At 40.2% G+C, this 435,489-nt stretch overlaps 1 protein-coding gene and 1 long non-coding RNA gene across 2 annotated transcripts; one reads left to right on the top strand and one right to left on the bottom strand.

Annotated features, from left to right (window-relative positions):
* The first annotated feature begins 57,300 nt into the window (after nucleotides 1-57,300).
* On the top strand, nucleotides 57,301-367,081 carry LOC125962886 (uncharacterized). The gene is made up of 3 exons (XR_007474707.1): nucleotides 57,301-57,358; nucleotides 74,785-74,873; nucleotides 366,651-367,081. It is a non-coding gene; the product is annotated as an uncharacterized LOC125962886 (long non-coding RNA).
* On the bottom strand, nucleotides 265,497-265,916 carry LOC101274423 (cytochrome b-c1 complex subunit 7-like). The gene has a single exon (XM_033427966.2). It carries the CDS (start codon nucleotides 265,805-265,807, stop codon nucleotides 265,568-265,570), a length of 240 nt encoding a protein of 79 aa, XP_033283857.2. The 5' UTR covers nucleotides 265,808-265,916; the 3' UTR covers nucleotides 265,497-265,567.
* Nucleotides 367,082-435,489: the final 68,408 nt, after the last annotated feature.

Below are 435,489 nucleotides of genomic sequence, written 5' to 3' on the forward strand. Positions count from 1 at the left end.
TTTAAGAACAGCTTAGTATAAGTATGATGGCATAATTTGTCAAATTTATTACTTGAATTTTCAGCCAGCATTTCTATCCAAGAGACAGAGAACTGCAGCGGGATGCTTGTAGATTCTGATGCTGAGGATTTAATGATTTGAGGCCTAGGGAATCTTATATTTTCCAGCAGGCTTAGATTTTTAATGCAAGGGCTCAGGTGTCCTGAGTAAACACCACCACAGCTCCACTTCTGAAACCCCAATAGCAGAATAATAATCCAGGAAAAGCTGTGTTCCACATTCTGATGACTAAAGGGAAACCTGATTTTGTAGTCATTTAATTTCAGCTGTTTACTCTCCATGGTGAATAATAAATGCAGGCATGAACTGTAAAGAGATATTTTCTTTTCCAGGAGATGGAACTGCCTAGAAAACTCTGGAATTAAAAAAAAAGAAAAACAAAAACCTGAAAATAAATCTTGTAAGAGCTGATAACTAACGCTTGAGATTTTTATCTGCTCTAAGTGATGAGAGCTGCCAAAGAGTGTATTAAGAGAAGCACCCCAGTTTGTCTCTGAATAGATAGACAGGGTTTTATAAGTCAGTATTAGATATGAAGAGCTCCCCACAGACTTAGTACATCCTGTCAAGCTCTCTTGTTTTACTGTGTTTGTAAATCATAGATGGTGTTTGAAATATAAAGTAACGGTGGGCTCTGATGTGTGGTAAAGGGTTGCCATTAGTGTCAATTTTTTCTTCTTTACACCTTTTCCTAGAGCTCCCATGAAGAAAATACTAGTGGGTAAAGGGAGCACATGCTGAGAAATGGAAAATAGATCGATCTGAGAGGTGCAAGGAACATTTACTTTTTTGGAAGGGGTTTCCATTTAGAACCTGAGTCACAGTTTTTTCAATATCCCTAAGGTTGGTCTATCAGTTAATGTACAGCCAGAAGAGAGAAATAACAAACAAGTTATTTGAACTCTCAGTGGAAGAGTTTGTGAAATTCCGAATTTCCACAAAAGATTACCTAATATTTTCTCAACGTCTCCACGGTACCTCAGACCAGACTGTCATCATAATCTTATGAGGAAACTAAAGTTATGTATTTTAGCAGTTTCCATGATTCAGACACAAACGTAGTGAGGTTTGTTTGAAAAAATTATGCTTAAATCTGAAAAATTACATTGTGGAAGAAAATCCTAACTGTAAAGGAAAATGTTCAAGCTAAACTGTTAGGTGAGCAAAGCAAGTTATCAAACAGTATGCACAGAGTATTTTCAGTTTTAGTGATGGCAGAATAGCTTGGATCGGACGAACCCTCCTACATATATAAATTGTAAACGTTTGACAAAATATTAACAAAATAACTATTTGAAGGCAACAGAAAGTGACAAAAAGGCTGCAGGAATTGGAATTGACTCGTGAAACAAGGGAACTGCACTGGGTAAGATCCAAGTTTATATAGCTTTTTCTCTAAAGGCATTCTCCAGTCTATGCTAAAACACAAACAGAAAGCTGACATCACACTGGCTAGAGATGTCAGAAGACCAAATTAGGAGATGCAAGACTGGCTGGAATTTGAGTGGTAAAACTCTAGGAAGGAGGGAGTCACAGAGGTGGCCGCATGCATCTCATATATGCATATATGCATACAAATGTGTGTACAATCTCCTCTGACATCCTAGGCTGATCCCTGAATCAGGAGGGAGCACCCAAGCATACTAGTGAAAGGCAACAGCTGGAAAGCTGAAAACTGTGGGCAGAGATTTAAGCTCCTGCTCACACAACAAGGGAGACAAGTACTTTGGATTTTCCACTGCAACTTCAGAAAGGCTATGCCCAGGGTGTGAAAACTTTGTAACAGGACTAAGAAATTAACCCTAAGACTAAGGACAAATCAAAACAGATGCACTCTGATAAAGGTGTAAAACCAAGCCTCCAGAAGTTCACGGTTATCAGCCACTAATTTAACTGCCTGCTAAGACAAAACTCAACACAATTTCATAGGGGATAACAGAGTCTAGATTCTCTAAAACATGTCATCTACAATGTCCAATATATAATAAAAATTACAAGATATGCAAAAAAGCAGAAACATGTGACCTAGGGTCAGAAAAAAAGCAGTGAATAGAAACAGATGAAAATTCGCACACAGGAACTTTGAAGGAGTTATTATAATCACATCCAAGAACTTCAATAAAAAATTATTATAATGAGTATGCAGCTGCGAAACTAAAGCCGAGAAATAAAACCTAAAAAAGAACCAAATGAAATTCTAAAACTGTAAAATACAATAATAGAAATGAAAAATTCACTGATGGGCTCAACAGCAGCTTGGAATTGGCAAAAGCAAGGATAAATGTATTTTAAAGAGAGATCAATAGAAATTATCCAAATTGAAGAATAAGGTGAAAAGAAGATTGAAAAAAATTGAGCGGCCTTCAGTGACAGGTGGGACTATATCAAATGGTCTTACATATGTGTAATTGGTATATGAGAAGGCCTGGAGAGAAAGGAGCAGAAAAAAATGTCTGAAGAAATAATGGCTGAAAATTTCCCAGTGGTGAAAACCATCACTTTATAGGTCTAAGAGGCTCAGTGGACATTAAGTAGGAAAACTACAAAGAAAACTACACCTAGGCACATAGGCACATTATAGTCCAACTGCTGAGAACCAAAGGTAAAGAGAAAAATCTTAAAAGCAGCTTGGGGGAGGGAGATACATCAGAAAACAATGGTATGAGTTATGTCTCACTTCTCATCAGATATAATAGCTACCCAGAGACCATGGAATGACATTTTATTTTATTTTTGGCCGCACCCGTGTGCTATACACCGTGTGGCATGTGGGATGCGGGATCGTAGTTCCCCAACCAGGGATTGAACCCGTGTCCCTGGCATTGGGAGTACAGAGTCTTAACCACTGGACCGCCAGGGAAGTCCCTGGAATGACGTTTTATTTATTTATTTAAATTTACTTATTTATTTTGGCTGTGCCGGGTCTTACTTGTGGCATGCGGACTTCTTAGTTGTGGCATGTGGACTCTTAGCTGCAGCATGCAGGCTTCTTAGTTGCGGCATGCATGTGAGATCTAGTTTCCTGACCAGTTATTGAACCCTGCCCCCCTGCATTGGGAGCATGGAGTCTTACCCACTGAACCACCAGGGAAGTCCTTGGAATGTCATTTTAAAAGAGCCTAAAGAAAAAAAAAAATTCAACCAGAATTCTATATTTGGTAAAAAATAAATAAAATAAAAACCCAACACAAATCTATATCCGGAGAAAGTGTTTTTTAAAAATGAAAGGAAAAAATTAAAAATGTTTTTTGACAAGAACAAAAACTGAAGGCATCTGTTCCAAGCAGAACTGAACTGCAGGAAATGAAAAAGGAATTTCTTTAGGCTGAAGGAAAATCGCATCAAATGGTATCTCAAATACAAAAGAAGAAATAAAGAGCACTGGAAATGATCAATATTTGCATAAATGTAAAAGGCTCTTTCTTTTTGTTTTTAATTTTAATTTCTTTAAAATACAACTGACTCTTTAAAGCAAAAGTGATACTTTACTTTGGCATTAATAATATATATAAGTGTAATATAAATAGCAACAATAACAAGGGAGGGGTTAATAGAATTCGAGTGTTACAAGGTTCTTACATTTTATGTGTAGTGGTGTACTGCTAAATCTACATAGTTTCTGATAAGTTCAGGATGCATATCATAACGTTTAGAATAACTACTAAAAATAATACAGAGAGTTATAGACAAAAAGTCAATAAAGGAATTAAAATGGAATAATAAAACAATATTTGACTAACAGACATCAAGAAAGAAACAGAGGAACAACAAAAATTGCACAAATAAATAGTATTCTAAATTGCACAAATAAAATAGTATTCTAAAATTCTAAAATAAATTAGAAGAATAAACAAATGGACGATAACCAAGAAAATAATAAAAAAGAAAAGGTTGTTCTATCTGATATAAAAATGATCAATAAAACTGTAGTGATGAGACAGGGTGATGCTGTTGTAGAAAAAGACAGATCATTGGAAATAGGCCCATGAATATAGGGGAATTTGGTATTTAAGAAAGATGGTATTTCAACTTGGTGGTCATGGTGGGGGAACCTATAGCTAACATACTCACTGGTGAAAGAGCAAACGCTTCCCCCAAAGATTGGAAAGAAGGCAAGTATACCTGCTCTCACAACTTCTATTCAACATTGTATTTTATTTTAAATTTATTTTACTAAAGTATAATTGATTTACAATGTTGTGTTAATTTCTGCTGTACAACAGTGACTCAGTTATACATATAAATACATTCTTTTTCATAGTCTTTTCCATTATGGTTTATGTAGTTCCCTGTGCTATACAGTAGGTCCTTTTTTTTCTCCACTCTCTATATAATAGTTTGCACCTAACACGGTACTGTTTTTATTTGCAGATGACATGATCATGCCACGGTAATTCACTGAAGGAAAGGATAATCTTTTCAACAAATATTCCTGGAACAACCGGATATCCATATGGAAAAAGACTAACCTCAGCCCCAAATTGATCCACAGACTCCACACCATTCCAATCAGAATGCCAACAGGCTATTGGGTACAAATAGGTAAGTTCATTCTAAAATTGACATGTGAGTGCAACAGACCTAGAATTATCAAAACCATCTTGAAAAGGAAGAACAAAACTGGAGGACTTTACCTTACTTGAAAACTTGTGTTACGATTCAGATTCCACGAGGAAACGGTTCTGAGACTGTGACATTTGCATGCAGAAGCTTTATGGGAGAGAGCTGGAAGGAACAATACCTGTAAGAAGTGAAGGAAGTATGATTAAGCAGAGGGAAAAATTGAAGAGCTGCAACAGTTGCCTCAGTCGACCTCTCAAGGAACCTTGCAATCAAGGTAGCCCTTTAGAACTACCCTGCCATGAGGTAAGGGAGGCCTGGCTTTTATAACTTTTTTTTTTTTTTTTTTTCCGGTATGCGGGCCTCTCAGTGTTGTGGCCTCTCCTGTTGCGGAGCACAGGCTCCGGACGCGCAGGCTCAGCGGCCATGGCTCACGGGCCCAGCCACTCCGCGGCATGTGGGATCTTCCCGGACTGGGGCACGAACCCGTGTCCCCTGCATCGGCAGGCGGACTCTCAACCGCTGTGCCACCAGGGAAGCCCAGGCCTGGCTTTTATACCCTGAATCTGACCACTCATTGGCTGCTGGCTTCTCTCAGGGAGGGACTATAACCTTGGGTGAGTCAACACTCTTCAGCTGAGGGCTATCAACCACTAGCACTTCCAGCAGTTGGGGAAATGAGTGCTTCTGTCCTTAATGGGGATCTGGCTGGTGCTTCAGAGCATCCATCCTTTGTGCCAGACCACACCATCCTTTGTGCCACTGGGATGTCCTTGCATCTTTTTATATATATATATATATAATTTTTTTAAATTTATCTATTTCTGGCTGCATTGGGCTCATTGCCGCGAGTAGGGGCTACTCTTCGTTGCGGTGCTCGGGCTTGTCATTGTGGTGGCTTCTCTTGTTGCGGACCATGGGCTCTAGGTGCATAGGCTTCAGTAGTTGCAGCAAATGGGCTCGGTAGTTGTGGCTCGTGGGCTCTAGAGCGCAGGCTCAGTAGCTGTGGCACACGGGCTTAGATGACCCGTGGCATGTGGGATCTTCCCAGACCAGGGCTCAACCCCTGTCCCCTGCTTTGGCAGGCGGATTCTTAACCACTGCACCACCAGGGAAGTCCCGGATGTCCTTGAATCTTATAATAAGTTCTGGGAACGGCTTCTTTCCAAGTCTGGTTGGTCTCTTTTCCTGCAAAATCCTTAATGAGGAAAGTTAGTGAGTACTATAGCTTTCATCTCTGCAGCGGGTTTGAGGCCACAACTGATACTTGTCTGTTCTCTCCTCTACCACTGAGTCTACATTCTACTTACCCTTGGCTATCAATATGAGAGAGAGTAAACAAAATGGGGGTATAGCCACACAGTGGAATACCACTATATTGATACGGTGGAAAATGGCTAAGCAATTAAAGAAGTGAGTGAACTGCTTATATATGCAACAACATGAAAGAATCTCAAGAACATTTTGTTGCGTGATTCCATTTTATGCAGTTTACAGGCAAAACTGATCTACAGGGACAGAAATCAGATCGATGTTTGCCTATGGAGGGTGGGATTGACCAGAAGGAGCCACCAGGGACCTTTTTGGGGGAAATGGAAATATTCTACTACTTGCTTCTGGTGGAAGTTACATGGGAGTATACATTCATCATCCAATTGTACATAAGACATAAGCCAAAGTGTGAACCATATTGGAATTGAGTGATTTTCTTATTTGCTATAACTGTGTCTTCCAACTTTTCCCCAGTGAACACATATTCCTTGAGTAACTAGAATGGATTTTTAAGAAATAAAGTGTTTTATTGTTTAAGCTCATGAGCTATTTTTCTAATTTGGCCATTTGCAAATTTAGGTCTACACAAGGTCACATTTTCCCTGGATGTACTTAATGCTATACCATTTGTGTTAGCCTATTGCTTACAGAAGACTTCAAATTTCCAATGAATCACAGATTTTGTAAGGCTGGAAAGTAACTTGAAAAATCATTTGGTTCAGAAGATTAATGTCCATAGCACTCAGGCGAGGTGGTTATTTATTTTCTTCTGGTATATCTCGAGGTATAGAGAGCCCGCCACTTCCTTTAGCCAGCCTCTTCCAATACTTTATCATCCTGGTGGATGATTGCTTAGAAGATCCTGCTAAGGCAGGTAAATGCCAGATACAATACTGTTATATTGAGGACAAAGTGAGGCTACTGACTTCTAGAATGTTCTTACACCTACCTGATCTTATTGCTCCACCATTTGATATTTCTATAGTTTGATTTTTAAATTATTCATGATCAAATTCAAGTGCTGTTTGTTTTATTATTTAAAGTGCTGTTTGTTTTATTATTTATTATTTAAGAAATTTTAAGCACGGAAGCACCTCAGCTCCATAATAATGCTTTGCCTTTGGTTCAGAATAAAGGCATGCTACTCATCCATGCGTTCTATCTAGTAGACTGTCATTTACATATTAAGAGAAGAAAAACCTTGTCAAGAAACTTGTATAAATTATCTCAAATTCGTATGAGGGATCAGGAGGTGTTCTTTCATTTCTTAATCCCTTTCTTCTCTCCTAATCTATTCTCTAAGCCTACCATGCTCTAGCATCTGAGAGGTCTAGCATCTGAAAGGAAATGTGGAGGCGTTCATGAGTGCTAACTGGGATTCAGAAGTGTTTATTATGTCAGATCAGAAGAGAATGAAAATATATGTTGGAATCCTTCAATGTGGACACTATAGGACCAAATAATTTATCTTCCAAACGAGGACACTTTTTTTTTTTTTTTGCGGTATGCGGGCCTCTCACTGTTGCGACCTCTCCCGTTGCGGAGCACAGGCTCCGGACGCGCAGGCTCAGCGGCCATGGCTCACGGGCCCAGCCGCTCCGCGGCATGTGGGATCTTCCCGGACCGGGGCACGAACCCGTGTCCCCTGCATCGGCAGGCGGACTCTCAACCACTGCGCCACCAGGGAAGCCCAAACGAGGACACTTTTGAGAAGGAAAAGGGTACTATTCTTAATTCAGCTAGCACAACAGCCTTAAACGGGACTACGCCAGGCAGTCTAGGCTGGAACAAGTTCATCTAAGCTGCTTTTAGCCAACCAACGAGTGAGGGCTGCAGTTGCATGCGCGTTTGTGTACCGGAGCGACGGAACAGTGTCTAAAGAGAGGAAGATTCCAGTTAAGGCAGGTTTTGCCTTTGTGAGTTCAGGTAGAGGAGAAAAGTAGTCTATGTTTCTGTTGAAGTCCACAGCTGTCATGAATATTGTTACAAATACAGATTTCATGACATTTTTGTGGTTCATGATGCTCCGAATACTCATGGGGATGTGATTTGGTAGAAAGCTCTTTTATTTTGGGGGTGGTCTGTCTTCTTCTTACTGATTTTTCTGTATACAATCATGTGGCTGTTTGAGAGACCATCTGTTTGCCTATTCATGAGAAAACTTCCCTTTGATTCAGTTTGTGGCCTGCTCAGCGCTTCCCCGCATTACTGCTTTGCTTTACACTAATCAAAATTGATAGCTATTGACCGACTCTGACACCATTCTGATATTGTGAGTATTCTTGCTTACAAACTGCTCCTTGGTTATGCCCATAATTGGTAGAATCGTTTTTAGATTTAATTGGGTGTTCTTGACTTACTTTTAAGTAGTTTCTTGTGTGTAAAACAGCTCCTAAATATAGCCTGATGAGAATACCATTCATCAATTTAAAAGTGTAGTCCCGTTCCTGAGTCTGCACTTAGAAGGAAGAAGTTTGTTAAGGAAAAATGTGTAGACTCTAAAGTGGACTCTCAATATTCAGTCATATTTGGGAACAAATAAGGGCAATGCAAGGATGATGCCTTTCACTTAATTCAATCACTTGTTACTTTGATTCTATTTAATTTGATCAAAACCCCATGAAACCAAACCATTTGTAATAAGGGCAACAGAACTCCTCCTCTTTTATTTTGATAGATATTAATTACTGCAGGCAGGAACTCCGGGGTAATTCAATTACTGGCTATAATAATGTCATTTAATTAATAATGCATGCCTCATATGTGAGTGAGAGAGGAGTGAGAAGGCTTTGGAGTATGATTACAACAACAAAAAATGTAATTCAGATACAGGCGATTCAATTTCTAAGAATTCTGCTAAGGATAAAGGCCTGCTGTAGCCTACAGGAATGGAAATGATGGAGCATTCCAGTTGCTTGGTGAATAAACTATTCCTTAGTGAAGCAAGGTAGGAGGCATTTGGGGACAATTATTATTATTATTTTTTGCAGTACGCGGGCCTCTCACTGTTGCGACCTCTCCCGTTGCGGAGCACAGGCTCCGGACGCGCAGGCTCAGCGGCCATGGCTCACGGGCCCAGCCGCTCCGCAGCATGTGGGATCTTCCCGGACCGGGGCACGAACCCGCATCCCCTGCATCGGCAGGCGGACTCTCAACCACTGCGCCACCAGGGAAGCCCTGGGGACAATTATTAATAGTGAGGTTCCCAACCATTAAACATAGAGATTGTAGTAATAATAATAATAGTAATAATGATAGCAAACTCATACAGGGCCAATTATAATCTAGCAATTTTCTAATTTATAGATATTCACTCCTTTAATCTTTATAACATCCTTTTCCACCTTGCTATTATGGACAGGTGACGTCTTAGCTTGGATTCCCTTAGAAGACTCTTGAGACAAGAATTCAAATGCAAGTAGTTTATCTGCAGGGTGAAGGAAGCTCTAGTAAAGGGTGGGGAAGTGAGCAGAAGTGAATGGAGAGGCAGGCGGTGAAGGATTAACAAGTTACGTACCATGAATGGGAACTGATGAGATTCTGGCAGCCAGTATAAAACCATATCTCATATATGTATATGTATAGCTGATTCACTTTGTTATGAAGCAGAAACTAACACACCATTGTGAAGCATTTATACCCCAATAAAGATGTTAAAAAAAACAGCCAACATATCTCACAGTTACCTCAGCTCAGGAGCAAGGGAACTGGGGTATTTTTACTTACCAACTCCCACCAGTCATTTGTTGAGAGCTGCTCCCAGGAGGCATTAATTCCCGGGCACTTCTGCCCGTGGGTGGTCAAAGCAACTACAGTGCCACAGAGAGCCTTTTGGGAAAGGAGATACAGGAGATGATGTAAGAAGTTGGGTTACAGGCATTGAAGTGGTAAGGGCTAGAGGCCCTAATAGCATTTACTACAGTCCTTCATAATGCATAAAGTTAAAAAAGTAGTATAGAAAACAGTATGTATAGAATGACTTCATTTTTGCAAGCCCACTCCACATACGTAGGCACACACACTTACAAATACATAGGACCGACCACTGGGTTGCTGTGGTTCTCTTCCCTCCAACCCTTGCACTTGAGCTCTGGATCCCATCCTCTTATACCTTGTTGAACACTTCTTCACTCCTTCAATCATCTGTCTGCTTCCCCTCCTCCTGCCCTACTTCTCTCTCACATGCAATAGTAACCTTCTTGTTCTATTGCAATATTCTCACCTGATACACATAGACTGTACTAGCTCTCATCTTTTTCCTTGAGGGAGATGTTTGTCCTGACCAGAGATCAAAAACACATCATGAAGCCTCTACTTCAACAGTTAAACTAAGATATGCCTATTTTTTTTTTAATTTATTTTTATTTATTTATTTATTTTTTTGTATTTATTCTGTTTGGAGTTCACTGAGCTTCTTGAATCTGTGGGTTGGTATCTTTCACTGGTTTCATCAATATTGGAAAAATTCTCAGCTGTTATTGCTTTGCTTAGAACATTGGTTGTGTTCCATTCTCTTTATCTCTTTTCTTTCTAGGAGTCCAATTACACATGTATTAGGCCTATTCTCCATGTCCCACACAGCTATTATGCTCTTTTCTATTTTTTTATATTCTGTGCATCAATTTGTATATATCTACTCATCTGTCACCCTCTGTTCAATTGTATCTAACCTAATGTTAAAGCCATCTATTGAATCTTCATCTTTTCCATACTATTTTAAGATTTTAATTAATCTTAACTATTTTAAGATTTTAATATCATGAATCACCCACCATTCCGTTTAAATTACTTATTTTATTTCTCTTGGATTTTGGTCAATTGCTCCTGATTTTTACTTTTAGCATGGCCTGTAATTTTTTAGTGGATACTGGATATTGTGGGCAATAAAGAGTAGAGGCTCTGAATGATGTTCTCCCCTTCCAGAGAGGGTTCACTTTTCTGCTGGCAGGCAGATAACATGCCAGTGGCTTACTCTGGTCTTATCAAGTCTCAGTTTTTAGGTTTTGTGAGGGATGGTCTATTTCAGTTTTCCCCTTAATCCTAGAGCATACTTCCACGTGCTAGCTCGTGACCTAGGAGTGTTTACCAGGCCTAGGGTATTTATCAAGGCCCCTCTACCTTGGCAGAGTTGCAGCCACTACTTCTGTCTTCCTAGTACCGTGTGACTGCTGCCACCTCTGCCTGGTTCGTTAACCTGTCAGTTGCTGTTTTCTGATGGGTTTCCTAGAGTCTCATCCCGTGCACAGACAGCTAAGGAGACAGCCAATCACTTGAGAGGAAATTTGGTGCAGAGTTTGGGGCTCAAAGTCTGTCTGAAACTTCCTCTCAAGTTCCAGCCACTTTGGCAGCTCCAAACTGTGATCTCCATCTCCTCAGCTCAGTAACACAGCTTCTGTCCACTTGGGCCGTGAGTGTGAAGTGCTGTCAGGGCAAAGCTGGGGTGAATGCAGAGCTTGCTTCCTGGGCTCCTCTTTTCTCAAGGCTTCTAGTCCCGCTTGGCTTAGACGCCCTGCAGTGCGTTCCAATGGTTGTTTTCTATACCTTGTTCACCATTTATAATTATTTTCAGCATGAGAATTAGTCTGATATTAACTGGTCATCTTTTGGGTGACCTTGAAATGTCACCTCTGCAGAGAGGTTTTCTCAGCTACCATCCCCAAAGTGTTCTCTTTCTTTATCTCTTCTTTGTTTGCTTTTTAGTTTTTATGGTAATATGTACTTTATTTATTTGTGCCTGTTACCCCCCTGAATGAATGTGCTGGAAGAATTCTATTCATGGACCTCCTACTCATGAGCTATGTCTTCAGTTAATTGGTCGTAAAGGAAGGTAACGGAGTGCAACAAGTTGCCAAGAAAGGGAAGGGCAGCAAAGAAGCTCCCTACTTGGCCAGAAGTGAGGTTGGTGGGAGGAGTTGCTAGAACTTCCAGAGAGAGGGCTATAAGATGCTGGTATGGGTGCCCAGGGGCTGACACATCAGATCCTGATATGGTTTCCTAATGTGAATATGCATCTCATCTCTACTCCTCCCAGGGACATGGAGGTAGACACCATTATCCCCAGTGCCCAAGGTGTGCACACACACAGAGACTGGATTTGAATCTAACGCCGATCTACCTGACTCCAGAGCCAATGCTCTTTTGCTCATATCTTCAGATCACACACTTTGGTGTGTACACATTTCTGAGTCTCTAGGCTAAGCTGAGCTCAGACATCTGCTTTTGGTAATTCGGATATTGGTTGTCCAGCGGTTATCACTTTGGGAATCTTCTCTTATGATACTGAATTAAATTTGAGGTTCAAAGACTTCCTTAATAGCCTTTGATTCAAGTAGACCATTATCATTAAGTGCAAAAAAGCAAGGGACATTCCAGTATACAATATGGACATAAAAAGAGAAGGAAAAAATGGATTCACATTTGCCTGGGTGTGCAGAGAAAACCTTTGGATGATATGCAAGAAACTAATAACATGGGAGAGGAAATGGGTGGGTAGGGACATGGTGAGTGGAGACATTTGCTGTATGCCCTTTTACAACTTTGAACTTAGTACCCTGAAAGTTGAGTATGTACTCAAAAAACTAAATTAAAAATATCTATGTAATACCTATGCAGATGTAAATAATTAACAAACATTTTTTCTTGGACTACCTGTCTACTGTACCCCTTATAGCCCTTCTGTTTCAGGATGCTACTGCCAAGAAGCCAGATTTGGGGCATACCATATGAACATTCTGGATGAATTTTCCATACAAATACATGGAAATTAGTTGGAATTATAATAACATTTTAATATTATATTTAGCTACCTAATGGATTAAACAGGGTTTTCAATTGTCTTGACCTTGTATCATACAGTTTGCACGGGATTACATGTTTCAAGTTTCCTAAAATATAGACTTATCAAATGAACATAACAGAACTTTTGTAAGTTGTCATGATTTAGATAAAATATACCTATGCTCACTTTTAAAAAAAGTTTTTTTCACCGTTTTCACCTTCTTATGGGTACAGCTGCTAACTTTTCTTGTTGAAAAGGGAAAAACTGTGCTTTCATTTTAAAAGAGAAAAATTACTTTCTGGATGATGACAGGAGTGAAGAGCATTGAGACATAATTCTCTAATTCAAGTAGACTCTTGGAAATCAAAGAAATTCTTGATGATCCAATTGCCTACTTAAAAGAGAGGATTTCTTTCTCTTCTGTTCTCTCTAGGATAACTGGTATTATTCATCTGAATAAAATGTGGTTTTTAATTAAGAGAAAGAAAGAGTACACTCTGCCTTTATACTTAGTGTATTTTTTTCTCCAGTGGAATTTCTTTCACTTACTCCATTAGAGCAAAATAAATGATTCTGCTTCTTGGCGTCACATATGGTCATGTCTAAGTGAGTCTGTATGTTTATCTTAAGAATATTTTGGCTTAAAGGCAGCAAATAAAATCTTCAGCTTCTTTAAATCCTAAGGAGCACCATCTGACTGCCTGAATAACACTGAAAACAGTGTACTGATGACTGGGCAATTCTGTCTGAGGAGCCTTGCTAATTGAAGATGTGTCACATTACTCCCTTAATTTAAGTATTCTGCTCTGCGAATGATGATTGCTCTTTTTACATTTGTGCTTTTCTTTCCAAGCAAATCATCATTGATTGCTCTGCTCCACACCAAGGAAGATACATGGACTGCTTCATGGGATGAAGAGACCAGTCCTCAAAAACGGCAGTCCTCAAAAATGATATTATTATCTAAAAGCAGTAAAAGGAAGGTTTGTCTTAACTCATGTTCCCCAGAAGCAGACCCTGACACAAGAATTTGAGAGCGAGTGATTTCTTAAGGAAGTGCTCCCAGGAGGTGGGAAGGGAGGATGCAGGACAAGGAAGTCCCAGCTTCAGCCTGATCCCTGGGAGCTCTGGAGGACGGAGGAAGCCTTGGAACCTGTCGTGCCAAACAACATCTGCATCTCGGGGTGGGAGCTGGTGGCTGTCATCACCGCCCAGGACAGGGAAGGAGGGGGGTGGGGGAGGAAGGGCACCCCTGCATCCGCCACGATCCGGGTGCTGTGTGTGTCCTGTGTGGAGCCTTTTATCCCTTGGGGGCATTGCCCAGCCACTGTGGATGTGGTGGTGGTCCCCTGGAAGGGGAGATGGACTGACTTTCTGGCTCCTGGTCCAGCCTGTCCCATTGGCCCGGTGGCGGGCTCAAGGGGGAACGTGGCAGCCAAGGGGTGGTGCACACACGTATGTGACCACACCAAGTTACAAGGCCAGGGTCCCCGTCATCTGAGAGGGTCTGCACTCACAACACGAGTACCCCATGGATACTGGAGGAATGCTTGGGGGAGCCCAGCATGGGACAGCAAATACCACCACCACAGGTTGAGAGCGAAATGGTGAAGGAAGGAAAACTTTTTATATGTTAATGGCTTTAAGAGCACTTTTTTTTTTTTTCCATATTTTCCTTTTGCACCGAGTTCTGCAAATTAGCTAGCCAGTCAGGGTCAAGGTAAGATAATTTTTAACAGGGAGGTTACCGTAGCAGGTCAGAAGAGGTAGAAACTTTTTAATGCTCCCATCAGGAAAAGTGATCATTATAATACAATTCAAAATGAATTACCATTTTTTGAGCCCTTCTATGCCATTCATTGTACAAATTGCCTTATTTATCTCTTTCAAGCGTAACAAAGACCCTGCAAGCCATAGATGACAAAAACCACTCTCAGAAAGGTGTGTTATTTGCCCCAATTCACAAACCTAGAAAGTGGAGACTCAAACCAGGCTCTGACTGCAGAACTGTTAACTTGTAAGCCAGCTCTCTCCAATAGAAATGCCATGTGAGGCACCTCTGTAATGTTAGATATTCTAGTAGTCACATTAAAAAATAAAGATAAACGGGTGAAATTAATTTTAATAATCTATTTTAACCCAATATATTCAAGATATTATCATTTCCAAATGTAATCAATATAAAATTATCAGTGAGAACACTTATATTCTGTTTTTCATCCAAAATCCTCAAAATGTGCTTTTACACTCAAAGCACATCTCAATTTGGAGGCTGGAGTTTTATCTGACATCCTTAGTTTGCATTTGGTTTTCATAAAAATAACAGTTGAAGAAGTGGATTCACATAGCCCAGATGTTCCAAGCATACTTAAACATTTTCCAGTAACTGAATCGAGCATTTATTTTTATATTTAAATTTCAATTAATTAAAGTGATAGACAATAAAAAATTCAGTTCCTCCAGTGCTTGAGGCATATTTCAAGTGCTCAGCAAGCCAAATGCACCACCGGACTGGACAGCACAGCTCGACGCTGTTCGTCTTGAGACAGACTGCCAGGAGTCAAGGGACGGGAAAAGAGGCAAGAGGAAGGGGATACAGACAGAAGAGGCGGCACCGCATCTCAGGTGCCAAAGCTTGTTACAGTCCCTTCCTTCCAAGAAACATTTATTGAGTGCCAACTATGTGTTAGGTGCTATTCTAAGTATCGGAGATACAGGACCTGTCTTTGCCCTCGTTTTCATGTTTCTGCCAGATGTGGCCAGGGCCTGGGTAGATTGTAAACATGTGGATTAAATTCCTGTGACTGCCGTAACAAAATACCACAAACTTGGTGGCTTAAAATGACATAAATCAATCTCTCACAGTTCTGGAGGCTAAAAGTCCTCAATCAATGTGTCGGCAGCGCCATGCTCCCTCAGGAAGGCTCTACGGAGGAATCCTTCCTTGGCTCTTCCTAGCGTTTTAGCGTCAGGCATTCCTTGGCTTTCGGCAGTATAACTCCAATCTCTGCCTCTGTCTTCACATGGCTGTGTTCTCTCTCTGTGTTTTTGTCTATGTCCAAAGGTCCCTCTTCTTATAAGGGCACCAGTCATATTGGATTAAGGGCCTACTGTACTCCAGTACCATCCACAGGTATCTGAGGTTAAGACTTCAATGTTTCTGGGACTACCCTGATGGCACAGTGGTTAAGAATCCGCCTGCCAATGCAGGGGACATGGGTTTGATCCCTGGTCCGGGAAGATCCCACATGCCACGGAGCAACTAAGCCCGTGCGCCACAACTGCTGAGCCCGCACGTCACAACTACTAAAGCCCGCGCACGCTACAGCCCACACGCCGCAACTACTGAGCCCATATGCCACAACTACTGAGCCCGCGTGCTGCAATTACTGAAGCCCGCATGCCTAGAGCCCTTGCTCCACAACAAGAGAAGCCACCACAATGTGAAGCCCGCGCACCACAACAAAGAGCAGCCCCCACTCGCCACAACTAGAGAAAGCCCGCACGCAGCAATGAAGACCCGACACAGACAAAAAAAAAAAAAAAAAACTTCATTGTTTCTTTCAAGGGGACACAATTCAACCCATAACAACATGGAAACCTGTTAAAAAAAAGTTCAATATTTTCAAAAAGTGCTTCAGTGAAGATAAAGCAAGACAACGGGATGAAGATGGGTATGACAAGCAATCCAACAGAAAAATAGGCAGAAGACTTAAATAGACATTTCTCCAAAGAAGACATAGAGATGGCCAACAGGCACATGAAAAGATGCTCGACATCACTAATTATTAGAAAAATGCAAATCAAAACTACAATGAGGTATCACCTCACACCGGTCAGAATGGGCATCATAAAAAAATCTACAAACAATAAATGATGGAGAGGGTGTGGAGAAAAGGGAACCCTCCTGCGCTGTTGGTGGGAATGTAAACTGGTGCAGCCACTATAGAGAACAGTATGGAGTTTCTTCAAAAAACTAAAAATAGAGCTACCATATGACCCGGCAATCCCACTCCTGGGCATATACCCTGAGAAAACCATAATTCAAAAACATACTTGCACCCCAATGTTCATAGCAGCACTATTTACAATAGCCAAGATATGGAAACAACCTAAATGTCTATCGACAGATGAATGGATAAAGATGATGGTGTGTGTGTGTGTGTGTGTGTGTGTGTGTGTGTGTGTATATATATATACATATACACACACACACACACACACACACAATGGAATATTACTCAGCCATAAAAAAGAATGAAATAATGCCATTTGCAGCAACATGGGTGGACCTAGAGATTATCATACTAAGTGAAGTAAGTCAGATAGAGAGAGACAAATACCATATGATATCACTTATATGTGGAATCTAAAATATGACACAAATTAACTTATCTATGAAACAGAAATAGACCCACAGACATAGAGAACAGATTTGTACTTACCAAGGGGGAGGTGGGTGGGGGAGGGATGGACTGGGAGTTTGATGTTAGTAGATGCAAATTATTAGATAGTGAATGGATAAACAACAAGGTCCTACTGTACAGCACGGGGAACTGTATTCAATATCCTGTTATAAACCATAATAGAAAAGAATTTGAAAAAGAATGTGTATATGTGTATAACTGAATCACTTTGCTGTACAGCAGAAACTAACACAACACTGTAAATCAACTATACTTCAATAGAAGAAATATAAAAAATAAAAAAAGATGGGTATGAAGTGGGCTGGAGCTAAATCTCATAGGAGGAGGCATAAGCTGAAGGAATAAAGGAGAGACACATAGACTCTGTCAGCCAGCCGGGCCAGATGTGCCCAAGGACTGACCACAGTTTCACTTCCTCCTCTCTGACCTTCCTAGTCTGCATGGGGATTCCAGCCAGTGGCCCAGGGAGTTGAAAGCTCTAAGCAGTTAGGCGCTTCCTGTGGTCTCTGAGCATCTGTCACTCTTATTCTGTTGCTCCTCGTTGAAACTTGTGAATTAAGACTCACTATGAACAAGGATGAACTTGTCAGGCAACATTTTATCCCCACTACATGCACCATAACCCAAGAACAACTTTGATGGTACCCCCAAGATCCTGGCCCCAAACCCAGTCCTATGGGCATAGATCTGGATTGTTGCCGAGTGTTGTAAATGCCCATATGCCATCATGGTGTCACCACTCAGGCATCTTCCCTTCCTTTGCTTTGACTTGAGCTTGCTTTTATTCACATCTATGGATGTACACTCTTGTTCAAGTCCCCACTGGACCAAGTCTGGAACCATAAGAGACGTCATTGGAAAGGAAAGGGGCCATAATATTAGGCTCTGAACATTACTCTTGAATCAACTGTGTTGTGAATCTGCAGTTAAAACCATTCTCCACAGCAACACAGGCGCAGATAATTGAAAAAATTAGAATAAAAACAAAGAACTCACTCTTCCGAACACAAAACCGAATTTGAAAACCCAATCAACCAACCAACCAAATAAACAAAATGCAAAATCCAGCGATAATCTTATCTGCTATCCTCCTTATTTCTAAAGTTAGAGCCCTAATTTTCACCATAAACAAACATCAATTCCAGGTGGACTAAGAAACAGGAAAAGTAAAACCTTCCTAGAAAAAACAGGGAATGACTTGACATCCAACTCCAACGTGTCTGTGTGTGTATGTGTGTGTGTGTGGTTCCCACATTACCAAGCAATTCTTGGACACCAGCTGGGTGTCCTACAATTCAACTCAACTCTGACACTGTCTACCCAGAGACAGCATCAGATCTCACAAATTAAGGCTCATTCCCACAGAGACTGTCCCCTCACTCCCTTCTCAGACACTGGTCCCAAGTCCAGGTTGTCACCTAGGCTTCTGATCTACTGTCCACAGATCAGAGTTTCCAGTGTCCCCCTCCTTGGATTCCATTAATTTACTAGAGCAGCTCCAAGAACTCAGAGAAACATTTCACTTATTAGGTCACTGGTTGATTACAAAAGGTTATAACACGAGAACAGCCAGATGGAAGAGATGCGGAGGGCAAGGTATGGAGAAAGGGGGTGGAGCTTCCATGCTCTCTCTGAGCGCCCCACCCTCCCAGCACCTCCACGTGTTCACCAACCCAGAAACTCTGAACTCTGTCCTTCTGGGTTTTTATGGAGGCTCTGTTACCTAGACATGAATGATTAAATCATGGGCTATTGGTGATTGAACTCAATCCCCACCCCCTCTTCCATCCCTGGAGGTCATGGGGTGAGCTTCAAAGTTCTAACCCTCTAGTCACATGGTTGTTTCTCCTGGCAACCAGCCCCCATCCTTACGTGTAAGACAAAAGCCACCTTCCTAACATAACAATTTGTGTTTCCCTGATGACTAAATGATGTTGAGCATCTTTTCAGGTGCTTATTGGCTGCTTGTATATCTTCTTTGGAGAAACATCTGTTTAAGACCTTTGCCCTCTTTTCAGTTAGTTTGTTTGTCTTTTTGTTGTTGAGTTGTAAGAGTTCTTTATATATTCTGGATATATGTTTACCTGTGAAAACAAAGAGTGTCACTCATCCTTTGAGGACTCAACTCAGATCCTCCAAAAAGCCTAATGCCCCCAGCTAGAATTGTATTTCTCCACAATAAGGGAACATGCAACAAGGACTGTATGTGGTCCACGAAACCTAAAATATTTACTATTTAGCCCTTTAGAGAAAATGTTTGCTGACACCTGGACTATAAACTCCTTGAGGGCAAGGATGGTTCTTGACAGAGTCTTAAACATGCCCAGTGATGGCCCTTGGTCACAAAAACAATCTGGTGTTTTGCATTTCGTACAAAGTAAAGTAGTACATTTTGGAAAAAAAATATTTGCAAAGTGATTATGACTAAAAGAATTCTGAACTCCACATTTATTTCTTTGGAAACTTTACCTATATGGAATACCTCATTTTCTGGTAAAGAAGAATAAATGAAGTGTTCCTATCATTTTGCTCACCAAAGGTTGTGGCTGAGCTTGTAGAAAATGATTTGAATAACAATTTACATGCTTCAAACTCAGAAGTCGGAGACAGAATGTAAGCCCAGAACATTGTTATCATCCGCTTGGTTTGCTGTTCTCATTCGCTGCTGTGGAAACACAAGATTATTGGTACAAAGTGTCACTCAATTTACGGCTCAGGAACTGAACCTCTTTGACTAGAGCCAGCAATTACCTCGTGGATGGCAAAGGCCTGTAAATGTCTCGGCTCTTACCTGAAGAGGTTTCAGACTGACAGAAGCAATGCATTTAAAAATAATGCATCTATTTTAGACAGCCTGAAACTTGGACGTTTCCACAGTGCTATTTTCACCTTCGACTAGGCTTCTCTTATACATCAGAAATAGCACAACAAAAGAGGCAACTTGCCCTTTTCTCAGTTTTTATACCTTGATTTTTTTTCCTAGTCCTAGCTTGAACATGTCTCAGACCTTGATAATCAGATTGAATTTCATTGCTGATTGCAGACTAGTGGAGGGAAATTAAAAGTTGTGACTGCATTACCCTCTGGTCTTCTGTGTGAATGGCTGAGGTCTGGATTTGATTCTAATTAAAAGCAGATAGGAATTACTGGGGTGGAAGTAAAAGAGAAATAGGAGTCTGTCTTGACAATCAGTAAGGCGATCGTCTACAGGAGAAGCAGATGTTCCACGGCACAATCAGCAAACTTCTCCTCTAAAGGGCCAGAGAGTGAATATTTTCAGCTTTGCAGCCCATGCAGTCTCTGTTGCTACTACTCAACTCTGCCGTTGCATAGACAACAAGAGAAAGAACTATCAGGGCTGTGTTCTTAAAACTTTATGTCCACAAAGAGGCTGTGGGCTAGACTTGGCCTGCGGGTGGTAGTGTGCCCATCCACGTCTACACAACCCAGCTGAGCTTTAGCTACTGTGTTTCTTCCCCCTGCTGACACGTGGAGGATCTCTGCGTTTACAACCCACCCAAGGAACATGACCAGGGAAGGAAGAGAGAGATACTGTTTACACAGAGCACACTTTCTGTTACGATTCTGCTAATGCATTTGGTTGGGGAAAAGGCTAAGTCATGGCTAATATGGGATTGATGATCCATGGAGTTCTAGCCACATTTTGGTAGCAGATTTAACCAGAAGGATCAAGAATTGACTGAGGTTATCTACAGGCTTAAAGGAAATGGGGAGACAATTTGTCCCAAGACAGTGCGTGTCTGCACTCTTACTCTCAGATAATTTTTTTTTTTTTGGTTCTCATCTGGATCTTTTCAAAACTTGATGTTAAGTATCTGTGCGTGGTTTCTGCTGATATTATTCAGTCATATGCTGGGTTTTTCTTTCCTAACATAAAAACTCCCAAGATGCCCTTTAATTTCTTCTGAGAAGTAAGAACTTAGAGTGGTATTTTATCATACATTTTAATACTAACAGATGTTCAAATATCTGCTAAAATCATAATAGTGTTGAGCTAGTGTAAGAAAGGACAGACAGATAAAGGGGATGGCTTAGCAATGCCCCCCACCCCGTACTTACCCTTATACAATACATCCCATTTTACCCTTGTTTAGACCCCAGTATTTACATAAGAGAAAAGAATATTCACAAATCAGTGACAGAGGGGTGGGTTATGTAATAAATGGTAGGAGAAAAGTCAAAATCAGAAAAAAACAATTTGGAAAGAAAACAGTTTGGGACCTCACTTCACACCATACACTAAATGAATATCAATGATATGAAGAGTTATGAATATGATATGAAGGTATGATGAGACATGAAAGTATAATAAAATTCAGTTTTCAAATGATCTCTACGTAGGAAATGACTTTGTTGCATAAAAGCAAAGGAAGAAACCAAAGTGGATAAACTAATAGATTTATAAATCTATATCAGTCTATAATCTATATATCTATGTTCAATCTACAATCAATCTATGAAATGTAAAATCATCTCTACGACTGAAAACATCAAAATCAAAAGTGCAACAAATTAGGAAAATATTTGCCAAGAATAAGAAGAGTTAATATGCTCGGTACATAAAGAACTCCTATGACTTTAACAAACGACCTCAACATAAACAAAGAGTATTTCAGTAACAAATGAGATAAGGGCACACAACAGATATGTCACAAATGAGGAAACGCACATGGTCAGTGAATATGAAAAACTGTCAAGCCTCACTAGTGATCATAGAAATGCATCGTAAAACATGAAACTAATTTTTATTCATCAAATTGTCAGAAGTTAAAAAATGATAATAGTCAAAACTAGCCTGGTTACGGAGAGACAGACACTTGTGGACCCTGCTGTTGAGCACTGTACTTCTTTTCTATGGAACAACTTAGCAATATGTTTCTAGAACCTGATATTCATATTCCCTAGCTTAGTTGTTCAGATCTAGGAATTTATTAGGAATCTATCCAAAGGAATTGATCAGAAGTTCAGACAAAGATTTATTTCTCCAAATACCTAATACAGTATTTTTTTTAATTGGGGGAAAAATCATGGGTGGGCATACTGTGGCCTGTGGGCCAAATATGGCCTACCACCTGTTTTTGTGCAGTCTGTGAGCTAAGAATATTTTTTTTGACATTTTATTTTTTAAGCTTATTTTTCTATTGACGTATAGTTGATTAACAATGTTGTGTTAGTTTCCGGTGCACAGCAAAGTGATTCAGTTATACATATATATATATTCTTTTTCATATTCTTTTCCATTATGGTTTATTACAGGATACTGAATATATCTCCCTGTGCTATACAGTAGGACCTTGTGGTCTATCTATTTTATATATAGTAGTTTGTATTTGCTAATCCCAAACTCCCAATTCATCCCTTCCCCACCCCCTTCCCCTTGGCAACCACAAATCTTTGACATTTTTAAATGGTTGAAAAAAATTCGAAAGAAGAATAATACTTCATGACAAGTGAAAATTATGTGAAAGTTTTGTTGGAACACAACCCGCTTGTTTGTTTATGAGGTGTCTATGGTTGCTTTCATGCTTTAGCAGCAGACTTGAGTCATTGGATAGATACCATAAGGCCTGCAAAGCCTCAAATATTTTCTATCTGGTTCTTTTTGGAATTTTTTTTTTGTCAATTGCTGGTATAACAAATAATGGAACGCTCATATGATGTAATGTTTGTCGCCATTAGAACGATATTTGCTGGACGTAACTAGAGATTATCGTACTAAGTGAAGTAAGTCAGACAGAGAAAGACAAGTACCATACGATATCACTTATATGTGGAATCTAAAATATGGCACAAATGAACCTATCTACGAAAAAGAAACAGACTCACAGACATAGAGAACTGACTTGTAGTTACCAAGGGGGGTGGGGGTGGGGGAGGGATGTTAGTAGATGCAAACTATTAGATAGAGAATGGATAAACAACAAGGTCCTACTGTAGAGCACAGGGAACTGTATTCAATATCCTGTCATAAACCATAATGGAAAAGAATATGAAAAAGAATGTGTATATATGTATAACTGAATCACTTTGCTGTACAGCAGAAATGAACACATTGTAAATCAACTATACTTCAATAAAAAAATGAAGAAAACCTAAAATATTTGCAATTAACTTTTAGTAACATGAGAAAATACTCATAACGTCTTGTTAAGTGAAAAAAATCTGGAACCAAGCTATTTATACCAGAGTTTCCCAAGGAGTATTTGCTGGGCTAATAATAAAATTCATACATTGAGAAATCCGAGTTTAAAAAGTTACGCAGGACTCCTCATGGCTTTTTCTACACTACTTTGCAGAGTGAATCTCTTAGAGGGAGGATGTGGTCTGCTGTGTTCCCCAATTTTTTGTTCATGGAACCCAATGTTCCATGGGACATAATCTTGGAAATGCTGGTTTATATACGATGGCTTCCATTATTCTAAAATATAGCTTATGTTCTCATGCACACACAAGAGAGTGGCAAAAATGAGGCAAAACGGTGACCATGTTGACTTAGTGATAGGATTATAGATAGTTTTTTTTGGGGGGGGTTGTAGTTTTATATGTATTTTCTAGGATAAGCATGAATTAATCTCGCAATCAGAAAAAGAAAGTTAATATGAAAAGAATATGGAGTGATGCCTGCTCAAGGAAGAAGATTCTGGAATGAAAGTAGAACCTCTAAGTTAGAAATATGTAGACTACTGTGTACTTGTGGCAAAATTTCAAGTTATTCTCATTCATCCAGTCTTTTTTCCCCCCTGCCCCCTTTTCTTTCTTTCTATCTATATGTATGTATATATTTAGGTATATGTAACTTAAAATGACTGCCTAGGGAACTTAGGACAGGTTTCCCACATTTTAATATAGAAGCTAATCTTGTTATTTTGCTTTTCAGTAAGAAAGAATCATCATTTCCTCTCAGTCAAACTGGACCAGTTTCAGGCTTCCCTGGTGGCGCAGTGGTTGAGGGTCCGCCTGCCGATGCAGGGGACGTGGGTTCGTGCCCCGGTCCGGGAAGATCCCACATGCTGCGGAGCGGCTGGGCCCGTGAGCCATGGCCGCTGAGCCTGCGCGTCCGGAGCCTGTGCTCCGCAACGGGAGAGGCCACAACAGTGAGAGGCCCGCATACCGCAAAAAACAAACAAAAAAAAACAACTGGACCAGTTTCACTTTTTATATAAACTTCTTATTTGGGAAAAAATTTAGATTTACAGAAAAGTTGCAAAGCTACCACGGAGAGTTCCTGCACAACTTCCACCCAGCTTCCCCTAATGTTAACATCTTACGTCACTGTGGGACTTTTGTCAAAACTGAGAAATTAAGAGTGGCATGTTACTATTAGCTAAACTCTAGAGCTTTTATGGGTTTCCACCAGTTTTCCTACTGCTCTCCCTTTTCTGTTCCAGGATCCAATCCAAGAAACCACATTGCATTTAATCAACTGGTTTCTTTGGATTCAGTGGAAACTTTTTAAGTATGAGCTCCATTTCAATTGTGTGATTTATTAAGCACTAAATATAGGTGAAGTATTTGGCTGTCCTTATTAAATTCCTGGAAGTGAATGGGAAGTATCCAGGAGAGCCCCTGCTTGTGTTACCAGACTCTCCATGGCCTCTGCTCTGGATAAAGGAGTTTCAAATTTGCAAAGCATTTTTTTTTTTTTTTTTGCGGTACGCGGGCCTCTCACTGTCGTGGCCTCTCCCGTTGCGGAGCACAGTCTCCGGACGCGCAGGCTCAGCGGCCATGGCTCACGGGCCCAGCCGCTCCGCGGCACGTGGGATCTTCCCGGACCGGGGCACGAACCCGCGTCCCCTGCATACGCAGGCGGACTCTCAACCACTGCGCCACCAGGGAAGCCCTATTATTTATTTATTTATTTTTTTTACAGATATCTCAATCTATCATCCCAAACACCCCATGAAGGAGGCCAGGCAAATGGAATTTCGTGTTTTCCCATTTCACTGATTAAAAAATTGAAACCTAGAGACAGTAAAACCCGTGCGGTCACACAGGGTCTTGTGCTTAGAAGGGCCTTACGTTTGGTTTCACGCTCTGTTGCAACTTCTTTGAAATTCTCAGCTTTTGAACCAGGGGACCTGCATTTTCCCTTTGCGCTGGGCCCTGCAAGCGATGAAGGTGGTGCAGCTGGGAGAGCTTGCCCTGCTCACACGAGGGCACGTGAATCGGTGCCACTGAGTGGATTTTAGTGCTTTTTCTGACGTGGAGTTTACTCTTCCTCCTTTTACGCGACATTTCCGTCAAATCTGGGACTTATGACTTGAATCCAACATCGTGGTCTGTTCCCTTAATTTCCCCAAACTTTACTTTTCGGGTTCTGTATCAATGCCTCAGCCTTTTTGCATGTCACGTTTGCCTCGACGACTTTGATTTCTGTTTTAAAAACAAATCAATCAGAAAACTTGCTTACCTCTGGGTTAGACAAACTACACTGCTAATTTATGTTCATAATAATTTCCTGGCCGTGGCTACTGTCTCAGCAGCTACGCACATCACTTTTATTAAACAGGTTTAAAATAAAATAAAAACGGCTCTATTTTGTTTCCAAGTTTGGTTAATTAGCTCATGCTGTTGTCAGGGCTGAACTGTGAATTGTAACTCCTTTCCTGAAGGGGAGATGGTAATTTTTCTGCAGACCTGGAAACATTTGCTGAGCAGTGTGATTTTAAAATCAGGGAGCACTGCTTGGCGGCCAAAGAGTCAAAGTAATGCTCAGAGGCTTGGATGGCTGATCCACATTATATGTTAGCCTAGAAAGCACTTGATAAAATTGTTCCGTGGTTTTTGGGAGAGACGAGGGCTTCACCAAGTAAGGACTTCACCCTGGGCTTTGTATTGCTGACAGAAATAGTGGTTTTGTCTGGGAGCAAAGGTCTGGATTGATCTATTCTGCTTTAATTTCAGTCAACAGAAGTCTGGTTATATGGGCTCTGGTTGTCCAATAGAGTTGTATCACAGTCATGCTTGCATTTAGTTTATAGAATCAACCACAAGAATGTAGGAGAGAGGGAGAGAAAGGAAAAAGAGACTTTGGGGGATGTTAAGATAGGGTGAATGTATTTTCCATGTGGGAAGGATGTGAATTTTGGGGAGCCACAGGGTGGACTCTTATGGTTGAATTGTGTCCCTCCTAAAGATATGTTGAAGTCCCAACCTCTAGAATCTGTGAATGTGACCTTGTTTGGAAATAGGGTCTTTGCAGGTGGAATCAAGTTAAGATGAGGTCATAGAGGATTAGAGTGTGCCTTAATCCAATGACTGGTGTCCTTATAAGAAGAGGGAAGTTTGGACACAGACACAGGGAAGAGAGCCATGTGATGTGAAGATGGAGACGGAGACTGGAGTGATGTGTCTACAAGCCAAGGATTGCTGGCAACCATCAGAAGCTAGAAGAGGCAAAGAGGATCCTCCCCTACAGCGCTCAGAGCGAGTGTGGCCCTGCTGACACCTTGATGTCAAATTTCTCGCCTCCAGAACTGTGAGTGAATACATTTCTGTAGTTTTAAGCCACCCAGTTTGTGGTACTTTGTTATGGCAGTCCTAGGAAACTAATATATATTGTAAACGAGGGGAAAAAAGACAAAATTAAAGGAAAAATATCTTTACCTATCCTGTTAAGTATGAATGTAAAAGACAGTGCATCTTAAATAAGGTCTGTCTTTTTCCATCTGATTATGTTTATTGTATTCAATAGAAAATCTGGAAAATAAAAGGAAGTAGAATCCTTTTACACACATGTAAAAAGTACTATGATCCCTCTACACATATTAGTATATATGTAATTCCCACCTATTCTGTCTCTCACATTATCTCCCAAAATAACGTCAAACTAAATATGCAGTTTTGAAAGGTTTCTATTGAACTTAATATGTTAGCATGAGCATTTGAAATGTCATGAAATGTTCTTAGAAATATATTTTATATAGACTGAATAAGATTCTTTTGTATAGATGTATCAGATTCCTCTATATGGATGTACTTACTATAGCTTATTTAACATAAAATATGTTTAATATAAAAATGTTAAAAAACATTTATATGTTTTTAGACATTTAGGTTAAATTTCTTTAGTGTGTGTTTTTTTTTAATCAAGTTTTGATCAGGTTGCTGATTTTTCTCCCTATGGTAGATTTGAAAAGTGGCTTTATATTAGAAACACACACACACACACACACACACACACACACACACACACACACCCTTAATAGCTTCAAAAACCAACAGAGAGGACTTCCCTGGTGGTGCAGTGGTTAAGAATCCACCAGCCAATGCAGGGGACATGGGTTCAAGCCCTGGTCTAGGAAGATTCCATATGCTGCAGAGCAACTAAGCCTGTGTGCCACAACTACTGAGCCTGTGCTCTAGAGCCCGCGAGCCACAACACTGAGCCCACATGCCACAACTACTGAAGCCCATGTGCCTAGAGCCCGTGCTCCACAACAAGAGAAGCCACTGCAATGAGAAACCCGCACACCACAACGAAGAGTAGCCCCCGCTCACCACAACTAGAGAAAGCCCATGCGCAGCAACAAAGACCCAATGCAGCCAAACGTAAATTGGAACAAAACAAAACAAAAACAAAAAAAACAAAAAAAAAACCAACAGAGAAGAGACTTTTTCAAGAGGTGATATGAACATTTGCCATAGTCAGTTTAGGGCTTGTTAGCAAGATTCCAGGGGCCTCTGGGAAATGTCCCCATTCTGGTAGCACAGAACTCTGCCTAGGACAATACTCAGACTCGGCTGATCTGGCAGTCTGGAGACATTAGGTCCAATGCATGGGGTCTGTGTTAATGCCTGGGCATTTTGTACTATTCCTCACCCAGTAATCAAACTATACATTATACAACTCCGAGATGGAAGAGGTGCTCCCTGGCACATAACTGGCCTGGTCCACCTGCTGACCTGTTCCTCACTATGCATATAGGAACAAATATGTAGGAACAGGGCACAAGACAGGTATAAGCATCAGTTTCTAACTTGAAATGGATAACAAATTGCATTTACAATATTACTTCGAGCTATACAATACCTACGACTATTTCAGTAAGGATAAGGAACTTAACTTTTTTTTTTTGGCTGTGCCATGTGGCTTGCGGGATCTTAGTTCCCCCACCAGGGGTCAAACCCAGGCCCTCAGCAGTGAAAGCACAGAGCCCTAACCATTGGACCGCCGGGGAATTCCTGGAACTTAATATTTTATTGAAGGACATGGCACAACACCCGAATAAATGGAGAACCATGCCATGTAAATACTTCTGGGAGGACTTAGAGTTACACAAATGTCATTATTTCCCAAACATTTACGTAAACGCAAAACAGTTCCTATCAGAATCCAAAAGAAAGACATTTCTAATTCCAATTAGAACAAGTATTTTAAAAACTTAGGTGGAAGAAGAACTGAGTGAGATTTGCTAACAGAATTTATGTTTCAGAAGATGAATAATCAGGGGGAGGGATCTTGTGTTACCATATAAAGCTTATAATAAATCTATAGTAATCAAAACAGGATGTCAGTGGCATGAGAAATAGTAACCAGAACAATGGAACATAGTAAAGACTCTCAACACATATGCAAGAATATAGGAGAAATTAATACTGGAAAAGCTGGCATTACAATTCAGTAGAAAAAAGATTATTAACTGTTGACATTATTTTGCTATCCATTTGGAAGTAAACTATTATAAACTCTGACCTTAAACCACTTGTAAAATTATATGCCAAGTAGGTTAATAAATCCCAATGTAAAATGAAATCTTTCTGAGTATTAGAAGAAAATTTAGGAAAATATTTCTACAACCTTGTGGGTGAGCAGAGATCAGGAATTAAGACAGGAATCTTAGAGGCAATCAAGAAAATGGTCAAAAGTCATACACATTTAAAAATATTTCTGGGGCTTCCCTGGTGGCGCAGTGGTTGGGAGTCCGCCTGCTGATGCAGGGGACACGGGTTCATGCCCCGGTCTGGGAGGATCCCACATGCCGCGGAGCGGCTGGGCCCGTGAGCCGTGGCCGCTGAGCCTGTGTGTCCGGAGCCTGTGCTCCACAACGGGAGAGGCCACAACAGTGAGAGGCCCGTGTACCGCAAAAAAAAAAAAAAAAAAAAAAAAAAAAAAAAAAATATATATATATATATACATATATATATTTCTGAATAAAGAAAATGCATACCAAAAAACCAAAAGACAAGAATTAGATTGAGTCAAATATGCACAGTATATATGACAGGCAAAAACTCAATATCTGCAGTTTTCAAAGAACTCCCAGAAATTGATTGTGAAAACAACACACTAGAAAAGAATGTTCATACTTATAGAAACTAAAATGCAAATGATTAAGAAACTAATGATATTCCTGTCTTATCCCTAGGTTCTTCATGACTTTTTTTTTTCTTAGATTCCACATATATGTGTTAGTATACGGTATTTGTTTTTCTCTTTCTGACTTACTTCACTCTGTATGACAGACTGTAGGTCCATCCACGTCACTACAAATAACTCAATTTCGTTTCTTTTTATGGCTGAGTAATATTCCACACAGACCTACTAGAGAATGGACTTGAGGATACGGGGAGGGGGAAGGGTAAGCTGGGACAAAGTGTGAGTGGCATGGACATATATACACTACCAAATGTAAAATAGATAGCTAGTGGGAAGTAGCCGCATAGCACAGGGAGATCAGCTAGGTGGTTTGTGACCGCCTGGAGGGGTGGGATAGGGAGGGTGGGAGGTAGGAGACGCAAGAGGGAAGAGATATGGGAACATATGTATATGTATAACTGATTCACTTTGCTATAAAGCAGAAACTAACACACCATTGTAAAGCAATTATACTCCAATACGGATGTTAAAAAAAAAGAAATTAACGATAGGAGGCTTAACCTTGTTAGTGTTCAAGGGAATGCAGAGTTGTAGTACAATTTTTCCCTTGTCCAGTTGCGAACAATGAAAGGTTGGTAACATTCAGTACTGGTGACATTCTGGGAAAACACATTTGAGCACTGCTTTGGGAAGGTGAATGTAGAACCTTTATGGAAAGCTATCTTTTACTATTTGTAGAAATGAAAACATGGATATGTCTTTAGCCCAGCAACTCCAGCTATGGGAATCTATCCTACAGGATTAAACACACCATGACATAAGGTAGAGCTATAGGAATATGCAGGCAACTTTTTCTTGTAGTGGTGCAACTGGAAACAACTTGATGTTATTCACTAGAAAAATGGCTGAATTAATCATGCAAATCCTTACCATGAATGAGCACTAGAAAAATGGATTACAGCTATATATATTGACTTAGAGACATGCAGAGATATGTTACTAAGGAAGGGGGGAAAACAATCTTCAAGGTAAAATATAGAGTATGATGTAAGTTTCGTAGAAAAAAATAGACCCTCTGGCTCACACGCATGTGTTTGCTTACCAACATAGAGATGTAGCAAGACATGCCCTGAATTATTATTACTGGCTATCTTGGGGGTTTGACTGGATTGGGGGATAGATAATGTATGTAAAGGATTTAGCACTATATCTAATATTAGAGTCAACATTTTAAATGAATGAAATATCATTATTGTGCTTCAATTCCAAATTTACAAATGCTTATTTATTATAAAACAATGTAAAATAGAAATATCATTTTTAAAAAATATATTTATTTACTTATTTATTTTTGGCTGCATTGGGGTCTTCATTGCTGCACACGGGCTTTCTCTAGTTGTAGCAGCTGGGGGCTACTCTTTGTTTTGGTGTGCGGGCTTCTCATTGCAGTGGCTTCTCTTGTTGTGGAGCATGGGCTCTAGGCGTGTGGGCTTCAGTAGTTGTGGAATGTGGGCTCAGTAATTGTGGCTTGCGGGCTCTAAAGCACAGGTTCAGTAGTGGTGATGCACGGGCTTAGTTACTCTGCAGCATGTGGGATCTTCCTGGACCAGGGCTCGAACCCGTGTTCCCTGCATTGGCAGGCGGATTCTTAACCACTGCGCCACCAAGGAAGCCCAGAATTATCATTATTTAAAAAAGAAAAAAATTGATTATGTCAATTCCTAAATGTCTCCCTGTGTCATTGTGTATATCTGCCTACCTATCTATCTATCTATATCTTATTTATTGGCATCATAGATACATATAATTTAGAATCTTGCTTTAGTCACTTAACTGTACATTTCCCATGGTATTTTGTGATTTTCAGTAATATACATATACTTTTAGTATTTAGCTTCTTTTAGCCTGATTTATAGCTTTTATTTATTTAGTTTTAAATTAATTAATTAATTATTTAAAATTGAAGTATTGTTGGTTTACAATGTTGTGTTAGTTTCGGGTGTACAGCAAAGTGATTCAGTTATACATTCAGATATCCATTCTTGTTTAGATTCTTTTCCCTTTTAGGTTATAGCATTATTTTTTAATGGCATTTAATTTAAGTATCATGATTTTCTTAACTATTCCCCTAATGGTAGGTGTATGTTATTTTCAGTTTTCTGCTATCTTGGTTATCGCTGCATGAACACCTATATGCTTATTATTTTTATTCTGTTGATTAATTTCAAAAAACATGCTGTCTAATATGTGATTTCTATGTAAACTGTATAGGTATATTTGTTGATTCTGTTCCACACTGTCTTAGCTATGACATTTTACATCAGATATTTGAATTGAGATTCACTGTAATCCTTTTCTGTCTGTGGGCAAATCTTCCGGAGGCAGATCGGAAAATAATTTGCAAAGTGCTGCGTTTCCCTGCATTTTACTGCTATCCTATCATAAAGGCACACAATACCACTTGTTCGTTACAACTAGAAATTTTAAATCCGTATACCAAAATGCCTATAAGAGCTGAAATGATCTTTTAAGAAGAATTTGACAGCATTATTGAAAATAATAGCAGTAATTTGCATTTATCTGATACTCTTACTCCACTGGATGACTCCCCTTTCTTTTTTAGTATAATGGATCGATGCATAATTTTTTATGCTGCTTCGCTGCCATCTCTGTACACATCATTTAAGGAACGGTTTTCACTTGCCTGAGTTACAACAGCCTATTAGTGGAAATCTGAGTGAAGAACTACGGCTTCTGTCTCCCTCGTCATTGACATTTCCATGAATCACGTTTTCCATGTTTCTGATGTATCCCTTCACAGAAGGTTCTCTTTGGTATTTAGGGGAGATTCACAAACACAGTAGGCTTTGAGACACCCACTGCTCCCGCTACCTCTCTTCTCTATTGACATCTGTGGGAATGAGGATTGACGCATCTTACTCTGCTCTTTTTGTCTCTTATAAATGACCCAACTGTACCCATAAGTCATGGATGTGCATTGCTTGACTGTTTTCTACTACCTTTGGGGTTTATTAACAACCTTGCCCTTGTTCTTCTCCATCTCAAGATAAAATTCCTACCACGGATATCTAATAATACTACAGATATTTTTATCTCCTCTTTATAAGCAATCTCTGCCAGCCCCGACAAGATACTTTGTATCCTTAAGCTTCCTTGGTCATCATTTAGAAGCTCTAACTGATCACTTTCACATCCGTTTTAAACTCATGTAACAGATGGTACCAGTTGAACTCAACAGAAGTACAGAAGAAACAGAATGCAAACGACTTGCACAGTTAGAAGCTATTTCACTGATGTTCTGCACACTCGGATGGTACAGATTGCTTCCTAAGTGTTACACCTTAAATTGAAATGCTCTAAGATATTTACTATTTCACTTTCTGCCAATTTCTTTTTCTGCACAAAAAGTAAGGTTTCGTTATTTAAGCGTTATCCTCTGCCCTCCTGCCCGTCACCTACCAACCTCACTAGTAATTGGCAATGGGATTGGTATTACGTTAAGCAGGTTAAACAGATGTAGCTCCTGCCTCTATGACTTATGTTCTAAAAACAGCATTTCACAGGGCTACCACAGTTGAAGGAACATAAAAACACGTGGAACGGGCTTCCCTGGTGGCGCAGTGGTTGGGAGTCCGCCTGCCGCTGCAGGGGACACGGGTTCGTGCCCCGGTCCGGGGGGATCCCATATGCCGCGGAGCGGCTGGGCCAGTGAGCCATGGCCGCTGAGCCTGCGCGTCCGGAGCCTGTGCTCCGCCACGGGAGAGGCCACAACAGTGAGAGGCCCGCGTACCGCAAAACAAACAAACAAACAAACAAACAAAAACAAAAACAAAACACGTGGAACAATGTCATAAAAAAATGTTACACCAGCTGTTCCTCCTACCCCCGTTTTCTTTTGTGTGCGTGTGAAGTATAATTACATAGAGTAAAATGCTCTGGTCTTTAGTGTACAATTTGATGAGTTTTGACAGTATGTACGCTCATGTAACCAACACCTCAATCAAGATACAGAATTTAGAAATGTCCCTTGTACACCTTCCCTGTTAATTCTCTTTTCCTCCAGGGAAATGGTATTCTGACTTCTATCGCTATAGATTAGTTTTGCCTGTTCTGGAACTTCATATACATGGAATCAAAGGGTATATACTCTTGGTGTCTGGTTTTTTTCACCCAATCTAGTGATTTCGAGATTCATCTATGTTGCTGCATGCATGAGTAGTTAATTTTTCTTTAATGCTGAGTTGTATTTCATAGTATTGCTATACCACAATTTGGTTTTCATTCTCCTACTGATGGGCACCTGGTGTGTTTGTAGTTTTGGGTTATTATGAATAAAGCTGCGATGAATATTCTTGATAGGGTGTTTCTGAGGACATATGTTTTTCTTTCCCTTTGTACAGTCCCTGGGAATGGAACTGCTGGATCATGAGGTAGTTTTATGTTTAACTTTATTAAGAAATTGCAATATGGACATACCACTTTACATTCCTGCCAGCAATGTATGAATTTCCTTTGCTCTGAATCCTTGCCAACATTTGTTTAGTATTGCTGGGTTTTAATTTTTAAATTAAAATTTTATATTTAAAGTTAAAAGTTTAGCCATTCTAGTGAATACGTAGTGGTATCTCATTGTGGTTTTCATTTGCATTTATGTGGTGACTAACAGTGCGAAGCATCTTTTCATGCTTTCGTTGGCCACTAGTATGTCTACTGTTTTGACATATCTGTTCAAATCTATTGTCCATTGTTAATTCAATCGCTTGTCTTTTTTGTAATGGATTTGTAGAAGTTCTTTACACATTCTGGACACAAGTTGGATATATATATTTAATATATATTAAATAATATTAATTAAATATATATTTAATTTTTCTTGTCTGTGGCTTGAATTTTTATTTGCTTAATGGTCGCTTTTGATAAGTAAAAGTTTTAAATTTGTATGAAGTCCCATTTATCAATTTTTTTCTTTTAAGGGTGAAGACTTTTGGATGCTAATAAATCTTGGCCTAATTTTTTTTTCTAGTAGCTTTATCATTAAGCTTTTTTATTCAGGTCTGCAATCTCTCTTGAGAAAAGTTTGTGTATGGTGTGAGGTTTGGGTCAAAGTTCACCCCCCCTTTTTTTTTAAGATTTTTTTTGATGTGGGCCATTTTTTTTTAAAGTCTTTATTGAACTTATTACAATATTGCTTCTGTTTTATGTTTTTGGTTTTTTGGCCACAAGGCATGTGGGATCTTAGCTCACCAACCAGGGATCAAACCGGCGCCCCCTGCATTGGAAGGCGAAGTCTAAACCAGTGGACCACCAGGCAAGTCCCAAAGTTCATCCTTTTTTATGTGGATAGTCACTTGTTCCAGTGTCATCTGTTGAAAATATTTTCCTTCCCCACTTGACTGTTGTGGAATCTTTGTCAAAAATCATTTGGCCATAGGTGTGTGGGTCTGTATTGTTTCTATGGTGTTTTGCTGATATAGTTGGGGATCATATGCCAATACCACACTGTATTGATCGCTATAACTTTATAGTAAGTCTTGAAGGCAGGACTGCAAATCCTCTAGTTTTGTTTTTCTTCTTCTTCAGGAATTTTAGTCCCTTGTATTTCTATACGAAGTTTAGAATTAGCTTTCAATTTCTACAAAAAATTAGCTGGGCTTTTTTCCCCGTTTTCATATTAACCTTGATAATTAACCTAATACTTCATTCCATTACACCATGAAATTTTCATTATGTTCAATAAAGGCTCGGTTTCTGAAAAATACTTTAGAAACTAAAGTCTTATTCTATGAGCATGTCTCTCAAACACAAATTATGGCTGAAAACTCAAGTTTTGCCTTTACATCTAGTACAAGAATTCAGGCTGACTTCAAAGGCAGATGTGGGCTGATTGCTGTCATTTGAACATTAAGAAATGCCAACCCAGAGGAAGCCAGACATGCTTATCAACACATTGTGAGTTAAACACTGTCACTCCGGGGAATCGCTTGGAGGCCAAAGTGATTATAAAAAAAACAAAGTAAGAGACATATCTGAAAGTAAAAGACAGTTTCTGATTTAAAGAGGACACTCTGATGATCCACAAATGTGGCATATTAAAACTTTAGGTTATTATTTAAATGAACACACAACAGTAAAAAAAAAAATTTCCAGACTTTGCAGACCCTTAATAATATGTCAACGGGGGTCCTAAGATGCCACTTGGAGAGCCTCAGGCACAATGTTTTTCACCATTTAGTTTTCTGCTTGGTACCTAATAGGCATGTATCAGTTAATACTGCTAGAGTTTGAATATAGGTGTTTTCTTCATCATGTTTTGAATGACTGCCTATGCACAGTAATAGGGGGGTGTTACAGAATATTCAGGAAGACACACTGGTGATTGAATAATCTGCGTCCAATAAAACACAAAGGGAATAATTTTTTAGGACAATGGCTTCATTTATTCATTTCCTCAGGTACCTACTATATATTAGGAACTGTGGTAGGTGTTGGATACAGAACAATGAACGTAACAGGATTTCTCTTTCATGAAGCTTGCAGTGTATCTGGGAGTGTATAATAGTCAGGTAAATAAACATAAAAACACAGCTCTGACTTGTGAAAGATGCAATGAAGCAAATGATCGGAATGCAGTGACAGAGTCCATCATTAGACTGACGTGTTAGGGAAGGCCTCTGGGAGTGGAGAATATTCTACCCAGTGTAGAGTCGGATTTTGTTAAATTAAAGGAAGTTCTCAGAGGACCTTGAAGTAAGAGATTGATCACGCCAAGTGGGGTTAAGGTGGGACGCTCTGGGGGAGCTAATTTCCAAGATAGAACTTTGAGTAGTAGAGGTGGTTTTGTGGAAGATGGTGGGAGGGAAGGGAGAGGTGTGTAGATCAATCAGGTTAGGAAAATGTAGCTAAAAGGCAGGGAGAGACGAGGAGCATGTAAGTTTTAGGGAACAGGCAGAAGATGCCGATAGCTGACAAGGTCAAGGTTTATGACAAAGTTATTAGCTCGTGCTTGGCACCTCAGAGTCATTTAAATGGATGGGAACATTTCCAAACCAATGAAAAAGTGTAGTGATAGATCCTCTTATTTGTTCTTAGTCTCACCTTCCTGAAAGTTTCATTGTTACCAATGCTTTAAAAAAGTCCACTCAAGTTCCACTCTAATACATTGCTGCTATGTGTTCAGAGGGGTCCATTTATAGATGAGATGTTCTTTTACAAGATCATTTTCAATGTCAGTACAGGAATAAATTCCTTTGGGCAGAGACCAAGGTGTGTCCTATGGGATGCCCACTTCTTCTGAATATGTTATAGTGGTGGTCACATTTTCAAGAGAAAAAATTATTTTCCAGGCTATTTTCAGTTGCAGTTACTATTTTGTGGGCCATATGTTTCATCTGTGAAAATGAGAATAATCACACATAGCAATTAAAATATTGTGACCTCCTGAAAATAGCACCTCAAGTATTTATAATCTTTCTCAAACCATAACCATCATTCATTATTAATTCAGCCATGAAACTAAAATGTAATTGAAATAGTGAAATAGCCCATGGGTCTTGTAAAATTGGTTTTATAAGCTGATTTTCTTAGGGACAAATATAATGACCCTATAAACTCAATGTGTAGGGTTTTCTGGAGGTGCATATATCACTTGCATCAGTTTATCTTCTAGGTTCTTCCACAGATGATCTCTTCAGCTGCTACTGAATAATGAGAGTATCTCCCAGGAGTACAGGTTTTCATTCACGAGTATTTTGCTCCCTCCATGGGTCTGGTGCATTTTCCTTTCAGATGCAGTTAATATTCTTACAAACTGTAACTCTGTGCTGTGGAATATGAATTGCTAATATTTTTAAATGCACTCAGGATGATCTAAAAGGTAGGAATACGAATCTGAATAGTTAATAAATCACAGCACAGATGAAGTTCTTTAGCAATGAAGAACCCCAATGTGGAGAGATCAAATGTCAACAAGATATTCAGTGGACTTGGAGCTTTCCAGAGTGTCATAAAACTTTCTGATACCAGGCATGCCCAAAGCCAAAGCTAGCATGCCTTAGATAATGCACTGGTGCTGTTGGGTAGGCATGTCGGCTGAATAAGACTCCTTGGTTCCTTTACAGACTACAAGTTTGCTTCAGGCAAACTTTGCAAAGCCATGTCTTCAACCCAATTACTCTTACTTGAAAAGGAGACAAGTATCATCACTAATTATTAGAGAAATGCAAATCAAAACTACAGTGAGGTATCACCTCATACTGGCCAGAATGGCCATCATCAAAACGTCTACAAATAATAAATGCTTGGGGAGGGTGTGGAGAAAAGGGAACCCTCCTACACTGTTGGTGGGAATGTAAATTGGTGCAGCCACTATGGAGAACAGTATGGACGTTCCTTAAAAAACTAAAAATAGAGTTATCATATGATCCAGCAATCCCACTCCTGGGCATATATCCAGACAAAACTTTAATTCAGAAAGATACAGGCACCCTTATGTTCATAGCAGCACTATTTACAATAGCCAAGACATGGAAACAACCAAAATGTCCATCAACAGATGAATGGATAAAGAAGATGTGGTATGTATATGCAATGGAATACCACTCAGCCATAAAAAAGAATGAAATAATGCCATTTGAAGCAACATGGATGGACCTAGAGATGATCATACTAAGTGAAGTCAGTCAGACAGAGAAAGACAAATACCATATGATATCCCTTATATGTGGAATCTAAAATACGACACAAATGAACTTATCTACAAAACAGAAACAGACTCACAGACATAGAGAACAGACTTGTGGTTGCCAAGGGGAGAGGGGTGGAGTGGGAGTTTGGGGTTAGCAGATGCCAGCTATTATACAGAGGATGGATAAACAACAAGATCCTACTGTATAGCACAGGGAACTTTATTCAATATCCTGTGATAAACCATAATGGAAGAGAATATGAAAAAGTACGCATATATGTATAACGGAATCACTTTGCTGTACAGCAGAAATTAACACAACACTGTAAATCAACTATGCTTCCATAAATTTAAAAAAAAGGAGACAAGGCAGAAAATAATAACGTGACCTTAAAATTGCATGTGGTTTCAATGACTGTCTAAAAAGCTACCTGTAGTAGCTCTTATTTTTTCAAAATTTTATAATTGTCACATCCAGTTCCTTGCCCATCTGAGTGAAGTGTTAGAATCTATTTTTCCAAAAGTAGAGGGCGTTGAGAATGCAGGCAGTGTATCCCATACCTTGGCTAATTTACTGTAAAAATCTTTCAACGGAGTCATGATAGAGCCTGTGGTTTTCTTGCTGACCCTGAAATGTGGGTTCGAACAGAACCATTATCATCAGATGATTTCTTATCCTTAAAAAGTTGACTGTTCCAAAGACCTCTGGGTGACCATATCGTTTATCACTTATTCTAAGATGAAGTGAAGATACTTGATAAATCGCTCAGCCTGGCTTCAGAGAACTTGGATGCACTCTGCTTTTCAGGTGGAAAAACAGTTTCCTCGACATAACTGCCTGGCTTTCTTGACCTCGTTGCCTAACCTGTTTTTAGATTTTTGTTCTCCCAGTTTTTGATCCACCCATTTTAGGGTTTCAAAATGTAGAACGAGCTCTTATGGCCCACTTACTGTTCATGAACCACTAGCTAAAAATGCGAATGTCAGTCTTCTCTTTTTTAAAATGTACGTTTTGAAGCTATGGGTACCTTGGTGTAATTGAACCATAGGGGGCATGAAAGAATTAGGCAGCAGTGAGTCTTCCTGCTGTGTGTTTTGGCCAAGGCAGCCTTTTCTTGATAAAAGAAAGATTTTTTTAGTCAAGCCTCTGCAAGATGATGTCATCTGTAGTGGAATGGAGGAGACATTGATGGGGTAAAATACTTTTCAATAATGTCATAGATTCTTCCAGACAATACAAAGTCTAGAAAGTTTTCCTTTTCTCAGCGAGAGCCGTGAACAGCACTAACTCCAATCCGAATAGCAGAGAGCAGAAGGAATACACAAGTCTTTTGAGTCAGGGGCAAGGGAGAGATGGTTCCATCTACCCTTTATGGATTACCCCAAATTTGCCCTGGAAGAACAGCTGCATGGCTGAGGAATTTTAAGCTACAGTGTGAAGGGACCTTGACCTGAAAACGCCCAGGAGAGCAGAGTGTGGGTGTCACCCCTCTACTTCTTAGAATGTAGGAATATATATATTTTTGCCTGTTTAATATATAGTTAGGGAAGCACATGATCCACCTGGGGCTGATCCCATCCTGTGAGTTCAGATGTGGTCACTCGTGGCCCAGGTCTGGCCCATGAGCGCCTGTGCAGGAGTGTGGGCGATCACTCAACAAAGAAGTTTGCTTCTCAACTGGTCTGGTTAAAGTGGTGGCAGGAAGGTCTGAAGCTGCCAGTGGCCACCTTTGCCACCATGTCAGGAAAGCCCACTTACAGGAAAGCAGAGCCTGCTGGTGATGACTTTCCGATATTCAGGCACCTGGATGAAGCAGCATAGCCCACACAGACCTCTAGTATGACTGGGAAGCATGGAGGAGAGAAAAAGGGAAAAAGAAAAAGGGAAAGAGAAGGAAGGGGTAGAAGAACTCTTGCTATGCGCTGTGCGACCTAGGATGAGTTTCTCTGGGGAATAATAATACCCACCTCTCAGGGCTGTGATGAGGGTTAGAGCAAATGTGTAAGTCGCTAAGGAGGAACCTGTCCACCTACTGGCCGCCTGAAGGGCTAGAGGGATCTAAGTTATTTCAGGCTTAAAGTCAGCCTCTGAAACACCCCATTCTGCAAAATTTGATTTTCCTCTTCTGTAAGATGAGAGGAGTTCACACTTGACCATCTCTAAGGTGCTGTCCAGTTCTGGTCTTCGCAAGGAGCTTCTTCCCGTGGCAAAAAGTCCAGGGTACGCACGAATAATGCAGGTGCAATGACCGCAAATGCCCGCCAGAGGTCAACGTAGGCTACGGTTGACTCCTCACTTCATCAGTCTTAGGGATGCAGGCAGGTACCACGGGAGACAGTGGAACACCCCACACAGCCAACACTCCACACCCCGGGGCAGGTCATGTGCTACACCTTCACTTTCCTTGTAATGTGGCGCCGACACGGCCTTTTCCTTCCTTGCTTCCGAGTCATCCAGCATGTACCATATATATTTGTGCATGATAAACTCCTCCTTCCAAGTATAGTTCAGGTAGGCACTGTCTGTCTCTGAAGAAAAGCATTGTGCTTAACTATTGAAACTAAAAATCTTGTGCCTCTGATGAAAAGGTGAGTTTGAACACAAGAATTAAAGCAGGAGTTTGGCCCGGTTCTCTTTCCTTCTCTGTCCTGGTATGTGCTGCCTGTCATCTCAAAGCCATTACTGCCAAGAAGATGCCCTGCCTTGTTCAGAGACTGTTCTGGAAGCACCAGTAGTCCCCCTTGTCATTTCACGGACCACGTGAGTTCCAGCCTTAGGCGCAAGGGTCTGGGGAAGGTGGTGAGCATGTGAGTCGGAGTATGTGCACATCTGTGCTGCCCCTCTCCCCACTGAGTATCAGTTCTATTCTATTTTTCAGAGAGGTTTATTTTATTTTGTGGGTCTGACTGTAATGCTCACTAAATCACCACGTCCACTCCTACGTTTCCCACAGTCCCTTGAAGCTAGGTTTGGAAGTGTGATTATTTCTGGCTAAGGAACTCTGACTGGAAGTGACACGTGTCACTCCTGGCTAAAGCAATTGAGAGTCTGTGTGTCATCTCCATCTCTCTCTTCGCCTGCTACTGTGACCTGTAGCCACGTGTTCCAGCTGGCAGAGTCACAGAATGGAGGACAATGGACTGAATATGATTAAGAAATAAACCTTTATTCATGAAGTCACTGAGATTCCAGTTTTTTATTTTTGTTCTTGTTACTGCAGCATAGCCTATCTTATCCTGACTAACACAGTGGGAATGTGAACACATACAGGAGAAAGTGATGGGCTTTATTCAGAAGCTAACTATAGTCCTTGACATTTTAATTCTTATTAATTTTTGTTATTGACAAATTTGCAACCATTGGTGAAAGGAACATTCCTGTAAGGTGAGCACTAGGTCAGGGAAAGTGCCAATGTGTGGAAAGCATATTTCTGGGTTCTAGTAGAGCCTGGAAATTATCATACAGACATTTGAATACACCCAGATAAGATACATTTGAATAACACATGCAGATGAATACTGAACCAATGGTCCTATGGAAAAATACCCATGAAGTTTCATAAAAGACCTAGCTCCTAGGTGAAAGAAGTCCGACCACTCTTAAAATCAGTGGAGGTACCATGATGTGTTGCCATGCTCTTGAGAGCAAGGTTTCAGTGTTTTGTCAAAAACACAGAGATTCCTCTTCTCTCCACCCAGGCCAAAATGGCATGTTATCCTAATTTTACCAAGATGAAAAGAACTTCAAACAATTTTTTTCCCAAGAAGATTTATTTCTGATGTCTTTTGATTCCAAGTTCTAAACCAAAAGAAAGGAATTTCTAGTTTGATGGTTATGACCCTAATGGAATTCTTTTTCCCCCAGAAAGAGACTGATAAGGAAATATTTAATAGAAAATTCTTCACTTATTATAAAATTTCTGGTGCATATCGTTAAAGCTCACTGGTGATTAAATATTTTTACGGTTAATCACATGTAAGAGAATTTACTTTCTGCACAATACAGCTTGATTCAGCTTTATTTACTGACAGATTTAGTTTTAACTTCCTTTCTCCTATTTTTATTCCCCCCATTTTATTAAGTCAGATGCTAGAATGTTCTTCAGCAGCCCACGCCTTCTCACAGGACCTCAGGCTTGTCTTTCTGCCTTAGGGTTCAGTTTGAAAGTGAGTTATCTCCTCAAGGTCTCTCCTTCCCTCCAATAGGTAGGAGATTCGTGAAGGATCTACAGCTGCTATCATGTCAAGCTATTAAAGATGTCCTTAGAATCCAGACATTCAGCTCCAGGCTTCCCAAGTGACAATCCTTAGTAAGCTGAGAGGGGTGCAGTTCTCCTGAGTCCCCTGGAGACCTTCCCTTCAGGTGTCATAGATGTACTCTCTCTGCCTTGGGGAACCCACAGGCACTGTTCCTAGATGGTAGCTCTGTCCCACGCATTATGTAGTGTGGAACAACTATAAGAGTCTATCCTCTTGTTTGCTTAAATTTTAATACTTTAACTTAGGATCTTATGATTAACTACTAAAAAATGTAAAATACCAGTGAAAAGATATTAAACTTTTATAAGACATATTTCATTTTAACTTATGTGGGCTCACGGTACCCTGGACTTGACCTAGATTAGTGGATTACGATGAGCTGCGGGGAACAAATGAAGGGGTGCAACTATTATCTCTGTGTTCACAATAGGCTTGCCACTGTCCTGAAATTTTCCAGGAGCTTCCCTCTATCTTTTGAGGTGATACTGTCATATCATATCTTTTTGCTTCAGGGTACTAGGGAGGGTTTACAAGGCCCCACAAACCTTAACATGCCAGGGATGTAGTGCATGGTCTGACCTAGGCTGCATTAGTTATCTGTTGCTGTGTAACAAACTACCCTGAAATTCAGCAGCTTCAAACAGCAAACATGTTATCTCACATAGTTTGTGAAGGTTAGGAATCCAGTTGTGACTCAGCTGGGTGGATCTGGCTTAGTGTCTCTCACGAGACTGCAGTTGAGCTGTTGGCCAGGGCTGCATTCATCTCAAGGTTTGACTGGGGTCATAGAACCTGCTTCTGTGCTTATGTGTACGGTTGTTGCCAGGCCTCAATTCCTTACTGACTGTTGGGCACTTGTGCCTCTCCAGGGCTGCTCAAAACATAGCAGCTTGCTTTCCTGAGTGAGTGATCCGAGAGAGAGGAGAGCAAGAAAGTGCCCAAGAGAGAAGCCACAGTCTTTTCTAATCTAATCTTGAAAATGTCCTACCTTCGCTTCTGCTATTGGTCACACAGAGAAACCCTGGTATAAGGTGGGATATGAATACACAAGAGCGTGAATAGCAAGAAGCAGGGATCACTGGGGCCCTCCTGGAGCTGGTTACCACACAGACTCTTTCTTCTTTGGCCAACTCTCCTTTCCAGGGCTCCAGAACCTCTGATCCTTTGGTTCCTCCAACGTACTATGCTCACCCTAGCCACAGTGCCTTTGTACATGCGATGTTCCACTCCTGTATCACCTAGTTAATTGCTGGTCACCCTCCCCTCAACCATCCACTTCCTAGAGAAGAGTTCTCTGCTCTTAACATTGTTGTAATTTTACATTGAGTGTTTAATTAATTAATATCTCTCCCCACCCTCCGGACGATAAGCTCCAAGTTTGTGTTCATTCTTAGTCACAAATGTATCCTTGGCTCAGTGGCTGATGCAAAGTAGATGTGTTGAATGGATAAATTAATAAGTAAAGAAGATCAAGGTCAGTATATGGAAAAAATATGTGAGAGGACGTCCAGGTACGTAAGGATAATAGATGTGTGAACTGGAATTATGTGAGGTGAAGAATTAGGCATTTCTCCTTCCTCCAATCTTCTCGATTCCTCTCCTTTTATCTATACGCTCCCTTTCTGCCTTTTCTTCTTTCCCCTCTTCTCTTCTTCTTTGTCTCACTCTTTTGCTTGTCTTTACCACTTTACCCTGACTCTGTCATCATCTCAGTGATAGTAAATGTTTTATAACACAGTCCTGGGCAGAGAACAGGAAGTTGAGGGAAAACTTTTCCAGACCAGGAAACATGCTGCTAGCTAGCTGCACAAGTGGGTATTAGGGGCAGAGTGTCTTGGTATGTTCATTCAATCATATATTCATTTAACCAACTTTAAGAAAAAGATTTTCCCTAAGAATGGGCTGGGTGTTGGCGATATAAGGACGTAAGGAGACGGGGTTCCTGATATTAAGGAGATCACTGTCTAGTACCTTGGTACTCAAAGTGTGTCCAGTAATGGCAGCGGCCACATCACGTGGGAGTCTGTCAGGAATGTAAAATCTTGGGCTGCACCTAGATGTACTAATTCAGGATTTTCATGTCAACCAGACGCCCAGGTTGTCTGTATGTCCATTAAAATTTAAGAAAGCACAGACAAGTAAAAAAGTCGAGGACAACAGGTAAAGTTCAGAGTGGACGTAAACACAGATCCAGTGTGCTGTGGGATCTGGCTCTCGGCTGCTGATGGCAGGCAGGAGATGGCAAGTGAACGGGAATGTGAAAAGGGAAGGGTTCCCCAGGGTGTAGCGTGCAGAAGAAGCAGAATATATGAGGACTTGCTGGTGCTCAGAGGCAGGGCCCGTTCAATTAAATGCAAGTCATTCAGCTAAGTGATTCAGTAGCTGTACATGTGAAACGAACACAACATTGTAAATCAACTATACTCCAATATAAAATAAAAATTAAATTAAAAAATGCAAGTTATTCAACCTGGATAGAACTAGAGTTCGAAGCAAGAAGTGACAAGAGATAAGGTTCAACACGTGGATGGAATCAGATCATGAAGGGTTAACTGTGCCCTCCTAACAAGGATTGGCACTCTTTTTTAAGGCACTGGAGGTTCATTGATTATTCAAGTTTGTGCTGGTGGGAAGTCATTCTGAGAGGAACAGGAACAGAGCAAATCATACAATAATAACAATATTTATTGAGCACGTATTATATGCTAGGTGCTATAATGAGTACTTAAGATGTCTTATTCCACTTAACCCTCCCAACCAGCCTGTGAGGAAGGCACTACAACTTCTAGGAGGACAGGGGATGGTGTTGCTGTCCCCTTTGCACATGAGTCGGGATGTAGGGAGAAGGTTCCCTTGGCGATGCTACAGAAAGGGCCAGAATACAGTTGCTTTGGATTTGGACCTCCAGTGTGCACTTTACGCTGTCTTGGGGGTGGCAGATTCTGGAGAAGTGGGGGAATGAGAGCCAACACTTCCCCCTGTTCGTCTTGGTTTACTGCTTTCTGTTAAAATTCTATTTTGTCTGAAGAACAATCACTTCTGCCTCCTGATGTGGGTTATGCGTCATCAGCCAGCTTAACACACAGACGCCAGGCAACTGCAGGTGCTCTGTGGGTTACCTTTAAAGTGAATTCCCTGAATAAACAGTTCAGTCAAAAAACACCAGGTGCCCAACCTCACAACCCGTCAAGTCAAACCTGACTTCTGCATCCTGCGGAGAACCATTTTTGCCGGGGTTGGCAGTAGCCAGAATTGGGACACAGGGCACATTTGTCTGCGGACTCCCCTCTGCCTCCCATTTTTGGAAGAGTGTCAGACTGAGTTGGATTTCTCTTCCTCATCAAAACACACCTGGCTTGTGTCCATTTCCACAGGATCCTATCCATCCCCAAGAAAATGTGTCATGTTGTATCAATGAACTAGATGTTAATCCTTTCTAATGAGTTAGCCCATCAATAAAATCGTCTCTCCCAGATAACAGATGCCTTGTATGTAGAGTGATGCTGATGTAGAGCATGGAAAACAAGAGTGGAGAAGGTTCTCTGCTTTGGGATGCCTTCTCTCCCTTTTTCATGACCCCCTGTTACATCAATGAAGATAGAGAAGGAAAGAGAAAAATCTCTCTTTGCCTAACTGGTCTCAGTTGTTCCTTCTCTTGGTTTTGCTGTTTCTCTGGCTAATACTAACTGACTTTCTAAGTTGTCTGTGCGACACGCAGTCCTATGGTTGGGCTCTGTCCATGGTGCGCCGATGTTTTCTTTGAAGGATGCTGTAGAGGGCTACTTCATGGCATATGTCCCTGATTTGGCAATCTGAACTCAGCACATTCTCTTCTGTCGTCCCTTCAGCTACTGCTGTGGGTGGTGCACTCCACGGCAGCATGGTGCTGGCTCTCTTCTCACAGAAGGTAGCACTCTTGGGTTGAGTGCCAGTAAAATCGCTCATGGTCACTTGACCACCAAAATGAAGGGCATGCAGGAGGCTCACCAGCCCCTCTTCTCCTGCTGCCTGGGATCTTCTGGCTACTGTCCTCTCCCTTGCTCAGGGAACCCAGAGGCAGAGAAGCACATCTTGTGCCTGAGTAGATGTCCAAGCAGTGTCCAGACGGCAGTCTCTTCTTGCGTTCTCCTTGCAGGCACATGCAATAAGTGGTCCTCTTGGTGCCTGCCCTTCATTTGGATTTGGAATTGGTGAGGATGCTCATGGAGGAGGTGAGAAAAAAGCTACTGTGCTCCCCTGACTCACTGACTCTCCTGCCCCCAATCTTCTAACATTGGCTGGGAAAGCGGGTCAAGTTTGTGGGGAGAGGGTGGCCACTGAGGTTCAGCTCCCTCCTAGGAAGGCCTGTGTGGAGGCATCTGCTCCCAAGTATTTATGATTCTCTTTAAAATAGGGGGCCCTCAATGTTCATTGCAGCACTATTTACAATAGCCAAGACATGGAAGCAACCAAAATGTCCAACAGCAGAGGAGTGGATAAAGAAGATGTGGTATTGGGTTGGCGAAAAAGTTCATTTGGGTTTTTCCATAACTGCTTATGGAAACACCTGAACGAACTTGTTGGCCATCCCATACATATATACAATGGAATACTACTCAGCCATAAAAAAGAATGAAATAACGCTATTTGCAGCAACATGGATGGACCTGGAGATGAACACACTCAGTGAAATAAGGCAGAGAAAGATAAATATCATATGGTATCACTTATATGTGGAATCTAATATAAAAATGATATAAATGAACTTATTTACAAAATAGGAATGGACTCAGTTTTCGAAAACAAACTTATGGTGACCAAAGGGGAAACTGGGGGCGGGAGGGGATAAATTAGGAACTTGGGATTAACATACACAGACTACTAGATATAAAATAACCAACAAGGACCTACTGTATAGCACAGGGAACTCTACTCAATATTCCATAATAAACTATATGGAAAAGAGAATGAATATATGTACATGTATAACTGAATCACTGTACTGTACACCTGAAACTAACATAACACTGTAAATCAACTCTACTCCAATAAGATAAATTAAAAAAAAGAGTTTCAGTTTTGTAAGATGAAAAAAAAACAACAATGTGGGGCTCTTAGCATTTTAGCTCTAGTGCTAATTCCTGGCCACAGGAAAACACTTACTCAAGTCCCAATTATATAAGCATCACACAATAGCCAAAAATAATAAAATAAATCATGAGTGGTTTGAGTAAAAATTTGGAAAGTTCTATATGTCAAAACCGACTTTAACAATGACAAACTGGAAAAATATTTGTAATGTGTATGCGAGACAAAGATTGTGATTCTTAGTGTCTAAAGGCTGTTGCAAACCAGTTAAAAGAAAGAGGAGCCTCCCATTAGAAAAATATGACAAAGGACACTAACAGGCAAGTAATATAAAAGGGTTATAATGTAAAATTGAAAAATTACTTCAACCTTACCTGTCACTGAAGAGATAAAAAATGCAATAACGTCGAAATGCATTTTTGTCCAACAAACAACGATGATTAAAACAAAATAGCACATAGTATGGCCAAAGGTTAAGAAACAGATATTTTTGTACACTGCCAATAGATGTATAAATTGATACAACCCCTTTAGAAAATATTTTGGCAATAAATATCAAAACCTTTTAAAAAATTCATCCTTTTAGAGCCTATGGTTCTACTTTTAACATAAAAGAGGAGGCAAATGAATTTGAATCTGTATGAAGAAATGGCTACAAGTATGCTCACTGTAGTACTTCTTTTGTGAAAACTTGGAAACCAATAAAATATCCGACAAAATGGGGTTGATTAAATAACTGATGAAATACTGTGCAACTATTAAACATAACATTGTATGAAAATACTTAACAGCAGGCAAAAGTGTTCAAAAGGTGGTTTAAGAAGAGTATTAGGACATGATTTCATGCTGCAAGAAAACTTTAAATATTTGTACAAATTGAAAAAAGAAAGTTGCTTCAAAATGTTAACTGAAGTACTGAGGGGCGGGGAGTGAAGGGAGAGAGAAGGAGGGTGATAATTCTTCTTTATTTTCTATAATTTCTACAGTGTATATGTATTCCATTCGTGTCAAGAAAATAAACAGTGAGAATCACAGAAATAGGGCAAAGGAATTCAAGGTGGAAAAATGATATGCAAGTAAGGATAAATTTCATACAGTAAACATATATCCCAACATCCAGCACACTTAAAGAGATGGGCCTTGCATTTAAGAAGTACTATTCTCTCAAGAGAATGAGAAGATGAGCCACAGACTGGGAGGCAATATTTGCAAAAGACACATCTGACAAAGGACTGTTGTCCAAAATATACAAAACAACTCTTATAACTCCACAATAAGAAATCAAAGAACCCAATTAAAAATTGGGTAAAAGACCTAAACAGAAACCTCACCAAAGAAGGTATACAGGTAGCAAGTAAGCATATGAAAAGATGCTCAACATCATATATCATTAGGGAAATGCAAATTAAAACAAGAGTGAGATATCACTACACACTATTAGAAAGGTCAAAATCCAAAACACTGACAACACCAAATGCTGGTGTGGAGCAACAGAAGCTCTCATTCACTGCTGGTGAAAAGAGATGGTACAGCCACTTTAGAAGACAGTTTGAGGGTATTTTACAAAACTAAATATACTCTCAACATATGATCCAGGAATCACGCTCGTTGGTATTTACCCAAATGAACTGAAAACTTATGTCCACACAAAACCCCACACATGAACCTTTATAGCAGTTTTATTCACGATTGCCAAAACTTGGAAGCAACCAAGATGCCCTTCAGTAAGAGAATGGATAAATAAACTGTGGTACATCCAGACAATGGAATATTATTCAGGGCTAAAAAGAAATGGCAGAAACTCAAATGCATATTGCTAAGAGAGAGAAGCCAATCTGAAAAAGTTATATGCCATTATGACTACAACCATACGACACGCTGGAAAAGGCAAAACTATAGGGACAATAAAAAAAATCGGTGGAGGGGCTTCCCTGGTGGCGCAGTGGTTGAGAGTCCGCCTGCCGGTGCAGGGGACACGGGTTCGTGCCCCGGTCCGGGAAGATCCCACATGCCGCGGAGCGGCTGGGCCCGTGAGCCATGGCCGCTGAGCCTGCGCGTCCGGAGCCTGTGCTCCGCAACGGGAGAGGCCACAGCAGTGAGAGGCCCGCGTACCGCAAAAAAACCCAAAAAACAAAAACCAAAAAACAAAATCGGTGGTTGCCAGGGGTTAGGAGGGAGGGAGGGATGTACAGACAGAGCACAGAGGATTTTTAGGGCAGTGAAATTATTCTATATGATACTATACTGGTAGATACATGTCATTATACGTTTGCCCAAACCCACAGAATGTACAACACCAAGAGTGAACCCTAATGTAACTATGGAGTCTGAGTGACTATAATGTGTCAATGTAGGTTCATCCATTGTAACAAATGTACCACTCTGGTGGGAGACGTTAATAATGAGGGGCTGGGGCTATATGGGAAATTACTATGTTTTCTGCTCACTTTTTCTGTGAACCCAAAACTACTTTAAAAAATAAATTCGAGAGAGAGACAGAGAGGGAGAGCTGGGTCCCATATTCCAACTTGAGCCAAACTAAAGATCCTTCATAGTTTAGAAGGAGCATATGTAATAGACTCTGCCCCTGGGTCTTGAAAGAATCTTCTGCGCTGGCTTGTCCTAAAGAGAACAATGTGCTATGTGCTAAAACAAGGCACCGCCCCCTCCAAATGCCAAGGAAGTAATTTGAGCCACTTTTGATCAACTCCCTTATATTGCCTGATGGTCTACTGCTCAGGGCAGTAAATGAGACTAGGAAGAGCCGAACTAACATAAAGAACACACATCTCCGATGAGTTGGTTTCTACAAGGATAACATCTAAGGTATGTGCAATTGAATTGAGTAGACAGTAGCGTGTGCTGACAATGATATATAAATACTATTTCTTAATTTTGAGCTTTTGCTAAGGGAGTGGTTCTCCTTTCTGGCAAGTAGTCAGCAGGCTGGGATTCCATGCTATCAACACAGTTGAATCCAGAAACTGAACTCAGCAGAGACAGGGATAAGGTCGACTCTTGTGGAACTTGAATATTTACCTGAAAAGAAATCCATTCGGATCCTACATGTTGGTAGGCAGACCCAACCAGGATCACCCATGGGCCAGGCAAGGCTGTCCTAGAAAGTACTTCTGGGTTGGCTTCCAACACATGGTTGGTCTGGGAGGACTTGGAATGTTTTATCTTTTCTCAAAAAGTCCAACTTTTCTTCTTTCCTTACTCTGCTCACCTACTCAGCCTCATCACCCCTTCCTTTCCTTTTTCTCTCTATCCCCTTTTCTTTTTAAATTTTTTACTGAATTATAGTTGATTTACAATGTTGTGATAGCTTAGGAGTAAACTGATTCAGTTATATATATATATATATATATATTATTCAGTTATATACACATATATATTCTTTTCTAGATTCTTTTTCCTTATACGTTATTACAAGATATTGAGTAGAGTCCCCTGTGCTATACAGTAGGGCCTTGTTGGTATCTATTTTATATACAGTAATGTGTATATTTTGATCCCAATTGTGGGGAGAGGTATAAATTACGAGGTTGGGATTCACATATACACACTACTATATATAAAATAGATAACCAACCAGGACTTACTGTATAACAAAGGGAACTATACTCAATATCTTATAATAACATATAAGGGAAAAGAATCTGAAAAAGAACAGATATAGATATATGTATGTATAACTGAATCACTGTGCTGTAAACCTGTAACTAACATAATATTGTAAATCAACTGTACTTCAATAAAAAAAGAAACAAACAAAAATCCCAAACTCCTAATTTATCCCTCCCCCAACCCCCCACTAACCCCTTTGGAAACCATAAGTTTGTTGTCTATGTCTGTGAGTTTATTTCTGTTCTGTAAATAAGTTCATTTTATCATTTTTTTAGATTCCACATATAAGTGATATCATATATTTGTCTTTCTCTGTCTGACTTACTTCACTTAGTATGATCATCTCTAGGTCCATCCAACTCTTCCCCCTTCTTGTCTGCCCTTCTCTCCTCTTTTCTTTCATCTCCCACAGCCTTGAAGCTCGCTCTCCCAGTCGGCATGTGGGACTCTGCCTTCTCATGCAGAGGGAGATTTTAATTACGTAGGGAGACAAAAGCATATAGAGTAAAGATTAACTGCCTGGGCAGTGCAGATTAAGAAAGAAACAGGGAAATTAATTATGAAGGTGAGACTGTTTTCTTTCATTTCATTTTGACAGCCTGATAAGGGCTCACTAGGAATAGACCAGCATGTGATACGACACAAAACCTCTGCTTTTTTTTTTCTTCCTGGGCAATGATTTTTGAGTTTCTCTGTTCCTTTTCTTTTGCAGCTTTATCCTGAGTGAGCTTGTAGGACGGGGCCAGGACTTTAAATATTCTTGAGGTTGCCTGATGTGTTTCTTCTGGCACTTTCCATGGTCCAGCCGCACTCACACTGCAAGGAGCTTTTCCATGACTCCACAGCTGGAAACACCCTTGAAGGAAGCAGTTCCACGTTCTGTCCTCATTAATTGCCACTAATTGAGCTACACCCTGAGGAGACCAAAACCTTTCTAAGTATCCTTTAGAATTCTACAAGCATAAAAGAAGTACATGAAATGCTTTTTTTAAAATGTGTTACACAGTTCAGAAGGTGGTAAAATAAAAGGATAGTAATACCATGTTATGATTCTTAGTTGGTTATTATGTGTTGGTATTTATAAATGAAAACAGGCAATAGTGCATATTTAATTGCTTCAAAAAGATCAAGTGTGTCTGTGTTTGAACAACAGATATTTAGAGCCAAGGTTATAGATACCAAACCATAAGCATGAATTTTCCCTCCTGTATGTGAGCTGATAAAGAACTCTCTGGAACTATTTTGTCTTTCACAGTAGAGCTCTGGCTGCCTCTGTTCAGCCTGAGGAGAAGTATATTTAAGAAGAAGGTAAATACAAATAAGGAACCAGAGGACCAATTCTTTTGTGAGCAGAGTTATCTAGTTCATCAGTGGGCTTTTAGGTGTTTTTTCTGATCATCCTGACAGGAATATATCATAAATAAAAATTGAGGAGGAATTTGAAAAGAAAAAAGGAAAAGACAAGAGGTGGTTTACTCTATGTGAGGAGAACTGTTTGTGACTAGTGAATATTCTCATGCTATCTAAAACCAGAAGCCAACTCATTCTTGTTTATAACAGCTTTATTGAGGTTTAATTGACATACCACAATACTTACCCATCTTCAGTGTACAGTTCAATGCTTTTTAATAAATGTATAGAGTTGAGTAACCATCACCACAATCTAGTTTCAGAACATTTCCATCATCAGCAAACTACAACCTGAGTTTGTAAATAAAGTTTTATTGGAACATAGCTATGCCCACTCATTCATGTATTGTTAGGGCCTCTACAATGAAGCAGGGTTCAGTAGGTGCAATAGAAACCTCATGGTCCACAAAGCCTAAAATATTTACCAGCTTGGCCTCTTACAGAAAAATTTCATGTTTAAAGGGAAACATGAAAAATGAAAACCTTGAAAATCGCCCAATGTGACGAAACGTGTGTTACTTAGATAAAACCTGTTTTATTTTTAGACAACAATTCCGAGAATCACCAGACTCATGTTCACATAATACACCTCTCTTAGCCTCAGTTTTCTTCATCTGTAAAAGGGGAATAGTTACCACCTCATAGGGCTATTATAAACATGAAGTTGGGATGGTGCACGTAAAACACATTTAGCATAGAGCAAGGGTACATGAAAAGTATTCAGTAAATTACTCTCTGCACCCCCTAGATGTCAGTGTTCATTTTGTTGCTTAGTCAGAGAAGGAAGTTAAATCACTTTGTAAACTTGACTCTCAAAGGAAAGTGTGGCGATTTCAGGGAAAGATGCAATCTTCTGAACTGCTCTGGGAAAGTAGCATAATCTTTTCCTCATGCCTTCGTTGAGGAGGGCAGGGTGAGGGGAAGTTGCAGTGTGTGTCTAGATAATCCTCACCACTCCACGTTCAAGACCGGGGTCATGGGGCTTCCCTGGTGGCACAGTGGTTAAGATTCTGCCTGCCAATGCAGGGAACATGGGTTTGATCCCTGGTCCGGAAAGATCCCACATGCCGCGGAGCAACAAAGCCTGTGCGCCACAACTACTGAGCATGTGCTCTAGAGCCCACGAGCCACAGCTACTGAGCCTGTGTGCCACAAATACTGAAGCCCGTGTGCCTAGAGCCCGAGCTCCGCAACAAGAGAAGCCACCACAATGAGAAGCCCGTGCCCCACAACAAAGGGTAGCCCCCACTTGCCACAACTAGAGAAAGCCCATGCGCAGCAACGAAGACCCAATGGAGCCAAAAATAAAATGAATAAATTGAAAAAAAAATGTAAAAAAAAAAGACCGTGGTCACTCTTCTCCCCCAGCATGGAAGCCCCACACATGCGCCCGGTGGAGTTGGCCGGGTGTCTCGTTATTCAGGGATCAGTTTCCGTAGAACAACCTTGCGGTTTGTGATCAAACGGTCAGACAAAATCACAAGAGAGATTAGATATCATCTGGCTGAGCTTTAAATTTCTGCAAGAGTCAGGGGGGCTTGGGAGATAAGAATTACATGAAAAGAATAAGGTTTAAAGGTTTTTCTAGAAATCAAAAGAAGCCTGGAGTAGCAATTCTCATATCAGACAAAATAGACTTTAAAATAAAGACTATTACAAGAGACAAAGAAGGACACTACAAAATGCTTAAGGGATCAATCCAAGAAGAAGATGTAACAACTGTAAATATTGATGCACCAGACATAGGAGCACCTCAGTACACAAGGCAAATGCTAACAGCCATAAAAGGGGAAATCGACAGGAACACAATCACAGTAGGGGACTTTAACACCCCACTTTCACCAATGGACAGATCATCCAAAATGAAAATAAATAAGGAAACACAAGCTTTAAATGATACATTAAACAAGATGGATTTAATTGATATTTAAGGACATTCCATCCAAAAACAACAGAATTACACATTCTTCTCATGGAACATTCTCCAGGATAGATCATACCTTGGGTCACAAATCAAGCCTTGGTAAACTTAAGAAAACTGAAGTCGTATCAAGTATCTTTTCTGACCACAACACTATGAGAGTAGATATCAATTACAGGAAAAAAAACTGTAAAAAATACAAACACATGGAGGCTAAACAATATGCTACTAAATAACCAAAATATCACTGAAGAAATCAAAGAGGAAATCAAAAAATACCTGGAAACAAATGAAAATGAAAACACGATGGTCCAAAACCTATGGCATGCAGCAAAAGCAGTTCTAAGAGGGAATTTTATAGCAATACAATCCTACCTCAAAACAAGAAACATCTCAAATAAACAACCTAACCTTACACTAAAGCAATTAGAGGAAGAAGAACAAAAAACACCCAAAGGTAGCAGAAGGAAAGAAACCATAAAGATCAGATCAGAAATAAATGAAAAAGCAATGAAGGAAACAATGGCAAAGATCAATAAAACTAAAAGCTGGTGCTTTGAGAAGATAAACAGAATTGATAAACCAATAGCCAGACTCATAAAGAAAAGAAGGGAGAAGACTCAAATCAACAGAATGAGAAATGAAAAAGGAGAAGTAAGAACTGACACTGCAGAAATACAAATCATCATGAGAGATTACTACAAGAAATTATGTATGGCAATAAATTGGACAACCTGGAAGAAATGGATAAACGCTCAGAAAAGCACAACCTTCCGAGAATGAACCAGGAAGAAACAGAAAATATTAACAGACCAATCACAAGCACTGAAATTGAAACTGTGATTAAAAATCTTCCAGCAAACAAAAGCCCAGGACCAGATGGTTTCACAGGCGACTTCTATCAAACATTTAGAGAAGAGCTAACACCTATCCTTCTCAAACTCTTCCAAAATACAGCAGAGGAAGGAACACTCCTAAACTCATTCTACAAGGCCACCATCACCCTGATACCAAAACCAGACAGAGATGTCACAAAGAAAGAAAACTACAGGCCAATATCACTTATGAACATAGATGTAACAATCCTCTACAAAATACTAGCAAACAGGATCCAGCAGCACATTAAAAGGATCACACACCATGATCAAGTGGGGTTTATCTAAGGAATGCAAGGATTCTTCAATATACGCAAATCAATCAATGTGCTCCACCATATAAACAAACTGAAGGATAAAAAGCACATGATCATCTCAATAGAGGCAGAGAAAGCTTCCTACAAAATTCAAGGCCATTTATGATAAAAACTCTCCAGAAAGTAGGCATAGAGGGAACCTACCTCAACATAATAAAGGCCATATATGACAAACCCACAGCCAACATTGTTCTCATTGGTGAAAAACTGAAACCATTTCCGCTAAGCTCAGGAACAAGACAAGGTTGCCTACTCTCACCACTATAATTCAACATAGTTTTGGAAGTTTTAGCCACAGCAATCAGAGGCGAAAGAGAAATAAAAGGAATCCAAACCAGAAAAGAAGAAGCAAAACTGTCACTGTTTGCAGATGACATGATACTACACATAGAGAATCCTAAAGATGCTACCAGAAAACTACTAGAGCTAATCAATGAACTTGGTAGAGTAGCAGTGTATAAAATTAATGCAATGAAATCTCTTGCATTCCTATACGCTAATGATGAAACATCTGAAAGAGAAATTAAGAAAACACTCCCATTTACCATTGCAAGAAAAAGAATAAAATACCTAGGAATAAACCTACCTAAGGAGGCAAAAGACCTGTATGCAGAAAACTATAAGACACGGATGAAAGAAATTAAAGATGATACAAACAGATGGAGAGATATACCATGTTCTTGGATTGGAAGAATCAACATTGTGAAAATGACTCTACTCCCCAAAGCAATCTACAGATTCAATGCAATCCCTATCAACCTACCACTGGCATTTTTCACCGAACCAGAACAAAAAATTTCATAATTTGTATGGAAACACAAAAGACCCCAAATAGCCAAAGTAATCTTGAGAAAGAAAAACAGAGTGGGAGGAATCAGGCTCCTGGACTTCAGACTATACTACAAAGCTACAGTAATCAAGACAGTATGGTACTGGTACAAAAACAGAAATATAGATCAATGGAACAGGAAAGAAAGCCCAGAGGTAAACCCAGTCACATATGGTCACCTTATTTTTGATAAAGGAGGCAAGAATATACAATGGAGAAAAGAAAGCCTCTTCAGTAAGTGGTATTGGGAAAACTGGACAGCTACATGTAAAACAATGGCATTAGAACACTCCCTAACACCATACACAAAATAAACTCAAAATAGATTAAAGACCTAAATGTAAGGGCAGACACTATAAAACCCTTAGAGGAAACATAGGAAGAACATTTTTTGACATAAATCACAGCAAGAGCCTTTCTGACCCACCTCCTAGAGAAATGGAAATAAAAACAAAAATAAAGAAATGGGACCTAAAGACACTTAAAATCTTTTGCACAGCAAAGGAAACCATAAACAAGACAAAAAGACAACCCTCAGAATGGGAGAAAATATTTGCAAACGAAGCAACTGACAAAGGATTAATCTCCAAAATTTACAAGCAGCTCATGCAGCTCAATATCAAAAAAACAAACAACCCAATCCAAAAATGGGCAGAAGACCTAAAAAGACATTTCTCCAAAGATATACAGATTGCCAACAAACACATGAAAGGATGCTCAACATCACTAATCATTAGAGAAATGCAAATCACAACTACAGTGAGGTATCACCTCACACTGGTCAGAATGGCCATCATCGAAAAATCTACAAACAGTAAATGCTGTAGAGGGTGTGTAGAAAAGGGAACCTTCTTGCACTGTTGGTGGGAATGTAAATTGATACAGCCACTATGGAGAACAGTATGGAGGTTCCTTAAAAAACTAAAAATAGAACTACCATATAACCCAGCAATCCCACTACTGGGCATATACCCTGAAGAAACCATAATTCAAAAGGAGTCATGTATCACAATGTTCATTGCAGCACTATTTAAAATAGCCAGGACATGAAAGCAACCTAAATGTCCATCGACAGGTGAATGGATAAAGAAGATGTGGCACATATATACAATGGAATATTACTCAGCCATAAAAAGAAACAAAATTGAGTTATTTGTAGTAAGGTGGATGGACCTAGAGTCTGTCATACAGAGTGACGTAAGTGAGAAAGAGAAAAACAAATATCGTATGCTAACATATATATATGGAATCTACAAAAACAAAAAAAAAGGTTCTGAAGAACCTAGGGGCAGGACAGGAATAAAGACACAGACGTAGAGAATGGACTTGAGGACAGGGGGAGGGGGAAGGGTAGGCTGAGATGAAGTGAGAGAGTGCCATTGACATATATACAGTACCAAATGTAAAACAGATAGCTAGTGGGAAGCAACTGCATCACACAGGGAGGTCAGCTTGGTGCTTTGTGACTACCTAGAGGGGTGGGATAGGGAGGGTGGGAGGGAGACGCAAGAGGGAGGGGATATGGTGATATATGTATACATATAGCTGATTCACTTTGTTATACAGCAGCAACTGAATCAATAATGTAAAGTAATTATACTCAAATAAAGATGTTTAAAAAATAAAGGTTTTTCTAGTTAGAGGGAAAATGCATGAATACATCTCTGTAAAAGACATGTACACAATCTGACGAGCTGAAGAAATGCAAAATTAAATCAAGTGACGTAATTGTCTTGGTGGGGGTGACAGAGTATAATCTACCTTGAAAATATGACCACATAAAGGATGCTATGCCCCACCCCATTTGCAAGTTTTGAAGTTGCTGTTACAAAGAATAAGTAGGAAAAGGAGGGAACACTCCCAAAGTCATTCTAAGCCACCATCACCCGATACCAAAACCAGACAAAGACACTACGAAAAAAAGAAAATTACACGCCAATTTATTTGACGAATATAGATACAAAAATCCTCAACAAAAAATGAGCAAACCAAATCCAACAACACATTAAAAAAAGAACATACACCACAATCAGGTTGGATTCATCCCAGGGTCACAAGGATGGTTCAACATACGCAAATCAATCAATGTGATATACCACATCAACAAAAGAAAAGACAAAAATCACATAATCATCTCAATAGATGCAAAAAAAAAAGCATATGATAAAATTCAACATCCATTCATGATAAAAAAAACTCTTAACAAAGTGGGAATAGAGGGAACATATCTCAACATAATGAAAGCTATTTATGACAAACCCACAGCCAACATAATACTCAATGGTGAAAAGCTGAAAATCTTCCTGTTACATTCTGGAACAAGACAAGGATGCCTACTCTCACTGCTTCTATTCAACATAGTATTGGAAATCCTAGCCACAGCAATCAGAATAGGAAAGGAAATAAAAGGTATCCAAATTGGAAGGGAAGAGGTAAAATTGTCATTATATGCAGATGACATGATACTCCATATAGAAAACCTTAAAGATTCCACACAAAAACTATTAGAATTGAAAAATGAATTCAGCAAGGTAGGAGGATACAAGATTAATATACAGAAATCTGTTGCATTTCTTTACACTAACAATGAAATATCAGAAAGAGAAGTGAAAAAATAATCCCTTCTTAAAACACCTAGGAATAGGGACTTCCCTGGTGGTCCAGTGGCTAAGACTGTGCTCCTAATGCAGGGGGCTCCGGTTCGATCTCTGGTCAGGGAACTAGATACTACATGCTGCAGCTAAGAGTTCACGTTCTGCAACTAAATATCCTACTTGCCACAACTAAAGATCCTGCATGCTGCAATGAAGATCCCACACGCAGCAACGAAGACCATGCATGCTGCAACTAAGACAAATGAAGATTTCGCATGCCACAACTAAGACCCAGCACAGCCAAATAAATAAATAAATATTTTTTTAAAAAGCCTAGGAATAAACATAACCAAGGAGGTGAGAGACACACACTGAGAACTATAAAACACAGATAAAGGAAATTGAAGATGATTCAAAGAAATGTTAAGATATCCCATGCTCTTGAATTGGAAAAATTAATATTGTTAAAATGGCTATACCACCCAAAGCAATCTACTGACAATGCAATCCCTCTCAAATTACCCATATAATATTTACAGAACTAAAACAAATAATCCTAAAATTTATATGGAACTACAAAAGACCCAGAATTGCCAAAGTAATCCTGAGGAAAAAGAACAAAGCTGGAGGACTAACCCTCCCAGATTTCAGATAATACTACAAAGCTACAGTAATCAAAACAGTATGGTATTTGCACAAAAACAGATGTATGTATCAGTAGGATAGAATAGAGAGCCCAGAAATAAACTCACAATTAATTTTCAACACAGGAGGCAAAAATATACAATGGAGATAAGAGAGTCTCTTCACCAAGTGGTGTAGGGAAAGCTAGACAGCTGCATGTAAATCAATGAAGTTAGAACACACCCTCACACCATACACAAAAATAAACTCAAAATGGCTTAAAGACGTAAATATAAGACATGATACCATAAAACTCCTAGAATAGAATATAGGCAAAACATTCTCTGACATAAATTGCAGCAATGTTTTCTTAGGTCAGTCTCCCAAGGCAAAAGAAAAAAAAGCAAAAGTAAACAAATGGGACCTAATAAAACTTATAAGCTTTTGCACAGCAAAGGAAACCACAAGCAAAACGAAAAGACAACCTCTGGACTGGGAGAAGGTATTTGCAAATGATGTGAATGACAAGGAATCAATCTCCAATATGTACAAAGAGCTCATACAACTCAATATCAAAAAAACAAAGAATCCAATAAGAAAATGGGCATAAGACCTAAATAGACATTTCTCCAAAGAAGACATACAGGTGGCCAACAGGCACATGGAAAGATGCTCAACGTCACTAATTATTAGAGAAATGCAAATCAAAACTACAACAAGGTATCACCTCACACCAGTCAGAATGGCCATCATCAAAACGTCTACAAATAATCAATGCTGGAGAGGATGTGGACAAAAGGGAACCCTCCTACACTGTTGGTTGGAATATAAATTGGTGCAGCCACTATGGAGAACAGTATGGAGGTTCCTTAAAAAACTAAAATAGAGTTACCATATGATCCAGCAATACCACTCCTGGGCATATATCCAGAAAAGACAAGAACTCTAATTCGAAAAGATACATGCATCCCAATGTTCACTGCAGCACTATTTACAATAGCCAAGACATAGAAGCAACCCGAGTGTCCATCAACAGACGAACGAATAAAGATGGTGTGGTATGTATACACAATGGAATATTACTCAGCCGTAAAAAAGAATGAAGTAATGTCATTTGCGGCAACATGGGTGGACTGAGAGATGATCATACTAAGTGAAGTAGGTCAGAAAAAGACAAATATAATATGATATCACTTATATGTGGAATCTAAAACAAGTCATACAAATGAACCTATTTACAAAACAGAAACAGACTCACAGACATAGAAAACAATCTTATGATTACCAAAAGGGAAGGGAGGGGGGAGGGATAAGTTAGGAGCTTGGGATTAACAGATACACACTACTATATATAGAACAGATGAACAACAAGGACCTACTGTATAGCACAGCGAGCTATATTCAATATCTTGTAATAACCTATAATGGAAAAGAATCTGAAAAAGAATATATATATTCTGAATCACTCTGCTGTACACCTAAAACAAACACAACATTGTAAATCAACTATACGTCAATTTAAAGAAAGAATAAATAGGACCTGGTCAATTCAATTGGTGTCGTGGTCAAACATTCAGTCATGTCCTGGCCAATCCCCAAATGCTATGGGGTGACATAAACTTTTTTAGTGGATTAGCAGTCTTTAACTCCAGAAAAATTTAGAATTAAGGATAGAAGTGTTTCAGATAATCAGAGCAGTAGTATTACTTTATTTTTGTTTTAAAGCACTGATACATACTTAGAATCTTAAGTATTTGTAAAGTTTAAAAGAATTTAACCTTTTTAGAGTGTTGGGTCAGCCCTTTCATTTTAAACTATGTAACTGAGTAATTAATTTAGATTTGTGCTGTTAAGTTAAAATTTTACTAAAGTTATAATCTAAATTAGAATATTTAAAGTACTTAAGTATTATCTCATTTATGTTTAATTTATTAGATTTATAAACATAACTTAAGAACGCTAAAGTTTTATTATTATTATTATTTTTTTTTGCGGTACGCGGGCCTCTCACTCTTGTGGCCTCTCCCGTTGCGGAGCACAGGCTCCGGAAACGCAGGCTCAGCGGCCATGGCTCAAGGGCCTAGTCGCTCTGCGGCATGTGAGATCTTCCTGGACCGGGGCACGAACCTGTGTCCCCTGCATCGGCAGGCGGACTCTCAACCACTGCGCCACCAGGGAAACCCTAAAGTTTTTAATTGTTATGATCCAGCAATTCTACTCCTGGGTACATATCCAGAAAAAATGAAAAATCTAATTTGAAAAGATACATGCACCCCCATGTACATATTAGCACTATTTACAATAGCCAAGATATGGAGGCAGCCCAAGTGCCCATCAATAGATGAATGGGTAAAGAAGATGTATCATATATATATATATATATATATATATATATATATAAAATGAAGTATTAGTCATAAAAAAGAATGAAATTTTGTCATTTGCAGCAACGTGGATGGACCTAGAGAATATTATGCTTAGTGAAATAAGTCAAATATAAATACTGTATGATATAACTTAAATGTCGAATCTAAAAAATAAAACCAATGTATAAAGCAAAACAGAAAGAGACTCACAGATACAGAAAATAAACTAGTGGTTACCAGCGGGGAGAGGGAAGCAGGGGAGGAGTAAGATAGGGCCATGGGATTAAGAGATACAAACTAACATGTATTCAACAAATAAGCTACAAGGATATATTGTACAGCACAGGGAAATATAGCTATTGTTTTATAATAACTTTTAATGGAGTATAACCTGTAAAAATATTGAATCACTATGCTGTATACCTGAAACTAATATAATATTATAAATCAACTATACTTCAGTAAAAAAAGAAAACTTGAAGGTTTCGTTTGTGAAGTCAGATAATTGTAGTTTTTTTAAAAAAACCTGAATATGTTAAATTTGTAAATTTAGTTAAAAATGCTTAAAGGCACTTAGTTTGAAATGGGCCCAACATTGCTCAAGGGCCTTTTAAAGGTTATTCCTAAATTTTGCTACACTTATACATAGAACAACATTTTAAGATTTAAAAACTTAAGGAATTAGATTTTTGAATTTGTAACTTTAATAAATTGAATGTTGATTTTTAAAACACATGCACTAAACCTCAGAAAACTCTTCTATGTACAAAAAACACTCTTAAGGATGGATACACACACACATGCACACACACACACATAATGTCCACAGAAATTGGTGACTGGATGAAAGTACAGAGCATTGCTGACATAGAGGGATTTTTCTGTGCTGTGCGGGTATGGAGGTGGGGAGAAGGTCCTCCCAGCGCCCCCAGCCCTGAAAAAATTAAAGATGTCCGCACATTCTTTGAAACTCCTTTCAGGAGGTGGGGTTTGTATCTCTTCCCTTGAATCTGGGCGGCTCTGCAACTGTTTGACCAACATTCATCACGGATGAATATGCTGCCAGTCAAGCCCTACCAATGCCACACTTGGGTACACGTCCCAGAGAAACTCCCTAATGTGAGTACAGGGAGCTGTGCTCAAGGATGCTTGTACTTACAGAAGCAACCGACACTGCTATCCACAGAAGAATGGATACATAATTTGTGATATACTCACGCATCCGACTGCTCTACATAGTGAAAAATGAATAAACTAGAGTTGCGTATATCAACACACACACACCTCATAGACATAAAACTAAGGCAAAATAGCAGAATGCAGAACGGTTTCTCAAACTTTTCATTATCACTTCCCCCGTGAGCCTTTTCAGACATTTATTCCTAATTCCCTCTCATGAAACTGTAATACCTCAGATATACTGTTTATCTGTTTATGTCCTGTATGTACATCTGTGCTTTATACATCAGAAGAGCAAGACTTTTCTGCCCCTCTGAGAACCGGGTGAGGACACATGATGTAGAGGAAGGCATGAAGTATGATATTATTTATGTAGCATTTAAAAGCATGCAAGCAATAATGATTTGCTTACGGATACATACACACGTGGTAAAGACATAAAGGAAAGTTGGGGAATCGTAAATACCAATTTCGGGAGAATGGTAACTTTGTGTGGGGAGGGGAGGGAGGAAAATGAAATTGGAGGAGGCTGCACAGGGGGCTTCAGGTGTGTAGATGGATACATGGTATTACTGATGTTGCAGGTGGAGACTCCGGGGGTGGACCTGCAACCCCTATACTTCGTACATATTGATTTTAACCAGTTTTCCTCTACCTGAAAATTATTCCAGAGCTTACATTAAAAAATTCTTCAGATTATCATACTAAGTGAAGTAAGTCAGAAAGACAAAGACAAATATATCATATGATATCACTTATATGTGGAATCTAAAATATGACACAAATGCATATATCTATGAAACAGAAACAGACTCACGGACACAGAGAACAGACTTGTGGTTGCCACGGGCGAGAGGGAATAGGGAGAGGGAAGGATTGGGAGGCTGGGGTTAGCAGATGCAAACTATTATCTATAGAATGGATAAACAACAAGGTTCTACTGTACAGCACAGGGAACTATATTCAGGATCTTGTAGTAACCTATAATGGAAAAGAATCTGAAAAAAAAAATATAACTGAATCACTTTGCTGTACACCTGAAAGTAACACAACACTGTCAATCAACTATACTTCAATAAAATATATTAAAAAAACCTCTCTTCAAAGAAAATAAGTTTAGTGGATTGTACTCACCACATAATGCAACAAATACAATCAACAGTCACTAGCATGTTTTAAAAATTTGACTGGATATAGCATAATATTAAGTAACATGAAGTTGTGTGTCACAAGGGGAAACTCCCCTTCCCCCCACCCCTCCAAACCAGAAGATGTGTGTGAATTGTTGCAATCACTGATATGTTTGGGGAGGGGCAGGAATCAGTTGACACGTATCATCTTAATAGAAATTTGTAGAGGATAGCAATTTACATCATAATAAAGCAAATCCCATAGGTTTGGAGCATGGAACACATGCCATAGAGCTTGTAATTTCTTTTTTTTTCTTTTTTTTTTTTTTGCGGTACGCAGGCCTCTCGCTATTGTGGCCTCTCCCGTTGCGGAGCGCAGGCTCCGGACGCGCAGGCTCAGCGGCCATGGCTCACGGGCCCAGCCGCTCCACGGATCTTCCCGGACCGGGGCACGAACTCGTGTCCCCTGCATCGGCAGGTGGACTCTCAACCACTGCGCCACCAGGGAAGCCCCGCTTGTAATTTCTTAATTAGGCTCATGAAGTAGCTTTCATGAAATATGTATTTGTATGTTTCCTTTTTCCCCTTTATCATGAGACTGAAAATACATAAGCAACATTATCCTCGAAGTGAACAAAGTTCAGTATTTTTGCATGTAGCTATGGTTTAAATGAACTCATTTGAAATACGCTGGCTGCCTCTGTGACTGCCATGGCTTGACCTGTCTTCATCCCATAATTATACATGTACAACTTCTTCTGAAGGTGAGCTCCGGGAAATTCATAAAAATCCAAAAATTTTAGCTCACTCTGTTACATTAGGTATTTTAAGCTTCAGGCTCACTAAAATATTTTCCACATATATATTCATACTTACACATCTTTCTGTTTATATAATATGAACAGAAATTTATGAACACCCATTTCTGCAGCACTGTCTTCATAATAAGACCCAGCAGGTACAGTATTGGTTCGTGCACATTGACTATATCAGATTTTACAGATTTTATTCTATTGTGCAGAAAAGAAATGCATCACAACACAGCAATGGAATTTCTTTCATAAGTGATGCAGTACTTTAATATGGAACCACATAAGAGGCTCCCTTTCCCAAGCTACCACTGAATGAATGGCTATAGCAATTCTTATGAAAGAGATTAAGTTTGACTACATGTAGCTATCGTAACTTATTTCCAGATGAGGCTTTAGGGATAGCTCCTATAATCATACAAAGAATAAGATAGGGAGCTAGTAGTAGTTTTATTTTTGTGGCTGCGCTGTGCATCATATGGGATCTAGTTCCCCAACCAGGGATTGAATCCGTGCCCCCTGCATTGGGAGTGCAGAGTCTTAGCCACTGGACCACCAGGGAAGTCCCAGGTAAATAGTATTTTCATCTCTATTTTAAGTTGTGAAACTGAGGGTTGGAGTTGCTAAATCATTAGTCCAACGTTATCCAGTTAATAAATGACAGAGTCAGGATGTGAACCCATCTTCATGTACCCCCAAAGTCACTAATCTGGGTATTTTTTACTGTGTCACACTTTAGCCCTCTCACAAGCCTTTACAACTGTTGGTTGGGCCTATAATTTAATATTAATTGTGATTTATCCTAAATCAAATGATACAATTTGGTATATGATATAGGCATGCTAGCTGGCTCTGAGAGTTTTCCTCAGGCATCTGTTTTGGATGTGTATGTACAAATATAATGTTCTCCATTGCTTTAAAAAAATATCCTCTTGTATTATTTCCTCTCTCTCCCCTGAAACATCTTTGCTCCTCTGACACTTAATTCACAACTTTATACTTATCTAGGCATTAAAAATCTGCCCATATTTACTAGAAAGCTGACAAATATCCCTGTGGATGAAGGTGGTGTACATCACTTCTACCCACAATCCACAGATCAGAACTAAGGTATCTGGCCATACCTGGCTGCAAGGGAAGCTGGGAAATGTAGTCTAACTGCATGCCCAAGAAGAAGAGATGGGTTTCGTGAATACCTCAACAATCTCTGCCACAACAAATATGAACAGAAAGCTAGCATATTCAAACACTATTGATACTATGTATAAAACAGATAACTAATGAGAACCTATTGTATAGCACAGGGAACTCTACTCAGTGCTCTGTGCTGACCTAAATGGGAAGGAAATCCAAAAAAGAGGGGATATATGTATACGTATAGCTGATTCACTTTGCTGTACAGTAGAAAATAACACAACATTGTAAAGCAACTATACTCCAAAAAAACCCCACAAACTCTCTGCTATCATATAGTCACACACATACACACAAAACAAAGCTAGCATCTTCATAGAGGGCTCAGTTTATGCCCCCGAGGGAGAGCAAGGAATCAGGACTACACGCCAGGGGCCAGGAGAACCATAATACTGCAGGTCAGCCTCAAGTGGGGCATGGCCTAAAGTAGGGAACACTAAACCCTTGATACATACAGACTGTTATTGCCTGGTGTTAATCCAGCAGCCTTCTGGGAAGAGATGGCAAAAGAGGGGCTCCTAAACAACCTAAATGTCCACCAGACGAATGGATAAAGACGATGTGGTACATATACAATGGAATATTACTCAGCCATGAAAAAGAACGAAATAATGCCATTTGCAGCAACATGGATGCAACTAGAGATTATCATACTAAGTGAAGTAAGTCAGAAAGAGAAAGACAAATACCATATGATATCACTTGTATGTGGAATCTAAAATATGGCACAAATAAACCTACCTACAAAACAGAAACAGACTCACAGACATAGAGAACAGACTTGTGGTTGCCAAGGGTGTGTGTGTGTGTGTGTGTGTGTGTGTGTGTGTGTGTGTGTGTGTGTGTGTGTGTGTGTGTGTGGGAGGGATGGATTGGGAGTTTGGGACTAGCAGATACAAACTATTACATACAGAATGGATAGACAACCAGGTCCTACTATATAGCATAGGGAACTATATTCAATATCCTGAGGTAAACCATAATGGAAAAGAATATGAAAAAGAATATATATATCTGAATCACTTTGCTGTACAGCAGAAATTAACACAACATTGTAAATCAACTATACTTCAAGAAAAAAACGAGGGGCTCCTAGAGTATGAGATGGTGAACAGATGAATTGCTCTGAAGTCTCGGGGAATGCTGTATAGTTTTTTGAGACCTTATACAAGACTCGGCTACATTTTCTTACGAGCACCATCTCGCTATGTATTGTTCACAGGTTACATAATAATGTTAGGCATCAGACATGTAATATATTGTAACCACTGAAGGGATGATAGCCTGGAGACTCACACATTCAGTTCCCCACAAGGTCCAGAGACTAAGCACAGCAGATGGTCCCAAGCTCTACCATACTTGTTAAGGACGGTGAGGCAGGAGCTAAAAGCTCCGATTTCTGGTGACTCTGCTGAGCCACCATACCAGGCCCGGAGTGCTCAACTCACATTAAGTTTAGGTGACTGTAGTGTTCAAGGTAGGTTAATTGCTATAAAAACACCCCCCCAATTTTAGGGGCTTAACAAAATAAAAGTTCATTTTCATTCATGCAAATGAAAACATCCATCTTAGATGTTTGGGTTGAATGACTTTCCTGGAAGATCCTCTCAAAGTGGCAACCAGAGATCTGGTCTTCCATCTTTCGACTCCCCTATCCTCGATCTCTTAGAGTCCAGTCCGTTCAGATGGAGAGTGGAGGACCACCTGTGGGAGGGTTTCATCACCCCTGCAAGTGGCACGCACTGCCTTAGCTCATAGGTCACTGGTGAACCTCAGTCACACGGCTATGCCGACTATAATGAGGTCTGGGAAGTGTAGTTTAACTGTGTGTCCAGGAGGAAAAGAAATATGGTTTGGAGAACAACCAGCTAGTTTCTACCATGGTCAAAGAGAAATGGTCTTCTAATTTGTTTAAGTGACTGTTATTTCTAGCCTCTGTTCCAAATTGTAGTTACGTCAACTTCAGTATGAAACAGATATGCTTAACGTACCAGTACAGTAAAATATCCAAGAAATATACAAACAAGAATAAATTATATAAATAAAGAGAAATTATCTATATAAAATTCAGGAGGAGCTTCAAGATGGCGGAGGAGTAAGACACGGAGATCACATTCCTCTCCACAAACACATCAGAAATACATCTACATGAGGAACAATTCCTACAGAACACCTACTAAACGCGGGCAGACCACCTCAGACCGCCCAAAAGGCAAGAAAGTCCCCACGTACCTGGCTAGGGCAAAAGAAAAAAGAAAAAACTGAGACAAAAGAACAGGGACGGGACCTGCACCAGTGGGAGGGAGCCGTGAAGGAGGAAAGCTTTCCGCACACTAGGAAGCCCCTTCGCGGGCGGAGACTGCGGGTGGCGGAGGGGGAAGCTTCGGAGCCGTGGAGGACGGCGCAGCAACAGGGGTGCGGAGGGCAAAGCGGGGAGATTCCCGCACAGAGGGTCGGCGCCGACCGGTACTCACCAGACCGAGAGGCTTGTCTGCTCACCCGCCGGGGCGGGGCAGGCGGGGCTGGGAGCTGAGGCTCGGGCTTCGGTAGGACCGCAGGGAAAGGACTGAGGTTGGCGGCGTGAACACAGCCTGAAGGGGGCTAGTGCGCCACGGCTAGCCGGGAGGGAATCCGGTGAAAAGTCTGGGCCTGCCGAAGAGGCAAGAGACTTTTTCTTCCCTCTTTGTTTCCTGGTGCCTGAGGAGGGGGATTAAGAGTGCTGCTTAAAGGAGCTCCAGAGACGGGCGCGAGCCGCGGCTATCAGCGTGGACCCCAAGCCAGGCATGAGACGCTAAGGCCGCTGCTGCCGCCACCAACCTCCTTTCCCAGGAGCCCGTGCAGCCCGCCACTGCCAGGGTCCCGTTATCCAGGGACAACTTACCCGGGAGAACACATGGCGGCCTCAGGCTGGTGCAACGTCATGCCGGCCTCTGCTGCGCAGGCTTGCCCGCATCCGTGCCCCTCCCTCCCCCCCGGCCTGAGTGAGCCAGAGGCCCCTTTAACCCCGTCCTGTCTGAGCGAAAAACAGACGCCCTCCAGCGACCTACACGCAGAGGCGGGGCCAAATCCAAAGCTGAGCCCCGAGAGCTGTGCAAACAAAGAAGAGAAAGGGAAATCTCTCCCAGCAGCCTCAGAAGCAGCGGATTAAAGCTCCACAATCAACTTGATGTACCTGCATCTGTGGAATAACTGAACAGACAACGAATCATCCCTAATTGATGAGGTGGACTTCGGGAGCAACGATATATATATATTTTTCACTGTTTCTCTTTTTGTGAGTGTGTATGTGTATACTTCTGTGTGTGATTTTGTCTGTATAGCTTTGCTTTCACCATTTGTCCTAGGGTTCTGTCTGTCCATTTTTTTTATTACTTTTTAAAAATTTTTTCTTAATAATTATTTTTTAATAACATTTTAAATTTTACTTTATTTTATTTTATCTTCTTCTTTCTTTCTTACTATTTTTTCTCCCTCTTATTCTGAGCCGTGTGGATGACAGGCTCTTGGTGCTCCAGCCAGGCATCAGGGCTGTGACTCTGAGGTGGGAGAGCCAACTTCAGGACACTGGAGCACAAGAGACCTCCCAGCTCCACGTCATATCAAACAGCGAATATCTCCCAGTGATCTCCATCTCGATGCCAAGACCCAACTCCACTCAACGACCAGCAAGCTCCAGTGCTGGATACCCCATGCCAAACAACTAGCAAGACAGGAACACAACCCCACCCATTAGCAGAGAGGCTGCCAAAAATCATAATAAGGCCACAGACACCCCAAAACACACCACCAGATGCGGAGCTGCCCACCAGAAAGACAAGATCCAGCCTCATCCAGCAGAACACAGGCACTAGTCCCCTCCACCAGGAAGCCTGCACAACCCACTGAACCAACCTTACTCACTAGGGACAGACACCAAAAACAACAGGAACTACAAACCTGCAGCCTGCGAAAAGGAGACCCTAAACACAGTAAGTTAAGCAAAATGAGAAGACAGAGAAACACAAAACAGATGAAGGAGCAAAGCAAAAACCCACCAGACCTAAAATATGAAGAGGAAACAGGCAGTCTACCAGAAAAAGAATTCAGAATAATGATAGTAAAGATGATCCAAAATCTTGGAAACAGAATTGAGAAAATACAAGAAACGTTTAACAAGGACCTGGAAGAACTAAAGAGCAAACAAACAGTGATGAACAACACAATAAATGAAATTAAAAATTCTCTAGAAGGGATCAATAGCAGAATAACTGAGGCAGAATAATAGATAAGTGACCTGGAAGATAAAATAGTGGAAATAACTACTGCAGAGCAGAATAAAGAAAAAAGAATGAAAAGAATTGAGGACAGTCTCAGAGACCTCTGGGACAACATTAAACGCACCAACATTCAAATTACAGGGGTCCCAGAAGAAGAAGAGGAAAAGAAAGGGACTGAGAAAATATTTGAAGAGATTATAGTTGAAAACTTCCTAACATGGGAAAGGAAATAGTTAATCAAGTCCAGGAAGTGCAGGGAGTCCCTAAAAGGATAAAGCCAAGGAGAAAAACACCAAGACATATATTAATCAAACTATCAAAAATTAAACACACACAAAAAAATGAAAAGCAGCAAGGGAAAAATAAGACACAAGGGAATCCCCATAAGGTTAACAGCTGAACTTTCAGCAGAAACTCTGCAAGCCAGAAGGGAGTGGCAGGACATATTTAAAGTGATGAAGGAGAAAAACCTACAACAAAGATTACTCTACCCAGCAAGGATCTCATTCAGATTTGATGGAGGAATTAAAAGCTTTACAGACAAACAAAAGCTAAGAGAATTCAGCACCACCAAACCAGCTTTACAACAAATGCTGAAGGAATTTCTCTAGGCAGGAAACACAAGAGAAGGAAAAGACTGACAATAACAAATGCAAAACAATTAAGAAAATGGTAACAGGAACATACATATCAATAATTACCTTAAATGTAAATGGATTAAATGCTGCAACCAAAAGACATAGATTGCCTGAATGGATACAAAAACAACAGCCATATATATATATATATATATATATATATATATATATATATATATATATATATATATATATGCTGTCTACAAGAGACCCACTTAAGACCTAGGGACACATACAGACTGAAAGTGAGGGGATGGAAAAAGATATTCCATGCAAATGGAAATCGATAGAAAGCTGGAGTAGCAATTCTCATATCAGACAAAATAGACTTTAAAACAAAGACTATTACAAGAGCCAAAGAAGGACACTACATAATTATCAAGGGATCAATCCAAGAAAAAGATATAACAACTGTAAATATTTATGCACCCAACATAGGAGCACCTCAATATATACGGCAAATACTAACAGCCATAAAAGGGGAAATTGACAGTAACACAATCACAGCATGGGACTTTAACACCCCACTTTCACAAATGGACAGATCATCCAAAATGAAAATAAATAAGGATACACGAGCTTTAAATGATACATTAAACAAGATGGACTTAATTGATATTTATAGGACATTCCATCCAAAAACAACAGAAAACACATTCTTCTCAAGTGCTCATTGAACATTCTCCAGGAGAGATCATATCTTGGGTCACAAATCAAGCCTTGGTAAATTTAAGAAAACTGAAATCGTATCAAGTATCTTTTCCGACCAGAAGGCCATGAGACTAGATATCAATTACAGGAAAAAATCTGTAAAAAATACAAACACGTGAAGGCTAAACAACACACTACTTAATAACAAAAAGATCACTGAAGAAATCAAAGAGGAAATCAGAAAATACCTAGAAACAAATGACAATGAAAACACGACGTCCCAAAACCTATCGGATGCAGCAAAAGCAGTTCTAAGAGGGAAGTTGATAGCAATACAATCCTACCTTAAGAAACAAGAAACATCTCAAAAAAACAACCTAACCTTACACCTAAAGCAATTAGAGAAAGAAGAACAAAAAAACTCCAAAGTTAGCAGAAGGAAAGAAATCATAAAGATCAGATCAGAAATAAATGAAAAAGAAATGAAGGAAACGAAAGCAAAGATCAATAAAAATAAAAGCTGGTTCTTTGAGAAGATAAACAAAATTGATAAACCATTAGCCAGACTCATCAAGAAAAAAAGGGAGAAGACTCAAATCAATAGAATTAGAAATGAAAAAGGAGAAGTAAGAACTGACACTGCAGAAATACAAAGGATCATGAGAGATTACTACAAGCAACTCTATGACAATAAAATGGACAACCTGGAAGAAATGGACAAATTCTGAGAAACGCACAACCTTCTGAGACTGAACCAGGAAGAAATAGAAAATATGAACAGACCAATCACAAGCACTGAAATTGAAACTGTGATTAAAAATCTTCCAACAAACAAAAGCTCAGGACCAGATGGTTTCATAGGCGAATTCTATCAAACATTTAGAGCAGAGCTAACACCTATCCTTCTCAAACTCTTCCAAAATATAGCAGAGGGAGGAACACTCCCAAACTCATTCTACGAGGCCACCATCACTCTGATACCAAAACCAGACAAAGATGTCACAGAGAAAGAAAACTATAGGCCTATATCACTGAGGAACATAGATGCAAAAATCCTCAACAAAATACTAGCAAACAAATCCAACAGCACATTAAAAGGCTCATACACCATGATCAAGTGGGGTTTATCCCAGGACTGCAAGGACTCTTCAGTATACGCAAATCAATCAATGTGGTACACCATATTAACAAATTGAAGGAGAAAAACCATATGATCATCTCAATAGATGCAGAGGAAGCTTCTGACAAAATTCAACGCCTATTTATGATAAAAACCCTCCAGAAAGTAGGCATAGAGGGAACTTTCCTCAACATAATAAAGGCCATATATGACAAACCCACAGCCAACATCGTCCTCAATGGTGAAAAACTGAAACCATTTCCACTAAGATCAGGAACAAGACAAGGATGTCCACTCTCACCACCATTATTCAACATAGTTTTGGAAGTTTTAGCCACAGCAATCAGAGAAGAAAAAGAAATAAAACGAATTCAAATCAGAAAGAAGAAGTAAAGCTGTCACTGTTTGCAGATGACATGATACTATACATAGAGAATCGTAAAGATGCTACCAGAAAACTACTAGAGCTAATCAATGAATTTGGTAAAGTAGCAGGGTACAAAATTAATGCACAGAAATCTCTTGCATTCCTATACAATAATGATGAAAAGTCCGAAAGAGAAATTAATGTAACACTCCCTTTTACTACTGCAACAAAAGGAATAAAATACCTAGGAATAAACCTACCTATGGAGACAAAAGACCTGTATGCAGAAAAGTATAAGACACTGATGAAAGAAATTAAAGATGATGCAAACAGATGGAAAGATATACCATGTTTCTGGATTGGAAGAATCAACACTGTGAAAATGGCTATACTACCCAAAATAATCTACAGATTCAATGCAATCTCTATCAAATAACCAATGGCATTTTTCACAGACCTAGAACAAAAAATTTCACAATCTGTATGGAAACACAAAAGACCCCGAATAGCCAAAGCAATCTTAGGAAAGATAAACGGAGCTGGAAGAACCAGGCTCCCTGACTTCAGACTATACTACAAAGCTACAGTGATCAAGACAGTATGGTACTGGTACAGAAAAAGAAATATAGATAAATGGAACAGGATAGAAAGCCCAGGGATAAACCCATGCACATATGGTCACCTTATCTTTGATAAAGGAGGCAAGAATATACAGTGGAGAAAAGACAGCCTCTTCAATAAATGGTGCTGGGAAAAAACTGGACAGCTACATGTAAAAGAATGAAATTAGAACACTCCTTAACACCATACACAGAAATAAACTCCAAATAGATTAAAGCGCTAAATGTAAGGCCAGACACTATAAAACTCTTAGAGGAAAACATAGGCAGAACACTCTATGACATAAGTCACAGCAAGATCCTTTTTGACCCACCTCCTAGAGAAATGGAAAACAACCCAAAAATAAACAAATGGGACCTAGTGAAACTTAAAAGCTTTTACACAGCAAAGGAAATCATAAACAAGACAAAAAGACAACCCTCAGAATGGGAGAGAATGTTTGCAAATGAAGCAAGTGACAAAGGATTAATCCCCAGAATATACAGGTAGCTCACGCAGCTCAATATCAAAAAAACAAACAAGCGAATCCAAAAATGGGCAGAAGACCTAAATAGACATTTCTCCAAAGAAGATACACAGAGTGTCAACAAACACATGAAAGGATGCTCAACATCACTAATCATTAGAGAAATGCAAATCAAAACTACAATGAGGTATCACCTCACACCGGTCAGAATGGCCATCATCAAAAAATCTACAAACAATAAATATGGAGAAAAGGGAACGCTCTTGCACTGTTGGTGGGAATGTAAATTGATACAGCCACTATGGAGAACAGCATGGAGGTTCCTTAAAAAACTAAAAATAGAACTGCCATACAACCCAGCAATCCCACTACTGGGCATATACCCTGAGAAAACCATAATTCAAAAAAGTCATGTACCACAATGTTCATTGCAGCCCTATTTACAATAGGCAGGACACGAAAGCAACCTAAGTGTCCATCGACAGATGAATGGATAAAGAAGATGTGGCACATATACAGAATGGAATATTACTCAGCCATAAAAATAAACGAAATTGAGCTACTTGTAGTGAGGTGGATGGACCTAGAGTCTGTCATACAGAGTGAAGTAAGTCAGAAAGAGAAAAACAAATACCGTATGCTAAACAAATACCGTATGCTAACACATATATATGGAATCTTAAAAAAAAAAAAAAGGCTCTGACGAACCTAGGGGCAGGACAGGAATAAAGACGCAGACTTAGAGAATGGACTTGAGGACGTGGGGACGGAGAAGGGTAAGCTGGGACGAAGTGAGAGAGTAGCACTGACATATATACACTACGAAATGTAAAACAGATGGCTAGTGGGAAGCAGCTGCATCGCACAGGGAGATCAGCTCGGTGACTTGTGACTACCTAGAGGGGTGGGATAGGGAGGGTGGGAGGGAGACACAAGAGGGAGGGGATACCGTGATATATGTATACGTATAGCTGATTCACTTTGTTATACAGCAGCAATTAACACAACAATGTAAAAAATTATACTCCAATAAAGATGTTAAAAAAATATTTCCTCCAAAAAATAAGAAAGTTGTATACAAATTTTTGACTGTATGGGGCGGGCATGTGTGTGTCAGTGCCCCTCACCCCCCATGCAGTCAAAATTGTTCAATGTTCTACTGAATATATTTACATACATAGGTCTGTAAATGGAAAGACAATAGTCCAAGAAGACACATATCAAATTTTTAAATGTGGTTACTTTTAGGAAGGGTAGTGGTTTGACATGTGACTTTAATTTTTTAATCGACATGCTTCTATACTGTTTGATTTGGTTTTTACAAAAGGAATATATTTTTATCTATAATAAATAAATTTGAAATAAAAATAGCTTATATACAGTGTAGTTACTTCTTTTAAATAAACTATGTAATTCTGAACTCCAAAACTCACGAAGTTTAAGAACCTTAGAGAGTTCATGGATAGCTCAGAAAATGCCTAGATTGTAGGAAAGTAAGAATGGCAGTGAAATTGAGAGACTCAGAGAAGATAAAGGGAAATAAGAAAATGGACATTAGGTAAATGAAAGTTCCTTTATATCTAGTGAAGACAATCAAAGGGAAAAGTGGTTTAAAGTGCAAGATTAAGGATTTCAGTTAGACATAAATCTTTTTCATGGTCCTGCCTGTTAAAAATTGTACTGGTTTATAATGGGAGGATGTGGAATCTCATTTCCCAAGAGCTGGTGTGAGGAAAGAAGGGCTTTTATTGTTATATTTCGCACGTTGGATAGAATTTCATCACTTTTGACTCTTGTGGGCATGGTTATTCCATGTAAAATATACTTAAAGGCTGTTTGCGTTTCCTATTTATCTTGTAGTTTTTGTCTTTGCTTACATCATTACTGGAGAGCTAGATGGCGTATGTTTAGAAGAGTAAGAGAGGACAGGTTGGCTGATGGTTGTACCCAGGTGGATATATGGGGCTCAGGCAGCACAAAGCTGTCATCTCATTAAGCAGGGTTAAGATACGGATTTTCACCATTGATTACACCTTGTTCTGCATTCTTTTATGTTCACATTTTTTTTTTTTGCTGCTCAACTTCTTTTCAGCTTTCTTAGGAGAAATATTTTCTTATTAAGGATGGTATGAATAAATGTTTAATCATCATCCCCTTATTATACTGTACATAATGCTGGTATAGTACTTTCTCTTGATGAATGTGTTGAATTTACTTGTAAATTAAGGGTATTCGTATTACAGATGGGTGTGTCATGAAAGAAATAAGATCTATGCTTAATACCAGAAAGTCGTACAGGATATACACGGTGAACTTTTTCTTTAACACGTTTTCAATTTCTAGATTTAGTGTTCACAGTTTTACAGCATGGCAGGGCAAACACAGAAGAGAACAAATGAGCAAACTGGTATTAACGCATTTGAGGGCTCTTGCTCCACCTTTTTTCTTCTTTAAACATCTTGAGATACCCTCCCCCACCATATGGAGGTAGAGGGCGGGGAGAGGAATCAAACTGAGGGATAAGATGGCAACAGGAATTTCAGCTTCCTTAATAACACCCCAGTTCATGTCAGGAAACCTTCTGTTTTGATACAATTTAAGAGAAAAGTTTGGAATTCAATAATTTTCATTTTATAGGCTCTCCATTTTCATTTTTACCTCTGATCTGCTTCAGCAGTATACTCCTCTCACAATTTATTGTCTTTTAAGGCCATGAATTCAGAGGGCTGACAGTAAATGTGGACAAGCTCTAATATGCCTTGTGCCAACTATAATTTAGCTGGTCCTTTGAGAGCTCGAGTTTTTTATTAACATAAATATTCTTCTGCTTCCAGGCGTCTCCTCACTGACAACATCCAATTTTGAATCCCGACATCTTCATTTCAAAAGCCTGAAGATGGAACTGCAAAGGTCAGGTTTCATTGTAATTGTAGGCTGTGGTGAAAGAGAGACCACATTCCTTAGGACTGAGCTGCCGCCAACCACTTGCTTTGGCAAGCAAAGGTCTTGGGCAAAATGTCACCGTGCAATTCAGGTGAATGATTGCACCTGGCACTTGGATCATCAGGAAATATTTGGTCATTTTTCACAGTGTCTGACTTTGTCACACACAAGGAGAGAAAGATTTTAAAGAGAACTCTGATTTAGCATACATGAACATCGCATAATTCCTCCTTCTAGAATGTCCTTTTCTCCTTCTTTATATAACAGATGGCTCCCAACCTTCAGATCTTATCTCAGGCAACATGACTTGATGTAGCTGACCTCTTAGTACCTTGTATTTACCTGCAACACAGGGATAATGACGGCTTCTACCTCCAAGAGTCATTGGGAAGATTAAATGAGTTAGTGCACAGCACATACTTAAAAGGGTGCCTGGCATGAAGTAAACTGTAAACCACGGTTAGCTATTATTATGACCTTTAACACAGTAACAGCTAAGGCTGTCTGAGCAAAGGTACTTGACGCGTTTCACTTGCATTTCCTTGTTTCATCCTCGTGGTAGCCCTATGAGGTTGGCACCACTGTCATTTGTATTCTACAGGGGAGGAAACTGAAGTTAGAATGGTATCTTGTTCAAGGTCACACAGCAAGTCAGTGATGCACCCAGAATTTGCATCCAAGCACTGAGACTCCAGAGCACATGCTCATGAGCAAAGCCATGGGGACAAAGCTATGTAGCACACGCTGTCACTCTCCTGCCCATAACCCATCACTCTTACTACGTCAGGGCACACCGGCCCAGCACCTGCATTTTGCTGCATTTCTCTGTGGCCTCCGAATCCTACTTCATCACTCATGTGGAAGACCAAAGACGTCAGGGAATCAACCTCCCAGGAGCAGCCCTCAACTAAGGATTGCTGTGGGTTCCTGGATAAATACCTTAGCTCCCTCGTCCCTGGGTGGGATAACTCTGACAAAAGTTCTACTCTGGCTCCTGGGTTTAGGTGCCAACTAGGCAGCTGGCTCTGCACCCTTTATTATCTGCCTTCTACTCCCTGACTCACTTCTTCACTCTCCTATTGTTTCCTCTACCTCCCAAATAACTTCCACTCGAATCTTGTCTCAGAGTATGATTCTTGGGGAAACCAAAGATGGTCTCTTTTGATGCTACGAGTCCACGATTCTAAAGATGCTGGAGGTGGAGAACAGCAAGGGAATGAAACATTTGGGACTGGATGTATCTTTGTTGACGGGGGGAGCTGCCCTGTGTATTGCAGAAAGTTGAGCAGTATCACTATAGCCTCTCTACCCAACAGAAGCCAGTAGCAACCCCTCCATCACCAGTTATGACAACGCCAAATGTCTCCAGATATTGCAAAATGTCCCCTTGGAGGGTAGGGCAAAGTCACTCCCAGCTGAGAAACACTGAGTTAGAGAGATGAGACTGTTCTTTTCTGTTTGATTGACATAGTGACTTGGCAGGTATTAATTCATTCAAGAGGAGTATAATGATATTAACATTATCAAATGCCCATGTGCGAGGTATTCTACCTGCTGCTCTACGTACTGTCTCATTTGGTCCTCACAGCATTTTATTACCTCCATATCACACATAAGGAAAACGAGGCTCATGGAGAGTTAGTGATTTTCCCAGTGTCATAAAACAAGTAAAAGATGGACCCAGGGTTCACATCCAGGCCTGTCAGGCTGCAAGTTTGTGCCCTGTTCAACTAGGATTCATTTATTTATTCATTAATGCATCAACGTATGCAGTATTTATTGAGCGTCTGCTGGGTGTCAGGGACAGGGCATTAATGGTGACTGCTACAACCCTAAAGCTTAGCTTGGTGCCCGACACAAAGTTGTGGTTCAAGATCCCTTAGGGAGATCAGCTCAGTGCTTTGTGACCACCTAGAGGGGTGGGATAGGGAGGGTGGGAGGGAGACGCAAGAGGGAGGGCATATGGGTATATATATATATACGTATAGCTGATTTACTTTGTTATATAGCAGAAACTAACACACCATTGTAAAGCAATTATACTCCAATAAACATGTTAAAAAAATAAATGGAAAAAAAGATCCCTTACACCAAACTAAACAAAATCAAACTACACGAGGTTTTGGGGGTTAATCTGAAAAACTAATTACTTTCCTGGACACCATTTGTTAGTGAATATGTTCTAAATTTCAAAGACCTTACAAATAAACTCTTGGAACACAACCTATCCAAAATCTGGAAACTACCTGTACATATTCTGGGAAACTCCTTTTTTCCCCTGATCCCTTGGATTTGCAAAAGAAAGCCTTCACTCTGTAAACAGTACACGGTTACGATTTCAGTGGTTGTAATGATTTTTACGGGGACTCAGGGGAACATGAGCTCTGATGTTTTCAGAACGCCGTATCCTCTCTGTTTGACTTAGATAATTAGCAAGAGGACTGTAGCTGCTTATCAGATCATAGCTTCACTTATGTTTCTCTTGACTAGAAATGAGAAAGTAGTTTCCAAGGTAACAGGAGACTGAGCTGTTTTGCCCTCCAGTGTAGCAGGAGTTTAAAATGGGATTCTACCTCTCTTAGTTTTTGCTAAGGTCTCAAAGGCTGTTAATAAAAAGTAAAAAGGGTTAAGTATTCTCACATTCCAATGTTCCAACATGAGGTATGTGATGAACACATACAGAATTTTGGAATCTTAGCTCAACATCAAGTATATAAGAAGACTGATGCTTGAGAGGTCAGGGAAGAGAGAGAGAGAGGGAGGCAGGGAGGGAGAAGGGAGGGGGGAGGGGGAGAGGGAGAGAGAGGGGTGGGGGAGAGGTCCTTTGGATTCTGTAGCTGTGTGACATTGCCTCTTTCTTCATCCCATGGTGGAGGTGAAGGTGGATGCTTCACCCTCACCTCAAGTCACTGAGGGGGACTTCATGGGCACCTCTTAAAGAGAGCTTGTTCCATGTGTCCTCTGAATTCAGTGAGCATGCAGAGACTGGTACAAGATTCATGATGAAAGAAGGAATATAGTCAAGGGAATGACTGAAAGTAGCCAGTATTAGTTTCTTAGGGTTGCTGTAACAAAGTAGCACAAACTGTGTGGCTTAAAACACTAGAAATCTATTCTTTCACAGTTATGGAGTCTAAAAGTCAGAAATCAAGATGTTAGCGGTGTCATACTGCATCTGAAGATTTAGGGAATATTCCTTCTTTGCTTCTTCCAGCTTTTGGTGGTCCCAGGAATTTTTTGGCTTGTGGCATCTTATCTCCAATCTCTGCCTCTGTCTTTTCCTTGCATGTCTCTGTCTTCACGTTGTCTTATACAGACACCAAACACATTGGATTAAGGGCCCATCTATTCCAGTATGACCTCATCTTAACTAATGACATCTTTAATCACCCTATTGCCAAATAAGGTCACATTCTGAGGTATTGGGGGTTAAGTTAGGACTTCAACTTTGTTTTTTGAAGACACAACTTAACCCATAACGTGGCTCATGGAAGCAAAGGGACAGGGATGCATTTAAACAAATTGTATTTCCACCAAAAGGGAACAAATTAAATGAGTGTTTCCTGGGGAGCAGATCTTGACCAGCCTGGAATGTTTTAAAAAGAACTCTGTTCAAATGTGGACTTTTGGAGCACAAGGGTTGAGAATCAACACTGTAAGCCGTCAGTCAGAAGGCATGCATTGTCCACGGCAAGGGAAAAGCAACGTAGATTCCCAGTGGGGAATTTCCAAGGATTCCCTGAAAACATCTCATGAAAGAAAAAGTTCTTTCCTGTCTCTTAACCCCTCTTCCTCCCTGCTCTCCCTGCTCCATCTCCAATCCTAGGATGATCAAAATCCACAATTAATGAGATGAGTAGGGAACTGACAGAGAAAATAGAGAAGCCAACCACACTTCTGTATGCCACCGTAGGCAGCCATGTTGAGAGGGGGAGCAATAATGAAATGCTCTGGATTACGGGGGTGCAAAGAAACAGGTGCTTGATTCATATTGAGAAGATTAAAGACAGGTGGCTTGAGATGCCCATAAGGAAAGGTGGGGAGCTATGCCATCCATGGGAGCAGAATGCAATACCACCATATGGCATGATGGTGAGAATGCCTGGCATTGCCAGGATCCACATGGAGAACAGGACAGTCATTTCCTCTAAGGAATGACCAACAGGGCAGCTTCCCAGTGTTAAGGGTTTCCAGCAGTAAGAGGCTATTAAAGAGGAGCTGGGGTGACAGGAGTGAAGGGAGGCTTCCCAAGAGGTCAGTTGGAGAGGACACAATCAGCCTCAGGGAAGTAGAGGACCAGAACTCCCTGGCGCGGGGGCAGATATTCACTTTGGACTCCACGGGAATGGTTGCTCCTGGAGTTTCGCCTACTAAGCCTAGAGCTTTTCAATGCCTGGTGGTGACAGTATGGGTTAAGTCAGACCTTTCTTGACCCTCATCTCTACCTATACTTCTCCAGGGAATTCCCTGGTTGTCCAGTGGTTAGGACTCCACGCTTCCACTGCAGGGGGCATGGGTTCCATCCCTGGTTGGGGAACTAAGATCCTGTGTGCTGCTGGGCATGGCCAAAAAATGAAAAATAAAACAAAAATATCTACCTATACTGCTCCAAACCTGGAGGATCCAGAAGGAAGCCTGGAGCTGAACTGGCAAAGAGGAAGTGGGAAAGTCAAGAGGGGCCAACCAGCTCAGCTCCTTCCCCAGAGGCAGGCTGGGAGCTGAGGGAGAGGAAAGCTATAAATGAAGTTAGGCGTTTTGCTTATTAAGCTAGATTGGACATATTAATTATTGAACTCATACTGTTTGGGGAACTAAACTTGCCAGAGGATTGTTTTTTAAACCTAAGAATGATAAGGAAAATCCGTGGGTACTGTTCTAGATTTCACTCAAGGAGCTGGAAAGAACTGTCCCGAGAATGGATAGTCACAGTGTTGAGTGGGAAGGGGGGAAGAAAACTTTTCTGTTTTACTACTCAGCATCCTAATTGTTTGATATAAAGATTACTCCAGTTTACCAATTCAAGTCAAGTGTGCTTTACCTTCTGCCTGAGCTGGTGGAAATAGCTGGGTAGAGAGAACTGAACTCATTGTGGAGAATGATTATTTTTGTCCTCAGAATCGTCCTGCTTCTTCAACTTGTCTTTGAATTAAGAGTTTGGGCCATGGATGACGGGAATAGACTAGTGGTTCTCACAGTCTAGTCCCCTACCAAGAGCAGACGCATGATCTATAAACTTGTTAGAAGTACAGAATCTCAGGCTCCACCCCAGGCATACTTAATCCATCTGGGGGTATGGCCCTGCAACCTGTGGTTTTTCAAACTTGCAAATGTTTGAGAACCACTCCACATTGATTGTGTGCTGGAATCACCTGGGGGATATTTTCAACAGTACATTTGCCCAGGTTGAGCACCACAAACAAAGCTGTATCTTAAGTATACTTTCTCAAAATGGAATGAGTATACAGATTCTCTGGGAGCCTTGTTAAAATGCAGAGCATATCTTGGTAGTTCTTTCTTTTTAAGCTAAACTTTATTATTATTTTTGGCCACGCGGCATGTGGGATCTTAGATCTTAGTTCCCCAACCAGGGATCGAACCCATGCCCCCTGCGTTGGAAGCGTGGAGTCTGAACCACTGGACCGCCAGGAAAGTCCCTATCTTGGTAGTTCTTAGGTGAGGACCAAGCATCTACATTTCCTTTTTTTCCTCCAGCTTTACAGAGATATTACTAAATATAACATATGTAAGTTTAAGGTGTACAATGTGATGATTTGATACATGTATGTATTGTGAATATATGTATTTAACTAATACATATATAGATAACTAACGACAAGGTTAGTTAAAACTTTTATCCCCTACCATAATTACCTTTTCTGTCTGTGGTGATAACATTTAACATTTACTCTCTTAATTTTCAAGTATATAATACATTACAGTCAATTATAGTCACCATACTGTATATTAGATCCCCAGATATATTAGATCCTCATCTTACAGTTGAAAGTTTGTGCTCTTTGATCGACATCTCCCCCTTCCCGCCATGCACCAGCCCCTGGTAACTACCATTCTACTCTGTTTCTATAATTCAGCTTTTTTTAGTTTCCACATATAAGTGAGAACATACATTATTGGTCTTTCTCTGCTTGACTTATTTCACTCAGCATAATGACCTGAAGGTCCATCCATGAGGCTGCAAAAAGCAGGGTTTCCTTCTTGTTTTACGGATAAATAATATTCCATTGTGTATATATATTTCTTTTTTCATTATTAAAGACCTGATTTATTATAATGGAATCAACAGAGAAACTTCATTATCTCTGTGACATACATTTTTTTCATTCTTTAAGGGAAGTAATTTCATTTTAACAACAGTTTAAGTGTACCAGCCTTTCAGAAGTAGCAACCTCCCCTTACGTCCACGCCATTTTGTCTTTTCATTCAAAGGTTTTGGAAAAGTAATAGGGAAGAAATGGTAATAAGGAGAAATTAATCCCATTAGCTTCTGTGGCGCTTCTTTTTCTACGGCAGTTTGGCTAGGTTGCAGCACCCAGTGATTTAATCAAGTGCCAATCTAGGTGCTGCTGTGAAGGTTTTGTTTTGTTTTGTTTTTTAAAAAGCCTTATTTTTTTAAAAAAATAGGTTTTTTCTATTTTTTTTTATACAGCAGATTCTTACTAGCCATCAATTTTATACACATCAGTGTATACATGTCAATCCCAATCGCCCAATTCAGCACACCACCACGCTCACCCCCCTGCGGCTTTCCCCCCTTGGTGTCCATACGTTTGTTCTCTACATCTGTGTCTCAATTTCTGCCCTGCAAACCGGTTCATCTGTACCATTTTTCTAGGTTCCACATATATGCGTTAATATACGATATTTGTTTTTCTCTTTCTGACTTACTTCACTCTGTATGACAGTCTCTAGATCCATCCACGTCTCAACAAATGACCCAATTTCGTTCCTTTTTATGGCTGAGTAATATTCCATTGTATATATGTACCATATCTTCTTTATCCATTTGTCTGTCGATGGGCATTTAGCTTGCTTCCATGACCTGGCTGTTGTAAATGGTGCTGCAATAAACATTGGGGTGCATGTGTCTTTTTGAATTGTGGTTTTCTCTGGGTATATGCCAGGCAGTGGGATTGCTGGATCATATGGTAATTCTATTTCTAGTCTTTTAAGGAACCTCCATACTGTTCTCCATAGTGGCTGTAACAGTTTACATTCCCATCAGCAGTGCAAGAGGGTTCCCTTTTCTCCACACCCTCTCCAGCATCTGTTGTTTGTAGATTTTCTGATGAAGCCCATTCTAACTGGTGTGAGGTGATACCTCATTGTAGTTTTGATTTGCATTTCTCTAATGATTAGTGATGTTGAGCAGCTTTTCATGTGCTTCTTGGCCATCTGTATGTCTCCTTTGGAGAAATGTCTATTTAGGTCTTATGCCCATTTTTGGATTGGGTTGTTTGTTCTTTTAATATTGAGCTGCATGAGCTGTTTATATATTTTGGATATTAATCCTTTGTCCGTTGATTCGTTTGCAAATATTTTCTCCCATTCTGAGGGTTGTCTTTTCATCTTGTTTACAGTTTCCTTTGCTGTGCAAAAGCTTTGAAGTTTCATTAGGTCCCATTTGTTTATTTTTGTTTTTATTTCCATTACTCTAGGAGGTGGATCATAAAAGATCTTGCTGTGATTTATGTCAAAGAGTGTTCTTCCTATGTTTGCCTCTAAGAGTTTTATAGTGTCTGGTCTTACATTTAGGTCTCGAATCCATTTTGAGTTTATTTTTGTGTATGGTGTTAGGGAGTGTTCTAATTTCATACTTTTACATGTAGCTGTCCAGTTTTCCCAGCACCACTTTTTGAAGAGACTGTCTTTTCTCCATGTATATCCTTGCCTCCTTTGTCATAGATTAGGTGACCATAAGTGAGTGGGTTTACCTCTGGGCTTTCTATCTTGTTCCATTGATCTATGTTTCTGTTTTTGTACCAGTACCATATTGTCTTGATTACTGTAGCTTTGTAGTATAGTCTGAAGTCAGGGAGTCTGATTCCTCCAGCTCCGTTTTTCTTTCTCAAGTTTGCTTTGGCTATTTGGGGTCTTTTGTGTCTCCATACAAATTTTAAGATTTTTTTGTTCTAGTTCCATAAAAAATGTCATTGGTAATTTGATAGGGATTGCATTGAATCTGTAGATTGCTTTGGGTAGTAGAGTCATTTTCACAATATTGATTCTTCCAATCCAAGAACATGGTGTATCTCTCCATCTGTTGGTTATCATCTTTAATTTCTTTCATCAGTGTCTTATAGTTTTCTGCATACAGGTCTTTTGTCTCCCTCAGTAGGTTTATTCTTAGGTATTTTATTCTTTTTGTTGCAATGGTAAATGGGAGTTTTCCCTTAATTTCTCTTTCAGATTTTTCATCCTTAGTGTATAGGAATGCAAGAGATTTCTGTGCATTAATTTTGTATCCTGCAACTTTACCAAATTCATTGATTAGCTCTAGTAGTTTTCTGGTGGCATCTTTAGGATTCTCTATGTATAGTATCATGTCATCTGCAAACAGTGACAGTTTTACTTTTTCTTTTCCAATTTGTATTCCTTTTATTTCTTTTTCTTCTCTGATTGCCGTGGCTAGGACTTCCAAAACTATGTTGAATAATAGCGGTGAGAGTGGACATCCTTGTCTTGTTCCTGATCTTAGAGGAAATGCTTTCAGTTGTTCACATTTTAATATAATAACTAGAATTATGACTGGTTACATTATACTAGGACATATTAATATTTTAGGACTTTCATATAATTTCTAGAACATTTTTTTCCTGGTTGTAAAACCATTTTATTTTATTTTTTTATTTTTTATTTTTATTTTTTAAAACATTTTTATTGGAGTATAATTGCTTTACAATGTTGTGTCAGTTTCTGCTTTATAACAATATTTTCTTTATCCATTCATCCACTGATGGAAACTTAGGTTGTTTCCATGTTTTGGCTATTGTAAAATAATGCTACAATGAACATGGGGGTGCAGATATCCCTCTGAGACTGTGATCTCATTTCCTTTGGATATATACCCAGAGGTGAGATTGCAGGATCATATGGTAGCTGTATTTTTAAAAATTTGAGGAGGGCTTCCCTGGTGGCGCAGTGGTTGAGAGTCCGCCTGCCAATGCAGGGGACACAGGTTCGTGCCCCAGTCTGGGAAGATCCCACATGCCGCGGAGCGGCTGGGCCCGTAAGCCATGGCTGCTGAGCCCGTGCATCCGGAGCCTGTGCTCCGCAACGGGAGAGGCCACAACAGTGAGAGGCCCATGTACGGCCAAAAAAAAAAAATTTTGAGGAACCCCCATACTGTTTTCCATCCAACAGAGCACAAGTGTTCCCTTTTCTCCACGGCCTCACATACACTTGTTGTCTTTTGTCTTTTTGATAATAGCCATTCTAACAGGTGTGAAGTTTGCTCATTGTAGTTTTGACTTGCATTTCCCTTACGATTAGTGATGCTGAGCATTTTTCAGGTACCCATTGGCCGTTTGTTATCTTCTTTAGAAAATTGTCTATTCAAGTCCTCTATTTTCTAGGATGATTTGATTTTTGCTATTGAGTTGTATGGGTTCCTCACATATTTTGGATATTAACTCCTTAACAGATAGATGGTTTACAAATATTTTCTCCCATTCCATAGGTTGCCTTTTCATTTTGCTGATTGTTTCTTTTGCTTTGTGGAAGCTTTTTAGTTTGATATAGTCTCATTTGTTTATTTTAGCTTTTGTTGCCTGTGCTTCTGGTGTCATATCCAAAAAATCATTACCAAGACCAATGTCAAGGAGCTTCTTCCCTATATTTTCTTCTAGGGGTTTTAAGGTTTCAGTTCTTATGTTTAAGTCTTTTATCTATTTCAAGTTAGTATTTTGAGTGGTGTAAGACAGGGATCCAATATCATTCTTTTGCATGTGAATATCCAATTTTCCCAACATCATTTATTGAAGAGACTATACTTTCCCCCACTGTGTATTCTTGGCTTCCTTGGCAAATATTAGTCTACCATATATGCGTAGGTTTATTTCTGGGTTGTTGATTCTGTTCCATTGGTCTGTGTGCCTGTTTTTATGCCAATAACATAATGTTTTGATTACTATAGCTTTGTAATAACGTTTCAAATCAGGGAGTGTGATGCCTCCAGCTTTGTTCTTTTCTCAGGATTGCTTTGGCTATTCAGGGTCTTCTGTGATTCCATACAAATTTTAGGATTGTTTTTCCTATTTTTTGTGAAAAGTGCCATTGGAGTTTTGATAGGGATTGCACTGAATTTATACATGGCTTTGGGTAGTGTGGACACTTTAATAATATTGATTCTTCTGATCCATGAACACGGGATATCTTTCCATTTATTTGCGTCTTCTTCAATTTCTTTCATCAATGTCTTATAATTTTCAGTACAGAGATCTTTTCCCTCTTTGGTTAACTTTATTCCTAAGTATTTTATTCTTTTTAATGCGATTATACATGGAATTGTTTTCATTATTTCTTTTTCAGATAGTTTGTTGTTAGTGTATAGATACATAACTGATTTCTGTATGTTGATTTTGTATCTTGTGACTTTACTGAATTTGTTTATTAGTTTTAACAGCTTTTTGGTGGAATCTTTATATATATTGTGTATATACATATGATTATATCATCTGCAGAGACAATCTTACTTCTTCCTTTCTGATTTGGAAACTTTTTGTTTCTTTGTCTTGCCTAGTTGCTCTGGCTAGGACTTCAGCACTGTGTTGAACAGGAATGGTGAGAGTGGGCACACATGTTTTGTTCCTGATCTTAGTAGGAAAGCTTTCAACCTTTCCCCATTGAATATGATGTTAGCTGTGGGTTTGTCATATATGGCCTTTATTACATTGAGGTACATTCCTTCTATACCCAATTTGCTGTGAGTTTTTACCATGAAAGTATGTTGAATTTTGTCAAGTATCTACATTCCTTTTTTTCCTGGCTTTATTGAAATATAATTGACATGTAACATTCATAAGTTTAAGATGTAGAAGTAGTGATTTTATATTTGTATATATTGCAAAATGGTTAGCACAATGAAGTTAGTTAACACATCTATCTATCACATCTATCACCCCATAGTTACAATTTTTTGTGCGTGTGTGGTGAAAACTTTAAAAATCTACTGTCAGCAACTTTCAACTATACAATACGGTTTTATTAACTATAGTCACCATGCTTACTTATTACAGAACTTATTCATCTTATAACTGGAAGTTTGTACCCTTTGACCACCTTACCTTCACCCATTACCCCTACCCCCTACCTCCCACCCCTGGCAACCACTAATCTGTTCTCTGTTTCTGAGTTTGGGTTTTTTTTTAGATTCCACATATAAATGAGATCACAGAGTATTTGTCTTTCTCTGTCGGACTTATTTCACTTAGCATAATGCCCTTCAAGTCCATCCATGTTGTCACAAACGGCATCTACATTCCTAGCAAGCTCCTAGGTGAGGTCCACGCTACTGGCATGGGGACCACACTTAAAGTCCTAAGACTTTGAGCTATTGCTAAATATTGTGTGTGTGTACATTTTTTAGAGAGGAGAGGATTCATAGTTCCCATCAGTCTCAAGCAGTCTTTGACTTGAAAACCATCAAGAACCACTGCCTGAAATGAAATTAATGTATAATCAGCTGAGTTAAGAAGTTTTTATAAAGGAAGGGATAAATCAGGAGTTTGTGATTAACATATACACAGTACTATATATAAAACAGATAAAAAACCAGGACCTACTATATAGCACAGGGGACTTTATTTGATATCTTGTAATAACCTATAATGGAAAAGAATCTGAACAAGAATATATATATATATATATATATATATATATATATACACACACACACACACACGTGTATATACACACACACACACATATATAGAACTGAATCACTTGAAACTAACAGACCATTGTAAATCAACTAGATTTCAATAAAAAAATAAATCTTTATGAGACTTAAAAGTACGAATTTGGAAAGAGGCTGATAGAGATACCTATGATGGGGGCTCATGGGAGTGTTTTATTTGTGAGAAGGAATAAGGCTGTACTTTTCAATAATCGCTTTCTCTTGAGGGTGGGGAGTGGGCGGGGAGAGGTTTTCTTTACTTCCACGGCCCATATGAAGCTCAGTGCCTCAGCGTTGCTACTTGGTCCCTCTGGGATTTTCTGGATTTTCTGCTGCTTCCCCACCACTTTCCAGGGAGCAATATAAGGAGATGGAAAATGAAACAAAAGACAAAACATTTTGGGACAGGGACTTCCCTGGTGGCTCAGTGGTTAAGAATCTGCCTGCCAACGCAGACGTCACGGGTTCGATCCCTGGTCCAAGAAGATCCCACATGCCACGGAGCAAATAAGCCTGTGCACCACAACTACTGAGCCTGTGCTCTAGAGCCTGCAAGCCACAACTACTGAGCCAGCATGCCACAACTGCTGAAGCCCGCGTGCCTAGAGCCCGTGCTCTGCAACAAGAGAAGCCACTGCAATGAGAAGCCCACGCACCGCAAGGAAGAGTAGCCCTCGCTCGCCGCAATTAGAGAAAGCCCACGCACAGCAACGAAGACCCAACACAGCCAAAAATAAATAAATAAAATAAATAAATTTATTTAAAAAAAGCCTTTTGGGACATAATGTAATCACTGGAAGTTGCTTTAAAATGCAGACTCCCAGGCCTCAGTCTAGATCCCCTGGATCAGCCATAGAGGTGAGGTGAGCCCAGGAACCTGCATATTTAAAAACATCTCAAATGATTCCAATGTGGTCCTCCCCAGCCACGCTGTGAGAAACTTTGATCTATTATTTTCCGAGCATTATGCTGGCTTGAAGAAAACAAATTAAATCTCTAGGTGCATCACAAATCTGATTTCTCGGCTACCCATGGTTATGAAAGCCAGGCATCTCTATTTTCTTATTACGCTTCCAGCTAGGGTCATTTCCTCTTAAGATTCCAGCTCCCTTGTGCCCTCAGGTGAAGTCAGAGCATTTCTCCTTACTTGCCTTCCTAATTGCTGGGAAGAGCTCCTGTGCCAGGTTTTGCAGCCTCTTCACCGTACCCTGGAGGGGAGCCATCCCAGTGGTGGGCCTAGTACTTTGCTCTTTGCAACATGCTTTGTAGAGCCAGTTAAGTTTATAAAATGCTTCGTGAGCTAGTTGGACTCGAGGCATTGCATAAACAGATTATGCAAACATAATGGCATCCACACTGCAGGCAGGTGGTGAGAAATTTCCTCTCCTCCCCTCCTACCTGCCCCAGCCCTGGGAAGAATTTGAGTGCAGAATTTCTCTGCTGGGAAGCCTTTGCAGAGAGAAAGGCTGAGATGTTAAAAGAGTAAAGTTGATAACACAAGCTGGTAACACCTGCAGGCTGGAGGGAGCGTCATGGGATGATATAGATTGGGATATTTGATGTTATGCTTTGAGAAGAAAAAATCTATTAACTGAGGGTATAATAATATTGCCATTTACCAAACATCCACTGTAGGTCAGGTACTGAACTAGGTGTCTGCTTATATACCTTATTTCATTCTTAGTACAATGCTGTGAGGAAAGGCATTTATGCCAATATCAGAAAAAGGGAAACTGAGGCTCAGGGAAATGTGGTGAATTTGGTCCCTATCATACAATTACCAAGTAGAAAATCTAGGATTCAAAACCATGTTTCTGGGCTTCCCTGGTGGCGCAGTGGTTGAGAGTCCGCCTGCTGATGCAGGGGACACGGGTTCGTGCCCCGGTCCGGGAGGATTCCACATGCCGCGGAGCGGCTGGGCCCATGAGCCATGGCCGCTGGGCCTGTGCGTCCGGAGCCTGTGCTCTGCAACGGGAGAGGCCACAACAGTGAGAGGCCCGCATACCACAAAACAAACAAACAAAAAAAACCATGTTTCTTAAGCACAACCATCTTCTTGCCACTGTACAGCTCTGCATCCATTAATATCTGGGAGCTTATTAGGAAGAAAAAGGAGAGAGAACGAGAGAGATGTAAGATAGATACTGTCACCAACACAAATCCCTTTCTGGCTTATCTTTATGCCAAGTTTTGGGATATTCTTGCTATTACACAGACACTACTTCTTTTATGTTATGCTTGGAAAATGTTTCCATTTCTGCTGAAGCAAAAATATAATTTTGAAAACAAGTAGATGGTGATGATATTTTGAAAATAAGAACTCAATGTATTTTTTATTTCCTTTTAGGTGTTGCTCCCTTTCCAATATCTTGTGAATCATAAGGTTTAGGACCAGGAAAAGAATGGGAGAAATCAAAGATCATACACAAGGAAGGAGGAAATGGGGAAGAGATGCTTCTATTCCACAGGGACAGGAAGTTCTTTTGGTTCTGGGAGAAAGACCCAAGGAAAGAGAAAGCGGTTGAAGAGATCAGACATCAGTGTCCTTACTTCTTCCCACGCTGATGGCTGAATCTCAAGAGGTGAAGATGCATTAGGAAAAAAATTCCACATAGTTTGATGGACGATGCCAAAAAGAGTGGGGCTCAGGTCCTACCTCCTACTTAGGACTCTGGGGAGGAAGCTCACCAGGCACCCCTACAGGCACACAATACCCGTAGAATGTTCCAGAAGATAATCCAGGTTTAACTGAGTTCATCTTTTTGAAATCTGCCATAGAGTTCTGACCTAATCACTTTAGACAGCTTTTAATTTAGTTTTGTTAGTATGAAGAGTTCTCTTCACCAGCTGTATTTGGAAACACATACTTTTTTTTTTTAATCTTTTTGCTCTAGTAGTGTAACACAGTTAAGTCAAATTTCATGAAAGGCCAGAAAACTCTGACATCTGCTATGGATGTTGAAACTTGTGATTCCTTATATGCCAAGGGGGAGAATTGGCTTCTCACTCCCTGCTCCCATTCCTGACAATACAGCATGGATATGAGCCATGCCATTAACACTTCGTGTTCACAGTCATGACACACAAATATACGGAAGACAGAGGTGGCAGTACCGCCCGTGGATGAAGGGCTTTTTTCTTTGCATTCATCTCATGCAGGTGGGTTTACCTTACTTTAAGAAAATGGTATAGAATATTGCAATTGTTGGATATATTGGAAATAGACAATGACTCAAGAATGTCTGAAGCTGCCTGATTTTAATGATTGGTGGTTCCCTGATGTCATAACTATGTCTTGGCTATCAGCTTCAGATGCTTGGCGAATTGCTTGCAAGAATGGCTCAATTTGTTCATGGCTTCCAGTATCCACGTCCTTTAGCAGTTCCCTCCCACATTGACTCTGGGCTTTGCCTTGTGACTTGCTTTGGCCAATGGGACAATAGCATATACGACATGAGCAGAAACTTGAAAAGTGCTTGTGCATTGGGGCTTGTCCTTTTGGTGCCCCTGAAATCTTGCCATCAAGCCCAGGCTAGCCTATTGGAGGATTAGACACCATGTGGCGGAGAACAGGCCGTCAGCCAGGCAGCTGATTACAGCTACATGTGCGAGTCCCAACCAAGGTCAACCAGGGTAGCTCAAACCAGCAGAACCAGCCATTTTAGCCCAATCTAAACTGATGACCTACAGAAGCATGAGCTCAATAAATAGTTGTGCCTTTAAACCACTATGTGTTTGGATGGTTTGTTTTGCAACCAAATCAATATGGATATCAAGAACGCGATTTAGTCAGTCTTCTCAGAATTAGTTGGTTTGGGCGGGATGACCTCATGAAGGACAGATGAATAAAACAATGCAAATTTATTAACATGCTAATAAGAAAGACTGATAGGTAGACAAGATGATTATCGGTATATTTTGTCCATCAGGAGAATTTTCATGGGAATCCAAATTATACTCAAAAGGCAACCTTGATAGCAAAAAAATCAGCCTGAGGGAGGCAAGTGCTTGATCTCAAAGCTAGCTTGCTGCATCCACGTCCACTCTCATGGTATAGTAGATTTACAAAGGGGGGAGGGGGAGGGGGAGGGGGAGGGGAGGGGAGGGGGGAGGGGAGGGGGAGGGGGAGGGGGAGGGGGAGGGGGAGGGGAGGGGGAGGGGAGGGGGAGGGGGGAGGGGGAGGGGGAGGGGAGGGGAGGGGGAGGGGGAGGGGAGGGGGAGGGGAGGGGGGAGGGGGAGGGGGGGAGGGGGAGGGGAGGGGAGGGGGAGGGGGAGGGGAGGGGGAGGGGAGGGGGAGGGGGAGGGGAGGGGGAGGGGGAGGGGAGGGGGAGGGGAGGGGGAGGGGAGGGGAGGGGGAGGGGAGGGGGAGGGGGAGGGGGAGGGGGAGGGGAGGGGGAGGAAGGGAGAGGCAGGCTTCAGCTACCTGTACAGATTCTTCCATTTTGGTCTCCCCTTCCCTAGAATCCATAAGAACCACATCAAATATTCCTCTCTGAAGTCACGCCCAGGTTACTTTGCTTACATTTGGAAATTATTACATCTTACAAATCAGCTTTTGTTATAGGTTGTATCTAAGGCATTTTATGTTTGAGTTTTAAAATCATATGTATTTTAGTGTTATGTGAGGAATGGGTTGAGTTGAGATGGATGGTGGATGGACACCAGTCAACAGGCTACTGCAGTGGTACAGGCAAGGGAAATGATGATTAAGCTGTTGGCTATGCAGAGGGAGATAAGTAGATGGAATCCTTAGAGAGATTGCAGGTTGGGCAGTCAGGACTGGATGAAGGTGGGGGAAAGGGAGGAATCGAGGATGATGCCTGGGTTTAGGATGGAGCAGTTTGGTGGTGCTATTTGCTGTATGAACTAAGTATCTTTATCTTTGTTTTGTATTGTTGTGTTTTGTTCTATGGAAAAAAGAACAGGGGCTCAGAGGTGTTATTTAATTAGGATGACTTGGGCACAAGTTCTGGTACCATTAAGCCCTTAGTAAATGTCACATTTTATTTTCACTGCCTAGTCACACAGCTAGTCTGACTCCAAAGTCTATACTCAAGCCAGCGCTTCTCAAACTCTAATGGGCTTACAAATCACCTGGATATCTTGTTAAAAAGCAGATTCTGATTCAGCACATCTAAAGTGGGGCTTTATTTTTGTTTTTGTTTTTTTTTTTGGGGTACGCGGGCCTCTCCCCGTTGTGGCCTCTCCCGTTGTGGAACACAGGCTCCGGACGCGCAGGCTCAGCGGCCATGGCTCACGGGCCCAGCCGCTCCGCCGCATGTGGGATCCTCCCGGACTGGGGCACGAACCCGTGCCCCCTGCATCGGCAGGCAGACCCTCAACCTAAAGTGGGGCTTTAGATTCTTTATTTCTCACAAGGTTCCAGCTGATGGCAATACTGCTGGTCCACAAACTGTGCTTTGAGCAACAGGGAACTAGAACACGTACATGATCGTGGGACCGTCATAACACTTTAATAACAGTAATGATGTCACTTTGGCAGCAGTAACAGCTGAACGGTATGCCTCATACTTATAGTGTGCCCGTATAGTATGACCAGTAGCTATCTGCGTTTGTCTTTGGGGCTTCCATTCTAAACTGGTAACGGAAGCAGTTGGGGTGGTTCTTGGAATGGAAGAGGTAGGGTATGAAGCACTGACATGGTAAGAGACTAGGGTACCCCAAACAAGTACTGAGTAATTTGTTTTAATTTTGCATATCCAGAGTCAGGCCTTTTCACCTTTTTGGTGAAATTCAAATACTCAGACAAGAATGAACCTTCACCAGAACTAAAAGAATACTATAGGGAAGGGGGAAAGCATTGTTAAATAGGTATGATTGATAGCCTGAGAAATTAGATTGGGTTTTTATGCCCCATCAATCCTCCTCAGATACCCAAACATTACTATATTAATGGAAAATAAAAAACTAAAGTTGTCCGTGTTCTCCCTTAACCTAGCTCAGTTACAGCTCAGCTGTAAAGACGTATTTACCTCCCAGTACCCTGTTGCCAAGCTCTTTGTGATCCTCACAAGTATGGCTGAATTTGATGGAGAGAACAGAAGCATGGAAGGCTAGAGTTTCACTATTTCTTCAGAAATAAAAGAAATAAAGCCACCTTGTGCAGCCTTCAAAAAAAAAACGAAAAAAATAATGAACCTTCATCTTCTAAGAAGAAACAGAGTAGTTCTCTGTGGAGCAGGGGCTACCAGAACCTTTCTGGGCATTCCAACAGAGACCTGGGGCAGCCTTGCATAGAATGCCCTTGAAATGTAAGTGACGGAACCACATTTGACATCCTTTAACACACAAAGACTCACCCCTCTTTAAGAAGCTATGTCCAGTAGTTGACAGAACATAAAGAGCTAAAGAAGCTATCGCAGGCTGTCAGAAAATACTCAACTACGTTAGTACAGGATCAGTTCACTTGCTCAACAATTTAACCCAGGATGCCGCTGACAGATTTCTTAAGCAGCTCCGTCAGACTGCATGCAAACTGACAGCATTTTTAAGAACTAAGCCCACATTTTTGTCAAAGAAAAACACTTTAAGCTGATTTCTCTGGGGGGGCGCCAAGGTGTAAAATAGCTTTCATGGGCTGTCAGAGGAATCATAGTGAGTTAGCATCAGAAGTGATTTTGATCACCAAACTTTAGGGTTGGAAAAAACGTAGAATCCATAGAAGTCGCAGAATCTCAGAGCTGGTAGGAACTAAGCATGACCTCTCAGGATGCAATTGAGAAATACGAGGCTCAGAGAGGTGAAATGACTTGCAGTAGTAAGTCATACAACCGGTGACTGACCATCCTTAATAGAGCTTCTTGTCACTACTGATGGCGCAAAATACTCATACTGTTAAACTCTAAGAATTACAATTTTTCAGGGCCCCCATTTCCATGGAGAGACTTATTAAAGCACTTTGGGGTACAGGGAAAAAATGGGATCCCCACGTCCAGATGGAAGGCTTTGACTGTCTTCTGTCCTTGATAAATATCAATACAACAAGATTTAGAAGTATTCCATGTTTCCCAAATAGGAGCCTCTTGACATTATCTCCTCCTTCACAGGAGAATTTAAAGCAGACGAAGAAATTTCTTTTTTCTTCTGGAGGTTAACGTGAACTCAAAGACGCTCACGGGAAAGAAGGGAAGATGGTCCTCGCTTGATAAGGGCTCCTACCTGAGTGTTCTTTAGGGATGACAAAGGTGCGTTCCACATGTTAATTATAGCAAACTTTATTTAGTTTCTCTGCCTTTGATTTTCTCTGCTTTCAGTTCTGTTTTTTTCCTCCCTAAATTCTGTAATAAAATTTCTATAGAAAAATACTGAGTCCTCTTTTACAGCAGCTAAGGGAAGTAGGATACCAGTTCATACTTAGGCTACAACAGCCAGGAACCTTACTTGCAGGATTAAGGTGCAGTACCCAGCATGGCACCCAAGGCCATTAATGATCAGGGTCCCGCTCCGCTGACACCCACCTACTGTTTAGCCAGGGGGAACCCTATTTCTTTTCAAAATGCATCTTCCTTTTCCATAACTCTGTGTCTTTACACCTGCTCTTCCATCTGCCTGGAATATCCACGCCCCCCTCCCTTCTACCATGTGAGCATTTTCTCATCCAATTAGACCAGGTCAGTGGTCTCCTCATCTGTGAAGTCCTCTGCAGGGTCTCTGGTCAGAAGCAGTAGCTCTGTCTTCGTGCTATTTGTAGCACTCTGCTCTTAACCACAGTATCTTCTAATTACTCATTCACATGTGTGTCTCTCACAGGGACAGGCAAGCCTGGGTTGCTTATTTGAGTGACCTGGTGAGCTCCAGAAAAACTATCAATACCACGTCCTGGCCTCACCCCTAGAAATTCTGATTCAAAAGGTCTAGGGTGGGGCACTGGTATTTATGCTGAAACTCCCGCAGGTGACTCACATGTGCAGCCAGTGTTGAGAAAATACTGTGATGAGAAGGTGGGCTCTTTGCAGAGACCATGCTTATTTGTCTTTTTCATGATCCTTCCTAAGCGCCCAGCACAGTGCCTGGTGTGACTTGTGTAAACCTAGAAAGAGAAGCCAGTCCAAGTAGGCTCCTCTCAATATATGATGGCTGACTTTGTTGAATGATCTACGTCCTCAAAAGGGATTTAAATCCAGTGGGGGAAGACAAGTACACAAGCATCAAAAAGAGGAAAATGTGACCAACTTTCACGTTTTCAATGGATCTGACTGATGTCCAAATATACTGTTTTAGAAACAAACCTACAAAATAGTCACAGATGTAGAAAACAAACTTATGGTTACCAGGGGGTAAGGGGGGGAGGGATAAATTGGGAGATTGGGATTGACGTATACACAGTGCTATATATAAAATAGATAACTAACAAGGACCTACTGTACAGCACAGGGAACTCTACTCAGTACTCTGTAATGGCCTACATGGGAAAAGAATCTAAAAAGAGAGTGGATATATGTATATGTATAACTGAATCATTTTGCTGTACACCTGAAACTAACACAACACTGTAAATCAACTCTACTCCAATAAAAATTTTTTTAAAAAACCTACAAGGAAGCTGCCTAGAGAATCATTTGTTAACTATGAAGGAGCGAAGAAGTGGGAGGAGGTGGGCTCGAGGTTTGTTAAGTTGGGGGTGGCGTCCTGATAGGGCTTTAGCAGGGCTGTGCAGAGCAGCGTGAACGAATGCCAGAGCCGCGCTGACTGGGTCCAACTCCCAGCCCTGTCACTTACAAGTTCTGTGATCTTGTTCAAAGTACTTCACCTGTCTGCTCTCATTTTTCCCATCTGCAAAATGGGATGCTGATGTTATTATTGGTATCCGGCTTCCTAGGATTATCATGATGAGTCGATAAGTTAATATACGTGGGGCACCTAAAACAATGGTGCATAGTTACCTCCCCGTGAACATCAGCCCTTTTACCGTTATGATGATGATGGTGACTATGATTATTATTATTCCTAGGGGAGGTGCAGGCTTTGCTGGAGCAGGGAGCTGATAGAGTGAAGCCAATCACCTAGCATAGAAGTAGATAAATGCACTCTTCTTCTTGTCCTCTGTTCTCTGTTTGTCCAGTACCTTTGATCTAATGTGCCAGAGGAAGCTGCTGCCTTTTATCTTTAAAGTTTAAATGAAAAAGTGTTCGGGAGATGACTTGGGGCACCTTGTCCATTCAACTAGAGAATGACCAATGATGGCACTCAGCTTTTCCAGAAAAGCCTCAAGTGCATCGTTTAAGCACAATTGGCTTGGGGCCTTTGGCCCAAAATATCCTCGCTTCCCTCCAGTCCTGCTGGGGGCAATCTCAGGTTATATATATTTATATATATTTTTTTTCTATCAATTGTTTTTCTTAGGCAACGCTGAGAACATATCACATATTTCTGTTAAAGTCATTTCCTTCAGAAATGATACTGATTCACAGAAAGTATATTTTATGACACCTTTCTTAGACTTCTTATGTGACCCTCAAGGAGAATTAACCCTTTGGCCACCACCTGTTCTACCTAATGGACAGTACAGCCATCACCTACGTGTCAGACAGAAATTATGATCCCTCTGAGTTCCATCTCAACTTAAAAACCAAATTTCCAATGGACGTGCCTGATTGAATTCATTAGGAACGCAAAATTATTTTATACATTTGATATTTTGGACTAGGTGTACCTCCGAACGTGACTGTATTCGGAGATAGGGCTTTTCAAGAGGTGATTCAGTTAAAATGAGGCCGTGAGAGTGGGTCCTGATCCAATCTGACTGGTGTCCTTAAAAGAGGAAGAGATGAGGACACACAGAGAGACACATCAGGGATGCACACCCTCAGAGGGACAACAGTGTGAAGAGGCAGCAAGAGGTCGGCCACCTGTAGGCCAAGGAGAGAGGCCTCAGAAGAAACCAACCCTGACAGCACCTTGACCTGGGATTTCCAGCCTCCAGAACTATGAGAAGATAAATGTCTGTGGTTTAAGCCACTGAGTCTGTGGAATTTTGTTATGACAGCGCTAGTGAACTAGTACACGTCCCTTCTCCCATTTCTGATCCCAAGGTCTGGTCTGTTCTTCCTCTTTCTGGATGGGTGTGGCTGGCGATGGCATAATGGCTCCGGGCGGCCCCGCCTCAGGTGTGCAAAAGGTCATATTCAGAGCAATCTTAGCCTCCTACAGGGACTGAGCTCTCAGGTAATGGCGCCCTCTCTTCTAACGCTGCCCTATTGCCCTGTCCCCCAGAGCAGAGCAGGGTCTTTGCCATGACTATTCAATCAGAATTGAGAGCTTATTTCTTACTGGTTCACTTCCTGTAAAATCCACTTGAGAGACCTAGGACTGTAATCACTGGGGCTTAACTGCTTTATCTTGCTTAAGACGACACATGTTAGCAATGCTGGAAAATAAATCATTTTTGTGGTCCCATTATGCTGCCGAATATGACATAATCTCAAATTAATTTATTCAAAAGAGTACATTCCCAACCCAAGTACATTCAGCATGTTTGAAGTTGTCCTGTATCCAATGTGAGATCATCAAAGCATCCATTAGGACTTTCCCACAATTCCTAAAGCTAAATAAGCAACATATTCTTGAGAAAAGTCCTCATATATTAGCTGACGCTTGTTTTCCTTTCTTAAATGTCCACGGAGAAATAATTTAGAATAATAATGATTATAATAACATTTAGAATGATAGATAACAATTATTGAACATTTCCATGTGTGAAGCAATGTGCTATGCACTTAACCTTGTATTACCTCGTTCATTAATTTTTAATTTTAGGAATTAGTTGCTATTAATATCTCCATTTTTCAGATGAGAAAATGGAAAGAAATACAGAGAGGTTACCAAAACTGTCTTACTATAGAACTTTATGGAATAAAAGACCAAACTTAAATAGCATTTTATCTCTTGTCCATGTCACCACCAGTTTTGAATATGTTTTACTTTTAATAACAAAAAATGCTTTTAAAAATCTGTACACATCTGGGGAACAGTGTGATGCAATGAGGGGAAAAAACACAGTCTTTGGAATCAGACAAGGTTGGCTTAAAATATTAGCTCTGCTCTTGACTAACTCAATGACCTTGGAAAAATTCCTGAACTTAGCCAAGCATCAGTGGATTCAACTATAGATGGGGTTCATATTACACCTCTCACAGTATGCAAGTCTTTGTGTGGACATATATATTCACTTCTCTTGGGTAGATACTTAGGAGTGAAATTGCTGGGGCGTATGCTAAATTTATTTATTTACTTTTAAAAATTTATTTATTTATTTAATTTATTTGGCTGCGTTGGGTCTTTGTTGCTGCGCGCGGGCTTTCTCTAGTTGCAGCGAGCGGGGGCTACTCTTCATTGTGGTGTGCAGGCTTCTCACTGTGGTGGTTTCTCTTGTTGCGGAGCACGGGCTCTAGGCGTGCGGGCTCAGTAGTTGTGGCACGTGGGCTCAGTAGTTGTGGCACACGGACTTAGTTGTTCCACAGCATGTGGGATCATCCCATACCAGGGCTCGAACCTGTGTCCCCTGCATTGGCAGGCAGATTCTTAGCCACTGTGCCACCAGGGAAGTCCAGTATGGTAAAGTTATGCTTAACCATTTAAGAGACTACAAAACTGTTTTCCAAAATGGCAGTATTATTTTATATTCCTATCAGCAACGTATGAGAGTTCCTGTTTCTTCACACTTGTTATTGTCTGTTGTATTGATTAGAGCCATTCTAGCCATTGTAGAAGGTGTGAAATGGTATCTCATTTTGGTTTGAACTTGCACTTCCCTAGTGACTAATAATGTGGCGCATTTTTCATGTGTTTAGTAACCGTTTGTATATCTTCTTTGACAAAATGTCTATTCAAATCTTTTGGCCGTGTTTTAATTGGGTTGTTTATTTCATTCTTTAGTTGTAAGAGTTCTTTGTAGATTCTGGATAAGAGTCTGTTGGAATTCTTTTACACTGATTCTGAATTTTCCAATATCAAGTGTACCACACTATACAGGATACCTAATAAATATTTGACAAGAATGATTCTGATGATGCTATGCAACTCACTTTAGTTCAACAGATTTTCACTGAGTAATGACTATGTGCTAAGCATACACTGGGCGTTGGAGATTCTGTAGAGAACATGACAGACAAAATCTCTGCTTGCAGAGAAGTGAGGAGTTATCATTAATGGTCAAACGGCTATGGGATGGAAAAGGCTGGAATTCGGGCCAGGCAGTCTCCTTTGAGGCTTGGGTTCTCAGACTCTCTATACAGCCCAGGCACAAGTATAGTCGAATGTACTTGAACTTCTGTTCAAGAATCTGATTCCCTGGCCATCATTAAAAAGTCTACAAATAATAATACACTGTTGGTGGGAATGTAAGTTGGTGCAGCCACTATGGAGAACAGTATGGACTAGTATGGACTTTCCTTAAAAAACTAAAAATAGAATTACCATAGGATCCAGCAATCCCACTCCCGGGCATATATCTGGACAAAACTATAATTTGAAAAGACACATGCACCCCAATGTTCATAGAAGCACTATTTACCATAGCCAAGATATGGAAACAACCTAAATGTCCACAGACAGAGGAATGGATACAGGAGATGTGGTATATATACATAATGGAATACTACTCAGCCATAAAAAAGAATGAAATAATGCCATTTCCAGCAACATGGATAGACCTAGAGATTATCATACTAAGTGAAGTAAGTCAGAAAGAGAAAGATAAATACCATATGATATTACTTACATGTGGAATCTAAAATACGACACAAATGAACTTTTATGAAACAGAAACAGACTCACAGACATAGAGAACAGACTTGTGGTTGCCAAAGGGGAGGGGGGAATGGGAGAGGGAAGGACTGGGAGTTTGGGGTCAGCAGGTGCAAACTAGTGTATATTGAACGGATAAACAACAAGGTCCTCCTGTATAGCACAGGGAACTATAATCAATACCCTGTGATAAACCATAATGGAAAAGAACATATATATGTATAACTGAATCACTTTTCTGTATGGCAGAAATTAACACAATATTGTAAATCAACTATACTTTAATAAAATTAAAAAAAAATCTGATTCCCAGTGTGACTCAGATCTTTTGGATCACCATCTGGTACCATGGAAATCCCAAATTCCAGGAGTCATCTATATTTAAAAGTGAAAACTGGCATGGATTAAAGCTTTATTTATTTGGGTTAATCCTATAGATAGATTATTCCCATACATGCCATGTGTATGTAACCCTGTATTTTTCTCTAAAGGCTTAACCTCCACCAGAAACTTACTAGCTGGGTCATAGTTCAGCTCTCTCTTTCTCTGACACAACACTCTTCTCTTTTTCCATACTGTTGGCCTAAGAAACCCCCATTCAGAAGTTCTGGGGACCAATCTCACCAGATTTATAGGTAGGGAACTTTGTTCCATATCTTTAGAAATCAGACTACTGAAAGATCAACAGAGTCAGCTCTTTGCGTGGATGTCAAGACAGTTTTCTCTCGAGATGGCAGGGGTCGGTAAACCTCTGATCACATTGTCTCCCCAGCTCACCCTTCTATTAGTAGCGGCCTCAGCAGCCATCTCTGGTGACGGTGGTTTCCTGCATCTCCGTTCACAGTAGCTTCCCGGAACAGAGGTGTTCCTGGTGGGGCAGCTTTCCCTCTGGCAGCTCCAAACTGCTTCTCTTGGCTGCTCTCTGGAATTCTACCCTACAGGATCATTTCTGGCAACTCTAAGTATCTCCACGGAAAGTTCTCTGTTGAGCCTTCTGCTTTTTCAAAATGTGCTTTACAGAGAGCTGTTTTTTTAGGATGAGAGCTGGCTGTCACATCCCAGGTGACCACAATCGGAGCTGCTCCCTCTGGCTATGCTGTGACCTTTCTGCTTTTTTCCTGCTCAAGGCCTCCTGGGACGGTATAGACAGGCGGGGAGGCCGTATCTTCATGGAGTTGAGAGCACAGAATTTGGTAGCAGGCAGACCTGGCACATTATAAGAACTCAGTAAGTACTAGCTGCTGTGATATTATTCGATGCTGAATAAATATTGCTTGAATAACTACACTATGGAAGGGACTTGCAAACAGCACTGCATTCTTCACACTGGTTTCAAGGACATCCGATGAAATTGGTAAAAGAAACAACAGCTTGTTCTTTCCAGAACACTGCCATGCCTTTACTCACACGTCTTGCTCCCTCCTCCACTGGGGGAACCGTGCAGCTTGCAGAGCTAGCTCAAATGTCGTATCATGTGGGACGCAGGCCCACAGCTTTCCCCCACGTGTATACATCCCATATTGCTCCTCCAATATTGCATTATATCAATTGCTTGCCTGTCTTCTTTGCCAGACTTAGAATGCTGGAGAGACAGGATTTGACCTTATTTATCTAAATATTTCACTTCAACATGTAGTCAGTCTAGAAAGTTACCTATGAGATATTTTACTCTTTGTGGGGGGGGTATTATGCTTTCAAAATCCTGTATTTTACATTTCTGGCACATCTCAGTTTGAATTAGCCACATCTCAAGTACTTAATCGCTACATATAGCTAACAGACACTGGATTTGGCCAGCACAGGTGTAAATGCTCCATCTCCTATATTCTCGTAGTACTTTATGCATATCTCAATTATAGAACTCAACACAGACTATGTATATTATCAACTATCTGCTCATGTGTCTGTTTCCTATGAACATGTCTAGGGTGAGGATTTTGTCTTATTTATCTTTGCATCCCCATTCCCTGATGTACGGCTTACATCATATATTATTTCTCAATAAATAATTATCCAGCGGAATATGAGAGCTAGCATTTATTAAGCAATTACTAGGTACCCGGGACTTTATACTGGATATTTCATTTAATCACTACAAAACCTTGAATGGTCCTTAGTCATCCCCAGTTTGCAGATAATACAATGGAGACTCAGAGAGTTTAAGTAACTTCCTGGAAGTTAGAAGGTTACAAGTAGCAGAGCTGGGATTGAACCCTTCTGGCTCTAAAATTGGAACATGACTCTCATCAACGCATGTGGGTTCTATCCCAGCTTCATTCTAACTGGATGACCTTCGGCATGACATTGAGCCCCTTGAGCCTTGGGATCCTATTTGTAAAATGAAGGAACCGCAATAACTAATGTCTAGGGTCTCTTAGTTTAGGATGCTTCCATTACAACTTTTTACATATAATTGAGTTAATTTTTCTTACCATCTAAGTTGTTTTCCAGAGAATAAAATATCTCCTAAATTAGGTAGACTTATGTCACTTGGTTACTTCCAACGAGTGATTATATATTCACCTGATATTACTGTAAGAAATGTGAACAAAAATTAAATTTATAAGTGGAATTATTTTTCTTTTCTATCCTGCACGAGAAAGTAAAGGTTGTTTTATTGGCATTCTTTACTTGATGCTAATTCTTTAACATTGGTTTCCCCATTTAATTTAAATTGGAAGAACTTTAATGAACTCTGTGAGGCTACGCCTAAGTTTAACAAGGAAAGCATTCATTTTCCCCTGAATATTCTCTCCCTAAGTCTCACAATATTCCCTTTACTATTTAACACTTATCAAGAAGGCTCAGGGGCAATAAAAAAGGCCTTTACACGGAAATAAAATCAAGTGGCAATGTCTTCCATATTAACTTCCTCATTGGACTAGGACATCTCAAAGGCCCTTCTGGCTTTAACTTCACATGACTTTTTCCTACAAATTGTGTAATAATGGCTTTACATACTCAAGGCTTTCTGAAAGTGGAACTCATGGGCAATTAATGATGAATGTAATTGCACTCTATATTTCTCGAGCAGAGGTGGGCAAACTTAGCCTGGGGACAAAATCCAACCTGCTGCTGGTGCTTGTAAATAAAACTTTATTGGCACACAGATATGCCCAGTTGTTTATGTATCGTCTATGGCTATTTTCAGGCTACATATGGCTGGTAAAGTTGAAAATATTTATTATCTGGTCCTTTACAGAAAAAATTTGTTGACCTGTGTTTAGAGCACATTGCTTTGGTCTGCTAAGTATCTGTGGGAACAGCCTCCATCATGAGGTACATCAAGATTCTGAAGTGACCTATTTCTTGGAAGGAGTTCACAAAAAACCCAGCTGGAATCCGTGTCTGGGAGAAGTTTGAGAAGAAGAAATAGCAAGTCATCTCTAGATTTACTTTGCTGGATGATAGCTACCTCAAGCTAGTTGAGATGCAGGTGGGGAAAACTGTGCTACAGTTGTTAGGAGGCGTTCAATTCTAGAACTTTCTACGTCTCATTTCTGTGGCATTACTAGGTAAGGGAAATAATTTTTGTCTGCCTCTTTACCTTTAATTATAATACGTGACCGACGATAGTACAAAGCTCCGGCGCTGTACAAATCTTAAATGAATTAATACACATAAAGGGCTTAGAACAGAGCCTGGCACTCAAAGGACATTAGCCATTATTAGGTAGCTATTTCAAAGGAAGCAAAGCATACCGGGAAAAAAACTTCTCCCTGAAGTTACTCTAGATTTCAATTTAGAAGATGAACTAAAGCAGTCTCCATCAAGACTACATTTATTTTCTTTGTCATGTAGAATCCTGTGGTGACATCACACAAGAAAAAGAATTTATATGAGAGAAAGTTAATTATATTTGGCAGGGACTCTATTTGCTTATTATTCAAACATCTTCTCATGATGCTCTAGCTGCCACAGCCAGAGGGAAGTAATGCAGAAATCAAAGCAAATCAGCAAATTTGAACGTTATTTTCTGAACACGATATATTACGGAGCATATGTTGTTTGACAGATACAAAGTTTTGGGGACTCCAGGAGAGGCATCCATCATCCTGTAGAACAAAATGAAACTATAAAATGGGGGAAAACATTGCTATTTACTCTACGTGTCACCAGGGCTAGCTATCGCTTTGGCTTGAAGGAAAAAGCAGCTGCTCTTAGTGTCCGTGTCCCCTCAGCACTGATGTATGCTCAAGACAGCTTGACTTTCAACGGCCAGCACCTGTGATCTTTCAAGGATCTCTCTGGCCACCGAATCCCTTCTGTCTACCCACATGCAGTAGTCCAGGCACGCCAGAGAATTAACATCCTCTGAGTGCAGCCCTCAAACAATATCTAATGGGAATTGGTGGATAGATACCCCAGCTCTCTCGCCCTTCGGATGTGAGACTTCTGAGGTGTGTGTTTTATACTGGCGCCCAGAGCTCCGCAGTGGGATCAAGCTCCAGTTTTCCAAAGTAGTAACTTGCTTCACCATAATCCCTTTCTTGGCTTTCTCCCCTGTCCCATCTCACTTCCCTCTCCCCTTCAAATGTTCCCTGAAACTACCTCCCAAATATACTTCTTGTATTTGAGGCCTTATTTCAGACTTGGCTTCTGGAGAAACTGATGTGAAACAGGTGAGAGGCTGTTGTACACTTTTTAACTGCATCTCATTGCTGTATTTCCCTTTATTATTCACAGGAGAACTCATAAGCACATAACTGAATTGGTTAACTATATAATGACCAGCCATTTTTTTTTACTATAAAAACAATTGATTTCCATACAAAAATCAATTGAATCCATTCTCAGACACAAGTGTGAAGGGTACAGTATGATGGATATAAAGTTTAGGTTCACTTAGAAAAAGACTTTAAAAGATCTTAAACCTTTTCCTAAGCTCAGAAAGCGAATCACAGAGCTGCTGAGGTGTGCATAGGAATATATTTGCTCCAGTATCCAAACCTATTTACTTCTATAAAATTTATCCAAACTTTCTATGTTGGCTATTATCAGCTTGTTTTCATTTTGGAGACAAAACAAAAACAACTACGTATGTAGAGCTGTAGAAAGGATATTGAACAGGGATTCTTAATTCTCAGTCTGTTGATAGCAATGGTTCACAGCTGGGCTTCAGGGAATCAGTGAAATCTCTGGAATTGCCTGTAAAATGTGACCATGCACATTTTTTTCTGAAGGAAGTTTCCTGAGCTTGCGTTGGATTCTCAAAGGTGTCTATGACGCAAAATACACTGTGGAACGCAACCACATTAAAGATACCAGAATTGATTTGCAAGGGCCTTTATATGCATCCTCTGGGAAATCTTTGGCAATATAAAAACATAAAAATTAAAGACTGGTTCTGATCATGGCAGAATTATGGCTACTAGACTTATCTTCCTATCATAAACGACTATCAGACTGGACAAAATACATGAAGCAACTGGTTTAAAGCAGTAGACAAAGCAGGATTTTGATCTTTGAGGGAAGGAGATACATGAAGTAAGCTTCATGTTTGGTCTGCTTTTTGCTTGAGTAAACTTTCCAAACTACAGCGGGGAAGTAACCCAAACAGAGAATAGCAGTCTTGTTGAGCTCAGGAAACAGAGATCATATATCCAAATTGCTAAATTGGCTGGAATTTACTGGATAGAGGGACCTGAGCAGAAAAGGAGTTTCAGAAATCTGTATAGGTGACCCCTTTGGTCAAATACAAACTGCACAGCATAGGGCAAGACTACGAGATCTAGCAGAGAACAGCTGCTGGGAATGCGGCAGATGACAGAGACATAGGAGAAAACAACAGAAGAATGTCTTTGTGATGATGGAGTAGACAAAGTTTTCTCAGACAGGACACAGAAAACACTAACCATAAAAGAAAAAAATTGATAAACTGAACTTCATCAAAGTTAAAAACTTCTGCTTTCTCAAAGACAATATTTAGAAAATGAACAGACAAGCTACAGATGGGGAAAATCTACTTAGCAAACACATACCAGAAAGAAAGCTAACAACCAAGATCTAGAATGAGCTCTCACAACTCAAAAATAAACAAACAAACAATGAAAGAAAATGAATAAAAATAAAAACAATTCAAAAAAGAAGCTATAAAATTGGCCGATATGCACACGAGAACTTGATCAACGCCTTTCGTCATGAGGAAAATACAAAATACATCCACGTTAAGATTCTAGTACACGCTCATGAACATTTGAAGAGGGTGCCGAGCAACCTGAACTTGCACAGGGTTTTAGTGGGAAAGTAAAATAATATGACGACTTTACAAGACTGTTTCGCAGTTTCTTATGAAGTGAAACGTACACCTACCCTATGAGCCAGCGATCCCACTCCTAGGTATCTATTCAAAAGGCATGAAAACGTGTTCACAGAATGACTTGTTCAAGAATGTTCATAGCAGCTCTATTCATTATAGCCTTAAACTGGAAACAACCAAATGCTCATCAACAAGAGAAGGGATAAAACAAACTGTCTTGTATTTGTACAGTAGACTACTAATCAGGCATAAAGAGGAACGGATCCCTTACACACACAACATGGATGAATATCCAAAGTTTCATGTTGTGTTACAGAGCCAGATGCAAAAGAAAACATATTGTATCGTTCCATTCATATCATGAAGTTCCAGAATTGGCCTAAATAATCTATGACAGTATCACTTACAACACAGGTTGCTTCTGGGGGCCTGTGCTGACTGACTGCGGGGGCACAGGGGAATATTCTGGGGTCATGCTAATGTTCTATATCGTGATAGGTATTGGGGTTGCACAGCTGTATCCATTTATCACAACTCATCGAACCATAGTCCTCAAACTTATTTCACCATATGTAAGTTATACCTCAATTGAAAATTAAGAAGAAAAAATTAAAGCTAAGCACATTTCTAGTTTCATTGCATACTTCCCCTGCAGATAATTTTTTTTTCTGTAACAAAGGAATTGAACAGGTAACACCTTGTCTCTGCTTTGTGCAGTTCAGGGCGCTAAGTGTAGGTAGACTCTGAAGATGATGAGACACAGTTTTTGTCCTCAAGTTACTTATATGCTTGCAACCTGGGAAGGGGAGAGTTGAGCAGAGATGATGGAAGAAAAAGAAAAATAATGCAGCAATATTTCCCTGACAGCTGTGAGCCTAGGCTCCACTACAGCCAGAACTCTGTTTGACTGTAGAGAGTATTAATTAGGTTTAGCTTTTCACCAGCTTAGCACTGAAAGGGCCATACTGATTAACGGGACTAATTAGGCCAGCCCCAAGGGCAATATCTGCATGTAACTATAATAGGATTATTCTTCATGCCTCTCTAGCATGTCACCTTATATTACTATTGTGAAATGTTTGGGGCATTTAACCTAATTACTTGTCTAGACTTGTCTTCAAGATAGACAGGCTTTCCAGATTTTGTTATTCTTATCAAAAGCAGAAAAATCAGATTCAGTCCAGGTAGAGGCAAATGCGAAAGGGAAAAAAAATTCCTGTAATCTGTCTGAAAAGAACCCAGGGAACGTGTCATATGTGCCAATGTTAGAAATCCAAAGCCTGTCAGGAGTGTTCACAAAGTAATGCCTTTCAATTCCCACTATTCTGGAACCTTCCACCATTGTTCTCAAAATTTCTAGTAAACAAAGTCCCTAAATTTCTGTGATGCAAATGGTTTATAACAAGCTTTTAGATCCCATAAACAAACGTCATCAAAGTTCCATGTAGAATAACTTACACATCCTACCCTGAGGTTTCAATTGCTTTACTACCCAGAAGTTGAGAAAGACTTTCTGTTGGTCGTGGACCCCCAGAGTGATGCAGATGTAAGTACAGGGGTGAGTGGAGACAGGTGAGAAGAAATGCAATGAAAATATGACAATATTGATAGTAATATGAGTATAAACATTCCTTTTAAAATCTTTTTATTGCAAAATGAAATACATATACAGAAAACCACAAAAAACAAATATGCATGTCAGCGCATTATTATAAGGTAAACATGATTCTAACTACTAACCAGATCAAGAAATAGACCTTTGCCAGTCACCCTCTGAAATTCCCCCTCAAAATTCTCTTGCCCCTCAAAAGTAACCACCATCTTTACTTTTTATAATAATCCTTCTTTGTATATATATGTGGTTTTATTACCCAGTTGGGTGTATCTAGAAACTATAGCTTAGTCTTGCCTATTAAAAAATTGATAGGTAAAGTTTCAGGATACAAGATTAATATATAGAAATCTGTTGCTTTGCTATATGCTAATAATGAACTATCAGAAAGTAAGAAAACAGTCCTGTTTAAAATTGCATCAAAAAGAATAAAACAGCTAGGAATAAACTTCACCAAGGTGGTGAAAGACCTATACTCTGAAAACTATAAAACACTGATGAAGGAAATTGAAGATTATACAAAGAAATGGAAGGATTCCTTGTGTTCATGGATTGGAAGAATTAATATTGTTAAAATGTCCATATCACCCAAAGCAGTCTACAGATTTAATGCACTCCCTATCAAAATACCCATAACACTTTTCACCAAACTAGAACAAATAATCCTAAAACTTGTAGGGAACAACAAAAGACCCTGAATAGCCAAAGCAAACCTGAGAAAAAAGAACAAAGCTGGAGGTATCACACTCACTGGTCTCAGAGTACACTATAAAGCTACAGTCATCAAAACAGTATGACACTGGCATAAAAACAGACATATAGATCAATGAAAGAGAACAGAGAGTCCAGAAATAAACCCACGCACTTATGGACAATTAATCTATGACAAAGGAGGCAAGAATAAACAATGGAGAAAAGAGAGTCTCTTCCATAAGCAGTGTTGAGAAAACTGGACAACTACAGTAAGTCCCCTACATACGAACCTTCAAGTTGCAAACTTTCAAAGATGTGACCATGCGTTCACATGTCCAATCAGGTAAGTTAGTTCACGTGTCTGGCATACATTGCCACGTGTGTGCATCCTCTACAAGTGGTTGTACTTTTGTGTACTTTACTGTACTGTATAGAGTACAGTAGTACAGTATCTTTATTTCAAGCCTAGGATGTCTGGAAGCAAGCGTAAAAGCAGTGGTGATGTAGCTGGTACTGCTAAGAAGTGCCATGCACCAAGAAAGGACGAAGAGAGACAAGAGGAAGAAGAAGTAACTGAAGAACCAAAGAGATTCACGATGCAGGAAATGGCAGGGGGATTTTCTTTATTTGAGGAGGCACTGTTAGTTTTTGAGGCACAGGATCCAAACACAGAACTGTACATGAAGGTTGCAGCAGCCATTCAGAATGCAATCCAGTGCTATCGTGTCATCTATGACATGGAGCTACTACCCAGACATCACTGGATTGTTTTTTCAAGAGGGTAGATAGAATTGAATCCAGCAAGGAGCCAGAACCTGTGCCATAAACGTCAGGCATGAGTGAAATCGCAGCTTGCCCTCCATCTCTTATTGCTGATGATCCTTCAGCTCTAACATCTCCCACCTCCTCTCCCTCCTCCAGTCAGTAATTCTCCTTGCCTGTTCACTTGATGCCAGCCCCTGGATGCCAGCTGTTGTACCATACTACTGTACTTTTCAAGGTACTGTACTGTAAGAGTAAACATGTTTTCTTTATTTTTTTGTGTCTGTTTCTTATGTATTATTTGTGTGAAAAATATTATAAACCTATTACAGCACAGTCCTATTTAGCCGATTGTGTTAGCTGGGCACCGAGGCTAACTTTGTTGGAATTACAAACAAATTGGACTTACGAACAAATTGGACTTACGAAGGCACTCTTGGAATGGAACTCGTTTGTAGGTAGCGGACTTACTGTACACGTAAAAGAATGAAATTAGTACATTTTCTCACACCACATACAAATATAAACTCAACATGGATTAAAGATATAAATGTAAGACCAGAAACCATAAACTCCTAGAAGAGAACATAGGCAGAACACTCTTTGACATAAATCATAGCAATAATTTTTGGATCCGTCTCCTAAGGCAAAGGAAACAAAACCAAAAATAAATAGGACCTAATTAAACTTAAAAGCTTTTGTACAGCAAAACTGAACTACTGACAAAACAAAAACACAACTTACTGAGTGGGAGAAAATATTTGCCAATGATATGACTGATAAGGCGTTAATACCCAAAATATATAAACAACTCAGACAACTCAAAATCAAAAAAACAAACAACCGGATTAAAAAATGGGCAAAAGGGACTTCCCTGGTGGCACAGTGGTTAAGAATCCACCTGCTAATGCAGGGGACACAGGTTTGATCCCTGGTCTGGGAAGATCCCACATGCCATGGAGCAACTAAGCCCATGCACCACAACTACTGAGCCTGCGCTCTAGAGCCCATGAGCCACAACTACTGAAGCCCGCACACCTAGAGCCAGCGCTCCGCAACAAGAGAAGCCACTGCATTGAGAAGCCCATGCACCACAACAAAGAGTAGCCCCTGCTCGTCTCAACTAGAGAAAGCCCGCGCACAGCAGCAAAGACCCAATGCAGCCAAAAATAAATAAATACATTTATTTTTAAAAATGGGCAAAAGAACTGTATAGATATTTTCCCAAAGACATACAGATGGCCAACCGGCATACGAAAAGATGCTCAACGTTGCTAATCATCATGGAAATGCAAATCAAACCCACAATGAGATATCACCTTGCACCTGTCAGAATGGCTATCATCAAAAAGTCTACAAATAACAAATGTTGGCAAGGATGTGGAGAAAAGGGAACCCTAGTACACTGTTGGTGGGAATGTAAATTGGTTCAGTCACTATGGAAAACAGTACGGAGGTTCCGCTAAAAACTAAAAATAGAATTACCATATGATCCAGCAGTTCCACTCCTGGGTATATATATCCAAAGAAAACAAAAGCACTAATTTGAAAAGATACATACACCCCAATATTCACAGCAGTATTATTTACAGTAGCTAAGATATGGAAGCAACCTAAATGTACATCAACAGAAGATATAGTATATATTGAAACATAAAATGGAACATTAGCCAAAAAAGGAATGAAATTTTGCTATTTGCAACAACATGGATGGACGTGGAGGGTATTACGCTTAGTGAAATAAGGCAGACAGAGAAAGACAAATACTGTATGTTATCATTTATATGTAGAATCTAAAAAATAAAATGAATGAATATAACGAAAGAGAAACATACTCATATATATGGAGATCAAACTAGTGGTTACCAGTAGAGAGAGGGAAGAGGGGAGGGGCAAGATAGGGATAGGGTACAAACCTCTACGTGTAAAATAAATAAGCTAAAAGAATATATTGTACAGCACAGGGAATATAGCCAATATTTTAAAATAACTAAATGGAGTATAATCTATAAAAATATTGAATTATTGTACATTGTACACCTGAAACTAATATTGTAAATCAACTATACTTCAATAAAAAATTAAATATAATATGTTTTTAAGGTCTCTTATTTTACAGGTCCCCCCTCAATCCCTTTCTTCTTTTCCTATAATTTACCTCTTTTGACATATAGAATTTCACACATTCTGGGTTTTGCTGATGACATATTTGTGGCATGGGTCAATATGTTTTCCATCCATTATATTTCCTACAAACTGGCATATGGATCCAGAAGTTTGATCAGATTCAGGTTGAGTCCTTTGACAAAGGCAAAGAGGATGGTGTGGTCTTTCTTCAGGAGACACATGGCTTTTTTCTGTGTTTTCATGATATTAACAGCTACTGTTTCCCGATGGTTAGATCCGTTAATTTCAGTGAGGTTGCAAAAAGGTGCTATTCTAATTTGTTATCTATTTTTCATTTATTAATCTGAATACTTTTAGGAAGAGATAATTACCATCGACTCTTCGGTTACATAGTGGTAAAGTTCACATAGGAAAGGTAGGATAAATGCTTTATTCTTTTGTGCTTTACAAATGCAATTTCAAGGCAATGAATTGGCTATCAACCCCATTATGCAAAGGTGACAGATTACTTTAAAAATACTATATGGTCATGGGTTTAAAGATATTTGATGGGTTTCAGTTAGTTGCAATTATCATTCTTTTGAAACTCAAATTGTCCCATTTTTGGCTGTAGGAGCTTCCTCAAGTTAGCCCCTAAGTTCTTTTGCCTTGGCCCTTACAGTTTTTGATAGCTGTCTCAGTATCTGGTTTAATAAAATATTCCCAAATCATCCTGTACATTTCCACTCTCAGACCTGGAATCATCCAGGTCTCCAGACAGCCCTGGTTTCTTTTATTGGGAAATATTTTAGGACCACAATTGGGTGCCATTGCATTGGGTTGGTAATTGTTTCTAAGCTTCTTCAGTGGACAGAGCTAGGAAGTACATGCATTTATGCAAGTTTTTTTTTAAAAAGAGAAAAATATTTCATCAAGTCCTACTGATATTTTCATTTCAAATGCAGGAATACATTCTTTTTTTTTGCTTAATCTATCTTGTGTTATATCTTGTCTCCTTTCTTCTACACAGAGAATCTTGGTTCTCAAGGACACAAGAAATTATAGAATAGAACGTCCCATAACTGTTTATTTTCTTTACCCCAGATTTCTTACACAAAAGTCTCAAAATAACAATACTAATACTCGACCACCAAAATAATTGCTAAAAACAGTCTAACAGTCTTTGCCTATGTTTTCCCCTTTACTCTCCATCCCAATTTTGAATAGTTGAACTATTTGAGCATACAGATGTTACACACAATACTCTCTCCCTTCTAATACTCATTCAGTCTTCACTGTACAATTGACTATACACAAAGGCACACCAGCAGTCCTTATGTCGGTATCCTTCTAGTTATTTTGATTATCTGAAGTTTATTGTTTAGTAGATTTCTCAGGCAGGCTCACAGGGACAATATTCCTTGTTCTTGCCCTTTATAATGGAAAGTCAATTTTGCTGGATATAAAATCCATGCTTCACATCTTTCCTTGAGAATCTTAAATATGTCACTCTCTTTTCTTTTGGCTTAAAGCATTGATGTTGAATATATGATAATAAGCTAATTTTTCATTATAATTCACAGGCTTTTTTTTGCTTACATGACCAAAGGATTAAATAATTTGTTTAAAGCCTAGTAATGTTATTAAAATGTGTTGGTCATTCTGGGTCAAGTATTCTCAGATAAGGGGTGTGCTTTTTCAGCATGTAGTTTCAAAACTTAAAAAAATATCATTGTAGGGGCTTCCCTGGTGGCGCAGTGGTTGAGAGTCCGCCTGCCGATGCAGGGGATGCGGGTTCATGCCCCGGTCCAGGAAGATCCCACATGCCGTGGAGCGGCTGGGCCCGTGAGCCATGGCCGCTGAGCCTGCGCGTCCGGAGCCTGTGCTCCGCAACGGGAGAGGCCACAACAGTGAGAGGACCGCATACCACACACACACACACACAAAATCATTGTAGCAAAGTTTTCTTAAATAATAGTTTGTAGTATTTATTCTGTTTTTGTTTAGTTTTTTTCTTCAGGAATTTCCACTATCCATGTTAAATTTTCTTTCTTCAATATCTGACACTTTCTCTCAAATCCTTTTTATCTCTTTATTCATTTTTGTAAAAAAATTTTCTTCCTATTCACCTTCTGTTTCAACTTAAGGTATTTCATCTTGCATGTATTCATCTTGTTTTCCTTCTGATTCAGCCTTTATATTTGAAATAAAGTTCTCTTTTATTTAAAATTATTCATTTAATTGTAACATTAGTACTGTGTTTTTCTAATTCTGTTCTTTTCATGTGTTTTATCTTTTCTCCTAAAGCCCTTTATGTCATTTTGAATTAGAAAGTTTTGACCTGTTCTGTGGGTGTATCTTTCTGGCATGATTACATTTTCTATAGGCATATTATTCTGTAGGCTCCTTATTTTTTCATTTTTGTCATGGCATTTCTTTACTTTTTATGGCATTTGGCTTGGATAATTTTTGGTTGCTTATCTTTATATGAAATTAATTGTCTTGAATTTTTTAGGAGAAGGTGGGGTTCAGTATAGCTTTCCTAGCTTCACAGAGCTCCCTTGTGTACTGATTCCACATAGTGTTCAAGAACACGGTAGTTTGTTTTTTGCAATTTCTTGGTTCTATTCTTCTCCCTCCTTTTATCTGGACCCTGTGTTACCTGAATCTCTGTGGCCCCCATCCTGCTCAATGTTGATTTCATTCCTAGCAGTTTTTCTAAATTGTGGGACCTTGTCCTGGAAAAGAGCTCTGGTACGTCAAATTTGAGATTCCATACGGTCTTAGCTGCTCTAGCCTTTTTTGTGTTATTACCAGTAGTTCCTGTCCTCATTTCCTTTTGGGCAACCCCCTGAAGTTTCAGCTGATGTTCTCAACTCCACCTGTCCTGATTTCAGGGGAACACCTTGGCTACTCTGACATTCTTTAGTCCTTCAGACACCAATCCTTCTTCCTACGTTCTCCCATAAGCTGATATCATGCAGACCTCAGAGTTATCAGTGATTTTTCCACACTCACTTGTATTTTTGGTTTCCTGGGGATACCTTATCAGTTAGTTGGTTTGAAAATATTGTCTATGAGTTTAAAATTTTTTTCTAATTATTCTGTCATTTTTATGTGAGAATTTGAAAATATTCAGAAGAGATGTCATTGCCATGATTGCATCTCCCAGCTTTTTCGATTCTTTTAAACATTAACTTCTAAAACTTTTCTCTTGAAGAGTAAAAATGTTTTATATCTTTTGAAAATACTACCAGCAAACATTTTTTTCTGGTGCCTGATAATAAGGCAATTTTACTCTTAGAGCAATATTTATGTCTAGAGTTGATTATACAGTTGAATTTCTGTCACGTTCAACCCACCACATGTGGAAAAGTACAAGCTATATAAGAGGGACTTATGTGACGGCAGATACCAATTACAGATCCACTGGGTCTATAATTTAACAGTAAGACCTAAGTGATGCCTTCAAGTGGAGTCTTTAGGGGTTAAGCTCAGTCTGTAAATGGTTGTGAGGGACTTGGGGGGCACGTAGCTTAAGAGGGTACTCTCTTACTGTGAATGTTCGAGTATTACGAGCATTCTCACTAAAATTGATTCCATCTACAAAATTTGGATGAAAATTTACTGAGGTGTTTCAACATTTTTTTTTGGCATTCAGCAGATTGGCTCTCAGGGTTATAAAGGTTGTCTCTTAGGCAAATTCTCTCTTTCGGTAGAAATCGCACTGAATATACAGAAAAAGTGCCTCCTCAGACTCACCTCGGGTGCTGTGAAGTTTGCTACTCTCTTTTAGCCCCTGGGTCTTTGTGATTACAGTAATTATTGTATTCATCTCTGCAGCTTTTAAAATTTAAATGAGATGATTTTATTCATTTATTGCAGAAAATATGCAGGGAGGTATTAAGACGTAACTCATTTCCCTTTTATTTCTTGTTTATTCTGAAGGTATGTTAAAAGGGCCTTAGTTGCTTAAAGATTGCCAAGTGGCTGTGCAAATTTACAAAATCCCACGCAGGGTGATTTTTTTTAAGACATGAAAATCTGAACATGCAGATGTTCAGACTTTGTTTTTGCATTCACAATTCCTATCAGAAGACAAGATTAAAAACCTGACTGTGACTTTAGGGAAGTCATATGATATCTTTAGGCTCATTTTTCTTTGTCAATTGATAAGATAGGTTTAGATATTTTTAAAGTTCCCTCTCTTCCACTTGTAATTACCAATGATCTTCTTAAAATCTATTAAAGAGGGGCTTCCCTGGTGGCGACGTGGTTGGGAGTCTGCCTGCCGATGCAGAGGACATGGGTTCGTGCCCCGGTCCGGGAGGATCCCGCGTGCCGCGGAGCGGCTGGGCCCGTGGGCCATGGCCGCTGGGCCTGCATGTCCGGAGCCTGTGCTCCGCGTCGGGAGAGGCCACAGCGGTGAGAAGCCCGTGTACCGCAAAAAAAAAAAAAAAATCTATTAAAGAGAAACAATCATAATGTCATTGAATTTCACATTAAGGCTTTAGCCCAGATGCCATTTTGTAGTATTCAACAAATGTCCAAGCTTTGGGATATAAATAGAGTGGGTAGTTGTAGAGAAATCCATTCTGGTTTAAGATATCTGAACTAAGAAATTTAGTCCTACTCATGCTTTCCTTCGAGGATCTTTTAAAAGCTTGTACTCATCTTTCATCTCCTCAAATTTCTTCATGGTGTTCCTTGTTAAACATAACAATTTTGACAAAGTCAAATTAATCAAATTCGTGTTGTAATTCGTGCTGTCATTTTAAGAAGCTCTTCCCCTTACTTACGTCATCTAGATATATCATCAAGATATGCTCTTACATTATCTTCTATTATCTGATAATTTTAATTTTTCACACTTAATTTCATTAAGCTCGAGCTCCCATTTGTATATGATGCATAGTAGAAATACAGCATTATATTTCTGTATACAATGAGCCAATTTTTCCTGAAGCTGTAGAAAGAGTAGTCTTTCTTTCCTTTATTCATTTGTGTTACACTTTCAGATATTAAGGTTTCATACATTTGTGGGTCTATCTGCTTGTTTGTTTGTTTTTGCCAATGTCTTACTGTATTTATTACTATGGGATTTACGGATACCTTAAATCTTAGCTAGACTAAGTCCTCCTCTTTCTCTTCTTTTTCAAAGTTGAATAGCTATTTGTGCACTTCTATTCTTCCACATAAATTTCAAAATAATTTTATCAAGTTCCTAAAAAAATTTCAGCTGTAATTTAGATAGAAATTACGTTGAGTGCTCCCCTGGTGGCGCAGTGGTTAAGAATCTGCCTGCCAATGCAGGAGACACGGGTTCGAGCCCTGGTCCGGGAAGATCCCACATGCCGCGGAGCAACAAAGTCCATGCGCCACAACTATTGAGCCTGTGCTCTGGAGCACGCGAGCCACAGCTACAGAGCCCACGTGCCACAACTACTGAAGCCTGCGTTCCCTAGAGCCCGTGCTCCGCAACAAGAGCAGCCACAGCAATGACAAGCCTGTGCACCACAACAAAGAGTAGCCCCCGCTCACCGCAACTAGAGAAAGCCCGCATGCAGCAACAGAGACCCAACACAGCCAAAAATAAATAAATTAATAAAAAGGAAAAAAGAAATTACGTTGAGTTTATAGATTTATTTGGGAAGAACTGACTTCTTCACAATATTAAGTTGACCCAGCCGAGAACGTGAAATATATCTCTACAAATTCAGCTCTTTCACATCATGTAATATGGTTCAATAATTTCTCCACTGAGGTTTTGTGTATTCATTTTTACATTTTACTACCATTATGAATGACATATTATTTTTTATAATATCCTCTAGTTACTTCTGTTACAGGAAAATATTACTGATTTTTCTAAGTTAATCTTTAATTAGTGGTCTTGCTGAGACCTCACTGTCCCCCCAGCTTTATTCAGGTGTGACTGACAAAAATTATATATATTTAAGGTGTACAATGTGGTATCTTGATATAAGTATACCTTGTGAAATGATTACCACAGTCAAGTTAATTTTCATATCCATCACCTCACAGTTACTTTTTTCCCCTAGTGAGAACACTTAAAATCTACTCTCTTTGCAAATTTCAAGTATAGATTATTACTAACTATAGCCACCATCCTGTACATTAGATCTCTAGAACTTATTCATCTTATAAATGAAAGTTTATACCCTTTGGTATATATAATGGAATTACATTTCTTTATTCATTCATCTGCTGACAGACACTTAGGTTGTCTCCATAACTTGGCTATTGTGAATAATGCTGCAATGAACACGGGAGTGCAGATATCTCTTTGAGATACTGATTTAATTTTCTTTAGGTATATACACCCAGAAGTGAGATTGTTGGATCATATGGTAGTGCTGTTTTTAATTTTTTGAGGAATCTCCACACTGTTTTCCATAGTGGCTGCACCAGTCTACATTCCCACCAATAGTGAACAAGCGTTCTCTTTTCTCCACGTCCTCGCCAACACTTGTTATTTCTTGTCTCTTTGATAATAGCCATTTAAACAGGTGTGAGGTGATATCTCTTTGTGGTTTTGATTTGCATTTCAATGATGATTCGTTCTGTTGAGCATCTCTTCATATATCTGGTGGCCATTTGTATGTCTTCTTTGGAGATATTTCCCTGAGCTTCTAAGTTCAGGAGGGTTGATTTAATTCTGGTTTACCTTTACTCATAGAGTGTAGCCCTTTGCTGTCACAACGGCAAAATCTGTAGTATTCATCAGAATCTTCCCTTTTTGGCAGGCCTCGAACTCCAATTTTTGACTAATATCTGCTCAGTTTCACAACTTTTCAGCCACTACCTTTTGAATTTTAACACTGGCCCAAGTAGAAATAAAACCCAAATGCCAAGCTCATTTCTCATGAGTTTTTCTTCTCTCTTCATCCTTAGACTTGTCATTCTTCACTTCATTTGTAGCTCTCCAGCGATTTGAAGAAGACATTTAAATATTTGTCTAGTATGCCAGGTGTCCTCAGTGGGAGGGTAGGCCCAAAACAACCTAGTCTATTACTTCTAGAAACAGAACTTGACAAACCACTTTTGATGAACTCCACCAGGCAATGCCTCTTGCTGAGAATTCAATAGTAATCTCTTAGAAAGCAGCAGCCCAAGAACGAGGCAATCTCCTCCAGCCCTGGGGGTTTGTAGATCATGGTTATGGAGGAGTGACTGTTAAGGATAGCAGAGTCACCTGCACCTGCTTTATTTAAATATTTTAAAATTTGAAATAATTTCAGATTTACGGAAAAGCTGCAAAGATAGCACAAAGAGTTCCCATATATCCTTAATCCAGCTTCCCCGAATGTTATCATCTAACATAACCATGGGACATTTGTCAAATCTAAGAAATTAACATTGGTTCAATGTATGAACTACAGACTTTATTTCACCAGTTTATCCACTAATGTCATTTTTTCCTGTTCTACTATCCAATCCAGGATGCCACATTGTCACACCCTCTGATCTGAGAGAGTTTCTCAGACTTTCATTGTTTTTCATGATGGATGGTTTCGAAGAATATTGGTCATATATTTAGTAGAATGTCCCTCAAGTTTGTGTGCATCTGATGTTTTCTCAAAATTAGGATGAGGTTATGGGTTTGGGGGAAAAATATCTCAGAGATAAATTTTTATTCTCACTCTGTCATATCAGGGATATATCATATAACTGTGACTTATTACTGATAATATCTACCTTGATCACTTGGTTAAGTATCTGTCTGCCAGGGCTCTCCACTGTAGAGTTTCTGTTTTTCTCTTTCCAACCTACATCTGTTTTCATTAGCTGTTAACCACAGAAGTACTTCTTTGCTCTCTGGTGTCACCCTCACAGATCCCAGGCAGCTTGGATTTCTCTAGTGGTAGGATGAGCAATGATAGCCTCAAGGTACTGGGAAGAAATAAAAAACAACAGGAGGACTTGAAAGTTGTCCTTCAATCTACCATCCATTGGTCCATTGCTGCAGCTGCTGCCTTCCACTCCAGGAAGCTGCCTTCTCATTACTTCACTCATTTACGACAGACTTGCCCTCATCCCATCAGCGCATCTTAAGGTTTTATAATTTTACTTCTTCAGTTCATGGTTTTCTCTTACTTTTGTTGGAGGTGGTTTGTCAACTTGTCAGAAACCAGAAGCCACCCTTAGGTAATTTTCACCCAATAGAATTCTATAGTATTGATGACACAATTTTACAACCAAAGAAACTAAGGCTAAGTGAGGTTAAGGAAACTGCTCAGTGTCACAGAGCTACTTATTGCAGAGTTCGAGTTCACACCCAAAGCCCTGGATTCTTTTTTTTTTTTTAAATAAATGTATTTATTTTATTTATTTTTATTTTTTTGGCTGCATTGGGTCTTCATTGCTGCACAAGGGCTTTCTCTAGTTGTGGCGAGTGGGGCCTACTCTTTGTTGCGGTACTTGGGCTTCTCGTTGCGGTGGCTTCTCTTGTTGCAGAGCACGGGCTCTAGGCACGTGGGCTTCAGTAGTTGTGGCACATGGGCTCAGTAGTTGTGGCTCACGGGCTCTAGAGCACAGGCTCAGTAGTTGTGGTGCACGGGCTTAGCTGCTCTGGAGCATGTGGGGTCTTCCCGGCCCAGGGCTCGAACCCGTGTCCCCTGCATTGGCAGGCGGATTCTTAACCACTGCACCACCATGGAAGCCCAAAGCCCTGTATTCTAACCCTCATGATGTAGTACCTGTCGGACACCAACTTGAGCAGCACATACTCAAAACTGTGCCCTCTCCTTTCATACAGAACCATTGTCCTTCTGTGAAACTTGAGTACTTGAGTTAGCAGCTTTGTTTCCTTGGGATGAGTTACTTTCTAAGAGACATTATCTTCTTATGTGAGGAGCCACGGTAAGTCAACCTACAGCCCTCCAGACACCTGCAGCCTTATCTGAATCTCCTGGATATTTATGGTGGGGGATCTTGAACCAGAACCCCTGAGACACTTGTTTAAATGGCTGCTTCATCTCTGCTGCTCTGAATGTCTCTCTTGAGCAGTGTGCCAAGGTCCTCTTCAGACAAGTAGTTCTCTAGCAGTAGTTCGAGATAGTCCAAGATGAAATTCATCTTGCAAATATTTTTTGAATGCCTATTGAGTGGTGAAGAGCTGTGTTAGGTGCTGGCTGAGGAGGAGTGTAATTTGGGGAGAAAGAAATATGCTCAAGACATAACTCCCAACTTCGTGGAGTTTAAACTAATTGGCATTATAGTGAAAAAGTATGTATTTCTACCTCCATCTCAGTATTTCTCTATCTACACACACACACACACACACACACACACACGACTGGTTGCAAGGTTTTTCCGTTACCTAAGAGGTCAGAGAATTATTTTCTGCACCTGGATAAAAGAAAAAGTGACCAACAAATGTAATTCTGTGGCCAAACTACACGCCTTTTCAGCCTTAGAGAGGTTTTCTGGATTAGGAAGCTACTGAGTTTTGTTTTTTAAAAAACGTATTTTTTCTACTTGTAAACTTGGTGGCAGATCTTGTTTCACTTTCATTACTGCTTTCATAACAATTTCCTCTTAGAAACATGTTTAATTTTTCCCGTCCCATATGTCAGCTCTCTGCAAAAGCATCTTGTTGACTCATTCTGATATTATATGGAAGGGAAACCTGGCGACTTCTTCTAGGTCTCCAGAGCATAACTGAGAGAAAATTCCTCCGAAAGTTGTCCATAAGAGAACATAAATTTTGCTAAAAAAAGTTGCGGGGGGGGCGGGAGCGTAAAAGAACACGTATATCTTTTTACTTGTCATTACAGTGGGTCTTCCAGATGCATGCATTTTAATTTAGATTTTTTTTTTTTTAACCACCTACTCAAAAATAGATATTTTCTTCCTTAGCTAGGAAGAATCGATGCTAGGGGCAATTTAGAAATAGACTGTGGCTTTTGTGACATTTACTGTCAATTTTTGGCCATAATGACTATTCCACTGTACAAGATTCTAACAAAGGATGAAACGCTGCTAGAGAAATGTTTTCTCCTCCCTTTATATATTCTTACTAATTAATTTGAGCTCTGTTCCACAAATATGTTGCTATTTTTAATAGGAGTTCAGGGACTTCCCTGGGGGCAGAGTGGTTAAGAATCCGCCTGCCAATGCAGGGGACACGGGTTTGAGCCCTGGCCCAGGAAGATTCCACATGCCGCGGAGCAACTAAGCCCATGTGCCACAACTACTGAGCCCATGCACCACAACTACTGAAGTCCACCTGCCCAGAGCCCATGCTCTGCAACAAAGAGAAGCCACCGCAATGAGAAGCCCATGCAATGCAATGAAGAGTAGCCCCCGCTCGCTGCAACTAGAGAAAGCCCACTGGCAGCAGCGAAGACCCAGCACAGCCAAAAAAAATAATAATAATAATTAATTTAAAAAATTGGAGTTCATAATCTCATGGTTTGAGAAGTCCTTGAATTCTGGGTGAACTGAAGCTCTATTTAAAAAAAATTATCGAGATAACATTAACTTATAACATTATATAAGTTTCATGTATACAACATTATATTTCTACTTCTGTACACCCTACAGTGTGCTCACCACCAAAAACTTTAGTTTCCACCCATCACCATACAGTTGATTCCCTTTACCCATTTCACGCCTCCCCCTTCCTCTCTGGTAACCACTACCCTGTTCTCTGTATCTATTTACATGTTTGTTTTTGCTTGGTTTGGTTTCTTCATTGATTTTGTTCTTGACATATTTCACTTAGCACAATACCCTCAAGGTCCATCCATGTTGTTGCAAATAGCAAGATTTCATTCTTTTTCATGGCTGAGTAGTATTCCATTGCGTATATACCATAATGAAGCTCTATTTTAAAAGTTTCTTTGTTTTTCATCCCAATAAATTGGTGGGTTTCAAGATGTGTTATGTGGTGCTTCCTGAGTAATTTCCAAATATTCATGTTATAAAAAACTACTTCTTAGGTTAATTAGGGATTTCTCTAGAGGTAGTTAGAAAGCAGATCAGTGGCCATGGAAAGTGGTTGTTGAATGGTGACAGAATGCTGGTACTAGAATGGTGCCAGAATTTATGTACGGGTAGGTATGTATGTATGTACATGTATAACATATATATTATATGTGTGTGTGTGTATATATATATATATATATATATATATATATAAAATTTAGTATCAAAAATTAGGAAATTCAAATAATTGAACTTAAAAAATACGTTCACAGGGGCTTCCCTGGTGGCGCAGTGGTTGAGAGTCCGCCTGCCAATGCAGGGGACACGGGTTCGTGGCCCGGTCTGGGAAGATCCCACCTGCCGTGGAGCGGCTGGGCCCGTGAGCCATGGCCGCTGAGCCTGTGCGTCTGGAGCCTGTGCTCCGCAACGGGAGAGGCCACAGCAGTGAGAGGCCCGCATACCGCAGAAACAAAAAAACAAAAAAACGTTCACCCTACTTTTATGTCAAACTACCCATAAAAGTAAAATACTAAGATCAGATATTATGTGGTAACTTATGTGCTGGAGTCAGAAAGGTGTCATTCAACCTCTGAGATCTACATTAACTATGTATTCTGGTAATTGAGGTAAGCTTTAATGTTAGTTTTATTTTAATGTAACTGAAGACAAATCACTGTTTCAAGTTATGGGAGAATTTCAGATTATGTGTATAAACCTAATGGAATGACCATTTTCTGAGGTCACCCAGATCAATCCAACAACCTGTCAATTGAATGCAAGTTACACTGAGGTATCCATTCTTTATATGGTTTGATTTCCTTGTTTGTATATATCATCAGTATGCAAAACAGAGATAGTGAGGCAAAGTGAAAAGTGCACCAGATTAAGTCAGAGAACTTTATTCTTTTTTTAAAATTTAATTAATTAATTAATTTATTGTTTTTGGCTGTGTTGGGTCTTAGTTGCAGCGTGTGGGCTTCTCTCTAGTTGTCGTGTGTAGGTTTTCTCTCTCCAGTTGTGGCGCGTGGGCTCCAGAGTATGTGGGCTCTGTAGCTTGCAGCACGTGGGTTCTCTAGTTGAGGTGCACGGGCTCAGTAGTTGCGGCACACGGGCTTAGTTGCCCCGCGTCATGTGGGATCTTAGTTCCCCAACCAGGGATTGAACCTGCGTCCCCTGCATTGGAAGGTGGATTCTTTACCACTGGACCCCCAGGGAAGTCCCCAGAGACCTTGATTCTAATTCTGAATCTGCCACCAACATTAATAATTAAATATATACACGTGTATCTTTTTACTATTATTAAAGCCCTTCTACACACATTGTATCATTTGCTACCAACACCTAGGGAAGCAGGTTTCTTATTATCACATCTTTCTTTTTTTAAAACATTTTGGCCGGGCTTCCCTGGTGGCGCAGTGGTTGAGAGTCCGCCTGCCGATGCAGGGGACACGGGTTCGTGCCCCGGTCCAGGAGGATCCCACATGCCGCAGAGCGGCTGGGCCCGTGAGCCATGGCCGCTGAGCATGCGCGTCCGGAGCCTGTGCTCCGCAACGGGAGAGGCCACAACAGTGAGAGGCCCACGTACCACAAAAACAAAAACACACATTTTGGCTATTTGGTAATATCACATTATATAATATACATAGAATGGAAGTTTGTACTCTTTGGCCAATATCTCCTCATTTTCCCCACTGCTCTAGCCCTGATAACCAACAATCTATTCTCTGTTTCTATAATTTTGACTTTTTTAGATTCCATATATTTGTGGAAGAACTTCCAGTTATAAGATGAATAAGTTAAGGGGATCTAACGTACAGCACGGTGACTATAGTTATCAGTACTGTATTATATACTTGAAAGTTACTAAGAGTAGATCTTAAATGTTCTCACCATAAAAAGTGGTAAGTATTGAGGATGGAGACGTTAACTAACCTTATTGTAATCATTTTGCAATGTATACGTGTACTGAACCATCATGTTGTATGCCTTAAACTTACATATGTTATATGTCAACTATATCTTAATAAAGCTGGTAAAAAGGAAATAAAACTTTGCATCCCTGCCTTATTCCTAACCCACTGAGCACTCAGAGCAGGTAGCATTAGGTAGTCTAACTGCTGCACGAGCTTCAGTTCTAAGCTTGTGAATTGTTTCTGCTGTGAAGGGCTTTTTAGTATCCCATGTGCTATGTTAGGGGCTATATAAATGCAAATTTCATTTCATTTAGAAACGAAACGAACCACAGTAAATGGACACGTGTACAAGCCTGGAATTAAAAGGAGCGCCAAAGCAATACTCCATACCCAAATGCATCTTTCTGGAAGCCTTAGCCGTTCAAAGAAACATGAGAGTTTGGATGGGAACAGAAACAGGATGAATTCTCGGTTCCACTTCAATGCTTTATCACTCAGCAGCTATAAGGCTGAACTCACAGTGTGGGTCTTCTCTGGTGATTTTTGATTCTGCATGACCACGGGGCTCAAATGAGCTTCTTTTTGACCGAATTCTAATAACTAATTCTAATAATGAGAGACAAGTTGCCGCACCATCGTTGGAGAGAGCCTTGCTATTGCTAGTAGACAATGAACAACTTAGGAGCAATATTTTCTAGATAGAAGAAAGAGAGAGATCAAGCAAATTGTGTGCCTGTGGTGTCACAGGGCACATGTACAAATGTTATATCTTTCTTCTCTGTAGCAGAAATTCCTAATTGGCATAGCAGAAAAATCTTGTTACCTTATGAAAAATAATAACTGCGAGTTGGTTTTGTTTAACAAACATATCTCAGTGTCCTAAATGTTGGAGTACACAAAAGAAATAGGAAGTTCTGGCAGGATAGCTGACAAGACTACCCTCCAACTAAAAATTCAGAAATGAGGACTACATTAAAATGAAAAAAACAATTAAGTACTCAGTTGAGTTCAAAAGGAAAAACAAGAATAATCTTCAGTTGCTAAAAACAAAGAAGGAATGTAAATTCATAGTGGAATTTTATCAGTGGAAGATCAGAGGGGTTTGAGGGAAATGGATCAGATATAGGCCCTAGTGGGATAGCATAAGAGGTGAATTAAAGATGGCCACAAATTCTTTGCCACCTTTTCTATCAAGAAAAAATTCCATTTGTACCTAGGCTGGCCTATTAATTGCTTTGACCAATAAAATGAGACAGAAACAATGCTGTGTAATATTCAAGGTCATGACTGAAGAAATCTACAGCTTCAAGCTTCTCCTCTTGGAATTCAGGTGCTTTGCTGTGTGAAGCTCAAGCAAGCCTCACTGAGTGGTCATATGGAGGAATACCAACGTATCCTATCCAAAAGCCCCAACCGAGCCCCCAGCCACCAGCTAGCAACAACTTGCAAGTCATATGAGCGACGCAACTTGAATGTTTCATCTCCAGGAAACCCTCCAGATGACTGGAGCTCAGCTGATAACCTCATGGAGTAGAAAAATTGCCCAGCTGAGCTCAACCTATAGACTCATGAGAGATAATACTTGGTTGTTTTGTTTTAAGCCACTAAGTTTCAGAGTAATTTGTTACACAGCAGCAGATAACCAAAGCAGGGCCTGAGATTTTAATGCCCACATAATAACAGAATATATAATCTTAGGCCCACACAATGCAGAGGGGAGATGCTGGAACTAATACCTCTACATAAGTCCTGGGCATGGAAGTGTAGTCCCTTCGTAAAGGAGGAGCTAGAAACACTCTGCCCATTGTTCCAGATATGCACAAGGAAGCTTGCTTTCCTTGCCTTTATTAGGGGGCAAGATGAAAAAACATTCTTGCATGAAACTGAAGCCTCAGGCCAACATTATACCTGGGTGTGGAGTCTAACTTTACACTACTCACTCAGTGCAGGATTTCTCCAAGCTGTGAAATTAACATAAAAATTGATCAAGAATTGATGAAACTCCTTGAGTGATTTAATAGAAACAATTTAAAATTGTTCTGTTGTAACACTTCCACAATTTAATGTGGCTGTGATACTTATCAGAGTGGGGGAAATCCTGAAGATGATCTCACAGTAAAAATTCGCAAACCACATGAAGAAATGACTCACTCTGAGGAAGAGTCAAAGGACACAAAGCACAGAAGAATTCACAACCACAGAACTTGAGATAAAGAATCCAGCTGAAGAGCCTATTTTTAAAAAGTGTATTTAAAAATAATTTAGAGGGAAAAGGAGGAATAAAAACTAAACTCAAAAGAATAAACAAGATTTAAAAAAAAAGCTCATGCCCTTGAACAAGAATGCAGGTGGGATAGGGAGGATGGGGGGGAGACGCAAGAGAGAGGTGATATGGGGACATATGTATACGTACAGCTGATTCACTTTGTTATAAAGCAGAAACTAACACACCATTGTAAAGCAATTATACTCCAATAAAGATGTTAAAAAAAACCACAATGGAATGTTAAGAAATAAGAAGTACTATTGTTGAATTAAAGAAAACCATTGAAAGTTTTAAATAGCAGATTTGGCCCAGATGAAGAAGAAATTAGTGAACTGGAAGGCAGATTAGAAAAAAATAGCACTAAATATAGAGTGACAAGGAGTTCAAAAACTTGAAAAGATTAAGGCACATGAATGATAACAGGAAAAATTCCAACATATATCTTAATAGAGTTCCAGAAAGAAAGGCGAGAGGTAATGGTAGAGGAGAAATAATTGAAGGGATAATATATTAAGTATCTTACTAAGGGTCTGCTAATCACATTTACATTTATTATCTCATTAATTATCAACCTAGAGGGGTGAGATTAACTGTTATCCTCATTTTCAGTTTAGAAAAATGAGACTTTGAAAAGCTATATGACCCAGCACTATCTTTCTCTTCCTTTCCCAGTAGTGTTTGTGCAAGCCCTTGTCCGCCCATGCTTGGTTCTACCCACTTCTCCATCCCACTGACACTGCTCTTTAGCCAAGGTCACCAATGACTTCTCTGTGGTCAAATCTAGTGGGCTGTAGTTTGCCAACTTCTGTTCTGTATTAATGATATATCAGGCCCTCAACCTTGCTCACTGCCACAACTGATGCTATTTAATATAGAAATGAAGGATCTGAGTGGAAAAAACTTGTTGAGGGGGGGGGCACATGAGCATCATTAATGAACACTGTACTTCCTTTTTGTAAAAGCCCCTGTCTTTTTAAAAAAAATTTATTTTTATTTATTTATTTTTGGCTGCATTGGGTCTTTGTTGCACGTGGGCTTTCTCTAGTTGCGACAAGCGGGGCCTACACTTTGTTGCGGTGCACAGGCTTCTCATTGCGGTAGCTTCTCTTGTTGCAGAGCACGGGTTCTAGGCGCACAGGCTTCAACAGTTGTGGCACATGGGCTCAGTAGCTGTGGCTCGCGGGCTCTAGAGCACAGGCTCAGTAGTTGTGGCACACGGGCTTAGTTGCTCCACAGCATGTGGGATCTTCCTGAACCAGGGTTCGAACATGTGTCCCCTGCATTGGCAGGTGGATTCTTAACCACTGCGCCACCAGGGAAGTCCCGCCCCTCTCTTCTTAATGCCAACTATTCTGCTTATGGGTAGGTGAACAAATTCTTGATTTACCTCCTTTCCAGAGTAATAAAGGTTTTTTGTTTTTTGTTTTTCTTTTTTTGCAGTATGCAGGCCTCTCACTGTTGTGGCCTCTCCCGTTGCGGAGCACAGGCTCCGGACGTGCAGGCTCAGCGGCCATGGCTCACGGGCCCAGCCGCTCCGCGGCATGTGGGATCTTCCCGGACCGGGGCACGAACCCGTGTCCCCTGCATCGGCAGGCGGACTCTCAACCACTGCGCCACCAGGGAAGCCCCAGAGTAATAAAGGTTTTAAGCCAGCCTGCTTAAATCAAGATTTTATATTTTAAGGAAAGTGACATTTCCCATATATGATTAGAAACATGACATTATAAATGTAACTAGCATTTAGGCTATAAGGAATATCTTACTTCTGCATCATTTTGAATTTATCAAAACTGTCAGTGAAAACTCTAGTAAGGAGTAAGCAAAAGAAGTGGTGGATTGGATCCAAATTTCTTTCTTTCCATTTTACAAGATAAGGACGAAAGTGTGAGAAAGTGAGTCTCAGGGAATAACTGAAGCATAAAGATGACAACTTTCCAACCCTCAAAAGAAATAGGCTTATCCTTGGCAACTGACCTCAGCCCTCACAGTAGAACTCTCGAGAGAACTGAGGTCTGCTAAAAAGTTATTACATTGTGTAATAACCAAAAGCCTAAAAGCAGAGCTCGAGTTTCTCTCGTACTGGACAGAACAACGGGTGGTTTGAAGATGACGTAGGGAAGGCCAATCCCCTCCCACTTCCACAGCAACCCCACCACACCTCTGTCCCCAGCCTACGGATGGTAGTGACTGAGGCTTAAATAGCTACATCCTCTATTTCTCACTGATCTTACCCATCTTACCATTACTCCTGATAAAGTAAGTTCTGTGATCCTTACTCCAAAACAGGAAGGGCCCTGTATGATCTTCATTCTGAGAACTGCCTACGCAGCTGATTTTCTCTCTTCTCTTCCTTTCCCTCAACGTCCTTTATTCCGATGACTTCAACTACCCTCCCCTTCTCAGATTTCCTGTACTCAACTATAGCTTTGGCTTTTCCCACATGGAAATTCACTCTCTAGTTACTTGACTGTTTTCTAGTTCCATTTTCTATTTTGGTTTCGATATTTTCCAAAGATCTTTCTTCATTGACTAATTCAAGCCCTAACTTTGGAAAGAGTGACAAAGCTAAAGTTTTTGTTTAAAAACATGTTTTAATAGTAAGTCGGCTTTTGGAACTCAGACCACTTGTTACAGGGCAATAATACTGTAATTGATGGTTATGTGTCAAACCAGACACATAAGTCCTTAAACCCATACTGTGTATAGAATATGGCATAATTCTAGCACCTGGCAAGTGTGTGGAACAGGAGGAAAGTGGAAGAGCAAGAGCTTCTGTTTCCTGACCTGCTGGACTCTTCTGCTCTTCTAAGTTCTCTTTATTTTGTGGAGTAACAAGAGCTAGACTTTTCCTGTTTCCCAGAGTGCTCTCATTCAGAATTCTTTCCTTCCCCTTTTTTTCACGCTAATCAAAACATTCACGTTCTCAACGTATTGAATCTTAACTAAGCTTTAGGGGATGGAGGCAGAGGGAGTAAATTAGTTTATATGGAGACTCTAATATGTTTGGAGAACTTTAATGAACATTTTCTCATGAATCCTCACAACCACTCTATAAGAATGGCATTTTTTGAACCCAGTTTACAGATGGGGAGACCAAGATTCAGAGAAGTGAACTCACTTGCTTTATTAGTTATGTATTGCTGTGTAATAAAGAGTTTACCCAATATTTAGTGACTTCATACACAATTATTATCTCAGTTCAGTTCCTATGAATCAGGAATCTGGGTGAAGCTTAACTGGGGCCACTACTTCTGGGTTTCTCACAGGCTGCAATTAAGGCATTGGCTGGGCTGTAATCATCCTAAGACTCAGCTAGGGAAGGATTTGTGTAGATGTTCACAGGATTCACTTCCTCATGGGTTATTGGATTGAGGGCCTCAGTTCCTGGCTGTTGGGAGAAGCTGCCCTCAATTCCTTGACACATGGGCCTCTCCAATGCGGCAGCTTGCTTACACACATGCAAGCTGAGAGAATCAAATAGCAAGAGAGAAGCCACAATCTCTTATTACCTGATCATGTAAGTGTCACCCCATCAAGTTTTTTACATCCAACTTGTTAGCAGCAAGTCACTATGTTCACCCCACACTCAAGAGGAGGGAATTACACAAGCGTGTGAATACCAGCAAAGGGGATCATTGGGGCCATCTTAGAGTCTGCCTGCCATATTTGCACAAGACCCTACAGCTGGTAAGAAGCCAATGAGATTAGTCTCTAACCCTGTGGTCCTTTCACTCAACCAGGTGGTAATCTGGTTGAGTTAGCTCACTGATGAAGAATAACAAATATCTTGCAGCTTTTCTAGATGTCCCTCTCAATGGGTTATAAGATTTGACAGTAAGAATGGGACCAGGTTTTCGAGAACTCTGACGTCTGAACTATGGAGTCCGGGGTAGAAGGTGCAGGTGGTGGAGGAAAAGGTGGAGTTATGTGTAGCATATGCAGAGTGGAGAGGGACAGGGAAGTCAATCAAGCATTACTGCAGAAAATGTCTAAGACTTGTAGCACACTTTAGAATCTAGTAACTTACTTTAACGTGCTACTGCAATTGCTCATCACATAGAAAATGACTAATTGCATAAGGTTATTAACCAGGTAACTGAAAGCACAGCAAGAGTACTCTAGGGTATTATGGGGGTAGCAACTGCAGGAAGCAATAGGGTAATGTGAAGATGCCTGTTTTATTTATTTATTCGTTTATTTATTTAATGAAAAAAATCTGTTGTATTTCTTTTTTTTACACATATATACATTGTTTTTTAATATTCTTTTCCATTATGGTTTATCACAGGATATTGAATATAGTTCCCTGTGCTCTACAGTAGGACCTTGTTTATCCATTCTAAATGTAATAGTTTGCCTCTACCAACCCCAAACTCCCAGTCCATCCCTCTCCCTCTCCCACTCCCCCTTGGCAACCATAAATCTGTTCTCTATGTCTATGAGTCTGTTTCTGTTTTGTAGATAGGTTTATTTGTGCCATATTTTAGATTCCAAATACAAGTGATATCATATGGTATTTGTCTTTCTCTTTCTGACTTACTTCACTTAGTACGATAATCGCTAGTTGCATCCATGTTGCTGCAAATGGCATTATTTCGTTCTCTTTTATGGCTGAGTAGTATTCCATTGTATATATGTACCACATCTTCTCTATCCATTCAAGATGTGTGTTTTAAAGATGAGGAAACTGAGAGCCAGAGAGCTTTCCCAAGAACTTATATAATTTAATGACAGAGCTGGTAAAAAGTGTGTTCTGATACGATGAATGAAGTACTTTGCCCTAAATGTAAATAAGTAAATAATTAAGTGTAAGCAAGCTTCTCTCCTTGCAACTATGAGCAGAGGAAGTAAGTTTGGCTAAATAAAGAGATTAGCAGCAGGGAAGCTGGATGCCTGACTACCAAGGGTATGGATCCCGTTGCTGCTGAAAGACTTCCATTAATCCAGAGATGCCCGTGGCCACTGTTAAACTGATAAGGATCTGAGCAAGATGCCGGGGCCCTGGCCCATCTGACTGTTACTATACAGGTTCAGAGCCACAGCAACTCCTCCCTGTATCCCTCTTTGGTATCCACATGGGCTTCTGTGGTCCATTCACAGCCTTGATGGTTAGTGCCCCATCTGCATGCGTTTAGCTCCATCCCTTTCCAAGGTAGGGTGACTGTGAGGTGAAGCTGAGATTTGAACCCAGGTCTCATGATTCCAAACGGTTTGCTCTTTCTTCTACACTAAACACTTGATCAAACATTGGGCAAAGGTCGATGTGCAATGACCTGAATATGGACTTCAGAAGAGGAGGCTCATAGGCTAGAAGCAATGGGCCAGGATAAGCAAGAGAGGAAAGTGCCTGGAGTGTAAAAATAATACCTATGAACCTGTGTTGAGTGTTTTTTGTATTCCGGGCATCCTGCTAAGCACTTTATGTGCATTTTCTCATTCATTTCTTTCAACAACCTTGTAGGGCACATTCTGTTATTAATATTGCTATTTTGCGGATGAGATATCTGAGACTCAGAGAGATTAAAAAGTCTTGCTTAAGGTCCAGAGCTGGTAAGTAACTGAGCTGGGATTCCAATCTGGTGACCTTTGCCTTCACTAATCCATAGGCTACTTTTGATCCTGACTTACCTCTAGAGTCTCCTCTTCCACCAGAACCTGACCCATGGAAAGCACCTGGGAAACCAGCCCACCTACCTTCCTGCTGGGGCTCTGCTTTGAGTTCATTTTAAAGGCTAATGAAATGTCAACCATAACATCATATCAGTGTCCAATTGGAATTTGTACTTCAGACAAGAAAATGTGGAGCTAAAAATCTTCGCCTTTACAGGTTGTATACCTGGGGAATGTTGGGGAGCGTAATTTCCAAAGGAAGAGCTTTTAGCTAAAAGATTTACTAAGCTGGATCTTTCACAGTCCAATGGAAACTTTATCTGTTGCTTGGCAACTGGCTTTTGAGATGGTGCAACTTGATCCAACTGATGGGGAAAAAAAAAAAAAAAAGCCAAAGCGACTTGTTTATCACATAAACTCATTCTTCTCTAACAGCTGAATCCAGATTCTGGATCATCTGTCCTCCAGTGACTTCTGTATCTTTCTTCCAAAATTACTAGTACCCTAGGTTATATCTATACCTGTGGTTTGTAGCAAAATGGGAGCGTAATATCTGGGATGTTCTTTTTGCAAATAAATGTTGTGAGCTTTATCAAAGCCCTGGGTAAGTGTGGTGTCTCCTCAGCGAATATAAAGCTTATATCATCTACCCTGAGAAATACAGGAAGTTCACAGATGATGCGGGGGGGGAGCACTGGGATTCTTAGTGACCTTTAATCTATGTCCACTTTGAAGCAGACATAGTTTCAGTTGGTTTTTCTAGGAGCTACTACATTTGAAAACAGTAAGGACCAAACTTCTCTTCACCCCTCACCATGTACCTGTCATACACGCCCTTTGAATATACTTAGGGGAAGTCCAGGTATTCCACCAAGCCTGGGCAACATGCAAAGGTTTTATTTACAGAGAGCTCCAGTGGTAGTAGATCTGAGGTATGCCAAGTCAGGTATGAGGGTCATACCCTTCTAAGATTATCTGTGGCTTTCACATCCTCTCTTACCCAAGATTTAAGAGCTCCTAAGCGGTGGAGCGAAGATTTGAACCTGGGCTCATGAACTCAGGGTCAAAATGTATCCACTTTACAATGACATAACCTCCTCTTCCTCAACTGTCAAGGATACTACTGTCATTATTTATTTAGGCTTAAAACAACAGAAATTTATTTCTTCACAGTTCTAGAGTCTAGAAGCCTGACTCAAGATACCAGCAGGGCCATCCTTCCTCTGAAAACTGTAGGGAACAATTCTTTGCCTCTTCCCAGTTTCTGATGGTTTGCCTACCATTTAAGGACATTACTGTCATTCTGAAGAAGAGTTTTATACCCTGGGATCACCTCTGCTGTCATGTGGGACATCATGGTAAGAAAAAAACCAAACAAGTGCTGGCTCTATACAATGGTCCAAATAGGGTTGCTATGAAGCTCATACTTAGACTCAATCTATTAAGGCAGTTGGTGGCATGACACCAACCTTCAGCTTTAGAGCTAAAGAAAAAGGAACAACCAGTGACCACTTATATTCACCATCATTACAGTGCTGTGTGTACATTCACTACCATGAGTATATGTTTGTGTAACTGTGAAATTAACAAACACAATTATGATTTTTTATGATGAACCACAAACATCATCCTAATTATGGAATGAAATCTTTGCATCAGTTTTTTGGTGAGGGGTCATCTTATCAAACAAGGAATATATACAATGTGTTAGATGGGCTTGAAGTTGGTTAATTCATGCATTTCAATGGTCTCATACAAAAAATTCAAAATGATACATGCATGTGGCTGATTACTGCAGTATTATTTTAAAAGCAAAAGGCTAAAAACAACCCAAATGCCCATCAATAGAAGACCAGTTGAATACACAAGGGTAAGTCCACACAATGGAACACTATGCAGCTGTGATAAGGAATGAGGACACACTCTATATACTGAATAGAATAATCTCCAGGTTAAATTGTTAAACAAAAAAGAGCAAGGTACAGAAGAGGATGATACGATCCTAACTTTTATGTAATAAAGGTGGGGATATGAATATGTATATCCACATTTACTTACATTTTAAAAAGAAAAATAAACTAAATTTTGAAAATAGTTACCAACAGGGGGAGGGAGGAAACAGGATGGAGAAGAGAGAAGTAAAGGAAGAATTCTGTGAATGTACATTGTTATTCAGTTTGTTTTTGAACCATGTAATGTTTCCCATAATTACAAAACAAAATTAAGAAAAAATAAATTAATTGAAAAGAAATGGAAACAAATAAACCTACTTATATATCAAGATGATGTCATTAGGAGGCCTGCAAGATGGTGGAGGAGTAACACGTGGAGATCATCTTCCTCCCCACAGATACATCAGAAATACACCTACATGTGGAACAACTCCTACAGAACACCTACTGAACGCTGGCAGAAGACCTCAGACCTCCCAAAAGGCAAGAAACTCCCCACGTACCTGGGGAGGGCAAAAGAAAAAAGAAAAAACAGAGACAAAGCAATAGGGATGGGACCTGCACCTCTAAGAGGGAGCTGTGAAGGAGGAAAGGTTTCCACATACTAGGAGCCCCTTCGTGGGTGGAGACTGCAGGTAGCGGAGGGGGAAGCTTCGGAGCTGCGGAGGAGAGCGCAGCAACAGGGGTGCGGAGGAGAAAGTGGAGAGATTCCCGCACAGAGGATCGGTGCCGACCGGCACTCACCAGCCCGAGAGGCTTGCCTGCTCACCCACGGGGGTGGGTGGGTTCTGGGAGCAGAGGCTCAGGCTTCGGTCGCAGCGCAGGGAGAGGACTGGGGTTGACGGCGTGAACACAGCCTGCAGGGGGTTAGTGCACCACAGCTAGCCGGGAGGGAGTCCGGGAAAAAGTCTGGACCTGCCTAAGAGGCAAGAGATTTTTTCTTCCCTCTTTGCTTCCTGGTGTGCGAGGAGAGGGGATTAAGAGCACCGCCTAAATGAACTCCAGAGACGGGTGCGAGCCGCGCCTATCAGCGCGGACACCAGAGACAGGCATGAGACGCTAAGGCTGCTACTGCAGCCACCAAGAAGCCTGTGTGCGAGCACAGGTCACTATCCACACCTCCCCTCCCGGGAGCCTGTGCAGCCCGCCACTGCCTGGGTCCCATGAACCAGGGACAACTTCCCCCGGAGAACGCAGGGCGCGCCTCAGGCTGGTGCAACGTCTTGCTGGCCTCTACCGCCCCAGGCTCGCCCGGCATTCCGTACTCCTCCCTCCCCTGGCCTGAGTTAGCCAGAGCCCCCGAAGCAGCTGCTCCTTTAACCCCATCCTGTCTGGGTGGGGAACAGACGCCAGAGGGTGACGTACATGCAGAGGTGGGGCCAAAACCAAAGCAGAACCCCGGGAGCTGTGCGAACAAAGAAGAGAAAGGGAAATCTCTCCCAGCAGCCTCAGGAGCAGCGGAATAAATCTTCACAATCAACCTGATGTATCCTGCATCTCTGGAATACCTGAATAGACAATGAATCATCCCAAAATTGAGGCGGTGCACTTTGGGAGCAACTGTAGACTTGGGGGTTGCTTTCTGCATCTAATTTGTTTCTGTTTTATGTTTATCTAAGTTTAGTATTTAGAGTTTATTATCATTGGTAGATTTGCTTATTGATTTGGTTGCTCTCTTCCTTTTTTAAAATGTATATATATATATATATTTCCTTTTTCTCTTTTTGTGAGCATGTATGCGTATGCTTCTTTGTATGAGTTTGTCTGTATAGCTTTGCATTTACCATTTGTCCTAGGGTTTTGTCTGTCCACTTCTTTTTTTTTTAGTATAGTTTTTAGCACTTGTTATAATTGGTGGATTTGTTTTTTGGTTTGGTTGCTCTCTTCTTTCTTTTTTTTAAAATTACCTTTAAATTTATTTTTAATAATTTTTTTACTTTAATAACTTTATTTTATTTTATTTTCTTCTTTCGTTCTTTCTTTTTCTCTCCCTTTTCTTCTGAGCCGTGTGGCTGGCAGGGTCTTGGTGCACCAGCCAGGTGTCAGGCCTGTGCCTCTGAGGTGGGAGAGCTGAGTTCAGGACATTGGTCCACCAGAGACCTCCCAGCTCCACATAATATCAAATGGCAAAAGCTCTCACAGAGACCTCCATCTCAACGCTAAGACCCAGCTCCACTCAATGACCAGAAAGCTACAGTGCTGGACACTCTATGCCAAACAACTACCAGGACAGGAACAAAACTCCAGTAGCAGAGAGGTTGCCTAAAACCATAGTAAGGTCCCAGGCACCCGAAAACACACCACCGGATGCAGTCCTGCCCATCAGAAAGACAACATCCAGCCTCACCCCTCAGAACACAGGCACCAGTGCCCTCCACCAGGAAGCCTACACAACCCACTGGACCAACCTTAGGCACCGGGGGCAGACACCAAAAACAACGGGAACTATGAACCTGCAGCCAGTGAAAAGGAGACCCCAAACACAGTAAGTTAAGCAAAATGAGAAGACAGAGAAACACACAGCAGATGAGGAGCAAGGTAAAAACCCACAAGACCAAACAAGTGAAGAGGTAATAGGCAGTCTACCTGAAAAAGACATCAGAGTAATGATAGTAAAGATGATCCAAAATCTTGGAAATAGAATGGAGGAAATACAAGAAACGTTTAACAAGGACCTAGAAGAACTAAAGAGCAAACAAACAATGATGAACAACACAATAAATGAAAATAAAAATTCCCTAGAAGGAATCAAGAGCAGAATAACTGAGGTAGAAGAACGGATAAGTGACCTGGAAGATAAAATAGTGGAAATAACTACTGCAGAGCAGAATAAAGAAAAAAGAATGAAAAGAACTGAGGACAGTCTCAGAGACCTCTGGGACAACATTAAATGCACCAACATTCACATTGTAGGGGTCCCAGAAGAAAAAGAGAAAAAGAAAGGGAATGAGAAAATATTTGAAGAGATTATAGTTAAAAACTTCCCTAATATGGGAAAGGAAATAGTCAATCAAGTCCAGGAAGTGCAGAGAATCCCATAACGGATAAATCCAAGGAGAAAAACACCAAGACACATATTAATCAAACTATCAAAAATTAAATACAAAGAAAACATATTAAAAGCAGCAAGGGAAAAGCAACAAATAACATACAAGGGAATCCCCATAAGGTTAACAGCTGATCTTTCAGCAGAAATTCTGCAAGCCAGAAGGGAGTGGCAGGACATATTTAAAGTGATGAAGGAGAAAAACCTACAACCAAGATTACTCTACCCAGCAAGGATCTCATTCAGATTTGACGGAGAAATTAAAAGGTTTACAGACAAGCAAAAGCTAAGAGAATTCAGCACCACCAAACCAGCTTTACAACAAATGCTAAAGGAACTTCTCTAGGCAGGAAACACAAGAGAAGGAAAAGACCTACAATAACAAACCCAAAACAATTAAGAGATGGTAATAGGAACATACATATCGATAATTACCTTAAATGTAAATGGATTAAATGCTCCAACCAAAAGACATAGATTGGCTGAATGGATACAAAAACAAGACCCATATATATGCTGTCTACAAGAGACCCACTTAAGACCTAGGGACACATACAGACTGAAAGTGAGGGGATGGAAAAAGATATTCCATGCAAATGGAAACCAAAAGAAAGCTGGAGTAGCAATTCTCATACCAGACAAAATAGACTTTAAAATAAAGACTATAAAAGAGTCAAAGAAGGACACTACATAATGATCAAGGTATCAATCCAAGAAGAAGATACAACAACTGTAAATATTAATGCACCCAACATAGGAGCACCTCAATACATAAGGCAAAGACTAACAGCCATAAAAGGGGAAATTGACAGGAACACAATCATAGTAGGGGATTTTGACACCCCACTTTCACAAATGGACAGATCATCCAAAATGAAAATAAATAAGGAAACACAAGCTTTAAATGATACAGTAAACAAGATGGACATAATTGATATTTATAGGACATTCCATCCAAAAACAACAGAATACACTTTCTTCTCAAGTGCTCATGGAACATTCTCCAGGAGAGATCATATCTTGGGTCACAAATCAAACCTTGGTAAATTTAAGAAAACTGAAGTCACATCAAGTATCTTTTCCGACCACAACGCTATGAGACTAGATATCGATTACAGGAAAAAATGTGTAAAAAATACAAACACATGGAGGCTAAACAGCACACTACTAAATAACAAAGAGATCACTGAAGAAATCAAACAGGAAATCAAAAAATACCTAGAAACAAATGACAATGAAGACACGACGACCCAAAACCTACGGGATGCAGCAAAAGCAGTTCTAAGAGGGAAGTTTATAGCAATACAATCCTACCTTAAGAAACAAGAAACATCTCAAATAAACAACCTAATCTTACACCTAAAGCAATTAGAGAAAGAAGAACAAGAAAACCCCCAAAGTTAGCAGAAGGAAAGAAATCATAAAGATCAGATCGAAATAAATGAAAAAGAAATGAAGGAAATGATAGCAAAGATCAATAAAACTAAAAGCTGGTTCTTTGAGAAGATAAACAAAATTGATAAACCATTAGCCAGACTCATCAAGAAAAAAAGAGAAGACTCAAATGAATAGAATTAGAAATGAAAAAGGAGAAGTAACAACTGACACTGCAGAAATACAAAGGATCATGAGAGATTACTACAAGCAACTATATGCCAATAAAATGGACAACCTGGAAGAAGTGAACAAATTCTGAGAAATGCACAACCTTCCGAGACTGAACCAGGAAGAAATAGAAAATATGAACAGACCAATCACAAGCACTGAAATTGAAACTGTGATTAAAAATCTTCCAACAAACAAAAGCCCAGGACCAGATGGCTTCATAGGTGAATTCTATCAAACATTTAGAGAAGAGCTAACACCTATCCTTCTCAAACTCTTCCAAAATATAGCAGAGGGAGGAACACTCCCAAACTGATTCTACGAGGCCACCATCACTCTGATACCAAAACCAGACAAAGATGTCACAGAGAAAGAAAACTACAGGCCAATATCACTGATGAACATAGATGCAAAAACCCTCAACAAAATACTGGGTGCTTTGTGAACGCCTGGGGGGTGTGATAGGGAGGGTGGGTGGGGGGAGACGCAACAGGGAAGAGATATGGGAACATATGTATATGTATAACTGATTCACTTTGTTATAAAGCAGAAACTAACACACCATTGTAAAGCAATTATACTCCAATAACGATGTTAAAAGAAACAAAAGTGAGTTATTTGTAGTGAGGTGGATGGACCTAGAGTCTGTCATACAGAGTGAAGTAAGTCAGAAAGAGATAAACAAATACTGTATGCTAACACATATATATGGAATCTAAAAAAAAATGATGTCATTATCATATAGAAAAAAGAATAACCTCACATGACATTAAAACACAGTGAACTGACTGTATGTCTCAAGTGGGATATCTTCTGAGGACAGAAAGAACCACAAAGAAATCTTAACTGTATTAGTGACCTTATTGTAAATAGTAACATTAATATTGATGTTTAGTAATTAGTATAGGTATATTTTTGATGAAGCAAATTAGTAATTAATAATAAATTAAAGTGATTAATACTTAATAATACTTAATAAGTAATTACTAATAAGTAATTATGTAATTATGTTACTGTCATTAGAAATCAAGATTTTCAGTGTTTGTGAGGATGTGGAGAAAAGGGAACTATTATTTATACTAATTTACCTTCCCACCAGTATACTGCTGGTGGGAAGGTAAATTTGTATAACCATTATGGAAAACAGTATGGAGGTTCCTCTGCTCATTGAAAAAGTCATGAATTAATGACAATCCAGTAGCAATAAACCCCCTTAAAGCCCCATCTATGTTGTAAAAATACAGTTCCTTGATGAAAAGAACCAAGGTTCCTTGGAGAAATGACAGATTCTGTGTCTAGAGCAAGCCTTGGGAAAGATGAACTTGAAACTGTACCAGAAGGCAGAGGATGCTATAGAAGATTAGGTTGACTGTGTCAAAAGGATAATGAGAGCCAAAAAATGACTGTCTTTTTTTTGTGGGTTGCACATTTTGCTGAAAATTGATACATGTCAGAGTCAAGCTTTTATTTGACTTTCCTGTATGAACTGTATAAGGGTGAATAATAGTTCATGAAGGAAGGAAAAAAAAAGAAAAAAAATAGTTCATGAAGGGAACATAGAACAGTTCTAGATAATAAATACAGAACAAAATTAGAAAATCATTATTTTGGCAACCATTAAAGAAATAATGAATGTAGCCAACGACCATCAATAAATACCAAACCACTGGGGGAAAAGTTGATAATTCATAATGGATCGATTAGACTTATAGCCCAAGAACCCAATGATTATTCTCACAACAATCAGACATTGGTTCCTTATCACTAGATACAAGAGGATGATCACAGCACTACCTTTGAACGATTCTCACTGAAAATAATTGAACCTGAAACGAATTGAGCCCAATATCTGTCTACTGGGGAAGAGAGGAATAAGTTAAATGATACCATGAGAAAGTAATCGTCAAAATCCAAAACATACTGTATTCTTCAAGACAAATAACCAAGTTTATCCAACAAATTCGTATCATGAGAACTAAAAAATAAAGGAGAAAGCTCAGTAATAGAATTAATAGAAACCTAAGAGCCATAATCAAATGTAATGAGAGAACCTTGTGAATCCTGATTCAAACAAATTAACTCAAAAATGTTGTTTTGAGACAAATGGAGAAATGTGTATATAGACTAATTGTGAGATATTAAGGAATTGTTAATTTTGTTAGGTGCGTTAATGGCATGGTTGTTAGGTTACAAATAATGCCCTTATCAGATAGAGACCAAACTGAAGTATTTACAGTGAAATGACATGATGTCTATAATTTGGTTTAAGATGCTCCAACAAAAAGAAAAAAAGGGACTTCCCTGGTGGTGCAGTGGTTAAGACTCCGCGCTTCCATTGCAGGGGGTGTGGGTACAGATCCCTAGTCGGGGAACTAAGATCCCACATGCCACGTGGCGAAAAAAAAAGTGTGTGTGTGTGTCTGAAACAAAGATAGCAAAATATTGATTCTTTGTTGAATGGGAGTGATGATCATATGAGAGTTTATTTTATATAAATATATTTTTCTTTTTGTGGATGCTTGAAGGTTTCCAATATCAAAAGTTTAAAAACCTTGCCCCAAACTCAATTATTTTGCATCAGTTTTCCAATGATGTAAACACTTTCTATATTGGCAAAGGCACTGCGATTTCATAATGACATAAAGTTCATGTTTACATTTACGTCTAATACAAAGAAAGCATATTTGGTGCTTCAACTACTTTGAAGTTGTCATGGCTTTATTTACTGTGCTAAAAATCCTAGGCTGATTTTTCCTTTATTTTTCAACAGAAAAAGGCTGTATTGACAGCTTTTGATTTTATTTTCCTCAAATAGAAGATAAGAAGCAAGATAAACGGGGACCTGCTTTAATGTTCGACAACTCTTGACCTTCTATTTCAGTAAGGGAAACCTGGTTTGCTTGTCAGTTCAATGTTTTATTAAAGGTCAGGTTGCAGTTTGTAATAAATAAATCCTAGAAAAGTGTGGGTAACAGGACTTGCATTTGAGGGCAAATCTAGCTTTAAAAATAATTATCAGACAAAGCAAAATATTTCTTTGGTGTTGGCATTACTCCATTATTTATGTATTTTGCTTTTAAGTAAACATCTGGCTTTATTTTTATTTATCCTATTTACTGTATTTCCTTATTCATCTAACCTTCTCCATCTTTTCCTCCTTACACCACTTTTTCTTTTTTTAAATTAATTTATTTTGGGCTGCATTGGGTCTTTGTTGCTGCGCGTGGGCTTTCTCTAGCTGTGGCGAGCGGGGGCTACTCTTCGTTGTGGCGCGCGGGCTCCTCCTTGCGGTGGCTTCTCTTGTTGCAGAGCACGGGCTCTAGGCGCGCGGGCTTCAGTAGTTGTGGCACGTGGGCTTCAGTAGTTGTGGCTTGAGGGCTCTAGAGCGCAGGCTCAGTAGTTGTGGCGCACGGGCTTAGCTGCTCCGCGGCATGTGGGATCTTCCTGGACCAGGGCTCGAACCCATGTCCCCTGCACTGGCAGGTGGATTCTTAACCACTGTGCCACCAGGGAAGCCCCATTACACCACCTTTTCTTGATTAACTCTTCACTCATACCTTAAGGCTCAGTTGTAATGTTAGTTCTTCTATGACTTCCCTGATTAATAACAATGATGCTGTTCACTTAGCGCTCACTTATACGGCCATGTGTGTTACAATGGCTTTACACATAAAAACTCATCCAGTCCCACTTAACCTTATGAGATTGGTGCTATTTTGTACCTTCTTGCAAGCTGAGGCCCAGAGAACTTGTCACTGGCCCAAATGACGAGACGTAGAAGACATAAAGTCAGGTGATACTGAGGGATGTCCAGTAGGGTGACCAATATCCCAGTCTGCCTGGGACTGAGGACTTCTTAGGAAGCTGAACACTTAGTTCTAAAACTGGGAAGTCTTGGCCAAACAAGGCTAGCTGGTCCCCTACAGGAGATGCTTCCCCGCAGTGAAGCCAACAGATTTGTCTCCACCATAGGGTGTTTCTCTCCGCCTGGCACTGGAGGAAGGGAGAAGAATTAAAGTCAGAGGTCAGCTTTTGCTGGGTTGGTAGCAAATCGGGCGAGTATTAACTTGTGGTGCTTGCTTTATACGCTAGAAATGTGTTTGACAAATGGTGAGTCAACTGTAGGCTTGTAGGTTAAATCTTATTTTAAACGTAGCCAGGTCTTTTTTTTTTTTAAAAAGAGAAGGCTCTGATGTGAACCCCCACTTACATAAATGTCAAGTTCACCACAAGTATCCTATATATTTTTAAAAATTAATTAATTAATTTTTGGCTGCGTTGGGTCTTTGTTGCTGCATGCAGGCTTTCTCTAGTTGCGGCGAGAGGGGGCTACTCTTCGTTGCGGCGCGCGGGCTTCTCATTGCGGTGTCTTCTCTTGTCGTGGAGCACGGGCTCTAGGCGCGTGGGCTTCAGTAGTTGTGGCACACGGGCTCAGCAGTTGTGGTGCACAGGCTTAGTTGCTCCAGGGCATGTGGGATCTTCCCGGACCAGGGCTCAAACCCTTGTACCCTGCATTGGCAGGTGGATTCTTAACCACTGTGCCACCTCGGAAGTCCAGTATCCTATATTGACCTACCTACATTTCCCTCTCTTATGAAAAGCCATCAACAGCATAGAGAGTTAGGTGTGTAGAAGGGAAAGAATTACTAAATTCAGTGTGAAATGAACTCATCCTTGCCTACACGTGATGATGGTCATTCATGAACAAAACACTGTCATCAACTTCCTTAGTCATGAGCCTTCCTCCAAAAGGTATCTTCTAGCTCATGAGAACAGGCTATTTTATTTTGCATTCTATATTGTTAAAACAATTCTACAACCTATTTCAAAATTTAATTATATGATAATTCAGTTTTTCATTAGACCTCACAATATGGTCCAATTACTCATGGCCAAGGATCTACCCCTTTATTTATTAAAACCAATTTACAAGTGTAATTAAACCATAGGAAAAATTGTGTATCTGATATCATTTAACATCCCCTTCTGAAAGGATGCCATTAATCGCCCATATCCTTTTATCTGTCTGAGTTCTATTTATTACAGGAATGTCCTCAAGGTGAACCATGGGGACTGCTTTCCTGAAACATTAGAAGGCTTTAAAATCTTCCGTGGTCAATATGTTATAAACTGTTTTATGGTTTGGCCATTTAGGATGACACATGTCAGCTCCTTGACCCCAGAAGATAGCTTGAGTATCAAAATGAGCGTCCAGATAGTTTATTCAATTGAATCAGCCTTTGAGGTGTTGTTTTTGAGAATGGAGTCAACTTCATGAACGACAGTTGTTATAAAGATGGAGGTGGAATTTGTCTATCCTACATATGCACGAGTCTGCCCTCTGGCCAGAAGGCAGAATGTCATCCTTGGGTTTGCTGACATTTGTAATTCAGCCTACAGAATGTTAAACTTATTATAAATTTTATTATGTTATTTATAAAATACTCTCAACTTACAAAATATGGACAAGCCAAAGAAAGAAAATTTTAAATCAGCCATTATCTCATCCTCTTGTTGACATTTTATTAGTAATCATTCCTGTTTTTTCTCCTTGAAGAGAGACAAATTTATGTTTACTAAAAATAAGATATACTTCAATAAATCATTCAGAAATTAAGAATAAATAAAACAGGATCCAAACTAATATAGTACATAACTTGCTTCAAAAATGTTTATATAGTGAGAACTTCTTCCCATGCTTTTAAATATTTAAACTATAGTGCTATATTTAATGACTGTATATAATTTTTATATGGATATGACAATGTATATAATCCGATTCACTATTTTTGAAAATTAGGCTTCCCCCTCTTTCTTTAAGCACAGCTAGATGAACTTTTTGTAGCCAAATATTTGCACATATCCATAACTATTTCATTGGACAAATTTCTTAGAAGTGGAATTCCTGGATTGAAAGGCATATTAGATACTTTTTCAACCCCCAAATCTGTCCATTTGACCTAATTTTGTTTCCAAGTAGTCTAAAAATTTCTGAACATTAGGTATCTTTGTTTTTTAAAAAAAGATCCCCTCTACATATCACTCAACTTCAACTCACGCCAAGAAATTCTATTGTTGGCTTAGTGAGGCTGCAATAGGGGTGACTTAAATTTTCATTGCTCCTAGATTTCTCAGTCGTTTTATTTTACATACATGTCTTATAGATAGCGTGACCATGTATCCTGGTTTGGCTTGAACAGCCACAGTTTATGCATAGTGTTCCAGTACAATTATACATAGCACTCCATTTCATTCTCAAAATTATCCCAATTTAGATGGTCATGATGTGAATGTTAGAGAAATGCATTTGGAGCTTGAGAAATGAGCATGAAAAGTACTTAGCACTTACTAGGGGAAAGATGAATAAGGAGCAATGAAATCATCATCATCCACCCAAGACATCACTTGAAAAGTCTAGTTTCCAAAGGAAAATCAAGAAATGCTTGAAGTGGGTGAACCACAACATTGGGGGTTACACCGTTGGTACTAGAAGCTGGATTTGTCAAAGGGTTGAGAATTCTTTGACTTGGAGGGTACCTTGGGTCCCTGATTGATGGAAATTCATAGGATGTCCCTAGATTAGGGGTATAATTGTTGGTAGTGAAGTCATGGCTTACCAAGAAGGGTAGTCCTAAAGAAACTGAGTTCCTCCAGCAGGGGGAGCTAGCTTGAGAGATCTGAAACAGAGGGAGGGGGTTCTGGGTTCTACTGCCTACTTGCAGATTTTCCTTAAGTCAATACTGTTATTTATTTAATGTACACCAGCATTACTTCCTGAAGAAAATACTCTACTCTTCTTTTGAATTTCCAAGGATATAATCCTGGGCACATAGTAACTGCTCATTAAATGCCATGTATTATGAATAAAGGAGATGATTACTGTAACAGAATGCATAAGTCATGAAATGTGGCATCCAAATTTTTAATTAACTTCAGGCTTCTTCTCAATAACTTGTTTTTCAAAGCAAATTATTTACTGCATCTATATTTGTTTTTTCTTCTACAGAACGTTTTGAGCAGAGCTTGAAGGAATGCATTGCTGAAGCCCTGGAATTTCTAGGGAAGTCTAATTATTCCCACAGTGCTTTGCATTTACAATATATCTCTTTTATTTGAAGGAGTATGCTTTGATGAAAAAGCACGTGGCAAGCAGAATTCTCCATCTTTTCTAAATAGATATGGTAGGTAATTCAGCACTGAAATCTCTCTAGTTAACCACTCAACCACTTACCATTAATTTGTCACATTTCACAAGCAGAGATTTGATATTTTCGTAGATGCAATTCTTTTTGTTTAATTGAAGTACAGTTGATTTACAATGTTGTGTTAGTTTCAGGTGTGTAGCAAAGTGATTCATATATATATATTTTTTTTTCTAGATTCTTTTCCATTATAGGTTGTTACAAGATATTGAATATAGTTCCATGTACTATACAGTAGGTCCTTGTTGGTTATCTGTTTTATATATAGTAGTGTGTATCTGTTAATCCCAAACTCCTAATTTATTCCTACTCCCCTCTTTCCCCTTTAGTAACCATAAGTTCATTTTCTATGTCTGTGACTCTGTTCTGTTTTGTAAGTAAGTTCATTTGTATCATTTTTTTAGATTCCATATATAACTGATGCCATTTGATATTTGTCTTTCTCTGTCTGGCTTACTTCACTTAGTATGATAGTCTCTGAATCCACCCATGTTGCTTCAAATGGCATTATTTCATTCTTTTTTATGGCTAAGTAGTATTCCATTTTACACCCCCCCCCCCCACATTGTCGCCTTTATCCATTCATCTGTCAATGGACACTTAGGTTGCTTCGTAGATGCCATTCTTATTCTGTCTATGACCAAGTGATGAGGTTGAACAATGATCAACCTAGCCACTTTGGTTATCATGACATTTAAATCATGTTTGTAGTACAACCCAATTGGTTGTAGAGCCACTAGTTAAAAATGGATGAAGAAGGGACTTCCCTGGTGGCACAGTGTTTAAGAATCCTCCTGCCAATGCAGGGAACACAGGTTCGAGCCCTGGTCTGGGAAGATCCCACATGCCACAGAGCAACTAAGCCCGTGCACCACAACTACCGAGGCTGCGCTCTAGAGCCTCTGAGCCACAACTACTGAGCCCGCATGCCACAACTACTGAAGCCCGTGAGCCTAGAGCCCGTGCTCCGCAACAGGAGAAGCCACCACAATGAGAAGCCCGCACACCACAACAAAGAGTAACCCCCGCTCGCCACCACTAGAGAAAGTCTGCGCACAGCAATGAAGACCCAACACAGCCAAAAAAAAATAAATTTTTAAAAAATGGATGAAGAAAATCACTTTGAAAAGTCTGTACTCTAAAGTTTGCAGTTTTGAATTACACTTCTTCATGCCTTGCCTTTTTTGAAACTATAAAGATTATATTTCCCTTTTTTAATCTGAACATTTTAGTCTAGAATAAAATATAGTGGGTAATCAAGATTTCAAGAAAAACTTGCTGGGCAAAAATCTCACCCTTCTTTAAATGAGCAAATATCTGTCGTTTGTATCTGCAGAGACTGTAAGTCTATCCTTACACAACTGAGCTGGCATTCCAATGATGTCCCCTGGACCTCATCTTTAATTAGCTGTAACCCTAAGTTTGGATGATTTATTCAAAACATTAAGCCTTAGAAAAATATAGGCAGTATTCCTAGTATCAAATGTTTTAACAACAGATTGTAACTATTTCATGGAATGTTTCATAGCTATCAAATGTAAATGCACACGAAACAACTTTATTCTTTTCTCCAGTTGCTCAGTGGACTAAGTTTTCCTCTGAAATGAAATCTCAGAGCAGGTCCCATAATTTTTCCAGTCACTCTCATGTAATGAAAGCCCTCCAGCCATAAGAATAGTCTTATTTTAGTAATTGATATTTCCTTCCCAAACTTTTTCTCTGGCCTAGTTCAGATCTAAAAGCTTGGGGAGGGGTTGGACTAGGCTGGAACGGGTAGAGATATGGTTCGGGAGGATTCTTTCTTGATTATGCGCATCTCTTCCTCCCTGCTCCGTTGGCTGGCCTTAGTTCTGGAACCCTCCAGCATAAAGAATAGAACTAGGGGACAGGAAGAGTCCCAAATGACTGGTACTGTTGTGATCTCCTGTTTCTACACACCGGGTTTGGCAAGCGATTAAAGCTGACTTTTGGTGCACTTCAGAGTTTTTCAGAGACTTCCCATGGGAACGTCTGATACTGTGGAGTGTAGGACCTCCTCTGGCTGGCTGCTTAGGAACAGTCTCCCCAAATTCTTCATCCAAAAACACATTTCCAACCTCTTTCTTTTCAGATCACTTTGGTTCATATCAAGAAGACTTCTTAGGCAATTTTCCTTTTAAAATGAAACCAATCTATTTCCCACTTTCAGAGCCTACATCTTGCCCAAAGGATGGAGAAAACGCCTTTGTCCTACAGTGGCTGCAGGTGCATAGCTCTCAACACTGTCCTCTACTCTGATGCTTCCATCAGCTTCTCCTTGTTGTGAGTCAAGTATCAGTCAGACCCTATTCCACTGTGTCCTTGATTGTCAAATGATACAGCTCTGGGGTCACCATTTACATAGATTGTAGAGTGAATACTGACCCCTGCAGTTATGCAATACATATCAAGTCTTCTGAGTAGTCCTCTTAAAGTCTGCCTCACTATGCTTGAGGCGAACTGGGAAACATCCTTCTCCTTGCCCCCAGTGTGTGAGAGGTGAGGAAAAACACCACAGGACTCCAACAATACTCTCCAAATATAATTTCCCTCTAGCTTCATTAATTCCAAACCTTTTACATCATCTGGATATGCCGAAATGCCCTCACCCCCCAGCCTGGAGTTTCCTTTTTGCACTTTTAGTAAGGGAGTGGAATAAACAAATTGTGGTAGAGTCATGTAACAGAGAAGAACAAACCTGACTCCATATTGGACCTATTCCTTTAGCTCTCACCTTTGTGCTCTGTTGCTGGTGCTTAGTTATGCTGGCCCTGAACCTTTGTAAAAGAATGTTGCCTATAGCCTGAAATATACATAATAGCCCTTTCTCAATTCTCTGTTTTCCAGGCTTGCCCTTTAAAGGTATAACACTTTTCCATTCATGTAGAGATAAAAAGTTGCAGAACAGAGAATAACAATCATCTTGTTGGAAGTTTACAGGGACATTGTGAACAGACCTATGCGGATAGCTGTAAGAACAAAGGATTCTGGGGACATCCCTGGTGGTCCAGTGGTTAAGACTCCACGCTCCCAAAGCAGGGGGCCCGGGTTGCATCCCTGGTCAGGGAACTAGATCCCACATGCATGCCACAACTAAGAGCCTGCATGCCGCAACTAAAAATCCCGCACACCGCAACGGAGATCCAGCACGACGCAATGAAGATCCTGCACACCTCAACTAAGACCTGGCGCAGTCAAATAAATAAAAAAATGAATAAATAAGTAAGTAAGTAAATAAATAAATATTAAAAAGAAAAAAAAGAACAAAGGATTCTGTCACCAAGAAGTTTGTAACAACCAGCCACACTGCCTCCCCTTTTAGTATAAAATAAGGCTGAATTCTAACTCAGGTAAGATGGTTCCTTGGGGCACTAATCCACCACCTTCTCGGTCTGCTAGCTTTCCAAATAAAGTCACTGTTCCTTGCCTCAACATCTCGGCTCTTAATTTATTAGCCTGTTGTGTGGCGAGCAGGACGAGCTTGAACTCGGTAACAGTCATACAATGGGCTACTTTTCACCAATGAAACAAAATAAAACAATACAAAAAAACCCCAGCAAAACCCTGTACAACTGATACACACACAAACATGGATGAATCTTAAAAGCATTATCTTGAGTAACAGAAGCCAGGCAAAAAGTTTAAGAATGATATTAAACCATTTATATGAAGTTCTAAGTCAGACAAAATTAAGCTTCTGTGATAGAAATCAGAACAGTGGTTATCTCTGGTTGGGACAGAGGATTAAATGGGATGGGCATCACTGTGATGGGAATGTCTCAATTTGATACATTTATCAAAACATATCCAATTTGGTATGTGCTTACATTGTATGTAAATTATACCTCAGTAAATAATTTAAAAGAACTTAGATTTTACGGGAGACTTTGCAGAATATTGGCACAAGGAACATTGAAGCCAATTACATAAAAGACACCCTAAATTCTCCTTCACTCTCAAAAAATTACCTTGTGAATTTGGCTCACCATTTCAGCACATCAAGATGGTTTAGAAATTGTGTTCTCTCCTTGCTGTTTGTTTTCTGCTAACATTATTACTTGGTCTTCTCTGTCTTCATCCATATCATCAACATAAATGCTAAGACTCTGCCCCCTCAACTCCTTTCAGGTTGAGATCAGTTTGTTCTATCAAATGCCTGCAGTTGTGCTCCTTAATAAGCTAGGCCCCTATCTAAGCCTATTAGCCCATAATGAATATGCCTTAAGCCATCTACATGAATGTCACGAAACACTTTGTCAAATACATGGTTGACTTCAAGATACACTATATTTCCGTGATTCCTCAGACTTACCAAATTATCAACATTTTCAAGATGTATTTTCTTTATTAAACTAAAATATGTGAAATTGAGCCAACATCTTTTTCAGAACCCTTTTTGATATTTTCAGTGTCACGAATTCCATTTATGCTCCGTATCTTTTTCATCATATTTTATTTTTCTGCTTACAAGTATATAGTATAGAGGACACCTGAAAGGCTGTAGCCTCCTGCCCTTTATAGATGATATTAGATAAAACGGAAAATGCCTCAAAGCTTCCAGCAATATGGCAGTCTGAGCTGATAAGGAAAAGCAAATAGGCACAGATGCTGGACAAAATGTAACAGTCTTTTTCTACACAGCTGAACTTGAAAGAAAATAAAGAAAATCCCTTGATACTAGAAATGAAAAGGAAACTGAACACCAGAGCACTAGGCAGAAGCTGATGCAATGGAGGGTCACAGGAGTATCAGGTCCAGAGGTCTAAAGATTTTGTTTGGATGCCCACGCAGGGACAGAAGATGCATGCTTGAGCCCGCACATTTAAGGAAGCTAGAATGGAGGCCCATAAACAAAGCTACAGAGCCCCCAAAAGCTGTCTGAATAATGCAAAGTGCATAACTCTTTCTTCCCTTGAGGAAGATACAAATAATATTGCTCTCCGTCCGGGGATGTTGTAAAAATAAAAGAGCTGCCTACAAGAATCAAAACGTCAGGACTTCCCTCGTGGCACAGTGATTAAGAATCTGCCTGCCAATGCAGGGGACATGGGTTTGAGCCCTGGTCCAGGAAGATCCCACATGCTACAGAGCAACTAAGCCAGTGCATCACAACTACTGAGCCTGTGCTCTAGAGCCTGCAAGCCACAGCTACTGAAGCCCACATACCTAGAGCCCGTGCTCTGCAACAAGAGAAGTTACCGCAATGAGAAGCCTGTGCACCGCAACAAAGAGTAGCCCCCGCTCGCTGCATCTAGAGAAAGCCCGTGTGCAGCAACGAAGACCCAATGCAGCCAAAAATAAATAAATTAATTAATTTTTTTAAAAAAAGAATAAAAACACCATGAAGATACTACCCAAAGCCATCTATGGAATCAGTGTAATCTCTATAAAAATCCCAATGGCATTTTTCACAGAAATAGAAAAAACAAACCTTAAATGTATATGGGACCACAAAAGACCCCAAACAGCCAAAGCAATTCTGAGAAAGGGCAACAAAGTTGGAGGTATCGTACTTCCTGAGTTCAAACTTTTATTATAAAGCTATAGTAATCAAAACAGTATGGTACTGGCATAAAAAGTGACACATAGGCCAATGGAACAGAATTGAGAGCCCAGAGATAAACCCAAGCACATACAGTTAACTAATATCTGAAAAGGAAGCCAAGAATACACAATGGGGAAAGGAGAAGTCTCTCCAATAAATAGTGTTGGGAAAACTGTATATTCACATGAAAAAGAATGAAATTAGACCCCTATCTTAAACCACTCACAAAAATGAACTTGAAATGGATTAAAGACTTAAACATAAGATTGATACCATAAAACTCCTAGAAGACAACATAGGGAAAAAGCTCCTTGACATTGGTCGTGGCAATGATTTATTTGGATATGACATCAAAAGTACAAGCAAAAAGTAAACAAGTGGGACTGCATCAAACTAAAAAGCTTTGGCACAGCAGAAGAAACAATCAACAAAATGAAAAGGCAATCTACAGAAAGGGAGAGAATATTTGCAAACCATTTATTGGATAAAGCGTTAATATCCAAAACATACAAAGAACTCATACAATTCTATAACAAAAAAACCAAGCAATCTGATTTTAAAATGTGCAGAGGAACTGAATTCTGTTATTTTTCCAAAGAAGACATCCAACTGGCCAACAGGTACATGAAAAGATGCACAACATGACTAATCATCAGGGAAATGCAAAATCAAAATGCAAAATAAGATACCACCTCACACCTGTTAGAATAACTACGATCAAAAAGAGATAACAAGTGTTGACAAGGATATGGAGAAAAGGGAACTCTTGTATACTGCTGGTGGGAATGCAAATTGGTTCGACCACTATGGAAACCAGTAAGGAGTTTCCTCAAAAAATGAAAACTAGAACTACCATATGATCCAGCAATTACACTTCTGAGTATTTATCCAAATGAAATGAAAACAGTATCTTGAAGAGATTTCTATGCTGCCAGGTTCACTGCAGCATTATTCACAAAACCCAAGATATGTAAACAAAGTGTGTGTCAACAGATGAATGTATAAAGAAGATGTGGTGTATATATACAATGGAATATTATTCAGCTGTGAGAAAGAAGGAAACCCTGCCATTTGTAACAATATGGATGGACCTTGAGTGCATTATGCTAAGTGAGCTAAGTCAGACAGAAAAAGACAAATGCTGTAATGATATCACGTATATGTGGAATCTAAAAATCCCAAACTCATAAATACAGAGAGGAGAATTTACCAGGGGCTGGGGTTGCGGGAATTGGGGAGATGTTGTTTAAGGGCACCAACTTGCAACTAGTAGATAAATAAGTCCTGGAAATCTAATGCACAGCACAGTGATTATAGACAATATGTATTATAAACTTCAAAGTTGCTAGGAAACTAGATCTTAATTTTTCCCACCACAAATAAATGATAATTACGTGATGTGATAGACCTCAGTCTCAGCTAATGCTATGGTGGTAATTGATAAATGCATCAAATTAACCTGTTGTACACCTTAAATTTACACAATGCTATATGTCAATTACATCTCAATAAAAAATGAAGAATGGGTTCTGACTGATATTACCTGCATGATCCAGAAACCCCAGGATGAGAAGTTAAAATAAAAAATTTTAATGAGATGAATAAAAACCACCAAGTTCCAGTGGGGGGAAAGTCTGTTCCAAAATCCACAGCATTATAGGACTCCTCTCTAACTCCTTGGCCTCCCCAAAATGATCAACTCGCAATAAAAACTACACAAAATCATGGTTCTCTCAAAATGGTGATCTTGCTAATGGGAAAACGCTTCTGCTACAAAACGGCCAGAAATGCTGGAAAAAACACAAGAAATTTTAAGTGTGTAGTGCACACACACACACACACACACACACACATGCACGTGAGGGAATTCTGCAGAGGGAAAACATAAAGAGGTGGCTATAAAAAAAAACAGAAATTATGATCCGAAGTTACCACTTCTCTAGCATGAATGGAATAGAGATCACCAGTCTTAGTATCATCAAGGATTGAGTTTTAATGTACAGAAACAGGTAATGAACCTTTGGTTCTAAATGAGGAGGAAATTTGGAAACACGTCTTCTGAATAAATCTAAGAATTTCAACAGTTATATCCTTCATTTACTGGATTGTCTGTTGGCATGAATTACCTTTCTAAATTTCCTATGCTCTGTCCAATTTCGCAGTAGCTAGATGCCTAAGAACAACATTCCTGAGAATCCCCTGTAAAGAGTATTTTGGCTTAGATTTGGCCCGTGATACAGAATTAGGAAAGAGTTGAGGATGGAAGAGAAGCTGAAGTCATCGTTCTTCCCCTGGTGGTCATGCACAGATATGTGAGCTGCAGATGTGAAATTTTGCAGTGGCTTCTTTGTGTAATACTATGAACCACCTCCCAGGTTGTGCAGAAACTGTGAGTCTCTGAGGTGTCTTTTGAACTGATTGAACTGGATGGTTGTACTAACTTCCTACTCCCCTGAAACCTAGTGGTGAAACGGAGCTATAATAGCCTTCCCTGAACTTAATACTTCAAAAAAACCTCTGATGGTTTATATTAGCACTTATTTATATTATTCCTGGCAAGAAATACCTAGACTGAATCCTTAATGACAGTTAAAGGGTGGATAAGAAAAGATATCTTTCAAATGGAACAGGCAGACATCAAAGAAAGCTTGTCTGTCTTGGTGTAGGCTCTGCATGGGGAAAAGTCTCCCATAAAAATGTGTCATAAGGGACCTGCTCCTCAAGTGAATGGTCCAGGAACCACAAAGTCAAATAATTAACATAAAAAAGATCACAAAGAAGTGAAACTGTTAGTGTACCTGGAAGAAGCATATGGAAATCCTCTCTGAATGGATGTACCCTCAGTCCTGGTCGTATATTTTCACACCTACAATTTCACTGAACTTGAGCTCACAACCCCAAATGAGGAAACTCACAAGATAACAATCTTATCATAAGTGAGAACCACACTTCACTTATAAGGTGTAATCACGGCAGGATTATACTCCCAAGAACTTTAGGTAATAGAACCATTTGATTAAGATGATAAAATAAGTATGTCTGAAATAATTAAAGGTATAAAGAAGGAAATAAAAGACAATGAAAAAATAATAGGCAGATTTGAAATATAACCAAATGGACTTCTGAAAGGAACAAAATAGCCAAAAAAATAAAAAAACACAACTGCTAATTTTAATGCAGATTAGAAGTGCTGAACAGATAGCCAGTGAAACAGAAAAGAGCTCCAGAATGAAATAGAGAATTAAAGATATAGAAACAGGAAGAGAATTAAGTGACATGGAGGATAGAATGAGAAGAACCAACAAACATCTAATTGGAGTTCTCAAAGGAAGAAATGTGAGAGTCAATTCTTTGGGCAATAGTAGCTGAGATTATTCCATAACTGATTAAGGAATTAATCCTAAGATTTCAGAAGCACAAGTATCCCAGGGAGAATAAATAAAACTAAAAGTACACCTAGACCTATCATTGTGAAATCCCAGGACATGAAAGACAATGAGATAATTTCAGAAGCAGCCAACAAGAAAAGATAGGTCTTATGCTTTAGAAGGTATATGATTTGATCTCAGACAAGTCACTTAAACTTTATCCACAGCTGATACCATAATTTGAGATGTTATGTTTTTACTCACTTTGTTTTATCATCCTTTTATCAATAGTATTTTTGAAGACTCGCTGTAAAGTCACTATTGGTGGACTGCCCATACCCCTTGGCTCTCACCATTCCCATGGAGTCAAAAGTTTCCAACTGCAAGTCTATATGATCCTTTTCCTGAGGACCATCTCTGTCAACCAGGAGAGCAGGCAGGAGCTCTGGGGAATTGATGCAGCTCTCAACCAATGGCACGGGAAATACCCCGGCTTCCTCACCCCTCTCCCCTCATTTTGGATAAGTCTGATACAAGTAAACTGTCTCGCAGAGTACCCCAGGGGGACTGAGCTTCAGTATCCCACAGTGGTTAACTTGCTCTATAATGTACCCTTACCTGGCTTCCTTCTTCATTCCTGTAATTCCCCAGTGGTGCTTCGTGGGATGATGTCTCACATAAATGATGTGCGTTCACATCCTTGTGTCAAGGTCTGCTTCGAGGGAACCAACTTAAGACAGACATAAAAAAAATATGATTTTGGTCCCACAATTTTAAATGAAAACACTATTTTGGGAGGGGGAATATTGTTCTCCATTTTCAGACCTCTGAACTCTGAATTACCAAGTGGGGTTTGGCCATGTCCGTGTGACACATCCATGAGGCAAGCAGAACATAGTTCATTTGGCCTCTTCTTAGCTGTTTCTCATCAAATCCTGAGTGAGGAACCTCTGACTCCACCCTATGAAAGTCATACTTTTATCTTTTTAAAAACCTTTTTATTTTAAAATAATTAAAGACTTCCAGGAAGTTGAAAGGTAGTACGGAGAAGTGCTGTTTACCCTTCAGCCTCTTATGATGGTAATGCCTTACATAACTTATAGTATATTATCAAAACCAGGAGATTGATATTGGTACAACCTATAGACATTATTCCCATTTTACCAGTTTTTGCATGCACTCATTTGCATGTACATGTGTGTATGTGCATGTATAGTTCTATGCAACTTTATCACATGTATAGATTCATGTAACCACCATCTCAATCAGGATACAGAACTGTTCCATCATCACAAAGGAGCTTCCTTGTGCTACTCCTTTAGAGACATCCCACCTCGACTCCCAGCCTCACCCCTGGCAACCACTCATCTACTTTCCGTCTATTATTCTTTCATGTATAACCTTCAGACTTCTGTAAGGAGAAAAGTTTTAATCTCTTACGGAGACAAAGCAGATTAACAGGCAGTTTTGCAATGTCAATGGGATTTTCAGGCTTGATTGTAAATAAATTCACTGACACTTTTGATACAGTGAAGCCTTTGTAAGACTGTCCTTTATATGGGTACAAACAACCTACTTCAAGGGAAATAAATCTTCATTTCAAAACTGGGCTTTAAATATTTATGAAACTGGTATGTCCTGCTTTACTGGGTTGGGATACAAAACAAGGGTATTTCTCATGACTTTTTCATTTGTACTGACTCCTTGCCCTGATACCCCTGTTTGCAAGAAATGTCTTTCTTCCATCCATATAGTCCACTTTCATGATAATTCTAAGAACTTTAGTGCTGGCTGTTTGGTCCAAGAGCCTCAGTTCTGACTACTATTACCTTCAGCAAAGAGCCATGGAAATGCTTTGTTATTGTTGTTGCTTTGGCCCAAGAGTCCCAGGCTTTTCCATTGCTGTCTTTGTCTCATGGTGTTACTGGTAAGGCAGGGGTTTTCATGTGTTTAGCTCACACAAGCTAGAACAGTGCCTGACCCATATATGAAATATTTGTGAATTGAATTAATAAGGGTTTCAGACAGAGGGAACAGCAAGTGCAAAGGCCCTGAGCCAGAAAGATCAGTGTGGCTGGAAAGGAGTGAATGAAGAGAGAGTCAAAGGAGATGACTTTGGAGTGGCATGAAGGGAGTCAACTTTTGCATTTTGGCTTGTATTCTATTTGTAAGGAGAACCCACTGGAAAGTGTTGAGCAGTAGAGTGATATAAGATTTTCATTTTATCTACCCAGTTGCCAGAGGATGCAACGGGATGACCTGGCATGGGAGAGGTGGATGGGAAGCTATGACTTGAAGGGATCACCAGATCTCTGGGATCAGCGCTGCCATACAAGACTCTTCATGGTGTACGCATCTCAATCTAACTCCACCTTCCCTGGGACCAGTGGAATTAGAGGGTAACCAAGTCATGAGAAGCTCAGGATGAGGAGTGAGGCTGGGATGTGTAGGTGACACCCAGCATTGAATGCAGTTAAAGGACATGACAATGCAGGAGCAGGGAGTGCCAGAGAAAAATGCATTGTCAGATGATCAGTTGCAATGACAGCTAAAGTAATTGATTGCCCTGGAAAACCGATCAATCAGTGGCACTGTGTTAGCATGGTCTTCCTCATTAAAGAATCAACTAGATTCACATGATGTCTGAGTTTGGTCTTGCCCTGATCTTCTTAGAAAAGAAAGATGTGGGCTCATTGTTCAAAACTAATATATTTCAGGAAAAAGTATAATCTTAAAAAGTTTCCTTGTTATAAAATAATACATAAAAGTTTTATTTCACAAATGATAAATATGCATCTATAAAGCAGCTCTGCTGTGAAACAGAAAAATTGTTCAAAATATGATTAAAAAATATAGTTTTAAAAAGTGTTGGATTTTCACTATTTTCCAGATAATTATATCTATCTCTCTGTTAGTATTTTTTTTTTTTTTTTTTTTTTGCGGTACGTGGGCCTCTCACTGTTGCGGCCTCTCCCGTTGCGGAGCACAGGCTCTGGATGCTCAGGCCCAGCGGCCATGGCTCACGGGCCCAGCTGCTCCGCGGCACGTGGGATCTTCCCGGACCGGGGCACGAACCCGCGTCCCCTGCATCGGCAGGTGGACTCTCAACCACTGCGCCACCAGGGAAGCCCTCTCTGTTAGTATTTTATTTTTGCTTTTTCCCTCCAAATTCAGGATTTGCCTAGGCAAATTCTATCATTTTTGAATTCATGGATGTGTAGGAAATGCTGCATTTATAAATGGGGAAAACCTCACAGGAAGCCACAAAATTGTGATGACCGTTTAGCAGAAAGCATGATCACTTTAACAAAAGCGGCCAAATAAACAAAGATGATTCAGCTCTATTATTCTCATTTACCTTACATTTTCTTCAGCTTTGAGAGGCTCAAGTAATAACCATCCTGTTCACAGTAGAATTAAAATCAATTCTACTTGACTAACATTTATTGTATCTCTGTACCTTACAAGACAGCTTCAATTTAGTAATGTGCAAGTATGAAGTGGTGCGAGTTGGCTTATAGAACCTACCTTTGGCTCACTAGCAGGGAGGGCTATGAGCTGGGGGTGGGAGATGAGTAGGCTGCAGAAATGGCTCTATTTCTTCTTCATTCCCTGAATGAAGGCCCTTGGCCATACCACTCTCTAGTGCCTCCTACTTTGACTCTGGCCCAGGCTAATACAGAATGAGTTGGAAGTGCCAATATGCTCGTTCTGAGCCTAGAGGGGCCCTTCGGGGGCCTTGAGTGTTTCTGCTTTCCCTCTGACATCTCCACAACATCGTGGCCTATGCCAGGTGGGATAATGGCCACCCAAAGATGTTGACACCCTAGAAAACTCTAATTTGAAAAGATACATGAACCCCAATGTTCATTACAGCACTGTTTACAATAGGCAAGGCACGGAAGCAACCTAAATGTCCATCGACAGATGAATGGATAAAGAAGATGTGGTACGTATATACAATGGAATGTTACTCAGCCATAAAAAAGAATGAAATAAAGCCATTTACAGCAACATGGATGGACCCAGAGATTATCATACTAAGTGAAGTAAGCCAGACAGAGAAAGACAAATACCATATGATATTGCTTATATGTGGAATCTAAAAAAAGACACAAATGAACAGAACAGAAATAGTGTCACAGATGTAGAAAACAAACTTATGGTTACCAGGGGGGAAAGGAGAGGGGAGGGATAAATTGGGAGATTGGGGTTGACATATACACACTACTATATATAAGACAGATAATAAACAAGGACCTACTGTATAGCACAGGGAACTCTACTCAATACTCTGTAATGACCTATATGGGAAAAGAAACGAAAAAAGAGCGGATATACGTATATGTATAACTGATTCACTTTGCTGTACAGCAGAAACTAACACAACACTGTAAATCAACTCTACTCCAATTAAAAAAAAAAAAAAAAAAACCAAAGATGTCGACACCCTAATCCCCAGAACCTGTGAATGTTACCTTCGAAGGCAAAGGAGACTTTGCAGATACAATCATGTTAAGGATCTTGAGATGGGGAGGTTATTCTGGATTATCTGGGTGGGCCCCATTTAATCGTGTGAGTCCTTAAAAGTGGAGAACCTTTCCTAGCCAGTCAGTGGGAGATATGACTGTGGGAGAACGGTCAGAGAGATGCTGGTTTTGAAGACGGAGGAAGGGGCTCATGAACTAAGAAATACAGCTGACCTCTAGAATCTAGAAAAGACAAGGAAATGGATTCTCTCCTAGAACCTCCAGAAAGGAACGCAGCCCTGTTAACACCTTGATTTTAGCCCAGGGAGACCCGTGTCAAGACTTACAATCTTCAGAACTATAAGATAATACATCTGCAGTGTTTAAGCCCGTAAGCTAGTGATAATTTATGACAGCAGTAATGGGAAATTATGCATGGCCATAGATAACTGACACAAGAGAAAAAAGTTAACAGATTTTCTGTCTCTTCTGGTTTAAATAATCTCTTTTATATGATTCAGTCTGTGTTACAGAATATGCAGTCAATTCGAATTTCACCTCCCCTTTAAGGCTGCTTTCCTGTCCACCCTTTTCCCCCAGTTGTGGTTGGATGCGGAAGCTTGTGGCCCTTCTAGTGTTGGGAGCGCGCGGTGTGGGCCCCGGGCTGTTTCCTTTGTAGGGCTGGTCTGGTTTCTGGATGGGCGTTACTGTGTCCTCTGGGGTGTGCTTGCTATGGTCCTGGAACTGGCTGCCTTTGGCATGCATGGCTCAAGTCCATGGCTTGTACATCTTGTGGTCTATCTTCTCTTTACAGTCAACCATCTCTCCTTGCTTCCTGGGTCCCACCTTGATTCTCTCTGGCTTTGTGCACCCTTCAAGGTTTGACTCACTCTTCTGTTCATCCACTCCAAGTGGCCTTCCCCATGTTGCTCAGACACGGGGCTACTCTCCCCTCCACAGAGACCCTTCATGTAAAGTTTCCCAGGAGGTTCTCAAGCTTCACTTTGGTCCTTCCCTGGAGGCTGTGGAAACTTTCAGGTCCATTCCACGTAAGGAAAGTTGGGGGATATACAAGGGTATCACTCTCCAGAATGTTCTTCCTCCCTACATGCCTGTCATCTCAGGAGATCCCAATTAGGAACAGCCCCCCACTCCCTCAAACCACTCAGCTTTCAACTTCTCTCTCAGACCATGTAACAGATGTCTCCTCTCCAGGATTCAACCCACAGCAAGGAAGCCAAGGCACATCTTCTCACGCCTTCCTTCCTCTTCTCCTTTTTCTTCCCTATTTCCCCCCAGGGCAGAAGGAGAGGACTCATTCTTTCTCTCTGAGATGGATTCCCAATGCATTCCAGCCTCCTCCTAAATAAGGTAGTATTTTTCTTGCCCTAATCACTGGGTTTATAATGGCAAATGGGATGCAGGGAGAAAAACAATGTTGCTAATGATGTAAGTTCAAAAAATATGCTTCCTCTTACATGCCTGTTACATGCCAGGCACTAAGCTAGGTACTATGATGTGAAGTATAGCATCATTCACAAAGATATCTCGGTTTAGAGAAGAATGTGAAGTGTGAGTGTGTGTGTGTGTGTGTGTGTGTGTGTGTGTGTGTGTGTGTGTGTACACGTGTGTATATCTGCATGTGGCCGTGAAAGAAAATATGGACAGAATTTTGTCTAGTGTAACAAAAAATTATTTACACAATATTTCTGGGCAGATTAAAGAATAGAGGAGAGATTTTTTTTAGAATGGCATATAAAACTGGGTGATGAATCACTTAAATTTGCAAAAAAAATTGTTCTACCGATAGAGAACTGTGGTCAAGATTCTGAGCTTGTTGTTGTTTAATTGAAGTATAGTTGATTTACAATGTTGTGTTAGTTTCAGGTGTACAGCAAAGTGATTCACTTATGCATACATACATACCTATTTTTTTCAGATTCTTTTCCCATATAGGTTACTACAAAATATTGAGTGCAGTTCCCTGTGCTATACAGTAGGCCCTTGTTGGTTATCTATTTTACATATAGTACTATCTGTTAATCCCAAACTCCTAATTTAAGACTGAGCTTTTATAGCAATACGTTTGGTTTTGAAGCAAGGACAAATAATTTGTACAAATGTTGGGAATGATATGAATGGAAGAGATTCTTTGCTAAGTTGTGATTCTTTTAAAAATAGTCCTTTCTGCATCCAATAACATCAGATTTAGGTCTTGAATTTGATGTGCTGATTCATAACTTCAGATTTGGTAAAAATGGAGAGTAACTATTTTGACTTGTTGGACAAACTCCCAAGTCAGATTCTCAGCTTCATCTTAGTATTTGTTTTTTTTAAATTATCCATGAAAAATCTGATGTGGAAGACAGGACAATAAAAGCCCACAATGAGTATAATCAACATGGCACATGTAAGAGTACTTTGCAAATGGTATCGTGCTATCCTAGGTTGGGCTCTCTAGAAAAGACCCTGAGGCAAGGATTCCTGTACTCATGATATGTTAAGGAAATGCTCCTAGGGGAGACTGGTAAGGGAGCTGGAGAAGCAGGGCAGGGAAGAGAGAATGCCATGAAAGCTTCCAGTCTTGGGCATTTCCCTGAAAGTTAGCTTCAGTCTGATCCTGCAGGGGAGATCTAAGGTGTTAAGTTATGCTCAAGATTTTGCCTCAACTTGGAGGAAAGGAGCTAGGCTTTCATAATCTGGCACCTACCAGTCATTGGTTCAGGGCTGCCAAGAAAATGGAGCATGTGGGGAACATCAACCCCAGACACTCCTGGGTCTCCACCATGCAGAAGGCAGCTCCAGTTACTTGTGGGGCTTCCTCCAAAGAGATCTGCAGGTACGGGTATTATAAACAAAGGTCGGTTGTCAGTTGCTACATTTGCAAATATTTTCTCCCATTCTGAGGGTTGTCTTTTCATCTTGTTTATGGTTTTCTTTGCTGTGCAAAAGCTTTTAAGTTTCATTAGGTCCCATTTGTTTATTTTTGTTTTTATTTCCATTTCTCTAGGAGGTGGGTCAAAAAGGATCTTGCTGTGATTTATGTCATAGGGTGTTCTATGTTTTCCTCTAAGAGTTTGATAGTGTCTGGCCTTACATTTAGGTCTTTCATCCATGTTGAGTTTATTTTTATGTATGGTGGTAGGCAGTGTTCTAATTTCATACTTTTACATGTAGCTGTCCAGTTTTCCCAGCACCACTTATTGAAGAGTCTGTCTTTTCTCCACTGTATATTCTTGCCTCCTTTATCAAAGATAAGGTGAACATATGTGCGAAGGTTTATCTCTGGGCTTTCTATCCTGTTCCATTGATCTATATTTCTGTTTTTGTGCCAGTACCATACTGTCTTGATTACTGTAGCTTTGTAGTATAGTCTGAAGTCAGGGAGCCTGATTCCTCCAGCTCCATTTTTCGTTCTCAAGATTGCTTTGGCTATTCGGGGTCTTTTGTGTTTCCATACAAATTGCGAAATTTTTTGTTCTAGTTCTGTGAAATATGCCAGTGGTAGTTTGATAGGGATTGCATTGAATCTGTAGATTGCTTTGGGTAGTAGAGTCATTTTCACAATGTTGATTCTTCCAATCCAAGAACATGGTATATCTCTCCATCTATTTGTATCATCTTTAATTTCCTTCATCACTGTCTTATAATTTTCTGCATACAGGTCTTTTGTCTTCTTAGGTAGGTTTATTCCTAGAGCAGCTCATGCAGCTCAATAACAAAAAAACAAAGAACCCAATCCAAAAATGGGCAGAAGACCTAAATAGACATTTCTCCAAAGAAGATATACAGATTGCCAACAAACACATGAAAGAATGCTCAACATCATTAATCATTAGAGAAATGCAAATCAAAACTACAATGAGATATCATCTCACACCGGTCAGAATGCCCATCATCAAAAAATCTAGAAACAATAAATGCTGGAGAGGGTGTGGAGAAAAGGGAACCCTCTTGCACTGTTGATGGGAATGTGAATTGGTACAGCCACTATGGAGAACAGTATGGAGTTTCCTTAAAAGACTAAAACTAGAACTACCATACGACCCAGCAATCCCACTACTGGGCATATACCCTGAGAAGACCATAATTCAAAAAGAGTCAGGTACCAAAATGTTCATTGCACCTCTATTTACAATAGCCAGGGCATGGAAGCAACCTGTGTCCATCATCGGATGAATGGATAAAGAAGATGTGGCACATATATACAGTGGAATATTACTCAGCCATAAAAAGAAACGAAATTGAGTTATTTGTAGTGAGGTGGATGAACCTAGAGTCTGTCATACAGAGTGAAGTAAGTCAGAAAGAGAAAAACAAATACCATATGCTAACACATATATATGGAATGTAAGGGGAAAAAAAAGGTCATGTAGAACCTAGGGGTAAGACGGGAATGGAGACACAGACCTACTAGAGAATGGACTTGACGATATGGGGAGGGGAAGGGTAAGCTGTGACAAATGTGAGAGTGGCATGGACATATATACACTACCAAACGTAAAATAGATAGCTAGTGGGAAGCAGCCGTATAGCACAGGGAGATCAGTTCGGTGGTTTGTGACCACCTAGAGCGGTGGGATAGGGAGGGTGGGAGGGAGGGAGACCCAAGAGGGAAGAGATATGGGAACATATGTATATGTATAACTGATTCACTTTGTTATAAAGCAGAAACTAACACCCCATTGTAAAGCAATTATACTCCAATAAAGATGTTAAAAAAAAAAAAAGAAACAAAGGTCCGCAGAAACCAGAGTGGGCATGCACTGAAATGGCACAAGGGATCAGAGGGGATCTAAGTGGGGCACTGAGAGTGTTCACGACCAGGGTCACCTTAGCTAATGTCAGGTCTTATGATGAGGAAAGACTAAACTTCCCCAACATATTCTTACTGCTCTCCGAGGATTCTGGGAGAATCATTAACCTCAGTCCAGAACAGCGGATATACAATTGTGATGCTGCTTAAACCCCAAGTTATTCTCCCATCTCTTTCCATTCCAAGAGAAGAGACTAGCTATGTTCAGAGCTAAGCCGTCATTATCAAGTTGAAATACTTTTCAGTGCAGGAATATTAGTTTCCTAAAGACGGCACCATCTGTCATGAGAGAAGACCAAGGACATCCCTTTCACTGACCTTCCAATTGCAGGGTGCTCCCAGTTTAGGCTCCTTTGCCTGGTTTCTGAGGCCCTCTGTTCCCTCTCTCCACTTTCCAGCCTTCATACTCCCCTCTTGCCAGGTCGATTTTCAACTGTCGACATCTCAGATCAACTGTAACATGCTCATATCTGCTTTGCCCCTTTATCCTGGCAGTTTCCACTGCCTGGATTCCCCCTTCCTTCCCTTTCACCTGTGCAAACTCCATTCACTGTCCAAATCCCAGCCTGAGTCATTCTTCCCTCATCATTCTTAGACAACTCCAGGCCTCAGCACTATCACCCATTATCTGAACTTTTACGAGTAAGTTGTCACTAGAGCATTTTACACACCTCTGTATTGGGCTTTGTCTGTGCACTGTAGTGCTATGGTTTGGTCTAATCCAGTTGTTATCAGCCCTGATTGCCTTTTAGAATTACTGGAAAGGTTTTTTTTGTGTGTGTGTGTGTGTTTTTTTTTTTTTTTTTACAGAATACTGATGTCTGGATTCCACCAAACCCAATTATACCAGAATCTCTGAAAGTGGAGCCCTGCATACCATTTTGTAAGAACCCTGAGTGATTCTACTGGACAGCTGGAGTTGAGAATTCGCTTTGAGAGACAACTGAATACAATCACGTTATAAGTAGTCACCTCTAGAAAACAGGTTCATACATTGTGACAATGGGAAATATCCAACACTGGAAAGAGCCATTTTACGACCATCCTACAAAAGCTCTGCATCATCGTTAGTTAAACAAAACAACAGAAAATAAGGAGGGAACAACCCATCTATCTCCATAACTTCAGATCCTTGTGTTTGGCCTTTTAAGTCTCATTTTTGCTAACAATAGCTCGCAGTGGCACTACAGATATGACTGCCATCGTGTTCCCTAGAAGAAACCTCTTAAGGAATTTCAAGCAGAAAGAAATTTAATACGAGGAATTAGTTGCTTAGAGAACTACTGGAGGGGTTAAAGGGATGAAAATCAGGAGGCCCTCTTTATGCTGACTTCAAGGTTCTATGCCACCGTGACTGCAATGCACAGATCAGGAAACTACTACAGTGACCATGAAATTCAGCTAACATCATACCTGCTGAGCCATATTTTTATGCCCAAACTACACAGAAAAGAATGGCTTCTATCTCCCTCCTGCTTTCCATAGGTCCTATGAGTATACCTAGTTGGCAGAATCTGTATCACACCTGGAATACGAGTGTTGAGGGAGTTTGGTACATGTAGTTTTCTGGACTTCCAGCCTTTCAGATACTGTAGGTGGTTACAGATGCCGAAGGCCAAAAGACACTATCTTGAATACATTCCTGAGGCAGCCCATGGGTCAACAACTATAGAGCTGCTGGTGAAAAATAACAATGTTTCATATCCATGGTGTTGCCCTGTGTCTGGGTTAAAAAGATGAAAACGTCCCAGATCTCGAGAGAGTAAGTTCCTTTAGAGGAGTTCTTACATCTTAGGCTCCGGCTGTGGCCCATAGCTCCTTGGAGGATTTGTCTTGTTACGTCAATCGCTCTTGAAGCCTTTCTTAAATTAGGTAGACTCGTGCCTAACTGTGCATGCTTGGGCTCAAGGCTTAATCTCCCTGAATAAGTAAAACTAATGCATGAAGAATTGGCATCCCTGATGGCAGCAGTTAAGTGCTGCTTTTCCAGAAACAACTCAAAGTTTAAGATAAGTTTTAAACATGGAAATGGTTCGGTATGAGGAGCTTTGAAAGTTTTCCCTTTGTAGTACACATGGAACACTCAGTTAAATGTTTTTGTTTTTTATTGTTTAGGCAGAAACAGTGGAATAAAATGAGAGTTTGAAATGTCGGTGCTAATATATAATACTAGACACCGAGAAGTTAAGGTTGGTCCTTATCTGCTTGTCAAACATTCATTTCTGTTCAAGCTGGGATTTACACATCAGTGGGAATCTTCTAATTAAGGGAGCTGTAACATTTTGGGCAAATTAATAACTTCTGCGAGACTTAACCTCTTCAAGTGTAAAATAGGAAGCACACACATTTGTTAGGATTAAATGAAGGAAAGGCCTCTCAAATGTCTTCACTAATGCTCCCCTAATGGCAGAAAGAGTGCAAGGGTACCCATGGAAAATTCAAAGCTTCTTTGAAGCCTTTTGTTTTAGCATACAATGTAAAGTGAATTCTACTTACGAATCCATATTATATTCATTAATATCTTAGATATTTTTCATCAGGTACGATTGACATTTTAGGAGGATGTACCTGTTTTATCCTATGGTTTCCAGTAGATTCTAGCATGCTCTCTTGAGAACCAAGGTTAAAATTGGAAGTGTTTCGCCTGTAGAAAGCCCCTAATTACTCTTAGTTGAATTCTGAAGACGTCTTTAGGTCGAGCGAATTGTTTTCTTCCAGTTTTGTAAGTGTACAGCATAATGATTTGACTTACATGCATCACGAAATGATTACCACAATACATTTCGTGAACGTCCATCATCTCGTATAGATACGAAATAAAACAAATCAAAAAATATTCTTTTCCCTGCAATGAGAACTCTTTGGATTTACTGTCTTAACTTTTATATATAACTTGCAGCGGTGTCAATTATATTAATTATGTTGTACATTACATCCCCGGCTCTTATTTATCAGATGTAGAGAATTTAGAATAAAAACACAGAGAAGAGTACGTAGCAATTTCTAAATTTTGAGGGTTACTGTTTTTTGTCTTGCTTTTACAACTTTGCCCAAGCCTGCCTTTTCCGCCAATCCAGTTACAGATACTGAAAAATTTTACCCAGCGAGGTCTTCTCTGTCCAGCCACTTAATTAATGCAGACCAAGACTGCTTGCATGCCTTTATATTATGAGCCCTATACTCACTAACTGATGGTGTCTATTTCTAAGCTCAAAAGTCTCACATATGTAGAGTAGAGCCCAAGTGCCACGAAGGTATGCAAACTACTCTCTCCATTACACTGCCAAGCAACAGCAGGACTGAGCTCGCTCTATGTTCCCTGAACGCATTCTAGGTCCTTCACTGTGGCAGGAGAACTTTCCCGATCAACGTACTATTCTACTGGGGTGCATCATGGGGGCACAAAAAAAACAAATTTAGTTTAGCATGCAAACATGCTGCTTCTGTTTTGCTCTCCCTATGCTAACTAGCCAGATATAGGGGGTCTGTATGTTCGTCAGTCTTGGATAAACCTACTCAGAACTCCTTAGTCTTCGCCTACTGGGCTTCCACATGTTTATGGCTTGGCTCGTAAGGTTCACCAGACCTGCAAAAGTTCATGCTTCCTTTGTACTTGGGAAAAATCCTGCTCTTCATCTAGGACCAAATTCAGATGGCAAGTGTCTAAGTCCTCCTCTCCTAGAGGCCCACTGCTTCGTCTACCACCCCCTTTCCCTTTCCTTCCGACCAAGGTGTTCAAAGATCTGTTACACGTGTCTATTTTAGTATTTATCACATCATATTGGTGGTTGTTACATGTCATCTGTCGCCCATGCTGGCCTGTGGAGACTTTAGGAGGGAGGGAGCCTTGTCTTAGCTATTATGGCATTCCCAGCGCCTGCAAACTGTGGGTGACCAAATGTTGATTGAAGGACAGAATGAACATATGAACGAACGAATGAACAGCAGCCTAGATCATAAACAAAAGCACCATCCAAAGGGTTGAAACGCATCAGTACCACCGAAGGTGATTTCCTTCCTTGTGACATATTTGTGAAAACAATATGAAGAATGGAGACATGTTTTTACATGAAGGTAATTCATTTGCAAATGAAACCTATAGAAGGCATTGCCTTAATACCTTCAATCTGCCTGACTAGGAGAGTTATTTCTCAACAAAACACACTGCAAAGATGACCACACTCCCCACCCCCCACTCCTCTTCGGTTGTAAATTGCGGAGAAAATAGAATCAGCATATCTGAAATTCACTATCGTACAGTTTGAGTTTGTGAACTGGTATCGTATCTATGATGTTACCAAATTATTTTGAAGTTCGTGGATTAATTAATGGTTAACAATTACATGAGAATGATGCACAAGCCACTTTTTCCAATATTCAATTTCATAGTTAATAACTATTTCACAGATTATTTATATGAGTAAAAGACAGTCTTATGGAACCTCCTTTCTCAAGAAAATGTCAAACACTTCCATTTTTAATTTAGCACTGAGACTGCGGTTTCTTTGTCATAGTAATTATGGGCTTTCCTGCCAGGGCCCCATTTTTGCTTCTACTTTACAACAGGATCATGGTTGAATAGCTTTAATCAGGCAGCAATTAGTCCCAAATCTGTAACTCATTTAAGTCTGGGTTTCTGGTGGTTGTGCCTTCTTCCTTCAAACTGGGAGGGAAATGTTAGGAAAGTTTTGAGCAAATGATCTCAATCCCTGATGAGTAGTTAGAAGAGAGATATTTCTGTAACCTGCCCAATAAACCGGTTATCATATTAAACTCATTTTTTAGCAGCTTATATTCACTTAAGCCTTGCTGCAGATGGTGGCTGTCAAAATGTCTCTTATAATCCGCATCAGTAAACTCCTCCTGGGCCTTTAAAATTCGTTGCAAATCACATGTTGCCTATAATCATAATAAGATTGGAAATGTTATTAATAACCTGCTCAGGATTCTGCTACACCAGTTTCTGTAAAACTACATGGATCAACAGGACCAACTTCTCAAAGGCTGGTAAATGTAGCTATATCTAGATATTGTTAAAATTAAATATAAAACGGAGACAGGACGTGAGAATTCCCCGAGCAGACAAAACCATTTAAGCCACGTAAGCGAAACTAAATCTAGCTTATTTCATGAACATAAGTGAAGCTTCATTTAGGTTATTCCTTGTAAACGCCTCTGGCAATCATAAAGGAAACTTAAGCCACCTTTCTAAAAATGGTATGAGATAATCACTTTTAACCAATCCCCTGCCACCTGGAAACCCTTACTGTAATAACCAATCATCATAAAGGTTAAATAACTTGCTCATTTTCACTTTGTAAGACATCCTGTAACTTCATGACCCTTAGTTTCATATCAGTTTGTACTGTTGGAGGCTCCCGGTTTGCGAACTGTTCTTATACGCACAATAAACTCTTACTAAATACTACTTATTGATTTGGTGGTTTTAATTTAGCCATTTCTGGAGTTTTCACAATATAAAAATTGATTCGACCATTTTCACGGAGTTGACTAATCATCTCTGAAATATATAGACCCGCCCAACAATTTGTTTCGTCAAGCACATAAACTGTTCATATTGTTGATAACATATTCCACAAAATAATCATTTGGATCACACCACATTCCATGAACTAGGTGTCTCAGTTGTTGAATTAATCAGGTCTCTTTTGACTGCAAATGACAGAAGCTCTATGTGAACCAGTTTAGGAAGAGGAAACAGGAAGGGTACTGGGCATCTTAGTAACTGAACTTCAGAGGTATATTGAACAGTCCCGGGGCAATTGGGACCAGTGACTCACCTGAATGCTGTCTTAGTTTCCGCTTTTCGTGTTCTTTGGAGAAACCAGGAAGGGAGTGTGAGAAGTAGGACGGGAAAGGGGAAGAAGCCAAACAAGTACGCTATTCCAAGCCAAGTCCCAGCTTCAGCCTGATCCTGCAGGGGAGCTCCAAAGCATAAACTGTAACTCAGAGTTCGCGCCAACTGGTGGCAAGGGAGCTTGGTCTTCATACGACTGCACCAGGCAGCTACGGATTAAGCTCCCAACCCCACCTTGGGGGAAATGTAAACCCAGGCACTTCTGGCTTCATATGTCAGGGCACAGCAGCTCCATTAGCCAAAAAGATGGCGTCGTAAAAGAGTCACAGGTGTGGACCATTAAATGCCAAGGCACAGAGATGCTCCGGTAATCCAAAAGCTGTTGGCCTAATAGCTTCACAGATGTAGGCTATTAGAAGCAAATGCACACAAGCTGGGCAAGAGGTGCACAGAAATGGTTAAAGGAGGTCTCAGAGGGATACGGGTGGGACGCTGACAAAGTCCACTACAAACGCTATTAAAATTATTTTTCATCTTTTATCTCTGCCCGTTGGCTTTGTTTGTTTCCTCCATGAGTCAGGAAAAAAGGCTACTAATTGCTCTTAAGTATCATATTCTGTAGTTTTCACTACCTGACTGGGAGCTTTGTACTCAGTGCCAACTAGAAAAGGCAAGAGGAAGAGCTTGCATTGTCCTGGTTTGGGTCCAGTGGCCGCTTTCGTACCATTCAACTCTAGCTTTGGGAACAGGGTGATATAAAAACATGGTGGCCCTGCAAGAGCTACATTTGAAGGAAAGGACGAAGCAGTTTCCAAGAGAAGAAGGGCTGTGATGTTACTGGATGAAAGTAAATATGCTGGGAAGACAAAAGAGCATTTGGTTAGAGGATGGAGTTGTCATGGCCAGAGGTATGTATTCACTGCCTGAATGACTGATCAGTACTCTACGTAGACATCCTACTTCAGATTACATTCTTGCTATGGCTGGGGGCTGCAGGGGCCAGTTTCTGGCCACAAAAATAAAAATGAAAGAAGAGACTGTAGATTGTTTTGGAAAAAAAATTCTCAAAAGGACACCCTATTGGAATAGATATCAACATGAATTCATAGTAATACAGAGTAGCTATTACATGAACATGAATTCAATGTTCATTCATTTCTTCTATTGGATTCTTATGCATGGACTTCCCTGTTAAATACAAAAGGGATTTCAAATGTAGGAAATATGGCTGGAGGGGAAGTGGACCATTTAGACCGTCTAAATTTATCTCTTAGCCTGAGTTTTCTTTCTGTGGCTACAGATGCCTAATATCTGTCTAATCCAAGGAGAGCCCCACTACTGGAATCTCGGAGGTGAGATACCTACTTTTACTTCTCCAGTTTTAAGAGATTCCATCTTTGCTCATTTAACGTCCCTTTCAACCTATATCCCCACTTCTGTTTATCAAGCATTTTTAGTGCAATGTGCTCTGATATTAGTCCCGCCTTGCATGAATATTTCAGTGTGCTTAGGGACAGCGCTGTTATCAAGCACCAGCAGCTGCTGTTTATTGGTGATAAATGAGTTTTGTTCTGTCCAGAGCAATTTTCCTGGTTTTTACTCTATTATCTAGGTAGAGATGAAGGATATAATACATCCTTAAAGCGGTATTCACAGTTACCCAGTTAATGAGGCACTGAGGAGAGGGGGCTGTGGAGAGAGACACATACACACAGAGGGAGAGGGAGAGAGAGGGAGAAAGTGGGGTGGCAGTGGGGAGACAGAGAAAGAGAGAGACAGAGACAAACAGGGACAGAGAGACAGAGTTGGAGAAAGAGGAAAGAGGCAGGGGGAGGGGAGGGGAAGGGGGAGAGAGAGAGAGAGACAGAGAGAGAGAGAGAGAGAGAGACAGAGAGACAGAGAGATGCAGAGATGGGGAGAGAGCACAAACCAGAAAATACTGTGTTTGAAAAGACTGTTGATCCTCCATGGTGCATCTATCTCCAGGGTTTTGCTGTAATATAATTTGTAAGGAAATCTTATCTGACTGGGAAAGGTGGTGAATCATTGGTATTTATGATGAACAAGTTTCCAGGATTGTATCTCACAGTAGGATGGGTGCTTCTGCAGAGGCTTAGTTCAATGAGTAATTCATGCCTTGATGTTGCCAGAGGCATCGCTGTGTTTATGTCTGTCAAACAGGGAATGAAGTGCAAAGAGTTCATCAGCCTGGGCATTCAGATATACTGCATGCAGGGCAGAGGAGCTTCACCTGTTGAAGGAATAAGTTTAGGGAAGATGGAGTAGTTTGAAAGTTGGCTGCTAGGAGGTGCTCCAGGACCTTGGGGCTCATTTAAGGTGCAGCACTAATTCTGATCGATTCCACAAACATTTCTTGAGCACATGCCATATGCCAGACCCCATGCTACATGCTAGGGATTCCAAGGTAAGTCAGAGTTCCCGCTCTCAGCAAGGTACATAGATTATTTCAAGTCATTGTGGTGGAACTGAACTCATGACACTATAGAAATACAAAAGAGAGTTGTCTCATGTCTGCTGGGTGGTGAGCGTGGGCCAGGACAATCTGTAGTTCAAAATATAGCAAAGATGGGGAGGTTGACTGGTCAGGATGGGCTACATGGAGACCACAAATCCAAGATCTGAGTTCCCTGGCCTGAAGGATAGATCCTGCATGGTTATCCTAAGTTGTTATCCTTAATGCTGGTCAAGGTGATGTTTGTCCTTAGTGGTTATCATTAGTGCTGGTTCATAATGGTTGTCCTAATGCTGGTTAAAATAATGCTTATTCTGAATACACTGGTCAATAGTAGTTACCCTTAACGCTGGTCAATGTAATGCTTATCTTTATGCTATCCTCAATGCTGGTCAAAACTGGTTATCCTTGGGCTTCCCTGGTGGCACAGTGGTTAGGAATCCTCCTGCCAGTGCAGGGGACACGGGTTCGAGCCCTGGTCCAGGAAGATCCCACATGCCGCGGAGCAGCTAAGCCCATGTGCCACAACTACTGAGCCTGTGCTCTAGAGCCCGCGAGCCACAACTACTGAGCCCATGTGCCACAACTACTGAAGCCCGTGTGCCTAGACCCCGTGCTCCACAACAAGAGAAGCCACCGCAATGAGAAGCCCGCGCACCGCAACGAAGAGTAGCACCCGCTCGCCGCAACTAGAGAAAGCCTGCGCGCAGCAACGAAGACCCAACGCAGCCAAAAATAAATAAGTTTATAAAAAAATGGTTATCTTTAGTGGTGGTGAACAATGGTTGTCATTCATGCTGGTTAACAATGGTTAATGCCTATCCCTAACGATTATATTTAAAGCTGGTCAACAACTATTTCTCGTTTCCTCTACTTTCTGGTCACGTGATAGGTATGTACTTCCTGGCCCCCTTATGGGTGGGTGGTTTCTTGTGACTAGTTCTGGCCAAGGCATTGTGACTAGAACTGATATGTGTCACTTTCAGACCAGAGGAGAAGTTAACCCCTGGAGTGATAGCCTCCAGGGCTCTTTTCCTCTGGGAACTATTACTGATCACTAATCAGTAACGTGTGAGGTGGCAATTGCTCCATTAGCATGACCATGATGAGCATAGCAACACTGCAGCCCTGCAATACACATGTAACATATGTAAGGAGAAATAAACACGGTTAATTTTAAGCCACTGAAATTTGAGTGTTCTTTGTTCCTGCAGCAGAACATAACCTATCTTGACTGATCGGGGGACAATGGCTCTCAGACCCAGTTGCATACCAGATTCATCGAGAGAGCTTTCAAAACATGGGAATATCCATGCAGTGAAAACTTCAACTCAGTTGGAATAGAATCCATAGGTCTGAGTCCTGAATGTCATTATTTTTAAAATGAAGTTTTAAAGAGAGTTTTTAAAAAACTCCAATAATAAGTGACTAGAATGTAAACTTCACAAGGGCAAGGACATTGTCTTGGTCACTGCTCTATACCCAGTGCTTGGGACAGTATCTGGCACATAGTAGACACTAAATAATGAATGAATACATAAATAAATACAATCATACCTAGTTTATCTGATTTTTCTACACCAGGGTCTGCATCCCGCCCCCTAAGCTCTCTGCTCAAACCAAACCCATTACCTGGGGTTCTCTTCTAAAAGGATGCTTTGCCTTGGTTGCTTTGCCTACCTTCTAGCACCTGGATTTCTGCATATATGTCATCCCACCACTGTTCTGAGCCTATGTTTGCTACAAGTCCTGGGACATTGATAATTAAGGTGTACAGATGTCTCCACAAAGGCCACGGACCAACACTTTATTCCCATTACCTGTGTCTTTCCTGCTTCTGGCTTCTTCCCCTTCCCATAGACTCAGGTTGTGCGTGGTCCTCTGAGTGTGGGCGCTTGCATGATTATATTCTTGTCTTTAATAATCATTATTGTTATAACACTTTATATTTCTTTAGTAATGAATCACTTTTACGTAGTTCTTTACATTCCTTTTAAAGTATTCATAAAACTGTTTTCCTACTATATAAATGTGCTTTATAAATGGAAGATTCACAATAGACTTGAAGTTCCTTTGCCACTGAATTTCAGAATCATGGCCTTGGCATCTGTAAGGGAGTCATAGTGAAACTTGTTGATACTGGGAGCCACATTTTCAAAATGCTCTCCTTTAACCCATTTATACCTTTCCTATCATCTTATTCATCTTGACTGCTATTGCATTTCTGATCATAGATGTGAAAAAGAAAAATAACACATAACAAGCAAACCTCTCCCCGGCCTTTCCAATTCATAGTGAACTTTGAATTCTTTGAGCTTCTAAAGAAACTTCTGTGGCCTGAACTAATCATCTTGGCACTTGGATTGTGTTTGATTTTGTGTCTGGCTCTGTGGATATTATGTTCATTGAAAAGTTCAGAGTTTCCCTAGTAGTTATTGTATATCTTCCATAGCACTTAGCAGTAGAGTTGATATTCAATATAGTTACTTAGTAAATACTTGAACGAGTATATTTATTCAAATATTATAGTAAATATATGATATTTGACAGATTGAATGAATAAATTATATATATATATGCATATATATATGCCTTTATTACATTCATCAATTGGAAATTTATGGTTTATAACAAGACCATAATTACAGTGAAATGATATTAAATCTTGAAGCTCATGTTAGAGTATTTACTCACTCATAAAAATTGAGTTTCCAAATTCATACATCCATCATATTCTGTAGCATCTCACCACAACTACCGGTTATGAATTTTAAGCAATGCTCTAAGCAAGACTAATGCCTGAAGTGTCAAACATAATCAAAATTGCCTAGCTGCGCAACCCTGCTAAACACTTACAGGAAAAAGCTGCAGGTGCAGTTCCATTAGAGAATGGTTAGTGTTAATGAATTTTCCACTGGAAATATAAATGCATAAATCTGGCCCCCAGCCAATCATTTCTTTCATTCCAGTAAGAAATATTGTGCTTTAAACAAAGTGAGGGAACCTGTATAAGATCATTGGTATTAAGATCTTTCTTAAAACCTTATTTTTAGCCATTTAATATAGCAGATGGATTAATACATTTTAATATTATTTTTGTGAATAAAGTTTCAACCTCTTGAGAGAAAACATAGCAGACTTCTTGTAATCAAGAATAAAATGGTTTTGGTCACCTAGAACAATGCTTTGAATAAGGGTTATGTTCATTAACTCTTTGTTGATTTCATCATTAAATTGAATTAAATAATTGAATACAGTTAAATGTGCATGAAACATTGATTTCACACTGTCTAGTATAAAATAGAGTCTCGTTAAATCAGGGTTTTTTTTCCTTGTATCATGGACATCTTTAGCAGCCTGGTGAAATCCATGTCCCCCTTCTCAGAATCAATGTTTTTAAATGCCTAAAATAAAATGCATAGAATTTGGTGGTATCATAGTCAAGGATGCCTTGAATTTTGTGCAGGGATCACCTAGTCCATGGACTCCAGGTTATGAATCCCTGCAGTGGAGGCGTGAAAGTCCATGGACGCCAGGTTATGAATCCCTGCAATGGAGGCATGAAAGTCTAATGTATAAATCATAATGGATAAATAACTGTTGCCACCATGTACACAAATTCCGTGGAAAATTCCATGTAATTTACTTGTGAGAAAAATCTTAGAGTGGAATCTGCTTTTCCAAAAGTGTCAACAATATTTTAAGTAACTTTATCTTACGAAATATATGTGTTTTGACAAAAGTAAATAAGAGTATGGCTAATGAATAAATGATTTGCATAGATTTTTATGGGAAAAGGAAAAGTCACCATAGATATTCCTCTTTGACACATTCAGCCTATGTGTCACATACAAAATAAACAGAAAACATAAAGATGAACTTATAACTACTGATCCATAATTGCTACTTTATTTTTTATTGTATTGGGTTTCTATATGTCTATGTGTTTGAAAAGATTCCCTGGTAACTCAATGGATACAGGTATATTGTGACCCAAACTAAAAACTGATAATAACCAGTTACAATTCATGATTACTAGCTTCAGTTAGCCATTATTTATAGTAATCATCTGTTAACAGTATAGGGCATGATATACATATAGTTATATGTGGGTGTACACACACACACAGGTGCACACAGACTGGAAGCAACATTGCAGGATGGAATGGAGTTGGGTTTGAAATCAGATGGATATGGCTTTGAATCTTGTCTCTTCCACTTAGTACTTCTGTGACCTTAGGGGCCTCCTTTTCTCCCTTCTTTCCTCTTTTGTTTCATTCAGAAATATTCATGCTATGTTTGGCTTGGTATACTGTGAATAAACAAACTGATGTGAAACATCTCTCTCTAAGCTTCAGTTTCTTCATATTTAAAATTAAAATTCATCTTATCTACTTTATAAAATTGAGATGAATATAATGAGATACTAAATGAGGAACATTTTATGGAATTCCTGACACATAACAGGCACTGTCTAGTTTCATCACATACCTAACAGTTCCTATGAGTGCTTGGGGCTCAACAAGGAAAACCTTTGTGGAAAGAGAGTCATTAGCTCAACATCACTAATTATTAGAGAAATGCCAATCAAAACTACAATAAGGTATCACCTCACACTGGTCAGAATGGCCATCATCAAAAAGTCTACAAATAATAAATGCTGGAGAGGGTGTGGAGAAAAGGGAACCCTTCTACACTGTTGGTGGGAATGTAAATTGGTGCAGCCACTATGGAGAACAGTGTGGAGGTTCCTTAAGAAAACTAAGAATAGAGCTACCATATGATCAGCAATCCCATTCCTGGGCATATATCTGGAGAAAACCATAATTTGAAAAAAACCCATGCACCCTAATGTTCATTGTAGCACTATTTACAATAGCCAAGGCATGGAAGCAACCTAAGTGTCCACTGACAGAAGAATGGATAAAGAAGATGTGGTATATATATATATAATGGAATACTACTCAGCCACAAAAAAGAATGAAATAATGCCATTTGCAGCAACATGGATGGACCTAGAGATTATCATACTAAGTGAAGTAAGTTAGACAGAGACAGATGAATATCATATGATATCACTTATATGTAGAATCTAAAAAAATGGTACAAATGAACTTATTTACAAAATGGAAACAGATCCACAGACATAGAAAACAAACTTATGGTTACCAAAGAGGAAAGGTTGGGGGGAGGGATAAATTAGGAATTTGAGATTAACATATACACACTACTATATATAAAATAGATAACCAACAAGGACCTACTGTATAGCACAGGAAACTATACTCAATATTTTGTAATAACTTATATGGGAAAAGAATCTGAAAAAGAATTGATATAATATATATAAATGTATATATATTATGTTTATATAAACTGAATCACTTTGCTGTACACCTGTAGCTAATATAACATTTTAAATAAACTATACTTCAATAAAAAAAGAAACAGAGTCATTAAAAGGAAATTGGGGGGAGGGGGAATTTGAGGAAGGTAGTCAAAAGGTACAAACTTCCAGTTATAAGATAAATAAGTACTAGGGATGTAGTATACAACCTGATGACTGTAGCTAACACTGCTGTATGTTATATATGCAAGAGAGTAAATCCTAAGAGTTCTCATCACCAAGAGAACATCTTTTTTCTTTCTTCTTTTATTCATTCTTTTCTTTTTATTATACCTATATGAGAAAATGGATGTTAGCTGAACCTACTGTGGTAATCATTTCACAATGTATGTAAATCAAACCATCATGCTGTATGCCTTAAACTTATACAGTGATGCATGTCAATTATTTCTCAGTAAAACTGGAAAAGATTAAACATAATCATGTATTTAAAAGAAAAAAGGGAATTTGGATCCAGTATGAAATGGCTTTCCCATAAGATTTTGGTGTCTTTTGATTGCATTGACCTAGCAAAAGACCTCAAGGCCTACTCACCCTATCCAATACCTGCATCTTTACTACAGCTGGTAAAGCTCACTCGAACTAAAAAGATGTGACTAACACTGATTTAAAATAATGAAGGCTAACACAAATAATACATATAAGAAATATAAGTCTAGACCAGTGGTTTCCCACCTTAAGCATGGAACACCTGGAGGACCACACCTTGCTGGGCCACATCCCCAGAGTTTCAGATGTGTGTCTGAGAATTTGTATTTCTAACAAGTTCTAAGTGGTTCTAATCTACTTTTCCCCAATTTGAGGTCTAGACTTTGTCACACTACAAATAGTAGTGTGACAGAAGATCCACTGGAGTTCAGAGAATATTGCTATTTGCCGATGGACCAGAGAACATCACTTGAGAGCTCCCATTTTAAAAGGAATGGAGAAGAAAGACAGGAAGCAAGTATGGTAGACAGAATAATGGCCCCCAAAGACATCCATGTCCTAATCTCTAGAACCTATAAAGATGTTACATTACAGGGCAAAAGGGACTTTGCAGGTGTGATTAAGTACCTTGAGATGGGGAGATTATCATGAATTATCTGGGTGAGCCCAATGTAATCATAAGGGTTCTTTTAAGGGAAAGAGGGAGACAGAAAAGTCAGAGATAGGGAAGGAGATGTGACAACAGAAGCAGAGAAGGAGAAAGAGATATGACAATGGAAGGAGAGGCTGGAGTGACGTGAGGAAGGGGCCACGGTCCAAGGAATACAAGTAACCTCCAGACACTGGAAAAAGCAAGGAAAACAGAGTTTTCCCTAGAGACTCCGGAAGAAATGCAGTTCTGCTGACACCTCTTTTTTAGCCAAACGGGCCCACTGAAGATTTCTGATCCCCAGGGCTGTGAGCTAATACATTTGTGTTGTTTTAAGCCAGTAACTTTGTGGTCATTTGTTACAGCATCAATAGAAAACAAATACAGCAAGTCACAGACAACCTAGCTCTTGGCTCAATTTACCCAAGCAAGAGATTATTATCAATGCTTCAGAATGCAATTATTTATTGTTTCCTTTAAGGATGTTGATAAATAGTTTAAAAATGAAGTTTCTAAGCTATTCAATGGGTCTGTAGATATGGTATCAGCCACCGGTCTATTCAGAAATCCCCCTCAATATCTCCTCATCAGCTTTACTCCAATCCACTTCCTCACCAAGTCAGCTGACCCTAGATTGTCGATTCAAGCGTAGCGGTATGAGTCTCAGTGTAAAATCAAGTCTGGTCTGATTCACTAACAGGAGCTTCACGTGTGTTAATATTAGTACTCCCACATCCTTAAGATAAATAAAACTCAAATGGATTGTGTAGTCAGTCAAAGGAATTGCATACACTGTTCTTGGTTAAGTTTACAGTGACTTCTCTACCCATTCTCAATTCTCGAACATAGATTGCACAGATTCTTGTGAAAACTAAGGAAAAACAAATATATATGTATATATATAATTATAAAATATATACTAAAATATATAATTCTTAAAGAATATCTCTCTGATCATCATTTGGTCCATTATAATGTATATGGACACCTGGATCAATGAAATGCATGTTTTCATAATTTTTGTACGGTACCCTCATCCTTCATATTTTCAAACATCGGTAGGTGTTCTCTTCTTTTACAAAATGCAAAACCTTACAATTCACATTTATAAAACAGATGAACTGGGACATTAGCTCAATACAAAGGCACATGAACCCCTAATATTTTGACTGTTTTGAAATAATTATATACAATTAATGTTACACTATTTTTCTCAAGAAAAAGCTGTTATTGACCCAATGGTAATTTTTACAGTTCATGGTATCCTAGATGAACAGAAATACAGGAGTATTGTTATTATTATTTTTTTGCTTGAAAAAATTTATAATGAATTTCAAATATGCATTTAGAATTTCCCATGACCACTTAGAATAAAACTAAGCTAACAAAATGTATATGTGGATTTTTAATATTCGCAGTGAAGATACACTTTACAAACATTTGAAAGCTTTCCTGCATCCTAGAAGAGCTGAAGGTGGACTGAGGGCCTTTACTTCAGGGGTTATTGCTGATATAGAATGACAAATGTGTCTTCAGTCAAGAGCAGAGATTGGAATCTAAATGAATTCCTTATGGAGACAAGATTTTTCTTTAGGGAGTGGGAATGCTGCTTGTAAAGCAGGAGACAAAATATATAAGATTTTTAATTTACTGTATATTGACTCTGTAGGTTTCTCTCTGTCAGGATACATAAAAACAAATGACCTCATTAATTTTTACAAGCCTGTAATCTTCAAGTGGTATACAGCCACATCAACAGTGGAGAATACATTATAATTATCCAAATTCTTCAGACTAAACTTTGGTAAGAATAAAGAGCATGGTTGATTGCTTTCAATATTGAGATACTGAGGACATGACTTTGGTTGGGCTCTAGCTTTTAACGGACATAGTGTGGTATAATGTTTTCTACCTCTCATTTGACACCAGCGGCCATTTTGTTTTTCCTAAGAATTAGGATAAATCAATGTCACGTTCATTTTATCATTACTTGTTCAAGTGTGGGTGATAGTCTATGCAGATTGATTCGATATTCTCCACTTTGAGTCTCTTTCTAATGCAGCATAGAGAAGAGTTCTCATTTGGTCTTATACGGAAGAGAAAAAGAGAAAATTCACTAAAATTAATAGGCAAGTTGGTGATATCCTTTAGAGATGACATTGATTTCACCATTACTCTAATTCGCCACTTATTCCTACTGGCAAAGTAATTTAGGCCAATAAATAATTTACATTAAATGAATGTTTGTTGACAAAATGAGTACCATAAAAACATATTTGATGGAATTGTTCCTCATTGGAGATTTACCCATGCACACAGTTCATTGTGGGTATATAGTTGGCCTGAGGGGCTCATGAAGGCAAGACTGTATATGTGAATTTGGACTTTGAAAAATTCTATTTTGCTTCCCATATTTTCCTTTGAATGACTTTAGAATAATCTTCTCCTATCACATGAATGACACTTTCAAGACGTTTCATTCCTTGCCCTTCTGTGTTGATGTGCATGCCTCCTTTCATGAGACCTATATTTTCCATCTACTTCCCAATTTTCTGTTTTTATTGGTAAACCTATTACAGATCCATTCTGACACAAAGATCTTTTCACTTACCACTGTAATATCAGCATCGACACCTAACACTTAATGTCCCATGGTTGTCAGATTTTTTTGAGACCCCTAATTAACTAGATGCATGCATCATTGATGTTTACATGCAACAGATGGAGAAGTAGATAAATTTAGCTTCTGTTGGGCATGTATGAGTAATATACTGGAAAAAATGTGTAGAAAAAATGACTTGAATTTTCCTATATTTTGAGAGTTTTTAAAACTCAGCTTTGGGGAATGATATCTTTTTATAATATTGAAGTCCCTTGAAGGTAGAGGTCTGGCATATGTTTGCCTTGGTGAAGAACTGGCATGAACAAAGGCAAGTTCGTGGGTTTGAATTCGGGAGCAGGACCCTTGGCTAATCATGGACTCTTAGGGAATAGGCAAGTAGCGGATCCTAAAGGACAGAAACTATTGATTATTTGTTGTAGTCAGAGTAAGTGTTAGGTTCTCAAGGAATGATTGCTGGTAGATAAACGATTGAGCAAGTGAATGAACGAATGACTGCTAAGGATAATTAGCAAGGGCTACTAAAGTCACGGTTTGCCTACAAAATCCTTTCATATGCATTTTACTTGAACTTTGTGACAAATCCATGTGGTGGACATTATTGTCTCCATTTAATAGCTAAGAAAGCCAGAGTTCAGAAATGTACAGGGGCTCGTCCAAAGTTCTTAGCTGGTAAATGGTGAAGGCAGAATTGAATCAGAAGTTCTGGCTCCTAATTCTCTACTCCCATGGTTATACCCTGTCATGTCCTATTATCTGTGTTCAGTCTGAATTTGGGTGTCTAGGAGGATAATGGAAGGATTCCTGGTGTGATATTTGTGGGGCTGCAAGTTTCCTTAAAGGCCCAGCCTAGGTCTCCCTTTATTTATGGCTTATGAGAGAGGAGGCCCAATGATGCCTGACACTGGGGAAATATACCTGACCCCACTGAAGGCAGTAGCTTCCAGCATAGAAACCAGAAGCCATTTATCTATCTATCTATCAACCTATCTATCTAACTATTGAGGTATGATAGACATATAAAATTGGAAGATATGTAAAGTGTACAATGTGACGATTTGACAAACGTATACATTGTGAAAGGATTCTCCCCAGCAACCCCAGGCAGGTAGAGCCATATCTCTGGAAAACAAAAAATGATTTCGACCATCTTCCCAGCTGAACTGTAAACACCAAGAGGGCAAGGCCCACACCGGCCTCTTCTACAAGCTTTTCCCCAGTTCTTGGCACAATTTCTGAAGCATAGTAGTTCCTCACTAAACACACTTTCCCCTCACACTTTCAGACTTTAAATTGCTCCTGAAAACCTGACTGCAAAGTGAGAAGATTTTAAATGATAAAATATTTCCATTAATATTAATGGAAAAGATGCTGCTGCATTCCATTCCAACCTGAGACCCCTAATTAACTTTTTACAGGTAGAAAATACCTCAACTGAACGATGAAAGTAAGCTCTTATAAGTACTGTAATAAACGACAACGTGAAAGTAAATGAATATTGTTTGACATGAAATATAATAAAAGCTTATTGACAAAGGCAGAAGAGATTTCTTGAGAATGGGTGGAGGTGGCAATGAAGGAGTATTAAGGAGTCATTCTTTATAAGGAGTCATTCTTTATAAGGTGCATTTGTCTTTCTGCCCAGTTTTATCCACTAATTTTTCAGTCTTTTGGGAGATTATGGTTATTTTGCACTCAAACTTGTCTTAAAAATATTAGAGCACAGAAAACCCCTTACAGGTCAAAATAAAGGCTGATGAATGAGAGGACTCTGAAACATGTGAAGATACCTTATGCACCCATCAGCTTGAAGATCTAAAAACAATTTCTGTTACTGGATATATGAACCCAAAGGAAAGCATTTGGGTTCATGACAATAAGTCTCACAATTCGAACATGTTCCATACGATTTTCTCTGACTAGGAAACTACCGTTTCGAGTAAATTGAGGAATGCATCTTTTTCCGAAATGGTAATGCAGATACATTATTTCTTTAGTGTATTTACTTAGTGCTTTTTCAGGTGAAAACCCAAAGAGAATCATCTCAAAAGTGGAATAACTTTCTAAGAACTCGTAGGAAGCCAACTATTAACTGACAGTCACTACGTGAAGTAAATCTGTATGTGATGATTGATTAAATCCTGACTCAGCAAACTAGAAGCTCTAAATTGCCTTGGATTCTGTTGATGAACATGCATGACTCTGTCAAAACCTTACTAACTTTGCTTTTGTTGGAACAAAGCCCAAAAACAGTTGATCTGCTGCTTGAAAAGGGAAACGAGGGCACGGTAGGGAGAAGGGTTGGCTCCAAAGACCCTCACAGCCTGGTCTTTCCCCCCTCAGGTCCCATCTGTTCTACCCAGATGCCTTTCTCCTTACTTCCTTGCACCCCTGTGATTCATCACATTTTTTGTTTTGAAAGTCTCAAAAACAGTTCAAGGAGGCAATTTGAATTTCCGACCTTGGTTTAGAGATATTTAAAAAAAAAAATCTTTCTAATGTTGGTAAAAAATGCACTCTCTTCAGTTAGAACTTAAAGGTAGATAGATATTCTTGTAGGACTTTTAGTCCACCTCTATTTTTACTTTACATAATAATTACTAGTTTGAGTATCTTTTTTTCCCAGAATAAATGCAACTCCTTGTCAGAGAGACTTGATTCTTTTTCACTGCATTATCTCCTATGCTTCACATATACAAGGCACGCTTTTGAAAATAGGAATGCAATAGATGTCCCATGGAGAGCCTGAAAGAAAGATTATTTTAAAGATTTTCCATATATTCACACATAAAGTCATGCACTTATATGCATGTTGAGCTCCCAAAGAAGACTCCAAGGAGGTGGCCGGTATCCTAGATTATCTGGTTGAAGTACATGCTAAAATTGATGTTACATTTCCAGTTTTAATCACAGCCCATTGTCTAAGTATCATGACTCTAAGATACATTCCATAGCTGTGGTTATCTATATTCTAGCTAATGCAATGATCTTTCAATCTCTGCATTCATTTCTGTTTATATGTACTTTGAAACTCTCCCTGGCGCCTCATGTAGATATAGTTGTTTTTAGGACCCCTTACCTCTGCTTTGGGTGGTTACAGCTCATCTCGGGATCCTGGCACATTTGTCATCTGGAATTATTCTTTAACACAGCATGCAATAAATTGACCTTTAGCTTTCAATTTTTTGTGGCATTGAAATTGACTCAGTCATATCACTTGCTTCCGCTTTTACCCACTTATTTAGTTTCTATCCTGTAGTACGGAACTAGACATTCTATGTAGTAACATAAAAAAATTTTAGGAATCTGAAATTAGCAATATGCTACCTTCAAGGTATGCATTCTTAAATGTTAATTGAATGCTCTGAAGTTGTAGGACACATTCAACGTTCATGTTTGTCTTGTTTTTGATAAGAAAAAGTTATTTTTGTTACACAAATGGTAATGGATTACGTGAGCAAACAAAGGAGAATCTGAATTTATAACAACAGTCTTTGAGAAATAGAAAGATATGCTGATATCTAAATAAAAACTAAACATCCTTTGGTATTTGGGAAGGAAGGTAGAATTCCAGAGATTGTTTTCCTCATCAAATGAGAGCTAATAAGAACTGATGACTGAAACAGGTGGTAGAATTAACTAGGCCAACCATCCAATCATACAAGCTGACACAAACCACGAATGTATTTTTCAGGCTGAAAACATGGGCTCTGAAACCCATCAAAGTACATTTTACAGGTGGTTTGACAAAATGTCATCATGTAGGATGCAAATCATTTTCTGCACCCTTTCAATACATATTTGGTTTTAGTTTTTGGTTTCTGAAATAAAAATTCCATCTTAGAGGTTTCTTTTAACTCATAACTCTAATAACAAGAGGTATCAAAATAAATCTATCTGGGAATTCCCTGGCGGTCCAGTGGTTAAGACTTGGCGCTTTCACTGCCGTGGACCCGGCTTTGATCCCTGGTCGGGGAAGGGTATTCACGTACTCTTTTTTTTTTTCTTTAAATCTTTTTTTAAAAAATTAATTAATTTATTTTTGGCTGCGTTGGGTCTTTGTTGCTGTACGTGGGCTTTCCCTAGTTGTGGCCAGCAGGGGCTACTCTTTGTTGCGGTACGTGGGCTTCCCATTGCGGTGGCTTCTCTTGTTGCAGAGCGTGGGCTCTAGGCGCGTGGGCTTCAGTAGTTGTGGCACGCGGGCTCAGTAGCTGTGGCTCATGGGCTCTAGAGTGCAGGCTCAGCAGCTGTGGCTCACAGGCCTATTTGCTCCGTGGCATGTGGGATCTTCCCAGACCAGGACTTGAACCTGTGTCCCCTGCATTGGCAGGCAGATCCTTAACCACTGCGCCACCAGGGAAGCCTCAATATACTCGTACACAGGAACTCAAGAGACATTTAGTGACTTGTTCAAGATTGGTTGTTCTTTCAGCAGGAATGGAACTTGGACTCCAATCTAGTGCCTGAACCCATGATATTTTGCTTTGCCATGACGTTACAGATGTCTAACAGCACTGGTGAACCGATAGATGTTTAACAACTGGGTCTCCAATGGAAAATGAAAAAGCTCTGATTTGTAAATTCTCCCATGATGGCCTATTTCAAGCTACCAATATGATATCATCGTACACAGAATTGGGAAGTGATGTGCAGTAGTACACCGTTATATGATATTTCCAGCCTACAGATATAATAACCACAAAAAACTTCAAGCACGTAAGTAATAATAAAACAATTAAGAAGTGATGAGTTTGAGTAGTATCAGCTTTTGATAATTTATTTCATTGTAAGTTTGTATAATTTAATTCTTAATAATAGCTATATTTAACCACTGGCTTGCGAAACTTCTGAATATCTAACAACTGGCTCTCATGAGCCAGTACACGCTGGCCCCAGCACTTTATTGCCTGACATTTGCATAAAGACTAGGGATAATGAATACCGGCATTTTAGACATTTCATGTTAAATCTACACCTTACTCACCATTTGGTACTTCTTACCTATTTCTGTGTCTGCAATAGGAATACTTAGATGACAAAAAAAAAAAAAAAGGAGAATGTGAGCTGCTTTTTGCAAGTCTGTGAAGGGGAAAATTTGGGAAACTGAGCCAGGCTTTGAAGCCAGGTCTGGAGAGAGGAACTAGGTAAGAACTGGGAGTTACCCCAAAATTAGGAAGGAGGTTTAGAGATTGAAGCAACAAGCGAGAAAGCCTTGTTCTCCTGGACAGAGTCCCAGAATAATTTTTCTCATTGCCGATCACCAATGTGTTTTTCCTAGACACCTCACAGATATATATGCCATTTTAATTTTAGTGCTGTAAATTGCTTCAAGCCTATTAAAACTTCACTTCCTCTTTTCCCACATCCCTAGATGACTCAGAATTTTTAATTTCCATGATGTAAGATCATTTGAGCTTCATTTCTGGATCACACCCAACTCTTCTCTCTAGCATACAACTTTTTCCTGATACAAGTTCTGAATCCTCAACCGCCTGTGAGAGCATCTCTACGAGGATGGCCCTAAACCCCAATTTGGTCACAACAGCCTCATCATACTCTCCCCAAAGAAGCTGAACTTGTCCGACTCTCTGGCTTCTGTGAGTGCCCCACTGTTCACCTACTCGTCCAGGCTTGAAACTTCTGAGTCATAGTTGACTTTTTGCCTTCACCTCATTGGCTAAGTCTAGTCAATTCTACCATTGAAAGGCCTTCCTAATATGCCTCACCCTTTCTAACGAACTTTTCCTTTTTTTCTTTCATTTAGAATTTTTTCCCCAGATTTATCTTGATATCATTGACATGTAACATTGTGTTAGTTTAAGGTGTACAGTGTGTTGACTTGATACACTCATGTATTGCAAAATGACGACCACCATAGCATGAGCTAACACCTCCATCGCATCACATAATTTGTTTAGCAGTGAGAACATTTAAGAGCTACTCTCTTGGCACTTTTCAAGTACATAAACCTCTCTACCCAAAACGTTATTCCCTTTCTCATGCAACACCTGTTCCCCTAAAGACTGAGGGCTATCAGAGAAAAGGCAGCGTTGGAACTGCGCACAAGCCCCTGTGTCCCTGTTCTTTGAAGTAAAAGCCTTTTGCTTTAGTCTCCCAGGCCTCCCTGAGTCTCAAAAGACTGTCTCAAGAGCTAATGATTGAGAAATGTGAAGATGCAGAAACAAAGAATAGCTGTTGGGTGGGGAAACTGGTAACAATTTAGACTATAAACCAGCTCCTCCGCAGAATCACTGAGCTCCCGGTTCCCTGAAAGATACAGCTAAAGGCCTGACACACACGTCTAAGCTGTTTTTACAGGAAGCAGACCCGCACCAGATGAAAACTGCTGACTGCAAGCACGTACACCCTGGACTGGTTGAAACCAGGAGACCGGTGATGCTCAAAACTTCACTTTGATGCCAGCCAGAGCATGAGAACTGAGCACAAGCTGATCACACGCCCTACAGTCTCCTCCATCGCACTGCCTTGAAAACCTTTATCTCCTAACTGGCAACTTGGAGACAGTCTGAGGACTTTAGTCCACCAGCTTCCCAGGTGGCTGGCCTCCTGAATAAAGCAACTTTTCCTTTTTCACCAACACTTGTCTCTCGAGTATTGACCTTTTGAGCAGCGAGTAGCCAAACTTGGGCTCGGCACTGGCATCCTCTTGTTACGGTTCTACTCTCCGTTTCTATGAGTTCGGCTTTTTTAGATTCCACAGGTGTCATATCATACGGTATTTGTCTTTCTCTGTGTGACTTATGTCACTTAGCAGAATGCCCTCTTTCTATACAACTGCCGCCCACTAACTCTACTAACAAGGCTCATGGGTCTTATAATTGGACACTGCAATTTCCCCTCTGGACTCTTTGCTTCTCATTCCTCCAATCTCCTCATTTTGTCAACTTTACCTTCCTCAAGTGTCTACCTAAAATCTGTCAGTGCCTCCTGAATCTAGCCCAGATGTCTTCTCCTGGATTCACAGTCTTACATTCCAACTCTTTGTCCCATGACTCCAATCTCTACCCTACACTAGTTAAGGTCATTGTTTCCTGAGTATGCTTGTCCCCTTCCCAACTCCCAGCTTTAACCCATTCTAGTATTTTTGCCTAGAATTAATCTTTTCACCAATTACATCACTTTTTTCCTGACCTCAGCTTTCCATCTGGATCCCATCCTTCCCCTCGGACCTCAGTGGAATCATCTGTCCTTCTTTTACGCCACCCAGCACCTTCTACCTTTTATAAGTCATCTGGGTAATGGTTTTACCCTCCCTATTAGAAAAGAAAGACCATGCCTTACATTTTTTTCCTGCATTTTTGCAGGGCTCAGACTAGAGATATATGCTGACTTACTGACATGGGCAGCCAGACGCATTTTAGAGTTTCCTCCAGACTAACTTTGTTAGGGCTGTGAGAGAAAAAGAATGCTGTGGAATGTCAATTGCCACAGTGGGAAAATCAATAAGAACAATAATGTAACAATATTAAGAGTTATAATTCCTAAGTGTCTTATCTGTTGTCAGCCAGTTGCTAGATGATTCTCTCTCTCTCTCTCTCTCTCTCTCCAGATCCTTACTACTCAGCAAGGGATGCATTACACATGAGGAAAGTGCACCTCAAAGAAGCTAAGTAACCTTTGCTAGAAGTTTAACTCAGGACTCCCTTTAACTGAGGCTCATATATTTCTAGTATCTATTGGGAAGGAGGACAATACCAGCACAGAAATGGCTGAGAATGGGAGGATGAGCCCACCACTCTCTCTGTGCCCCTGCCAATCCTCTGTCAATTTTTTTCTGCACAAACGTTGAAAATTTGCCTAAATTTTGCACCCACAAATCACCTGATTTTGAGAAGGGTATACTCTTGACCTCTTCCTGCGCTAGGCCTAAAACTCGTTGGGTGAGCCTCAGGTTGACCCTTTCAGCTTGACTCCTTTCACGGCCTCTTTCATATATACACGATACTGGCATCACCTCAGAGCAACTTCATTATACTCAGAAATGTGACAAAAGATTAATTTTAAAGGCCAAGAGATATGTAAATATCAAGTATAATAAAATCAAGTCAACCCACATGTGAAAAATTCTACTGAAGTGAAAAACATGGATAAGTATCTATAAATAAAATTCCAAAGTGTGATACCACAGGGACCACTGGATAACCAGCTCCTGGGCTAGAAGAGGGAGTTGGGGCTCAAATGACAGCACCTCCCAATGTTGGTTACTGAGCAGCATAATTGAACTTGTACTCAAGGGGTTCTGAGATCATGTAAACTTCAAGAGCTCTAAATTTTCCATTTCTTTTTATATCTTTTACTTCATAAACAGTATGATATAGAAGAAAGGGAGCTTGGGATAAGGCAGGATTTGATTCCTGGCTCTACCCCTTGCTAGCTGGGTGTTCTGGGGCAAGTCACCTAGCCTTTCTGAACCTGAATTTCTTCGTGAATAAAATGAAGTTAACACTACCTACCTGAAAGCACTGTTGCCAAAATAATGGCATACAGAACCATTGTCTATGGATATAGAACTCAGGGGCTTAAAAAAACAATCACTACTGTTATTCACAAGTCTAAGGTTGAGTGGCTCTTTTGATCTGTACCAGGCTGGGTTGTTGTTGGCTGGGCTCACTCATGCATCTGCCATCAGATGGCAGCTTAGCTGGGCCAGGCCGGTCTAGCATGGCTTCACTCACATATCTGGCCACCTGTTGGTTGGTGTGAGAGAGTTGACCTGGCCACATGCTTCTCGTCACTCAGCATGCTAGTTTGAACTTGTCTACATGGAGGCTGAGGAGGATTCCTAGAGAGCTAGCGAGAGCAGGTCACGATGCTAGCCCAGATGCAAAGGTGGGGAAAGACTCCACCTCTCGATGGGAGGAGCTGCAAAGTCACATCATAAAGAGGTATGGATATAGGAAGGGGAAGAAATTGTGGCCATTTTTGCAATCTATCACATGACCACTTTGAAAAAGTGTCAGCATTTTCTAAAATTAAGTACATGCATTCCTTTTGATCCAGTAATAGCATTCCTAGATATATACCTAAAAGACACATTCATATGAGCGCAACATAGATACACTGGAATGTTCATAGCAGCACCATTCCCAATAGCCCCAAACTGCAAACTACCCAAATACCCATTAGCTTGCCTATTTAGAATAGATAAATACATCGTGGTATTTCCACATCATGGAACACTATGTGCAATGAAAATGAGCAAACTACAACTACATGCAATAATATGGATGGATATTACAAGGATCATGCTGAAAGAAAAAAAGGCCAGACAGAGAGAAGTACATATTTTCTGGTTCCATTCACATAAACTTCAAAAACCAGGCAAAGTCGATCTATTCTGTTAGAAATCAAGGTAGTGGTTACCTTCGGAATAAGGGATTGGAAATGTGCACAGGGCAGAGGGGGGACCTCAAGGGCGCTGGTCATGTTCTGTTTCTTGATCCGGATGCCTATTAAACAGGTGTGTTCAGTCTGTGAAAATTCACTGAGCTGTACTCTCGTGAGCTAAGCACTGTTTTGTATGCATATTTTACATCAATTAAAACGTTTATAAAAGATAGCATATTTGAAAGTACCTATTCGCAGCAGGCTCTCAAATATTTATCTTTCCCCTTCACATTCCCCCAAGGGACTATGTATGAGGTAACAATTTCCATTGTTATCTATTTAGCATGAAACAATCAATCATTTATGTGAATGTAAACAGGACACCCAAAGATAATTAAAACAACGGGCACACTTAAATCTTGTGTTTTTCAAGTAACTATCCTGCCTGAGATATGATATTGGCATTCAAAGGGCTGAATCCAGTTTAATGACTGGACAGAATGTCTCAGCTGTCTTCAATCTTTTTTTTTTCCACCTGTAAGATCAGCGAGCGAACTCAAGGTTATACCCAATTTTCAGGTCAATGCCTTATGTCCATTCCTATTTTCCCTACTCAAAAAAACCATAATGGAATGTAAGAAATCAAGCATAACTTTATTGCAGAGATAACTGTTCATTCTCTCTAATTTATAGCAGAGGGGAAAATCATTCCAGGCTCTGGAGATACAATGGTGATCTAGACAGATGATATCCCTATTCTAAAGGAACTTGCTGTCATTCACAGTGATAAAATACTTGCAAAATATCAACAGTTAATCAGGATAACCAGCGTATTCTGGCAGTAAACTAACAGCTGCTAGACCAGAGCATGGCAATAACACAGAGTGTAATCTAGATAGGGCTGGGTTTTGCTGTGGCAAAAATTATCCCCCAAATTCAGAGGCATGAAAACAGCGAAGATTTGTTTCTTTCTTTCGCTGCATGTTTTTCAAGAATTGACTGGGAATTTTGCTCCACTTTACCCGCAACCTGGGACCAATGTCAATCTGGAACACTGTATATCATCATGGCATAGGGATAGAAAAGATGACAAAATTTAAAGCTCCCACCTGAAAGTGACACATGTCATGGTGGTGCATATTTTGCTGGCCAAAGCTTGTCATGTGGCCACACCTAGCTTCAGGTGGGTAGTGAAGTTCAAAACCATCATGTAGAAGAAGAGAGAGCCAGACCACTGGGGAACAACCTTAATGACTACCATATATTGTCAACATGCAGGTCTTAAAATAGCTTCCTTTCATTCTTGGTCACAGAATATACCTTGATCCCTACCCTTTCTACCCAAAATATACCTTGATAATCACAAGAAGGAATGACTGAGAATGTGAATGTGAATTAGCATAAAGCTATCCTGGTATTATTCAGAAGATGTCAGAGCTGGAAGAGACCTTCTATAGCATTTAGTTCAAACCTTTTATATTAAAGTTAGAGGAATATGGAACTCAGAGGTGACCTGCTTCAAGTCAAAGAGATTTTTGAAGTAAAACCAGAACTTGAACCATGTTTAATGCTTTTAATTCAAAGTGTCAACTTTGTATGTAAAGGAGACGAACTACATATTGCAATAGTATCTGAAGCATTTATAATTTTGGCTGAATTATATTCAGTCTTTTTTCATTCAATAAATATTTATTCAGCACTTATAGGCAATGAATTATTGATAGATACTGTAGTAACTAAAAGATGAAATAGCCACAGAATCTACGCTTAAAGAGTCAGAGTCTGGTAGAATCAACCAAATAATGGGATAAGTATATTAATACAAAGGAAGTAGCAAAGGTCATTTTTGGCCTCTACAAGATTAACTGTTAATGATAGCTGGTCAATAATTGATATGTAACAAACAGTCAACTGATCTTTGATGAGGGAGCCAAGAGCACACAATAAAAAACCCACATCCTCTTCAACAAATGGTGCGGGAAAACTGGATATCCACGTGCAAAAGAATGAAATTGGACCTTTATCTTACACTACACACCAGAACCAACTCAAAATAGATTAAAGACTTAAACATAAGACCTGAAAGGTAAAAGTCCTAGAAGAAAATGTAGGGAAAAAGCTTCATGACATTGGTCTTGGAAATGATTTCATGGATATGACACCAAGAGCATAGGCAACAAAAATGAAAACAAACAAGTAGGACTACATCAAACTAAAAAACTTCTGCACAGCAAAGGAAATAATCAACAGAGTGAAAAGGCAACCTACAAAAAAAAGAAAGGCAACCTACAAAAAAACAAAAGGCAACCTACAAAAAAAAGGCAACCTACAAAAAAAAAAGGCAACCTACAGAATGGGAGAAAATATTTATTTGCAAATCATATATTTGATAAGGGTTTAATCCTCAAAATATTAGGAATTCCTATAACTCAATAGTAAAACAAACAAACAAAAAACAGCAACAACAGAAAACGTACCGACTCAATTAAAAAATGAGCTAAGGAACTGAATAGACATTTCTCCAAAGAAGACACAAAAATGGCCAATACGTATATTAAAAAAAATGCTCAACTTCACTGATCATCAGGAAAATGCAAATCAAAACCACAATGAGATATCAACTCACACCTGTTAAAATGGTTATTAGCACAGAAACAAAACATAACATACTATGTAGAGTGAGTTTGACAGTTTTCTCTTCTTATTGGTATCTGAAAAAAATATATATATATATATAAATGTTTGGAAAATTTTTCTGGGCCAGTCTGTTGACCAGAAATCAGTCACTTTCCATATGTAATTGCAAGAGCACCTGGGTAACAGAGTTAGGTGTGTGCCCAGTAAGAAAAGAAGAACACAGATACTGATTAGCATTATTAGTCTGTTACAGTAATTTATAGCATTTTAGAAAATTTCCATTGCACCTACATTTTTATATTTATCGGCAGAAATTTATTCATTGAATTCTTTATGATTTTTATAAATCTCCATTATCTTTGGTTTGTGTGGTTATAATAGTGTTTATTGGCATATCCTCTCTTTATCCATATATCTGTCTTGCTAGAGGCTTGTTTATTATTAATTTCTTTCAGAAAGCAAGGTTTTTGTTTTGTTGACTCTATTGTTTATTTTCTATTTTCTGAATTCCTTTGCTATCTTTGTTGTGTTTTTCCTTTTATTTTCTTGAATTTACTCTGTTGTTTATTTTCTTGAGCTCTTCTGTTGATGTGGAATCCTCGATGTTTCAAAAAGTTCTCTTTTCTTTCATAAACCCTGCCACACTCTTTCCCCCATTTGTACCACCAGTGGTACTAAAGACAGCTCCCAACCTGTTGTAACAGGGATTTTTCCCCGCCTAACTAACACAAGGCAAATATACTAGGGGGTAATCTGTGGTAGCAATAATAGTGATACCGAGCAGGACCCTGTGGGGCTTCCAGGCACAAAAGCCCTTCCATGTCCCCCATTTCTTGATTACAGGCAATAGGCTTCATTCAGCCTCCCTGACCTTCCCCCAGCTCCTAAGGGCAGGTTCAAACAGATGCTAATTAGGGAAGGGAGGGGATGCGGAGACAAAGGAGAAGCAGTCAAAAGAAACAACAGTGCCGCCTTGGGGCAGCGTCCTGGTTCCCCTCAAGGGACACACATAACAATATCTTTGAGCTGTTCAGCAGATACTGAAACCTCCGCCAGGTGGGAGAAGTTAACTGCATGCTGCCCACAAGCAGGTAGACCCCAGACCAGCTGGAACCAGAAGGTTGATGATCCTGACGCCCACTTACCTCCCCACCAGTCAATCAGAAGAACGTCCACGAGCTGATCACGCCCTCTGTGAACCATTACTATCAAACTCCTCACTACCCCCTCCAGGTGGGGACACACAGTTTTGAAGGCATTATCCCGCCGTGGCCCCCTTTGCCTGGCAAAGCAATAAAGCTATTCTTTTCTACTTCACCTAAAACTGTCTCTGAGACTGAATTCAGTGTCGGGGTACAGAGGCCGGATTCGGCTTCAACATCACATGGCAATTTTGAGACACAAAGGCACTGATGTAAAACTTAGCCTCCCAAATAACTGTTAGCAGGGAAACATTCTTCATGGATTGGGGCTTGTGGATTTTTCTTTGGGTGAGAGAGATGAATGCAGGAAAATGGGTGGAGTCAGTAAAAGTCATTAGGAAAGTAATTTCCAGCGATCCTGTAACATTTAGAGTTCATTCCTTCAAGAGCAGCATCGCCTCAGTGCATCTTTACACGCTGCTCATTCAGGCAGATCGCCCTTTTGAAAGGCAGCGGAATTTGCCCTTCTTAACACAACCCTCAGCAGCTGGGGAAGTGGAGCTTATGCCGAGGGCTCGCTGGAAGGTGTACGTGCAACCCAGTGGCAGGAATGCCGCTTGCAGGAAGGAGGACAGGAAGGCCAAGACCACAGCCAGTTAAAAATGCCACCTCATTAGTAGCAATTAGCACTCAGTCATGCCTGGGAGACTGTCCCCCCAAAGCAGGTCAAATCAATTACTGCCTGCCTCGTAGACAAAGGTGGAGACCACTGCAGATCGCTATGGCTAGTTCTGAGCTTTTGTGTCTGAGACCAGGAGCAGATTTGATGACACTTTATAACCTTCTCCCCAGAGGAGGGCTTCCCTCTTTTCTTCTGCTCTATGTGCACAAAGAAATATAGCTGCTGTCAAAAAAGGCCCGTGAGTGTCTTCGAGGTTTTGGTTGCCGGAGAACTGGGGCCAACTTCCAGGATGCTGGAAACCTTGTGACTTTGTGAATGGATGCAGGGACCTGGAAGGGTTTGCTCACAGTGAGAGAGATGGAAAGGGAAGGAAATTCACACGTGATGTGGGTGCTAATTCCCTCCCTGACATAGATATAAACTAGCTCGAAAGAAAATCAAAGAATTGATCGCGTCCCTCCTAATGGCTAAGCAGGGCTTTTGTCTTTTTAGGAGGTGATGGAGAAGGGTCAGCCAAGGTGCTTTATGAGCTTCTGGGAAAAAGAAATGTAAGTGCTGGCCAGGGCGCTGCTGTGGACTCTTATCAGCTGCTGAATGTGCCCACAGGCAGTCTGCATCTTCTTGCACTGCTGGAGCCCAGACAACAGCAAAGCACACTCCTTGGGAAAAGGCAGAGATCTCTGCTTTTTATGTAACATTTCGTGTCAAGAGCACTGCCCTAATCAATGTTCTGAGAAAACTCCCTGGGCCCGTCCCCAAAGTGCCCCTCGGAGGCATCATCAGCTGGAGTCGGGGTGGGGGTGGGGCTGCAGTGGGGGCAGGGTGGGTAAACTCAAGGGCAGGGCCACCCCGAGGTATGGCTGGGGTTCTGGATCTGCGTCCTCAGTCTCATCACGTCAAGCCTCCTCCAAAAAATATCCTATCTCCCAAAAAAACCAGTGTTGTTGCTATGCTCACTGAGTTTTCTGACAAGTCCCGTCTTCTGGGCTACATTGCTGTCCCCAAATCTCTTCAATACTGGAATTCATTGGCAAAAAGCTTGGAGTGGCATTTCTCAACATATCTGAGACTACCTACAGGACAATCACTGAGGTTGCTTGTTAAAATGCAGAAGGCTGGGTTCCTCCAATTCCTACCGAATCGGAGGGTGAGGTATTCACATAATTCTAACATCCACCAGAGTCTGAGAAGTGCGTGTTTGATTTCCTAGTGGCTTGAAGTTTCATTTATGGTTAGTGATACTGGGGCTAAGAGAGTTGATATGTGCTATGTGTGACCCCTTCATTCATGGTTTTTCAAATCCTTACTATCAAACAGGAAACTTTTCCCAAAGAACCTTTTCTTTCTTTGGCCAGGGTACCCAGGATGTTTGCCGGCCTAGGTCAGGGCCTGGGGCAGCCAAGAGACCGGAGGAGCTCTTAAGGCTCTAATCACCATAAGTCATGGCGATTTCCATGGGAAGAACAGAAATTGAGACGGGCAAGGCATGGAGTAATGGGCTAAAAGCTGTGGTTAGGAATCCAATCAGTTAAGTCAAGATACCAACATCCGGAATGCACCGAGATGAAAATGACCGTGAGCTTTTCAGCAACGCTCCCTAAATGCAGACTTCACAACACGGACATCAGTGACATCTGCACAGGGCCCTGTGTTTGCGTCCTCCACTGTCCTGGCAACACCCTCGACAGTGTCAATACCGTCCTCGATACCTGCTTATCCATGCAGGCTTTCATCCACTCACCCATCAGGTATTCCGATGATCCCGCTGTGCTCCAGACACAGAGCTTCGAGCAGAGGACTCAAAGATGAAGGCTTCCTGCACCGGAAGTACACTGGAAGAGAACAGACAGGTGTATGAGGAACCAAGGAAATGTGCAAGCTGCTCTTTCCAGCACCTTCGCCTTCCTTCTGTCACAGCCATTCCCGAGTGTTTTCCCAATGTGAATCTCACCATCAGTCGGAGCAGCCCACAGGCATGACCTTGAATCCACACCTTACCTCTTTAGACCCTGAGATCCTTATCAACCATCACCGGTTCCCCCAGCCTCACGCTGGCATTTGTTCTCTTCCCTTTCTTTATTCTCCATGACAGGTTTGGACCTTGTTTGTCCTTTTACCCATTTTCACTCCAGGTGCACCCTTTCACCACTTCCTACGTGATCTTTAGAATTTTTTTTTTTGCGGTACGCGGGCCTCTCATGAATAATGTCAGGTGATGATAGAATGCTTTGAAGAAAACTAAAGCAGAGAAATAGGGTAGAGAGGGACTTGGATAAGATTTTAGATGGAACGAGGGGTCAAGAAAGACCTCTTTAAAGTTGTGACATTTGAGCTAAGGCTTGAATAAAGTGGAGAAGTGAGATCTTTGAGCATTTATAGGAGGAATTCAGGTAGAGGGAAAAGCAAGTGTGTGGCAGTTTTAAAATATGTCCACCAATTCTTTCATATCCTCTCCTCAAGAGATGCAACCCACTTCCCATTCCCATGAGTAGGAGCTGACCTAGTGACTTATTTCTTACAAAGAGTATATGGCAGAAGTTACGGTGTGTGCTTTCTGACACTAGGTCTTAAATGGCACTGCAGCTTCCTCCTTGACTTTTTACTTGGATCACTTGCTCTGGAGAAAGCTGACTGCCATGTTGTAAGGACACTCAAGCAGCCCAGTGGTAACTCCACTTGGTTGGCACAGTCTCTCCTGTTGAGCCTACTTCAGCTGTGAAATGAAATCACCCCAAATCCAAAGTCCTTTAAAAGCTAAGGAGATAAATCTGTGTGGTGTTGGCAGAATCTGAATTGAAGGGTAAGCAAATAGCGGCAAGGGATTATAAATCCCTGCTTGCTTCAACTATAAACCAATCTGTCCACAGTGAGAAAGCATTTAATAAAGGGTTTCACTGTACTGGAGGAAATGGAAAATTATGCTCCATGAGTCCATAGTCTGCCAGCAGCAGCCTGGAATCAGCAGCATGGGTGCCTTTTAATGGTTTTAAAAAAAATCAATAACTTTAGTCTTTTTAATTAAATTGCTATAAGTGGGAAGAACACTTTATTTCAGCTTCTATTCCTTCATAAAATAGTCTCCATAAAGAACTAGAGTAATCAGGTTTGGATTCTTCCCAGCCAACATACATATATATTTTTCATTGTGTTAGTGGGTTGAATTCTGTGTTTTTGGTGGCCTAGAAATAAAAATGAGAATGGGGAAAATAATAACAAAATGAAAGTCTACCTAGACAGCATCTGTGACCTCGTAAATCCCAACTTGGGTGTTAAGGAAAGGATGAAAAAAAAAATCAAGATTTCAAATAGCAGACACAGCACATCCTGTTCCTATTCTAAGCAAGAGCCGGCAAGAATTGGCCAATCTCCAAACTTGGGAAGGCACCTAGAGATTTTTAATATACTGGTGAGAGGAGTGGGCGTTTTCAGGAATAAAATGCTAGCACAGTGCTTCTAAAAATATCCTTAATGCGATGGAAGTCATCTTTTCAGTTACACTATTTTAATTAGATCCTCTCCTCTGTTTGTATTTGTTCTGCTTTCTTTGTATTTCTTTCATCCTCCTGCTGTCCTGGGGGCTCTTCCCCGTTAACATAGGCGGTGATGCTCAGTGGTACTGACAGGTTGCCAGGTCCATGCTGCTTCTCTCCCCTGGAGCCCAGCTTACACCAGCCTCCCTGCTCTGATTCATGATCTAGAAAATTCCTTCTGCTCAGGTAGGACAGAATTTACCCCGCACAGATGCTGGTCACAGCTTAAAGACCCCTGCATTTCCTATTCCCCGTAAATCACTTTCTAAAGCGACAGACCTGAAGGTAAAGTAATATAAAACCTTCAAACTTAAAAAAAGAAACAGAAAAAACCCCTTCTTTACCTTACACAAGAGCAAGGTCAATGTCAAAGTCCCTCGCCATGCTACGAGGTGAGGAAAGAGCATACATGGGGGGGAGGCATCCCTTTCTTTGATTGCTATGCAAAGTGATGGGACTCTGTGACTTGGGTGAGAAACCCAGGAAGCTAACACAGGTTCAACAAGCTCGGTAAGCAACTTTAGACACATACTAGCAGCTTTATATAAAAATCAAAGAGTTGCGTAGATGAGCTGAGGAACATAGATGGAATAGCTATCTCGCTCTATATAAAGCAGCAGCAACATCAACCAGAAATAGCACATAGGACATGGCAGCTAACCCTTGCCACTACCTCAGCTCTGTTCATTCCACAAGAGGTGCTTCATCTCACAAAAGGTGGTGCCAATTCTCTCGTTTTATTTTTACTATTTAAGGGCCAGTCTTGTCAGCCTAAAAGCCCCTCAGTAGGCTCACAGGAAAAGCACTGAGAAGAACCTGATCACAAAATGAGTTCTAGAAAGAATACACACAGAAAGGAAGACTCTAGCTTGGAAAAGAGCAAGCTTACACAGGAGGGCTGATTTTCCTCACTCCACAAGTAGCAGAAGAAAGCTGTCTGAATGGTAGTGAAGGATTGGTTCGTGCCACGGAGACCTCCTCTGAGTGTATCTACACTTGGCAGGTGGGGGAGGGCCCTTTTCGCCAGCAGAGCTCACTTCTCAGCCAATGGTCAGAAGCAGCCTTTCCTGGCTGACATTTCCCTCTGTCCTCAACCTCCTGCAGCCTCCATAGTTTTGCCATATTGGGGTTGAGTTGGGATCAGTCTCCTGCTTTGGTATATCCTTTGAAAGCATCATTATTTATAACATTGGAGAGGAGTTATTTTTTTGTGATGAGATTTGGATTTTCTTTACTGGCATTTCTCTGTCGGTCTTTCCTAGAAAGAGAGAGGTCATGCACCCCTTACTTGGCGACTCCCCCAGACAGAGTGATCTGCACGAGGAGTCACAATCATTACCTAGTTGCCCTTGAAGTTTGTCGGAATCTGGATTAGACAGACTTGTAAAGGAGCGACACTGCAATCCCTCTGACTGAAATTTCGGCCAATATTGGCAACTATCAATTACCATTGACCTAGTGGAAAGGAAGGGGCTGACCTTCCCAAAGCACAGGTTCCCGGGAGGGAATCCAGTTGCTATGGAAGCTTTCTTTTCAGGAACAAGATTTTCATTTAGGGACAAGATCATACTTGCAAAAGCCAGAGGAAGAAGGAAATAGGAAAAGTATTGGCCTTTCCAAGAAATCGTACATGATAAAATTCAGAACATGCCATCTGACACAAATCTATTTTAGATACCTTCTGTGATTCTGTGGTAGGTAACTGGCTCTGTAGTCAACCTTGCCATGGCTAAAACGCATGCGCTGCTCCCCTCCCTCCATACCTCCATCAAACCCCATCAGACACACACTTCTTAGGTTAGGTTAGGGTGACCTACTTCTCCTAGTCTGCCTGGGACTTTCCTGCCATTAGCACGGAACGTCTCACATCCCAGGAAGCCCTTCAGTCCTGGGCAAACTGGGATGGTTTGTCCCCCTACTTGGTTGTACAATAGAGTCATCTGGGGAGCTGTGAAAATTCATGCCACACTCCAGACCGACTCCATCAGAAACTCTGGGGGTGGGACCCAGGTGACGCCAATGTACAGACAAGGGTGAGGACCGGATGCTGAGAACTCATGGGCTAACTTTTTTTGTGCTGAAGCCAGAGCCTCCAAAGGTCAAACAACACAGATACAATTATCTTTCCTATCCTATTCGTGATAAATGGTGCCTGCATTTTAACTAGGTTAAATTTATCAGGAGCATTTCCTTAGTCCCCAAGATTGAAGACCATTTTGTATGACAAAGCCGTCCCTTGAAGAAACATTGATTGTACAAATGGGGAGCACTCCAAGAGCTAGCAATATTTGTACAGAACTTTGGAACGTCACCCTCCCTTCCCAGTCTTGTTTTCTTTCAGCTCGCTGAGATAAGAGACTCGTTGGGAGCTTCTCATTTCAAGTAGTGGCCACCATTCATGGGGATCTCAGCAGCCTGCTGCCTTTCACTGTCTGTGGGATTATCACTAGTGAAGAATGTCACTCGCCCTAGTTGGGTTACTTCATTTTTTTAAGAGGTTGTTCACCTATACTTATTCTGAAAAATCTCCAAAAGAAGATAATAGTATAATTTCCCTTAATAGCAAGGAGGAGGACAGGTTCTCAACAACTCTACACCCCTTTCCTTTCCTGGCTTTTTTTTTTTTTAGTTATCTATTTAAAATATAGCAGTGTGTGCATGTCAATCCCAAACTCCCAGTTTATCCCTCCTCCCCCCAACTTTCCCCTTGGTAACCATAAGTTTGTTCTCATTTCGTTCATTTCTCATTTCTCTCAAGTCTGTGAGTCTGCTTCTGTTTTGTAAATAAGTTCATTTGTATCATTATTTTTAGATTCTGCATATAAGCAATATCATATGATTTTTGTCTTCCTCTAACTTACTTCACTTAGTATGATCATCTGCAGGTCCATCCATGTTGCTGCAAATGGCATTATTTCATTCTTTTTAATGGCTGAGTAATATCCCATTGTATATATGTACCGCATCTTCTTTATCCATTCCTCTGTCAGTGGACATTTAGGTTGCTTCCATGTCTTGGTTATTGTAAACAGCACTGCAATGAACACTGGGGTGCATGTATCCTTTCAAACCATGTTTTTCTCTGGATATATGCCCAGGAGTGGGATTGCTAGATCATATGGTAGCTCTATTTTTAGTTTTTTAAGGAACCTCCATACTGTTCTCCAATAGCGGCTCTTAGCAATTTACATTCTCACCAACGGTACGTAGGAGGGTTCCCTTTTCTGCACACCCTTACCAGCATTTATTGTTTGTAGACTTTTTGATGATGGCCATTCTGGTTGGCGTGAGATGCTACCTCACTGTAGTTTTGATTTGCATTTCTCTAATAATTAGTGATGTTGAGCAGCTTTTCATGTGCCTGTTGGCCATGTGTATGTCTTCTTTGGAGAAACGTCTATTTAGGTCTTCTGCCCATGTTTTGATTGGGTTGTTCATTTTTTTGATGTTGAGCTGCATGAGCTGTCTGTACATTTTAGAGATTAATCCCTTGCCAGTCATATCATTTGCAAATATTTTCTCCCATTCTGTGGGCTGTGATCAGATAAATCTTTTAGGAATAAAGTTAATCTGAAAAACTCATTCATCATGAAGGTCTAAGATTCTTGTGGATTGAGGTCCCAAGGCCATTTGCCTGTAGAGGGTAATGCTTTCCATTCATTTATACATCAAACGGTTGAGTCTGTTTATTCCAGGCACTGTGACATTGACTGTGAATACACTGGTGAACAAGGAATTGCATTGTCCCTGATTTCATGGAAGTGACGTTCTGATGGACCTCTTATTACCACAAGAGGATTGAATTATCCATCTCAGAATTTCAGGCGTTTATAGAGAAATTTTTGAGTAATCTTGGATTTCCTTATATCATTGCATATAGGATACCAAATACTCTGCTGACAGTATGGTTGGCCCTATAACTCTCTTTAACACAATCTAAGTGATATTTATATAAATACATCTGTATATATACACACACATAATTGTGTTTGCATATTATTTAATTTGTAGGTTAAATAAATAAACTGAAAGTTTATTACAATCCAAGTCCTACTTGAACAGACACAGTGAAATGACTTTTTTTAAAAAAATTATTTATTTATTTTTGGCTGTGTTGGGTCTTCGTTGCTGCACGCGGGCTTTCTCTAGTTGCAGCGAGTGGGGGCTACTCTTCGTTGCGGTGTGCAGGCTTCTCATTGCGGTGGCTTCTCTTGTCATGGAGCATGGGCTCTAGGCACGTGGGCTCAGTAGTTGTGGCTCACGGGCTCTAGAGTGCCGGCTCAGTAGTTGTGGCGCACAGGCTTAGTTGCTCTGCGGCATGTGGGATCTTCCCGGACCAGGGCTCAAACCCTTGTCCTCTGCATTGGCAGGCGGATTCTTAACTACTGCGTCACCAGGGAAGCCCTGAGATGACTTTTAAGACAAAGAACATCTTATTTTAGAAAATGATTACCAATACCTTCACCTCTCATTCTCTTGTTTTTCTATCACTCTGGTGTTTACTTGAGACTGTAGAAAAAAGAATCATAGAGGCCCCTGTCTATATGTATTTTCACAAGAGCCTTAAGGCATGAACCTCTGGCAATCAGCACACTACAGGCAGTAGGACTCAAGAGATGGTTGATAAGCTCTTGAAGAAAACAAATCTTAGCGAGTTACAGAAGGGAAAAAATGAAAGACAACAAATGGGGCCTCCGTTTCTTTCTTTTAGCACATATACCTTTATGCTTAATATAATCAGGAATTAGGTAGGAATATGAGAGTTACAAAGATGAATAACCTTCTTGCCTATTCTTCATGTTTTATATGGCCCAGTCTTTTATCTAATAATTACCAGATCTATTTTGGTGATGGTGACTTGAAGGCAGTTCCCGATATATAGGATGCACACAATAGCAGGTGACAACGACTCAAACACTCTTTTCTAAGGTAAACAAATGCACTGGTGCCTGAGACAGCTTTATGGTTCCCTCTGGATAGTGGTGATCAATGAAACCGTAATTACTAATTAGTGCTCTGTGCAAGGCCCTGGCCAAGTGTATTTTAAGAGATGGATGAATAATACTCCTTGCAATTTCTAAAAGATCCTACGAATTCAGCTGGAGACAAATGGATAGTAGAAGGGACAGGCCTGACACCAAGCACAGTCAGGGAAGTTTGAATGACATAGAGAAATTATACACGGGATCTTAGAAGCTGAGTAGGCGATTGACAGGTGCAGAGGGGCTGGCAGCGTATTCAAATTTGAGCACATGGTTGCCAAGGAAAGCTTGAGAACCAGAGTTTCCCCTGGGCCCTGTGACTGACACCCTAATGACTGGTACATGCCACTGTAGTGACGGACACCGACTCCTCCTGTCAGGGGTCAGCACACTTCTGTAAAACACCAGAGAGTCGATATTTCTGGCTTTGTGAGTCATCTAGTCCCAGATGCAACTACTCAGTTTTACTATTTTAGTGAAAGCAGCCATAGATAGTAGTAAACAAATGGGCTTGGCTGTCTTCCAATAAAACTTTATTTACAAAAAAAAGTGGGGCTTCCCTGGTGGCGCAGTGGTTGAGAGTCCACCTGCCGATGCAGGGGACACGGGTTCGTGCCCCGGTCTGGGAAGATCCCACATGCCGCAGAGTGGCTGGGCCCGTGAGCCATGGCCGCTGAGCCTGCGCGTCCAGAGCCTGTGCTCCGCGACGGGAGAGGCCACAACAGTGAGAGGCCCGCGTACCGCAAAAAAAAAAAAAAAAAAGTGGCAAGCCAGATTTGGCCTGTGGACTGTCATTTGCTGACCCTTTATTCTACAAATCCAGTGTTTAATTGTCCCCTTTTTTTCTTTGTAGTCAATGGTAGTAAAGTAGCCATTTTCAAAAAGAAAACTGAGAAATGAAAATAAACTAGTCAATATGAATCAGCTTAAAAGATGAATGTTCGAGAACAAATCATGGACCAAACAGAAGCCACAGATGTGCTTGTCTCTAGTTCACTTGTCCCTTTCTTGGCTCTGACGCCATCTTAACAAAGTCCTGTATTCAGCTTATTTACAAAGATGAAATGACCTATTACATTTTGGGTACCGTGAATGGATAGAAGTTATCTGATTTACCCATGTTCTGTCTGACCCTTATCTTTTAGGGATGACTGGGCTGGGGTGGGATGTCCCCTAGAGTCATCAGATTGCATCTTTGCAGCATATACTATTGTAAACATGCAGTGAATTCTTATTCATTAATTCCCAACAAGAGTAAAAGGCATTTCCTCAGAAGTCACGATCCACATTACGCACAGGGACAAAGCCCATTCTTTTATGTAGTGCATAAATAAGACATCATTAATGAATATGTAGGTAGATTATATTAGAGAGAGCATAATATCTTCAAATTTAGCATTCCATTTCCCACACAACAGTTTGAATCCATCAATCTTTATAGAATACAGGGTACAATGATAATTTATGATTACTACGGTAGGCAATAGCTCTCTCACACACAGGAGATAGAAACCACACCGGTAATATTAACGGAGAGAATTTAATATAAATAATATTCTCAGGCATTGGAAAACTTAAAAGGCAAAAAGGAAACATATCATGGAGGTAGCAACTGTAGGAAGTATTATTACCTCTACGGCTTGGAGGAGGAGAAGAAGGAGAAGAAAGAGAAGAGGTTGGCTTTATTAAAACTTAGAAGCTTGAAGGAGGGGCCCACAGAAGTGGGACTCGGGTCTCTGGGGAGATGGCAACGCTTGGCTGGCGTTGGTGTCTTTTGAGCTTGGAGCAGGGGCACATGAGGCTGGGACCTAGAATTCTAAGAAAAGGACTCTGCCTGTGAGTGATAATATCTCCAGGGCTACACTGTGAGGCTAGTTCTGAGAGTGTCAGCAAAATTTCAAAGTGGAATCAACCTTTACTACTGGAATGAACTGCCAAGGCTAGGGTAAAGCAGCATTGCTAGGATGACGCTGACAGAAATAAAAGCAAACAGGAAGGAGCAAATCCCTTCTTCCTCCTCCAGGATTGAAATGTTCCTCTAGTGCCCCCTATCGGCAGAGCCTAATGCAGAGCCGCTGGCGAACTGAAATGTAGTTCGCAGAATGCCAGCTCCAGCATCACAGTGGTGGGCTTCAAGCTGAGAGTCAAGGGCTTAACGGTGCCCCCTTTAAGAGTGTGCTTCTGAGAAGTTGCATGTCAATACAATTTTATTAAGTGGAATAAATTTTTTTCACCAACTGTCAGAATAATTTCAACAGCTGCTTTTTCTACATATATTCCTGAAAAAATGCTGCAAACAATGGACTGCTGCACATTTTGAGTTTCCCACGTCTCTCCTTTCTTCAGATCAGGGGTTGCCAAACTTTTTCTGTAAAGAGCCAAACAGTAAATATTTTCAGCTCTGTGGGCCACAGGGTCCCTGTCACACTACTCAACTATACAGTTGCTGCAGCTCACAACTCTGCCTTTGTGGTGTGAAACAAGAAGTAGACAATATATACAGAAATGGCTGTGTTCCAATAAAACTTTATTAACAAAAACAAATGGCTGGTAGGAATTAGCCCACTCTTGCTTTAGTGCAGTGATTCTCAACCCCAGATGCACATTTAGGTTAATCCTGGAAAGCTTTCAAAATACTGATGCCCAGTTGCAACTTCCAGAGCTTGTTATTCAGTTGGTTTGAAATGGGGCCTGGGCATTAGCATGTCTTAAAGGCTCCTTAAGTGATTTGAATGTGCAACCAGAGTTGAGAACTATATACTGCTTTAGACTCTGGGTAATCCTTTAATCAAGTGATCAATCGCCAATAACTCTTTTTTTTTTAACATCTTTACTGGAGTATAATCGCTTTACAATGGTGTGTTAGTTTCTGCTTTATAACACAGTGAATCAGCTATACATATACATATATCCCCACTACCACAATCTATTCTCAACACAGAAGCTAGATTCATCTTGTTAAAATGTAAGTCAAGTCAAAAAATAGAATTATCATATGACCCAGCAATCCCACTACTGGGCATATACCCAGAGAAAACTATAAAGACACATGCACCACAATGTTCACTGCAGCACTGTTTACGATAGCCAGGTCATGGAAGCAACCTAAATGCCCATTGACAGATGAATGGATAAAGAAGATGTGGTACATATATACAAGGGAATATTACTCAGCCATAAAAAGGAACGAAATTGGGTCATTTGTAGAGACATGGATGGATCTAGAGACTGTCATACAGAGTGAAGTAAGTCAGAAAGAGAAAAACGAATATCGTATATTAATGCATATATGTGGAGTCTAGAAAAATAGTACAGATAAACTGGTTTGCAAGGCAGAAATAGAGACACACATGTAGAGAACAAATATATGGACACCAAAGGGGGAAAGCAGGGGTGGGGGGGTGATGGTGGTGGGATGAATTGGGAGGCTGGGATTGACATATATATATACTAATATGTATAAAATAGATAACTAATAAGAATCTGCTGTATAAAAAAATTTTTTTAAATGTAAGTTAAGTCATATCACTTCCCTGTTAAAATCCTTCCACTGGCTTCCTATCATACTCATAATAAAACCAAAGTCCTTATAATGGCATACAAAGCCGTACAGGATTGAACTTTCACTGTCTCTCTAACATTCTCTCCTACAGCTCTCCCCCTGGTTTCAAGTCCAGCCAGATTGGCCTCCTTCCTATTCCTTGAACAAACCAGGCATCCTTCCAACTCAAGGCCTTGAGAGTGAAGCCTTGCTGTTAGCTTTGCCTGGAACATTCTTTTCCCCCAGATATCCACATGCTTTCTCCTTCATCTCCACCAGGAGTTTGTTGAAATGTTACTTTTACAGTGAAATCTTTCCTGATCAACCTATTTAAAAATGTACCCTCAACCCAGCCCTCCCTATCTTCCTTACATTCTTTAAATTTCTCCATATCACTATTCACCATCTGACACATTTATACTTACTTGTTTTCCATCTCTCTTCCGCTAAAATATAAATTCTATGATTATTAAGATTTTTGTCCAATTTATTCACTATTTTATCACCAGCACTTAGAACAGTACATAGCACAAATGGAGTGATAAATAAATAATTATCAAACAAATGGATGAGTGAAGGAAGGAAGAAATGAAGGAATGGATTTCCCTCTAGGATTTAAGTGGTACTAGCCTTAAACTATTTCAGACAGATGCTTAAAATATTATCTCAGGGTGGCCACTCATTCAGTGGATTCCGACTAAATTATGTTACTGACTTACAGGATATAGGTTGATGTTTAACAGCCTTCATTGTGTGAGAATTATTTCTACCTGACCTGCTGAAGTTAAAGATATTTCTATTCCTTAATCAGTGAAGATGGATAAACTGATTATAATACTTCATATGACTGTATTAGCCAGGGTTTAGTCAGAAAAATAGAAACCACAGTAAGTACTTCAGCTGAAGAAATTTAATACAGGGTGATGGTCACACAGTCATTGGAGGTTAGAAAGATCGAAAAGGGAACACTGAGGTAATCTAGTGATTATAACTGCAGGAAGGAGTTGCTACTCCTGGGGTTGTGGGAATAACATAAAGAGGCAGAGATTATCAGAATTAAGAAGCTTGGAAAATATCATATGACCCAGTAACCCCACTTTTAGGTATATACTCAAGAGAATGGAAACACAGGTCTACATAAAACCTGTACATAAATGTTCGTGGTAGAAGTATTCATAATAGCTGAAAAAGTAGAAACAACCCAAATGTCCATCAGCTGATAAATGGCTAAACAAAATGTGGTATATCCATACAATGGAATACTATTCAGCCATTAGGAATGAAGTACATACTACAACATGAATAAACTTTAAAAAAGTTAAGTGAAAAAAGCCAGTCACAAAAGGCCATAAGCTATATGATTTCATTTATAGGAAAGGTCCAAAATAGGCAAATCTATAGAAATAATAGGTAGATTAATGGTGGCTTAGGGCTGGAGGAGGGGTGGCAAGTGACTACTAATGGGTACTGGGTTTCTTTGGGGGATGGTGAAAATGTTCTAAAATTAGATTGTTTTGATGGTTGCACAACTCCATGAACACACTAAAAATCACTGAACTGCACACTTTAAATGGGTGAATGTAATGGTATGTGAGTTATATCTCAATAAATCTGTTTAAAAAAAGAAGCTTGGAAGAGAGGCTCTGTGGATCTAGGGCTCAGACCACTGATGAGGTGCCCAATCTGACTGCTTCTGCTACCTCTGAGGTAATATGATAAAGCTGGTTTGGGGATGGAAGAAAAAAGTTGGAAGCTGGAACCAACTGCACTGCTGGGGTAAAGGTTTATTGCAGTTGCACAGTAACAGCAAGGAGAAAGGTGTTCTCTTTCTCTCCCCCAGCCTTTTAATCTCTGTCTGGCTCCCCCTACCATCTGAACTTCACGGGAAGCCAGTTGGCAAAGGAGAAATGTAGTTTGCTGAGCTCTAGTCCCAAAGCAGAGTCTATTAGAAGGGCGGATTTGAGTTATCATTGGCCTAATAACTGACAGAATCCAGACCTGTGGTACATCAGGATCCATGCACACTCTTTTCAATTTCATGCAACCAAATGAACAAATTTATTATTCTACCTAACAAGATACAACTATCTTTTGCCTAAACAAAGATAGTCTCCTCTTCTCTTCAGAAAAGGGGAAAGACAAAGCCCCAACGATCATGGCAGTCATCTCTGGTTAGCAGTCACTATTTCTCTTTCCAGAGAATTTTAACACTCCTTGAGTTTAGTCACAATCACACTTGAATATTCTGTAAGTGAAAGGCTAAATTATGACAAAATTTGCAATTTCTTAGTCAAAATTACTTCAAAGTAAAAAAAAAAAAAGGACTAAAATTTGAAGTTAACTACCACCAACAATACATACATAAAGTGAAAAGGGAAAAGGAAAAGAGAGATAAAAAGGAATTAGTATTATATATACACACATACACATGTATACACAGTTACGGAGGCAAGGAAGAAAATGTAACTGAAGGCTTCATTTCTGTAACTGAAGACCTATAACTGTTCACAATGCCATCACTGATGTTTATAACCTCTTTCTGCCAGTACCATTCCATATTCCTTTTTCCCTGAGTAAGCCAGTTGCTATTCTTTTACCTTGTTGGGTGGTTCTGCCTGCTTTTTTTGGGGGGGGGGGCAAGGGGCAGAGTACTGTTACCATTAACTTACTCTTGGACATAGAAAGCACCAGAAGGATTCCCAGATAGTCCCTTGGATTCCAGATGTAATCTACTCTGACCCCATGGAGTAGCAGCAGATCAATCTCCCCTTAAATCCGGATCATTCATCTCAACCAGGACAGATCTTTACCTTTCTTTGCCTTTGGATTCAGGGTCATCAGGAGTCCAAAATGGTGGTGCCAGTCTCAACTTCCAATTCAGTGAAATCATGGTTGTGTCTCCTGCTTGGAATTAAGTCCTCCGAACCAGCAGAACCCAAGTAATGGGTTTAAAATCAGATATTCTGTGAGTAGGATATTGGGTGTAATGGTGAGAGGAGCTACTCCCATTTCCATCCCTTGATTCCTGGGCCCATGATTTCTGCCTGTGGGAGTTAGACATGGATGCTGGTTGCCGAGTCAAAGCACATTCTACCTCCTGTGAGATAGTTCCCAATCTTTTCTGCATCTCCCAACTGGTCACAACTAAACCTTTAGTTGGGTTTTCCTTCCTTCTATTAGACCATCTGCTTCTGGGTGATGGGGTATGTGGTTAGATCAGTAAATTCCATGGCCATGCACTCACTACCACACTTTTTCTTCTGTCAACTGAGCTTCTGGTCAGAAAGCAATGATTTTGTGGGACATCACGATGGTGAATAAAGCATTTTGTGTGTGCACAGATGGTGGTGTGGGCAGAAGTATTATCGGCAGGGAAGGCAAATCAAGATCCAGAAAACATGTCTGCTCAAGTGAAGAGAGAACACTACTCCGTGGGTGACAGAAGGGATCCAGGGTAAGTAACCTGCCACCAGGTGGCTGTCTGGTCCCCTGGAAGACTGTTGCCATATCTGAGACCTAGTGTGGGCTTCTGCTGTCAGTCGTTTAGGCCGCTCAGCAGTGGCCGTGGCTGGATCAGCTGGGTCAGGAACAGCTAGCTTATAGGAAGAAGGCACTCCCTCTCCCCTCCTCCTGCCTGTCAACCTTCCTCTAGCGTCCCCTATTGGCAAACCCAAATAGGAAGCTAATTGGTAAAGGAGAAATGTAGTTTAACTGAGTCCCTGCCATAGCCTCATGAAGTGGAATAGAGGCTGGTAGATTTTATGGTGAGATACAGTAGCTTAATCACCAGTTGTACTTGGTAAATGTAACTCTCCCCTTCCTGGGCAGAAGGAACTGTGTGACGAGGCTGAGCCTTCTCTATTTGAACTGAGAATCATGAAGGTGTAATAGAATGACCATGGGCTTTGTTGTCAGAGCTCCATCCCAACAGAGAACACTTATGTGGGCAGTTGGGCAAATCACCTGATTCCTATGAGTGTACGTTTTCCCATCCATGAATGGGGAATAAAAACTATCTCAGAGAACTGTTGTGAAACTTACATGAGGTGATATCTGTCAAAGCAGTTACTGCTCAAAAAATATTGTTTCCTATCCTCCCAATACTTCCAGTTTGAATCTATGATCACTTATCTCGAGTATGGGATTACTCATTACCTTTTAGCAGTTGTTTTCAACAGACTGATTTCTGCCCCAAGATTCACTTGGAAATGTCTAGAGACATTTTTGGTTGTCACAGCTGGGGTGGAGGTGCTAATGGCATCGAGTGGGTAAAGGCCAGGGATGCTGCTAACATCCTACAGTATACAGCCTCCCACGGCACCCAAAATATCAGGCACCACAGACCAATAACGCTGAGGTTGAGAAACCCTGCCCTATGATTACGTTTGCAAAAGCCACTCTCTCAGGTGGGAAGGAAGTAACTGCAAAAGTGGTTGAACTGAGTTCACTGACTCCCTGCCACACTGCCTTGATTTAGCTCCAAACCTCGCTCCCAAATGGGTTCATAATGGTGCTTTCAGATCATAGTGCAATGGAATAGCACCAGAGCACTTACAGAAGATAACCAGCTGCCATCCTGGCCAGAGACCAGCCATCTTCCTTTCTAAATTTATAGCAGTCTAACATTTTGCCTCACAGAGCAGGGGATGAGCCAGCCACATATTCCCTTCCCCAGGTTAAATGACAGTGACATCTAGGACAGCTTCAGTGGCAATGAGAAGAGCTAAAATTTATGGAGTGTTCCCTGTGCACCAGGCACTCTGCTCAGCACCTTCCATGCATTATCTCATTTTGCTTTTCTTCAGGGTTCCACTTTTTGTTTATTCTTTTCCATTCAGATCGAAGTGTTAACCCTTTAAATGGTACTGCAGGGACATTCACAGGGTACAGGCAGTGCCATGCAGGTATTATGCTTTGCATGGTCTCCTTCCCTGGAAAACAAATTATCTAAAGAGAGAAATAAATCACTGACTTTCAGACAATTAGTTTGATGTAAGTATTGTCTACATATGACTGACTGAAAAACAACAGCTCACGGTTTTCAATTTAGGAAATTATTTTGCACTTGTCTTTTGGCTTCTATATTATAATAACCAAAAAGAAAATCCGATCGCAAATCTTGGTGAGGAAAGATCAGAGGCGCTACGATGTTGTGCAAGATGGAATTTTCTATATATTTTGATCACTAAATATTTGACTTGGTTAATCAATAACTGAAAACTGTATCTCAAAATGTGACTCCACACACTTCTACCTTGAGGAGAAGAAAACTGAGAATCAAACTCTAGAAGGGCAGCAACTCACACCTACATGGGCTTCTTTTACTGTTAATGGTTTCCCATATTGAAGAAATGCTTATCCTGTGCTGGGAAAGCCCTGGCTTTGGAGGCAGACGAATCTTTTACGACTTTGAGTGAGCTACATATTTTTAAAGAGACTCAATAAAATGGGGATAATGAGACTTACTTTACAGAATCTTTATGAGGACTACAGAAAGAATGAAGGCAGTGTGCCTAGTATATAGTTGATGCCCTATAAACAGTATTTCCACTCTCCTGCAGCATTAAAATAGCATTTCCAAGAGATCAAGGTCAACAGCACAAGTAATGAGACACATCAACATCATGAGCCCCTTGATATGTCCCACTCTTGTCAAACATGCGAAACTTCAATCCCATTGTTAGAAACGTCAGACAAACCCCAAATGAGAAACCTTCTACAAAATAGCCAATCAGTACTTTTAAAAAGTTTCAACGTCATGAAAGACAGGGAAAAACTAAAGAACTATTACAGACTGGAGGAGACCAAAGAGAAATTAGAACTACATACAAAGTGGAATCTTGGATAAATCCTGGAATAGAAAAAGTACCTTAGGGGAAAAACTGGTAAAACTTGAATACGTTCTGCAGTTTAGTTAATAATAGTCTAATATCAATTTCCTGGTCTTGATCATTGTGCTATGGTAAGATGCAAACAATAGGAACATCGGAGAGGGATATAAGGAGATTCTACTTTTTTTGAAACTTTTTTTTTTGCGGTACGCGGGCCTCTCACTGTTGTGGCCTCTCCCGCTGCGGAGCACAGGCTCCGGACGTCCAGGCTCAGCGGCCGTGGCTCACGGGCCCAGCCGCTCCGCGGCATGTGGGATCTTCCCGGACTGGGGCACGAACCTGTGTCCCCTGCATCGGCAGGCGGACTCTCAACCACTGCACCACCAGGGAAGCCCTTGAAACTTTTTTATGCAAGCCTAAAATTAGTTTACAGTAAAAAAAAAAAGGCAGATTCAATAACTTGTAGGAGCTAAGTAAATACAGCTATGACTTGTGTTCAGTGTATTACATTAATTCTCCCAAATAGGGAAGCTTCCCAAAAGAAATATTTTTCTTTTCTGGGGACTAAATACACTCTCTCTTTCACTCACATAAACACATATACAAACACACATACATCTTCAGGACAATCTAGAAATATATAGCAAATGTTTTCAAATATGCATACATTTTTTATATGACTATATTTTTTTATAAACTAATTCACCAATATAAGCTATTAACATTATCTACATCACTTTAGACTTTTTCTATAAGAAGGTATGCATGAAAAATACTATGAAATAAAATATGTTAAAGAAATATCAGGTGATATAAAGTTGTATAAATGAAAATGATATCACTCCCCACTGTCCCACTCACAAGTCCTCTTCCCCAGTGTCCAGTGGCAACCACTGAGAATTTCTGAATTTGGTTTTTCAAGTGATTATCATTAATTTGACACTATACCTACACCTAAATTGATCAACTGTGCTCATATCTTATTGACTCCTCATCATGAAATATAAGAAATTTGGTATCATTATTTTATATCCTGTACTCCTCTTCATTACATAATTTTTAATAATTATATTTTTAGTTCTAGGGGTTTTTTGGTGGTTGTTTACCTGAACTTTCTTAAATCTATGTTTCTTGACTTAACAAATTTAGGCAGTATTTACTGACTCCTGGTCTGAAACAGGGAAATTAGCACGTCTACCTTTCTTTCCACCTCTTCTGCTTCCCATTCTTGTTTCTGTTATATTACTATTTTTATATGGTCAAAGTTGAAGACAATGCATTCTGTTCTGTAACTCTAACTCATCATGCATTCCTTTGTCAATAGGCAGATTCTAAACACAGAAAACCCCAATACCTCCTTTGCAATTTATCATTATATAAATATTATAACACTATAGTAGAACAATTAGAGACAGATGTAAGAAAATAAATTCTTGTGCTATTAATTCTTTTTCTTCAAAATAATATTCTAAGCATTGTTCTAATAGAATCTGTTGATCAGGAAAAAAAATCCCAAAGAAATGAAATTTTCTACAGTTCTTCAGTGTCATATTGCCACTGATTCTTATGTCATACCGATTTCTAGCCTCCTTGTTCTTATTCTGGAACGTATCTTTGAGTAATTTATTTTATGAGGAAATTTAGGATTATTTTTGCAGGCCTGAAAATGCCCTGATGTATAATTTTTTTTTAATACAACAGGTTCTTATTTTATACATATTAATGTACCCATGTCAATCCCAATCTCCCAATTTATCCACCCCCACCCCCGCCGGCCACTTTCCCCCCTTGGTGTCCATACGTTTGTTCTCTACATCTGTGTCTCAATTTGTGCCCTGCAAACTGGTTCATCTGTACTATTTTTCTAGGTTCCACATATATGCGTTAATACACGATATTTGTTTTTCTCTTTCTGACTTACGTCACTCTGTATGACAGTCTCTAGGTCCATCCATCTCACTACAAATAACTCAATTTCGTTTCTTTTTATGGCTGAGTAATATTCCACTGTATATATGTGCCACATCTTCTTTATCCATTCGTCTATCGATGGACACTTAGGTTGCTTCTGTGACCTGGCTATTGTAAATAGTGCTGCAACGAACATCAGGGTGCATGTATTTTTGGAATTATTCTATCCTCTGGGTATATGCCCAGTAGTGGGATTGCTGGGTCATATGGTAATTCTATTTTTAGTTGTTTAAGGAACCTCCATACTGTTCTCCATAGTGGCTGTATCAATTTACATTCCCACCAACAGTGCAGGAGGGTTCCCTTTTCTCCACACCCTCTCCAGCATTTGTTGTTTGTAGATTTTCTGATGATGGCCATTCTAACTGGTGTGAGGTGATACCTCATTGTAGTTTTGATTTGCATTTCTCTTATAATTAGTGATGTTGAGCAGCTTTTCATGTCCTTCTTGGACATCTGTATGTCTTCTTTGGAGAAATGTCTATTTATGTCTTCTGCCCATCTGCTGAATGGGTTGTTTGTTTTTTTAATATTGAGCTGCATGAGCTGTTTATATATTTTGTTTATATCCTTTGTCCGTTGATTCCTTTGCAAATATTTTCTCCCATTCTGAGGGTTGTCTTTTTGTCTTGTTTATAGTTGCCTTTGCTGTGCAAAAGCTTTTAAGTTTCATTAGGTCCCATTTGTTTATTTTTTGTTTTTATTTCCATTTCTGTAGGAGGTGGGTCAAAAAAAATCTTGCTGTGATTTATGTCAAACAATGTTCTTCCTATGTTTTCCTCTAAGCGTTTTATAGTGTCTGGTCTTACATTTAGGCATTTAATCCATTTTGAACTTATTTTTTCTATGGTGTTAGGGAGTGTTCTAATTTCATTCTTTTACATGTAGCTGTCCAGTTTTCCAAGCACCACTTATTGAAGAGACTGTCTTTTCTCCATTGTATATCTTTGCCTCCTATGTCATAGATTAGTTGATCATAGGTGCGTGGGTTTATCTCTGGGTTTTCTACCCTGTTCCATTGATCTATATTTCTGTTTTTGTGCCAGTACCATATTGTCTTGACTACTGTAGTTTTGTAGTATAGTCTGAAGTCAGGGAGTCTGATTCCTCCCGCTACTTTTTTTTCCCCTCAAGATTGCTTTGGCTATTCGGGGTCTTTTGTGTCTCCATACAAAATTTATGATTTTTTGTTCTACTTCTCTAAAAAAATGCCATTGGTAATTTGATAGGGACTGCATTGAATCTGTAGATTTCTTTGGGTAGTATAGTCATTTCACAATACTTGGATTCTTCCAATCCAAGAACATGGTACATCTCTCCATCTGTTTGTATCATCTTTAATTTCTTTCATCAGTGTCTTATAGTTTTCTGCATACAGGTCTTTTGTCTCCCTTGGTAGGTTTATTCCTAGGTATTTTATTCTTTTTGTTGCAGTGGTAAATGGGAATGTTTCCTTAATTTCTCTTTCAGATTTTTCATCATTAGTGTATAGGAATGCAAGAGATTTTTGTGCATTAATTTTGTATCCTGCAACTTTACCAAGTTCATTGATGACTTCTAGTAGTTTTCTGGGGGCATCTTTAGGATTATCTATGTATCGTATCATGTCATCTGCAAACAGTGACAGTTTTACTTCTTTTCCAGTCTGTATTCCTTTTATTTCTTTTTCTTCTCTGATTGCCATGGCTAGGACTTCCAAAACTATGTTGAATAATAGTGGCGAGAGTGGACTTCCTTGTCTTGTGCCTGATCTTAGAGGAAATGCTTCTAGTTTTTCACCATTGAGAATAACATCTGCTGTGGGTTTGTCATATATGGCCTTTATTATGTTGAGGTAAGTTCCCTCTATGCCCCCTTTCTGGAGAGTTTTTATCATAAATGGGTGTTGAATTTTGTCAAAAGCTTTTTCTGCATCTATTAAGATGATCATATGGTTTTTCTTCTTCAATTTGTTAATATGGTATATCACACTGATTCATTTGCATATATTGAAGAATCCTTGCATCCCTGGGATAAATCCCACTAGATCATGGTGTGTGGTCCTTTTAATGTGCTGTTGGATTCTGTTTGCTAGTATTTTGTTGAGGATTTTTGCATCTATATTCATCAGTGATATTGGTCTGTAATTTTCTTTTTTTGTAGTATCTTTGTCTGGTTTTGGTATCAGGGTGATGGTGGCCTCACAGAATGAGTTTGGGAGTGTTCCTTCCTCTGCAGTTTTCTGGAAGAGTTTGAGAAGGATGGGTGTTAGCTTTTCTCTAAATGTTTGAGAGAATTCACCTGTGAAGCCATCTGGTCCTGGACTTTGGTTTGTTGGAAGATTTTAAATCATAGTTTCAATTTCATTACTTCTGATGGGTTTGTTCATATTTTCTATTTCTTCTTGGTTCAGTCTTGGAAGGCTATACCTTTCTAAGAATTTGTCCCTTTCTTCCAGGTTGTCCATTTTATTGGCATAGAGTTGCTTGTAGTAGTCTCTCATGATCCTTTGTATTTCTGCGGTGTCTGTTGTAACTTCTCCTTTTTCATTTCTAATTTTATTGATTTGAGTCCTCTCCCTCTTCTTCTTGATGAGTCTGGCTAAAGGTTTATCAATTTTGTTTATCTTCTCAAAGAACCAGCTTTTAGTTTTATTGATCTTTGCTACTGTTTTCTTTGTTTCTATTTTATTTATTTCTGCTCTGAGCTTTAAGATTTCTTTCCTTCTACTAACATTGGGTTTTGTTTGTTCTTCTTTCTATAGTTCCTTTAGGTGTAAGGTTAGATTGTTCATTTGAGATTGTTCTTGTTTCTTGAGGTAGGATTGTATTGCTATAAACTTACCTCTTAGGGACTTCTCTGGTGGTGCAGTGGTTAAGAATCTGCCTGCCAATGAAGGGGACATGGGTTCAATCCCTGGTCCGGGAAGATCCCACATGCCATGGAGAAACTAAGCCCATGTGCCACCGCTACTGAGCCTGCGCTCTAGAGCCTACGAGCCACAACTACTGAGCCTGCACGCCACAACCACTGAAGCCCGTGCACCTACAGCCCATGCTCTGCAACAAAAGCCACCGCAATGAGACGCCCACGTACCGCAACGAAGAGTAGCCCATGCTTGCTGCAACTAGAGAAGGCTCGTGCACAGCAATGAAGACCCAATGCAGCCAAGAATGAATGAATAAATAAATTTATTTATTTATTAAAAAAATTCCCTCTTAGAACTGCTTTTGCTGCTTTCCATAGGTTTTGGATCATCGTGTTTTTGTTGTAATTTGTCTCTATGTATCTTTTGATTTCCTCTTTGATTTCTTCAGTGATCTCTTGGTTATTTAGCAACGTACGGTTTAGCCTCCATGTGTTTGTGCTTTTTACAATTTTTTCCCTGTAATTGATTTCTAATCTCATAGCGTTGTGGTCAGAGAAGATGCTTGATATGATTTCAATTTTCTTAAATTTCCTGAGGTTTGATTTGTAACCCAAGATGTGATCTATCCTGGAGAATGTTCCATGTGCACTTGACAAGAAAGTGTAATCTGCTGTTTTTGGATGTAATGTCCTATAAATATCAATTAAATATATCTGGTCTATTGTGTCATTTAAAGCTTGTGTTTCCTCATTAATTTTCTGTCTAGATGATCTGCCCATTGGTGTAAGTGAGGTGTTAAAGTCCCCCACTATTACTGTGTTACTGTCGATTTCCTCTTTTATAGCTGTTAGCATTTGCCTTATGTATTGATGTGCTCCTATGCTGGGTGCGTATATATTTATAATTGTTATATCTTCTTCTTGGATTGATCCCTTGATCATTATATAGTCTTGTAACCTTCTTTATTTTAAAGTCTATTTTATCTGATATGAGTATTGCTACTCCAGCTTTCTTTTGATTTCTATTTGCATGGAATATCTTTTTCCATCCCCTCACTTTCAGTCTGTATGTGTCCCTACGTCTGAAGTGGGTCTCTTGTAGACAGCATATATATGGGTCTTGTTTTTGTATCCATTCAGTGAGCCTGTGTCTTTTGGTTGGAGCATTTAATCCATTCATGTTTAAGGTAATTATCGAGATGTATGTTCCTATTCCCATTTTCTTAATTGTTTTGTGTTTGTTTTTGTAGGTCCTTTTCTTCTCTTGTGTTTCCCACTTAGAGAAGTTCCTTTAGCATTTGTTGTAGAGCTGGTTTGGTGGTGCTGAATTCTCTTAGCTTTTGCTTATCTGTAAAGCTTTTGATTTCTCCTTTGAATCTGAATGAGATCCTTGGCATGTAGAGTATCTTGGCTGTAGGTTTTTCACTTTCATCACTTTAAATAAATCATGCCACTTCCTTCTGGCTTGTAGAGTTTCTGCTGAGAAATCAGCTGTTAACCTTATGGGAGTTCCCTTGTATATTATTTGTCATTTTTCCCTTGTTGCTTTTAATAATTTTTCTTTGTCTTTAATTTTTGTCAATTTGATTACTATGTGTCTCAGTGTGTTTCTCCTTGGGTTTATCCTGACTGGGACTCTCTGTGCTTCCTGGACTTGGATGGCTATTTCCTTTCCCATGTTAGAGAAGTTTTTGACTATAATCTCTTCAAATATTTTCTCGGGTCCTTTCTCTCTCTCTTCTCCTTCTGGGACCCCTATATAATGTGAATGTTGGTGCATTTGATGTTGTCCCTGTAATGTGAATGTTGGTGCATTTAATGTTGTCCTAAGAGGTCTCTTAGGCTGTCTTCAGTTCCTTTCATCCTTTATTCTTTATTCTGTTCTGCAGCACTGAATTCCACCATACTGTTCCAGGTCATTCTTCTGCCTCAATTATTCTGCTATTGATTCCTTCTACTGTATTTTTCATTTCAGTTATTGTATTGTTCATCTCTCTTTGTGTGTTCTTTAATTCTTCTTGGTATTTGTTCTTTAATTCTTTTAGGTCTTTGTTAAACATTTTTTGCCATCTTCTCGATCTTTGACTCCATTCTTTTTCCGAGGTCCTAGATCATCTTCACTATCATTATTCTGAATTCTTTTTCTGGAAGGTTGCCTATCTCCACTTCATTTAGTTGTTTTTCTGGGGTTTTATCTTGTTCCTTCATCTGGTACATAGCCCTCTGCCTTTTCATCTTGTCTGTCTTTCTGTGAATGTGGTTGCTGTTCCACAGGCTTCAGGATTGTAGGTCTTCTTGCTTCTGCTGTCTGCCTTCTGGTGGATGAGGCTTGTGCAAGTTTCCTGATGGGAGGGACTCAGTGGTGGGTAGAGTTGGCTGTTGCTCTGGTGGGCAGAGCTCAGTAAAACTTTAATCCGCTTGACTGTTGATGGGTGGGGCTGGGTTCCCTCCCTGTTAGTTGTTTGGCCTGAGGAGACCCAACACTGGAGCCTACCTGGCTCTTTGGTGGGGCTAATGGTGGACTCTGGGAGGGCTCACGCCAAGGAGTACTTCCCAGAACTTCTGCTGCCAGTGTCCTTGTCCTCACGGTGAGACACAGCCACCCGCCACCTCTGTGGGAGACCCTCCAACACTAGCAGGTAGGTCTGGTTCAGTCTCCTATGGGGTCACTGCTCATTCCCCCTGGGTCCTGATGCGTACACTACGTTGTGTGTGCCCTCCAAAAGTGGAGTCTCTGTTTCCCCCAGTCCTGTCGAAATCCCGCTAGCCTTCAAAGTCTGATTCTCTGGGAATTCCCCCTCCCATTTTCAGACCCCCCAGGCTGGGAAGCCTGACGTGTGGCTCAGAACCTTCACTCCAGTGGGTGGACTTCTGTGGTATAATTGTTCTCCAGTTTGTGAGTCACCCACTCAGCAGTTATGGGATTTGACTTTATTGTGATTGTGCCCCTCCTACAGTCTCATTGTGGCTTCTCCTTTGTCTTTGGATGTGGAGTATCTTTTTTGGTGAGTTCCAGTGTCTTCCTGTCGATGACTGTTCAGCATTTAGCTGTGATTTCAGTGCTCTCGCAAGCGGGAGTGAGCGCACATCTTTCTACTCTGCCATCTTGAACCAATCTCTGTGCATACATTTTGACTCTGCTATTCCACATCTAGAAATTTCTCCCAAGGAAATCACGGTACTCTTTTATAATAGGTGCTCAATAAATATTAGTTAAATAATTGAATGAGTTGATGTGCATAAATAAAGGTGTATTTCACAGGATCATTTATTATAATAGAAAGAAGAAACAGCCTCAATTTATGTCAAGAAAGAATTCATTAAATAATGGTAGGTTCCATACAATGGAATAGCTTTTAAGTGTTAAAAATGTTGGTGTAGAGATTTATTGACATGGAAAGATGCTCAGAATATATTGTTAATTGGAAAAAATTCAGGTTACAAAATAATCTCATTTTTGTTAAGAAATATATACTTTAAATATACAAAAGGATATACATCCAAATGTTTTCAGCGACTGTCTCTGGAAGATGGAATTTTGCATATGTAGCCATGTTAAGATTGAAGTTTCAGGCCAGACAAGAAATGACAATAGAGATGAAAGTCCAAAAATGACTCAGCCAAATCATCATAAGTGATTTTAAAGGAACTGAGTCCAAGATTTTGTTCCAGGACTCCTGGACCCCTCAACCATATCGAGGCTATAAAAAGGCATCAGAGAGAGGACTTTGTAAAGGAGATCGTTGAAGCAATTTCTCTTCAACAAGAGGACTGCTGCAGAGCTGCAGGTTCTTGCTCTCTTTAGAGGTGTGGTGGGAAGGGGCTACATTCTAGTCCCATCCTTGTTTGGGGGCCAGGAAGTAAAGCACTGATAGAGGTTGAGATGTGCCTCCTGCTGTTGGGAGATACGGGGACTGGTGTCTGACTGTTGCCTGAGAAAGACTGAGGTCACACTCCTGCCCAAGAAATGAAAAAGAGGGTTCAGGAAGATCTGAGAAACTACTTTGTTCCCAGAGCCAAGAGAAGCTCTCTGTATTTGGATGGCCTGAATTTCCAGTTTGGGGCTGTATGACATACAAGTTGGAGTGTTTCTTGTGGGTGGGGGGAGGTGGTCGGTGGCAGTGGGGAGAGGTTGGGGGAAGGAGAAGAGAGAAAGAGAAATATTGGGAGAGCGTGTACCAGGAAATGCCCAATGTCTAAGGGAGACATAAGATGTATGTTCTAGTCAAGGGAAGTCAGTACAGAGTAGATCAACTGGGAAACAATGAAGGGGACCTTACATGTCTCAGGAGGAAGCTTTGAACATCTTTGAAGCTCACCAAGCATAATGACAGCTTAAGGCATTATAAGACCAAATATAAGCATTCTTCCCCTCTCCTCTTCTCTCTCCTCACATCCATGTAGTTCTAAAGGAGTCATAGGTTTGAGTATAGCCCATGGTATTCTAATATGCATTTGTCTAAAGAGCAACGATAGGCCAAAGCTCTACCATGTGAACCAGCAATCCTACTCCTGGGCATATATCCGGAGAAAACCATAATTCAAAAAGACACATGCACTCTAATGTTCATAGCAGCACTATTCACAACAGCCAGGTCATGGAAGCAACCTAAATGTCCATTGACAGATGAGTGGATCAAGAAGATGTGGTATACATACACAATGGAATACTACACAGCCATAAAAACGAATGAAATAATGCTGTTTGCAGCAACATGGATGGACCTAGAGATGATCATACTAAGTGAAGTAAGACAGACAAAGACAAATGTCATATGATATAAATTATATGTGGAATCTAATAAAAAAAAAGATACAAATGAACTTATTTACAAAACAGGAATAGGTTCACAGATCTCGAAATCAAACTTATGGTTACCAAAGGGGAAAGGTGGGAGACAGTGACAAATTAGGAGCTTGGGATTAACATACACACACTACTATATATAAAATAGATAACTAATAAGGACCTACTGTATAGCACAGGGAACTCTACTCAATATTCTGTAATAACCTATATAGGAAAAAGAATCTGAACAAGAATGAATATATGTATATGTATAACTGATTTGCTTTGCTGCACACCTGAAACTAACACAACACTGTAAATCAACTATACTCCAATAAAAGTTAAAACAAAAAAAGAGAAAATCAGAAGAATTTCTCAAAGGATCAAATCAGAATGGAGGTCCCAGTCAGAAGCTTGGGTGTTCAAGTGTGGGTCCTTTTCTTGTCAATGACCTCAGGTTACATTAGTACTAAGGACTGTATGAAAAAGGATGAACCCTTCAGGTAAGAACGGGCAGAGCATCCATCAGAGCGCAGTGGAGGTTCCATAGGAATGGATGACATATACTGACATGGAGGCAAAAAGCCATTTGTATTTCATGAGAATAGAGTAAATGAGGATTAATTACAAAGGATGTTCGTATGCTCTTGGAGAGATCTAGGAAGACAATGTACAAATAATTCAAATATAGCAATTTGTTTTTCACTAATACTGTGCTCACTGGAGAAGATAAAAGCATTGGAATTTAATTGCTAAAGAGATGACATGTTTATTTTGGGCAATGTGGCAATTCTTTTTTGGGGCTACCCTTGTTTGTCTTCTCTCCTAATTCCCTTTCGGCTCCTTCCACTACATTTATTATTATTATTATTTTTTTTTTGCGGTACGCGGGCCTCTCACTGTTGTGGCCTCTCCTGTTGCGGAGCACAGGCTCCAGACGCGCAGGCTCAGTGGCCATGGCTCACGGGCCCAGCCGCTCCGTGGCACGTGGGATCTTCCCAGACGGGGGCACGAACCCGTGTCCCCTGCATCGGCAGGCGGACTCTCAACCACTGCGCCACCAGGGAAGCCCCTCCACTACATTTTGACTATGTTTTCGTGATGATTATGCTCTAATTAGCTTGACATTCCTTCAACAGCTGTACTAATTTCCATCCATAAAACTCACTCCCACTGCTATTCAAAGCAGAGAATACCCATGACTGTGGGAGAGAACCAATCCCTCCTGGGAAGATTCAGTATGTTCCTTCTAGATCATGGGCTAACTTATTTGAACTGGTCTTTTATCTTTGTTGAGGAAGAAAATGACAAATATATTACTTTTGAGGGGAGGTAGGCATGCTCTTGCTTTAAACACTGGGAAATGCAATTCTACTCACTTCTTTCAATATAAAGATGTAAAATCCTTGTACTAATTTTCCTTCCCACATCCGGTTCAAGCACCGGAAGAGCACAGTCAGAAAGCAAGATGCTCCACTCAACTGACTCCTGGATTAATGGTCGCTACCTTCCTCCTATGGAAAGTAGCAACTGATGTCCACTGCCCACTGAATGCTTGTGCCTTGTAAGCTGGTCTCAATCACACACACACACACACACACACACACACACACACACACACACACACACACACAGCTGTTCCCACCGTTAGGGTCTGTGCTTATCAAGTGTTCACTGCATTTGCTTCTATGCCAGTTTATGCCACTCTTCTTTGTCACAGCAATTACTCAATTTAATAAGGAAGAAAATTGCTGTTCTAAGAAATTGAGTTGGGTGCTGTGGAAAAACGCTTGTAAAGGCAAGTTTCTGAAACATTGCTGTCAAAAAGTGTTAGGGGCATAACCAGAAAAGCTTAGGGAGGTTTGTAAAAATTAGAAGCATTCTGCACCTTAAATGAATTTCAAGCAACTTTAAATTCTCATTGTACTTGAGACTACAGTGAACTAGGAACTTTAGTCAAAGTACTAAGGAAGGCCATCTGAAGTCTCATTGGCAGACTTCTGCTAAAATAAAAAGTCATGGCCTTATGCTGAAAGAATTGGTTAGTGCATACATATTGATGTGTTGTTATTCAAAGCAGTTTATTAAAAAAGAATTATTCTTTTTATGATTCCTTACTTTAACTTTTTGTTAACTTTTTCAAGTTAACAACCAACTTCCAGTCCTGAATGAACTGAAGAGGAGAAATTCTACCCTAAGACCTGGAGCAGGGGGTGGCAATCCACAGCCCTTGGGTCAAATCCAGCCTACCCCTGTTTTCAGATGGCCCAGGAGCTAAGAATAACTTTACATTACTAAATGGTTGAAAAATATTAAAAGAATAATATTTTGAGATAAGTGAAAATGATATAAAATTCAAATTTCTGTGTTTATTTATAAAGTCTTAATGGAACGTGACCATGCCCGTTCTTTTAAGTATCATCTGGGGTTGCTTTCAAGCTACTCTGGCACAACTGAGTAGTTGCAACAGAGATGGTATAGCCCGCAAAGCCAAAAATATTTACTGTGTGGTGCTTTACAAAAAGTTTGCTGACCTCTGCGCTAGAGCATCACTGAGAACTTTCTTACCTGCCATCTCTTTTCCTGTGGTTTGGTAGGAGGCATTTAAGGCTACCTTCACCTGTCAAGGCCGTCTGGATTGATGTCACCTTTCTGTGGGCTCGGATTCACACTAGGACAAACTGCTCTTCTTGGCAGTCAGACATTTTTCTGTCACAACTGAGTGAAGAGAATCAAGAGTGACCTTTTAATGCACATTATTTACTTATTTAAGCCCAGGCAACTCTGAGTTCATCCTTTGCCTTCTGCATCCTTGGGGGCAGGTTGTCTGAAAGAACAAAGCAATTCTTTTGCTTTGTTTCTATTCTGAAGGAATGATGTAGGTGAATGACCTGGAGAAAATTGATTTTTTTTTTCTGCCTGTGCATCTTGGTTTGATTTTCCTTTAGGAGTTGACAGATAATCCTCCTTTCAGATCTAGTGGAAAATACTGGTATTCAGAGTTAGAAATTGGATAGCCAAATCTATGATTTAGGAAGGGAGAGAAAAGAAAAACCACATTCATCTGTCTCTTTTTTGGCAGGAAGCAATCAGAGACAAAAGAGAAGATAGGGAGAATCTAGAATTGCATGCTTTTTTATTGAGACAAAGCAATACCTTATTGAATATTAAAAAGTGTTCAGGGGGACTTCACTGTTCCGGTGGATGAGGACGACGATATTGTAGGATAATCAGCTTCTGGGGTAACAAGGTGTTAACTGAGAGCTTTGACTGGGGAACCGAGGTACAACATGTAGCTGTCTTAGACGGCATTCTTTAGAAATAGAGCCCGAGACAGGGATTTCTGTGTAAGTGATTAGAGGAAAAGTCTGTAAAGGAGTGGAGAAAGCTGGCCAGGGAAGGAGAGATGAAGCAAGGATGTGGTTTCTGGTGAAGTGTAGCCTTGGCTCGAAACTTTGGGGATAGCACCGGAGTCTGCCTCACCCTGAGGCAAGGAAGCAGGGCTTTGGTACCCTCACATCACACAGACCTTTGTCGCCTTGGGTGAGGGAGTGAAATTCCCAGGCACTTCTAGCCAGGCCACCCCTACTGCCAAGGGCAATCCTCCAGGGTGAATAAGGTGGCAGGGGAGTGGGCAGTCGCCTTCACAGCAGCTGGTCAAGGGACCCGTGGGACCAATACCTTTGGCTACGGGATTAGATTCCAAATCAGGTTGCCAGACTGACCATCACCCAGAATTTGCAAAGGGTAAACTAGTCTTAAAATTCGCAGCCTCATCAAGGGGATGAGTGCCTTGGGGCAAATCTTTGCCTGCAGGAGAGAGCCAGCGAGTGGTATTTTTCTATTTTGCTGTGCAACACACCAGACCCAGGGGAGGGGAACAAGAACCTTCAAATGAAGATTGAAGGGTTCATTATCATATGGGACTGAACACATGCTGACTGGATGTACAGTTCACATGTACATGTACAGAACACATGCGTTCTGAGATGTACAGTTGTACAGTTGCCACAGACTCTTTTGAATTACCTAAGTATAATTAGAGAAGTATTTAATCCCGGTTTTAATCCCGGGACAGGGGAAGAACTAGCCCCAGCTGGGGGAATTGAAAGAGGACATTGGGAAACAAGAATGTGCTTGCTGGGTGACAGCATCTCACTAGCCTTGCTGAACAGTGTATCACTCTGTGCAGAAGGCATTCAAATTACCTATTTAAAATTTGTGGCCCGTTTCTAGAATTGATCAGAACTGTTGAATCCACGGAGAATAATTTTTCATGTTTATATTCTAAAGTTTGTGTCCTAGAGTCCTCCTTGGATTTTAAAGCATCAGAGTTGGGAAGACTTATGTAGAGAGAGGCAGAAGCAGGAACGCAGAGACCTGTCTGGGTTGCTGACAGTTTTCCAGTTCCCAAGTTTGATCTTCTGTGGGCTCCAAGGGATACACTAGCATCCTTCTAATGAACGTTTGTTTAGTTGGCTTGAATGGACTTGTGTGTCTTACAACCGAAGTCTTTTAACTAAGACTCCTTCCGTGGAGGGTCTTAGAACCAGTGATCTAGTTCCTTGCGGGACGGATGAAGGAAGTGAGAAAAACGAAGAGTTTAAGGATTTAGCTTGAAGCTTTGTTTTCAGGGCAATCATACTATTTTTACTTAGTTTATCTTTACCTGTGATGGTTTTGGGGATGGGTGCTTAATGGAAATTACAGAGGTCCTCAGAGCATCTCAAGCCAAACTCGGGAGGTTGCCATTGTAAGACAGTATCATTTCCCTCCTTTTCAGAGATGAGGAAAGAGAGACTGAGAGGTCCACGTAAATTGCCAAAGATCGCACGGTGGCCAAGTGGCAAAGCCTGGGACCCTAGCCTGCAGGCCTCCAGTGGCCTTGCTCCTTCAATCCTTCTCAGCCTGGTGGAAAAGACCCAGCTTTGGGGAGAAGTCCCCTTGAATGTGTCTGCTGGATGCATCATGGAACGAAGCTTTTGTTTGAAAAGATCTGAAAATCTTTGGAGGGAGGTTATTTGTTTCCATTCACATAACGCAATTGGCCTGTTGAAAGTGAGATGAGAATAAAATGTTTTTCTCTGCTCGGTCTCTCCATTTTTAAAAGCACACGGAGAACCAAGTGTACCAATGCTGACACTAATGTGCGTGGGAACACTCACCAGAAATGAAAACACTCATCTATCTCTGTCTAGTTATTACTTTGGTTCCTTCCTTCCCTCTGAGGGTAAATTGCTAAGAATGTGAGACTATGTCCTGACTGAAGGTTTATCATTTCGCTTAATTAGATAACATTCTCCGAGGCACTGGTGTTGTCATCATTCCCTCCCTTATGGCCATTAGTTCAAATCCTTACATTTACTTCTAGAACCTGGTAGGTTTTCCTCCCTCTTACTGATGCTGCCAGCATGGTAGATATTTCTTGCTCTTTGATTTTCACTGTATTGGAACAGATTTTCATTAAACTTTATAGCGATTACTTTACCACATCACAGGACTCATCTTTTCTCTCTAGATGGCAAGATTCTCATGTTCAGCAATATTCTCTGGAACAGATTTTGATCATGTAATTTAAAAATTCTATAAAATGAAGAGGGAGGAAAATATTATAAAGTTTTTTTTTTAAACTAAGCAGCTGGTTTCATTATCAATTTCCCCCCTTGAGTGTATATTGATGTACATAGTAAGCTTTTGCATTTAGGAAAATAATTGTTTTACGTACAACGTTCATCAGAAAAACAAAGGATAATAATATCACTATCATAGGCATATCCATCTGTAAGTCCGGGAGGAGGGTAGAGGCTCCTAATTTACCCCGTAGAGATATTTTTTCCACTTGAGATAAATTCCTTGGGACAAATTCAAAACCAAATCTTGGGCAATGAAATTTCTTCTGTTAGGTTCCTTATGAAACAGCAAAGTTATCTTTTCAAGGTAGAAAGTACAAAAATAATACCCAATGATAGTAGTAAATATTTGTGGCTGACCCAGTGCCAAGTGTTTTATAGGCACTTTTTATTGATATTTTTTAAGCCACTTAATTGAGGTATGATTGACATGTCGAAAGCTGTACACTTTTAACGTATACAACTTGCTGAGTTTGGGGATAAGAATACATTTAGAAAACCATCATCATCATCAAGGCCATAAACATATTCATCACCTTCCAAAGTTTCCTCCCACTCTATTATTATTATTATTATTACTATTTCAACAAGCACTATTCTATTTAATAGTCTACTTAATCTTTATAAAAATCCCTATGAGCTAGGTATTATTATTACTCTCTCCATTTTAGAGTTAAAGCAACTGAAGCTTGCAGACTGCCCAAAGTTCCACGCCTTTTATTAGGCAGATTTGGGATTTAAACCTTCACCTATTCGAGTTTAGATATTAATTTCTTTCTTATGCTACTTCTCATCACAGAATAAGAGAGGGGATTCTAGGGAGTCAGTTAAACTTGAGATCAGAAACCTTCACAGTCAGACCTTGTTTTATTGTGCTTTACCTTTATTGCTCTTTGCAGATACTGTGTTTTGCACAGATTGAAGGTCTGTGGTAGCCCTGCGTTGAGCAAGTCTGTCAGGGCCATCTTCCCAACAGCATTTGCTCACTTCGTGTCTCTGTGTCAAAATTTTTCATTATTATATTTGAGAAGCTGATCTGTGATCAGTGATCTTTGATGTTACTACTGTAATTGTTTTAGGGCTCCATGAGCCACGCCTACATAGATGGTGAACTTGATAAATGTGCATGTTCTGACTGCTCCACTGACAGGCTGTTCCCCGTCTCTCTCCCTCTCCTCAGGCCTCCCTGTTTCCTGAGACACAACTATACTGAAATTAGGCCAATTAGTAACCCTACAGTGGCCTCTAAGCATTCAAGCGGAAGGAAGAGTCACATGTCTCTCACTGTAAGTCAAAAACTAGAAATGATTAAGCTTAGTGAGGAAGGCATGTCGAAAGCCAAGATAGGCCCAAAGCTAGGCCTCCTGCACCAAGGAGTTGGCCAAGCTGTGAGCGCAAGGGAAAAGTTCTTGAAGGGAATTGAAAATGCAGTGAACACACAAATGATAAGAAAGCAAAACAGCCTTATTGCTGATATGGGGGAAGTTTTAGCGGCCTGGATAGAAGATCAAACCAGCTGCAACATTCCCGTAAGAGCCTAATCCAGGCAAAGCCCTGATTCTATTCAATGTTAATGAAGGCTGAGAGAGGTGAGGAAGCTGCAGAAGAAAAGTCTGAAGCCAGCAGAGGCTGGTTCATGAGGTTTGCGGAAAGAAGCCGTCTCCATAACATCAAAAGTGCCGGGTGACGCAGCAAGTGCTGATGGAGAAGCTGCAGCAAGTTACCCAGAGGATCTAGCTGAGATAATTCATGATGGTAGCTACACTAAACAACAGATTTTCAATGTAGATGAAACAGCCTTCTATTGGGAGAAGATACCCCCGAGGACTTCCATAGCTAGAGAGGAGAAGTCAGTGCCTGGCTTCAAAGCTTCAAAGCACAGGCTTACTCTCTTGTTAGGGGCTAATGCAGCTGGTGACTAAAAGTTGAAGCCAGTGCTCGTTTACCATTGTGAAAATCCCAGGGCCCTTAGGAATTATGCTAAATCTACTCTACGTGTGCTCTATAAATGGAACAATAAAGCCTGGCTGACAGCACATCTGTTTACAACATGGTTCACTGGATATTTTAAGCCCATTGTTGAGACCTACTGCTCAGAAAAAGATTCCTTTCAAAGTATTACTGCTCACTGAAAATGCACCTGGTCACCCAAGAGCTCTGAAGGAGATGGCAATGAGACTAATGTTGTTTTTATGTCTGCTAACACAACATCCATTCTGCAACCCAGGGATCAAGGATAAAACATTAACGGATGATGAGTTGCTTCTTATCGATGAGCCAAAAAAGTGGTTTCTTGAGATGGAATCTACTCCTGGTGAAGATGGTTAAAATGACAACAAGGGATTGGAATATGACATAAACTTAGTTGATAAAGCAGCAGCAGGGTTTGAGAGGATTGACTCCAATTCTGAAAGAAGTTCTACTGTGGGCAAAATGCTATCAAACAGCATTGCATGTTACATACAGAGAAATCATTCATGAAAGGGAGTCAGTCGATGAAGCAAACGTCACTTTTGTCTAATTTTAAGTAATTGCCACACCCACCCAGCCTTCAGCCACCACCCTGGTCAGTCAGCAGCCATCGACGTCAAGGCAAGAGCCTCCACTAACAGAAAGGTTCCAATTCGCTGAAGGCTCAGATGACGGTTAGCATTTTTTAGCAATAAAGTGTTTTTTAATTAAGGTATGTATATTTTTTAAAAAATAAATTTATTTATTTATTTTTGGCTGCATTGGGTCTTCGTTGCTGCGTGCGGGCTTCCTCTAGTTGCGGCGAGCGGGGGCTACTCTTCATTGCGATGTGCGGGCCTCTCATTGCGGTGGCTTCTCTGGTTGAGGAGCACAGCCTCTAGGCACGCGGGCTTCAGTAGTTGTGGCACGTGGGCTTCAGTAGTTGTGGCTCACGGGCTCTAGAGTGCAGGGTCAGTAGTTGTGGCGCACAGGCTTAGTTGTTCGGTGGTGTGTGGGATCTTCCCAGACCAGGGCTCGAATCCGTGTCCCCTGCATTGGCAGGCGGATTCTTAACCGCTGCTCTACCAGGGAAGCCCCCTAACAGAGAATTAAATGTCTATATTTGACTCAAATGTCGAAGCCGCCTTTCTCTTCCCGACTTTTATTAGAATGTTCTGGAATTTTTTTTCTGAAGCCAGCAAGAGGCATATATGCTATGTCTTCCAAGTGAATCTGAACCTTTTGGATCACTGCTGGGGGTGCAGGAGGGTGTGAAAATCATGGGTTCCGTTCTGAGGATGCAGCAATCAAAAGAGTTTAGCCTTGTTTGTGGCTCTAAGCATACCTGAATGTTCCCATCTCTACATGCTTGTGAGGACAAATGTGGTTTTATGAATACTGACTGCAAATACGGACTTATTAATATTAATACTGATTCCCCTTGGCTCCCAGTTTCCATCTGCTTATACGGAAATATCAGTGCCTTGCAAATTTCCCCTCCCCGGGCATTTTGGGGGTCCTCAGGGCTGCCTTGCAGGTGTCTGTTTATCAGACTCACTCCCGGCTTGCTGTGGCTGCCAGCCAAGTGGGGTCTCTGAATGTGCAGGTCCTAAATCTCCTAGGAGGGCTGTGCAGTGGTGTCATTACCCCAGCTATAGCTGCCTCTGCCGCCTCAGTGTGGCTGAGCCAGAGATTTGCTGCCTCTGTGGAGCTTTCCACGACCCTGCTGGCCCTGACAGCCCTGCAGAGGTACGTCACTTCTGCTGCTGCTTCCAAAACCTCATTCTTGTGGCCCACTTAATATCAGCATCCATACAGCCCCCTTCAAGGTGAAAGGAAGACTCTGTTCCACAGCAAGGCTGCTTGGGAACTAAAGTGCCACGAGGCTGAAGGAACCAGCAGTTTCCACTCCCACTCATGGCTCTTCTGCCTTGCTGGGTTCATCATACCACAGGGGGGTTAAGTTCACAGAAAAGCTAAAACTACTATCTCCTCCCACCCTCAGGCCACGTTCCTGAGTCTGGCTGGTTATTCTGGAGATCATCTCCCCCATCATAAATTCATGCCCAGGGCACCGGGCAGCCCTCCCTGAAATCCAGCCTTCTTTGGGGCCTTACCAGCGTGTAGAACTTGTTTATACATATCTGAACTTAAGTTGTGGTCAGGGTTAAATATGCCTCACCCCCACTTCCCAGTCCCCAAGTAAATATGTAGATATAAACAAATAAATGTGTGTGTGTGCATGCCTGTGCACGTGTGTGTATCTGATGTATCAAACTTTGAAATCTGGCCCAGCCAGGGACCCCTGTTACAGAAAATCAAAAGACTTTTCTGTTAATGGAAGGCTTGATTATGGTCTACTATGAAGAGAATTAGATATGAGAGAAAACTATATATTATGAGAAAATATATATTTTACATTAGTCTTTTATTTTGAGAAAAATTATATGGCTAATAATGGCTTTTATGATGATTTTAATAAATGCACCACAAATATTTTTTCAATGAATGAATAAAAATTAAAATATACCTTATTCAATACAGCATTTTTCATCCATTCAGAAGCATCTATTAAAATCATCATTGAAAAAACATTCGTTGTGCATCTATTATCTACCAGGCATTGGGGATATTGTGGAGATATGAGAGGTCCCTACCCTGATGGATCTCATATTCTATTGGCGGAGTAATAAACAAGTAAAGAAATACATATATAACTTTCGAGTTGTGACAATTTTCATAAAGCAAATTAAAGCAGACCAAGGGGGTACAGAGTGACAGCTAGGGAATGCTACTGTAGAGAGACAGGATGGAGACAGAAGGCCTCGCTAAGGATGTAACTTTGGAGGGAAGACTTGAAGGAAGCAAGAGAATGAGGCTTGCGCCAGTCTTGGAGGAGACAGGCAGAAGGAAAGCACGTGCAAAGGCCCTGTGGGTAGGTGAGGACAGAGGATGGATGGAGCTTCTAGGCTAGCATGGATGGGCATTCCTTTAGGTCAACTTTCAACCTGAATCATACTCTCCTCCCTCCTTCCCTTTCAGAAAGTTTAAGCATGCTGCCTGAAACAAGTCCATTAAACACCACCACCCCCAATAACAACAAAAATCACCATTTATGAAGATCTACCACATTCCAGAGATTTTTACATAAGCCACTGACAATATTTAAAATAAACCTGGGAGGTAGGCATCGTAATCCTCATTTTACATTCATCACGTGACCTGCCCATGACCACATAGTTGGTAAGTGACTGAACTCAAATCTACTGAGCTCCAGAGCCCAGTCTATTGCCATCATTTACAAAGTTTGCAGTCCTCTCCAACTTCAGCCTCTTTCTTCATATTAACTATCCTGTACTAGGTGGGTTCTGAGGCTCAAATGAAGACCCATTGGGCAGGAAGAAGGAGAATACGAAAGGAAGGTGGCTGTGCAGGAAGCTGAGTAGGTCCCAGGTGATTATACTGCTTCCATCGACTTTTGGAGGCCTCCACTGAGACCCTGAGAGCGACCCCACAGTGGGAAGCCTTGCAGGAAGAAGTCGGGGGAGCTCGTCTGCCTCACTGGCCTGTGGGTGTCCAGGAGTTTAGGGCCTGGAGACTGGGCATCCCATGGCCTGTGAAGAGAATTTCCCTGGAGAGGGCAAGTTATGAGAGAGGAGGGCCTGTCCACTTATAGATCCTACAGGTCTTCAGCCTGTACAGATCAGGCTCACCATGTCATTTGTTCTGTCCCCCCGCTCTGAGTGTCTATGGTGGTCAGTAGCTGAGAGCTTTCCATCTCCTGTGGGGAGTCCACTAGGACCGGTGAACTCCGTGTCCTGAGCTTGGGCCAGAAGCTCTTCTCTGCAGGCCACACCAAGCACCCTAGACCAGCTGGAGGAGGGGTCTTTTTCTTCTCGATTCTCTGCAGTGAGATTTGACGGTTGTGCAGGTCAGGACCCCTCAGGGATTGTGGTTGGGTGGAACCCAGGATTCTCTCTTGTAAATCCAGCTTAGACAGGTAGTGGGCATTCTCTCTAGTACCTTCTTGAGGACAGGAATCTGTTTTATGTTTCTGAAATCCCAACCATGCTCTTGGAGTCTCTCAAGTCCTCTGCCTCCAAATGGGAATCCTAATTAGTTAAGTACTCGTTATTCAAAGAATGTAATTGTTCACAAACCCAATCGTTTATTCATGACTCCTTGTGTTCTTTTGCCCTTTGGGCCATCCCATTCAATTATCTAATACACAGAATGTAATTGAACAGTTCTCAGCATCTGCAGCGGCCTGTTCACTACTATTTGAAACAAAATCACACACTTGTAAAGATGAGTACAAGGATAGAGTAACTGCTATGAAGAACTACCCTCAAATTTTATGAGAGTAACATAGCAAAAGCGAAGGTCTCACTTACATAAGAGGGTACCATATGTATTCTCACTCTTATGACTCTCCTGGGATCCTCCTTTCAAATTGCTGGCTCAGGAACCCAGGTTCCTGCCATGTTGTGGCTCCATCTTCCTCTAAGTCCTTGGAGTTCTCTCTGTTCAATCATCTAGTGGAGAAAGAAAAGGAAAGGCCACATATGTGAGGACTGTGGAGGGTCATGAAGGGGGCTTATATCCCTCTGTCTCATATTCTTTTGGTTCAGACTCAATGATTTGGCTGCATCATAGGCTGGAAAATGCAGCTTAGCTGGCTACCCTAGAGGAAAAAGAAGTGATTTGGTGAACAGTTGGTTAGCCACTGTAAATTCATGGTCACTAAAATCAACTGGGATGCTGCCTGCCCAGCATCCTCTGTTGCCCTAATCAGCTCTTTCTCTTCTATCAGTTATTTCAAATCTTAGTGTTTCCCAAATTTTGGACTCTACCATAATTCCCATTATTCTTTTTTTCAAAATAAGATATTTCCGGGCTTCCTGGTGGCGCAGTGGTTGAGAGTCCGCCTGCCGATGCAGGGGACGCTGGTTTGTGCCCCGGTCCGGGAAGATCCCACATGCCGCGGAGCAGCTGGGCCCATGAGCCATGGCCTCTGAGCCTGCACGTCCGGAGCCTGTGCTCCACAACGGGAGAGGCCACAACAGTGAGAGGCCCGCATAACGCAAAAATAAAATAAAATAAAATAAAATAAAATAAAATAATTTCCGACATATGCAAAAGTATAAAGAATGAAGCTCACCTGTATATCCACCACCCACTCAGGAAATAAAATATTGCAAAGACAGTTGAAGCTTTCTGTATATGTATCCCTGATTCTTTCTTAGCAGGTGATGCTGGCTCTTATTTAACAAAGAAAATAAAAGCCCACCATATTGTAACTCCCTCAATGTTCTGCCATCAATAATACAAACATCCTTGCTTCCATCACCATTTCCTCCTGTTTTCGGTGGCTCCAGGAGAACAGTATCTCCCCTCTCCTTAGCGCACCCCTTCCACTTGCTCTTTTCTCTCTTCCTCATTATCAGAGAACTCATTCTTTTCTTATCCTCAATCTCTATGTATTCGGTCTCTTCCTTGTCATCAACACTGAATTATCTTCAAGTCTCTTCCAACTTACTTACAAATACCAAAGCCAACCATCACGGCTCTACGTAACTTCTTGCCCATCTCCAGGCTCACTCTGCTCTTCATGAAAATTCTCTGTGAAATGTCTGTCCACGCATACTTTAATCCACTGTAATATGGACTCATCCCAGTGCTCCAAGGAACCAATTCTATCCTAGGCCTTTATGACCACTGACTCAAGCCAGCAGATATTTCTCAGTCCTTATCATCTTTGACCTCTTAGCACATTTCACTCCATGGATCTCCCTCTCCTTCCTGAAATAGTCTTTTTCCATGGCTTCCCTGGAACTATGTTCCACTTTTTCTCCTATCACTGTCTAGATCTTAGTACATTTATCCTCTACATTCCCTTAAATGTTGGTATTTGTTTTTTTTTGTAACTACGAAAAGTTTATTGGTGCGTACCTTTCCATACTTTTTCCTGTGTACATATTTTTAATTTTTAAAAACAAAACTGGGATAATATTCTACATATTATTTTGGTTAAACAGATGATAGTTATCCATACAGTGGAATATCGCAGCCATCTTTGTACATCATTAAATATTCTTCAACATTATTTTTAATGGCAGCATAGTATTCCATTTTAATGATAACCATCAAAATGATATTTCTTAAATGTTTTTTCCTAGATCATTTTCCCTTCTCCCTTTATACATTTTTCTTAAGTGATCTCACCTACTTCTTTGGATTCTCCCCTTTTTCTTCCATATGTCATTTTCTTCTGAATTCTTGTCAGCCCCAAGCCCAAATCTCTCCCACCAAAACCAAACAAAAAATGAACAACATCATCAACAACAAAAATCTGTCTTTCAACCTTTGCTATGCCATCCACCTACTGTGCTACTCCTTCTTAGCCAAAATTCCTGATAATTACCTACAAATGTTCCTCCACTTCCTCACCACCCACTTTCTCTTCAGCCCATTCTAACATACTGGCTTCCACTCTCATCACTCCACCATGATGATTCTTGAGAAGGTCATTGGTAACCTTCACATTGCTAAACCCAGTGGGTATTTTTATCCATCTTTCCCCTGACCTCTTAGTAGCCTAACGCCTGTGGAGTGAGTGCTTGTTAAAATAGCCTTAGATTCTCTGACATCACACTTTCCTTCCCCTTTTCTGACTACTCCCTCTATGCCACTCTGCGGGCTCATCTCAAAATATCTATCTTTCAAATATTGAGCTTTTCAAGGTTTGATCCTAAGAACCCTTTTTTTTTAAATTCTCAAAGTCTCCCTGCCCTTGACTTCAGTTACTATTTAAATCCTGATGATCCACAAGTTTATTAAATGTCTGATCAGATCTCCCTTCTGAACTCCAAACCTGTATATCCAATTTTCCCCTCAGCTTTGCCACTTGGATATTTTAAAGGCTTCTCCAATTCAATATTTCCCAAACTGATATCTTGCATTTTCTCTCTACATTTAGATCTCGTTCCCCAGTGTTTTCTGTTTCGATGAATGACACCATCATCCATTCAGATACACAAACCAACAGCCCCCGCCCCAAATTATACTTAATAATTTCTCCTCCCTCTCCCTCTAATTCTTCTTGTTATCTTGTCACTTTTGCCTCTTAAATATCTTGCAAATTTGTCAATTTCTTTCCATATCTACCAACACTCCTCTCTACATATCTTGTACCAATTTCCCTTCCCCTCCCACCCCCCCAAGATCCTGCCATACTGACTTTAGAGGCCTTTAAACTAGGTTCACTGCTCCTGTCCTGTTTTGTGGAACATTCTCTTTTTCTACTCCATGTTTCCCTATGACCTTGGAAACCCCTCTCATAATTCTGATCCCAGCTTAACCACTTTTTTTCCTCAGGGGATTGTTCCTCGATTCCTCAGACTGGATCAAGTTTCTTTGGTATATATTCATGGTTTACTGTACATTTCTTTCAGTACCTAAAACAGTATATTTATATTTGTGTGATTATCTGATCAATGTTGAACCTTCTCCACTAGCTTATATAGCCTAGTCTGGATTGCTAACCTCCCTACTCCTGGCACAGAGCTCAGGACATGACACATAACAGGTGCTCAGTAAATGTTTAAGTGGTTTCAAGTACCAACTGTAGGCTGACAACTGCTAAACTATCTCCAACCCAAGTTGCTCTTCTGAGCTTCAGATCTATATAACCCACTGTTTGCTGGGCATCTCTGATTGGGTATCTCACTGGCATCTCAATCTTAACAAATCCCAAACTATGTTTCTTATCTCCTCCACTCCCATCCAAACCTCAATCTCTCCCTGAGTTTCTGTCTTACAGAATGATTCCCCGCAACCTTTTATTTGCCCAAATTAGATACCAGGCATCAGCTTTGAAGTTTCTCTCTCCTTCATCTCTCACGTCTGATAAAGCACTAAGTCCTACTAATTCTACCCCTCAATTATGTTTCCAATCTGTCTGTTTCTACTCTACCTCATGGTCCCTATTCCAGTTCAGATTATGATCATCTCTAGCCTAGATCACTACAAATGGTGATCCCTTTACTGGCCTCCCTCCCCCTAGCTTTGTGTTCCTTGTAGTCATTAACCTTTACAAGCAGTAATATGTCAAAACTGAAATGCTGGTCATACATATTCTTCAACCCCCTAGAGAGTTTCCCATCACTTAACTCTGAAGGATCCAGTTCTTGCTTGCCTCTCCATCATCATCTTTTATCCTTTTCCCTCCATACTCCTTTCTCTATCCATCCTAGATTACTTCTAGTTTATTGAATGGGCCCTGCTCTCTTATACCTTCAGATTTTCTGCATTAGTAAGTTACTGTTGCATAACAAACCATTCCAAAACTTAGCGTCTTATAACAACAATCATTTATTATTTCCCATGGACCTATGGGTTAGCTGGGTAATTCTTCTGTTTGGGCCCGATTCATCTGATCTCCAGTGGACTAGCTCATTTGTCTTTACTCATTTAGCAGGCCAGGTGGGGGCTGGCTGGTCTGGAATGATCTGGCTCCCCTCCACATAGTTCCCCACCTCCAATAGGCAAGCCCTGGTTTATTCTCACGGTGGTGGCAGAGTTTAAAAGAAAGAAAAAAAGAGAGAGAGAGCAGAAACATGCAAGGCTTCCTGATGCCTAGGCATGAAGCTGACATAATATGATTTCTGTTGCGTTCTATTAGTCAAAGCAAGTCACAAGGTCATCCCAGAATCAACGGGTTGGAAATAGACTCCACCACTGGATGGTAGGAGCTACAAATCCACATTGCAAAAACATGGGTACATAAATGGGTGGAGAATCTGGGCCATTTTTGCAATCAGTCTACCACATCGACTTTATTTTCCTTTTGCAGAGAATACCTTTACCCCAGCCCTTCTCTTTAATAACTCATAATTCTCTCTGGTCTCAATTCAGGTGTCACTTCTGGGAAGCTTTCCTAGATTCCTCTAGATGTCTTTCCTCTGGACCTCACCATTACAGCACGTATATTAAACATCTGACTACTTATCTAACCCTCCATAAGTCTTTGAGGACAGTGTCTTATTTGGTCACTTCCTAGTACAATGCCTGGCAACAACAGCAGGGACTGTGATAGGTAAATTTAAATTTAAAATGTGCAATAAAAATCAATCAAGCTAGGTCTCAATAAGCAAATTTAAATGTAAAATGCACAATAAAATCCATCAATATCAGCATGTGCGTCCCCTGCCACTCAAATCTCTGATTATGGATAAAACAGCATCAAGTATTTTCCCCAACTCACCTTTACCCCTTTATTTTCCTTTCTTTTTTCTTCCTCAGTAGAAGCAAAAGAGCAGGATTTGAACTTTACTGTGTGATGCTACTCATGCAGGGTAGTCACAAACACAAGAATAATGGGCATCAATCTACCTTGTTTTCTTAGTGGGGCAGGAGTATTCATTTCAAGCCCCTTTTTTTACTGCACTGTTCTCATCGCCCATCTGATAAGAAGTAATGCACTGTTTTATCTATAAATTACTTTTTCTCAGGCTCAGTAATTTTCATCACTAGTCTCATGTCTTCTGCGAATCCTTGACGTCTCACAACAGAGCTAAATCTGGTATTCATGGTGCAATCTCTAGAGCAGTGAGGCACAAGATGACTCCAACTTCCTTCAGTTGGCTGGCTTCTTTTTGCCATCTTATCACATTAATTTCCAAGTTGTTACTGACTTTTCTTAATCGCCTCTCTCTCTGTAATTACCTTCCTCTTGCTGTAGCTGCTTCTTCAACCACCCACCTCACCTCACCCCATGCACAGATTTCATGTGCTGCTGTATCTTCCTCTTAGGACATGGGAGTTGACAATTTTCTAGTCACTTTCCCGTCCACCTATTTTCTTTTGCTTTCCCATCCACAAATTTTTTTCTCTCGCAAGTTATTATTATTTTAAGTATCTGATCCAACCGGAAATGCTAATCCCCCATCCCTATATAATTCATTTTAATAGCAAGTTGCGATGAAATGGGAAGTTATCGCTCTTATATCTTTAAGCCCATCAAGGCTTATACTGTCCACTCCTCACATGGATACACTCCCATGGTTCCCATCATTGCCACTGCAGCCCATCTTCTTGCCCCTTCACCAACTGCCCCTGAGGTCAACTACCATTTATCACAAAAGAGAGGATAAGCAATAAGAACAACCCATGCAAAAAGTATTTCTCAGAAACTCCCCACAATGACCATTAGAGTTAGTCAACTAGGACTCTGATTCAGCAAGATAACCCTTAGATTCTCAAAGTAACGGGATGAATGCTAAGTGAGCCACTATTCCCAGCCAGTAGAAGGTTCAGTATTCATAAATAATGCCGAAGTAGCCCAATTTACCTCTTAGACAAAGTTACTGGGTAGTCTTCAGTAAAATACTTGGCAAAGTTTCCTGGGTAGTCTTGAGAACCATGAGGGAGAATATAGATAGGATGATTCTATGGTTGCATAATTATGTGGATGGCTAATTATTCCTACACATAGAAAGTTGATCAGTGGGGTTGGAAATGTTTTTTTTTTAAATAAAGGGCCAGGTAGTAATTATTTTAGGCTTTGTAGGCTGAACTACTCAAGTCTACTATGGTAGCCCAAGAGCAGCCCTAGGCAATACATAAAAGAAAGAGCATGGTTGTTTTCCAATAAAACATAATTTACAAAACAAGCACGGGCTGAATTTGGTCTATGGGCATAATTTGTTGACCCGTGTCTTAGGGTCTAAGCTACCAGGGGACATGACTATCTCTTGCAAGTTTTAGTGACCCATACAGCATAGAATTCAAAACCTTCAATCTGCAACTGGACTGTCGTCTTTAATTACTGGACCTCACAGCACTGTATTAGTGTTCACACTTGCTGATGCACACATGTTCACACACAGATGCTCAGTCACCATAGAGTGGTTTTCTTTTATTCAGGTTAGTATCATATATCCTTCGAGAGAAAAGAAACATTGAGCCCTTTTTTAACAGAAATCAGTGCAGATTAAGAATTCATCTACACATAGACGAGCTCATAAAAAAACGTAAGACAACATTAGCAGTTAATTAGAAATTAATGCTAAATGAAGTTCTTAGATTAAAGCAACTACATCACACTTGAATTGTTAATATGGCAATTAGCTTAGTCACCTACAAAGTACTTGTTAATAAATACTTCATAAAGACTTCTGTTAAATGAGAGTACAGCAGGTTTAGAAAATGTACGTTTATATGGTCTTTAAAAATGTACTCAATATGCTTGCTTTTTAAAAAGTCTAGTCATGGTAACTTCTTGAAAGAATTCATGCCACAGCTAAATGTGAAATATATTTTTCCTTTCTGAAACTAAAGCCAATACTTTACAGTAGTGGTTCTCAAAGTATGGTCTGCAGACCAGCAGCGTCAGCATCGCCAGGGAACTTGTTAGAGATGTCAACTCTTGGGCTTCACCCAAGACTTACTGAATCACACACTGTGAGGTGGAGCCCAGAAATCTGTGCTTTAACAAGCCTTTCCAATGATTCTGATACAGTTCAAGCTTGAGAACTACTGCCTCACAACCCTGAGGATTAACTGCAAGTAAGGTTCAGCTGCGCGTGTCCTAGACTGTGTGCATGGGGCAGTGGGTCCTACTATGTCAGGTTCTACTATGTCACTGTGTTGGAATCACCCGGGGTACGTCATAAATACTGATGCCTGTGTCCTATGCAGAGATTACGTTTAATTGGTCTGATGTATGGCCTGGGCTTTGAAATGTTAAAAAACTTCCCAGATGATTCTAACCTGCAGACGTGTTTAGTAAACATTGGAGTAGAAATCATACTCCAACCCAAACATGGCAGAAAAAGCTATTTTTGATGGTATGGAGGATGGCTGTCTGCTTCTTAGTTCCCTCCCAGGTTAGATTTAGCTGTGTTTTTGTTGAAAGATGCTTTATTTTCTGTATTTGTCTTTGGGAAAATCCTAGGTTCTTAATAGCATCAGCTTAGACAGGCTCTTTGTGAGGCTGTAAAGAGTGGTATATAATTGTATGGTTACACACCTGTACTCTTGTTTTGCATACATTAAAATATAGTTTCTTTTATCCTTAAAACATCTACACACACACACAGACACACACAGACACACACACGCTTATCTGTTATGCTGTAAGTCCATAGTGGCATGTACACCATGCCTTTTTGTTAATCTGACATATAGGAGACAACGCATATTGTTTCCAGATTACCAGCCATTTACTAGACAAGCAAAAACGAAACAAATGAATCCAGCAGTCAACTCAAGAAGCAAATAAGAAGAAATATAAACGAAAGGAAAGCAGAAGAAATTCACTCACAAATATAGATAAATGAAAATGCAGAAAAAAAATTGCCATGTTTTCCTTAAAAATGAGAAAAAATAGATGAACCACTAACTGGTCTAATTAAGAAAAAAAGATGAAACTCAGCAAACAAAATTAGGAATACAATAGGAGCATCATATATACAGAGGAACAGAAAAGAATTATACAAATATTCTACATACTTCTATGCTAATAATTTTTAAAATTTGGATAAAAAGGAAAAATTTCTAGGACTACACAGTTGTAAAAAGATGATGCAGAAAGAAGGAAAATGTTTAAATAGCTCAGTAACTATAGGAGACAGTGAAAAAAAAAGTTTTCACAGGTACATTTTTTCAAATCTTAAGTTTCAAATATTCCTAAACCATTGAGACAGTTCCAGGGAATAGTGAAAAAAAGGAACATTTCATCTTTTTACAAAGCCAGAAGCTACAGTGATGCTGACAAGCACACCTGACATTCAAAAAGATTTTCACAGGCTGGAGAGAGCAAAGGAGCAGGGGAGGGAGAGAGAGAAACTGGGGATTTCGCAAGGACTTCACAAAATGGATCTAAGGAAAACTAAATGTTATTCGCCCAAGTGGGAGGCCAGGAAAAGGCCTTGAGCCTCTGGAGCTCCCATTGTTGAGGGATGAATGGCCTGGGGGATCAAAGTATTTCCTTGATTCTAAATCTCCATTGACTGTAAAACCATCAATTTAATTATAGATACTTTAGGGATAAAACAAACTACATTGAATGAACCCCAAATTAGAAAACATGCATTCATATACTAATATACCACCGTCTCAATATCACCAGATTGCGTCTAAGCCTTCTTCACACTGCAGAGTCTAAAACTTCCTGGGACTCATTTTCAGCGGCTGCAGTGGTGAACAGCACACAGTGATGGGCTGATTTCAACATCTGAGCTGCTGGACTTGACCTCCCCACCAGCTTTAGGATGACAGTAAGTGTGGAGAACTATCTAAGAATACCAAGGCTGTGCCTGCATTTCTTATTTGGTTAAACTCTCGCTTCTGATTCTTTCGTTTAATCAAATCCCGTATTCGCTGGAAGAGATTCAGCTTCCGTTGAAAGTGAGCCAGAAGCTTTAGACTAATAGCTCTTTGGTGCCTGGGTAATAGTCCCTTCTCACATGTGTAGGAGCCACACCAACCGCTCTTGGCTTTCAGAATCCTACGGTCTCTGCTGAGATTTTTTATTTCTACTGCCTTTGTTGTCCTGGTATTTTCACAAGAAATCTATTTGCACAGTAATGTCTCTTTCCAATGCAGCATGAGTGGAATATTTTTAAAAGTCATTTTAAAAGACAATTAAAGTAACTACTGCCCAAATCTTTGTTTGTAATACCATTCTCCAATAAAAGGAACTAGGGCTCTTTGGACAAATAGTTGATTCTAGGGCTGGGGCAGGAAATACACAAGTCTGGAGCATCTGGTAGAGGTAGAAATAAAGGAAATGCTTAAAAAAACCCCACAATGATGGGAGTATGTCGAGGGATGCAAGAGTCAACTGAAGGAACTCCCAATGGACGAAGCTGGAATAATTTGAGCAACAAAATAAAGCAGTATAGGATTATTATCCAAAGTATAGAATAAATATCCATGAGTCCATATGGATATAAACAAATGGTTGGATGACTAAGTAACTGACTGAGTAACTAACTAGAGGAAAAGCAGCAAATCCCCCCAGGCATAAGAATTTCAAATAATTTATGTAGATACTCTGCCCTCAAGGAGGTGGAACATTATTCCCCACTTCTTAAGTTTGGGCTACACAAAGTGACTTCCTTTGTAATCTAATCATGAGACAAACATCAGACGAATTTCACTAGAGAGAAATTTTACAAAACAGTTGACCAGTCCTCAAAACTGTCAAGATCATCAAAAACAAGGAAATTCTGAGAAACTGTCATAGCCAAGAAGAGCCTAAGAAGATACCACAAATAAATGTAATGTGGTATCCTGGATGGGATTCTGGAAAAGAAAAAGGACATTGGGAAAAACTAGGGAAATGTGATATGGACTTCAGTTAGTAATAATGTATCACTATTGTTTCATTAGTTGTGACAAATGTACCATACCAATTAGAGAAACTAATAATAGGGGAAAGTGGTTATGGGGTATGTGGGACTTTATTATATTCCAACTTTTCTGTAAGTATAAAACTATTCTAAAATAAAAAGTTTATTTAAAAAAACAAGGATGTAAATATAAATTAAAATTCAACTATGTGTACCACGTTCAAAGCAAATATCTCAATGGTGGTGGCAATCAGATGAATGGATTCCTTTAATACATGGCTAAATTCAAACATTCAGGCTAACAACGCAGATTTTCTTTCTCCTCTGACATCATGTTTTAGAATGCATACTGATTTCACAAATATTAAAATCTAACAAAAGATCACTAAGTGTTAAGGATAATTAATTTTAGCATTTATTAAGTGCTAACGGAAGAATATTTATTTTTGTGCTGTGAGCTCCTAAAGAGTACGACTGGGTTCCATTCATCTCTGTCTGCACCCGACAACACGGGTGGCTCAACTGTATTTGAAGTACGTGACGCTGAATGCATAATGGCATAAATTTACTGAATGATTAATAAGGGTGCCCGGCTCTGCCCGTAACAGGGAAGAGCTAAATCGGACTCCATGTTCGATCTGCTTCGTTGACTTTAACCTTTGCTTTTCGTTGCTTTTGTTATCATAATCATACGTAATGGCCTGCCTCAGGGAACCCTGCCCCTCTGCCTGAATGTTAAACTAAAGTGCCTTTGTTCAGCTCCCAGGGAGACAGTCTGACCCCTCCCACCTGTGGGTGGCTGCAAGAAGGAAGAAAGTAACACATCCCCTCCCCGAGGCTGGCCATTCCAGGGGATATTTGCAAAACTTACGGCCTTTTAACTTTACGTCCTCATCTCCTCCCGCTCTGTGTGCTATAAAAGAAACTGGCATCCAGACCCCGATAAGATGGTTTTTCGGAGACTCTAGTCTTGACATCTTCTCGGTCTGCCGGCTTTCCCGATAAAGTCGTCTTCCTTGCATCAACACCTCGTCTCCGATATATTGGCCTGTTAGTGGCGAGCAGAGCGAGCTTGGACTCGGTAACATGCCCACCAGGGCGGTTACAGAAATGGAGAAGTGAAACCGAGCAGGACCTTGCGGGGCTCCTGGGCACAAAAGCCTTTCTGTGTCCCTCATGGTTTTTTTTTCGCCGTGCAGCTTGCGGTAGTTCCCCCACCAGGGACTGAACCTGATGCCGAAAGCTCAGCCTCTCTGTGCACCGGTGCCGAATCGAATCTCGAAGTCAGTTTTGGGTGAAGTAGTAAAGGACCGCTTTATTGCTTTGCCAGGTACAGTGGGACACCGCAGGCTCCTGCCTCGAAAAACTGAGTCCCAACTCAGGGACGTTTGGTGAAGAGTTTTATAGCAACGATTCAAGGGCGGGGCTGCTGACAAGATTAGGGTCTCAGGTGGTGGGTCTCCTAAGCTTGATGAGCTTCTCGGGCCCCTTTACTCTCGCCTCAGGTGTTTTCCTGGCTGCTCATCCCTTGATTAGCAACTGTTCACATCTGCCCTTTGGAACTCAGGGAAGGTCACGGAGGCTGGAGTCTTGCCTACAAGAAACACGGGACAAAAAGGGACTCTGTGCCCAGGAGCCCCACAGGACCGCACTCGGTTTCAAACTCTTACCCTCAGCAGTCAAAGTCTGGAGTCTTAACCACTGGACCACCAGGGAATTCCCCCGCCCCCAGTTTCTTGATTACAGGCAATAGGCTTCATTCAGGCCCCCTGACCTTCCCAGAGTTCCAACAGGTCGGTGCTAATTAGGGAAGGGAGGGGATGCGGAGACAAGGGAGGAACAGTCAACAGAAACAACAGTGCTGCCTTGGGGCAGGGTCCTGGTTCCCCTCAAGGGACACACATAACAATATCTTTGAGCTGTTCAGCAGATCCTGAAACCCCCGCCAGGTGGGAGAAGTTAACTGCATGCTGCCCACAAGCACGTAGACCCCAGACCAGCTGGAACCAGAAGGTTGATGATGCTGACGCCCACTTACCTCCCCACCAGCCAATCAGAAGAACGTCCACGAGCTGATCACACCCTCTTTGAACCATTACTATCAAACTTCTGACTACCCCCTCCAGGTGGGGACACACAGTTTTGAGGGCACGGGACCGCTGTGGCCCCCTTTGCCTGGCAAAGCAATAAAGCTATTCTTTTCTACTTCACCCAAAACTCTGTCTCCGGGAATTAATTGCATGTCGGGGGTACAGAGGTCTGATATCGCTTCAGAAGGAGTAATAAAAGGAACACAAGCAAACTCATACACATACAGCAGCAGAAATTCTGCTTTGACACTATTTTCTTAGGGTCCTTTGTTTACGTAAGTGGTTTTGGTCTAATTTTACAGGTGTGCTCTTTCAGATGTCAAATTGATTTTCTTATGATTGTTCTTTTGAGTTATTTTTTTATGCTCAGCAAAATGGTAATTTAGAACTTTCACCAAAAGCATTTGTAAGATATATTTAAATAAAACAAATATGGGAAAAACAACAACAAAAACCGCAGAAGCTTCCAATTTTCTTGAGGACATCTGAAGCACTGTCCCCCAGTATCTGCCAGGCATGCTGGAGGGACTGTGGCTTCTGGGGATGATGATTCTAAATGAGATGAGTCAAAGAAGAGTTTAAAGTTTTGTGGCAAACTGAGTGTTGTTAAATTGTCAAAGAAGACTTTAATCTTTATTTGCAGATCTTCTCCTTCAGTGACCCCATTCCCACAAACCCACCTTCATTCTCCCAGTGAACCCTTTCAGAAGCCCATGGTCCATCTGGATCCTTCCTTCTCCACATTTCAACAGCAAATTAATCACAGTATCTTGTACCTTCTAAGCACAAAGCTTCTCTTGAATTTGCCCGCTTCTAAAGGCGGTTACTCCTTTTGTCTGAGTGATCACTGTTCACTAACGGATTGCTTTTCTTTGATTCTTGTCCTTTCTGATCCACTGCCACACAGGAGCCAAAGGGATTGTTAGCAAATGCAAATTGTACGATGTCATTCTGAATGACTTCCTGTTGTTCTTGGCAGAAAGCTTAAAACCTTTCCGCAGCCTCTCCCTCCTCTGCAGTGAACCTCACAGGGCAGGGCCCGGACCCCTCCCTTCAGGATCCAGGCATTCATCTCCCACTTGATGATGCAGGGCTCACAGCTGTCTCTCCCTGGGAATCACGCTCAGTTGGGATTATCATCCAATGACTGGTCAATGGTGGGATGTACAAAGGTCTGTCCCCCTTGCCTCAGTGTGGGACAACCCTGAAGGGCGATCCCAGCTCCCCTTGTTATCTGCCGAGTCCTCTTCTGCAAAAATGTTGAAGTCCAAATTCTCCCTCTGCTCAATCCTGCTTCTCCCGACCTCCTTTAGAGGCTGTTCCCATGAACCCAGTTTAAGACACCATCAACTCTCTTGCCTCACCCCTCCCTCTCTGCATGCAATGCATCCTCTGCTCCATCTCTGTGGCGACCTGGATTCCAGTCCTGCGTCTGCACCAGCTGATGGAGCCGAGGCTCATCATTTGACATTTACTCTTCTGTAACAGAAGGCATTTTAGATGAGAGAGTCTTAAACTTTCACATACCTACGAATCACACCGGTCTTGCTGAAATGCACGTGTGGATTTTCTGAGATCCTGCATTTCTAATAGCAGCTCCAAGGTGATACTGATGCTCCTGGCCTATACACCACACTCTAGGATTAAGAGTCGAGAAATTCTCTTAGATTTGTTGTAGCTGTACTAGTTTGACAGGTAGCAGCACAGAATTCTGGATCAAAAATTCTGCAGTAACAGAGAATTGGTTTCAAACCCCGGCTCTGCCCCCTCCCAGCTATGTGGCCTTGACCCGGGTATTCAGTCCAAGCCTCAGTTGCCTCATTCACAAAATGGGAGGACATGGTGCCGACTCCTGCGTACCGGTGGAGACTGAATGATATAATACAGGCAGAACACTTGGCACAGTGCCTGGCACATGGCCCTCAAAAATCATCAGCTTCGGGCTTTCCTGGTGGCACAGTGGTTGAGAGTCCGCCTGCCGATGCAGGGGACACCGGTTCGTGCCCCGGTCCGGGAAGATCCCACATGCCGCGGAGCGGCTGGGCCCGTGAGCCATGGCCGCTGAGCCTGCGCGTCCGGAACCTGTGCTCCGCAATGGGAGAGGCCACAACAGTGAGAGGCCCGCGTACCGCAAAAAAAAACAACAACAACAAAAAAATCATCAGCTTCATACTGTAACCACACATCAGCATCCCAGTCCAGAACGTGCAGACGGCTATCATGGCTCAGTCCCTTGAGCCGCAGCCAGACATTCAGATGGGCACTGCTGGTAGCACCATCTCTGAACTCGAAGTGGTACAGAGCTGCAGAGACGAATCCAGAACAAAACTGACTGTTTGGGTGCAGAGAGGTGAAGAGGGGCTCTATCCAACAGAAGAGCAAAAGCTAGGAAGGGAGATAGCACTGCTTTCTGGCATTTTCCATGTCATGTCACAAGTAAAGAAAGGCACATAAGTCTTAGCTCCTGGTCGTTCTGTGTTCTGTGGGTCAGATGACCTAGGAAGTGGGGAATGGACTCCTCGCAGAAGCAGAAGAGAACCCATCATATAAAATAGATAATCAACGAGGACCTACTGTATAGCACAGGGAACTCTACTCAATATTCTGTAATAACCTATATGGGAAAAGAATCTGAAAAAAATAGATATATACGTATGTATAACTGAATCACTTTGCTGTACACCTGAAACTAACACAACATTGTTAATCAACTATACTCTAATATAAAAAAATTAAATAAAAAAAAAGAAGTGAACTCATCACGTTATTCGTCTTTTCTGCCCTTTGTGCTTTGTAGCCCCTCCCGGAATATACCTTTAAGACTCATGCTGGATTTAATCCTAGCAATTGTATGTATGATCAAAAAACCAATAGCCCCCAGACACAGCATTAAACAGGACTCCGTGGCCTTAACATCTTTTCTTTGATTCAGAGCAAAGGAGCTCTATCAACAGGAAGCACCGTTGTTTTCTCTCAGTAGGGATGGCTGAGAGCAGCAGCTGTTGTATGAGCCAGCATACGGACAAAGGGACAAAGGGACACACCCTGGAGCTGTGTGAGACAGACAGGCAAACAGCGAATGTCTTTCATTCCATTTCAGCCAAGATCAAGTGCAGATGGGCTGGAGAGGCAAGGCCACACTCAAGGCAGCAAAGTTGGGGGTTGGGGGGTGGCATTCGGGGACGGGGTGGGTAGGAAGCTGCCTAGCAAAACTGCTATGCCTCTGAGTCCTTGGTAGTCCCTAACCTGAGCAAACACACTGTCAGAGGAAGGGCAAAGGTAAGGCAGGCCTGAGTGAAATAATTCTGTTTTTAACTGGTGAAAGGAGATTGACATAGAGGAGGGCACATTTTGCAAAAGACCTACAACACCTCTGGAAACACAAAGAAAGGGGAAAAGGGAACATGAAATTTACCTGAGCCGGTTATAACAGTCCTGCTTGCTTTTTAACAAGTTCAGTTGCTGCTAATGTTTCAGTCATCTACTAAGAGCAATGTGTTCACTGTTCTAAATGAATGAAATTTTCCTATACTCACAACTCATTCATTCATTCATTCAACTTCACTTCTAGCTTCCTCTACTGTTACATGTGGCCAAAGGATGGGGTCCTCACCGATGGAACACAAGCGGAAGGGATACACTCCAAGCCTGGCCCATACAACCTTCTCTCCCACAGTCCTTACTCTCTTCTCCATTTGACTGCAGAACAGAGAAGATCTGAAGAATCTTCTGGAAGACTGAGCCACAAGACAGGAGACTGTGTCATTAACTGATTGAATGGAGTAGAGTTCAAATGCTCAACTGACTCCACGGCCCCATTATATGCGTGAGAAATAGACATTTATTGTGCTAAGCCGTTTCAATTTTAGTGCTGTATGCTGGGTAAGACCACTAAATCGAATGGCTTATTTGGGAAATTCTGTTTTCATATGGTTGGAATGTTAGACGGCAGGTGAGACTTGAGAGGCAGCAGACAACTGAGGGGCAGGGGTGGGCAAACTATGGCTTGTGGGTCAGTTCTGACCTGCTACTTGTTTTTGTATAACCTGTGAACTCATAATGGTTTTTGTATTTTTAAATGGTTGGAAAAAGTGAAAAGAATAAGAATATTTTGTAACATGAAAATGATATGAAATTCAAATTTCAGTGTCAATAACTTAAGTTTCATTGGAATACATCCAGCTTATTCATTTATATATCGTCTACGGCTGCTTTGGCACTACGATGGCAAATGGCAGAGGATGAATAGTTGTGACAGAGACCATATGGCCCACAAAACCTAAAATATTCACTATCTGCGTTTTTACAGAAAAAGTTTGCCAACCTCTGCTTTAGAGTCTGGACTCGATCATGTGTGATAGACCACATTATTGTTCCCATTCTTCACTTCTCCTTGAATCCATACTCTTGTCACATGACTTTGAATTTCACACCACTGGGTGGAGTATGTTTTTCTGCTTCAATGATGCTGGGCTTGGGCCATGTGACTTGCTTCAGTCTATGGAACATGAGCGATAGTGCACTTGTTCCAAACCTTGGCAATAATAGAAATTACATGTTTTTGCTTTTCCTTCTTGTATTTCTGTCATTGTCACTAGAAGGACACATCCCTCATAGCATAAGAATAAAAGGAATGTGGAGCAGAGCCACTGGAACTGAACTTCAGACACAGAATCTGAACCAGAGCCATTCCAGCCAATTCTCAGACCTATCAGAGGGTGAACAAATGTTTATTGTTGTATGCCAGTGAGCTCTGGAACTGTTTGTTAAGCGGTAGAAGCCGATTGATATATCATGTAGCTGCTGAGGAGAGAAAACGCTAGGCCCAAGCCAAGGCACACCTCCTCATAACCAAACGTTAAAGAACATTAGCAAGTTAAGGCTGCTGAGACCTGATGCTAAAGGCATTTTATTAGTCATATGGAAGCCCGGTTCGAAAGCACAAGCACAGTGAATTCAGGCAGAAAACATTTGACTCTTTCTCCTTTTCCTGAGATCTGAATAAGGCCTCTGACATTCCTTCCCTAAAGTTAAGTGGTCCTATATTTGCACAGAAATTGTCTTTTTCTTCCTTTTACTGCAACTAATATTTGTTTTGGTGTACCACTGCTACGTCTTCAATGGCTCTCGAATAGGGATATGTCCCTTCCCACAGTCTGACCTGTCATAGTTTTGGAGCTTGAGAATCTCTAATTCATCTATCCCAGGAAATTCTCAAATATGAATCATTCTCTGAACTAAGAAAGGAGATGAGGTAAAACACTAAAAGTGTCCCTTCCGGGTTTCTTGGCTAATAATCTATGTGGGTTGTCTTGGTGACTGGAGAAGAGATGGAGAACAGAGCAGAGACTAGAGAAGATATTGTCATACTGGGACCCATAAAACCTTTGTGAACATCTGCTTCTCGGAAATTAACTCAGGAAATGGCATCATTCACTGACTTGGTTTTCTGGGTATCATAAGGTTAATGAAGTCCCCTCAAGATTCTATAAACTGGGATTATTTCTTTTTTCCTCTTATCCCAGAGTCCTAGGGGTCATGGCTAGGAGAAGAAGCATCCTGGGCATGGTAATATTAAAATTTTAAATTTGATATGTGCTTATTTATTTGTTATATCAAAATTTCCCACTTCTTTTCAGTTGCCACCTGCCCTCTCACACCAAAATTAAGCAAATAAGACAGGCAGACACATAAAAGCACAATCATACTCAAAATAACTAAATCAGAATCTCTGGGGGATGACACACAGGCATCAGTATCTTTTGAAACTCCTGCGTGATTCCAGTGTGCAGATCAGTTTGAGAACCAGTGTTCTGAGCCTGTTCTTGGTAAAGCAGCATTCTCCTCATCATAAGGGCACAAAGAGACTATCACGCCATTGTAAGAGCTGGGGACATTTAGTCCAGATCAAGACATGTATCAGCTAAGACATTTTCAGTTTCAAAGTAACAGAAATCCTGATTCACACCAATTCACATAAGGCCATCTGCAGTGTCACACACATGGAAAGTTCAATGGCATGGCAGGATTCTTTCTGTCTCTCCATGCTGCCACCCATGGTGTCATCGCTGTCTACGAGAGCATTCCAGAAGCATCTGGGGCTATACGCTTTCCTTTCAGGTTCAGTCCTAGAGAGAAAGCTTTCTTTCCTTCAACGACTGGACAGTGTCCTGCCTTTGCTTTGATTGGATCAACTTAGGTGTGTGCCACCCTCATCCACATAGTAACCAATCACTAGCTGTCTTAGCTCAGGCTGCTATAACAAAATACTACAGACTGGGTGGCTTCAGCAACAGAGATTTATCTCTCACAGTTCTGGAGGCTGGGAAGCCCAAGATCAAGGTGCCAACAGGTTCAGTGTTTGGTGAGAGTCCATTTCCTGGGTTGCAGATGGCTGCCTTCTCGCTGTGTGCTCACAGGGCCTTTCTCTGGTGTATGCATGTGGAGACAGAGGGCTCTTATACCTCCTCCTCTACTTATAAGGCCACCTCATGATGGCATGAGGGCATCACCCTCATGACCTCCTATAAACCTAATTACCTCCCAAAGGCCCACCTCCAAATACCATCACACTGGGGGTCAGGACTTCAATATATGAATTTGGGGGGCACACAAACATTCTGATCATAACACTAGCTAACTGGCCAGGAAGGTCTTTACAGATTGGCTTAGAGCTAGGTTACAACTCATCCCTGAACCAATCACTGGGACGAATGTTTGGTTTAGGCCAATTAGGCCTCACCATTAGAGCCGGCACAGAGAATAATTCCATTCAGAAATCCCAGCTGCTCCATAGTAGGATACGACTGGGTCCTGTTAAGAAGGGAAAAGTATGGAATAGCTGCTGGTTAGGCAAAAAGCAAATATCCACTGAAGAGTAGAGACAAAGCAGAAGATGCTTGAGGTGCTTCACTGGTTCCCCTTTGGCAGCAGAATAGCACTGGATTTCTCCTGAGAAGAGGAGGCCCTTCCACACATTCTTTTCCAAGTTGTGAGCCATGCTGACAGATGATAAGCATCACCAAAGTCTGATCATTCCTGATGTTTTGGATTTCTTCTGTCTTCTTAGCCATTCTAGGAAGAGGGGAGCAACATAGCTATTTGCCACCCAGGCAGCCAGAATGTACCAAGGAGTCAGGAACTCCTCATTCATGGGCCCAAGAGAGCTGACGGCTTCCTTATGATAAAAGCAATGGTGATTCTCTACCCCACTGGGAAGATGTCAAGCCACCCTCTGAATATCCTCAGCGATCCCTCAGCCTCCGTAGAAGAGGGCAGCTACTCTCCTTGTTTGATTCGAGTAGCCCTCTGAAGAGTAGGAAATTGAAAACCACTAGAGATTAGCCTTTTGGGTGAGGTAGTTCCCCAGTCAAGATGGAAACGCTCTTTGGATTTATCAAGTAAGTCATTAACTTCTATAAACCTTTTAGTGTGGATCATAGAAAATCAATCTTATGTCTTCTAAGAGAGTTAAAGAAGAGCAGGACTAGTGGACAAGTTCTCAACTTGACCTGCACATAGGAATGTCCAGGAGATTAATTAAATCAGAAACTCTGAGGGTGAGACTCTGGTATCAATCTTTTCAAGCTTTAACGGAGATTCCACTGTACAGGTTAGATGGAGACCTGGTCTTGGTGAGGGCTTTTGGGACGCCTTGGATGGATGAAGCACCTGGAAGGCTTTGGAAGCTGGACAGTAAAGTAGGTGGGGTGGGATTGGGATAGAACCACAAGGAAAGACAGTGGTGGAAAAGGAGTTTGGGTACCAGAAACGATCTGTACCAAAAGAATACATATCTCTATCTTCACACTCCAGCCTTGGTGTATTCATAGTCTGTTTCTGATGAAATGATGTGTCGAATTCCCTGGTATGCTCTTCTCAAACTTTAATGTTCTAACATCCCTGGGGACATGTAAAAATTCAGATTCTGATTCGGTAGGTCAAGAATCAGTCCTGAGATTTCTGCATTTCTAATGATCGCTGAGGTGCCGTTGCTGCGGTTTTGCAGATGAAATTTGAGTAGCAGTTATGCATATTACAGTATGTATGTATACATACAGTATGTATACATACAGCAGTATGTATATTACAGGAGGGAACCATTTTGCCTGCTTTAGGGTACCAGCGCTCTTTCCCCCTATAAACTTATAAATCAAAAAAGATATTGAAATTTGACACATTTCCTGCTTATTAAAGATTAAACATGACCAGATAACACATCTCCCTTGTAGGGGAGGAAAAAATTCTTTCCTCTACCTCTCTTAGGTTCTCAGCTACGTCTCCATAACAAAATAAAGATTAAACAAGAGACAAGCATACACATTTATTTAATGTATTTTTTACATGACTTGGGAACCTTAAAAAAGGAAATGAAGACCTGAAGAAACAGTTACACTTGAATGTTTCTATATTAGGCTTGGTGATGAGTGGAAAGTCATGGAAAAATATGACAGGACAAAACGGTATGAGCTAAGGGTAGTCAACTCTGGGAAACTTAGCAAGGCCTGTTGCTTCAGATTCCTCTCGGTGTCCCTCCATCTGTGGACATCAGGATGCTCCTTTCCTCCAAGTATCGGGAGGGTACTTCTCACAAGAAGATCTTATGATCTGTTTCACGGGAAAGTCAGAGAGTCCTTCCAGCACCTGCCATTTCTCCAATTCCTTCAGTTTAAAATATTCCGTATGTTAAGGTGCCATATTTTGAGGTAGTGTGTCCTGAACCCCATTACTTCTTGTCCCACTGTCTGGCCAGACATGTCCACCTACAATAAAATCTCAGGGTTCCATTTGCACCATCTAAGCCATGCTTCACTGTTCACCTGGCTTTTCTGATTTAATCCTGTGGCGTTCCTGAGGGTTCATATGTACTGAGACTGAAGCTCTGAAGTTGACAAAGAATAGCCAGGGACACAATAAAAGAAAGAAACGCTTTCAGAAGGCTGTCCCATGTCCCCTTGGAACCAGTGATGCATGCAACAAAAAGAAATGGGGTGTGGGTGGGATAGATTGAAGTCAAGGACCTTAAAGGCTCCAATGAAAGGAAAATACATGGTAGACAGTTGAATTACTCAAAAAGCTAACAGCAGGATTTCTCATTTGCCTAGCAAAATGGACATTCTGAATTAAACATTAACATCAAATTGAGCCAGTGCTGGTGATGTAATGCTCAAATAAATGAGTTTTACAAAAATCATATTCTTTAGAATGCCAGCTTCCTACCGCAATAGGCATTTTAGTCCAACTTGTCCTCTCTCTGGATCAAAAGGAACATTCAAATTTTTAAGGTAATGCAACAGAAGCTTCAGATTTCTCCAAGGGCCATTTATAACAATAAGCATAGGCTAGCAATGCCTTCTTATCCAGGAGACCATAATCTGAATTTGAATTGAAATTCAATAAAGTAGCATTTGGAATGCAAACAGTAACGTAATTAAGGTAACAAAAAAGGATGTAAAAGTATATGATTCTCTGAATGCATCCTAAAATCTCTTTGGTTTGAAGAGCCCCTCTAGCTGGAGCCTGTGCAGAATAAGTTGTGCTAATACAGAAGCAAAAAAGCAACAAGATTTTTAAAAAAATTTTCAGTTCTTTAATGTTCTTTCAAATTAGCATGCTGATAATGCAGAAATCTTTGCAATGAAATGGAAGGATAAAAGCAGTGCACGCATACTTATTCCAGAGAAACTTCTCCGGGATGAATTAGCTCTCTTAGTCAATAAGCATGGATTGTGACGACACCATAAGATAGTTAGCTGTGGGGTAGCTGATAACGGAATTTGGCCTTGCGATCTTTAAACGCATAAAGAAGAGGCGGTGTATTGTATTACTGCTCACAGCTATTCATTCTCTTGCCTCCTTCTCAGAGGACCTTTCTGCCCCACTGATTCTAGACTTGGCTACATAACTTATGTTTGGCCAATGAAATAGGAGGTCATGTGATATAGATCAAGTTCAAACAAAAGCTTTGAGTATGGCTGTGTGGTCTGGCTTAGCCTTTTGCACATCCTCTTGGCCAGAAATGGGCAGACCGCCTCAAGAGCTCCTTGAGCCTGCACGTTAGAATGAGGAAGACAAGGGAAGCAAAGCAGAGCCAATCAGAGCTGAGCAAAGCCACAGTCCATGCAACTGACCCACAGCTAAGGTGTCACTGCCGACACGCTACGTGTGTGAGAAATAAATGTTTATGACTGTAAGCCATTAAGTTCTGGGGGACTGTTTGTCACTGCAAGCAAAAATGACTAATACAGAAACTGGTATACAGAAATGACAAGCTGCCACAGCATTCTCTCCCTCCCGTCTCTCTGTCTCTCTCTGTCTCTGTCTCTCTCCCCCTCTCTTTTTGTCTCTCTCTCTACACACACCACACACACACACATACATGCATATGTATGGGAGTGCAGGTATGGTGTGTATGTGTGTCTGTGTGTTTTAATTTTCTTGGTTTTACTGCTTTGTTCACACGCAATTTTAAACTATGTTTTCTTGTTATCTTTGTTTCAAAGAAATAAACATTTAGGAGGAGAATACTGGTTAAGGTCATGGGTCTGCAACGATCGTGCCTATGCTTGAAAACTGGCTTTAGAAAATAGGGATAATAACAGTTTTGACATCAAAGGATTTTTGTGCACACAAAACAAGCTTAGTCACTGAAGTCCTTACAAGAATTCCTGGCTCTGAGAGGCACTCAACACTGGAGACCTATTCATATATTATGTTTGTACATACTACATAACATTGTGATAAAAACAACATAAGTTGAAACTGGAAGTCTGTAAGAAGAGTTTTCCTTTTTATAAAGGTTGGACACCTCTCCAGCTAAAAAATGAAACTCTTCAATTTGTCCTCCAGCAGCTGACTGAATATAGCTTGTGGGCGATGGTGATTTTAGGGACTGAAGGATGACAGGCAGTGCTACAGAGAGTGTTAGAATAGTTCATGTGTGGATGTGGATGTGTGTGTGTGTGTGTGTGTGCGTGTGCGTGTAAGAGAGATCATTTTATTTTATTTTGTAAAAAAAGTTTCTATTGAAATAGAGTGGATTTATAATGCTGTGTTAGTTTCAGACGTACAGCAAAGTGATTCAGTTATACATACAAAATATAAATACATGTATTTTTTCTACATTCTCTTCCATTATGGGTTATTACAAGATATTGAGTATAGTTCTCTGTGTTATACAGTAGGTCCTTGTTGATTATGTATTTTATATGTACTAGGGTGTATCTGTTAATCCTAAATTCCTAATTTATCCCTCTCCCCCTTCCCCTTTGGTAACCATAAGTTTGTTTTCTATGTCCGTGAGTCTATTTCTGCTTTGTAAATAAGTTCACTTGAATCATTTTTTTTTTAGATTCCACATATAAGCGATATCATATGATACTTGTCTTTCTCTGTCTGACTTACTATGATAATCTCTAGGTCCATCCATGTTGCTGCAAATGGCATTATTTCATTCTTTTTACGGCTGAGTAATATTGCGTTGTATATATGTACCACATCTTTTTTATCCATTCATCTATCGATGGACACTTAGGTTGCTTCCATGTCTTGCCTATTATAAATAGTGCTGCTACGAACATAGGAGTGCGTATATCTTTTCAAATTATGGTTTTCTCTGGATATATGCCCAGGAGTGGGATTGCTGGGTCACATGGTCATTTTAGATTTATCTTCATTCCATAAAAAGAGCAGGTGTACACACTATTAAAAAGGACTGGTGGGGGCTTCCGTGGTGGTGCAGTGGTTGAGAGTCCGCCTGCCGATGCAGGGGACACGGGTTCGTGCCCCGGTCCGGGAAGATCCCACATGCTGCGGAGCGGCTGGGCCCGTGAGCCATGGCCGCTGAGCCTGCGCGTCCAGAGCCTGTGCTCCGCAACGGGAGAGGCCACAACAGTGAGAGGCCCGCGTACAGCAAAAAAAAAAAAAAAAAAAAGTACTGGTGGAGGAATAGGAAATAGCAGGGGACGGCCTGCTTTGGTCAAAGACCAAGAGTATCTGCCTCTGTCTTCTCCCTCCTTCCCCATTTTCCTCTCCCACTCTCAGGGACTCCTCATAAGAAGTTTGCTTTTCAGGCAATTTTTCAAATCAGTGTTCATACTTACAGATTTTACCCAAGATTCTCCCTTTGGACTCACACAGAGATGGATAAAAATGCCAATCCAGCCTTTTACACACTTTCTTTAAACCCTCTGTACATTTGTAATAAGAGATTCTTGGGTGGAGAAATATATTCTCCTAATTTTGAAAGTTCTGGAGTCAGAGAATGGGCAGCCTTTCCTTAGGTTTTTTTGTTTCCATCAGGACGTAGTCGCTCTTGAAGTTACTCAGAGAAAGAATGTCAGGAGAAACATTACTGAGGAAAATTATCCTGTCTAGTGTCCCTGGAAAGTATTTACTGAGAGGAGCTTCTTAAATAGAAAAATCTGATGGCCTAACTCATGTGTGGAGCTAGTTAGCAGAGCACAAGTGATGTAGGAGCACGATGTATGAAAGTGACAGGGGTGATAACTGCAGGTCAAATGCCATGCGAAGACAGCATGAAGACATTATGAGAGGGGCAGGGTAGGATGAACGCCTGGAAAAATCATTTAACTGTGCCCTGGAGAATCATGCAAACTGTTGACATGGATGCAACTTCCAGGATATGGGCTAAAGTTTCAACACACTGTTACTTACAAGTGCAAAGAAAATATAGCTTTATTTTTCTCTTATTAATATTTGTTTAAAAGTATTTACGCATATGTCATATACATGTCACATATATATAATTTTACATAGATGCATGAAGGTGAATATGTACATGCTCTTTGGAGACCAGGGGTCAGCACACTTTTTCTATAGAGGGCCAGAGACTAAATGTTTCCAGCTTATGGATCCCGTGGTCTCTGTTGCAACTACTTAACTGTGCCCTTGTAGGCGAGAGCAGCCACAGACAATACATAAATGAATGAGCAGGGCTGTGTTTCAATAAAACTTTATTTACAAAAACAGATGGTGGACTGGATTTGCCCTGCAGGTGGTAGTTTGTCAACCCCATTTTAGATCTTTTTTTCCTTTTCTTTCACTGTTTACCTCTCTCTCTCTTCCCCACACACATGCCAATTACCTCGAATTTCACCCTGTACATACAACCCATGTGAATTAGCATGCATGTCCTTCCATATTTTCCTTCATAAAATAGCTTTATATTTTCTTCCTATAACTCATTAGGTCCTTGATCCACAGGGAAGTAGGGAGATTAAAAACTTAAGTTGTAAATTAATGATTTCTTTATTAATTAGGGTAAAAAAATCCTAGCTGCTGTAACAAACTCCCTAATCTTAGCAGCCTAACCCAACAAAATGTTTAGTTCTCGTTCATACAAAGTACAGTCAGTTGTGTATGACTAGCGGGCACCCTTCCATGGGGGGATCTCAGAGATCCAGTTTCTCTCCATCTTGTGGCTTTGTTATCCCTCATGTCCTAAAGGTCCTAAACTCTGCTGGATCTTCTGCACATCACTGATAGAAGAGATAATGCAGAGGATCACACAGGAGATTTTTAGGGGCAGGGCTTGGAAACAGAATGCAGCTCTGTCCACATTCAATTGGTCGGAACTTAATCATGTGGCTCCTTGTGACTGCAAGGGATTCTGGGAAATATAATCACGCTGTGTGCCCAGAGACACATCCCCCAGCCCTTAATATACATAGTTTGGCAGACTTCTTTCCCTTCTAGTTTGAGAAATAATTTGAGTGCTGGAACTCACTCTTTGAGTGCTGACATGTAACTCCTTCATGTCTTACTCATTCTTAGACTCAGTTCAAATGTCATCTCCTCTCTGTACCCTCCCAACATACCCTATGCAGAATTGATAGTGTCATTAATTCCTTGTAGTATTAATAGTTTCTTCATTTTTAGTCCTAAAGATCTTTATATATGTCCCTTTATTTTTGACCTGGTCACAATATTTTCATCATTTGGTTCAACTTGTAAGTTCAGATCCATGCTATCCTTGAGGTCAAGGTTAGTGATTTTGTTAAAATAATTTTGTTGGCCCTAGTCCTAACATACTGCCTCATACAAAGCTTGGACTTTGGAGCCAACTCTTCTGGTTGAACTTCTGACTGTCCTTATGAAAGTTGCTTACATTCTTTGTTCCTTAGTTTCCTAAACTATAAAATGGAGATAATAAAAATAGTACCTACCTCATAGAGTTGTAAGGATCAAATCAGATGATATTTATAAAGTTCTTAGGCATGGAGTATAGTAAGCACTATATAAGTGCTTAATAAAAATAAATACTTGCGCTGGACAGGGTGTGGAGAAAAGGGAACCCTCCTACACTGTTGGTGGGAATGTAATTGGTGCAGCCACTGTGGAAAAGAGGATGGAGCTTCCTCAAAAAACTAAAAATACAGTTGCCATACGATCCAGCAATACCACTCCTGGGCATATATCCAGACAAAACTATAATTCAAAAAGATACATGCACCCCTATGTTCACAGCATTACTATTCACAATAGCCAAGACATGGAAACAACCTAAATGTCCATCAACAAATGAATGGATAAAGAAGATGTGGTACATATATACAATGGAATACTACTCAGCCACAAAAAGAATAAAATAATGCCATTTGCCACAACATGGATGGACCTGGAGATTATCACACTAAGTCAAGTCAGACATAGAAAGACAAATATCATATGATGATGTTGCTTACGTGCGTAATTTAAAACATGATACAAATGAACTTATCTATGAAACAGAAACAGACTCACAGACACAGAGAAAAGACTTGTGGTTGCCAATGGGCAGGGAGGGTGGGGGAGGGACAGGTTGGGAGTTGGGGGTTAGCAGATGCAAACTAGTATATAGAGAATGGATAAACAATGAGTTCCTACTGTAGAGCACAGGGAACTATATTCAATATATTCAATACCATGTGATAAACCATAATGGAAAAGAATATGAAAAAGAATGTATGTAAATGTATAACTGAATCACTTTGCTGTAAAGCAGTTATTAACACAACATTGTAAATCAACTATACTTCAATAAAATAAGTTAACAATACATAAATAAATATTTGTAATAAATGTATTCTACCTGGTCAGCTGAAGCCAATCAGGATTCTTCCCTTTCTAGTAGTAATCATGTCATGATGTGGATCTGACCTCGAGAGAAGGCTTTCCCATCTGCATTGCCCCAAATTATGGTCACTGCTGAATTGTTTCCTGAAGATCTAGGGCTACATATGGTGCCATATATGCCACCATATCCTTGTGAAGCTTTTCTAAAAGGCAAATAGCATGTGAATTAAATGTCCTCTTGGCTCTAATAAGAACAAATACGTACAGTAAAAACTAGTCCTGCATAGATAAGCTGATATGGTCATACTGGTTGGCATAAGAACTAGTTCAGATGTTTAGATGTATAAGAGTGAGTAAAATTTGCTGTGTGTGTGGAAGATAAGTTGTAAGTGTGTGCCCATTGAGGACATGTGACTGGCTGGTCAGATAGTATAAACACTAACGCAAAGGCCAAGGCAAGAGGAGGACTTGCTAGCAGGATAGTGCCAGCAGGAAGGCAGAACAAACAGCTCAGAAACAAAACAGTAGGAATTCCCTGGTGATGCAGTGGTTAAGAATCCGCCTGCCGATACGGGGGACACGGGTTCGATCCCTGGTCTGGGAAGATCCCACATGCCACGGAGCAACTAAGCCCTTGTGCCACAACTGCTGAGCCTGCGCTCTAGAGCCCGTGAGACACAACTACTGAAGCTCGCATGCCTAGAGCCCGTGCTCCACAACAAGAGAAGCCACCGCAATGAGATGCTCGCGCGCCACAACGAAGAGTAGCCCCCGCTCGCCACCGCAACTAGAGAAAGCCCGCATGCAGCAACAGAGACCCAACGCAGCCAGAAAACCGAAAAAACCAAAACAACAGTGCCTGGCATAAAAATGGGACTCGCTAATGCAAGACCTCTTTCCTACATTACTTCATTACCTACCTCCTCCAACTAAACCCCTCACCCCTAGTCAATTGAACGTGGCCTGCCCTTGGGTTTACTCTCAACAACCAGATAACTCATGGTCATATGACTTCAACTGCAGGCGTATTTATCCCCCATTACACTGAGATGTCAGGTTTATGTGGTGAGTTTGACATAAGCTCACCCCAACACCAGAATTCATGTTACTCTTCTAGAAATCTTTCATTAAGATGTAATAGATGACCAATATTCTGATTTACTTACAAAAACATGAACTGCAGCCTTACTTACAGCTGCAGAACAAAGGAAACACTTTAACAATGGAGAAAGGGTTAACTAAGTTATGAAGCATGCATATTCTGGGACATTATGCAGCCATTTACATTCCTGTATTTAAAGTCCATAAAGACAAAGAAATATATGATTACAATATACATTAGGTTTTTCTTTTTTTTAATAATTATAGTAGAGATTTATTTAAATTAATACATTTACAGCCCAGATAGTTCTACATTGTACATTTTAGGTTTAACCAGCTTCATAAAAATACTTTAGGATAGCCGTATCCAGATTTAGACTACATGATTATTTCTTTGCCCATTCTTCTCTCTCTTTTCTTTCCTGAATAACCTCTTTCAGATGTGGTTCAAGGTAGAATTTATCCTCCTCATATTTTGTCCACTGCTCTTTAGGCAAGATCTGCTGCCTCATGGTCAGGTCCAGTGCTCTCTTAATGCGAAACACCCTGTCATCATAAAGGTTCTCAGGAAGCCTTCTTATGGCTTCTTTTACATCGTCATTCTCACATATTGTATCATCTCGCATTAAGCCCAGTTTATCGAACCCGGCAGCACTGTAATACCATTTTCGAATACCCTCCAGCCACTTGCTTGACGCTGCAACGGCAGGCCTACTCACCGTTTTAACCTGAGACAGAAGCGTTGCCTGCTGGGTAAGTCTTATACATTAGGTTTTGTTATAAGATTACAGAATGACTTGCACAACATAATTCTGATTTTATTAAAACTTATATATATATATGCACTGACACAAAGGTGAAAACTAAAAGGAAAAGTATCAAAAAATTAATATTAACCATATCCAGCTATTGGATTTACGGGTCACTTGCATTATATTCTTATTTTTTTTATGGATTCCAGATGCTCTTTCCTAAGCAATATTGCCTTTATAAGCAGAACAAATACACTGTAATTAAAACAATTTTAATTTTTATTGACAATTCATGTGAGAAACTGTTAGGTTAGCAAGTAGTGCTTTGGGACAACATTTCACAGGGAGAGTTCCAGGGTACAGGTGCAAAAGCTGCAGAGCTGATCAGATCTACAGCAGCCATGGCCAACCCACAGCTAATGACTTGTGAGCAAGAAAAAAAGTTTATTCCTATAAATTACTGTAAATGAGGGTTGTTTGTTATTGCAAGAAAGCTAAGTCAGAAGATAATGTTTGAAAGTTTCATGACCCTGTTAGTTGTTCTCTTTACTATGAATCTTCTCCTAATAAAATTCATATAAGGCTAGATTGGAACACTTTGGGGTTTGTTTTCCTTTCTAATTTTTCACATGAGTAAGCTGAGGCTCACGCATGTAAAATAACTACCCTAAAGGCACAGTGATTTAATTACAAAACCACGATTGGAGTTTTCTTTGTCTAGAGTCTCTTCACTATCTTTCTAGTGGATGGGGCAACTGAGAGATTATTGGGGAGATCTTGTATGCTGGTGCCCCAAGTACCATCCACCTAGGTCCAGTTTGTTTTTTTTTTTTTAACCATAGTGTTACTGAACAGTTCAATTTCTGTCCTCTCTGTTGTAGATTACAGACCTGGAATCAGAAGCATGTAATAAAAGCTGGGCAGAATCTATATATGAAAAAATTTAGGAACTTATTAGAAGTCACTAAAGGACACCAAATAATTGTTCATGGTTAGAAAATCAAAACAATGTAGATATACCACTTCTCTTCAGAGTGGTGTATAGAATCAATGGAAGTTCAATGAAAATCACAAAAGATTCTAATTCAAAAATTTATACGGAAGAGAAAGGAGTCTCTTTCTCCTTTCTGTATGTACATTCATGAAGAAAAATAGGGTGAGCTTATTTACTATGGGAGATATTACTATATAATAAAGTGAAAGGGTATGGTAATTAGGACAGGGAAGAATTCATACAGGGATAGAAAAAAATAGACCAATGATACAGGAGTGCCCAGAAACAGATACAAGGAGAGCATTTCAGATCAGTGGAGAATGGATGGGCTTCTCAATAAACAGTGGTCTGACTAATTAATTAATTAATCTATAAAGAAAAAAAAAGGATCCTAATTACAGATCATCCACACAATTAGTTCCAGGTAGTTTAAAAACTTAAGTGAGGAAAGCAAAACTTTAAAATTTCTAGAAGAAAAATAGGAGACTATCTTTATGAGCTTTGGGTGGAAAGGAGTTTTATAAACTACATATAAAAGTATAAGCTATTAATGAAACATGATAAATGTGATAACATTAAAAAAATAAAGAACTTTTGGGCTTTCCTGGTGGCGCAGTGGATACGAATCCACCTGCCAATGCAGGGGACATGGGTTCGAGCCCTGGTCCAGGAAGATCCCACATGCCGCGGAGCAACTAAGCCCGTGTGCCACAACTACTGAGCCTGCGCTCTAGAGCCCGTGACTCACAACTACTGAGCACGCGTGCCACAACTACTGAAGCCCACGTGTCTAGAGCCCGTGCTCCACAACAAGAGAACCCACTGCAATGAGAAGCCCACACACCACAACAAAGAGCAGCCCCCACTCGCCGCAACTAGAGAAAGCCCACGTGCAGCGACGAAGACCCAACGCAGCCAAAAAATAAATAAATAAAATAATAAATAAATTTATTTAAAAAATTAAGAGCTTTTGGTGATCAAAATATGCTATAAAGAAATTGAAAATATAAGCCACAAACTAGGAGGAAATATTTGCAACTTACATCATCAACAAAGAATTATTCTCCAAAATACATTAAGAAATTATAAAAATTCATTTAAAGATCCATATAAAGATATAAAAATCTGTATAAGTCCATATAAAGGTAAGCAAACTAAGGAAAAATGATCAAAGGACATTTACAGAAAGAGGAAACCTCAATGACCAATAAACTTAGAAAAACATGCTTGATCTCATTACACGTTGGGGAAGTTTGAAGGAAAACTAGAATGAGATGTCTTTGCAGTCCACCAGTGCTATGGACTGAACTGTGTCTCCCCCAGAATGTATATGTTGATGTCACCCAATGTGACTGTATTTGGAGTAAGGAATTAATTAAGATTAAATGACATCATTAGGGTGAGACCCTAATCCCATAGGATTAGTGTCCTTATAAGAAAAGACACAGAGAGAGCTCTCTCTCTCTCCCCTCCATCCCTCTCTGCCAAGTGAGGACAGAGTGAGAAGATGGCCATCTGCAGTCCAGGAAGAGAGCCGTCATTAGAACCCAACTATGCTGGTAACCTGACCTTGGACTTTCAGGCTCTAGAATTGTGAGAAAATAAGTTTTTGTTGCTTAAACCACCCAGGCTATGGTATTTTGTTATGGCAGCCCAAGCTTACTAAGACAATCAGATAGGCAAAACATTTTAAAGCCCGACAATACCAAGTGGTATGCATATGAGTGAGGGGAAATCTTATAGATTCCTAGTGGAATTATAAATAAGTACTTTGAAAAAATTCGGCACTATTCATTAATTTTTAAAATAGTGTAACCTCCAACCCAGATATTTTACTTCCTGCTATTACCCTAGAGAATCTCTTCTATGTGCACATAGGAAACATAAACAAAAATGTTTTTAGCCACATTTTTATAACAGAAAAAAGCACAAACAAAACAAAAACCAAGAACAGCAACAATACTAAAAGTAATATAAATGCCTGTTTTAGGAGAAAGGTTAAGAACATTCTGGAATAATAATAAAATGGAACACTCCACAGTAGAGAAAATTAACAACCTAGTACTAAATTCATCAACATGGGTTAACCACAGAAACATAACACTGAATAAAAAAGCAAATGGTAGAGGAATACCATTTATAAGAATTTTAGAAAACAGTTTAAACTCTTTGCATTTTAAGAATGCATGTGTATGTCCACATGTGCCACAGAAATCTTAAAGAGAATCAGTATAAAAATACAAATGCTAAATGTGGATAATCACTACCCTGGAGGAATAAGAGAGGAGTCAAGAAAGGACAAACGGAGGGCTTCAAATTTTGGATATGTTACATTTCTTAGCTGGTGATTGGTACACGGGAGCTTATTTTATTAATATTTTATAGGATACACATACTCATTTGTATTCACCAGATATTTTAGAATAAATGACAAAATTAAAGTTATTGAGAAGTGTATTCTGGAAATTAATGTGATTTTCTTAATTAATGGGTACATATCCTTAAGTTCTAGATCGTACTGGAGAAATATAACTAAAGAAACAAGGTACATGACTCATGACAGAATTTAAATCTGACTAATTGGAACTAATTGCTGAGAGACACACTGTGATTTGCTCAATTTTATCATTAAGTTCAGGGAACGAGAAACCACCATGAAAAATCAGTGAAACAGCATCTCAAAATGTACCTTGCCTGATTATGCAATGATTATGTTTAGCTTCAATTAATTATGACAATTAAGTAGTTCTTACTCTAGTGGTAGCATTAACTCATTACATTAATTTGTTAGCAGAAGAATTAGCTTGTGACCTGAAAGGGGAATGGCTTTTTCTGATACATTGGCATTTGAAAAAATGATTAATATGCCTCTTTTGAAGGGACATATATGTAGACTCTTTCTGTGAAACATTTTTTATTAAGTGAGTCTTACTTTCATATCAGCTAATATTACACACTATTAAGTATTATATAATATAAAATATATTAACCCTGGAGGGAAAAAAGTAATGATGAATTCTGTTTCAGAATTCTATACTGAACACATAGCCTCCCCCTCCTTAATAAAATCTTTAGAAATGATAGCAAAGATATGATAAATTAATGACTGCATCATCAATTACAAAAACAAAAAGAAGAACGTTGGCAAACCAGAAACTCTGAGAAAGTTCTGAAAGGTAGAAAACCAAGAGAACTGTACTGAAAAAGGAGATAGCAGACCCAAATGCTTGGAAGTGAGGTCCACATCAAAAGGAGAGAACAACACTAAGAACTCTTCCCTCCTGGGTGTCCATGATCCCAGGAGCAGAAAGGGGCTGGCTCCTGCATGTTTGTTAGTGTAGGGCAGCAGCAAGAGTAGTCAGGGATATTCCTGCATGAACTGAGACATACACTAGCAAAGCGGAATGCCTGTCAGTCTCTTGTGGGATCTTGAATCAAAGAATAAAGTCATATCCCTGAGAGGGACAGGGAAACCAATCATAGAGGATAAGCTGCTGAGGTTCAGTGCCTGGCAGTTCAGCTGTCCATCCACTAGTCTTACTTCAAATGCATTGAAAATAGAAATCACTGTAGCATCTCTGGTCTATCCAGAGATTTTGATTACAAAGTTGAGTATACAAGCCCAAATTTCTACACGTTTAACGAAAGCCAATTATGAAGGGGAGACAAGAGACCCAGCAAACGAAAGAATTTCCAACTAAGGAAACAGGATAAGAGGAGCAAATGGGACAGGGTTTTAAAATAAGTTTAATTTGTATCCTTAGAGAGTAAAAGGGATTTGTACCTATGAAGAGAAACAAGTGTTGTCAATTATAGTCTTAGATATTAAAAATAATAATTAGAAAATAAAAAGCTCAACAGGGTAACTGCATAGCAGATTCATAAATTCCAATATCCTTAAATATTTCTGGAAAGAGAAAATAGAGATAATGGAAGTACAACTCAATATGTCAGGATTTCTCAATGGTAAATAAAGAATAGTCAATAGAAAGAATAAAGACTGACCCAACCACTTGCTGAGCAAAATAAATTGAACAATACTCGGTGCCACACACAGGCACAGACACAGAAACACATACACACACGCTGGTTTGGCTTCACTGTGCGTGGGGCACACGAACTTGGGTTCAACAACAGAAGGAGACAGTGGGGTTCAAGAAGCAACGCTGGGGTTTCCCTGGTGGCGCAGTGGTTGGGAATCCGCCTGCCAATGCAGGGGACACGGGTTCGAGACCTCGTCCGGGAAGATTCCACATGCCGTGGAGCAACTAAGCCCGTGCACCACAACTACTGAGCCTGCACTCTAGAGCCCACGAGCCACAACTACTGAGCCCGTGTGCCACAACTACTGAAGCCCACGTGCCTAGAGGCCGTGCTCCGCAACAAGAGAAGCCACCGCAGTGAGAAGTCCGCGCACCGCAACGAAGAGTAGCCCCCGCTCGCCGCAACTACAGAAAGCCTGCGCGCAGCAATGAAGACCCAACGCAGCCAAAAACAATAAATAAATAAAATAAAGTAAATAAATTTATTTAAAAAAATAAGCAACACTAAGCAGAGAAATTAGTAAGACTTCTTGTTAAATCAAAATTAGCACTAATTATACATTTTAAAAACATGTCCCATAATACATCTCCACATCAAGGGGATGACAGAGATAGAAGGTAAATCCAAGCATGCTAATTATTTTGCTTTATTTGGAGAAGGATCTTATACTGATTTACTTTAGTTTGGAGGAGGGCAAACCATCAAAGAGCCAGAAGGAAAAAAAAGAGCAGCAAAAAGTAGCTACAGTGCAAAAACAAGAGATGCCTATAGTACATAATAGACTAAATATATGAGTATTAAAAATAAATGAGTGGGAGGACTTCCGGGAAGATGGCGGAAGAGTAAGACGCGGAGATCACGTTCCTCCCCACAGATACACCAGAAATACATCTACGCGTGGAACAACTCCTACAGAGCATCTACTGAACGCTGGCAGAAGACCTCAGACCTCCCAAAAGGCAAGAAACCCCCCACGTACCTGGGTAGGGCAAAAGAAAAAACTAAACAGAGACAAAAGGACAGGGACGGGTCCTGCACCAGCGGGAGAGAGCTGTGAAGGAGGAAAAGTGTCCACACACTAGGAAGCCCCTTCGCGGGTGGAGACTTCGGGAGGCGGAGTGGGGGAGCTTGGGAGCCGCGGAGGAGAGCACAGCAACAGGGGTGCGGAGGGCAAAGCGGACAGATTCCAGCGCAGAGGATCGGGCCGACCGGAACTCGCCAGCCGAGAGGCTTGTCTGCTCGCCCGCTGGGGCGGGCGGGACTGGGAGCTGAGGCTCCGGCTTTTGTCGGAGCGCCGGGAGAGGACTGAGGTTGGCGGCGTGAACACAGCCTGCAGGGCGTTAGTGCACCGCGGCTGGCCGGGAGAGAGTCCGGGGAGGGGTCTGGACCTGCCGAAGAGGCAAGAGACTTTTACGTCCCTCTTTGTTTCCTGGTGCACGAGGAGAGGGGATTAAGAACGCTGCTTGAGAGAGCTCCAGGGACGGGCGCGAGCCGCGGCTAAGAGCGCGGAGCCCAGAGACGGACATGGGACACATGGGACGCTAAGGCCGCTGCTGCCGCCGCCAGGAGGCCTGTGTGCGAACACAGGTCACTAGCCACACGCCCTTCCGGGGAGCCTGTGCAGCCCGCCACTGCCAGGGTCCCGGGATCCAGGGACAACTCCCCCGGGAGAACGCACAGGCGCGCCTCAGGCTGCAACGTCTCGCCGGCCTCTGCCGCCGCAGGCTCGCCCCACACTCCGTGCCCCTCCCTACCCCCGGGCCTGAGTGAGCCAGAGCCTCCGAATCAGCGGCTCCTTTAACCCCGTCCTGTCTGAGCAAAGAACAGACGCCCTCCGGCGACCTACACGCACAGGCGGGGCTAAATCCAAAGCTGAGCCCCTGGGAACTGTGAGAACAAAGAAGAGAAAGGGAAATCTCTCCCAGCAGCCTCAGAAGCAGCGGATTAAAGCTCCACAATCAACTTGATATACCCTGCATCTGTGGAATACCTGAATAGACAACTAATCATCCCAAATTAAGGAGCCCTGTGGATGAAAGGCTCTTGGTGCTGCAGCCAGGAGTCAGTGCTGTGCCTCTGAGGTGGGAGAGCCAACTTCAGGACACTGGTCCACAAGAGGCCTCCCAGCTGCACATAATATCAAACAGCAAAAATCTCCGAGAGATCTCCATCTCAACGCCAGCACCCAGCTTCACTCAACGACCAGCAAGCTACAGTGCTGGACATCCTATGCCAAACAACTAGCAAGACAGGAACACAACCCCACCCATTAGCAGAGAGGCGGCCCAAAATCATAATAAGTCTACAGACACCCCAAAACACACCACCAGACGTGGACCTGCCCACCAGAAAGACAAGATCTAGCCTCATCCACCAGAACACAGGCACTAGTCCCCTCCACCAGGAAGCCTACACAACCCACTGAACCAACCTTAGCCACTGGGGACAGACACAAAAAACAACAGGAACTACGAACCTTCAGCCTGCAAAAAAGGAGACCCCAAACACAGTAAGATAAGCAAAATGAAAAGACAGAAAATCACACCGCAGATGAAGGAGCAAGATAAAAACCCATCAGACCTAACAAATGAAGAGGAAATAGGCAGTCTACCTGAAAAAGAATTCAGAATAATGATAGTAAGGTTGATCCGAAATCTTGGAGATAGAATGGACAATAGAATGGACAAAATGCAAGAATCAGTTAACAAGGACCTAGAAGAACTAAAGATGAAACAAGCAACGATGAACAACACAATAAATGAAATTAAAAGTACTCTAGATGGGATCAATAGCAGAATAACTGAGGCAGAAGAACGGATAAGTGACCTGGAAGATAAAATAGTGGAAATAACTACTGCAGAGCAGAATAAAGAAAAAAGAATGAAAAGAACTGAGGACAGTCTCAGAGACCTCTGGGACAACATTAAACGTACCAACATTCGAATTATAGGGGTTCCAGAAGAAGAAGAGAAAAAGAAAGGGACTGAGAAAATATTTGAAGAGATTATAGTTGAAAACTTCCCTAATATGGGAAAGGAAATAGTTAATCAAGTCCAGGAAGCACAGAGAGTCCCATACAGGATAAATCCAAGGAGAAATACGCCAAGACACATATTAATCAAACTGTCAAAAATTAAATACAAAGAAAACATATTAAAAGCAGCAAGGGAAAAACAACAAATAACACACAAAGGAATCCCCATAAGGTTAACAGCTGATCTTTCAGCAGAAACTCTGCAAGCCAGAAGGGAGTGGCAGGACATATTGAAAGTGTTGAAGGAGAAAAACCTGCAACCAAGATTACTCTACCCAGCAAGGATCTCATTCAGATTTGATGGAGAAATTAAAACCTTTACAGACAAGCAAAAGCTGAGAGAGTTCAGCACCACCAAACCAGCTCTACAACAACTGCTAAAGGAACTTCTCTAGGCAAGAAACACAAAAGAAGGACAAGACCTACAATAACAAACCCAAAACAATTAAGAAAATGGGAATGGGAACACACATATCGATAATTACCTTAAATGTAAATGGACTAAATGCTCCCACCAAAAGACACAGATTGGCTGAATGGATACAAAAACAAGACCCATATATTTGCTGTCTACAAGAGACCCACTTCAGACCTAGAGACACATACAGACTGAAAGTAAGGGGATGGAAAAAGGTATTTCATGCAAATGGAAACCAAAAGAAAGCTGGAGGAGCAATTCTCCTATCAGACAAAATAGACTTTAAAACAAAGACTATTAGAAGAGACAAAGAAGGACACTACATAAGGATCAAGGGATCGATCCAAGAGGAAGATATAACAATTGTAAATATTTATGCACCCAACATAGGTGCACCTCAATACATAAGGCAAATACTGACAACCATAAAAGGGGAAATCGACAGTAACACATTCATAGTAGGGGACTTTAACACCCCACTTTCACCAATGGACAGATCATCCAAAATGAAAATAAATAAGGAAACACAAGCTTTAAATGATACATTAAATGAGATGGAGTTAATTGATATTTATAGGACATTCCATCCAAAAACAACAGAATACACATTTTTCTCAAGTGCTCATGGAACATTCTCCAGGATAGATCATATCTTGGGTCACAAATCAAGCCTTGGTAAATTTAAGAAAATTGAAATTGTATCAAGTATCTTTTCCGACCACAACGCTATGAGACTCGATATCAATCACAGGAGAAGATCTGTAAAAAATACAAACACATGGAGGCTAAACAATACACTACTTAATAACGAAGTGATCACTGAAGAAATCAAAGGGGAAATCAAAAAATATCTAGAAACAAATGACAATGGAGACACGATGACTCAAAATCTATGGGATGCAGCAAAAGCAGTTCTAAGAGGGAAGTTTATAGCAATACAATCTTACCTTAAGAAACAGGAAACATCTCGAATAAACAACCTAACCTTGCACCTAAAGCAATTAGAGAAAGAAGAACAAAAAAACCCCAAAGTTAGCAGGAGGAAAGAAATCATAAAAATCAGATCAGAAATAAATGAAAAAGAAATGAAGGAAACGATAGCAAAGATCAATAAAACTAAAAGCTGGTTCTTTGAAAGGATAAACAAAATTGATAAACCATTAGCCAGACTCATCAAGAAAAAAAGGGAGAAGACTCAAATCAATAGAATTGGAAATGAAAAAGGAGAAGTAACAACTGACACTGCAGAAATAGAAAAGATCATGAGAGATTACTACAAGCAACTCTATGCCAATAAAATGGATAACCTGGAAGAAATGGACAAATTCTTAGAAAGGCACAACCTGCCAAGACTGAATCAGGAAGAAATAGAAAATATGAACAGACCAATCACAAGCACTGAAATTGAAACTGTGATTAAAAATCTTCCAACAAACAAAAGCCCAGGACCAGATGGCTTCACAGGCGAATTCTATCAAACATTTAGAGAAGAGCTATCACCTATCCTTCTCAGACTCTTCCAAAATATAGCAGAGGGAGGAACACTCCCCAACTCATTCTACGAGGCCACCATCACCCTGATACCAAAACCAGACAAGGATGTCACAAAGAAAGAAAACTACAGGCCAATATCACTGATGAACATAGATGCAAAGATCCTCAACAAAATACTAGCAAACAGAATCCAACAGCACATTAAACGGATCATACACCATGATCAAGTGGGGTTTATTCCAGGAATGCAAGGATTCTTCAATATACGCAAATCAATCAACGTGATACACCATATTAACAAATTGAAGGAGAAAAACCATATGATCATCTCAATAGATGCAGAGAAAGCTTTTGACAAAATTCAACACCCATTTATGATAAAAACCCTGCAGAAAGTAGGCATAGAGGGAACTTTCCTCAACATAATAAAGGCCATATATGACAAACCCACAGCCAACATCGTCCTCAATGGTGAAAAACTGAAAGCATTTCCACTAAGATCAGGAACAAGACAAGGTTGCCCACTCTCACCACTCTTATTCAACATAGTTTTGGAAGTTTTAGCCACAGCAATCAGAGAAGAAAAGGAAATAAAAGGAATCCAAATCGGAAAAGAAGAAGTAAAGCTGTCACTGTTTGCAGATGACATGATACTATACATACAGAATCCTAAAGATGCTACCAGAAAACTACTAGAGCTAATCAATGAATTTGGTAAAGTAGCAGGATACAAAATTAATGCACAGAAATCTCTGGCATTCCTATACACTAAGGATGAAAAATCTGAAAGTGAAATCAAGAAAACACTCCCATTTACCATTGCAACAAAAAGAATAAAATACCTAGGAATAAACCTACCTAAGGAGACAAAAGACCTGTATGCAGAAAATTATAAGACACTGATGAAAGAAATTAAAAATGATACAAATAGATGGAGAGATATACCATGTTCTTGGATTGGAAGAATCAACATTGTGAAAATGACTCTACTACCCAAAGCAATCTACAGATTCAATGCAATCCCTATGAAACTACCACTGGCATTTTTCACAGAACTAGAACAAAAAATCTCACAATTTGTATGGAAACACAAAAGACCCCGAATAGCCAAAGCAATCTTGCGAACGAAAAATGGAGCTGGAGGAATCAGGCTTCCTGACTTCAGACTATACTACAAAGCTACAGTAATCAAGACAGTATGGTACTGGGACAAAAACAGAAATATAGATCAATGGAACAGGATAGAAAGCCCAGAGATAAACCCACGCACATATGGTCACCTTATCTTTGACAAAGGAGGCAGAAATGTACAGTGGAGAAAGGACAGCCTATTCAATAAGTGGTGCTGGGAAAACTGGACAGCTACATGTAAAAGTATGAGATTAGATCACTCCCTAACACCATACACAAAAATAAGCTCAAAATGGATTAAAGACCTAAATGTAAGGCCAGAAACTATCCAACTCTTAGAGGAAAACATAGGCAGAACACTCTTATGACATAAATCACAGCAAGATCCTTTTTGACCCACCTCCTAGAGAAATGGAAATTAAAAACAAAAGTAAACAAATGGGACCTAATGAAACTTAAAAGCTTTTGCGCAGCAAAGGAAACCATAAAGAAGACCAAAAGACAACCCTCAGAATGGGAGAAAATATTTGCAAATGAAGCAACTGACAAAGGATTAATCTCCAAAATTTATAAGCAGCTCATGCAGCTTAATAACAAAAGAACAAACAACCCAATCCAAAAATGGGCAGAAGACCTAAATAGACATTTCTCCAAAGAAGATATACAGAGTGCCAACAAACACATGAAAGAATGCTCAACATCACTAATCATTAGAGAAATGCAAATCAAAACTACAATGAGATATCATCTCACACCAGTCAGAATGGCCATCATCAAAAAATCTAGAAACAATAAATGCTGGAGAGGGTGTGGAGAAAAGGGAACCCTCTTACACTGTTGGTGGGAATGTAAATTGATACAGCCACTGTGGAGAACAGTATGGAGGTTCCTTAAAAAGCTACAAATAGAACTACCATATGACCCAGCAATCCCACTACTGGGCATATACCCTGAGAAAACCATAATTCAAAAAGAGTCATGTACCAAAATGTTCATTGCAGCTCTATTTACAATAGCCCAGAGATGGAAACAACCTAAGTGTCCATCATTGGATGAATGGATAAAGAAGATGTGGCACATATATACAATGGAATATTACTCAGCCATAAAAAGAGACGAAATTGAGCTATTTGTAATGAGGTGGATAGACCTAGAGTCTGTCATACAGAGTGAAGTAAGTCAGAAAGAGAGAGACAAATACCGTATGCTAACACATATATATGGAATTTAAGAAAAAAAAATGTCATGAAAAACCTAGGGGTGAAACAGGAATAAAGACACAGACTTACTAGAGAATGGACTTGAGGCCATGGGGAGGGGGAAGGGTAAACGGTGACAAAGCGATAAAGAGGCATGGACATGTATACACTACCAAACGTAAGGTAGACAGCTAGTGGGAAGCAGCCGCATAGCACAGGGAGATCAGCTCGGTGCTTTGTGACCGCCTGGAGGGGTGGGATAGGGAGGGTGGGAGGGAGGGTGACGCAAGCAGGAAGAGATATGGGAACATATGTATATATATAACTGATTCATTTTGTTGTGAAGCTGAAACTAACATACCATTGTAAAGCAATTATGCTCCAATAAAGATGTTTAAAAAAAAAATAAAATAAAATAAATGAGTGTATAAACTACAACCCAGATAAATAAACACATGAATAAAATATATCAGGCAAAATGTCACAAAATGGACGGATTCAAAAAAAAAAAACAGAGAAGAGTTCTGTTCAGGCAATGGCCGAGTCACTTGTATCCAACTATCAATCCCACAGATAACAATTAAAAACTGGCAATGCAATTTTAAGATAAACTATTTTAAAAGTGTGGTGAATGAATAAAGCTGGAAGAAATAAGACAGAAGTTGACCCTTGAAAGAAAACTGCACTGGGTTAAATTTACATTTATAGGACTTTCTGCCTGAGGGCACTCCAGCCAGCCCAGCAAGGGGCTGCTAAAACTCCAGCAGAAAGCCACAGTCTTAACTGCTTGACGAATTCAAAGATAGATAGAGTTCTGAACTACTAGAGCAGTGGGAAAGTAAGTAGGCTTATCCTAAAGGAGGGAGCCATAGAAGGGGAGACTGGAAATCTGATATTAACTCCACCCAAATACTGTGCAAGTAGGATTCCAAGAGTCCTAGGGAAAGCCAAGATCTGCAAAGCTAAAAGAACTGAGTGGGTTCAGCTGCCACCTACTGCCAAAAAGAGTTTTGAATTTGAATCCAGCCGAACTGTTAAAGCAAGTTCCTGTGCCCGACACACAGTCAGGCCAAACACACGGAAACGTCCGAGTTTGGAGCAGAGAAAGGCCATGCAAGGAGAGGGGTGGCTCATGCCCTAAAAAGCCCTGAGCTCCCCGACGGCTTTCGGCAAAGCACTTTTAAAAGCCAGGTTGGTCTGTGTCTTTATTTCTGTCCTGCCCCTAGGTTCATCAGAACCAATTTTTTTTTTTTAGATTTCATATATATGTGTAAGCATACGGTATTTGTTCTTCTCTTTCTGACTTACTTCACTCTGTATGACAGTCTCTAGGTCCATCCACCTCACTACAAATAACTCATTTTTTTTCTTTTTATGGCTGAGTAATATTCTATTGTATATATGTGCCACATCTTCTTTATCCATTCATCTGTCGATGGACACTTAGGTTGCTTCCATGTCCTGGCTATTGTATATAGTGCTGCAACGAACATTGTGGTACATGACTCTTTTTGAATTATGGTTTTCTCAGGGTATATGCCCACTAGTGGGATCGCTGGGTCATATGGTAGTTTTATTTTTAGTTTTTTAAGGAACCTCCATACTCTTCTCCATAGAGGCAGGACAGGAATAAAGACACAGACGTAGAGAATGGACTTGAGGACATGGAGAGGGGGAAGGGTAAGCTGGGATGAAGTGAGAGAGTGGCATTGACATATATACACCACCAAATATAAAATAGCTAGTGGGAAGCAGCCGCATAGCACAGGGAGATCAGCTCTGTGACCACCTAGGTGGGTGGGACAGGGAGGGTGGGAGGGAGATGCAAGAGGGAGGGGATATGGGGATATAAGTATATGTATAGCTGATTCACTTTGTTATACAGCAGAAACTAACACAACAATGTAAAGCAATTATACTCCAATAAAGATGTTAAAAAAACATGAATCTCAAACCAGCAAAATAATATGTAGTGGGTCAACTTGATCTCTGACATCAAAATAAACCTTGCATGGACCCCATAGTAAAAAAAAAAAAGCCAGGTTGGTGAGGGTGGTATCTCAGGGTCTGTGATCAGCTTGTGCACAATTCTCTGATTGGCTGATGGTGCAGTAGCAGGGCGGTGTCATAGGGGTTCACATTATCAGTCCTTAGGCTCCAGGAGGCCTGGGGATATGTGCTCATGGTCATCAAGTAGTTAACGTCTTCCATTTGTTGGAGAGGGGGGATTTTTACATCTGCAAAACAACTCAGGAAATGTGCATCAAATACTATTATCTAGGTACCTCAGAGAAGAGCTAAAGCAGAGGATATGGGGGAAGGCCTGTCCCAGGAAGGCCCCCATGGGGTCTTGCTCGGTTACAAAATTAATTGCCTACTAGAATAAAAATCATCCCTTTTCAATGGAAGATGATGTAATCTAAAATCTCTACAATATTTTTTTCTAAATTTGGTGACATATTTAAACTCATGTATGTAAGAAGCTCAGTGAACCCTACACAGGATAAATACAAAGAAAACCATACGTAGGCACATCAGCGTCAAACTGCTGAAAAGCAAAGATAAAAAGAAAATCTTGAAGGCAGCCAAAGAGAAATAGTACATTGAACACATTGCAATGATTCAATTAATGACTCATCTTATATCAGAAACAGTGGAGGCTAGAAGACATAGAATGGAAATCTCTAAAGCCATAAAAGAAAAAAGTAAATCAATGCAGAATTCTATTCAAACATCCACTAAAAAGAAGGCTATTTTCCCTCCTTCCTTCCTTCCTGCCTTCCTTCCTTAATAATTCAGTCCAAAAGCCATGCAAGGTAATTACCAGCAAGGGTGGTTGCTGGGACCCTGTAGGGGTGAGAAGGACAATGATACGGAGGAGGAGTGGTAGCTCAGACTGCCCATGTCAGACCCCAAGTAAGTTAAGAAAGGTGTCTGGATGGGAGTAGAGGTTTTGATGGGAAGACTGGTTACATACTAGAAAATTGATCATATAAGCAAATATACTGAAGATAATTGTAGTCAGGTTTCTCATTGCTGGATAAAAGAGGTATTAATATATAGGGAGAAATTTAGAATATACTTTATTGTATTATGTTGGAATCGGAGGTATCAGTGTGAATTCAAAACTCTATATAATCAGTAGAAATAAGCATGTATAGTATCTAGATCTTGGGTTTTGAACACTATTTTCCAGTAAGTGAACCAGAACTCCTTAGAGAAAAGGCCAATTCAAGGTCAGGACAGGGAAATACAAGATTAGCTTGAAATACCTCACTCACCAGAAAGTAACAACTACTCAAAACAATTTACCAGATATTCCAAAAGGATACAGGTAGCTGTTTGAGGAGGCTCATATTAGTAAAATCTAGAGCAATTTGAGCATGAAAATAAAGAGATTGATGGATAACTTAATAAACTAAGAGTCTATGAGTCTATACTAATGAAAAAAAGCAGATAAATAAATTAATGATGGGGAAGAAACCCTTCCTTACAGAAAAACGCCAACCAATAAATAGAGAATGATGGAATTAGAAAACCACCAATGGATGCTTAAACTAATGGGTAAACATCCGATGAGGAAGAGTATTGAACCCATATTTACTCATTGATTATAATGGGGAGAAGCATAACTGCACAGTGGTGAGCCTGGAAAACTCCACCTTAATCAAGTGATCAAAGTTAACACTACCTATACTGGGGCAAACCAACCTCACGTGGATTCTGATATCATACACTGAGAAGGACACGATATCACTTCTGTGGTGTTCCTGCCAATAACGAATAATCTGGAATTTAGTCATGAGGAAACATGGTGAGGAGCATCCTCCATGATTGTTGGCCTGTCTCTTCAACAATGTCAAGATTAAAAAGAGCAAAGAGGCTCGGGGATATACAGATCTGGAAGGAGTCGCTTTCACTCTTTTTAACAATGACAAAAGGATGGGAAAACTGCAAATTCATGAGTTTCATGAGCCATAGGGAAGCTGTTTCATAACAACGTTGACCCAATATCCATGAGAAGCAAACCCTGATTTATCTGGGGTAGACCCAACTGCACATAAGTAAGAAGAATGCAACCAGGGTAGTTTGCAGATTTGCAGAGGGTGAGACTGAACCCTCTTCAAAGTTTTTCTCTACACTCACCACCAGGTACGTACAAAACAGATTAAAGAAAGTATTAAGAAAATGTCCTTGGGACTTTCCTGGTGGTGCAGTGGTTGGGAATCCGCCTGCCAGTGCAGGGGACACGGGTTCGATCCCTGGTCTGGGAAGATCCCACATGCCGTGGAGCAACTAAGCCCATGCGCCACAACTACTGAGCCTGCACCTTACAGCCTGTGAGCCACAACTACTGAGCCCGTGTGCCACAACTACTGAAGCCCACACGCCTAGAGCCCGTGCTCCACAACAAGAGAAGCCACCGCAGTGAGAAGCCCGCGCACCACAGCGAAGAGTAGCCCCAGCTCACCCCAACTAGAGAAAGCCCGCGCACAGCAACGAAGACCCAACACAGCCAAAAATAAATTTAAAAATAAATAAATTTATTTAAAAAAAAAAAGGAAATGTCCTGTGTGGAGTAGATGACGTGATAGAACCACCAAAGCTGGGGGGCCACAGACCCTTCTCCTCTGTCTTCTCTACAGAATGAAATCCTGTCATAAAAGTTATAGAACTGCCATAAATGTCCAGTTAGTTTTTTTAAAGTGAAATTTGTATTGAAATATAATGTTATCTTTATCCATTCACTTGTTGATGGACATTTTTGGTTGCTTCCATGTCTTGGCTATTGTAAATAGCGCTGCAATGAACATTGGGGTGCATGTATCTTTTCCAATTATAGTTTTCTCTGGATATATGCCCAGGGGTGGGATTGCAGGATCATATGGTAACTCTATTTTTAGTTTTTGAAGGAATGGGTAAAGAAGATGTGGTACATATATACAATGGAATATTACCCAGCCATAAAAGAGAATGAAATAATGCCATTTGCACCAACTTGGATGGCCCTAGAGATTATCATACTAAGTGAAGTAAGCCAGACAAAGACATATATCATATGATATTGCTCATATGTGGAATCTAGGGAAAAAAAGATACAAATGAATTTATCTATAAAACAGAAATAGACCCACAGACATAGAAAACAAACTTATGTTTACCGAAGGGGAAAGGGAGGGGAGGGATAAATGAGGAGGTTAGGATTAACATGCACACACACTATATATAAAATAGATGACCGACAAGGACCTACACAGGGAACTATACTCAATATTTTGTAATAACCTATAAGGGAAAAGAATCTGAAAAAGAATATGTGTATATATATATATATATGTATATATATATGTATATATATATATATAGCTGAATCACTGTGCTGTGCACCTGAAACTAACATGATGTTGTAGACCAACTATATTTCAATTAAAAAAAATATGTCATACAGAAAAGTACATGAATAAGAGTACAACTTAATGCATTTTAACAAGACAAAAGCACCCGTGTAACCAGCAACCATATAAAAAACCCCACAAAAACAGAACATTGTTAACCCCCCCCGAATCCTGCACCCCCATGCATTGTCCCAGTCACTTCTCCCCCAAATACAACAACTATCCTGACTTCCAGCACCATATATACGTTCTGCTCAATTCTGACCTTTAAATAAATGGAATTATGTAGTTTGGATGTACAGTTAGTTTTAACATGCCAAGAAAATAAAGAGAATAGACCATAAAATAAGCTTCAAATGCCAAATCCTTATTAACAATGTCTCTTGGATGGGGTAGTATTAGACAATCAGCCGAAGACGACCAGTGATTATCAGAAAAGTGGGTCATATCTGTGTTGACAGCTCTGTTTTCAATCTTAATGACTTAAGTTTATAGCTAGAATCCTCATTAGAAAGTATACACCCATTAAAAAGTAACTTGAAAAGCTTGGAAAAGTTATGATATGCATTGCTAATGTTTAGCTGTCATAAATGTCGAAGGGGAAGCTGGGGACTTACTGAAAAGGCACAAAAAAGAAGGTGGTAAGCGCAAAATTCCAGCACAAGAATGCCCAAACCTCTCAGGTTGGGAAGAGTGGTCCTTTAGAGCAGCGTTTTCTCAGCCTATGAAGTTTTCCATTTGTTTTATCGGTGGTAGTTACCAGGATTGTTTAGGAGTATGATAGAGCTGCACTTTCCTGCCTCCTTGAAGCAGCCATGTAACTTGTTTCAGCCAACAAAGTGACAGCAGAAGTAACCTGTGTCATTTCCAGTTGTCAGCCTTAAAAGCCTGTGATTGGCCACAGTCCTGTCCCTCTGCTGTAGTGATTACAAAGCAAGTGCTGAGTGAACACCACGAGCAGAAACCCTATACGTGAAAATAATTTTTATGTTCATGAAGCCACTGAGAGTTTGGGGCTGTTCGTTACTGCAGCATATCAATACTGATAGAGTATTGGTTTCCCTCTCTTTCTTGAAATGATTGAAAGATGAAATCATTATATGAATACTTTTCCTTTGAAAGAGAAGTATTTGAGATTATCTTGAGTTCACAGTGATATTTGCATATGATATCTGTCTGTATGACAAGTAGTGGAAATCAGATGAGCACACTCAATAGTGACTCCAACCATCACTTATGTACAAAGCTCCCAAGGAGCTTATCAGTATCATAAAGTTTCAAAGCGTTTCCATTCTGAGTCAAATATTATTTAATTTAATTTAATGTAATAATGAACTGATGGGTAAGGCAGGACTTATAAAGCACACTGATGTTGAAACACTGGTTAGTGAAGAGCATAGAAAGGATAACAGTTCTGTGGGTGAGCCTACAGATGACCTCCATCAGAGCCATGAGCTGCATCCATTTGGTCCAAATTCTCAATTCGCACATGAAGATTACTCTAGGACTCCCAAAGACAGTGTGAAAGGTTAAGTGGTGAAAATTACATAACTGTCACTTTTCATTCATTGAAAATGAAGACCCTCCACACCTGCCAGGTATTGTTTGCACACTTACAATTGCAAAGAGCAGTGGCTACCTCTACTTGATGTCACTTAGCAACAAACCTCCAAATTATACAAATAAGCCAAGTGGGTGTTTAAATAAAAAATGCAAGAATTCTAAATATCATGCCACCCAAATGATTCTTACCAATTTTAAATACTACAACACATTGTTCGACATTAATCCATGGCTTGTCTATTCAATTGCCAAATTAAATATTTATATAAATTTTGAATTTAATTTAATAAATTATACATTTTTGTTTAAAAACTTATTTAAAATAAATCAAATGCTTGTATCACCCTAAATGGGAAAAAGTAAAATTTGTCTTTATGAATTATGATTATTACTAGACTTCAATTAAACTTTCTATTAAATTATTTAACAGTATAATGATCTTAAGTAAAGTATATGTGCACATTTTTCCTTAAAACTATTTACCTCTTACCAAGAAAAGAGCCTAAGTGATCTTTAAAATGTCCAAAGGACGTTTACAGGATTATTATATATTTTTATGAAAGAGGACTACAAGTCAAGTAAGGTTTATAAACAGTATTTTAAAAAAGCATTATTATAGTTATGAATATATTTCTAGAGTTGAAAATTCTATTAAATCAATGGTTATATCATATCAATCCTTACTAACAATTACAGAGCCATTTGTTGGTAAACAAATCACTTTTACATACTTTCCCATTTTATTCCTCTCTACGATTATCCACTTTTTATTCAATAGATAAGAGGGTTAAAGAGTTAAAGAGACTTGCTTAAAGTTTACACTCTATTTAGTGGGTGATCCAGGAGGAATCTTCTATAAACTACTCACTTCTGCTATACCAGGATCAGGAGCCAGTATACTTTCAAATATTAACCAGGATGTAAACTGTGTCAGAAAAATTAAAGAAGCCAAACATGTTTGGTCTGAAGAGAATAGAAGGGAAAAAAAGACTAAAGACTGCAGGATGTAGGATGATTACTATATTATCGTCTAGTATTTTAAGGGGTGAATGAAGATTCTTTTTATAAATCCTTTTCTTCCACAGAGGAAAAGAATCATAACTTCCATTTATTGGACATCTTATATATGCCAGGAGCCACAAATACATTAACTCATTTCTATTTTACAGTAGTTCTCAAATTGGGGTTTATCATCTCTGTTTTTGTTTGTTTGTTTGTTTGGCCACACCATGTGGCTTGTGGGATCTTAGTTCCCCGACCAGGGATTGAACCCCAGGGCCTCAGCTGTGAAAGTGCCGAGTCCTAACCACCAGACCGCCAGGGAACTCCCATCATCTCTGTTTTAAAGATAGAGAAACTATGATTTGGAGAGAGAGAGAGAGAGAGAGAGAGAGAGAGAGAGAGAGAGAGCCAGTAAATGCAGGAGCCAGGATGCAAAATTGTTCCGTATATCTCAACCAAAGCCCAACACTTAGCCACTATGATCTACCGGGGGCATGAAAATAAGTTAAATTGCAACAAGACACAGAAGATTAAGGGTCCTGTTGCTGCTGCTGTTCTTGTTTTGTTTTCTTTGTTTTTAAATTTCTGAGCTTCCAGAAGAAACTCTCTGGTTTGGGTGTGCTCAGACTAGAGGCAGGCTTGGAATTTTTTTTTTTAACTTTGAGTATAGTTGATTTATAATGTGTTAATTTCAGGTGTACAGCAAAGTGAATCAGCTATACATATATATATATATATATATCCATTCATTTTTTAATAATTTTTAATTTTTAATTTATTATTTTTTTTGCGGTACACGGGCCTCTCACTGCTGTGGCCTCTCCCGCCGCGGAGCACAGGCTCTGGACGCACAGGCTCCGCGGCCATGGCTCATGGGCCCAGCCGCTCCGCGGCACGTGGGATCCTCCTGGACCGGGGCATGAACCCGTGTCCCCTGCATCGGCAGGCGGACTCCCAACCACTGCACCACCAGGGAAGCCCTCCACTCTTTTTTAGATTTTTTTCCCATTATAGGCCATTACAGAGTATTGAGTAGAGTTCCCTGTGCTATACAGTAGGTCCTTATTAGTTATCTATTTTACATATAGCACTGTGTATATGTCAGTCCCAATCTTCCAATTTATCCCCCCACCTCGTTTATGTGGGAAGACTCAACCATGTCATGGAACACTTTGAGACCACGTGCCTCAGTACTTTGCATTTCACCTGTCTCTGGAGACCCAGTTTCCTCTAGCCTGAGCTTGGTCTTCCCTTTACTGAGCTGACACCACACTGGGAAAGGAACCTTCCTGAGAATGCACGGCTTGCATTTCAGACAGCAGCATCATTTTGAAGCCAAAACATGGGGAACATTTTTTTTCTCTGCTTCGGGGATTAAAAATGTTATCACTCACTCAATCAATCACCTAACAATGTAAATGTGCACACTGATAAAATTTCCCAGCCCTCAAAAGACCCCCATATGCATTAGTACTCAGCTGTATATTTTCCACACATATATCGTACATTTTTACTTTATCATTATGAATATATGTTCAAACTCACCATACAACATTCCCTAGTCTGCAAATGCTATAATCATGGTTCCCTAAAACAGTAGTTCCTAAACAATTTGAAGTTGCAAAGTATTAACACAGTTTGATTTGGTGACACCATTCTTCTCACCTGAAAATGCCCTATGATTTTATATATTAAAGCTAACATTAGTTTGTAGATTCCTTGTTTCTCCTCAAGATAACTGGAGGCACCTTGTGGTACTATAAAGCCAGGGTGCTAAGCACAGTAGAAGCTGCAAAAATTAAATTCTAGGAAGCACTCAGTTAACTCTAGGAGTTGAACCTCAGGTTTGTTTTGCCTCCTGGAGGTGGTGGTGGGATGGGCAGTAAGAAACTCTCCCCAGGGGAGGCCCTTCTGATGGAGAGAACTAGAAATCTAAAAGTCCAGAGCAAAACAAAGTTGAAAGCAGTGAACGGGACCAGGTATCACAGACAAGAATATGGGTGAGGGAGAGAGTAGCTCAGAATAATTTACGAAATGGTTTGCCTGCCATTGTGGCTGGCCTTGATTAAGCCCAGCACTTCATATGGCATTTCTTATTTCTGGGGTATCTTAATTCCATGTGGCCCCTGACACATAAATTGTAAGTCAGTGATGGTCTGTAGTGAGCTTGAACCATCTTTGGTACCAGAAAGTGCTGCCCCTGACCATGGTTCCATAAATAAAGCAGACTGATGAGAATAGATTTCAAAAAATAGAAAGGAAGAGACTGATGAGCGGGGAGTGGGAGAGAACTGAGGTAGTGTACTAGGTGATGAAGTGGGGGAGAGCTGGCAAAGGAGAGGAGACCAAAGGTAAGACAACAAAGGGGACGGTTGACATGGAAACAGAGTCTGGACCTTGAAGGATACCTACATGTTGGCTTCTCCTCTGGTCCCTCCTCAGAACAATGTCCTGATACACAAGGGGGTATTCTTTGGAGAAAGGTGAGGAGGGCGTATGGAAGAGGCTGCTGAGATAGACATCTATTGGAAGGTGAAATAATACAAAGTCTTAACAAGTCTTCCTCCTGAGATCTTAGAGCTGATCCTGTCAGTGGATAGAATCTCTGCCATTCTCTGGCTATGCTCTTTGGGAATATCACTTACTCTCTTTAAGCCTTAGTTTCTATAACTGTAAAATTTGAAGACAATGATACTTGCTTGATCTATTTCATGGATACTCAAGTAATAACATATAGCAATGCACGTGGCTAATTGTCAAGTTCTAGAAAATGAGTAATTAGTTAACTATTGTAGGATGTTCCTTGGGGGCATGAGTGAGATGCTCCCCAAGAAGTTGGAAAGAATGTGTCTCAATGAGCATTAATCTAGTAACACACACACACACACACACACACACACACACACACACGCAATCACACACACATACAGTCACACACAGAGAATGTCCAGGGGTAAAGCTAGGGGTAAACTTGCATCTGAAATGTCAGATAGCAGAGTTTGACACAACTTCAGTCACAGTGACTTGAGCATACATGGAGGCTGAGTGGGAAAGTGAGCGCCATTTAAGTAGCAGAAATCCAATTCATTGTAATTTAACCTGTTTGGAGAAAGGCTATGAACATATGATTGTCAGGTTTGATCATAGTGCTTCTCAAACATTTTTAAATCACCAATATTTTTTAAATGAAATAGAACAAAATAGAAAATATCTGAGGTATCATGTGTTGCAAGGGTGAGAATTGTTCAGTGAAAGTTTTCTTTCAGTTGGGGTACATGTGTGTGTCCTCAGGTGTGTGCTTCTGCCCCTGGACTCCAGCCCTTTTCTCTCTGTTTTGGCATAACCTGTCATGGATCATAAAGTTTACGCTCCTTCTTCTGATCCCCTGCTCACCTGAAAAATTTCTGCCAATCATTGGTATTTGCATGAAGCTTCCCTATGAGGAGAGAATGCTCTGATCTGCCAGGTCAGCCTTCCAGTGGTACTTGGCTTTATGTGTCAGTTTCAATAAACATGGAATGATGTGAGTCTTCCCATAGGATGGATCTACTTTCAGTGTGGGGAATAAAAATCAAATTTCTAAGCCTGGACTGGGGTGAGTTCGTCAGCTTAAATGACACTGTGGGAAACCTTTTAGTGACAAGCAACTTTCTCTGGTGACCTCTGACCTCGACCAGCTCCTAGGGTAACCAGCTGTCCCTGAAATGCCTGGGATTATGAGGGGTTTCTGGGACATAGGATACTCGGTACTAAAACGGAATCACTGCCAGGCAAATCAAAATGAGTTGATCACCCTACCAGCACCTTTTTGTTTGAACTGCAGCAGACATTCTGGCACAGTTGTCATGAAGAGGTAGTGATGTGAGGGGCAGGAGGAAAAAGAAGACACTGCCTACAGATGGGGACACAGGAACACACAGGGGATCCAGCAGCTGCCTGAAGGCAGCTGGTCTCTTCTGGAGCTGATCTCCAGAAGGCAAAGGGGCAACCTTCCGTGGCTTACAGACCCCTGGCAAGATCACCTGAATGAGGGAAAACCCCTCCAGGTCCTTTCACAGCTCCCCCTTCTCATTCTCCCTACTATTCTGAAGCCTCTAACCACATGTCTCCCCAGGCACTGGTGCAAATAATTGGTAAGGGCAACTAACATACTGAGGCCGAAGCAAGCCTGGATGAAGTGAAGATAAATTTCCCAAGTCAACTTCACTTGCAAATTGCCCTCTTAGCAGTCCCGAACGTCAGACCCACCCCAAAGCCTATTTCTGTAGCTAGTTACTCACATCTGGTCTCATATTTTCATTGCACAACCCCCCCCCCTTTTTTTTTTATTCTGGAGCCATTTCACCATCCTTTTACTCAGAATCTGCAACCCTGTAGAGCGTAATTCACGAATTGAGGCCACTTTTGAGATATCGCATCTTAGCCCTGGAGTGGGCACTCTACTAAGAGTCATACTATCCACGCTGTAGACCTCACTCTAATTTGCTTTTTTTTTGAAGGGGTGGTGGTGGTATGCAAACAGGATGTTTATTGGTCCTAAGAAGGCAAGTCAGAGAAAAGTATCCTTTCATGAAAGGTTTGTACAGCTTTCCTTTCAAGTCCAGAAGTTGGAGCAACAATTGTGTTGGCAGATATTGATTTCATAGTTGTGGTTTTCTTAAAATTAATTCATTTTTGGCTGCATTGGGTCTTCGTTGCTGCATGCGGGCTTTCTATAGTTGCAGTGAGCAGGGGCTACTCTGTTGCGGTGCGCAGGCTTCTCATTGCAGTGGCTTCTCTTGTTGCGGAGCACGGGCTCTAGGCGCATGGGCTTCAGTAGTTGTGGCTCATGGGCTCAGTAGTTGTGGCTCACAGGCTCTAGAGCACAGCTCACTTCTTGTGGTGCATGGGCTTGGTTGCTCCACGACACGTGGGATCTTCCCGGACGAGGGCTCAAACCCGTGTCATCTGCGCAGCCAAGGAAGTCCCTGTATTTCTTTTTTATTGAGATATAATTCATGTACAATAAATGCCCAGATACTAAGTACACAGTTTGATAAGATTGACAACCTATACAACCGTGCAACCATCACCTAATCAAGATTAAGGAAACATTTTCATGAATGGTTATAAATGTAACAACTAGTGTTGTTCTGAACTGTGCTTTCTTAAATTAAATTTTTAATTTTGGAAGTAATTGCATAGCTCTGTGTTAAGAAATAACACAGAGAAATCTCATATGTGCTTTATATAGCGTTTACCCAGTTTCTACCACGAGTAACATCTCATAAAACTAACTGCACAATATTACAAGGATATTGACAATAATGATGCAGTCAAGATACAGAACATTTCCATCACTGCAAGGATTTCCCCATGACCTTTTATAGCAGCACATACTTACTGCCCTCATCTCCTGGCAACCACTAATCTCTTCTCCATCTCTATTATTCTGTCATTTGAAGAAAGTCCCATAAGTGAAATCATAAAGTATGTAACCTTTGGGGATTGACTTCTTTCACTCAGTATAATTCCAAGGAGGTCCATCTACCTTGTTGCAGGTATCAGTAGTTCCTTCCTTTCTATTGCTCAGTGGCTTTCCATCTAACCAGCTTTTTTTTTTTTTAACATCTTTATTGGAGTATAATTGCTTTACAATGGTGTGTTAGTTTCTGGTTTATAACAAAGTAAATCAGCTACACATATACATATATCCCCATATCTCCTCCCTCTTGCGTCTCCCTCCCACCTTCCCTATCTCACTCCTCTAGGTGGTCACAAAGCACCGAGCTGATCTCCCTGTGCTATGTGGCTGCTTCCCACTAGCAGTCTATTTTACATTTGGTAGTGTATATATGTCCACGCCACTCTCTCACTTCGTCCCAGCTTAAATTTCCCATTGCCCATGTCCTCAAGTTCATTCTCTACGTCTGTGTCTTTACTCCTGTCCTGCCCCTAGGTTCTTCAGAACCATTTTTTTTCTTTTTTAGATTCCATATATATGTCTTAGTATATGGTGTTTTTTTTTTCTCTTTCTGACTTACTTCACTCTGTATGACAGACTCTAGGTCCATCCATCTCACTACAAATAACTCAATTTCGCTTCTTTTAATAGCTGAGTAATACTCCATTGTATATATGTGCCACATCTTCTTTATCCATTCATCTGTCGATGGACACTTAGGTTGCTTCCAGATCCTGGCTATTGCAAATAGAGCTGCAGTGAACATTGTGGTACAGGACTCTTTTTGAATTATGGTATTCTCAGGGTATATGCCCAGCAGTGGGATTGCTGGGTCGTATGGTAGTTCTATTTTTAGCTTTCTAAGGAAACTCCATACTGTTCTCCATAGTGGCTGTATCAGTTTACATTCCCACCAACAGTGCAAGAGGGTTCCCTTTACTCCACACCCTCTCCAGCATTTACTGTTTCTAGATTTTTTGATGATGGCCATTCTGACGGGTGTGAGGGAGGTGATACCTCATTGTAGTTTTGATTTGCATTTCTCTAATGATTAGTGATGTTGAGCATCCTTTCATGTGTTTGTTGGCAATCTGTATATCTTCTTTGGAGAAATGTCTATTTAGGTCTTCTGCCCATTTTTGAATTGGATTGTTTTTTTGATATTGAGCTGCATGAGCTGCTTATAGATTTAGGAGATTAATCCTTTGTCAGTTGCTTCATTTGCAAATATTTTCTCCCATTCTGAGGGTTACCTTTTCGTATTGTTACGGGTTCCTTTGCTGTGCAAAAGCTTTTAAGTTTCATTAGGTCCCATTTGTTTATTTTTCTTGTTATTTCCATTTCTCTGGGAGGTGGGTCAAAAAGGATCTTGCTGTAATTTATGTCATAGAGTGTTCTGCCTATGTTTTCCTCTAAGAGTTTCATAGCGTCTGGCCTTACATTTAGGTCTTTAATCCATTTTGAGTTTATTTTTGTGTATGGTGTTAGGGAGTGTTCTAATTTCATTCTTTTACATGTAGCTGTCCAGTTTTCCCAGCACCACTTATTGAAGAGGCTGTCTTTTCTCCATTGTATATTCTTGCCTCCTTTATCAAAAATAACGTGACCATAGGTGCGTGGGTGCATTTCTGGGCTTTCTATCCTGTTCCATTGATCTATATTTCTGTTTTTGTGCCCGTACCATACTGTCTTGATTACTGTAGCTTTGTAGTATAGTCTGAAGTCAGGGAGCCTGATCCTCCAGCTCCGTTTTTCGTTCTCAAGATTGCTTCGGCTATTCGGGGACTTTTGTGTTTCCATACAAATTGTGATATTTTTTGTTCTAGTTCTGTGAAAAATGCCATTTGTAGGTTGATAGAGATAGCATTGAATCTGTAGATTGCTTTTGGGTAGTATAGTATAATGTTGATTCTTCCAATCGAAGAACGTGGTATATCTGTCCATCTGTTTGTATCATCTTTAATTTCTTTCCTCAGTGTCTTATAGTTTTCTGCATACAGGTCTTTTGTCTCTTTAGGTAGGCTTATTCCTAGGTATTTTATTCTTTTTGTTGCAATGGGAAATGGGAGTGTTTCCTTAATTTCTCTTTCAGATTTTCCATCAACAGTGTATAGGTATGCAAGAGATTTCGTTGCATTAATTTTGTATCCTGCTACTTTACCCAATTCATTGATTAGCTCTAGTAGTTTTCTGGTAGCATCTTTAGGATTCTCTATGAATAGTAACATGTTATCTACAAACAGTGACAGCTTTACTTCTTCTTTTCTGATTTGGATTTCTTTTCCTTCTCTGATTGCTGTGGCTAAAACTTCCAAAACTATGTTGAATAATAGCGGTGAGAGTGGACAACCTTGTCTTGTTCCTGATCTTAGAGGAAATGGCTTCAGTTTTTCACCACTGAGAATGATGTTGGCTGTGGGTTTGTCATATATGGTCTTTATTATGTTGAGGTAATTTCCCTCTATTCCTACTTTCTGAAACGTTTTTATCATAAATGGGTGTTGAATTTTGTTGAAACCTTTTTCTGCATCTATGAGTTGATCGTATTGTTTTTATCCTTCAGTTTGTTCATATGGTTTATCACATTGATTGACTTATGTATGTTAAAGAATTCTTGCAGTCCTGGGATAAACCCCACTTGATCATGGTGTATGATCCTTTTAATGTGCTGCTGGATTCTGTTTGTTAGGATATTGTTGAGGATTTTTGCATCTATGTTCATCACTGATATTGGCCTGTAGTTTTCTTTCTCTGTGACATCTTTGTCTGGTTTTGGTATCAGGGCGATGGTGGCCTCGTAGAATGAGTTTGGGAGTGTTCCTCCCTCTGCTATATTTTGGAAGAGTTTGAGAAGGATAGGAGTTAGCTCTTCTCTAAATGTTTGATAGAATTTGCCTGTGAAGCCATCTGGTCCTGGGCTTTTGTTTCTTGGAAGATTTTAAATCAGAGTTTCAATTTCAGTGGTGTGTTCATATTTTCTATTTCTTCCTGGTTCAGTCTTGGAAGGTTGTGCTTTTCTAAGCGCTTGTCCATTTCTTCCAGGTTGTCCATTTTATTGGCATATAGTTGCTTGTAGTAATCTCTCATGATCCTTTGTATTTCTGCAGTGTCAGTTGTTACTTCTGCTTTTTCATTTCCAATTCTATTGATTTGAGTCTTCTCCCTTTTTTTCTTGATGAGTGTGGTTAATGGTTTATCAATTTTGTTTATCTTCTCAAAGAACCAGCTTTTTGTTTTATTGATCTTTGTTATTGTTTCCTTCATTGCTTTTTCATTTATTTCTCATCTGATCTTTATGATTTCTTTCCTTCTGCTAACTTTGGGAGGTTTTTGTTCTTCTTTCTCTAATTGCTTTAGGTGTAAGGTTAGGTTGTTTATTTGAGGTGTTTCTTGATTCTTGAGGTAGGATTGTATTGCTATAAACTTCCCTCTTAGAACTGCTTTTGCTGCATCCCATAGGTTTTGGGTCATCATGTTTTCATTGTCATTGGTTTCTGGGTATTTTTTTATTTCTTCAGTGATCTTTTGGTTATTTAGTAGTGCATTGTTTAGCCTCCATGTGTTTGTATTTTTTATGGATTTTTTTCCCTGTAATTGATATCTAGTCTCATAGCATTGTGGTTGGAAAAGATACTTGATATGACTTCAGTTTTCTTAAATTTACCGAGGTTTGATTTGTGACCCAAGATATGATCTCTCATGCAGAATGTTCCATGAGCACTTGAGAAGAAAGTTTATTCTGTTGTTTTTGGATGGAATCTCCCATAAATATCAATTAAGTCCATCTTGTTTAATGTATCATTTAGAGCTTGTGTTTCCTTATTTATTTTCATTTTGGATGATGTGTCCATTGGTGAAAGTGGGGTGTTAAAGTCCCCTACTATGATTGTGTTACTGTCAATTTCCCCTTTTATGGCTGTTAGCATTTGCCTTGTGTATTGAGGTGCTCCTATGTTGGGTGCATAAATATCTAAAATTCTTGTATCTTCTTGGATTGATCCCTTGATCATTATGTGGTGTCCTTCTTTGTCTCTTCTAATAGTCTTTATTTTAAAGTCGATTTTGTCTGTTATGAGAATTGCTACTCCAGCTTTCTTTTGATTTCCATTTGCATGGAATATCTTTTTCCATCCACTCACTTTCAGTCTGTATGTGTCCCTAGGTCTGAAGTGAGTCTTGTGTAGACAGCAGATATACGGGTCTTGGTTTTGTATCCATTCAGCCAGTCTATGTCTTTTGGTTGGAGCATTTAATCCATTTACATTTAAAGTAATTATCGATATGTATGTTCCTATTACCATTTTCTTAATTGTTTTGGGTGTGTTATTGTAAGTCTTTTCCTTCTCTTGTGTTTCCTGCCTAGATAAGTGCCTTTAGCATTTGTTGTAAAGCTGGTTTGGTGGTGCTGAATCCTCTTAGCTTTTGCTTTTCTGCAAATGTTTTAATTTCTCCGTTGAATCTGAATGAGATCCTTGCTGGGTAGAGTAATCTTGGTTGTAGGTTTTTCCCTTTCATCACTTTAAACATGTCCTGCCACTCCCTTCTGGTTTGCAGAGTTTCTGCTGAAAGATCAGCTCTTAACCTTATGGGGATTCCCTTGTATGTTATTTGTTGTTTTTCCCTTGCTGCTTTTAATATTTTTTCTTTGTATTTAATTTTTGATATTTTGACTAATATGTGCCTTGGCATGTTTCTCCTTGGATTTATCCTGTATGGGACTCTCTCTGCTTCCTGGACTTGATTGACTACTTCCTTTCCCATATTAGGGAAGTTTTCAACTATAAGCTCTTTAAATATTTTCTCAGTCCCTTTCTTTTTCTCTTCTTCTTCTGGGACCCCTATAATTCGAATGTTGGTGCGTCTAATGTTGTCCCAGAGGTCTCTGAGACTGTCCTCAATTCTTTTCATTCTTTTTTCTTTATTCTGCTCTGTGGTAGTTATTTCCACTATTTTATCTTCCAGGTAACTTACCCGTTCTTCTGCCTCAGTTATTCTGCTATTGATTCCTTCTAGAGAATTTTCAATTTCATTCATTGTGTTGTTCATCATTGTTTGTTTGCTCTTTAGCTCTTCTAGGTCCTTGTTAAACATTTCTTGTATTTTCTCCATTCTATTTCCAAGATTTTGGATCATCTTTACTCTCATTATTCTGAATTCTTTTTCACGTAGACTGCCTATTTTCTCTTGATTTGTTTGGTCTGGCTGGTTTTTACCTTTCTCCTTCATCTGCTGTGTGTTTCTCTGTCTTTTCATTTTGCTTAACTTACTGTGTTTCGGCTCTCCTTTTTGCAGGCTGCAGGTTCATAGTTCCTCTTGTTTTTGGTGTCTGCCCCCAGTGGCTAAGGTTGGTTCAGTGGGTTGTGTAGGTTTCCTGGTGGAGGGGACTAGTGCCTGTGTTCTGGTGGATGAGGCTGGATCTTGTCTTTCTAGTGGGCAGGACTGCATCCGGTGGTGTGTTTTGGGGTGCCTGTGACCTTATTATGATTTTTGGCAGCCTCTCTGCTAATGGGTGGGGTTGTGTTCCTGCCTTGCCAGTTGTTTGGCATGGGGTGTCCAGCAGTGTAGCTTGCTGGTCCTTGAGTGGAGCTGGGTCTTCGCGTTGAGATGGAGATCTCTGGGAGAGCTTTCGCCATTTGATATTACATGGAGCTGGGAGGTCTCTGGTGGACCAATGTCCTGAACTTGGCTCTCCCACCTCAGAGGCTCAGGCCTGACACCCGGCTGGAGCACCAAGACCCTGTCAGCCACGCAGCTGCTCGGGGGAGCCCCGTGCGCTGGCCACTGCCCTCTCCGCCTCCCTGTTATTCTTTTAAATATATCTTCATTGGAGTATAATTGCTTCACAATACTGTGTTAGTTTCTGTTGTACAACAAAGTGAATCAGCCATATGCATACATATATCCCCATATCTCTTCCCTCTTGGGCCTCCCTCCCACCCTCCCTATCCCACGTCTCTAGGTCATCGCAAAGCACTGAGCTGATCTCCCTGTGCTATGCTGCTGCTTCCCACAAGCTATCTATTTTACATTCAGTAGTGTATATATGTCGATGCTACTCTCACTTCACCCCAGCTTTCATATCTTAGACAAGTCATTCTGTTTCTCTTGGCTTTACTTTCTCATCTGTAAAATGAGGGAGTTGGACTGGAGGACACTAAGCATTCTTTTTCAACTGTGAAATTTTTATTTTATGGGTTCTCATCTCCTCTTAGATATCCTTTCATGACTATACAACACAACTCAGTCTCTTCTTTCACCCCATCTGCTTCCAGGCTAAAGGCATGAATAGGCAGCCCTGTAGCAGAGGGGAACAGGCAGGAAGCAGGAGTTTGGCTAGCCTCAGCAGTGATCTGAGCGTCTGATTATGTTTTCTCGTGGATTTAATATCTAATGAATGACTTTGGGGCCTATCCATGAGTTTGATCACGACACCCTTTCCTTTCTCCCTTAGTATCAAAATTCACTTCATCGCCTGAACATGTTATTTGACTTTTGGCCTAGACTGAAAATCTGGTGGGCCAAGTACAAGGTGGAGGTCAGAGCAAAACGAAACCCTCGAAACAATCTAAATTGTTAACATTTTTGACAATTGCCAGAAGCCATCAAAATAAAAGTCTACAGCTTTGCAAGTCATGTTCCAGTTTAGCAGTTATTCATTCTGTATGGGGTTCTGGCTGGTGCTGGAGTGGAGGCGTGGGGAGAGAAATCTAACCCCTAATAAACTGCCATGAATAATGGAGATCCATATTTACATTTGAGAAGAAGTGAAGCAGCACTAGGTTGACAATAACGATCCTTCCATCATCTCTACTGGAAAACTGGGGGTCCTTCTTACTGTGCCTCCCTAGCACTTAAATATTCAGGGCAAGGTAACTGCATAGTACTTCCTGGATCCTGTGTCTATGTGTTCAGCCCATATACAACTCTGAGACTAGAACCTGCATCTCAACTTGTTCAGCTGATCATCAGAACTGGGTTGATCCTTCTGTATCGTTAGTTATCTGTCCTTTCATTCAGCTTCTCAATTAGAGACCCTTTTTTCCCCCAGTCGCCTAAAACGCCGCAAGTCATTTATTTTTCTTGTGACAATTTCCCCAGTTTTCAGATGAAAATATCTCAGAGAAGTGATTCCTGACTCTGGTTCTGCAACTCCCCAGGACGTCTCCAATTATCTCAAGAGGTGTCACAACATTCTCCCAAAACAAAATTCTAATTAATTTATTAATGGAAAAAAAGAATTCTGGAGACAGTATGGGGGTACATAGGACTCTAAGTTGTCACAAAATCTAGCAATGGCAGAGCATTCTGTTCCAGAAGGTCAGGAGTTGCTGCGAATGACGGTCTAACCTCTAAAGCCCCATGCGGAAGCCCCGTCAACTTGCTGTTTGCAGCGAACATGTGCCCTCTAAGGATGACTGGCAGCTATATGAGGAGAAAACTGCAAGTGATAGTGAAGGAGCCCAGACAATTTGAGATGTGAACTGAATTACCTAATTAGGCATGATTTTGCTTTTAAAATCCAGGCAGTGCTGTATTTTCAAGTGAGGTGGGCATCATTTGGAATTATCCATAGAAACAATGTTATAAATAACTATTGGTTTCTTGGGAGATGAAGGAGCCCCAGAAGCTGAACTAATGGTATTAGTGTGAATTCTGGAAAGCTGGGTAGGGCAGGAGTCCATGGCATGCAGAGGGGATGTGCAAGACAGGGATTAAATTGGTTTTTTTCTTTCAGAGCAGTATTTAAAAAGGTTGAAGTTTTTCTTGGATGCTCGCCTATCTTTACTTTCTTGCCTTTGTTCTAGTGAAACTTTCCGCCCATCCTCAGTAGTCTATTCAAGACTGTCATACCTTGTCCCCAAATGCTCGTGTTCCACCAATTTGATAATATAAAAGAAAAAACAAAACTTTCCTCAGGATATCCTTGTCATCTTGCAAGTCTTTAAGATGGCACATAATTTTATAGTTACTGTTGCTCACATTTTCAACTCTTTTCTCACCATTTCCACTTGATTATCTAACTGACACCTCACACTCTACACGTACGTGACTGGACTCCTGATCTCTTCCCTAATACCTTCTCCTACCACATCTCAGATAATAGTAACTTAATGGTTCCAGTGTTTCGGGCCAACCATCTTGGTGTTATTGGTGATTCTTCTTTCTCTCACACCTCACGTCCGATCCTTCAACAAATATAACCACTTTGACCTATGCACTGCTACTCTGGTAGAACCATTCGCCTCTCCTATCAGATTCTTGTCATTGCTTGCAGTAGTCTAACTTACCTCCCTTCTTCCTACCCTTGCCTCTGTATGGTCATTTCCCAGCAGAACTGCCACAGCGATCCTGCAAGATGTAAGCAAGTTCACATCACTGCACTGCTGAAAATTCTCCAAGGTTTTGCCATCTCACGTGAGTACCAATGGAAGTCTTTCCAATACCTTAGAGACCCCAGGATCTCCTGTCTTGTTCCCTCTGTCTGGAAATGTCTTCCCTCAGTATTCATCAGGCTTGCTCTCTACCAACTCCGAGTCTCATCTTGGTGTAGTCTTCGTCTTAACAAGTCTATTCTAAAGAGCACATCTTACTCCCCATCACACTCACTCACTCGTTATCTCCTTTCACTGTCTTGCTTGGCTCCATGGGACTTAGCCCCTCTAACAAACATTCTTCCATCAAGTAGGAAGAAGCAAACTTCCCCTTGAATGAATCTACAGGAATTTTTATTTGATTAATACTCTAATATTTCAGACTGGGGAAGTATCATTTTTTAAGAAAATCCTTGTTATTACAAGTAAATTTCTTACTGGCAAAATTTCCAGTATACACAGCTGAAGTGAAACATTTAGGCAGCTTTGGAGGGCAAGGAGATTTACATGAGGACGTGGTGTGTGTGACTGCAGGGGTTGGGTGACTGATGGGAAGGGACGTCGTAGGGGCACAAGAGCCTATGAGTCTCTTCCTAACCAGGTCTCCTAAACTCCCCTACCTAATTTTTATTCTCCTAAGTCTGAATCTGGAGAAAAGGTACCATTTCTTCCCCAGTGGCTTTCTTTCCGTGGCAACTGGTAATCTAGTGGTTTTGCGTAGGGTCACCTGTACACAGGGAATGGAGGATGTTGTCTGTTGGCTAATTACTTGTAAATCAGGTATTCCTTGTACTTTCTGAGTTGATGTATCTGAATGGCTTAAAACTATACCTGGCATGTAGAAAGTTCTATATGTGATGGTTATTATACAACTGTATAAAATAATATAATAAATTATTATTGTTGTTAATATTTTTAGTGACTATTCAAGCAAAGGAGGATTAAATCTACAGATTAGATATATAATATATGTGTAATTTATAAATACACATACATGTATATATATATATACACACACACACATATTTTTCCTTGCTGCATATTTACAGGAAGGTTTTCCAACATCTATCATCCCCATCTCCATTCAAGAAACTATGAAAATAACATAATCTAAAATGGAATGTCAGGGCTCCACCCTGGACCCTGTAATAATATTATTTAATGCCCTTATGAAATCCCTATTGACAGACATGAAACCATGAGACACTGTTTCATCCCTTCATTAATAAATGTTGCAATTACATTCTAAAAATACAGTCATGTTTACCAATTAATTTTAGTGGACCAGGTCACAGGTAAGCATTCGCTATGCAATATGCTGCTGATTAAAACCAGAACATTAGTCACATATGGTGAAGTAAATCATCCTGTAGGTTACTTATGGGGAAGAGCATATTTTAACTCTTAATTTGTTAAATTTGACATCAATCATTTTTAGAAGTTTGCTTCCCATGACTTAACTTGTACAGTCTGAAGCCATAATGAGCACAAATTTACTGACAATGTATTTGGTCGCAAATATTCTCTACTCAGGATCTCTCCCATTTTTCAAGCTCATTTTCAAGCTTGTTTTATTCTGTATAAGGAACACTAGAGTGGGCTAGTCACAGTTTTGCTTCTAAGTGGCTATGTGCCTTTGGAAAAACACCTGTTCTTTCTGCATCAGTTGCCTCAGTTGTGTAGCTGGACAACTACAGTGATTCTCCCATTTCCTCCATCCTAGTTGTGTCCTTCATTATTACATTCCTCACAGACACACCCAAACCCTCTCTCTCTCTCTCTCTCTCTCTCTCTCTCACTCTCTCTCTCTCTTTCTCTGTCTGTCTCTCTCTCTCTCTCACACACACACACAATTTTTTAAAACTTGTTTATATTTTAGATTTACATAAGAGTTGTAAGCTAGTACAGAGGGTTCCTGTATACCCTTCACCCAGCTTCCCCTAATGTTAACATCTTACACAACCATGGTGCACTTCTAAAAAGGAAGAAATGCTTGTCTCATTTGAAATCACTTTGGCTTCTTCCACCTCCAAAATTTTACTCCTCTCGTGTCTCCTTCGTGGAATACCTCTCCACTATGTTAAGGCATCCATCTTTATACAGGAACTCATCACAGACCACTGCAAACCTTGGACCTGCTTCTTCCATTGCAACCTCCCAGACTCCAACATCATGTGGCAGCTCATATATATATTTGACACTATTTATTGTTATGCCTCATTTTTCTTATGACATTGGAAGCTCCCAGCAAGAAAGAACTACATCTTGGCTCCCAGAATGACTGAATGGAAACAGAGCCTTCCCATGTGTTCCCCATCTTCCCTTGCCCCTGTTGACCATCTTGGACTATTATGTAAACAAATAAACTGTTTAAACCTCTGAGATTTTCGTTTATTAGAGTATTTAACACGAAATGAAGTATCGTGGAATAAATTAGGTAGAAGAATTACTGTGAAAAAGTACATTATTAGTTCTTCCCAAAAGAACACCTCAACAGACTGTTAAGTTGATGGTAAATCAATAAATAATTATTTCAGATGTTTACTCACTATCAGAAGGACATGTCACATGAATTGTTTTCTGAAGGATGGTTGGTGTGTATCAATGTTTTTCACTTGAGAAGTGAAAAACAGGAGGAATCTATGGCTTTGTTGGAGATCAAAACTATATGAGCTACACTGAGGCTGTGCCTGGGCATCAACCTTGTTACGCTTATGCTGAAGCTAGCTTTCTGCTATTACTACACCCTCAATCTTAAGAGCACTTTTGTAGCCTCTTTGCCATTTGATTCCCATAATCCTGGGAGGTTGACAGGATGAGAAGTGTTAATCCCACTTTTCAGATGAATAAACCAGAGCTCAGAGATGTTACCTGAATTGCCCAAGGTGACATGAGAGGTGGTAACAATCTTGCTTGTCTTAAATCTCTAAATCCTCTAATCCTCTGCCTTGCAATTTTGTGCTGCAGCAATACCAAACAATTTCTATTTTCTTCAACGTAAAATACAACTGCTCATCTTCTGGGTTTGATTTGTGCTATTCTGACTCTAATGCCATTGCTTTTCCTTTTGGTCACTGTCACGTCCCTGATATAAGTATTCCTCTCCCTCCATTTCTCCTTCCCTTATGCATGTACACACACCTACATACTGTCTTACCTGGCTATGGGAATGTAAAATGCTGCAGCTGCAGGGCAAACAGTCTGGTAGTTTTCTTAAAAAGCTAAATGTAGAGTTACCATATAGACCCAACAATTCTACTCCTAAGAAGATATTCAAGAAAATAAAAAAACACATATTCACACAAAACCTCGTACACAAATGTTTACAGCAACATTATTCATAATCATCAAAAAGTGGAAACAATCCAAATGTCTATCACCTGGGGAATGGATAAACGAAACGTGGCATTTCCATACAATGGAATAAAAAGGAATGAAGTACTGATATGTGCTACAACATGGATGAATCTTGAAGCATTATGCTAAGTGAAAGAAGTCTGATACAAAAGGCCATACATTATATGATTTATTTGTATTAAATGTTCAGAATTAGCAATCCATAGAGACAGAAACTACATTAGTGGTTGCCCAGGGTTGGAGGGAGACAGGGAATGGAGAGTGATGGCCAACGGGTATGGAGTTTCTTTTTGGAGTTCTGGAATTAGATAATGGTGAGAATTGTATAACCTTGTGAATATGCTGAAACCCATTAAGTTGTACAATTTCAATGGGTGAATTTTTTTTAACATCTTTATTGGCGTATAATTGCTTTACAATGGTGTGTTAGTTACTGCTTTCTTTTTTTTTTTAAAGGAAACACACTCTCCTTATGACTTTTGAGTGGTTTGTTCTCCTTTTTTTTAAATTTATTTATTTATGGCTATGTTGGGTCTTCGTTTCTGTGCGAGGGCTTTCTCTAGTTGCGGCAAGTGGGGGCCACTCTTCATCGTGGTGCGCGGGCCTCTCACTATCGCGGCCTCTCCTGTTGCGGAGCACAGGCTCCAGACACGCAGGCTCAGCAATTGTGGTTCATGGGCCTAGCCGCTCCGCGGCATGTGGGATCTTCCCAGACCAGGGCTTGAACCCGTGTCCCCTGCATTGGCAGGCAGACTCCTAACCACTGTGCCACCAGGGAAGCCCAGTTACTGCTTTTTAACAAAGTGAATCAGCTATATGCATACATATATCCCCATATGCCCTCCCTCTGCGTCTCCCTCCCTATCCCACCCCTCTAGGTGGTCACAAAGCACCGAGCTGATCTCCCTGTGCTATGCGGCTGCTTCCCACTAGCTATCTATTTTACATCTGGTAGTATATATTAGTCTGTGCCACTCTCTCACTTCGTCCCAGCTTACCCTTCCCCCTCCCCGTGGACTCGAGTCCATTCTCTACATCTGGATCTTTATTCCTGTCCTGCCCCTAGGTTCTTCAGAACCATTTTTTTTTATTCCATATATATGTGTTAGCAAACAGTATTTGTTTTTCTCTTTCTGACTTACTTCACTCTGTATGACAGACTCTAGGTCCATCCACCTCACTACAATAACTCAATTTTGTTCCTTTTTATGGCTGAGTAATATTCCATTGTATATATGTGCCATGTCTTCTGTATCCATTCATCTGTCGATGGACACTTAGGCTTCTTCCATGTCCTGGCTATTGTAAGTAGAGCTGCAATGAACATTGTGGTACATGACTCTTTTTGAATTATGGTTTTCTCAGGGTATATGTCCAGTAGTGGGATTGCTGGGTCATATGGTAGTTCTATTTTTAGCCTTTTAAGGAACCTCCATACTGTTCTCCATAGTGGCTGTATCAATTTACATTCCCACCAACAGTGCAGGAGGGTTCCTTTTTCTCCACACCCTCTCCAGCATTTATTGTTTCTAGATTTTTTGATGATGGCCATTCTGACCAGTGTGAGATCATATCTAATTGTAGTTTTGATTTGCATTTCTCTAATGATTAGTGATGTTGAGCATCCTTTCATGTGTTTGTTGGCTATCTGTATACCTTCTTTGGAGAACTAATGGGTGAATTTTATAGTATATAAATTATGTCACAATTTTTTAAAAGGCAAAAGAAAATAGTCTTACCTGGCTAACACCTATTTGCAATTTACTACACCACACATACATCAACTCCTTCAGAAAGTCTTCCCTTGAATTGCTATCATATGTTTGCTTTCATTTTTAATCAATTAAAGAGCAATACAATTTTCTCTCTGAATATTGTCTGTTCCTCATTCTCTGTGTATTACTTCAGGAATTCCTATTGAGCACGTTGATCTTCCCTATTGTATCTTCTATTTTTCTCGACTTTTCTTTTGTGATAATCATTTCTGTAGATTTCTATGCTGCATTCTGGGTAACTTTCTCAGATCCAAATTGTAGTTAATTAATTTTCTCTTTAGCTATTTCTAATGGAATTTTTAACCTGTCCACTGACTTAATTTAAGCGACTATGTCTTTCATTTCTAGAAGTTCTTTTAGCCCTCTATTTTCTCTATCATTTTTATTAGCATCCGTTTCTTAGAGTCTGTTCCTTCTTTTTTGCTGTTTATACCTACTAATTCAAATTCCCTTCCAGAATGTCATTTCATTTTCCTGAATTCTTTCCAGTTTGAATATGTGGATTGTTATCTCCAACAATTCTCATTCATTATAAGCTATTTCCTTCTAAAAATATCAAATTTTGTTCTTGAAACCATTCTTAGCAGACATTTGTATCGTTTTGTTTTTCCATGAATATTGTTTGTGGTATGGGTTATGGGAACATTTCTCCTGAAGAATTTTGTGTTTGGTTTCCTGGGTGTCCTTGGTCCAAGTTGGTAGTATAAATATGAACCCCAAATCTGTGTGAGGTGAAGGCCCAGGAGCTAAAACTCTCAGATGAGAGTACCCTTTCTCAAGGCCATCTTAAGAAAGACAGGAGTTCAAAGTTTCATCCTATGTCCCTCTGCTGATGGGTGGATTTTTATCTATTTCACGCTTTTATTGAGGGTGCAGCCCTTTGAGATCTTAGTTCCAACTTCTCACCTCATTCAGGCTCAAGACAACACCTTTGTCCCTTTCTGGGTATTAAAACCTAAGCTTGCAAATGACTGGGTAGTGTCAACTCTCCCAGACAGCCAGTGCTGGCTCTCTTGCTGGCTTCTTTGGGATTTTAGCTCCTTCATTTCTGTCATCTATATTTCTTATGACCACACACACTTCCTTAAACTATTTTTTCTTTTCAGAACGTCTAGCTATTCACAGCAAGAATATTTTTTCTGATATCTTAGGCTACCATGTTTCTGGAGCCAGAGGTTTGTAGTAACTTCATAAATGGATTCCTTGCATCCAATCTCACAATTCTCAGATCTAGTTTTACAATTACAGGCAGAGAGATAATTTTAAAATGCAAATGTTACGCCCCAGCTTAAAAATCTGTCATGGCCTTAAGGAAAAAGACCAACTCTTTGGCATGACCACAAGGTCCCCTGTGATACGAATCACACCTATCTCTAAAAGCTCACCCTTGCACTCCTGACCTCATTCTCCACGTGTTGGCGATAAAGAACTGTTTTTCTGTAAATGGGTCATACTCTCTTTCACCTCAGAGTACTCACATAAGTTGTACTTTCTGCATAAGCCCTCCCCACTTTTAGCATTTGCCATTCTTACTGATCCTTCTGGTTTCTGCTTAAATGCCTTCTTCCAAAAGGCCTTTACTATGTATGCCCTGATGGTACATGCACTTCTCACCTTCTAACATCCTTATGGTAACCAAAGGGGAAAAGGAGGGAAGAGGTAACTTAGGAGTTTGGGTTTAACAGATACACACTACTATATATAAAATAGATAAACAAGGTCCTACTGTACAGCACAGGGAACTGTATTCAATATCTTGTAATAACCTGCATGTTTACTGCAGAAAGAAATGTTCACAGACTCATATAACTGTGCTAGAGGCAATGCTAGTCTAAGCTGAAAAAACAGGAGAGTGTTCAAGGCTAGAAAGTGAGGTCTGTTGGGGAAGGGCAACCTAGGGATGGGATTGGCATCACCATCCTTTCAGGAAAAGAGGTGGTTAGGAGAGGGGAAGGTGACAGATAACTAACAATAACCTGTTGTATAGCACAGGGAATACTCAGTACTCTGTAATGGCCTACATGGGAAAAGAATCTCAAAAAAAAAGAGTGTATATATGTATATGTATAACTGATTCACTTTGCTGTACACCTGAAACTGACACACCATTGTAAGTCAACTACACTTCAGTTTAAGAAAAAGAAAGAAAGAAAGAAAGAAGATAACATCCTTAATCTTGTAATTATCGTTCAGCTCTGTCTTTCTGCCTCAGTGCTAAGCTTCCTAAGATGTGAGAGGTCTCTCTTGCTCACTGCTTTCTGTCTGGCAATTAATCTAGTACTTGGCATATAATAGGGGTCTAATAAATCTTTGTGAACAGATGAATGAACAAATTAAGCACCCCATTCGTGAATGGAATTCCCTGACTGAAGCTTTGCTTAACATCAGATTGTTGCCATCAGTTTTAAGAACAGAACAACTCCTGAAGGACGTTTCTCTTTTAAAAAATAAATGCTGTATTGGGAAAATTCTGATCCTTGAGAAGTGAGGACGAAAGTGAAGTAGAAATCCAAATTTCTGTTTCAATTCAGCCTCGTTCAAAGAAGGGTCTGAGCTGAACAGACCAGAAGAGAGAAAGACAGGCATGGCTTATGAGACTTCAGTGTAGGCATAGTAATGAGATTCAATCAATGAGAATGCTTGGATGAAACAAAGGAATCTTTAAAAGATGAGCAAGAATCATTTTCTATTTCTTCTGGATCAGTGACCTCCAGCAGGACTTAGAAAAGGTTTAGGACACATGTCACCATTTTGTCAAAGAGCAGGTTGTCTCGTCATCAAGTACAACGTAAGCATGGACTCACTGGACTATGAATCACTAATACAATTTAGATATCATAACCATTGTGTCAAGATACTCCTTACATTGCTATCTCTAAAACCATTTATTTCAAGAATCAGGTGTTCATTGACTAGAAGACCAGATCTGTAATTGTGTCCAATACATTTTTATGATCACATGAAACTTGATTTTATTTCCTTTTAACTTTAAGGTTAATCTTTCACTACTTTTGCAGATAACATCCTTTCATGCTAATATTCATTTTTACTGCAAAACACAGAGGCAAGCCTCTTTTTAAAGTTTTCCTTCTATGTCAAGATCTAGGATGAATAATTACTTCCGATATGTAGGTTGTCTTCGCTTCTTTTCTTTCATCCTCCCCTTCCCATTTTTTTCTTTATTTATTGTTGGAGTCACAATGAGAGGGAGCATAAAGGATGAAGTGTTTTCTTTTCAGAGTCTACGAATTATCCTTTCCCATCAACTCCATCAGGAATATAAAAAAACAAAGCCCAAAAGACTAATTTCAAAAGATAAAAATAAAACACAAACGTTTCAAAAGTGATTATTTTTATCTTCTGAAAGAAGCCCTTGTATACCAGTCTCTGATATAAAAATATGACCATGACCATTTAAAAAGCCCTCTCTAGATATATCTATTACTATTATGGAAAGTAGATATTATTGGAGAAATTTGAATGTCTCTATTATTGGGAGAGAATAGATTATGAAAAGCAATTCCTAAGGCAGTGATGATATCTAAGTCATCTCCCATCGTTCCAAATACCTCACCAAATATTAATTGAATTTTCTACTTACTTAATGTGCCTGAAATACTGATGCTGAGAATTCAATTAGCTTATCAAAGCTACCTTTTAAGAATTCAAATTCCTTTGGAAGGATTAAGAAACCATTTTCATGTTAGTGTGAATTAGTTCAATTAGCCTGCTTTAATATTATCTCAATTTCACTGAATGACTTAGAGATTCAGAGCTTTAACCAGGAAGGAATGGAGGATTTGGGACAGCATGAAAATACAGATACTCTTAAGAGAGGGGCAAAAAAGGCAATATAAGACTCATAAAGAGAGACGGGACAGTATTAAAGTAAAAGGGCATTTTCTTCTTCCTCCTCACATCTGAAGTAATCTAGTGTTCAGGCACATACTATTAATATTGGGGTCTGGCTAAATCATGGTTTATATAGTCTTTTAGAACCACCTGTATGACCTAGCTGCCATTTAAATATATTTTATTTATTGGAAAAGATATTCTGCGATTGTTAGGATATACTGAGATTTAAACCCTGATGGATAATCATACTTTTGATGTTACAGATTGTTCCTAAGTTGTTATGTGTATTGTATCACGTCGCTTTGGAACATAAATTTTGAGGCCATACACAGTAAAAACTTAGATGCTTAATTGTTAGTTATTATTTCTTTGAGTTTGTAAAAGAGTATTAATATATCCTCTTCTTGGCTTATTGAGAAGAGAAAAACCTCCCTCCAGTTCTTTCCTAGACTAATGCTTATTTTTGGAGAGTAAGCTATTACAGTCTACTGACATTTATAAGAAAGAAAGAAAGAAATCCTCATTCTTTCAGTTCTCAAGTTGTCACCTATCAGGAACATAGCCAAGAACAAAAAATAAGTTATAAAAATGTGTCCGATCAAAGTACCAACATCTCCTGTTCTTTACTCATAGGAAAGATACTCAGACAAACCTCAACACTTATTTACTCTTACTTCTAGTAAGCTGGACTGTCTGATCTCCAAATCCAAAATAGCCTGGAGACAGTGAATTAAGGGCTGGCATGGGAAGACGTCCTTATGTAACCTCACGGAACATTGTAAGTGGCATATTATGAGAAGTTATCTTTATTTTCCTCAAAAAATCTTTTCTAACTTACTTTTCTCTTTGTAAGATTTACTTATTATTTACTTATTTATTTTATTTATTTTTGGCTGCATCGGGTCTTAGTTGCGGCACGCGGGATCCTCATTGAGGTATGTGGGATCTTTCGTTGCGGCACGCGGGCTCTTAGTTGTGCTGTGCGGGCTTCTCTCTAGTTGTGGCATGCGGGTTTTCTCTTCTCTAGTTGTGGCGTGCAGGCTCCAGGGTGTGTGGGCTCTGTGGTTGTGGCGTGCGGGTTCCAGGGCGTGTGGACTCCGTAGTTTGTGGCATAAGGGCTCTAGGTGAGGCATGCGAGTAGTTGTGGCACGTGGGCTTAGTTGCCCCGCGGCATGTGGGATCTTAGTTCCCTGACCAGGGATCAAACCCATGTCCCCTCCATTGTAAGGCAGATTCTTTACCACTGGACCACCAGGGAAGTCCCGTAGCTTACCTTTCTTGAGTGAATATCCTTTTCCCACTTTAGGGCTGAGCCCTTTATACCTTACTTAATTATATCTCACTCAATTTAATGAGTTAGGAATTACTATCTTTATGCATTCTCTCCCATTCCCTTTTCCCCTACCCTCATAGAAGAACTAAGTGGTTAGGTAGGGATATTATATTTATTGAATTCATATTATAGGTCATGCAATACTTGAAAGATAAGGCTAATAGTTCCAATAGCATAAAGGGTATTATCCTAGGGAAATTTTCTATCATGATTGCTGTTAAAAGGCTATATATAAAACCTCCTCTCCTCCTGCCTCACTTCGCCATTCCCACAGCAGATGGCTTTCACCTTTCTTTAGAGAAGGCTCCAGGACATGGGCAGGTTTCCTGCCTATCCCACAGTAGCAGCTAACCACCACCTTGTGCCTATGCAGTTTTGTTTTTAATCGGGGTCTAGTTGTTTTACAATGTTGTATTAGTTTCTACTGTATAGCACAGTGAAGTAGAGTTCCCTGTGCTATACAACAGGTTCTCATTAGTTATCTATTTGATACATATTAGTGTATATATGTTAATCCCAATCTCCCAATTCATCCCAACCCCTTTTCCCCCTCTTGGTGTCCATATGTTTATTCTCTACATCTGTGTCTCTATTTCTGCCTTGCAAACCAGTTCATCTGTACCATTTTCTATGCAGTTTTGTTCTACCCTCAAACTTAGGCAGAACTTACAAGCCTGCGAGCATATGTATATGTATGTATAAAGTTTTCTCAAATTCACTAGTAATCAAGGAAATGAAAGTTAAAACCTGTTCATATTACTTATGGTCAGGATACACTGATGCTAGGAGTATAAATCTGTACAAAAATTTAGAAATCAAGTTGGCAATATCTATCAATGTCATTAATACCCTGTTACCCAGACATTCTGCTCTTAGGTCTATGTGCTCAATAAACTCTCATGCATGCACATATAGGCACAAACACAACAGTACTATTGGTAGCAACTTCGTGATAGCAAAAATAAGAAGAACCCAAATGCCAATCATTAAGAGAATGTTTCAATTATTGTTTATCTATCCCATAGAATAATAAACAGCAATGAAAAATCCATGGGCCCAGAGCTACATGTATCCATAGAGACGAAAATCTAAGCTTAATGCTGAATGAAGACAGCAAATTTCAGAAGGACAAAAACAGTTTACAACTTATGTAAAGCTTAAAACATTAAATATTATTCAAGCAAACATACACACATAATTAAACTCCAAAGAAATCCACCAAAACCTAGGCTGTGATTATCTATAGAAGGGTGTAAATTTTGATCAAAGAGGCCTCAACAAGGAGTATCAATTCTTTTGGTAATATATCATTTCTTAAGTTGAGTGAGATGTACATACGTTTCTATAATATTATTTCAATACCTTTCTGTATGACTGAACTATTTCAAAATAAATTGAAAAATTAGAAAGCGATATAAAACATTGGTTACTACCAAGTCACAAAAACTCACACACCAAAGTCAAAATTCTCTCTAACAAATATCATCAAGATGACAGTAGAGTTGCATTTCACCAGAATTCTATTACTTTCTAGCCTCAACTAATAGAAATAAAGGTGAATTTCAGGAAGTGCAAAAATGTGTATATTAAGACATAAATGGGTACACAAATACGGACACACACATACTCACCTGCACGCTCATGAAAGGCATGAATATTACACTTTGAAAAATACTATACGTAGGCATTTTAATGACTATAAAAAGTGACAACCAGCTTCAAAGAAGAGGACAAAATAATGCATTATCCAGGAACATACTGCAAAAGCTCAGGAGCACAGAGTCATTTAAAGTAGGACCAGATGCTTATGATAATACAATACGTTATTATTATGGTCACTGTTTTTATTGTCAATATATCTGTCAATGTTCTGTCCATCCTTCAATTCCCCTAACACTACATTTTAACCAATCAAGCAATGTTACATACTCCAATTACTTTCAGAAGCCAAACCATCAATAACGTGCCTGTTATTAATGCAGATTATTGGTTATTCCTACGTGGGAGAATAAAGAGGGGCAAGGAGGGAATTCTGTTTCTTGAACAGTATACTTTCATCTCACGTCCCTTCTGCCCATGTGAGTGAGGAGAAATGGCTAAAAAGACAAAGCCCACTGTCTTTTTACTAGCTTCCCCATATCAGATCTATAAGAGCAGCTTCTATAGAAGGGAATTAAATTTTTTGTACTGATTATGATTTTCACAGAGAAATATTTTTTTCAGGGAACTAAAATAACATTTTTCACTTAATGTCTATCTATTATAGAATTCCCTTAGTTGTTTGCATGACTGATGTCACATCTTCTCTTACTCATACAGAAACTCCTACATTTAGTCCACTAGGTTTACGTAAAGAACTAGGTTACGTTCATTTGGAGTCCAGTTTTAGTTTCTTTTCACTCCTAGAGGCTTTGATTCTAATTTTTAGTGGCAGTGCACCCTAGGCTGGCATGTTTGGGGTCAGACTGGTTTATTTTTGTCAGTACTTGCCTTTTAGGTTGTTGGAATGAGTAAAGCTAGTGGTTAAGTCTACCCAGACAGGATTTTTCTCGAGAAACACGTGTTCTGCGGACCTTCGTCGTGAAATAAGGGAGCAACTGGTCATAGTACCAGCTGAAGCCTTCCACTAACACCTTTACTTTATCGTGTGTCACAGCCAAAACTGGTCATTGCAAGTTTTTATCTGTATGCTCGAGCTTTCTAAATAGTCCTCCAGAATGCTATACTAGTTATTGTATTTCATTAGTGAAAAACTAGACATCAAAGGGAGAGTCTCTGAGGAGAGGTAGGCATGAATGAGAGAGAAATGCTGTTTTGAATTTTAATGAAAAGAGCCAGTAGAATGTGAACTGATTTCGTCTATTACTGCTCTAAAAAGAAAACCCCAAAGGCATATATGTAAAATTTTAACATATCTCTGCATTGTTTGGGGAGACCATTTGTTCATTTACAGAGTAAGGAATTAGAATCACACAAATTAGATTGTGAGTCATTTTTGGAAAGAGAGGAGACTGGGCTCGCTGGTGTTGTGTCTGAGGCTCAAGAAAGCGACCCAGGAGGAGGCTAGCGCTGGAGAAGACAGTCTTCCCTGCTGGCCAAATATGATGCTCCTTGAATGGGGTGCGCCTGGCTGATGGACTGGTTATCATCTGCCTCTAGTAGGCTTGGGCTGCCTTTGGACTTCTGTAAATGTAATGCCTGCTCCACTCTGGAGCTGTATTTCTGATACTCCAGAAATTTCTACCTGGCCCCCTGTTTATTAACAGACCCAAACCCGGCCACTCTTTACCTTTATTCAAATGATGATTAGGTTTGGTGAAAGTTTTTCCTGATTAAGACTGCACTTGTCTCCTTACTAATGGTCACCATGTTTTTTTCATCTTGGAAGTTCCACAGGTAGGGTGAGACCTAGACTCCTGGTTACCTGAAAAGAGTAAAAAAGAAAAAATCATCAATAAAACACTAATGACAAATTCAGGGAAAAGGGAGGAGGGAAGAGAATGAGGATGGAAGGAGAGAAAGAGAGAAATAACTCTTGGTAATACAGGAGAAAAAGCAGAGACTCCAGTCCACCTCCATCTTGCATCCTTGGGAACCACACTACTGTACTTGATGGATATTATTTCATAAGAAAAAAAATCTCTTTGAATTTGTCTTCACCATGTGAATTTGACCACAGAGGTTTTGCTTGTACTCCCTCCTCAAATACAAATGCTCAGAGCATGGATGCCTAAGACAATGCCTTATCGAACGAATCCTCTTTTAAGGGTGGCAAAAGATGTTTATCCCAAACCAAAGGTTCAGAGACCCATTAGCGCATTTCCTTGTCTGAGGCCCAACTAAGCCCTATGCTCTTCTCTGTGCCCTTTATGGACAGGTTCCCTAGATGGTCTTGATTCTTTTTTCTTTTTTAAATTTTATTGAAGTATAGTTGATTTAAAATGTTAAGTTCTTCTGTACAGCAAAGTGACTCAGCTATACCTATATATATATATATATATATATATATATTTTCATATTCTTTTCCATTATGGTTTGTCACAGGAGATTGAATATAGTTCCCTGTGCTATACAGTAGGACCTTGTTGTTTATCCATCCTATATATAAAAATTTGCCTCTGCTAATCCCAAACTCCCCTTCCTTCCCTCCCCTCCCCTCTCTCCCCCTTGGCAACCACAAGTCTGTTCTCTATGCCTGTGAGTCTATTTCTGTTTTGTAGATAGGTTCAATTGTGTCATATTTTACATCCCACATATAAGTGATATCATATGGTATTTGTCCCTTTTTGGCTTACCCCGCTTAGTATGATATTCTCTAGTTGCATCCATGTTGCTGCAAATGGCATTATTTCATTCTTTTTTATGGCTGAGTACTATTCCATTGTATATGTACCACATCTTCTTCATCCATTCATCTGTCAATGGACATCTAGGTTGCTTCCATGTCTTGGCTATTGTGAATAGTGCTGCTATGAACACTGGGGTGCATGTACCTTTTTGAATTATAGTTTTGTCCAGATATATACCCAGGAGTGCGATCACTAGATCAGATGTCTCACTTTTAAGTGATAAGCACAGAGTCCTTCCGGGGGCCTAGTGGAGCAAGACTGGGTGATACTAGGCAGTGTTTCTCCAAAGCAGATACTCCATCTGATGTGCCCTGAAATCTAGTCCTGCAATAACCCAAGAGAGCCCACCAAGCAACAGTTGTTGCTTCCTTTGCAGTGTTGAACTTCGCTACCAGAAGAACTTGGCAAAAACCCCTGGGCTGAGAGACACAGAGTTCAAACTGGATCACAGATACTCTCTATTCACTCAAGTCCCAAGTCCAAACTAAGTGCAATAATGATGCTAGTTTGTTTACGCATAAAGACATTCTCCATTATGGATTGTTTAGTCTCCCATGCTGTTCTACTCAACCGTTTATGCCCTTCCTTTCACTGCTCCTTCCTTTAATTCTATTGACCTTTAAAACTGTAGTTTAAAATCCATCTGTTCCACCAAACTTGTCTAGATCACTTATTTTAGCCAGCAGTTATGTATCTCTTCTCTGAATTGCTGTTGGTATAACTATGCATTATCTTGTGATCATCCTCTCAAAGAGCCATTTAAAAATTTTATTGTTATTTAATAAGAAACACGTATCAGGTATATTTTCTCAAAAAAGACGGTGAACCTTTGAGAGAATACATTATGCTTTTTTGTGTCTGCCATAATGCCTACCACAAATATCTTTAGTGGACATGATATTTGCGTTTGCATAATGGCTTCTTCAAATACCTGCAAACCATCAACTCTTAAAGATTTCTGCTACTGGAGAAGGTCAAGCGGATATGAATAATCCAAAACTTGAATTATTCAAAAATCATTTATACTGAGTTTGGGAAGATATTAGTGGCAGCTACATTCTTTCTCTAATAAATTATTTATAAAAAAAATAATAGTAGATCCACCAGAGGGCAGACAGCAGAAGCAAGAAGAACTACAATCCTGCAGGCTGTGGAACAAAAACCACATTCACAGAAAGATACACAAGATGAAAAGGCAGAGGGCTATGTACCAGATGAAGGAACAAGATAAAACCCCAGAAAAACAACTAAATGAAGTGGAGATAGGCAACCTTCCAGAAAAAGAATTCAGAATAATGATAGTGAAGACGATCCAGAACTTCGGGAAAAGAAGGGAGGCAAAGATCGAGAAGATGCAAGAAATGTTTAACAAAGACCTAGAAGAATTAAGGAACAAACAAACAGAGATGAACAATACAATAACTGAAATGAAAAATACACTAGAAGGAATCAATAGGAGAATAACTGAGGCAGATGAATGGATAAGTGACCTGGAAGACAGAATGGTGAAATTCACTGCTGTGGAACAGAATAAAGGAAAAAGAATGAAAAGAAATGAAGACAGCCTAAGAGACCTCTAGGACAACATTAAACGCAGCAACATTCGCATTATAGGGGTCCCAAAAGGAGAACAGAGAGAGAAAGGACCTGAGAAAATATTTGAAGAGATTATAGTCGAAAACTTCCCTAACATGGGTAAGGAAACAGCCACCCAAGTCCAGGAAGCGCAGAGAGTCCCATACAGGATAAACCCAAGGAGAAACATGCCGAGACACATAGTAATCAAATTGGCAAAAATTAAAGACAAAGAAAAATTATTGAAAGCAGCAAGGGAAAAACAACAAATAACATACAAGGGAACTCCCATAAGGTTAACAGCTGAATTCTCAGCAGAAACTCTGCAAGCCAGAAGGGAGTGGCAGGACATATTTAAAGTGATGAAAGGGAAGAACCTACAACCAAGATTACTCTACCCGGCAAGGATCTCATTCAGATTCGATGGAGAAATCAAAAGCTTTACAGATAAGTAAAAGCTAAGAGAATTAAGCACCACCAAGCCAGCTCTACAACAAATGCTAAAGGAACTTCTCTAAGTGGGAAACACAAGAGAAGAAAAGGACCTACAAAAACAAACACAAAACAATTAAGAAAATTGTAATAAGAACATACATATTGATAATCACCTTAAACGTGAATGGATTAAATGCTCCAACCAAAAGACACAGGCTCACCGAATGGATACAAAAACAAGACCCATATAGATGCTGTCTACAAGAGACCCACTTCAGACGCAGGGACACGCATGGACTGAAAGTGAGGGGATGGAAAAAGATATTCTGTGCAAATGGAAATCAAAAGAAAGCTGGAGTAGCAATACTCATATCAGATAAAATAGACTTTAAAATAAAGAAGGTTACAAGACTATATAATGATCAAGGGATCAATCCAAGAAGAAGATATAACAATTATAAATATATATGTACCCAACATAACATAGGAGCACCCCAATACATAAGGCAACTGCTGACAGTTATCAAAGAGGAAATCGACAGTAACACAAAAACAGTGGGGGACTTTAACACCTCACTTACACAAATGGACAGATCATCCAAACAGAAAATTAATAAGGAAACACAAGCTTTAAATGACACAATAGACCAGATAGATTTAATGGATATTTATAGGACATTCCATCCAAAAACAGCAGATTACACTTTCTTCTCAAGTGCACATGGAACATTCTCCAGGATAGATCACATCTTGGGTCACAAATCAAGCCTCAGTAAAATTAAGAAAATTGAAATCATATCAAGCATCTTTTCTGACCACAACGCTATGAGATTAGAAATCAATTACAGGGAAATAAACGTAAAAAACACAAACACATGGAGGCTAAATAATACGTTATTAATTAATCAAGAGATCACTGAAGAAATCAAAAAATACCTAGAGACAGATGACAATGAAAACACGATGAACCAAAGCCTATAGGATGCAGCCATAGCAGTTCTACAAGGGAAGTTTATAGCAACACAATCCTACCTTAAGAAACAACAAACACCTCAAATAAACAACCTAACCTTACACCTAAAGGAACTAGAGAAAGAAGAACAAACAAAAGCCAAAGTTAGGAGAAGGAAAGAAATCATAAATATCAGAGCAGAAATAAATGAAACAGAAACAAAGAAGACAATAGCAAAAATCAAAAAAACTAAAAGCTGGTTCTTGAGAAGATAAACAAAATTGATAAACCTTTAGACAGACTCATCAAGAAAAAGAGGGAGAGGACTCAAATCAATAAAATTAGAAATGAAAAAGGAGAAGTTACAACAGACACTGCAGAAATACAAAGCATCCTAAGAGACTACTACAGGCAACTCCATGGCAATAAAATGGACAACCTGGAAGAAATGGACAAATTCTAGGAAAGGTATAACCATCCAAGACTGAACCAGGAAGAAATAGAAAATATGAACAGACCAATCACAAGTAATGAAATTGAAACTGTGATTAAAAATCTTCCAACAAATCAAAGTCCAGGACCAGATGGCTTCACAGGTGAATTCTCTCAAACATTTAGAGAAGAGCTAACACCCATCCTCCTCAAACTCTTCCAGAAAACTGCAGAGGAAGGAACACTCCCAAACTCATTCTGTGAGGCCACCATCACCCTGATACCAAAACCAGACAAAGATACTACGAAAAAGAAAATTACAGACCAATATCACTGATGAATATCGATGCAAAAATCCTCAACAGGGCTTCCCTGGTGGCGCAGTGGTTGAGAGTCCGCCTGCCGATGCAGGGGACATGGGTTCATGCCCCGGTCTGGGAAGATCCCACATGCTGCGGAGCGGCTGGGCCCGTGAGCCATGGCCGCTGGGCCTGCGCATCCGGAGCCTGTGCTCTGCAACGGGAGAGGCCACAGCAGTGAGAGGCCCACGTACAGCAAAAAAAAAAAAAAAAAAAAAAAAAAAAAAAAAATCCTCAACAAAATACCAGCAAACAGAATCCAACAGCACATTAAAAAGATCATACACAATACTCCAATAAAGATGTTTAAAAACAAAAAAAAAAAAAGAAAGAGAATAGAAATATTCCAATAGAATAGAAAATGTTCCAACAAAATGTTAAATAAAAAATGGATTACAAATAAAAATAAAAAATAAATAAATAAATAAATAAAGCAAAAAAAAAAAAAAAAAAAAGATCATACACCATGATCAAGTGGGATTTATCCCAGGGATGCAAGGATTCTTCAGTATACACAAATCAATGTGAAACACCATATTAACAAATTGAAGAATAAAAACCATATGATCTTCTCAATAGATGCCAAAAAATTCAAAATTCAACACCCACTTATGATAAAAACTCTCCAGAAAGTGGGCATAGAGGGAACCTACCTCAACACAATAAAGGCCATATATGACAAACCCACAGCAAACATTCTCAATGGTGAAAAACTGAAAGCATTTCCTCTAAGATCAGGAACGAGACAAGGATGTCCACTCTTGCCACTATTATTCAACATAGTTTTGGAAGTCCTAGACACAGCAATCAGAGAAGAAAAAGAAATAAAAGGAATACAAATTGGAAAAGAAGAAGTAGAACTGTCACTGTTTACAGATGACATGATACTATACATAGAGAATCCTAAAGATGCTACCACAAAACTACTAGAGCTAATCAGTGAATTTGGTAAAGTTGCCGGATACAAAATTAATGCACAGAAATCTCTTGCATTTCTGTACACTAATGATGAAAAATCTGAAAGAGAAATTAAGGAAACACTCCTATTTTCCATTGCAACAAAAAGAATAAAATACCTAGGCATAAACCTACCTAGGGGGACAAAAGACCTGTATGCAGAAAACTATAAGACACTGATGAAAGAAATTAAAGATGATACCAACAGTTGGAGAGATATACCATGTTCCTGGATTGCAAGAATCAATAACGTGAAAATGACTGTACTACCCAAAGCAATCTACAGATTCAATACAATCCCTATCAAATTACCTATGGCATTTTTTAGAGAACTAGAACAAAAAATTCGTATGGAGACACAAAAGACCCCAAATACCCAAAGCGGTCGTGAGGGAAAAAAGCGGAGCGGGAGGAATCAGACTCCCTGACTTCAGACTATACTACAAAGCTACAGTAATCAGGACAATATGGTACTGGCACAAAAACAGAAATACAGATCAATGGAACAGGATAGAAAGCCCAGAGATAAACCCACACACTTATGGTTAACTAATCTATGACAAAGGAGGTAAGGATATACAATGGAGAAAAGACAGTCTCTGCAATAAGTGGTGCTGGGAAAACTGAACAGCTACATGTAAAAGAATGAAATTAGAACACTCCCTGACACCATACACAAAAATAAACTCAAAATGGATTAGAGACCTAAATGTAAGACCGGACACCATAAAACTCTTAGAGGAAAAGATAGGAAGAACACTCTTTGACATAAATCACAGGAAGATCTTTTTTGATCCACCCCCTACAGTAATGGAGAGAAAAACAAAAATAAACAAATGGGACCCAATGAAACTTAAAAACTTTTGCAAAGCAAAGGAAACTACAAACAAGATGAAAAGACAACACTCAGAATGGGAGAAAATATTTGCAAATGAATCAATGGACAGAGGATTAATCTCCAAGATATATAAACATCTCAATATTAAAAAACCAAACAATCCAATCCAAAAATGGGCCGAAGACCTAAATAGACATTTCTCCAAAGAAGATGTACAGATTGCCAACAAACTCATGAAACAATGCTCAACATCACTAATTATTAGAGAAATGCAAATCAAAACTACAATGAGGTATCACCTCACACCAGCTAGAATGGGCTTCATCAGAAAATCTACAAACAACAAATGCTGGAGAGGGTGTGGAGAAAAGGGAACCCTCCTGCACTGTTAGTGGGAATGTAAATTGATACAGCCACTCTGGAGAACAGTATGGAGGTTCCTCAAAAAACTAAAAATAGAACTACCATATGACCCAGCAATCCCACTACTGGGCATATACCCAGAGAGAACCGTAATTCAAAAAGACACATGCATCCCAACGTTCACTGCAGCACTATTTACAATAGCCAGGACATGGAAGCAACCTAAATGCTCACTGACAGACGAATGGATAAAGAAGATGTGGTACATATATACAATGGAATATTACTCAGCCATAAAAAGGAATGAAATTGGGTCATTTGTAGAGACGTGGATGGATCTAGAGATGTCATACAGAGTGAAGTAAGTCAGAAAGAGAAAAACAAATATCGTATATTAACGCACATATGTGGAACCTAGAAAAATTGTACAGATGAACCGGTTTGCAGGGCAGAAATAGAGACACAGATGTACAGAACAAACGTACGGACACCAAGGGGGGAACATGGCAGAGGTAGTGGTGGGATGAATTGGGAGATTGCGATTGACGTATATACACTAAGATGTATAAAATGGATAACTAATAAAAAAATAATAGTAACTTCAACACTCACTGGGACTTTATACTTCTCAGAGCTTAGCTCAAACTAATAACAATTCTTCTATATTCTCTGAGCGCCTGTAACAGAAGGCAGGAAGACAGGACCCAGTCAAGGACTGGTTACAAGAAAAGTTTAGAGATCCCGTTTCCTTGGTACTCCACATGCTACCCACAACCATACAGGTCTATGCTTCCGCATTTGCCGCGCTTCACTTATGTTTCTCACTGACATCAGTTGATAAGTGATTGACAGCAGCACTTAGCCTCCATTCACATTCTGGCTCTTCCATTTCCTGGCTCTGTGCTCATGGACAACTTACCTAACCTTTCTATACTTGAGGGTCTTCCTTGGCAAAAGGGGGAGAATGATAGTGCATATTTCATAGGTTTGTTTGTTTTAGAGTTAAATGATACACGTGAAATGCTTGGCACAATGTCTGAGACACAGTAAATTCTCAAATGTTAAAGAGAGAACAAGCAAGTGCAAGTACACAGAGAGGAAGAGAGCCACTAGAAGTTCTATTTCCTTCCTTTACTCACCTAGAGTCCAAAGTGTAAAGAATACCAGAGAGGGAGGAGAAGCCAAGTGTAAAGAGAACCCGAGCCATGTTCTCCTCTTGGAAGAGAATGAGGGGAAGGAAAAGCAGCACAAAACCAGTGTAAGAGCAACTCGTAAATGGGTACAAAATTCCCAAGGGTAAGCCATTGCTATAGGGAGGGGGGCTGCTGGCTATTGGAGGCGACATGTAAACAATGTGGAGTGGCTCAACCGACAGCAAATGTTTGACTTCCAGACGTTTCTAGACGGTGGACTATGTGCCTAACTCAGTTTCTATGCCAACTGATAATATATCATTGAACTCCTGCTATGATGCTGGCGCTGGTGACCCAAAGAACATTTAAGGGCTCAGGGTTTTGGACTTGGGGGGGCATAGGCATAAATTGCAACCTGGGGGACAATGAATGTGAATAAAAAAGGAAGCAAGAGTTCAAGCTGTCACATGAAAAGTGCCAAATCAGGGCTACAGGGAGAAGATCTCACCGAAGTCACTGAGAGAGAGCTGCCTAGTGAAGGGGTGATTTAAGCCAGGCATTGAAGGTTGAGTAGGGGGTTAACTGAAGCGTGCCACAGTAGTATATTATGATAGAAAGAACACTCACTCTTGTCTCAAAAAGGACTGGGTTAGAAGCCAGGTTCCATCCCTCATCAGCTGCATTTACTAAATAATACATATTTTCAATAGTATTGTGGGGAATATTTGGTAAGTATCTAGTACAGTGTCTGGCATATAGTAGAACCTCAAAAATAATAGCTACTATTGGTAACCATAGAGTCTTGGAGTATTTTTTTTTATGATGCTGCTGCCTTGAGCACTGGTAAGCACAACTATTTCATATTTCTCCTCTGTGACCCTGGGTAGCAGTGGTGAATATCTGCAGAGGTTTCTGCATACATCTCCCTGGAAATACCATAGGGAAAGGACACAGGCCTAATTCAGAATATTCAGAGGCCCATAACAGAAGCAATGGAACACATTCAAGCCAGCAGCCACAGAAACCTTCAAGCCAAGGTCCTTGGAAGGGCTGAATTATAAACCTGAGGCACTTTCCCTTCATCTTTCCTTCCTTCTCCTCCTTCAATCCTTCTCCTCCTTCCTCTGCCTCAGGGGGCAACGTGGACCGCCAGCTGCTTTGCTCTTCCCATCCATGGGTAAAGGCAACAGTCCGATCAAACTCCTAAACACTAAGATTCAAGGAATTTATTAAGTTATTTTCCCCACAGATATTGTGTTTAAAATATTTCAAGGGATGGGCAATGTTTAATGTAAATCATGTATATCTGACAGTAAGAGTTTGGGTTTTAGCAATGAGTCAACGGATAAGGTTGACAGTGGGGTAGTTATGACTAGAAATACTGAATTCATTTCCATGGAGAGAAGCATGGTGGAAGGGAGGAGTGCTTGGCATTTAGAATTGTGGGAACTACCTTAAAAATCTCAACACTGGCACTTTTTAGTTATTGAGCCTTGTCAAGTCATTCTACCTCCCTGTTCTCGTTTTCTAAACTGAGTAATCCTTACCTTATACAGGATGTCCTGAGGGTTAGACAAGCACTTCTCAAATTTAATGTGCACACAAACCACTTGGGCATCTTATTAAAATACAGATTCTGATTCTGGAGCTCTGGAATGGGGCCTGAGGTTCTGCATTTCTAATGAGCTCTCAGATGGTGTCAATGCTGCTGATCCAGGGACCATATTTTGAGGAGCAAGAGACTGCTAGATAATGTAATTAATGATAAAGTGGGCTTTCTTCCTGCACAACTTGGTGGGAAGAGATCATTTCTTGCCCTTGGCTTGCTCCCAGTGACAAAAATAAAGGCAAGTCGAGGCTGGAGAAATGTAGAGAATCAAAAATTGCTACCAAGGTTTGGGGAGGGAGCTACTACTGAAGCAAAAAGGCTGAAAATGGTATTTTGTCACCTTGAAAGGAGCTGCTCGGGAATCTCCAGGCCAGGGTTGCTCGAGGGGAGGTCAATCGCATTATGATTTTTCCTCTTCCAAGCACTGAGCAATGGCTGCCTGTGTCTCTAATGGAGGCTGCCTCATTCCATTGCTGCCTTGAGTTGCTGTTCACTTGCTCCTTCTTCATTTGGTTGTAAACATAATTGATGTTTACTTTAAGGAAAATAATCCCTTAGTTTCAATCTTCTCACATGTTATTCCATTTCTATAAATATGAGTGTGCTCGATTGCTAAAGGTGTGCTTCCTAAGTGTATTCCTTTCTCCTCTCAGAATTGTTCCTGTCCTATGCTTCATCCTTCCTCTCTGTTTGTGGAGATAGGCAACCTTCCAGAAAAAGAATTCAGAATAATGATAGTGAAGATGATCCAGGGCCTCGGAACAAGAATGGAGGCAAAGATCGAGAAGATGCAAGAAATGCTTAACAAAGACCTAGAAGAATTAAGGAACAAACAAACAGAGATGAACAATACAATAACTGAAATGAAAACTACACTAGAAGGAATCAATAGCAGAATAACTGAGGCAGAAGAACGGATAAGTGACCTGGAAGACAGAATGGTGGAATTCACTGCTGTGGTAATATGTACATTCTTGAGGAACTGACTCTGGTGTCAACTGCAGCCACATCATTAACCTTCTCTCGTTTACAGGCTAAATTATCCTAGAGCTGAAAAACATTGTGCACTTCTATACATGAGATTAAAGCCAGCCTCTTGACCTAGAGCTGGTTAATTTTAATCATCTGAGAAGGTGTAACCATTCCACCCAGGGCAATAAGACCGTCCTGCATCTATGCACACATTGTTGACTAACACTTGTGAAGCAACGAGTACTAGCCATGCATGAGACACTGCAGAGAAGATAACGGAGAGCTATAAAAAACAGCGCTAAATTCCCTTCTGTCAGGATGGAGAAGAGAATGTGAAGGCGGTAAAAGTGGGAGAGGCAGGAGAAGTTAGCCCAATGTTTCTTTGCCTAGGTGGGCAGACAAGTGGGTGTCTCACGTGCAAAGTGAAGGTAGGATTTAGTGAGTCTGTAAAATGAATTAAAAATTGTGTTAAAAGGGCCTTTGGTAATTTAAGAAGTTAATCCTTGACAACATGGTTAAAAAAATTAAGGGTTATTTTAAATACACATGTTTGTTTTTTGGCTACACCATATGGCACGGGGGATCTTACTTCCCTGATCTAACGCATGCCCCCTGCATTGGAAGTGTGGAGTCTTAACCACTGGGCCACCAGGGAAGTCCCTAAAACACATTTATTGGGATAAAATTGACATATAAATATCATATATTTAAGGAGTACAGTTTAAGTTTTGACATATGTATATACTAGTAAAACCATTACCACAATAAAAATAATGAACATATTCATCACCCCCAAGTTTCCTTGTGGCCCTTTGTAATAGTTTTCCATGCCCTTCCCATCACATCTCCCATCCCCAGGAAATACTTGATTTGCTTCCTGTCACTAGAGGCTAGTTTGCATTTTATTGAATCTTATATCAATAGAGTCCAAAAGTATGTACTTTTTTGGACTGACTTCTTTCACTCAGCACAATTATTCTGAGATTCATCCATGTTTCTGTGTGTTCATTCCTTTTATTGCTGAGTAATATTCCATTTTATGGGTATATCTTAGTTTATTTACCCATGAACCTGTTGATAGACATGTGGGTTGATTCCAATTTGGCGCTATTACAGACAAAGTTTCTATGATAGTCTTTGTATGGGCATATGCTTGATTTTTTATCAGATAAATACATAGGAGTGGAATGGTCAAATCATATGGTAGGTGTTTGTTTAACTTTTTAAGAAATCGCCACGAACTGTTCTCCAAAGTGGCTGTACCATTGTACATTCCCATCAGTGGCGTATGAAAATCCTGTTCCTCCTCATCCCTGCCAACACTTGATATGTTCAGTCTTTGTTAGTTCAGACCTTTGAATAAGTATGGTAGTATCTCACTGTGGTATTAATTTTCGTTTCCCCAAGGACAAATGATACTGGGCATATTTTTATTGCTTATTTGTCATGTGTATCTCTTCTTCGACAAAGTGTCTGTTCAATCTTCTGCCTATCTTATATTGGGATATTTATTTACTTTTTATTGAGTTTGAGAGTTCTTTATATACTCTGGGTCCAAGTATTTTATCAGACAAATAGTTTGCAAATATAGACCCAGCATTCCAGTGGATTCAGAGGTGAGTAATAGCTAGATCCTTCTTTTAGGAGCTCACGGTTCAATGAAGGTGTCGGGACAATAAAAAATAAAATAATAACTGAATAAAAAATAATCACTGAAGACTTTGGGGGCTACAACTGAGACTCTTGCAAAGTTCCATGGGAGTGCAGAGGAGAATGCACTAAATTTTGCCTGGGAGAGCTTGGATAGATTTCCCAGAGGAAGGGAACTTAAAGCTTTGTTTTGAAATGTGAAGAGTTCAGTAGGTAGAGAATATCTGTAAGGGAACATTGTAGGCAAGGAGAATTTGTGCAAAGGCAGGAGGGTAGGTTTGGGAATCATTAGTTCTGGATGACCAGAAGGAATGGGGTAGGATGAAAAGAGGTAAATGAGGAAGACTGAGACTAGATTGTCAGATTGTGGAAGGTTTTGTACATCAGGCCTAAGAATATGAACTTTATCTTCAAGGCAATAGGGAGCTTGATGAAGGGTTTTAAGTAAAAGAGTAAGTGGTCAGATCAGTATTTTAAGAAAATGTTCTGTAGTGATGGTGAAGGATTAGAAGATAATGAATTCAGAAAAAATGACAAGAACCTAAACAAAGCAACAACAGCAGAGAGAGAGGGAGAGAGAGAGAGAGAGAGAGAGAGAGAGAGAGAGGGAGGGGGAGAGAGAGAGAGAGAGAGAGAGAGAGAGAGAGAGAGAGAGAGAGAGAGAGAGAGGAGGGAATGGATTCTCAAGAGGAAAGGTAGATATTTGTGAGTGTTTAGATGTTACAGGTGAGGTATATAGAGTGGTATACAGGTGGTACATAGGACGGCTCCCCGATTCTGGTTGAACTAATGGGATAACTTGGGGACACATTCATTATGTCCAGGAATATACAAATAGAAAGAGGAGAAGTGGGGAGTATTATGGGTACAGATTATATAACTGATTCATTTATTCAACAAAGTTTTACTGAGTGGCTACCATGTGCTAGGAACTGGGAATCTGACGTAGATCAAAGCAGATGCTGTGTTCGCCTTCACAGAGTAAAAAGTCTAGCATGGAAGAGAGAAAAATGAATAACCTCACAAATTTAAAACAATTGGCTCTGAATTGCTTAAGGTAAAATAGTAGGGTGTTTGGATACTGCATGCAGGTAGATCTCAGTCTCAAGAAACACTACCTTGAAGTAAAGCTTAAGAGGAGACTTGAAGGAGTTAGGCTGGTGAAGATAAAAGAATAATGTCTCAAAAAGAAGGAACAAGGCAGGTTAAATATTGTAAGACATCCAGGTGGAGGTTTCTAATAAGCAGATAGAAACATGCACCCAGAAACAAGGCCTTGGAGAAGTTATCAACCCATAGGGGCAGGTAAAACCGTGGTAGAGAATGAGTACTTTGAGGGAGGGCTTGCAGGATGAGGAGAGAACAAGACTTATTCTTGAGATGTGGAGTACTAGTATTTAAAATGCAGGCAGAGTAGGCGAGCAAATCAGCTAAAGAACAAAGAGGAACGGTCAAGCATTTAAGAAGAGAAAAGAAGAAAGTGGAGACAAAGCCAAGAAAGAAGATTCGTGGACACCAGTGCCCAATGGATGGAAATGACTGGGTTTATTGAATTCTCTTTCCTCTCACCCTGTACGGAAATCTTTGCATGGTATTAACTAATTCTGTTGATTGTCTTTTGCTGAACCAGGTCTCTGCCTCATTAAATCTCAAGGAAGGCATGCATATACAGAAAAATATATTTTATATTGATTCTAAATGTTCTCAAGGGAACTTGTTTTGGCATTTTCCCCTTTGCCTGTCATTCTGAAGAGTGATCAATAATTCTGGATTCATGAAATCACTTTCCAGCATATTTTAAATGTAATTACATTCTAAATTGTGTACTCCTCATTCCATGAAATGAGTCAGAATACTGTGGCCATTTCTTCTCTTCTGGGAAGAAAAATCAAGACCCAAAAGAAGGTCCTCCCACCCTGCAAAAACGGTATATGCATCTGTACGTGAAGAAGAAAGTTTGCCATGCAGGCTTGCAGCAAGGCTCAAACGAACTACCCGAAGAAAAGCTACTACCCTTCTCCCTGCCTCCTTGCTTCTATGGGTTGGTCGTTCAAAGGCTCAACTCATCATCTTCCGCAAAAAGTTACCTCCAATATTACAGCACTCACCTCACTGCTCTTCTATTAATAACAGTCATTTCTTAAGAAGCTGCCACATACCATGCATTGTGCTAAGCATTACTGAATAATACATTGTCTTGCTTAACTTCAAGCAATTGTGTGAGGTAGTTTTATGACACCCATGTTTAGATGAGGAAGCTGAGGCTTAGAGATGCTAAATTATTTCCCACATCTGTTGAACTCTAATACGGTAACCAAAGAAAGATTATTTTATCATGCAGGATATGCCCAGTCATGCTGCAGTAACCAAAAAACCCATCTCTTAATAACAAACGTTTGTTTCTCACTCATATAACATGTGCATCACAGGTCAGTTCTGCTGAATGTCCCCAAACCCCATGACTCAGGTTATCAAAGTGTCACTATCTTGAAAGTTGTTGGTTCTCAAGGTCGAGGGAGAGAGTTCTGGATGGTCCTGCAACAGCAATTAAATGCTTGGCACAGAAGTGACAGGTACTGCTTCCATTCACAGCTTATTGGCCAGAGCGAGTCACTTGGCCCTATCTCACTGCAAGCCATTCAGGAAATGCAGTCTGCCTTAGGACTTGGAAGGCAGAAAAGCCCCAAGTAAGCTGCGCTAATGGCCACACAAAGTGAAAGAGGTTCTAAGTATTAGATTTCTGCAACGATTTGAGCACCTGCATTGTAGCTTTTAACTGGTAAGAACATTAAAACTGCATTGCAGAATGAAAACCATAATGAGATATGACTTTCATATCCACTAGGATGACTATAATCAAAAAGACAGAAAACAATAAGTGTTGAGAAGGCTGTAGAGAAACTGGCATCCTCATACATTGCAGGTGGGAACAGAAGCCACTTTGGAAATCACTCTGTCGATTTCTTAGTCACCATATGACTCAGCAATTCTACTCTAGGTATATACCTAAGAGGAATGAAAACATATGTCCATACAAAAACTTGTACACTAATATTCATAGCAACATTATTCAAAATAGCCCAAAGTGGAAACAATCCAAATGTCCATCATTGGGACTTCCCTGGACGTCCAGTGGTTAAGACTCTGCATTCCAGTGCAGGGGGTGCGGGTCTGATCCCTGGTCGGGGAACTAAGATCCCACATGCCACACGGTGCATTAAAAAAGTATAAGAAGGTATAACCATGTCATATCAAATAAGATAATAATGTCACATCAAATATAGAATATCAATAAAGAGATGGAGATTAAAAAAAATGTCCATCATCAACTGATGAATGTATAAACAAAACATTGTATATCTATACAATGGAACATTATTCAGCAAAAAAAAAAAAGGAATGCAGGATTAATTGGTGCTACAACTTGCATGAATCTTGAAAATATTATACTGGACTTCCCTGGTGGTCCAGTGGTTAAGACTCCATGCTTCCACTGCAGGGGGCACAGGTTTGATCCCTGGGCAGGGAATCCTACATGCCACATGGTGCGGTCAAAAACAAAACAAACAAACAAACAAACAAACAACCAAGAAAAAAACCCTCACAAAATATCACATAGTTTATGAATCCATTATATGAAATATCCAAAATCCATAGATACAGAAAGATTTGTGGTTCCCTAGGGCTGAGGGAATTGGGAGGAAATGGGGAAATGTAACACGGATTAGTACTGCAGTGTCTGGAGGTTAAGGACAACTGACATTAAAATCATGACACTGATCTGAGAATAGATCCATCAGGAATGGTAACATCTGGGATGAGGGAAGTACCTCCGAACCAAAATCCTGATAAAGGGCTGTTCATTAGGCAAAATTGGGTTTAAATGTGAGAGGAGAAGAAAGGAGCTGGAATATGCTTATTGTCACTAACCCAAGGAGGAAGAGCTCAAGGGGAAAAAAATAAGATCAAAAGTTTTGCTATTACTTTAAGCTATGATGAATTTATCATGTGTAGAAATTAATCTGTATTTCAGAGGTTTAAAAGCTCCTCTTCGGAAAAAGTTTTCCGAACTTGGAACTCCAACTTTGGATGATTTGAGCATACAAAAATTTTTTTTAATGGCATGCAAAAGTTTGGGTCTCAGAAGTAATTTTCTATGGGAAATAGACACATTTCAAATGAAAAATCAAAAGTATTTCATTAAAACATGAAATTGCCAATGGTAAAAAATTAACAAAAAGTAATCTCTTTTTGAAAATTCTGTTCAATAGATGTGCATGTTACCTGGTGAAATACAGTACTAAGAATGTTTGAGAAGTCACGAACTGTATTCATAATTACATCCAGGGTGAGACACGGTTCCTGAGCATACTGATTTGAAACTGTCTCAAAACAATGCAATCAAAGTGTTAACTAATATTTGCAGACAAAACTTTGTTTAAGAAAAGACGACCTTCTTGGGACAGAACCAAATGAGATAAAGAAGGAGACGCTGGCACAAAGCCCAGATCTTCTCCAGTCTTGGAAAATGACCAAATACTTCTTCCTGTCTGGAACATTTAGAATTTTTGACTTGAAACTAAGAAGGTGCATGGGGGATGGGTGAGGGCTTCCGTCCTCACCCACACATTTTCAGTGAAAGATGACTGGGGAAGTACCCCAAGAAAAGTTTGGCTAAATGGGATTTGATTTAAAAATATTCGGAATGAAAAGAAGTTCTTCCTTAGGCAAATTAAAAAGGATCCTGAGAGAAGGGAGGGTGAACAGGGAGGAAATACAGCTCAAACAAGAAATTTTTGAGAATGCTGGATCTCCAGAGAGAAGAGGGGTTAAGCCCTTGTACAAGATAGATTGATGACGGAGACACCCCCCCCCCCACTTCCCCAGCAGAGCAGCGCCATTAGCAGCAGTAAGACCACAGGATATCTGCAAGTGAAACCACATGGCTCTTAGGCTATTGGCATTACCCCTACCTGAATCCAGGTGCCAATTAAACATGTGGAGAGTCCCTCACCAGATCCCAGGCAAACAGCATCCAAGTCAGTTAAGTTATTGGAGATCATAAAGTCTGAGCCACAAAGACTACCAAACTATTAAAATGAATTACTTTCTCCTCACCTCTTCCAGATCCAAGTAGGAATCCCAACATGCAGTGGGTCTCTTTGCATTTGGACAAAGCTATAACTCACATTTGGAGATCTCGTGACGCCCTATTCACCAAGTTCTCTAGAAAAAAGTGACTGATTATTCCTTGTCTGTAGTAGTTGTACACAGAATTAAGAGTCAGAGGGGCCAAAATCCCTGCAAAATACAGATAACTGCATCGAAATATTCTATAGCTACAACTTGCTGAATTCTCATTTGTTTTGTATTTGGATTAAAACTTCTGGGATACATCCAAAAAATGTTGGGGACTTGATTGTACGGGGATCTGGGGATATTTAAATGTAATGTGATTACAGAATTACAAATGAAATTTGCCATAATCCAAATGTGCTAGTGTTTTCTGGTTGGCTCTTTTAAAATTTCGACAATTCATAGAAATTATTCTACCTGAACTCTTTGGATTAAGTTTCATAAGTGACTCAAATTTCTCAAACTCAATTTGGTTGTATTCTGTAACATTCTTAATCAGTTTTTGAAAAGACGGACTGGCCTAACAACCAGATAAGTAATTTCAATATTTTTTGTATCAGTTACCTACTGCCTCAATGATGCTGCATGATGAACGAACAAACCTCAGTTGCATAAGACGGTAAGTGTTTATTGCTTACACACCTGAACTGGTTGGTCAAATGGGCTCTGCCATTCTCGGCTCGGTTCACCTACAGGTATGGCTATTGCTCACTGTTGGTTGTGGCTTGAGTAGATGGGGTGACTCAGATATGTTACCTGTATCTTTCACGCTCCTGGGTATGTTTTTATGGCAGAAGCAGAGATCCAAGGGAGACAGCAGAAACATACAAGGCTTCTTGAGAATTAAGCTCAGAACTGGCACACCATCATCTTCACCAAATTCTACTCGCTGAAGCATGTCACAAGGCCAACTCAGATGAAAAAGATGGGAAAACACATTCTGCCTCTCTAGTGAGAGAGACTGCAAAGTCACATGGTAAAGAGTGTGGACACAAGAGGGGGAGTGCAAGTGAAAAACTAGGACTCTTTTTTATTTTATTGTTATTATTTTTTTAGTGGTGCGCGGGCCTCTCACTGTTTTGGCCTCTCCCGTTGTGGAGCACAGGCTCCGGACGCGCAGGCTCAGCGGCCATGGCTCACGGGCCCAGCCGCTCTGCGGCATGTGGGATCCTCCCGGACCGGGGCACGAACCCGTGTCCCCTGCATCGGCAGGCGGACTCTCAACCACTGTGCCACCAGGGAAGCCCTAGGACTCTTAATAGAATCAATCTACTAAATATATATAAACACAAAGGCCTTTAAAAAGTTGCCGTTCAGTATTAAGGTTCCCATGATAAATAATAAGTCATGATACTATGACCCATAACAATAAAAAGTTAAAGAGCTTTGGGAAAAACCTTAAAGGTTTATGAATATCTGCATTGACTCATTCCTTGTTATTGCTGGCAAAGTTATGAGAATCTAGCCTGCGTAGACACTGGGTAGCCTGTGTCTCTGTATTCTTTGGTGTTCCCTTGGAAGAATGTTGGGATTTCTTTTTCTTTTTAGACAATAAATGACTGACAGGTACAGACAAGGGAGTTCATTCAGACTAAGGGTTGGCAAACGTTTTCTCTAAAGGGCAAGATAGGAAACATCTTAGGTTTTGTGGGTCAGGTAATCTCGATCACAACCATTCAACTCTGCCCTTAAAGTGCAAAAACCACCACAGGCAACATGTGAACAAACGGGCACGGATGCATTCCAATAAAATTTTATTTTAAAAGTCAGGCAATGGGCCAGATTTGGCTGATGGGCTGTAGTTTGCTGACCCCTGATCTAGACTTTCATATTTTGGTGTCAATTTCATGATGCTTGAGCAAAAGAGAAAGAAGAGAAAATGAAGACTTCCAAATTTGGGGCAACAATATAAATCAAGAGCGTTGTTTGCAGGGACAAAATATGGCAATGGTACACCGGGAGTTACTGGAAGGAATAAATAAAATGGGTTAATAGACTCTCATATTAGAGGAAGGTCACAAATACATCTGATACTTGAGCTTTGGAGAAAAAGTACTTTTTCTGCCTTATGTCAGTGGTTTGAAGCTCCTATGTAACGTTGCTCTGCTTTGAGCTCTCTTGAGAAATAATACAATGTACTCTCCCTGGTACCCAGATGTTTGTCATTCTTGGGGCAAGAGAACTCAAAATACCTTGTTGAGGATATATTTTTTAAATGTCTGAAGATGGTGGCCCTTACAAAGTGTCCCTCTCAGGCATTCTGCAACAAATTGAACATCCAAAAAGGTCAGCAATAATTACTAAATTGGGACCAGCTGAGCCTGTGGATGCATTAAGTCCATACTGACAGCGACAAAAGGCAAATAATAAAGATGCATTCAAGAGAATACTCCTATTGCCTACCAATTTGAATTATTTGTATCCAATTACCAGAACAGGAAGAGGGTAGAGGACAAATAATTCAAGTGATAAAGGAACATGGAGCATTTTAGTTTGTTTAATGGATTTAGTACTTTCCTTTCTTCGGGCAGTTTGAATTTTTTTATGCCTCTCCTTTGAGCTACAAATCAGCATAGGTCCATTAGTCATGTCGTCTCTCCATGGATGTCTCAAACATAAACCCAAAACCGAGCCACCAAATTCTGACACACATGCATGCACACGGAAATATTCCTCTCCCAGTGCTTCACAGCCCTATAAATGAGCCACCATCCACTCAACTGAACTAGCCACACTCCATGTTCAATTGATCTCTGCGTCTGCGTACTTTTCCACTTCCCTGTCTCTCAAGTTTATCTTCTCTCTACAGACACCACTACCTGTTTCAGGACATGATTTTTTTGGGAACTGGACCACTGCCATGGCTACCTAACTGGTCCCGTCCCTGAAATTTTCACTTTCCTCCAGTACACTCTCCATTTTCTGGTTACATAAACACAAATATGGTCATATCACCATTCTTTGAAACCGTCTGATGCCTCCTAAAGCCTTTACAACAGAGGCCAGGCGCCTAACTCAGCTCATGAAGCCTTCCATGATCTGCCTGCAGCCTGGCTGTTTTGCCTCACTGACATTTCCCCTTGCCCACTCAGCTCAGCCCTTCTGAGCCATCTCGAATGGACCAGTGCTTCTATGCCCTCACCCTGACTGTTCCCTCCCCACACCCAGGTCCTCACACCTGTCTATTCTCAACCTCCAACCCATTCACCAACTTCCCTCCTGTGCTCGCCTTCCCTTTGGAGGGCATTTTCTGTCTTACCAATTTACACTGCAGGACTCAAGAAGGTAGAGGCTACTCCTGCTTCACACGCTGCTGCGTTCCCAGTCCCAGCACCACTGTTGGCACATAACAGATGCTCCGTAAATAAGTGCTGAATGGGTGAATCAATACTTTAATTACTTTACAACAAAACTTTGGTAGCAGTCACCAAATTTCTTTTAGGGAGAGATAAAGAATGTATAATTTGGTAAAAAAAATGCATCTTTGGCTAGACTACAAGGTTATTAATGTTAGAGTCCATAATTTTTGTAATGAACTTTATATCCCAAGTTCCTAACTTAGTTCCAAATAAGCAACGACTCCACAACTTTCTAACTCTCAAAGGTTGTATACACTTCTACTAATCTGGGACTATGAACAATTAAATAGTTATTTCCCTTAGGCTCAAACACTATATACATTTTTTCATTTACAGTCTGATGGGATTTGTGAAGATATCCATTCTTCTTTTTTTTTTACTTGTTTGTTCCTTGTCTGAAATCACCTTAAAAGACATTCTTTCACTGTGTAAGTTAAAGTACAGATGAAAGATATGGTCTGACCAGTATATGGGAGATTGATTCTATATTAGTGATAGATTAAAGTAGAATGGTTTAAAAAAAAAGCACAGAAGTAGTTTTCAGAAAAGGCACATTCAAGTCCTGTCTCAGATACTTCTATAATATATAGCTACATGGCGAGTGTATGAAACCAGAATCCCTAAAATGTAAGTTTCATGAGCTCAAGGGTTTTGCCTATTTATCACTGTAGAACAGCACACCCAGAATAGTATTGATACATTACATAATAGATAGTCATTGCCCAATAGCTATGTGTTTAATGAATGAACAAATGAAACTCTGGGCTGAATAGCTCTTTTCGGTTTCAAGTTGCCACAAAGTGAAGTAACATTAAAAATTCTGGCAATTTCAGAAAATTATTGGGACAGGTCAAGATGTATGTTTGTAAAGATTTTAAATCTAGGGGCTTCCCTGGTGACGCAGTGGTTGGGAATCCGCCTGCCAATGCAGGCCACACGGGTTCGAGCCCTGGTCCGGGAGGATCCCACATGCCGCGGAGCAACTAGGCCCGTGCGCCACAGCTACTAAGCCTGCGCTCTAGAGCCCGCGTGCCACAGCTACTGAGCCCACGTGCCACGACTACTGAAGCCCACGCACCTTCAGCCCGCACTCCACAGCAGGAGAGGCCATGGCAGTGAGAGGCCCACGCACCCTAACAGGAGTGGCCCCTGCTCACCCCAAAGGGAGAAAAGCCCACGCGCAGCAGCGAAGACCCAGTGCAGCCAAAAATAAGGTAAATAAAATAAATAAATGTAAAAAAAAAAATAACTTAAAAAAAAGATTTTAAATCTAGAGAAAACTACACAAGTTTAAGGTGTTGTTATTGACAGTTGTGTGATTTCCCTCTAATGCCCATACTCTGAATACCTAATTTTACTGGATTATTTGTTTCATCATATCTGGGGTTTTATGCCCTATCATTGCAGGAACTGATTAGTGTTATTTCATTCAAAGTGCACCCTAAGTTTGAAATGAGATATGAGATTACAGATATTTCCAGTAATTTGAAAGCAGTCTGTGTTTAGGAAAAAAAAATAATTTTGATATAGTGGCAGATTAAGAATCCAGAGAGCATGATTTCACATGGAATAATTTCAAAGGCGACAAGGAAACATTTGTATAATTAACATGTATAAAAATGTCACAATTTTTAAACAGCCCATATACAATATCTCATTTAATTTTTGCAGTAGTCTTCTTGCATGTAGATGGTATTGTTTTCATTTCACAGATGAGGACACTGAGGCACAGAGAGAATAAATAAATTGCCCAAATTCACACAGCTAGTAAGTCACAGAGCCTGCCACTGAACCTGGATTTCCTGCCCCTAAATCTTTGCCAATTACATTATACCACTGTGAAGGGTTTAGGTCAGAATATGAAGTCGGAGGGCACAGTCCCCAAGACTGCTTTCACTTCTGACACCAACTGCAAGTTTGGGAAGGGTTCCCCAAAGCACCCTCAGTTTCAATGCACCGTACTCACTGAAAGCTATTATACTCATGGTTATGGTTTATTGTAGGAAAAGGATACAGATTAAAGCTAGTCAAGGGAAGAAAGGCATAGGGCAGAGTCCAGGAAGGTTCCAAACACAAATCTTTCATTGTCCTCTCCCCGTGGAGTCAAGATGTTACTTTCTAGATACGCACATGCAGTATTGCCAACCGGGGAAGCTAACTCAAGCCTCAGCATCTGGAGGCTTGACTGGGGCTCCATTATTTAAGCATGATTGATCAACTGATTGCCTACATGGTTGATCTCAGTCTCCAGGCCAACTGATACCACATGACCCAAAGTCCACACCCTAAATCACATTGTGGGTCGCTCTGGCATGGCCAGCCCTCACCTTAAGACTACATGGGTGTGCCCCCAGAAACCCAGCCCCAAGCAAATAATGATCTGTCTTCTATCAAAGAAATTTGGTGTATGATTTCTAGAATTTACTAAAATTATACAGTATGTGGTCTTTTTTGCAGGGCTTCTTTCATTCAGCATGTTTTGAGATTTATCTCTGTAGTTGTATTTATCAGTTTATTGTTTCGATTGTTAAAAATTCTTCCACTGTTTGATTTTGCCATACTTTGTTTTCCATTCTTCTGTTAATTTTCTGAAAATTTGAGTGGTTTATAATTCTTTGCTCTTGTGAATAAAGATGCTATGAACTTTCTCATCTAAAAAAAAAAGACTCTATGGGTGTGGCCATACCCTATCCTAAATCACTTTGTTTGGCTATCCAGTATGACTGAAGGCCACCAGGCATACAAGGACAGTCCTAACAGGCGTAACATCACAAGAGCCCAGAGATTACCTCCCAGAAACAGGGCAAAGGCCAGATGTTCTCTTTGGGCCAAATTCTTTACTGAATGACTATGTTGGGAAAAAGAGTTCGCATAGAATAAAAAGATGTAGAAAATGAAGACAGCTGGTAAATGTATGTGTATCTACACATATGTCAATATGGCTTTGTTGAAATAAAAACTGGAATCTTGATTTTGTTACTCTCCTCTGGCCAGAAGATCAAATGAACTGGGAAATGTGGGAAGTCTAAGATGAAAGGGATTATATCATTGTCATGGTTCAGATATGCCTCTTGTAGCTTATAAAAAGAGGTACAATGGTGGAAAGTGAAAAAAGCATAGAGCTCATTGTTTGAGGAGCAAAATCGGCTTGGTTTATGGTGCTTTTTTAGGAGCTCTTAGTTGTTTTAAGTTTAAAAAATTGATATCCATTATCAGACCAGCAACAGTCAACTCCTGGGGCTTTTTGCTAAAATTAGTTTTGATACCTTAAAGAATATTGATGACATTTTAGAACAGAACAGCCTAACAGATCCAAAATAAAAGCTTTCTAAAAAGGACTTTATCCTTTAGCTTTATCAAGAGGCCAAAAATGAAATAAAAATGAGTTCTGCCATTAGACGCAAAGGCTCCAGTCATTTCTATTTATACATCCACTCAGCTTTATCTAGCATAAAATAAAGTAAAGGAAGCAGTAGCATGAGTGAGCTGGGTGGTACATAATAATTCCTTTAAAATTTATTTTCCTTTGGTACAACTTTTAACCATTGAAGTAAATGAGGACTGTCTCTGGTATCCTGAAACCCCAAAGTACTACTTCCCAATGCCCTCCGCCCACCCCACTCCTTTCAGAGACCCCCTTTTAAGCCCCCTAAAATTCTAAGACATCTTCTGTTTCTTCGATTTCTCTGGAAAGGAGGAAAATCTGTGATTATCAGGGTGGATTAGGTTCATGTGTTATTCATCTTCCCAAGAGCATAGGCAATTAGGAGACTATCATGTGGATGAAATTTTCTAATTCTGTTTACCATAGTGTGTTTATTAGTTAGAATAGGCAAAGCTCTGTGATAGTAACCTCCAAATTTCAGTGGATTGACACAGTAAAAGCATTTAGAGCACAGATTCATGTGGACTGAATGCTCCTCTTGCCTGCCTTTCTTCCAAATGCGGACTCAGGAACTAGTGACTTTTATTTTGTGACTCAGCCATCTTGGAGTCCTTTGCTTCTAGCTGTGTGGACCTAAGAGCGAGAAAGGACGGAAAAGGTGGGGGACCTTCAAGATGGCAGAGGAGTAAGACGCGGAGATCACCGTCCTCCCCACAGGTACACCAGAAATACATCTACACGTGGAACAACTCCTACAGAACACCTACTGAACGCTGGCTGAAGACCTCAGACATCCCAAAAGGCAAGAAAACCCCCACGTAGCTGGGTAGGGCAAAAGAAAAAAAGAAAACAGAGACAAAAGAATAGGGACGGCACCTTCACCAGTGGGAGGGAGCAACAGGGGTGCGGAGGGCAAAGCGGAGAGATTCCCGCACAGAGGATCAGTGCCAACCACTCACCAGCTTGAGAGGTTTGTCTGCTCACCCGTCAGGGAGGGCGGGGGCTGGGAGCTGAGGCTCGGGCTTTGGTCGGATCCCAGGGAGAGGACTGGGGTTGGCGGTGTGAACACAGCCTGAAGGGGGCTAGTGCACCACGGCTAGCCGGTAGGGAGTCGGGGAAAAAGTCTGGAGCTGCCGAAGAGGCAAGAGACTTTTTCTTCCCTCTTTGCTTCCTGGTGCGCGAGGAGAGGGGATTAAGAGCACCGCCTAAATGAACTCCAGAGACAGGTGCGAGCCGTGGCTATCAGCGCGGACCAGAGACGGGCATGAGACGCTAAGGCTGCTGCCGCCGCCACCAAGAAGCCTGTGTGTGAGCACAGGTCACTCTCCACACCTCCCCTCCCGGGAGCCTGTGCAGCCCGCCACGGCCAGGGTCCCGGGATCCAGGGACAACTTCCCCGGGAGAACGCATGGCATGCGTCAGGCTGGTGCAACGTCACACTGGCCTCTGCCGCCGCAGGCTCGCCCCGCATCCGTACCTCTCCCTCCCCCTGGCCTGAGTGAGCCAGAGCCCCCGAATCAGCTGCTCCTTTAACCCTGTCCTGTCTGGGCGAAGAACAGACACCCTCAGGCGACCTACACACAGAGGCGGGGCCACATCCAAAGCTGAGCCCCTGGGAGCTGTGAGAACAAAGAAGAGAAAGGGAAATCTCTCCCAGCAGCCTCAGGAGCAGAGGATTAAAGCTCCACAATCAACTTGATGTACCTGCACCTGTGGAATACATGAATGGACAACGAATCATCCCAAATTGAGGCGGTGGACGTTGGGAGCAACTGTAGACTTGGGGTTTGCTTTTTGCATCTAATTTGTTTCTGGTTTTATGTTTATCTTAATTTAGTATTTAGAGTTTATTATCATTGGTAGATTTGTATATTGCTTTGGTTGCTCTCTTCCTTTTTTTGACATATATATATTTTTCATTTTTCTCTTTTTGTGAATATGTATGTATATGCTTCTTTGTGTGATTTTGTCTGTATAGCTTTGCTTTTACCATTTGTCCTAGGGTTCCGTCTGTCTGTTTTTTGTTTTATTTTTTAGTATAGTTTTTAGTGCTTGTTATCATTGGTGGATTGTTTTATTGGTTTGGTTGCTCTCTTCTTTCTTTTTTTATTTTCTTGTTTTTATTACTTAAAAATTTTTTTATTCTTAATAATTAAAAAAAATTTTATTTTACTAACTTTATTTTATTTTATTCTTTCTTTTTTTCTCCTTTTTTGTACGAGCCGTGTGGCTAACAGGGTCTTGGTGCTCCAGCCGGGCGTCAGGCCTGAGCCTCTGAGGTGGGAGAGCCGAGTTCAGGACATTGGTCCACCAGAGACCTCCTGGCCCCATGTAATATAAAATGGTGAAAACTCTCCCAGAGATCTCCATCTCAATGCTAAGACCCAGCTCCACTCAACGACCAGCAACCTACACTGCTGGACGCCCCCTGCCAAACAACTAGCAAGACAGGAACACAACCCCACCCATTAGCAAAGAGCCTGCCTAAAATAATAATAAGGTCACAGGCATCCGAAAACACACCACTGAGACTAAACCAGGAAGAAATAGAAAATATAAACAGACCAATCACAAGCACTGAAACTGTGGCTAAAAATCTTCCAACACACAAAAGCCCAGGACCAGAAGTCTTCACAGGTAGATTCTATCCAACATTTAGAGAAGAGCTAACACCTATCCTTCTCAAACTTTTCAAAATATAGCAAGGGAAGAACACTCCCAAACTTATTCTATGAGGCCACCATCACCCTGATACCAAAACCAGACAAAGATGTCACAAAGAAAGAAAACTACAGGCCAATATCACTGATGAACATAGATGCAAAAATCCTCAAGAAACCACTAGCAAACAGAATCCAACAGCACATTAAAAGGATCATACACCATGATCAAGTGGGGTTTATTACAGGAATGCAAGGATTCTTCAGTATACGCAAATCAATCAATGTGATACACCATATTAACAAACTGAAGGAGAAAAACCATATGATCATCTCAATAGATGCAGAGAAAGCTTTCGACAAAATTCAACACCCATTTACAATAAAAACCCTCCAGAAAGTAGGCATAGAGGGAACATTCCTCAACATAATAAAGGCCATATATGACAAACCCACAGCCAACATCGTCCTCAATGGTGAAAAACTGAAAGCATTTCCACTAAGATCAGGAACAAGACAAGGTTGCCCAATCTCACCACTATTATTCCACATAGTTCTGGAAGTTTTAGCCACAGCAACAGAGAAGAAAAAGAAATAAAAGGAATCCAAATCGGAAAAGAAGTAAAGCTGTCACTCTTTGCAGATGACATGATACTATACATAGAGAATCCTAAAGATGTTACCTGAAGACTACTAGAGCTAATCAATGAATCTGGTAAAGTAGCAGGATACAAAAGTAATGCACAGAAATCTCTTGCATTCCTATACACTAATGATGAAAAATCTGAAACAGAAATTAAGGAAACACTCCCATTTACCATTGCAACAAAAAGAATAAAATACCTAGGAATAAACCTACCTAAGGAGACAAAAGACCTGTATGCAGAAAATTATAAGACACTAATGAAAGAAAGTAAAGATGATACACACAGATGGAGAGTTATACCACGTTCTTGGATTGGAAGAATCAACATTGTGAAAATGACTGTACTACCCAAAGCAATCTACAGATTCTATGCAATCCCTATCAAACTACCAATGGCATTGTTCACAGAGCTAGAACAAAAAATTTCACAATTTGTATGGAAACACAAAAGACCCCGAATAGCCAAAGCAATCTTGAGAAAGAAAAATGGAGCAGGAGGAATCAGGCTCCCTGACTTCAGGCTACACTACAAAGCTACAGTAATCCAGACAGTATGGTACGGGCACAAAAACAGAAATATAGATCAATGGAACAGGATAGAAAGCCCAGAGATAAACCCACGCACATATGGTCACCTTATCTTTGATAAAGAGGCAAGAATATACAGTGGAGAAAAGACAGCCTCTTCAATAAGTGGTGCTGGGAAAACTGGACAGGTACATGTAAAAGTATGAAATTAGAACACTCCCTAACACCATACACAAAAATAAGCTCAAAATGGATTAAAGACCTAAATGTAAGGCCAGACACTATGAAACTCTTAGAGGAAAACCTAGGCAGAACAGTCTATGACATAAATCACAGCAAGATCCTTTTTGACCCACCTCCTAGAGAAATGGAAATAAAAACAAAAATAAACAAATGGGACCTAATGAAACTTAAAAGCTTTTGCACAGCAAAGGAAACCATAAATAAGGCGAAAAGGTAACCCTCAGAATGGGAGAAAATATTTGAAAATGAAGCAACTGACAAAGGATTAATCTCCAAGATTTACAAGCAGCTCATGCAGCTCAATAACAAAGAAACAAACAACCCAATCCAAAAATGGGCAGAAGACCTAAATAGACATTTCTCCAAAGAAGATATATAGACTGCCAACAAACACATGAAAGAATGCTCAACATCATTAATCATTAGAGAAATGCAAATCAAAACTACAATTAGATATGATCTCACACTGGTCAGAATGGCCATCATCAAAAAATCTAGAAACAATAAATGCTGGAGAGGGTGTGGAGAAAAGGGAACCCTCTTGCACTGTTGGTGGGAATGTAAATTGATACAGCCACTATGGAGAACAGTACGGAGGTTCCTTAAAAAACTACAGATAGAACTACCATATGACCCAGCAATCCCACTACTGGGCATATACCCTGAGAAAACCATAATTCAAAAAGGGTCATGTACCAAAATGTTCATTGCAGCTCTATTTACAACAGCCAGGACATGGAAGCAACCTAAGTGTTCATCATCAGATGAATGGATAAAGAAGACGTGGCACATATATACAATGGAATATTACTCAGCCATAAAAAGAAACGAAATTGAGTTATTTGTAGTGAGGTGGATGGACCTAGAGTCTGTCATAGAGTGAAGTAAGTCAGAAAGAGAAAAACAAATACCGTATGCTAACACATATATAGGGAATCTTAGGAAAAAAACAAAAGGTCATGAAGAACCTAGGGGTAAGACGGGAATAAAGACACAGACCTACTAGAGAATGGACTTGAGGATATGGGGAGGGGGAAGGGTAAGCTGTGACGAAGTGAGAGAGTGGCATGGACATATATACACTACCAAACGTAAAATAGCTAGCTAGTGGGAAGCAGCCGCATAGCACAGGGAGATCAGCTCGATGCTTTGTGACTACCTAGAGGGGTGGGATAGGGACGGTGGGAGGGAGGGAGATGGAAGAGGGAAGAGATATGGGAACATATGTATATGTATAACTGATTCACTTTGTTATAAAGCAGAAACTAACACACCGTTGTAAGGCAATTATACTCTAATAAAGATGTTAAGAAAAAAAAAAGAAAACTTATTCAAAAGTCCTCCTTCCCTCGTTCTGGCAGTTTTCAGTAGTAATTATACCTCCAATCATAAATTAGCACATCTGGCACTGATAGGTGTCATGGTTCATTGTCATGAGTATAAATGACACATGGATTATTCAAACTCTACATTCAGAAGAGACCACGAGCTGCCTAGTATCTAGTAAATTTTCTCTTCCAAGTTTGATTCCTTCAGAGAGATGGTAGGTGTTACATATGCCCAACATGTTTTCAATGCCAATGTGTAAATTCTAGCAATTCCAACTGGGGTCAGCTTGTTGCACTCGGGGGAGTCACATCAAACATGGATAACTGAGTTTCCCAAACAGAGGATGACCTCACTGTTTGCCCTTCACAAATACACATGGTCTCTTAGCCTATTTAACTAACCTCCTATGTAAATATGCCCTGTGGGAAAAAGGAGTTTATACAAAACCATCGAATAGTCTCTCCCAAGCCCCCTCTCCCCACTAGACTTCTTTGTGCCCATTATATACCTTTACTGAAAATCTATCCATCTGCCATTCCCATGTCAACCAAGATAACTCAGACTGTATTTTGAAGCACAAGACACACATGATAAATTTGTCTGTGGGAAAAAGTTGTGGTTGTTTACATTGCCAATGGAGTAAATCTTATCTTTTCAAGACATACAATTTAATAAACCTTTTGGAGTTTCTATGACTAAGGAATTATCCTCGATATTGGGAGATAGCAAAGGATACACAAAGAATTATATACTGCCCCTGACTACAAGTAGAGTAGCACAGTGGGTAAAATTTGAACCCTGGTCTGAGACAAATCTAAGTTAGAGCTACAGCTTCCTAGCTTATTTGACCTTGAAGTGAGCTACTTAAACCGTCTAAGCCTCAGTTTCTACATCTATAAAATGGTATTAATGATAGAGTTGTTGTGATAATTTAAGTATGAACTACAGAAAGCATTTAGCTTAGCAGCTGGCAAAAAAATAAGTGGTTGCTAAACATTCTTTTTTACTGTCTTTGTCTTTTTCTATTGTTGTCATCTTCTAGGGAGAAAGGCAGACACATAAATACCAATAATGAAAACCACTGTGCAACAAATACTAGTTGTGATGCAAATCAACGCTGGGCAGGTAGAAGAAGAACTATTCATTCTGATTAGGGTTAGAGATGTTTTAATGGAGGTGGTAGCATCTGCCTAGGGCTCTGAAGCATGAAAAGAGAGAGGAAAGAAGGAAAGTCTTGGCAAAGCCACTTATAGCAGAAGCATCGTACATAGTCTAGGAATAACAACAGAAGAGACTGGTGTGTTGGGTCATTAGAATTTGGCTTAAAGAAGGGTTTGGTTCTCAATAAAGGTCTTGCATATTGGACTAAGAAATTTGTGACTTTCTTAATAAATGGACAACCATTACTCATTTGTGAGAAGGGCAATCACAATACAGCGTGTTTTTTTTTAGAAAGATAACATTGAAGGCATTGTAATAGAAAACGAAATTAAGATGGAGACCATCTGGGCAGTTTCAAGATAGGGCTGGTATTTAAGATGGGTCATGAAAAATTAACTTCTTGACTTTCAAGCCTCACCCACTATTAGTACAAAGACATTCTCAACATAAAAGAGATAATGTCAGTGATTGTGAACTCTGTTCCACCTCCCTTTTTAGCCTGGGTATTCTCAAGACTTGAAGAAGTATGAAAAATAGATCTGGAAAATACTGCCAACCCTACTTAAGACAATGAACAAATTGAAGACCTCTTATTTTCAGTATCTAGTATAATCATAAAAACTTTGTCCTATGGTAAGAAACAAGCCTGGAGAACTTTTAAAAAATACCGATGCCTACGTCCCACCCAAGTCTAATCACATCAGAATCTCTGGGTGTGAAAACCACTGATCTCTCTTAGGTGTTTGGTACAAATTTGGATATTTAATAACCAGTGACTTTGGTGGCCAAGTGCATGCCAGTCCTTTGTAAATATTCTGTGGACGTATGAAATCAACGATTATCCTCTAAGAAAACAAAAAACCAGTGACTTAGACTTGTGATAATCTGTACAGAGTGTTGCACAAAGATTATCTAATTGATTCAAGTCTTCACCTTCCTTTCCTACATTCGTGCTTTGTAGAGAAGTGACTTATCAAGGGAACGTTCACAATTCCAATGCCTCTCCACATGGAATTCTTTCCTTTTCCATGATGATGAGAGATCACCAGAAGCAAAGGAGTGACAGCCTAGTGTAGTGCTTCTAAAATATTCCACCAGAGTATTCATTTGGTTAAAAAAAAAAAAAAGAATCTACTCTCAGGGAGCTAGCTAGCTTACTATTTTTTGAACTAAGCCTTTTGCGAATATTACATTTGCACAATATGTTTATATTTTCTTAATTTAAAAAGTAGTATCAAACTAAATTCTATCAAGTAAAGATACGTACCAGAAAGATGTACCATGGTTTTCCTGTAGTTTCCCAAGTCCCTTGGTACTCTGCCTGACTTCTCCAAGAATACAAGTAGAGCAGTTTAAGAAAGATGGTGAGTAGAGAGAAGGTTTGACTCAAAATTATGAGACCTGAGACTTATACAGTTCTGCAACTAATTGGTTAAAGTGACTTAGTAAATAATTTGACCTTTCTAGATCACATGCACACATACATATTAAATGATATTTGGGGGACCTTTTATATTAAAAACATTGAAGATGGAAATTTTGTATGATCTTATAAAGAACTGGAAGTCAGAGACTTGTATAGGTACTAAAGAGTTGAAACAGGAAAATCCCTGAATGAGAGGGATGTGTGTGCTATTTTGTTTATTAATTCTTTGGGAATCCATTATGCAGAGATGTAACTTTACTCAAAGTTTACATATCTTACTTTTCAACTCTAAGATCAACTTTAAAATTTATACTTCATGCATTTGCCGATTAGTTGCTTTTTTAAATGGATATAGTGAACAGTTTCCCTGCATCGTGTTTCGATTACCTATTTCTGCAATAGAAGCTGGCCCAAGATATAGTGACTTAGAACAGCAAGGGTGTACTGGGTTGGCCACAAAGTTCGTTCAGCAAGGGTGTACTGGGCTGGCCGAACGAACTTTCTGGCCAACCAATATTACTCCTTGCAGTTCTGTGCTCTCACTAGAGCTCACCGCAGCCAGCTGGTGGCTCTGCTTGGATGGCTGCGCCCCTCTCTTCACATAGTCTTTCAGTGTCAGCTTCTCCACCATGGTCTTAGGGTCCCAGGAGAGCAAAACTCACTGCACAAGCACGTATCAAACCTCTGCTTGAATGGCATGTACTGATGTTCTACTGGCCAAAGCAAGGCACGTGGCCAAGTCCAGAGTCCAAGAGAGAGAGGATGAAACGGGGCAAGGCTTCTGGGAGGTGTGATGAATTGAAAGCCATTATTTAACAATCTACCGCAAGTCCCTGTCCATTTGATAAATGTGGGAGACAGCACCGTGTGATTTGAGGAGTGCTATGAAGACACTCCCTCTACAAAAATCTCCCTTTGTTACATTACCAGAAAAAACTACACTGAGAGTTTCACTCCGGCAGCTTAAGGCACCACTTCTCTATAGTTCACTTCAGGAGTATTGTGGCATATTGTCAAAGACAGATAGATGCCTGGCTCCTACATACAGCAACTGAATCAAATCACTCCACCTGGTTAAGAGTGGCTGGGTGGCAAATTCCATTTCCAGTAACGATGGATTAACTCTTGGGAGACCAAAGCAAAAGTGGAGCACCGGTTCCCAAGGAGTAAGAGCTGGACGAGAAAGTAACTCATTGACGTTTTCAGATCCCTCCTTTCCAAGTCCTGCAGAAGTGGTGTAGCTCTCCAGTCTGGAGGGTGGGAATTGTTGCCAATGATTGTTTTGTTCTCTATCCTCTCAACCAAAACTGAGAGAGAGTTTCATTTTAATATCCTCTTATAAAAAACTTTAAATGACGAATGCTTAGGAAGTTACATATTCCTTTACGCTGTGTTTTAGGTAGGCACTATCACGTGAATGAAAACAGTTGCTGATGCCGTTAGGACTTACTCTTGTTGAAGATATCGGATATTATAGATTAGCACATAATTTATTTATTCATTTGAAGTCCATAAAATATTTTAAAGGAAGAAAACATGCTAATGAAATACTCACTGGTGATTAGGGGAAAGCAATACCAAATCTATCACCAAACTTAACTATGAGCTGGCTTAATTTCACCTCCTAAACTAAAAAGCCTTCTAAAGTTGAATAAAGCAATTATTCTAAAGGTGGAAAAAGCAGTTTACCACGAGCCTTTTCTTACTGTGAGTGTTTCCGGTACCAGCCCAGGCCTCTGGAGGTCTCACAGGAGCAGCACGTTGGCTTTCTCATCTCTCTGTGCTAGCTGAGTATTCTGTACACAAACTCTCCCCTGCCTACGGAAGAGAACTTGCTTGCCCTTCTAACTTCCTCGGGTCCTCTTGCCCATGTGGCAAAAGCAAGGGGAAAAATAGCAGGCCTCGTTGTGACTTTCCAGGTCTCAAGTTGAGAAAGTAATTCACTCAGACCACCTCTTCTTTTCTTCAGAGAAGCTTACAGGGCTTCCCTGGTGGCGCAGTGGTTGAGAGTCCGCCTGCCGATGCAGGGGAGGCGGGTTCGTGCCCTGGTCTGGGAAGATCCCACATGCCGCGGAGCGGCTGGGCCCGTGAGCCATGGCCGCTGAGCCTGCGCGTCCGGAGCCTGTGCTCCGCAACGGGAGAGGCCACAAGAGTGAGAGGCCCGCGTATCGCAAAAAAAAAAAAAAGCTTACATTGGCACACATAATTGTTACAAATGCTAACTTCAAGCAGATGCTCAAGATTATCTATTAACCATTCAAACAGGCACCTGGCTCCTTTTGAAAAAGTTCTATTTTTTTAAGGGCTACACCCCCTTTTTATTTTTGGACACTGCTTTTGAAATTCACTTAAAAATAATTGCTTCAAAATGAGCAGGTAAAGGCATTGTTGAATGCACTGGGTGATGCAATTGGAGACAGGAAAAGCTGGGGGCTTTCTTCCATCTGCACGCCTCAGTCATCATGCAGATCACATCCATGCATGTTGAGCAGAGAAACAGCACTGATTCGATTCCTAAGACCGGACCTGTAATTCTGGCTCTGTCATCAATTATTTGTGAAGTCTTGAACATGTCATTTCACCATGTAGGAATTTATTTTCTGCATGGTCAAAATAGGGTGGTGGTGTGCTAGCTGATTTCTAAAGTGATTGCCAGGTCTAACAGTTGACGATTCTGAGCACACTGTACTTTGCTTGGTACTGACTTGATTTGGTCTACTGTTTGAGGTCAGAAATCTTTTGATAACCTTCCCATCAGTAATTGGAATTAAATTTCTTTTAAGAAAATGCTACACCAATGTTTTAAGGAAATAAGGAGATGGAGGACTGTCTTTATGTAGCAGGAATGCATTAATAATACATTAATAATTTGCAGACATTTCTTCTTGAAACCTAATCTGTGAACCTCTATGGGATTACATATTCTTCAGAGGTTCTCTTATAAATTACCACAATTGGACAGTTAGGAACCTATTCACGACCACACCAGGTAGGTTAACAAATTACTTATAGTTTTATTCTCTGAGGCAACTGCAACCCTTTTACTATCCACAAAACTATTCTAAATACAGAAGATTGGAACAACGCATCACTGAAAAGATGCCAGTTAAAAATGTTCTGGGACTTCCCTGGTGGCACAGTAGGTAAGAATCCGCCTGCCAATGCAGGGGACACGGGTTCGAGCCCTGGTCCGGGAAGATCCCACATGCCGCGGAGCAACTAAGCCCATGTGCCACAACTACTGAGCCCACGCACTGCAACTACTGAAGCCTGCATGCCTAGAGCCCGTGCTCCACAACAAGAGAAGCCACCACAAGGAGAAGCCCGCGCACTGCAAGGAAGAGTAGCCCCTGCTCGCCACAACTAGAGACAGCCCACGCACAGCAATGAAGACCCAACGTAGCCAAAAATAAAAGAAAAAATAAAGAATCCCTGGATCATTTTATTAAAAATCTAAAACTAAAAATAAAAATGTTCTGAGACTGGGCATCTTAAACTTTACCACGCACAAACCACCTGGGAATCTTGTTAAGATGCAGGTTCTGAATCAGTAGGTCTGTGATGGGCTACGAGATTCTGCATCTCTAGCAAGTTTCCAGCTGGGGCAAAGGCTGCTAGTCTTTTGAGTAGCAAGGCACTAAGGGACTGGATAAAATATGTGTGGATTATGTAGCATTTATAAGTCAGTTGGCCCATTATAAAGATAGATAGGCTGTACACCACTTCCAAAACACACTACCTGAGCTAATGTAAGAAGGTTCTCTTTCCAAATAGCACATCAATGGAATGGCATGTTTCTACTTTAAATATTCATGACTTGTCTTCCTCTTGTTTCTTTCAAGAGTTTTGACATTTACTTAAGTAATTACTGTCACTTTCAAATGGCGGCCCATATTTTTGTCCTTTGTGAATCTCCCTATGTTATGATTCATGCCTTTGTTCTGTTTCTACTCTTGGAAGCTGCCTTTATCCGGTTTGCCAGGTGGATTCTGCACATATCCAGAATTAATCTCCGTGGCCCATCAGAGTGTAGCCAACTTCATTTAATCAAGGGAAGAAGCAGGGAGGGAGCCAGTGACTGCGGGGACAGTTTGGAAGGCTGATGACCAGTGTAACTCACACTGATCAGACAAAACAAAAAAGCCACTTTCTACTCACGTCTTTTTAGAACTAGCAACGCCAGAATCTTAGTGTGTTGTGCTAAGTCCATTGCAAAGAGTTGTCTTCTAGACACACAGATTGACATGTTAGCTTCAAAGAGTCTTTGTTTCTCAAGATTATCCATATTACACAATATTTCAGAACTGACAAATTGTCTTCCTCTCTCTGTGAGTCCATTTGGGATTTGAGCTGTGGGAGATGTTTAAAAGGAACGGGAGGTACTCCTAACTGTGCTAAAATCTCTAAATATATTATTAATCCTCTAAGCCTATTCAGTGTATTTAACACACAGCCAGTTATGCATGAATCTCCTATGAATGGCTGATTTTGTTTTATTAAAGGGAAAAGTCATTTTTTTTTGAAAAGTCATTTTTTGATTAAGAAGCAGCTCCTTTTTTTAATGAACATTCTTTTGGTTCTGCTATACAGAAATAAATCACCAAAGCTTTCTCAGTAACGGCCGCAAATATTTTGTACTTGTGCACTTCTAAAATAAAAGTTGAAGTCACTTTAAGTCGCTCAATCAGTCTCGGCCAAGGTTAACTACATTTGGGTATTAGCACGCTACTGCGTGACACAGTGAGCTGGCAGAACAGAAAGTAATGGTCCAAGTTTAAATGTTCATAGGTTCTTTATTGGGGGCGGGGAGACCTTAAGGCAGGCAATTAGCAAATACTTTACATTTTAATTTTTCAGGTAAAGAAACCCAGAAGAGGTTAACTAATTTAATCCAAGATCTCAGTAGGTAACATCGCCAGGGGAGAAGCTACTATTTGATGCTGTCACTGTAGCAGCTTAAATGGGGGGTGGGGGTGGGGGTGGGAATTATGTTTAAAAAATGACCTCTTGACAGTATTTCTTGAATGTTGATAATATACGTTGCTTTTCCTCCTGGGAGGCATTATATCTCCTTCTTTCCCCGAGAGATACAAGAGCAATCCTTAACAGGCAGCTTTTTGTTACGGCTCAATACTGTTGCATCTGCAGACATAGAGAACAGACTTGTGGTTGCCAAGGGGGAGGGGGGTTGGGAAGGGATGGGCTGGGAGTCTGGGATTAGCAGATGCAAACTATGATATATAGGATGGATAAACAACAAGGACCTGCTGTATAGCACAGGAAACTACATTCAGTATCCTGTGATAAACCATGATGGAAAATAGTATAAAAAAGAATGTATATATACGTATAACTGCATCACTTTGCTGTACAGCAGAAATCAACACAACATTGTGAACCAACTATACTTCAGTAAAAAGAAAAGTGTTGCGTCTGAGTACCCCCATGCAGTAGGCTGTAAAACGCCTCCCATCCTGTTGTAAGTGACAGAATCACACACACACACACACACACACACACACACACACACACACACATCCTTCACAATCAGAACTTTCCAATTCTGCCAGGCCTCACTTGGAATCATCAAGGTCGGCTGCATGACGCCAGGGAGCATGCCTGTTAGGGAGGAACGGTTCTCTGTGGGGCGTGCTGACATCTCGCTACGGAATGATTTCAGTGCTCATGCTCTGACTCCTCCCTTTGGGACTACAAATCCATCGTGACGCACATCTGCAGGGGAAAAATAGCTCACCGTTTCATTTACTCAGGCGCAGCCTTTTGGGGCAGCCTCTGGTCCACTTGAGGCGAGGTCTGCGCCCTGTGTGTATGTGATCGCAGAGCACAGAGAACACAGGGCTCCTGCTCTGGCTGTCCTTTCCTGGGCTCACTTCCATGCTTCTTTGGCAGTTACTCTTTTGAGTCTCCCTTTCCCAAGAACCTCTCAGCTCTCGAAATTGCATGTTTACCTTCCTGTATCTGATGGATGCTATTAAGTATTGCTTATATAGATTTAATCTTCTTTTCCCTTGACTCAGATCATCATGTGTGATGTTTTCTTTCCATTTCAGAGTGACCTAACACTTGAGATTTGCCGCCACCAGTCAGTCAAGTAGTCAGTGTCTGTAGACCATCGCAACGCACTAAGGAAGCTTGCTATCCACATGGGCCTTTAATGCAGTACTCCAGGGCTTCGAGGGCACGAAGCAAGGAGGCATTCTCTCCTGGCTCTGTGATGCCTCTCTGTGGTGAGCATACTAATACTGGGGAAAATTATATTGGCAGAAGATGACTTCTTTAGGATTGCTCCCTAATATTGATTCTAATACAATGAATAATATCTGATATTAGAAAGGAGACTCATTCATTCTCTACTCAGCATCCGTATCACTAGTAAGGAAAGTTTTGGTCTTTCCTATCGGAGATTGGGGATTTTATACAGTGAGGCTTGAAGTGGCAATAATACATTTAAGTGTCTATTCCATAAATGAAATAATGACTTCTGGTGCACATTTCACCCTTGAAATGGTACTGGTAGTGTCATCTCAAAACCGGATGATTAGAATTATAGTCCAAATTGCCATTCATTTCCTTTATGATACTATTTAAGAACTTTTTGCCTACTCATATGTCATGAAAATAGTATCCTATTTTTTTTCATTGCTTTACTTCTACATTTATGTCTACATTCTGTCTGAAATTAATTTGGGGGAAAATGTGGGGTAGTAGGCAAGAGTCATTGCTTTTTACATTTGGGTATTTAAATAATTGAAAATATCCTTTCTCCCCCTGCACAGCAATTTGGTCATCAATCATGTGACTGTATATGGGTGAGTCTGTTTCTGGACTCTCTATTTTCTTCCAATGGTCCATTTGTCTCTCCCTGCCCCAGTACCACACAGACTTCATTCCTTTAGCTTCATAATAAATCTTGACATCTGGCATTTTCCTCCAGCTTTGGGCTTCTTGAAGATTACCATGGATATCCTGGCCTTTGCATTTCCATGTAAATGCTACAGTCAGTTTGTATATTTTCACAATGATTGAGATGGCATAAAATCTATACATCCATTTGGAGAGAAATAGTATCTTTACAATATTGAGTCTTCTAATCCACGAATATAGTATATCTGGAGGAGCAGTGTTAAAGTTTAAAAAGATCTGCCTCCCTCCAAGTCAAGCATTTAGTTGAATGCCAGATACGTCCTGAAAAAATATGTGAAGAAGGTTAATATTAGCTTCACTCCTGCTCTCCACTCTTTTTGTCTTCTCCTCTCCTTTTCCTACCACCCAAAGCCCAGGAACTTCACGAATTCTTTTGGGTGTCTGGCATTCATCTCAACCAAACTCTGTATTTCTTCTCTCCAATCAAAACTCGCATATCATACAGTAACACGATACAAAATTGTCATGAGTTACTCATTTAAGAAATATTAGTTATGTTGGGAATTCTAGGCATTGTATCAGGAAATATTTTTATTGGTGTATCAGTAACTATGATCACAATACTGCTGCGTAACAAACAACCATGGAATCTCAGAAGCATACAGCAATAAGCCCACAGATTTGAAGATGAGCTTGGGGATGACTAATCTGGGAGGGACTAGGACGGGGAGGTTCTGCTCTCCGTGGCTCTCATTTTCTTCCCAGGAATAAGGAGATAATAAATTCTTCTCATGGTTATAGCAGAGGTGCAATTGATAAAGTCCAACCTCTCAAGTATTTTTCAAGCCTCGTGTCTCCTGACATCCCATTGCCTAATGCAAGTCAGTGGACAAACCCAGAATCAAGGGATTGGGCGAGTATACTCCACCCACAAAAATGCGGGGGTGAATAAATAATTTTTTTTGAATAATTTTTTAACAATAACTTACTATACCACAGTTAGGAAATCTTACAAGTTCTTAAACCATATGAGCTTGTTAACAGCCAACGTATAATCAAATTCCGTTTCAGTGAAATAACAGAAATTAACAGGTATGTTTATGTTGCCCTAAGAATTCCTTTGTTTCATATGTATCCAGTCCACATTTCATCAGTGACATGATCTCTTATGAGTCCAAAATTCATTTTATTAATCCTGTCCTCTCTTACAATATCAGTTCACCGTAACTTCAAGCTGACCGAACTGACTCCCTCTCTACACTTCCCAGTCTCTGAGAATGGTCCATCCAAATCTCCAGGCAGAAGTCTAGGAAACATTCCTGATTATTTCCTTCTCTTGGTCACTCCTTATACTCAATCAATCCCCAAGTGCTACGGGTTATCGTTCCTAAAATTCTCTCAGATCAGGCCACTTCTTTTCAGAGTTCAGGCTACCATCATTTTTCATCTAGTCTACTGCACCTGCCTCCTAACTGGTCTCCATAATTCCTCACTTGATTCCCTCAAATCCAAATTCCATACCTTAACTTAAGTGGTTTTTCAAAAATATAAGTGTGATAATGCTATTCCTCCTGCTTTCCAGCCAGATCCCACAATCCAGCCCACTTACCAACTGGATAATTGTATCTGAAACTGCTAATTGCCCCCGTTATCCATTCTTCCCTTTGAACTTTAGTAATAATATCGTTGAGTTTTTGCTGTGCATATGATGATCAGGTAAAGACTGCATTTCCATTCTCTCTTGCAATCATATTACTTGGTGCTGGCCAAAAGCGTATGAGCAGAAGTGATGAGTGAAATATCTGGCTCATTCACTTTGAAGGAAAGGAGCATGCCTTCCACACTCCTCCTGGAATACAGGCATGATGGTAGGAGTTGGAGTGGCCATTCAGACCATGAGAAGGAAGCCGTGGGTTGGAGATTACAGAGTAACAAGATGGAAAGGGCCTGGGTAGCCCACACTGTAAATCTGTCTTATCTCCCTGGATGATTTATGATTGAAGTTACAAGAGAGAAGATGAATATCTATCTTATTTAAGCCACTGGTATTTTGGAGCCTATATCCTAATATTATTGACTTCTGCCCATCTTTACTGCCAGATCATTTATAAGTTCCCAACCTAGCTAGTGATCCTTGCTTTGTCACACGTCTCTGCCCTTACATGTGTGCCCCACTCATCTACTGTGTTAACTTTCCATCCTTTCAAGATTCGGCAAGTCTTTCCTCCTCTGGAAGCCTCACTAATGGCTCCTTCTGTTGGTTATTTAAAAAAATATCTGTCCCATGGTCTTCCATAGCATTCACACTGTGCATTAATCTATTAAAGCACTTAATACACTGTGCTGAAAATCGGATTTGCTTCTCTGCTTTATTTTAACAAGTCTTCTTTCTCAACTGTCCCACCTATTCTCTTACTGAGGGTTCCTGTAGGGCAGGTTTGGTCTTTATTTATTTTTTTATCCTGGACATTTAACAGCTGGCAATGAGTAAATTCATGTTAAATGAGTAAATGGATAAATGATTTCTCTGCACACTTAGTGAGTGTATATCTTCTTGGGAGGTTTTGTGTCTCCTAGGAAGAAGGAAACTAGTCGAGTCAAAGCATTTGTTAAATTAGATGTTTCTGACTATAAGACGCTGATGAAAGAAATTAAAGATGATACAAACTGATGGAGAGATATACCATGTTCTTGGATTGGAAGAATCAACGTCGTGAAAATGACTACACTGCTCAAAGCAATCTACAGATTCAATGCAATCCCTATCAAACGACCAATGGCATTTTTCACAGAACTAGAACAAAAAATTTCACAATTTGTATGGAAACACAAAAGACCCCGAATAGCCAAAGCAATCTTGAGAAAGAAAAACAAAGCTGGAGGAATCAGGCTCCCTGACTTCAGACTATACTACAAAGCTACAGTAATCAAGACAGTATGGTACTGGCACAAAAATAGAAATGGAACAGAATAGAAAGCCCAGAGATAAACCCACGCACATATGGTCACCTTACCTTTGATTAAGGAGGCAAGGATATACAATGGAGAAAAGACAGCCTTTTCAATAAATGGTTCTGGGAAAACTGGAAAGCTACATGTAAAAGAAGGAAATTGGAACACTTCCTAACACCATACACAAAAATAATCTCAAAATGGATTAAAGACCTAAATGTAAGGCCAGACACTATAAAACTCTTACAGGAAAACAAAGGCAGAACACTCTATGACATAAATCACAGCAAGATCCGTTTTGACCCACCTCCTAGAGAAATGGAAATAAAAACAAGAATAAACGAATGGGACTTAATGAAACTTAAAAAGCTTTTGCACAGCAATGGAAACCATAAACAAGATGAAAACACAACCCTCAGAATGGGAGAAAATATTTGCAAATGAAGCAACTGACAAAGGATTAATCACCAAAATATACAAACAGCTTATGCTCAATATCAGAAAAACAAACAACCCAATCCAAAAATGAGCAGAAGACCTAAATAGACATTTCTCCGAAGAAGATATACAGATTGCCAACAAACACATGAAAGGACGCTCAACATCACTAATCATTAGATAAATGCAAATCAAAACTACAGTGAGGTATCACTGGTCAGAATGGCCATCATCAAAAAATCTAGAAACAATAAATGCTGGAGAGGGTGTGGAGAAAAGGGAACCCTCTTGCACTGTTGGTGGGAATGTAAATTGATACAGCCACTATGGAGAACAGTATGGAGGTTCCTTAAAAAACTAAAAATAGAACTACCATATGACCCAGCAATCCCACTACTGGACATATACCCTGAGAAAACCATAATGCAAAAAGAGTCATGTACCACAATGTTCATTGAAGCACTATTTACAATAGCCAGGACATGGAATCAATCTAAGTGTCCATCGACAGATGAATGGATAAAGAAGATGTGGCACACATATACAATGGAATATTACTCTGCCATAAAAAGAAACGAAATTGAGATATTTGTAGTGAGGTGGATGGACCTAGAGTCTGTCATACAGAGTGAAGTAAGTCGGAAAGAGAAAAACAAGTACCATATACTAACGCATATATATGGAATCAAAAAAATTAAAAAATGGTTCCGATGAACCTAGGGGCAGGGCAGGAATAAAGACGCAAACATAGAGAATGAACTTGAGGACACAAGGAAGTGCGAAGGTTAGGCTGGGACGAAATGAGAGAGTAGCACTGACATATATACACCACCAAATGTAAAATAGATGGGTAGTGGGAAGCAGCTGCATAGCAGAGGGAGATCAGCTCGGTGCCTTGTGACCACCTAGAGGGGTGGGATAGGGAGGGTGGGAGGGAGACGCAAGAGGGAGGGGATATGGGGATATATGTATACATACAGCTGATTCACTTTGTTAAACAGCAGAAACTAACACAACATTCTAAAGCAATTATACTCCAATAAAGATGTGAAAAAAATTATATGTTTCTGGTCTATTTAGATATTTTAGGTATGCTTCAAATGAACTCAGGTTGGAAACCTCTCTTTTTTTATTCAGATAAAAGAAATGGAAAATTTCTCAGAGGGGAAAATTACTTAAGTGTGAAGTATTATTTTGATTTAAAATAAAAGTCAGTTGCCTGGTAAAGTACCAGGTTTTATCGGATCTCAGGAAGAGACCAAGTATTCCCTACACCTATTATATTCACATCTTCTAGATTTCAGTTTCTTTGAATTATCTGCCTATTGAGATTTTAAAAAAAGAGAAAAAGAAAAGGAAAAACACCCACTGTCTCTGAACAGAATGCATCTGTGTTTGAACTGCCTTTGAGGACGTACCTCTCTGTAGCAGCCACGCATATGTGCCTTCCTCAGCTGACACTTGTTTGTCTTCATCTAGGGGATTGTCCTCTCTCCTTCCTCCTTGAAAGGCCATTTCCTTTTTCTCCCACAGCCCAAAGACAAGTTCCTTTTGATTCATTCATTGGCAAAAGGAAAGTCCCAATGACAGAAGATAACAGGACCTAGAATTGTTACCTGACAGTGATGTTTGAAACCCTTTACCTTTCTATTGCCTTTGAGTGATAGCTAAGTCTCTGGGCAGAAGGTAGAACTGAAGATGCTTACATATATTTCCATTTTTATGTACCTAAAAGCCTCAAGATTTGGCTTAAGAATCCCTTTAGTGTACTTTTTCAGTTGATTCCTTTTTCTGATAATAATTCAAAGTTTTTTAAACAATGTATGGTCATCGTAGAAAATACAGACAATAGTCAAATAAAACTAATAAAATTTAAATTATCCCTGATTTCAATAATACATGCATTATAGAAAAATAGACCATAGTTTAATAATAATATTCAAACTATCCATAAGCTCAACATCTAGACAGAACCACTATTAAAGTCTCTCTCTCTCCCTCCCTCCGTATGTATGTATACATATATAAAATACACAGATGTATACACACACATTTTTAAGCAAAGACATAAACATATTGTACATGTTGTTTCTTAGCCTACTTTTTCACTTTATAATATATAATGAACATTAACACTTTCCTTCTTAAGACAACCCTCAGAATGGGAGAAAATATTTGCAAACGAAGCAACGGACAAAGGATTAATCTCCAAAATATACAAACAGCTCATGCAGCTCCATATAAAAAAAACAAACAACCCAATCCAAAAATGGGCAGAAGACCTAAACAGACATTTCTCCAAAGAAGACATACAGATTGCCAACAAACACATGAAAGGAGGCTCAACATCCTTCTTAATTATTCTTCCACAATATTATTTTAGGGGCTGGATTACATTCCGTTGTGAATTATATAATAATCCATTTACTCAGTCTATACTTGGTACATATTTAAGCTTTCTTCCCTCATGAACATAATTTTAGCAAATACTCATGTAAGCAGATTTTCAAAGCCCTGTGATTTCCTCCCCCCTTAGGATAAATTCCTAGAAGTAGATTTGCTAGATCAAAAGATCTGCAAACTACAAATTAAGTCTTTTCATATGCCTTGCCAAATTGCCTCTTCTGGATCTGTTTTAGTACTTATATATTGCTTTTCAGTTATAAGCAATGTGTCTCATGAGCATATTCCGTCTCTTGCTCACTTCCTATGATCTCTGGGAACCCTGAGGGACAAGGGATGTTATGAACTGTGGTTGTGCTAGCTGCTGGCTGTGCAAGCAGAGGTGAATCCGTATCAGACACACACTGGTGTTTGCCTTGCTGAGGTTCATCTTTACAGAGAGATGAACCCCTAAAATCTTCCCTTAGCTCTCATGGTGGCACCTTGGGAAAGCGCTAGCCAGAGTTTCAAACCTCAAGTCAGATGCCATGTCAGCAATAGCTGAAGGGGTGCATTGCTGGTGTTTCATTTTTAAAGGCTGGTCAAAGTACATGCCAATGGCAGACTTCCCATTACCGCTCCTAGCACAGCACATTGCTCCTAGTAAACCGTCAGTCAAGATCTGTTGAAAATTAAATGGATAGGTGAATGAATGCTGTCTGTTATTCTTGATGTGTAAAAGTGTCTATGTATGGCTGAAGGACTTGAGACTCTAGCCATGGCTGGGGGGTAGCCGCATTCTTCTTGAGTCTCACTTAAGTCTGTGGGAAGATATGAGTGGAGCTAGAAATGTAAGTCAGAAAGAGTAAGACTAAAAATTATTACACAATATCACAGTTCTGTCAATTAGTTATGAATAAGGTGCGTGGGATGGACCGATTAGGACTGGCAAGTTTGAATAATAATGATAAGAATGACAAGCCTAATTAATCCTGGAAATGTTGGTGTTTACATTTTTAGGGAATCAGATTGGCAACAAGTCTTGTGTGACGGGAAATAAGACTATGCCCATTAGAGGGGATCAAAAATCTCTTTGGAATCCTGCCTGATCGTACACACACACACACACACACACACACACACACTACTTCTTTGATGATATGCAGAAGATGCTAATTATTTGGCATTTTTAGAAAACAATCTGTATTCATTATCTATTGCTGCATCACGAATTACTCCCAAATTTAGGGGCTTAAAACAGTACACATTTATTATCTCAGTTTCTGTGGGTCAGGAATCCACATACGGCATAACTGGGTCCATTGTATCAGGGTCTCTAACAAGGCCACTGTCCCCTCAAGGCTAACTTAGAAGGACGTGCTTCCTACCTCACTCATGAGGTTGTGGGACCCATATTGGACTGAGGGCCTCAGTTTCTCATTGTCTGTTGGTCAGAGGCCTCTCTCAGTTCCTTGCCATGTGGTCTCTCCACAGGTCATCTCTCAATATCATATCTGGATTTATTTGCACGAGCATATGAGAAGGCAAGAGAAAGTCAGATGGGAGAAAGTCAGATGGAAGAAAGTCACAGTGATTTGGAATTTTTGTTACTTTCAATCGAGGAAGTAACATCCTATTACTTTTTCTGTATTCAATTTTTAAAACAACTTGCTATGGTGGTCCAGGCATACTCAAAGAGTATGGGTTATACATGGGTGTGAATACGAGGAGGTGGGGCTCCTTGGGGCCATCTTAGAAGTTTGCCTGCAGAATCCACAGAACCCATGAAGGGGAGTGGGTATATCTCTGTATCTAACTATCTGTCCGTCCATCTGTCCATCCACCCACCCATCCATCCATCCATCCATCCATCCATCCATCCATCCATCCATCCACCTACTTACCTATGCATCTTTATTAAGATTCCAGTAGTTAAATAGCTCATGGGGAATATCTGCGGCATAGATTAGCTTTATAGACCTTTATCACCTCAAAACTAATTATTCATTCCACCAACTATTTCCTCATCCTCTGTCCTCCATAGATAGCACCTTGTTTAGCATCAGATTGAGAAGGATATTATGGCAGCAGCAGCAGCAGCTGGAAGACCAACAAACTTTGATTGGGCAACTAACTTCTCTATGTAAGGAACACGGAAGGACTAAAAGGATATTAAGTTCATCCATCCTTTTCTTTTTAATTTAATGAGCATTTATTGAGTGTCCTCTACCTACCCATGCAAAGCATTTGAGAGATACAAAGATGACTATGAATGTCTCATTGAATGTTTGTCTAGTTAAAGTCATTAAAAGAGGTCCAGAGCCCATGCTTATGGGGAGATTCTAGACTTGTCTGAGCAAAGAGGAGGTGCTACCCAATTTGGTCTCCCTATTCAAGTCCTTCCCCCAACAGCTCTCCATTGCAGTGCAGCTGGGCTGACCTCCACAGGCTGTGTTGGAACCTTCATGGTAAGCCCATGCCATCAACACAGCCAGCGCTAGAACAGTGGTTCTCCAAGTGTGGTGCTAGACTACCAGCATCAGTATCACCTAGAAAGCTGTTAAAGATGCATATTCTCAGGCTCATTCCAGACACCAAATCAAAATTTCTAGCAATTTGTATTTTAAGGAGCCTTACAAGTGATTCAGTTTGACAGCCACTGACCCAGAAGATCTTTTGCCCTTATTTCACAGTAAACAGTTTTTTCTCCCAGTCCCAGAGATTACTTGGATTCCAATTCCAAGATGGGCTTAGCCCCAAAGCCCCCTAAAAATGCTGACTTGGAAATCGCCCTTTCTTCCATTGTCTTTCAGCTGCCGGTTGCTTCTCCATCTTTTCCCCTTCGGCCTTCTATGTACTCTACTGTACCCCTGTACAGGCACTCTTGCTCTGGTCTTTAAGCCACTGATAAATAAAATTCAAGAAGCTGGCCATCTCACTATGGAGAAAGAGGCACACAGAACTAAAGCATGTTCAGAATGATATAAATCCTAGCCATGATCAAGGTGGAGATAAATGTTGGCAGAATCCAGGGGAAAGATGATTTTGTTCCAGCTGGGAGGATTAGAGAAGGTGTTCAAGAAGAGACAGCACTTGATCTGAGCTTTGGAAGATGAGAAGCATTTTTATAGGCTGAGAAGTGGGGGAATTAGTGTTTTGACGTATACCTGAAGTGATGGGTGGAGTGTATGCTTAGAGGTAAAACGCTGCAGGCACCACCACTGGACCTCTAGCGTTTCCCAAGTTGTAGCATTATCTGTTTTAACCTAGATTCATTCTGATCTGCCCCAGCCCCCCGTTAAGAAAGCCCATTGTCCAGATTTTCCTCTCCTTTCTCGTCTCATAAATGTTCTGAATTTTCTCCTCCATGAGATTAGCATCTTATAGACAAGTTGGAGCAGGGCACATTCACAGCTAGTGGAGACAACTTGAGAGTTTAGAGTCTGGGCAAGACTTAATAGTTAAAATCATATGAAAGCAAGTTCACTTTGGTCGTAGTCTAGTAAGTCATCAGAGCAGGCTTATCATCTTATGGATCTGGGTGATGAGCTGAGGAGTTTGGTTGGAAAAGAGGAGGGAAGTGGGTGGTTAAGAAAAGTGTTTAACTTCCCAAAACGGGAAAGAGCCCAGAGGAGGAGATAAATGAGCATTAGTGATCTTGTTTTGCTTAGATTTAGAATGTCATGATGGATTACAGTGATTATTAAGAGGGGAAAATTTTGTCCCCGAAGGGACATTTAGCAATATCTAAAGACACTTTTGGTTGTCCCAGTGCGGGGCAGGGAGCTACGCGGCATCTAGCAGATAGAGGTCAGGGATGTGGCTCAAAATCCTTCAATGTGTGGGACCGCCCCTCCCCACCACCCAACACCAAAGAATTATCCTATCCAACATGTCAGTAGTGTTGAGGATGAGAAGCCCCAGATTAAAAGTACATTCCATTACAATCAGATTGGCTAAAATAAAATATAGTGACGCACAAGTGCTGACAAGGATGTGGAGAAACAACAGAATCAGTCATGCACTGCTGGTGGGAAAGTAAAATGGTAGAGCCACTCTGGGAAACAGTTTGGTAGTTTCTTGTAAAACTAAAGCTGCAGTCATCATAAGACTCAGCAATTGCATTCTTGGGCATTTAATCAAGAGAAATGGAAACGTAAGTTCCTACCAAACCTGTGCACAAATATTCAAAGCAGCTCTATTCAGAATACTGCCAACCTGGAAACAACACAGATGTCCTTCAACGTGTGAAGAGTAAAACAAACTATGCTACATCCACACCACAGAACTTGACTTAGCAGTAAAAACAAGAGACTATGGATAACATGCAACAAACTTGGACGAATCTCCTGAGAATTATGCGGAGTAAAAAAAGCAAATCCCAAAAGGCTACATGTTATAGGATTCCATTTATATAACATTCTTGACATGAAAAAAAGTGTATAAATGGAGAAGAGATTAGTGATTGCCAGGACTTAAGGACAGGGAAACAAGAGAGCAGGTAGGAGGTAGTTGTGCTTTGAAAAGGGCAATACGGAAGATTCTTGCGGTGATGGAACTGTTCAGGATGTTGGCTATAGTGGTGGATAGACAAACCTACCCATGTGATAAACTTGCATGGAACTAAACGAACACACATACACACACACAAATGAGTACAAGTAAAAACTAGGGCAATACCCTGGTTGTGATATTGTATTTTGGTTTTACAAGATGTTACTGAGTGAAACTGAATAAAAGGTATGTATGATATCTCTGTATCATTCCTTAAAACTGCAGGTGTATCTATAATTATGTCAAAAGAAAAAGTTAAAAAAGAAGCTAGCTCAGATCCACATACTTTGAGAGCATGAACGGTTTGTTTTGCACAACCTTTCAGGAGATTATAACTTTTCTTTTTCCTGATCAAGGCCGTTGTGATTTTTGTCTTCTTTCCTCAAATTAAATGTAAGCCCTCAAGGTAAAACAAAATATATTCACCCTTATCGATAATTTCTCAATGTCGCTAGATCGGAAAATTACAGTGACCCCCATCCACCTTGCCATCTTGGCTTGCAAATGCCACCGTCCCTACTAATTCCACATGCTTCACTAGGCTAAGAAAACATAGCCTGTTGACATCAATACAAACACAAAGTACTTGAAATAAGGCCATCCGCATCTCTAGTATACTGTGATTCATAGAAGAAGAATAAAAAACATAAGTTCAACAGAGATTATAAATATAAAAGTGACCTTTAAAGAAAAGCAAAGTTCTCAAAATAGCTCTTTCACTCCAAGTTTTAAATATTCAACATTCCTCATTAATATGTTTCTAATTAGAACTCCATAGACATTACTCATGTAAACGTTGAGCCTAATGTGTTTGTTCTGTTAATTTGTCACTGCTAAGAATATGTGTTTATTTCTTCAGGATGAACGGTGATTTGCTAAACTGGTTCCGTGTTGCAGTTGGGCTAGTAGCTTTGCGTCTAATTCAGAGCCACTACAATTCAGAGTGATGGATCAAAGATATAAAACCTGCTTTGTAACATGAGGGACACTGCTATTTCTGAAACTATGGGAGGTAGAAAGCAATAGGAGAGTGTGAGGTTAGGTTTTTCAACTCTCTGATGGTAGATTTCTTTGACAAATAAAAGATAATCATAGTCTACATGTCAGGACAAGATAGAACCAGAGTGTCAGCACAATTTCAGAGAAACATCTGGAAAATCGCATAGGACGATGATACTGTGTGCCTATCACAGGTGAAAGAGAATTTCTCTTAGTTAACGAGCAATATAGTTGAGAAATTATTTGGCAAAAATTTCGGAGGATAAAATTTGACTAAGTAAGGCTCAATAATCCACTTGCTTGACTAAAAGTGATGTTTGTTTTCAACACTGATTTTGATAACTGAATGAGTGTGTCTTACTGCCCAGGAAGATACTGAAAAATTGTTTGATGGTAGGTATCGTCCTCATCCTGTTTTTAATGGGAATGTCTCTATTTTACTACTTAGTAAGAAGTTTGTTCTTGGTCCTTGAGAAATATGCTTGCTCCCATTAAAGAGACACATTTTTATTCATCACTTACTAATAATCCTATCATGAATTTTTGTTTCATTTTAGCACATAAACCCATTAAAATGATGATATGGCTTTTTTCTCTTTCATTTGTAAATTATTTCCTGATGTTGAATTATCCTTGTATTTCTGATGTGTGGTGTATTATTCTTTTAGAATCCACTTTAATATTCAATTTGCTAATGTTTGCAGTATTATTCATAAATAAGATTTGTCAATAGTTTTCTTTCGGGCAATAGGGCTGTCATCTGATTAGCATGTCCATTAGCTTACTCTCTTTGAAATAAATTTGGGCTTTTATCTTTTTTTTTTTGGAACAGTTTAAATAGAACACAGATTATCTTTTCTTTAAAGATATGATAGCACTGTTCCGTGGAACGAGCTGGGCATAATGGCTTTTGCAGGGGAAGGGAGAATTTTCACAATTAAAAAAAAACTTCCTTTATGGTCTACTCAGGCTTTCTAACTGTACTTGGGTCAGAGTTAATAATTTTTGTTTTCTTTGAAAAATATTCCAGTCATGCATATTTTCAAAGCTATTGGCATATAACTGTAATTCTCTTGCATGCTTTTAAATGCCTTGGGCAAAGCATAATTTGAACATACTTAACTATACCAGCTATTGTATCGAAAAAATATCTGTATTTAGGAAGGCTGATATCCTATCCTAGGTGTGGGAAAAATGAGGTCTCACTCAAGTGTCCTCTACTTTCAGTAAGGCTTGCTTTAAATACAGTCAGACTTGGGAGATGCTTGGATGACATGTATTAAAGGGAACCAAAAGCCTCTTTGCTTCAAATTCTTTGCTAGTTCTTGATCTCAATAAGAGTGAATTCCACCAATTAATCTCTTCTTTAGATTAAGACTTCAGAGGTAAAGTAAAAATATGCTTTACGGAAGGAGTGTCACATTCTCCATTTTATCTTATCACAATTTTGTTTAGTTTGAACAGATCCCTGGACATCCTGGTGGGATATATACCCATGGATTTCAAATTCAAATAAAAATGGGCCCAAGTGCCTGCCCTTGAGAAATCTATCAATGCCTATTGTTTTATTCCAGACTTTGTATTCTAGATTTTATTCCATGCCAGGCAACCTACACCTAATTTCTGCCTCCAATTTCCTTGCCTGTTTGATTTTGGATGTTTAACCCCGGACTGTGATCTCTGGCTAAGGCATAACCCCTCAGCAGGAATATTCCGAATCCCCACACTAGATGTAGACTTGAAAGTGCATGAACGTCCATCGACCACAGATGAGCTGGTGAAAAGTTAATTAACAATGAAGTAATTAAGAGCCAAATAACAGGGCCATCAGCATGCACGGTACCAATAGCTTGGAAATTTAGTTATTCATTACCCCTGAAATTTGTACTGACTAAGATGCATCTTCACGGCTTCCTGGCATCCGTTTACTTCCTTATTATATGCTGAGAGGATCCTTCGGACTACCTAACAGCAAACCTAATGAAACTAGAAAGTTAGTTTTCCTTAATTCTAAAAAATGGAGTCTAGGGACACCACTACATAGGGTATATAGCTAAGAGCCAGTAGTCTGAAATTCAACTCACCACGTTTAGCTCTCTCTATGCATTGTCTCCAACTGCTCTAAGATTGAGCACAATACATATTGATCCTTTACCTTCCAGGGGTGTTTTTCATGGTGTAATGAGCTGCTTGTGTCAAGTTCCTTAGAGAAAGCTACTGCTAACATACAGCACTTCAAAATGCATGGAAAGACGAGATAGGGCACGTTCAGGGTGGTATGGAAGACATACAGACTGCCAGCAAACACATGAAAGGATGCTCAACATCACTAATCATTAGAGAAATGCAAATCAAAACTACAATGAGGTAGCACCTCACACCAGTCAGAATGGCCATCATCAAAAAATCTACAAACAATAAATGCTGGAGAGGGTGTGGAGAAAAGGGAACCCTCTTGCACTGTTGGTGGGAATGTAAATTGATACAGCCACTATGGAGAACAGTATGGAAGTTCCTTAAAAAACTAAAAACAGAACTACCATATGACCCAGCAATCCCACTACTGGGCATATACCCTGAGAAAACCATAATTCAAAAAGAGTCATGTACCACAATGTTCATTGCAGCTCTATTTACAACAGCCAGGACATGGAAGCAACCTAAGTGTCCATCGACAGATGAATGGATAAAGAAGATGTGGCACATATATACAGTGGAATATTACTCAGCCATAAAAAGAAATGAAATTGAGTTATTTGTAGTGAGGTAGATGGACCTACAGTCTGTCATATAGAGTGAAGTAAGTCAGAAAGAGAAAAACAAATACTGTATGCTAACACATATATATGGAATCTAAAAAAAAAAAATGGTTCTGATGAACCTAGGGGCAGGACAGGAATAAAGACGCAGACGTAGAGAACAGACTTGAGGACACGGGGAGGGGGAAGGTAAGCTGGGATGAAGTGAGAGAGTGGCATGGACATATATTCACTACCAAATGTAAAATAGATAGCTAGTGGGAAGCAGCTGCGTAGCACAGGGAGATCAGCTCAGTGCTTCGTGACCACCTAGAGGGGCGGGATAGGGAGGGTGGGAGGGAGATGCAAGAGGGAGGGGATATGGGGATGTATGTGTATATATAGCTGATTCACTTTGTTGTGCAGCAGAAGCTAACACACCACTGTGGAGCAATTATACTCCAATAAAGATGTTAAAAAAATGCATGGAAAAAGAAATCAATCGCGGCCTTATCAAATAAGATTAGAATACAGTCACACACACCACTTCTTTGTATCCTGAGGAAAATCGCACTTTTTGGGGGGTTTTGTTTAAATCAAGGAAGTGTTAAAGACTCGATTCTCTTTTCCCCATTAGTCCCAAGAAGACAGGGGCAGGGAAATACAGAGTGGACATGCCTGGATAGAAGAAAGCCAGGGACTGACTACATCTCAGCTGTGCAGGCTAGTGCCTACCCAGGATGGTTCCGCAGGGGGAAATGAGAGGGCCGCATTTATTCTATCCACACCCCTCCTTAGCTCTGGTTGATGCTGAGCTGTGCTGCTGGGTTGTCAGTTCAGAGCGGGAAAGGAAGCTGCCTGTTAGCTTATTTTACATCAAAGCGAAATTGACTAAATTAGTCACAGTGGCCTGTATTTTAATCCTTCCTTTCAAATGTTTCAGAAAGTCTCCAGGTTTGTTTCTGTTTCACAGACTTAAAAGCTCACACACCTAATATATTAGCTTTGGTGTCTATTTCAGAACCAAAAACAATGCTTGAGCTCACAAGGAGTTGGCGAGTAATCATAATTCTTTCCAGCTTCTGCCTCCCAAATTAATTCCTTGCATTGGAATATACCCTAGACCAGGGCTTTCCTGATATTAAGGTGCACACAATCCCATGAGGATCACGTTAAAATGCAGAGTCTGACTCAGTAGGTCTGGGTGGGGCCTGAGATTCTGTATTTCTTTTTTTTTATTGGAGTATAATTGCTTTACAATGTTGTATTAGTTTCTGCTGTACAATGAAGTGAATCAGCTATATGTATACATATATCCCCTCCCTCTTGGACCTCCCTCCCATCCCCACCCCCCATCCCGCCCATCTAGGCCATCACAGAGCACCGAGCTGAGCTCCCTGTGCTATACAGCAGGTTCCCACTAGCTAGCTATTTTACAAATGGTAGTGTGTTTATGTCAAACCTAATCTCCCAATTCGTCCCATACTCCCCTTTCCCCAGTGTCCATATGTCCATTCTATACATCTATGTCTCTATTCCTGCCCTACAAATAGGTTCATCTGTACCACTTTTCTAGATTCCACATATATGCGTTAATATACAATATTTGTTTTTTCTCTTTCTGGCTTACTTCACTCTGTATGACAGACTCTAGGTCCATCCACATCTCTGCAAATGACCCAATTTCATTCCTTTTTATGGCTGAGTAATATTCCATTGCATATATGTACCACATCTTCTTTACCCATTCATCTGTCGTTGGACATTTAGGTTGTTTCCATGTCCTGGCTATTGTAAATAGTGCTGCAATGAACATTGGGGTACATGTGTCCTTTTGAATTATGGTTTTCTCAGGGTATGCCCAGTAGTGGGATTGCTGGGTCATAGGGTAGTTCTATTTTCAGTTTTTTAAGGAACCTCCAAACTGTTCTCCATAGTGGCTGTATCAATTTACATTCCCATCAACAGTACAAGAGGGTTCCCTTTTCTCCACACCCTCTCCAGCATTTATTGTTTGTAGATTTTTTGATGATGGCCATTCTGACTGGTGTGAGGTGATATCTCACTGTAGTGTAGTTTTTGACTTGCATTTCTCTAATAATTAGTGATGCTGAGCATCTTTTCAGAGATTCTGTATTTCTTTTTTTCATAAATTTATTTTATTTTTGGCTGCATTGGGTCTTTGTTGCTGCGCACGGGCTTTTCTCTAGTTGCGGCGAGCGGGGGCTACTCTTGGTTGCGGTGCGTGGGCTTCTCATTGTGGTGGCTTCTCTTGTTGCGGAGCACAGGCTCTAGGCGGGCAGGCTTCAGTAGTTGTGGCACACGGGCTCAGTAGTTGTGGCTCGCGGCCTCTAGAGCACAGGCTCAGTAGTTGTGGCGCACAGGCTTAGCTGCTCCACGGCATGTGGGATCTTCCCAGACCAGGGCTCGAACCTGTGTCCCCTGCCTTGGCAGGAGGATTCGTAACCACTGCGCCACCAGGGAAGCCCCAGATTCTGTATTTCTAAAACAACTCCCAAAGCAATGGCTGAACTGCTCTTCCACACACCACAGCACAAGGAGTGGAGCCATATTGTCGCACAGAGGTGCTAACTGTTCCTTAAATGTCTTAGAATATTAAAAAGGAAGAAAAAGTAAACAAGAAGAAGAAAGTAACCAGACAATAAAGGAAATATGGGAAGGTCTAGATTTTTAGACATTAAATGAACAACAAATAATTTACTATCACTGTGCAAAACACTCCAAATCAGAGGTGTGCTGATGTGATGGGCCTGCATGTCCAATCATTTAAGCTATGTACAATAAGAAAATAGAACTAGTAGAGATAAGCAGTAACTGCTTTGAACATGGATTCCATTTCAGTCCCCAGATGGATAGAGATTTTCATTCTCTCATGATTCCTCCGGTAATGAGAAAAAACTCCTGAAGGGTGACATAAATGGCCTTCAAGAGGCATCAGTGTTTAAAGACAAAACATCTTTTACTTCAAGGTTATTGGGGAGAAAAGGAGCACTTCAGATTGCAGGAATGGTGGTAGCAAAGGGTGAGGCAGGATTTTCCTGCTTAAGTGGGTCAGTTGATGAACGATTCAAGTCTGCTTAAAATCATCCAAATGTTCTAAGACACGTGGATGTATCACAGCATTAGGTTGACTTGAATCTTGGAAGGACATGTCAGAAGGAATCTTCCCTGCTCTGTTTCCTTGAGGTGAGGAAAGGACTGTTGGATGGATATGGAAGGAGGACTTGGCCCCTCTTCATCTTTAAGTAAAGATGTTGAACACTTGGGTTTAATAAAAGTGAGCACTCGGTAGGGAGTCAGAATATCTGAGTTCCAAAGCCAATGCCACCATTAACTAGCTGTTGGACCTTGGGCAATAGCTCTCTGAATAAGTTTCCTTCTTGAGAGGATGAATCTAGATTAACATTTCCCAAAGTGTGACAGGATGTTAATTGAAGTTATATGGAAAATCGCTATCTGTGGTTAAATGACGTATGCAGATGTTGCAGTTAAGTACACTTAAACAGGCTTCATTAGAGGCAAGCTTCTTGAATTCTTTACGTGGAGCCTCTGAATATGGAGAGTAGTATGCACCAAACTTATCTGATTGTGGAACCCTTTTTATAAAGACCATTTCAAAAGATTAATGTTCTATGGAACTTACTTTGGGAAATATAGATGCTTTTTAAGGCTACTTCCATTTTTGGTACAATATCCTACTATTAAAGTTAAATCAGGAATATCTAGAAATCTACCTATACCAAAAACTGAAATTAAAAAATAGTGAGATTTCTACTATTTTTAATTTAGTACTGTTTTATCTTGATAAAATCTGTTTTAAAAAACAGATCTTGTTCTAATTTCAAAATCAACGTACTTTTTTTTTTTTTTTTGCGGTACGCGGGCCTCTCACTGTTGTGGCCTGTACCGCTGCAGAGCACAGGCTCCGGACGCGCAGGCTCAGCGGCCATGGCTCACGGGCCGAGCCACTCCACGGCATGTGGGATCCTCCCGGACTGGGGCACGAACCCGTGTCCCCTGCATCGGCAGGCGGACCCTCAACCACTGCACCACCAGGGAAGCCCAACGTACTTTTAATGTAGAATTTGATTTGAAAAGTAAGGAAGAACACAAAAATTTGTAATTTATAATTATTAAGAGAGTCACAACCATTAATATTTTCATAGAGATCCTTGTACAAATCAAAGTATATCCTATATCAGTTTCATCCTTAAGTCAAGATTTTTACCTCCCATTCAGCGGGTCATGTTCCAGTTTGCATATGGCCATGCCGCTTTCACATTTGGCCCATTTTTTTAAATAAGGACCTTCAAATACAAAATTTTTCTAACATAAAGTAGAATACTGAAGCTTAAAAATAGTCTCAAAACGAAAGAAAGTAATAAACTGCAAAGTAGAAAATTAGCTTCATCATTATAGTAAGATACATTATTCTTATAGTCTAAGGCTGAATTCTTGCCATATCTGAGTATTCCCTGGCAGTGGCATCCAATTTATTTGTATATTTATACCCTACCCTGTTGCAAACATAATTGATGGTGACTCTTTAAGTGTCATGAAATTGACTCCAATAATTAAAACTCATCGGCTTTGAGATACTGAGAACCCACAGCCTCTTAAATATCTCTTGAGGGTAGGAGACGATGATTTTCATTTTATAGATTCATCAGAATAGCAGGATTAATCATAATACCTGAATAACAGTCTCCACCTTGGGGTGCTTTTATTGAAAAGGCTAGAAAAAATTCTAGGAGATTTTGTTTATAACCCTGCCTAGAAAAATGAGGGATCCACACAATGGCCTCTGGGGTTGCCTTCTAACTTCTAATGATTCCTTCTATTAGAAAAACAAGTTATTCAAGGAAGAAATAGTGGGTATTTTTTTCTCTTAAAAATGTGTTTTTCCCCATTAAATTTGTGCAGTCATTATTTTCTGAGATGTCTATCTTACAAAGTTGTATTACTGATATTTAAAGGACAAATCACAGGTTTTTGACTGGAGAGGAGTTTTACTGATTTTCTATGATTAAGGGATAAAGAGAAGATTGTACAATGCCAGTCTTCCTTTGCCAGCTACTGGTATTTTGATTGCAAATATCAAAATATATTTCCCTTTAACACTCTTAAAAAAATTAACAGTGAATCTAAGAATTAGAGGTAGTAATTGTTCAGCTGGTTTGCCGTCAGCTGAGGCCCACACCACAGATGGCTTAAGGATGAATGATCAGGCTCCCATCCTAAGAACTTTTATTTTTAATAATTGATGCTGCGTATGTCTTGCCGCCACTGTTCCCCACTTAATTACTTTTCTTTTTCATCAAACACAGGAACGAAAAGAGACCTAATAAATCATGTGCAAAAACAGTAGAGTGCTTAATTAACATGTGTTGCCCTGATTGATGGTGATAGAAAGCCACAGTAGCACAGAGCAGGCTCAAAAGGGCACCTTCAACAGACGTGGTATCGTAGTATCTTGAACAAGCATAAGGCTGAGAGCGTAATACATAGACTCTATTCTCATTTAAGTACTAGTCGTCACACTACAGATCACAATGTGATTACAGTCCTCTTTCTTCTTTTTGACTCAGAGGCTCTGTGTTCCTGGCTTGGGGGATGTAAACAGTATGTGGGAAACATAAACTAACAAATGCTGAGGTAGGCTATTTCTAATCCTAACAGCCAGTATTTATTGAAGACTTATTATGTTCTAGGTACTCTGCTCTGTGTTTTAAAAGATTGCTCAGTCATTAAAAAAAACGTGGTACAAATGAACCTATTTACAAAACAGAAATAGAGTCACAGATGTAGAAAACAAACTTATGGTTACCAAGAGGGAAAGGTAGGGGGGATAAATTAGGAGATTGGGATTGACATATACACACTATTATATATAAAATAGGTAACTAATACACACTATTATATATAAAATAGATAACTAATAAGAACCTACTGTAAAGCACAGGGAACTCTACTCAATACTCTGGAATGACCTATATGAGAAAAGAATCTGAAAAATGAATGGATATATGTATATGTATAACTGACTCACTTTGCTGTTCAGCAGAAACTAATACAACATTGTAAATCAACTACACTACTCCATTTAAAAATTAATTTAAAAAAAGAATGAAATAATGCCATTTGCAGCAACATGGATGGGCCTAGAGATTATCATACCAAGTGAAGTAAGTCAGACAGAGAAAGACAAGTATATGATATCACTTATATGTGGAATCTAAAATATGATACAAATGAACTTATTTACCAAACGGAAACAGACTCACAGACATAGAAAACAAACTTATGGTTATCAAAGGGGAAACTGATGGAGGGATAAATTAGGAGTTTGGGATTAATAAATATACTCTACTATATATAAAATAGATAAACAACAAGGTCCTACTGTATAGGACAGGGAACTATATTCAATATCTTGGAATAACCTATAACAGAAAAGAACCTGAAAAAGAACATATACATATGTGTGTGTGTGTATATATATATAACTGAATCACTCTGCTGTACACCAATAACTAACACAACATTGTAAACCAACTATATTTCAATAAAAAAAGATCGCCTTATTTAATGCTTCAACAATACACTTAGCTAGTGATCATTACTATCTTCATTTTATAAGGAAAAAACTAATACATATAGATGGTAAGCAATGGTCCAAGTTACACAGCTAATAAATGAGGTAGTCTGGTCAATTTTACCCCATAGCTTCATTTCATTGCCTGGAAGATGTTTTTCCATATATTTCCAGCTAATTTGAAATTCTGTGGGAGAATCACAAACTACTGTAGATGTCCCTGGAATGGGATCACCTGAGAACCAACAAGGGTTGCAATAACTCGGTTTTATACATACACAGTGAAAAAGCACATTGCGTTGCATGATGAAAAAACAGCAACATCTTAATTTTGTTGTGTGAGAATGGTAGAGCAGGGGAAAGTCAAGGGAAAGAAAAGATTCATGTTACATATGGAGTGCAAAGTACTTCTGTGTAAAGGACAATCAGGGTCTGGTTTAAAAAGAGAAACAGTTGAACAAGAGCTCCCCATAAGTTGTTGTTGTTCAATAGGTATTAAATTTCAGGTATGAAAGATGAATAAGTTTTAGAGATCTGATGTACAGCATACTGTCTATAGTTAACAACATTGTGTTGTGCCCTTAAACATTTCTTAAGAGGGTAGATCTCATGGTAATGTTCTTACCACACACACACACAAGGGACACAAGGAAACTTCTGGAGGTGATAGATATGGTTATTCCTTTGATTATGGGGATAGTATCATGGGTGGATGCATATGTCTAAACTCATCAAATTGTTTACCTTAAACATGAGCAGTTTTTTGTGCATCAATTATACCTCAATAAAGCTGTCAAAGAAAAGAAAAGGAAGAAAAAAAAGAAAGAAAACCAAGTCATCCTCTAGTGAAGTGAGATGCTCACAAATTAAGATTCCATTACTGTAGTGGTTTTTAACTCTTGGGGAAAGGTAGTGAGGACAAAGATCCCTTTTGGAATCTGATGAAAGCAACTGAACCCTCTCCACAGGTAAAAGCACACACATTCGTTCACATGAATTGTTGCACTTAATCCCAGTGGTTCTGCATCCCAGCTACAGTGTATCTGTGGACCCCATTAAAGAACACCAGCATTGCTGATTGCTCTCAGGGTTGTTCCGGGATTCCTCCCATCCTCGATAGGTGTATAAGGCGCTGCCCCTGTGCTGTGGGCATTTCTGTGTCTTGTCATTTTCTATGTATGCAACTCATCTCTAATTCAACAGTTGTCTACTCCCACTTTAGAATGATAAACCAGCCTGCTCAGACTTCATTTCTGCACACAGGGGACTGTGCAGGGATATGATTTTCCTTTTTCTGTGATCAATGCAGGTATTTGTGGATATCATGAAAGGAAACTGTTCCAGATTTTAAAAGGAAAAGGAAAACTTTCCAAATTGAAGAAAATATGGAAGAGAGATTCCAGTTTTTTCCCTTCATATTTGATGGCGTGATAACATGTAGAGAGTGAGGGGAAATTGTCACTGGAGCTTGTCTGGCTGTTTCCTGTTGCTCTGTTACATAGGAACACATTTGAAGAATGGTTTTGCACAGGATCCAGATGGATAATAAAATACTGAAGTAATTACATCTTCTAAATATGCATACTTTTCTTAATAAAAATGCCCAAAGCAATCCTTACGCCTAAGAGGCCATGTGTGTACAATGACTGCCTTCATTACAACAATCTGGAATTTCTGTGATGATGTACAATCTATTATGCATTCACTGAGTCTGATCTTATCATTAGACCATTTAATTTCCCAGCTCAGCAGGCTCTTCTTGAGTCATTTCCCTCTCTCCTATATGACCAGACAGTCAGAATCCAACTACTCTACCAGGCAGAGATTTATTGGTGGTTACCCTGCAGTCTTTACAGCTTAATCTGACTTAACATACTTTGCACCCCAGGCTGCCATGTTTAATGGTGCAGCTTGTATCCTGTACAGATTATTGGGCTTGGGGGCTTGAATGAGGACTGTTTCCAGTCAGAGCTTACTGGCTAAGTGTCGCATTAGCCTTTGCCAAACACCCCAATACCTCAAACCTTGGGGGCTTAAAACAATAAACTTTTTTTTCGTGCTCATTATTATAGTTTGGCAATATGGGTTGGGCTCAGCTGGGTGGTTCTTCTAGGCTTGGCTGATCTTGGCTAGCTTGCTTTTTCATCTATAGTCAGCTGATGAATGGGCTGGAGGTGGCTGGTTTAGGATGGCCTCAGCTCGGATGGCTGGGATGACTGAGACCTCTCCCCTTATAGACTCTCACCATCCATCTGGCTAACCTGGATGGACTGTTTGCATGGTAAGAAAAGTTACTGAGAACAGCAAGAGGGAAAACTCCAAAGTATAAGCCCTTTTCACATCTCTGCTTGCATCATGTTTGCAGATGTCCCATTGGCTAAATCAAGTCTTAACCACAGTCTAGAATTAGTGTGGGAGAGCAGTACCAAAGAATATGGGTAGAAAAGAATACTTTGTGGCCCTTGCTGCAATCTACCACACAGAACCATGGTGCTGGCCTGAGCCTACATTAATATGGAGGAAGGGGCAACTCTTTCTAGATGGTCCACTCATTAGGTGTGTGTTTTCCTAATTCATTTGCCCAGAATAGGTACCCCTTTTTACCACTCACAAAGGCACTATATGTGCTATCAGAGATTCTAATTGCCCCCATATGTTTTCCCTTACTAACTGGATTGTAAGTGGCAAATAATATCCCCAGGGGTATTTTACCCTTTTTGTCTTTTGTAGACTTTCCAAATCAGGCAGGCCCAACAATAAAGACTGCTTCTTTAAATCTGTTTATGTCTTTGAGGGAAGGATCCATGTCTAATTAAACTTTATAAACTCCACAACCTTTAGCCTAGCCTTAATTGGGGCTCAAAAATATTTAATGTGAATTATTAAAATTTTATCATTAATATCAGTTACAATGTCTACCCTAGAAACTTGCTCGAAGCGGATCTGCAGACAACCTGAATCAGAATCAGCTGGCACACTGGCGAAAATGCAGATTCTTAGGTCCACCTCAGGTCTAGCATACCACATTCTCTGCCTGGGGCCTGGAAATTCATCTTCAACACACCTGGGTACTTTCTATGTACATTAAAGTTTAAGAATCACTGTCTTAGTCATAGAGAAGGGGGAGGGGGATGGAGGAGGGATGGATTGGGAGTTTGGGATTAGCAAATGCAAACTATTATATATAGGATGGATACACAACAAGATCCTACTGTTTAGCACAGGGAACAGCATTCAATATCCTGTGATAAACCAGAATGGAAAAGATTATGAAAAAGAATATATACATATACATATATATATAACTGAATCAATTTGCTGTACAGCAGAAATTAACACAACATTGTAAATCAACTATACTTCAATAAAATAAATTTTAAAAAAAAGAATCACTGTCTTAGAGAAGTGAGTTTTGCAACATTTTGACCTCTATCCAAGGTAATAAATAATTTTACATCCCAATTGCACACACACACACACACATTTACACAAAGACAGATGACTAAAAAGAAGATTTTGAGGAGAAAATACCTTAAGTTCAATATATATTTTCTAATCAACTTTTCTAAATGCTGATCAGTGACTCAGATGTATTTCATGACCCAGTAATGTGTCATGACCTGGCTTTTGAAAATCAGAACCCTAGGGAATATGCTTATAGTACATTTATTCAAACATTTTTGTTTCTTCTCCCATCTATACATGACAAATATATAATGTTTCTCCCTCCATGCTTAATAAATACCTCTTTTTTTATGATGGGAAAGATTCACTTTCTCTTATGCAGGTCTCCTCACTTCTGGCTCCATCCAAATGAAGGAGCACACGATGAAAATTGGTGGTTGCTGTGGTGGAGGGAAACAACTCTGAAGGTTATCATGAAATATTCAACCCTAAAGGGATACACGTGACTTTCCCTCACAACTCATTGGCCAAAACTAGTCAGCTGGCGAGCACAGTGGGGTCAAGAAATGCAATCTCACCAGGATCCTAGGAGACTGAGAGGTGGAAACATACAGAGAATAGCACTAATGGCCGGTACAGTTTTCAACTCATGAGCATCTGGTTTCTATCCCAACTACTCCCTGAATTTGTCATCACCAATGACAAATCAAGTGAACTATATAAATGCCTCTTCATAACCATTCACTTGGGGCATTTGTTAAATCACAACTTTCTGAGCCCCGTCCCCAGAGTTTCTGATTCAGCAAGACTGGGACAAGGCTAAGAAATTGCATTGCTAACAAGTTGGCAGACTAATGCTGCTCCTCCAGGGACCAAGTCTGAGAACCACTGCCCTATATATTCTAGTCTCTTTTATTTGGTTCACAAGCCCTAAGAAATCCCCAAGTTCCCTGACTGATTTTTAGTACTGCTTTCTAACCACATTTGCCCCATTTCCTGATTGTTTATTACTGCTTTCCAGCTACATTTGCTTCAGCTGGGTTTCCACTTGCTCAGATTTCCCTTGCATTGTGTAATGAACATATTGGATTCAGCTGGCGTTTCCCTAAAGCCTGCCAAGTGCACTCCAACCATTGTCTTACTGGCATGTTTCCTGACTGTGATTCTAAAGCTGTTCTTTTAGTTCCTCCGTTTCTTCAGAATGCACTAAGATGGCTCAAGTCCCAGTCTAGTGGTGCTGTTTGTTCTGTAAAGTTAGATTATTGTTGTCTCGGAGATAGGAGATCAGTCCCTCAAGGATGTCATTCTCATACTATTAATCATTTCTTCCTCCAAGGGTCGGCTAGGTCTCAGCCTGAGTCTACTGGCCTGTGTTTAGTACTGTGCCTCATGCTATTGGAAATTTCACTACAACAAGCAGAGAGCGAAACATTTTTGGAAATTTTATATGTTTGGTGGGAACTGGACAAAGCAGCAAGTTGTTATATTACCTTCTCTCCTCCCAATGCATGCATGTGACTTTTGTTTAACCATTCTATCCAGTTCGTTTTTGGCTGTGAAGAAAGAGGAAGGGGGAAACAGGTAAGTCTAGACCTCCCTGAAAATTCTGTATTACCCATGGTAAGAACGGAGCAGCTTTGAATGTTTTAATACACGGGGATAGGGGACTCGTTCCTATCCTAAGAACCCTGCATTCTGCCCCCACTACACGCAACTGTTGTCTCTTGGTTATTATAAGCTGATTAACACCTATGTCATGCATGCTTTCGAGGGAAAGATATTTGGGAATCTGATGTCATCACATGTTTTCTCTCCCTTACCTGTGACCCAGACATTCCTCAGGGCCAGAAAGGTGCTATACTGCTCATGGCAGTTGACCCTAACACTTCCCTGTAAAGCTTCCAAGGTCAAAATATCTCTCCTATATCCTATAATCTGTTTATTTGGGGAGTGGGTGGGATCTCTGTGTTCTCATGCAGGACTTAGAGCAGACTTTAAGTTCTTTTCTAAGAAAAATTTGGACTCTGTGCTCAAGGCTCGAGACCATCTGAGGCCCATTTCCATTTAAAGGTAGGATGAAATGAACTTATTTACAAAACAAAGTCACAGATGTAGAAAAACAATCTCATGGTTACCGGTACGGGGTGGGGGGGGAGGGAAGGGGGAGGGATACATTGGGAGATTGGGATTGACATAAACACACTACTATATATAAAATAGATAACTAATAAGGACCTACTGTATAGCACAGGGAACTCTACTCAATACTCTGTAATGGCCTATATTGGAAAAGAATCTAAAATAGAGTGAATATCTGTATATGTATAACTGATTCACTTTGCTATACAGCAGAAACTAACACAACATTGTAAATCAACTGTACTCCAATAAAAACTAAAAGAAAAATAAAGGTAGGATGACTTTTTAATCTAAGTGAGAATACAAGCCAGGTTCTTTAATTTTCCAAAAAAAGACATTTATTTAAACTTTCCACATAGTCATCTGAAAGCAAGAGCATATGGGTCTCATTTCTATTAACAACACAAAGTATATACATACCAGATGCCCATTGGAAAGCTTATTTTTGTACTGATATGCAGCTCTGGCCAAATCATGTTTGGGAAGGGGTATACTTGCAAGAGATGGTCTAGGTTATCCACCAATAATTCTAGGATCTCTTGCTTCTAGCCTTGTGTTAAGTGTTAGATCCCCTCAAAGCAATGAATTCAATACTATTATCTTGGCTACAGTAGAATCTGTCTTCAGGACATCACCCCAGTCCCACCCAAAAGGTAAGAGCAGTACCCTGGCAACCATTCTCTTTGATATGGCCTTGGCTTCCTGTGCACAGTCAATTGGTCCAGACTTGAATGTGTGACTCAGACTGGACAAAATAGAGGACCTTCCCTGAAAATCTGGAATTTGAACTGAGATTCCAGTTTCCATCAGGACTGCTTACTAAAAAGAAGGCAGTATGAATCCATGAATGGTGGTGTGATCCTGTTTTTCACCATGCAGATTAAAGAGCAGGGAATCCCAGGAGAAGGGAGAGAAAGAAACTTAGAGAAAGGGACTTCCCTGGTAGCGCAGCAGATGAGACTCGGCGCTCCCAATACAGGGGGCCCAGGTTCGATCCCTGGTCAGGGAACTAGATCCCACATGCATGCTGCAACTAAGAGTTTGCATGCCACAACTAAGGGGCCCACCTTCTGCAACTAAGGGGCCTGCCTGCCGCAACTAAAGGAGCCCATGTGCTGCAACTAAGGAGCCGGTGAGCCACAACTAAGGAGCCCACCTGCCACAACTAAGACCTGGTGCAACCAAATAAATATTAAAAAAAAAGAAACTTAGAGAAAAAGAGAAAGAAATGAGGAAAGCTTGTAGAGTGATGCAGAGATGAGAAAGGGGCAGAATGCAGATGGTGTCTTAAGCCCTCATTCTAATCTCTTCCCAAGGCCTTTGGGGTCCATATTATTGTATCTTTTTTTTTTTTTGGGCTGTGTTGGATCTTCGTTGCTATGCATGGGCTTTCTCTAGTTGCAGCGAGCGGGGGCTACTCTTCTTTGCAGTGCACGGGCTTCTCACCGCGGCGGTTTCTCTTGTTGCGGAGCATGGGTTCTAGGCATGCGGGCTTCAGCAGTTGTGGCTCATGGGCTCTAGAGCGCAGGCTCAGGCGTTGTGGCTCATGGGCTTAGTTGCTCTGCAGCATGTGGTATCTTCCTGGACCAGGGTTCGAACCCGTGTCCCCTGCATTGGCAGGCGGATTCTTAACTACTGTGCCACCAGGGAAGCCCCAGGTTATTGTATCTTAATAATAAGTAGTGGCTTTTTAGTTTATACTAGTTTGGTCCACTTGAATCCATTTCTGCTATATATAGCCAAAGTTGTTGTAAGTAGGACTAAAGCCTTCTCTGAACTACTGTCTCATGTTACCTCTCAGCTTGTATCAGAATCCTTACGGAAAAGATATATGTATTTTGTACAGAGATGTGGTTGAAGTAGCCCCTATTGTATTGCTAGCTGGGTGAAAAATACTCACACTGACTTGTATCTTATTTGTGTGAATGTGTTTCTGTGTGCATATAATGTTACATTTTCTCCATGAAACTGTTTACCTTCCTTCAGTCATCTGACAAATGTTTACTGAGTACCTACTATGTGTCAAGCATTACGATAAGACCTGGTTTTTTAAAAATGACAATTTCTTCTATTAGGTGGTGACAGTTTTATGACTTATAGGGTTTTCCTAACTATCTTGCCTAGTAGGTAAAGTTACATGTCAGTTACAGTGACTATTTCATTTCATTATTTTATTCCTGTTATAGTCTCACTTTCCTGTTATAGTCTCACAATTTAAATTGACCACAATTTAAATTCCTTTTGACTAGCCTGGATTCAAATGTCTATGCATTTTTATTTTAAGTTGACTCCAGTAGTTTTTTGAGAAGGTGGGGCACAGATTATTTGGAATTCATACTAAGAAATTTGGTTCCATTTGGGTTGGTCTTTGCAATAGAGTTGACATTAACTCATATGGTCATGTAACATGGATGAGGGAGGAGAGACTATCAGTCGAGAGAGAGAGAGAGAGAGACAGAGACAGAGAGACAGAGAGAGACAGAGAGAAAGAGAGACAGAGAGAGAAAGAGAGACAGAGAGAGAGAACATAAGAAAGAAGATAGAAGTAGGCATGTAGGAAAATAGAGGCAAAGCAGCGGATGCAACACTAAATTGGGCTTTCAACGTTCACGTTCATTCTTTCAATTATCCTCCAGAGATTTACTGGGTGCTTAGAAGGAAGTGTGCTGAGTGCTAATATGGGAGAGAGAGTTTGCTCTCAGTTTTTACACCATTGAGGGATCATCATTTAAAACCTTCTTTAACTGAATCAGATTTAATATTGCTATACCCAGGATTTTGTTTGTTTGTTTGTTTGTTTCCAGACTAGCTTCCAATGGGTGTCGTGGCTTTATTTCTGATCTATGTGGCTGGATTCCACTTTTCACCTACTGGCCTAATTAATGCCCGGGTGGCCTCTCCTAGCCTTCACTAAGCCCTTGGTATTTACTGAACATCCCAAAGCCAGGGATAAGTCAATATTAGGCCCACACCCGATGGCTTATCTCACTGAGGTCAATGGTGAGTCATGAGACAGGGATGAGCGCTTGATACTGGCAGCTGGCAGTTCACGCAAGCTAGCAATTTAGAGTGAAAATTCAGCTGCTGGTCGCTTGAGCTCTTTCACATTTTAACAACGGAGGTTTACTGGCAGGGTAAGTGAGGCCTATGCGGGAAAAACACATTAAAATATAGAAAATCACCCAATCTTCATTACTAAAATTAAAGCTATGCTACTTCTCCCACTATACACTCTAATATGTTGATCAGGAGAGAGTTTCCTTCATGCTGTGACTGTAAATGAATTACATGAGAGCCACAGAAATACTCTTATCATTTCAGGGCCTGAAGAGTGATTACAATGCATGCGCATAAAAACAACACACACATACATACCCTCGTAGTGGTGAATTTTTCTTCCAATTCAATGAAATTTGGTCCTATTTATAAGTCTTCATTTTAGCCCACGCCCGTAAATATTACTTTGGAAAGCTGAAAGAAAAAAAAAGCAACTAAATGTTTCTCTTTTATAGAATTGAATACAATTAAAATGCTTATATATGCACACAATAGCAAGTAGGACTAACCATTTGGTTTAATTATACATTCCAGACTTCTTAAAATGTGCTTTAACTTTCAATTAGTATTCTAAAATCTGAAAGCATACTTCCTGTGATAGTGAATGGAAGGAATTCCAGAATCCAAAGAAGCCTTTCTTGATGTCTCATCTCTAACCACAAAGAATACGTAATGCTCAGTGAACATAATTATAAATTAATTTAGACAAAGAATGCCCAGGGAATTATTTATTGAAATTCAGTGTGCCTGGTTACAGTGGACAATACAGACTGGAAGTAGATGTATGCACAGTATGTGTAATGAATTAGGTGAGATATTCCACTTACAGGCAACATGATCACACTATTTCTTTCAACTCTGGGAATGCTCTCATCTGTTCACAAGATTGTTCAGAATCATGTTCTGCAAATTCTAATGTCCGGGCAATGGGGGTGGGGTGGGGGGTGAAGGAACGTTCATCTAAGAAAAAATCTTCTCACCCAGTTTTGCTCAAGTCAACTCTGGTTATAGGGAAATTGGTAAAAATTTCTTTCAAATGCTTTTATAAGGTCTCAGAGAGATGGCAAAGATGAAGTATGTAGAAGTCAGTAATGGACCACAGAAGAGCTCACTGAAGGATAATTTCTAATTATAAATATTATATTCTTAAGTATAAAACATAGAACATCTCAGCTAAGTGTCCTAAAATGTAAGGTTCTAAAATTGAGCATGTCATCAGCAGAGAGGGTTTTATCATCATCACCATCACCATTGTCATTGCCATGGAGTATATTTTTATGTACTAGGCATAAAGTTAAGCATTTTATTCTCAATAGCTCATTTAATACTTACAAAGACCCTATAAGGTAGATAGTATTATTCTCCTTTTACAAGAGAACAAACTAAGTCTTAGAGCAGCTAAAGATATACCACTAAGTCCAAATTCTGCTGGCCATCCGGTTATCTGCCACTATGGAGTCAGCAACCTTAAGTGTTTTTAATTTGGCATTCTTCCTAAGACAACACGTTTAAAGTTTGAAGCATGCAATAAACATTTGTAAACCAATAGGCAACCCTCTTCCAATATGGAGCATGAAAGAGCTACCTGAACGTGATTTAAGATCCTTTTACCATTACCTGTCTAGTCAAGAAGCAGCTTTTTTTTTTTTTTTTTTTTTGCGGTACGCGGGCCTCTCACTGCTGTGGCCTCTCCTGTTGCGGAGCACAGGCTCCGGACGCGCAGGCTCAGCCGCTCCGCGGCATGTGGGATCTTCCCGGACCGGGGCACGAACCCGTGTCCTCTGCATCGGCAGACGGACTTTCAACCACTGCGCCACCAGGGAAGCCCAAGAAGCAGCTATTTTTACATTATCATGACTCCTGCTTTCCAAATTTGTAAAAGTAGTACACAGACCAGGGCACAAAATAAAAAGTTCTCTCTTTTCACCCACAATTTGTTACTACAGTAAGTGGTAAAGTTGATTTTCCCACCTAGACATCAGAATGGCAGAACAATGCAGAGGTTGTAATGCAGATTCTGAAGGAGGACTGCTTGGATTTTTCCAGATCCTGGCTGTACCACTTGCTACCTGTATGCCTTGGGGAATTTACTTAACCTCACTGTACCTTAATTTCCCTGACTGTAAAATGGTGATAAAAATAATATCCTACTTCATAGGTTTGTAGTAAAGATTAAATGAGATGTTACATGGAACACAGAACTAAAACCATGCAATAAATCTGAATTTGTATTACTATCTGTCTATAGCATTCATCTCTTATTCATTACCAAAATGCCCCCTGGAAGAGATCATGGGCCTTTGCTGTCTTTAAAACCATTGGCTTCTAACTCTATCTCCCCATGATAATAAACTCCTTAATGGTGGGGGTCATTTGTTATCTCTTTATACCTCCTAGAGTCCGGCACAATTGCCTTTTTATGTATAAGAATTCCATAATGTCTTACTGCATCAAAAAAGTGTGGGTGTTCTTGGATTGGAAGAATCAACATTGTGAAAATGACTCTACTACCCAAAGCAATCTACAGATTCAATGCAATCCCTACCAAGCTACCAATGGCATTTTTCACAGAACTAGAACAAAATATCTCACAATTTGTGTGGAAACACAAAAGACCCCAAATGGCCAAAGCAATCTTGAGGAAGAAGAACAGAGCTGGAGGAATCAGGCTCCCTGACTTCAGACTATACTACAAAGCTACAGTAATCAAGATAGTATGGTACTGGCACAAAAACAGAAATATGGATCAAGGGAACAGGACAGAAAGACCAGAGATAAACCCATGCACATATGGTCACGGTATTTTTTTTTTTTCGGTATGCAGGCCTCTCACTGTTGTGGCCTCTCCCATTGCAGAGCACAGGCTCCGGACACGCAGGCTCAGCGGCCATGGCTCACAGGCCCAGCCACTCCGAGGCAGGTGGGATCTTCCCGGACCGTGGCACGAACCCGCGTCCCCTGCATCGGCAGGCGGACTCTCAACCACTGCGCCACGAGGGAAGCCCTGGTCACGGTATTTTTGATAAAGAAGGCAAGAATATACAATGAAGAAAAGACAGCCTCTTCAATAAGTGGTGCTGAGAAAACTGGAAAGCTACATGTAAAAGAATGAAATAAGCACATTTCTTAACACCATACACAAAACTAATCTCAAAATGGATTAAAGACCTAAAAGTAAGGCCAGACACTATAAAACTCTTACAGGAAAACATAGGCAGAACACTCTATGACATAAATCACAGCAAGATCCTTTTTGACCCACTTCCTAGAGGAATGGAAATAAAGACAAAAATAAACAAATGGCACCTAATGAAACTTAAGAGCTTTTGCACAGCAAAGGAAACCATAAACAACACCAAAATACAACCCTCAGAATGGGAGAAAATATTTGCAAATGAAGCAACTGACAAAGGATTAATCTTCAAAATATACAAGCAGCTCATGCAGTTCAATATCAAAAAAACAAACAACCCAATCCAAAAATGAGCAGAAGACCTAAACAGACATTTCTCCAAAAAAGATATACAGATGGCCAACAAACACATGAAAGGATGCTCAACATCACTAATCATTAGAGAAATGCAAATCAAAACTACAATGAGGTATCACCTCACACCGGTCACAATGGCCATCATCAAAAAATCTACAAACAGTAAATGCTGGAGAGGGTGTGGAGAAAAGGGAACCCTCTTGCACTGTTGGTGGGAATGTAAATTGATACAGCCACTATGGAGAACAGTATGGAGGTTCCTTAAGAAACTAAAAATAGAACTACCATATGACCCAGCAATCCCACTACTGGGCATATACCCTGAGAAAACCATAATTCAAAAAGAGTCATGTACCAGTATGTTCACTGCAGCACTATTTACAATAGCCAGGACATGGAATCAACCTAAGTGTCCATCGACAGATGAATGGATAAAGAAGATGTGGCATATATATACAATGGAATATTACTCAGCCATTAAAAGAAATGAAACTGAGTTATTTGTAGCGAGACTGTCATACAGAGTGAAGTAAGTCAGAAAGAGAAAAACAAATACCGTATGCTAACACATATATATGGAATCTAAAAAAAAAAAGGTTCTGAAGAACCTAGGGGCAGGGCAGGAATAAAGATGGAGACATAGAGAATGTACTTGAGGACACAGGGAGGGGGAAGGGTAAGCTGGGACAAAGTGAGAGAGTAGCATAGACATATATACACTACCAAATGTAAAACAGATGGCTAGTTGGAAGCAGCTGCATAGCACAGGGAGATCAGCTCAGTGCTTTGTGACCACCTAGAGGGGTGGGATAGGGAGGGTGGGAAGGAGACGCAAGAGGGAGAGGATATGGGGATATATGTATACATATTGCTGATTCACTTTGTTATACAGCAGAAACTAACGCAACATTGTAAAGCAATTATACTCCAATAAAGATGTTTAAAAAAAAACCTGACAGGCAAAGAAAAAATAAAGTGTGGGTGACAGGGACCCCTTATATTTTGTACCCTGATCTATCTTTATACTAGTTTTACAAGTTTCAAAAGCTACAGTCATGATGATATAAAAATAACTGCTGTACTTGACTGATGATGCAAATGGAAAAGAATCTTCAAAGCACATTAAAGCATCTCTTACATACTTTGCATCACCTTGTTCCTGGTTTTGTTTCAACCTAGTCAATGTTAACTGCTGATTATTGCCCTGTATTTTTTTTTATGTCTTAAAAAGAACACCAAGTCAAGAACACAATGTTGCTGACCTTATATTAGCAATTAACCCAACAGAACGAGAGTAGAATTTGGCCATAATTATATGAGTCCTCAGGGATATGAGTGATGTTAGGTACAGAAGGCATGAAAGTGGCCCAAAGGGATGCAGTTCTTGACCAAGTCTTTTGGTTAGACATCTATTATAAACCCAAGAAAGGAGAAAGCATGGTTTCTGTAGCAACCACGCATTAATTTGGTGTTCATAATGTTAACCTGAAAACCAGTGCCTGGTTCTGGCTTTGCAGACTGAGGCGTGTGGGGAGACACTGTGTCATGTTGGTAATGGGGTGTGTCATCTGTGAAAGTCACCTAGTCAACGAGGTCATATCAAAACATCCATCTTAAAGGGCTGATGCAATCAGAAAAGCATTCAGAAAGCATTTCACTGGTCAGCAGCAGCAGAAAATAATGGTCATCTCGGTAAATACCTAAGCTTTCTTCCAAGGGGCTCAAATGTTCTATTTATATCCAGATAACACAGAAATCTCAAAGCTCTCTACTGTAAGCTTTCACACTGAGGATCATGCTAAAATAGCTCTTGGTCTTAAAAAAAATGTCCTCTTGGAAGCCACATCGTTACAGCTACTCTTGTTTACTCTGATTATTTCCCAAGATGGGCATCATTGTTAGTGCCTATCAGATGGCTAAGTATCAAGGCTTATAGACATCACTCTTCCATCTTCACTACATTATCAGGCAAGCATCACCCAGGGTCACCACTTGAGTGTGAGGGTATCTCTAGCTTTAAGGAACTATAGGATATTAGGGTCTGAACTAGGTTGTCCTTTATGTCCATGTCCCATGAGGGAGAGAGAGGGACTATTTATTAAACATATACATACCATGTCCCAAACCTGTACTAGGCACTATGTGTGTGTGTGTGTACTTTACATATATTCCATATATGTCATACATACATTATATATGTACTAGACACTACATAATCTATCCTTATGATTGCTCAGCCAGAAATCTTAATGTATCATTCTTTTTTAAAAACTGAAGTATAGTTAAGTTACAATGTTGTGCCAGTTTCAAGTGTACAGCAAAGTGATTCAGTTATACATATATATATATTTATATTGAATATATATATATATGTTCTCTTTCAGATTCTTTTCCATTACAGGTTATTACAAGACACTGAGTAGAGTTCCCTGTGCTATACAGTAGGTCCTTGTTGTTTATCTATTTTATATATACTAGTGTGTATATGTTAATCCCAAATGCCTAATTTAACCCCCCCACTCCCTTTCGGTAACCGTAAGTTTGTTTTCTAAGTCTGTGAGTCTGTTTCTTTTTGGTAAATAAGTTCATTTGTATCATTTTAAGATTCTACATGTAAGCGATATCATATGATATGTGTCTTTCTCTGTCTGACTAACCTCACTTAGTATGATCATCTCTCCGTCTAACCATGCTGCTGCAAATGGCATTACTTCATTCTTTTTTATTAATGTATCATTCTTGATACCTCTCTTCTTTTGATGCCTCTCTTCTCTTATGCCTCACAGTGGATTCATCAGCAAATATGATCAGCTTGGTCTTCATAATATACCTGGAATCCAACCACATGTCACTCTTTTACTGCCTCCACTCTGGTCTCATCTGCTATCTTCTCTCACCTGGATTGTTGCACTGGTCTCCCTGCTTCTACTCTTGCCTCACAAAGGTATATTCTCAATTAAGCTCCAGAGCGATACTTTGAAGACATAAGCCAGGTCATGTCGCTCCTTTGCTGAAAATCTTCCGGTGGCTTCCATCTCACTCCATGATCTGTCCCAGCCACTATTTCTATGATTTCATCTCCTGCTCTTCTCTATGCCTCACTGGAGAGAATGTGAAGCATTCTGCTTTGAGTTTTAAAGTAAACGGAAGCATAGATTGGTTATTATTTTCTGTTTGGCTGCCTTATTTCAACATTATAGTAATTAAGAGATGGCAGTATTGTCTCAGGGTTAGACAAACAGACTAATGGAACATAAGGGAGGGTCTGGAATTGTGCCCACATATACACAAGAGAGATGAAAAGACACTTGAAAAGATAAAGAGAGATGAAAGATACATGAAAAGAGAGGACCTAGAACTGGCCGGCATAAACAAGAGTTGGCATGGGAGATCAGTGAGTAAATAACCCATCTATTCAATAACTAATACTAGAATGAATAGTTACACCTATGGAAAGAAATGAATTTGTATCCCCATTTTATATCATAAACAAAATCAACTACAGATGGATAAAAGACTTAAAGGCATATACGTATAACTGATTCACTTTGTTATAAAGCAGAAACTAACACACCATTGTAAAGCAATTATACCCCAATAAAGATGTTAAAAAAAAAAGACTTAAAGGCAAACACAAAACTAAAACATAAAGAAGAAAAGATAAGAGAAAGATGTTACAACCTCTGAGTGGGGAGGATTTTTTTTTAAAGATAACAAATGCACAAGCAAAGGAAACATATGCTAAATTTAAGTACGTTAAAATCAAGAATTACTGTTTAATAAATACACCATAAAATAAAATGACAAGCCACAAATAGGGAGAAGATATTTGCAGTACCCGACTGGCAAAGGATTCACATCCAGAATATTTTTAAAATCCCACAAATTAGTGAAAAAAAGAAAACAAGCAGGCATTTCAAAAGAAAAGCTATAAGACTGAAAATATCCCTGATCCATTAATAATCTGGGTACGCTAATTAAGGATACAATGAAATGGTATTTTATGCCTACCAGATAAACAAAAACGAAAATGTTTGACAAAGATGATTATTGCCAGAATATGGAGAACCAACCACTTCTTGAACTACTGGTGAGTGTATAAATCGGTACGGCCACTTTGAAAAACAACCTAGGATGACCTCGTAAAGCAAACATATGTGTACCGTTCTTACCTAGCAGTTTGACTCCCAGGCATGTACCCTAAAGAGGGTCTCTCTTATCTGACCCTACGAACATGTGAAAAATATTCTGGGTATTTGTAATAGCAGGAAAATAGAAACAACGCTATTACCATAGACTGAAGAATGGATGAAAAAACTATAGCGTATTAATATACTAGAGCACAGCACAAAAGAATACCTAGTCTGTGCTTCCATTAAATAAAGTATGTTAGTATATTAATAAGAGCAGCGAAAATGACATACAGCTCTATGCATGAATAATGGGTGACTGTTAAACATAATATTGTTTAAAAAAGCAAGTCACCAAAGAACGCACACAGTACAATTCTATTTATCAAATGTCCCAAAACATGTGAAGTGAAACAAAATTTTGTTTAGGAATACACAAAAATTTTGGTAAAAACACACCAAAGAACTAAGGGAATGATGAGCACAAAATTTAGGATACTAGTTACCTCTGGGGGTGGCATGGGATACAAAAGGATCAGGCAGGGGCACTTGGGGAACCTTAGAGGTTTGGGTAATATTCTCTTTCTTAGGAAGGGCTGGAGGGTATGTGAATTATTTTAATATCATTTAAACTGTATATATTATATAATCTTTTATGTCTATGATATATTTAATAAAAATATAGCACCCATGAATGAAACAGTTCTTCTAGAACTGTGCTTTCCAATATGGTAGCCTCTAGACACATGTGGCTATTTAAAATTAAATAAGATTAAACATTCAATGCCTCAACCACACTGTCACATTTCAAATGTTCAATAACCACATGTGGCTGCTAGCTACCGCATTGGAAAGTACAGATTATTGGGCAGCACTGTTCTAGAACATTCTTGTTTCCTTAGAGTTAGACACTGCTTTTGTCCACTTTTTATAAAATCAAGCAATTCATTGGCTTTCTGCAAAAAAAGAAAAAGTCTCCATAATTCTTTCAATAACAGCAGTAGGAGATGAAGCAAAGATTTACTTCCTATGGATTTTGTTTCTCCTCTTGCTTGAAGGAAACTCCATGAACAAATTTGTCAAACTTCATACTTCAGTTCACTTAATTCATCAAACGTCAGCATGAGCCCGATTATTTTTCTGCTTCAGGAAGTCAAATATTGTTTCCATGCAGCCTCTTGTGCCAAGAGGATTGCGAGCAGAATTTCATCTGCCAAAACATTTCATTGTGTGAAGATTTCCAAAGTTCTGTATCCTCCAGGGTAGAGCTCATAAGTCGACAGTGGTCTTCTAGAAGGAGCTCCATTGGTACTATAGAGAAAGGAGATCTCTTCCTTCTTCCCATCTACTTTCTAGGTCCTCCCCAAAGCACGTGTTGCCAATCTGAGTGGTTCAGACTCTGATACTTCAGGGTGTGTTTCACCCTGTGTGTTAGAGGGTCAAATACACGGGTGTATTTCTCTGTTTGTCTTGCCTCCGTGGAGCAGAATCCGGCCTTGGGCTGTGGCTTCCTTTCCTTCTTTTCTATCTCACATACACTCGGATGTTCTAAATCCTAACCTTATATTTCTAATACAGCTTCCATAAGGATGGTAAAATTTGAAAGTGGGCTTTGGGATTAGAGGCGGGTTGAGCTCTCACCCCCCGCCCCGGGTCTAAGCCATGGATTCGTGTCCAGATACCTAGAAAAGTCTGCATTGGAGTTTCAGGCACAGGCTCACTGAAAAGAAATAAAGCCTTTCTTCCCGTGCCATTGTCCATTGTGAGCACAGTGACCTTGAGGGCTTCAAGGAGAAGAGAAGGGATGAACCAAGATAAGATTCAGGTGATGCTTTATTCTTAGCTCAAAAGTCCATTTAATGGCACTTGAAGCCCCATCATCACCCTCAGAGATCCCAGATGGGGATTCGTGATTCAGAGTTGAATGGGGAGATAGAGAAGTAGCAGTCATGAGCCTGCTCTTAGCTGTAACACCACTCCGTGAGGACTCGACCTCCCTCTTTAAACAGGTGTTTTCCTCACCTTACAGGTGATCATCATCCCATCAACACTAGAGGTGGTATAGTAGGAGGCATCAAGTTACCTTCCATCCTTGCTAAGGGCACTTGGAACATTCCTATCCATCCTGGCAATGTTACATCTCAAAGCCATGAATGTTTGCATGGTCTGCAGGCCTGAATCCCCGAAGATAAAACCATCTTTAAAACCCATTTTAATAGTTAGAATCTACCTCTAAAGCAGACTTATCTCATCTGATTGCTTTACTAACACAGTTTGTTTACCCCAAAGCAACAAATACCCCTAAATTCATCACAGATGTTCAGAGCAGTAACAAGAATTATCACAAAATAATTTCCCATTCACCAACAAAAGTTATTGTAATTTCAGACTCAGCAAAGAGATCTGCTTCTTTCTGTTTTACTAATAAATCCAGGTTTGTTTTCCCCCAGTTATTTATTTTTTTGTATTTATTCATTCGCTTATTTAGTAGCATTCATTGTCTAAGTCACTGGCTTCAAATCCTTGCACTGTGGACACTCAAGAACTCTGAGTGCTGCACAAAAGCATCTTTAATCCCCCTGCTCACCAAGTACTGGCTGCATAATGAATAAAAGTAGATCTTCCTACATATGAACTGCTACTTTCAAATGTCTTCGGGTCTTGTGATTGATCAAATAATCATTTAAAACTGTTTTTGAAACAAGTCACTTCTTTTCCTAGTACAAGTATTTGCTCAATCAACTAATACTAGAGACAGGTAAAATTATATGACTTGGAAATTTTCCTGCTGGTATAAAGGGGTCCTCAAACGCATAAGGATTAGCAAACTCCCATCCAAGACACGCAAAGCTGGCTCCTCGCCCATCGTGAATTAATTGTAAATGGACTTTCCAAATCCTTGAGCCCCAGGAGCCACTGCTGACCCCAACTACATTACAAAATTGCTGGAGCAGAACCTGGGACAGATGTCTGGGATGTTAAAGGAAAATGAACAAAACCCTTTACAACCAAAGAAAAAACCCTTTTGCTGATATAAAGTGATTGTTTCCTTCCTCCTTCTGAAAAGTCCTTTAACACCACAACTTCTTTCCAAACAGAAGGGAAGCATAGCACCTAGAAGGAATATGATGAGAAATCAAGGGATCCCAGGCACCTGGCCACTGAGTCTCTCCCCCAAACATGCCCTTGTCCTGCTTTTTACTTCCCTAGGTGTTCCCGGGAGGCAGTGCCCAGTTAATGCATTAGTCAGCACCCTCACTTTTCAGATAATCTTCTGCCTCTTTCTCCGGCTACTCATGTGCCTGAGATTGAAGCTGTAGGAAGATGAGTAGCCAGCTACGAATCCTCCAGAGGCAGCACGTGCAATGTGCCAAACATCTCTGCGGTTCTGGTTAAAGAGTCAATACCTCTTTTTCAATAAGCTGCAATTGAAGTCCAGGTGGGGCAGAGCGAGGACTAAAACTGCTGATGCACCTGAGCTCCAGTCCCAAGATCAAGAGAGAAGATGTGATGACTAATTCACTTCTACTGAATTTTTTCCTAGGGAAATTAAATGGAAAAGCAGATACAAGTATTATATGCTATGTATCTTTTGCTTAAAGTTTCAACAGTAGGGACAGACAATTCTCCAAAAAACAAATTCCTTCTGGATAATAATCTCTTTTAGCTCATGTCCACATGGATTTCAGTTCATCAGTGTGCAAAATGCGTGTTTTTTGTATTAACTGGGAGGGGGGAGGGTGAATGAAACAAAGAAACAATGAAAGTTCTGTGCCCCTGATGCTAAATCAGTACTATCAGCTTGCTACAAAAGAAAACATACCTTGATAAGGGATGGGGAGATTGCAGAGGAGTGGAAGGAGAGTACAGAGGGAAAGACAAAAACGTCATCACCTTCTACTGCTTACATGGGTTTTGGTGGACATTCTCTAAGGCTAGCTTAGCATACTTCCCATTCGTTATAATGATGGCCGGCTTCAGCAAGAAGCACACATTCTGCACATAATAAGCACCCAATAAATATTTATTAATAGCATCTGACCAATTCGAGACCAATTTAGAAGACTGCTTCTGTCTTTTTTTGCCAGCTTCCCGGGTCACCTCTACTTGATTTCAGCTCTCAGAATTCCTTTAACAAGGCTCAAGACTGAGAAGATAGTCTGAATTACTCTAAAACTTGCTCACTTTGCCCTGGTTTTATGCTCAGAAAATAATTTCTTTCCTGAGGGAAATACACCACCAATAGCTTTGCCTGTTTTTTCCTGTCTTCTGAATCCTAGTTTTTAAAACATGAACCGTAAGGAAAATAAGAAACTGTCTTCATGGAAAATTACTTTATGGTGGGCATTTCCTCTAAAATAGTTCAAAACTAGGGTTGTATTTTTACCTGCACTTCACAATAGTATTTTGCCACCTATGACTGCAAAAGGAGGGCCACGCACTCTCCTGTAAGCTGGCCGTTTTGCTCACGGTTATTACTGAAGTCATTTTAGTCCTTTTTTTAGGTTTAGGGAAGTCTGGTCCTAAAGGAGTGATACATCAACACTCAGAAATTTGAAAATATTGGGAGAGGCATTTCACTTCCTCTTCCCAACTTTTAAATTCAGTTTTGTGATGAGTATAAATGAGTAAGCAGTGGTTCTCGAACTTCAGAATGCATAAGAATCCCGTGGAAAACTTGGTAAGATCCAGATTCCTGTGCCCACCGCCAGAGATCTGATTCAGAAGGGACTGCCTGAACACTGGGAGTTCTAACAAGCTCCCAGGTGATGCTGATGCCGCGGGTCTGCAGACCACTCTTTGAAAAGCACTATCCTCACGGCCTGGATGAGTTCATGGAGCCATTCAAAACACCTGACATCCTGGATTACTGCGGGTTCAAGTAATCCTGCCTAATGAGCGAGAATGGATATCAGTATTTGGGCATCTTAACCTTTGGATATACTAGAAATAGTATGCTTTGAGACCAGCTACAGTTTGACAAATGTGTTGTCACCATCATGACCCGTGCCTACCAATTCTGTTGTTAAGGCAGCATAACTGAGAAGCAAGGGAAAGCCTGCTTCCCTACCTTGATAACTACTGGGTCAAATCAAACTTGAGGTCATTACCATAGAACTGTGGAAAGGAGAGAAACCATCCAATCAGATCCAGTTACTTTCTATGATAGCAGTTTAAAATACCATAACTCAAGAGGAATGGGTGAATTTGCTTCTGTGGGAAGCAAAACGGGGGTGACAGTCACAAAAGTGTGGGGTGTATTTTCAATTAATTCACACCAGTTCTTTTTCCCACTTGAATTTTGTAGGAGCATATCATACGGAACAGCAGGCTCTCAACGAACTGGCAGACATGATTCAAAGGAGATGGATTTCGTTGAAATGCATTTATATCATCTGGAGTCCTCATGATGTTAATGCTCCATTTATTTGCTGCGCTGGTTGTGAGACCAACAGAAAGCACATTCTCTGAGGCATATCATAAATTCAAAAGATACTGAGGACTCCTGGATCTGGATGAGATGGAGGAAGCACAGTTCACCCTATCCTCCCACTAATTACAACTAAAAAACCCTGGACAAAACACATAAAGTAACTATCTGAGAATTGAAAGTAAACACACAAAAGTATGTTCAACAGCATTAATCATTAGGGAAATGTACATGAAAACCACAATAAGAAATCACTACACAAGCATCAGAATGGCTTATAAAATAACCTGACAATACCAAGTGCTGATGAGGATACAGAGCAACTGGAACTCTAATACGTTCCCGATGGGAACTCAAAATGGGACAGTCATTCCAGAAAAAAAATTGGCAGTTCCTCATAAAGGTCAACAGAACACCAAATAAACCAACATTCCTAAGTGATTATCCTACAGAAATGAAACTTACATCCACACACAAACCTGTATGTGGGAGTTCCCTGGTGGCGCAGTGGTTAAGAATCCGCCTGCCAATGCAGGGGACACAGGTTCGATCCCTGCTCTGGGAAGATCCCACATGCTGCGGAGCAACTAAGCCTGTGCACCACAACTACTGAGCCTGCGTGCCGCAACTATTGAAGCCCACGCGCCCTACAGCCCGTGCGTCACAACTACTGAGTCCACACGCCACAACTACTGAAGCCGGCGTGCTCTAGGGCCTGCATGCTGCAACTACTGAGCCCATGTGCTGCAACTACTGAAGGCTGCACACCTAGAGCCCGTGCCCCGCAACGAGAAGCCACCTCAATGAGAAGCCTGCGCACCATAACGAAGAGTAGCCACCGCTCGCCGCACCTATACAAAGCCCACGTGCAGCAATGAAGACCCAATGCAGCCAAAAAAAAAAAAAAAAAACCCCACAAAAACCAAAAAACAAAACCTGTATGTGAATGTTTACAGAAGCCTTAAAGAGAAAAAAAAAGTCAATAGATGGATGAACTAACAAACTGTGATCCAAATAATGGAATGCTACTCAGTAATAAAAAGCATTGAACTAAGTATATATAAAGAACATAAGTGAACCTCAAATACGTTGTTCTAAATAAAACAATCTAGAAGAGGTTACATACTACACAATTCCATTTATTAAAAAAAACAAAAAAGCAAAACTATAGAGAGTGATCAGTGGTTTGTCAGGGAAAAGTGTAGGTTAGGGGTTGACTATAAAGGGGGCAGAATGAGGGAATTTGGGGGGATTTTTTGCTGTTTAATCCTGATTATGGTGGTGGTTACAAGACTATGCATTTTTCGAGACTCACAGAACTTCACACCAAGATGAAAGTGAATTTCACTGTATGTAAATTTTAAAATAAACAAAAAAACAGTATCTACTAAGGCTGAACATACGTGTATTTCAGGACCCAGCCATTCTACTTTTTGGTTTATATCCAACAGAAATGCACATATTTGTTCACCCAAACACATGCACGAAAATGTCTGTAGTAATACTATTCACAATAGTCCAAATCTAAAAAAATGATACAAATGAACTTATTTACAAAACAGAAATAGATTCAGAGACATAGAAAACAAACTTATGGCTACCAGAGGGGAAAGAGAGGGGAGGAGGGATAAATTAGGAGTTTGGGATTAACATATATATACACTGATATATATGTATAAAATAGATAACCAATAAGGACCTACTGTATACCACAAGGAACTATATTCAAAATCTTGTAATAACCTATGATGGAAAAGAATCTGAAAAAGCATAGATTTATATATATATATATATATATATATATATAAAAAACTGAATCACTATGCTGTACACCTGAAACTAACACAGCATTGTAAGTCAACTATACTTCAAGTAAATTAATTAATTAATTTAAAAAAATAACCCAACAATGTAATGCATAAATAAATGTGGTTTGTTAATCTGATGGGAGTTAATGAACTGCAACTACACATAATAACGTGGTCTGCTCTCACAAAAATAATGTTGAATTTTAAGAAGCCAAATATTAAAGTGTGCATACTAGATGATTTCATTTATATGAAATTCAAAAGCAGGCAAACACTAAGGTGTTAGAAGTTGTGGTAACATTTACCCTTGCTCGGCTAGTGACTGAAAGGGGAAACAGAGGTCCTATGGGGGTGATGGTAATGCCCTATTTTTTTCTTTTCTTTTTTTTTGATAATGCTCTATTTTTGATATGGGTGCTGTTGATATGGGTCTGTTCAGTTTGTAAAAATTTATCAAGCTATGACCTTTTGATTAGTATGCTTTACCTATGTTATACTTCAATATAATGTGAATATACATAGATTTTTCTGGGAAGAGGTTCCATAGCTTTCATCAGTTTTGCAAAGGGGTTCCGGCCTCAAAAATAAGTGTAACTATCAAACTGGAAAACAAAGAGCAGATCTTGGATGGCATTAGGATTATGGGTTAACCGCAACTTTTTTCTGGATTTTCCTAAATGGAACAAGTCCGAGTCTTGTTCTGCTTAAAGAAGTTGGTGGTCATGTGACAGTTTCCACCCCGGCTATATTTATTAGAAAGCTTGTTCTGTGTTTTCCCAGGACTGCAGGGTTTCCCAGGACTAAGGACTTCCCCTGCTAAAGCTGGGTAAGTCCTGGGCAAACCAGAACGGTAGTGGAAGACTCCTGTTCTGCTTCTTTTTTGGAAAGAATACATCTTAAAAGTCCAGTGTCATTGGAGTTATGGGGCTTCAGGAATCACCTGCCCTCATAGAAGCACCCAGAAGGGTTTTTTGGGGAAACAGAGTGGAATTTCCAGCAGTTCCTGTGTTAGAAGAAAACTAGCACGGGTCAGGGCAGTGTTTAGAATTTTCCTGGTGTTCTGAGGATGAGGGCTGCCACAGCACCTGGCCTTTAATCAACGCTCTGTATGATTTCTCCTTTCATCTCTCACGCTAAATGCGGGGACTTGGTTTCCTGGCACTTCAGCTGTCTGCAATTTCAGCCGTGGTTTCAGGACAAGTGATTAAATGAATGTCTTTCGGAGTCCTTGCTGGTGGATCAGATTTAGCCAAGGCAATCATGTGTCTCCGTACAACGCGTTCCCTAATGCCCAGAGAGAAGGCACAAATGGCCCAGGAGACCTTGAGGATTTTCATTGTGATGGTTTCTCTCTCCAGGATTGTGGGTTTTGATGTTTTTCTCTTATAACAGGTAAACACCACTTAAAAATATTCTCTATAAGACAATAAAAACTTGTCCCCTTAAGAAACGACCAAGACATTTTTGCTTTTTTTTTAAATAGGTGCTTCCTTTGCCTTGTTTCATAATCATGCTTTTTGCACTTGTGATTAACAAATCATCTCTACATGGAGTGGAGGAACAGACTAAGTGGCAGGATTCTCTAAACATTGTAGAAAATTATAATGTAGGCTAGTGGACAACATGTTTTACTTTTTAACCTGGTTTTAAATCTCCTCTAAAGGAACACATCTACACATGGATTTTGTTAGGTGATAAAGGGTCCAACTCTAGCCTCTAGAAAAGCTGCCATGATTGGTATGAAAACTAGAAAAGGGGCAGAGAGAGAATGATAACAAGCTTACTGAGCGTTGAGTACTTAAGAAATTTCTGACTGTGCATCTATATAGATATCTGACCATATATGTCTATTTCTGTGTCTATACCTATATTATCCTTACACATATATACACATATAAGGATATATATGTGTCCACATTTATTACACACATATATCCTTATTTAATCTTCTCAACAACTTTTGAGTATATTATGATCTGTTTTGTAAATGATAATCTAAGATTGAGAGAGATGAAGTAATTTGCCTTAAGTATGCACAGAAAACAACAGAGATAGGATTTGAAGCCAGTTCTTCTGGATGCCTAGTGATACATCAGGGGCTTATGACCAATGTGGGCCTGGGAAATAAAACAATCCATTTTACAAAGGAGGACTTGAGCGGGGGGGTTTCAGGATAACTTTGTTTCAGATCATTCAAGAGAACAAAGAAAACAAATTCAAGGGCAGAAGTTCGTGAGCTTTGCTGTTTGCAGCTGTGAGGACTTCCGTGTGTTTGCGGGGAGAAGAAATAAACCAGCACCCAAGGTCTACCTGGGGTAACGGTGAGGGGGAAAAAGTGAGATGCCCAGATTACAGGGGGAGGAGAGCGGCTTGAACCCCAGGTAAGGCATGCTGGCTCAGGTGACCCAAAATTCCCCCTTGGCATTGAGAGCGGTGACTGAAACCCAAATGAAGCCATTTTATATTCTATTCATGGCACTATACACCTTTATCTTGAGTTTCTACTCTTCGAAGTGACAGACTTCTCTAAGATTAGCCAGATTAAATATGAGTAAATCCCACATCTGTGGATCGACCTCAGACATCATAACTCAGATTGTTTTTGAATACTCGGATATGTTTTCCCTCAGTTTTCAATGTATTTATCACTACTTTCCATCCTTGAGATGTGTCCGAACAGTCATCTCAGCTAGAAGGCAAGCAGAGAGGTTGATAATACTGTATTTGCTTTGGAAGCGTGGCAATCAGAGATTGAGCTGATCCTGCTTCCAAACATTATCTCCATGGGAGCACCAAATTATTCTAAATCCAACATATTTCCCAAGTGCATTTAGTCTGAAGGATTCAAACTACTTTACAAATTCTTTATTAATCCTCACAATATGTGACAGAGGGACCCGCTGTCAAATGTCAGGCCCATTTTACAGATGGAGGCTTTGCGCAGCTTAACCAAAGACGTGTCAGCTGCATCCTCAAAGCAGTGTGGATCCAGCCCAGCCGTGACCCTGGACCTGCTTGTTCCTGGCTGTCGCTCTTCTTTATTACAGAATGTGGCTTCTCTGGGTTTCACTCTGGTGCTGGTCTTTGGCTGGTTACTAGGCAACTTGAGCTATCACAGCCTGGCTGGTTCAAAATACCAGAGCATCAAAGTCCTATAAAAATGAGGCGAAATCTTCTCATTATACATGTGTTAAATTTAGTTTAGTACAATGCCATTCCAGGGAGGACCAGCCAGGAAAAACAAAAAGCTCTGAGGGGCAACCAAACAGTGTGCATCTGATGGACTGGGTTAATTTTAGGCTGATAATTATTACAGGTGTCTCAGCGCACAGAAAAGAAAGACAGTACAGTTGCTTGCTCTAGAGAGCATCGAGCCAAAGGCACTCAAATAAATACTTGTACCTCATGGAAAAATGATGTAAAGAGGATGATGAGGGATCAAGATGGAAGAGAGAAATTATCCAATAACCAGGGCAACTTGATCTTGGCTGCTTTGAGCTTGCCCAGTGATTTCAAAACAGGGAAGCAAAAAGGTGAAGGGAACAGCACCCCAGCTATTTATTTCTAAAGCATTAAGAGGAATGCCTTGTAAGAGTAAGAGGAGGAAAACGAGCCCCGTGCAGTCATTTACAGTTCTCAGTGTGTGGACCCACGTGGGCCCAGTTATGGGAAGCGGGTTTTGTCTTTGAGGAAAGAGGAGGGTGTGAGATATGGTCCTGGGTCTCGTAAACATCAGGCCTGCAGCACAGTCCTTACACGTAGGGAGGGAGGGGCTGACTGAGCCTCTAGCTTTCCATCGACCCTGCATATGTTGCTGGGAGCGTTTTCACTCCCTTCTGTTTAAAGAGAAGGCATTTTGACCAGACCTAACAAGGAAAAAGGTCAAATTTTCTTAGTTTTTAAAAGTGTGGCTACTCAAGTCTTATTATAAAACTATACTAATCAAGACCATGTGGTGTGAGCAAAAACATAGAAAAAAACTATCAGTGAAAAAGAATACAGACTCAGGAAATATACTCAGACCATACAGACAACTGATTTCCAACAGAGGGGCAAAGGCAATTCAGCAGAAAAAGGAGGTCGACCTTTTTCAACAAAAGTTGCTGAAACAATTGGATATCCATATGCAAATACATGAACTTTGAACCATGCCTCACACCACACCCCTAAATTCACACAGAATAGAGCATAGAGCTAAAGGAAAAACCTAAAACTATGAAAGCGCTAGAAGAAAATGTACTAGAAAAATCTATGTGAGCATGGGCTAAGCAAAGATTTCATAGATATCGCACCAAAAACACAATTCATGAAATAAAAATTAGATAAAGTTGACTTCACCAAAATTAAAAACTTCTGCTCTTATTGCATGTCAGCTACACCTCGATAAAGCTGTTTAAAATAATTTTTTTAAAAAAGCAATTGCGTGGGACAATCTACCCCTGAGAGGTACTTCACACCCCGTCCCACTCAACCTCACAGCTGGGCAGAAGAACTCTGTCAAAATGTGTCTCTTAAAACCCCTCTGATTCCACGTGGCTCTGCCAGGGAGCCGCTCTGACTCTGCAATATCACCCTGAATACGACAGACCACAGAAGGGATGTCAAAGTACCTGCTGTCACAATTACAACCCTAACGTGAACACTAGCCAGTAGCTTATGCTCGTTCAAGAAAGAGATGCTATTTTCACTTCTTCCAAGTTCTAGCTAATGCAATACACCTTAAAAAGTAAAGACGCTATGTAAATATTGGAAGAGAGACATATTATCCTGATTTGCAAATGATACAGTGGTTTCTTAGAAAAACGTTGAGGCACAATTAAAAGTAAATTATTAGATTACAAGTAAAATAATTTAGTAAGGTACCAGTTACCAGGAAAAATACTTTAAAGATCAATTCATTTACTGGTAGAAACCAGATAAAGATGAAAATGGGAAAAAAATACCATACACATCCCATTAACTATAGAGACAAAAGTTACAAAATACATAGGGAAAAATTTAACAAAGAAAGTGTAAGATTTATTTGAGAGAGCTATAAATTGTATTGAGCAACATAAAATAAGGCCTGAATAAATGTACAGACACACCATGCTCCTGGATAGAAAGTCATAATATAATAAAAACGTCAATCCTTTCCAAATAAATATATCAATTTTAATCAGAAACAAAACAGGCTTTCTTTTTAAATTTAAAATGATTTAAGAATGCACATAAGAAAACAAAGTATGCAAAATTGCCAAGAATGTTTTTGAGAAGGTAGAAAATAAGTAGAGATTTATCCTCCCTACTATTAAAAGCTACTGTATTCCAGAATCTTCCTCTCGGCACCTGCTTCTGAGGAACCCAACATGATACAGTTATGAACAGTCTGTCACTCAACCATATTTTAATGGGGATGCCAGAATTCAATTTCAACAGTGGCTTTTATACAGATAAAAGAGCATGAAAGGAAAGTGAGTTTAAGTTTTTTTTTTTTTAATATCTTTACTGGAGTATAATTGCTTTACAGTGTTGTGTTAGTTTCTACTTTATAAGAATGTGAATCAGCTTTACATATACATATATCCCCATAATTCCTCCCTCCTGCATCGCCCTCCCACCCTCCCTATCCCATCCCTCTACGTGGACACAAAGCACTGAGCTGATCTCCCGGTGCTATGTGGCTGCTTCTCACTAGCTATCTATTTTACGTTTGGTAGTGTATATATGTCCATGCCACTCTCTCACTTTGTCCCAGCTCTCACCTTCCCCCTCCCCGTGTCCTCAAGTCCATTCTCTACATCTGCCTCTTTATTCCTGTCCTGCCCCTAGGTTCTTCAGAACCATTTTTTTTTTTTTGCTTTTTAGATTCCATATATATGTGTTAGCACACGGTATTTGTTTTTCTCTTTCTGACTTACTTCACTCTGTATGACAGACTCTAGGTCCATCCACCTCACTACAAATAACTCAATTTCATTTCTTTTTATGGCTGAGTAATATTCCATTGTATATATGAGCCACATCTTCTTTATCCATTCATCTGTCGATGGACACTTAGGTTGCTTCCATGTCCTGGCTATTGTAAATAGAGCTGCAAAAAACACTGTGGTACATGACTCTTTTTGAATTATGGTTTTCTCAGGGTATATGCCCAGTAGTGCAATTGCTGGGTCGTATGGTAGTTCTATTTGTAGTTTTTTAAAGAACCTCCGTACTGTTCTCCATAGTGGCTGCATCAATTTACATTCCCACCAACAGTGCAAGAGGGTTCCCTTTTCTCCACACCCTCTCCAGCATTTATTGTTTGTAGATTTTTTGATGATGGCCATTCTGACCAGTGTGAGGTGATACCTCACTGTAGTTTGGATTTGCATTTCTCTAATGATTAGTGATGTTGAGCATCCATTCATGAGCTTGCTGGCAATCTGTATGTCTTCTTTGGAGAAATGTCTGTTTAGGTCTTCTGTCCGTTTTTGAATTGGGTTTTTTGTTTTTTTCATATTCAGCTGCAAGACTTGCTTGTAAACTTTTGGAGATTAATCCTTTGTCAGTTGCTTCATTTGCAAATATTTTCTCCCATTCTGAGGGTTGTCTTTTCATCTTGTTTGTGGTTTCCTTTGCTGTGCAAAAGCTTTTAAGTTTCATTAGGTCCCATTTGTTTATTTTTGTTTTTATTTCCATCTATCTAGGAGGTGGGTCAAAAAGGATCTTGCTGTGATTTATGTCATAGGGTGTTCTGCCTATGTTTTCCTCTAAGAGTTTTATACTGTCTGGCCTTACATTTAGGTCTTTAATCCATTTTGAGTTTACTTTTGTGTATGGTGTTAGGGAGTGTTCTAATTTCATTCTTTTCCATGTAGCTGTCCAGTTTTCCCAGCACCATTTATTGAAGAGGCTGTCTTTTCTCCATTGTATATTCTTGCCTCCTTTATCAAAAATACTGTGACCATATGTGTGTGGGTTTATCTCTGGTCTTTCTATCCTGTTCCAGTGATCTATATTTCCGTTCTGTGCCAGTACCATACTATCTTAATTACTGTAGCTTTGTAGTAGACTCTGAAGTCAGGGAGCCTAATTCTACCAGCTCCGTTTTTCTTTCTCAAGATTGCTTTGGCTATTTGGGGTCTTTTGTGTTTCCATACAAATTGTGAGATTTTTTGTTCTAGTTCTGTGAAAAATGCAAGTGGTAGTTTGATAGGGGTTGTGTTGAATCTGTAGATTGCTTTGGGTAGTAGAGTCATTTTCACAATGTTCACTCTTCCAATCCAAGAACATGGTATAGCTCTCCATCTGTTTGTATCATCTTTGATTTCCTTCATCAGTGTCTTATAGTTTTCTGCATACAGGTCTTTTGTCTCCTTAGGTACGTTTATTCCTAGATATTTTATTATTTTTGTTGCAATGGTAAATGGGAGTGTTTCCTTAATTTCCCTTTCAGAGTTTTCATCATTAGTGTATAGGAATGCAAAGATTTCTGTGAATTAATTTTATATCCTGCTACTTTAGCAAATTCATTGATTAGCTCTAGTAGTTTTCTGGTAGCATCTTTAGGATTCTCTACGTATACTATCATGTCATCTGCAAACAGTGACAGCTTTACTTCTTCTTTTCCGATTTGGATTCCTTTCATTTTTTTTTTTTTTTTTTTTTTGCTTCTCTGACTGCTGTGGCTAAAACTTCCAAAATTATGTTGAATAATAGTAGTGAGAGTGGAGAAACTTGTCTTGTTCCTGATCTTAGAGAAAATGGTTTCAGTTTTTCACCATTGAGAACGATGTTCGCTGTGGGTTTGTCATGTATGGCCTTTATTATGTTTAGGTAAGTTCCCTCTATGCCTACTTTCTGGAGGGTTTCAATCATAAATGGGTGTTGAATGTTGTCGAAAGCTTTTCCTGCATCTATTGAGATGATCATATGGTTTTTATCCTTCATATGGTGTATCACATTTATTGATTTGAGTATATTGAAGAATCCTGGCATTCCTGGGATAAACCCCACTTGATCATGGTGTATGGTCCTTTCAATGTGCTGTTGGATTCTGTTTGCTAGTGTTTTCTTGAGGATTTTTACATCTATGTTCCTCAGTGATACTGGCCTGTAGTTTTCTTTCTTTATGACATCTTTGTCTGGTTTTGGTAACAGGGTAATAGTGGCCTCGTAGAATGAGTTTGGGAGTGTTCCTCCCTCTGTTATATTTTGGAAGAGTTTGAGAAGGATAGGTGTTAGCTCTTCTCTAAATGTCTGATAGAATTCTCCTGTGAAGCCATCTGGTCCTGGGCTTTTGTTTGTTGGAAGATTTTTAACCACGGTCTCAGTTTCAGTACTTGTGATTGGTCTGTTTATATTTTCTATTTCTTACTGGTTCAGTCTCGGAAGGTTGTGCTTTTCTAAGAATTTGTCCATTTCTTCCACGTTGTCCATTTTATTGGCATATAGCTGCTTGTACTAATCTCTCATGATGCTTTGTATTTCTGCAGTGTCAGTTGTTACTTCTCCTTTTTCATTTCTAATTCTATTGATTTGAGTCTTCTCCCTTGTTTTCGTGATGAGTCTGGGTAATGGTTTAACAATTTTATCTTCTCAAAGGAGCAGCTTTTAGTTCTATTGATCTTTGCTATTGTTTCCTTCATTGCTTTTTCAATTATTTCTGATTTGATCTTTATGATTTCTTTCCTTCTGCTAACTTTGGGGTTTTTTTGGTTCTTCTTCTGCTAATTGCTTTAGGTGTAAGGATAGGTTGTTTGAGATGTTTCTTGTATATTGAGGTACGATTGTATTGCTATAAACTTCCCTCTTAGAGCTGCTTTTGCTGCATCCCATAGGTTTTGGGTTGTCATATTTTCATTGTCATTTCTTTTGAAGTATTTTTTGATTTCCTCTTTGATTTTTCAGTGATCTCTTGGTTATTAAGTAGTGTATCGTTTAGCCTCCATGTGTTAGCATTCTTTACAGATTTTTCCCTGTAACTGATATGTAGTCTCACAGCATTGTGGTCAGAAAAGATACTTGATACAATTTCAATTTGCTTAAATTTACCATGGCTGGATTTGTGACCCAAGATATGATCTATCCTGGAGAATGTTCCATGAGCACTTGAGAAAAAAGTGTGTTCTGTTGTTTGGGGATGGAATGTCCTATAAATATCAATTAAGTCCATCTTGTTTAAAGTATCATTTAAAGCTTGTGTTTCCTTATTTATTTTCATTTTGGATGATCTGTCCATGGGTGAAAGTGGGGTGTTAATGTCCCCTACTATGAATGTGTTACTGTCGATTTCCCCTTTTATGGCTGTTAGCATTTGCCTTATGTATGGAGGTGCTCCTATGTTGGATGCATAAATATTTACAACTGTTATGTCTTCTTCTTGGACGGATCCCTTGATCATTATGTAGTGTCCTTCTTTGTATCTTGTAATTTTCTTTATTTTAAAGTCTACTTTGTCTGATATGAGAATTGCTACTCCAGCTTTCTTTTGATTTCCATTTGCATGGAATATCTTCTTCCATCCCCTCACTTTCAGTCTGTATGTGTCCCTAGGTCTGAAGTAGGTCTTGTGTAGACAGCATATATACAGGTCTTATTTTTGTATCCATTCAGCCAGTATATGTCTTTTGGTTGGAGCATTTAATCCATTTACATTTAAAGTAATTATCAATATGTATGTTCCTATTACCATCTCTTAATTGTTTTGGGTTTGTTATTGTAGATCTTTTCCTTCTCTTGTGTTCCCTGCCTAGAGAAGTTCCTTTAGCATTTGTTGTAAAGCTGGCTTGGTAGTGCTGAATCCTCTTAGCTTTTGCTTGTCTGCAAATTTTTTTTTTTTTTGCGGTACGCGGGCCTCTCACTGTTGGGGCCTCTCCCTTGTGGAGCACAATCTCCGGACACGCAGGCTCATGGGCCATGGCTCATGGGCCCAGCCGCTCCGCGGCATGTGGGATCTTCCCGGACCGGGGCACAAACCCGTGTCCCCTGCACTGGCAGGCAGACTCTCAACCACTGCGCCACCAGGGAAGCCCTGCAAATGTTTTAATTTCTCCGTCGAATCTGAATGAGATCCTTGCTGGGTAGAGTAATCTTGGTTGTAGGTTTTTCCCTTTCATCACTTTAAACATGTCCTGCCACTCCCTTCTGGCTTGCAGAGTTTCTGCTGAAAGATCAGCTGTTAACCTTTTGGGGATTCCCTTGTGTGTTATTTGTTGTTTTTTCCTTGCTGCTTTTAATATTTTTTCTTTGTATTTAATTTTTGATAGTTTGATTAATATGTGTCTTGCCGTGTTTCTCCTTGGATTTATCCTGTATGGGACTCTCTGCACTTCCTGGACTTGATTGACTACTTCCTTTCCCATATTACGGAAGTTTTCAACTATAATCTCTTTAAACATTTTCTCAGTCCCTTTCTTTTTCTCTTCTTCTTCTGGGACCCCTATAATTCGAATGTTGGTGGGTCTAATGTTGTCCCAGAGGTCTCTGAGACTGTCCTCAATTCTTTTCATTCTTTTTTCTTTATTCTGCTCTGCGGTAGGTATTTCCACTATTTTATCTTCCAGGTCACTTATCCATTCTTCTGCTTCAGTTATTCTGCTATTGATTCCTTATAGAGAATTTTAAATTTCATTTATTGTGTTGTTCATCATTGTTTGTTTGTGCTTTAGTTCTTCTAGGACCTTGTTAAATGTTTCTTGCATTTTCTCCATTCTATTTCCAAGATTTTAGATCATCTTTACTGTCATTACTCTGAATTCTTTTTCAGGTAGACTGCCTATTTTCTCTTCATTTGTTTGGCCTGGTCGTTTTTTACCTTGCTGTTTCATCTGCTGTGTGTTTCTCTGTCTTCTCATTTTGCTTAACTTACTGTGTTTCGGCTCTCCTTTTTGCAGGCTGCAGGTTCATAGTTCCTCTTGTTTTTGTTGTCTGCCTCCAGTGGCTAAGGCTGTTTCAGTGGGTTGTGTAGGTTTCCTGGTGGAGGGAACTAGTGCATGTGTTCTGGTGGATGAGGCTGGATCTTGTCTTTCTAGTGGGCAGGACTGCATCCGGTGGTATGTTTTGGGGTGCCTGTGACCTTATTACGATTTTTGGCAGCCTCTCTGCTAATGGGTGGGGTTGTGTTCCTGTCTTGCTAGTTGTTTGGCATGGGGTGTCCAGCAGTGTAGCTTGCTAGTCCTTGAGTGGAGCTGGGTCTTAGCATTGAGATGGAAATCTCGGGGAGAGCTTTTGCTGTCTGATATTACATGGAGCCAGGAGGTCTCTGGTGGACCAATGTCCTGAACTCGGCTCTCCCACCTTAGAGGCACAGGCCTGACCCCCAGCCAGAGCACCAAGACCCTGTCAGCCACATGGCTCAGAAGAAAAGGGAGAAAAGAAGAAAGAAAGAAAGAAAAGAAAGAAAAAGAGAAAGAAAGAAAGGAAGGAAGGAAAGAAGAAAGAAAGAGAAAGAAGGAAGGAAAGAAATGAAATAAATTAACTAAAATAAAGTTATTAAAACAAATTAAAAAGTAATTAAAAAAAGAAAGAAAGAAAAAAGAGAGACACCAAACTAAAAAACAAATCCACCAATGATAACAAGTGGTATAAACTATACAAAAAAAAATAAATGGACAGACAGAAGCCTAGGACAAATGGCAAAAGCAAAGCTATACAGACAAAATCACACAAAGAAGCATACATGTACTCACTCACAAAAAGAGAAAAGGAAAAAATATATGTATTTATATATAAAAAAGGAAGAGAGTAACCAAATCAATAAGCAAATCTACCAATGCTAATAAACTGTAAATACTCAACTAAGATAGACATAAAACCAGAAACAAATTAGATGCAGAAGGCAAACCCCAAGTCTACAGTTGCTCCCAAAGTCCAACGCCTCAATTTTGGAATGATTCGTTGTCCAAATCAGGTATTCTAGAGATGCAGGGTACATCAAGTTGATTGTGGAGATTTAATCTGCTGCTCCTGAGGCTGCTGGGAGAGATTTCCCTTTCTCTTCTTTGTTCGCACAGCTCCTGGGGTTCAGCTTTGGGTTTGGACCCGTCTCTGTGTGTAGGTCGCCGGAGGGCGTCTGTTCTTCACTCAGACAGGACGGGGTTAAAGGAGCAGCTGCTTCGGGGGCTCTGGCTCACTCAGGCCGGGGGGAGGGAGGGGTACGGATGCGGGGCGAGCCTGCAGCGGCAGAGGCCAGCGGGACGTTGCACCAGCCTGAGGCGCACCATGCGTTCTCCCGGGGAAGTTGTCCCTGGATCCCGGGACCCTGGCAGTGGCGGGCTGCACAGGCTCCCCGGAAGGGGGGTGTGGAGAGTGACCTGTGCTCACACACAGGCTTCTTGGTGGCGGCAGCAGCAGCCTTAGCGTCTCATGCCCGTCTCTGGGGTCCGTGCTGATAGCCATGGCCCGCGCCCGTCTCTGGAGCTCCTTTAAGCAGCGCTCTGAATCCCCTCTCCTCGCGCACCAGGAAACAAAGAGGGAAGAAAAAGTCTCTTTCCTCTTCGGCAGCTCCAGACTTTTCCCTGGACTCCCTTCCGAGTAGCCGTGGCACACTAACCCCTGCAGGCTGTGTTCACGCAGCCAACCCCAGTCCTCTCCCTGCGCTCCGACCAAAGGCCGAGCCTCAGCTCGCAGCCCTGCCCGCCCTGGCGGGTGAACAGACAAGCCTCTTGGGCTGGTGAGTGCCGGTAGGCGCCGATCCTCTGTGCGGGAATCTCTCCGCTTTGCCCTCCGCACCCCTGTTGCTGCGCTCTCCTCCGTGGCTCCGAAGCTTCCCCCTCCGCCACCCGCCATCTCTGCCTGCCAAGCGGCTTCTAGTGTGTGGAAACCTTTCCTCCTTCACGGCTCCCTCCCACTGGTGCAGGTCCCGTCCCTATTCTTTTGTCTCTGTTTATTCTTTTTTCTTTTGCCCTACCCAGGTACGTGGGGAGTTTCTTGCCTTTTGGGAGGTCTGAGGTCTTCTGCCAGCATTCAGTAGGTGTTCTGTAGGAGTTGTTCCACGTGTAGATGTATTTCTGGAGTATCTGTGGGGAGGAAGGTGATCTCCACCTCATACTCCACCGCCATCTTGAAGGTCTCGAGTTTAAGCTTTTTAAAGCGATATGTGACAGCCAACTGGGTCTCAGGTGGGCTATGGCTCCAGAAAGCAGTCCTCATGATCCCTTTTCCATTATCTTCTGCCTGGGCTTTGCTTTTTAAACATTTGCCTTTGTGACCTGGTCCTCTTCTTTCTTGGCTGGATCATTTGGCTTGTTTCTCCTCCATCACAGCCCCTCCCTGTTTTGCTTGTAATTCTGTGACTTGGCACCCCTCCTGGTGCCTTGTTCTGGCTTGGCCACCTTAATGTTCCACTTGGCTTTGGCCCAAGATCCAGCACTTTTTCTCCTTTGCCCCATTCTTGCAGGCAGTTCCAGAATTCCAGATTTAGTCAGAGCCTCATTCACAATTACACTGCTCCCTCCCTGCAGAAAACTGCCCAGTGGATTATGACAAGTGGCTAGACTCTGAGTGATTTGGAGTCTCGGGCCATGTCCTATTTACCCGCCAGGCATGGATATTGTAGTTGCATTAGTTTATTAGTACCACGATCTAAGAGGCTTAAACAACAGAAATTTATTTCCTCACATTTCTGAAAGGTAGAAGTCCAAGATTAAGTTGTCAGCAGAGGTAGTTTTTTCTGAGGGCCTCTTTCCTTGGCTTGTAGACTGCCATCTTCTCCCTGTGTCTTCACATGGTCTTTCCTCTGTGCATGTCAGTGTCCTAATCTTTTCTTCTAGGGACACGAGTCATATTGGACTATGGCCAACCCCAATGACCTCATTTAACCTTAATTACCTCTTTAAAGATGCTATCTCCAAATACAGTCCCATTCATAGTTTCTTCAGTGATGCTTACTTAGTCTAGCAGGTACAGAGTGGTAGGGTGGTAAAAGAGGGGCTTAATGAAAGACCTGCTGACTTGAGCAGTTGACAGGAATGTTCTGATTCCTTGAATCCTCTGGAAAGGAAGAGGATTCCAAGCATCTACCTCCTGAAGGAGGTCCAGCATTACTGCATTTGCTGAATGATTAGTATCTCTTTCCAGAGGGTACCACAATCAGGGTAAGACCCTACTGAAGTCCAAGCTGAGTTATGTAGCATGTCAGCATGTCCTTGTGTGCCCTGTGGCTCCCAGGAAATGCTTGCAGTTGACTTACATGGAACTAGCATTCTCCCTCTTACTCAATTCCTGGCTGAAACCCTTTCCCTCTCCTGTGTGGCTATGGCTCACCTACTTTCAGTGTTTTCAGTGTTCTCTGCAATGCCAACAGCCAGCATTCTGCAAGGTGGCAGCATGGGGGCAGTGGACCCATCTCTGATCTGGGACTCACCTGGCCTTGTTCTACTCCATTCTGACACTAGACATTGGGTGTCTGTGAAAACCACCGGGGGGGGGGAGGCTTTTTTAAAGCCATCAGTGTGATTCAATACCCACAAATCAATCAACGCAATACACCACATTAACAAAATGAAGGATAAAAATTAGTTGATCAATGCAGTAGGTGCAGGGTGGTATGGAAGACATACAGACTGCTAGCAAACACATGAAAAGATTCTCAACATCAGTAATCATCAGGGAAATGCAAATCAAAACCACAATGAGATATCACCTCACACCTGTTAGAATGGCTATTATCAAAAAGACAAGAAATAACAAGTGCTGGAGAGGGTGTGGAGAAAAGGGAACCCTCATGCACTGTTCATGGGAATGTAAATTGGTGCAGCCACTATGGAGAACAGTATGGTAGCTCCTCAAAAAATTAAAAATAGAACTACCATATAGTCCAGCAGTTCCACTTCTGGGTATTTATCTGAAGAAAATGAAAACTAACCAAAATTCAAAAAGATACATGCACCCCTATATTCATAGCAGCACTATTCACCATAGTCAAGACATGGAAACAACCTAAATGTCCATTAACAGGTGAATGGATAAAGAAGATGTGGTACATACACCCAATGGAATATTAGCCACAAAAAAAGAATGAAATCTTGCCATTTGCAACAACATGGATGGACCTAGAGTGTATTATGCTAAGTGAAATAATTCAGACATACAAAGACAAATACCGTGTGATTTCACTTACATGTGGAATCTAAAAAACAAATAAACAAACAAAACAAAATAGAAACAGACTCATAGATACAGAGAACAGACTGGTGGTTGCCAGAGGGGAAGTGGGTAGGGGTTGGGGAAAATAGGTGAAGAGGATTAAGAGGTACAAACTTTCAGTCACAAAATACGTCATAAGGATGTAATTCACAGCAAAAGGAATATAGTCAGTAACACTGTAATGACTTTGTATGGTGACAGATGGTTACTAGACTTATTGTGATCAATTCACAATGTATTTAAATGTCAAAACACTATGTTGTACATCTGAAACTAATATATCATATGTCAACTATACTTTAATCAAAATTTTTAAAATTAATAATAAAAAATCATGAAGGCCAGGCTCCATCCCTGACCAATCAGGTTGGCTCTGGAGGTAGGGCCCAGGCAACCCTGTTTTCTAAAGCTCCCAGATAGATTTCATGTGCAGTCAGAGTGGAGAACCACCACTCTGATGTGAGTCTCACTTTCCTCATCTGTAGAAAAAGATGTTGGTAACTGATGAGTCCCAAGACAGTGTGCTATAAGCTACAATCCTAAGTTCTATTTCAAAATTACCAGGGCACTTCCTCTTCCAGTATTTCTTCCACTGATGGAGCTACTAAGATTTTCTTCCCCATAGCATGTTTACAGCGTCACTGATGTCTGTCTCACTATTTAAGTTTGGTAGGAAGTAAAGTGATTTTTCCCCTCCAAAGGAACTAAAAATGAAGGGGCAAAAATATAACTCAGTGTTCACTGAATGGAAAGAAAAGCACCATGATCTTTCCCATGCTCACTGAACTTGAACGCTCTCTGGCGTGAATTTCAACGCCATTTCATGTCTCTAATCGCATCCCTTGAGCACAGAGGTCTGAGTTCCATTGCTGCAGCTGGAGAGAGCAGGAGAGACACGGAGTTGAGCCAAACCAGTTTTTCGTTTTTGAAAAAGAACATGTCTGGGACTCAGAAAAACAGTTCAGATCGGAATCTACCAAGTAAGCCTAGAATAGATTTGAGTGGGCTGATGAGCAGAGCAGAGGCCACAAGGTTCTCGCCACAGGCCAAATGCTGAGTGAAGTAACAGGAGCACTTTGGCAGAGTTCTCAACAAATAAGATGCTAAAATTCCATGCTCGAGTTACTGAACAAAACCCTCCTTGGTTGATACATACCAGGTCTTCTTAAGGTAAAAGTAAGTGGTGAGAATAATTTAGATATACCAGTCAGCAGTGGTCTAAAGAGACTCCTTCTAGCTGTTTGATAAACGGAGTTAAAAAAAAATTATCCCCTGCTAACTTGATAGGTCCAGGCACTTGGGCCATGGACTGCATGGCGGATAAAATATATAGTTGACCTCTACCCGCCAAGATACAATGTTTTCCAAAACTGTCAGTAGTGAAGAGAAAAGCTGATGGAAAGAAGCTCTGACGAAAGTCTGAATTGGGGTCTAGGACCTTCCAGAATGTATGAGAAGTTTGGCAGGACTGACTAGGAAAACAGCCAGCAGTTATTGCAATTTGCATGGACAGCAAGTGACACTCCGTGACATCTTCCATGATTCCATGAGATCAGATCCCAGAGGGAAAAAAAATCAAGGCTGGATAGAGGGTGTTGTCCATGACAGACAGAATGCATCTACACAGGTAAGAATCAGAAACCTTGGGGTGAGAAGGCAGGATTGAGAAGGCCAGGCTCAAAGACTGGGCTCCAACAGTTGAAGGACTCATTGAGACTCTAAAGTGAGACAGAAACTTACTCAGGATTCCAGCAACAAAAACAGAGTGATTAGTAAAGAAACATCTGGGAATCAGGGGCTTTCTGATAGGATGACTGAGACCTTCTGAGTTTTAGCACTCAAAGTCCTACACCTAGGCCAACCTCTCAGACCTGGCAAAACAGGGACGGTAGAGCACCATACTGCTGTATAATCCTGAGCCAAGACCAGAGGCTTTCTGAGTGAGAGGAAGCCTGTTCTAAAGAAGATTATTAAAGTACGCAGCTGCTTTCAAGGTCAATGTCATAGAGGGGCTAGGGAATCAAGAATGCTCCTTATAGCTACCATACCTGGCCATGGGATCTTCTAAATGTCCTCTCATCCCTTTGGATTTCAGTTTCTTTACCTGCAAAATGATTACTTGGCTTTCAATCATTTTTATTTTCCTCTTTTAAGAGTAGCAGAATCCTTTCTTCAAATGTTATCTTAACCAGAAAGGAATCTATCCAGGAGCTAAAGCAGAGCCACTGGGCTGAAGGCAGGTTGGGGGTGTATAACCCAACCGCTTTGCTCTACACTCAACCCTTCCCCATTCTGCCCCAGACAGCCCATGAAACATCTGTGCTGAACCTACACAGCTCTGAAAAGCTGACTTTTAAAACCACCAACTGGATGAGTTTCAAGATCTCTCTGGGTCAGAAATCCCACGATGCCTTGGCCATCTGCAGCATTGTCACTATTTTTCAGAACTGGATTAGCTGCCCCTACTTGCAGAGTCCTGGCCTCAACATCTCTCTTTCTCTCCAACGCACACACTACTCAGAACACAGTCAAGGAACCAGCTTGACTGGGCTTTGCTTACCCTCCAAGTCAACGTATAGAAAACATACTGAAATAAGCATCTCTGGATTGTGGGAACATGGGCGACTGATTTCTTGTGATGTGTGTGTGTGTCTGTGAGTGCCTTTCTGTATTTTCTATAATTTGAATGGAATACTTACCCCTGGGGCTTGGACACGCTTTGGCCTGGTCTATCACATTTGACCTACTACCTCCCCCTGCTCAGAGACTCTTTTTCCTGGGCTCCTCCCTTTGGTCTGGCATCCCTACTCTGACAGTGCACTTTCTTCAGTTTCTCCTATATCATTTTCCGTCTTGCATTTCTTCTTCCCACTTTAGCTGGCAATGTGAGTTTCTATGATTAGCTTCAATGTCCCCTGCTCTCAGGGGACTGATCCAGCCCTAGGACACCACATTTTGTCTCCAGTGGGTCTCCCTAGGTGCTAATTCCCTGGTGAGGTCCTCTTGTTTTCCTGCAAATAGCTTAGTAATCACTCTGTTGTCACCTCCCAGCCTTAGGGGGGTGATCTACTCCTAGTTCCATTGTGTTTCTCTGTAAAGAGGATGTTCTGATGAAGAGGAGACAAGTTCTTGAATTTGTTGACCCTGGATAGTACACTATTTGGTCTCCCTGAGGATAAAGACCCTCCAATTGAGCCTCAAGTGGCACCAAAGGATGTGTCCTTCCCTTTGCCATGTAAAGTGTTACGGATAGACGCTGATGACCTTATCGCCTTAAAAGAATCAGGACCACTGAGTTATAGTGAGATCCAGACAGTACATTGGAAGGTGGTAGAAGAAACAGATGACAGCTGTTAATAAGAATATCTTTGGATGCTTTAGGAAAAAAAGGATGCTTAACAAAAGGGAAATCCTTTTTTCCAGTTTTTTACTGGGGTAGTTGCTTATGAGGAACACTCTATAGCCTGGCAACCAACTCAGTTTCAATCATTCTTATCTTCAATTACCTAGTACCTGACTCATGCCTCAGCTGGTTCTCCTGGTCTTTTGCTCCCAGTATTAATTTATGACCTTGGCCTATTGGACCCGATCCTTCCTGAGGTCATTATCTATCAATAACCCTGCATATTACAAACTATCCAACATTGCTCCGTGCTGATCCTTAAGGAAAGATGGTGGTGGACAGATGTGAGTCAGGAAGAAACATTCCACCAGTGATGGATTTTGTGACTTTCAGCCTATGACCTAAAGTCTCTAAACCTCATTTTCCATCTGCAAAACAGAAAAGAAGAACTGCCTCACAGGACTGTTGTGAAGACTAAATTCTGATATTTATGAAATATTTGCCATAATGTCTGCCCATTAAAAGGTGCTGCTTATTATTTACATAGAACAGGGCTAATCAAAGTGTGGTTCATGGACCAGGGCTACTTTTGCATTACTGGTCTGTGATGAAAAAAAGAGTACAGAAATTGAGAGTTAGCATGCAGAAACTTTTAAACTAGAAATTTCCTTTTCCAATTTCCAATTTCCAATTTCCAATTCCAATTTCCAATTCCCAACTATACTTAGAGAAGCACTGATATAAATGGGACCTCAGTCGAGGAAATGTCTGTTGCACAGCTTAGCATATGTCACCTGGAAAGACATTCTTAAGAAATGTTACATGACCTCTTCCCTTTCTGCTGGCCAGTTACCTTCGTGGTATTGTTGATCCTTGAAAGTTCTCCTGTCACACCATCACATTTGTGAACGACCTTTTTACCTCTTCTGCTCATCTCTTGGTGTCTGTTAAGAAAACACAAATTAACATTAACATTTGTTCAAAACATAACTCAGAAAATCTGTTTCAAAAGCATGCAGGATGCATTCCAAGGCCAACTGGCAATTCTCATTTGTGTTACCCATGCCATTTCCCAAAGCTGTCAGGGGATAATTCAAAATCGGAGGGGAAAATTTAATTCTTTTCATGTTAAGGTATAGTGGCTGTAGTAGAGAGAAAGCATTAACATTTTCAGGGGAGGAGGGGAAGAGTGCTTGATTAAATCCAAAGAAAACAATCAATTCTAGGCGTATGCTGTGGTCACTTTATCCATTAGCTTCAGGACAAGAGTGGCATTTGGAGCACAGTCTTTTCAAGGCATTGGCACCAGGCCATTCCTGAAGCACACGGTCATTATGGAGACATTTAATTAGTGCATTTTGCATGACTGCCTATGGACACAGGCGGGCAATGTGCCATCTAGTCCTTTTAGGGTCAACTGGCGGCTGGAGAGGAGGCCAGCCTGCAAAGTCATGGTAAATTCGATGAGGTTAGGGACTCCGTATTACTTCCATTTTTAATATCCCCCATGCCCATAATAGAGCCTGGAACACAGTAGGCGCTCAATACAATATCTGTTGAATGAATCCATGATTTCAAGGTCACCAAAGCTAGAATCCCTCCAGAAACCTGGTTTCATCCAGCATGCCTGGTTCTAGTAAACGACCGAACCAGGATTCAAACCCAACTCTGGAGTTCAAGGCTCATGCTAGTACAGCTTGCTGCAGAGACGACATCAGAAACAACTGCCATGCCCTCCATAATCGGGGTGGCCCCAGGATGCCCCCTCCCCAGACTCCATGGGGCTTAGTTACCTGCCACTGCTCTCACTCCTCCCTAAAGAGGGGTATAGAGTGGTGCCTCTTGAGCTTATTACCAGGAGAATAGAATTGGACCCTTCTACTGTGAGCAAAGAAGTGCTCCCTCCCTCTATGATCCTCCACCGAATGTGTTCTGGCCATATCTTGAAGAACATAAGCTGGCCCTCGGGGGTACGAAAGGAGACAGTACTGTAATAAACTGAAGTATAAAGCCAAAGTGGAATACGGTTCTAAAAATCCATTCCAGTCTCATCTTCATCATCCCTGGTTCGACAGCCTCATGTACTACATGACCCTTGAGCATCTTTCACGTGAATTTTTAAAAATACAGTGTAAGAACTAACAACAGTGTTTAAGTAAACATGAAAGCACTTTCCAAGTAAACCGACCTCCTTTCTTTGACCAGCCCCCCCCCCAAAAAAAAGTTTAATATGAGCTCCGTGTTGTGCCCTGAAGGGTGAAAAATTCAGACTTTGTTATATTGACAGAGCCAGACTTTGTTATATTGAGAGAGCAAAGGACTTTCAGACTCATAAACTCAGAGTCCTTTGGTTTGTCATCAATAATCCAATTTAGCGGCTTTATAAAGGGATGCTCAGGACTTAGAGGGCTATAAGAATTGGGTCCAGGAGAAAAATAGCGATGAAGGCATGGGTTAAGACTGGAAGAAAATAAGGAAGGCTAGTGTGAAGTAAGTCAGAAAGAGAAAAACAAATACCGTATGCTAACACATATATATGGAATCTAAGAAAAAAAAATGCCATGAAGAACCTAGGGGTAAGACAGGAATAAAGACACAGACCTACTAGAAAATGGACTTGAGGATATGGGGAGGGGGAAGGGTAAGCTGGGACAAAGTGAGAGAGTGGCATGGACATATATACACTACCAAATGTAAAACAGATAGCTAGTGGGAAGCAGCTGCATAGCACAGGGAGATCAGCTCGGTGGTTTGTGACCACCTAGAGGGGTGGGATAGGGAGGGTGGGAGGGAGGGAGACGCAAGAGGGAAGAGATATGGGAACATATGTATATGTATAACTGATTCACTTTGTTACAAAGCAGAAACTAACACCCCATTGTAAAGCAATTATACTCCAATAAAGATGTTAAAAAAAAAAAGATGTGGCACATACATACATGGAATATTACTCAGCCATAAAAAGAAATGAAACTGAGTTATCTGTAGTGAGATGGATGGACCTAGAGTCTGTCATACAGAGTGAAGTAAGTCAGAAAGAGAAAAACAAATACTGTATGCTAACACATATATATATGGAATCTAAGGAAAAAAATGGTTCTGAAGAACCTAGGGGCAGGACAGGAATAAGGACGCAGACGTAGAGAATGGACACGGGGGACGTGGGGATGGGGAAAGGTAAGCTGGGACGAAGTGAGAGAGTGGCATGGACATATATACACTACCAAACGTAAAATAGATAGCTAGTGGGAAGCAGCCGCATAGCACAGGGAGATCAGCTCGGTGCTTTATGTCCACCTAGAGGGGTAGGATAGGGAGGGTGGGGGGGAGACGCAAGAGGGAAGAGATATGGGGATATATGTATAGCTGATTCACTTTGTTATAAAGCAGAAACTCACACACCACAGTAAAGCAATTATACTCCAATAAAGATGTTAAAAAAAAAAGGAAAGGTTAGAAAGGAAGAGAAGCAAATCAAGAAAGAAGGAGTTGAAATTTCAAATATTGCTCCTAATTAGTGCCTCCTCCTGGACTAAAAGCTATGAGAAGTATAAAGAATGGATTTCTGTGTCATCTTTAGGTGAAATATGTCTTACATTTAACTAAATAATTATATAAGAATTTAAAACCAAGTGCAAAGTCATAACAGAGCATAGAAAAGGTGCTAGAGCTGATAAGGAAGAAGAGAAAGTAAAGTTGAGTCACACCTTACAAAACAGAGGTAAAGAAGAAAAGGAAAGGGAGTTAAAGGTCAGAGAGAAGAGTTTGAACTTATCTCATGGGCAATGGTGGCTTGTATGTGAAAGCGTCCTGGCTGGGAACAGAGGGTGTACTCAAATGAGTTGATAGAAGAGGGTTCACTAAAAGGGCTATTTACAAAGGCCTGTGGTCAGGATTAAAGGAAGTCAATTAGAACAACAACAACAGCAGGGAGCTGTCACCATCTTAGGCCTGAAGGCACAAGAATGGATCCATTAATAAAAACTGGAAAGAACTATAGCTGTAAGAGAGCCCCACCTTCCAGGAACTCTGTGGGTGTGTGTGTGTGTGTGTGTGTGTGTGTGTGTGTGTGTGTGTGTGTGTGTGTGTGTGTGTGTGTGTGTGTGTGTGTGTGTGTGTGTGTGTGTGTGTCTTTTCTGTCTATATACTTTAATTGATATAAATGATACATTTTTCATTTGTATTTTTTATGTTATGATTTTAGTTTTTAACGTTTCTTTCCTTTTTTGTTCATCCATATTTTTTGTTTTGTGCTACGGAAGTTTGGTTTGCAACTTTTCTATCCATTTTCTATTGAGGTATACTTAACATACAACTATACTAGTTTCAGGTGTCCAACATCACGATTCAATATTTGTATACATTGTGAAATCATGACCACAGTAAGTCTAGTTAACATTTGTTACCGTACATAGTCATAACGTTTTTTTCTTGTGATGAGAACTTTTAAGATCTACTCTCTTAGCAACTTGCAATACAGTATTATTGGCAAACATGCAACACACTATTGTTAACTACAGTCACCATGCTGTACCTTATATCCCCGTGACTTATTTATTTTATAACTGGAAGTTTGTACCTTTTGACCCCCTTCACCCATTTTGCCCCCCTCACCGCCCCCAAACTCTGGCAACCACCAATCTGTTCTCTGTATCCATGAGCTTGTTTTGTTTTGTTTTAAATTCCACATATAAGTGAGATCATATGGTATATGTCTTTCTCTGTCTGACTCATTTCACGTAGCATAACGCCCTCGAGGTCCATCCATGTTGTTGCAAGTGATAAGATTTCATTCTTCTTTATGGCCGAATAATATTCCATTGTATATTTTCTATCTGTTTTAAATTGAGGTATAATTCACCCATCATAAAATTCACCCTTTTGATACACACAATTAAATGGTCTTAGTATATGCGTAAGGCTTTCAACTATCACCACTATCCAACTCAAGAATATTTTTATCACTCACCAAAGCCCCATATGCATTAGCAATCATTCCCCATTTTCCTCTGTCCCAAGTTGCTGTAAACCACCCATCTATTTTCTGTCTCTTTGAATTTGGCTTTCAATAGGAAAAAAAAAGCCCCTAGCAAATTTCTGCTCAGCTGGGAGGGAGGTGATGGAATAAATATTCCAACTCTCTTTCCTTCCCAGCTCTGATCTCCTGCTGGTGCCTCCTATTGGCTGAACTCGACTGGAAATCAACTGGTCAATAAAGCCTAATTTGTGTAACCCACTGACCAGTCTCCAGAGGCTGGAGGGACATACAGGGAAAAGAGAGTGCCCAAGGGCCCTATAGATTCTTGAGAAGATGCTAGGAAGAGAATGGATTGCCCGACAGAACTGGAAAGTAGAAGGGGTATGCAATCCTGGTGCAAGAAGCTGTGACTCCATGGTGAACGGACATGCCCCTGGGGATAACGGGTCTAGTCAACATAATGGAATCAAGGGGTCTGAAGTCCACACTAAGACTGTTTTCAATGTCCTTATGTAACAGAAGATTAATAATGGCATCGTTTCATCTTAATTTTTAAGTGGCTTCTGGAGACCCAAGAAAATGATTCATCATCCATTATTCATATTTCATCTTCAATCTTATCTGTATCAGTGTGACTTTGTATACATGACATTGAGAATTGCATTTACCATTTCTTTATGGTATCCTATAAATAAATTGAAAAGCTTATTTTCTAATTATATGATGGGAGCCTGTGCAACTAGATTTGTCTAGTATTTACTTAAAACCTGATTTAGTTTTACAATATAATTTAGCCTTATCTTGAAAGCATTGCAAACCGTAACAAAACTAGATTTCCTTAAAAGGAGAAAGATGAATGGTTACTCAATTGTTTCCATCTCTTTAGTTGATTACATTTCTTGGTGCCCTGGTCAAGAAGCAAACACAATATTTTCCACAGAGTCGGTCTAATGTTTACATTAAAGTATCTGCAAGGATTGAAGACATGCTAAAACGGAAGATTACATTTTTAGCATGTCTTCAATCCTTGCTAATCTTCCCTTTTAATAAAGAGGGAGTGTAAAAAACTATACCTCAATTTAAAAAAAAAAGAAAAAGATGGAAGCATTTTCTTCCTCTTTCCAGGAAAAAAAATAAAGAGGGAGTGGGCAACAGTATACAGCTAGATTTTAATCATATTGCTGTTCATTGCATTTATTTTTATTTATTGGTAGTAGTAGTATAGGTTTTCCATTTATGGTAAGGACAACAATGATTTCATTTTCAAACCTATGTCTTTTAGTAAATAAAAAGAATCAGTTTTAAGAATAAAAAATAAATAAATAAATAATCTCCAGCTCCCTTCAAAAATTTTTCTCTGCCAAGAAACCCTTTCCTTTGTGTCAATTTAATTCTCCCCTCATTCATATTTAGCAATTTATCCAAGTCATTTGGCATGATTACTCAACATACTTTTTATTACTAAAGTTAAGAACATAAAAGTTGAATTAGGTTTTCTTTCCAGAAGCTCCTATGATAATTTCCCATCTGAAAAATAAAAGGATCTTGTTTTCTTCATCCATATATGTTTTGCATATACTATCCATCATCACTGAAAAATACATCTCTCTCTTTTTCTATTTTCCTAAATTAATGTGAAATGTTGAATACAAATTATAATCCTCTCCTTAGAATGAAATGATTAAGGAAGCTATTACATAAATGGCCTCATGTGACTGTGATAATGAAAGCATTTATTCAAGAATAGCAATAGCTTACATTTATTGGGGTCCTCGAAGTTGATACAGCCCTCTAACCCATGTCATTGGATCCTTGCTACCACCAGGGGTGGTAGACAAGGAAGGTGATACATCTCTCATTTTACTGAAGGGAAACTGGAGCTCAGAGAGCTAGTAATCTGTCTATATTGTAGAGCTAGTAAGCAGGAACTAGAACTTGGACATACATCTTCTCAATTCTCAATATCATGTGCCATAGGTGCACAAGCCTGGAGGGAAATAAGCAGGTGGATGACAGACCCACACTTTTTTTTTAAAGGCTCTGTTAATAGAGATTCCATCCATTTTTCCTTGCCTGGTACAACAGTCAACCATTTGGCAGGAATTCCCACCATTTATGTATCCTAGACCCATGGCCCCTATACGGCTGTCCTGAAAGATGGAGATACGCATCTTTGGCATATTTTAGAAAATGGACTTTACACTCCTGAGGGCAACAATTACATTGTCCTTTAACGTTCTTATATGAAGTGAACTAATTCTAGCATCTTGGTCTCTGAGAACCTGGAGTTAAGAGAGGGAGGGGAGGAAGAGAGGGAGGAGAAGAAGGAAGAGGAAGAGGGGAAAGGGGGGGAAGGGGAAGGATGAGGAAGAGGAGGAGGAGAGAAACCTTTGATGAATATGTTAAACCTATTAACATAGTTAACTATGTTAATCCTATTTAACTTTTTTTTTTAGCATTTAACAACTTGTCAGAATGCCCCTCTGACCTACTTCTTCTATTATTCTCTCTGCTCATCTTCATCCTCCTTAAGTTTTCTTTCTGCTCTATTCCAACGCAAAAACAAAAACCAACTTATTTTGCCTGAAATTAATATATACCATTATTATTTATTCATGTTTACCCATCTGTATAGCAATTTCTATGTTCACTACTTTTACTTGCATCTTATACCTTCCTTCTGGAGTCATTTTCTTTTTTCTTGAAATAGTCTTTCACTCTAAATTGTATTTCTCTTTTATTCCTGTCTTGACATTTCCATTGTCAGTAAACAGTCTCAGTTTTGTTTGGAAATGTATTTATTTCACTCTTGTTTTTGTTTCTAAAAGAATTATGCAGATATATAATTCTAGATTGGCAGCTATATTCCCTCAGTATATTGAATAATTAATTTCATTATCTTCTTGTCCTCTTATTATTGCTGAGAATTCAGCTGTCAGTCTAATCGTGGTCACTTAGTAATTTTTTTCTTTTTTTTTTTTTTTTGCGGTACGCAGGCCACTGTTGTGGCCTCTCCCGCTGCGGAGCACAGGCTCCGGACACGCAGGCTCAGCGGCCATGGCTCACTGGCCCAGCCGCTCCGCGGCATGTGGAATCTTCCCGGACCGGGGCACGAACCCGTGTCCCCTGCATCGGCAGGCGGACTCCCAACCACTGCGCCACCAGGGAAGCCCGAATTTTAAAAAAATTGATTTCTGACTGATTTCAAGGTCTTTTCTTTGTCTTGAGTGTCTTCAGGTTCACTTTCACTGCAATTTATTTAGGTGTCATAGATTTTTCATTTATTCTGCTTGGATTTCATTTGAATTTCTGATTCTGATGCTTCAAGTTTTTCATTGATTCTGAAAAATTTTAGTCATTGCTTCTTCACAAATCACCACTCCTGAAATCTATTATTTCTTTGAAACACCTACTTGTCATGTGTTAGATCTACTCTCTCTATCCTCTATGTTTCTTAACCTCTCTTCCATGTTTTCAAATTCTTTGTCTCTTTGTGTTATTTTTCCAGATAATATCTTTGGTCTCTCTTCCAGTAATCTTTGGTTTTCTTTTTTTTTTTACATCTTTATTGGAGTATAATTGCTTTACAATGGTGTGCTAGTTTCTGCTTTATAACAAAGCGAATCAGTTATACATATACATATGTTCCCATATCTCTTCCCTCTTGCGTCTCCCTCCCTCCCACCCTCCCTATCCCATCCCTCCAGGCGGTCACAAAGCACCGAGCCAATATCCCTGTGCCATGCGGCTGCTCCCCACTAGCTATCTACCTTACGTTTGTTTCTCTCTCGCCCTGTCACAGCTCACCCTTCCCCCTCCCCATATCCTCAAGTCCGTTCTCCAGTAGGTCTGTGTCTTTATTCCCGTCTTACCCCTAGGTTCTTCATGACATTTTTTTTCTTAAATTCCATATATATGCGTTAGCATACGGTAATTGTCTTTCTCTTTCTGACTTACTTCATTCTGTATGACAGACTCTAGGTCCATCTACCTCATTACAAATATCTCAATTTCGTTTCTTTTTATGGCTGAGTAATATTCCATTGTATACATGAGCCACATCTTCTTTATCCATTCATCCAGTGATGGACACTTAGGTTGTTTCCATCTCCTGGCTATTGTAAATAGAGCTGCAATGAACATTTTGGTACATGACTATTTTTGAATTATGGTTTTCTCAGGCTATATGCCCAGTAGTGGGATTGCTGGGTCATATGATAGTTCTATTTGTAGTTTTTTAAGGAACCTCCATACTGTTCTCCATAGTGGCTGTACCAATTTACATTCCCACCAGCAGTGCAAGCGTGTTCCCTTTTCTCCACACCATCTCCAGCATTAATTGTTCCTAGATTTTTTGATGATGGCCATTATGACTGGTGTGAGATGATATCTCATTGTAGTTTTGATTTGCATTTCTCTAATGATTAATGATGTTGAACATTCTTTCATGTGTTTGTTGGAAGTCTGTATATCTTCTTTGGAGAAATGTCTATTTAGGTCTTCTGCCCATTTTTGGATTGAGTTGTTTGTTTTTTTGTTATTGAGCTGCTTGTAAATTTTGGAGATTAATCCTTTGTCAGTTGCTCCACTTGCAAATATTTTCTCCCATTCTGAGGGTTGTCTTTTGGTCTTGTTTATGGTTTCCTTTGCTGTGCAAAAGCTTTGAAGTTTCATGAGGTCCCATTTGTTTATTTTTGTTTTTATTTCCATTTCTCTGGAAGGTGGGTCAAAAAGGATCGTGCTGTGATTTATGTCATAGAGTGTTCTGCCCATGTTTTCCTCTAAGACTTTGATAGTTTCTGGCCTTATATTTAGGTCTTTAATCCATTTTGAGCTTATTTTTGTGCATGGTGTTAGGGAGTGATCTAATCTCATACTTTTACATGTACCTGTCCAGTTTGCCTAGCACCACTTACTGAAGAGGCTGTCCTTTATCTACTGTACATTCCTGTCTCCTTTATCAAACATAAGGTGACCATATGTGCGTGGGTTTATCTCTGGGCTTTCGATCCTGTTCCATTGATCTATATTTCTGTTTTCGTGCCAGTACCATACTGGCTTGATTAATGTAGCTTTGTAGTATAGTCTGAAGTCAGGGAGCCTGATTCCTCCAGTTCCTTTTTTCGTTCTCAAGATTGCTTTGGCTATTCGGGGTCTTTTGTGTTTCCATACAAATTGTGAAATTTTTTTTTCAAGTTCTGTGAAAAATGCCAGTAGTAGTTTGATACGGATTGCATTGAATCTGTAGATTGCTTTGGGTAGTAGAGAAATTTTCACAATGTTGATTCTTCCAATCCAAGAACATGGTATATCTCTCCATCAGTTTGTATCATCTTTAATTTCTTTCAACAGTGTCTTATAATGTTCTGCATACAGGTCTTTTGTCTCCTTAGGTAGGTTTATTCCTAGATATTTTATTCTTTTTGTTGCAATGGTAAATGGGAGTGTTTTCTTGATTTCACTTTCAGATTTTTCATCATTAGTGTAGAGGAATGCCAGAGATTTCTGTGCATTAATTTTGTATCCTGCCACTTTACCAAATTCATTGATTGGCTCTAGTAGTTTTCTGGTAGCATCTTTAGGATCTCTATGTATAGTATCATGTCATCTGCAAACAGTAACAGCTTTACTTCTTCTTTTCCGATTTGGATTCCTTTTATTTCCTTTTCTTCTCTGATTGCTGTGGCTAAAACTTCCAAAACTATGTTGAATAAGAGGGGTGAGACTGGGCAACGTTGTCTTGTTCCTGATCTTAGTGGAAATGCTTTCAGTTTTTCACCATTGAGGATGATGTTGGCTGTGGGTTTGTCATATATGGCCTTTATTATGTTGAGGAAAGTTCTCTCTATGCCTACTTTCTGCACAGTTTTTATCATAAATCGGTGTTGAATTTTGTCGAAAGCTTTCTCTGCATCTATTGAGATGACCTTATGGCTTTTCTCCTTCAATTTGTTAATATGGTGTATCACATTGATTGATTTGCGGATATTGAAGAATCCTTGCATTCCTGGAATAAACCCCACTTGATCATGGTGTATGATCCTTTTAATGTGCTGTTGGATTCTGTTTGCCAGTATCTTGTTGAGGATTTTTGCATCTATGTTCATCAGTGATATTGGCCTTTAGTTTTTTTACTTTGTGAGATCCTTGTCTGGTTTTGGTATCAGGGTGATGGTGGCCTCGTAGAATGAGTTTGGGAGTGTTCCTCCCTCTGCTATATTTTGGAAGACTTTGAGAAGGATAGGTGTTAGCTCTTCTCTAAATGTTTGATAGAATTCGCCTGTAAAGCCATCTGCTCCTGGGCTTTTGTTTGTTGGAAGACTTTTTTTTTTTTTTTTTTGCGGTACGTGGGTCTCTCACTCTTGTGGCCTCTCCCGTTGCGGAGCACAAGCTCTGGACGCGCAGGCTCAGTGGCCATGGCTCATGGGTCCAGCCGCTCCGCGGCATGTGGGATCTTCCCGGACCGGGGCACGAACCCGTGTCCCCTGCATTGGCAAGCGGACTCTCAACCACTGGGCCACCAGGGAAGCCCGTGTTGGACGATTTTTAATCACAGTTTAAATTTCAGTGCTTGTGATTGGTCTGTTCATATTTTCTATTTCTTCCTGATTCAGTCTTGGCAGGTTCTGCTTTTCTAAGAATTTGTCCATTTCTTCCAGGTTATCCATTTTATTGGCATAGAGTTGCTTGTAGTAATCTCTCATGAGCTTTTGTATTTCTGCAGTGTCAGTTGTTACTTCTCCTTTTTCATTTCCACTTCTATTGATTTGAGTCTTCTCCCTTTTTTTCCTGATGAGTCTGGCTAATTGTTTATCAATTTTGTTTATCTTCTCAAAGAACCAGCTTTTAGTTTTATTGATCTTTGCTATCATTTCCTTCATTTCTTTTTCATTTATTTCTGATCTGATCTTTATGATTTCTTTCCTTCTGCTAACTTAGGGTTTTTTTTTTCTTCTTTCTCTAATTGCTTTAGGTGCAAGGTTAGGTTGTTTATTCGATATGTTTCCTGTTTCTTAAGGTAGGATTGTATTGCTATAAACTTCCCTCTAAGAACTGTTTTTGCTGCTTCCCATAGTTTTTGGGTCATCATGTCTCCTTTGTCAGTTGTTTCTAGGTATTTTTTCATTTCCTCTTTGATTTCTTCAGTGATCACTTGATTAAGTAGTGTATTATTTAGCCTCCATGTGTTTCTGTTTTTTACAGATCTTTTCCTGTAATTGATGTCTAGTCTCATAGCGTTGTGGTTGGAAAAGATACTTGATACGATTTCAATTTTCGTAAATTTACCAAGGCTTGACATGTGACCCAAGATATGATCTATCCTGGAGAATGTTCCATGAGCACTGGAGAAAAATGTGTATTCTGTTATTTTTGGATGGAATGTCCTATAAATATCAGTTAAGCCCATCTTGTTTAATGTATCATTTAACGCTTGTGTTTCCTTATTTATTTTCATTTTGGATGACCTGTCCATTGGTGAAAGTGGGGTGTTAAAGTCCCCTACTATGATTGTGTTACTGTCAATTTCCCCTTTTATGGCTGTTAGTATTTGCCTTATGTATTGAGGTGCTCCTATGTTGGGTGCATAAATATTTACAATTGTTACATCTTCCTGGATCAATCCCTTGATCATTATGTAGTGTCCTTCTTTGTCTTTTGTAATAGTCTTTATTTTAAAGTCTATTTTGTCTGATATGAGAATTGCTACTCCAGCTTTCTTTTGATTTCCATTTGCATGGAATATCTTTTTCCATCCTCTCACTTTCAGTCTGTATGTGTCTCTAGGTCTGAAGTGGGTCTCTTGTAGACAGCATATATATGGGTCTTGTTTTTGTATCCATTCAGCCAGTCTGTGTCTTTTGGTGGGAGCATTTAATCCATTTACATTTAAGGTAATTATCGATATGTATGTTCCTATTCCCATTTTCTTAATTGTTTTGGGTTTGTTATTCTAGGTCTTTTCCTTCTCTTGTGTTCGTTGCCTAGAGAAGGTCCTTTAGCATTTGTTGTAAAGCTGGTTTGGTGGTACTGAACTCTCTCAGCTTTTGCTTGTCTGTAAAGCTTTTAATTTCTCCATCAAAGCCGAATGAGATCCTTGCTGGGTAGAGTAATCTTGGTTGTAGGTTTTTCTCCTTCATCACCTTAAATATATCCTGCCAGTCCCTTCTGGCTTGCAGAGTTTCTGCTGAAAGATCAGCTGTTAACCTTATGGGGATTCCCTTGTGTGTTATTTGTTGTTTTTCCCTTGCTGCTTTTAATATGTTTTCTTTGTATTTAATTTTTGACAGTTTGATTAATATGTGTTTTGGCGTGTTTCTCCTTGGATTTATCCTGTATGGGACTCTCTGTGCTTCCTGGACTTGATTAACTATTTCCTTTCCCATATTAGGGAAGTTTTCAACTATAATCTCTTCAAATATTTTCTCAGTCCCTTTCTTTTTGTCTTCTTCTTCTGGAACCCCTATAATTCAAATGTTGTTGCGTTTAATGTTGTCCCAGAGGTCTCTGAGACTGTCCTCAGTTCTTTTCATTCTTTTTTCTTTATTCTGGTCTGCAGTAGTTATTTCCAGTATTTTATCTTCCAGGTCACTTATCCATTCTTCTGCCTCAGTTATTCTGCTATTGATCCCATCTAGAGTATTTTTAATTTCATTTATTGTGTTGTTCATCATTGCTTGTTTCATCTTTAGTTCTTCTAGGTCCTTTTTAAATGTTTCTTGCATTTTCTTTATTCTGTTTCCCAGATTTTGGATCATTTTTACTATCATTATTCTGAATTCTTTTTCAGGTAGATTGCCTATTTCCTCTTCATTTATTAGGTCTGGTGGCTTTTTGCCTTACTCCTTCATCTGCTGTGTGTTTTTCTGTCTTCCCATTTGCTTATCTTACTGTGTTTGGGGTCTCCTTTTTGCATGCTGCAGGTTCGTAGTTCCCGTTGTTTTTGGTGTCTGTCCCCAGTGGGTAAAGTTGGTTCAGTGGGTTGTGTAGGCTTCCTGGTGGAGGGGACTAGTGCCTGTGTTCTGGTGGATGAGGTTGGATCTTGTCTTTCTGGTGGGCAGGTCCACGTCTGGTGTTGTGTTTTGGGGTGTCTGTGGCCTTAGTATGATTTTAGGCAGTGTCTCTGCTAATGGGTGGGGTTGTGTTCCTGTCTTGCTAGTTGTTTGGCATAGAGTGTCCAGCACTGTAGCTTGCTGGTGGTTGAGTGAAGCTGGCTGCTGGTGTTGAGATGGAGATCCCTGGGAGATTTTCGCCGTTTGATATTATGTGGAGCTGGGAGGTCTGTTGTGGACCAGTGTCTTGAAGTTGGCTGTCCCACCTCAGAGGCACAGCACTGACTCCTGGCTGCAGCACCAAGAGCCTTTCATCCACACGGCTCAGAATAAAAGGGAGAAAATGTAGAAAGAAAGAAAGAGAGAGAGAGAGTGAGAGCGAGAGAGAGAGAGAGAGAAAGAAAGAAAGAAAGGAAGGAAGGAAGGAAGGAAGGAAGAAGGAAGGGGGAAAGGAAGGAAGGAGGGAGGGAGGGAAGGAAGGAAGGAAGGAAGGAGGGAAGGAGGGAAGAAAGGAAGAAAAGAAAGAAAGAGGAAAGAGGATAAACTAAAATAAAGCAAGATAAAATAAAATAAAGTTATTAAAATAAAAAATAATTATTAAGAAAAAAATTTTTTTAGAAAGAAAAAAGAATGGACGGATAGAACCTTAGGACAAATGGTGACAGCAAAGCTATACAGACAACATCTCACACAGAAGCATACACATACACACTTATAAAAAGAGGAAAAGGGGGAAAAATAGTAAATCTTGCTCCCAAAGTCCACCTCCTCAATTTGGGATGATTCACTGTCTATTCAGGTATTCCACAGATGCAGGTATATCAAGTTGATTGTGGAGCTTTAATCCGCTGCTTCTGAGGCTGCTGGGAGAGATTTCCCTTTCTCTTCTTTGTTCTCACAGCTCCCAGGGGCTCAGCTTTGGATTTGGCCCCGCCTCTGCGTGTAGGTCGCTGGAGGGCGTCTGTTCTTCGCTCAGACAGGATGGGGTTAAAGGAGCAGCTGATTCGGGGGCTCTGGCTCACTCAGGCCGGGGGGAGAGAGGGGTATGAATGCGGGGTGAGCCTGCAGTGGCAGACGCCAGCGGGACGTTGCACCAGCCACAGGCGCACTGTGCGTTCTCCCGGGGAAGTTGTCCCTGGATCCCGGGAACCTGGCAGTGGCGGGCTGCACAGGCTCCCCGGAAGCGGGGTGTGGATAGTGACTTGTGCTCGCACACAGTCTTCTTGGTGGCGGCAACAGCAGCCTTTAGCGTCTCATGCCCATCTCTGGGGTCCACGCTTTTAGCCGCGGCTCGCGCCCGTCTGTGGAGCTCCTTTAAGCAGCGCTCTTAATCCCCTCTCCTCGCGCACCAGGAAACAAAGAGGGAGGAAAAAGTCTCTTTTTTTTTTATTTTTATTTTTTTAACATCTTTATTGGAGTATATTTGTCAGTTTCAGCTTCACAACAAAATGAATCAGTTATATATATATATACATTCCCATATCTCTTCCCGCTTGCGTCTCCCTCCCTCCCACCCTCCCTATCCCATCCCTCCAGGCGGTCACAAAGCACCGAGCTGATCTCCCTGTGCTATGCGGCTGCTTCCCACTAGCTATCTACCTTACGTTTGGTAGTGTATATATGTCCATGCCTCTTTATCGCTTTGTCGCCGTTTACCCTTCCCCCTCCCCATAGCCTCAAGTCCATTCTCTAGTAAGTCTGTGTCTTTATTCCTGTTTCACCCCTAGGTTTTTCATGACATTTTTTTCCCTTAAATTCCATATATATGTGTTAGCATACAGTATTTGTCTCTCTCTTTCTGACTTACTTCACTCTGTATGACAGACTCTAGGTCTATCCACCTCATTACAAATAGCTCAGTTTCGTCTCTTTTTATGGCTGAGTAATATTCCATTGTATATATGTGCCACATCTTCTTTATCCACTCATCGGATGATGGACACTTAGGTTGTTTCCATCTCTGGGCTATTGTAAATAGAGCTGCAATGAACATTTTGGTACATGACTCTTTTTCAATTATGGTTTTCTCAGGGTATATGCCCAGTAGTGGGACTGCTGGGTCATATGGTAGTTCTATTTGTAGTTTTTTAAGGAACCTCCATACTGTTCTCCACAGTGGCTGTATCAATTTACATTCCCACCAACAGTGTAAGAGGGTTCCCTTTTCTCCACACCCTCTCCAGCATTTATTGTTTCTAGATTTTTTGATGATGGCCATCCTGACTGGTGTGAGATGATATCTCATTGTAGTTTTGATTTGCATTTCTCTAATGATTAGTGATGTTGAGCATTCTTTCATGTGTTTGTTGGCACTCTGTATATCTTCTTTGGAGAAATGTCTATTTAGGTCTTCTGCCCATTTTTGGATTGGGTTGTTTGTTTTTTTGTTATTAAGCTGCATGAGCTGCTTATAAATTTTGGAGATTAATCCTTTGTCAGTTGCTTCATTTGCAAATATTTTCTCCCATTCTGAGGGTTGTCTTTTGGTCTTATTTATGGTTTCCTTTGCTGCGCAAAAGCTTTTAAGTTTCATTAGGTCCCATTTGTTTACTTTTGTTTTTATTTCCATTTCTCTAGGAGGTGGGTCAAAAAGGACCTTGCTGTGATTTATGTCATAAGAGTGTTCTGCCTATGTTTTCCTCTAAGAGTTGGATAGTTTCTGGCCTTACATTTAGGTCTTTAATCCATTTTGAGCTTATTTTTGTGTATGGTGTTAGGGAGTGATCTAATCTCATACTTTTACATGTAGCTGTCCAGTTTTCCCAGCACCACTTATTGAAGAGGCTGTCCTTTCTCCACTGTACATTTCTGCCTCCTTTGTCAAAGATAAGGTGACCATATGTGCGTGGGTTTATCTCTGGGCTTTCTATCCTGTTCCATTGATCTATATTTCTGTTTTTGTGCCAGTACCATACTGTCTTGATTACTGTAGCTTTGTAGTATAGTCTGAAGTCAGGAAGCCTGATTCCTCCAGTTCCATTTTTCGTTCTCAAGATTGCTTTGGCTATTCGGGGTCTTTTGTGTTTCCACACAAATTGTGAAATTTTTTGTTCTAGTTCTGTGAAAAATGCCAGTGGTAGTTTCATAGGGATTGCATTGAATCTGTAGATTGCTTTGGGTAGTAGGAAAAAGTCTCTTGCCTCTTTAGCAGTTCCAGACTTTTTCCCAGAATCCCCCCCGACTAGCCATGGTGCACTAACCCCCTTCAGGCTTTGTTCATGCCGCCAACCCCAGTCCTCTCCCTGCGCTGCGACCGAAGCCTGAGCCTCTGCTCCCAGCCCCGCCCGCCCCGGCAGGTGAGCAGACAAGCCTCTCGGGCTGGTGAGTGCCGGTCGGCACCGATCCTGTGTGCGGGAATCTCTCCACTTTGCCCCCCGCACCCCTGTTGCTGCGCTCTCCTCCTCGGCTCTGAAGCTTCCCCCCTCCGCCACCCACAGTCTCCGCCCGCGAAGGGGCTCCTAGTGTGTGGAAACCTTTCCTCCACAGCTCCCTCCCACTGGTGCAGGTCCCGTCCCTATTCTTTTGTGTCTGTTTATTCTTTTTTCTTTTGCCCTACCCAGGTACGTGGGGAATTTCTTGCCTTTTGGGAGGTCTGAGGTCTTCTGTCAGCGTTCAGTAGGTGTTCTGTAGGAGTTGTTCCACGTGTAGATGTATTTCTGGAGTATCTGTGGGGAGGAAGGTGATCTCCGCATCTTACTCTTTCACCATCTTCCCGATTCCCCCTCTTCCAGTAATCTTACATGCTATATCTAATATAATATTTAAATAGTTCATTGACTTGTAAATGTAAATTATTATACTTTTAATTTCCATGTACTGTATCTGGTTCTTTTTGAGTCACTTATTTCTTACTCATTCTTTGCTTCTGTAATTGTTAACATAATTAATACATTTATTCTAAGTCTGATAATTTTAATATCTGAAGTGTTTGAGTATCTTCCTTTATTATTCATTGCTTCTGCCGGCTCTTACTTTTGGAGGCCTCGTTTTGTCATATGTTCTGTGATTTATATTTGCAAATCATATCCATTATAACTTTAGCTGAAAGAAAACTTTGAAGTGTGTGTTGAAATTTGTTTCTCCCAAGTGCATGAGCATTGCTTCCACCAGAGATACTTGAAGTCACCAACTCAGAACAACTTTAAATACATTCTTGGTTTGAGGTATTTGGATTATAGATTTAGGATCACAAGCCCATATGATGTTTTCCTGTGGTTACAAATTCTCAGATATGTTTTAGTTCCATTTAGAGTCAAGTTTTGGATAGGCAAATGCTTCTGTGTTATCTCTCCTTTTCTGTGGTTTATACAGAGGGTCTCCAAATAGACCACCCAGCTTGTCTGGGCTCTAGGCCTTCTCTCTCATTCTCCCTTCCCTGTCCCACCAAGCTGCCATTAAAACCGAAGTCATAAATCTTGGGGGATAACGAGATGCTCTAGGATAACTCCTGTCTTTAGCATTTGAATTTTAGTTTGGATTCATGCTCTCTTGTTTCGGGTCTCTGAGAATTTCTCTTAATTCATGGCCAGTTCAACTTTGTTTTTAAAAACGTATTTTATCCAGAAATTTTAGGTGTTTTGTCTTGAGAGGTTTTTTCCAGTCTATCCACTCTTCTTTATTGCTTGAACTGGAAGATGACACAACAGTCTCTGTAAACATTAATACTGACAATCCTTTGACATGGTTGCTATAGTTAATCTTCAAAGACAACTGCCCAATGAACCATACCCTCTAGTATTCACACCCTAGAGAAATTCCCTTCCACATTGAAACGGAGCTGGCCATGTGTAACCAGTAAAATGCAGCAGAAGTGACGCAGCATGACTCCCAAGACTGGGTCATAAGAATCCCTGCAGCAGTATTTTCCTTACTCTCTTGGAATGCTCACTGTTGAGACACACCTTCTCAGAACCCAAGGCACCATGCTGTATGAAGCCCAAGTCCCAGGGAAAGGCCATGTGTAGGTCCGCTGGTTGACTGTTCCAGCTGAGTTCACATCCAATACCCAACAAGTAATATAAATACCAGTCAGGCAAGTAAGCCATCTGGAAGTCTGACCCAATTGAGCCCTCAGATGACTCAAGCCTCAGCTTCCATACAACAGCTTGAGAGACCCCAAACAAGAATGTCCAGATGAACCCACTCCACGTACAGACCTTGAGAGACAAATAGTTGTTTTAAACCATAAAGGTTTGGGGGTACTTTACTATACAGCCACACATTACCAGAAGAACACTTGGGTCTTTCTGGATTAGGAGCCATTTTATCTCTTTGAAGCGCCTTTGCAAAATTAGGCTGTAATGTGTTGTGCTGATATTATAGGGCATTTTAATTTCCAAATTCTTAGAAGGACAGCACCTGGTTCCTGTTTTCATATATGATCTACACCTATCAATTAACAACTAAAAGTGCATGACACTCACACAGACAATTAAAATAGACAACATTTGCTCTAGGTATTAATCATTTAAACGTGAACGATATTAAAAACTTTGAAGATAACAGAAGAACACACCTTCACAATTGCAATACTGATACTTATATTACAAGACAAAAATAGCAAAAATCTTAAGGGAAAAATTAATAAATTTATATTAATAATACGATAAAGAAAGTGAAAAGCCACAAACTGGGAAAAGATATTTGTAACATATATGACTAGCAAAAGATTGCTATAAAATAGTTTTACACAAAAATAAGGAAAAGGAAAAACCTAATTGAATAGTTTTCAAAAGAAATAAACAGATGTTTCACAGACATAACACAAATGGTCAGTAAACATATTGAAAAGGTACTCAGGCTCATCAGTAATTAGATAAATACAAACTGAAACCACGAGATGCTATTTAACATTCTCTAGATTGGCAAAAATTAAGAAGTCTGACAATGCCAACTGTTGGTGAGTATATAAAGAAACTAGAACCTTTCTCCACTATGGTGAGAGTGTAAATTATTAGTACACTGTAAGAGACAACTTGGCATCAGCTAATAAAATGAAGCTTCGCATACCTTAGGATTCAGTAATCCTTCCTCTAAATATGAACATGTACAGGAGAAGAAAGGTACAAGAATATTATGCAGCATTATTTATCATAGCAAAAAACCTGGAAACAACTCAAAAGCCCATCAATCAACAGTGAAAT

The sequence above is a fragment of the Orcinus orca genome, chromosome X (assembly GCF_937001465.1).
Source record: "Orcinus orca chromosome X, mOrcOrc1.1, whole genome shotgun sequence".
In the NCBI taxonomy this organism is placed as follows: Eukaryota; Metazoa; Chordata; class Mammalia; order Artiodactyla; family Delphinidae; genus Orcinus; species Orcinus orca.

Bases quoted from the DNA above. Each gene is read 5' to 3' on its own strand.
- LOC101274423 (XM_033427966.2), bottom strand. From the start codon at position 265,807: ATGCGAGATGATACAATATGTGAGAATGACGATGTAAAAGAAGCCATA.